The 564361-nt window shown below is 39.7% G+C and overlaps 8 protein-coding genes and 1 non-coding gene across 23 annotated transcripts; 4 read left to right on the top strand and 5 right to left on the bottom strand.

The window, feature by feature from the left end:
* The first annotated feature begins 36842 nt into the window (after window positions 1-36842).
* Window positions 36843-68479, top strand: CAPN7 (calpain 7). 3 transcript variants are annotated; one of them, XM_074270783.1, is made up of 21 exons: window positions 36843-37262; window positions 38565-38673; window positions 43267-43424; window positions 44999-45066; window positions 45713-45913; window positions 46915-47001; window positions 47095-47221; window positions 48123-48208; window positions 50042-50135; window positions 52230-52376; window positions 53612-53718; window positions 54893-55013; window positions 57797-57941; window positions 58077-58176; window positions 61201-61336; window positions 61945-62020; window positions 64914-65059; window positions 66255-66317; window positions 67054-67184; window positions 67989-68081; window positions 68178-68479. In XM_074270783.1, exons 1-21 carry the CDS (start codon window positions 37161-37163, stop codon window positions 68320-68322), a joined length of 2442 nt encoding a protein of 813 aa, XP_074126884.1. In that variant the 5' UTR covers window positions 36843-37160; the 3' UTR covers window positions 68323-68479. The 3 variants fall into 3 exon arrangements, with proteins under 3 accessions (XP_074126884.1, XP_074126885.1, XP_074126886.1); XM_074270785.1 differs by having other exon boundaries at window positions 37023-37262; window positions 43267-43465; XM_074270784.1 differs by lacking the exons at window positions 67989-68081; window positions 68178-68479 and having other exon boundaries at window positions 36844-37262; window positions 67036-67103.
* A 7383-nt stretch (window positions 68480-75862) lies between these two features.
* SH3BP5 (SH3 domain binding protein 5) lies at window positions 75863-150173 on the bottom strand. Of its 2 annotated transcripts, XM_074270786.1 has the most exons (9): window positions 149786-150173; window positions 147180-147242; window positions 122381-122509; window positions 96636-96800; window positions 81915-82045; window positions 80523-80565; window positions 79469-79688; window positions 78162-78422; window positions 75863-77433 (listed from the first exon to the last, which is right to left on the bottom strand). In XM_074270786.1, exons 1-9 carry the CDS (start codon window positions 149954-149956, stop codon window positions 77231-77233), a joined length of 1386 nt encoding a protein of 461 aa, XP_074126887.1. In that variant the 5' UTR covers window positions 149957-150173; the 3' UTR covers window positions 75863-77230. The 2 variants fall into 2 exon arrangements, with proteins under 2 accessions (XP_074126887.1, XP_074126888.1); XM_074270787.1 differs by lacking the exon at window positions 96636-96800 and having other exon boundaries at window positions 149786-150090.
* Window positions 150174-197425: 47252 nt separating this feature from the next.
* On the top strand, window positions 197426-197499 carry TRNAT-AGU (transfer RNA threonine (anticodon AGU)). The gene has a single exon. It is a non-coding gene; the product is annotated as a tRNA-Thr (tRNA).
* Window positions 197500-205514: 8015 nt separating this feature from the next.
* METTL6 (methyltransferase 6, tRNA N3-cytidine) lies at window positions 205515-214218 on the bottom strand. Its single transcript, XM_074270781.1, has 6 exons — window positions 214099-214218; window positions 212907-213275; window positions 212271-212405; window positions 209131-209301; window positions 208211-208352; window positions 205515-206875 (listed from the first exon to the last, which is right to left on the bottom strand). The coding sequence occupies exons 2-6, from the start codon at window positions 213195-213197 to the stop codon at window positions 206727-206729; spliced, it is 888 nt and encodes a 295-aa protein (XP_074126882.1). The 5' UTR covers window positions 213198-213275; window positions 214099-214218; the 3' UTR covers window positions 205515-206726.
* An 85-nt stretch (window positions 214219-214303) lies between these two features.
* EAF1 (ELL associated factor 1) lies at window positions 214304-223415 on the top strand. Its single transcript, XM_074270782.1, has 6 exons — window positions 214304-214631; window positions 215364-215458; window positions 215842-215978; window positions 216793-216959; window positions 218681-218917; window positions 220331-223415. Exons 1-6 carry the CDS (start codon window positions 214529-214531, stop codon window positions 220375-220377), a joined length of 786 nt encoding a protein of 261 aa, XP_074126883.1. The 5' UTR covers window positions 214304-214528; the 3' UTR covers window positions 220378-223415.
* A 9330-nt stretch (window positions 223416-232745) lies between these two features.
* On the bottom strand, window positions 232746-274714 carry COLQ (collagen like tail subunit of asymmetric acetylcholinesterase). 2 transcript variants are annotated; one of them, XR_012482625.1, is made up of 17 exons: window positions 274531-274714; window positions 267894-268006; window positions 266835-266936; window positions 262775-262819; window positions 262040-262066; window positions 260535-260606; window positions 258661-258723; window positions 256128-256154; window positions 253222-253266; window positions 253024-253059; window positions 249915-249995; window positions 241677-241764; window positions 240322-240461; window positions 239922-240041; window positions 238728-238814; window positions 238001-238103; window positions 232746-234488 (listed from the first exon to the last, which is right to left on the bottom strand). XR_012482625.1 is itself a non-coding variant. In XM_074270780.1 (17 exons), the coding sequence occupies exons 1-17, from the start codon at window positions 274601-274603 to the stop codon at window positions 234419-234421; spliced, it is 1326 nt and encodes a 441-aa protein (XP_074126881.1). In that variant the 5' UTR covers window positions 274604-274714; the 3' UTR covers window positions 232746-234418. The 2 variants fall into 2 exon arrangements, 1 of the variants encoding a protein (XP_074126881.1); XM_074270780.1 differs by having other exon boundaries at window positions 238728-238848.
* Window positions 274715-300496: 25782 nt separating this feature from the next.
* On the bottom strand, window positions 300497-368600 carry HACL1 (2-hydroxyacyl-CoA lyase 1). Of its 3 annotated transcripts, none has more exons than XM_074270772.1 (17): window positions 368053-368600; window positions 367752-367856; window positions 364285-364325; window positions 362280-362360; window positions 360278-360350; window positions 358180-358257; window positions 356779-356873; window positions 354695-354807; window positions 353202-353337; window positions 350166-350271; window positions 348874-348957; window positions 346840-346941; window positions 345983-346137; window positions 345294-345452; window positions 343789-343896; window positions 338086-338272; window positions 300497-301610 (listed from the first exon to the last, which is right to left on the bottom strand). In XM_074270772.1, exons 1-17 carry the CDS (start codon window positions 368137-368139, stop codon window positions 301338-301340), a joined length of 1983 nt encoding a protein of 660 aa, XP_074126873.1. In that variant the 5' UTR covers window positions 368140-368600; the 3' UTR covers window positions 300497-301337. The 3 variants fall into 3 exon arrangements, with proteins under 3 accessions (XP_074126873.1, XP_074126875.1, XP_074126874.1); XM_074270774.1 differs by lacking the exon at window positions 300497-301610 and adding an exon at window positions 333888-334294; XM_074270773.1 differs by lacking the exon at window positions 300497-301610 and adding an exon at window positions 337283-337548.
* On the top strand, window positions 368310-387159 carry BTD (biotinidase). Of its 4 annotated transcripts, none has more exons than XM_074270775.1 (4): window positions 368310-368424; window positions 379692-379926; window positions 383140-383289; window positions 385493-387158. In XM_074270775.1, exons 2-4 carry the CDS (start codon window positions 379708-379710, stop codon window positions 386633-386635), a joined length of 1512 nt encoding a protein of 503 aa, XP_074126876.1. In that variant the 5' UTR covers window positions 368310-368424; window positions 379692-379707; the 3' UTR covers window positions 386636-387158. The 4 variants fall into 4 exon arrangements, with proteins under 4 accessions (XP_074126876.1, XP_074126878.1, XP_074126880.1 ...); XM_074270777.1 differs by lacking the exon at window positions 368310-368424 and adding an exon at window positions 375163-375575; XM_074270779.1 differs by lacking the exon at window positions 368310-368424 and adding an exon at window positions 375484-375503.
* A 12797-nt stretch (window positions 387160-399956) lies between these two features.
* Window positions 399957-550889, bottom strand: ANKRD28 (ankyrin repeat domain 28). Of its 6 annotated transcripts, none has more exons than XM_074270730.1 (29): window positions 550867-550889; window positions 488408-488491; window positions 471515-471593; window positions 457070-457140; window positions 454516-454716; window positions 453615-453702; window positions 443667-443809; window positions 443192-443234; window positions 440782-440996; window positions 438111-438189; window positions 437269-437383; window positions 436447-436529; window positions 434205-434268; window positions 432076-432144; window positions 429080-429220; window positions 420452-420563; window positions 417574-417600; window positions 417131-417205; window positions 414632-414833; window positions 412237-412324; window positions 411759-411876; window positions 410857-411076; window positions 407521-407608; window positions 407348-407431; window positions 406510-406655; window positions 405830-405912; window positions 405416-405498; window positions 403788-403879; window positions 399957-401013 (listed from the first exon to the last, which is right to left on the bottom strand). In XM_074270730.1, exons 6-29 carry the CDS (start codon window positions 453700-453702, stop codon window positions 400727-400729), a joined length of 2745 nt encoding a protein of 914 aa, XP_074126831.1. In that variant the 5' UTR covers window positions 454516-454716; window positions 457070-457140; window positions 471515-471593; window positions 488408-488491; window positions 550867-550889; the 3' UTR covers window positions 399957-400726. The 6 variants fall into 6 exon arrangements, with proteins under 6 accessions (XP_074126831.1, XP_074126832.1, XP_074126834.1 ...); XM_074270731.1 differs by lacking the exon at window positions 550867-550889 and adding an exon at window positions 550049-550072; XM_074270733.1 differs by lacking the exon at window positions 550867-550889 and adding an exon at window positions 549316-549667.
* Between the last annotated feature and the right edge of the window lie 13472 nt (window positions 550890-564361).

Raw genomic sequence — 564361 nt, 5'->3', positions numbered from 1 at the left:
GTTAGGGTCAGAAAGACCTGAGTTCCAAATCTTGCCTCAGACTCTGGGTAGCTGTGGGCAACTTAACTTCTGAACTTTTCTATGCCTCAGTCTCCCCATCTGCAAAATGAGAAAAATAACAGCACCTGCCATCCAGGGCTGCTGGGAAGGTCAAATGAGATAGTAGATGTGAAGCTCTTTGCAAACTTCCTTCTACCTGAGTCAATGAAAGAGATAATTATGTGGCAAAGTAAACTAATTACACTGGGAAGTAGAGCCGTAGGACATTCTGGAGGCATCTTGAACTCAAAATGCGCAGAACAGAACTCATTATACTTCATGTCTCCCCCTCCTCCCACTTATCCAATCTGCTGTCAGGTTTTGTCTTTTCTCACTTTCTAGCATCTCTCTTCTTCACTCACTCAGCCATCATCTTAGACAGACCTCACCTATTGCAGTAACTTTCTCCTTGGTCTCAAGTCTCTTTCCACTTTAATCCATTTTCCACTCCACTGACAAAGTGGTTTTACATCAATTTATGTCATCTCCTCCCTATTCAGTAAACTCCACTGCTTCCATATTACCTCCAGAATCAAATATAAAATGCTGTTTAACATGACCTCCCCTGCCCATGCCTTCCAGACGATTGACTTTCCCTCTACTCTGAATTTCATGTGTGTGTTACTACTTCCATTCCCACGTATAACCCTTCCTGGCTGGACAACCCTGATGAGGCAACCTAACCTCTGGATGTTCTAGGCAACTGATAAGACTCAAACTTGCAGACAATGAGCCAGTCTTCAAGGATGGAAGGATGTTTCTCATCAGGGAATCGAGAGTCACTGTCCTCAACTACTTTCCATGAGTTCCCAAGTCCCTCCATTTCTTGAAGATTTTGAGCAAATGAGAGCTGGGATCAAGAAAATCCTGCCTCAGACAATTACCAGCAGTGACCCTGGGCAAGTTATTTAATTTCTGCCTCAAGAAATTAGATATGAACCCACACTTAACACTATATACCAAGATAAGATCAAAATGGGTCCATGATTTAGGCATAAAGAGGGAGATAATAAATAGATTAGAGGAACAGAGGATAATCTACCTCTCAGACCTGTGGAGGAGGAAGGAATTTATGACCAGAAGAGAACTAGAGATCATTATTGATCACAAAATAGAAGATTTTGATTACATCAAACTAAAAAGTTTCTGTACAAACAATACTAATGCAAACAAGATTAGAAGGGAAGTAACAAATTGGGAAAATATTTCTACAGTTAAAAGTTCTGATAAAGGTCTCATTTCCAAAGTATATAGAGAACTGACCCTAATTTATAAGAAATCAAACCATTCTCCAATTGATAAATGATCAAAGGATATGAACAGACAATTCTCAGATGATGAAATTGAAATTATATCCACTCATATGAAAGAGTGTTCCAAATCACTACTGATCAGAGAAATGCAAATTAAGACCACTCTGAGATACCACTACACACCTGTCAGATTGGCTAAGATGGCAGGAACAAATAATGATGAATGTTGGAGGGGATGTGGGAAAACTGGGGCACTGATACATTGTTGGTGGAGTTGTGAAAGAATTCAACCATTCTGGAGAGTAATCTGGAACTATGCCCCAAAAGTTATCAAACTGTGCATACCCTTTGATCCAGCATTGCTGCTATTGGGCTTATATCCCAAAGAAATACTGAAGAGTGGAAAGGGGCCTGTATGTGCCAAAATGTTTGTGGCAGCTCTTTTTGTAGTGGCTAGAAGCTGGAAGATGAATGGATGTCCATCAATTGGAGAATGGTTGGGTAAATTATGGTATATGAAGGTTATGGAATATTATTGCTCTGTAAGAAATGACCAGCAGTAGGAATACAGAGAGGCTTGGAGAGACTTACATCAACTGATGCTGAGTGAAACCAGAAGATCGCTGTACACTTCAATGCTGTATGAAGAGGTATTCTGATGGAAGTGGAAATCTTCAACATAAAGAAGATCCAACTCACTTCCAGTTGATCAATGATGGACAGAAATAACTACACCCAGAGGAGGAGCACTGGGAAGTGAATGTAAACTGTTAGCACTACTGTCTTTCTACCCAGGTTACTTATACCTTTGGAAGCTAATACTTAACATGCAACAAGAAAATGGGATTTACACACATATATTGTATCTAGGTTATATTGTAATACATGTAGAATGTATGGGATTGCCTGTCATTGGGGGGAGGGAGTAGAGGGAGGAAGGGGATAATTTGGAAAAATGAATACAAGGGATAATGTTATAAAAAAATTACTCATGCATATATACTGTCAAAAAAAATTTTATAATTATAAAATAAAATAAAAATTTCTGCCTCAAGTATAAAATGGGGGTAATAGTAGTCTCCTTGTACCAAGATTATTGTATAATTGTGAGATCTATTCTGCTTCTATTCCAAATTCACAAAAAGCATCAGGAAGAGCTCAGGTCATCATTTATTGCTCATCAATCATGAAGTGACAGATTTAGAATTAAAACTTCAAGATCACCTAATTTTCCTTCCTCATTTAACACTTGGGGACATAGGCCCCCCAAAGTAAATAGACTTGCCATCAAGCCAGTCATTTTTATAATAATGCTTCTACTGAGACTTTTGGCCACTGTTCTCCTTTTTTTGTAATTTTTTTAGTTTGGATTTTGGTAGCCCAACAAATGATTTGATCTAACTAATGGGTAGATCCCCGCTAGACTCTAATTAAGGCCATAATATTAAAGGATCTACAAGGAGGGCTTTTAGCTCCTCATCAGGAACCAGCAGATGGTAAGTAACCTGGATCTGGAGCTAGAGCTCCTCTGCCCCCCTGAATGTTGAGAGCAACAAAGCATTTTTTAAAATCAGTCAATAAACATTTATTAAGCTCCTACTACATGCCAATTACAAGGGATATGCAAAAAACAGTCCCTAATCTCAAGGAGCTTATGGGGAAGACAGTATGCAAACAAATATATAGAGAGTTAGCTATATGCAAGATAAACAGGAAATAATCAGCAGAGGGAAGGCACTGGAATTAAGAGGAGGTGAAGATGAGGAAGGCTTCCCACAAAAAAAAAAAAAAAAAAAAATGGGATTTTAGTTGGGACTTAAAGAAAACCAGGGAAGTCAGTAGTTGAGCAGGGAAGAGAGTGCTCCAGACACAAAAGACAATCAGAGAAAACGCCCCCAGTCTAGAGCTGGAAGGTCTTGGTGGTGGAACCTCTGGAGACGAGGGACAGCGGATTGAAGAGTCACCAAGTCAAGGTGTGAGAAGGCTGGAAAGACAGGAGGGGGCTAGGATAGGAAGGGCTTGGAATGCCAAACAGAGCATCTTGCATTGGATCCCAAAGGTGATAGGGAGCCACTGGAGCTTGCTGAGTAGCAAGGTGAGGTGGTTGGGCCTGAACTTTGGGAAAATCACTTTAGTGGCTGGAGGTGAAAGGTCTGAGTGGGGAAATATTTGAGGCAGGAAGTCCCATTACAAGCTTTTGCAGGAACAAGAGATGAGAAGATGAGGGTGTCACCTTTAACAGAGGCTAGAGAAGAAGCCATATTCAAGAGACTGAAGTAAAATCAGCTGGCTTGGGTAACAGTTTGGCTGTGGGGAGTGATGAACCAAGGTCTCCTAGGCCTGGAGGTCTGGGAGGAGGGGGGTAGCCACGACAATGCTGGGAAGGGCAAAGAAGGGGTTGGGGCAGGTGGAGCTTAAGAAGCTTCCTGGAAATCCAGTGCCAGGTGGTAGAAATGCCAGATGGGAGGCCCGAAGACAGGTTGGGTAGACCTGAGAATCACCAACCCAAAGGATATAGTCAAATCCATGGAGCTTTTGAGACGACTAAGTAAAATATTACAGAGAGCCTGGGACAGAGGATTCCTCCTTCCTCATCTCCATCCCTGTTAGCATCTGGACAGATGTTGGAAACGGGGATGGAGTAGCCTGAGACTGACATCCTAGGGTACCAAAGGATGTTTGTCCCATGTTCCAAAGTCAGAAGGTAAAGACACACAGGGAAAGGTGTGGGATCTGAGGATTCTCCAGATTTCGAGCTGGCAGAGACTTCTGAGATCAGCTTGTTCATTTTATGTGTAAGTAAACTGAGACTCAGACATGCTACATGACTTGTTTAAATTCAAATAGCTAGTTAGTGCCAGCACAAAGACGGAAGCCCAACGGGCTTCGCTCCCAGTTCAATCATCTTGCTGTTTCACTGAGTGACTTCCCTTGTTGGACAGATGACTTGGATGTGCTCATATTCATTCTGATTCCCCTTCTGCTACTAAATATAGTCTGATGGAAGGAGGGCATTAATTAGCCCCAGGTCTGTGACCGATTGATTCATCATGTGAAGCAAGTAATTAATGTATTAGACAAGCCTGGCATAGCAAATGAATCCCTCCCACAGCAAAGCCTACTTTTACCTTTAAAAAATCCAACCTCACCATGAACGGGGAATAGGACCAGCAATAGCATAGCTATTTTCAACATTTCTAAATCTCAGCACCTGTATATGGAACACAGTACTATTTAGTTTATTACATATTAATAGGCAGGGAAATAGATCCAGAAGTTTCTTTGACACAAAGTGTAATTAAACATATATATTATATATGTGTGAATATATGTATACAAGTGTGCATACAAATATGTTTTCTATATGTACATACATATGATATATATATAATTTTATATATAAACATGTTACATATATAAATTTTATGTCATATAATATATATAATTTCTCCCATTTTACAAATGAAGAAACTGAGGTAAGCAGAGATTAAGTGGGCTTGAGTGACTTGCCCATGATTACACTGCAGTTAAGTTTCTGTATAGATTTGAAATCAGGTCTTATTGACCAGATGTTCTAACCACTACACGTCAGCTATTATATAGTTTCCTCTCAATAGATAGCTTCAAACAGACTAGATGATTATTTGTCAGAAACGTGGAGGACTAGGGTAGATACCTCTGAATTCTAACAGTCTGTATTGAAAGATTCCCCCTCTCCTCTAGCTGTGTCTCCCTATCATTCACAGCGATCAACCTCATCATTTTCAATGGGACAAGAAGGAGTGGGGAGGACTTGTGTAGGAGGGGAACAAAACTAACATCTGGGATCCTAATCGGGAGCTTTACCAGGGCCCCTGTCCTGATAGTCAGGTTTTATTAAGAAGTATCCCAATAAAACCAAGATAGCTGGTCACTTTACCCATAACCAGCCATCATCTGATGCAAACTCCTCAGCTGAGACAGAACTGTGCAGCTTCTATGGGCAATTTCATATCTTGCCAGCCCTAATCAACTTCAATGGCAAGGCAATGCTGGTATCAGCTGTATCTGTCATTCATAAAATCATTATTTTGAAAGGGTATTAGAAGGACATTGCTACAGTGTGTGTGTGTGTGTGTGTGTGTGTGTGTGTGTGTGTGTGTGTGTGTGTGTGTTTTAAACCAATAACTTTTTCTGCCAGAAGCAATGAGTAGAAATGGGCAAAAGGCAGATTTGGGCAATGTGAAAAAATGTCCCTCCAATTACTGCTCCCCAAATCGGAATGGACTGCTCTGGAAGGTAACAGAATGCCCCTCTCTAGACTCCAAGAAGCTGGATGAGCACCGGTTGGGGATTTTTATATTTTTATTTGGGTCGTCCTCCAAGGTCATTTCAATCTCTAGACTTCTGTGAGTGCTGAAGCGTCCCCCTTGTCAGTACAAAAAAATAAAGTCGCTGTAGACAAAACTATACTGAGGTGGGAGGGTTCTGAATTTATGCTTCATGTGTGCTAGTAGTGATAAACACAGGAAGAGGTTTTGATCCTTAAAAATCACTGGGTTTCCAAGCAGCAAATTTGTCTGTCAGCTTCCAACCAGAACAGAAATTGATAAGCAAATCCCTCTTATTTCCCACTAGAGCTAATAGAGTTTGCCAAAACTCATTAAGACACTTGATTTCTCCTGGAGTTTCAGATACAGTTGGCTCTTATTTGGACCAAACCATTTAGGAACAGTAGGAGGCAATGAAATGTGCTATATTTTATTCTAGGTTTTTAGAAAGAGTTCTGAGAAGAATAAAATTGATACTATTGGGAATCTGGTTTGCCCTTTAAAGGGACCCAATTTTTTGGCACAGCATTGCTCTTCCCTAACTCATCCTGCTCTATTCCGACCAACTCCTTTAAAAAAAAAGTACTACAAACTTACTCATTAACAAAAACAAATAATCAAATGGATATAAAAACCAAAATCTTACATAAAGATTTCAGCATTTAATTTATCACAGAATGTCTGAGTTGGAAGAGATTTTTGGTGCCAGATCACCTAATTTAAGCAGTACCTGAATAAGCATTCCCTCTACAAAGCAAAACAAAGCAACTTAATCAGCAACAAACCCACAAAAAATAGTTTGCTCTGTGCCTCTTTTCAACTCCAGAAGGACATTGTGCTGCCTTTGTTTTCTTTTTTGTATGTAGTTGTGGTCAAAGCATATTTGGTTCTGATTTTATTGATCTTGATCCCTAGGGGTGCAAGCATTGAATCTAAATGGATTCAGGTTTGATTAGTGGGAGCTTTTAAGGGTAACAGGTTTTACTTTGTTTTACTTTGTCTTTATCTACTCCAAAATAAGAGAACTTCTGAAGTTAACCATGGCTTAGGTTTTCAATTGTTCCTCATGCTCTCAGACCCAGACAAAGAATCACTACGTCAGCTGTTGCATGACCCTGTTGGTCACATCCTGCTCAACAACAGCACTGGCCTATCTCACACTGACATCTGAGTATCTGAGATAAAAGCCTCCAGAAGCTCTGCATGATTCTCCCATCCTTCCGGCAGTCTGAATAATTGTGAATCTACTCAATACGATCGATGGGTAAAAAAGTGAGAGGTCTCTTTCTCTTTCCAAGCCCACTTTACTCCAAATTTGCTTTTTTCATGGAAATCTACATATGATGTTGGCGTTATGAAGCTGAGCCTGAATGAACAGATGAAACATGTTTAACTGAATAGAAGAGTTTACTCTTGGCATAAAATCAAGAACATCAAATAACATATAAGTAAACAGAGATTTATTAGTGCTTGTCTATTTGAACCTCAGAAAGCCTGGAACTCGAGCTATGAACTGATTCAATTTCTGCAGAACAATTGGAATTTTGTCCAAAGGACATATCTGTATAGAAATAGTTATAACAGCTCTTTTCTGGGAGCAAGGAATTGGAATTGAGGGAATGCCCATCAATTGGAGACTGACTGAACATATTGTGGTAAATGGTTATGATAGATAGCACTATGGTGCTATAAGGAATGATGATCAGGATGCTCTCAGAAAAAAGCTAGAAAGACTTCCACGAGCTGAGGCAAAGTAAAATGTACCATGTACAAAGTACACAATTTTCTATTATGAGCAGCTGCGAACAAAACATCATTCCTATCACTAACACTATATCTTGGCTAAGTCATCAGAGCTTATAGAGGTTCCTCATGTAGTAATTGAGGGAGATATTTTATCATGAAGATAAATGAGATGTTTGTGAACATATGCTGAAAAGGGCAAAATGCTACACTAATGAGGGAGCAAAGGATCGTTATTCCTCTTGTTTTACCTTTTTGTATGGTGTCAAACTAGAAATAGTCCTGGGATAAGCTGTTATATTGCTCTTTCTTTTATAATTAATACTCTTCACACTATTGCGCATGTAAAAGAATAAAAATGCAGGGATATGAGTTCATCTTCAGCAGGCTCACCAAAAGCACCTTCAAAAGCTTCAGCTGCAAATAGACCCCGTGGGATGATCCAAACTCCTTTCCTGCCTCCCTGTGATATGGATTTCTTCACCCTTTGTTGCAGTTCAGTCATGACCAAGGCTTCATGTCTCTGCAGACATACCAACACTGTCTATGGAGCTTTCTTGACAAAGACACTGGAGTGGTTGGCCATTTCCCTCTTCTTTTTTTTTCTGAGGTTGGGGTTAAGTGACTTGAGTGTCTGAGACCAGATTTGAACTCAGGTCCTCCTGAATTCAGGGCTGGTGCTCTATCCACTGCATCACCTAGCTGCCCCCCATTTTCCTCTTCTAATCCAGCAGGTTAAGGCAATAAAAGTTAAGTGAGATGCCCAGAATCACATAGCTAATACCTGAAGGCACATTTGAACTCAGGTTTTCCTGACTCCAGGCCCAGCACTCTCTCCATTGAGCCACCTAGCCTCTCCTTCTTCACTCCAGATATCCTGAATATCTATATTTTTAAAGTTTTTCATTCAATATAGTTTAGAGAAGTATTTGAAGCAGAATTTTTACATGGGTCTTCTTGACTCAAAATCTATTCACTGAGCTGCCTCTAAAACTAGATTTCTGTAGATCAGCGTTCTGTTGGCATGGAGTTCCAGTTCTAGTACAATTTATTTGTATTATTGTCAATGGTATTTTGGGGGTCTGCATGTCTAATGTGATGCTGTATTATCAGTTCATTTATAAAAGAATAGCATTTAACTCTGGGTACCCAATTGTACCTTTCCTGGTATCTGTTCAGTGTTTGCAACAATACATTCCCTGGCTTCTCCTGTTCCCACAGCCTAATCTGGGTCCTTTGAAGATCACCAGCCTGTAATTGCTGGAAGCAATACCCCAAACAAATCTGCAGAATTCAGCCATTTGTTCTCTGTCTGTTGACATAATATTGGATGAGTTTAGATACAGAGGAGTAGAAATGAGGGACAGGGAGAGGAGTCTTTGGATTCCCTTCTTGTACTTTAGCTATAGAATACGTCTATCCAGAAGTAAATTATTTTCTGCTAGGTATTAGACGAATCCAGTGTCCTTTTGTCAGCCTTAGTAATTACTGCTGCCCTATGAAGTAATACATTTGTTCCAGCAATATTTCAGTAGGTTTTTTTAAACTTATTTTTATCATGTGTTGTAAAGATATCTCAGCTCTCTTTCTTCTTGCTGATGGAGTATTAATTTACATCTTTCTTGTTAATATTGTATGAGTTTGTGTTATTCTATTATTAAAGTGACAAGCACACTGAAAGGGCCACTTTGTTCTACCACTTCAAAGTTCATGTTCTAGACAAGGAAATCACTTTTTGGGCAAATTTTGGTTTAAAATTGGGAGTTTAGACGTCACCTAACCTAGCCCTTTTGTTTCAGTTATGGAAACTGAGGATCCAAGATATGTGATTCCTGATAGAATGTAATCTGCCTGAGGGCAGGAATTATTTCATTGTTGTCTTTGCAATCTTGGCATGTAGGCTAGTGCCTGGCACACGGTGCACATTTAATAATTGCTTGTTGGGGCAGCTAGGTGGCACAGTGGTTAGAGAACCAGCACTGAACTCCGGAGGTCCTGAGTTCAAATTTGACCTCAGACACGTGTGACCCTGGGCAAGTCACTTAACCCCAATTGTCTCAGCAAAATAATAATAATAATTGCTTGTTGATCCTAACTGCCCAAGGTCACACAGGTAGTGAGTTGCAAAACCAAAATTCCAACCCAGGGTCCTCTGATTCCAATCACACACTTTCCACCACACCAAAATGCTTCTGCCGAGCACAAGAGAAGCTACTTGGTGAACAGAAATTGTCTAGTATGGAATCTAGCCCATAGTAGATATTTAATAAAAGCTTGTTGATTGAATGCTAGATTTCCTCTGGATGACTCAACAGGCATTTATTTCTTAAGTATCTATTTTATCCCAAACACCGAGCTAGGTGATAAGAATTCAAACACAAGAATGAAATACTTCTAATCTTTTATCAGCTATTTTCCTTTTGTGACTCTGGGTTATTCTTCCTTTGAATCATATCATTGATTTTTGAAGGACAATTTTTCTTTCCCTTAGGGAGACAAAGACTTTGCAATTTGTATTGGGGTTTTAGTACAAATCTCACCCCACTACCCCAGTAAACTCCCTAACTAAGCAGCCCTGGCTTCTTCAGAATATTTTCAACTTTTCTTACCCCCCTCCATTTATTTAAAGAAAAAGAATAAACTTAACATCTCCTCTCCCCACCATACACACACACACCTTCCACCTCAGGAAAGCAAAAGGGGTTATTGTTGTCCCATGGTGTTTATTCCTGTACAGCTGTGCATTGCTGTGATAACGAGGCAATTTTTTATGCCATTGACAGATTGGGGACGTTGCTGCTGGAGTTTGTTCTGCAGAAAAGCAGAGAATTCTGATTTACAACAGATGTGCTGCTGGTTCCATCTGCAAAGAGACCCCCAAGAAGGATGCTTGTGGACCCAAACTCTTCCATCTTCCTGATCCTGGGCTTGTTTTTGCCCCCAAAGGTGTTGGTTCTGCACCTTTACAGATGCAGAAGGTTACTCTGTATCTTATATTAATGAATTATTCAACACAGACAGGAAAAACCCAGAAAGATATGTGGCCCCAACCACTATTTTTTTCCTTAGAACACATCACCACCTTGTGCTTATACTCAGAATTACATAAGTATCACAAACTGATTTTTTTTTACATTAGATTTTTAAATCTTTTTTTAGATTGTTTAAAGATTTTTTTTCAATTTTAAAGAAAATAGTATATTTTGGATGTAACAGTTTCCTTTCAGCCCCTACAAACAGGCCATTTTTGCCAATTTGGACATAAGCAGGATCAATTTGCTTTTCTTGTGGTTTTTATATAATTGCTAACAATTTGGATTTTTTCCTTTGAGAACTGTAGGTGATATCCTTTGGTCATTTATCTATTGAGGAATGCTTCTCATTCCTAATTGGGAGGTCCCAAAAGTTTTAGTGCAGTTGTAAGCTTTACTAGGTAAACAACTTGGGTTTTAATCCTCTATCTAATGCCCAATTTTGCAGGCTTTACCAGGCAGTCAGCAAGTATGGCCAACGAGCCCAGTCTCTATCACCTTTAATAGTTTTAAAGGGGCCCAAGTAACAGACTGAAATTTAACAGACACCAGCATCTCTCTGCCTATGAGAAGGAAAACTCTCAAACTGATATTGTCAACAACAAAATTCATATGGAAGAACGAAAGGTAGAAAATTTCAAGGGAATTAATGAAAAAAAAAGTCAGATGAAGGTGGTCTAGCTGTACCTGATTTAAAGCTATATTATAAAGCAGCAGTCGCCAGAACCATTTGGTATTGGCTAAGAAATAGACTAGTTGATCAGTGGCATAGGTTAGGTTCACAGGACAAAATAGCCAATAGCAATCTAGTGTTTGACAAACCCAAAGGTCCCAGCTTTGGGGATAAGAATTCATTATTTGACAAAAACTGCTGGGAAAACTGGAAATTAGTATGGCAGAAACTAGGCATGGACCCACATTGAACACCCCATACTAAGATTAGATCAAAATGGGTTCAAGATTTAGGCATAAAGAACGAAATCATAAATAAATTGGAGGAACATGGGATGGTTTACCTCTCAGACTTGTGGAGGAGGAAGGAGTTTGTGTCCAAGGGAGAACTAGAGACCATTATTGATCATAAAATAGAAAATTTTGATTATACCAAATTAAAAAGTTTCTGCACAAATAAAACTAATGCAAACAAGATTAGAAGGGAAGTAACAAATTGGGAAAACATTTTTACAGTTAAAGGTTCTGATAAAGGCCTCATCTCCAAAATATACGGAGAATTGACTCTAATTTATAATCAATCAAGCCATTCTCCAATTGATAAATGGTCAAAGGATATGAACAGACAATTTTCAGATGATGAAATTAAAACAATAACCGCTCATATGAAAGAGTGTTCCAAATCACTATTAATCAGAGAAATGCAAATTAAGACAACTCTTAGATACCACTACACACCTGTCAGATTGGCTAAGATGACAGGAACAAATAATGATGAAGGTTGGGGGGGATGTGGGAAAACTGGGACATTAATATATTGTTGGTGGAGTTGTGAAAGAATCCAGCCGTTCTGGAGAGCAATTTAGAACTATGCCCAAAAAGTTATCAAACTGTGCATACCCTTTGACCCAGCAGTGCTACTACTGGGCTTATATCCCAAAGAAATACTAAAGAAGGGAAAGAGACCTGTATGTGCCAAAATGTTTGCGGCAGCTCTTTTTGTTGTAGCTAGAAACTAGAAAATGAATGGATGCCCACCAATTGGAGAATGGTTGTGTAAATTATGATATGTGAATGTTATGGAATATTATTGTTCTGTAAGAAATGACCAACAGGATGAATACAGAGAGGCCTGGAGAGACTTACATCAACTGATGCCGAGTGAAATGAGCAGAACCAGGAGATCATTATATACTTCAACAACTATGCTGTATGAGGATGTATTCTGATGGAAGTGGATATCTTCAACATAGAGAAGATCTAATTCAGTTCCAATTGATCAATGATGAACAGAAGCAGCTACACCCAGAGAAGGAACACTGGGAAATGAGCGTAAACTGTTTGCATTTTGTTTTTCTTCCCAGGTTATTTTTACCTTCTGAATCCAAATCTTCCTGTGCAACAAAAAAATTCCATTCTGCGCAAATATATTGTATCTAGGATATACTGTAACATATTTAACATGTATGGGATTGCCTGCCATCTAGGGGAGGGGGTAGAGGGAAGAAGGGGAAAATTCAGAAGAAAAGTGAATGCAAGGGATAATGTTGTAAAAAAAAAATTACCCATGCATATGTACTGTCAAAAAAAAATGTTATAATTATAAAATTAATTTAAAAAGTAAAATAAAATAACTGCAGACAAAAAAACTGATATTGTCATTCAGCAAGCATTTATTAAGCATTTACTGCACGTCAGGCACTGAATTATGTGCTAAAAACAAAGAAAGGCCAAACCAGGGACATGCTAGATGCTCAGATTCCAGCGGAGACAGAACCTTGTCAATTAGGAACACACAACCCTTATGTTCTAAGAACTGAGTAGTTCTAAAGGGGAATGGCCCCAGTAAGCAGCAGAAGCTAACAGGAAGGGCTGGCAGAGAGTAAGATTTCAGCTGAATCATATGAAGTGGGTCCAGGAGCTACAGAGTTTAAGCTAAGGACAGGAGAGAACCCTTCAGCGTCCTCTGCTTCAAAGAATTAAAGGCTTGGACCTTCCTCCTCCTCTTCCAGAAAGTTGCAGAGTTTGAAGGGACCCAACTCATCCCTGATCAAGAATCCTCTTCAGCAGACCCATCAAGACTGTGGCTAGCCTGCAAGGACATTTACTCCCTGCAAAAGCAACCCATTCCACTTGGGACTCACTCACCACAAGGCAGTCCCCCCTCCCTCCCCCCTCCTCACCAAGTCAAGCAGAAATTTGCCATCAGCCTAGATCTTCCCAAAGTTCCCACTGCTGCTCTCTGGGGCCAAAGAGAAAGGCTTCAGCCTTTCAAATACTGCAAGAGAGAAATCATCTATCTCCCTACTAATGTAAAGATATTCAGGGATCTGTTGATAGCTGCTGCCAATCACACTTAACATAGAGAAACAGTGTAAAAACTTGTTTATTACATGTTCAAGACATAGTCCAATGGGGCCCGAGGGCCATTTCCAAAAATCTTATATGGGATAATGCAGGCTAGATTCACAGAGATGAAAAGAAAAGCAAAGATTTACACAAGAAAGAACTGATGGCAGAAGTGGTATACCTACCTACATCAGGTAAAATAAAAACCTGATCACTAAATACTAGGGAATTATCTAAAATTTGCAAACAAAACAGGAAATATTCATCATAAGTAAATAGAGGAATTCTTTTATCATTAACCAGTTAACATCTAAGTCAAACTTTTGAAGTCTCAACTAAATTTTTATAAAAGCGGTAATACAAATTGTATGTTCAATTAAATGACTATAGTAGGGCTAAAAAAAAGTTAAAAATTATCTTATGATCCAACTATGTCTTCCCCTCTCCAGAATGACCATTTTCCTTTTTTTTTCAATTATCTTTTTTTATTATAGCTTTTTATTTACCAGATATATGCATGGGTAATTTTCCAGCATCGACAATTACAAAACCTTTTGTTCCAATTTTTCTCCTCCTTCCCCCCACCCCCTCCCCCAGATGGCAGGTCGACCAATACATGTTAAATATGTTAAAGTATAAGTTAAATACAATATATGTATACATGTCCAAACAGTTGTTTTGCTGTACAAAAAGAATCAGACTTTGAAATAGTGTACAATGAGCTTGTGAAGGAAATCAAAAATGCAGGCGGACAAAAATAGAGGGATTGGGAATTCTATGTAGCGGTTCATAGTCATCTCCCAGAGTTCTTTCGCTGGGTGTAGCTGGTTCAGTTCATTACTGCTCTATTGGAACTGATTTGGTTCATCTCAATGTTGAAGAGGGCCATGGATGACCATTTTCTTAAACTGATCTTCATAAGCACAATTTTGCAGCCCATTAGTAATAATTCAGTAAACATTTATTAAGCACCTACTATGTGCCAGGTACTGTGCTAATCTCCTCCATCAACTTGAAATTTATTCTTTCAAATTAAATATGTTGCCTCTAAAAATGCAAACACCTTGGGAGCACTAACACCTGAAAATATCAGATATTAGTACTTTAATAACAGTTTTGATCAGACTCTTTCCTATGGCAAACATGGCTTCATAGGAGAAAGGGGATGCTCTGGAAACAAGTCCAGAGCATGGAATCTTGCCTTGAGAGAACAGACTTGGATGAGGAGAGCCCTAAGTAGCCGAGTTACAGGACAGACACTGATGCTTTGAGGTGAGAATAATTGAGACTCTTACTAAAGAGTTAGAACTAGCCCACAGATGTGAACTAAGTTGCCCATGGCCACATGGTGGTAAGGAGCCAAGCTGAGCTCAGAAATGAAATATGACGGCAAAGCCAATGCTTGCCTCCCCAGACAGGCCGCCAAGTTCACCACTGTGGCCCAGGGTGGACCCTCAGAGGCCCCAGCTTTTCATGGAGGGTACTTCTGCCTTTTCTGGAGTCACAAAGAAGTGCCATTATCAAATGATCGAAGGTGGTGGGGAGAGCAGCACTGTGGGATCTGAGGACTGTTCTGGGTTAAGCTAGATCACAAAAAAGGAAGAGAGGAAGACACTGAGTGGCACAGTCCTGTGAGCTTCACAAACTCACCTGGCAAGAACCTCTTCCTCCCCTTGAAAGGTATCCCAGTGTAACCTGGCCAGATCTTTTGTACCTCCGCTTCCAGACAGTGGGGCCTCTTTCCTCACACAAAAGGCCCCCTTCTTCTCAGAAGTTAGCTTGCCCCACCTATGCACAAAGCAGGATTCAGTCATCCTCAAAGGCCCCTACTAGCCTTTTATGCTTTGGCAAAATTTTGTCAACATTTAAAGCTCTATCCTCTTAAAATAAAATAAAATAAAACACTGACGGTTTTTATGTCTGAAACAAGTGTGTGTGTGTGTGTGTGTGTGTGTGTGTGTGTGTGTGTGTGTGCTCCTCCTCTTTAGGGGCTGTATAGACTGTGATAACAACATTCTCGATGTCAGTAACCCAGGGTATTGGACCTAGCTTTGCTAAACTTAGTCTGCTTCACCTACAAAAAAAAGAAAAAGAAATTCGTCAGATGTGGTATGGGGCAGGGGAATAAGGATGGACGAAAAGAAGGATTCAGCTGGCACCTCTGATACCTGTCTCAGTCTGATGTCCCCAAATCTATTTGATTTTACAGCACTGAGTCATGTAATAAGGTCGCTTAATCCCTCTTTAAAATGAGGGTCCTTGCCTAGAAGATTGCTGTCAGTGTTACAACATCCTCTCCAGACTATTATCGTAAGTCATCTACCAGATGTTTAGGGCTTGGTGCCCAGTTTTATTTCTCTGCTCCAACCCTCTTCCCCAAAGCTTACATAAGATAACCCATAATAAAATGCTTTGCCAGCCCTAAGTGCTATACAAATGTCATTTATTGGGACCCACTAAGACTTCCTCAACCTCCACTCTCCCTTGGGCCTTCTCCCTCAGTCTCCTTTTCTGAGAGCCTCCTCCTGCTGCCGGAGCTCATGTTTTTACACCTCAACTCATCTTTTCACTGGGTGGTTTGTGAAGAATACAAAGCCTCAACAAAGACCCCAGGGGATATTTCAAAGTTCCTTTACAAAAGCATACTAATGGCCTGGTCTGTGTACTAAAATTGTCCACTGTAGAAAATTCTAATAAAAACAGATCAACAATGTCAAAAACACCTTGGATATAAAGAGAATATCTGTTATTTGTGCTTGGTACTTAGCATGGTGTCTTGCAGATAGCAGGTACATTATAAGTGTATTTTGAATGAACAAATTCTTGCTGGGGTAGCGTCAAGACCCTCACCCCACCCCCCAGAGCATTAGTGGACACAGGATGAAGAGGATGGATGGCTTGGAAGAAGAAAGCACATTGTGAGACTGCAGATTTGCTCAAGTATTTAAAGAATGAATGTCTAGGTTGTTTGTTTGAGGAAAGAGAGTTTTGGGAACTCCCTTCGGGCAGTACAGAGATCCTCTGTAAAGGAATTTACAGACCCTAAAACCTAGATTGATAAAAGAGGTTTATTATGGATTGGGAAGTAAGATTAAAGTCTAGTTAAGGAAATAGGTAAGGATAAAGAGAAGATGGCACTGGAAAAGAGTATTCCAGTGGACAGAAAGACCTGGTAGTAAAGGGCACTGCCAAGGTCCATCTGCAAAGACCTTAGTTGATGGAAGCTCATTATACTGCTTGGCTTGGTGGGGGTTGGGAAACCTAAGCAGATCATCAGAATGGGAGCTGGAAGAGCCCAAGTTGACTCAGATCCAATGAGGACTGGGACAAGCCCAGATCTCCTATTGAAATTCAAAGGAGTACTGTTGACCAGGATTTGTGAATCAAAGGTCCTGGGTTCCTGAACTGATAATGAATCTGCCAGGAGGGGCTGGGAGTAATCTGAAAGGAATGACAAATCAATCTGAAAAAAATCACAAATGCAGTTTCTTTTTTTTAAAAAAAATAACTTTTTATTGACAGTATATATGCATGAGTAAATTTTTTACATTATCACTTGTACTCATTTCGGCTCCAATTTTTCTCTTCCCTCCCTCCACCCGTTCCTTAGATGGTAGGCAGTCTTATACATGTTAAATATGTTATAGTATATCCTAGATACAATATATGTGTGTAGAACTGAATTTCTTGTTGCATAGGAAGAATTGGATTCAGAAGGTAAAAGTAACCTGGGAAGAAAAACAAAAATGCAAACAGTTTATACTCATTTCCCAGTGTTCCTTCTCTGGGTGTGGCTGATTCTGTCCATCATTGATCAATTGGAATTGGATTAGCTCTTTTCTATGTTGAAGATATCCATTTCCATCAGAATACATCCTCATTCAATATCGTTGTTTAAGTGTACAATGATCTCCTGGTTCTGCTCATTTCACTCAGCATCAGTTGATGTCAGTCTCTCCAAACCTCTCTGTATTTCTCCTGTTGGTTATTTCTTACAGAACAATAATATTCCATAACATTCATATACCATAATTTACCCAACCATTCTCCAATTGATGGACATCCATTCATTTTCTAGTTTCTAGCCACTACAAAAAGAGCTGCCATAAACATTTTGGCACATACAGGACCCTTTCCCTTCTTTAGTATTTCCTTGGGATATAAGCCCAATAGTAGCACTGCTGGGTCAAAGGGAATGCACATTTTGATAACTTTTTGGGCATAATTCCAGATTGCTCTCCAGAATGGTTGGATTCTTTCACAACTCCACCAACAATGCATCAGTGTCCCAGTTTTCCCACAGCCCCTCAACCTTCATCATTATTTGTTCCTGTCATCTTAGCCAATCTGACAGGTGTGTAGTGGTATCTCAGAGTTGTCTTGATTTGCATTTCTCTGATCAGTAGTGATTTAGAACATTTTTATATGAGTGGAAATAGTTTCAATTTCATCATCTGAAAATTGTCTGTTCATATCCTTTGACCATTTATCAATTGGAGAATGGCTTGATTTTTTATAAATTAGAGTCAGTTCTCTGTATATTTTGCAGATGAGGCCTTTATCAGAACCTTTTTCCACTCATATAAAAATGTTCTAAATAATAATAAATAATAATAAATAAAAATAAAATGTTTTGACTGTAAAAATATTTTCCCAATTTGTTACTTCCCTTCTAATCTTGTTTGCATTAGTTTTGTTTGTACAGAAACTTTTTAATTTGGTGTAATCAAAATTTTCTATTTTGTGATCAATAATGGTCTCTAGTTCTCCTTTGGTCACAAATTCCTTCCTCCTCCACAAGTCTTAGAGGTAGACTATTCTATGTTCCTCTAATTTATTTATGATCTCGTTCTTTAGCCTAAATCCTGGACCCATTTTGACCTTATCTTAGTAAATTGTTAAGTGTGGGTCCATGCCTAGTTTCTGCCATACTAATTTCCAGTTTTCCCAGCAGTTTTTGTCAAATAATGAATTTTTATCCCAAAAGTTGGGATCTTTGGGTTTGTCAAGCACTAGATTGCTATTGGCTATTTTGTCCTGTGAACCTAACCTATTCCACTGATCAACTAGTCTATTTCTTAGCTAATACCAAATGGTTTTGGTGACTGTTGCTTTATAATATAGTTTTAGATGCAAATGCAGTTTCTTGAAGGGATCACAACCCACTTCAATTTCACTGAAGGAAGAAACTCCTTGGGAAAGAAAATTCTCCACCAAAACAGATCAACCACAGTCTTAGGGGCACTGAGATGTTAAGCGGCTCAGAGTGTCTCTGCCAGTAGCATTAGAGCAAGATTTGAACCCACAACTTCCAGTGCCCATTCTCAACCTACTATACCAAGCAGAGTATCATATCCCAGTCATCCTCTCCAGCTCCCCATTTTAAACTGAAGTCAAGAGAGATTAAGTTATTGTTCAAGACCCCATATCTAATAAGGAACTGTGCTGGAATGAAACAGATTTGTCATCTGTAGCTTTTCATTATGAACCTTCTGCCACCTAAATGCCTTGCCAAAACAACGGTGTCCCTACAGAAAAACCTTCCTGACGACAGGAATGTGCAGGGCTCCCAGAGTTGAGTTTTTGGAACGGTCATAGAACATTTTCTTCTCCCTCCAGCCCCTTTGGCAGGACATTCAAAGAGAGCTCAGTATTGGCGGGGCTGAAAAAGAAACAAAGGGTGAGCTAATGTGACTCCAGCACCCTCATTCACTTCTGGTAACCCTGCTTTTGTTTGATACAACCCAGCTGCCTTTACAGCCTCATTCCCAAAGTGCTAGAACCCAACTTGCTAGATGACTTTTTCTGTGCTTTTAATAGGTCAAGGTTCTTTCATCCCCCGCCAGACTGCTGGGTTCCAAGCATAATAAACTGAGGTGTCAGATTCCTGGCTCCACCTATGGCTACAAAAGCCTCAGATTAAAATGTAATTGCTAAATGTTTAACAAAATAAATTAAAACTCAGTACAACATAATGTTCATTTGTGCTTTTTTTCTAATTTTTTTCTATTTGAGTTTGACACCTCGGCCCTGGAGAATAGGAAAGGCCTCCAAAGGGCCGCCAAGGTCACTGCCATCACTTGCTGTGTGATGGGGCACATCACTACTCACACCCACGAGCATGTAGGCTGTGCTGGAGACCACTGAACAAGACACCTGCACCCCATAACGGCGCGGAAATACAAGGAAAGCCACTCCTGAAACGGTACTGCCCGGGCTACTTCTCTGCCGCAGAAGGGCTCTCTGGCTCTGCTCCCTCCTGACAACACAGTCGGTTCTATACACAGGAGATGGCCAGAAGCACGAGCTCTCACAGCATCTTTGCTTGTCTAAGCTAACATTTGGCAGCTCTTCTGGGTGAGCAAGGCCCTGCTTAGGGCTCTGACAAACAGCTACCACTCAGTCAGTGGCAATATGTCAATTGCCAAACCTTCATTTCAGTTCAATTAAAAAAATATATTAAGCACCTATTTGGTCCTAGGCGATACAAATGGGAATTTGTGTGTGTGAATTAGGGAATACAAATACAAATATCTCTCCTTGGAGGAGCTGGCAACCTAATTGAGGAAGACAAACAAAAGGGAGCAGAAGGGTGGGCAGGATAGGGCTCTGGAGGCCCCATGTTCTATGAAATGGCTCATTGCTGCTGATGGAAAACAGTTATCTGGAGTGATCTTCATGGCGTGGCAGCACCACATGCTACCTTGTCCATCCATCTCACTTTTAATGTCACTCATGTCCTCAGTGTTGTCTAGAACACAACTAAGTGATCATGGGTAACATGGCTATTGTATGCACAAATACTAAGCTTAATGCCATAACATTTCAAAGGAACCAATATTTATTAAGAATATTGAAACCCTAGGGGTTTTCTTGTTCAATCATAATATTTATTTTTTTACTTTTTACAACTACAATGGAAGATGCCTGAATGGGGACCAAAAGAATTATTTATAATCCTTGCACAACATATGTCTATATAAGCGTAAATATATACAAGTATAGAGTTGGAAGACAAATGGTATATGAAAAGAAACAAGCATTTATTAACCTCCTGTGTGCTAGGCACCGTGCTAAGTGTGTTAGAAGTATTATTTCATCTGATACTCAAAAAACTCTTCAAAGTAGGTGCCATTAATATCCCCACTTTATTATTGAAGAAATTGAGGCAGATAGAGTTTAAGTGACTTCCCCAGGTTCATTCAGCTAATAAGTTTTGAATTAACAGTCACCAAGTTATGATTGGAACATCTGGGGAACAATAGTATATTAACAGGATACAGCTCGAGCATGGTAAGTAGGATCTTTTCCTTGTTTCACCTGGAGAAAGCATAGTTTCCCGGAGGAAAGATAATTTCCCCAAATCCTCCCATGTGGCAATGTCCAGGTCACCCAAAGCTCTTTACAGTCATGTCAAGTTTCTATAGCAAAATAAAACAAGCCTATCTTTTGGATTTCACACTCTTATCTGAGATAATGAATGCTGAAGGGAAGACTGGCTTAAAAATAATCATATCAACTATGTAGGGTTTACAGTTCAAAAAAAAAAAAATACACACACACACACACACACACACCCACACACACACACACACACCCATCTACACAAGCAAAGCAGCATGAACTATCTGCTAGCATAAAGCTTCTTAAACTGTGGGTGACAACCCCATATGGGGTCACATAAATGAATAAGAAAATTACAAAAAATTGACAACAATAAATAATCTCTGAATACAATGACCAAAAATTAGCTTGAAATCAAATGTGTGATGAATCTGAGGTGTTTCAGGCAGCATATCACATCATGGGACTTCCCTGCAGTCTTGGTTCTGAGCACAGAGAGATCATGCACACTTTGTCCTGTGCGTGCACAAACGCTGCCAGAAACACATCAGCTCAGATTCAAGACAGAGTCACATTAAAATTTCTCAAGCAAAAAGTGATCTTGAGGGGAAAAGTCTGTGCTAAGATACATAGATACAGTTTTGTTATAAAGATTAAATGTAATGATGTTATTTGGTAATGGGAATATAACTATATATTTATGTAGATAGTATAATAACAGATTTCCATGGCACCAAAGTTAAATACTGAAGCAAATTTCTTTATCTGATAATTAGAGATTGATATGTTTACTTGTTATTAAAAGATTGAGAATTATTAATGAAAAAAATCTGAGAATTATTCATGAAAAATTACTAATTGCATATCTCTTTCAGTGCCTAACACAGTACTCTAAACATAATAGGCTTTAAATATTTATTGAACTGAATTTTTAATTGAAATTATGGTAAAAAGTGATAAGTAGAAAAAAAAGAAATAAAAGATAATTATTGGAGCATTTTTAAGTGTGCAAAAAAGAACAGAAGGAAGGCCAGAGAGAATTATATAAGCAGAACAGCTTTGAACATTACATATAGAATTTATTGTATATTTTAAAAGAAAAGCAAAGATTTACAATTTAGGATACATTCTTTTCCTATTCTGCTATGGAAATATTCGTTTTATTATATGTTTTAAGTTCAGAATAAAAAGCAAAATTCTCTTTTTAATTTATTTTTTCTAATTCACAAAACAAATTTTTTTCACTCTCTCCTACCTTTTCCCCCTTTGGAAAAAGATTTTAAAAATGGAAAATTCTTATAGCAAATATGCATATTCGAGCAAAAACAAATTCCCACATTATCCATGCCCCAAAAAATATAGATCTCATTCTGTATCTTGAATCTCTTTCCTTTCTATGAGTATACAGATAGCATCTTTCCTCACAGTCTCCTACAAAGACTCCTCACAGTCACAAATTTATGTCTGACCAAAAAATCTATTAAAAATGATAAACAGTGAATTATAGCTTCTTTGAAAAACCAATCTGGAAACCATTTGTTCAACTTTCCTAGGAAATCCAACAAAATCTTATAAAATAGGACTTTCGAATAAAATGTGGTCTATTTATGGCTAGAGTTTACTTGAGAAAACTTTCAGACTTGTAAAGGCGTGGACTGAAAGGGAAAAATAAAGATATGGATGAGAAATTAAACACTACTGTCAGAACTAAGCCAGAATGAAGACCTAAAAAGAAAACAATTTGCAATTAGAGTTAAACCACTAAACTTTGCAATGCTTTCAATCAGCCTTTTAAAATAAACTGACCCATTACCCACCAGTTTGAGTTCAAATTTCTTAAGCTAACATTTTTCTGAGTCTGTGTTCATCCATTTGCTTTATACATGTGCATCCAAAAGTGCCCTCCCCAGTCTGCCCCAAGCCATCCCTCCTGACCATAATTAGAAATGACCACAGGGGTATGCTGGAGCCAGTTCCAAAAGGGCCAAAGCTGATCATTAAATATTCACTGGGACTTCAGGTGGCTCTCCCACCAACTGTCTCTGGGTGTCAGAGGGCAAAAAGTCTTGGACTTAAGAGTCAGAGGACCCCACCACTGTTAATAACTCACTTGGAAATGCATCCAAAATGCTCTGGGCTTCAATTCATGCATATGGGAAGGGGGAAAGTTGGATTAAAGGATATCCAAAATATCTTTCCAATGGTAGATCTATGACTTTGGGACTGTAGGCAAATCACTTGACCTCCTTGAAACTTGGTATAACGAGTCATCATCTAGAAATCTATAGCAATCCATAAGGGACCCTTCCAGTTCTAGAATTCTATGTTTTTCAACGTTATTTATGAAGAGCTTATCAGCACATAGCCTGCCTCACAGTAGGCACTTAATAAATGTTTCCTTGTTTTCTTCTTTCCCTCCTTCCAGCAATAACATTCTTTTTTCTTCCAATTTCACGTGTTTTTGTCAAAACATTTCTGGAAATAAGTGAGGTCTTGACTGTAATGATGATGATGACATTCTTTTTTTAAGGTATGCATTTAACAATTTCTCAGATCACTCAGGGAGAAGCAGCCCTAGGGACCTAGTGCACGCTCAGTCTCAGAGTTCATGACTGGCTGCTCCAGGATCATCCTCCATCCAGCTCCAGGAATCCATGCTTCAAGACCTGAAATAAACCTGTACCCAAGCACATTCCCTGATTAACAGCTATTTCCTCAGCTTATACAGTCCCACCCCACTCTCTTCCAAATTTGTAGCATAGGTCACTCTTAAGTCCCACAGAAACTTCCTCCACAAACTCAGAAGCAGTTGGGGAGATATCTTCAAACAAGAACCCCACCGTAATTACCAAAGTTAGACGAATGTCCCACACACTTATAATCAAATGGCAATTCACCCCCTTCTCCTTCACAGGCAGCATCTCCTCAAAGTGCATTATGCATTAAAATGTGAGTTGGTCTTTAACGACCCTACTCACACACACACACACACACACACAAATGGCTGGAACCACAGCTGTTAGGCTAACTGTAAAAATTCACCTTTCTTGGGTGTAAATTAGTAAATGAAAGAAGTGATTAAACAGGTTGAAGAATGAGAGGGAGACCTTCCAAGTCTAGGTCTCCCAAGTCTCTAAAACTCTGAGAGCAAAAGCAGGAGCTGCCCTCTGAGGACCAGGAATCTGGGAGAGAGATTCCAAGAGGAAGCTCACTCTTGCTGGGATGAGAAGATCATGGAGTTGGAACCCAAGGGGCACCCACCACAGAAGGAGACAGACCCTGCCAGGGAGTTGGCTGGTGCAAACCAGGCCTAAGTGGGCTGTGGCTGAAACCCTAACCCCACCCAACTTCAGACCTCTGCATCTTCTTTTTTGCCAGAGACCTTTTCTAGGCACAGAAAAGTGTAGAGGGCTGAAACTTCAAAAAGGTTTGCTTGAATCAGACAATGAGCACTTAAGGCTAATTACTCTATTGGCATATATTTGGATAATGGCTCTCCCAAACACTGCTGAATATTTGGTGTTAAGATGAGAGGGCAAGGGAGGAGAGAGGTGAGAAGCACTTGGTGGCAGGACAAGGAGGAGAGAGGCTGGGGACTCCCCCGACTCCAGAATCCAGGATGCTGCTTGCCTGCTTCCATCACTTCTTCCCCTAAAGACCAAGGACTTTAATTTATCCTGATTCTGGCTGACCCCGAGGCCCCCCAAGGAGCTAGCCCGGACAATACAGAAAAGTCTGCATGTTTTTCTTCCTTTTAAGTCTTTTCTTGGTCTTTAAAAATGTGCTAGGAGAAGTAAGATTTAGATAAGACATAACCCTTGCCTTCACTATTCTAGTAGAGTTTAACATAGATAATTTTTTAATCCATTACAGCTGTTACATTTGATGGAGACCATCAATCACTTGAACACATCTTAACAAGGTGAAAAAAAAACTCTATTGAATCAATCAGTCACTTCTAAGTATTAGGCTCAGAGTCAAAGAAATAATCAATTTGGAGAAGTGAAATGGGGGCCAAGCCAAGATGGGGAGTACAGACAGGAGTCCATCTGAACTCTCCCACTGAACAACTTTCAAATAACAAATCAAATTTCAGAGCAGCAGAGCCAACAAAAGATCAGAGGGAGGTATTTTCCAAGGATAAGTCACCTATGGAGGTCAGCCAGAGAGCCTGTGACCCTGGGTTGGGGGTGGCCCCAGCAGTAGGCCGTGGAGGCAATGCAGGAGCTCTCAGGCCAGAGAGCATCTGGGACAGCTGGTCACAAAGGGACTACAAGAGACTCTGCTGGATCTAGGAGCAGCTGGTACTGATTGGCAACTATTGCCCAGAAAACTTAGAATTCTCCAATTAACTTAGAATTGGAGAAGTGGAAGCCAATGACTCCACAAGACATCATAAAAGAAAGTCAAAAGCGTGAAAAAATAGAAGAATTTGCAAAAACAAGTGGCATGGAAAATAGATTGAGGAGAGATAATTTAAGAATTATTGGACTGGGGCAGCTAGGTGGCGCGGTGGATAGAGCACCAGCCTTGAATTTAGGAGGACCTGAGTTCAAATCTGATCTCAGACACTTAAAATTTCCTGGCTGTGTGACCCTGGGCAAGTCACTTAACCCCAGCCTCAGGGGGAAAAAAAAAAAAAAAAGAATTATTAGACTACCAGAAAACAATGATCAAAAAAAAAGAATCTAGGAATCAGATTCCATGATATTATAAAGGAAAAATGCCCCCAATATCTTAGATTCAGAGAACAAAATGGAATCTGAAATACTATTCCAATTTCCTCCTTCAAGAGATTGCAAAATGAAACTTTCAGAAATATTATAGCCAAATTCCGAAGTTCCCGGGCAAAGAGAAAATATTGTAAGTAGCCGGGAAGAAACAATTCAAATATTGCAGAGTCACATGAAGGATATATCACACAAGATTTAGTAGCTTCTACATTAAAGGATTAGAGAACTTAAAATAAGAATGCTGCCCATCCTCAGAAAAAGAACTGGTGAACTGAACACTAATTGAATTGTGGTTTTCTCAGTTTGTTTATTTAAATTTTTTTTGGCTTTATGGTTGATATGGAGATGTGTTTTTCATGATTTTACATGTATGGCCGATAACAGTTTGCTTATTATCACTCCTTTGAGAGGACAGGAGCAAAAGAATTTGGAACTCTGCGTTTATTGTTTATTATTGTGTAGTAGTGATGCTCAGAACACAGAGAAGTGCTCTTTCTGGCTAGGGGCTCAGGATTAAAGCAAAAGATACAGAGTGAGGAAATCCATCTGGGAATCAAGTCAGTAGGAGAATGAGGGCCAAATAAGAATAGTTATACAGTTCTCATCATCACTACTACACAATGATAAACAATAAGTGCAGAGTTATTTTAGAGAGAGAAGCAGACACTGGGTACAATTGACCACTGTGGCTTCCAAGTTTAAAAAAAAATATATTATTTTGGTAGCTAAAAAAGCAAGACAAGTGTGTGCATGTGCCTGTTCATTTGAGAATCATCTGTTCCAGAGGGCAAAAGAATTAGAATTACAACCAGGAATAATGTACCCAGAAAAACAAAATAATCCTCCCCCGGGGGAAAAATTCATATTTCACGAAATACAGAACTTTAAAAATTCCTGATTAAAAAAACAAAAACAAACCAAAGTTGAATAGAAAATCTGACATTAAAACACAAAAATCAAGAGAAGCATAAAAAGAGCAATTGTAACAGACTTCAGTAAAGTTAGACTGCTTATATTCCTAATTTGGAAAGATGATTTGTGTAACTCTTAAGAACTTTATCATTAATGATAAAATTGGGGCTGTTAGAATCTACATAGACGAGAGTGCATGGGTGTGAGTGGATTATGTTGAGATGACCTTTCACACTCCCCCCATAAAATGAAAAGGTAAGAAAGAGGATACAGTGGGAGGAGAAAGAAGTGAGAGGTAGAATGGGGAAATTTTGAGCAGGGACAAGATAAGAGGAGAGAGAAGGATAAACAAAAGAAAATAAAATAGAAGAAAATAGAAATAATCATAATTGTGAATGTGAACAGGATGAGTCCACCCATAAACCAGAAGCAGATTGGAAAATTAATTAGAAACAGAATCTAACAATTGTCTGCAAGAAACATAGTTGCTGGAGCTGGAGCAGAGACTGATATGCTTCAGGTGAAGTTAAAAAACTGTAGCTGTAGCAAATATGATCTTAAACAAAGCCAAAGGAAAAAATGATCTGATTAAATGGAATAAGCAGAGAAACTTCAATTTGCTAAAAAAAAAAAAAAAAAAAAAAAAAAAAAAGACAAGTAATATCAAAAGTTTTACAGCAAGTTTCTCTGATAAAGGCCTTAATTCTCAAATACATAGGAAACTGAATCAAATTTATAAAAATAAGAGCCATTATCCAACAGATAAATAAATGGCAGTTTTCAGAAGAATAAATCAGATCTTTCCTTAGTCATATGGAAAAAAATTCCCTAGGTCACTATTGATTAGAAAAACATAAATTAAAACAACTCTAAGGTACCACCGTTCACCTATGAGAAATGGCAAATGCTGGAGGAGGTAAAGGAAAATAGTTATACTAAAAAATTGTTACTGGAGTTATGATTTGATCCTGCCATTCTGCAGAACAATCTGGAAAGATGTCCAAAAGGGTACAAAACCATGCATACCTATTAACCCCACAGTGCACTAGGGTCAATACTCCAAAGAGAGCAAAGACAAAGGAAAGGGACCTTCACACACACACACACACACACACACACACACACACACACACACACACACACATTCATATACATATTTCATGAAAAATTATATATTTGCCATATGATTGTGGAGCATTACTGTGCAGTAGGAAATAACAGGAGCAGAGGTTCAGAAAAACAAAAAACACAAAATCATAGGAAGATAGGTATGAACTGGCGTGGTGAGATGAGCTGGAGACCCCGATGCACAATGGAAGCCATGTTGCAACAATGATTAGCTGTAAAAGACATTGGACAGTTCCAAAGGTCTCTGGATGAGAGAGTGCTGCTCATCCTCAGGAAAAGAACTGGTAAACTGAGCACAAATTGAATTGTGGTTTTCTCAGTTGTTTATTTAAATTTTTTGGCTTTATGGTTGATATGGAGATGTGTTTTTCATGATTTTACCTGTATGGCTAAGAACAGTTTGCTCATTATCACTCCTTTGAGAGGACAGGAGCAAAAGAATTTGGAACTCTGCGTTTATTGTTTATTATTGTGTAGTAGTGATGCTCAGAACACAGAGAAGTGCTCTTTCTGGCTAGGGGCTCAGGATTAAAGCAAAAGATACAGAGTGAGGAAATCCATCTGGGAATCAAGTCAGTAGGAGAATGAGGGCCAAATAAGAATAGTTATACAGTTCTCATCATCACTACTACACAATGATAAACAATAAGTGCAGAGTTATTTTAGAGAGAGAAGCAGACACTGGGTACAATTGACCACTGTGGCTTCCAAGTTTAAAAAAAAATATATTATTTTGGTAGCTAAAAAAGCAAGACAAGTGTGTGCATGTGCCTGTTCATTTGAGAATCATCTGTTCCAGAGGGCAAAAGAATTAGAATTACAACCAGGAATAATGTACCCAGAAAAACAAAATAATCCTCCCCCGGGGGAAAAATTCATATTTCACGAAATACAGAACTTTAAAAATTCCTGATTAAAAAAACAAAAACAAACCAAAGTTGAATAGAAAATCTGACATTAAAACACAAAAATCAAGAGAAGCATAAAAAGAGCAATTGTAACAGACTTCAGTAAAGTTAGACTGCTTATATTCCTAATTTGGAAAGATGATTTGTGTAACTCTTAAGAACTTTATCATTAATGATAAAATTGGGGCTGTTAGAATCTACATAGACGAGAGTGCATGGGTGTGAGTGGATTATGTTGAGATGACCTTTCACACTCCCCCCATAAAATGAAAAGGTAAGAAAGAGGATACAGTGGGAGGAGAAAGAAGTGAGAGGTAGAATGGGGAAATTTTGAGCAGGGACAAGATAAGAGGAGAGAGAAGGATAAACAAAAGAAAATAAAATAGAAGAAAATAGAAATAATCATAATTGTGAATGTGAACAGGATGAGTCCACCCATAAACCAGAAGCAGATTGGAAAATTAATTAGAAACAGAATCTAACAATTGTCTGCAAGAAACATAGTTGCTGGAGCTGGAGCAGAGACTGATATGCTTCAGGTGAAGTTAAAAAACTGTAGCTGTAGCAAATATGATCTTAAACAAAGCCAAAGGAAAAAATGATCTGATTAAATGGAATAAGCAGAGAAACTTCAATTTGCTAAAAAAAAAAAAAAAAAAAAAAAAAAAAAAGACAAGTAATATCAAAAGTTTTACAGCAAGTTTCTCTGATAAAGGCCTTAATTCTCAAATACATAGGAAACTGAATCAAATTTATAAAAATAAGAGCCATTATCCAACAGATAAATAAATGGCAGTTTTCAGAAGAATAAATCAGATCTTTCCTTAGTCATATGGAAAAAAATTCCCTAGGTCACTATTGATTAGAAAAACATAAATTAAAACAACTCTAAGGTACCACCGTTCACCTATGAGAAATGGCAAATGCTGGAGGAGGTAAAGGAAAATAGTTATACTAAAAAATTGTTACTGGAGTTATGATTTGATCCTGCCATTCTGCAGAACAATCTGGAAAGATGTCCAAAAGGGTACAAAACCATGCATACCTATTAACCCCACAGTGCACTAGGGTCAATACTCCAAAGAGAGCAAAGACAAAGGAAAGGGACCTTCACACACACACACACACACACACACATACACACACACACATTCATATACATATTTCATGAAAAATTATATATTTGCCATATGATTGTGGAGCATTACTGTGCAGTAGGAAATAACAGGAGCAGAGGTTCAGAAAAACAAAAAACACAAAATCATAGGAAGATAGGTATGAACTGGCGTGGTGAGATGAGCTGGAGACCCCGATGCACAATGGAAGCCATGTTGCAACAATGATTAGCTGTAAAAGACATTGGACAGTTCCAAAGGTCTCTGGATGAGAGAGTGCTGCTCATCCTCAGGAAAAGAACTGGTAAACTGAGCACAAATTGAATTGTGGTTTTCTCAGTTGTTTATTTAAATTTTTTGGCTTTATGGTTGATATGGAGATGTGTTTTTCATGATTTTACCTGTATGGCTAAGAACAGTTTGCTCATTATCACTCCTTTGGGAGGATCTGGAACTCTGCACTTACTGTTTATCATTGTGTAGTAGTGATGATCAGAGCACAGCTCTTTTTTGAAGGACTCTTTCTGGCTAAGGGCCCAGGATTAACAGAAAAATAAAGAGTGAGGAAATCCATCTGGGAATCAAGTCAGTAGGAGAATGAGGGCCAAATAAGACTAGATGAACAGGTCTGATCATCACTACTACACAATGATAAACAACAAGTGCAGGGTTATTTTCGAGAGAGAAGCAGACACCAGGTACAATTGACCACTGTGGCTTCCAAGTTTAAAATGAGTTTTTTTAAGTAGCGAAAAAAGCAAGACAAGTGTGTGCGTGTGCTTGTTCATTTGAGAATCATCTGTTAAGCATTTAGTACAAATAATATACGTTAATTCTTAGCACCTCTGGAGATCAAATGGTCTATTAAAATTGACTAGTTAAATTCTAAAGTTAATACCCCTCTTCATGTTTTCCCTCTGGTAGGGATACTAAACAGCAACCAAAGATGTCAAAATATGAAGCAGAAGGGAGGAGAGAATAAAAAGTCTGGATAATCTACAAACCAAATCATCATTTTCTGAATATTCTAGAGTTGACTGCCCCATAATTTAAAGGGTGTTAATGAAGTCACCAATTTTCAAACTTGGTTTAATGTTTTAGGCCAATGAATTTTTTAAGTCCATTTTCAATTTTATAAAAGTAAATCAAACTCTTCATCTTGCTCTTAAAATTGGCCAATGAACGTCATAAAGGTATAGGGATAACTATACATCTTTGAAATGGTCTACACATTTCATCCTAGTGGCTGTGACGTTAGCTTCCAGAGAGTTCATTACACTGACCTTTAAGGGAAAAATAAAAAAAAAATCATTCTCTGCTCTTATGTAATTGATCAGAGCTGTTTAAGAACAGTGTCTGTGAATGAGCCAATGTTCCTTTTTTGGCATTTTCTCAAACTGTTTAAAGTGAAACTAATAAAAGTAAAACTTATAACCTCTCCTAATGTGCTTAGACTAGTCTGTAGAAAAAGAAGAAACACAGATGGTTAAAAAATAGTCTACATTTCTGATGCTTCCCTCTAAAAGCTGCTGCTGTGTAGAAAGTGAAAGGATATGAATGAATGAAATAATAAAAAAGCACACTGAAGTATTTACTACCTGCCAAGAACCAGGGCTACTGATACAAAAGCAAAGATGGTTCTTGCCCTCTGGGAGTTTATATTTTCACGAAGGAGACCACACAAAGAGACAAGGTCAGCCTCGGAGAAGCTGGAGAGGTCTGTGGGAGTGCTGAGAGCTCCGTGTATGTCAGATGCCAAAGCCCAGGGCTCCTCAGAGCCGATGCCCAAAAGGCCCAGAGGCTTGGTGGCAGAGTGTGGGAAGTGACTTCAGGACACCAGGGCAGATGACAGGAGTTCTGCACCTTAGCAAAAGGCACACTAGGAGGTAAATAAAGATCCTGAACAAGGTCTCAAAAGACATTTGGACACCCTTTGGGGCTCAACCAGAAAGTGCTGGAAATGCAAGGATTTTGCCGAGAACATATCGGCCTGGAGAGGTCTCCATCTGGTGAGCAATAACACTTCCCCAGAGGAAAAGGAAGCTGGTATAGCCATAGGGGCAGATCACAATGTAAAGAGAAGATGGAGATAGAGCCCAGGAAAGGGAAGAAGAGACGTACCAGTGCTGGACCCAAGAGCCCCAGGCGGGGCTGGGCAAGAGAAGGCAGAGCTGGCAGAGCTAGGGACTGAGAGATGCCCCAGCCAGGACACAGCCCTCTTCCAGGACACTGTGCCCATCCCAGGATACTTGTCTATGTGTGTGTGGGGGGAAGGGGGGGAGTTCCTTGAATACAAAGGCAAAAAACTCACAGCAGAATGAAGCTATTATCTTATATACACAGCTAATAGAATTAGTCCAATAAAACAACTGCACTCCTCTGCTGTAAATGATTGTTATTATTTTATTGTCTTTCTAATGACACAGACAAGAATCCTGATAGAGAAGGTGGAAAAGGTTGAGAGCTACATTAGTAGAGAGAATGAATAGCCCACAAAGACTAAATATCATCCAAATTTCCTGAATCTTAGCAACCCATGTATGGTGAATGGATATGGATTCCTCTATTAAACAAAATATTGGGGTTAACCAGCACACCGCATCCACATAAAAGGCTAAGTGAAAAGTAGGGGCACCCACCACATACCCATAGGTACACAGTATTATTCCTTAGAAACAAGGAATTTTATGAGCATCCTTCAATCAATCAGTAGGATTTCTTGGCCTTTTATGTCCTATAATCAAGAGATCCTTTTCTTCAGGCAAGTTGCCCCCAAATTTTTAAGAACTCAGAAAGAGGCACTTGAACAGAACATCCACATTTCTTTGCCTTCGATATAATTCCCTTGTACAACTCTCCAGGGACAATTCATATTCAACCTATCTAAAAACCGGGCTTATATTTCCCTAAGCCTATTATCACTCCAAACTTTCCTGTTTCCCCTCAGGGGGTATCACCATTTATCTTCTAGCTTCCCAATCTCAGTCATTTTTGAGTATTCTTTTTCCCTCAAGGCCCACATTCATGGCCAAGTCTCACCCATCTCTTATATCCATCATCCTACTTCTTAACACCCTATTAACTCACTGACCCCAACCCTAAGAACCTAATGGTTCTTAGGATCTTTCCCTTTGGACCCCCACCAGACCTGGTTTTCAAGCTTCCAGTTTCTCCCTTCTTCAACACAGGATGCACACAGTTACCAAAATATTTTTCTCTAAAAATGTGAGTTTGACCATTTCTTTCCCATGGACAAAAATGGACCTCTAGAATAAAACACAAATCACCCAACCTGAGTCCTAAAGCCTTCACAGCCTGGTTCCATCCTGCCTAGGTTTACTGCACAACTCTCCCCTTCTGAACATTCCACATCATAGTCACTTGAACCTATTTGCTATTTTCCAAATATTTAATCTGTACCTTTATGTGACAAGCCTAGAAAACACTCCTGCTTTGCTCATCTCTTAGAAACCTTAGCTTTCTTCAAGCGTCTCCTTCTAAGAGATGCCTTTCTATTGGTGCCCTTCCTCCCTAAATTGTTTTGCATTTAATTTGTATATACTTAATTTTGCTACTTAATGCAACAAATAATACTTAATAAAACTAATTCCACTAATAGAATATGGAAATTTATCTCCTATAAATCAACTGCTAGAACAAGGAAACTAAAAGAACCGAGAAACCCACTCATCATCTCAGCCAACAAGTAATAGATCTTCTTGACAAGTAGAGAAATACAGCAGCTAAGAGCAGTGCAAGTTTAGAATTTAAAGTCATTTGTAAAAACATTTTAGAGAAGGATAGTGGAAGATTATGAGGGGTATCATTTCATAAAAAAGACAGAAACGGTGATAGGGAAAGCAAGTCTAAAGAGGGCTCAGCAAGAGATCCAACTAAGCAAACTCATCCTGAGTGCATTTAAGGATAGAATGGGAAGGAAAATAAACAGGAGGGAAATAGGAAAGGAGGTTGAAAAAAAGGCATGCCAAGGTCATTTCACCTACAAAGAGAGTGGGGCCATTTTATTTGGTCTGTACCATTCAATCCCAAATGAAGAGGAAAAAGAAATAGAATGTAAAAGAGCAAAGCCGGGGGAAGAGTTGCATTAGATCTTTTACATGCAGATGTCTACTCCAGAGGTGAGGCAATTCTGAAGGCATCGATAGACTTTTAAAGTCTAAAGACAAAAAGACAGCAAGGCTGGGGAGAAAAATCTCAAACATTATTATAATTCAAAAAGGGGACTGAATGTCCCTAACTATCCACTCAAGTGCCCACTTTCTCATGTGTACAAAACTTTCACGAGAATAATTTACATATTCATCAAGGGCATCATTGATACATATATTACAAGAAAATAAGCAAAAGTTCACTGGGAGTATTCCATGTGCCATTTCTGCAGTCACACAGGTGACTGACAAGGTGTAGAGTACAGAAGTACTCACTATGTTGATTATTTCTTTGGAAAAGCCTCTAACAAGGCGTCTTGTGTTCCAAGATCATACAAAGGAGGTTAGAAGCTGTAACAAAGGACATAACTTTGTTTAATGACCCTGGCTGCATCAAGCCAGATATAAAAAAGTGAGATGTGCTCATTCGAGGTATCCACATGGAGGTAGTTTGGAACGAGGTCCAAGTTAAAGAGAGATGCCCTAAAGTGGTAGGTCTTATGGATACCTCTCTTTACAGGTAATATTATGCGGAAGACATGGAGGCCCAGAAAATATAATCTCTCAAGTGAGTTTTGTGTAACAAAACATCCAGGAAAAAGCATCCAGGTGAAGGAGGCTTAGTATCCCAATTGAGGTATAAAGGGGGTAGTGCCCTCCCTCCTTAAATGTAAATATAGGCTTTGTTCATTTTATAATTAGCATTCATTATAATTTGCCGTTTTATCAATCAGTTGCTACAGTACGGAGATGGAACACATGGATTCACCAACACAGCCAACAATTCTGGAGGGCACAACCTTCCGAGCTCACCCTTCATTACAGGAAGGCTGTGTGTAAGCTGGGCCCAGCATGCTAGCAGAGGCTTTGCCCCTTTAAGGGCCCCACGTCCCCCTGAGACAAAGGCCCCAACACCAATATGGTTTCTGTTGGACAGCTCCGAGCTGCATACCATGATCTCCTGGTTCTACTCACCTTTGTTAGCATCAGTTCCTGTAAGTCTTTCCAGCCTCTCTGGGTTCATCCTGCTGGTCATTTCTTATAGAACATTCACATATCCTAACTCATTCAGCCATTCTCCAACCATCCAATTCCTGGCCACTAAAGAAGAGCTGCTACAAACACTGTTGCACGAGAGCCATATGATCTCGTTGGGATGCAGGCCCAGCAGAGACACTGCTGGATCAAAGGGTCTGCACAGCTTGATAGCCTTTGGGCATAGGAACCTGGGTTTTCTTGATTTTGAGTCCAGCACTCTATTCTACTATATCAGCTAGCTGCCTCTATGTAAGTATCAGCTATCATTAACACATAGAAAGAAGCACTTCAATGTTCTGTAAGACTTTTTGAACCTGCCTGAAATTTACATTGAGGAGACAGAGATTAAAAAAACAGAGATAGAGAGAAAACAAAAATACTGGAAATTAGCAAAAACAATGTGGATTTAACTGGGAGATGACTAAGGGAAAGAATGTTTTACATTAAACCAGAGAAACAAACAAATGTCTGCGTTCCTCACGGAAAGGAAGGAGGTGTGAATTACAACCCGAGAATGTGGGTCTGAAGGCTCGTCCCTCCCACACCCCTGGGCGGTCCTGGAGGTCACTTTCCTCCCTGGGACTATTTGCTCTCGTGTTAAAAGGAAGGGCTGGAGGAGACAGTCTCTCAGAGCCCCGAAAGTCTGCAGCCAGGCTCCCGTGAAATGCGCATTTTAGATGTTCTTACTCTTTTTCCCAGGGCTGTTAAAATAGGAATAAACAGCGCTCACAAATACCGCCAGTTCTGCTAAGGGGACATATGGGCTCCTTAACGTCACCTCTCTACGCCAAAATTGCTCAATAAAACCCACAGGGCTTATAGGGAAAATGGGATGAGGGGCGTGAAAAACTTCATCAGCAACGTCAAAAAAATCAGAGCAGTAGCATCATATATAGTTTCATTCCTATATATGGCTAAGACATACATAAAGACTATAATAAATGCATCAAGCTGGTTGTAAAAGGTGAGTGAGATTATCTGTCGGCAGCCAGTCTGTGGCTGGGGCAGGTACCCAGGGTTGTACGGGCAAGTTGGGCAGAAGCAATGGGGGGAAGAGAGGATTGAGGACCAGTTCTCAGCCACCCCCACCCCCAATGCAGAAAATATCAGTAAACATGGCTCTTACTGAAAAAGAGCTGAAATCTTCTCTTCCAAGGCGCCATTACTGACAGCTTATCCTTAGAAGGGTCACACCTTGTGGTTACTGTGAAGCTGGTCATTTTCTGCATTCTTGCTGTTACAGATGAAATTGTGCATAAAAAAAAAAAAAGCAAGGTTTGCTCATATTCTTCCTTAATATAGCAATTGCATTAGAACAGACACGTTCTCTAAAAGAGTTTGTAGCCAAACTGTACACGCTGTGACATCATTGAGAAACCTCGGTGGCTTTGGAGTCAGGAACGCCTTAATTAAAATTCTGCCTCACTTACAAACTGCGCAAGTCATTTAAACCTGCCTGCCTCAATTTACTCAACTGTAAAATGGGTATAATTGCGGCACCAGGTCCGTCCTGAGGATGTAATGAGGTACCTGTAAACCATAATGACACTAAAATCTCAGAGGGTGGATTTTTTTGTTCAATTCCTTTGAAGGATTTAGAAACCACTTCTGACATTTCCATCGGTCGCTTTATTTTTATTTTCAGGTTTTCTCTAAAATTCACATTAACAGTAACAAACTAGAGCTCTTCTAACAGCTCCTTTAGAAGCTCCAGGGGTTACACGCTCACGCTTTCTCATTTCCTGGGCGCTGGATCCCGAGTGGAGGACACCTGGGTTTCAAGCTCTACTTCGCGTGAGGAAGCCACCCCCCGGCCTCGGTGAGAGGGAAGAGGGAAAACAATCATAGGGATGCGCTCAAATAGCAAGGATTTGTGAAGCTCCTGCTGCACGCCGCAAAGCTCCCGGGCAACGGGCGCTCTAGGAGGGGGGCAGAAGGGAGGGGAGGAAGAGTCCAGACAGTCTGGAACACGTGGAAACTTCTACTCTACAGCTGGGAAACTAGAGCTCCAGGGAAGGGCCTCCCCGCGTTTGCGCCTGCGCGGCACAACAGGTGGCTAGTCCGCCCCCACGCTGACGCTTCCGCGCGTGCGTATACGCGGATGGCGTGACAGGTGAGCGCGAGGCGCGGCGTCTTCTTGAGGAAGTTGTGAGGCAGAACTACGCCTGCCAGGCCTGGGCCAACCGAGGCGGGGCCCGGGCGGGGCGCCGCCGCTGTCTCGTCATTCTCTGGAGATGAGGTGGAGGCGACGTCCTGGAGGAGGAGGAGGAGCCACGCTGGCGGAGGGGAGCCGACTCTGGGGCAGGAACCCCAAGTGAAGCGGGCTCCTGTCCAGCGGGGGCTCACTCTGTGGGGGGACTCGGGAAGAGAGGCTAAGCCGGAAGTCCCGCCCCTCCGCGGGAGGCATCGGGGGCCATGGACGCCGCGACGCTGGAGCGGGACGCGGTGCACTTCGCTCAACTGGCGGTGCAGAGGGACCAGGGAGGCCGCTACCAGGAGGCAGTGTTCTACTACAAGGTGCGGCCTGGGGAGGGGAGGTAACCCCCCCTACCCTGCGCGTCCGCTTCCGGTCTGTGGAGCGGGGAGACCCGGAGGGCAAAAACACAGCCTCGCTCCCGTCCTTTGGGGCCCGCCCCCCTTCATTCTCCCCTGGGGGGGGCCTCCGGCCACCCGCTCAGAGACCCAACTAGGATCCCTCCCCTCCCACGTGACCGCAGAGAGAGTCCCCGCCCTCCTGCCGTCCTACTTTGGGGGACTCCGAAACTTCTATAAGGCACCTTCTATTGATTGGAACTATATTAGATTAAAAAGTCGGGATTTTACCCCACAATTCAGTGCCGTTTTGAAGCTGATAGACTTATGAGTCTGGGGATGACCAAATTGACGTCCACCTTCGATGGCACGTCTCCCTCTGTGAAATGGGCGCACTGCCCTGGAGGTGCCCGCGAGGCGCTTGGGTCCGAAAGCTTGGTCACGGCCGCCCGGCGGCGCTGTTTTGTGTGGCCTGAGACTAGTCGCTCACCCGCAGCCGCGGGGACTAATTAAAGCGTAGATTCCCCTGATTTTAAAGCAGATCAGACTTTTTAGAAGGAGGTAACTTCTGGTCTGGACTGTATTGAACCCCGGTTGATTCTCTCCCGTTCTAATGCCCCATTATTTTCACGATATTAAGATTGTTAGAATCACTACATCCAAAACTGTCACGTTCAGCCCAAGGAGGATTTTTGGATTCGGGGGCGCGTCCTTTTTGGCAGTAAGTTTCCGCGATCCTCTCACTCGAGCGGCCGCCTCCCTTATCGTGCTCGGCCTCAGAGCCGGTGGCGGGAAGGACTCCTGCCGCCAGGAGTCAAGTGTAATTGGCCAGCTTATTCCCAGGACAAATTATGTAAGGTGTTCTGTTAAAATAAATGTACTTTAATGCAAGGCCTCTAACCCGAACTGTCCACTTTGCTGGGGGGAAAATTGAAGAAAATAATTGTCATCTAAATAGTCTAGTTAGATTATTTTTAATAATGTTCTTTAATTGGATTAATTTCCCCACATTTTGAAAAATGTATTATTGGAATAAGCGTTATTGACTAAAGCAAATGATTAAACGTTCACATGACTGTTACTCTAAGAAAACTTATCCCAAACAATCCCATACACTTAATGTATGGTACAAAGGGAACAAAGGACATACGACTTCTTTCAAAAGTTTATTCTAATCTAATTTTGGTTTTTTTCATTAGAAGAATGAATATGAAAACATTTAAAGATAATTCATGTTGCAAGCAGTGATTTTTGTCGTTTGTTTCTTCTAAAACGTCTTGTTTTTAGGAAGCTGCACAAGCCTTAATTTATGCAGGGATGGCAGGTTCAACCCTAGAAAACATTCAAGATAAAATAAATGAGTATTTGGAAAGAGTTCAGGCTCTCCATTCTGCAGGTAAGTGAAGGATTTTGAAAAATATAAATCTGCCATTAGATGGAAATTTTAAATTTCAGTTGATAATTATAAAGATCTCATTTCTATAGCACTTTCCTTTCTCAGATATTTCTGCGGGGAGGCGGGTGATATGGATATTATCCTCCTTTTATAAATGAAGAAGCTGAGACCTGAGAGTAGCGGCTGCCCATATCCCATGGCTAGAGAGGAGCTGCTGAAACAAGTTTTCTTACTAATATCTCCTACTTAATGCTACTTGTTTCAAAAGCACTTATTTAGAATCTGAGAGTAAATTAGCCATAATTAGATATTGTCCATACATAATTTTCTCTGTTCTACATAAGAAAATTTTATTTTACCTTTTTTTAAAATTCATAGTTTTCTTTTTTCATATAAATGCCATTTGGTTATTAAGATAACTGTGACTAGTCAGAATTAAGAGAGATGATTTTTTAAGTACCTTAAAGATTAACGTTTGACCTTTTCAAAACCATGTGCATTTTAGATTGAACTCTTAAGAAATATTTTTCCTTTGTAAATTCTACCCAGAGATCCTTTTTTCATTCAAATCATAGAAAATAATTAGTTGGGAGTTACACATAAGTATAGTCCTAGATTCTTGTTATTCTTTGCCCTCTTCTGCCACCATCACTACAAAAGCAATGATGCTGGCTATCGTGGCAAGTGTTAATTTGTAGTTTTCTTGGTTTCATGCATTGCCGTGGCCAAAGAATTCGTCACCACATAGCCAGTCTTTGGTATTTTGCAAGGCGGTACAGAAGTAAGGCTCTGTCTTGCCAGAACCATAAACAAAGCGTTCGACAATAAAATAGAATCTGTCAGAGTTACCTGGAAGCTGTTCCATGATAAGGGATCTATGGAGAACAGTGAAGGAATAAAAATGGGAAAAGCACCTGAACTAAACCATTGGTGTCCAGAGGAGATTATGGCTGGATACATTAATGGGGAGAGGAATTCTCAACGTCTCCAAAGGTGTGGAAAAGATCTAAGACCTTATTATTGCTGGGGGAAAAAGAGGATAACTAAGAGATTAATGACTTTAACTCATATGACCAAATATAATCAAATTTCCATCTTCACAAATTGTTTGAGACATTGATGAGGATTTTACAAGGAAGCCAGCAAGATTTTGTATCTAATTTTCCACAGTAACCCATATCTAACCATTAGGTGATTCTTTAAAAGATAAAGAGAATACAAGACCCCACTGTACTTATGGTTAACTATAAACAACATTTTGGTTAAGCAGAATACTTTAAAGACGTTCCTCCAACCATTTATTTATATCATACAAATACAAATACAAATTATTTGGTAGGAATTCTGCTGCATATGTATATAGAAAGAAACCTTTTATTCTATCAAATATAATAATATATGTAATTTTATTTTTATAATGTATTTTATTTATATGTTTTTATAACATATATACTGCAGAATACCTTGAAAGATACTATAAAAACAAATCACTTTTAACTCTTGGATCACTAAAAAGAAAAGGGGGGATATACAATATATTTGCCAAAGATGTTAGCTGCTGTTACAAAAGAGATTCATTACATGAGTCCATGTTGGATTCCCTGTAGATCTGGAATTCTTACCCTTTTTCTTGGAACCCCTTAGAAGTCTAATGAAGTTTATTGACACTATCAGAATAATGGTGTGTGGCCTATATTCATACTTGGAGAAATATTGAATTTCAGCTAGAGGTTAGGGCAATTAATGATGTAAATTTTTATCCCTATCCCAAGTTCTTGAGCCCAAGTTAAGAATCCTTGCTGTAAGTACCAAGATGCTCCTGTTAGCAGTCACCTTACAGTGTGATTGCATCAAGCCCTAGAACATTGCAGAGCTTTTTAGATAAGATCTATAACCACTCAAAGAATTTGGTTTAATGTTGGAAAAACCAAATAGAGAAAGAATGTACAAATTCACATATATCTTGAGAGAAAGAGACTATAAATGGGAGAAATCTTGGCCTAAAGTTAAAAAAGAGATGAGTGGGCTGATTTGCCTATGAGCAAGATCTCTTTATGGCCCCAAACTTTTCTATGGAACAAAAGTTCATCACTATTAATACTCCTGTTCTACCAGTGTTGTTATAAGGGTCTGCATTAAGTCTCCAAAGAATTTACTAGGAGAGAAACTGGTAATCTAATGGAGAAGCAACTGGTAATGTAAATAGATTTAAATTTGTTACTAACAGGGAATGGTGAAAAGAATATTGTCAAAGAAATGTCTGAGCAAAAACATAAACTGGCCACATGACTAGAGCAAGAGATAAAAAAAATGCTTTGTTTTCCTCAAGTTATTAAAAAAAAAAAAAAGAAAGAAAGAAAGAAAACACTAGTATAGTATTGCATGAATCCTTTATAGCAAATGTGGGTAGGCAAGGACAAGAATTACATGGAATAGGCAGACGTCAGAAGATTGCAATTTGTCAGTGGACACAAACTTGAATCAGTAAAACCATAGATGTGTTTGTGCCTATTTGTACACATGTAAACACGTGCATGTGTGCCTTCAAAAGGCAACTAGTTAAGACACAATAAGCACTGGTCTTTGATTTCTGTCTGGGCTTGTTTCTGGCAAAGTGTGTAGTTAGATATTATGACTTGAAAGAGACTACTTTTGTTTTCTCGGTTGGTCCAACTTTTGGGGAGAGTGTAAGATCACTCTTAACCATAAATGTATTTATCAGGTATTTCAGCTAATATGTAACTATAATCTCTTTGCTAGTATTCATAATCAAGAGTTGATTGTGTGTATATATATATTTGTGTAACTATACAAATCATCTGTAATCTAAATTTTCCACAAATACAAAATGACATATAATTGAGAACCTTACTTCAAAGTTTATTTTTGTTTTTATAATCCCTCTGTTTCTTGAATTAGCAAGGCTTTATTGTAGCATAAATAAAATTTAGCTTGCATGATGGAAAATTGGATCTTCCCCTCTCTCTATTTCTCTCTTTTTTCCCCATAGGTATTAAATAGCAAAACTATCATGAAGAAAGATTAGGTGAGCATACAGATAGTGTATTTGTGTGTGAGAAGAGAAGGAAAAACCCTTTTGATAGGCTGATGATGTCTATGGACCCCTTCTCAGAATGTTTATAAATAATTGAAGAAAATGCTAAATTTCAGTTGTTGGTTAGGGAAAATTAGATGTTTTTTTTTTCTCTCTCCAAGTTTAGGCTCCTTGTAATCTTTTCATGGACTAGTCTTTGCATCTCAGGTTAAGAAAATCTGTTTTAAAAATTTCAGTGCCAGCAGTTAAATAAGTATAAAAAGAAAAAAATCTATTGTTCCAAAAGAATGCTTTATTCCCCAACTTGACATGAAAATTGATTTGATTTGGGAGCGGAGAGGAGCAAGAATAGCTTAATGTTTAAGAGAGGCAATCGTGACTTTTTTCACTGGGAATTTAAGACTCACCAGTTTTCTGCCCTGTCTCCCAGCTAATTCAAAATCTCAAACAGAATGCAGTAGTGACTTGATTGTCACGTGGCTATGTTTTGGAACTACATGGGGCAAAAGGGTGGTCCTGGTCTCTGAAGGAAAAAGCATTGTGTGCACACTCTGCCCAGCCCTGAAAAGAAATACTGGATAAAAGGGGATGTGTCTCATAGCCTTGAAGTAAAATGTGAAACCTGAATTATTCTTAGTGAATGTTACATGTAACAAAAAAAGTCTGTTCTAACCCACTGATCTAATCTGGTCAAGCCATTAATAAATATTAAGCACTTACTATGTGCCAGGCCCTGTGCCAAGTGCTGAGATACAAAGAAAGACAAAAGGCAGTTGCTGCCCTCAAGGGCAGTATGTCTAGTGGGTCAGCCAACATGCAGAGAAGATAGATGTCGATAAGCTAAAAAGGATTAGGGAGAAGAGTAGAATTAAGGGAAGCAGAAAAGGTTTCCTATAGAAGGAGTTTTAGTGAAACTTAAAAGAAGTCAGGAGTTGGAAGTGAGAAGGGAGAGAATTCCAAATATGAGGAAGAACCAGTGAAAATGCCCAGAGTGAGCAGGTCACGTGTCTTCTGTGAAGAACATCACTGAATTTCTGAGGAAGGGCGGCAGGGGCTCAGAAGCCAGACACTAAAGGGCTCATACACCAAACAGGAATCATTTCAGAGGTACCCTTTACTTTGTACTTAGAGAAGCACTCCTGCAGAGGGGGGCAAGTGCTGTTAGGAGAAAAAAATATTGTTTGTAAAATTTAGGATAGTAATTGAGCAGTGCTAAGAGGCAGAAAATTTGAACAAGAAAAAAATATTTCTCAGCACATAAAATTGAAATTTATATTTATTTAGAAAAGGAGTTGAGTTCCCATCAAGCCTTAAACTTAAAATTAAAGCAAGAAAACAAATGTAAGTTCTAATATTAAAGTGTTATTTTTCTGAGCCTACCCAGCTTTTTTTTTTTTTTTTTTTTTTTTTTTTAATGAGGATAATTGAAGAATTTCTGGCAAAGAACACTTTTAATAAACTTATTACAGAAGTGCAGTACTCTCGGTAACCAAGCCTCTAATGTGCCCTTAATAATGTGTGTTTTAATTTGGTCCTAGTTCAGTCACAGAAGTGTGACCCTTTGAAGCCAAAACAGCAGTTGGATTTGGAACGTGCCCGTTTCCTGGTGACACAGGCTTTTGATGAAGACGATAAAGGCAATGTTGAAGAAGCTATAGAACTATACACAGAAGCAGTGGATCTCTGTCTGAAAACAGTATGTTAAGCTAGCAGTTAATTTGGTGGAATTATGTTAGGGTAAGAAATTCTTCCACTTACAAGTGAATCACACTTAGAAATTGGCTGAAAAAAATATAGTACCTGTACCATCAGTTGCAGACTACTTTTTTTTTTTTTTTTTTTACTAGTTTACTACTTTATGCCCTGCTTAGCCTTATTAACTATTACACAGTTTGGGGCAGTGATACTTAAAAGATGTTCATTTAGCCTCAGTTTTTTTTTTTTGGTTTTTTGTAAAAAAAAAAAAGGGGGGGAGGGGAGGGCTGATTTTTATTCCTTCATGAAAGTCTTACTTCGATTTAATGATGGCATATGCCAATGGAGCTCTTTCAAAGTAAGATTTGCTCTACTTTCCTTACAGATTCGTTAACAGAATTAAATAGTGTGATTGTATGTGTGAAAGCACTTTGCAAACCATAAAGTTCTTTGTAAAAGGAAACCATTTTCAAAATTTTATGAAAAACTATTATCTACAAATTTGTATTTTGTTTTTGTTTTTGTTTTTTTTCCAGATTACTATTCTACCACTCTTGTTGTGGTCTAAAAGTTTGCTATCGATCCAAATGTAAATCCTTCAAAATTGGGGATTCTTAATTGATCTCTAACGATTAGTCTTGGTCAAGTGATTTTGTTTTTGCTAAACTTTATAAATGTAATCATTAAAGGTGGTTGTTCATTTAAATTAGTGTAGAAGCCTAATAATGATTCTTAATTTGTTGTTAAAATGTTTGGAAACATTAAAGAATCATTAGGCAATTTTTGAAAGTACTTTTTAAATGAATGAATGAACTACAGGTACTACTTTTTGAAAAAAAATTCTTCTAAATCCTAATATATGAAATTAGTAGGAAAAGAGCTCACCACCACGATGTAGCTCCTCCAAGTATTATATTTTTTCAATTTTTCATATACTGAAATAGAAAGTATAGTGCTTTAGTAATTTAGTTTATGAAGTTTGTATTATGAGTTACTTAATATTTACAGAATGATAATCATCAATTCAAGTTTTAGATGTTTATTTCTCAGTGAATAAGGGCTTCTGGTGGGAGAGAGTTAGGCAATGGAGATTGGGAAAGAGCTGGGAAACTTCTTGGATTAGGTCAGTCACAGAAGGCATTTCTTTTGTCTGCAGTGGCCTCAATCATATTAGAAAAAAAGCTCTCTTTTAAAAGCTCTCCATCTTAGAGAGGAAATCACACCAAGGGAAACTGCCTGCCATACAAACTTGGACTGTCCACAGTTTGTATAGCCCTTCTAGACATGCTAGCACAGTTGCAAGTTAAGCGGTTTTAAAAGCCAGGCTTTTTAAAGTATGCTAAAATAACAACTTTAATTTTCCTTTCTTATTTTATTCTTATTTATAATTTAAATATTGCTTAAGAATCAAATTTATTGTATTTATACTATACTTAAAAGTCGAGCATTTTCTAGTGTGCTGTGCTAAATATATTAAATTAGAAGTATCCCAAACCAAGCAAGTTCTGTGGAAAAAAGGTTTTTCATTCAATCATAATTGCCTTATCAGCAATTTATCCATTTTTCCCCCCCAAGTCTAATGAAACTTCTGACCAGTCCTTGCAAAGTAAACTGAAACTGTTGGCTCGACAAGCTCTGGATAGGTAAGTTGTTAAATTGCTTCTTAATTTTTTTAATGCAGGTTACTCTATTGTTAAAGTTATGAAATTGTAATGTTCACAACGTTGGAATTTGGAACAAACTTAATTTTTGCTGACTGTTGCTAGAATATGACTGCCATTAACTGTCCTGTCAGCCTCTTCACTCCCATCCCTTTATTTAACATTTTCTTTGTAGTGATTTTAGAATGGTTGGTTTCTGTTTTCTGTTGCATTGTATGCTTGCCAACCAGTATTTATGGAGTGTAACAGAAACATCTGTGATGTCCTGCCCTCTTTATTTTTCCTTCTTGTCTTATAAAATTTTTAAATTTGGACAAAAAAAAAAAAAAGGAATCCAGATTACTAAAAATAAATTGTGTATGAGGCTACTTAGAACTTGTTCTGATCAAGTAATATATATATAAATGTCAGATAGACACATTATGTAAGAGGAGTCAAAAGGAAGTAGAGAAAGGGACTTGCATGTCCAGTTTCTAGAAAGGCTCTAAACCTCTATGAATAAAGAGAGAACCTGGTGTTATATGATCATAATAGCTTTAAGAGGTTAAGGACCTGAAGTTAATTTTCTTTCTGAGAAAGCATGATGTAGAGAAATTACTATAACAGAATTTTCTGCTTCCTACTTTAGAGCAGAAGCATTGAAAGAATCTATGTCAAAGCCATCTCAAAAGGACAAACCAGCTGCAGTTAAATCAAATCAGCCAATCAGAACGTTTTTTCCACTGGGACCTGATTTTTCCTTGAATGACAAACCTCAAACAGTTAGAACTGTGCAGTCAAGTGAACCTCAGGGGCAGAGATACACAGCAGAAGAAATAGAAGTTCTCAGGTGTGTCAAGAAGTGTTTTATAATTAAGAGGAATAAAAAAAAATGTGTTTTACTTAAATGAAACTTGTATGTATCTGATTATTAGGTATTTCAGTTTAATTTAAGGTTCTAGAATTTTGTGAAAAAAGTTGTATGGTACTATCAGTCCTGATCTGTTTCACTTTAGGGAGTATTCATGTCAAAATATGAAGTAACTTGCATTAATCATCAAATCTGTTACTAAAACTGAGGCAAAAGCATGTTTGTAAAAATGAAAAACAACTATTTATATGGATTTTAAATTTTCCACGATAGAATGTACTAAGACAATTTTTCATTGTTTCAGAAACTGTGCTGCAGATCCCAAAATTGTGATATAGCTAAGATATTTAAAAGACGAGGCCATCAGTATAATTATGTTGGTGATTCTGCGAAATAACCCCAAAATTAAAGATTATCATACTATGTTATATGTGATTGTTTTCATTCCCACTTTCATGGGTAGGATACATATTGTAACTTTTTTAAAAAATTAAATCTTAAATAGCTTCTATATTAATTGAATTCATTAATTAGTATTTATGCAATACTTTTTAAAGCTATAAAAAGTTTCCTTAATAAGTATTGAATATATACTGTATGATATTGGTGCTATGGGGTACAGAGAGAAAAAAACAGAATGTTTATAATCAACTGAACTCCTCCATCTGCATCCATCCTTTTGGATTTGAGATGAGCTGTCTGCCCTCCTAAGAGGTACAGACATTGGTAGTATGAGGACATTTAGAGATTGGAAGAAATCAAACTGATTACCCTTATAATCTCACAAACTATTGTGTGAAATTTCTATCCATCTACAGGAACAATTGTAACAAGGGGTTTCATAGTTCTTTAACACATTTTTTTGTTACATAATTTTATATCACTCCCAAGTTTTAATATGCTTATCAATATTATATCTTGAAATGGACTTTACAATTTTAGACTTTTTTAGTTCAACAGAACCTTTTGTTTTTCTATAGAAAGACATCTAAAATAAATGGTATTGAATATGTTCCTTTCATGAATGTTGACTTGAGAGAACGTTTTGCCTTTCCAGTGCCATTTTCGTAAGTACAACTTACTGATTACTTTCTTTAAGAAAGTTAATTCCAAAATTATTATGAGTCCCAGAATACTAACTTTTTTTTTTCATACCTCAGTGATAAATGTGGCAAGTTGCCATTATCACCAAAACAAAAAGCAATATTTTCTAAATGGGTGCGGCCAGATGATCTCACTAACAATCCTACAATGATCTATACTGTATCCAGCTTCAGCATCAAGCAGGTAAACGTTTTTTGCACAAAATCAGATTAAGTTTAAAACTTAAAATAATCATTTCTGTTGTACTTAAAGCTTTCTTAGTTTTTGTTACATGTTCAGATTTGGGAGGCATAGTAACAAATAAATTCACATCAGCCACTCATGTATGATTTATATTCTTCAAAAGCTTCCTGGGGATATTAGAATTTAAGGACTTGGGGCAGCTAGGTGGTGTAGTGGATGGAGCCCCAGCCCTGAACTCAGGAGGACCTGAGTTCAAATCTGGCCTCAGACATTTAACACTTTTTAGCTGTATGACCCTGGGCAAGTCACTTAACCTCAATTGCCTCAGCAAAAAATTAATAATAATAATAATTTAAGGACTTGTCCAGGATTACAAAGTTGCAATATGTTTCTTTTATAGCAGATTTCATGCCATGAACTCTTCTGTTTTTCAGTTTAACTTTTCTTTTTGTTTTCCGATTTGCATATTATATTAAAATTGAGCCATCTGAGAATTTGAGTTCCAACTTTGACTAGGAGTTGGAAAAAATAAAAAAGAAAATCAGATTTGCCCAAATTAGCATTTCAGTAGCACAGCTGTATTGCTTAAATGAAATTTGAGTATCTAGCATTCTTATATAGGTGGGGATTCTACTGTAGTAGTCAAAGTATAGTACTGTCATGTTATACTATCCATTTGTGATTGCTCTGAAATAATTTCCATAAAGCATTTGAGAATTGATTTGATTTTTTTGGTGTTAAAACTATTTTTGAGGAAGCTCCATTATTTATTCTACAACTTTAGTTAATTCCCTTAACAGAAAATAAAGATTAACAAGTAAAACAAGTAAGTATGTAAGAGAATTGTTTTTGAGTTGGACAAATATATACATATATTTTAATATTTTTCTTTTATCACTAGACGATAGTATCAGATTGTTCCTTTGTGGCATCACTAGCTATCAGCGCAGCTTATGAGAGACGGTATAATAAGAAATTAATTACAAGGTAATTCTCCTTCTATTATAAAATTTATTATTTGTAAATCTTGTTTCAAAACAATTAGCTTAGGAAATATCCATACTGAGAAAGTGGCTGTGCTCTTTGAATACGCTATATGACCTTTTTCTGCAAGTCTAGTCAATTCTTTTTAAATTGGAAAATATGGCAAATTATCTTGAGAACATGATGAATGTATAAATGCATAGATACCTAAAAATTTGTTAGGTAAGAGTACATGTGCAGTGTTAATTTTTTTTTCTTACTATGACATTGTGAACTTGACCAAATTGTTACATATTTTAAATTTTACCATAGTATTATTGAACTCTTGATAAATTGCAAAATATTCTGATTAAGAAATTACAAAATTCAGTTCAGAAAGACATTTTTCAAAACACAAGAGGCAAAGACAAAAAATAGCCTCTGTCTTTAAGGACTTTATATTCTCCCGTATGGATATAACACTTCTGCCAAGTAATTTCACAAGAGAGATGACTTCAATCACTAGGAGGAACCAGGAAAGGCTTCACATAGCAGCTGGCAGCTGAGCTGGCTTTTGAAGGCACGTAGGAAGGCTGAGATGAAGAAGTCATAGGGCACAAGCAGGAGGTGGCCTGTGAAGGTTGGGGAACAACTCAGAGCCTGCTGTAAAAAGCAATATAAAAATCAGTCTAGAAAGTGGGTGACAGACTTAGGGCTTTAAAGGCTAGGCCCCAGCCTGGATTTTATCCTAGAGGTAATAGAAAGCCCATGGAGCTTCTTCATGATCAGAATTGTTTTGTGGTTATCAGTTTGGCAAGTCTGTAGAGGATAATAGGAAGCAGGGAGACCAGCTGAGGATTTTTGCATTGTTTCATATGGGAGGTAATGAAGATCTCAACTAGTGTCACATGCATATTGTTGAGAACAGTTGAATTGACTAGACTTTGCAACAGATTTTAATAGTTATAAGAGCTCTGCAAAGAGTAGTTTAAGTGGGGTGATTGGAAATCACATTACAAGGGGTTAAGAAATGAATCAAATGGGGAAATGGTGGCTTTCAACAGTTTGATAGACTGGGAGAACAAGAAGAGGTGGAGGGGCTAAAGGTCATAATAAGGATAAAAAATTTTGGCGACATGATTAGTGAAAAGAATTTCATAGTTAAGATTTGTGGAAATAGGTGTGAGGTAGAGAAGAGATGAAGCTGGTGGACACAGGTGAGGGCATTTGTTGAAGTCATGAAGAAAAGTTGTGAAGCAAAAGAAAAGGAAGAATAATCTAGATGGAGAATTACAGCAAAGATTTGGACCAGGTGATCTAGAGGGACAGAGTATAGCTCAAATGGGGGGACACCTCTGAGTAATAGTGTCAAAGGGACATTGCAGACTTGGCAATGAGAAGGAAGGAATGTGCTGGCTCCTCCTGGCCCAGGCTCTCACCTAGAGCTGGAGAGGTGACCAGAGTTCCATTAGTACATCACAAGGGCACAGAAGATGAAGATGAAAAGTTTCAAGTAGGAAGATGAAAGATGAAGGGGAGTGGGATGATTACTAATAGAATCAAGGTAGTTCAGAATGGTACAAAGAAATTGGAAGGAGAAAAACTCTAGCAGGTTAACTTATGGTAGATGAGGAGGAGAGGGAAAAGATAGAGCAAAGTGTTAAGATTTAATATGTTTTTGTTGAATGATATGAAATTAGTTTTTTATGCTTAGTTATATGAAACAGCTTATGATATATTTTAAAATTATAAAAATGTCAAAGGAAATTCACTTTGAGAGAGCGAAAATATTGTATGATATGCTTAAAGTGTTATTGTGTCAAATTTCAACATAAAATCTTTTTATCTTTGTAAAAGCATAATTTATCCTCAGAATAAGAAAGGTGAACCAGAGTATAATCCATGTGGGAAATACATGGTAAAACTTCATATTAATGGTGTTCCAAGAAAAGTAAGTATGCTTTTAGATAAACTAGAAAAATGACAGATAAGATAAAATTCAATGCATTTTCATTTTCTTTGCTTCCTTTTAAAATTGCTAAGGTGATAAAAAAAAATTATGAATGAGACTTTTAAAATGTTATAGACTACTACAATTTGTTAAGAGTAGGATACAAACTTTGACACTAACTTTGATCTGTATTGGTAGTAATAAAGTAATAAATGTATTTAAAATACATTTTTAAAGCAGTTTACAGAAAAAATCCACATTATAACAAGAAATATTTATAAGATTTATTTGAAAGAACATTTGAATTCTGATAATGTCCTGATATTAGTGCCTAAATACACTTTTAGACTATATACTTTTATTATTTTAAAAATGTCTATTGAACTAAAAAGAAGTAGAATGCTGAGTAATTGTTGATAGCTCATTGTGGGGGGAAAAAGATCATAAAACAAACTTGCTCCTTCCCCTTTTAACGAAGAGGTGAGGAACCCAAAACAGGGTGTTGGATACCTTGGCAGACAATGATCAGTGGACCTTGTTCATCTTATTTTTCTTCATTACAAGGAAGAGTTCAGTTGTGGTGAAGAGATACTACTATGAAGTACAAATAGAAGGCATTATTTAAAAATATGTTTTCCATTCACATTTGCAGTTGATTGGTTTATTCCGTCTAGAAACAAAATCTTATTAGACAATTTGGAAAGATCAGTTTATTTCTAGACAACCAATATGATTGTCTCTAAATCTCTAAAGCTTTGTTTTCTTTTTTCCTTATTAATTTTTTTTTTTTAAGAAATAAACCCTAAGTGCTAAATTACCACTACTAAGCCTTTTCTAACAGAAACACACAAAAAAAGAAGAAAGATCCTATATGTAAATATAATTTAAAATATTTATAGCAGCTTTTGTGGTGGAAAAAAAAATTGGAAATTAAGGGGCTGCCCATCAGATAGGGAACGATAGAACAAAACAAGTATTTAAATATGATAGAATACTCTTTTGCCATGAGAAGTAAGGAAATAGATGTTTTCAAAAAGACCTGGAAAAACTGGTATGAGCTGATGCAGAGAGGGGGGAGCCAAACAAGAATAACTTGGAAAGTTGTAAGAACCATGTTCAATACAATGACCATCCATGATGCCAGAGGATCAGGGTTGAAGCATTCTACTTACCCCCTGACAGAGAGGTGATGGATTCAGAGTACCCAATGAGACATGCTTTAGAACATGGAATTTGTTTTGTTAGCTTAGCATATTTGTTACAAGGAATTTATCTTCCTGAATCCTTTCCCTACCACAGTGAAGATATAGGTGATAAAAGGGGAAAGATTAGATAACTATAGTTTGTTTTTTTTAGGTTTTTAAATTTTCATTGATTGATTGAGAGATGTCATACAAAACTATTGCATTCCTAAGGTGCTACATGCATATAGCTAGTTTCATTTAAAAAAAAAAATTCATACAGGAACAGTTTTTCTATTTGGATTACTGGATAAGTTGTTGATGACGGATTTCTTAAAAGCATCTTACTCCATATTATATAAAAGTTATTTTTACTTTATTTGTTTTTCAGATGATGATATAAACTGATCTAAAAATAATAGTATGTAGAGATTCTTACCTACTGATTAAGTGTATCTCATAGAAGGAATGTTAGTTTTTCAACCTTGAATAACATTTCTTTCAATTAATTTGTATAGAAAATAAAGGTTTATTTTGTGTCAATGAAAAAACAAAAAATAGTTTTTGATTATTCAAATAGTAAGGTACTTTTCTATATTCACATAAAATGCTATTTCCAGGAATAAGTTAATTATGATGATAAATAGCTCTGGACATTTAACTGATTGAGATGACCAAATCCCTTTTGCTTTTCTTATTAGCTTGTTGGGATTAAGTAAAACATTATCTAAGAATATATTGACTAGGTTAAGAAAATGAAATCATTGGTGTCTCATTTCACCACTGAATTCTATATTTTTTCTTTTTAATAAGTAACATTTCTTGGCACAGAATATTTTTGCTTGATAAAAAGTATTTTTTTAATTGCCCAATTATAATTGTAAAATTAATTTTAATTGTTTTCTTTTCCAAGGTAATAATAGATGACCAATTACCAGTTGATCGAAATGGAGAACTACTCTGTTCTTATTCTAACAATAAAAGTGAATTATGGGTGTCTCTCATAGAAAAGGCATATATGAAAGTCATGGGAGGATATGATTTTCCAGGATCCAATTCAGTAAGCATCAAATGGTTTGGAAGCATAATTTTAAATGCAAAGTAACTGAGTATAACTGCCTTCCAGGTAGGAAGGCTTTAAAGCAAAACTTAAGAATTCAAATTTCCTTGTATTGTGATGGCTTATGGATATAGTTCCAGAATTGAGGGGAAAACAACCTTGACATTTCTATTTCCTTTGCTCTGATGGTGCTCTGACAATTCCTTTTTTCTTAGCCTGCTCAGATTGGAAGGGCAGTAATTTTTTGTCATCATTTTGTTAGCCATCCAGCCTCTATGGGCCTCAGTTTGTTCCTGTGAGAAATGAGAGCACATCTTCCTGGTCTCTGGGCCCTTTCAGCTCTAAATCTCTGATCCATGGATGGTAATCCTGTTTATAGCAGTATAAATAAAAATCTGTTAAATTTCCCCTCCCCCAAGAAAGATAAGGAATTGCTGGCAGAAGTATTTTTCAGGTACCCTGATGTGCTCAGAAATTTGAGAAGCAGCATGGAGTAGTGAGCAAAGCTTGAGATGTGGGTCAGGTCATACATAGAGTTCTGTTGTGCAGCACAAAAGCCCAAAGAGCATGGCTCCAATCACAGATTCAAAGATGAAGGATGAAAGGAACTAGAAGAAAACACTCATGTTGGAGAATTGCGGTAGTCCTTGGCAGAGGCTGGGCTTACCTTGGGCCTTGAAGGGGGAGCGGGGGGAGACATGGCCGTGAGACAGATAGTGAGGGGGCCAGTCCGCAAGTATGTGCTTTGGGGGCCTCCCCATAAAAGGCTCTTCATCTCCATACTCCAGGCCTATCCACTCTCCTCATCTCTAGCTGCTGCTGTCTCTGGCCCCAGCTAGGCCCTGCCCTGTACCAGAAGCTGTCCTTTCATGATCCCCCTTCATGTCAGGGCTTCCTCCATGATGGTCTTAGAGGCTGTCCTGGGTTTGCTCATCTGTATGCACTTGTTTACATGACATGTCTTCCATTAAAGGCCCATGCTCTTCCCTCACAAGTACAAGTCTTCAGTGTGTGTGTTCTCTTCACTGGTTCTGGTGATTATACTAGGAGGCTACGCATATAATTAATCTTGGGTTTGAATTGAGGTTCAGGGTTTTTGAAGGAAGTTAAAGACAATGATGCTGTAATAGTGAATAACAGATTTCTTTGTTTAAAAAAATTTTTTTAATTACTTTTCAGATTTACTAAGGACTTTATTCTTTATTAACAATCCCTAAAATGTCCTTATTTTACAGAACATTGATCTCCATGCACTTACTGGATGGATACCAGAAAGGATTGCTATGCATTCAGACAGTCAGAATTTCAGTAAAGAGAGCTCTTTCAGAATGCTTTACCAAAGGTTAGTTGTTTTTTCATGGTAATGGAAACTTATTAAAGTATCACTGGGAGAGGCTAAAAATAGTAAGGAGAGACAAGCTGTTTTTTCATATCATTTCCTAGTCAATTTTTTAATTGATAGATAGGTTCTCTGGTTAAATAGTAACTACCATCACACATATAAAAGGAAAGAGTAGCACAAATTCAGAAGTCTTCTTTTTAATAGAATATACTGTTTTCTGAATGTTTTACTTGAAAAATATTTTTCTGCATGTTTTAATACTCAGAATAATAATAAAATCAGCATAAGCACATTTATTTGGTAGTGATTTTTTTTTGAGGGGAAAGGTTGGTTGAGAAGGTGAGGTCTAGAACACATTAATACCAGAAGGAATACACACTGATTTTTAAATTACTCTGAACTATTCCCCAGATTCATAATATATACATAAATCCATACATAGCAGAGCTATGTGCATTCAAAATTAAAAAGCAAGAGTGAGTGTGAAATATCAGCACCTATTGACACCTTCATTCTTAAATGTAACACTTGAATATTTGGCATTTATGTTTAAGATCACAATTGTTTGTAATTGTTAACAAGCTGTTCAAATCGTAAAACACAGTTTTAAATAAGAGAAAGGCTTTAGTGTTAGAAAATGTATTGGGCTATGGGAACAATCTGTTTACCCTGTATTGGCCAACAAGTCTCCTGTAAAAGAAGAGATTAGATGATTTCTATGACCCTGTTCTGCCCTCAGTGACAATAATAATTCCTAGGTGTATCATCTGGCTTTAAGATTTATGAACGGCTTTCCTCCCCCAGTGCCAGTAGGGAGGTACAAATAGGAGTTCTATTTCAGAGACTGACTCAGTCACCATAGTGTGTAGTTTCCCAAGTGAGCGTTCTAGCTGGGATTCAAAGCATTCTTTCTGCTTCATCAGGATGCTTCTCAGAAGTGAGGCCTTTATTTAAAGATTGCACACTTGAGTGGCACTCTGAGGAATTTATTCTGTTCGACATGTTACATAAGAGGTATTACCTCTAGAGATGTATTTACAAATTTTTTTTTTCTTGGTTTGTGCATTTTGTAGGGGGTTCTACATTTTTTGAAATTTCTTGACCTTAGACAAATAGGATAGTCTTTGGTTTTTAATGATTTCCCTTAATCACCTCCCTTTTGATGCATTTCCAGATTTCACAAAGGAGATGTTCTTATCACTACAGCTACTGGAGTGATGTCTGAAGAGGAAGGAGAGAAGTGGGGCCTGGTTCCCACACATGCATATGCGGTTCTGGATATTAGAGAACACAAGGTTTTGAGTTGAAATATTTGTCTTTTTCCATTCAAAAATGTGTTATTTAAATGTGAGGAAATGAAGTGGTATAGTGAAACATTTTAGACCATAATATTGACAGTAGATGCAGAAGAGATGGCAGGACACAAGATTTAGGCTTGGGCAGCCTGGCCTTAAATATTGGCTTTCCCCTGCACCATCTTGGGTAAATGACCCCTATGAGCCTCAGTTTTCCTCATCTGTAAAATTGGATTGTCTACACAATGTGTAGACAATTTCTGAAATCCCCTCCAGCTCTTAGTTACCAGCCTGGACAGAGCTGAAGAACTTGCCTCTCTTGCGCATCTTAACTACTGACCTCCTCATCCTAGAGATTATGAGAAAGAAAGAATAGGAAATGCAATGCATGCCAGACATTGACTTAAATTGGTTTTATGAATTCATTAAATGTTTTAAGTACCTGCGGGGTGCTAGAGATAGAAAAGCAAACACAAAATTGTTGTCATTAAGAAGCTTGTGTTCTGTTGAGAGATATAAATTACACAGAAAGTCCTGTAAATACAAAATGATTGGAGAAAGAATGCTCAAAGCCATAGGAAAAACCTCCATGAAAGCTAGAGCAACATTTTACAGACCCAAGAGAATAAAAATATCAGGGCCAAGCTTTCATTAAGCATCTACTCTAGGCCAGCTGCTGAGGAGATACAGAAAAAAGAGAGAAACAACACTATCTTAATTGGATTTCTTTCTTCCTTGCTCTTTGGAAGTTAGAGTTTATGGTGGTCCACCATTCCCTTCTGTAAGTTCTTACATAGGAAGATGTATTCTGTCAATATTACTTTGGTTGTCAGGTTTCTCTTTAGTTGGTTTTTTCAGCTTCTTTGTTGATTAACTTACATCAATTACACTTCTTAGCATATTGTGATAACATGTGACTAATTAGATTCTTATTCTGTGTCCCATTTTTCAGCTTCAGTAACTTGCTTAAATAGATCAGGTTAGAACTTTTAATTGTATATTGTATACTTGATTCATTTTTATTTTTCTTATTTAGTATTCTTGTTTAGATCTTTGTTTTGATTAGTTAATTATCTTTATACAGACAGCTGATTCAGAAATTATTTCCACTTCAATAATTAGTCATTTTTTATTTTAATGTTGTGTGCTATTTGGAGTTTTCATTATGTCTAGTGCCTCCCAACTCTTTTAGTGAAAATAGTATTTATGATAAAGGCATGACATTTCTGTTTATGAATCTATAAACCTTTGGACTCTCATTTCATTTCTTAACCTTTAGCCACTTCTTCCCCTCTCCCCCATTTTTCTTCATCTTTCCTTTTGCTTGCCTTTGCATTGAAGCCAGTGAATATTAAAGTATATGTTGATTGAATGTGTTGGATATTATTGATTTCTTTGCAGAACTTCTCTACTTTGTCTTCCACATCCAAAGTCAATACATAAATTTTGATGATTGTTACAGTAACTTTTGCAAATATTTTGAGCACTGCAAGGCAAAATATTTTCCATAAACTGGTTTTGTTGCCTGTAGATGCATGATAAAAATCAGTTCTGTCTATTCTTTCATGAGAGGCTCTGCAAGCCATATTTCCATTTAGCTGCAATCTCCTTTCTATCTTCTGATTTAATTTACATCCAAGATACAAAAATATGACTTAGTTTTTCCATTAACATGTCAGTGTAATGATTGAACAAGCATCTCACATTTAAAGTACTGACAGTTAAGTTAGAATATAGATATTCTTAAAATTGGGTGATGCTTAGCCCCGTTTTCTAAAGGATAAGACTGAGGAGGATCACTTTATACATTACTTTTTTGGGGGAAGGGGGACAGGTTTCCTTGACCAAAGACTTCATAAATAACAGCAGGCCTCCGGGTGATGAGTCTCTCCTTCCATAACTTTTTCTTGGAGAACAAACTTCTTACTGTGATTTTACAAGAGAGATTTCTATCCTAGGGGGAACCTGCCAGAACTTACTTTATTGTCACAGCTTACTAGAACCCTGTACACCTCTGCTCTGAGATTAAGTAACAGAAGATAACCACTCAAGCATATTTCCACTGTGAATGATATTGAATAAATTGACCAAGGTCTCTGCCGTCACAGGGTTTTCAGTTTACATTGATACGTTGATATGAAGTAGCAAATTGCATAAGAATATCTAACAAAGTATTAAATCTTGTAGTACAAACTATAAATATAATAGTGGGGGGAGAGAGAGCTCAGTGCAAGCTGAAGTGATCAGAAAAGAATTCGTGAAGGAGAGGAGACTACAACTGACTGGGAAATGATGAACTAGAGTAAGCTGTTTAATTGTTATTTGTTTTAGAAAGACTAGAAGAAAAGAGATGTCAAGCAGAAGAACTTGAACAGAGGCACAGAAATAATATCGAAATAAGATTGGCTTTGGCTGCAGAAAGTTGAGTGTTTAGAAATTGTAAAAAAAAAAAAATATATATATATATATATATATATATATATATATATATATATATAACTGAGGCCAGATAATGGAATATCCTGGATGCCAGCCTAACTAGACTTGAATGCAGGAGAGAGCGATTGGAGGTTCAGGAGCTGGATTTTGACTTGACATGACCTCTAAAAGATTAGTTTGACAGATATATACAATGGATGTCTTGAAGGAAAAATGTTTAAAAGCAGAGTCCTTGAAAAATGGACTCATAAGCTACTGGTGGGCAGTTTTAAAAATAAATGTGAATAAATGTGGCTGAGCTTTCTCTTAACTTTGAAAATGAAACCTTGTATTCCATTCTGTAGGGTCTGCAATTTATCCAGTTGAAAAACCCCTGGAGTCATTTACGTTGGAAAGGAAGATACAGTGAAAATGATTTGAAAAACTGGACTCCGGAGCTACAAAAATACTTAAATTTTGATCCAAGAACAGCCCAGAAAATAGACAATGGTAGTAATAATAAGTGTAATGAATTGTCCTTTTACAATATAGTTATTCGTGTTTTAGATAGTTTAAAATGTATTTAACTTATATGTAAAAACAAGCAATATTTTTTCACTAAATTAACTCTAAACTAATTTTTAGGTATTTTCTGGATCTCTTGGGAGGACCTGTGCCAATATTTTGATGTGATTTATTTGAGTTGGAACCCAAGTCTTTTTAGAGAATCAACATGTATTCACAGGTTTGTTAACTTTTTAAGTTAATATTTTATTTTTTCCCAATTGCACATAAAAACAATTTTTAGCAATCTTGTTTTAAAATTTTGAGTTCGAAATTCTCTTCTTCTCTCCACCTTCCCTTTGAATGAAAAGCAAGAAATTTGATGTTATACAAATATATTTCCATTTGTGTCATATTGAGAAACAAAACATAGATCACCCCCCCCAAAAAAAACAAGAAAAATAAAAGTAAGTAAAAAGTATGTTTCTATCTGTGTTCAGACTCCATCAATTTTTTCTCTGGAACTGGATAGGATTTTTCATCACAAGTTCTTCAGAATTGCCTCAGATTACTGTATTACTGAGAATAGCTAAGTCATTCCCAATTGATTATATTGCTGTTCCTGATTCTGCTTATTAGCTTTGTATCAGTTCAAAGGTTTTTCTGAAAGTATTCTGCTCATTATTTCTTAGCATAGTAGTATTCTACTACAATATCACAACTTGTTCAGCCCTTCATAAATTAATGGGTATTCCCTCAATTTCCATTTTTTATGACCACTAAAAGAACTACTATAAATATTTGTGTGCATATGGGTCCTTTTCTAAAAAATTCCTTTGAAATACAGACCTAGTAATAGTATTTCTAGATGAAAGAGTATGCAGTTTTATAGCCCTTTCATCATCCAAATTGCTCTCCAGAAACTATGCTCAAAGGGCTATAAAACTCTGTATACCCTTTGACCCAGCAATGCCATTACTAGGTCTATATCCCAAAAAAATCATAAAGGAAAAGGACCCACGTGGGCAAAAATATGTGTAACAGCTCTTTTTGTGGTAGCAAAGAAATTGGAAAATGAGTGGATGCCTGTCAATTTTGGAATGGCTAAAGAAGTGGTATATAAAGGTATTGAACCATTATTGTTCTATAAAAATGATGAACAAACTGATTTTAGACAGGCTTGGAAAGATTTACATGAACTGATGCTGAGCAAAACAAGCAGAACCTGAAAGATTTGGTTCTTCTCATGGTTCAGTAATCTAAAGTAGTAGACTTTGGACAGAAAAAGAGCTGAGGAGATTGAGTGAGTGTAAATCAACACATGCTATGTTCATTTCTTTTTTCTATTTTTTTTTTCTCTCCCATGGTTTTTCCGTTTTGCTCTGATTTTTCTCTCCCAACATGATTCATAAAGCTATGTGTGTTAAAAATAAATTTTAAAAGTTACATTAAATTTTTTAATTGCTCTCCAGAATGATTGAATCAGTTCATAGCTCCACCAATAGTGCATCAGTGTCCCAGTTTTCCTACATCTCCTCAACATTTGTTATTTTCCTTTTCTCACATAAGCTGATGTGATAGGTATAAGGTACATAACCTCAGAGTTGCTTAGATTTGCATTTCTCTAATCAGAGATTTAGATTAGTAACTTAGAACATTTTTTCATAGGAATATAGCTTTGATTTCTTAATGTAAAAATTGTTCATATTGTTTGACTATTTACCAACTGGGGAATCACTTGAATTCTTTTAAATTTGATTCCATTTTCTACATAATTGAGAAATGAGGCCTTTATCTGAGAAACTTGACTAAAAATTTTTCCCCCCTTTGGTTTTCTGCTTTTTTTTTTTCTTCCGTAAATATTGAATGCATCAGTTTTGTTCCTGTAAAACTTTAACTTAATATAATCAAAATTATCTGTTTTATATCCCATTATGTTTTCTATCTATTATTCAATCATAATTTCTTCCCTTGTCCATAGATCTGTTAAGTAAACTATTCCATGGTTTCCTTACTTGCTTATGGGGTCACCCTTTATGTCTAAATCATGTATCTGTTTTGATCTCATCTTGGTCTCTTAAACTGTGAAGGGTTGTGAAATTATTATTTATCAGTAAATTTTGATTTGCTTGCATATTTTATATGTCTATAATATACCTAGGGTGGTGTAAAAATTTCTCAGATGAAAAAGGGCCATAAATGGAAAAAGTTTAAGAAATCCTGATGTGAACAATTTTTGTGTTTTATTAAGTTCTTGACCCCGAAGCTTAGATTTTTGTGTTTATCAAACACTAGATTATTATGGTCACTTACTATTATTTATAGTGTACCTAATCTATTCCACTAATCCACTTTTTCCTAGCTATTATCAAATTGTTTTTGATGACTTTGTAATACAGTTTAAAATCTGATACAGCAAAGCTATCTTCCTTCACATTTTTAAAAAAAATTAATTCCCTTGAAATTCTTGACCTTTTGTTCTCCCAAGTGAATTGTTATTTTTAAAAAGCTCTTAAAAAATACTTTTTTGGTAGTTTAGCATAGCACTAAATAATTTTGTTTAGATAGAATTCTCATTTTTATTGTATTGACTTAGATGGACGCCCAAGAAGTTGAAACTATTTGAATAATCATACCTATAGTCACCTTGGTCCTAATTGCCCTTCCATCCCTATGCATCTTATACATGATAGACTTATATTGGCTTAGACTACCTATGAGAATTATTATTTTTTAATTGTTGTGTGAAAATGTTTTCTAATTGTGCTTATATAGTTCCTGGATCTGTCTTGGCAGGTAGTATTTTATTCTACAGTTGTTTTAAAAGGAATTTCTCCATCTTGCTACCAGTTTTGTTGGTAGTTTTCTTATATTCATGCTGATGATTTTTGTGGGTTCATTTTTTAACCTGCAAATTTGCTAAGCTTATAAATTATTTCAACTAGTTTTTAGTTGATTCTCTAGCATTCTCTAAGTAGGCCATCCATAGGTTTGTTATTATAAAACTTCAGTATGTTTTAAAAGTCCCATCATTGACACTGTCTCCATATTTTTTTGTGTTAAAGAGTTTCATAACTGATATTTTAGAGAGAACGGATGTCTTTCTCTATGGCCAGCAGTTGCCAGCATGCCTACCGCTCAGAGCTATTCATTTCCCTTTACCTTATTTATTGACATTGCTTTGTAATTGAAATTCAGTATTCTTTTCTAAGTTCCATAAGAAATTATATCAGCATCTCATCCTTTTTCAAATTTCATTTTTCAGTACCTGGGATGCTAGGCATGGTCCTGTGAAAGATGTGTACAGCCTGGCAAACAATCCCCAATATAAACTGGAAGTTCAGTGTCCACAAGGTGGCACTGCAGTCTGGGTTCTGCTTAGTAGACACATAACTGACAAGGTACCTCTATCTAAGTAGTTTATTGAAGAGCAAAAGTGTATTGATGATGATGTGAGTTATTTTGAATTTTTTTAGATACTGCCTTAAATTTATATAAATGGAGCAGTTTTTCTTGATTACAGCTGGTTTAATTTCTATTTGTTCCCTAAGAGAATTTTATTCTTTGAATATATTTTCTCTAAAGAATAGCATTTATAAGTTATTGAGACACTAACTCTTAAATTTTATGTAAAATCATTTCTAAAGAATAAATTGTAGGATTTTTTTTCTTCTCTATAGTTTTTTTTTTCTTTGTTTATTAGACTTTAAATAAGTAAACAATGAAGGCTTGGAATCAACAAATTATTCTTTCTGATTTTATAGAGAATGAATTCTCCAAAGTAAGCCAATTTTAATTTTTTTTAGGATATTATTAAATATATTGTCTCTGCTAGTTCTGTGATTTTTATGAAATAATTATCAATTTACCTTCAAAAGTTTTTTTTAATTTACATTATGTTAAATATGTAAATTTTAATAATTCTTAAGATTTTATTTTAAATTTTAGATTTTCTTGTCCGGGTATTTTTGGCCATTTTTAATAGTAAAATCCACTGTTTGCTTTTTAGGATGATTTTGCAAATAATCGAGAATTTATCACAATGGTAGTATATAAGAGTGATGGGAAAAGAATTTACTACCCAGGTATGTTTGTTCAGATACTTTATCAATGTGGTACATGCTAAATTTATATCTCTATGTGATTTTATACCAGAGAAAAATAACATCATTTTGTTCTGTAGAGAGAAAAGTTAAAATTTAATACTATTTATTTGGGTAAAGAATTAAAAACTATCACTGCATTCTTAACCTCCCGTGACTAGTTCCTGAGAAACACAAATTACTATCTTGGGAACTGACCATCATCACTTATAATGAAGATTATCTTCTTCTTCCTTTTCCAAGTAGTCCATATTTACATTTTTCATATTCTGCTCATCATACAACTACATATGTAATTTAAAAGAAAATGGAGAATAGAGAAAGGTCTTTAAAAAAGAAATAGTTTCAATACTAATAGTTGTAGTAGCAATACTTTAAGCTGCAGGCTTAATATACTTTGATTTCCAGCAAAATTTATTACTGTTTTTCTAAAGGAATAGCTAATAAGCATCACAGAAAGGATTGATCCAGAGCTAGCCTGATGTTTTCAAGAGCAGGCTGTACCTGCACTGATTTCCTTTCTTGACTGTTAACTAAATTGGTAAATCTGAAAATGATAGACATATAGATTATTTAGATTTTTAAAATCTCTCAAACTGTGAAGTACTGTTAGATGTATTTGAACTAATGAGTAACTGGGCACAGAGAATGATGTTGGTCTCAACTTAGAAGATCAAGAGTCTAATCAAACATTTATTAAGAGATCTACTGTATTCAGGACATTGTGCTTTGGATCTGTATTTATGAAAATGAAATAATCCCTACAGTTAAGCTTATTTTCTACTGGGGGAACACATGTACAACAAGTAAAGTAATTTTAAGAGATAAAGGATGTTAATATCAGGAGGAATCAAGAAAAGTCTCTTCAAGAAGGTAACACCTGAACTGTGTTTTAAAGGAAGCTAGGGATTCTGCTTTTCCCCAGTCTCCATTGCAGGTTTGTCATCCATGTCCTATCCCCAAAGTGAATATACTTTGAGGCTTTTTCCTTCGCCCTCTTCTCTTTTCTTTCTACTGGGCTCTTGGCAATCTAATCATTCCCATACACCAATTTGCTGATGATTCCTACATCTGTATCCACAGCTTCTTAAACTGTGGGTCATGACCCTACATGGGATTGTGTAACTGATTGGGGGGGGGGGTCATGAAGTTGATTAGTATCAGTAAATGTTTGATTTGTGTGCCTGTTTTATATGTGTACACACACATGTACACACAGAGACATGTACGTGTACACACACACACACACACACACACACACACACACACACATATACCCCTCTATATCTATATGCCCAGGGTTGCATAAAGATTCCTCAGGTAAAAAGGCCTTGTGAATAGAAAAAGTTTAAGAAGCTCTGGTAATATAACACTATTCTTTCTACTGAGTTCTATTTCCTATATTACCAGCTGCCTTTTTTAAAGATAATTCCAAATGGATCTCCTGTAGCTATCTCATTCACTACATACAAGCAATTCATTCTTCTTCCTGTGTTCTTTGGGTCAGTAGCACCACCATCCTTCCTATTACCCAGAATCAGACCTTGGAGTTATCCTTGACTCCTCAATCTCCCTTACCTCCCCCCAACTCCAATCAAGTCATGTACCAAGGCTGACTGTTCTATCTCTATACCATCTCTTAGAGTTGACTCCTCTCTGCTTATAGTTACCTTAGTTCAGACACTCATCATGTCTTGCCTGAACTATTTCAGTAACTGCCTAATTGTTCTCCTTGTCTTCCATCTCTTCTCTCTCCAATCCATTCTCCATACAGCTGCCAAGGTGATTTTTTCAGGTGCAGGTATCACTATGTTATCCCTGTGGTCAGAAAGTGCCAGTGATTCCCAGTCATCTCTTAAGATGTCTCTGATACTTAAAATTCTTCATATTCTAGTTCTAGTACACTCTTAGTACATAGTTTTGCCCATCATCTATTCTCCAGTCTAGCCAAACTAAGCCTTTTCTTGTTTCCCATTGACAACATTCTATCTTCTTTTAAACAAGATTCAGACCTTGACCCTGAATAGTTTCCCTCCTCACCTCAGGATTTTAGAATCCTAAATTTCTTTAGGATTGTCTATCTTGATCACTTTCTCACACACATGTACACACATGCACACCCCTTCCAATTAACTTAGAGACAGTTTAGTTTGTGTCTTTATAGCCCACTACATGTCCTGCCCTTGATATTTAGTAGGCACTAAAATGAAAAAAGTGTAAAAGGGGGGTCCTCCCAGACATATCCCAAAATCTGGCTTTCACAGTTAATAGCTGTAGGACAGGGGGAGCAAGGTATTTGATCTCTACAGTCTTCAATTTCCTTATCTTTGAAATAGGGATAAGACTTCTGGTCATAGACTTGTGATGCTCAAATAAAAAGTTGTTATAAAAAAGTTTTGCAAATCTTTGACATGTTGTATAAAATGTTAGTTGTTTTGCAAAGTGGCATAAGGCTGGAATGTAAGTTTCCTCATACTCCCTTCCAGGCTCACTCAGTAGATCAAACTATCTTTAAACTGAACTCTGAGAAGGGAGACAAATTAGTAGAGCTAGTGTAGTGCCTTCTGTCGAATGGATCTGATACAGCATGAATGGAGTAAAATCCACGTTTTAAAAGTTTTTACTTTACAAAGCAACATTGATTAATTAATGCAGTTAGAATTTACTGTAGTATAAATTGTAACATTCATTTGTGCCTAAATTTCAAAATCATTATTATGGGCTATTTTGAATTGGTGGGTTTCAGCAACTATTGTGTAAAACCACAGAATTTTTTAATAAGCATAATGGACATCTGACTAAATATCAGACTGACTTGAAAAATAAATCTGAAATGTCTGTTCCTGAGCATGTCTTTTTTTTTTTTTTTTTCCAGCTGACCCCCCTCCATATATTGATGGAATTCGTATCAATAGCCCCCACTATCTAACCAAGATAAAGCTGACAACCCCAGGGCCTCATATGTTCACACTAGTAGTATCTCAATATGAGAAACAGAACACCATCCACTACACAATCAGGGTACGTTCAGTCTGTATTGGCCCAGTGGGATGGGATAAAGGAATGGTATCAGATAGAATGTTGTTGTCGTCCTCAATGGGGAAAAAATGCTCCATTCTTTTAAGGAGATGATTGGGAGAAATGCCAGCTCTTAAGGGTCTGTGATTTCACTGGGATTGGGGGAGTGTATGTGGGTGTGGGCACTTTTGCTTCTTTCACTGAAGCAAATTGGAATCTTTCTTAGTGATGCTATTTTTAATCGGCCAGCAGTTCACCCCAAAATGGCTCACCTGTTGCTGACCTGCTCAGAACTGAGTGAAGCTGCTTAGTACAATGCTCAACAAGTAGTAGGTGCTGTTAGACAAAAGCAGCAGTGTGTTACCCATATAGATTGGAAACATAAGTTTCCTTTCTAAAAACTAAGCAGTAAGTATCTTTCTGTAAATTATAATTTAAGATTATGCTCTTTTTTAAAAACAGACTTTGTATTTCTCAGAACAAGTTTTAAAATCATTAATAATATTTACATAATATTCATTTCACAGTCACAAGGTACTTTTATATCATCATCTTATTTAATCCTCATAATAGCCATTCGAGGCTTCAGTACAACTATCATAGATGAAGAAACTAATGTTCAGTGAGGTTAACTAGTTAACTAGAGATTGCTAGTTAATTGGCAGGTTCCAGATCTGAATCCAGGTCTTTTGAGGATCAATGGTCCAGAGGATCAATGGATAAAAAGTGCAAAGATCCAAATTTAGGCTTAATGTAAGGAAAAAACTTTGTGCTGGTTATTCCAATGTGAAAGGGTCTACTCCCAGAAATGAGTTTCACCTCATTAGAATTTTTTAAACAAAGGCTCAAAAAAGAGGTGTGTTTTAGAGGGATTCTTTTTCTGTTCCCTGCCTGCTTGGAGGTCAGGTGAATCAAAATATTTTTAGCTCCTAGGCATTAAGATCAACAGTAAAGGGTAGTAAGAGTCTGCTGAAGGTCCACATGTCACAGTAAACTTACTGATATAGCCAGTACTTCTATGAGCCTTTTGCAGCCTTGGTATCAACCTAAAGGAGCCAACAATGACCAAGTTAATAGAAACTGTTTGTTCCAGATTGTTACCTCACACAGGGAATTATGTTTAAATTTTTTAAGAAAAAATTTATTTGTACAAATTGCTATACAGCAATTTCATATAACTTTTTTTTTCTCAACCTAGGTGTATTCAGCATGTAAATTTACTTTTTCAAAGATTCCTACACCATATGTTGTATCAAAAAGGGTAAGTTTCTTTGAATTAGTGTGTTTTATATCTTACAACATTATTAGTCCAGGCATGACATAATTATACCTGCACCTAGTGCAGATAGTAACTGTGAAAATGGAAAGGCTAAAGAATAGATACAAAAGCCACTTCAAAAGAGTTTCTCGGGGTCAGCTAAATATCTCAGTGGCTAGAGTCAGGGAGACCCAAGTTGAAATCTGGTCTTAGACACTTAACACTTAATAGCTGTGTGATCCTGGACAAGTCACTTAACCCTAATTGTTTCACCCTACCCCACCTCCCCAAAAAATAGTTGCTCATCTGTTCTAATTGTGTTGAATTTTATACATTCAGCTTGAGCATCTACTATGGATAAAATAGTAGAGAAAATATAAAAATGCATGAGATCTGCTCTCAAAACATTGTCTAGTCAAGATAAAACATGTACCCAAAGAAATAGGATTCCAGATAAAGAATGATGAGATGCAAAATTCAGTAATACTATAGAGAAAGAGAGGCCCCTTTTGACTGTTGATGAACTCCAGTAAATCTGTGTTGAGGAGCCAGCATCTGAGCTGGACTTGGATGGATGCAGTTTCAGTGAGACAGGGAAACCATGCTAATTTCCCCTAACAAAGATAGAAATCATTTTCAGAGAGAAATTGAGGAAGGTAGGAAAGTCTCATATATGTTCACCAGACTTTTTCAATAAAATTTATACTCCAGTATCTTGTAGATTTTTGTTTTGTTTTAGATTAATGGGCAATGGAAAGGTCAAAGTGCTGGAGGATGTGGGAACTTTAGGGATTCCCACAAGAAGAACCCCATCTACCAATTCCAGTTAGAAAAAGCTGGACCTCTACTGATTGAGCTAAGAGGACCAAGGTTTGTTTAGAGGATTTGCATTGCATTAATAAAATATGTACAGTTTAGGATGTGCCTGGCTTAAGTAATAATTCAGAAGATGCTGTTATTCTGTTGTTTAAAATTATTTTTCTAATAAAAAAGAAATGTTTTTAGAGATAGATATATAACTCAGATTCTAAAATCCTTGGGATTTAATCTTATCTTATTCTTGTCTTTGTATGCCACTTGCCCAAGTTTATAGAAGGCACTTGAATAAATTAAATTGAATTGATAATTGTAGATTAAAGTCCATTTCTCAGGGACGTGTAGATTTCATCCACTGCACTAGACAGTTTTGAACACACAAAAAATAAACAGTGTCCTATATTCTTCAAAAGCTCACTGTGTAGTTATTTTTAAGTTTTGTGTTTTCTGGTGTTGGTATATTTTTAGTTAACATCTTTTTTAAAATGTTAACTGAAAATATACCATAATATAATAGAATAGTATATGTTATTTATTTTGTTTTTTAAATAGTTGCCAGTCATTTTTTCATCTTTTTAATAACTGAATCAACACACACATACTAAGTGGCAAAAAAATATTAGTCTCTTATACAATGAATTGAATAATATTAATCTTGACTGACTCAAGTAAATGGTGTAAATGACATTTGTATAATTAAGTACAAAAATAGTATGCAGGTGTTTCTAAATTATAGTTCTTCTGTAGCTCCTGATTACTTAACGGTATATCTGTATTGTAAATGTGCCCGTATTGCAAGTTTATGTTTACTTGAGAATATATGGTCGTGGAAATAATTTATTCTTTTTAAAATAATAGGCAATATAGTGTTGGGTTTGAACTCATCACAGTGTCAGTGGTAGGAGATCCTGGCTCTTCAGGCTTTCAGAAGAAAAGCAGTGGCGATTATAGGTAACATTCACGGTTTAAATCTAATTTTTCTTGGACTTTACTTTCTTTTGTTTTTGTGAACCTTATTGTCATTTCTCTGTCATTTCTTGATAACAGATGTGGATTTTGTTACCTTGAAGTGGAAAATATCCCTACTGGAATCTACAATATCATCCCCAGTACTTTTTTGCCTAAACAAGAAGGTCCCTTTTTCTTGGACTTCAATAGTGTTGTCCCTATCAAGGTAACACAGCTTCAGTGACTGAGAAATTACTACAGTAAATACTGGACTTGACTCAATGGCATCCACCAAATATAAACTGTCCTATTCCTACAAAGAATGTAAGTTTACAGATGAACTTGTACATCTCAGACTGTATGTCTTGGGCTACTATTTACTAAAATGAATCATGTCTCCATCTTTAGACTCACAATTATTTATTTATGACTGAGGATTTTGTCACTCAGGTATTATCAAAGAACAAAACTTAGCATGAAAATGCGTAACAGAACAAATTCTTTAAATTACAGATATTCTCGTATGAAATCATGTAAATAGAAAAATGGAAGTATTTTGCCTATTCCAACTTTGTGGTTCATCTTGTATCAAGTTTGAAAATGACAGAATCCTCTGAGATGATGAAGATATCACTTTTTTTTTTTTTTTTTTTTTACACTCTTTTCTATTCACTTTGATACTTTTTAGTTCTCTTATGGAAAACATCACTTTGAAAAAAAAGTGCAATTGAGAGCTTAAATAAGAGTTACTTTAATTTAAGAGTAATATTAATATGATTATTTTGATTCAGGAAAATAAATTTTCTAGTCACTAATGTCATTTTTTAAATTCCCAAATGTTTACCCAAGCACTTTGGGAAGATTTGTAGATTTTAAAGAATTTGAAAATTTGATACTCAGATTTTCTCTACCTTATTAGTAAGAACATTTAATTTGACATTAACATGGCTTTTTATTTCAGTGAAAGATGTTTATTACAGCCTTCTGAATAATTGTGCAATTTAAACTTAAACCCAAGAAACCAAATAGGAAATAAAATGTTTCTTGCACCTACTTTCTTGTTAATCTGAAAGAGAGTCAGTCCCATGGGTTACATTTTAATGACCTTAGATCATGCTTCAGTTAAAAAAGGTATCTTAAAACTCTTTGTTCTAAATTTTTGGAGTATAGATTTATTTTGTTAATGTATTTGGGCCTGGGGTGATCTCCATTTTAGTAGATTAAAGAAACAGTTTTGTTGTGGTTTTGTTCCATGTAGGAAGGTCAAGAGGTTACTAAGCACACATCTTGTCTTCTCTTGCTGTTCTTGTGCTGTTTATCTGAAAGCCCGGCTGCCCCATGGACCCCAGAATCCATTCACTCCCTCATCTCTTCCCTGACATCATTGTATGTGACATTGTTTTTACACACACACACACGCACACACACACATTTGTATGTACATGAAGAGTTAAGTGTACATGTCTCTTATTTATTTCAAGTCTGAACTACCTATTTTATGGACAATTTTTATGCGTCTTGTTTCCATTCTTATTGCTTGTTTTTCTCCTTGGCACTTTTTACTTCTCTCTCTCTCAAAATGAAGTAACTGCCAACATGATTCTTGTTGCCATATATCTCCTTTGTGTCTGTCTTTTCACCATTTTGGAGGCTTTCTTTGATCTTCGCGTTTTAGAGGCAAACCTTCTGCATGTGAGAGCTTTAGCACTGACTCCATGCAGTGTTAAGCAGAGAGAACCAAGGTTACTTTAGGAATTCACATAGGGCCAAAGCTTTGGGGAGAGAGGAAGATGGCTCAGGAAGAACTGAGGATGACAGGATATCTCTTGGGCCCTGAGCCAGTCAGATGGATAGATTCTGAATTAGTCCATCTGTAGGGCAGAAGGTACCAAAAGTAAAGTAATGAGGTCACTTTGAGGAAGTAAGATTGTAGTGACCTTTTGCTTTCTGCCAATTCAGGATTCTGTTCTAGTATTCTGAATTCTAGTTGGTGTGCATGAGTATAGTACACACATTAATTTGGTACCACCCAGAACATGGACCAAGTTGGATCAGGCTAAGAATGGTACCTATAACTTGGAGGATGTGGGGTCTCCTCGGGAGGAGCTTCCTGTACCCCTTTGGTCAGTAGTTTATCTGCAACTTACTCTCAGGATTTATGAAGCATTTCAATTCAACAAACAATTCTAATTAGTACAAGCCAGGTTACTTTGGCTGAGATGCTGGGAATGTAATAACTAGTTCACCTTAGGGTTATTTTAAAAGCAACACTGAGCATTCTGACCAGTTCCCATTCCATGATTGGATGGATTAACTTTCAAAACTCTTTAATTCTGCTGTATGCTCTCAGAAGTTCAGACTGTCAAAACTATATAGTGTCAGTTACTTGAATTTTTGATGATCACAGCTATTTCTGCCTGCTAGACAACATTTGCTATTATAGTACCAGGCATAGTGAATATTTTGGAATCTTAAAAGTAGTATCTTACTAATGTATATTAATTTTCCTATAACAAGCACATATTCAATAAAGTGGCAGGTAGATGATGAGCTGGGTATGCAATGCAACTATATCATTTCTAGCTGTTTTAAATAATTTTGGGAGAGTAGATTAATGCTATTCATTGGCCCTTTTTGTATTTGTGATGAAATAGGAGGGAAATATTAGACATTCCTGAAGATTAAATTGAAATCCAAACTTATCTGATGTTCTTAATCTACATAAATATCAAGATATTGAGATCACAAAAGTAATTTTAAACCTGAATTTTCAGACTGAAACATGCAGCAACAAAAAATTTTTAGAAGTCTTAAACTAAGAGTTGTGCTAGGAACTGCCATCATTTTCTCATTTCTCTTTTAAGCTCTAATACTAGAGGATACTGTTGTTCCTTCACCTGTATCTAATGTTTCATGATCTCAATGGATTTTTGCTCCCTGATCTCCTGAACTCTGTTCACACTCATGTTTGTTGCTTCCATGACGCTGTTGATCAGTCTCATGCTCTGTTTTTCCCGTTTCCATTTGTCTTCAGATTTTCCCAATATCAGGGTCTTTTCCAGTGAGTCCCATATTCTCATTATGCAACCAAAGTATTTAAGTATCAGCTTCTGTATTTGATCTTCCAGTGAATGGTCTGTGCTCATTCCTTTAAGTATCAATTTATTTGATCTCCTTATTGTCCAAGGGACTCTGCAGACTCTTCTCCACCAGGCTTTCTGGTAGCCTGGCTCTCACAGGCTACTGGGAAACTCCCGCCTGGACCATAGAGATCAGAGTGCAGCCACATGACTAGCTGTGGGCAGTGGTGGGCAGCTGTGGACATGCCCTGGGGGGCTTGGGGAGTGCTCTTATTAAAATCTCTAATGGCTTGAACATGAGCCTTGGGAGGGTAGTGAGCTAGCACACGATGATTTAAAATGCTCTCCTGTGTGTTATTGTCCCACCAAAGATGATGTATTTTTTAAACACAATTTTTGCAGCCTGCTCAAATGTACTAAACTTGGTTTGTTTCTATGATTCCAGCTTGGGATAGGCATTAAACTAACTTTGCCCATGACTAAGAAGATGAGAAGAGGAGGTTAGTTGTGGCCTGGGGATAATGGACAAAGAGGTAAAGGACCTCCTCCCGGTGTGAAAGACAAGAAACAAGTAAATGGACTAAGTCCTCCTGGTTCCAGTGTTGTCCACTGCGTCTGAGAGGTGGACTTTGTCTTGTAGTGGTTCTGATTGAGACATAGCTCAGGGCCCGATGCTCAGTCGGTCTTTACACAGGACTGACTGGCTGGCCTGAAAGGGGTCTTAGTTGTGCTCCACTTGCTGTGTGATCCTTGGCTCCTCGAGGGTAAAATTCTAAGGTTGATTGAAATGGTCACATGTTGCTGTTCTGAGGTTCTGAGCAGCTGTTGTGATGAGGGCAAGATCAGTCCCTGGTTTCCTGCAGGGCTGTCTGCCTCCCTGAGCTATGGGCTTAACTGCCTGTGGTGGGGAATGGTCCTACTCCTAACAATTCTCGGTCACTCACCTAACAGACTGTTGGCTAAGAGTGTTCCTTGAGACCCATAAGGCTCTTGTACACTATATTGATGTAGCCCTGACTGTGAGTTAAGTTAGACTTTCTCCCTCCCTATAAAATGAGGATTCTCCCACAGCATGTCAGGTTTCCCCAAGACTGCCTGCACCTTTAGCTATTGCCTCCAATTTGTTGTGTCTCAGGAGTGGAGCTTTAGGGACAGCAAAGACCCCAAGAGCCTGTAAACATGAGGCAGGTCACACTTGACCCTTGTCAGCCACTGGCCTTCTCAGGTGCCATGCATGGTGCCATGCACTGGGGGCATATTCGACCCAAGGATTTTCCATGTAACTGTGTATGATAATGCACGGGGGGTATGAGGGGAGAGCGCTCCTAACAGTGCCAGGAAAGGCTTCGTGTACAACTATGGGTACTGGGATCCTCATGCTTTTTATAGCTCTCATAACTGTTTTGCTTAAGCAAAATCCTCTGGTTTATTTTATGCATTTAAAAACCTTAATCTGAGAAAGGGGTCCATTAGGTTTCACCAGATTGCCACAGGACAGAACAGGTTAAGAAAAGTGAATTTGTGCCCATGATAAGCCATAGAAAACATCTCGGTGACCTGCCCACGTGTCTGTGGACAGTTCAACTAGTCTGTGATCTTCATGCCCATGGTTGTACTAACCCTTGTTAGTCTTCTCCATCTCCCTGCTCCTTGTGCAGCTGGCACTCTGGATTGAGCCAGCTGCTGCCAAAGCTGTTAGCCAGGGCTCACCCTATTCTCCAGAGAAGTCATGGATGGGAAAGTTCGTTCCCAAGCTGTGAAGGTGTCTCCATTTATCTGCAGCTTGGAGGAGAGCTTTCCTAGAAGAATTCCCTCCTAACCAGAATAACCACAGAGAAGTCCCTTAACATCCTGGTGCCATCATCCATTCTCCTGTGACAGTTTATTTACAAGATGAATTCCCCACGCCCTGCTGCCTCAAACTTTTCATCTTTTCTGTTTGGCACCAAGGCCATCATTATCCACAAGAACCAGGACTGTGTGCCTTCCTTGGGAAGATGGAACCAGGCCATTGGCCGTGTGGTTTTTTTGTCCCTTGCCTACCATCAGCTAATGCTTCTTGCAGCCACTTCTGGCCTCTCCTCTTGTCTGGGTCTGATGTGCTGGAAACTTGGAAAGTGCGAGTTAGGAGTACTTGGTCTCCAAGCAAGCCCTAAAAGGTCTTTCTTCTCATGGAGCTCATGGACTTGCCTTGTGGGACCTATTCATTCCTTGGTTCTTGACTGTCTTATATGATGAGGGAGCATTGCTGTGCACACAGTGCCCCCCAGCTCTTCTGAATGGTACCCCACTCTTAAGGCAGTCCCTCCCCTTCATCTCAATTTATACATCTGTGAAATAAGGAAATTGAAACAAGTGATGTGAAGGGGCCGTGTCACTGGTGCCCACTCTGATACTTCCAGAGCCTCTCTCCTTTGGGGGGCAGAAAGGATGTTATTTTCCTCGAAAAGTCCATAATGTCCGCTAAGACCCAGAATGGTCAGAGCGAGCACCAACTTGACAAAGAGACGGAGCTTGTGCAGAGCAGAGGGTGCTGGTGAATGGGGGGAAGGGGATTTTCACAGGGAAGCTGAGGGCTTTCCTGGCTCTAGGGAGGCCCTTGGCCACAGAGTAACAGGGAGCAGAGGAGAGGTGCTGTGGGATCAGGAAGAATGAAGACCCAGAGCCACATTCTTACCAGTGTTTTTTCATATTTTACTTATGCAAAGATAAAACCACTAAGGGGCCAACAAGTGGCTGCAAGAATTCTGACCTGTGTCCTAGAATAAAGTACTGAATCCTACTCCTCCAAATTGTTTGAAGGCTCAGTATAGGCCTGGCCCACCTCCCCTCATCCCATTTAAGATGACCCCAAGTCACAGAGCGTGGAACATTTATTAAGCATCTGTTGTTATTGAGTCATTTTAGTTGTATCCCAATTCATGACTCCACTTTAGGGTTGGTTTGGGTTATTTTGACAAAACTATTGGTTTAAGTAACTTGCCCAGGGTCCCAGAATGTCTGAGGCCAGATTTGAGTTCAGGAGGCTATCTCCCTGATTATAGCTCAGGGATCGATCTACTGCACCAGCTAACAGCTCTTTGTAAGCACCCACCATGGGCCCAGCACTGCGCAAAGTGCTAGAGATGCTGACAAAGAAAAATCGGTCCTTTCTCAAGGAGCTTGCCTTCCATGGGAGATGAGTAATTGTGTGTAAGTGTCTACAGAATATGTATACAGAGAAGAAATACAAGTTTGGAAGAGAAGGCACCGGGAAAGGCTGGATTCTGAGACACTGGTGAGGGAGACTTCCAGCTTGGAGGCCAAGAGGGCAATGTTGTGGCAGATGAACAGGGAGAAGGGCATTGCTCTGTCCTGAGAAATGATCCTTGTAAAGGTGGCAGAGACAGGCTGGGCCACTGACTGGAGATGTGAGAGAGGAGGAGCGCCAGGCAATCCTCTGCCAGCCTAGAGGGGTGACCTACGGGAAGAGGAGCATCTACAGCCAATGGAGGAGCTCTGCTGTGGACGGGCCAGAGTGTGGGTGTCTTGAAGATGAGTGCAGAAGGTTCGGCACAGGGACTCCTGCAGGGAGGGCCACTGCACATCCCTGAGCTAAGGGTAGATAGGACATAGCCAGGCAAAACCCCAGAGAGGGCTCGTGAGGAGTGACAGGGTTCTGCTCTTGCCTTGGTGCCTCCTAGGCATTGGGCAGGCACATGGTGCCCAAATACTTCTTTGTAGCCATAGTCTTGGTTTTGAACCTCAGAAGCCTGAGTCTCCCTGCCCACCCTCCTGATGAGGGTTCTCCTTAAAGTCCTCTTGGCAGAGGATGGGACCTTGGGTCGAAAGCTGGAGTGATCCCTGAGGCCGACATTCTCGAGCTTGGGGAACTTGGTGCTTTGTCCCTCAGAGGTTGTTTACTCCATACTGACTGTGAAGAAGGTGGGCTTTGATTTGTAAAGGCTACAGCTCCCTGGGCCTCATCGAGTAAAGGAGTCAGACTGACTCCCAGCCTCTTAAATTGTGGGTCATGTCCTCAGATGGAGTCTCATAACCGAATGTGGGAATTGTGAAATTATGATTGATCTGAGTAAATGTTGGGTTTATATGCCTTATGTACCCCATGTCTGGAGTTGCATGTGGAAGAAGCTTAAGGAGCTTGGGTCACTACAGCTCCCAAGTCCATGTTCAACAGTTCCATGTGGAGCTTTATTCTTTCCCTATTGCTTGTCATTTTATGGTGAAAAACACCCATGACTCAGCCCTCCTGCAGCTGGGTATAAAATGAACCAAGAGCAAACCATGTGAGTTTTATGTTATAACCCCCTTTGTTTTGTTGCCATGCAGTTAAAATGATCTTTAAAAGAACTTGTCAGGGAACCAGGAGAAGGACATGGGGAAAATGAGTGTATCACTACTTTGGGATTCTAGTTTGAAGGAAGCAAATCTGGGTTTTAAGATCTCAACTGAAAGCAAAAATAAGGGGCAGCTGCACAAATAGGCAGGTTATTTATCTGTTTGCTACTTCTTGGAGCAACTTGGTCCTCAAAGGTAATATAGGCCCAGAGCTGAAAGGGCAGCCCCGTCTCCCACTGGGTCATGTTTGTCTCCTGCTTTTCTTTGTAAAAAGAAGCAGATTAGAGTGTGGGGAGAGCAGGAATCGGCTTCTTTCTGATGTGGGGAGGGGGGGTGTGGATGGAGTCACCCAGGCTTAGCCACTGCTATGAGATTCTGTTTTATTACATTCAAGGTATGAAGACAAGTACAAAATAACTTTGAAATCAGGATACCGTATCCGTCCATAAAAAATAGGGAAAATTGAAGGTTTACCAGTGTGAAGAATTTTACAAATATGACTAGATATTCAAGCTCAGGCAGGAAAAGCAACAATCAAAAGAAAAAAATCCAGAGACCTCATCACGTGAAAGTGATTGAGAGCTTGTGTGGTTGGGGTGTGGGAGGAGTTTCTTCCCAGCCCCACAACTAACCAAAGAGGGACAGCTACGGTGCTTTGTTACTTGAAACCACCAAAACTTGAAGAAAAATAATCCTACACTTACAACTAGGAGCATAACTACTAGGTCTGGCTGCTATGGGCAGCCTTGGCCAAGACATGCCTGACTCCCTTTTTCTAGCTTGGAAGGAACAGTGTCTGGAACGTACGCTAGAGCGGCATAAATAACTGCTTTTTAAAAAGAGGAAAAAGTTACAACCCACAGATAAATGAATACTGTTGTCAGTCTAGATACCACGAAGGCCAACTGCTCTGGCACATGCATCGCCCCCCCACCCCCCACCTCCTCCAGGGCTGGCAAACAAAGGTCTATGCTACGCTGCCACCCCGCTACAGTAAGTTATCTGGACTTGGGCATTTCCCGGAACCCCCATCTCCCCCGGCCCACAAAGTGCTGCTCTCCAGAAATCACGCTAGAAGCCACTGAAGAAGCTTCTGAATGGGTGCCCCGTGTTGAGCACCATTTACCTTTTTAATGGGTCACCTCTGTGGATAAGAGGCTACAAGTTGATCTGGGGCTTGCCTCTGTGACCCAGAGAGAAAGGCTTTTTTGCAAGTTTTTTCTTTTTTTTAAATACCTTAAAATACTAAAAAAGTGATGGATATTTTAATTAATGGTATTTTCGTTTCATGTAGGAGGCCATCAACCCCAGGTTATTCGGGAGCCTAAGCATCTTTCAAAACAAAAACAGGTCTAGGAAGAAAAAGGAGCAAAATGCCCAAATTCCCAAGGTCAAGTTGGGTTTCCCAGCCCTTTTCTGGTTTTATACCATATTCTGAGTTGTTACTCCTCACTAGGACAGTAGGGGAGGATGTACTTTACAAATTGCTGGAGGAGCCTGAGAACTGCCCAGCTCCCAGCTTCTCCACTCCCCAGTGCCCACCTACCAAGACATTTTGCTGGGCACTAAACCAGAGCTGAATGCAGCCCTCTGGGTCACAAACTTCCTTAGTGCAGTTCTGAGTAAATGCTGAAGATTTGGCATATAGTAAAGAAATATTGGCACAACACTCGAGATGTTTAGAGTTTCACGTATAAATATTCAGATCTTTGGGCTCTGGCCTCCTGGGACCTTTCAACCAATCTGCACCACTTTTCTGTCGCTGAGAATCCCCTCTTTTCCCTTTGGATGCTGTAGAGAGAGATGTTTGATCTCGTTGTCCAGGCTTCGGGCCGCAGGGCAAGAGCTGCTGCTGTTTCCACTGGTGTTGGAGCCGACACTCCTGTTATTGTTGGCTTTGTCAATCATCTTGTTCTCGGCTCCTTCTGCCCTGTCCCCTGAAGAATGTAACAAGAGAAACAGGATGGAAACCCAGAATCCTTCAAGTGCAACGTGACCGCTAGTTAGGCGCCTTGGGATTGTGCAGGTAAGCCAGTGTCCCATGAAAGGGGCCTGGGAGATGCTGCTGGTCTGTCCAGTGTACCGCAGCTTCTAAATGGTGTCAGAATCTACCCCAGTCCCCACGGAGGGCAGAGGTAGATTTGTTACCCCTGTGACCCTCTCTTAAGGTGGGTGGGAAGAGATACAGAATTATAGTGAGGAAGCAACTTGGACAAAACCCAAGTTCTCTGCCACCCCTACACTCAACCAAGAGATCTACAAAAAGATGCAATTTTATTGGCACAAAGAATTCCCTCTTGGCAAAGTTCCCTCTGCCACTGTTGCCCCGGCCACAGGTATGACCCGGATCCTATACTTCCAGGCGGTTTCTCTATCCACTCTCACCCTGAATCTAAGGGCATGTGAGGTTAGAGGGAATAAGCATTTATAGATGCTTTGTTATGTGTGAAGCAGTTTACAAATGACTCACTGGATCCTTAGGACATTCCCAATTTGTAGTAACTTGCCAGAGCTCACAGCTCCTGAAGATCTGAAGCTGGATTTGAACTCGGATCTTTCCAACTCCAAATTTAGCACTCCAAGCCACCTGAGGTGCATTTGGCATTGGGAGACAAAAGGGCCAAGACTAGCCTTCCCTGACCCAGCCCAGGTCTTGGGCCCTCACCTCTCTCCACTTCGCACTCCGGGGAAGAAGCTCCACTGCATTCACTCCGAGGACCCAGCACGGGGAACATGATCCCAAACTCAGAGAGAGACACAGGGCTGGGCAGGTCAAGGCTACCGGGCCTCACGGCCAGAGCAAAGGGGCTTGGGAGCTCACAGGGGCTGGCAGGCCCCGAGCAGAAGCTGGACACGGACTGGGTTTCCGAATCCTCCTCGGATACAAAGCTGCTGCAGTGCTCATCCTCCAGAGCCTCCGAGGCCACTGCAGCGTTGGAGAGAACACAAATTGGCCTGGGATTAGCGAGCTGTCTCTCTTGGTCCACTTTGGGGGTCATGAGTGTCCTCGCCCCTGGTGGGTGACAACAGGAGGGACAGGGCCCCCAAGCTTACAGAGAATGGCAGCTGCCTGAAGCCATGTGTGATGAAAGGAAGAAGTCCGAGACCAAGGGAAAGCTGCTCTTTTTTTGGGGGGGGGGAGGGGGAGCTATCAGTCCCTTCCCCAACCCAATCCTAGGGCCAGTGGCCTCAGAGGGGAAATGGCCTAGGCCTTTTCTCTTTTATCTGGATGTAACATGCAGGCCCCTCAGGCCTGTGAAGTTGTTGAGTGGACCCGTTCTCCCTTATTTTTAAGAAAAGTAACTTCCTTTAACTGCCACCTGGGAAAGAGGCCCTGGTTGTCATGAGCTGAGAGAGCTAAGGAGAAGAGCCAGAACAGGGGTCCCATGGGGCATGGAGTGAGTGCCAAGTGGGGAGGAGATGGGCTCAGATCTGCCTCCAGGGGCTCTCTGACTCAGCTCTTGCAAGCCTCAGCTTGCACCATCCATCATCCCTTGGGAGAGTATAAATATAGCAGGAAACATATAAATGGCAGCTCTGGTTATTTCTAGGGTCTTAGGGAATATAAAGCAGAGGTTCTTAACCTGGGATCTGAACTTGGTTTATAACTGTTTCAATATAATTTGTTTTCTTTATAATCCTATGTACTTAAAAGTAATTTGAGAAGGATTTATGGAAACAAAAAGAGATTGAGAACGTTTGTTCTTCTACAAAGAAACCTTGAATAGGACATCCCGTGGGCCCTCATTTATGCAAGGCAGGATAGTAGAAAAACATGAAAAGGAGAGGAAGGTCTATCAAACTTAGCCAGACCAAAGGGAACTTGTCTCCAACTGGGACAAGCAGGTCTTCTTTCCCCCTCATCCTTTGAGTGAGATGTCTGGTCTCACTAATGTTTATGTTGTTACTTAAGATAAGTAACCTCCAGGACACCCCTCCCCCTTCCACTTGCCCTTGGATCTGCCCACTCACCTGAAGCCGAGTCACACTCTGGCTTGCTCCTCGAGCGCTCTTCCGCGGCCACACTGTTGCCCTCGGCCCCCACCCCACAGCCCCGGGGACCCATGGCACTGGACCGTCTCCTCTCATGGATCTCGTCGGAAATCATCTCCAGGTTCTTCAGGGCCGTCTTGTACTCTCCTTTGGCCAGGGACAGTTTGGCCTGCAGATCGTCCACAATCTTCTTCAATTGCTAATAAATAGAACAGAGACTGGGATGGTGCTTGCTGAGACACATGACCCACCCTCCAACTCCAGGAGAACTAGTCTATGAAGAGCTTGGTGTTAGTGACCTGAGACAGAATCTAGGCAAGCCCTAACCCGCAGGGACCTTCCATTCCACCAGGCCTGTGCCTTAGAACTGGCCACCCCCCAGAGAGCTGTTTTCAGGTAGATACCAAGGACCTTCCACAGTCCCCCTGTCCCCTTATGTGCCAAGAATGCCCTCCTCTCCATCTCTGCCCCTTGGATCCCAGGTCCTGTACCACCCCCTACAGGAATCCTTTTCTATTTCCATTCCCAGCCAAGGTTTTGTATTTGTGTACATGTTGCCTCCTCCCCCAGACCTTGTTATCCAGGCCAGAGGTTGCTTCATATTTCTCACTCTTATGTTCGGTACCTTTGAGCTAAATGTGTGTTGGATGTATTCGCTATTGAATGAACTATCCACTTGTTTTATTACTAGATTATATCACCCAGAACTCTTCCCCATCATGTACTGAGGAGGTCTGGCAAAACATAAGCTTAAAAACTAGAGAATTGTGAATCATGGCAGAAAGGAAACCCTCACAAGAGCTTGTAAGCATCATGACTCCATCCTCTTGGACCTTCTTACTAGCTAGAGGGCCACCAAATGGCATCTCCACAGGGGTCTTAAAAATTGCCCAGAAGCCACAGAGACTGAGTTGCTCTGTTAAAAACAAGTCCTTCCATCACCCTCTCCCAAGTACAGCAGACAAATTAATCTGAAACATGTCCACTGAACACAACAAAAGCTTGTAGAAGAACCATAGTGTATCGCACATACCTCAAGTTGTATGTAGTACTTTGCCTTAAGTTCATAATAAGGTCTGCAAAAGAGGAAAGGAAAATTACCTTGAGCATAGTAACTCCACTGGCTTTTTTTTTTTTTTTTCTTTTGAATGCTGGGTATTAGAAGAAGCTATTTCGGAGAGTGCAGATGCTGGTAAAGTCAGAGGCAGCCTTTAGTTCTAAGGCATGAGCCCAGAACAGCTTGCTGAACACCCCACTACCCTCCACTCCCACCTTGGCTCTTCCCCCCCCCCCATCACCAGCTAGGAGAAGAGGCAGGAAGCCTTTAAGTGTGCATGGAATCAACCCTCAAAGACTGCACACTCCCCTTGCCTTCAGGGCACAGGACATTCAAGTTTACTTTCCTAGCCAGGGCCCCTATTTTTCAATAACCCTGATCCATAGATAAAGACACCAGAACTGAGACAAACTACGTGGGAGGAGGAGAGGCAGCAGGTAATGTGAATGAAACATCCCTTTCCTTATGAAACTTAGCTAAGGCTTTGGAGCAAGGACCATCACACACAGCAAGATCTTGGAAGGAGAACTACATGTAGAATTTCCCAAGCTTCCTCCAGGGGCAAACATACGATATCCTGACTGTCCCAACCATCCTGTAAGCTCTTTCTGGGTAATTTAGCATTTAAAGAGGGATACACACACCATCCCTTCTTCTCGAGGGTTAGCTTACTGCTTGTGTATCACCTGGACTCTTGATTGGGCAGACATATAGGACCATCAACTCTGCCTTAGGAGCTTTAGTCTCCAGTGATCACCAAAACAAATGCCTTGAGGTGTGTGTCTTGCTTTGTTTTGTTGTGAAAACAGAACTCTAGGTGGAACCACCAGGATCAGATGAAGTTAGGGAAACAACTCTTCAGAGCAGACAGTAGCTTAAACACTCGGGTGAGATCCTTCCATCCCATCTCTGGGTCAAGAGTTTAATTCATAACCCAGATCCTGCACATGAAGCAACACTAAGGATATCCAAAGACTCATGACAGACCTTACTGAATACTGATTGAATAAAATAAAAATTCTCTCTTGCTGCCAGAAAAGAAGTGACTTCTGACCACTTGTGACACGATACAACAAAAATTGATATCCCAGAAGCATTTATTTATGATGAAAATTCAACTTCCTACCCTTGTGCATCTACAGTGCCTTGGTACTACAGAGAGAGCAGAGCGCTGGATTTGGAGCTGGGGGGCGGGGGGAGGGAGTAGGCCCAGAGTTGTAACCACCACTGGGCCTTGGATCCCTTGACTGTAAAATAATGGGAATGGACAAGGCCTGTGAGGACTTTTCCAGCTCAAGGTCTGTCACTCCATACCCTGCGCCCTCCCCATCATTCCCTCCCTTCCTGCCCTAGCCCCTGCAGACTTACTTAGACTTGTTGATGGCCCTCTTGAGCTTCTTTTCCAGCTGCCTCATGCGGCCCATGGCGGCATTGTACTTGGCTGCTGTCTCCTTGTGCACCAACTCGCTTCTTGTTTTGGTCTGCTCAGCCTCCATGACCTTTAGACAACAGACAACAAGGGTCAGCCCCCACAGGTCCTAGGGCATCTGCCACACCTGCCTACTTAACACCAGTGGGCAGATTTTTTTACTTAATCTAGCTTTAAAAAAAACAACTCACAACTACCTCCAATCAGTCTTAGAAACCGGTCAAGATAGATTAAGGTATAACAAAAGTATTAAAAATAGGAACCCCCCCCCTTTATAGGTGAGGGGGGCATCAGGGCCAGAAGACTACATGGAAAACCCTGAGACTTCTTTCTCCACGCTCAAGCAGGCACTTTGATGACTTGTCCATTGTCCAGGCACTGCCAAGAACAGTCAAAGTCCAAATGTCCAAGAGAAAGAACCTGCAGGGTCCAAATCCAACTTGTTTTGGACTTAGCTGATGAGTTAAGAATTACAGATTCAGGTCATTTGGCAGCTTCCCCATCGAGGATCCACCATGTGGGCTGTTGTATCACATAAAATAACGTATTTAAAGTGCTTTGCATCAACATCTGAGATACATCTAGACCTGACAGTAATCACTATACTAAACCTCTCCTGGCACCCATAGCTACTAGAGTCCTTCCCAAAATGAAGGCAGTTAGGTGACTCAATGAATATAACAGTGGTCTTGGAGTAAGGAAGACTTCAGTTGAAATCTGGCCCCAGATCCTTGCTGTGTGACCCTGAGCAAACCACTTAATTTGTCTCCATTTCCTCATCTGTAAAATGGAGATACCTCCCTCGTAGGGTTGTTGTGAGAATAGTGATATTTGTAAAGCATTCTGCAAACTTTAAAGCACCATATAAAAGCTGCTATTGCAATTCATTTTGTGTTATTCTTTCTACATTTCCATTGTATTCCAAAAGTCTCCATGCAGTTTTAAGCTTTAATAATTTAAAACCTTGGGGATACTCTCTAGATGGCTGCCTTCTTCTGTAAGAAGGTCATTTCCTTGACATCTCTGTGCCTTAACGTGCTCTATATTAATGGGTAAGCCTATTGACACAAGCTTATCAACATATAGAGCAGTCATCATCTGTCAAGAACCAACAGATAGTTAAAAGTCAGGAAATAGTACAATTAGGTGGCCCCAAACTGGTCTCCTGAACTTATTCTTAGCCTGGACCTTTGGGAAATTTAAAAAAAAAAAATGTTTTCTCCTAAAATGTAACCTAGCTCTCACCACTCCTAATCCCTAATAGAGAAAATCTTACATTGTTTTAATGAGGGTCACAACTGAGCAATCAATTTTTTTAAAAAAGGAGTCCTTAATGTTTCTTGCCTCAGATCCCTTGGCAGTGAAGCTTACAAACCCTTTCTCAGAATGTTTTCAAATTCCCACAGTGGTTGGTTGTTGTGGTCCTTGGTTCTGGAAGAGGACCCAGATGACATCACTGTGTTAGAGCCGAGCTGCAACGTTTCTGCTGTGGCTGGTCAGACCAGTGGAGCTCGGAATGCTCCGTCAGTTGGACAGAGTCCCTATGGACATTTGGGATGACTTTCTCTAATTTTACACATCTCGAATTTCTTCTGGGTGAGTCTGTGAAATCACACAGGACAACTGCTCACAGGCTGGTAAGGATACAAGGAGACCTTCAAAGTCTTTCTTAGGAACCTTAGAATCGATTGTATGACAGGGGGGCATTGGGAGAACCACCCAGTATGGTGTACCCTCGTCAGAGAAATGTGCAAAATAAAATACATGGGAAGCCCCTAATGTTGAAATAGCAGTCAAAATACTTAAAACAATAACAGTATCTAAGGTTCAAAAAGTATTTCAAAAATTACCTCATTTTATCCTCATAAGAACCCTACATCCCTTCTCAGAATAAAGCTTTATTATCATTGTTACACTATTAACCCCTAGAGGTAGGTGCTATTATAATGTCTATTTTGCAGATGAGGAAACTAAAGCAGAAGGGAAGTGTCTTGCCTAAGGTCACACAGCATTAAATATCTGAGGCAGGATTTGAACTTGGGTCTAACTGACTGCAAGCCCAGCATGTATTTTGTGCTGTTCCTATAACAAGGTCCATAGATTCTAGTGCAAAAATCCTTGCAATAAAGCAAGAAAAAAATAAGAAAATTAAACTTAATCTTTTTTTTTTAATTACAAAATAGAAAAAGACAGTAAAAAAAGCGTCATGTGCCCAGCAGTACATCAGGGATTCAAAATATGTAACAATAAATTTCCATTTCAAGGAAGTGTATATAATAATAGAAGACATTATGTTCACGACTCCCATCTTCACTTCCTTGGAGGTTTTCTTTTGTTCTCTGCTGTGCACTTTTTACTTATTTTTTTTCCCTTTCACTCCTCCACCCCCACTTTCCCCAAGCAGGCTACAGTTAAGCATGGATATGTTTAACTTAATAATCTTTGAGAAACCACAGCCTCCTTCCATGTTCCAAAACATCCTTTACATAAATACAAAGTTACTGAACTCTACCATCCACAGGAGTCCATTAATGTATTACAATTTTTAGCTCCCACTTGTAAAGATGACAACACCTGACTACAAGCCCCATGTATTTGTTCAGAGAATCGATAAGGAGGGAGCCTCCGCAGTGACCAGGCAGCTTCCCTGACAATAGGCCCTTTAGCATTCATTCAAATAAGGGCAACACTTAAGCTGCCCACTGTCCCCACCATGAATCCCCCTCCTATTTCCCAGGAAATAAATTCCACTTTAAGATAGTTTAACTTTACAATGAACTACTGTCTGCCTTCCCATACACCCACCTACTGTCCCTAGTTCTGCCTTCTAGGACGAGGAAAAAATCCCTCTTCTACATGACAATCTTTCAGATACCTGCAGCCAGCTATCATGTCCCTCTCCGGATCTCCTGTTCTCCAGGCTAACCTTCACCAATTCCTTCCAATGATTCCTGGACAGCTTGCTGTCACTTTCACATGGCCCTCAATTTTACTGAAGAATGCTATAGTATTCTAGGACTCAGTATAAACAAGCATCCACCTGATGCCATATGCTCCTGTGTCATCCCGGAGGAGTTGTACCCTGCAGCTCAGATTTGCCAAACAATCTGACTGTAGTCTGCAAATGTCTTTAAAATACACAGAAGGAAAAAATGGCCTGGTCCCCATCACATTTGAAATTAAGGTCTTCAAAGAGTAAGGATCATGATCGTAGGGTTTTGGCCCTTGGTTTGGTAGCTTAGTATTTAGGGAAGGAAACAAGCAAGTGCTAGACACTGGGCTAAGTCTTTCACAAGGATCTCATTTTGATCTTCAGAACAATCTTTTTGAGATTGGTGCTATTAATATCATTTCATAGCTGAGGAAACAGGGTGACTTCTGTAGCTGATCACACTGCTACTAAGTTCTAAGATTTAAATTTGACCTTTGTGATTCCAGGCCCAGCTTTCTGCCTACTAGTATACCTAGCTGTCTCCCAGTGAAAGGAGCTTATCATGCCCTGGGGAACCAATTCACCCTAGCCAAATTCTCGATTATTGGAATACCAGGTAGAAGCCAATTGATTAATTTTTACTGAGATTCTGAAGCTATTTCCAAGTATCCAAAGGGCTGCCATATGGAAGAAGTAGACTTGTTTTCCTCAATTCAAAAAAAAAAAAAAAAAATGAAACGATCAGTAAGATAAGAAACCGTATAGTGATCAAGTAAAAAGTATTAAGCACCTACTATATGCCAATAACCCTGTGCATTGGATCTGAATTCAGAGGAACCTCAGGTCCCTGTAGGACTGTTCTGAGGCAATGATGCTATCCGGTACAAAGAAGATTCAAACTTGCTATGAGGAAAAAGTTCTAAAAGCATGAAATGGGCTGCCTCCATAAGTGCAGGGCTCCCCTCCCCACCATTAGACATCACCCAGCAGAGAAGAGATGGGAGTTGTTTTTCTGTCTCCTGGATTTTGCTAGTAATACACAAAAAAGCTGAAGATTTTTGTAAATTTAGTTCACACCTGATTCCTTTGATAAAGCCATTATGTTTTTCCACTGACTTACTAGGGTTTTCTGAGTAAATCTTCACACATTTCAGTATTCCATGAGTCTATACTCAATGTGGGCTCCCTCTAAATTAAAATCCAGTCATCCCTACCTATTGCTGTCTCAGTCTTGTCAATCAAATGACAAGAATTTAAGTTGCATAAAAAGCTATGATCGTGTCCTTTCATAAACCAAATTATATGGATGGGCACTTAGGGATCATGTGAGTTATTCACTAAATTATCCTTCATTTTTAATATTTCACAGGCCCTCATCTCTTTTCCCTTTTCTACATCCTTCACACTTTTCCATCATTTCTCTTGTGTAATGTGCAACCTTTATGGGTTATTTATTGAACTTCCTATCATAGTTTAGACAATAAGCATTCTCTATCTCCCTTGTTTTTTCCTGGATGGATAATAAAGCTCTTTTGAAGGCTTTGAAATAACTTCTATGATCAGCAGTGTATAATCTGCAGAGAAGCATTTCTAGGAACTCGCCACCATCTACATGAGAACTCTTCTGAAACACTTCTAGGACCTTGTCATCATCTACATGAGAACTCTTCTGAAGCACTTCTAGGACCTTACCACCATCTACATGAGAACTCTTCTGAAGCACTTCTAGGAACTCGCCACCATCTACATGAGAACTCTTCTGAAGCACTTTTAGGACCTCACCATCATCTGCATGAGGACTCTTCTGAAGCACTTCTAGGACCTTACCACCATCTATATGAGAACTCTTCTTCCAGAGGAGTTATGTGGAAATCCCACATAACAGTGGTACAGATTCTTGTTGGGTATGCAGCTCCCTGTCTTTTTCCTCCCTGTATATTACTAATCAGAAGACTGACAAACAAGGTCACCTCTGATGTTACATCTGTAAAAGAACCTTGTATGATTTTGACATAAGCAAGAGAGTTGCTTTGTTGGAAGAAAGCCCTTATGGCTGCCTTTGGCTTTTCTTTTTTAAAATCATAGTAAAAAGCACAGTGAGTTCTTGTAGTCTATGTACCCGTCAATCACTTGTGTGACTTCAAAGATATAGGGTAACAAAGATTATATTTGTGAAAATCTGCCGGTCCCCTCATTTCCTCCTAGTCTAATGTGTGTCTCCTGCTTATCATCTACAAACAAGTGCTTTTATCTTTGGCTGAATCTTTTCCTCCTTCATCTCAGGCTCTTGGTCCCATTTGAGACATGGTTCAAGGCACTTTTCTGCAGAAGGCTTTTCCACTCTTCCCCCTGCTCTCTTACACGTATGTGGTATATTATCTCATTGAAATGGGAGCTCCTTGAGGACAGGGACTTGTTCTTGCCCTTTTTAACCTCGGTATTTAGCACAGAACCTGAGCTGATAAGGACCTGATAAATGTCTACTGCCCTGACTTGACTCTCTATATTGAGACCCATTTCTTTAATTTCTGATCTTGACTTCTCACTGCAGCACCAAGTAATAGTACAGAAGGGGCACGAGCAATCTTCCTGCCTTCGTCTCAGTTTACTGGGAAAGCATCCAGTGTTCCACCATCACAAGTGAACAAGCAGAGGCTGGACGACTGCTAAATGCAATTCAGCATGTCTCTGGTGAGCCCTTGGGGGCACTGCTGGGCCTGCCCTCCAGGAGCTTACATTCTCCCAGAGGGAAATGATGGACCAGCCCAACAAGTGCTTTTGGTTGAGGATATCATCACATGAGGGAGTCTCAAACAGGCATAGAATTTCAAGCCCAAATCACTTGTGATTCTGGTTCTACGACTTAAAGTGAAGCACAGACTGGAAACTCCCTCTGGTGGGTCAGTGAGCCAGCTAGATGGAGCAGGAGAGAAGGCCTGACTCACATTCAAAAAACAAAGCTGGGGAAAAGCCTTCCAGATAGGCCTGGCTTTATGAATGACGGTCCCCATCCTCCCAACAGCCTTGCCAGGAAGGAGCCAGCATCCCCATTTTACAGCTGAAGAAACTGAGGCAGATGGGTCCAAGACTGGATTTGCACTCAGGTCTTTCCCGACTCAGCAGCACTTGTGGGAAACAGAGTGCTGTAATAATAGGGTCTTCGCAGGGGACTTTTGTACATAATGTGCAAACAGCACTTGACAGACCCTACTTAACACACTAACCAAACGCAGCCATTTTTACGAACAAGAATAGCATCTCCCTACATGAAAGGCTGCAGAGAGGAAGAGTAAATGTGGTTTTAAGTCCTTTCCCAGTCACTTCTCACTAGATTTCGAGTAGGAAGATGGAGCTTCAGATTCTAGTCCCAGCCCTTAGGAAGTGTTTGGTGACCTCCCTAGGCCTTCATTCCTGCCCTGAGACAGGAGCAGAAACTCAGAAGTTTGTGCTCCGTGGAGATGATCTCTTTTGAGCCCTATAATAACACTGTGAGGTAGATCCTGGGGCTATTACTCCCATTGTTATGAATGAGCCGTGATGTCATGGCTGATAATGAATGTTATCATTAGGTTTAAGTTCAAATCTGGCCTCATACTTGCTGTGTTACCACAGGCAAGTCGCTTCACCCTCTGCCTCAGTCAGTGCTCTTGAAGGAAATGGCAAACACTGCAATTATCTTTGCCAAGAAAACCCCAAACAGGCATGGAGAGCCAGACATGACTATAAGAAAAAAAGGACTAAGCAAACCTAAGATTTGCTGCCCCCCTTATTTGATTCTCACAACATCCAGGGGAGCTAGGGGCTCGCTTTATCCCAGTTTTACAGAGGAGAAAACTTGCCCAGTGTCACAGCTAGTAACTGTCTGAGGCAGGATTAGAACTCAGATATTCCTCGTTCCGGCCAGCTCACCACACAGCTGCTTCACGTCTTCCTGCCTCCGTGTCCTGCACTCAGCCTCTCTCAGGGCCTCTCTCAGGGCCTTCTCCTTTGAATCATTAAAAAAGTCACTAGATTACAATCTAATCCTTAGAAAATGGACTTGGGGGCAGGATGTGCTCGGTTTTGCCAAAAGCTTACAAAACTTGGCTGCCCGAGCAGAGGAAGGGGTTTGACTGGTAAGTAAACGTCAAGATTTCCCCAGGGGAACTACGGGGAAGTTAGATCACTAGTCAAGGGCTCACTGGGGACGCCTTCAGGAAGCACCATTGAAAAACTTGTGGGGGAAGAAAGGCTCACTTCCCCCCAGCTGAGCCACTTCCCCTGGCACGGTGCTGTACTCTAACAGCAGCCCGGCCCGGAGGCCCACTGAAGAGTCCAGTGGCTCCTGACTGGGCAAGTCACCAGACCTCTCCTTGCCTAGTCTTGTCCGGCCCCAAAGCTGCGATCCTGTGCTCACTTTGGGTTCATTTTCTATGGTCTGTATGATTGTGAGAAGGGAGGTTTCATATTTACTGCTGTTTCATTCTTGACTATTTACTATTTCCATCTGTTTATCTTCCATCGAGCAATTGATAAACATTTATTAAGCACCTGCTACATGTCAGGCACTGAGATGAACTCTGGAGATACAAAAAGAGGCAAAAGGCAGTCTTTGTCCTCAGGGAGCTTAAACCTACTGGCAATGAGCAAATGCTGCACAAATGAGCTACGTACAGGACAAATAAATAACTGAGAGGGAAGCCACTAGAATGAAGAGGACTTGGAAAAAGCTTCTTGTAGGAGGTGGGATTTTAGTTGGCACTTCAGCTCCAACTAAGCATTAATTGCTTAAACCTTGAGTCAGACTGAAAGGTTCAAGAGTCCCACCCGAGGGACCAAAAACCAGACTTCCAAAGCAGATAATCAGAGGTGGCTACTGACCTTACAAAAACGTTCAAGGTACTAGGGAACAAAGGCAAGTTTTACCGTTGGCTCGGTTATGGTTTTGGGCCCCATCCAATACGTGAAGTCATTTACACCTTCCTCCATTGACGTTGATGACATTTGGAAGTCATGTCTCCCTGGGTAGGGGGAATTTCAGGAGTTACTCTGATCCCTGAGTTAGAATCTGGGAGGTTCCCTTCTTCTCCCTGACTGGATTTAAAGTCGGAGTTCCCAGCACTGTTGCTCTATATCCCGAGCTTCTTAAACTTTTTCCACCCACAACCTCTTCTTGCCCCAGAAATGTTTACACAACCCTGGATATATAGCTATATAAATGTTACACGAATCAAACATTTACTGATGATAAATCACAACTTTGTGATGTCCATGTCCAGTTATGTGATCCCATTTGGGCTTGTAACCACAGCTTAAGAGTTTTGCTCAAGGCACAGGTTGTGAATTCAGATACAAACTTTTAGGAAAGACCTGCTGCATAAAGCCTGATTTCCCTGTGATCTAATCAGTGATTCCATACAAAATAAGCAACCCAAATAGTCCAATGGACTTTGTTTCTCAGATTCCCATTCATGATTGAACAGAGTGACCCTGCTCTCCCCATCCCCACTCCAGGGGCTCATGCCTCACATTCTGCAGCATCTGTTGACTCCCCCAGTAGAAGGTACAGTCCTTTAGAAGAGGGGATTCTTCTGCCTTTCAAAATATTCCCAAGCCAGCAAGCAGCTAGGAAACGCTTTCCTGTGTACCAGGCACTGTGCAAGCGCTACAGGGTCAGAAAGCAGCAGCAACACAAACAGCTGCTAGGTATGAGGGACATAATAGTGACCAGCCTTACACATGCATTTACAGAGCAAGGCCTCACATACAGTCAGCAACCGTGAGGCAGCTGCCTTTATTATCCCCATTTTACAGATAAGGAAGCTGAGGCAGAGAGAAGCGAAGGGATTTGCTCAGAATCACAAAGCTAAGTCCCTTTCACATTGCTGAGACTCAAACGTTGTGAAGCTCCTGGCACAGCATCTACTATTATAAAATGCTGTTATTATTAATTATAGAAAGAACAGGAAAAAGAGAGAACGCTGTCCTTTCCCTCAGAGAACTTAGGATGAGGGTAGGCTGTAACAAGTGTATAATAAGGAAGTAGATAGTAATGGGGGCAGGAAAAGGAGATACTCTGATAATAGGTCCTCACAAGGTTGGAGGCGGGAGGAATCATTTCCAGGTGGGCCTCGGGAAGGGCTTTATGGAAGGGGAGGTGGCCAAGGTAAAACCCACTGGACAAGACGAGACAGAGGAGCCGCCGGCCAGATCCGGATTTAGTGCTGCAGTGGACCTTAAGAGGCCATCTCCCCCCATTCCACAGAAAAGGTTAACTGGGCCCAGAGAGCCTGAGTCTGCCTACATTCACCAAGGCAGTGAGGGGGAAGGGCCAGGATTTGAACTCTGGTCTCTGGGACCAAATCAAGCACACTTTCTACCATAATACACAGAGTAAAGGAAAGGAGAATGAAACCAGGACAAGTGATTTGAAAGCCAGAAAGGCCAGGATAAAGGCTTTGTATGGTTAAATTACACACACAGTAGGGAGGTTTCTTAACTTTTTTGGGTTGTGGACTCCTTTGGCAGAGGGATCCCCCCCTCTCAGAATAATGGTAGTTTTAAATTCATAGAATAAAATACATAGGATCAAAAGGAAAGCAATAATATTTAAATACAATTGTCAAAATGTTTGAAAAAAAAAAAAAGTTCATGGTCCCCAGATCAAGAACTCCTGAATTAGAGGGAGGGGCAGAGAAACTGGGTAGTTGGTTATAAAAGTTCAGGCAAGACAGCCTCTGAACATTTTTGATCACACCTGGAAGAGGATCTGGTAGTTTTCAACGGATCACAAGCTCAATGTGATTCACCAGGGAGATGCTGCAGCCAGAACCGGCACAGCCAGGGTCCTGGCCACCCAGGACCCCGGCCTTGCCCAGAGTCCTTTGCTTTCCTCGGCAGCAGACCCTGCCAGTGTTCCCGGGTCCCTCTGTGGCACAGTAACGTTCCATTCCCTTCATAAGTCCCGTTTCATTCAAACATCTGCCAATGGATTAACGCTGCAAAAAGCCTGCGAGGCCCGGGCCTCCCTTCCGGACCTCTGTCCCCCAGTCCCTGCAGTGAGATGCTGTGTCCCAGGGCAGTGCCTGGGTAAGCAGCTTTCTGGGCAGAGTCCCGACTGCTCGACTCATTCACAGCTCTGCCAACAGGGCTTTAATGTGCCTGGACCCACAACCCCCCAATATCCATCATTTTGTCAGTGATTTATTTTTTGTCTTTGTGTCCCCAGTGTCTGGAATAGGCAGTGAATGCATTTTAATCAATGTTTTTTGATCGGGGGGAAAATACCCAGGACCTCAGGTGGCCATACGAGTGACCCAGTGTCTAGAAAGGGAGAAGGAAAGGTTCTGTTGGTCACTCCCCCGCAGGGAGCATCTGAAGCACCGAGTCCAGTTCAGGATGGGCACCGCAACCTGCCAAGTCGGACCCTTGGCCAGCGGGGTGATTGGAAGGGTCAGGCCCCTCCAAATCGTGCTGCTGAAGGACCCGGAGGAGGGACGGTCGGGGGGCGAGGGAAGGAACCGGACAGCTGACTTCAGATAAACCACAGAAGATCTCTCAGCCCCAGGGAACAGCGAGCTAAGGAAGAGCACCCCAGCGCTTGTTGGGCACGCCAGAGAGGTGTGGATTAGATGAAATCAGAGCTTTTTAAATCTTTTCTACTCCTAACCCCTTTTCACCTGAGAGACCCCAAGTATATATGTATATAAAACAAGTTTACACATCAAACATTTACTGAAAATCACAATTTTGCACCTCACCACCTTCAGTTGCAAGACACCATCAGTAAGAAGCCGTAAATAAAGTGGCTTCAAAGGTCCCTCCCAACTCAGGGGCTCTGCAGGAGAGGATCTCTCCAAAAGAGAGGCATCTTTGGGGTTCAGGCCCTAAGGGAAAAGGCTTTGTTGCCTTGCTGATGTTTCCTAGACAACCAAGGAGACCTCCGCCTGAAGCCTGACGTCAGAAGGGTGAGATGGGTAAAGGGTTGAGACTGGGAGGAAGCCGGGGGCCTGTTATCTGGAGGAAAGAGGGAAGCAGCTCGGGTCAGGGACGGAAGGGGTCAGGCCAGGGGCAGCCGATGGAGGTCAGCAGCCAGGCTCAGCCATCAGCAGTGCGAGGGCGAGGGGCTGCAGTGTGGAGCACGTGGCCCAGGGGTCCCCAAACCCTGCCTTTGGACACTAATGAGTCACGGGCCCCTGGCCACAGCTGGATGCCATTGAATTGGGCGTCCCCAAAATTCCCTTTCCCAGGATCCATGTGATTCCAGCAATTTAATGACAACAACTGACATTTATGCTGCACCTTCTGGCTGGCAAAGGGCTCCAGGGGTCATCTCAGGGACCTTCCTTCCCTAACTCTGGCCGGAACAGGAATTCTGCCTGGCCTTCAAAGCCCTCCCGACGTGGTGCACAGGTCAGACAGAACCGGACCCCCTCTCCCCCTGCCCACATGGCACAGGCCGATCCAACCGGCCCCCTTGCTGTAAAGGGGCCACAGAGCTCCGCGCTCGCTCTTTTGGGGATCCTTCAAGCCGAAGCACGACTTCCCCCAATCACCTGCTATTTATTTCACAGCCACCTACACACCTACTTCCTGCCCAGCATACCACAGGGGCTTAATGCTTGGGAAGTGCCAGCAGGTAAGCACTGTGGGTACCATGTCCCCATTTCACTGATGGGGTAACTGAGGCTCAGCCGACTGGGGCCGTAACGCCAGTAACTATCAGGCAGGATCTGAACAGCCTAAGATGAAGCCACGGATGGGAGAGAAATCATCACAACAGTAACCTTTAGACAGCACCCGCTCTGTGCCAGCCACTGTACAATCACCTGATCCTCCCAACTACCCTGGGAGGGAAGTGCTATTATTAAGCCCATTTGGCAGATGAGAAAACTGAGGCAGGCAGCCGTTAAGGATGGGCCCAAGGACCACAGCCGGTCAGAAACGGATCGATGGAGAGACAGCCGGGCTGAACATCAGGGCCCAGGCCGTCAGCAGAGCAGAAAGGGCTCCCCCGCCGGGCTTCCATTACACTCCCACATCCTCGTCGCCATGTCCACCCGAGGGTCTTGGGCACGCCCCCGCAGAGGCCTGCAGCCTGGGAATGGGCACCCTGTGGGGGCCCCCCGGCCCAGAAAGAGCGGGAGTCACAAACGTTGGCAAGGCCAGGGAGCGCCAGACAGGCCCGGCCCTGTGCCTGACGTTTATGGACCCCTCACAACCACCTGCCAGGTAGATGCTGCTGTAACAGGAGGCAGCTGGGGCAGGCCCAGGGAGGTGAGGGAGGTGAGGCAGGGTCCGAGGCTCCCCCGCTCCACCACGGCGCCTTTGGCGAGCATCTGTGAAGTGCCCACTGCGGGCAGTGTCGTGCTGGGCACGGAGATGCAAGCTGACCCAGAAGCCACAGGCCACGGGCCGGGCCAGAACCTTGCTGCGGTCAGGGAGGAGCCCAGACCCCCTCAGCTCTTCCCAGGCTCTGCTTCCCAGCACCCCCCACAGCTAACCTGCCCGGGCTCCCGTGGCTTCCATCCCAACCCCGGCAGAGGGGCTCAGGGCTCCATCTCTCCTCACGCTCCTGGCGGCCGATCTGGGGGTCTCCTCAGATCTGTTCTCCCCCCTCAGCCCCTGCTGAGAGCGCCCCTCTCCCTCGGACCCCAGGGACCAAGGAGAGATGGCCTGATCTCTGGCCCCACAGCAAGGCCCCTCCTCGGAAGCTGAACCAGACAGTGCGGGCCTGGGGGCCCCGGAGTCCCAGCCCAGCTCTGGCCAAGACCGAACCCTCGAGCGGGGAGGCCGGGCCCTGAGGCCTCTGAGCCTGGAACAGGGAGAATGCTGCCTCGGGGGCGGGGTCCAAGTCCTGACTGTGGAAAGGAACAGGCCTGCTCCTAACCGGCCTACGGGGACCCAGTGACCCCGGGAGCTCCATGCTGGCGCCCCGCACACAGCAGGCGCTTAACAAGGGCTGGCTGAGCCTCGGCTGCACCTGCACGCCAGCAGGGAAGGCTTTCGCTGCACAGGGGACGCCCCTGGGTTTCTCCTCTTGCCAGGCCGGGTCAGCGGCCGGTTTCCTCAGCCCCGGGGCGGTGCTCCCCACCGGGAGAAGAGCCCTCCCTCCCATCCCTCCACCAGGTGTCTCCTGCTGGCTCTCCCTCCTCCTGTTCCCAGACACCTCCTCCCTTCTGGCCACATCTGTCAGCAGGGAGGAGGAGGGCGGAAGGAAGGACCACGTGGGCCCCGTTAGAACTGGGCCGGCGGCGGGGGTGAGGGCTGGGGCCGAGACGGGGTCACAGAGCGCGCCCTCCCCGTCTGGTCACGACCCCCCCCACAGTGCCCACCAGGAGCAGACTTCCCAGACGAAGACCCCCCCCCCAGCAGCCCGATAAAGGCAGGGAGGAGGGAGGCTCCCCTGCCATGACAAGCACAGGCGGGAGCCATCATCGCTGGCCCTCGGCCGAGGCCGCCCAGGAAGGAAGCAGCAAGCTGGGGGTGGGGAGGAGAGAGGGGGAGGGGGGTGATCCCCAGTGACCTCGGCCCACCCCTTGTTTGGCAGGAGGCGGGGCAAAGACCGTGTCACTCAGGACCGTGGAAGGTTCTGTCCGAGCCTGTGCGCAGGACGGAAGTTACTGGTGTCTGGCCGCTCTAGGACTTCCGGGACGCCCTGTTCGTACACGTGTGTCCATGCACACATGCGTGTTACACGCACGGACAGGGCGCCCATCCCCGAGACAGGCCGGCTGTCCGTCTCCCTCGGAGCCCCAGCCCCACTGCTGGCTCCGCCTTCTAGCGCCCGCTCGTGACCTGGAACCAACCTGTCCTCCACAAGTCCCACTGGCTCTCGCCACGCCCCCCCCAGCAGGGAGTGTTCTCCTCCACACCCCTTCTAACAGCCACGGCGCTTCCCGCCCTCAGGTGTCGGCAAAGCCCCTCACAGACGCGTCCTGGAGGAGCTGCCGTTACAAGGGACGGAGGCCGGCAGCCCGGAGGCCGCGGTGACCGGCTGAGGCTGGATTTGAACTCCCGCCTTTGGATTCCAAATCCAGCGCTGCATCTGCTGCGCCTCCCAGCGGCCTCCTCCAGGTGAGGGACAAGGAGGCAGCGGGGGCCTGCACGCTACCGCCCAGCTCTGATGCGGCATTTCTCCCAGAGCCCCCCCTCCTCGCCGCACTGGCCGGAGCACGGCCGTCCCCGCAGGCTTTTCTCTGGAACCTCCCGGGGCCAGGCCTCAGCCCCCGGACAAGGGGAGGCCGCCCGCGTCTGCCCCAAGTCCCAGCTCGAGCCCTGCCAGCCCGGAGACTCCGAGCGAAGGGAGCCGGAGTCACGGGGAAGGACCGAGCGCCGGGGTCAGGGCGGTCCAAGCCTAACACTCGGCCTCGGGCGCTTGGCGCTTCCCAGCTGTGGGACCCCCGCGGCCCCGCCAAAAAGGGAAGCGGAGGGGCCTGGCTGAGCGAGCCCTGGCCGTCCGCGGGGCAGACTGGGAGTGAACCCCATGCACAGGAGACCTGACCCCCCCCCCCCAGCAGCGCCTCTAGCCACCGTAAGGGAGGAGTGGAGGAAGGACTTCACCCGGACCTTCAAGCCCTCGGAGGCAGCGAGTGAGAGCCGGACCCGCGGAGCAGACCCCTGCCGCCCCCAGCCCAGAGACGCTGCCTCTGGGACGGCAGCCCCGTCCGGGCCGGACCCCCGCGGAACAGGAGCCCCATCAGAGGCTCCCGGCCAGACAAGGGAGGGGGAGAGACCTTGCGGCCCATACCCGCTGGGTGGCGTGGTTGAGCATCTCCTGCCAGGCCGAATCGAACTGCCGCTTGTCGTCCTCCAGGAGCCTCTGCTCCGCCAGGGAGATGGTCTCCTTGGCCGCCCGCAGGACCTCGGTGGCCCTCTGGAAGTCCTGGGTCGCCTTCTGGGCTTCGAGCTGGGCCTGGAAAAGAGAGAGCAGCAGAGTGAGGCGAGCCGCGCTCAGGGAGGGGCCGCAGTCCCGCACAGCTGATGGGCCACGAGGAAGCGGGCAGCCACGTTCCTGGGCGCAGGAGCCCCTGGGCGCTCACGAGCCAAAGGGGCTAGTCCCAAAGGCACACGTTACCCTCAGGGCTCACGAGCCAGAAGGGGGCGCACAAGTGTCCACGTCCCACCCGTTGGCTTTGAGTTGAGCTTGGCATCGGAGGCCGATCCGAACCTGGCCTCCCCCCCAGCCGGACTCAGTGTGCACCCACGGGGGCATCATTGTGCCCGTCGGTGTTCATGGGGCTCCTAGAAAACCTTTTACTACTTCAGACAAAACTTGACTAATTTCTAGCGCGCCCTCTGTAATAAAGGCTAAAGATCGTCAGTCCGGACATCCCTGCTCCGTGACCTGGCCGAGGCCCGCGAGTCCGAGGCCCCCACCATCCCGACCCAGCGGTGGGGGGGGGAGCGGCGGCCAGGCCGAGGGGTCCCAAAGCCACGCCGTCCCCCGGCCTCCTCCGCAGGGAAGCGCGGCGCCCCAAGGGCCGCAGAGTAAAGCACCAGGCCGCTTCCCCTTAGCCCGACCCCTCCCGTTACAGACGGGGAGACTGAGGCGCGATCACTTACTCAGCGCCCACAAACCGTGTGGGAGCTTGAACAAGGCTCTTTCCGCCCTAAGCCACACTTCTCCAAGGGCGCCCTGGGATTCCCCAGAGTCTCCACAGCCTCTGGGGCGTCCCTGGGGTCATATTTCTGACAATGTTTTAATTTCCAACACGTGGAATATCCATAACGTCCACATGGACTGAAGTTCTGTAGAGAAAGTTCCTCAATCTTTTTCAGTGCACAGAAGGGTCCCCAGACCACCCCTCCTCCGTTTTGCCTCCTCGGCCTGTCCCGGCCCGGGGTTCTCAGCCCCTGGGACCTGGCGGGCAGGAGTGGGGCTGGGGGTGGGGCGCAGGAACCAGTGACTCAGAGGAGACGAGAAGCAGCCTCGTCCCACACCCGCTCACGTGACTTGGAGGGAGTCCTAGAAACTACTCACTGGGGGAGCCTCGAAGGGGTTCCGGGAGGGAAGAGAACCCGAGGAATTGCAAGCTTCCTTGAGCTGGGAGATGAGCTGTGGGCCAGGAGAGACCACAAGGACCCATTCAGAACCTTGGCCTGCCGCATAAACGCATTTACTTCTGTGCGACTGCCGCGGAGCCGCCCCCCGCCCCACCCCCCACACCCCTCCACACCCCCCCCCCCCCAGCTCCATCCTGCCTTCCCGGGTCAGGTCACTCGGCTTCCAGAGCGGGGAACTCTGGCTTTCCGCTTTCATTTCATCCAACTGTGCCTCAGCAAAGCGGGGTCACCCGTCTGCCCCGAGACTTCCTGAACACAGGAGCCCCCGGGATCGCGACACACGGCCCTCTCCCTCCCCTCCCCCTCCCCACCACATTAATGGACAAACCTCACAAGCAGTTCTTTCGGTACCAGAAAAGACTCACTGGACGAGGGGCTGACGCGCCCACAGATGGTACCCTGGAGAGAGACATTAGTGTCTGTTCTTCCAAATTTGGACACGCATTTTTAATCACATTAATGTCTGTTTCAAACCCTCCCCAGAAGGTAACACATTTTACCAGTTGGATCTGTGAGTCCCCATTTTCCAGGAAGAAGGGGTTGTCTTGTTTTAGGGGGTGTACGTGTGTGAATGAGGGTGAGAGAAAGGGTTTAAATTCTCCGACATCCAAGTCTGTGATCGGCGTTCTCTGCCTCTAACTAGAGCACCCCCCTTCCCCGCCCCAAGAAATGGGACGGTTCTCCGGGCCACGGGAAGGCCCCTCCCACCTGCTGCCCAAAGCCTCCCCGCCGCCACAGGAGGCCTGGGGCAGAGAGGAAAGAAGACGAGAACGCTCCCTCTTCCGAGCCTCCCGTCTGGCAAGCGGTTCTCTGCAGCGCTCCCGGACCCTCGCACAAGGGCCTCTCTTCAGCTTGGGGAACATCCACATTTTCCCAGAATGCTCCAGGACCCAGGCCCAGTCTGCTTCCTCCCCCCCCCCATCGACCACGAGTGGGGCCAGGCCCCAGGCCACGCTCTGGGACACAAAAGTGACTCCTTGTCCCCCATTTCCCCCCATTCTGGCCTTTGGTTTTTGTCTCTTCCTGTGCCCAGAGTCTCTTTCCCACCCACAGACGCTTCCTCCAATTTTTAAAGGTCCACACTGTTCCACAAGCTTTCATCAAACTGAGGTGCCAGGAACAGAGACAAGGAAGCGAAAAGCAAGTGAACTCCAGCCCTCAAGAGGTAGGAGATACCCAGAACCACCCACACTTGTACAATGAGGCCGAGAGACCAGTGCCCCGTGGCAGGGGAGATTCCAGGGTGGCACCCGGGCTGGCAGAGGTAGGGGATACCCTGGTAGTACCCACACTTGTACAATGAGGCCGAGAGACCAGTGCCCCGTGGCAGGGGAGATTCCAGGGTGGCACCGGGCTGGCAGAGGTAAGGGATACCCAGAACTACCCACACTTGTACAATGAAGCCGAGAGACCAGTGCCCCGTGGCAGGGGAGATTCCAGGGTGGCACCCGGGCTGGCAGAGGTAGGGGATACCCTGGTAGTACCCACAATCATACTGTACTGATGAAGCTGATAGGCCAGTGCCCCGTGGCAGGGGAGATTCCAGGGTGGCACCCGGGCTGGCAGAGGTAGGGGATACCCTGGTAGTACCCACACTTGTACAATGAGGCCGAGAGACCAGTGCCCCGTGGCAGGGGAGATTCCAGGGTGGCACCCGGGCTGGCAGAGGTAGGGGATACCCTGGTAGTACCCACACTTGTACAATGAGGCCGAGAGACCAGTGCCCCGTGGCAGGGGAGATTCCAGGGTGGCACCCGGGCTGGCAGAGGTAGGGGATACCCTGGTAGTACCCACAATCATACTGTACTGATGAAGCTGATAGGCCAGTGCCCCGTGGCAGGGGAGATTCCAGGGTGGCACCCGGGCTGGCAGAGGTAGGGGATACCCTGGTAGTACCCACACTTGTACAATGAAGCCGAGAGACCAGTACCCCGTGGCAGGGGAGATTCCAGGGTGGCACCCGGGCTGGCAGAGGTAGGGGATACCCTGGTAGTACCCACAATCATACTGTACTGATGAAGCCGAGAGACCAGTGCCCCGTGGCAGGGGAGATTCCAGGGTGGCACCCGGGCTGGCAGAGGTAAGGGATACCCAGAACTACCCACACTTGTACAATGAAGCCGAGAGACCAGTGCCCCGTGGCAGGGGAGATTCCAGGGTGGCACCCGGGCTGGCAGAGGTAGGGGATCCCTCTGAGGTACCCATGTTTGTACTGTACCAGTGCAGGTACAGGTCATCACCACCAGAAAGGTCACAGGTTGCAAGGTTCTTGCTCAGGATGGAGAACATTTTAGATGTGGGGAGCACAGCCAGTACCAAGGATGCAGGAGGTGGAATACAGGGAAGCAAGATGAAATGCACTCCAGAGGATGTAGGGAGAATCACACGAAATCAATCCAGAAAACTGAGCTGGGACTGCAAGCCTCCGGAGCCAGCCGTGTTTCCCCTGCCCCTGCACCCTGGTAGGAGCATCTTACCTCCCCTGCTTCAGCTATCAGCCCCGACAGCGCATGATCTCACGGATCTAAGGAAGGACAGTCACCAGAGCCTCCCGTCTGGAGCTCGTTTGGCCAGATGTGTCGTCTCCTGCCTTGGACTGGGAGCCCTCTGAGGGCAGGGGCCATTTCTGCCTTTCTCCAACTGCCCAGCACTTAGCACAGTATCTGGTACGCAGTAAGTGCTTAATAAATGCTCACTCTGACCTCCTTGCCATTTAACTCCAGATGCTTCAGGAGGCCTTGCAGGTCAATAATTGTCAGCGACGACGCTCCATCACAGAGTAAACTAAACAGGACTGTTTCTGCCTTTGGCTCTTACAGCATCCAGGAGAGTTAAGGCCCACGTGATTCCTCCTCCTCCCTTTACTTCCCCTTTGCCTGTGGAATCCTTCCTTAGGCTTGAAGAGCAATAGAATTACAGAGGGCTGATTCAGCAGAATCATAATGATTCCTTCAAGGTTAATTCACAACTAAGATGTCCCATCAGCTAATTCAGGAGACCCTCCAGTCTGCAGGAAGGACCCATGGGACAACAGGCAGAGGAAATGCCTGAGGTGCACACCCCACCCCCTGCTTCCCCATCAGTTTGGATCTTCCATCATTCCTGCTCAAAAAGCAGCTTGCAGTGAGCAAGACCAGAGCCCAAGGCCCCTTCCTGGCCCTGGCTGGGTGAACCTTTCCATAAAGCGAGGGGACTGAATGACCACAGCGGAGTTATCGGACCTGACCTCCTCACCTGCAAAATGAAGAGGGACTGGATAGATTTCTAAGTCTAACCCTATGATTTTAAGGGGGGAAAATGTAGCATTCTCTCATCCATCTGGGACCATGGCCCCAATAAGTATTCCATTTTACAAGAGGAAAACCGAGGTCTAATCCTAAATCCCTATTATTTTCTAGTCCCAAATAGTCTTTCCACTATACAAGTTATACTGATGAGCTTGTATTTTATTAAACAAAGTTTATCAGCAATTTGCTGCTAGGTGTTTGCTCTCCTAGAGAAATACCTTTCCATTTAAAAAAACAAAAAAACAATCCAAAGAAAATTTCCAATAACAAGAAGCTGTCTCCTGGTTAATTCCAAGACTTCCTTTGGGCAAGACTAAGGAACCATTTACTTGTGCAGAGAATCACAAGCTCCCAGATTTGGAGATGAAGGGAACCTCAAAGGTCATTTGATCCAGCCTCCTAGCTTTATATATGAATTAAACAAGGTCCATCCAGATGAGGAGGAAACTTTGCCCATCGGTACAAAGGGAGGATTTAAACTCAGGGCCTCTAACTCCAAATCTATGTCTTTCTACTGCGCCATACAGAAGAATGATTCTTCTTCAGAGTAATTTATTAATATTAATTAACAATGTATATTAATCACTAAATGTTTGACTCACAAAAAGAAAAAACAATAAAACTGTCCCTTCATCTCAGAAGAAACAAACAGAAAAGAGTAATTTGCCAAAGAGAATCAGATTTAATATTGCATCATCTAGAAGAGCAGCATAATGGCTAAAGCACTGGATTTGCCACAAGAAAACTCAATTTCAAGGCCAAGTTTGCTCACTAATATGAATGATCATATCCAAGTCATTCTCCATTTTTCTGAGCCCCAATCTCTTCCTTAAGTAGATGCCATGATTTCTTTGGTCCTCTAGATTCTATGACCCATTCAGACTAAAACCATTTTTTAGCTAAGAAAATTAGTAAGTTAGTGTAGAAATTTACTAAGTGCCAACTATGGACACTGCACTCTATGGACTTAAGCCAAGTCTTAATTTATAGTAGCTGTCCACTTCTGAGGAGTAAATGCTCACCCTGAAAATTTAACCACCAGCTCTTTTAGCCAATGAGCCAATATGGAAGATACAGAAACCAACTTGGGTTCAGAAAATCTGGATAGTTTTTTTCTGAACATGCTGGAGACAAGGGCAGATGAATACACTGCATCAAGCTGCTTCAAGCAGTATCTGTTGTTTTCCTCCATGGATTCACTCTGGTTTGTGAAATCTCTGCTCCTTTTTTCCCACAAAGCCCTCAAAGTAGTGCCTTTTCTTCTTCCTTGATTGCCCCATAAACCACCACTAGATCCTGTTCTTTGCCCTATGAGGAAAGCTGCCTTGCAATTGCATCCTTTTACCACTGAGGTCTTTCTGTCGGCCCCCAGGAGACACTTTCTGGCCTCAGATCAATCCATCAATGAGCACTTATTAAGCACCTGTACTAATGGCCGATGTACTATGTTTGGACAGACAGACAAAATCGATTTAGTCTTTGCCCCCAAGGAGCTTATAAATGATAGGGGAGATGGGTGCACAAAGTAGGATTGGGACTATGATTTCAACGGGATGGAGAATTCCAATGAGAAAATCCCTCTGCCTATGAAGGTTGGAGCTCCTATGCTGAGGGGATTACCTAGGAAATTGAGAAATGACTGTCCTGGGTCATACAGCTAGTCTTTCAGGCTTCCATCCTATATGTCACCCTGACTCTCAGGCACATAGATCAGCATGTAAAAGACAGTCCATCAGGATGGACTCCCAAAGCTTCCCGGCCCTCAGTCTTCAGAGAATGCTCCTATGGCAGCATTTCCCCAAATCTCCATCATTTAAGATTTTTCATCTGTGCTAACCTGAGCCATTCATTATCTGCCTCAGTGCCAACTACCTACCCTTTCTGCTGGACAGCATCATACTTGGGGATCTCCAAGTCTTGCAGGTAGAGAACATGAGAGCTGAAAGGAACTTTCCGCAGGAGGAGGAACTGAGGCACAGAGCTGGGAAATGCTTCCAGGGGCACCTCATCACCTCCAGGCTGTAAAGCACAGAGTCTTCAGCCCGGCCTTTAGAGGATTCAGACAGACTGGTTTCAACCCATTCTTGGCAGCCTTATTTCACATGACTCCCCTTAACACATGCTACAATATGGGACCAGCTCCCCTTCCAAATATTTACAAACCATTCCTTTAACAGTGTGTTCTAGGAATTTTCACCTACACTCAACAGCAAAACCCCATGAGCAAATGGTCCCTTCTTCCATATTTATTATGCAAAGCAAGATGTTTTCCTGACACTAGTCCCTCAAGAGTTTTCCATTAGAATCAACAGGATCTGAATTCAAATCCTGCTTCAGACAGGATCCAGGGCAAGCCATCTACCTTCTAAGCTCTCCCTCTATTCTTTTTCTCACCTGCAAAAAAAAAGAATCAGGTCTACCATGAAGCTCAAAAGACATAATGTATGTGAAGAACTTTGTGATCGTTGTTGATGTTATTAATTATTCCCACAATTTCTCATAAACTTTATTCTTCATTGCTTTGTATCCAGCAGGAGTCTGGGTTACTTGCCTTGCTCATAGCTTTCTCCCAATTTCTCCATAACTCTTCTAAAAGGCAAAGTCCCAAGCTGGACACCATACCTTAACAAAGCTTCAACCACACCTCAAGATCATGAGAAGATTAATTCTGGGATTGCCTACACTGTATTGCCACCCTCTGCCACTGACGGATGACGAGTCAGCATTCTGTAAATTAATCAATTTATAAAACTACCCAACTATTTCCTGAGGGAGAGCCACAAACACTCAAAATCCCTTCAAATCCAATTTAGGCTGTTAAGAAATTAAACCAGAGTTCTACAAGGGCATCCAATGTCATTAAGAAAATGAATGCATCCAATCAGGCATTCCAAGCACTCTCGGCCATCAGGACATGTCATGGAAGCCAACGGAGAGAAGGCAGGGGTCTGCTCTGCAACACAGACATTGAGTCAGACCTTCCCTGGCGTGGGATGATCGTCCTTCCTGAGTGTCGCCTCTCCGAGCCTCTCTCTTTTCCATTTCGGGATTGCTTTCTAACAGGATAAAATAAATTGGCTTAAGAATTAATTGTTCTTCTCCATCAGAGACAAGACAGTCATAAAACATGGCAAAGAAGGGCACTTTGTGGGTCTGTAGCATAGGTGGAGGGCAGCAGTACATTAGAAGTTCCTCAAACAGTATGGGCTTGGCCAGATAGCCCACTTGCACATCTGCTTGCCTTTCCTTGGGAGAAAAGGAAAGAGAGAGACAGAGAAACTCAAGGAGAGAAAGGCAGAAAGTTAGAGAATCAGAAGAAGGGAGTGAGAGGAGATAGTTGAACTCAACGGGGTTCAACTCGGTTGAATTACCTATAGAAACAGCAAGAGGAAGGAACAAGCTCAAAGAAAGCATGACAGTAGTAAGATATAGACCCATTCTTAGCAGGATGGTGCGGTGGAAAGCTCCCTTAGGTGCCCACAAGCACTCCCTCTTTTTAAAATGAGGTTCATTCAGTTCTAAGTTATGAACCTCCTTGCTCTCAATTCCAATTAGCTTCAACCATTTGAATAAAATGCATGAGGCAGCCCTGAAACTTTCCCATCTTTTTTTTAAACCTGAGAGAGGGAGTTAATAGCAAAGAAACCCAGAACTCTCTCCTGCTGTCTCCTCCAGCCCTTGAGATTTCAGTCTGGAATTCCAAGGCAAAAGGAAAACTAATCCACCAGGTACAGACCACTCCCACTCCCTCCTTTCCCAGAAGCCCTAAAGGACAACTGCCTATTTCTTCTTCCTTTTATCATTTTGTCCTCTGTCCGTCCACTCCCAGATGGGGAAGCAATCATCCGTGTCGCTGTGACACTACGGAATTCTTGACAACTGCTGTGATGGGAGCCCTAAGGCCAGGTCACTGACATGCACTTGGAGATCCAGGGATCACAACATTTTAGGGGAGGGAAGGAAAGCCTAATCCTGGCTATACCTGGACAAGAAAGAGCTCCCTCCAGATGCCCTTTGCCAAGCAGTCCTTGGGCCTATGGTAAAGAAATTGAGTGAGGGGAAGCTCCCCACTTCCCAAGGCAGTCCATTCCTCCTTTCAGATAGGTGAATGTTTCCTAATAATTAAACTATCTTGGACCAATTAATAATTTATGTCTCTTTATAACTTCTCCCCACTGTTTCTAATTCTGTTCTCTAAAGCTAAAACATATTACATCCCAAATACATCAAATGTGTTTTCTTTGTGATAGCTGTTCAATCCTTCTAAAGTCTTCACATCCCCAGTTTCTCCAATTGATCCTCCCGAGGCATAGATTTTAGTGAAGAGGTGATCCTCCTCTGGAAGATTCCCAAGCGTATCAATGACCTTCCTAAAACGGTGGCTAACCCCATTCTCTAGATGGGAAAGTTCAAGGACATCATCGCCTCCTTACTCCTTATGCTTTTTCTAACACGTGTTTTTTGTCCCATTACTGGCTCATTGAGTTTGTCATCCACTCAAACCCTCAGATTATTTTCAGTCCAACCGCTGTCCAACCATATTCCTGGGAAGTCAGTATTCTGAAGCTAAATGTGAGACCTTCGCTCTCTCCATTTCATCTCCTTGGATTCCCAGTGTTCTTGCCCATCAAAGGCTTACTAAATCTTAACTTGTCATCATTGCATGTGCATGTCAAGTCAGTGGGCACTTATTAAGCATGTACCATGTGCTGGTCACTGGTCACTGCGAATCTACTAATTTTGCCACTCAGCCTTTAACCAAGTCATCAAGTTATCAAAAATGTAAGGACCAATTGTGAGTCCTTGGGGGCACTTCCACGGTGATCTCCTTCTGAGCTGACTTAGAACATTTGCCTTCCAAGCTGTTCCAATCCATCTAACTAGCCTATGTCCAGCCCACATCTCTCCACCAGCATGAGAGACTAGGAATCCAGGTTACGCTCTCTCCGTGGCATTTCTCTGACTCCCCAATGAGGAACCCTGTCAGAAAAGAAACTGAAGCTAGTCTGACCTGACCCGTTTCTGATGAAGCCTTTCCGGCTCTTTGCAATGACTACTCTCTTTCACAGATCAATCAGCAAGGATTTATTAAGTGCCTGTGCGCCAGACACTGTGCAAGGGCTGAATGTTAACAAATCCATTTCCTTAATAATGCGTTCTAAAATGCCGTGTAATTGTCATGACCAAGCTCAGGCTGGAAGAAGAAAAAAGGAAACGTACCTTCCTCCTCCTGCTGTCAGACTCATTTGATGCGCTGGTTAGTTTATTCATGAGCTCCTTGAGGGTAGAAAGTGTCTTATACCTCCTTCTGTATCCCTGACACTAGCAGGGGCCTGACACATTAAGAAATCTTTATTGAATTGAACTCATTTCAGTCATCTTTTTCATACTATGCTATAAAGAAAGGCTCTCTGGTGGGGGCTTGGCAGGGAGGATATATTTGGAAATAACAGTGATTTAAGAAAAAAAAAAATTTCTAAAATGCATATATACCAGGGAAAAAAGAAACATTCGTGAGTTTTCCTGGCAATAAAAGTCAGGTTTATGGACCTACCTATACTTTTCCTCCCCTCTTCTGTTTTTGGAAAATTGCAACATTTGCCCTTTTCCTGCTGTCCCTCTACCTCCAGGATCTGTTGGATATCCTCAAAAGTAGCTTTGGAAGCACAAGTTTAATTAGTCCTTTGAGCACCCCATCTGGGTCGGTTGACAAACCTCATCAAGGTCAACTAGGCGTGCCCTTATTTCTTTCCTAACTCATCCTGGCCATCAGCTCCTTGTTAGTCATTTTTATCCTGTCATTTCCAGATACAGCATCATTCTCGTCTGCCAAGAAAACAGAAGCAAAATGCAAATTCAGCAGCCTTCCCTTCCCTGAGGTACCAGTGACTCATCTCATTCATCCCAAGCAGCGTTCAAGACTTCTCTTTCCTCCAAGAGAATAAAAATAAAGAAAAGCCTCCAAGTTTGGCTTTCCTCATTCACCTCGGGTCATCTCGGGGCTACTGTTACATACTTGAGGCTACTCTTCTGTAGCTCCTCAAAATTAGGGATCATTTCATTCTTTGTATTTGTATTCCCAGTGCCTGGTGCCTACTATATTTAATATGCTAATTTATTTAATTAGTATTTAATACTTAATATGCTTGCTGGTTGACTGATCCCAATGCCCTGGTTCTACCACCTTGTATACATCCCTCTCTAAAAACTTACAATAACTAATTGATGATAATCAGTAAATGAGCATCAATACATAAACACTAATTAAGTATTTATGTGCCAGGCACTGTGCTAAGCCTAGCATTTATATCTTGCTTTAAGGTGTGGAAAACACTTTATATCTCTCATTTGAACTCTTCAATAAAGGTAGGTAGGTACTGTTCTTATTTCATTTTACAGAAAGGGAAAATGAGGCTAAAAATGTAATTTTGTCCACAGCCATGCAGTTAATAAGTGACTGATGCATAATTAGAATCAGGTTTTCTTGATTCCAAATCCAGGAATCTATACCACGTGGGGGCCTTAGGTGCCCACATTAGTCCCTTCAAACAAACCCCTCTTTTCCCCTTCTCTTTAGAATTCCTTGTGACTTCAGGATTCTATTCCTGAGAGCTTCCACTTCCATTGAAGTATTTTAGTCCAAGATATTCATCATTTCCACCTTTACCAAGTAGTTCCTCTTTGCTGGAGACAATGAGATCCAGAATAAAATCCTGCTGTCTTTTGGTTCCTCTACTTTTTTAAAGATGAAATTATCATTTAAGCAAATTCAAAAATTACTAGCTGCTTAGTTTGGCAAAGAGAGAATTTGTAATGAATAAACATTAATTAAAGATCAAATTAGCTAAAACATAATAAATATGTGTTCATATAGGCAGTCTCCCATCGCTAATTGTATAAGGCCTCACTCCTAGACTTTAAATCCTATTTCCTCTTTCTGACTAGAGGGTCTGTAATATATTCCCATGACAAAATAATTTCTCATTCAACCTCCACTGAACTTCACCCAAATAATTTCCACCATGATTTTTTGCTTCCACAGTCCCTATTCCTGGATTTCCTAAAATGAAAACATCTTTAAAATATACATTGACAGCTCTTTTTTTCCAACCCCCAACCACCCAATTTCCTACCCATCCAGAACCACATAGGGTAGGGACTATCTGCTGTATCTCTTTGTATCTCTAATACTTAGCACATACATAATTAAGTGCTTAATAAGTGGTTTATTGCTTGACTGATTCCACCAAGTCTCACTGATAATTCTAAGGTCAAATTTGCCTCTTCATTTATTGCCTAACTCTGTGCCTTTATCCATAGCCATTTGCAGCTGTGGGCTTTACTAACCTATTTTTTAGATTTTTGACTCCTGAGAACTATGGGTTTGCCAACTGGTATTATTCACACAATTAAATTATTCTCCATAGTCTAGCTTATTCTCCAAAGTTTATAGCTTGACTGATATAAAAGGAAGTTTTCTCCCTTCCTTTTCCTTTTTGTCTACAGTCCCTTTGATTGGATTTATAGAACTCCAGACAAATCCATCCTTACCAGTTCTTGTTGGGTACACTTCATCACTGGCAAACAACCTGTTGTTTTGATATTTTAGGTCACTGCCAGAACTCCAAATCCCATTCTTAGACACCACATAGATGTGGTTAAATTATGATCAGTTCCTGCTCAAAATTGATGGCATATAACACAGATACCTACAGATCTTTCAGAGAAATCCTAATTGACCATTACTTTCATTCTTCTGAACTGAAACATTCGCTGCTATAATGAGGGGCTGGCTGATGTGATCTCGGTTATTAGAGCATATGAGACAGTACTCAGGTTGGGCAGCAAGCCTACATCTGGAAGCATATCATGCCATGCAATGTAGTGGTCTGTCTTCATTTTGGAGGATTTTCAGGTATTAAGTGAACTTGATCCCTCTTTTTTCTGGCAGTACCTGAGGCAAAAACTGTAAGCGTCGGGGTGAGGAGAGGAATAGTGCCAGCAGCCTCCTCCTGCCACCTGGGCTGAATATGGCACCGTTGCTGCTTCTTGCCATCTCTTAGCTAATTCTGAGACAGAAAAAACAATTTTGAATCTGAACTCAAAGAGTAAGATGGTTCACAGGAATATGTTTATACTTCTGTTCTTGCTTTATCTTCTCAGTAAATGTCCCTTTTACTTTTTTTTTTATAAATTTTTTTCACAGTATATATACATGAGTAATTTTTTTATAACATTATCTCTTGTATTCATTTTTCCAAATTTCCCCTCCCTCCCTCTACTCCCTCCCCTTGATGACAGGCAATCCCATACATTTTACATGTGTTACAGTATAACCTAGATACAATATATGTGTGTAAATCCCATTTTCTTGTTGCATAAATGTCCCTTTTACAAAGGTAATTGATGTCAATTAATCATTAGTATTGAAGATATATCACCTAGATGACACTAGTCAAAGAGATAATTAGCCAACTATTATGAAGGATTTCCTGGACGAAGGCTTGGGTTAATAGTGTTAGACTGTCAGTGCTCCTCACAGGAATCCCAAAGTCCCGAGGAGAGATGGAACAATAAGTAGCCTCACTCTGATGACCTCACCGACCAAGAAAGTTAGGATCCGGAGATCTGTCCTAGAGCTTGTGTAAGTTACTGGAGATGGACAACCCCTTATTGAGACGCTCTGTGTGAAATATAAAATGTTCAATGTAAGATAATATAGCCATTATTGCTTGTTGCTATGTTGACATCTTAGAACATTTGTTTATATGTGTGTGTATACACATACATATAAATACATATATATTTTTTTCTGTTACCTAATTTGCATATTGCTATTTAAATTACCAGGAACAGACATTGGAGCCTCTGAATCAGTGGCAGCACTGGTGGTGGTTTCCAGACAACTTGGAAGATCAGCTGGGAAAGTCTGTCTCACTAGGGTGAGAAGGGCTTCCAGCAAACCAGGAGTGGGCGGTGGCAGCAGCTTCCAGGAGCCTTAGCCCACAGACTGTAAGGGGGTGGATCTGGACAGAAGGCGGTCTCCTAAATGTGACTGAGGAAGGACTCTGTGGCTTTAGCGTACTAGAATCTGCATACACAGTAGAGCAGGGACTCTCCTCACAATTCCAGGATGGAAAAGATGGCTCGTGGGCAAGTCCCTAGGAGGATCTCTGAAAACAGCTGCACAAAACTATTGAAGCTTGGGAAATTATACCCTCCACAATAGAAATAGAGCCCTATTTTAACAAAGAATTAAAAGCCGGGTAATAAGCTGGGAAAACGAGCAAACCACAGAAAAAAATTCTGACCACAGAAAGTTACTAAGGGGACAAAGATCAAAACACACTCAGAAGATAAAGCCAAAGCTTCTACATCCAAAACCTACAAAATAAGAAGAATCCGTCTCAGCCATGGAAGAGCTCAAAGGGGATTCTGAAATATCAAGTCAGTGGAGGAAAAATTGGGAAGAGAAATGAGTGATGCAAAAGGAAACACAAAAAACGAATGAGAAGAATTCCTTAAAAAACAAGACTGGCCAAATGGGAAAAGAGGTCCAAAAGAGTGCCAAGGAAAATAATTCCTTGAAAATTAGAATTGAGCAAATGGAAGCTAATGATTTTATGAGACATCACAAAAAAATAAAAGAAAACCAAAACAATGAAAAAATAGCAAATAATGTGAAAAACCCCACTGGAAAAACAACTGACTTAGAAATCAATTTTCATATGTATTTGCTTCTTCTTTGTCATCATAGCCTAAGTTCCATATAAAAAAGGTTAGCTTAGACCATCTTGCTATCTGCATACTACATATCCTTGGCCACCCTGCCCTTCCGTCTCTTTCTCTGGGCCTTCATAACAAAATTAATACTCCTATTGTTTCCTGGAAGGGTTATGTCAATCAATTATTCTATGAATAACTTACCATTTCTATGACTCCTCAGATCAAAACTCCCTTCCCTGCCCACAACCCTTCCTATATATGTGAATTTCCCATTAGAATATAAGTTATTTGAGCACAGAGACTACTTCCTCCATACATATGTGTGTGTGTGTGATTATTCAGTTCTCAGCCTCAATTTCTTCATATGTAAAATGGGAATAATGCTTCTAGTATACTTCCTTCAAAGGAGCTGAATCTGTACCATGAAGACTAAAGGAAGCCACACAGATCAAGCATTTCACAAACCTGAAAAGGCCACACAAATGTCAGCTGTTATTCTTAGCGGGCATCATTCAATATATATCTGTTGATTTATTCCTTTTCACTTGAAAACAAGAGCTATTCCAGGCTCCAGTCAGAAATAATTTTTGCTTCCCGCTTCCATCACTTGCTAAGATCCCTGTGCCCTCCTTCATTTTCCTGAGCCCAGTTTTCTGTGCTATTTGACACCTTCTGTTCATGGTCAAATGGGGACCTACTTCATTGGACAGCCAAGTCTTCCTCCCCCCGAGCTGTCTCCTGTCACTGCCAGAGTGACCGTTAGTAACCTGACACATTTATAAAGGCTGTCTTTCATATTCTCTCTCTGTCTCTCTGTCTCTGTCTCTGTCTCTGTCTCTGTCTCTGTCTCTGTCTCTCTCTCTCTCTCTCTCTCACACACACACACACACACACACACACACACTAAAAATTAAATGCCAAGAAGTATTAATGGAAATGAGTCTTCAATTAAAAGGAAAACTTGGAGAACAAAATATGTCCACAGTCAGTACAGCATGTTCGAAAGCCTGGAGTTCTGTTGCAATCCAGGGCACAGAGGTCAGCAGAGAGACTGCTGATTCTGAGATGTTGTGCCAAGGAAGGCTGCCTACAAGGGTAAAAGTACACCCAAAAAATCAAACCAAGGAGGCTGCTCTGATGCACCGCAGTCCATCCCATTCTGCCCTGCATAAGGAAAGAGATGGTTCCTACATTCCTCACCATTAAGGGAGACACATAGGCCCCCAAGGGCTGGGAAGGACTTCTGAAATGAGCAAAACCAAAGCATCTAAAATTAAGGAAGGAGGTAACAGAATGAGGAAAAAAAAAATCTTTGCAGCATTTCTGTGACAAAGGTCTCATGACAGAGATATGTAAGGAACGGATTCAGATTCATGAGAATAGAGCCACTCCTTCAGTTGACAAAAGGATATTCACAAGGTCAAAGGAAAGAAAACCAAGCTAGCAACTTGAAAAAAAAATGTTCCAAATCACTAATAATGCGATAAATTCAAATAAAAGCAAATCTGAGATTCCGCCTCATGCCCATTAGATTGGCAGAGTGGGGGGGGGGAAGAAAAATGACAAATGTTGGGAGGGGCTGTGGGAAAACTGACACCATTGGAGATGCCATGAATTTGGTCAAGCCATTCCGGAAAGCACCTTGAAGCTACACCCAAAAAGTCACTACATTGTGCTTACCTTTTAACCCAGTAATACAACTACTAGGTCTGTAGGAATTCTACCGTCCAATAGAGAGTTCCCAGATACCTTTTCTCCTCTCATACCACACCTAGAACCTGAAAACTGGCTTCCCTGGACAATTCCCATAGCACCTATTTCTCCAGGCTCAGAAAAGAGTCCCAACCAGGGGCAGCAAGCATGGGATCTATGATGTTCCCACCAACTCCACGGGTGTGAGAGTAAGGGAGTGAAGGGAATGACGCCTCCCACATTTTTAATTTTCCATAGAACCTACCTACCATAGTGAAGGATGCATTCGGCCCATACCCAGAACAGTCAACATTTACTGGATATATGAATAACGAATAATGGCATGCCACAGATATGGCCTGCATTCCTTCTCACCTCCCAATCAAGTAACTTTGGGGGAATCGTCACATTTTCTCTTGATTCCAGGAGGGAAGAACAATAGGAAACTGAAAAGGACAAAGTTTCTTCCTTTTAAGTTCACCATTCATGCCCCACAGACTCAGTTTCCAACACAGAGGGAAAGGTAAGAAATGTAACAAACACCGACCACCTGGGGGGACTTGGACACCTAGTTTTGAGACCACATGTCCACCCAAATTATAGAGCACTCATTACTCATTCCCAACCCACACACCACTCAACAAATAGCAAGCCCACAAGCGGTGAGATAACCGTTTCATGCTAAAGGCAACTTTGGCCATTAGTCTCACAGAATCAGGATCACATAAATTTAGAGAGGGAAGGAACCTCATCTAATCCAACCCCTTCCCCAATTTTAAAAATGTGTAAACTGAGGCTGAGTAAGGAAGCCATTTGCCCAAGGTCACAGAGGTCAAATGATAGAGTTGGAGTCAGAAGAGATCTCAGATATCATCGAGAGGTTGCGTGACTTGGCCAGTTGGAATGTGACCAAGGACTTTCTGCTCTGGGTCTGGTACTCCTTTCACAGCTCCATGATAGAGTTTGGAGTTAGGGCAGTGACAGAGCAGACCACAAAGAAGCATCCTCTTTCCAAAAATATAGCGCTAGAAGTGTGTCCCAGCACTGGAGGTGGAGAGAGTTCTCTAAAACAATGTTTGAAAAACCCTTTTACTGAAACAAACTAACCTGCCCCTGAAAGAACAGCAGGAGATTCAATGGTGGAGAAAGGCAAAGAGTTTCTGATATGTCCATTTTCTACTTTTTTAAAGAAAGGGGGTAAAAAAAAATCTTTAATGCATTCCTGGAAAGGAGGTTATAGAACAGGGATTCTCAAACTATGGCTCCTGGGCCAGATGCCGCCCACTGAGGACGTTTATGCGGCCGCCGGGTTATGGCAAATGGGCTGAGGGGCGGAGACAGAGTGTGAGTTTTTGCTTTTACTATAGTCCGGCCCTCCAACAGTCTGAGGGACAGTGAAGTGGCCCCTATTTAAAAAGTTTGAGGACCACTGGTATAGAATATACATGGAACTGGCAGACTAGGGGCAAGAAGACAGGAAGACCTGAATTCCAACCCAGCTTCAGATACTTACTAGCTGAGTGATTCTGGGCAATGTGCTTAATCCCTCTCAGACTCGGTTTCCTCTACTTCAAAATGGAAATAATATGTGTGAATGGGAATAAATGTGTGGCGGGTCAAAGATTTTTTTGGAAGGTTAAACTAGATATCTCTAAAGAAGTTCTGGAATATCATTGCAGAGACCACTGAACTCGATTAGTTTTTATTTTACAAAGAAGGAAACTGAGGCCCAAGGAATTTCAGCATTGTTTAAGGTCACACAGTCCTCATCAAAGGGAGGATTTTAACCCAGGTTCTTGGACTCCAGATGCAGTAGCCTTGTTCCTGTCACACATTTTTCTCAAGGACTTTGAACCCAAATGGAGACTCATTTATATGTGTTGGCTTAGGTGTGGTTCTGTCTGAAGACCTCTAATTAGCAAGTACTGCTAGAGCACCCAGGATCTATTCAGCAAGATGCAAGCCAGCCCTAGACACTCCCCTAGCCCGTGAGCCCTAAAACCCTGCGAAAAGCCAGACAGTCTGGTCCTAAGCAAGGACCTCTGCCCTGGACTTTCATTGGTCTGGCTCCACAGCTGCCCCACAGGACTGTAACAGATTTAACATCCAGCTGCTCCTCATTTCTTTGTTTAATGAGACCTGAAATTTCCTCGTGTAAGGAATTCCCCAAAAAACTCATTGCTGCTGTTCAATCATGTCTGATTCTATACAATCCCATGTGGGGTTTTCTTGGCACTAGGATGGTTAACCATTTCCTTCTCCAGCTCATTGTACAGATGAGGAAACTGAGGCAAACAAGATGAAATCTCTTGCCCAGGGTCACACAACTAGGAAGCACTATTTGAATTCGATCTTCCTGACACCTGCTCCAAACCTCATCATCCAGGAGTTGCCTGCCACCCTGTGAACACACTGACTGGTGAAGGGTCACACAGCCAGCAGCCGAGGCCCTGGCCCTGGCTCTCCCTCCACCCATTCAGTCTTCAAAATCAGACCAGGTAATTGAGGACACCCGTAGGGGTGAAAGGCAAGGAAAGGAGACATTCTGGGTGCTAAAGGCAACTGCAGCCACTTCAAAATTCTCCTATGGGCCAGCTCCATCCAGGACAGACATTTCCAATTATTATTTATTTGTTATAAATATTTTAGATATTTATTTTATGGAAAGAGGCAGCTAACATATATATATAACCTCAACTCCTAATGTTTCCCTACTGAGAAATTAAATGATCCAATTAATTATATTGGGGAGAGGGGAGAAGGAAAAATCCATTTCAAATGCTATCTTTTAACTGAAAATCAATAGCATTTTTTAAACAGAATAGAAATGTTCAACAGCTTCATTTAAGAATAAGAACCTCACATTCTGTCTCCTAGTAACTATGATGACAAGCGGCTGAGGGGGGATCAAGAGGGTGCACATCAATCAAGGAACCTGAAGTAAACTGAGGATACAGATACATAAAAAAAAAAAAAAAGTCCCTGTTCTCAAAAAACTTACATTTTATCAAATGTAGAATGTAGAAGCTGCTAGGTAACATGGGGACGACAGGAAAACTTTTAAGTTCAGATTCAACCTGATATTTACCAGCTGGGCGAACCTGGTCAAATCACTCAACCACCACCTGCCTCAGTTTCCTCATCTGTAAAATGGGAATGAGAGTAGCAACCAGCTCCCAGAGTTGTTGTGGAAATCAGATGAGATCACATCTGTAAAGTACTTGGCATAGAAGACACTATAGAAATGCATTATTCTATCAGGCAAAAATATGTGTGAGCTTCAAACAAGTGCAAACCATTGAGCCTTAAAAGACAGTCCCGGGGATATGTAGAAAAAAGAATGAAAGCACTCACATGTACATACCCCAGCACACACACAAGGGGCCAAAGAGCCTGTTCTGGGCAGACAGCCTGCCCCTCCCCAGCGGGAGACACCGCCTCTCTCACAGCCTGCCCCTCCCCAGCGGGAGACACCCCCTCTCTCACAGGCTGCCCCTCCCCAGCGGGAGACACCCCCTCTCTCACAGCCTGCCCCTCCCCAGCGGGAGACACCCCCTCTCTCACAGCCTGCCCCTCCCCAGCGGGAGACACCCCCTCTCTCACAGCCTGCCCCTCCCCAGCGGGAGACACCCCCTCTCTCACAGCCTGCCCCTCCCCAGCGGGAGACACCCCCTCTCTCACAGCCTGCCCCTCCCCAGCGGGAGACACCCCCTGTCTCACAGGCTGCTCCTCCCCAGCGGGAGACACCCCCTCTCTCACAGGCTGCCCCTCCCCAGCGGGAGACACCCCCTCTCTCACAGCCTGCCCCTCCCCAGCGGGAGACACCCCCTCTCTCACAGGCTGCCCCTCCCCAGCGGGAGACACCCCCTGTCTCACAGGCTGCCCCTCCCCAGCGGGAGACACCCCCTGTCTCACAGGCTGCCCCTCCCCAGCGGGAGACACCCCCTGTCTCACAGGCTGCTCCTCCCCAGCGGGAGACACCCCCTCTCTCACAGCCTGCCCCTCCCCAGCGGGAGACACCCCCTCTCTCACAGCCTGCCCCTCCCCAGGGGAGACACCCCCTCTCTCACAGCCTGCCCCTCCCCAGCGGGAGACACCCCCTGTCTCACAGGCTGCCCCTCCCCAGCGGGAGACACCCCCTGTCTCACAGCCTGCCCCTCCCCAGCGGGAGACACCCCCTCTCTCACAGGCTGCCCCTCCCCAGCGGGAGACACCCCCTCTCTCACAGCCTGCCCCTCCCCAGCGGGAGACACCCCCTGTCTCACAGGCTGCCCCTCCCCAGCGGGAGACACCCCCTGTCTCACAGGCTGCTCCTCCCCAGCGGGAGACACCCCCTCTCTCACAGCCTGCCCCTCCCCAGCGGGAGACACCCCCTCTCTCACAGCCTGCCCCTCCCCAGGGGAGACACCCCCTCTCTCACAGCCTGCCCCTCCCCAGGGGAGACACCCCCTCTCTCACAGCCTGCCCCTCCCCAGCGGGAGACACCCCCTCTCTCACAGGCTGCCCCTCCCCAGCGGGAGACACCCCCTCTCTCACAGGCTGCCCCTCCCCAGCGGGAGACACCCCCTGTCTCACAGCCTGCCCCTCCCCAGCGGGAGACACCCCCTCTCTCACAGCCTGCCCCTCCCCAGCGGGAGACACCCCCTCTCTCACAGCCTGCCCCTCCCCAGCGGGAGACACCCCCTCTCTCACAGGCTCCCCTCCCCAGCGGGAGACACCCCCTCTCTCACATGCTTCCCCTTCATCTCTGGCATCTCCAGCCCCAGAGCAGCAAGGAGCCTGAGGATACCCAGGCCAGAGCTAAGAGCCCCTTCCCTTTTCTTAGGACAAATAACTCTAAATTCGAACAAGTGACAGCCAGAGTCTCTATCAAGTCTGAGCCCCAAGAGCTGAAAGTGGGGCCCACATCAGGGGTTCTCACAGGGGCCCGATGGATGTCACTCATCCCAAATTATCTCAGAAGAAGATAGGAACATATTAGGCAGAGGGTGGAATAAATTAAGAGGAGGGCAGGTGGGGGGAGGGGTCAATGATAAAAGGAGCATTAAACCTCCAGGATAGTAAAGAAACAACAAATCTACCAGGGAAACACTGGTACATCCTGATCCAGACAGAAATGAGAACAGAAAAATGGGAAAATGAAGCCAATTACCAGAATGTAAAATATGGCAGAAACTGAACAGACACAGCAACTCTCCTATCAGCCTTTCCTGACCCCCCCATACTAGTGCCCCCCATCCCAAATTGCTCTGTCTTCGCATGTAGTTGTTTTTCACCTAATAAAACATCTGGTCCTTGGGGCTGGAAGGCAGGGTGCTTCCTGTTACTCCGGTATCCCAGGTTACAGTTTGCAAAGCACTTTATGATGGCAAGGGGAAGTTAGAGATGAGTTCCTCTCAATGGAGCCTGGGGGAGCATGCTCCACAACCCAAGGGCATCAGTCCAATTTCTCCCCTCTTCTCACCCTGTCTCTCCCTCCCCCTCCCCACTGGAAAGAGACTAAAGGCTATTTTTATTCTTGTTTTACAGATGAGGAAACGGAGGTTTAAGCTTGTCCGCAATCATGGAGCCAGGAAGTGGGAAGGCAGCATCAGGACCACCCTCCTCCCTCAATACTGTGGGATCACTGTCTTGGTCAATAAGCATCCTCCAGGTGTCAAGCTCTGTGCTACAAGCTGAAGGATCCTGGCAGGAAGAAGACTGGGCGAGGAAGGTCCTGAGTGGCCCTGGATGTGGGGCACTCTCTCTAGGACACTTAAAACTCTTGAAAGTTAAAAACTAAATAAGTAAACAAATAGACTCTTGAAAGTTGCACACACAAAGAACAAAACCACAAAGGAAAAGGCTGGCGTGGAAAACCAGCAGCCCGCCTGGCACTGTCTCAGGATGTGCCGGAGTGAAGCTTGTGCCCAATCTGCCAGGAGGTGACAGAACAAAGTTACACTACCCCCCCCCGAGCCTGCAAAGAAGACCATAAACCCCAAGCCCTAGTACCCCCCCAGCCTGAGACCTCGCAGGATCAATGGTGACATTCATGCCCTCTCCCTCCCCTGGCACAAGCTGCCTTCTACTTCCTCCACTACCCTCCCACAGCAGGAAGTGGAGACAATGGGGCTCCCAGCTCCATGGACCAGGAGGTCACTGGGAGCCATCTCCGCCCTGGACATCAGTCACTCTCTTCCTGGCCTGACAAGGAGACGGCAGGGCATCTTCCTTTTCTGAGAGCTGCCCCGGGCACTAGAGGAGGAGAAGGGGCAGGATTCCCCCCCCAGCTCCCTCAGTTAAAGGTGAGTCATCCCTGGCCCCCTGAATCCTTCTCACAGAGCCAGATGGCTCATTTGCTTTCCAATTACACTTAGTAATCATCCAATCATTGCTGCCAGCGGAGAACAGGAGGGGCCGAGAGGAAGGAGAGGACCCATCCCTATCTGTTCATTGTCTCCCTCTTGGCAGGCGCCCACTTGGGCCCGCCTCAGCCGCAGTCAAGGAAATCTGGAGGTCCGTGGGGAGGAACATCACATTTCACAGAAGGCGTCAGCCAGTCTGGCCGCCTCCGAGACAGGTGGATTTATGGGCGCTCTCAGGGAAATACAAAATGAAAACAACATCCAGAATCTGTCCAGCGTGCCCCCTGCCCTGTCCCTGCCAAGGCCCAGAGCACGAAACGCTCCTCCTCCTCCTACGTGGCCGTGTGGATGGCCAGTTCCCTCGGTTTACAGGGGAGGTGACGGAGACCGGAGGAGAGCCAGAGATTTGGCCAAGGTCACACGGGTTAGGAAGGGCAGAGCCAGGACTTCTAAATCCCAAGCCAGAGTCCCAGACTCACACCACAGGCCCTTGGCTGACATCTTAGTATGGCGGACTGGGGAGCGACCAGAGCATTCATCAAGGTCAAGACACGGATTCTGTAAGAGAGGGCCCTCCTAAGTGATCCCTACTCCCTTTGGAAAGGCCTTCAGAAGAACAGAACTGCTCAGCCCCCCATTAGTGACTCTGGGGTGTGAATGACCCTTACAGATGGGAAATTCTCCCTCAAGGCCAATGGCCCTCCTGCTTTTTTGGGGGGGGTTTGAGTTTGTCATGGAGAACATCCAGCATGTCAAAGCCCAGGTGCTCTAGAACCCCAAGCTAGGTGTCCCCTCCCATCCACGCTGCCCATCCAGGGCACCTCTTGTCACATTTTTCAGGTTGTCCCTTTCTAAGGGAGGGGGCCTTCCTCAAGACGTCCCAACACCACAGAGATATCAATGAGAACCAGTCTTGCCATACACGACTCACTCTTCCTATACAAGTGACGTCCTTACCCACCATATGGCTCCATGTCACCCTTAAATCATCCTTGGATTTTCTCTTTTCCTTCTTAACCAACCCCAGTTTCTCCAACTTTTCCCCAGAGTACTTGTGCCCCAAGCTCCCAAACATTTCAATGGTTCAAACACTTTTTCTGTCCTCAAACTTCCTCCTTGGACGTTTCTGTGGTTCAGTAGGCCCCTTCCCCTTTCTAACCTCAAAATACCCCTTTGAGTGCCAATGGGTAAAAGTGTCTACACATGGGGAAGGACACAGAGGCTTCTGGGTCCAAGTGCCTTTCATGGAAGTGACCAGACATAATGGAGCTCCCTTGGGTCAGCCCTTCTGTGGCAAACCACAGCTATGTTAGTCTGAGAAGCAAATCTTTTGGGTGCGTTGCTTCTCTTCTCCCCACCCCTCCCTCAATCAGGAGAAAGAAGGAACTCTATTAAAGTCACCCCAAGGCCCTTGGCTAAAATCAGCCAAGTGTAGATAGACAGATCTAAAGAAGGTGGGCTAGAAGAAAGACGGATTGGGCAGAGACGAGAATCACAGAATGCTGGAAGGACTCTGAAAACCATGGTATACAGTCCCCTCTCTAGATGAGGACCGAGACTGAGAAAGATTGAGAGCTACTCGGCCAGTAAATGTATGAAGACGTGTCCGGAAAGGGCTTCACTGACCACCATGTTCAGCCATTTAACAGATGAGAAAACTGAGACCTACTCCGAGTCAGGATTCAAATTCAAGTATTCCCGACTCCACGCCTAGCTGTGCTCAATCGCTCTGCCACCTCCAAGCCCCAGGGTAGAATCTAGGTGAGTGGCTCTAGCACTCTAGCCTCCAATTTCAAATTAGCCCAACTTGGACAAAGCTGTTTCTAAGGGTTCTCAACATCCACTGTTTGGGTCTTCTTGGAATATTAAAAGCAAATACAAAATGAAATGAAAAGGAATGCAATGAAAATATAAAATATGCTTGGAGAAGGTTGGCCAAAGGAAAGAAGTCAGAAAACCCCGGGGAGTCTTTTCATGTCAAAGACCACTGTTCATTTGTGTCCATCTCCACCCCTAGATAGAAAGCTTGCAAACGGGTAAGGGCAGGGATCACTACAGTGAGCTGCCATTTTTTCCTACTCCTGGGGAGACAACACGGTACGGTGGACTCTGAAATCAGAGGTCCTGGAATTCACCTCCCGACTCCAGGGACTGAATTTCTGTCTGGCCCAGCTCCCTCTGCCCAAGAGAGTCTCTCAGCTCCCTTCCAATCCCAGATCAATGATTGTGGCTTAAGAGTTGTTGCTCGTAGGAAAACTTGTATAAATTGAGATGGAGAAAATAAAGAAGACATGGAGGGAGGGGTCGTGTTTTCTGTCTGGCCCCAACCATTTCATAAAGCGTGATGTTTTTCCCCAAGAAATGGAGAGATTAGCACACCCCCCAGCCCCTGCTGCTCATTCTCCTGGTTTTTTCCACCACCTCCTCCACTTTGGACGCTTCCCTGTGGTGGAAGAACGTGCCACTGGATGTCAAGGGAGGCAAATGACTTATTACTCCAAACCCAATTAAGAGGATAAGAGATCTGAAAGAAGCAGCACTGTTCTTGTTGCCTGGCAGGCAATTATTAGAAAAAAGGAAAAAAACAAACCCCACGCCTTGTGTCTTGGGCGAGCTTCATCTGCCTGCGTGAGCGGGTCCAGCTGCAAAGGAAGTGTATCTGGTCATCAGCTCGGATGACAAAAATGTACCCTCTACGGGGTCATCCAAATGCCAATGTCTACAGCCCTATTAATAGCAGCAAGGGACACAGGGACAGACACACACACAGTGATGGAGAAGTGAAGGGGGATGGGAGAAGGGCAGCCCTGCCCACCCAGACGCCCAGAGTCAGGGCCCTTTCTTGTAGTACACATGTCGAGGGCTCGTTCCTTAGAGGAAAGCGCTATCTCGGGTTTTGTTTGTAAAGTCCTAAGGAGAGAAGCCTTATCGCACACTAGAAAGCTAGTTTCAAAATCTGGAAGATCCATTACATTAGGAGAAGGAATTGACAGTCAATAAATCTCCTTCCAGTTGCAAATCTAGGATCTCACAGACCCAGGTAAATCACAATTTTTATGAACCTCAATTTCTTCATTTGTAAAAGGAGGGGACTGGATTCCAAAGACGATAAAATCCCTCCCAGCTTTGACAGGATGATCCTATGGCCCCTAGGCAGGTCCCTAAACTTCTCAAAGCCCCAGAACACAGATTCAGCAAAATCAGAGGAAACCTTCCTGGGACCTTCCCTGGGAAGAATAGGAACAGCGGTCCCTTTAACATATGTATTTGTCAGTTCAGGTACAGTCAAAACCAAATACTAATAAAAGATGTACAAATGGCGGTCCTCAGGGCAGTGGAGGGGAGCATCTGAGGGCAAGGTAAACGTGCCTCCTTACCTGTCTGGCCACCCTCCGGGCTTCCCAGTAAGGTTTCGAGTCCTCAACGGCCTTGCCAATCTTTTTGACCAGTTCATCCAGTTTCACGGTCGCTTCTACCAGAACAGAACGGAATTTCTGGCGGGCATCCTGCAACCAAGGAGACAGGAGATTCGACAAATACCAGTTAGATTCAAGAGGAAAGGGAATAGAGAATATGAATACCCTGCTTTAGGGAACCAGGGCAGGGAGGTTTGGGTTTACATGAGAAAAACTGAAAGGTTATCACAGGGAAGAGGTCCCTCACCTTCTGCTGGTCGGCCCCAGACGGCAGAAGGAGGAGGGGAGAAGGTTTGACAGTGATTGAGCCTTTATTGAGATGTTTATTCTGTGTTTATCTTGTCTCCCTAGATAGAAAGTGGAAAGTTTCTTACTACTTCATTGAGCTGGAATTTGCAGCTTTTCACTGCTCTTTGGGGAGGCAGCAATGGTCCCATCATTCTGTGCTTACTGGGGTTTCTTGCTATGCTTCCAGGTGCTAGAGATATGACAAAAACGTAAGCTGCCTACCCTCAGGGAGCACTCAAAAGCAGAGAGACGTCAAAATGTTTCTTGGTACATTTGTCATAATAAAAAAATTTCTATTCTAAACAGGAGACAAAAAAAACTTATCACTCTAAGGGGGTCATTCTCAGGCAGCAACAAGGAGTATTTCTTTAAGCTTATCAAGTCAAGGACTCGGGGTCTCTCAGGACAGCACATCTGGGGGTGTAAGAATACCATCTGCAGTAGGGAGAGAAGAACTTTATTAGTTAATATATTTCTAACCACAAAGATTCAAGATTATGTTTCTCACGGTCCCATTTGGGGTGCTTTTCCACTTCATTTTACATACATGTAGTTGTTGTTCATTGGATCATGTTCAGACACTTTGTGACCCCATAAGCTCGTCCACGAGATTTTCTTCTCTGCAAATAGGGGTTAAGTGACTTGGTCAGGGTCACCAGATAGGAAGTCATATCTTCCTGACTCCATGCCCGGTGCTCTAGCCAAATAGCTGCCCACACTAGAGTAGTAGGCATTATCAATTTCATTCAGGGAACGAGAAAGGGAGCAAAAAAGAACCATGGAGGGGCCTAAGAAGTCTCTAGACAAGGTTTGGGAAGGAGAAAAGCTAGGGCTGAAGAATTTGTGAAAGTCAAGAAATAGCAGCCATAAGGTCCAAACAGGCTGGGGGAAAAAAACAAAAGGGAGAAATTTAGATCCACATCCAAAAGGAAACATTTGGGATTATTCAGTTTTGTGATTGTTCCCAGCCTTCAAAAGCTGCTCTTCTTTATTTGAGCTTTTTTTTTTTGGGGGGGGGGAAGGGGCAATGACTAGCAAAGGGAAAAGGAAGCACATGATCCATGTTGCCATCCCAAGGACAAAGATGTCAAACACTGCCTCCCCCCCCCCCTGCCAATACCTTCAGCAACACAAGGTGCACAAAACTCAGAGCTAGATTAAAATGTCACTGGGAAATACTTAACAAAATCAATAGAAATGAAATACAGCATAGATAATATTAACTTGTAATTTTCTAAGTCAACACAGGGTACAGGGACCCGTTTCTATTTGCTTTTGACATTGCTCTTTACCTACCAATAAGATCCCCACGATCTGACTTATCTGCTTTTAGTCACCCTAACTAACCCCATTCCAGTCAAACTTACCCCATTCCAGAAGCTAAAAAGATGCCTAAACTTTAGATAAAAAGAGGCTTCCTAACCTAACGGGTCACAAATTTCAGGAAATGTCTTGTAATTTCATGTCATTTTCGGACCAAAGAATCAGGAACGGTTAGCCTGGAGGAAAGAACCTGGAGGCAGGCAGGCCGTGAGAGCTGTCTTCAAATATCTGAGGGTCTGTCTCAAGGGAAATTAATTGGCCCCAGAGGGCAAAACAGAGGCAGGAAAAGGGGCTTGATTCCAGGACAAAACTTCTGGACAATCAGAGCCAATCAGAAAGAAAATGGGCTGCCTTTGGTGATCATGGGGAGGGTCTCCAAACCTAGGCTAGAGGGCCATTGAGGAAGATATTTCAGGTACAACTCGATGGGTTCCCAGATCCCTTTGAGCTAAAATGCCATGTCTTGATGCCTTCTTAGAAACTAACTCTCTCTGACACAAAACAACAACCTGCAGAAGATGTGACAGTGACTATTTCTCTCCTTTAACTCCCTTGTCTACTTTCACTTCACACTTACTGTCGGCCCAACCGACCATGGCTCCCATTTCCTTCCCACCCTCCCATTCTTCTCTCTTCCTCACTGAGTTTCCTCTTCCCTTTGTGGGGACCTCAAAGTCCTTTCCGGTCTGGGCAAGCCTGGAGACTGACCATTCAGTCTTCCTGTGGCCACTTGGGCACATGGACCATGGCCAGCTCTTCCCACAGTTCCCACAGCGACAACATAGTATATATCTTCATTTCCCATATTACTTGATTTTCCAGGTGTCCTTCCCTTACCCTTCAGGGAGGCCCAAACCACTGAAGTTACTCCAAGGATCACTCACTTTAAGGGAAAATAAAAGGCCACATTTTAAGATCTAGGCAGAACACACCAGCCTCACCAGGACTCAGTTGTTATTTCTACCCTGTTATTAACCTGAACAAAAGTCAAAGACACGGATATTTCTCCTGCTAAATATAGGAATTATGGCATGTAAGTAACTTAAATGATCATGCAAACTCCCTGCACTGGGAGCCTAGTATATCTTAGCTATGATACTATTATTCTTCCCTTAAAATTATACAGATTAAATGTTTATTTTATGTTTAATGTATATTTTCATATACATTATCTCTTCACAATCACCTTCTAAAGTGGACACAATAGGTATTCTACTTAGAAAACAAATGTGTAAGCCTTTATTTATTAAGTGCCTGCTATGGGCTCTAGGATATACTGGGGATATAAATGCCATTTCCTTCTCCAGCTCACTCTACAAATGGGGAAACTGAGGCAACCAGGTTACATGACTTATCCAGGGTCACACTGAAGTCAACTAACCTTTCTTTCTCCTCTCTCCTTCAGACACTAGCTGTATGACCCTGGACAAGTCATGTAACCAGTTTGCCTCAGTTTCCTCAACTGTAAAATAAGGAGAACAGCAGCATCTATCTTCCAGGATTGTTGTTAGGATCAAAGGAGATAACATTTGTGCAGCACTTAACCCAATTCCAGACATACAGTAAGCATTAAATGTTGACTATTTGTATTTCATTTGACCTTTAGAATGTATTTGAAAGGTAAATATATAAATGTTAGCTATTGGTATCTCATCTGATCCTTAAAAAATATGTGGACACAAAGTGATGCTGAGCAAAACAAGTAGAACCAAGAATACATTGTACACAGGAACAGCAAGATTGTGCAATGATCAACTAGGACAGACTTTGTTCTTTTCGGCGGTTCAGTGATCCAAGGCAATCCCAACAAACCGTGGATACAAAATGCCATCTGTATCCAAAAAGACTGAATGTCAATCAACATGTGCTATATTCAATTTTTTTTATGTTTTTTTTTCCTCTTTCATGGTTTTTCCCTTTTGTTATGATTTTTTTCTCTCCCAACATGATACATAAAGAATTGTGTATTTAAAAAATTAATGTATGTGTATAACCAGGGGAAAAAAGTATCTGGAAGGTAAATATTTTTAAAATGTCAAACCCTCAATGCATGAACTCCCTTTACCCACTCAACTTATAACAATTATTATAACTCAGTAGATAAATCTTTAAGAGAGTGACATGCCCACGTCTACACAGCTAACAAATGTCTAAGAGAGGAGATGAACCCAGTCATCGATTGATTTTACAGAGAAAGGGAAGATGAGGCTCAGAAAGTGCCATAGCCAGGTTTATACAATTATTAATGCCCTGCCTGGAATGCCCCCAGATTCATTACAATGTTTTGTTGCTGCTGTTATGTCCACCAACTTTGTGACCCCATTTGGAGTTGTCTCAGAAAAGACCCTGGAGTGCTTTACCATTTCCTTCTCCAACACAAAGTTATAAACCTCTAGATGTCAACGCTCCCTGCTCCAGTTTCAATCAGATTCTTTTCTTTCGTCACAAAAGCAAGAAAATAAGATCCACTGGGCCAGAGGAAGACTCCTGATTGAGGTTTACTAATGGCTGTTTTCATGAAAAACAGAAATCCACTTAATTGCTATTAGTTTGCTATTTAAGGAGCATATTGAAAACAATCGTCAGAGGGAGTCTTCTCAGTTGGCCAGTGGACAAAACTGGTTTTCCGGGTCCGTCTGCCTGAGGAAAAAGCTTCAAGGGGCTCAGGAGGGTTTCGGGGGCTGGGAAATGGGCTCAAGAAGCGAGTTTAGGGGCTGGGAAATGGTTAGCTGGAATCTCTTCGAAATCATAGGAGACAGACTAAGCGAGACCAAGAACAGCCTTTGTGTTTCTCCAGTAACAGCCCTAAAATAGCCACCCCTGAGTTTATAATTAAAATTTAGAGAGAGAGCAGATGACAAAAATTGAGAGACAAAGCCTGCTGCCTCCCCCACTCCCCTGAAGCTGGGTCTCTGACAGTTATATAACCCAAGCGAGCTTTGTGTGGCTCAGAAAGCATCCTGACTGAAGAGACTTTTCAGGCAAAATCATGGAGGAGAAGAATCTGGAAGTGAGGGTGGGGACAGTCTGAGAGGAGGGAAGAAGGAAAACTTCAGCTGCTGAACCATTAAGCACATAAACAATAACAATATCTCGGTCTGGCTCCCGGGGCTCTCTGCTCTGCTATCTTTCCAATCAAAGGAAGTTTTATGTTAATAAATATGGCCAGGGCCAGAGGGCAGCACCATTTCCCCCTTGTGCCTTACCTCCCAAGAGGCACTGAATGGGTCTGGGGGGCTTCCACGCGGCTTCCCCCCTTACATGCAGAAGGCCCGCTGCCCACAGTCATGCATAATTGGTGCCCGTCCAGATTCTCACAAAAGCCACACAGAAGGGGCTCGATGGAGCCCAATCCTCACCACCCATCTGATTCAACTAAATGGATAATCAAGTCTTCTTTTTTTCTTCCCATTAAAAAAAGAGAATGGGACTCAGATTGGGGATTCAACGTGTCTGGAAGGAGACGGAACTTAGAGCAGCAGAAAAAAACAAAGGATTGGAAACTTAAGCTGGGTCCAAGACCTGGACGTGGAAAGGACCTTAGGGTTGGCTTTGCTAAGGATCGGAAGTCAGGGCTTCCTGACTCCAAACTGATCGATGGACACTGGCCTCCTTGCCCAAGATTCTCCGCCACCAACTGATGCCATTTTCCCTGACATCCCCATGCCAAGAATGCTCTCCCTCCCGGCTTCCTGGAACCCCAGCTGAAATCCCACCTCCACAAAGAGCTTTTCCCAGTCTCCCATAATGAGAATTCTTTCCTTCTATTGATCACCTCCAATTTTTCCTGTTTTTATCTACCTAGTTGTTTTCAAGTTGACTCTCTCATCATACTGGGAGCTCCTTGAGGACAGGGGCTATCTCTTGCCTTTGTACCCCCAACACTTAGTAACAGTACCTAGCACATAGTAGGCGCTTATTAAATGTTTGCTGACTTGACTACAAGCATTCATTAGGTGCTTACTGGATGTGAGGCACTCTGCTAAGTCCTAGGAATACAAAGAGAAGCAAAAACAGTTTTTTACAGGATGGAGAAATCCGGCTCTCCCTCTCCACAGTGCACGCCACACTGGGCATGGAGTCCCAAAATGCAGCCTCTTATTAGAGATGGGGCCTTAATCACTCAACCACAAGTATAACTCCCAAGGTGGTTGTGAAGATCAAATCGGATAATTGCAAAGTACTTAGCACACAAATAAATGCCTGTTGCCTTTTAATGAGAGAAGTCTTGTATACTTATATTAAGTTGTCTAAAAATTATAATGGCCAGAGCACAGCTCAGAGTCCGGAAAATCTGGGTTGTAATCTCACTTCTGAGATGTGAACACTGGGCTCTCCGTTCCCTTATCTCTAAGATGAGGGAGTTGGGGTTACTGACCTCGGGAATCCCTCTCAGCTAGTTCTAAATCTATAAGTGTAAGCTCCTAATTACAAAGCAGTTTCTGGGACAGGGGAGGAGAGGAGAAAACAAGGAAAGGTCCAGGAAGGTACTGGAGTGTCGGAGGTCAGATTTGAACTCATGTCTTCCGGAATTCAAGGCTGCATGCTCTATCCACTGTGCCATCTAGCTGCCCCTAGGCAAGTGGGGTTAAGTGACTTGTCCAGGATCACCCAACTAGTAAGTACTAAGTACCTGAGGCCATTTGAGCTGGTAAATGTTCAACCACCAACTTCCCCTTCCTTTCTCCGCCAAAAAGTACCCACAAACATCAACATATACTCCATCACTTTTTTAAACCCTGGCAATAGGAAAACATTTGTAACATATGCCCATTTCCCAGATGATAAATGCTCCCCATTGAAAATTTAACAGTCAGTACAAGCTGAATCCAGTGTTCCCTTGGCAAAGATCTCTTGTAGAATACAGAGTTTAAACCAACTGTGAAGAAGCTAGGAATTCTAAGAGGTGAAGGGTAGAAGGGGATAAGTATTAGGGAAAAGCATTCATGGGATGGAGAACAACTCCAGAGAACTTGTCCCTAGAAATAAAGCCCTGTTTATAGACACCAGAGGCAGCAAGATAGCATAGTGGGTGTAGGGTGCCAGGCCTGAGTTTAAATTTGCCTCAGACACTTACTAGCTGGACAAACACTTAATTTAGTTTGCCTCAGTTTCCTCATCTGTCAAATGAACTGGTAAAGGAAATGGCCACTATCCTTGCCAAGAGAACCCCCCCAAAAGGGGTCCCAAAGATTCCAACACTAATGCTAACAACCAACAACAAAAATTTCAGAGTATATTGTTTGGGGTTTTTGTGACATTTACTTAAAGCTAAGCCGTTTAAAAAAATTTCTTTGGAGGTCTAAGAAGCCAACATTTGACACCGACCCTCCTATAATTCAGAAGCTCCTTCCCAGCATGGGCTGACGTCACTGCAGGCTAATTTGTGTGCCGTAATTAGAAATGGCATCTACACTGGCTCGTGGAGCTTTGCTCTGGACACGGCTGCAGCTGCTCTCCATATGGCACGTGGAGGGAGCTGCTGGACCCAGGCCTGCCCAGGAGTACAGACAGATCTCTGATCCACCCAGAAGAAAAGCATTTAGAGTGCCATGGCAGCTAACCAGCTTTGTTTTTTAAAAAGCCAGCACCCCAGGGATCCCTGTCTGCCTCTATGAAGCTTCGAATTTGCAGATTTGAAAAGTATGTCACGTCGGTGAGATGAATCAGGCTATGGGAGCCATTCATTCTGCCAAAGCATTTCCGAGGGATCACACATCCCACCTGTTCCAGCAGTCTGGGCTCCGGACGTTTTGTGAAAACATCCCAGTTCAGTCAGGAGGAAACCAGCTGTATAAGATGAGGCAAATTCCAGTCAGCCTGGAAAGAGGAAGGAAGAGAAGGAAGGGCAGAGAGGGAAGGAAGGAGAGAGAGGGAAGGACAGAGAGGGAAGGAAGGGAAGGAAGGGCAGAGAGGGAAGGAAGGGAAGGAAGGACAGAGAGGGCAGAGAGGGAAGGAAGGACAGAGAGGGAAAGAAGGAGAGAGAGGGAAGGAAGGGAAGGAAGGGCAGAGAGGGAAGGAAGGAGAGAGAGGGAAGGAAGGGAAGGAAGGGAAGGAAGGGCAGAGAGGGAAGGAAGGAGAGAGAGGGAAGGAAGGAGAGAGAGGGAAGGAAGGGAAGGAAGGACAGAGAGGGAAGGAAGGAGAGAGAGGGAAGGAAGGGAAGGAAGGGCAGAGAGGGAAGGAAGGGAAGGAAGGGCAGAGAGGGAAGGAAGGAGAGAGAGGGAAGGAAGGGAAGGAAGGGCAGAGAGGGAAAAGTCCTGGCTTTTTCACCCACATGTACCTGGGGAGAGAGTAACAGCTCTCCAAAGTGTCTGGGGACTAACTGATTACTCATTAAGCACCTTTTACATTCCAGGCACTTTGCTAAGTACTGAGAGTACAAAAATAAGCAGACAGTCCCTTCCCTGAAAGAGCTTACCATGTAATGAAAGAGAAATAACAAGTATATACAAATAAGCTACATAAAGGAAAACTAGAATTTATATAATTATATAAATCAATAATTTATAATTAATGTTAATATCGCAAGTTAAAACCCCATCTCATCTATTACTCTTATTTTTATTACACTAATCATTCGTTATAATTAATGATTAATTATATAATAATTTTTATATTCTAATATAATAAGAGCACAAAATTCCAGGAGATAGTAGGGTTATTCTTTCAAGAGGCTGTTATAGCCCCTGGATTTGCCTGAAAAGCCCTGGCTGAATGCAGAAAAACACGAAGCTTTAGCTTGGGATTTAAGGTCCTCTCTAGTCTGGTTCCCACCTATCTTTCCAATCTAAAGCCATATAACTTCACCTTCAGACCCTATATTCCAACTGGACCAGCCTGACTACTGCCCATCTCTAAGTGGTTCTCCAAGTCTGGACCATCCAAGCATCACTTCAGTGATACTTCTCCCCCAATATCCTTGTCAAGACCCCCAAAGGGGTCCCAAAGATTCCAACACCAATGCCAACAAAATCAACACCACAAATTTCAGACACCTGTGACTTAAGAGTGTCTTTCCTGAGCCTCCCAGAGCTCTTTTCCTCCAAAATGAGCTAATATTTTCTTAACTGTCTATCTGTTCTATATTTAACCAATGGCATGTAAGCTCCCCAAGGGCAAAGGATAGTCCATTTTGCTCTCCCCTTAACAGAGAGCCTGGAGCACAAGAAATGTTTAACAAGTATTTGTTGAATCAGAACTCAGAGCAGGTGAATTTCAGCCTCCAATCTGAGTTTGGGGATCAACCAGATGGAGATCATAACTCCCAGGAGAGCACTGGGTTATTCTCTAAAGAGCCAAGTTTGTACAAAACCCAAAGGAGGCAAACAAGGTAAAACACGGCCAGAACGGCCCTCTCGAGCCCTGTTCTAGCCAGGCAGGCCTGGCCATCAACATGCAACTTGTCCACTTATACCTTTGTCTCTCACATGCAATCTAATAGGGGAGGAGGCTGAAACTCAGCTCCTTCTGGCAGCCATCCCCAAGGCCCAAGGCCGATGATCTCATTGGTACAGCCCAGATTTTTCTAGGACAACTCCCATGCTAAGGCAAGACAGTGTCCTTTTACTAAGGCTTTGCAAAAGAAATGTCCTGTTGTGAGAGCATCTCCAATCTATAGTCTCCTGCTCCCATTCTTTGGGCTCTAACTGTAATTCTCCCTTGCAGGATACCATGGAAAGAGCACTGGATTTGGAGCCAGGAAGGTTGGAATTCAAATCCTGCCTCAGACAATAATTACATAACTCACTTATCCTCAACAGGCTTCTGTTTTCAGCTCTGGGGTAGGGGAATCGGAATGGAGAAATGTTAAGACCCCTTCCAAATCCATGGTCTGATGAAAGAAATAAGAAAGGGAGGAAAGGGTTTCTCTGCTGCAATCCTGAGAATGACAAGAAATCACGGCTGTAAAAGGGATCTTGGCAAAGGCAGAACAATCACAAATATCTATTAAGTGGTTCCTATTACGGACACAATGCTAGGCACTGGGGGAGGAGGCAAGCTTAGATCAAGGAATGGGCCTTTTCCCTAAATGGCTTATATTGGCTTTCCGGTCATTTCCTTGTCCAAATGCCCTGCCCAGGGGTCAATGGTGCTAAATATCCTTTCACTGCAAATACTTCCAGGCTCAGTATTAATTTTGCAAAGCTGTTCACAGAGACCCTTTTTAAAAATTCCTTCTCATTTGTGTTATCCATGGGTAAGGAAGAGGGGGAAACTCTATTTTGGAAATGACAGTAAGATTTTTTTAAAGCAATAAATATTTTAAAATAATAGCGTGGGATGAGGACGTAAAGGTTATCTGGTAGATGAAATCCAAGAATTTCCCCCAAAGTAATCAATGCATATTTTCAATCCAATGTGCTTGATGAATAGACAGCTATATTATAACGTGGTCAGCCATAAATCTGTATGTGCAGATAGTGAGCTTTACCGGGAACATTCTCCCCATTTATACAATTTTTCAATTTAGAAGAAAGTATCCAAGAAGAATGGCTGTCCTTGGAAAGTCAGCCTGCTTCTAGAAGAGGAGAGAGATGGTGGAGTCTTCCTAGTGGCCTTGATGGAGGAATGTGAGCAGCACAGGCAAGTTCTTTCAACAGTTCTGTTGGGAAACATGGGCAAGAAGAAGAGATGCTCGGACACTGAACGGCCCCGGGGAGGGCAGTCTGCAGGAGAGCACCCCGCTTGGTGACAGAACAGCCATCATTTTCCCCAGCTTTTAAAAAGTCCTACCTTCCTGACCAATTTATCCTTCTAAATTATTTTTTGTTCCCTCCTCAAAGCACAAAAAACTCCCAAAACTTTAAATAGTCTTCAAGGTGAGAGATGGGGAGTGCAGAAGTTCTTGTGACTTCTGAGAGGGCCCCAAGACTCTCCTCCTTCCCCTTCCCCTTTTCTTACCCCCAAAGCAAGAGTGGAAGAGGAAGTGGGCAGGGGGATGGAGTAGGGGTATCCGGCAGATCCTGAGCCCTATAAAGCTTCATGTAGGAGGGAGACTTTGAAGAAAGCTGGGATTTGGGGTTTCAGTGTCTCCTTCTGACAATTCCCTGGCAATATCCCAGCCGTTTCCCAAATCTTTAAGTGGCAGGGAATTGTTGACCAGTTGGTGGTGAGTCCCCTTCACCAGTCCTAATGATAGAATCCCTGAGTTCCTTCAGAGGGGTTACAAGGAGAGGAGCGAAGGCATCCTAAGCAAGGTGAAGGGTCCTGTGCGGGGAACAATTGGATGGCCATCATAACACAGTCCAAGAGGGATGGAAGGTGCCCTCGTGACTCTGGGGCTCCATCTAACTTTCCACTCTCCTCAAATGAAGTCTCAGAAGCACGGACTGCATAGCTAGAAAGGGCCTTAAAGCGTAACTAGTCTAACCCCATTCATTTGAAAAAATGTTACCCTTTTTTAAAAAAACTTCATTCAGGTTATGGAATATTATTGCTCGGTAAGAAATGACCAGCAGGAGGAATACAGAGAGGCCTGGAGAGACTTAAATCAACTGATGCTGAGTGAAATGAGCAGAACCAGAAGATCTCTGTACACTTCAACAACAATACTGTATGAGGATGTATTCTGATGGAAGTGGAGATCTTCAATATAAAGAAGATCCAACTCACTTCCAGTTGATCAATGATGGACAGAGGTAGCTGCACCCAGAGAAGAAACACTGGGAGGGGAATGAAAATTGTTAGCACTAATATCTGTCTGCCCAGGTTGTATGTACCTTCGGATTCTAATGTTTATTGTGCAACAAGAAAATGATATTCACACACATGTATTGTACCTAGACTATATTGTAACACATGTAAAATGTATGGTATTGCCTGTCGTCGGGGGGAGGGAATAGAGGGAGGGGGGGTAATTTGGAAAAATGAATACAAGGGATAATATTATAAAATATATATATATATATATATAATAAAAAAAAAAACTTCATTCTAGATCCGATCTTTCTCATGCAGCAAGCTAACTGTATAAATATGTATACATATATTGTGTTACATATACTTTAACATAGTTAACATGTATTGGATTACCTGTCAGTTAGGGGAGGGGGTGGGGGGAAGGAGGGGAAAGGTTGGAACAGAAGGTTTTGCAAGGGTCAATGCTGAAAAATTACCCTTGCATATATCTGGTAAATAAAAAATGTTACCCATTTAGAACTCATGTCCCCTGAATTTCAGTCAGGTGCTCTTGCCTCTCTCCTAGCTCTGAACAAGGCCCCGTGGAGAAAAGAAAAACTTATGAAAAAGGAAAACACAATCAAACTGCTTCCCCTCCAAAATGAAACAAAGATTCTCTCTTTTGAGGCAGAGAATCGGTAAGACAACTGCCTAACATCCAACTATACAATTTTACTCATCTATTCCCAGACTTGACTCTAAATCATTCATTTATTCAACCAACATTTATTAAGTGTCTACCATGTTCTAAATAGTAGAGGTACAAAGAGAGGTAAAAGACAATCCCCGTCCTCAAAAAGCTTATAGTCTAATGGGATATTACATCCAAATCAATATATACAAAGCAAACTATATACAGAATAAAAGAGAATAGAATTAAGAGAGGAAAGGCACTGGAACAAAGGAGCCTGGGAAAGGCTTCCTGTAGAAGGTGGAATTTTAGTTGGGATTATGCTTATCATGACTCAGGTCAATATCTACATGACCTGCTCACTAAAGCAAATCACAGGCCAAATGAGGATATGACTAGGTGATCCAGCAGGAACCTGGCAGAGTCAGCAGGACAGGTGTGTATGGGATGAACAAAGGAAAACGCACTTATTAAGTGCTTATTAGATACAAAGCCTGGTGTGCTGGAAATTCAAAGAGAGAAAGAAGCCCTGTTTTCAAGGAGTTCACATTCTTATGGAGAAGTATTTTTGGAGACTTTCCATTAAAAAAAAAAATAAAGAGCATTTGTGGTTCCAGGCAAGATAGAAGGGAGGATAGGGAGGCAGGAATTCACTTTCAGTTACTTTGTTTTTATTGCATGGGCCAGAAAAGCCATGGAATTTAACCACAATGTTAAAAATCCACCATAAATCAAGGAAAGGAAACCAGACTCCTGAAATCAGACGATTGATTAGAGAGGTCTCCATCTGGGGCTCATAATGAAACCCTATGAGGAAGGTAATAAAGAGATCCTTATTCCTACCAGTGATGAAGCTAAGGGTCCTAGAGAGATGAACTCAGATCTTAACTTCCTTCCCACCACCCCACTGTCTCCTATCCTGGGAGTATTTTTAAAAGTCCCAGATAAGTCAGAGGTAAACTGCAGCAATCACCCTATGGGTGCAGCACTTTACCCTATGGGAATACCAACCTACCCATTAAAGTAGGGTTTTGTGTTGTTTTCCCTAATTAGTCAAGATCTAGATGGGTCCTTAGAGGTCACCTAGTTTAACTTCCTCATTTTTCAGATAAGGAAACTGAGGCTGAGGGAAGTTAAACCCAACATCATGCTCTGCCTCCATAGCCAACGCTCTTAATCAAACTTCTAGATTCCATGCTTGGAATAGAGACCCCAAAATTAAATTGACCACACTCTGAGTGGTCCCTTTAAGTGAAATATTCTTTTATAAAAAAACTAAATTTGCCTTCAGAAAATTTAGGAGCTCTCTTCTCTCTAAACTTCAAAAAGGGATGAACAAAAAAGTGAGTTGAAGCAGTGAAAGCCAGTTATTGCTCATTAAATGATGGTTTTTGCTCCCAAGAATCACAGTTAATTCAGAATATGCATGGGAGGAAGAATGAGTTCAATGTCAGCTCTTCAAATTTAATCTACATTTGCTTAAGTTTTTCCCAGCTTGCTTGGTAAGGCCATAGAGAAAAAGTGGTCCCATTAGGCAAGAAGTCACCCCCAGGATTCCATCCCCAAATGATGATCCCCCAAAACCAACTATTGGGCTAATGAGGCAAGATTTGCCATGGCAGCTTGCAGTCTGGACCTGGAGAGGACCTTCTGATCCCTCATACTCACTTTGACAAGCAATCTTTCATTTTGTCAAAAGCTCAAATTCCTATATAAAATTCAGATTTTTCATAAGCTTGCAAAACAGGGTCAAGAGCACGACCCAAGAGCCTTCCTTAGGGTTAGTTTTACTGTCTCCATCCAAACCGCTCACTCGTGCTTTTACCAGACCTGTCTTTTTTAGCTCAGTGTCTTAGCTAACCAGAAATTCTTTCCTTCTGCCTGATGAGTTAATACTTAACCTGCCTGGTTAACCCTCAAGTGTAGCTATTTAGAAGGTCACTCCAGCAAAGGAGGAGGGAAAAGTCACAGGATCCCAGAAGCTCAGAGTGGGGGAGAGAAGGCGACATAGGTTTGTGGGTAATATAGGTCAAGATGTGTCCAAATAAACATCCCTTTGATAATATATTGGACAAGCAGGAGTGGAATGAGGAGCTTTTTGAGCATTTAGCTTAGTACCTGGGACACAGTAAATTCATAATAAATATTTGTTGATTGATTCAATTCCCCTGGGGCAAAAACAGTTGATGAGGGGCAATAGCCCAGTGAACTAAGGTGGGGAGGTGGGCACAGCACTTAGAACCAAATAGGGGAAGGAGGCATCCCTTTTCCCCAGTCTGTCTTCTGCCAGCTCACAATCTCATTCGCTCATGCTCTCCCCCATCATCCTCTCCCATTCTGAAACCTCCTGCCAGTATGAGCTTGAACATGTCTCATTCTCCCTGGACCTCAGTTTCCTTATCTGTAAAACAAGATTGCCTCTAAGGATACTTCCTGCTCTACACTATGGGACTATAATCCCAGGGGCATTAATAGTACCCCAAGAAAGATGCTCCCTCCATCCTGGGTACCTTAGGTCAAAATATACCAATCACCCAAAAGGTCAAAGCTCCAGTTGAAAGATCCTACTTTTATCACTGCTGACAAGCCTTGAAAGGAAAACCTTAAACCGAGAGTGGCCTAGACCCTCAAACTAGTCACGTCATTATCTCAGTATCTGCTGGAAAATGAGATAGGAAACATTTTTGTGCTCCAACACGTGGCCAAATGAGGAGGAATCAGTCTTGCCTCTTTCAATCTGGCCACAAAATATGTTGTGGGAACAGAGTAAGGAGAGGAGGAACAAATGAACATATCCAGGATTCATTATCACATGGAGGTCTGGTCTGGTTAACCAGTCAACTGAAGCAAGAATCTATAGTGAGGCTATGATATAAACAGTGGATGGTTACTGTGTCTCTCCGGGCCACATTTTTCCATCTGTCTGTCTCTCTGTTGAAACAAGCATTAATATCTCTTAGATAAGCCAAATACCACAAAAAAAAAAAAAAAAAAAAAGACTAAAAAATTCATTTTCCTTTAGGGAAATGAAAGTGACTTCTGCAAGTCGTGCAGATTTGCCTTTACAAATTATACAAAATTCGTTAAGAACACATACATTACATAAAGAAATATTGCCTTTAGAACCGGAGGCATTTATCTGGCCATGGGTATATTAAGTAACTTCTCACCGAAGAGGGTTTCAGCTAAAACGAGCTGGGATCCAGGCCAAAGGGATGAGTGGGTTCGATAGCATTTAATTCATTAAACCCAAGCATACAAACCACAACATTAAAGCGTCTAAGATAAATGCTCATTGAGAAATTTAAACCACTCAATATTCAGAGGGAGCTGGCCAGGAATCTCTCCCCTTCTCAACTCGGAAGAAAGAATAGTGGAAAGTTGGGAAAGCATGTTTCCTGGTGGGTCAATGGCAGGAAGTTGGGTGAGCCCAGTCTCTTTGCTCCAGACATCGGGAATTCAAGATTTGTAAGTTATTTGAGAAATGTTCCTTCCACACCCAAATCAAATCCCTTTGTTTCTCTGAGACTCAGTTTCCTCATCTGTCGAATAAGGGGAAGAAGGGAGTTGGTCTAAATGCCCCCCCAGTTTTCTTCCACTTTTGAACCCACAAGGAAGAAAAAGGAATAAGCATTTATACAGCACCTAGTATGTGCTCACAACTTTTATTTTCTTTAATAAATACGATTTCATTTGATTCTTACAACAACCCTAGGAAGTAGATTCTGTTATTGTTCTCATTTTACAGATGAAGAAACTCAGACAGAGTTAATGATCTGCCAGCTAGTGTCTGGGGCTGGATTTGAATCCAGTTCTTCCCTAGCCCAAGCCCAGCACTCTGTGCACAGAACTTCCCAGCTACCTATCTCCCCTTAACACTAGATTTGGAGTCACAGGATTCAAATGCCCAGAGTCATTTAATCTTTCTGAACCTTATTATCCATATCTGGAAAACAAGAGGGTGGACAAAACAGCCTCTAAATCCTTTCCACGCATAATTAGATAATCTATGGGAGCTATCTTTTTTTTCTTTTATTATGAAGTTAACAAAGACATTTCTATTGCAAATGGAACCAGGAGTTTCTTGTATGTAGCATAGTTGCTTAAATTTATGTAAAATTTAACAAGGTAGCAGCAAAATCGCTTCCCCTTCTATCTCCATCTTGATTATTCCTATTTGTACAAATTACCACAGATCGACCTCAAGGATCACATGTGATAAGCGTAAGCCTTCTCCAACCTTGAAGCACAGAAGAAATAAAAGTTAATTCTATCTCCCTGCCAGTCCTCCTGCCAGCCTGAGTTTGCTAAAGCAAAATCTAGGAGGTTGGGGGAGGAAGAGAGTGGGAGGAAGGAAGGGAGAGAGAGAGAGAAAGAGACAAAAGGGGAAGGAGGGAAGAAGGGAGGGAGGGAGAGAGGAAGGTAGGATGGCTGCGCAAATTACTAAACTCCCACTGAAGCATCTCCAAGCATTTTGTCAATGACCACACTGTCCATAACTAGCCTTAGATTAGGTAAATCTCAGTTAACAGTTTGTGTCCAACAATGAACCATATTCCCAGGGGTCCATGTGGATGGCCTCGTTGCCGTGAGATCCAGTTGAGCTTGAAAAGCATAAATATGTAACATATCCAGTCAGCACAGTTAGGGGACCTCCTCAGCATGAGCAGTAGCCATTCCCTGACAACAGGTGGAAGAGGTCCATAAGAAAGCAGACCCTGTTTTTTAAATCAACTTATAAAACACGACTTTTTGGAATATTTCCAATTTTACTAATGGCAATTAATAATGCAAAGAGAATATTAGGAGAATATGGTCATTTTTATTTCCTCTAGCATCTAGACTCAGGCTCAGTTCTAGAACCACTAAATTTTCTTCCTCAGTCACAATTTATTATTATCTGCCAAAAAAAAAAAAAGAAAAAACACTATTGCCTTAGATCCATACTTCTCATCATTCGACATCTCTCTATTCTCCTGAATTTGTTCTCTGTCTTCATTCAATTCTCATAGCCCTCAGGTCTTCCTCTGCCCATTTCCCTGCTATTTAAAGTTTCCCCAACTCTGCTTAATTCTAGCTCCTTCCCTCTCTTATTTCCTATTTGTGTTGTACACAGTTTATTTGAACACATTTGTCTGCTTGTCGTCTCCCTCGTTAGGTGGTAAGCTCCTTGACTAACTTTAGCCTCTTTTTTTTTTAAACCTCCAATGCTTAACTGAGTGCCTGGCACTTAATAGTAGGTACTTCATAAATCACAGGCACATAGTGGGCACTTAATATTTACTAAATAACAAGAGGGGCTCCACCCCTGAGAAGCAGCCGGCTCTCTGCTGAGCCCAATTATAAGATGGCAGCTATTTGTCATTTGTGGTAATAGAAGCCATGTGACTGATGGGTCTCTGCACACATTCCAGCCAATCTCTGTAAGGAAGGGCTAGATTATGAGAAGGGCTAGCCCAAAGGCTAGCCTTCGGCAAAATGTCCTTGGAAGAGCCCCCAATACTTAGCAAGCGCCTGTCATCCATAACCTCCATGTTCTCCCAGAGCAATCAAACAGTGAGTACTGCAGCAGCCTGTGTGAGACCCCAAGGCAGAGAACCAGGAGATCTGGCCCTTTGAAAATCAGACTCTCAGATAAAGAGAGGTCATACTACATAGTCTACATTTCTGTATCACTTGACAGTTTTGAAAGTACTTCCCTTTTTCATATGAGTCCTGGGATAAGTGCCTGATGTACAGTAGGTGCTTAATAAATGCTTACTGACTCACCAATTGCCCGGTTTACAGATAAGGAAGATCTCAACAAGCAGCAACAGATATTAAGCTCCAACTAAGTAAGTGGTGAGCACTTTGCTGAGTTGCAGGAATGCAAAGATGGGCAAAAGTGTGGTCCCTGCAAGGAGAAAAGCCTCCTGGGGAAGGAAAAGGTTGAGCTAACTTTGGAAGGAAGCCTGCAGGTCCCAGGCAAGAATTCTGATCACAGGGAACAGTCAGGGCAAAGACATACAGCTGGGAAATAGTGCTGCATTTAAGGAACAACAGGAAGGTCAATGTCATCAGATCAGAGTGTACAGAAAGAGTTGAAGGGAAAAAAAAGATGGAGGAAGGGGAACAGAGTCTGTATTGAAGGCAGAAGGACCAGATACTGCTGGACTTCAGAGGCAGAAAGGCCGGAGTTCAAATTCTGCCTCAGACATTTACTTGGGCCAAGGGACTTAGTTAACCTCTCCAGCTCCCTCATCTCTGAAATAATAGTAGCACCTGTCTCAGGAACCTGTAAGCTCCTGTCTTTCGCCTTTTTTGTATCTCCACCACTTAGCCCTATGCCTGGCACATAATAGGTGCCTAATTGCTCACTGATTGACTGAAATGAAATAGTTTATAGTTTATAGCAATAGTACTTTGCAAACCTTAAGGTGCTACACAAATGCTAGTTATTAGTATTATTGTTACAAATTGCATAAGCATGGTAAGTCAGTGTGGGCCAAACCAGCTAGAAGTCCAGATCATCTTCAAGCCAGTAGGCTCCATAACAAGAATAAAAAGGCTCACCTGTCTAGAACACATGCTTACATGGGTCTCTGCCTCCTCCTCCTCCTCCTCTTTCTCCTCCTCCTCCCTTGGTCTAAGTGACTTCTAGCTGAGCCACTGACCTAAGATAACTCCTCTAGAAGTGCACAAGACAGAGGAAACTCAATCCAACCTCCCCAGTGCAGAGGGTGGCTAATTTTTTTTAATAAAGATGTTGAAAAAAGTTGTAATTACTGATTATATCAATGTTTGTAAAGTTTTCTACATAGTTTCCATTCCCCTTTAACACAAATATGTAAAAACCAGCTTTCCAAGGTATTAAAAAAGTAAATTTTAAAAATTAAATAAATAAGGGGCAGCTAGATGGAGCAGTGGATAGAGCACCAGCCTTAAAGTCAGAAGGACCTGAGTTCAAATCTGGCCTCAGACCCTTAACACTTCCTAGCTGTGTGACCCTAGGCAAGTCACTAAATCCCAATTGCCTCAGCAAATAAATAAAGTAAAGTAAGCAAATAATTTATTTTACCTTATTCCATATGCTCATAATTCACTTTTGTTAAGTGACTATGAGCTGTCACGCATGAATATTTTGTTGTTGTTTTCTAAATTTGGACTTTTAGTTTCATCATGGAAATTCTCTGTGTGGAGTCTACCCCCATTGCTACAGATTGTCAACTCATCTATGCCTTAATAGAAAAAAAAAAAACTTACTTGGGGCACTGATACATTAAATGATTTAGGATTTTAGGAACATAGGTTTAAAGCTAAAAAGAGCCATTTAATCTGATCTTCCCTTTTTTACAGATAACTGAGCTGAGATGCAAATATAAAGTGACTTGCCCATAGTGGCAGGACCAGGACTTCAAGCCCAGTCTCTTATGTCACTCCGTCTTTGTAGTATATAAAGGACTGACCTCAAAGCCAGAAAAACCTGAGTTTGAGTAATTCCTACAACACACACATTGGCTTCAAAACCTTTGGGCGAGTCACAACTAGTCAACACTGGAAGCCTTTATCCAAGACTGCAAATTGCCAAAAAGGGACTCACCTGGATCGGGAGAGTTTTCTCACCAGGGGAGTTTCCTCCACTAGTGAAACCTCATTGTTCTCACTCTATACTAGCATGTCCTTCTGCCTCACTCAACATTTGCATTTCCACCAAAAATCTACACTCAGGAGCATGGATCCTCTTTGTTAAAAGACTAATTCTTTCTTTACTATATTGACTCATTCATTCAACAAAGCATGGCTCATAAGATTCAGAACTAGAAGGAAGCTGAGACATCCAACTAACCCAACCTGTTCATTTTATGGATGAGCAAATGGAAGTGACTCTTCCCAAGAGTCAGAATTGGACATTAAAGTCAGATTCTATGGATCCAAACCCAAGCTCTTTTCACTATACCCAGGGATGATGACTTCCTCCATACTCAAAGATGGCTGGATCCTGGAGCCCCTTCAGATAATATCTGAATAATTACCACATGGACCTTTAGAATTTAGAACCAAGTATAAGAGAGACAGAAGAGTTAAGAGGAGTCAAAGTGAGGGAAGGAAAGTAGGAGGCTAACTGGAAGCCCTCTGCAGGATAAGCTTAGATTATCAGGACATTTTATATTTTGAAAAGGGGTTTTGAAGAACCAATTGCTAGACCTAGATTCAGACACTAGACTGGAGTCATCATGCTACAAACCTGGGTAACTGCCCTGAAGCAGAAACAGAATACCTCTCCCTGACTTAGTTTATCACTTGGCAATCTCCAAGGCTCATTTACCTACAGACATTACTAATTGATGTTCACAACTGTCTTATGAAGAAAGAAGGGCAGATGTGACTTCAATCATTTCACTTTCTATGTGCTACAGTTTCTTCATCTGTAAAATGTGATCCCAAGACCTTATGTTAGCCTTATTTTTCAAGTGAGGAAACTGAGGTTTAGATTGAGGGAGCTGTCCAAGGTCACAGAAGTAGTCAATGATAGAACAAGAACTCAGGACTTTTAATATCTGATTATATCTTGCTACTTCCTCAATACAACAGGCAGAACCAAGAGAACATTGTACACAGTAATAGAAAGATTGTTCAATGAAAACCTGTGAATGACTCGACTATCCTCAGCACTACAATCAAGACAATCCCAGAGGACTAATGATGAAGGGTACTATCTGCCTCCAAAGAAAGAACTGATATTATCTAAATATAAACTGAAGCCTTCTATTTTCACCTTTATTCTTTTTCTTTTTCATCTTCTTGCACAAAATGATTACTATGGAAATATTGTACATAATTGCACATGTATAACCTATATCTAATTGCTTATTGTCTCAGGATGGGAATAGGGGAGAGAGAAAGAGAAAGGGGGGAAGAGAGAAGGAAAAAGTGACTTTAGAACTCAAAACTGATGAATTCTGAGTACAAATTAAAGAATACTTTTTCCACTTTTGTTATTTTTCCAGCTTTTTCTTTTGCAACACAAGCTAATGTTTTGTAAGAATTCACATGAATAGCTGAGATCATATAACTTGCTTTGTCAGTGGGTGGAGGAGGGGCTGAAGGAACAGAATTTGGAACTCAAAAAAATTTTTAATGAATGTTAAAAATAAATTTGTGAGTTTTAAAAAAGAATATTCAATTTAATCATTTATTTTATACATGAGGAAACTAAAACTCAAATAGGTAAAGAGATTTACTCAATGGTATACAGCTTTAGATGAAATGAGATCTTCTATAAGCTGCATCTTCTGACTCTTAATATAAGTAAATTCAATGATTCTCTGAGAAAGCATTTTGTAAACTGATGAAGACTATATAATTTATATGTAATAATGCATAATAAATATTATTATAAATATTATAATATTACAAATATGAATTTTCTTCTGCATACTTTGACTTCCCACCTGTTGACATCAGAATACTAGTGACAAAGGTATAAAAAAATTATCACCAAACACTCTAATGGATATCAAGAAATAAAATCCAAAGCAGAAAGGGAGAAGATAGAAAAAGTAAATTAAGTATTTTCTTTTTTTGTCCATACTTTTTTCCTAGAGGAGTCATGATGGACTATGGATACAGAATGTGGCCTATGCCATCAGATAGTCACTGAATCAAACAGTTTTATTCCACCAGTTTTCTGTTTTTTTGTGTTACTTCAGAGTCAGAAAAAAAAAACTGGATTCAAATTTTATCTCTGATGTATACAAGATGTCATTTAACCACTGGGCAAATCATTTTTCTACTCAGTGGTCCAGGCAACTATGTAAAGGCTGTCAGCTACAAAAGATTAACAATAAGAATTAATAGAGGTGTTCTCACCTGGCAATTCCTACAATAATGAACTCACAGGTCCAAACTTTCTCTTCTCCCCCCCCCCAAAAAGGAGAAGATTAAAGGGGAAAGACTATGATGTAAAAAACCAAGAAAGTGAGTAAAACTGTAAAATAGCAACATAAAAATCAATAAAAAGTGTCCAAGAGCATCAACATAGCTAAAGTCTTTCTGGCAGAATATATCCTGTCCATGTCCCAGGTTCTGTAATGCCTTCCTCTGTCCCTTAGCATCACAAAAACTAGCTGCTCCATTCTTTGGGCTCACTTCCAGAGGCCTCAGAGTAGATAATTCCAAATGTCCCTTGCATTTCTGAATCCATGAACCTATGATCTCACACTGCCCCAAGTGTTTTTGCTTACAAAGTCTATTAGTCACTCTTGGCTATGACACCCATTAAAACAGCCAGACAGCAACAGCCCCACCCTTCAACCATAACGTGATCGTTTATTTAGTGTTCCTCACTCCTCATTCTCCCTTCCTGGGGACAATCAAAGAACAAGAGAACACCTGTTCTGGGGGTTACAGGAGGCTGGAAGCATCCTGGCCACAGCTGCCCCTCATCTAGCCCTACATCCAAAGTGAACCTTGAAAAAAAGCTTCACCAAGTTCATTAATAGACTAAATTGCACTTTAGTCTCACAAATCAAAAAAAGATACACAATCACCAAAAATTCTCTTCAGGGAGAAGTTAAAGCATTCCCTTATCCAATCCAATTCCCAGCATTCCACTTACTCCTAGGCAGGGTTTGAGTTTTCATTGCTACTTCATTTTATACATAAATGTCCCCCCCAAAAAAGGACAAAAAAATGGTAGTGGCGCAAGCCAAATAAAAAGGCTGCAATTCTGATTCAGCCCCTTAATGCTCTGGACAACTTTTCAAAGCCTCAGTTTACTCATCTGTAAATTGAAAAGATCAGAGGAGACTACCTGCAGGGTTCCTTCTGAGGGGTCACAAATTTAGAGATGGAAGAGATAGAGGCTAGGTAGCTGCCTCCCTTCCTAATTGAGGAAGTCTATATTCCTAATTGAATACAGTTTAAAAATCTTGTCTAAGATCACAGAGTCACCAGGAAGTAGGATTTTAATTCTGTTCCAGCCAATGCTCTCTTTCTAAATCAGAAGATCTTAACCTCAGATAGACTGTTAGAAAGTCTGTTACCTTGGGGGATAAGAGGAATTACATCTTTATTTCCATACACAAAATTTCTTTTGTAATCCTACACATTTCGTTTTCTATATTTAATACATAATACTCTATACATAATTTTGAGAACTACACGGACTTCACCAGACCAACTACAGTGAAAAGAAGTCTGCCCCAGACCTCTAAGCCTGTATTTCTCTCATTCCTTCCTAATTTGCATGACCAGAATGATATTAACCCATCTGAGCCCAAGCAACACAAGCCCAAGTTCAACTACAAGCTACATCTATATTGGCTAATTTCAAGTTCATATCTGTTATTTAGTCCTGTCTGACTCATTATGTCCCCACATTTGGGTTTTTTTAGCAAAAATACTGAAGTGGTTTTCCATTTCCTTCTCCAGCTTGTTTTACAGATGAGGAAACTGAGGCAGACAGGGTTACATGACTTGCCCAAGGTCACAGAGATTAGTGAGTGTCTGAGGCTGAATTTGAATTCTACTAGGCCTCCAAGCTGCCTACATCTGGAGCACAGAAACAGAAGCTGGCAGAGTATTTCCCCAAATTATTCTGTCAACATTCAATCATATTTACAAATGTGCCAATCAGGGACAAAGAGAGAACCCAGAGATTTTATTCTCTTAATTAACATTTGATTTCAAGATCGAACTTAAAGTTTGAAATGGCTTGGAAATCATCTACTGTCTTCTTCTCTCCCCATTTTACAGATGAGAAAACTGATACCCATAGAGACGTCATTTTCCCAGTCACAAAAGCTAGTCAGTCTAACTATTTTTTCTGTTAAAGCCTTGCTGAAAGGCACTGGATCACTCTATAGGATTTAGACTGTTCCTCTCAAGAGCATCATTTGAATTCTGCCACAAACCAAAAAAAAAAAAAAAAGATTGCTTAAATTTTCCAAAAGATGAAAAAATCCAACCATTATCTAAAAAGAACTAGGGACCAATTGGCAGCCATGGAGAAAATAAACCTGTTTACTATTTAGTTCTAAAATGCTTGTGGAATTTAGCCTGGCATTTGGCACACAGTAGGCATTTAATAAACACTTTTTGATTTGCCAAAATATAAATCAAAATTACCCTTTAGAATTTTTCCCAGCCCAAAGACCTTGCCTTGCTCAACAGCTTTCTGTACCATTTAAAAGACTACATGTCACACACATGCAAAGGAAAAGGCTGTAATTTGCTAATTCTGCCCTTTCTTTTCCACAGCCAGACTGAATAAACATGAAATAGTGCCAAGTACACACAAAAAAAATTTTAATGGCTACCCTGAACTATATGGGAGTGCCTCAAAGCTCATTACTCTCAGTGTAATCACTTAAGACAAATTTATCAATCACCCATGTGGGTGAGACTAGGGATACAGAGGTAGGTCAGTGGATAAGTATTTATTGAGGACCTGCTGTGTATCCTTGTTGGAAAGACTAATAATGGTATGATCTCTATTCTCAAAGAGTCCTATGTCTCTCATGAAGGAGGTTAATTAATCTGGGTGAGAGGGGACTTCCTGGACCCCACGAGCTCCTGGATTATTCTACCTAGATCCATCAAGCTTACTAAGTACACTTAGTCTATATGATGCAATGCAGACCTTTGAGACGGGGTCTAAGTCAGCTCCAGTAATGATAATTGGGGTATGAATGAGGAACCAGGCTCAGTTTATTTCAGGTAGCTATTTGGCAAGCTTCCAAGGAGGGAATCCCAACAATCATCTCGCAACTGTTAAAATCAAACAACAGCCCCCCTCCAAAAAAAGAGACGACCTTGGAGGAAATTTTCACAGAGGAAGGAGAACACAAAAATCCCTACCTCAAGTTCAGTTTCCCGTCTGTTAATGTCATCGGTGGACTGATTTAGCTTCTCCAGTTCTCCCTGGGAAAAGAAAGAAAACAATTTAAAGTTGGGGCTTCCTAATCAAAGTGGGGTGTGAATCTGGGTAGAGGGAAACTATTACATTTCTATCATCTCTAACTGGAAGTTAGCATTTCCTTCAATAATTTAAAAACATGGTGTCACTTGTCTGTCCAAAGGGAACATGGCTCAAAAATTGATTTAAACATTTACAGGAGTTTTTGGTTTGTTTTTCAAAGTAAATATAATATGTTACCTGGAAGCAGACAGAAAGAGAATAAAATAGAAGCAAAAGGGAGAATTATTAATCCTGACAGCCATCCCAAAGAAAACAGATCAGACTCTGGCTGGAATGTTAACTCAAAACAGAAACATGGATGAACTTTCTCCCATTTTAAAAGGGGGTCCCTGCTTAAGGGGAGAAAATGTAAAATCAGTGTGTGTGTGAAAGAGAGAGACAGAGACAGATAGAGAGAAAGGGGGGAAAAGAGAGAGAGAGAGAGAGAGAGAGAGAGAGAGAGAGAGAGAGAGAGAGAGAGAGAGAGAGAGAGAGAGAGAGAGAGAGAGAGAGAGAGAGAGAGAGAGGAGAGAGACAGATCAGAGAGAGAGACAGAGAGAGAGAGAGAGAGGAGAGAGAGAGAGACAGATCAGAGAGAGAGAGAGACAGAGAGAGAGAGACAGAGAGAGAGAGACAGAGAGAGAGAGAGAGAGAGAGAGAGAGAGAGAGAGAGAGAGAGAGAGAGAGAGAGACAGAGACAGAGACAGAGACAGAGAGACAGAGACAGACCTAAGATCTGAAAACTAAGTTTTTTTTTTTCTGATACTCCCACTGAGGGTTATTTCACTTTGCTTGTAATGCAAAAATTTATTCCAGGAATCTGACTTCAGGGCACCAAACCCTGGCTTTGGTGAGGGCTCCAGAAGAAAAGGTTGACTGTCTTTTTAACAATGTAAAAAAGGAAGCCTAGACGTCCAAAAATGTAATCAAGGTTAAGCATCAACCGGCTCATAAAACCCTAAGCCTCTAAAGCAAAGGCCTGACTTCTGACAATAGCTCAGAAGGAGCTGAGGGCTTTTTCCCCCTTCTTTGTTAATGAATAGATTTTAAAAATAATAATAATCATTCTGTCATCTAAATGAACTGCTTAGCTGTTTTTAAAATGGTCAACTTTTATTATGACCCTGCCCTTCCACTGATAATTGAGAGAGTTAAAGTTGCATGATCTGTACTCTGGAAACAAAGAACCTTGCCCTGAAAAGCCTCTACGAAGAGGGTGGGGGAGAGCCTAGTTGTCCAGGCGTCTAAATTGAATGTTTTCATTCAGAAGCATCATTCTCGATTTCCCACCTGACCTTATCTGGCTAATCGGTTCCAACAATTCATTGAAACCCCATCCACAAAGTTAAATGCTCTTTTAATTGATTTGTGATCTGAAAAACCAATTAGGGTTCAGAACAATTGCATAAGAGCTTTTAAGCAATAGAAAAATGACCCTGGGGTGGAAGGAGAAGCAAGATCCTGGGGAAAAAAAATCATTTATTGGGTGGTGTGTCTGTGCTGGGAGCGACCAGGGAGAGGGAAGAAGGGGAGTTCCCAAACCTCCGTCTTGCCCGAATTCTGACCTGACAGGGTTTTTAAACTTGTTTTTCAGAGTCAGGCAGCCCCTTTCCCTCCAATATTCCAGCTTAAATCTTCCTCGTTCCTGCTACCCCCTTCGCTGACCACTGCCTCGGTGACGTTAAGGAAAAACCAGGCTTTGCTTCAAGGGGCCAAGGGGCCGGCCTGCAGGGGAGCCCCACCAAAGTGACAATGAAGCACGCAGGCTGACAATGAATCAGAGGAAAGGGAAGCGCTTTCTCTGGGGATGCTGGGGGACTCCCGCCACCTGGGGCCGGGCACCTGCAGACTCAGCTGCGGAGAGCGGAGGTCCTGGGCGCGCCGCGTCTCCGGGGGAGCTCTGCCGCCCACCAGAGCGGGGTGTACCCCAATCACGGGACAGGTCCCGTCTCCGTGCACGAGGAAGGCAGCAGTTCGGAGGTTTTGCAATTTCGAAGCCAGACCCAGAGACCAAGCGCTACTAGTGACTGACCCAAGAGGTACATACAGAGGGAGCAATTCAAGCTCCGGGAGCCTCCCACTCCCCCCCCCCCCGCTTTTGTCCTTTGTTGTCCGTCTCCCTCCGAACCGCTTGTCATTCCCACCCCCAAATGCAGCCGGAGCCCACGAGCGGCGCGCGTGGGTGCGGCAGGCGAAGTGGGGGGCTGGGGGCGCACTGAGGAAGGGGTGTCCGGACCCCTCCCATCTCCCCTCCACCAGCCTGCTCTTCCCAAACACCAGCCCCGCCCCCAAATGAAGCAGCCCCCTCTCCAGCCTGCAGTCTACTGGGGCGTACCGCACCCACTCGAGGGAGGGAGTGGTTCGGGGTGGGGGTTTCAGTTCGGTCTGAAGGGGGAATGGACTAACCCGGACAGCTTGGAATGGGGGTGGGGCGCCGCAGTCCAGCCCCGCAGCCCGCAGAAACACTGCCGACAAGGCTCTGCGCCCCCTCCCCCCAATCTCCTACCTGGATACGGGGGTCCACCTCCTCTTCCTCCTCCTCCTCCTCTTCCTCCTGTTCCATCATCTCGGGCTCCATCTCTTCCTCGTCCTCGTTTTCCGTGGGTGGCGGCGGCGGCGACTGGGGGACGTCGCCCAGCCGCTCCTCCGGCCGGCCCCGCTTCAGTGCCGGGTCCATGCGGGCAGTTTAGGGTGCAGCGCGGCCCCGGAGCCTCGGGGAGCTGTGGGCGCCTCCGGAGCGGCTGCGGGGCGAACCCTGCCCGTCTGGCCGCGCCCCCCGCGCCCCGGACCCGTGCGCAGACCCGAGCCCCCCGGCGGCGGAGAGGAAGGCGGGCGGCGGGCTGTCCGGCGGCGGGGTGTCCAGCCTGCCCCGGGCGGACTTGTCTTCGCCTCCCGCCGGGCCGCTGCCCCTGCCGCTGGAAGGGGGAGGAGGAACGCGGGCGCCCGCCCCTTCTGCTGATGCTGTCAGCGCAGCATCGCTGCCTCCTCCCTCGCGGCTCCCTCCTCCCACTGCCCGGCCCCAAACCCCCGGCCCCCGCCCGCCCGCGGAACGCTGGCCCTCCGCGCCAGGCTCCCGGGGCTATCGAGGGAGCGGGGCAGTGATTGAGCTCTAATTGTTAATTCTGTATTGACAGCTCCTCTGGCGGTCCCCGCCCAAGAGCAAAGCCTCGGATCGGGCAGAGGCCGCGTTCTCGGGGTTCTTCTCTAGGTAACGAGAGGGTTACTATATAACTATATAATTACATCCACGATATAAATAACGATACCCTTATAAATGTTATAGTCTCTAACAATATCCTGAGAAACAACTATGTGACTACATTCTGTATCAAAACAGCTATAGTTATATACTATATATGACCATAACTAGGTACATAGTTATAAATAGATCCTGTAAATATAGTTATAGTTGTATGCTATGTTAAATTATGTCATTTGACTATGTACACGTGCAAATTTAAATATCTTTTTTTATTTTATTTTTCTTGAGTGTTTAGGGGGATCTACGTTTTCTTTCCCAACATGACTTTTATAGAAACGTTTTGCATAAGTGCTTTCTTAATAGGGGGGAGGGTGGAAGCTAAGGGAGAGAATCTGGAACTTTTCTAAACCCAAATATCTTTTAAAATGCATTTTTAGGGAGGGGAGAATCTGATTGTCTCATACTTAACAGGGGTTAGTGAAGCAGCTGGGATGTACCAAAAAGTTTCTGAGATAGGAGTCCCAAGATCTGGATTCTAATCCTCCTCTTGTTACTGGAGGCTCCTAAGATCTAGAAGGGGAGGGAGCCTTTGCTCAAAGCCACTCACTGGAGGATTAAGCAGGCAGGAGGCCTAGGAAGAACCTGGGACTTAATAGCTAGTCTTTTTATTTCCTCTGAGGCTGGGGTTAAGTGACTTGTCCAGGGTCACACAGCTAGGAAGTGTTAAGTGTCTGAGACCAGATTTGAACTGAGGTCCTCTGAATTCAGGGCTGGTGCTCTATCCACGGCGTCACCTAGCTGCCCCCTAATAGCTAGTCTTCTTTCCATATAACTCCCAAGACCACACTCCCTACCCTCAAGCATCTCCCTTTTCTGCACTGGATTCATATTTAAGGTTGAAAAACTTGTGACTCGGCCCAATCAAGTTTCTCTAACCTTGATCCTCACATAACCTCCAGAGTGGTTTGGACTAAAAGGTCTGAAAGGTTCCTTTCCACTCTAGTCTTTGAGCCTGGGATGAAGGGCCCTTGGTATACATCTATACATCTCTGCTCTCCTTCATTTGTGTTCTCCAATCAGTTCCTTCAGTCAGACTGCTTGGGGATATCTCAGGATGCCCAGAGCAGCTTCCTGAGGCAGAGGGGAAAGCAAGGATCTGCTAGTAAATGTGTAACAACCAGCTGTCCAATAGGAGAGGAAATCTAGCAGGACATACTGCATCATTTAATCTGCACATTAATATTTTCCCCATTGTGTTGCAGTGGTCCTCAAACTTTTTAAATAGGGGGCCAGTTCATTGTCTCTCAGAGTGTTGGAGGGCTGGACTAGAGTAAAAACAAAAGCTCACACTCTGTCTCCGCCCCTCAGCCCATTTGCCATAACCTGGCAGTCCTCAGCAGCCGTGTCTGGCCTTCGGGCCATAGTTTGTGAACCCCTGGTGTAGAGGGTCACAGTCAGGGAGGAAACTCTGGGTAAGATATGAAACCCTTCAGTCCGGAAGGAACCTGCTGACAGTGTCTGGTTTGGCTCCCCATCTCCCCTAAGGGCTCTCAGGGGGTGGTGACAACCTATGTTGAGATTGAGGCAGAGTGATACCAGGTGGCAAACTACATAAAATAGCAAGTTGTTTATGTGCTCCCACGTGCTCGGTGCTGTTTTTGTTACATTATAAAAAAGGGAAAGCCCTTGAAATAAACGGACTCCATTTTCCCACCATCCTCTGGAGTCCCTCCTCATCGCTTCTCCACTAGGAAGGTATATTTTAATCACCCCCATGTGGGGGCTCTAGAAAGCAGGACACAACACCATTGTTTTCTCAAATCTAGATAAAAAGCAAACCCAAAAATATCAAGCCCTAAGTTGTAGTTTGTTGATTTCCAAACTGTAAAAGCTCATGCTGGAAATGCAACAATTGGCTCTTGCCTGCTGCTTCCAGCATACCATGGGGTGAAATGTTCCCCTTTAGAGGATTGTTCTTCATGGCTAAGGGCACGGTCTCAGAGGTCTTAAACCCCAGAACCAAATCTGTTTCTCTTTTAGGTGAACCATGCTGGCTATATATAATGTCTGGGATTTCCCCAGAAATAAGAAGTGAAAGGGGGAAACAACACCTCTGACCTAAGTTACCTTAAAAAGGGAAGCAGATCTTGAAATCTACAGTGATTTTTTCCATCTTTTATAAATCTCACTCTGTGAAATAGTCTGCTAATTAAATCGGAAGCTATCAATCCACAAGAATTTGTTAAAGTGCCTACTTTGTGTTGGAGATACAAGTGCAGAACATGAAACAATCCCTATTTCCAAGAATCATCCAAAGTTGTCTGGGTGGGGAAATGTGCCAGGAGAAGCAGCCAACCTCTCCGGCAGAGACAGAGAGGAAGCGCTGACTGCTCAAAAACCCTGAAGTTCTAAATTGTTGCCCTCAGAACCGGACCCAACACTGGCAAGGGAGCCGGGGATACTGTCTTACTCTCAGGAAGAGATCCCTACCTGAGCATCAGAATGACTGTTCTAGCAAAAGTCATTGTGAGGTTGATGTAATACTTTAAGTGAAGTGTGCAAAGCCCTTTCTGGGATTCCATCTGACCTTCACAACAACTTTGGGAGGTAGATGCTATTACTAATGCCTTTTTACAGATGAGGAAACTGAGGCTGAATGAGATTAGTCTACCTGCCCAGAGTCACATAGCTAGCAAGCTCCTCACTCTGGTCTTCCTAATTTCAGTTCCCAAACTCGACTCTGCCACCTCTTAGGACGATCTGTTCATATTGGTATTTGTCTGTCTATCTACCTATATCTATCTCTGTCTGTCCTGCCTAATTAGCTGTCTGTCTATATCTGTCTGTCTATTCCTATTTACCCATTTATCTGTCAGTCTACCTATCTGTATCTAGTACTTATCTATTTAATCTCTCTCTCTCTCTCTCTCTCTCTCTCTCTCTCTCTCTCTCTCTCTCTCTCTCTCTCTCTGTCTCTGTCTCTCTCTCTCTCTCTCTCTCTCTCTCTCTCTCTCTCTCTCTCTCTCTCTCTCTCTGTCTCTGTCTCTCTCTGTCTCTCTCTCTCTCTCTTTATATATATATATATATATATATACACACACATACCTACTACTCTGTCTAGTTCTATCTACCCACTTATCTGTCTGCTTGTCTATCTTTACCTACTTCTCTATACCTGTCTGTCTTTCTACCTAATTGTCTATCTAGCATCATCACAAAAATTCAAGAGAGTTAACGCAAAGCAGAGGAGGACGGTGGGTGATTCTGGGCTCAGGGCTTTGGATTTGGGTTAGGGAGGTACTCCCAATGGCTTGGCTGCCCTCCTGGGCACATTGATTTTGAGGTCAGCTCTTAGAAGAGCCTGACCTGTGCCTTAGAAGTTATTCTGCATGTACCTCATTGTACTCCAGAGAGATGTTCCTGAAAATCTAGGTACAAATTAAATCCTATTTTAAATGTTCTCCAAGAGCTTATAATTCACTCCTACGGTGAATCTTTCTTGGAGCAAATAATTACCCCCTTATGCATGTGGGTGTTTTTAATATTAGCATTTTCATGAACAACCAGTCCCCAATTTTCAGTTTCCTCTTTTTATTCCTGCCTAATCAAGGATATACCCTGATCCATGAGAGTGGAAAGGGTTCTGGGGTTGGAGTTGGAAGGACCTGCATTCAAATTGGACCTCAGATACTTCCTAGCTATAGCTATGTAACCCTGGACAAGTCATTTCACCTTGTTTGCCTTAGTTTCCCCATCTGTAAAATGAACTGGAAAAGGAAATGGCAAAACCACTTTAGTATCTTTGCCCAAAAAAAACCCAAAAAGGGTCACAAAGAGCCTGACCCAGCTGAACAATAACAACCAAGAGTGACACGGTGGAAAGGGCCCTGGACTTAGGAGATTTGAATGTTGCCTCTCTCATTTGCTGGCTGAAAGTGAGAAAGTTCCGTTTCTCTGAGATTCTATTTCCTCATTTGTAGATAAGATGAACGGCCTCTACACCATAGATAGAGGCCTTGGAGTCAGGTCCTGTCTCTCAGGTATATCTATACGAAGGGAGAGAAGTCCAGCACTGTTGCTTAATGGGACAGGTAACATAATTCTACTTTAAATCATTCTAAAGACTGACAATTGTTTCAGCTTCGCTATATGTCTATTGTATGAGTGTGGACACATACTCCATTAATGTAGCTTCCCTTGCCTTAATATATTATCTTTGAGGATAGCAGCATCTTGGGGAAAAAAAAAAAACAAAACTATCTTCTGGCCAACCCAGTGAGGAACTGCTACAAACTTAGCTGGACTGGTCCTCGGGAAGAATTGAGCCTGTGCCTGAAGGCGGGCAAGCTTGGCAGAACCTGCCAGGGCTCACATTCCCCCTGGCAAAGCCTTTGAGAAATTATGAGAAATGAATGAAAAAAGCATTTGGAATGAAAAAAAACTGGCACTGTGATAAGTGCTGGGGACAGAGTTGCAAAAGCAAGTCGGGAGCTGCCCTCAAGAAGCTTACATTCTAATTGTAAGAGATAATCCATATGGAACAGTAGTAACTAAAGAAGAGTCTCTTGGCCTGGGAATTTGAAGGAATGGGGAATTAACCCATTTCTATTATTATCATTCACACAGCTAAGAAATATCTGAAACTAGATTTGAATTCTGGTCTTCCTGACTCCAGATCAGGCACTCTATCCATTATACCACCCAGTTGTCTCAAGTTGACCCATAGACCAGTCCATTGATCTGACCTTTCCAGAAGCAATTAGTCAATCAACCAGCGTTTCTTTAAGCCTACTATGTGCAAACTCTTTGCTCCACTCTAAGGACTTAAATACAAAGAATGAAATAATCAGTATTCACCATGAACTTATATTATAATGGAAGACACAAAAAAGACATTAAAATATATGTAACATAATTATAAAATTCACAAATATATATATGTGTAGAAAAGCTAATTTAAATATACGTTGTATATTTACATATATATGTAAAATGAACTAGAAAAGGAAATGGCAAAACCACTCTAGTATCTTTGCCAAAAAAAAACCCAAAAAGGGTCACAAAGGGCCTGACCCAGCCTGGGATGGAGACCACTAGTGGCTGAGAAGATGAAGAAAGGCTTTATGTGAATGATGGCACCTAAACAGCCTCTTCCAAGAGAAGGACTTTATGACATAAGGAAAAGAGAATGAATTCCATGCATGATAGATCACTAGGACCAGAAGGCTCAGAAATGGCAGTATTGATTTGATGAGTGTGCCCAAAATAAGAGGTAGAAAACTGAGGCAGGATACTGTGTAGGGGCCACATGATGGCAGGTGTAGTACAGTCTGGGGCTCACAGTTACCAACCGCAGCTCCAGAGCCAGAAGCACAGCCTGGAGCTGGAGTCCCAGGGCTGAGCTAATTCATTCCCCAGGGATCAGGGGCACAATTTCCAGAAATATCAGAGAACTACCTCTTTATAGGAGACAATGGAGGAGGAGGACTTCAGTGAAGGTCAGCTGCCCATATCTGTGATACCTCCGATACTAAATCCTCAGTCACGGGCACAATCCTAAACATGGCATAGTTGCTACTAGAAAATACAACCCGTTTTATGACGATCCACTCCTGAACCCACTGCAGCAAAGCCAGGGGACCTCCTGCCCAGGATTTTATTTACAGAGCGGTAGGCTTGCTTTTAAATAACAAATAAGCTTTGCCCCTGGATGTGGGCCCAGTCACACTGGTGCCCAGGAGGCAGCAGATTGATAAATAACTGAGGCCCTGTGGAAAATCCTGAAAATGATATTTGGATACAGCATTTCCGGCACCTACTGATATCCTGTTTATTTTTGTAACTTCATTTCTGTTTGTTTCTGTCCTGAGGATACTAGCCCAGAAATAAGGTATGTATCTGTTCCTTGTCCACTCCCTCTCTGAAGTCACAAGTCATACTTAGTACTTCTAGAACACCCAATGGCCTTTTAAAATGAAGGATGCAATCTGGCAGGAAGGACACGGTGATTTCTGGCAGGATGAGACTGTTATGTCTTTATCTGATGCTCATGGCTTTTTATCAGTTTCAAGGTCCCTCTCCTTCAGTGGCCCGGACAATGCTAGCTCCCTGAGGTTTGATGGAATGGGTTTGAATTTTGAAGTTCAAAACAAAGTTTTTAGAAGCAGCCATATTACCCTTTGATGACCAAAAACTGAACAGAACTTACGCTCCACATCAGAAAAGATTAAAAGAACTAGAGAGGTTGTAAACCATAGATTACAGACTTAGAAAAATCCTTCTAATCCAACCCTCTAATTTTACAGATGAGTAAACTGAAGCTCATAAGGATAAGTGATTTGCCTGAGATTACATAGGGAGTAAACATGAAGAGACAGAATTTGAAACTGGATTCTTTTACACTTTATAACCAGAATTCTTTCCACCAGTTTAGTCAATCAATCAGTTAATCAATCAAATTTCTACTATGTTCCAGGCACTGTGCTATTTGCTAGGAATATGGATACAATGAAAAGCAATAGTTAGTTGTTTTATATTGTTTTGAGATTTGCAAAGTGTCTTAAAATATCATCTCATTTGATATCCACAGCAACCCTGGAAAAGGGGGCTATTATTACTTCCATTTGACAGGAAATTGAGGCAGATAGGGTTAAGTGACATGCCCAGAGTCACATAGGTAATAAATATCTGAGGCTACATTTGAACTCAGGTCTTCCTGATTCCTGGTCTAACATGCCAGCTGCCTCAAATAATAAATAAAATGAATCCACCGGACTGACAACGAGCTCACTATCTAATGGGGAGGATAACAAATATATATAAAAAAATAAAAACAGCATAAATGCAAATATACATACAAGGTGGCTTGGGAGGAGGACACAAATGTTGAGGGAATGGAAGAATTTTTTGCAAAAGATGGGACCTGATTGGCTTCTTCAATGGTGAGGAAGGAGGATTTCCATCCTTCTTCCGAAGGCAGAGGAGAAGCACAGCGACTGTCTTAGAAGTGTGTGACAGACTGTCCCAGGGGAAAAGGAGCTTAGGAGGGTAGCACCAAGAGAAATAGAAATGGATTTGGGCTGAATGTAAGGAAAAACATCTCAACAATTAGAATTTCCCTTCTCCCAAAGTAGTGGACTGCCATTAAGTGGTGCATCCTTACTCATTTTCAAACAGGTCAGGTGAAGATTTGGGAGATATGTAGATACCTATTCAGGTAGGATTTGAACTAGTAGTCTGCAGAGATCATTCAATCACCATATATTAAGTGCCTACTGTATGCCCAGAAGCAAAAGGACAGTCCCTAGACTTTGGGGTGTGCCCAAAAAGTGAGAAAGGGGGAAATGAAATCCAGGCCAGCATTCTATCCATTATACCACACTGCCTTTTAATGTCATTCCAGTCACTGCAAAGCCATTACGACTCTCAATCCGTCCTTTAGAGCATTGGACCCCAGCCTGGCCTGTTAATGTTTTCTTATTAAAATGCTTTCGATTTTTTCACTCAACTTAATAAAGGCCAAAGCCAATCCAGTGTTTGTGGATGCCCAGCCTTGTCCCGAGCACCGAGCTAGGTATCACAGAAGTCAAGCGTCAGGTCTAAGCCCACAAAGAGCTTCTAGTCTTCACAGGGGGCTCAGACAAGCCGGATACTGCCTCTCTGGACACAGTCTGAGAATGTGTGGGTCCGTTCTTGCACAGTCTTTTCATCATTTCATCATCATTTTGGTTGCTTTTCTCTGGCCCTTCTCTGAGGAATGCTATAGCTCACATTGATGCAACACCTACTATGTGCCAGGCGCTGGGCTAAGCACTTTATAGATATCTCATTTGACCCTCAGATCAAAGAAGTAATACTTCAAAGCCTCTGGCTCCGTGGCAAGGTACAGGCCTTTAATCCCACTGGTATTTGTCTGTTTATGATATGCTCTTATCCACGTGGATCCCTTTTCCTGTTGTAACCCCAATCCCACCACAGCTTTGGGGCTTAGTAGGGCGGGTCTCCAGAGCAAATATTTCAGAAGGATGTTTGCTTTTGAGAGGGTGTCTCGCTATCTCCCTCAAGATGAAAGTGTAGATCCCATTTTGGGGTGGGTCCCATTGTAGATCAGTAGCGGGGCATTCACTCACTCTATTTCTTTCTATTCTGAGCCTGGTGTTTCCTCCCTTGTCCCCCCAATGGGCTTATCATGCTAGAACCAAACTGAATGTGGGTGTCCCCCTGGCATAGCCTGCTGCCACTCTCCAGCTGAAGGCCTCCACCAACCTCAGTCTCCCCCCACTGACTCACTGATGAATGCAGAAAAGCTCTATTTTACATTCTTTCAAGAATGGGTGCCTGGGTGAATAGAAACACCTTTCCTATCCTGAAGCACAAATCCTTCCCGATTCCCCATGAATTGGATGTTACCGAAGTTACCCAACATGAATCTCTACTTTTCATTGCATAGCCAGTCCTTACCCCAAAGGAGCTTCCATTCTAGTAAGGGGAACGTAACTTCTACCCTTGATTATTCTTTGTGGGTTTCAGTTTCTAATTTAAGTTTCATTTCTCCAATTTAATTTTCATAACAGTGGAAACCAAAATGCCCATCCACTTCTCACACTTAGCCTGGAAAAGAGAAAGCTCAGAGAACCGGAGGGCTAACCCCAAATACTGAAGGGCTGTCATGGGGAAGAAGGGTTAGCTGGGTTCTGTTTGCTCTCTGAAGTCAGAAGCAGGAACAACAGGGGGAGATTAGCAAGAGGCAAGGATGAGGGCTAAGTCTGGAAAAACTTCCCAAGAATTAGAGTTATGCAAAAAATGCAGTGGGCTATATCTGGAGGCTCCCCCATCCTGAGCAGACCTTCAAGCAAGTCGTTGGTCTTATTAAAGAGGGATTTTTTAACAGGGTGAGACCACGTGGCTTCTGGGGTCTTGTGATCTAAAAGTCCGAGATTATGAAATAGCTAACACAGTCTGAGCAGCTAGATGGGGCACAAGGTGCCGGGGCCGGGAGTCAGCAAGATCCAAATTCAAATCCAGCCACAGACACTTCTTAGCTGTGTCACCCTAGGCAAGTCACTTAAATGTATGCCTCAGTTTCCTCATCTGTAAAGAACTAGAGCAGGAAATGGCCAACCTACTCCAGTATCTCTGCCAAGAAAAACCCCAAATAGGATCATGAAGAATCAAACAGGCCTGGAATCACTGAACAACAAACAACAAATAGTCCCCCTCCAATGACAAGCCAGGGTTTTGATGTGGGTAGAATGCAGGTCCTGGAATCAAGAAGACTCAGGCTGAATTTCATGTAAGATATCTGCCAGCTATGTGACCAGGAGCAAATGCCCTAAACTCTCCAACACTCAGTTTCCTTATCTGTAAAATGGAAACAGTGTGAGGATCAAATGAGACCATGGTGATTAATCAATGTATTTGATCATTAGAGCAACCATTCATTAGATGCTTACTGTATACCACGCATTGGCTAAGCTCTGGGAGCATGGAGACAAAAGTCTAACAATCCTTGCCTTCAAGGCTTCTTCTATAGGAGAGACAACATATACAATATAAGTGTATACAAAACAAATGCATGGCATTGATTACATTTATTAATGATAAACTGACTGAAGACCTCTCATGGGAATGTGGCTTCCACCTATGCCCCAATTGTAACTTAAAACTTTGCAACAACAAGTTGAGCTATAGCTAAAAAGTTGCAGGTGTTCCATTGTCTTGGACGAATATTTCCTCTCCAGTTCCCCCCTGTACTTATTAATTAGCATTTAAGAACTTAATGGGTAAAGAGTTTGTTATTTACTATTATTCATTTGTTTCTGGGGAAATTTTCCATAAACCAGGACTCCTGGGGAAAAAATGGGAGGGGAGAGTGCTTCTGGTTATAGGCTATATAATCTTGAGTTCTGCAGTTTGTGCTTTGCACTCCTCCACTGACACCTTGTCTGTTAGAGTTGCCCTTTCTCTGGAGATCATAATAAATCCCTTTTTTTGCTTTTTTTAACCTTGAGAGTTTCTGATTTTAATTTAAGTAAGAGTCACTGTCTCACACACTTATTAATAAAAATGTATAGTTATTATATTTGTTAAGAAATCTATATTAATAAATACATGGTATTTGTTTGTCTTATTCATTAATATATCATTTATTAATAAATATGCGCATTTGTTGCTTTTATTGATAAATATATCTACTTGTTATATTTGTTAACAATTGATTTATTAATCAATGCGTGTATTATACTTGCTAATAAATTTATATTAATAAATGCATGGCATTTATTAATATCTATGTTATAACTATTAAATGTATCAATGCAACATGGCATTTATTGAAATTATTAGTGGTTAATTATTCATTTGAATAGGAATAATTGATAATGTAGTTATAAATAATATATAACTACATTTCATTTATTATATTTATTAATCGATACACTATTCTACTTATTGATAAATATAAGGTATGTATTACAGAAGACTTTTATGAGGGGAGTTCATGCCAGTCATGCAGACTAGTTCACAGAAAAACAATGGCTCCCTATACCTGGGGAATAGCAAAGCCACTTTGGGTGGACCATAGAGATGATGAAAGGCTGTGCAATATAAAATAAGTCTGGAAAAGCAGGTTGGATCCAGGCTGTGAAGGGCTTCCCATGATAAATAGAAGCCTTGGGCGTGTTTGATCCTAGCGGTGATGGGAACCACTGGGGTTTATGGAGCAAGGAGAATGACAAATGTCTCTCTGCTCTATCCTGTGGAGGGGGAGAAGCCAAGAAATCATGCATTGGAATTATCACCGTAGGGCTGCTGTGGTGGAGGATAGATCAGAGATGGGGAAACTCTTGAGGCAGAGATCAGTTTATAAGTAAGTGATTGCAAGAGCCCCCTAAGAGGTGATGGGGTCTTAACTTGGGAGGTCAGTGGAGAGGAAGGCTGGAATGGACCTTTAACCCCATTACTAATGGCAAGACTTGTGTTTGGGTGGGACAGGGAAATCAGTAGGTGTCCCTAAAGCCTTTTTCTCTTTTCTCACCCCTTCTGTCCAAAGCATGATTGGTAACAGCTTTGGTTGACGTGAATCCAAATCCATCCAGTTTCCCCAGAGGGATTCTTTGAGATTTAAGAGGACAATTGAGGAGAAATACAGCTATTTCCACATTAAATTTCCCTAATCAATCAATAAGCATTAATTAAGCCCTTCCCATGTCCTCAGTACTCCCCCCCCATACTGGCCGGCTCACTGTTCCCTTGCACATTCTGCCCCATCTCCCTCCTTTTCCAGGCTGCCTCCCATCCCTTTACCTCTCCTTTTAGCCCCCTTCTAGACTCTGCTTGTGGAGCTTCTTTCTGGAGCCTTTTTCTGTTTTCCTTCTGCATTTGTTTGATATTTATACCTTTCATTTCCACTGATTGTAAACTCCTTGAAGGCAGGAACAATTTCCATTTTTGTTCCTAGTACTGTGGCACATAGTAAGCACTTAATAAAATACTCAATGAATCCAATCTAATGATGAATCAGACATGGTTTTTCTTATTTCTCCTCCTCACAAGGACCATACAATACTTGGTCGTTAAGACCCATAAAATAATTAGAACCTACAGCAGCATATCATAGATGCTGGTTATTTGTTGGGCTGTGCTCCATCACATCTGGCTCTTTGTGACCCCATTCCGGGATTTTCTTAGAGATACTGCAGTGGTTTGCCATTTCCTTCTCTAACTCCTTTGACAGATGAGGTAACCGAGGCAAAAAAGTTGAAGTGACTTGCCCAGAATCACACAACTAGGAAGTGTCTGAGGTCACCTAACTCTGGGTCAAGTACTCTATCCACTGAGCCACCTACAAATTCTTAAATACCAAGCCAGCTATTTTTCCAGAAAGTTTGTTGTCCTCTCAGGATGGTCCTGGAAATCATATGGATCCTCAATAAAACATGTTATCTTCCGTACTCCCATCATTTCTAATGACTTCAGTTTCCTCCACTGTATAACAGGGATCGACACAGCCCCTACTTCCCAGGATTGTTGTAAGGATCAAATGAGACATCCTTACTACAGGGCCTGGCACAGAGTAAGCATTTAATAAATGCTCGTTTCCTTCCTCAATTCAGGAATGAATATAACAATTGTTTGTCCCTGTATTTTTCAGAAACATGGCAACCCCAACACCGCCAAGAAGTACTTTTCCATTCCTTGATGAAAAAATAAAATATATTTTCTTGGAGTCAGGAGGCCCTGGGTTTCAGTCCCATCAGATGCTGGCTGTGTGATCATAGGCAAGTTACTGGAAGTCTCCACAGGCAGGTAACTTTCTAAGACTAGAAATCACAGCTGAGGTGCCCGTCTGATTAATGGAAGGGATTTCCATCCCAGGCATTCCCCAGACCAACATAACCCCAAATTCCAGCTAAAACAAAACAAAACAAAAATACAAAAAATTAAAAAGACAAAGTTTTGTTTTCGAAAGACTTCAAGGAGAAACAGAAGCCAACCCTTTAAAAAAACATACACACAGGGGTCAAAATAAAGGCTTTCTTCCATAACCTTGTGCCTCAGCAAACTTCCTATTGGCTGGAGCTGTCTCTCTGAGGCCGGCCTGGAAGTGGGCTCTGGGCTGCACCAGCTCCCCCATGGGTCCAGTCTCATGCTACTTGGCCGTCCATCTGCTGATTAATTTCATCTGAGCAGCTCATCAGTATGCGGGAAGCAGCCAAGCAGAAATCCATCTCCACATCCTCAGTATCGATAGGGAGCAAACCCAGAGAGGGGAGCTGGCAGCTGCTGAGAAGTGAGAGATTTGTAAATTGGCTTTTCCCATCTGTAGGGAGACTAACCAACGTGTACCCCAGCGGGTTCCTTTCGTGCTGGAGGGGATGGGCTCACCCCCCTACCATGCCATCCCAAGGAAATTTGGGAATACAGCAGGGCTGCTAATGAGAAAAATGGGGCAAGGGAAAAGCAAGACAGTTTTCCCAAACAAGACACTGATGTCTTTTGTTGCAGAATCCAAAGCGACATTTCCATCCCAGAATTTTGTTATTTTCTCTGTGGAAACACTTGGGGTTTTGTGGCATATGCCCAGAATAGCCCACACATGAACAACACACACACACACACACACACACCCAAGGTGATAGGGAAACAGTAATGGAATATAGTCATGTTCAAGCATCCATTCTGAATGTAGAATATGGGCTAGTTGTGTTTTTAATTCAGATCATGGGTTGGGCCAAGTAGGAAAGCTGAAAAAAGATTGCATGCTAGGCCATTACCAAGTTTGTCTGGAATGAATAGGTCACGTGGCCAGAAAACCAATTTAAGCACACGATGCAAGCATTCCTCCTCAGATTTATCAGGAGGTTTTTTGACCTTGAAAAACAAGGAGCCTAGGGCCAGCCAGGAGGAGCATCTGCCCCTTCGCTGCCTCTTCCTTGGGATTGTCCCTCTGAGATGAGTCTCCCCTAACATGTGCAGAGCTTTTTCTTTCACAATGAGCCTCACCCCGCTCTCTGAGCTGTCTTGACTAAGCTCCATGAGACATTATCGCTGTTCTTGACTCCAGTAGGAACCTTTTAAGGTAGTGGAGCAAAAACCAATTTAGACTGAAAGTCAGGAAACCTGGTTCTAGTCCCAACCCTGAGTAACTTAACGTCGAAATGTTTCTTTTCTTAAAAATGGGTGTTGGAGCAGAGAATGGCTAGGGTTCCTTCCAGCTGCAACATCCAGGGATTCTCTCCGTGACCACCAGCTCTGAAGCCATCACAGGAAATGGAGGTGGGAGGAGGGGGAAAAAAAGCTCATTATCCCATGGATATTTCATTAGCTTTGTCACTTTCACCCAATCATGTTGGCTTCTATTCATAATTGAAATGTATGGTTTCCATCTAAAAAGCCCCGCAGTGCTTTGAATGGACTACCTTCAAAATTGGCTGTCAAGGGATGTCCAAAGTGGAGAGCCAGTCTGAAAAATTGATTTGCAAGTAATGTCCAAGGGTGTTAGTGATGCTGACTTTTTCTGGTCTCTGCTTTCAGACAGAACCAGAAACAGGATTAAGTGGCTCTGTAGGAAAACAGGGAACACAGGCTCAGAGATTTTATAGCTGAAAAGGAGACTTGAAGGGGCTCATCCTCTAGGATCCATAAACTTGTTTTTCAGAATATAATTGCATTTTCAATCTAAGTGTAATTCTTGTTTTTATGTGTAAAAAACATTCTTCTGAGAAGGATCCATAAGCTTTCCAGGACATGTCACAAAGGTCGACAACACAAAAAAATGTTTTTAAAAAACCCAATTAATCTGCCTCACCCCCCATTTTTACAGATTAAGAAACTAAGGCCAAGACAGTTTAAGTTTCTTGCCAATGTCATACGTAGTAAACAGACCCGATTAAAGGGCTTTGGACTTCAAATGAAAAAATATTTGTAATGCACTTTGCCAAGTGCTTAATAAATGCTTTTTCTTTTCCCTCCCTCCTTCCCCTGCTAGATGTGAGGTAACATTTGGTAAACTTATGGTCCACTGAGCAGACACCACGGAATCATAAAAAGTGCCATGAATTTGGAGTTTGGGAAGATGTGTGTATTGAAATCTTTGCTCAGCTACTTAGTAATTTTGTGCCCTGAAGATGGTCTCTGTACCACTCTCACTTTATTTACCAGTAACGGGAAGGAGTAGAACAATTCAATTCAAATCAATTTCACAAGCGTTTATTAAAAACTTAATAGGCAAGATCAATCAAGCAATTCACAACCATTTATTGGTTGTGTTCAGGGCCTCTGTACTAGAGGCTGGGGACACAGAGACAGAAATGAAAGAGTCCCTACTTCAGGGAGCTTACAATCTATCCAAAAGATATTTACACAAATTTTAATTTGTAGCTATATTTGCTTATATAAGTACATATAAATTTTAAAATTATAAAATAACAATAAAATAAAACATGAAAAATTTAAATTTGTATATATTTGTTTAGGTAAATAGCTATACTCAAAATATATATGAAGTTGTATTTAATCTCCAAAATCTCTGTTTGAAACTATTGTGATCCCCATAAATAATTACTGGATATAATGCTTAAAGTAATGCAGAGAGGCAGCTTTGGTGACATGGTGAATAGAGCACAAGCCCTGAAGTCAGAAAGACCAGAGTTCAAATCTAGTCTCAGACACTTCGTAGTTGTGTGACCCTAGGCAAGTCACTTAACCCCAATTGGCTCAGCAAAAAAAAAAAAAAAAAAAAAAAGAGAGAGAGAGAGAGAGAGTCAGAAGGGAACTTCTACACCTAACGCCTGAACCCTATTTTTTTTAAACAAATGCATTCAAGGGTATCATGAATTTTGTTTCATTACTCCATTATTTTTATTATAAAGGGAATATCAAAAGTAGCTTTGTTTAAAAATTTTGAAAAAATAAAATATTGTGATCCCTCAAAGACCCAAGGATTTTCTCAGGCCTCTCAGGGAGGGTGGGGCAGGCAGAAGGCATTAAGTGTTAAGTTGTAATATTTCCCTTTTTATACCCTGAAACTTTTCTTTTTCTTGCTGTTCAGTCATTTTTCAATGAAGAACCCATTTGGGGGTTTTTTGGCAGAGATGCTGGAGTGGTTTGCCATTTCCTTCCCCATGTCATTTTACAAATATGCAAACAGGGCTAAGTGACTTATACAGGGTCATATAGCTAGTAAAAATCTGAGGTCCTTCAGACCTGTGCTCTAGTCACCCAACTGCCCCAGCAACTTTCTAGTTAATCACCATTCATTTAGCAGTAGATATATAGAAACTCTCCCCACCTGTTCCTCTTGATATTTAAAACTAAAATTGCCTGTTTACTTAACAAGAGACAAGACTCACTAGTAGCAGTTAACTGGGCTGCCCATGAAAAAAGAAACAGAAAATCTGTTATAATCATTGATGAGAAGAGTGAATTTAAGTTCAAACTTGGGTTCAGTTAGTTGAACTTTAGGTTCAAAGGTCTTCCCTCCCAACTGCCCAGATATCCTGGTGACTCTGAGAAAGCCTTGTGACTCCAGCCCTCTTTTTATGAGGGAGTGAAGGAAATGAAGACCATAATGAAGAGCTCATACAAGGCAATCATGAGGAATAAGGCTGCCCCATCTCCCAGGGGCCTCCTTTCAATTCATAGAAAGGAAGTACCAAACCCATCATTACTATGGACTGTTCCAAGGAGAATCAGCAATAACCTGAGAAAGGAAGCCATGATCAGCATCCCTCCAGGCAATTTCAGGAAAGCCATCATTTGTGAACCTGTGGTTCTACAAAGAGGCTCGTGTAATTTCTGAAAACTTGTTTTGGTTTTGTTGTTGTTGTTGTTGTTGTTTTGGGTTTTTTTGATTTAACAAATGCAGAGCTCATTTTAATAAATAATAATGCTTTACAAACATTAACTTCATTTGATCCTCACAACAGCTTCATGAATGATCCCCATTTTGAAGCAGAGGAAACTGAGGGGCTTAAATAACTTTCCCAAGTGCCTGCAAAGGACCCTGAACATGGGGTTTTCTGCAGATACAGTGCTTCAACACTATACCAGGCCACCTTTCAGGTCTTTAAGACATCTGGGTGGCTGAAAGTACATCGCTGGTGCCGGACAAATTATACTATACTAGTAAGGTTGTTTGGTAAGAGAGAAACATCTTTTTAGATAGTTAAGTAGCTTAATTAAGCAGCTCTATGCCCTAAATTAGCCTTCAAAATAGCATAGAACTCCACTGTAAAAAACGATTAGTCCTTCATTTACAGCCTTGCATTCTCAGTGGCTATCAGCTGCCCTTCAATTCTAATAATCAAGTTGATCTAATCAATAGAACAAATCAAGTAAATCTAATAATCGGTCATTTCAGAGAGATAAGACCTGTCACTTCCCCAACTAGTAAACCAATTACCAAGCCTTTATAATGTAACTTATGTTGGGCTAGTACTGAGCTAAATACTAATTATACAATGAGAAAAATGAAGTAGTTCCTATCTTCTAGGAACTTACATTCTAATGTGCGAGTCAACCTGAACAAAACTAGATCTGAGATTATCTGCACAGAAGATGAAAGGTAGATAGTCCTAAAGGTAATGGTGGACGGGAAGGCGCTGGCAATTGGAGAGCAGAAAAGGCCACCTGAAGAAGGTGGTTTGGGAGATGAGTCTTGAAGGAAGTCAGAGAATCCAGGAGGCAGAAGTGAGGTGAGAGAACATGAGGGGTCAATGAAAAAAAAAAATGGCGCCAAGAGATGGAATGTTGTATACAAGGAAAACAAGTCATTATGGTTGACCAAGGATAGGAAAGGGTCAGGTTGGGAAAGGCTTTAAATGCCAACTGGAGGAATCTGTATTTGAGCCTAGAGTTGAGTAGAGAATGATAGGGTCAAATCTGCGCTTTAAGAAAACCACTTGGCTTTGCAACAACAACAAAATTCGGTTCTGCACATATATACTGTACCTAGGATATACTATAGCATATTTAATAGGTATGGGAATGCCTGCCATTTAGGGAAGAGGGTGGAGGGAAGGAGGAGAAAAATTCAGATCAGAAGGGAGTGCAAGGGATAATGTAAAAAATTACCTATGCATATGTACTGTCAAAAAATGTTATAATTATAAAATTAATTAAAAAAAAACCACTTGGGCAGGTGAGAGGAGAATGGATAGCCGTGGAAAGACTTGAGTCTGAAGAACAATGAGAAGGCTAAGTAATTGTCCAGGTGAGAGGTTATAAACATGGGAAGGTCTCTGTATGTAAGAAGAGAAGGGGATCTCTCCTATGAGAAATGTTGTGGAGGGGAAACAGCAGGATTTGGCATCTGATGGGATATAGGGGGTGAATGAAGCGAGTTAGTTAACAAGGATGACCAAGGTGTAGACCTCAACACTGGAAAAGTAGTAACACCTTTGAGAGTAAGAGGTCAGTTTAGTGTAACTTTTAAGGGAACTATAATAAGTTCTGTTTTGGGCATGTGAAGGAAGAAGCAGTATTCAGTTCTGTGGCTTCTGACCCCAGATCCAGCATTTTTTCTGTTGTAGCCCATTACATTCTATCATGGTGAGTAAGAAGTAACTTCTCCCCCCCTCCATTTAACAGAAATTGAAGCTTAAAAATATGAAGGAACTTGCCCAGGATCACACAGGTTGTAAAAGGTCAAGCCTGGATTTCCATCCATCCCAGAGCAAGCCCACCAGCATCCCTGCCAATCTTTGGAGAGGAAGCCAATCTTTGGACACAGGCCACGATCTCCAACTACAGCAAAAAACACTTCACACTGTTTGGCTTCTGTGGAGGGTCACTCAGGAACAGGAATATGATCCATATGATCAAAGACAAATATCCAGATCGGGAAATAAAATGCATTGAGTGGAGATTATTTACTATGCCCAAAAAAGATTTGTGAAGAAAAAAAATCTTAAAGAGATAAATTTGCTTATGTCGAATTGACTTTTGACATTTGGCTTTTTATCTTTTTAAGTTACTTGTGGAATTTTAATAGTATATGGATTACAAAATGACCACTCATGAGTCCAAAGGCTCAACAAAGGAGCAGGCTATCCACTTCCTGAGTGAGAGATAGCTGATGAATTCAAGCTGCAGAAAGAGAACATAACCAGTGTGGGAACTTGTTTTGCTTGACTGCATATTATTACATGCATTTTCTTTTTCTTTCTTTTTAAAAAAATCTATTGTGAAGTAGAGGGGGGGGGGAAATCAATGCTTGCTAATTGAAAAAAAATAAGTTCTAAAAATGGTTTTCATTAGCCACGGACATTTTGAGGCAAACCAGGAATCTCACCAGAGAAATTGCTCAGTCTCTTCCCCTTTAGATCCATAACCTTCATGCTTTTGCGATGACAACACTGAGATGCTGAATGCCATTATCTTGCATTTAAAAGTCTACTCTGGCAGTTTCCCATTTTCCCAGGCCTTCTCCTGTTCCGACTTTTTTTCTTCCCCTGAGTCTTTTGAAGAAAACAAAGATGAATGAGTTAGGGACTTTATGAAACTATTCCAAGCCTTGAGCTCTGAAACTAAACTTGGAAGAGGCACCAAGGCTAATTGGAAGCACATATTTAAAAATGAACACAAGATGGTAGGGGGGAGGGAGAATTATTTTTAAAAAATAAAGAATACAAGACTGTTCACAGAGGCTTTGTTACTGACCCACCTTCAACTTTCTGTGTTGTTTTTGTAAGTCAGCAACTATGGATTTGTCTTCTCCCAGCCAGATTCTTTCTCCAGGGGCTGTTCAGACCAATGGAACATGCATTTTTAAGATAACAGGTTGTGGGCATGGAACAGAGACAGCCAGCTGATCCTTGTCAATCACAACCCATAGCCTTGGACTTTTTCACACTGAGACCCAAGAGCTCACCCAAGTACCTCACATTGAAATTAAAGTTGCTTTTTAATTTAAACCAAAACAAAAATAGCAAACTTAGTAACAACAGAGCAAGCAAGAGAAGCTGGTTGAGGAGTTAATTTGCTACATTCATGGTCCTTGGAATGAAATGTTTTTAAAAGTTCAAATAAGCTTGATATAAAAGATATGTGTGGGTGGCCTTTGACGCCACTGTGTGAACCAGGGGAAAATGACCCATGATCAAATCCATCCAGATAATAGCTGGCATCTATGTAGCACTTTAACTGCAGAATGGGGAAACTGAGTCTCAGAGAAGTTATTTGTGTGAGATCGTATAGCTAAGACATACCAGAGACGAGATTCAAAGTCAGATTTTCCTGAACAGTTTGGGACTTCCTTAAGTTAGACACTTCTCCACAGAGCTGGTGGCTAAATTCTGGATAAACAAATCTTCTTAACTGGGGTGTGTGTGTTTATCCCTTTGGCACTGTAGTGAAACCTACAGACCCCCCTTCTCAGAATCTGAGCACATAAAATAAAATACACAGGAATACAAAGAAACCAGTGATATTGAAATACACTAATCCAAATATATTTCTAAAACCAAATGTTCAGACCCCAGGTTAAGGACTCCTGTTATCTAAAGTCCAGCTCCTTAAACTGTGGTTCACTACACTCTGAGTCTTGTTACTGAATGTGGAGATTGTGAAATTATGGTTTCTTATCAATTAATGTTCGATTTGCATACCTATTTTATATACCTTGGTGGTCACGTAAAAATTTCTTGGATGAAAAAAATTTCAAGGGGTCATGAGTGGAAAAAGTTTTAAGAGCTTTGGAATAATAATAAAAAATCAAGGATATAGAAGCAAAACAGAAATTAAGAGGTTTACAATGATCAGCAAATATCCAAATGGACTCCCCCAACACACACACACACACACACACACACACACACACACACACACACACACACACACCCCTCCTGCCTTCCTTCTCTGTCCCATTGTAATCCAGTGAAGAAAGAGAGATACCATTGGTTTCCCTTCTCCATTCAATATTTGCAAGTGTGATTAAACCCATATCCCTGACAGAACTTTGAAAAGTCAAATCTCCCATTTCTAGCAGAAATTTCTAACTCCCATTTGAGAAGCATCAGAGAAAAGCAGTCAGAACCGTGAGACGGGGTGTATGGCTGGTCCTAACTCTCTACCCAAATCATGAGTCTCTCTCTGGTGGGCCCAGACAACAGCTTGTGCTCATTTTGGACTATTGTCGGTCAAAACCTACAGCAAAGCATATGGTAAACAGTCAATAGATACTGAGGTTTGTTAAGTGGCACCATGCTGCACAGAGTGACAGACTTGGAGTCAAGAAAACTCATCTGAATTTAAATCCAGCCTTAGACACTAGCTGTGTGACTTTGGGCACATCACTGCAGCCTGTGTGCCTCAGTTTCCCCATTTGTAAAATGAGCCAAAAAAAAAAAAAAAAAAAAAAAAAGGCAAATGACTCCAATATCTATGCCAAGAAAACCCCAAATGGGGTCACAGAGAGCCAGATGACAACCACAAGCCAATATGTATCAGATTGATTGGTTCATTTATTGGTTTGGCCTTTTTACTACTGAGTGCAGGAAACTGATTTCAGTGTCTTTGTGAGGGCATAAGGAGGCATTAACAAGCTATTATTCATCTCCACACCATTATGGTCTTGTGTTATAGTCACAACAAGGAAAACCATATAAGGTTGGCCCCAAATAAGGGGCATAAGAAAACATTTCCTCTCCCAGAGCCAAGTGGTGTCCACGGGTGTGGAACATTGCATATACTTTCAGAATTTTTTTTTAATATATATGCACTGCGTTTACTGATTTTTTTCCCCTCTTTCAAAGAATTATTCACTATAACGGATGGTTCTCAGAGGGGAGAGAGAAGAGATCTAGGGAGAAATTCAGTCTGTGTAAAAACAAAAGATAGTTAAAATTTTTAAGAGAAAGTGAATTTTGCAAAAGGATAAAGAATTAACAGCCCCACAGGGGAAAAAAAAATATGAGAAGACATCTTCTCTACTCCTTTGCAAAGATCAGCTTCCATCAGAATGGAACATCGCATACAGTGCCAGTAGTTTTTATATTTTGATCATTTTGCTGATTTTACTTTCTCTTTTTCACTTAAAAAGAATCATTGTTATAAGGGATGACTCTGGTGGGGAGAGAAAGGGAAAGAGACAAATAGGGACATTTTGTTCATTGAACAAAAGACATTGATAAAAAAAATCTATTTAAAAAAATATTACTAAATTTGAGAATTTCAGAATGGGAATCTTTTGAAAGAAATTCTTGATGCAATTGTGCTCCTTGGGAAGAGGAGAGCCTTGTTCAAGTGATTCCTAGGAAACACTAATGGGAGAGCAAAGCCAGTAAGTTGTGTGGACGGAGCACAGATTGGAAGGAAAGGAAATTGGTCTTTTTTATGGAGCTAAAGAAATGAATAGTTAAAGGGATGAAGGATCAAGAATTAAAATCAGATCTGGGAAGTCTACAAAATTCTCAGAGACCTATTTAGATAAGTAAATAGAACAACTTGACAAGGAGTAATACAGATTTGTATTGATATCCCCTTTGTTCTCAAAATTTTTCTCTTCGGGATATTCTGATCTATTTTGTCATAAATACCTAGAAACACTCAAAATATATTGAAATTTTATTGTAACATTTTTGTATATATTACCTTTTAAAAGAGCCAGATCTAAAATTATGTCAGAGCAAAGAGAAAAGTTTGTGGGGGGGGAAGGGAGGGAAGGCAAAAAAAAACTTAGTTCTATGTAATTTGTGGCCTATGACTGACATGGATTGAATCCTGGAGGGAAATCTAACCCTAAAATATCAAGTCCTATCCTTGGCTCATGGTCCCTACTTGGAATGTTTCAGGAAAATCTCTAAATATAATGTATTGCTAATGAAAATACTTCCCCAAATATAGATAATAGGGTCCTCTACTCCTATAGAAACACACTCAAGATAACTGTGTACATTTTGGTCATGGAACACTTTTGATCTTCCCTCACAGAAAATAAAAAAAGATACAAGATAAATTAGATGTACAAATAAAAATACTAAAATAGTTGCTTTCAAGGAGAGAAGTAAGCTAAGAGTTAGTATGAGGGAAACACTTGACACTGCAATGGAATCTTTCTCTCCCACAGAGTCATTTACACTCTTTCTTTCCTGGGCTAGAGGTTAAATATACTTTGGGATCTGTTAAAAAAAATTGGGATTTTTTTAAAATTATAACTTTTTATTTTCTTTCTCTATATATATATATGTGGATAATTTGACATTCACTCCTACAAAACCCTGTGTTCTAATTTTTCCCTCCCTTCCTCCCCCTCTCCCAGTCAGCAAATAAAGCAATATATGTTAAATATATGCAATTCTTCTCTATATATTTCCACAATTATCATGCTGCACAAGAAAAACCAGATCCAAAAGGGGAAAAAAATGCAAGCAAGCAACCACAGAAAGAGTGAAAATGCTATGTTGTGATCCACACTCAGCTCCCACAGTCCTCTCTCTGGGTACAGATGGCTCTCTTCATCACAAGATCATTGTTGATGAGAGCACATCCTTCAGAATTGTCAATCTCTTTTCTGTGAGACTTAGCCTGAGGCATTCCCTGATCTTGTTTCCCATTAGAGGATGCTTCTCAAGAGTTTTGTGGACCTAGAAACGCTAGCTTCGGCAATAAGAGCAGAGAAAGAGATTCAAGGAATTAGAGTAGGAAATGAGGAAATCAAACTATCACTCTTTGCAGATGACATGATGGTATACTTAGAGAACCCCAAAGACTCTGCTAAAAAGCTATTAAAAATAATTCAGAATTTCAGCAAAGTGGCAGGATACAAAATAAATCCACATAAATCCTCAACATTTTTATATATCACCAACAAAATGCAACAGCAAGAAATACAAAGAGAAATTCCATTCCAAACAAATGTTGAGAGTATAAAGTATTTGGGAATCCATCTACCAAAGAAAAGTCAGGAATTATATGAGAAAAATTACAAAACACTTGCCACAAAAATAAAGTCAGATTTAAATAATTGGAAAGACATTCAGTGCTCTTGGATAGGCCGAGCGAATATAATAAAGATGACAATATTCCCCAAACTAATTTATTTAGTGCTATACCAATCTGACTCCCAAGAAACTATTTTAATGACCTAGAAAAAATAACAACAAAATTCATATGGAAGAATAAAAGGTCAAGAATTGCAAGGGAACTAATGAAAAAAAAGTCAGAGGAAGGTGGTCTAAGTGTACCTGATCTAAAGCTATATTATATAGCAGCAGTCACCAAAACCATTTGCTATTGGCTAAGAAATAGACCGGTAGATCAATGGAACAGATTAGATACAAAGGACAAAAAAGGGTACATCTATAGCAATCTAATCTTTGACAAACCCAAAGATACCAACATTAGGTACAAAAATTCATTATTTGGAAAAAACTGTTGGGAAAACTGGAAATTATTATGGCAGAAATTAGATATGGATCCACACTTAACACCATATACCAAGATAAGATCAAAATGGGTCCATGATTTAGGCATAAAGAGTGAGATCATAAATAGATTAGAGGAACAGATGATAGTCTACCTCTCAGACCTGTGGAGGAGGAAGGAATTTATGACCAGAGGAGAGCTAGAGATCATTATTGATCACAAAATAGAAGATTTTTATTACATCAAACTAGAAAGTTTCTGTACAAACAATACTAATGCAAACAAGATTAGAAGGGAAGTAACAAATTGGGAAAATATTTTTAAAGTTAAAGGTTCTGACAAAGGTCTCATTTCCAAAATATATAGAGAACTGACCCTGATTTATAAGAAATAAAACCATTCTCCTATTGATAAATGGTCAAAGGATATGAACAGACAATTCTCAGATGATGAAATTGAAACTATATCCACTCATATGAAAGAGTGTTCCAAATCACTACTGATCAGAGAAATGCAAATTAAGACAACTCTGAGATACCTCTACACACCTGTCAGATTGGCTAAGATGACAGGAACAAATATTGATGAATGTTGGAGGGGATGTGGGAAAACTGGGACACTGATGCATTGTTGGTGGAGTTGTGAAAGAATCCAGCCATTCTGGAGAGCAATCTGGAACTATGCCCCAAAAGTTATCAAACTGTGCATACCCTTTGACCCAGCAGTACTACTACTGGGCTTATATCCCAAAGAATTACTAAAGAAGGGAAAGGGACCTGTATGAGCCAAAATGTTTGTGGCAGCTCTTTTTGTTGTAGCTAGAAACTGGAAGTTGAATGGATGCCCATCAGTTGGAGAATGGTTGGGTAAATTATGGTATATGAAGGTTATGGAATATTATTGCTCTGTAAGAAATGACCAGCAGGAGGAATACAGAGAGGCTTGGAGAGACTTAAATCAACTGTTGCTGAGTGAAATGAGCAGAACCAGAAGATCATTATACACTTCAACAACGATACTGTATGAGGATGTATTCTAATGGAAGTGGATATCTTCAACATAAAGAAGATCCAACTCACTTCCAGTTGATCAATGATGGACAGAAATAACTACACCCAGAGAAGGAACATTGGGAAGTGAATGTAAATTGTTAGCACTACTGTCTATCTACCCAGGTTACTTACACCTTTGGAATCTAATACTTAATGTGCAACAAGAAAATGGTATTTACACACATATATTGTATCTAGATTATATTGTAACACATGTAAAATGTATGGGATTACCTGTCATCGGGGGGAGGGAATGGAGGGAGGGTGGGATAATTTGGAAAAATGAATACAAGGGATAATATTATTTTAAAAAATTATTCATGCATATATACTGTGAAAAAAAACCTCTAAATAAAAAAAAGAAAAGAAAAAAAAAAGAGTTTTGTGGACCATCTTCTTCTCCCCACTGCATCAGGAAATTTCTTTCTAGAAGGTCCAGTCTTAGAACTCTTGGACTTGAAAGTTCTTGAAAGCTATTATCCACAAAGCTGCTGCTGCCCAGGAAATCTCTCTTCTATGGTCAACAGGTTAGATTCCAGGATGATGCTGACTAGAAAACTCAAAATATCCTCCCTTTTATAGCAATAGTATAGGGTTCATAATGGTGACCAATTAACCCAAGGTCACAAAAGTAGCAAGTGGCTGAGCTGGTTGACTTCAAATCTAATCCCTATTCCATTACCTTTTTCTAATTTTTTTTCCCTTTGCGTCACCAACATTTCATTCTTGAAAGTGGACGGTCCCTACTAGACCAACTCCTCTATATGAAACACTTCCTTTCTATGAATACTATCAAATTTATTCTCTAAAAGTCCAGACTGCATATGAAATTATGCTAGATTTTTCTCTTCTCGCTAACAAATTTTTCAGGAGAGTAGCTATAAACTCCAATGATTCCATCATTTTTCTACTTAAACAACCTTGTGGTTAAAATCTAGTCCAAAGGAGGATTCCCTTTTTGGTTCATTAATTTTTCAAAGGAAAAAATAATCATCAGAAAAAAAAATCAGGACATTATTAGCTGCTTTTCTTTTGGCTAAGCCAGAATTCCAGTAGAAAGCAGATGAAAGAAATCCTCAGATCATTATATAATGTCTCAGTGCAAGCTTGTGATCTATTTCCTAAACCAACTCCAGGCAAAATAGCAGAAGTAGGCAAAGTTTATCAATAAATAACTAATTTTCATCTTGACAGACCTTGCTTTTTCAACCTTTCCCCTTATATATTATTCCAAGCAATTTACATCCACACTGGTCCACAAATCTCCATCTCTCTTCCCTTTGGCAGTCAACACACACACACACACACACACACACACACACACACACCCCGCTACTCCCATTTTCCAATTCTACCCCAATCTACCATCTATGACCCAGCTTCTTAAGCTGTGGATCAAGATTCCCCTATGGGGTCATAACCTCATACAGTTATAGGTCTCATAATTGTATATAGGATCACAAAATTGTGATTTAATATTAGTAAACACTTGATTTTCACCCCTGTTTTTATCCCTATATATCTGGAATCACAAAAAAAAAAAAACAATTTGGGGAGAAAAAGGGTCACTAAGTAGAAAAAGTTTAAGCCCTGATCTATGGAAGTAGGTAATGCTTTCTTTTGATCTCTTTATCTTCTTTAGAGTGCAATGAAATAGAAAGAAGATTATATTGTAGCCACAAGCAATTGGGTTCGGATTTCAGTTCTACAGAGAAACAAGATATACAATAACAAATTCTACAAAGAAAAAAATTTTCAAAGGAGACAAATTGGGCCAGATACAATGATCAAAGTTGGTTTCAGATGACCGATGTGAAAACATACACCCTTCCTTTTTATTTAAAAAAAAAAAAAAAGTAAACTCAACACTGGAAAGTTTTGGGTGCTTTTCTGTTGAAATTTTCATGTCAGATTTCCTTAATTGTTTATGGGAAGGGAGGTGGTTCATTGGGAGCCCCCTGATGTGTCCAAAAATTTAGCAATAAAAATATTTGTTAAATTCTGGTTCTGCTACTTCCTGTCAGGGTCATTTGAGCAAGCCACTTTGCCTGAACTTTTCTATTTCCTCATCTGAAAATTGAGGGGACCTCTAGATCCCTTTAGTGTATGGTATGGCAGTTAGCCAATTTGATAATCAATTCTAAAGTTAGTGGATGCTGATGAGATTAAGAGATTCCAAGATGGGAGTTAGGAGGATACAGGATACAGGGCAGGAGCCTAGCAGTAACTGGCCCCGGTACCTGCTCTCCTGGGGCCACTTGGCCAACGACAACACTGGCCTTGCTAGTCCCTCCACACCCCACTCCATCTCCCGGACCTGGAATGCTCTCCTTCTTTGTCTCTTGGCTTCCATCACAACTTTATGGAAGAGATTGTAACGCTTTCCACATTTATAGTTAAACTAATTCAGGAACTCTGAGTTCAGCAGAAAGGAGAAAAAAGGAGACCTAAGGAGTCCTGGAAATGGGCTATATTTCCTGCTCTCTGTACTTAGCCAGCCCAAGGAGAGAGTGCTGCTTGGTCAGCTGGCCCCAGTGCAGCTGTTTTCTGATTTCTGAGGGCCCCCGGTGTGCTGCCGGAAGGACCAAGTTCAAATTCCTTAGCTTGATATTCAAGGTCCCTCCCAGACCAGATGGGCTTTCCACCTGATTTACTATTTTCCACTGATTTACTACTACCTGTTATTCCCACTTCTGATACACAGACACACCCTCAATTCCAGCTGCTCTGGCCCAGGGAACCGTCTCCCTTCAAACACGTCCTGTGTTCCCCACCTTGGCTGATATCCTCTTCTCCTGAAAGATGCTCCTCCTTTCCCCTCCCTCTCGTCCATCAATCAACAAGCACCTGCTGCTGGGTTCTAGAAATACAAAATCAAAACAATTCTAGAACTTGGGGGAGGCTGAGAAATCTGGAGGTGGGGAAGAGTGGTCTGGGGAAAGAATACAGAAGGTGGTATTTAGGTTGAGTTTTTGCAGAGGTGAGAAGGAAGACGGTCTAGGCGTGGGGGAACCTGAACGCAATATCTCCCAATGGGAATTTAGCCCTCTCAAGATCGAAATTGTTAATATAACTGGAGGGAATCTCAGTGGGCTTTTTCTCATTCACAGGTAAGAAAAGCACCTGTACCGTCATGTCCAGAGCACAGGGCCTGGAATCAGACTACTGGGCTCCCTGTTACAAGTTGAACCAGATGCCACAAAGACCATGACAAATTCATCTACTGGGTCTTACTTATCAACAATGTGTCATGGAATGGGTTTAAAGGAAAAAATAAAACCAAAAATGAGCTCATGATGCAACATCATTGGCGGTAATTCCACTAGGCTTCCCCTTACAAAAACTTTGTCGTTGTGACCTACAAGAGCCACCTCTCTTGGAAGAGATGCAAGGTAATTATTTAGTTGCCTGAAAAGAACACAGTTGTACTGAAAATAACAGTAATTGCAGAGTAAGTCTTCTTCACTCCTTCTGTGATGGCTCCTGAGAGTCCTGGTAATTATCTTTTGTCTTAGATGAGCATAGCCCACCTACCATTCTTGTTCCAGGACACAGGCACATATGCAAGCCTCCTCCACTGGTAAAGGCAGCCAGTCCCCGGGGATGGAGGGAAAGAACTCATGCCAAGGAAGATAAAGATGCTTTTGATAGCACTTAGAGCATTGGTCTTAAAGGTGTCCCTGTTTTCAGAAAATGAGAAATAGTTCTCTGTTGGCTGTGGTGATTGTCCTTGGTTCTGTCCTAATGAAGATTTCTAAATGGCTCAATAGTTGAACATCAGATTTGGAGTCTGAAAGACCTGAATTCAAATTCTGCCTCAGATACTTATTAGCTGTTTGATCCTAGGTAAGGATCTTAACCTTTGTTTGTCTTAGTTTCCTCATCTGTAAAATGATGGAGAATGAAATGGCAAACCACTCTAGTATCTTTGCCAAGAAAATCCCAAATGAGGTCACAAAGATTCAAACACAACTGAAAAACAACTACACAACAGCACTGACTTAGATAATGAAATATACGGCACGTTTATCAAACTTACTGCTGACACAAAGGCTAATGGTAAGGTTAAGATAAAGATTAGGAGAGTTAGGATGATAAAATTGAAATTTTTAAAAAGTATTGACGGGCTAGAAATAAGACCTGAAAGTAATAAGATCAAATTAAATAGTGACAAAGTCACATCCAAATCACAAATTAGAGAAGGTGTGACCAGATAACATTTCATCTTAAAAAGATGCTCAATAAGTCCACAATGCGATATGACCCACAATAACAAAACAAAACAAACAAAAAAAAACCCCTCAACCTTTGGTTACATTAAGAAAGAAATATTGACTGAAATTAGGAAAGTGCTCATCACTTCAGGTTCTCTCCTCTGGTCAGTCTAAAGTACTGTATTCAGTTCTAGGTACTTATTGATAAGGTGGAAAACATATAGAAGAGAGTGACCAGAAGTATAGAGGAGACTATAATTATTATTTATTAGACATCAATAATCTGCAAGATTTTTCAGAGATCAGAGCTAGACAACAGCCTAGATCTGAGAGAGAACCAAACCTGCAGGCAAAAAAGATACAAAAGGAGCATCCACTTAGTAGCATCACCTTATTCTAGCTAGTCAAAGTAAGTCAAAACTTTGTGGAAGGAGAAGTTTGGTGTTCATCTGAGAGCCACCAAAACAAAAACAAAAAAGAAACCCTCCACATAGATGAAAACAAACAAATTCAGATCGGCATCATGGAAAAACCCAGCAATCTCTATAATTTAACAGTATGAGTCATCTCCTCAAAGATTTGGGGAAATTGCAAAATTAGAAAATGTGTAGGTTTGATAATAATTATTCAAATAAACTCCTGACTGGAAAAAAAGCAGAATTCTGTCAAGTGGTGTTAGTTTTTTAGTTTTTTAATTTAAGTATTGAGCCGTGTTGGGATTGGGGAAATTATTCCTTTGATATTTTAGTTAAATTAGATGAGAAGCCTTAGATTATTTTCACTAGTTTCAGTTTTAAAGTTAATAATGCTCTAAGTTGCCCTGAACTCAACATACAGCTAGTATAGAAAGAGCTCTGATCTTAGAGTTGGGAAAAGCCGAGTTCAAATCCGACTTCAGATACTAATTAGCTGTGGAACCTTAGGCAAGTAATTTAAATTATGCCTGCCTCAGTTTGCTGATCTGTAAGATGATTACACATGTCCACCCCTCCCCACTGTTGTTGTAAGGATAAAATGAGATGACATTTGTAAAAGTGATTTTTCAGAACTTTAAGCACCATATAAATATTAACTATTATTGTTTTTAATTTGATTATGACACAAAACTACAAGTGAATAAATGAGTCACCTTTGAATTCTTCTGGTCCTATAGAAAAGCATACAGGCAAAAACTTGCAAAGGAATTTTGTTCTCTCAGAGTCATGAGAAAGTAGAGCCCTCCGTCTCAGCGCAGAACTCAAGACACTGGTCCAAAAGGAAACACACAGACTCGTGACACAGGGAAAAGAGATCCCGGCCTCTAAAAACTGTGGAAAGGGATTAGCCAGAAGAACAAATACAGTTCAGGCAGGAGCTGGATCTAAAGTTCAGCCCTAGCAATCTGGCAGGAGCAAGGGTGGGGCTTTTCCAAGTCTCTGGAAAAGGAGCATTTTATACCTGTTCTAAGCTGCAGTGGGAAAAACCCATATGGGCATGGGACTTGAACTCATCAGGAAGAGCTGGATTCTGTTACTGATCCAAATGTTTACTAGCTGTGCAACATTGGATAAGTCACATGTCCCTTAGCAGTCCCTTTACTCATCTATAAAATGATGGTTGGACTTAATGACCTGTAGGGCTCTTTCCAGCTTTCAATCTGCTATTCCTCTGGCAACTTATCTCCAGATGAGGGAGACTTCTTCTTCTTCTTCTTTTTTTTTAATAGCTTTTATTTACCAGATATATGCATGGGTAAGGGAGACTTCTTTATAGTTTGTCAGTCACTTTGCCCAAGGTCTGTGGCTGCTCAAGGACTGAAGGGTCACTCTGCATTTTGTTGTCACAAAAGTGACAGCTTCAGTTCATGGTCTCTTCCTGCCTCCATGTTTATTCCTTACCTGGGCATCATAGTGGTTCAGATTTTACCATTAAATATGTATTCCCTTGGATTAAACATTGATCTGCTCTCTTCTTTTTAAATGCTATTTCAAATATTTCCATACAAATAATGCATTTGGAAATAATTTAAAATAAGGGGCAGCTAGGTGGTGCAGAAGATAGAGCACCAACCTTGAATTCAGGAGGACCTGAGTTCAAATCTGATCTCAGACACTTAACTACCTGTGTGACCCTGGGCAAGTCACTTAACCCCAGCTCAGGGAAAAAAAAAGAAAGAAAGAAAGAAAGAAATTTAAAATACTAGACTATAAACTCTAGTAGAATGTAATCTCCGTGAAGGCAGACATTTCATTGGCTGATGTTTTTGTTTCTTCCTGAACCTTAGCACAGTGCCTTTAACATAGTAGGTATTTAATAAATAGTAACCAAATTGTATTGAACTAGCACTTTAAAATTAACTTCTATACCAAGTTGCTTTCCTCCCTGAAAGGAAAAACCTGGGCTTCCAGGAAAAGATCCAAGAAATTACCAGGATCATTGATTCAGAGCCATGGGGGTAGGGGGGTGTTAGGGGATAGAAAGATCACCTGCTTCCTATGGGTTTATGAATAGGGTAGGTATAATTTTAGGGTTTCAGGAAAGCCTCTGTTACACTGTATTAGATCACTGTAAATCAGCCCCACACAGAATCCCAGTTAATTGAAAACTAATAGCTAATATTTATATGGTGCTTTGAAGTTTGCAAAGCACTTCACATATGATTTCATTTGCTATCACAGCAACCCTGTAAGGAAGGTGCTGCTATTATCCCCATTTTACAGATGGGGAAACTCTAAAGAAGGTAAAGGCAAAGTAACTTGCCCAGGCTTACATTATTTAGTAAATGTCAACAACAAGATTTGAATTGAGGTTTTCATGACTCCTGATTCACTGTTCTGTCTCCAAGTTATCACTCAGCTACCTCTAAAGACCTTAAAGGTCTTTTCCAACTCAATTCTGTGATTCTTGGATTTCAAATGTCTTCCAAATGTTGAGAACCAACACAGGGGGAAGGGAGCAGCAAAACCAGAATATCATTGAGTTTTGAAATGAAGTATCTTCTAGGTCATACTCTGTGAATTTTGGTTAAAGAAGCTGGGGATGTGGGGCTAGAGAAGAATTTGAGGAGAGAGAGCAGACCCTGGTTGTCTCTAAATACTCGAACATTATAGCCTGCACAAACCAGATTAGACTTGTCTTTCCTGGCCCCAGAAGGTAGAACTGGAAACAGCAAAAATTTCAAAGAAGCAGATTTCAAGGGAGATGTCGATTTAGAGCAAAAAGGGTCTCTAGAGACTATCAAACCCAAGCCACTCATTTTACAAATGGAGAAAGTGAGACTGAGAAATTAAGTGACCTGCCCAAAGTAACACAGGGAATAAGTGGTCCAGCAGAGATCAGAGTCCTCTGACTCCAAATATACCCCAGTGTCTGAGGATTGGGGTCAAATGACTTGCCCAGGATCACACATCTAGGAAGGAAGTGTTAAGTGTCTGAGACCAGATTTGAACTTAGGTCCTCCTGACTTCAGGGCTGGTGCTCTAACCATTAAACCAACTAGTTGCCCCTTCAAATATGAATTTAAAAATAATTCAAAATACACATACCATTATTCTAAGAAGGGTTCCATAATGCCACAGGGATTCATGTTGTGATATGGGAGCCACCTGCCAGTGGCTGCTGGAGGTCTAACTCAGACGTGTAGAATGTATTTCTTCATGTGAGAGGATGACGTGATACAAGGAGACTGAGAGGTCGTTGCGTTCTCCAACCTCCCTCCTCTTCCCTCTTGCCTCCAATTTATTTCATTCCCAGTCCACAAGGAACACCTGTGTCAGCAAAGGCTGCCCTGCAGCTCCTTCAGATGTTATGATCCACAGCTCTGGAGGCTCTCAGAGAATAGACCTGCCCCTTCACTCAGGCCTAGTCCTTAACAAGTCATAATACCAAAAAAGCTAAGAAGCCTGGGCTCCGTGAGGAAATGACATCTCCCAGTGGGAATTCCCTGAAAGTCTCTATAGCCTCAGCATCAGGAGGGGGAGACACTTCCCAGGGGAAGCACGGGGGTCAGATGACTGCCTCTTCGGGGACAGTGAGTACGATTGCTAGGGTCTGCACAGCTCTCCATGTGATCTACATGAATATTCACAAGCACTGAAGCCTGGGGTACCCAGTCAGCAAATGCCAAGAAAGCTGAGTGTGTGTGTGTGTGTGTGTGTGTCTGTGTGTGTGTGTCTGTGTGTGTGTGTCTGTGTGTGTGGCGTCAGTAAAAAGGCAAGCAGGAAGGTGGCGCTGCACTGGCCATCAGCCACTCTCCACAGCATGACCCCAACTTAGCAACATGAGAGCCCACCCACAGACGAGAGGGTGGGAATTTCAGGTGTGCTTCTTCCTGTGAATCCTGATTTAACTTTGTGTGTGATGGTTCTTAATAACAATGAAAATCAATAATAATCCCCCGTCTATGTAGCCAAAGCTCGAAGTCACTTGGATTATTGCTTTCTACTATCACATATTACCAATGTGTAATGTGCCCTGTACCAAAAATATACAAATGAAAATGAAACGATCCCTGCTCTTTAGGAGGGATTTAAGAACCACTCAGGTACTTACAATGGACCAAGTACTGTGCTAAGGATACAAAATTAAAAATGAATCAGGGCTTGGTTCCGGAGGACCCGAATTCAAATCTGACCTTAGACACTTACTAGCTATGTGATCCTAAGCAAGTCATTAGCCCTGATCACTTTTTTAAAAGGGGGGGGGGGGGGGGAAGGTACAGAAAGAGACAGCTAGGTGGCGCAGTGGATAGAGCACCAGCCCTGAAGTCAGGAGGTTCTGAGTTCAAATCTGGTCTCAGACACTTAACACTTCCTAGCTGTGTGACCCTGAGCAAGTCACTTAATTCCAATTGCCTCAATGGGAGGGGGGGACGGGAAGGGTACCAAATAAATCAATTACGGTCCAATTAAGCCACAAATTCAAAAATGAAATGTCCTTTCCGATGGATCAAGCATTTATGAAGTACCTACTATATGCCATATTGGAAATTCAAGTACAAAGAATATTACAATCCCTGTCTGCAGGGAATTTAAACTCTATAGGTAAAGATAGAAGATCTGACTATTCAATCAGGTATTTATGAAGTGCCTTCTGTGTGCCTTACTAGGGATACAAGTACAAAGAATGAAATAATCCCTGCCCTCAAGAAGCTTACTTTCTAAGGAGAGCTAAGTGCATGTAAAAATGCAAATGGCATAAATGCAAAGGAAATAAATATGAATATGTCCAAAGTAGCAAAAAACAAGGGAGTTTGGGAGGGACAGCATTAGCTTTTGGAGAGATAAGGAGAGGGTTTTTGCAGAAGATCCTTCAGTGCATCCTGAAGAGAGGGGACTCTGAAACAGGAATAGGAGAAGATGCTTGGTGAGAGAGGGAGGGAGGAGGGGAGTGTCTTTGTGTGAAAAAAGCCAGAAGGTGGGTTTGGCCGGATCAGAGAGCGGGGACAGGGGAGCGATGACTAGAAATATAGGGAAGATTAGAGCAGGTGATGAAAGGCTTTCAGTGTCACACAGAGGATTTTGTGTTTGATCCAGGTGGACGTAGGAGGGGCCAGTCCAGCTCCAGACAGAAGTTCTTCTCACAACAACGAGCCAGAGAACTCAAGGCCAGTGGACATGGTCTGAGTGCAGGCCTTGGGTCCCAGACCACCACGGGATGGATCCCCTGATTACCCCATCATGGATACAAGCGCACTCAAGTCTGTGACTGAGAAGCTCATGAGACACAGCAATTGTCCTTTCTGGCTTCTGGCCTGGCTCCCTTCTCTGTGGCCCAGGTCCTGAGGAGGCTCCCCCTCCAATCCCCTTGGAATCTTCCTGGAAGAACAGAATGAACCAGAGAGAGATGAGCTGGGAATTCAGCCTGTAAACTGCCAAATTATTCTTCAGGCTGGTCCATAAATTGGAAAATGAATGCCTGTCACTCTGTGGATCATAATGAGGGCTCCGATTTGCCCTTTTTTGCCTCTTGTTTTACCTTTTCCAAAATGAACGGGCATTTCTTCAGCTTCTGTATCTAAGTGCCTTCGGGAGGGCTGAGAGAGACCTCGGATGGTACCCAGTCTGATGCCTTTATGTCGTGGTACACTGGACGGATGCCTCCCCTGGAGACAGGAAAACATGAGTTCAAATGCAACCACAGACAATTACAAGCTGTGTGATTCTAGACAAGTCATGGAATCTTGCTTTCCTCAGCTTCCTCAACTGTAAAATTATAAATTTGATAATTTTAAATTATAAATTCTATAATAAATAATAGCACTTATAGAAATAAATAATTGTTTAGAAATCATGAATTTATAATAAATTATAACACTTAGCCCCCAGAGTTGTTATGAAGAACAGATGAAATAATAATTGTAAAGCATTTAGCTCAGTGTACATAGTCAGCAGTACATAAATGATGACTATCATTATTATTATTGCAAGTAAGGAGTCAAAGGTCCAGAGAGGTCAATGGCTTGGCCAGAGTTACCAGGATATTAAGGTAAAGCTAGTATTTCAATCCAGGTAGAGCTCTAGGGTGACCAGGACTTTGCCATCAGGAGCCATCATGCTAGGGAAGGACCCCTCTTCCCCATTACAATCCTGCAGCCTGTTAGCTGCACATGTAAGGTATAGATATTCTTACTTTTCCATCCACTTTTAGGCTGCCACCCCTGGGGGACCAGAACGCTATAGAAAGTGTCAGAAGTAGCCGTTCAGGCAAGAAGTGTTTGTTATCTCGCTATTTTTCTTTGTTACCAGGGACAGTTCACAGGGAAAGAGTGGGGAGAGGGTGGTCTCCTGGGAAATAACTATCAGGAAAAAATGAAAGGACATCAATAAAACATCTTTTAAAAAACTTAATGCAGCTCCCAAGGACTCATGATGAAAAATGTGATCCACCTCCGAGAAAGACTTATCAGAGTCTGAATGCAGATTGAACATCCTTTTTTATTCTTCTTATTTATCTTGGGGTTTGTTTTTTTGGCCTGAGTTTTCTTTCACGATGTGATTAATATGGAAATATAGGTTTTATGACTGCACATATATAACCTACATTAAGTTGCGTGTCTTCTCAATAAGGGGGGAGAGGAGGAAGAAGGGAGGAAGAGAAGGTAGAACTCAAAATTTTAAAAAACCTAAATGTTAAAAATTACATGTAATTGGGGAAAAAAAGTAAATTTAAACCCCCCACACAAAATAATAATGCAAAGTTTTAACAGTAATAATACTAAAGGACCCCCTACAAATGGATGGATTCACTTCCCCAAGGATTCAGTTCAGGTTTCTTTTGAATTTATGGTCTATTTTAACCAGTCATCTTTTTATTGTCCATAGGGACAGACCTAAAAAGGGATCCTCCCTGGGGATCCTGTGGGAGGAAATGTCAGGAAATTAAGTGGGATGTATCACTCTAAACAGATGCTCTTGGGAACTATTCATCATGTCGGAAGTTACAGAATCAGCTGCCTTCCCACCTCACTCCTGCCCCCACCTTTGACCAGTTGTTCCTATGATTTGGCCCCCAGAGAAAAGGACAGATTCCGGGCTCCTGCCCAGTCACAGCAGAAGGCCCCTCATCATCACCTGAATAAGCAGAGGCAGGACGCCCCCCTACCCCTAGCACCTTACAGTGACCCCAAATCAGGAAGAGGGATTTTTCATCTGATTCTAATTTTGACAGGGCAGCCATTCCTCTTTGAAATGAATTCTAAGATTTAGAACAAGAAAGGGTAGACCTCTTCTTGTGCAGCCCTTTCATTTTTCAAAGGAAGAAATACAGAGTCCCAGAGAATCTAGGAGGGATGGGTTATGGGGATTTCAATATAATTATTACCAGCAGAGCCACCACCAGGAATCTTGGCATCCAGGGCAAAATAAATTGGCATCGGGATGCAGAAAGGCACAGAGATACCCACTGGAACACAGCTATGGATTTCAGGATCCCCTGAGTCCCCAAGTGGGTCCCCAAGTCTGGCAGAGACATGACATAGCCCTGGTTGTGTATAATCATATCAGAAATATCCAGAAGCTCCATCCACCTGGGATCACTGACAGTTCTCAATTTCCAACTTTCCAAACCCCCGGAACAGGTAGGAGACAATTCAGTAAGAGTGGGGAAGGCAAGCGAGCCCCAGAAGAGGGGTTTTGACAGAAGTGGAACTCTAAATGTGGCAGCCTAAAGGGCGGATGAAAAAGTAGGTGCAGCCATGTGCCCATATTCTCATAGAGCTAACAGGCTGGAGGATTGTAATGGGAAGGACATGAGTTGCCCCCAGTATGATAGCTTCTTATGGCAAAGTCCCTAGCCTAGTTAGAGCTCTGCTTCCTGGAGACAGTAGAGTATATAATCAATAGATGCTAGACTTGGAATCAGGAACTATGTTTAATTTTTTCCTTTCACCCTCAACAGGTATATGGTTATGGGATATGACCATAATTTCTCTAAATTTCAGTTTTTCATCTGTGAAATGGGGATAATAGTAGTAACCTAGTATGCCTCTTACAAAGCACAAAGAAGATAATATATTTCAAATGCTCTTCAGACTTTAAAGTACTGGGTATATGTTGTTGTACCCTGTCCAAAGTCAACATGGCCAGTGAGAATATTAGGGCTAGGGCCCAAAATACACTGTACACTCACCCTTACTCTAATTCCTGCAACATTTCAATTTGGATGAAATTAATTTAAGATAAACATTAAAAGTAGCAATGAAGAGAAGAGTCAAAACAACAACAACAACAACAAAATAACCCCACCATTAAACTTTGGGATTTTTCCCCCAAAAAATGAAAAACTAAAAAACAATACAAAACAAAAGAGAACACTACATGTGCCCAGCAGAACATCAGGAAGGATTCAAAATATATAACAAATACCAATTTAAGAAAACATATATATATATATGTATATATACACATATATATGTATATATGTAAAATAAATTATATTCATGAGTGTTCATCTTTACTTCCTTGTAAATTGTTCTTTTGTTCCCTGCTGCACACCTTTTTTTTTACTTTACTCTTTTTTTCTCCCTTTCATCCTACTCCCATCTCCAAGCAGGCTATACTTAAGAAAGGATAGATATATATATATATACACACACACACATAGACACATACATATCTCCTTTTTATCCCCACCACCACTCCTAAATAGGCAATTGCCAAGAAAAGATTTATGTGTGTGTATATATATATATGTATATATATATATATATATACATACATACATACATACACATACATACACAGATTCAGACACACATATACCCCACATACACCTGCCTTTCCTATCCCTGCTAACTCTTTCATTAAATTCTGTTCCATTACTTGGTTTACTATTACTTAACCTCCCCCCACCCAGGATCCCTCCCTTATCTTCTTCCCTCACCATTTGCTTCCCCATCCACCTATCCTTCCCTCCCTAATTTCTTTATAGATTTTGGAGGGTACTATACCCTTCATGATATATATAGTGTTGCCCATTGAACCCATTCCCAATATGAATAAGTTTTCAGAACTATGAGCCCTCCTCAGTGGGCTCATATCTGCCTCTATATCTGTTCTTCCTCTGCATCTCATTTGTATAACATTTATATAATTACTGTATAATCAAATTATAATTCTGATAAGTTTTGTTCAATTCTAATTGTAGCTCCAGTATATTTGAATTGGTTTTTTCTTGTTTCTTGCAAAATTTTCTCTTTGATCTGGGGGTTTTGAAATTTGGCAATAATATTTCAGTGTGTTTTCCACAAAGGATCTCTTTGATGTGGTGATCAGTGGATTTGAGGATGGATGAGGAGGAGCACAGAAGTACCCTTGACTGATAGGGGAGCTCAGAAGGAGGGAAGTTTAGGAGGAAAGAGAATGTGTTTTAGTGAAAGACCTGGGTAATGTTCTCCAACTTCAGTGGAGAATCTTCATGCGAATACAATTTAGCTAACTCTTTGCTCTGGGTTTGAAGCACCCATTCATGGATCGTCAAAGTCTTGTACTTTTTTCCTTTTGTTTATTAGTCCAACCAAAGAGGAAGGTGGGAAAGATGAAGTGGAAACAATTCTTATTTCTTCTGTTATCTTGTTCATTTGATCAGGAGAGGAGATGGACTAATGTGAAGATTTTGGGTGAAGATCCAGGAATTTAAATTATTCAGATCATCACTGCCAGACAATTTTCTAGGATTATGTCCTGCATTATTGTGTCAAGGTTCTCTTTTTGGTGACAACTTTCTGGTAATCCCATTATTCTTATATTTTCTTTTGTTGATCTGTTCTTCATATGTTGTTTTTCTTATGTTTCACATTATGTTCTATTTTTCCCATTCTTTATAATCTATTTTGTTATTTCTTGGTCTCACATAGCTCACTGGCTTCCCCTTGCCTGATACTAATTTTCAAAGAACAATTTTCATCTTTGAGATCTGTACCTCCTTTTCTAATTCATTAACTTTTTTTTCATAATCTTCTTGGTTTGGGTTTGGTTTGGTTTTTGGTTTTGTTTTTTTGGATGGTTTTAATTTTTTTCTTTAGTTTTTCCTCAACTACTCTCCTTTGATTTTTTAAAATTCTTTTTTGAGTTCTTCTATAAATTCTTTTTGGGCAGGGAGCCATTTCATGTTATTCTTTGGGGTACGAGCTTTATTTATTTATTTTTTTACTAAAGTGTCCTCCTTTGAAGATGAATTCCGATCTTCTCTGTTCTCATATGTTTCAACGATGGGATTTTTTCTTCTTTACCAGTTCATTTAAAAAAAAAAAAAGAGGTATTAGTGTAAGTACCTATAATCATGGAGTGGGGGAAATGTGTCTCAAGCTTCCCTTCAACTCTCCACTCTGACCAGGAACCCCAAAGCAAGAGCTCCCCCTCTTGCAAGTGCCCACAGCCAGCAGTGCCCCTACCCACTGCCTCTGCACTCACCCTCTGCTGGTTCCTTCTTGCCCAGGGCAGCATCTCTGCAGCTGGGCCTGGAGTTCCCAATCAGCTGGGGTTCACTCTGTCTTAGGGGACTCAAACCCCGACTCCACAAATAGTCCAGGAGGTGAAAGTTTCTGTGGTTCCTGCTGTGGCTCCAGCCGCACCCATCTCGCCTGAGGGGTCCCCACTTGATGCCTCTTCAGAGCTAGTCCAGAGAGGTTTGCCCTTCAAGCAAGTTAATCCCCAGCCTGGGGGGTCTTTCTTCAGATCTTCTAGAGTTGTAGCACGTAAACCCCAGTTCTGCTCCAAGTCTTTTTGGTTTTTTACCAGTCTATATTCACCCCAAGTACAAGTTTTTTCTATTTGTGGGGGAAATCGGGAGAGCTTGAAATTTATGAATCTACTCCACCATCTTCCCAGAATCCTCCCCCCACCACTAAAGTTTGAAAGGCACAGAGGTCTGGTGAGCTGGGAAATCCATGCCCATTGTATCCAAGGAAAAGAGCTGATGGGCAATTAAAGAACTGTCACAATGTCTGAGAGATCTGGATTGATGTGAATGTGATAGTTTGGAGGCCAGATGGGAAATCCAGAGACCTGAGTTTGAAGCTTAACTCTGACCCTTACAAACTGTAAGCTAATTGGCAGAACTTCCTCTCCAATCCTCAGTGTTCTCATGTGTGAAATGGGGATGATAATATTTGGATACACAATGCCAATATGATAATTACTGGTTTCAGAACTGAAAAGGAAGAAGATATAAGGTTGTATTGTATTTAAAAACTGTTTAGGTGCTTTAAATAACTGGTATAATATTAACAATAGCTAGCATGTATATAGTACATATATGTATATAGTTCAGGGGTTATAAAGTACTTTTATCTCATGAGATCCTTATAACAAGTAGTGAGTTAGATATTATTCCTATTTTACAGATGAGGAGATTGACTGAAAGGTGTTAAGTGACTTGTCCAGAACCACATAGAAAGATCATATTAGTGATGTAATACTTCCAATTACACAGTCCTAGGGAGCACTGGTCAGAGACTCCCCAGCCTTCCTGGAAAGCAATAAAGAAACCAAGAAATGGTGCTCAAGTTTAGGTGGCCCATGTACTCTCCTCAGTAATGACCTTGCAGAAATGACCCTGGCCATTTACCTCCCATGGGGGAAATGCCTTCTGATATTGAAGGGTCAGTTGTTCAATTTAATGCACATATATTTTTTAGCAGCAAAGTGAGAGGAAGACTGGAGATTATAGCTTTAGTGGAGTTTGGAAGCTTAGCAGTCAGTCATCTAGTCTGATCCATGCATTTTATAGATGAGAAAGTTGAGACCCAAACATGAAGTGATTTATCCCCAAGTCATGCAAGGAGTAACTCAGAGTGGCAGGATTGGAGCCAGGTCCTCAAAAAGTCAATGATGTTCCCACTGCACCATACTGCTTCTCAATGAGAAATCAGGAAATAGACTGTCTAAAAGCAAAGCCTACTCCTTGTGCCTCTCCCCATTCCCTAAAGCCACATTTCTCTTAGAAAGGATCTCTTATAATGTAGTCCCTACATTGCTTTCCCAATGATAATCCCAGGTGTTCTGGAGCAGGAGAAACCCTCTCCCCACCCCCCCCCACACCCCCCCCCCACCCCCCGGTGAAAGTTCTTGATTTCTCCTTGCAGGGACCTGAACATTTTTGCTGATGCTTTGGGGTACAGGGGGAGTAAGGACATTGTTAGAAACCAGAAAGATCACAGGCTGGGATTCCCCTGCTATTTTCTACCATTCTACCATTACCATCAAAGCAGGGCTTCTTAAAATAGGGTCTAAGAATTGGTATACATTTATTCATTTAATTATATGTATATATATATATATATATGTGTGTGTGTGTGTGTGTGTGTGTGTGTGTGTGTGTGTGTACATATATATATATATATTATATTTCAATGCAATTGGTTTCTTTTGTAATCCATTGCCTTCATTTTATGCATTTAAAAATATTATCCTAAGAAGGTCTAGAGGGGCTCATGATACCCCCAAAGTTAGGAACCTTTGCATTGAAGCTTTGGCATTAAGGGAAATAAGAAAGTCAAGTTATCTGAGTAGTGGGATGGAGGGATATAAACTCTGAGATATGATTGGAGGGCGAAGTTACGGCCCCCTATGCAACCAACAATCACGAAAAGATGGAGCCAAGGAGTGAATGACAATCAGTAGCTCTGAGAGCCCAAGAGATCGTGGGAACTTGGTGGATGCTCCGGAGTGCCCTCTGGTGCTCAGTCCTGCTCATCTCATTTACATCAATTTCATCACCATGTTTGGCTGTAATTTTTTGAATCATTTATAGATTTGTAGATCTAATGGGTCAATAGTTACAAGTAACTAATGGAGCCTATTACCCAGTGAGCAATAGTGATAAACTCAAGGTGGGTGTGACTACACTAAGGCATGCTGCCAACAAATAATTGTGCAGGAGATGAGGCAACATAATGTGGGTGACAGAGAACAGGAAGACAGATTTGAATTCTGTTCCCAGACACTGGTTGTGTGATTCAGAGCAAGTCACTCAATCTTTCTGAGCCTCAGTTTCCTCATCTTTAAAATAAAGGAGCTAGATGGGATGACCCTCAACGTCCTTTCCGGTTCAAAATCTACAATTCTGTGATAAATGAAAGAAAGGATCTTGTCAAAGAGACGGAGTTCCAGAAAAGGGGGTGAGATGACTATGTAGCAAGTGATGCTCAACCTGAGCGCGCCATTAGTATCTGAGTAATATCTAGTGATCATTCTAGAGGAAAGGCCCAAGTGTAGAGGATGGACACGTCCAAGAGTCATGCAGATGAATGAACTATATTCTGCCCCCCTGGAGGAAGTGCCCATCAAAGTATCACAGTTTTCAATATTTGTACCTCCTACATAACATTGCTATGGATAAAATACCTCATAGATTTTCCTTATTTATTAGCATTTGTTGGAAGAATCCTTCCTTACCTGCTGTCTCCACGTTGAAGGAGAGAACATGAGGATTGCCTGAACTCTAGGAAAACCTTAGTCCTTCTGGGTAAAGGCTGGAAATCCACCTGTCCCCTTCTCTTCTCCACATACTGTTTCATTCAGTGATCTCACCAGCTCCCAGGGACTCAATTATCATCTCTAAGAAGACGTTCTCAGACCTATTTGTGACTAATAGTCACAAACTATTAGACATTTTGAATTGTATGGCCTGTAGACGTCTTAAACTCAGCATATCAAAAACTGAACTATCTTTTCCCCAAAAGCCTCCCCTTTTCCAATTTCCCTATTACTACTGAGTGCACCCACATTCTCCTAGAGTCATAATGAGGTGCTGTCCTCAATTCCCAATTCTCTCTCACCCTCTATATCGAACTAATTATCTGTCAAGTCCTGACATTTCTCCCTTTGCAACATCTTATAGAAGCTCCTTTCTCTCCTCTGGCACTGCCATGACTCTGGGGCAGCCCTTCTTCCCCACACCAGGATAACTGCAAAAGCCTTCCTGCCACGCGTCTCTCTCCACTTAAGTCTATTCTCTCTACCCAACTGTCAAACTGAATACGTCAGCACAGATATGACCACATCACCTCCATGATCAAATACGAGGTCTCCTTGACTTTAAAAGAGCTTTATAATTTGTATAATCCTTTCTATCTTTCTAGTCTATCTTACACTTTGTTCCCTGAAATACGCTCTGCAATCCAGTGATTCCCTTTAAACACTACATTGTCCAACTCTGCATTTTCACTGGCTGTCCTTTATGGCGGGAATTCTCTCCCTCCCCTTCTGTCTCTTGATTTCCTTCAATTCCCAGATACTTTCTATGAAAAGACTTTCTCTTTTCTCCCCCAATGCTAGTGCCTTCCCTCTGAGATTTTCTCTAATTTTTCTTGAATTTATTCTGTACACAGTTATTGTCTTCTCCACTAGAATGTAAGCTCCTTGAGGATAAGGATTATATCTGTCTTTCTTTGAATCCTTGGCACCTAGCATAATGCCTGCCACATAACAGGCACTTAATAAATGCTTATTAACATGAAATAAAGTGCTATAGACGCAAAAGCTTTTAATGCTATTCAGGAGTGGGATATCACTTCAAAGAGAGGTGGGCAAGGTAGACAGCTACCTATTTATGATACAACTCATGGGGGGTAAGGCATGGTAGGACATAATGGATCCTTTTAATTACTAATGTCTATAGATGAGCAAACTTTTAATGCTAGAAAATTCTTCTTTCCATGACATTGTGGTATTTATTTATGCTAAGCCAAGTCCCACATGTTGTGAGTACTGTGTGTGGCCAGGGCCCCTACCTATAGCATGGGGGTGATTATGTATGTCTGGAAGGGAGGCAGAACAGACATCTCTAGCCTCATCTCTCCCCACCCTTCTCTTTAATTTTTAACAGGAGAGGAAGCTTTGCTCTCCTCAAAGAGAGAGTATTCTGGGCTAGAATTATCTCTTTCTGCTCCCTTAAGTATTATTCAACTAGGAGATATTAACAGGTTCAATTTTTGTTCACTGTTTCTCATTACTGGGAAGAATCGAAGCAATAACATTTGTTGTATCCATTATATATTAGGTACTACTGATACATTGTTAGTGGAACTGTGAACAGGATCCAACCATTGTGAAGAGCAATTTGGAGCTATGCTCAAAAAGTTATCAAGCTGTGCATACCCTTTGACCCAGCAGTGTTTCTACTGGACCTATATCCCAAGGAGATCTTAAAGAAGGGAAAGGGACCTGTATGTACAATAATGTTTGTTTCGTAGTAGCCAGAAACTGGAAACTACGTGGATGCCCATCAATTGGAGATTGGCTGAATAAATTGTGATATAGGAATGTTATGGAACGTTATTGTTCTGTAAGAAATGACCAGCAGGAGGATTTCAGAGAGGCCTGGAGAGACTTACAGGAACTGATGCTGAGTGAAACGAGCAGAACTAGGAGATCATTGTACACAGCAACAAGAAGATTATACCACAATCAATTCTGATGGACGTGGCTCTCTTCAACAATGAGATGATTCAAACCAGTTCCAATGGTTCTGTGATGGAGATATCTATCTGCACTCAGAGAGGACTGTGGGAACTGAGTGTGGGACACAACATAGCATTTTCAGGTAATGTAGCTCAATAGAGAGACAGAGACAAAAAGAGACAAGATTCGGAGGCGGAAAACGAGACAAAAAGATAGAAAAAGACAGAGATCCAGATCCCATTCAAGGGGAAATCCCTACACACACACACACACACACACACACACACACACACACACACACACACACACACACACATATACACACACTCACACACACACACATATACACACACTCACACACACACACATATACACACACTCACACAAACACACACACACACATATACACACACACACACACACACTCACACACACACACTCCCACATATACACACACTCACACACACTCTTTCACACACACGCTCACACATATACACACACTCACACACACACACTCACACAAACACACACACACATATACACACACTCACACACACTCTTTCACACACACACTCTCACACACACACACTCACACATATACACACACTCACACAAACACACACACACTCTCACACACACTCTTTCACACACACTCACACACACACCAGTCTCCGTAGCAAGCGCTAAAGGTTGTAAGGACTGAGTTACAGGAGGTATCTCTGAATGGAACCTGGAGTTGGCTATTTTCCTCCTCAGTTCCGCACCGGGGGTCCTGCTTTGCACCCGGTAGGAAGGAAGATGCGGACCCTTGGGGGGCTTTGGAGAGACCAGACATAGAGACGCGAAGCACTTAGAGAACAATGCAAACACCAGAAAATTAGTCTGGATCGATGGGCAAGAGGGGAAAAATTGATTTTTTTCGACCTGGAAAGATCTAAGTAAAAAGAAGGGGAGGAAATAAACGATCGCCACGTGTAAAAGCCTCCCCCGGCTCTGGGAGGAGCCCGGCCTCGAACCGCGAGCCCCGCGCTCCGAGCCGGCGGCCTCCCCGCTGCACCAGCCACCTGGCAGCCGGGGGAGCTCCGCAGTTCCCGAGCTCCTCGCCGCAGCCGCAGATCTAGGGTTTCACTCTCCGCCGCGATCTCGGGCGGGGTCTCCCCAGAGGGCTTTTCCTCGGAGCTGCCGGGGGGCTTTTAGAACAAAGAGAATGTGGAGCGTTTGTTTACGAACGACGGACGGGACCGGGCAGGGAGCGGAGCCCGCCCCGGGGAGAAGGGGACCAGCTCCGGCAGCGGCGCCTTTAACTTGGGGGCCTAGAAGAAGGAAAGCGGGGGGAGGGAGCGTCCGGGTCCATCTCAGCTTTGGTAGAAACCAAAAGCCCTCTATTTTTCATTTTTTCCCGGCGCCAATAAGAATGAAGAAAAATGAACAAGCATTTCGGGAATAGACGTTACACACCGAGGGGAGGCTCAGCTCCTGAGATTTTAAATGTGCAATTTTTTAAATTTAAAAAAAAAGTATTTGATTTTTAACAATTTTAAAATTCACGGAGAACAATAACAATTAAAAAAAAAGTGGGGAAAAAAAGACTTTTGTAAAGTCACGGAACGGCCCTGAGCCGGGGAGCGCCCCGAGACAAAGGCCGCCCCGCCCCCGCCCCCGCGCCGGAGCCGGACGTCCCGGGCCGCCCGGGATGCGCTGCAGCACTCCGGGCGCCCACCTGGGGCTGCGGCGGCTGCGCAGGGCAGGTAAGGCCGGGCCATTTCCCCCGGACTCCGAACGTTCCAACTGGAAACTTGCAAGCGGTTGATGGATTTCTTGGCGGAACTCGCGCGCTCCCCGAGCCCCTCCCGCGCCGGCTCCTCCTAGGGCGCTAACCTTTGGACTTGGTCTTCCGTTCTTTACCATTCATCTCGTCCCTTTGTCCGTAGCGGCGCCGTGGCTTAGTTGGTTAAAGCGCCTGTCTAGTAAACAGGAGATCCTGGGTTCGAATCCCAGCGGTGCCTGGTCCCTCCAGGGGGAACGCGCCTCTTATTATTCCCGTCTCCATGTCACGGAAGGTGGGCACCCACTCCGGTTCTAAAAGTTTGGAAGCCCCCCGTGCTTCTCAGGTCCCCGCAAGGTCCAACTTTGGGGTCCGTGAGACAGCCTCTCTCTAGTCTGTGGACCCCCGGCCTGATGCTATTTTCCAGCCTTACGGTGCTTACAATTTATCACCATTCCCACTGTCCCCGTCATTGGTCTTACCGCCTACATTTTCCTTACCCTTTTCCTACCGCTCTCACCTCCCCCGGACGTAAAAGCCCCCGCACTCTCCCGTTAACATCTCTTCCCAATCAATCAGTCAATAAGCAATTTTTTAGTACCTCTCTTGGTCACTGGACTGAGAATCAGAAAGCCCCGGGATCCTGATTTTCCCTCACCCACTTACTTTACTATGCATTTAATTAATGAACCTCCGTGCCTCAGTTTCCTTATCTGTAAAAGTAGGCAGTTGTACCGGATGGCCTCCTTGTGGTTTCCCATCTACAATCCTATCATACAATGTGCTAAACTATAGGGATAGGAAGAAAATGGATTGATATCTAACCCACATACACACATTCCCAATATAAATAAATAGAAGGTAATTTCTGGAAGAAGTCCTAGGAAAAGGACAGGAAAGCTCTCCAGGAGAAATGGTACTTCAGCTGAGGTTTTGTGGAAGGTCAAAAGGAGTCCCCAAAATGTTGGGGTGGCAGACCGGTGTCTCAAAAGGATTTGCAGGCTTGAAGTCATCTCCAAGTCAAGGGACAAAACTCAACTCGTTGTCATTATAACATTTAAGCGGGCTGAGTTCCAAAAGGATTTCGCAAAGAACCAGGAGCAAGGAGACAAATTTATCCAGTTCTTCCAGTCACCGATGGGCTCATTTTATGGCCCAGAGGTAAAACTGAGGGTGCCCTGTCCACTATTGTCCCACGAATGTGACCAGCAGATCATCTATCTAACTCTCAGCAAAGTCTGTAGGACTCTCCTAAGGCCAGAAGACTAGAATCATTGACAGATTGTTAGAACCCAAGCCCTCTAAGGCCACGGGACTCCATCACCGCCATGTTTCCCTTAGAATTTGTACCTCATCAGTTTGAAAGAAGGGAAGGGCAGACACAAAGTGGAAAATATTAGCCCATCTGCAGTTCAATTACTTTGGCTCCAACAATATGGAGGGAAAGGGGGAAACTTCAATCAAATCATCAACTAGCATTCATTAAATAAATAAAAAAAATTACGATAGAGAACAAGTATTTATTAAGTACTTATTATATACCAGGTCTTTTATAATTACTATCTCATTTTTTCCTTACAGCAACCCTGAGACGTAGGTGCCCCATTTTACAGAAGAGGAGATTGAGGCAGATGAAGCTAAATGGCTTACCCAAAGTCACATAGCTGGGAAGTGTCAGATACCAGATTTGAATTCCTATTTCTCCAGTCCAAAGCTCCATCCACTGCCCTATGCTTGTTGTGTCCGTCATTCTAAGAGCCTTAAATACAAACACAAAAGTAATGTGTGTCTTTATTGTAGAATTCACATTCTAACCTAGGTCCTCCCTGCTTTTCTGGTTTGATCCAGTGACACTGGTCTAGTCCTTTCTTGACTCTGGCCATTTTCTTGGGGCTATATATACCCCAGGTTTGCCACGCTCTTCCTCCTCTGTTCTGACCACTAAACCTCCCTAGTTTCCTTTAAGTCCCAGTTAACGTTTCCCCTCCTACAGGAAGTCTTCCCCAAATGTCCTCCTGCTACTGCTTTTTTTCTATTATCCTGTCTAGATCTTACTTTGTCCACGTTGCTTTGCTTGTCTCTTTTTATAATCCATGGTTTTCCATATGCCTAGCTCTCATGCTTAATCAATGTGGATTGATCAGAGAGACACTTAAAGGTAAGTGGTCTTGAAGAGGTACTTGGAGGGGTAGCAATGTCTCCTACAAGAGTGAATGCTTTAAAAAAAAAAAATTTAGACTGAATTCTTTAATAGAGTCGAGGATTGTTTTTCTTGAGAGGATTATGTAGATTTTGAAATAGAAGGGACCTCAAAGTCCATACAGGAAGTAGCTGGGTGACTCAGTGAATAGAGGACTGGGTGGGGAGCCAGGAAAACCAGAGTTCAAATCAGCTACAGACATTTATAAATTCCATTTACATAGTACCCTTCTATAACATAAGTAGATTCAAACTTGGTCTCTATCCACTGAGCCACCTAGTTACCTCTCAGGCAAACAAAGTTAAGTGACTTGTAGCCCAGATCCCAGAGCTAATATACTGGATTTGAACTCATCTTCCTGACTCCAGCTGTGCTTTCTGTCTACACCACCCAGTTGACCCATGGCATAGTATTCATGGTGGTTATCACTAAAACCCTCTGGAAGTGGGCAGTGTGTCTTAATAAAGATTCCAGTTTTAGGTGCTACATTTTTCTTCTTATTGCTAATTTTAGTTTCTCAGTCACATGTTAAACTTTAAAATCTTTTACATTCACTCTATCACTATCATGTGGTAAGAAAAAAAAACAATAATGAATAAACAAAACAAAATCATTACAAACAGGAGAGAAAAGAAAAGGAAAACAGACTTTGGCAGCTATTTTGAGACAACATTTGACCACTTTTGTTGAGTTATTTTAGTTAAGTCTAGCTCTTTGTGACCTCTTTTTAGGGTTTTTTTGGCAAACATGTTAGACTGATTTGTCATTTCCTTCTCCAGTTCATTTTACAGATAAGGAAACTGAGGCAAATAGGATTAGGTGACTTAGTCAAGGTCACACATAGTGGCTGAACTCAGGACTTCCTCATGCCAGGTCAGAGTACTGTCTGGCATTATTTATCCCTAATGTCCTGCCCTCCTAATCCTGATCGTGTTATCATGAGAGGTCTTGTCAATGCTCCTCTCACTATATGCTCTGTGCTGTGGACTGCTCAGTGAAGCTATTAGAACTGGAGGAGCAGAAAGGGAAGAACAATCTGGATTTGAGAAAGGCCCTGAATGCCCATTCAAATGTGCACCAAACATTAATTTTTCCACACACCCACCAAAGAGACCTAATATCGTTGTGCATAAGCTACAAGAGGACCTAATATAGGTGGACTTTAATTTTCAGTTTTAAGTGACTCCCCAATGACTTCCCCATCTCCTAGGTATTAGCTATGCTGTCTACCCCACCCACTACTGCCAAGTCCCTCTCCCTAGTGTACTGTCTTCCCTCCTTAGAATATAAACTATAGGAGGGCACAAATTGTTTTACTTGCTATTATATATGTTCCTAGAAGTTTGTCTATGATGAACTTAGTACATACTAAGCTCTTAGAAAAGTCCTACTTATCTCTCCATCCATCCATCCATCTTTCTGTCCATCCATCTGTCCATCTGTCCATCTACCTATTACAGAAATTCTATTAAAGGTAATTTCTTCAATTCATCTTTCTCACAACCTTTTTTTTTCCCTTCAGAAATTGAGCTGCCGACTGAATAATGTGCCTCCTGCAAATAGTCTAGAAAAATGAGTCCTTTGTGCTCCATCCAAACACACAAACCTGTGTGTTTTCCTTCCAAGAAAGGCAACCTGTACCTCAGGAAGGTACTTTTATTATCCATGTTTTGGGAAGCTGGCAGACAGTATGAAAGTTAGCATCTGCTAATTTAGCTATCTTTGAAAATCTTTTTTTTAAGACTGACTTCATAACAAGGCTCTCTCCCCGTGCCCCCCTAATACATATCTCCTCAGTTCCCACTGAAGCTCATCGGTGTAGAAAATAATATCAGCTGTGGTTCATATATGACTAGATTGAAGATGCAGCTGTTTGTCTTTCAGAGAGTTTGAGCTCAGTTCTAAATTGGGCTGTTCCTTAAAAAGGGACATAATCTCTCCCTACTCTCAACACACACACACACACACACACACACACACACACACACACACACACACACACACACACACACACACACACAGAGTAACCTCTGAACCTGTCATAGAACTGGAAATGCAAAATGTTTAATTTTGCCTCCAACTCTCAGGAAAGGCTGGGGAGCCTATTATGACCTTCACAAAAGATCATATGATTGATTGCACATTATGACTAGACCAGAGATAGAGGGAAAGTTTTAGAGAAGATGTACAAAGGACTCTCTGTTTCTATCTCCTATCTCTCTCTGTCTTTGTCCTATTTTTCTTTCTTGCCTTTCTTTTTCTGTAGCTAAGCCATTATTTTCTGTTGGGGATCCCTATCCTTGCTTCTCTTCCAGAAGTCACACAGATTGTGTGTGGTGCCACCCTCCCCCCATTTCTACCTTTGTGTGACTTCACACCAAGTAAGCCCAACAGATTTAAGGAGGTATTTATAATCTAATTCCATTCTGTTTGCAAGACTGTTTGGATGCCCTACAAAGTTAAGATCGGCATTAATAATTATGTTCTCAATTTTGAGAACTCATTTTGGAAGGGTCTACATTTCTATTGTTTTAAGAATTTCCCTGCTCTAATGCATTGTTGGAGTTATGACATGATCCAATCATTCTGGAAAGCAATTTATAACTATGCCCAAAGAACTATCAAACTGTGCATACCCTTTGATTCAGCAGTGTCTTTACTGGGCCTGTATCCCAAAAAGATCTTAAAGGAGTGAAAGGGGACCCACATGTGTAGAAATGTTTGTGGCAGCCCTCTATAGTGGCCAGAAATTAGAAATTAAATGGATGCCCATCTTTGGAGAGTGGCTGAATAAGTTAAAGTATATGAATGCTATGGAATATTATTGTTCTGTAAGAAACGACCAGCAGGATGAATACAGAGAGGCCTGGAGAGACTTAACATGAACTGATGCTGAGTGAAATGAGCAGAACCAGGAGATCATTGTTCACGGCAACAAGATTATATGATGACCAGTTCTGATGGATGTGGCTCTTTTCAACAATGAGATGATCCAGGCCAGTTCCAATGATCTTGTGAGGAAGAAAGTCATTCACACCCAAAGAGAGAACTGTGGGAACTGAATGCGGATCACAACATAGCATTTTCAGTCTTTCTGTTGATGTTTGCTTGCATTTTATTTTCTTTTTTTTTTTCTTTTTGACCTAATTTTTCTTGTGCAGCAAGATAATCGTATAAATATGTATGCACATATTGGATTTAACATGTTTAACATATATTGGATTATTTGCCATCTAGGGAAGGGGGTGAGGGGAAGGGGAGAAATTGGAACACAAGGGTTTTTCAAGAGTTAATATTGAAAGATCATCCATGCATATTTTTAAAATTAAAAAGCATTAATAAAACTAAAAAAAATTCCTAGAAACAAAAATTTTAAAATAAATAAAAAATAATTCCCTGCAAGTCCATAAACTAATACCTTTTCTCTTGTTAACAGAGTAGTAGAAGGCAATCATGTCTTGTTTTATTGAATGAGATTCAACTTAACATAAATAACAGTATATCGGCTAAAAGGTCCCAAGAATTTCTGACTGGGAAGGGAATTCTTGTTCACGTCTGAACAATATTCATAAAAGGTAATGGGGATGTGAAGCAGTATTGATAAAAGTGCCAAAGGAATGCTGCTAACAGAATAATATTCAGACACGTTAAGAAAATGATGTCACTGAAATTCAATAGAAAACAAAGCATCTAAGCCTTCTGTGGGTTTTGTGAAAAGAAGTTCCCTCTGGTTCAGTAGTGCCTAGACAATCATCAGTTGCTGGGTCAAAAGCCTAACAATAACTTCTAGGTGACAGGAGATGGCAGAGCTCTGTCAGCATCAATTTCCAGTCATGTTCCTGACGACATGGATGCTGGTGTTTGTGATGGTGATTAAGGTGAGGATGGGAGAAGCCATTTGAAAGCCATTGGTCTCTACTGCCACCTGGTGAACACAATATCAATCCCACCCATGCCTTTGATCTCAGTGCTTCCCAAGCCCTACCTGGGCCACTGATCCCTCCTGGAATACATCCTGGGGTTACTTAACTTGGCTAAGGATGAGTAACCCAGCTTGCCATGCCCTTCTCTAATGGCCCTGGCTCCAGGACTTCCAGCCTCAAAGGACCAGAGAATGGACCCTGTCTTACGTGTCTTCCCATCTTTTACTCAAGGCTGGGTAATGGCAGTGAGAACCTGCTGCCTTGTGGCTCCACTCAGAATTCCTAGGAATCTGAGAGGTAAACTCTAGGTCAGTCAACTTGGACAAAAAGAAGTTAGCCCATTTTCCCAAAATTAAGTGAACTTCTATAGAAGAGTAAAACAGAACGAACTCATCTGTGCCCTAAAGTTTGTGGTCACCACGTCTGCTTTCTTGCACCCATTCAGGCTATATCGCACCCTCTTCCCCCCAAGCATTCCTGTCCCACTCTTGCTTATCCTGTTGGGTGCCCTGGAAATTATGTTCTACTCATGTCATCCAGGAAATCACCTTCCATATATTTTGTATTTCCTTATATGTGTATTATTTTCCTCCCAGAAGAATATAAGCTTCTTAAGGCCAGTATTCTTACCTTGTTTTCGTATCCTTAATACTTGACATGGTGAGTAGCACATAGTACTTACTAAATGTTTACTGAAATTCTTTTAAAAGTCTGATATGACAAATTGATAAAGTACTTTGTGGTTTGGCTTTTTCTCATGACAATCCTGCAAGATGGGTCCTATCCATCATTAGGCAGAAGCAGTATCTAGCTACGTTCTCTAAAATTATTTGAGGCAGTCGCTCAGTACTGTTGGAAAACACGGCACATATTCTCTCAACTCTCTGTTTCTTTCATGCTGATCTGTGGAATCCCACTGTGCTCTAGTGCACAGGTTTGGAAGTAGGAAGGGGGGTTCAGAGCCTGCTCTGGACAATTCCCTTGTGTGGCTGTCCCTGGTCAAGCAGGTCACTGGTCCTCCGAGTCTGCATTTCATCTCTCAAGTGGGAGGATTGGATTAAGTGGCCTCCACTAGGACTCCTTGCTGCAAATGTAGCATGGAGGAGAGAAATTTTCCTGTGAAGTGTTTCCACTATTTGGTCACACTGCTGGGTGGTTATTTCGTCTGGGCAGAGCGGGGATGCTTTGGCTGAATGAAAAAATCTTTATCTGGCATCAGGCCCAAAGCTAAGCACAGAGGATACAAATACAAGAATCCCACCAGTCCCACCCCAAGGAGCTTCATACTTGAAAGACACAGAGAAGGGAGTGGTGTTTTGGTCTGGGAGGTCACAGTGGAGGTGCAGGACAGGTAGGTTTGGAGAAGGAAAAGGAAAAACTGTTAATTTTAGCCAGAGAAGCCCGATTCATCTCATGGCATCAAGTCCCATGGACAACAGGGGAGGCTCCAAGCTTCAGAAGTGTGAGCACGTGGGAGAAGGCCATGATTTTTCACATTTGCCTACAGCTAACAAGTATCGGTCCTGGCTCCAACTCTGGCAACATTCAGTTTTATCCAGTGTCTTAGTTCTCTGCTTTGGATTTACCTGCTTTTCTGTGAAGACAAGTCAATTGCACTCCAATATATTCTAACCACTTTTTCCTCATCTGTCCTGGAGCTGTCATTGGGTCATCTAGGAGTGTCCTTGGACTTCTAAGAGGGCCCTGATGGCTCCTGGGTATTCAACCTGTGAGATCAATTGTCCATCTGCCATTTCACCTTGCAACTAACCCTTAACTGCACTTGTCAAAATAAGTAGCTGGGTCCTAAAACCAACATAGCAGGCCTAATGAAAAATCAGGCAGAGTGAAAAGAGAGTTAATGTATTCTGTCTTCATTCTATTCTCCGTAGACTTTTCTAGAGGCATCTGTGTTTGTGGCCAAACACTGTATTTGCTGGAGGCAGATACATCTGTTCCTAGCCCAAGGATGTGGGGAGCAGTGAAGAGAACACACTCTCATACTTTCCGGAAAAAGAACAAATGACAATGACAAGATTCAGAAAATAAACAATCTCCTGCTAAAACATACATTTTGAGGATTTCCCCCCCAAAACATATTCCTCCCATTCCCAAAAAAGTTCAGAGAAGATGCCAAAATAAATTTATTTAAAATTTCTTTGTTTTCAATAAAAATATAAACTCAATTTTTCTCTTGGCTTGTTTTAAAATAATTCCCACAAATCACCATTTATGGGACATCATAGTGCACAAGGACAGAAAGGGTTTGGGAGCCTGGAGCTGACAGTGAAGAACAGGACAACTGCTCTTCAAATGGCAATGTCAACCCCAAGCTCTTTAATAATCCAGCCCTTTAAGTTCCCTTCTACTCAAGGGACAGTTCCATAATCTGCGTTTGTGATAAAATTAAGCTGTATTGGGATCTTCCTCTAGTCTCTTCTAATAGTCCATCTGTGGAAATCGTTAGCAGCAAGATACTGCCCAACTAAACAAGAGATACCAAGATCCTGTCCTGTCTCAAAGGCCATGAGCCAATCTTCTATTTACCCTGGTGTGTGTATGCCTTCTGACCGTATTTACTGAAATAAGACTGAGGTACGTGGCTCCCACTCTCTCCAGTCTTGGGAAGGGTGACTGGTATCTCCTGCTGGCACATGGTCCTGCGTTCCTGAGGGTTCAACAGCCAACGTGCCAGTGGGCCAGCATCACATAATGATGATTCCCGGACTCCACAGATCCTTGCATGGAGTCAACTTAGGAGACATGGAGGATGACACAGGGGAGCACAAGGCGAGAGCTAACTTGGCTAAAATCTCAAGCTGCCATCTATCAGTCATGAAAGGTATCCCCAAGGGGGTGGGCCAGCTTCATGATTGAGTGAGGGCTCACAAACTCCCTTGGGCAACCCTGAGCAGGGCCCTAAACCTCTGTCTGTGTCTCAGACCCTCTAGGAGTCTGTGAAACCTACAACACCTGTTCTCAGAATCATGTTGTTAAGTGCATAATATACGTAGGATTACAAAGAAGACCAAATGTACTGAAATATGTTTGAGAAAAGTTCTCTGACACAGGGTAAGAAGTCTGATCCAGAAGACGGCTTCCAGTGGCTGCTGGGGATCCTCCGTAGAGCACCTGGGGAGGACTCAGACAAGAACTGGGGAGAATGAGGTGTGGATGACCTGTGCTCTGCACGCTGGAGGAAAGGTCCCCATCTAGGAGATCGCAGATCCCCTGAAGAACTGGATTCCTAAATTGTGAATAAAATACTAATTTTTAACCATGAGCCTCTGCCCCAAGTTGTTTGGTTCTGTGAAGGGTTGAGACTTGTAGCCACAATAGTGAAAATTACGGTGTTCTTGGAGGCTTCCGAAATTTGCTCTGAAGAAAAACTCTTGGTACACACAGGCCTTCTTTTTTATTCACAGTTTCTCGGAGCACATACTCATTGACCACTTCTTCATATCCTGTTGCCTTGAAGAGCTGAGCCAGGAATCCTAGAAGAAACAAAGCAAATACCACAAATGATCTCAGGAGAGCTTTTTGATCACCTTGCCAGGTCAAGATAGAGTGGGAAGCTAAGAACATGTTTTTATTTCAAACAAATGAATATTTTACTTTGACATTTTAGGGGAAATTATACTTTAATGGAAAAGGAAGACAACACGATCCCATTTCCTTCAAACTCACTGGTTTTTACACTCACAAATGGAATATTTTAATTCACGACAAATGGCTTCATAGGCTTGTGAGTCGGAAGGGACCTCTTTTCCAAGGCCACACACGAGTGATGGAGCACAGCCAGAGTGAAAGAAGTTTCCTGACTCCAAGTTCTAAGTTGTTTCTGTGACCCCACATGGTCACTCATCCAAAGACTCCTTTTCCAGGTCACACATTTCTATCATAAAGTGGGATAGCTCCAACTTGCCCCCGATAAATTCTGTTCCTCAGGGAGCATGAGAACTCAAGTAAAAATCCTGGTGACTGTGTCATAACATCTTTCCCCTCCCATGAAATGAAGACCAAGTCCAAAGCACTCTGAAATGTACAATCATCCCTAACCCAGTGGCCTTTCAGAAGGTCCTAGCTTTCCAAACTCCATTTCAAGCCTTCTTTATGAAAAGAAGCAATAAAGTGGAAGGCCTTAAACACCTTTAATAAACTTCCCTCATTCATTTCAACCACAGGAGATTTGTTTTCCATGGTACCCTTGCCTACCTACGAGAGCCTGCTACCCCTTCAAGCTCCTGACAATTAAACGTAGCCCACCTGACTGCTTCTGCGCCGTTTTCCTTCTCTTCTCCCCACCAAACTGTTCTCAGAACCACCTCGAACTGCATTTCCTCTTGGCTGCAACCTCCTATCCACCTTTATCTCTGGCTCCCCTCCCAGCCATTGCACAGAAGCGGCTTTGAAAGGTCCCCAATGACTCCCTTGCCCTTAAATCCAGTGCCTTTTTCCCACTCTCATGCTGTATGACCTTGGTTGCCTCGTCCTTGCTGAATGCTGAATGCTCTGTGATGCCGTCTGTAACTACATGGTTTCTCTTCCACCCTCATGTATTACTGGACCTCTCATCACTCCTCAGCCCAGTACTCTTTCTATTTTTCTCCATTTTTTTATTCAGAAAGGTTATCCACTTTTATGGAATCTACACAAACCCTTCTAAATTCCATCCCTCTTCTTCCTAGTCCTTTATCTCTAAGGTCTTGTAGACATTTTTGTCAGATGACTTGGCTTCCCTTCCAAAAACCTAAGAATTAATTATAATCAGACAATTGAAGATTGACAAAAAGCACTTTAGAGGGAAATAACCCTTTTGTTCTTCTTACCATCAGTAAAGAAATACGCTCTGGTGCCATCCTGTCTAACGTAAAAGTTTTCTCCCAACTTGTTGCCAGCTTTAAACCGAAGCATCGCATGATCATTCAGCCCATAGTCTCGAAATAAGACACATTTACCTGGCTTTAAAACCTAGTAAACACAAGCATATATTGCAAGTTAGTTCCATGTATTAAGTAAAAGTTCAGGAAAAAATTGAAAGTCAACTGAAATCTCCTTAGTTGAAATGCTACTAATTCAAGCTTGTGAAAGTTCTGAGCTGAGCCAAACTGGATTATAGATGTGATATATGGCACAGCAATCAAATGAATGAACAAAAGGAGACTGCAGGCTAAGCTGTTTAAGAGAATGAACTCTGAACTCAACTTTTAGTGGTTGTATCCATTCCTGCAAAGACTTCGAGAACAAAAAATCTAAGTTCAGGGCTTTATCTAGAAGGAACTTTTCCTTTGCAAAGTTATTTCATAGAAAAAAAAAAAAAAAAGATCCTCTCTTTTTCAAAGGCCATATTCTCTAACAGTCACTACCAAGTCCAGTTGATTTGTGGCTAGCCTGAAGCTGACCAGCTTCATCTTCCAGAATCAAAAGGCATGAGCTATTTGTTTGCAACCCATGCAATTTTTCTTTTAAAGTGCTGAAATTTGTTACCCTATGTCCACATGAGAAATATTTTAACTATTATTCAAAGTTTACCTGTCAGCCCCAAGAAGCAATTATTGTGTCTCAATCAATTTACAACAATTTTTTTTTCTATTTGCAAAAATTGATTTGACTCACATCATCTCCTGAGTAAAGACTCAGTTTCTGATCTCTAACACACGAACAGTACAATGGACTGCAAGAAAGATGCTCCCCAAGAGCTTTCCAGGAAGCATAATTTGAAAGCCACCTCATCAGGCCCTTGATCTACCTTGTAAACATTTTGCAAGACCAGGTGCATCTTGTCAGGATGAACAGCAGAAAGCACAAATATCAAGGTCACCACGTCGACAGAGGCTGCCGGGACATGTTCCAGGAGATCATCTTGGGTTAGATCACAATGGAACGCCTTACATCGCTCAGCATCATACAGTGGGTTTTGCTATTCAGTAAGGAAGGGAGAAAAACATGACAAATGGTTTCATAATTAAATCATGGCAACACTGAAATAATTCAAATTCAACATTTATTATGTGTACTACATGCAAATAATTGTATTAGACAATGGGAAAACAAAGAAAATGAATTAGATTGTACTTGCCTTTACACTATTGGGGAGGGCTCGAGCTGAATTAACCCAACAGTACAAATAACTTGATGAAAACATGGTGTCAGATGAAACCCTTTGATACAGGGCAGTGACTTTGACAATAACAGGTATAAATCAAGTAATAAGCCAACTGTCATTGGCTGTTTCATTATATTATGGATAATGCTGGTCATTTTATAACATCGTAACACAGTTCTGTGGGGTTATAATGGTTTGGTTAAAGCATATGTAACTGATACTATGGGAAATAAATGTCAGAGCAAAGTTATACAGGATATGCCCCTGCTACAGAGTATAGAGAAAGGATTACTTGTAGTTCATTAAACAGATATACAGTGAAAATCTCTCATAAAGTAACTAATTCGCAAATACTGCTAGAAATCATAGGCTCTCTTTCTTGCCCCTGGCATTTTATTTACAGAAGAAGTCTCTAACACTTTAAGTATTGTTCTAAATAACAGCATTTAATTGCTACATGTTGCATTTTATTTAGGGACCATCAGATCTTCAAAAATGAATATTTTATAAGCCTATGTTAGCCAGTAAACTCCTTAAGGTTAGGAAGGCTTACTTTTTCTCAGTAGCCATAGAGTATTTAGTATAGTAAATACTTGGAAAACGCTTGGTGACTGATAGAAGGTCAAAGAGATAGGTTAAAAAAAAAGCCCAAGCCCAAAATTAAAAAGGATAATCTATGGTCACTTCTTGGTAATTTAAGAACTGACTATCCATTGGGAAAATTAGATAAGCCCAGTGGGTATGAGCAAGCAAACATCAAGCAAGGGCGTGTCCACCCTCCTTCCTCCTGACATTCTCAGCCTCCTAAGCAGGGGCCCATGGCGATGCTTCCCCAAACCACTCAGACTCCCCGGGAGCAGTCATCCATCTGAAAGTGGAAGGACAGACAAAAATCTCCTTGACCATAAGAAATTTCTTCTCTAGCTCCCTCAGAGGCAGCTACATCGAGGGTAGTAAGGCTAAGAATGGGAGGGGAAGAAGGGAAAAGTCCTGTTTCTGAAGTTGTAACCTCCTATCCTGTCTTTCTTCTTCTTCACCCAATCAAGTTTTTCTTGTAGCCCTCAGGAAAGTACAAACGGAGCCCAAATTTATCTCCTCCTCTTCTTCTCTCACTGGCCATTATTTCTGTTCACCAAAAACTCAAATAGCAAATGAAATAAGGAAGAAGGTCCAGAATCAGTAGGTAGTAGAGGGTTGCAGAACTGAGCCATGTTCCCTTCTTTTCCAACCTCATAGCTACTTTGAGGTTGGGATCACATGGCTTTTAGCTCTCAGCATGTATTTTCAAGTATTTCAATCTTGAGAGACTGCATGGGAAAGGGAACAGAAAGCTGGCTTCAAAGTCAGGAAAAGCTGGGTTACAGTCCTGCTTCTACTGGTGTGACATAGGACAGGTCCTTCAGGCTTTCAGGGCTTGGCTCAGGCAAGCTGAGTGGCCAAAATCCAGGTCTAGTATGATAGAAGTTCCTTAAGTTCCTTCTCTCATGGAGGAAAAGGTGCATTGTAGAGCCAGGGGCTTCTGAGAGCAGATCCTTCACCAACATCCACAGGGCCTGTGCTCATATCCCAACAATGTTTGGGATGTCCACACAAACACACACATGAGTGAAGGTATATATTTGTATAGAAGCATCCACATTTGTGTTTCTAACACATCATAAAATATAACTTTTTGTCAAGATGGCTTACAACTTTGTGAAGACATCCTTTTGGCTCATGTTTATGATAAGGATTTTCTCCTCTAAAGTCCATTCAAATTATTCTTGCTCTGAGGCTAAGAAAACAAACACACACACACACACATACACACACACACACTATGTACATATATGTATTTTATGCCATAAACTTTTCACGGTCTGAGTGAACTGCCAGCTTGGGGTGAGTCAGCAGCCCCCAACCAAACATGGTTGGGATATGAGCACAGGCCCCGTGGATGTTGGTGAAGGATCTGCTCTCAGAAGCCCCTGGCTCTACAATGCACCTTTTCCTCCATGAGAGAAGGGCCAACCTTAAGGAAATTCTATCATGGGCAAAGTCTTCAAGCCTTTTCTAGGGGTTGGAAGCCACGTGTGCAAGGAAGACAAAGTTTTGCTGTCCGGCCCTGGTCAGAGCACAGAGGACAGACTACGTCCTTTTACGGGGTTCCCTGGATGACACCCCTTCCTCCTAGAACAGGGATCATGAAACTATGGGACCTGGTACTGCCCAAGTCAAAACAGGAGCAGCTGACAGAAGTGGGGTGTTTGGCTGCAGACGTGAGAGCCGCCTGCAAATACCTGAAACCTGACCCACAGGCCTGTCTTGCTCAGCCCTCGGGGACAGATGGAAACTGCAGGAAGGCAGATTTCAGGGCAACACCAGCAAAGATGTTTCACAGTTAGTGCTGATCTAAAATAGGAGTGGATCACTGAGTCTTCACGATGCACTTGCTGAGGATGTCCTTTCAAAGTCTCTTCTGTCTGCCATTCTACGCTTCCAAAGCAAGAGTCAGTTGTCAGAGGTCACAAGCTGGGTGAGCAAACTTCTCCCTTTTGTTTGCCAATTACCCAAAGGGTAAGCTAAAAGCTGCTGGCAGAAGAATTAATCTTGCAGTTGCAGTATTCTGCATCCACACAACCAATTTTCCCTTTCACAATTAGCACTAAATGGTAACATCAGTTAAAAGGGTGAAGAATTAATTTATCCTGGATTGTGCTCAAACCTGTATGGAAACAGGCAGTTTTTACCTGCTGAGAAACCTCCTTCTTCAAGAAATAGCATCACATGCCTGTTACACCAACCTTAACGTACTCGATGGCCCGGGGTGAGAAGTCACAGGCGTAAGCAAAGATGTGGAGATCTTCTTCTAGAAGTGGGAATAGGCAGTTTCCAACCCCACAACCAGCTTCAAGGATTGTCAACTTCTGATCATCAAACTGGAGGAAAGAAGAAGAGACTGTTGTGTTTGCACAATCAGCAAAAGAAATTGATAATTCTCATTTATTAATCCAGTTCTTATATCTGAATAGAAATATTCTATTTCTCTTCTCTTAATTTGTGTTAGATTAAGTTTCAGCTGGTTTGCTGGCCAGCTGTGTTCTCCATGTCACAAGCATCAATTTAGCTTAATAAGAGGCCCAGGTTTAAGACACTCAAGAACAGAAAAGCTTCCCATTTAATGAATCACCTGAGACCCAATTATTGGTATTTATTCAGTACTCATAGAGACAAAGTCAACCATAGTCAACCAACTCATTAGGTGCTTACTGTGTGCTAAGACTGCACAGTGCTGTTGCTTCTGGGCCGGAGAGGGGCCTCAGGAGTCTCTGACACCGGTGGGTCCCTAACCCCATAAAGTACAAAGGGCATCAGCTCCGGGACCTCGCTGCCTCTTCAGGCCTCCTCTTTCCTATAAGAGGCAGTGCCAGAGGGCTTACCTCCCTACAGGCCCTCAGTTCCTCGAACTCTCTGGTGGTCCAGTGTCTGTCTCTGAAGAAGTTGGTACTATTTCTCTTGTAAAACAGGTCCCAGTTCTTCTGGGCCTCTTTCTCCAGCTTGGCCTGTTTAAAGGCGGACACCACGGGGCCACTGCCGGTTTGCGCGGCCCATTCTCCGGGACCCAGAAGCCTGGTGGCTTGTCCTTCCTCACGGAGTGGATCCTCTCCACAGCCGGACATTGCCCACTGCAGTCCTGTGGAAGAGCCCTCGCCCTTCCCAGACAAACTCATCTTCCCGCAGCTCTTTTTTAACTCTGTTTCCCCACATTCATTTTCAGGCCTGTTCCCACAGCTCAAGCCAGACCGGGGCTAAAAAAGGAGTAAACATGAAAGTACGATGAGAAGTTTTGAGGTGGAAAGGGTAAAATGAGATAGAATTCCCACTTCGCACGATCGGGGTCTGATTGCCCGGTGAAAGCAGAGGTTACTTTTGTATTTTGTTCCTGCGGTTTTCTGTAACTTTGGAGGTTACAAAGTAACCCGTTTGCTGTCTGCGGTTTAAGTGTAGCACGCAGGAGGGCCACGAGGAGAGGACTGCACAGGGCCTGGCCGGTGGCTGGCGCACAGCAGGCGCTTGGGCGGCTGTCACCGCCTCCCCTCCCCCTCGCTCTCCCCGGCAGGAAGCCCCTCTCACCTAAGGCCTGCTTAGGCCGGCGCCGAGCTCCGCTCCCTATTTATTAAGCACCTACTGAGTGTCTCGGCCTAATTTCCTTTACCCCCATTGAGTGGGAACAAGGAAGTAATGGCAAATGTGGGGAGTTGATATCCCCCCTCCCCCCCGCGCGTCCTCCTGCCTCCCCCCTCCCCACGGTGGTGCTCCCAGAGTGTAAGCCCCCGAGGGCAGGCCCAACTCGGCTACTCCAGGGCCGCGCACCAGGTGCATGGCTAGGGGCTAGACGCCCATTTTACAGATAAGGAAACTGAGGCCCGAGGACGTTGGGGGAGTCTTGCCCAGGGGGCGCTGCTAGATCCGAACGACTCCACCCTGATCTCGGCACCCAATTTTTGCAAACGGGGCGGGGGGCGGGGAAGGAGAGAGTCACAGCTGGTGAGTGGAGGGTCCAGACAAGGACGCGGGTTTCGAGGGCCTCAGTTTCCTCATCTGCAGGATGGGCTAGCTGGCGTTTCCTACCTCCCTGCCTAATGACGAGAAAAGAGCTCAAGAGTCCGGAGCGGCCGGGGCTAGGGAAGGAAGCACGTGCCCCGCCCCCAGAGAGCACCCCGCGGGCGGCCCGGAAGTGCCCTTAGCCACGGGTCTCGGTCGGAAGGATTTTGTCACAGCACTTCTCCTCCCCCTTCCGGTAGGGGCGGAAGCTCCGCCCCATTTCGCTTAGATCCCACCCCCGGCGCGGCGTAAGGGCAGAAGGCGATTCCGGCTTCTGTGGAGGGTCGCGCCCGCCCCCCTCGGCCTCACTGCGGAGCGGTGTCCCCGTTGCACCGGTCCCCCGGCTTCTGCCGGAAGTGCTGGCCGGCCCTCAGGGCGGGGGCAGTGCTGAGGAAGCCGGCGCCGGAGTTGCACCGGGCGGTGACTGGAGGCGGCTTCCCCCGACGGGGAAAGGGCCATGAACGGCACCGCGAACCCGCTGCTGGACCGAGAGGAGCACGGCCTGAAGCTCGGCGAGAGCTTCGAGAAGAGGCCCAAGTCCTCCTTCCACACGATCCGCTGTAAGTGCGCGCTGGGCCGGGCGCCCGGGGTGGAGGGGAGGGGACTCTGCTCAGGGCCCCCTGAGATGGAACCTTCCCCAGTCAGGGCCGCCCGGGATGGAGCCTTCCGAAGAACCCCTCCCCCCACGCCTCCTCAGGGAGCCTCTGTCGAACCTCCGCGGGAAGGGGCGGGCGCCCCCTCGCCGCTCTGAACCTCTGCCCCCGCAGGCCGGAGAGGTCTCTGGAGATGGACACTGCGAGGGGTGGGGGGGAGGGGAAGGGAGGAGGAAACCCCCGGGGAGGGAGGACGAGCGTGGACGTGGCTTTAAACCTGGTCTTTCAGGACTGCCCGGGAGGGGGAGGGGCGCATCCTTCCGCGTCCCTCTAGAGCTAGGGGCCCCCCACGTGATGGAGGCCCTACACCCTGGGCTAATCGGGGTCACACAACCGAGCTCCGATCCGGGGCACTCCAGAAGTCTCTTCCGGGACTCCCAGCTGGCGGAGGGGTGGGGTCTGTGACTCCGAACCCTGGGGTCCCACCCATCTATTCAAGTCCCTCCTGTCAGACACCGCAGAACAGACACGGTTGCCCCCGACAAGTCTGGAACCCCATCCCGGATAAATGACAATGTACTGGGAGCCCCTTAAGAATCTCCTTTTTAATGAATCAGCCCTTGTGGGTGTGAGAGTGGTTGGGCTAGGAAAGCGACCCGGCGGAACCAGAGACACCAACCCGCCTCTTGTCATCTTCAGATGATTTCAAACCGGCCTCCATAGACACATCGTGCGAAGGGGAGCTCCAGGTGGGCAAGGGGGACGAGGTCACCATCACGCTGCCGCACATCCCCGTGAGTCCGGGCCCTGGTCTGTGGTGTCTGTCCTGGGGGGATGTGAAGGGGGGAGGATGTTGGAGGTGCTGGGATCAAGTCTTCTGGGGCCCCTCTAGCCTGTGCAGGGCCTCAGCCTCAGCCAGACCCCGCCCTGCCCCGACTGACCCAGGGGCCCCCAGAGGGGAAAAGCCTGCCTTTGTCTCCGAATCTCCGAGCTGGCCTGTTGGCTGCCCTTGGTGTGCCATCATGCTGCCATCCCTGGGCAATACAAAAGCCATATTCACAATTTTAATGTTAGGAAAAAGATGGAACTACTTCATCAAATTAGCTGATAGTCACTTCTCTAATCTGTGCTTGTGTATGTCATTTTGAGATTAGTCTTGTTGTTTTACTTTAAACAGGGATCTACACCTCCAATGACTGTTTTCAAAGGAAACAAAAGACCATATCAGAAAGACTGTGTCCTCATCATTAATCATGACACTGGTGAATATGTGTTGGAAAAACTCAGTAGCAGCATTCAGGTCAAGAAGACAAGGTATGTATCCACTCCTTGGCCCACCTGCCACAGAGCCCATCCCAGGCTCCCTGTGAGATGGGAGAAGAGCCCCTGGGTCTCTGCTATCAGTAGAAAGGTTGGTTTAGTAGATAATTTCTAGCAAGTTCCTTGAAGCACCCCGGGGTTAGCAATCTGTCCGGGACACAGGCTTAAAAGTGTCAGCTCTTCTCAACTCCAGCACTCCCTCTGCTGCCACGTTGCCTTCCCGAGGGGTACCAAGGTGGAGAGTGAAGCTCCAAGGGCCAAAGTTAAAGCTGGCTCAGGGTCATATGGAGAGGAACGGCAATACTCAAACTCCAGTGGACTCGTTCCATCAGGGAAGACACTTACCTTTCCCTTGGTTATGTCAGTTGAGTTAGCGGGTTCATTCATATGTTTTTGAGTGTAAGTTACCGCGTGAAGCGTAGTTTTTCTCTAAGCAAAATCTGAACCACACAAAGTAATTTTCTGAATTGTCATTTTGTTGACATGTTTGAGAAAATAGACTTTCTTCATTTTCAGAAAGATTGTGTGTTCTAAAGATGATTAATGCTTTGTTGAAAATGTGGATGTTGAAATAGAAAATTCTGGAGACAGAAGATTTTGGCACCTAGAGTTCTAATGGGAAAAGTGTCTGTCATAGAAACTTTCACTAGGGTGAAAGCACAAACTCTGAGCATGATGTATTCTAGATTACTGTATTTAAAATGCATAATTTAGTTTTCATGTGTAACAGAACCAGAGAGCTTTAGTTCATTGGAACATTTCTAAACTTTATAATCTAAGCTCTTTAAATATTCTGCACTTGTTTCAGAGCTGAAGGAAGCAGCAAAATCCAGGCACGAATGGAACAACCTCCTGCACGGGCACCACCGCCTCCTATACCATTTCGAGCCCCAATGAAGCCACCGATTGGACCAAAAACCTCTCCTGTGAAAGATAACCCTTCTCCTGAACCCCAGTTGGATGACATTAAGAGAGGTAAATAACGGTTTGTTGAATCTTTCTCTTCAAGAAAAATAGACAAGAAGAGGTCTAACCACCAAGGGGTTTTATAAGCATCTGTGATGTGATTTGGTGCTTGGGATTTCCATATAAGGATTCTGCCTTTCAGGACACAGAGACACAAGCTGTACATGTTCTGCTTGGGGACTTCCCAGGATGCTTAGAAAGGTTGTTTCAGGAATTAGTGACTTGAAATCCTTGAGCAGTTCAGAATTTAAACAAACACATACTGTGGACATGAAACACACACAAAGAAAATATTAAATCTCTGTGGTCAGTTGGAAAGCCTTGAATATCATGCATTTTCCTCCTTGTGGGTGTGTTGACTTGGGAATAAAAGTCCATATTTATAAATGTTGATTGTTTCATTCACGTTATTCTTTGTTTAGGATGTGTGAATGTGAGCCAGGGTGATAGAATTGAGCAGCAATAAGACCTGATGAATCAGGCCCTGTCTTGTATCTCCCATTAAAATGTAAGCTCTTTGAGAACAAGAATTGAGGTGGTTGATTGATGGGAATTTTGGGTAACTCTCCCCAGTTACCCTCAGGTACTTCCTCTGGAAAATGTGAGATTTAGTACCTTCCAATTGGAGGGATATTTTGAGACTGAGTCACACTCTATATAAGTCTATGGAATGCATCAAATGCTGCAGATGCTATTAGACATCAATGGATGAGATAGGAAGGGGTGTTGATAAGTAGCCCCTTCTGAACAGTTTCCTTTTAGCAAAGGGCTCCACAAACCAGATGGTAAATGTAAAAAACAAAATGAAAACCAGGCGCTAGTGCTCAGTTTCAGTTTTCAGGAACTCTGTGATATTTTTTGCTGCAGGCATTAGGAACATTTTTTCTTAGGGTGTTCAGGCTATTTTTCTGACTTGCTGGAATGTTAAAAGACTCCCTCTGTTTATTTGAATAGTAATTATGGACCATGAGTATCTAATCAGATCTGGTTATACAAATATATATATTTCCTGTTGGAAATAGGTGAATATATTGTACTATATGTGGCTAGGAAGATTTGGGATGTTTTATACATGAATATTAACAGGTAGATCCCAGCAATGGATAATGTGTTTGCAAGAATTCAAATACAGACTTGATTTTAAATCCTGCAGAATAAAAAAATCCTGTGATTGCATTTTAGCCAAATCTGTTGGCAAGACAAGATTTATAAAATGTTAAAGTGTCTTAAATGTTAAAGATGTTCTTAGTAGTGGGGTGGAGTAGAACTCATAGTGATCTCAAACACCATTTATACCTAGTCCAGCCCCCTTAAGAGGGGGAAACAGAGTCCCTGGGAGTTTAAATGGCTCATCTATCACCCAGGTGTAAGTACCAGAGACAGAATTCGAGCCCCAGTCCTCAGGCTCCAGAGCCAGGCTGCCTCAGCAGTCTGGCATTTTCTTCTCCATGTGATCAGTGTCATTTACATCTCAGTTCCTTCTGTTCCTAGGATCTTAAAAGGCCTTGAGAAGATTGATTCAGCACATTGCTGTCTTTGGAGTTGAGGACTTTTTGGCTCACATTTTGAATCTTTTCTCCTTATTAACAGCTTTATATTATAAATGAATTCATGTGTGTGTGCATATGTGTGTATAAAATGCATAGTTTGCAGAAATTTTAAACACTACACTTTAAGAATGTAGTAGGACCTGTTTCTCTCCTAACCCATCAGCTGCCATTCTGTTTCAGAGCTGAGAGCCGAGGTGGAGATCATCGAGCAGATGAGCAGCAGCAGCGGCAGCAGCTCCTCCGACTCGGAGAGCTCCTCGGGCAGTGACGATGACGACAGCTCCAGCAGCGAAGGCGAGGAGCCAGCTGCCCGAGCCTCGCCCTCCCAGCCTCCTCACCAGCAGTTCAGTCACAGAAACCCTGTGGCCAATGGCACCAGCCGGCCCCCCGGCAATAACCAGCTGATGAACACGTTGCGTAAGTGGGGAGCAGCCTGGACCCTTCTGCTCAGTCATGTAGTAGCAGCCACTTGGCCCCACATCAGGTCCCAGCCCAAGTTCACTTCAGTTTTTGGATTATGTTTTATACTGTTGACTCATGCTAAGGCTTAGGAATATAGCATAAAAAGGAATATTCTCATTGTTCACTGTACCTGAAGAAATATCATGGAATATCAACAGTTATATGTGACTTCCAGGAATTTGGAGGTTGTGGGAGATACTGATCACTGAAGAGGACAGTAATTATTGACTCCAGTATATATCAGGGGCATTATCAAGCACAAACTGGCCTTTTAGCGTTCCCCCTCCGCATATACAGCTGAATTCCAAAAAATATTATCCCAGATGTTTGCATAGCCAAGTTTAGAGTCATAATCATTCAGGGACCTTTGTACTTTTTCCATTTCCTTGAGAATCTCAGTCGCCCAGCCTTGTAGATGCTGTGACCTCCCATGAATACCTCATCTCAGAGAGAACCTCTTACCTGAGGCTGCTAGAACCTACTTTATGAAATCCTTTTGTATTTCTTATAGATGTAGATATAGATATCATCTCTCCCCTAATAGAGTGTAAGTTACTTGAAAGCAGGGACTGTGTCCTTTTTGTATGGTTATGTCACCAGGATGTTTCCCAGCAGCTAGCATATTTTTTAGTCCTGAAAGTTTTCTTCATTGGCATGGGGGACTCCTCATACCAGCTGAAGGGACCAGCTCTAGGTGATAGCCCAGACTTGAATCTAAGTCTTCCAGCACAAATTGATGGCATATTACGCATTTAATGCTTGTTGATTCTTGTCCTCAGTGAAGGGGTACCTCCATTAGCCCAAGGGGCTCTGGGCACAGGAGTAGGAGGCTATTCAAGCACTCAGTATCTGGCAGCATTTTACTGAAGCCAATTAAAAAGAGAAGAGGAAGAACAATCTGGGTGGGGAGGCTCTGTTGGGTCTTTCTATGCCCCTAATCTGATTATAGTGCCTGATGAATGTTCTTTCTTCCCTATTGTGTTTAATCTGTGGAGGAATTGGAAACTAATTGAGTTAGCTCTGCTCCTGTTATAAGAATTGGTGGTCCAACTGAGTTAACTTGTCACAAGCAGATACAAATTAAATGTAATGGCTTTCCCCAATCCCCAATGCTGATCCAAGCATATGTAATTATAGATTTTTTACAGCTTAAGCATTCCTGAAACCCAGCCCAGCAGCATCACTGTATTAAATTAATAAAATTGGGGAGTCTGTGATAATACTAACCAAAATGATTTGTTTTAAAAAGGTGTCCTTGTAAGTTTTAAAAAATAATTCTTTACTTGGTGATGTTGAATATTAGCAGCCAAAGAATTTTTAGGCATTAGCTTTTAATTCTGTGATTTTGCTTTTGATCTGTTCTCACAGGAAATGATTTACAACTAAGTGAGTCTGGCAGTGACAGCGATGACTAGCATTGGAGCTTCCTGCATCTGTCTCTGGTAGAACACCCGGGAAGCTGGAGGACACAGGCAGAAACCCACCACCAAGGAGAGCATTTGGCCATTAGTGAGCCCTGAATTGTCACTGAGCCTGAGCAGGAGTGCTCTTGTATATATTATGTGAATACAGTTTTAAAAGTTTTACCTAGGTCTGTAGAATAATTAACTAGGAGGGTTTTGTTGTTTTTTGGTTAACATTGTGGATGGAAAACCTGATCAGTTGGTGGGGTGGGGAATTGAGCGTATGAGGTGTTGGGTGTCTTGGTTATTCAAAGGTTGAGTGATAGATATTCTTGGCAGTCACTAGTTTGGACGTGTCATCTTCATTGCCAAAGCAAATTCTTTGGCCTTTGGGGGGAAAACAGCACCCCCAAAGTGTATCAAAGCCTCTTCTAATTACTGACTATCTGAAGATGAAGGTTGTAACCTTCCTTGCCTAATTAGACTTGATCTGATAGGTCAGTAGAGACAAATTTAATCATAGACTTTCAGAGGTAGAAAGAACATTTTATATGATCCAGACCAAGTGGGGAAGTGTAAGGGAACCTGAGGCACACTTCTACTTAATAACAGAGATAGGTGTAAAACCCAAGATTCCAGCACTTTCTGTACTGTACCATAATGCCTCCCATTATATTTAATTAATCAAATATTTATTGAACACCTACTGTGTGCAGAGCTTAGGTATGTAGCAGAATCAATGATCTGTGTACATAGAGCAATCAGATACATATTGGAGCTTTGTAGCTAGACTGTGAAAGTCATGACTACCGTGTTACTTCTAGTTTGAATTTGGGCCAGTAAAAGCTGGCTCTGTACAGGACAGAAGAACCTTATGTGGAGGAGCAGTGACTGGATGAAATTGGAGTTGATAAGAGAAAACCATGAGTCTGTGTCCAGCTTTCATTGGACAGAATTGATTCAGTGGATTTTAAAAGGAATGAGTTTTTTAAAAAAGAAATAATAGGAATGGGTATAAGGAATAGGGGTTAGAGGAGAAAACTACTGAATGTATGAACTAGAAGTGAGTTTTTAAAAATATCCTAGGAGGAGTTTGAAAGTATCAAACAAGAGTACCATAACTCTACTTGATTTGGGGATTCCCCTTCCCCCTACATCCCCCCATGCTTTTTATACAACTATGTTTAAATTACAAGTTGCATTTTTACATAGCTGGAAGCAAGACAAAATATGCCCTATTTTGTACAGATCATCTGCAAAATTCTTAAAATATTGACAAAATGAAAAGGTTGTTCTAGGATAGCAATCCTAAGTTACAATTAAGCGTACCTTATTAAATGGACATGCAGTAGGTCTCCCTACATCTAAATTAACATCCTATTGCCAATAATTAGAATATACTTTTCTAAATACAAAAAAATTCTTTTGCTTATATTTGCTGGGCATATAGATTTCAAACTAATTTCTGGCCTATTGCCTTCTTGACTTAATGCCTCCTTTTCATTCCCACCATTTTCCTACCTGTCAACTCTTCAATACCAGTTCTGAAGTAGAAGGAAAATTTGAGTCTAAACATGGGATACAAGACACATGGAGGAAGCTCAAAGGCATACTATTAAGTGGAGTCATAGTTAGAGAGCCAGAGGAAGGGGGGGAAAAACTCTGCTTTCCCCTTACAAATTGTCCAAAGAAAGCTGGGAGTTCAAGTTAAGGGGGAATAAACCTCATTGCCTTGTGACCTTTAAGTACTTTTTGATTCTTGCCCAAATCTCAGGCTTTTAGATTGAATTTAATGGAGTATAAGAATTTATTTATAATGAATTTATAATTTATTTATAATCTGTTGGTAGTATTGACATTGGAGATGGACAATACCATTATCAGTTTTATGTTGTTGCTGGAAATAAGGAATATTTAAATATTTCACTACTATTATTAACTTACCCAATTCTTTGAGCCAGATTTCAGTCATTTGAACTAAAGTTTCTGTGTAAGCTTTTAATTTTAAATAAAACTAATACTAAAGGAAGCAGACAGAACTTTGGTTCTAACGTCTCCAAGTCAAGATGCTCATTTACTGATCTCTAAAAAGGATTGTGTAAACGCATTATTTGCACATAGCACTATGGTTAGTTATTCAGATATAGTAGACTGGTAGGGGAAATACGGAGGATAGGACATTCCAAGAATATGCACACTTTGGATGACAACTTGGACATGGGAGCCATAGGTGTGTTCAATGTTTTGAAGCATCTTAATGGAATTTTTCAAATTTTGTTTTTATTTGTTATTTGTCTCCCATCCTTTTGTGTGTTTGTTCAGAGACCGGTGGTCATAGTGGTTAGTGAGAAATCTCAGAATTCTGTCTTTTGGAAATATTTGTCATACAATGCTTAAATTCTACATCTAAAATTACAGGAGGGTTTGGATGCTAGCAAACTCGAGATTTTTAGCTGAAACCAAGACTACTTATTCTTTATTTGCCTTTTGTCTATAACAATCTCGTGTTTTTGTATGGTGTATATTTGCTTGTCTTTGGTGGTGGGAAAACTTAAGACTCCAGAATCCTTATTTTCTTGATTATTTTCCTTGATTAAGGTAACAGATTCAATAGGATGTGTGTGTGTATATATGTGTGTGTGTTTGTGATGTATTTATATGTTGTCTTGAAAGAAATATTCTCATGTGGATGTATATTAGGGTATAGTAAAAATGGAATTATTCCAGTGTGGTATGGTAGATGACATTTTGAAACTCAGGTGCAGATTGAAGTAAAAGTTCCAGAGAATAATGTTCATCACTTGCCATTTCCCCATCATCATTTTTGTTCTGAGTTCATTTTTAACAATTTAACTTAAAATTGCCTGGCTCTGTGATTACAATTTTTAAAATCTTGTGCCTAGAGTTTTATTTTTCATAGCTGCTTTACTATAGGGTAGACATATGCATGTTTACATTTATGTAAAATATTTGCAGTGTAAAGTTTTATAGTTTACTCTTTTAAAAAAAAATCACTATATTTAAATAAGAAATTAAAGTCAGCAATTCTTCTTTTGTCTTGTTTTTGTTTTTCTTAAGCTCGAAATAATGAAAATAATTTCTGAAAATAACTTTTCATACTTGAATCTAAATGGCAATGCAATCTTAAAACTGGATATTAGGGCACTGAGGTGGAACGGTCCATAGAACACTGGCCCTGCAGTCATGAGTACCGAGTTCAGATTTGGCCTGGGATATTTGACAATTGTAGTGTGACCTTGGACAAGCCCCTTAACCAAAATAAAGCCAAAAAAAAAAAAAAAAAAAAAAGCCCTGGATATCACTAAATTCAGAAAGTTTGCAATGCTAGTAAAATTTGGAAATAAATAATTAAAGGAATAGCTTATGACCACTTTGAAAAGGAGAACGGGAGGTTCATCAAAACTAAATTATATTAGACTAATTTCATTTCCTTTTTGACAGTATCACTAGGGTAGGATCTAGGGAACTTCTGTGGAGACCCAGATATTAATAGCTCATTTGACAGAGTTATATTTGTCTTGTAAACAAGATGAAAGGATATGGATTAGTGATATAAATGGATTGGAACATTTTGATTGAACCCAGAGAATGAGAGGCCAGCTCAAGGCAGTAAAAATCATTCAGAAGTCTTACCGGCTCTGTAACTCTGGATGAGACACATCATCTCTTTGCAGTAAGGGGTCTGGATCAGGTGATTTCCAAAATCTTGAGGGGCACTTTATGAAAGCCACCGAATGGCTGTCACAATTCAGAACTCTATTGGAGGGCCACATAGTTCTGTTCCTTGGCATTGTTTTGGAGACCTTTAAAGAAATCAACGATTTGAATGATTATACATTTTTTTATGCTTCTTGAATGACATAAAGCTACAACTAGCCAATATTTAGATGACAGAATTAGAATCAAAGATCTTGAGTTGGAATGTTGACAAAAGCCAACAAGATGAAGCTGGATAGGAATAAAAATAAAGTCATTCCCTTGGGTTAAGAAAAATCAACTATCCAAAAACAGAATGAGGCAAAATTGTTAAATAGCCTTTTGTAAGTGGGAAAATCAGGTTAGTAGACCAAAAACTTAGGAGACCTAGAGTCAAGGAAGTGATTGATAATGTTACTTCTTTTTCTGGATCAGCCCAAATATGATCAACTGTGGCTAGCGCCAGGGACCACACATTCTAAGGATCATTGACAAATTGAGCATGTGCGAAAAAGATTTGAAACCATGACATAGACAAGTGGAAGAACGTCATGATAACTGGAAAAAGAGAAGGCTTTCTTCAAATACTTTAAGGTTGTTAAGCAGAAGAGGCATCAATTGTATCCTATCATGCACCAAAACAGAACAAGGACCAGTGAATGGGACATTAATAGAGGCAGATTTGGGTCATCAAATAAAATCTTCCTAATTAAAGCCATCCACATAGAATTAGCTGGCTCACAAAGTAATGAGTTCCTCTTTGCTGAAGGTCTTCAAGTAGAGGCTGTGTGGATATAGTAGAAAGCATTCTTTTGGCTAACGGTCAGAGCTCCAGCGTTCTTCCCAACTGTGAATCTACAGTTTTTTAAAGCACTGCTGGCATTTAAAAATTCATTCTTTCATCGATTCCCTTTGCCAGATAGGCATGCAAGCAGTAGAAAACCAAGCATTTCGCTTGGCACAAGCCTGAGATTTGGCTCTGGCAAGATTCACATTTTTCTGTGAAAGCAAGCCCCCATCCTTAAGCAAGTGCATCACTGGGTACACTTATTCTTCCTTCATTCAAAAGGCATTATAGAGGTGCACAGTGGATTTGAACAGACCTACAATTACCAACAAGGATTGCTGAATTTCTGGTCATGAGGATAATACGGAAGGACCTAGAAGAATCCAGTTCTCCCACAAACCTTTTGGCAAAGATCTATAAGTAAGTGCACCAGATTGAAGAGTGATCTAGAGGAACATTAGCAAACTTCCATCTTGTTCAGAACTGTCCATGAAGGTGGCCAAAAGCCTGCAGATACTGAGGGAAGATAGAAGCCAATACAAGTTACCTCTGGGAGTTCTGAACTGAGACACTTCAGAAGAGTCAGAAACCAGGCCAATGCAGCAAACTAGTTAGGGGTTATGCCAGGGAATGCTATTTTCTTGGCAGACACTGGAGTAGTTTGCCATTTCCTTTTCAATTCATTTCACAGATGAGGAATCTGATAGGGTTAAGTGACTTATTCAGGGTCACACTGCTAATAAGTCACTGGATTTGAACTCTGGAAAATGAGATTTCTTGACTCTAAATATCTAGCTGCCTAACAGCTGTGAGAGCTTATCTATCTTGTTTTTACTTAGTCTGCCATCTTGAGAAGACAACAATTTCATAAGAAAAGGAAAATTAGGACAAAATTGGCTTAAAGATTAAGGTGTAAAAATATGTACTATCAAGGATAGCAATCATTTAAAACAGTTTTACTAAAGACAATTTTATTTCCAATCCAGACTATGACTGACTAAAAATCTGGGTAGCATGTTTAAAAAAAAAAAAAAAAAAAAAAGACAACTTCCCAGTTCTGCTAGAACTACAAGATAAAGTAAAAATAGACACCACCAACCAATCACTTTCACTTTATAAAAGAAATTTCAAATCAGAAACACGCAGAATCAAAATTCAGAGTATCCAAGTCAAAGAAAAAAAAGTGCTGTGAACAGCCAGAAACAGTTCAAGGACCAAGGAACCACAGTCAGGATTACAGGACTACTGTAACTACTGACTACTAACAAAGGAGAAAGGTTCAATCTCCTAAAAGGTAAAAGATAAGATTTATTACAAGAAATAATTTACCTGTAAAACTAAACTAAAATGGGCATTCCTGATAAAAAGACCAGAAGATAAGAGAATCCCAGAAAAGTAAATACCTTAGAGCATTTGGAAGGGGCTTAATGATAATGAAACCCAAGCTAATAGAAGTGATGAATGTCTCTTAAATCCCACTATGTTTAGGGGTCACAGGGAATAACGCAATTAAAAAGGATCTGGGGGTGGATTTTGGTATATCTTCTAGGTTTTAAGAGATGAAAAAAGAGGAAGAAGGAGGGAAGGAAGTGATTTGCATAACTGAGATATAAGAGAAGGTAAGCATAGAGGACCACGAATCTCATGAACCTCATGTTTATCTGATTTGGGACAGTGAAGGTTCATTATAAACACTGCCGTAGAAATATATTATATTCAGCAGGTAAAAGGGCTAGGACAAGAAAAAGGAAGAGGTGGGTAAAAAAGGGTGATTGATTTGGAGAGGTAAAAATCAGTGAAGCAAACTAAGTAGGGGGATTACAAAGAGAGAGCAGAAGAACCAGCTATCAGGTTATGGACCAAGATAAGCTGAGGAGGGGCACTCGACCATTTTAGTTACAACTCACTCCATTTACTTACCATCATCATCTTTATTTTCAAAGGGAAGCAAAGAGGAAAAAAAGATATGAGAAGTTTTGATGGAGGGGAAAACAATCATTACAGTGAATTTGGATGGAATAAACTCACTGATCAAAAGGAATGGGTAGCAGAATGGATTTTAAAATACATTACTAATAAGAAATACTCAAAGAATTACACAGTTAAAACAAAGTGTTGGAACTAAATTTATTATGCTTTGGGTAAATTTTAAAAAGCAAGGAGTGACAGTTATGACCTCTGATAAGGCAAGAATAAAAATACACAAGTTTGAGGGAGATAATAAGCAGGGAAGCTTCATTATGTTTGTAAATCCCAAATAAAGTAATATCAATAATTTATATGCACTGACTAATATATCATCTAAATACTTAAAGGAAAAATTAACCAAATGACTAAAAATTTTAATAGTTGCAGACCTCAATGTGCCCCTTTCACATTTGGATACATCTAACAAAAAGATAAGAACAGTAAGGACTTAAATAGACTTAAAAAATTGGATGTTATTGATCATTGGCAAGTACTGAATGGGAATAGAAAGAATTATACATATCACTCAATTGTATAAGTCACATTTACAAAAATCAAATGTGCTATGGCTTTTTAAAAAACTACAAAATTCAGAGAAGCAGTATTTTAAAGTAATTTTTATATTTTTTCTGTCATCTACATTTCCTCCTTCATGTTTTCCCTCCCTCCATTCAGAGAGAGAGCCATCCTTTAAAACAAAGAATTTAAGAGGAAGAAAAAAATTTCCCCAAAAGCAAGACATTTTTAAAAATTATGTTTATATGTAATGTTCCATACTCGTGGACCCTACTTCCACGAAAGAGCCAGTGTGATGTCTTTTTGCATTTATTTATTTTTGAGACTAAAGTGGTATCAATATTCAATCCATTGATCCTGTACAAGTTAAGATAAGTTTTTACTTAAAGGATATTGAACCTCCTCCTTAATTGATTTAGGGGACTAAATCATCTGGTCACTTGGGTATAAGACATCTATGAGGAACTCCAGGAGCTGGAGGACATCATGCCAATTCAGGAGGAGAGTTTGGTTCAGAATGAAACAATTTGATCCTCAATTATATACTCTTGATGAACGTTGAACCTATGACTCCTGTATCATTTCTTTATCACATAAAAACTCGTGGGGCACTGACCTAAGTAAGAAACCAAGCAGTCTTTATAATTTTACCATTTACAACCTTATTTTTTGGTTGTTTTTTCCATTTTTTGTAGTCATTGTATATATTGTTTTCCTTACTCTGTTTCACTTTGCATCAATTCACATAAGTGTTTTATGGTACAGTGATATTTTATTGCATTTATGAACTACAATTTATATACTGTACATCTATATGTCCCAATTCACGGGCATCTACTTTGTTTCCAATTCTTTGTTAATGCAAAAACTATCAATATTAATATTTTAATGTAGAGGAAGCTCTTTTAAAGTTACTATTTGCATAGTTACAAATTGGAAAAATGAAGTATTCTTACTCTCCTGTAAAATAATAAATATAATCCATAAAGAGCACTTGAAGAAAGAAGTCAAACTTAAATGGAGATTAATCCTAAAGAATGCATGGGTCAAAGAAGAAAAACAATGAAACAACATATGAAGACTTTTGGGATGCTGCCTAAAGGTAATCCTTGAGGAGAAGTTTATATTTTGAAATGTTTATCAACAAAAGAAAAAAGAGATCGATGACAAAGGCATGCAACTTTTAAAAAACTAGAAAAGCAACAAGTCAGAAAACCTCATCTGAGCACAAAAATAAAAATTCTGAAAATCAAAAATAGTGAGGAAATAAAAAAAAATGTTGAGTTCATAAACTGGCATTTTGGGAAAAGAAAAGAAACTTATTAGCTTATTTAATCAAAAATAAAAGAAACCCAAATTGACAAAAAAAAAAGACACAAAAAATAAAATTATTATAAACTTTTGCTCAATTTTATGCCAACAAAAATGATAGATGAAATGCATTAATATTTATAAAATACAAAATGCCTAGATTAACCTAACAAATTTAAACAACTCCTAAAAACAAAAAGAAACCCTTTAATTTTAATAATTTCTGGCACAAGTAGATATTTCCTTAATTTTAGTAAGCAATATCATTTATCTAAAACCAAAAACTAACATCATCTGTCATGGGGAAATGCTATAATATCAGTAATATCAGGGGTAACACAAGGAACTGTCCTTCTTGTTATCTGATGTAGTTTCAGAAATTCTAACTGTAACAGTAAGATAAGCCCAAAGAAGAAAACAAAATTACCACTTTTTCAGATGATATTTTACTTCAAAAACCCTAGAGATTCAATTAAAATTGATTAAAACAGTAACCAGCAAAACATATAGATATAAAATAAGCCCACACAAATCATCAGTTTTTCTACATCGTATCAATAATATCCAGACATAGAAAAAGGAATTCCAGTCAATATTACTATTCCAGAATGTGTAAAATATCTCAAATTCCACTTACCAAAATACATACAGAAAATTATATTAACTACAAGACACTTTGCAGAAATACATAAAGACTTAAATAATTGTACAGACATTGATTATTCATTGTTGAGTCAGGTTAATGTGATAAAAATGACAATGCTACCCAAACTGACTTATAGATTTAATGTCATGGTAATCAAACTACCAAATAATTATTTTATAGACCCATAGATAATAATAAAATTAATTTGTAGGAACAAAATATCAAGAACTTCAAAATAAATAATGAAAAAATGGAAAGGGAACTTAAGAGCATTAGATTTCAAACTATTCTACAAAGCAGTAATCAAATAATCTGGTACTAGTTAAAAAAAAAAAAAAAAGAAAAGAAAAAATTGATCTGTGGAGAAGATTAGGTACAAAAGTTCCAGAAACAAAAAATGTTATATAGTAGTCAACAAATTTCTGGACACAACCATAGAGGTAAGAATTCAATTTATGACAAAAACTACTAGGAAGAATAGAAAGCAGTTTGAGAAAAATGGGGTTTAAACTGGCAAGTGACACTATATGCCATAATAAATTATAAATTATCCTGGACCTAGATATAAAAAAATCATATAAACAAATAGAGAAGGAAGGAGGTACCTGTAAGAGCTCTTGAACAAGCAAGGAATTGAGAAATTTGTAAAAAGTAAAACAACAATTTTGATTTTGTGCAATCAAAAAAATTTTGCATACAAAAAAAGTGAATGCTATTAGAACTTGAAATAGATAACTTGGAAAAATCTTTGCAGCAAATTTTTTGATTAAAACAAATCTAATATTGAAGACACAGAGAACTGATATAAATCAGAGGATATGAACAGGCGTGTCTCAAAAGAAGAAATGTAAGCTATCGATAATACATGAAAAAATGGTCCAAATCATGAATAATAAGAGATATGCCAATTAAAATGACTTTCTATTTTATCATCAGATTAAGATAGCTAAGAAAAAAAAAAAAAAAGTAAATGACAATTGTGGGAAGATTGACATACCAGTACCCTGCTGGGGAAGGTGTGGTAAACTAATCCAACTAGATTGGAAAGCAATTTGGAACTATATTCCCAAATTCATTAAACTGCAGACTCTTTGACTTAGGGTTACCAATAGATGGAAAGGATTTATATATATATATATATGAAAATATTTATAGTAATACTTTTTCGTGTCGCAAAGAACTGGAAACAAAATCTAAAGAAATTATGGCATTTGACTAGAATCTTATTCTTTGAGAAATGACAAAAAAGAACAGTTTTAGAGAAACAGAAAAACTTGCAGATGATGTGCAGAGTGAAATGAACAAGAACCAGAAGAACAATTGTAAAGGAAAACAACTTTGACCTAAGAACCAAACATAACTTTGTATGACTGAAGATGGATTCTTCCTACCTCTTGTCAGAGAGGCAGTAGTCTGTCAGTGCAGAAAGAAATATATTTGCAGATAGTCTTAATGTATGAATTTGTTTTATTTGACTATACTTTTAATTACTTAGAGAACTGGCCAGAGGGGTTAGTGATAGTAATCCCCCCCCCAACCAGGCTGGGGTTAAGTGACTTGCCCAGGGTCACACAGCTAGGAAGTGTTAAGTGTCTGAGACCAGATTTGAACTGGGGTCCTCCTGAATTCAGGGCTGGTGCTCTATCCACTGCACCACCTAGCTGCCCCCAGTGAGAGTAATTTTAAGAAATAAAGAAAAACATCAATGAAACAAACGTTTGAAAGAAACACAAGAAAAATCAGAAATGTTCAGAAGAAAGGGAGAAGCAGGACAGTCTTGATATCATCATGTTAAATTTAATGTATAATTTTAAAAAGAAACAAATGTGATTGAAATTAAGTTTCATATACAATTTTTTTGCTGTTCTTTATAAATGAAAATATTCACATCTGTCAAGTTAATGAAAAAGGAAAGACAAAATCCAAAAGATTATGAGAGATTAGCTTTCAACAAGCTTTGATACACTTGGATAGACAAAAACCCCAAGAGACATTTTGTACATTCTGGTACTAAAATTCACATGGTAAGAGGCTGCGAGAATGAATATGATTTATCTCCATTCCTACTCCCCAATCTCCTGGTTCCATTTTACACCAAAACCTTGACTAACCTGGGTTCTGAACAACAGCTTAAAGAGCGTTGGGTTTAGAAGTAGGAGACAGGGATTCAGGCTGTCTCCAAGATGCTTCTGTTCTATGGGCCCATTTCTTCTTTTTAATGGGTTAAATGTGATAATGTTCATACCATCTACCTCACAGGATTGTTAGAAGGAAACAATGAGCTAAGACATTTCTATAGCAAGTTAAAGTGGACAAAGTGCTTTTGTGTTCACTCTCACATATGAGTCTTATAGCAATGCTGGAGGTAGGGACTTATAGCTATTATTTTTTCTATTTTACAAAAAAAGAAATTGAAAGTTAAGGGTTAATTGCTTTGTCCATGGGTATGCAGCTACTAATGGGAAAGCATTTGAACTCTTGTTTTATCTTTTACAACAAAGGAAACCTTAAGGTATTTATTTTTAGGGAAGGAAAAAAAAAGGACTTTACAAAACAGAACATAATTATAATTCTGTAATTCTATAACAAACATAGGTAGCCCAAAAGAACAAAAACTTGCTGTATCTGACATAGGAGAATTTTATTATGTGTACATTGTGCAATTTGGTCAGTTCCAAGTCTATACAGTTTACATATTAAATGTGTATTATAAGATTAAATGGCTAAAAAGGAAAAGTATGTATACCAGGAAGGACATGTCTGTATGCTGTATACTTCAGCTCTCAAAAAAAAATATCCTCCTAGGAGAACCTCCTTTGCTTTAGCGACGTGGAAGAAAAGCCCTCAGAAGGACAAGAAGATGGATCCCCAGGGATATTCCTGTGCAGAGATGGCACATCCAGGAATAAGCACATGCTCAGGAGCTCCTGTGGCAGCAACACGGTAAGCAGCTGATGCTATTTTATGGGACAGCGAAAACCCACCCAATAGACAATGGTTATAGACAAAGGAGCCCCTTCGAGGTGTGCAGTGTGAACATTTTCATTGATCCATATCTCCCATAAAGGAGATTCTCTGGTTCATTCTCTGTCCACGAAGATAGCACAAACATAGATGAGCCATTAAATCGTGATTTTATAAAATCTCTGCCACAATTTCTGAGCATGCAGGTCCTGTTTGTGACCATTTTAGAAGATGTCTTCATCACTAGGTAGAAAGGTGTATCAAGGATTGGACGGCAGTCACAGACAGAGGCAAAGGATGTTAGAGGTGAAAGGCCTTCAGGGTCAGTATGTTTACGGCGTCCCCTGAACAGGCTGAACACAGGATTACTTACCCACTCCAAACTACTCCCCATGCCCCAAGCTTTGCTCTGGCCACCTCTGTCTCCCACCAAAGTGCTTCATGCTAGCTAAATTAAAAAGAACCGAAATCTTTTTTTTTTTCTCCTTCAAAAAATTTCAAATTACTCCTCTTAAGATAATAGGAGTTGACTTGTGCCAACACAGAGGATTAGTAAAACATATTTAAGCCCAAACTGTCACACCACTAGTCCAGCAGTGTTAGGCACACTGAACAAACCACTATGCAAAAGCAAGTCACTGGGAGTGAATGAATTGCCTTTATTCCTTGTGAATTCCTATGTCGAGCACAGAGCAGCAGCTCCTCTCCACCTGATGAAAGGGCAGTAATCTGGTGGTTGATAGGAGTCAGAGACTTTCTCACTTGCATCCAATCTTTGAGAGACATTGAGTCTCAGCCGTGCTCATCAGTGCATGAAAGAGACATCTTCATTTGGAATCCATGTTGTAAACTGGGACATCCATTGCACCTGTAGCTCACCCCTTGCAGCCCGTAGACATGCACCTTCCCTGCCCTGTCTGTGATGGGTTTGTATGAAAAATACAGAACATTCAGGACCCTGCACACAACAAGCCACTTGGTAGTTTGTCAACAGAGACACTGCTTTTTTGCTGCGGGGACAGAGATCAGAACGTTTATGGCTTCTCTCCAAGACAGAACACAAAGCCCTGCTAGCCCGACAATTCACAGGCCTGCTGGACTCACGCGTAGAGAAATTAGGAGCTCCCCTCTGCAGATGCAACACTAAGACCCACCCGTGATTCCTGCACCCAGAGAAACACCACAACTCACTAATTAAAGAGAAGGACAGAGACATTTTCACACAATTAAGGATGGGGTTTTCTGAAGGACCGAGAGGAGATGGTGGGAAAACTGTCTGTGAACTTTACAAGAGAATGGTGTGGAGGTATGGTCACCAAGATTAGGGAACAAAGCTCAGCTCAGAGAAGTGGAACCATCAGAGAGAGAAGGAAAGCTGGGAGGCAGAAACAGGCCCCAGGAGAGTTTTTCCAGCTAATCCAGAAAGGTTTCAGTAAGCCTTTGTTCTCATGGAAGTCAAAATGGAACCGATGTTTCATGTCTTTTTTGAAGCTGGATCTGAGGTCTGAGGGAGCCAGTGGCTGCTCAGTCTGGGGCTGAATCAGCTTCTCCCTAAGGAGGATGGCCGCATGCCATCTGTAGTCTTACTACATGTCAGAGCACCCAAGAGCTGACCAGAGGCCAAGAGTCTTTCCCCGGCGGCCCAGGAGAATCGCTCTATCGGAGCTTCGTGTCGCCAAAGTCTGCTCTGTCATGTGGTCCTGACGTGGCCCAAGGTCAGGGGAGGAGGGAAGAGTCTTGTCACGACCACTATGCCAAGAGATGGCTGAAAGCTGCAGATCAAAACTCAATTCAGAAGCACCTGAAGCCTGTGGATGGAGAGTGCTCAGCTGAGGCGTCCCTGTCTCCTCGGCTCGTTTTCTGGAGGATAGAGATAGGTTGCTGTTTTCCAGTGATTTTGCCTTGACAGTGGGGCACAGGCCAGCTCCCAAAGGGAGCCGTGAGATGCCTTCTACATTTTGGATTAAGACAAAGATACAGTGGTCCATTTTTCTTCCAGTCGGAACTAATGAAACATACATCTCCAATAGCTGTCAGCAGCAAGATGGTTGGTTTTTGTTTTCTTCATGCAGAATTTGGCGTTTCTATGCCAGTCTGAAATAGCATTTTTAACAGCTGCTGTCCATTCCACACCCTGCATCCTTTCATGTGAAATAGCGACATGGTGTGGAGTCAATATAACAGTGGGAAGTGCATCTCAATTCCCCATAAGACCTGAGACAAAAAAGAGAACCTTGGGTCAGGAAGAATTCTACAAGTACCATGGGATCTTGGGATCTGAGAGAGGGAAGAAGCCTGAATGATAACAGCTAGCACTGAGAGCTTTACAAACACCATCATCCTCAGGACAACTGTGGGAGGTAGGTGCCATTCTCATCTCCATTTTACCCAAGAGGAAACAAGAGATTGATGCAATCCTCAGGAAGTAAGCTGTGATTAGATTTGAATTCATATCTTCCTGGCTCTGAGCTAAGCCTCTATGCACTGGACCATGTGGATACCTCTTTAGAGATCATCTTATCCCCAGTTTCTTAAATTGTGGGTACAACCCCATAGAGAGTCTTGTATCTGAATATGAAGGTTGCAAAATTATGATTTATTTTCAGTAAATGTTTGATTTATATAGCAGTATCATATATCTATATATCCAAGAGTTGCATAAAAATTCCTCAGGTGAAAAGGGTCATAAGTGGAAAAAGTTTAAAAAGCCCTGGTCTAGTCCAAATGTTCTTTACTTTTTATGTCATGGACCCCTTTGGGCAGTGTCCAGTGAACCTTGTGGACTCTTTCTCAAATCCTGACTTTAAATGCATAAAATGAAATACAAATGATTGCAAAAAATGCTATTTAGGTATAATCTACTTATATCTATTATATAAAATATAAATAAATATAATCTAAATAATTACAAATATTTAAAATGTATTAAAAAAAATAGCTTGAAACCAAGTTTTTAGACCTCCAGGTTAGGAATCCTTCTCAGCTTTTCCTAGACTTCTCAGCCACCTTGTGTTGTATTTATGTGAGCACAGGGGAGACAATCAGCTCCTCCCCAACCCAGAAGAGTGGAGCTCCTGAAGAGAAGGGGCAGTTTTCTGTCCTGGCACCTTCAGTGTCCAGCACGGTGCCATGCAGAGTGTTTGTGCACTGGGGTTTGGAATGGAAAGGCAGAGTATCCCTGCCCCACCCAGCCCTGAGCATGACTTCAGCTTCCCACAATCCCCCTGCAGCCTCCAAAATCTGGTTAATGAGTAGCCACTGCTTGCTCCCTCCTCTATAGAAATAATAGCTGACAGGAAACAGGAGGAACACTGATGAGGGGAGAAAGACTCTCTGAGGACAAATGAGGCCAGGAATAATCAGGAGATAATGTGATGAGCAGCTCTGGCTGGGTGCACCAAATGTGCCTCCCCCTCCCATCAGGCTCCAGAGCCTGGATTCCCAGAAGGGCAGCCTCCCATGTGCTGCCCTGGCAGAGTCAGGAGAGCCACCTTTCACCAACGTGGATGGCCACCGTACTTGGTCCTTCAGCTTCCTACAATCTGTGGGGTTCCTCTTTGCTCTATTCTGTTCAACCGGCTGCTTTTCTTCCCTCTCCCCCTCCCAGGGTGGCAATATTTTTCTAGTGTAGAAAGCCCAACCAATCTCCCATGGGGGGGAGTGGGGAACATCCTGGGACCTATTTCTTCACCTCTCCCAGAAAACATTGCACCCCCCTTCTTTATCAATGAGAAGGATTATTCCCATTAGACTGTGAACTCCTTGACAAAGTTTTTGTCTTTCTTTGCAGCCCTGGCTGCTGCTCATTTAGAATGCAGAAAGGAATGGGTCCCTTAGCACAGCTAGAGAACTGGAGAGCATCAAGTTCCTTTTCCAGAGGCCCAGAAGCAAAGCAGCATATTCATGGCCACACAGCTGATCAACAATCAGGCAAGAACTAGGGCTGGGGACACAGGCTTCTCCACTGGAATCTGTCAGCTCCTGGCAGCAGAGGATGGAGACCGTGAACTGTCCACTGGCCAGTCCTTCCCCATGGGACCAGTCCATCTCTTTTTTTTTTTTTTTTTTTCTGATCATAGCATCCACTGGGCTCCTCCTCCATCATTTATAATCATCACGTGCAACGTACTTACACCTGCCATGAGCCCTCTGTTATTCATGGATAACCTTCAACCTGAAGGATCACCCCCCCCCCCATCATCCTCTTTCTATGAACGCTGGAGGTGGCTCAATGGATACAGCACTGGGCCTGGAGTTAGGAAGCTGTGACTTAAATCCAGTCGCAACTACTAGCTATTCTTATGTGAGGTACTTCTCAAACCTCAAAGAGCCACGGCCATGGTTATTTTGCATCTCACCAAGAATATAATTTCTCGAGGATAGGGAATCTGTCTCTCTTTGTAGCCCTGGCTCTTTACACATGGTACCAGATAGAGATTGGACCTATGATTTCACGGGCACAAGGAGCCTTGGAGAGGAACTTCTGCCAGGGCAGACTGGCCCCTTTCCTTTAACTGAGTTTTCTAGAGCCCTGAGAGGCTATTAAGTGTTTGATCCAGGCTTGTGCTGCAAGTATATATCCAAGGTAGCACTTGAACCCAGGCCTTTCTGTTTCCATGGCCACTCTACTCTCACAGGCACACATTATGCATTTAATAGTTGCTCACTGATTAGTCAATCAGTTTTCACAAGATGAAGGTGTTCCATATTCATTTTTTTTCTTTCCAATCATATTTCCCTTTCCCAAAGGGCAACTTCAGTGACAAAGAAGTGGAAAGAATTGCCCGAGAGTATAGTTACTGAGAGCAGAAGGACTGGAGTTCATTTCTCCCAATTCTAGTCCAAGACAGGAAAGGGAAAATAGTTGAACAATGAATTGTCTCTGACAAAAATGCCAGCCCACGTAGTTTTTGGGTGCGACAGGTTACCTGCCAGAGTTCAAGCCAGACGTTAGTGAGGGTTTAATCAGGATGTCAGATTGGACAAGGGCTGCTGAATGAGTGACCCAAAGGGCAGGGGTTTTTGAAAAGCAGTTTGTGGCTGGATGACTGCTAAGAATGGGTTAACACAAAAGCTCAAAATATGGGCCTATGTGAGCTTTTATTTTCTTTTTTTTTTTTTAATCTGTTCCTTTATCTTCCTTGAGACAATGTAATATTTTGTAAGTAGCTGGGTCTCGTCAGTGTTCAGAAACACAGGCTCTCTCTATTTAAAGCTCTTTCAGCTGCCTAATTTGAGACTACCAGGAAGAAAGGCCATGGAAAATCTCTCATTTTTGGAAATGTGAGCCGACCAAGAGTATGCAGGGTCAGTGTTTTATTCTTCATCATATCCCTTTGGCTCTTACGGCAGTTATCTTAGATACAGTAAATACTCAATAACCATTTGTTCAATCTGATGCATGTGACTCTCCTTTCCATTCACCCCTAATTTCCCTCTCCAAATTCATGGTCAATGAAGCACAAGTATTCAATATCATTTGGGGGCAAAAGGAAAAGAAGGTTTTCTCATGAAATTAAAAAAAAAAAAAGTGTAGGAACAGATAGTTTTGTCCTCCCATTAGCTCAAGGGTGATGCAAACTACTTTCCTCTCCCTCTATCCCTGTTGGTACAACATGCTCCCAGGAGAAATAAATTGTGCTTTCAAGTAATTATGGCCGAGACAAAACCTGACTTGCTTAAATCCCTTTTGCATACACTCAAACAAGGCATTGCGTCATCCCTACCCGGGGAGATAGGTCTCGCAAGTCAGATAGCCAAAGTCCCTTCCGTCACAGTCTTCTACACCTTCGTGCCGGTAACCGTCGCCACAATATGCTCGATGACATCCTAAGTGGGCACAGGAAGACAGCAACACTCAGGTGAATGTAGAGACTGGCTTTGGGTCCCCTTCCTGCTTCATCACTGAGGATGCCATGGCTAAAAGGCCTTTTGCAATTTGCAAGAATTTTGCATCTACGATGCCTTATGTATTAAGATCTATCGATTGGGCTACATCACCCACCGACCTCCATATATGAGGTTGAGAGATTGGGGGAAGTCAATGGCCAGAGCCAAATAGCGTTCCCAGAGACCCAAATAATTTGCAGTGGGACTCTGCAGTTTAAATGTATATAAGTTGTTAAAAGGTACGGTCCACTCATTTGTATGGGAAAGAAAGATGCAACTGATGGACCCTCAAACTCTTATTACTATCCTTTCCCTGCCCTTATTCACTTTGTTACTCATCGGTGTCTCTACTGATAAAGAAACTGGATAGAACTCAAATCATCTTATTTGGAGGAGTCTCTGGCAAACACGCTCTCCCCAACAATTAGAAAAGACCCTTCATCTTCCTCCCAAAAGCCTGTGGCTGACATCCTCTGCATCCCCTTTCCTGACATAATCTCTGAGCCCTCCCGTCCTTCTCACTGTGACTCGCCTCCTGGCCCGATGCACTGGGCCAGCACTTACTGATGCAGTCGTCAGCCACCATGTTGTTGCCATCATCACACTCTTCCCCGGGCTGTAGGACTCCATCTCCACAAGAGCTGCCTTCGTCTACAGGGTAATCCACAGGATAGAAAGGGGTAAGCTATCCAAACAAACACACAACAATTACCGGGAGAGGACAATAGACGCCCAAGGAACAAGAAAGAAAACATTTGTCTGAATGCATAATATTTTCAGTTATGTTTTTTCCTTTCTCATGGTTTTGCCCTTTTATTCTGATTTTTCTTTCACAATATGACTAATGTTTAATATAATTGTACAGCTATAATGTATTATAGATTATCATCTTGAGGAGAGAGAAAAATGTAAATCAAAATGTCATAAAATTAAATCTTGAAATCTAATAAATTAAAAAAAGAAAAACTTTAAAAAAGAATACATTTGAACTTGGAAATAAAGATATTCGGGTGAGTACAAGGGAAACACTACCAAGGGGGCAATAGTATTCCACATAGGTTTTATTAGAGTGCCAGAGAATCCCTGGCTGAGGAGAAATCTGGTTCTTGGATAGAGAGTTAATGTGGAACCAGGAAGCCCAAGGTTCAGTTCCTGTCTCTAATTTTCCTGTCCTGGCTGTGAGAACATGGCAAAGCATTTAGCCTCTCTCAGTTTCAGTTTCCTCATCTGTAAAATGAGTAAGATAGAGGAGGGAAGACAGTTTGGAATTCAATATTGAATTAGAAAATTTAAATGAGTATAATTTACCTTATATAAATTATATAAATTTAAATTATAATTTAATATATGGTAGGTATCCCATAGGCTTGTAGTAAGACTCAAAGGAGACTGCAAACCTTAAAGCATTTTAAAAATGCTGCAATTATTTCCAGGTGTTGAAAAAGTCTGACCTCTCACTGAATTCAGGAAGGTAGTCTGGTATTAAAGAGGCCAGTATTGAGCTGGCAAATATGGGCTCTGGGAAATCTCTACCTTGAGCTGAGCTTTAGGCTTTTGTTCAAAAATAGAGAGGAAAAAACCTCAAGAGAGAAAGAGGATAATATTCTGAACAGTAAGAGCTAAGGACCTTCTTCCTATCTTTCTGGTAGCAGGAGTCATGGAGGATATGTGGCTCTCCATATATGTGGCCAATCCCTGTGATCTTCTGATTTCTTGCAGACTCTTAGAGTGGATCCTGAAATGATCCCCTTGGATTACCTGGATGGGGAGCCAACCAACATTGTCCTTGAAATAGAGAGCTCGCTGGTCTTTGCGAAAAGCGATGGCGTTTCTGGTGTTCAGACGCTCCAGCTCTTCCCTATTGTTCACCACAAAAATCTGCCCAAAGAAGAGATCAGTGAGGACTCCAGCCAATGGTTCTCTAGAGCAGAAAGGAAATAGTTGGAAAGGAAACAAAATCCCCAGCCCCAAGGCCTTGGATCAATGGATCCCATTGATCATGACTACTTCACTAAGATCTGAGTTTCCACTCTGAAAATCCATAATGGAAGGAATGATTCATTTAGAAGGTTCTCCCCTGGGGCCATTGCTCAGGACTGCGGAGGAGCTTGAGCCCAGATTCACCATCAGCCGTTGTCATCAGACAACATAGCCTTACCACGGGCACTCTGGGGTAGTTCGGTCCGTGCTCATATTCCTCATAGGACGGGCTATTCATATTCATAGAGGATCGACAGAGACATCTCCCCGGAGGTCCAGGAGGTCCTTTTTCCCCTTTGGGTCCAATTATAGATTGTCCTGGGAAACAAAATACCAGGCCACCCTGTTTTATGGCAAAAGTCCAAAAAGCTGGTTCCTGGAAGAGGCGCACTACGTTTTTAACAGAATGGTTAATGAGAGCTGACATTAATACCCATGCTAGCTCATGTGATCCTTACAACAATCCTAAGGAGGAAGGCATTTTGAGCTCTATTTTACAAATGGGGAAACTGAAGCAAAGACAGATTAAGTGACTGTCCAGGATCATAGAGCTAGTAAATGTCTGAGGCCGGATCGACTTTAGGCTCCGTGCTCTCTACAGTTTTCTGCCCAGTCAATAGTTACAATGGAAATAACCTTAGAAATTGCCTGAGTTCAGGATGTATCTGAGGGAGAGTGATTTTTAAAACTGCTTTAATTTTTAAACTTTTTATTTTAGATGAAAGGTAGTGTGGTATGATGTGGCTGGCTTTGAAGCAAATTAAAATCCCTGCTCTGACATATGCTGGCGGTGGTGTCCCAGAGGCATTCCACCCCACTGTTCTAGGCAATATTCCGAGGTACAGAAATATTAGTGGAGAGAGAAATTCCCTATTCCAATGAAATTCCAAATCCTTATTCCTGTTCCTATCCCTTAGAATCAACATTTATAAAGTTCCTACTATGTGTTAAGTGCTAGAACATAGGTTTCTGTCTCAAAGTATTCCACCTACATCTGAATCTGACAAAGGGTGTACGACACTAGTTGGCAAGGATGAAGACGTCAGATCAATCCAAAACATACTAAGTGTACCTTGGGCAAGGGATTGTGGGTGCAAAGACCAAAACAAAGCCCTCAAGGACTTTCTAGTCTACTGATAGGACACATACACACAGATAATTAATAAAAAGTCATTTCAAGAAGGAGAAAGTGCTAACAAAGGGAGGCTCTGGGAAGCCGTCCTGTAAGGGGAGGCACTGAATGGAACCTAAAGGAAGCAGGGGGTCCCAGGAGTCGAGATTGGCTGGGGATGCATCCTAGGCCTACAGAAGCCTGCTGGCCCAGAAATCAGCCGGGTGCCCCCATGAGCCCTGGGAGGGGGCAGGCAGCCAGCAGTCATGGCTTCACCAACACGCTGTGGAAGTCCAGACAGGAACTTGACCCCAAATGGTCCCTCCAGGACCGCAGGTTAGTTGGGGCACAAAAAACCAACTCTCCCAAGTGTCCATGGAGTTGAGGAGGGTAATGGATCACAGGCAACAGATGCTCCTTACCTGAAGCTGGTTCTCCTGGAGGTCCAGGTTTGCCGGGAGGTCCAGGCCGGCCAGGTGGACCTGTCATTCCAGAGTCGCCCTTCGGTCCCTGGCGGAGAGGAAAGTGCAGGGTGTTAGGATGGTCGGCGCTTTCTGATGGGTCAGCTGAAGTCTACACTCCCAACTCCACAGTCTCGCACTCAGTCCCGTCAAGAGAGTGCAATCTGCATCATGAAACCAACAGGCTCTCATGAGAGAAGGGGGCAGAGGAGAAGGTGGGAGGCTCCTGAACCCACTTCATTTTACTAAGAACAAACAAAAAAGAGATTTGGAGAGGTCACGTACTGGGAAGCTTTTCCTGGTCCTTGTGTCCTCCTCTGCCACAGTCCTCCCAACTAGCGTGTAACACTCCCCTTAATAGCTGGAGGGCCCAGTGGCTTAAGCATTGGACCTGAAGTCAGGAAGATCTGAATTCAAATCCAGTCTCAGACACTTAGTTGCCATCACTTACCTGTCTGCCTCAGTTTCCTCATCTGTAAAATGGGATAAGAATAGCACCCACCTTGGAGGATCACATGAGGAGCTATTTGTAAAGCACTTGGCACAGTGCCTGGCACATAGTAGGTACCATATAAATGCTTTTGATCCTCTCAACCAAACAACACGAATGGAACCATCAGATCACTGTTATGTGAGTATACAGAGAAGGTTGTTCATACAGGAGCGAAAGAGGAAGGCTTTGTGGGGGCTGAGACTCAGCTGGGTAGAAAGAGGGAGACATTTGTTACAGAGCAAGATGCACAGGGATAGAAGAGGGGGACCACGAATCATCCCTCTGTGGGACGGTGGCTGTCACTTGTCTTGGGGGGCAGACACGGTCTTTTGTATCAAGATATCCTGGGCAATCCTTATGGTCATCTAGACCCCAGCGTCTTGGGACAGCGACCAGGCCCAGGATGGAGTCTCCAGACCTCGGCCAGCTCTGGCTCTGCCGCTGACAGCCTGTAACCTGAGGTCAAACTCCACTTCTCAGATCCTCAGTTTCTTCATCTGTAAAATGAGTATGCGAATCCTTGCCCTGCCTCTCACAGGGACCCTGAGAGGTTCAAATGTGAAAGCATTTTTGTGGGTCAGGGGGAAGAGCCCCAGCCTCAGGACAAGGCTCCCCTCTGAGCCAAAGTTACATCATCTGTAAAGGAGGGGTCACTGAACGGACCACCTCCTTCACAGTGGGTGTGAGCAAAGTGATGGCAAACCTAGGGCTTCCAGAGCCATCACAGCGCGCTAACAAGTCCCCAAAGTCCAGAAGGAAGCGGCGGCCAGACCCACGACCCTCAGACCTCCACATTCCAGCCCCAGTGCCCCTCGCATCTGCCGCCCATCAAAAAGAAGGAAGAGCTTAAGGGAAAGAACTAAAACCAACAATCCAACTACTGGCAAAGGCTATGCGCGGCCCGTGGGTCAGAACGGTACCGGGGCGTTGGACGTGGCCTGTCTGCTCTAGTTCCCCAAGTCCTCTCCAAGGATTCAGTTCTACAGAGCTCACACTCAAGTGTCCACCGCAGGGAGGAGCCGTGCCCACGTGGCAGACACTCGGGCTCAGTGCTTGGTATCACTGACCAGGGGTGACCCAGAGGCCTGTGACGTGGAACGGCGGCCATTAGTGAGCAGCAGCTGTGCTGCCAGATGAGCCACTTTTGAGGGCTAAGTACTGGTGTAATGGGAATCCCCTTCCCCATTTTAGTCCCTTTACAAACCTGAATTTTCCCATTCTACAGGACAGAGACGACTATTATTATCACACCAAATCTCAAAAAGGCTCATGCAGCACAGAGTCCAAGTTGCTCTCCTGTTTTATATATATGTGTGTGTGTATAGTTATAGTTTTATATATTATATATATTTATGGTATATATATATATATATATGAGATTTCACAAGTACCTGTACCTTGGCCTTGTGTCCAGAGACCAAGACTTGGTGAATGAAACAGGGCTTGTTCCCTCCCTGTAACCCAGCACTCAGCCAGGCACTAATCACCCTTTAGGGTCTAAGCAGGACAGTGATTTATGGCCCTGGTACCTTTGGCCTGGATTCTCTGCCTGTGAGCCAGCTTTGGCAGGCTGGCCCTCCTGGTGAAATACAATCCCCCCAGCCCAGAAGCAGCCCCTTCCTTGGGCCCTCTCCCCGTCAGGCCTGAAGGAGTGACATTCCTCCTCAAGAACATGGCCCCTTCTTTGGGGAGCCCATCTCAAGTCTGGGGGGCTTGGGGATTTTGGTTCTTTTTAAAATCTTGGGGAGGGAGAGGTCCCGATTCAGTCCCACTCTGAAGGCTCCTTTCGGAGCTGGAGTATTCAATGAGATCACCAAGATGGGTTTCTGAATGAAAGGAAATCACACCTTCTTAATATAGCTACTCACGGGCTTTTTTTAGCCAGTAATGCGAGCTAGCTCCCAGGACGGGAAGTGGGGCCGGGGGAGCTGGCTGCCACTCCTGGTTCCTGCCCAAACAGCCTCTGACTACCGCTTCCCAGTTAGATAACAGGGAACGTTTCTACAAACACACTCACGCCACTCAAAAAATGGACTTTCCTGGGAAGTGGGAGTGATGGGAAGAGACACACTCTCTCTGGGTGCCCACCTTCACCTTCAGGCCTCGAGGTCCTGGGCTCCAGAGGCCGATTCTGCAGATTTGTCCCCAGGCCTCCTCCCCATCACACCTCATCCTCCAGAGTAAGAGGGGATGGAAGGGAGATAAAGATTTCAATGACTGAAAAAATTAAAAACTTTGAAAACTTTCCCAAGAAGATCACAAGAATGAGGTCCCCTTCCAGGCTGAATTAGAGAACTTCCATTTTTGTTTTTTGTCTGAATCTATGGTTTCCTCACATGAGGACTTTGAAAGCTTCCTCCCCCGTGCAGACTGGCAACCCTTGGAGGACTTGGGCAGAGCACTGAGAGGCTCACCGACGGCACACGGCAATGGGAAGCGAGGGGATTCTCACTTTTCTCCTTTCTCCTTCCTGGGAGATGTCGCCCATCTTACACAAGATTTACAACCGATGTTTAAGAAAAGGGCCAGCGTCCCAGCAAGATGGCGTGATCCTCCACCAGAACAGACATGGCTCTTCCCAGCAGTGCCGTGGCTCCAAGATGATTCCAACAGACTCGGGATGGAAAGTGCCATCCGTGTCCCAAGAGAGAGCTATGGAGACTGAATGTGGCCTGGAGCTCGGCGTTTTCATTTGGGGGCATTTCCCCTTTTCTTTTCTTCTTTTGTGGCTTTCCCCTTTTGTTCTGATTTTTTTTCCCCAACATGACTCATATGAAAATGTTAAAAATCGATTATACACAAATAACCTATATCAGATTGCTTGCTATCTTGGTGGGGTGGAGGTAAGGGAAGGAGGGAGAAAAAATTGGAACCCCAAATCTCACAAAAAAAAGAATGTTGAAAACCATTTTTACTTGTAATTGGAAAAACAATATGCCATTAAAATAAAAGAAAGGAGCCAATTGAGTGTGAATTTTACTTCCTAAACCACAACCAACTGCACTGATAATTTTTAGATCCCTACTGTATACAGAAGCAAGCAGGGAACACTACAAGGATGCTAGCTAGGCCTGGAGTCAGGAAAATTCATCTTCCTGAGTTCAAATCTGGCCTCACTTACCAGCCGTGTCTCTGTCACTGGGCAGGTCACTTAACTCTGTCTGCCTCAGTTTCTTCATCTGTCAAATGGGCTGCAGAAGGAAATGGCAAAGCTTCCTAATATCTCTGCCAGGAAATCCCCAGTTGGGCTCACCAAGAGTCAGACTCGACTGAGCAACAACATCCTGTGCCGAGCGCTAGGCGTTCTTCGGTGCCTCTGGGACGCGGCCCGAGCTGGCCAGGCTCTCCGGAAGCCCTCTGTCCAGCTCCTACAGTGCTGAGTAAATGAAGGACGACTTCACTCCTAGGATGCACGTAGCCATCCCTGAATAGTTTTGGTCCCTCTATGGAAACGGTGCAACAATGGGTGGAGCACTGGGTTGGAAGTCAGGAAAACCCAGCTTCCAATCTCATCTGAGAACTTGTTTTCTGGGTGACCCTGAGAAAGGCACGTCTTACTCTGCCCAGAGCAGAACCTAATCAGCCTTGGCGGAGGAAGTCTCCACACCTAGAGTGCCATGACCAGACTGTGGAGAGAGTTCTCTTGTTTTGGGGTGGCCATGGGGAAGAGCCAACAGCCACTCTGCTCATGACATAATGGGAGTCAGGATGGTCCAAGGGAATCAAGGACACTGAATTATTTTCCTCCATCTTTCTTTTGTAGCTTTAATTCAGTTTTTATCAGAATTCATATTGATCAGGGACTGCCGAGTCTATGAGCCCAAAGGGCAAAGGGCATTCGTTCCAATTCTTTGCTCAACATAGAGAAGCAAACTGGAAGATGCAAGTGTCAAAACTGTTTTGGATAATCCAGCCCAGTTGTCTGATTTGTCTGTGAATGTACGGAGAAACTCCGCAGTCTGCCTTTTTCTGCAGAGGCAAAACTGAGATAGGCTGGCAGTGAGTGCCGAGTCCTCCTAGCCTCGGGATATGGAAAGGCCGGGATGGAAGGGCTGGGGCTGGCAATGGAAGGGGACTCCTGCCAACCCTTCTCTTCCAAGAACCTTTCAACTCGATCGATTTTAGACGGATGGGAAACCTGAGAGTCATCACAGCACAGAAGGCAGGGCAGCCAGCCCAGGAGTCAGAAGGATTGGAACTCCAGCTCCAATATTTATGAGTTCGGCCTCGAGCAAAACTTTTGACCTTGGCTTACTCATTTACAAAATAGAAGCAGGCACAGCTGGGTGGCGCAGTGGGTAGAGTCCCAGCCCTGAAGTCAGGAGGACTTGAGTTCAAATCTTGCCTCAGACACTTAACACTTCCTAGCTGTGTGACCCTGGGCAAGTCGCTGAACCCCAGTTGATTCAGCAAAAAAAAAAGGAAAAAAAAAACAGGAAAAACAAAATAGAAAAGCATTTTGTAAGCTTTTAAGTACTATAATCCATGTAGGCTATTACAAGGTGGGCTGGTGTGGTGGAATGGTACATGCCTTTATGAAGTACTTACTATATACGAACATGCATTTATTAAGTGCGTGTTATATCTTGGGTGCCAAACTAGTACTTTGACCTTTTATCCATATCTGATGAGTCAAATGCATTTGGAGTCAAAGGAACTGGCTTCCTGTTTGAGCTCTACCACTTACTATCAACCAACCTTATGACTTTGGGCAAGTCCTTTAAGCTTGAAATCCCATGATTTATAGTCTACTATTAGCCTCCAAAAGAACAACTCCTTTAAAGAACAATATTTTTAAAGGATTGTTCAGAAAATGGTGGGCACAAAATTAGGCCTGTGAGCTCATTCCTGTAGAATGGATGTTTATAAGGGAAACCCTAAAGGTGGGGTAGGCCAGCCTGGGGCCAAGAAAGGGACATACCCTGGGCCCTCTCTTCAAAAACATCCCTCCAACTCTGAAGGGCAGCTTTCCCTGCTCCCTTCCCCACCACAGCTGTGTAACGGCAAAACCACCGCACAGGAGCCGTTCTGAATGGTCACCTCCAAGACAACTGGGCCGGCTAATGACCAAGAAGAACCATTTCTCCCTGACTCCTGGTGATGAGAGAGAGAGAGATGGAGAGCCAGAGACATAGCCAGAGACAAAGTAGGACGAGACAGAGAAATCGAGTTACACGGGGGGAGGAGACAGATGGACACACAGCAAGAAATGAGAGAGTGAGAAGAGAAACAGGAAAAGGTCGGGAGAGACACAGGAGACACAGAAGGGGACACTAAGGGAGGAGGGGGACCCCAGCACAAGCCATCCCGTGTCCGCGTGCACCAGGGAGCCGGCAGAGTTCTCCCTTTGTTACTATGGAGCTTCTTTATTCGGCTCCAGGGGCCAGGGAGGACAGATAATCAGCTTCTGAGTCTGGCTACTTGTAGAACCATTCCTCAGAGCCCAATCCGTCCCCAAGTGAACAATTATGAAGCTGAAGGAAGAAAAGCTTTGAACCAAAGTTAAAACAACCAACCCAGAACACCAAGACCTCGCCTGTCTGGGACAGGGCCGTCCGGCCTCCACGGACATCCAGAAACTCTCAGCAGAAGATCCCGGCGTTATGAACGTGTTCCCCCAACCCCAGGTTCTAGCTCTTCGGCACAGGCACCGTCCCCCTCCACCCGATGCTGCTTAAATGCATCCCTCCTTCCCAAGCTTCCTTGGGACAACTGGAGGATTCCTCCCCAAACAGGAAAACCAATGGACACCTCTGGAAGCGCTCCTTTACCATCCTAGCGCCTAATACAGCGTGTGGCAAAAAGTCAGTGCTTAATAAATGCTTGTCAAAGAATGAACGGATGATGGGAAACGTTGCTGTTCCTCTGGCTGCCTCCTCCAGATCGCTCCCTGATGAGAAGCGCCTCCGTGGCCTGAACCCCTCAGCCATTCCCATCAGGCTGGGGGTGTGGAGCCTGACCAAGTCCTAGGCAGCTGTTTAATTTAAAAGCTTCCCCGGTTTCACGAATACTTACAGATGTTCCATTATTTTATCCTCACAACAACCTGGGCTACTGTTGCTAATTAGCCCCATTTAACAGAGGGGAAACTGAAGTATGAACCATTTAGTGTCCAGTGTCGTAAAGCCGGCCAGTCTCTAAGGCCACAATGGAATCAGGCCTTCCTGCCTCCCCAGCCAGCGCCCCACCCAGGTCCAGAGCAGAATCCCACGGACCCTCGGATGGCTCGATCCCTTTCAGTTCTAACATCTTGGGATTTTGTGAACTCACCTCTTCTCTCAGGAGGTGTCAGAAAAGGCCCAGAAATGGGTCATGTCATTAACTGGATCTGACAGAAAATAGACTTGTCTTTCACAAAGACAAAGGGGCAGCCTCCCCCAGAAGCCCTCTAATTTACTACAGAACCCAGAAGGTGGAAAGAGCAATTTTGTTTCCGTGACGCAAGAGAAAGGGCAGAAGAGCAGACTATAAAAACTCTAGTAAATATTACTTTTTAAATTTTAAATTTAAAAAATAATTTTTATCATAAACCAATAGATTGTTTTATTAATTTAAAAAAATATTTTTTGTTTTTTATTATAGCTTTTTATTGACAGAGCATATGCATGGGTAATTGTAAAAATAATTTTTAAAAGAAAACTTTAGGAAGGAGGAATGTGGCCCACCAGACATGTGGTCCACTAAGACATTTAGCTCTTCATGGAGGGCAGAACAGGTGGTAAGCTCTGCTTACTTCTCTCCTGGTGGACAGAGCAGCAGCTGGTAACAGCTTCTATGTGAGAGGAGGGGGGAGATATCTGGGGACTTTTGGGCAGGAAGGGATGGACGTGCTTGGTTTAAAGCCAGGAGATCTGACCCACCCATGGGACCAAGAGGACTCCATCTAAGTCTGAGCTTTTTGTGGCCGTGCTTTTATGTATAATTCTTTTGGGGTCATCATTAAGAATTATGTCCTCTATCCACAGGAGTTGTTATTTGGATGTTTGCGCAGATCTAGGCAATTTCCCCAAAATCTTATTAAGTTAAATTATTAATATTATTAATTTAATATTTGTTATTAAATTCTTGTTATTAAATTGTTATTAAATGTCTCGGTCCCAGGTTCAATGGTGTCCCTCAATAACAGAGCTGTTCAGGGAGGGGCAGCAGTCTGCTCTGCCCCCAGATCCCTTCCAGGGACCCATGTTAATATTCTGGCCAAGGGAAGAAGACAAGAAGAAAAAAAATACCTGGAGAGCTTGTGTTTTACACAAAATCGACCCTTCGCTGAAAAATTAAAGCAAAGAGCCCTGGGCTGGTGCCTTCTGAGCCGAGGTCAAATCTTGCCTTGACCACTGTGGCCTCCCACACAAGAACCTCAATTTTCTCATCTGTTAAATGAGGATGTTGCCTTAAGGACCGCTTAGATTCTACCCAACTTTAAATCCATGATCCTCCAAGGCCCACAGTTTCTCCCTTTTGATTCACTGAAACTAGACTTTAGTGACCCAAAAAGTCCATTGGACTCCTCTGGTTTGATCCAGTTCTAACTACCCTCTCCCTACCTGCAACCCAAACAGCCCACGGCAGGAGATGACCCAGTCAGTGAAGGATAATGATACTTTCTTTTCTTTCTCAAACCAGCTCAGTTGTGTGTGCACCCATTATACAGACTGCAAGGTCACTAAAGGAAACTGAAGGGAGGAAGTAAAGCATGGGGCCCTTACTTGCTTGCCTCGTTTTCCTGGTCTTCCTGTAGGTCCCCTGGGTCCTGACGTACCAGGCTCTCCCTTTGGACCCATTTCTCCCTGCAGAGAAAAAAGAAAAGGGAGAAAAACATCAGGGAAGGAGGAAAGGTACTTCCAGTCAACTGGATTCTATTTAGCAGCTCAGTAGAACATTTATTCTAAACTTAATATTCACAAAGAAAAGGTGGAGGTGGATGGTGGGGCATGGATAAGGATGGCGAGGTACAGATAAGGATGCTAAGGGAGAAGTCTGGGCAAAGAAACCCTGAGCAGTGGCTGAAGCCGAGAGAACCCGGACATAGAGATGGGATGGCCAAGTTTAGGGAATGGATTCCCTTTTCTCCCGGAGCCCAGCTGAGATAAAGGAACGTGGGTATAAGACAGGAAAATGTCTGGGCCCTATTGGTTACTCTGAAACCAGTAGGCGAACGCTTAGAGGAAGCTGAAAAAAAACACAAAAACTCAGGAAAGAATTTTACCAGAGCGTCTTCCTCTTACTTTCAATTTCCCCGTTTTTGACCCAGCGAACTTGTCAGTCCCACAATGCTCTAAGAGGGGTTCTGGAGTGCTAGTGACTCTAGGTTAAGCCCTCTGTTAGATCTTTCTACACATTTGTTTTCCTTCCCTTAAATCCCAATTATTTTGGGTGCTACCTCCTTTCCATTTTATTTTCATGGAGCTTTGGTGGGATTACATTTTCCTGACTTATGGCCAGAAGGTGGGTATGAGGGGTTATAGCACACGACCAGTGACGACTTGTGTGGAAGGAGCAGGTTAAGAAACATGATAAAGAAAATGGGTGATAGGAAAGGGTGGCAGGTGGGTCATATAACAAGAAAGAAGGCTAGATAACAGACGGATGCCCGAGTGACATCACTGGTGCCCTTCACACAGAAGGGCCTCCTGAGCTGGATGGATGTTCTTGGGAGGATTTAGGGGGGAGAGGGACAAGATCTGATCCCAGAGCCGGCTGGGTGTGGCCATATGGTCTCCTGGTAAATGTTTTTTGTTATGGGCCAGAACTTGAAACAAGGTACTAAGTGGAATTGAGGAGACAATGGTTAAATTTAGTTTCGCACTGATTTAATCCTACAACAAACAATGGTTTCCTAGTGATGAAATGATTGGTGTGTACTCAGTGTGGGGCATATAAGCAAGAAGCCTTAGCCAAGATTCAGTCAGGGAGATTCAAAAGCCAGCGAAAGCAGGCAGGAGCTCAAGCTCTCGGAACCAAGGCCAGACAGAAAGGCTCTCCAGAAAGCTGCCCTGCCCCAGGAAGGAGATAAGAAAGGATCTGGACTATAAGAAAGCTAACTGGGCCCCAGGAAAGGAGACAAGACTTGGAAACAGGCAATAAAGGATTTGGACTTTAATCCCTGGCTGCACTTGATTACTGAACTGAAAGGAAGGCTGCTCCCAGAGACCCCAAGAAAACCCCAACAAGAGAAGATTACATTTTAGAGAGAATATTATAATTTTTCATTAAAAGTCATGAAGAAAGCAAGTGGGAAATGTCCCTAACTAAAGATCTGCCAACTGGCCAGAGTCAAATGTACCAACTGAAAAAATCAGCAAAACCTTAAAATATCCCATTTTTCCCATTAGGCCTTGCGCCTCTCCCCTATTTCCACTCCCTGTGTCTGACTGCTTGTTATTATTTTTTGGATATGTCTACTAGGTGACAGCTAGCTCATCCGTTCTCTACAGACCTAAACGCCCTGCCAAGGCCCACTGATTTATAATTACCCTTGGAAAGACAAGGGGCATTTGTCAGAGGTCAGGCCAGAGCACGCAAGGCAAACAGCTGCCCCAATATTTCTCAAGTCCGTGTTTTTGACATTCAGAAACATGAAGGAAATCCCCAGCAAGAACCAGCATAAAAGAACAAAGTATTTAAAAATAAATAAATAAACAACCTTATACAGCTGAAATCAGTTTCAATAAGTATGGTCGATACCTGAGTCTATCCCTTGCTAGGTATTATAGACCCTCCCCTTCCACCGGGCTCTCCCCAAATCCCGGAGTTCCTTGCTCTCCCCCACTCCACTGTTAGCTTTAGGTAAAAGGGAGTGAGATCATTCAAACAGATAAAAGTTAAATTTGTTGTGATATTAAAGACATTTAAATATCATATCCTTATCCCCTCCTCTTTCCTTAAATGTTTTAAAATTCCTATTGAAACTAAATTAGCCAGGTGTCTAAGAAGTCAGTTCAAATAAAAGGCTTATTCGATTTTTACATAACATCTGAGGCCCCTTTGGAAGGGGTCTGTGGGGCAGTGAGAGGTAAGAGCTTATGGGAAAGTATTTCCCTTACAAACAGGATGAAAAGTGACCTTTTTAACTTGGACTAGAAGTCACAGAGAAACCTCTGGGGGGACTGTCCCCTCTGGAAACTCCCTGGGCTCTGCAAAAAATTCTATGCCAGAACACACACACACACGCGTGCGCGCGCGCCCGTGTTATTTATATTTTGATGTAACTATTCCTAGGACTCTATTAGTACAAAATTCCTGCAATCCTACCCTGCCCTTCTCCAACCGGAAACAGCCAGCATTTTCTTGATCTAATTTCTCTCCCAAGACTCAATTATGGGTATCATATATAGCCCTGTCTTAAAGGAGCATGTCCAAGGATGGAAGAGAGCATTCTTTAAATTGCAGGGGTAATTGCTGGCAGGGAGAGGGCCGTCCCACCGGCTCTCCCATTTTCTCTTGGCTGCGCTGAATTGAATTCTCTCTGAAATTCTTTAACCCAATAAGAAGGAAAGGTTTTTTTTTTTCATGTTGTCAAGGTGGTGATGAAATATAACATTTTAGACACTATACAACAGCCTTGCCAGTGAGATGAGAACAGAATAAAAAGGTGCTAGAATTCTGACAATATGGAAAATTGGGAGCTTACCAAAGAAAGGATTCTGCCAGCCTGTCTTAAATATGAAGGGGATGAATTTTAAACCCGAAGGAGGATCTCCATTGTCCTTCCCCAGAATCCAGAGGGAATATCTTACTTCGGGACGTTAGGGGAGAACATCGCCCATGATCTCTCCCCTTTGCCCTCCCTGCTTCTTCCAACCTTCTGGTACTTACTTTCTGTCCCAGCATCCCAGGAAGGCCCGGAAAACCCTGCCGAGAGAAGAGAGGTGAGAATCAACTGCGGAAGGGTGATTCTCTGTGTCAGGTGTGTTGGGAGCCAGCTCCCATGAGGCTTTTCAAACTGCAGCCTCCCCTGTCAGTCAGGCCGGGGCACAGCTGCTCCCCCATCTGGCTAATTGCCCCAATCATTACCTTTTCTCCTTTGGGGCCCAAGAAGCCCTGGTCGCCTTTGGAGCCCTGGGGGAAAAGCATAGGAGAGACAGGTTACCTTAATGTGTTAACGTGAAAGAATCCCAGATCCCTAGAACAGAGGTACCGATGAATTAGTTAAATGACTTCCTGAGGGTCACAGACAGTAAGTGAGCAAGGTGGGATCTGAACTCGGTCTCCAGACTCCAGACTGAACGCTCTAACTTCTACTCCACATTCAAACAGGGGCTTGGATACTGAATATTAAAAGCCACGTCCCCTCTGCCCTGAACTCTCCCTCCGACTTTGGTGGAGCCAGTTTCCCCTCCTAGGAAACCTCCTTGGTACCTCAGTTTCCACATCTGCACAAGAGTTGGGCACAACTGCCTCCAAGTTCCCTTCCAGCCCTAACCCAGGATGCTGGGGCTCAGTCCCTCCTTCAGGGAATGAGGACGTTAATTCCAGAGGGGAGAGCCTCCCTGCAAGCCCAGCCTCCCCAGCTCCCAGCTCGGTGTCTGGACTGGCCACAGCCAGTGCTGCCCCCCAGGATTCTGCTGTATGTGATCTTGGTGGGAGCTTGGAGAATGGATGCTCTTGAGGACAAAGAAAAGGTCAGAGCACTTGGGTAACTGTCCAGAAGAGAACCTGGGGATTGAGGGAAGGTGAGGATGTCAGCTCTACCTCCACCTGCCTTTGGGGGGTCCTGGTGGGAGAGGCCATAGGGCCTAAGTGCCCAAGGTCACCAGGCTCATAAGTGTCCTGGCTGCCCCCTCCCCCCGCCTTTTGACTGGGCTGGTCGGACTCGGGTGGACTTCAGGTCCAGCAGACGCTTCTCCTTCCCCTCTGTGAGCAATCGCCCCTTGCCTCTGCCTGGGTGTGGTGTGGAGACTGCCGTGTGGAAACTCAAGATTAGCTTTTAATCACTTTTTACTTTCTATGGGCTACAAAGCTGGGCCATTCGTCAGAAATGAACACTCAAGTGTAGCTGAGCGGAAGGAGGGTTCACTGATTCTCCTCAGAGCTGAGAGGAGGAATGGGAAGAGGAATTGTGGGTACGAAGCCACAAGAAGAGCGATTATCACAGCCCTGGGCTCGGAGGGAAGGAGCCGTCCCCCTGACCTGTTCACAGTTAACAAACCTGGCTGCAGCTCAGACCTGGAGCCCATAGATGGGCTGTGTTTTTGCTAATAGCAGAGTCCTCCTCCTCCTCCTCCTCACCACTGCATTTACATAGTGCTACGAGTGAGCAAAGTGTGTTACCAACATTATTGCTCTTTATCCTTCCAACAACCTCGGGAGCTGGGCTCCCCAATTTGTCCCCAATTTACAGATAGGCAAACCAAGGCAGGGAGACTTTAAGTGATTTGCTCAGGTTCCCACAGCTCTCAGGGCTAGGATCTCCTTGCTCCCCTGCTAGACCATTACGATCACCATAGGCGATGGATATACTGGGCAAACACAGTCCAGTCCAGCCATCCAAGGAGAAAGGAAGGAAGGAAGGAATCAAGCGTTTACAAGCTCCTACTGTGTGCCAGACACTACTAAGGGTTTTACAATGGAAACTCTCCTCAGCCCTGGGAGCGAGATGCTGTTGTGATCCCTATTTTACAGATGAGGAAACTAAGGCAAATGGATTAAGTGACCAGCTAACAAGTGTCCGAGGATACATCTGGTCATCCTTCTGGACTCTGGGCCCGGCGCCCCAGCCACTGTGCCCCCCGCTGCCTTTGAGCCGACAATCTGACCCGCTCACTCCAAAAGAACCTTTCTCAACCTCCTGGTAAGGAGGCTTCCCCCATTGGGAAAAAGGTCAGAAGTGGTGGGGGATGTTAAATAGAATCCATAGAATTCTGGGTTGCAGGATCAAGTGTCTCAGATTCTGGAATGGGCTGCCTCCCCCCCGGAGACCTCAGCAGAGGCCGGGTGGCCACTTGTTGGCCACAGAATAAAAGGGGCTCCTTTGGGGCAAGGGCCTACAGCCCCATCTCCCAGTTCCTCTGCTGTGCTGAGCGGCTCGGGGTCTCTGCTGCCAGGATCCGCATCACCTCGTCCTGAGAGGGGGGCTTCCTGGCCAAAACATACACAACAGGATGGTGGCAAGGAACCTCAGGACATGGGGACAAGGGCCCAGGCTCCGCTGACAAGCTGTTGGGCTAATGGGTGATATGTATAAATGTGATAGACAACAGCCTTTGCTGATCCCTGGCCCCTGACCCCTCACTACCAGGGGGCTTCTCTATTAATTATCGTTCTGAGGAATCGTCCCAAAAGAACCTGGACCTGCCCAGAATGCAGCAGGCCGCTCACCACGGCCTATGGAAACCAGGGCCCACCCAGGGCAAGAAAGGCACCGGGAGCTCTTTACAACCTCGAGTCCAGAGAAGGAGGAGCTGGCCCTTTCCCCACCCAGCCATGAGCAGGTCAAACAAGGAGAAACCCAGGAGTAGCAGAACCCCTGGGCAGCAGCACTCTGGCTCTCTCTGCCCCTTTCTCTGTGAGGGAAGGGCCGGACAGTCATTATCATTCTTTACACACCCTATTAGGCCATTTTCCAGCAGGGCTTGGTACAGCCTATGGCTAACTTCCCGGGGCCAGGACCCATCTCCCTCACCTGTTCTGGAGCATGAACCAGCCAGATGCCAGATTCTAAAGAAATGGCCGCCCAGCCAGCCTCCGTCCTCAGCCTCCCTCCCTCCCAGCCAGCCTCCATCCTCAGCCTCCCTCCCTCCCAGCCAGCCTCCATCCTCAGCCTCCCTCCCTCCCAGCCAGCCTCCACCCTCAGCCTCCCTCCCAGCCAGCCTCCACCCTCAGCCTCCCTCCCTCCTTGCCTCCCTCTCTCAGTCCCTTCTCCACCTCCCTTAGCACTTACATAACTGTTTTCTAATGGACCATGTTATTGTCACACTGACCTTTTCCCCTCTGATGCCAGGGTGACCCTGAAAGAAAGCAGAAAGCCTTTTACAATCCGCACCACCTGCAGCTTCTGCAATCAGTTCTTGCTGAAGGAGACCAGGGCGAGCACTGGTGGTCAGAATTCGGGGTACACAGACGGCTCTGCGGCTGGGATGGGAGGGACCCCCATGTTTTCCCCCTCATACTTGAGAAGGCGTGATCATGGCTTCCGTCAGGGCCCCTTCCCCTTTCTTTGGCTTACCCAGTCTCCTTTTGCAAGAGAAGGAAATGGGGCCTCCTGCCACTGGGAGCGTGAGGCTTATTCCCATGAATGTGACCCTTGTGGACAGTATTGGGGGAGAAGCACTTCAGAACGGGGCAAGAAGCCCCCAAAGTCATGGCTTGTAGGTGACTTTGGGGCCTGGAGTAGAAGCACTGGCAAGGTCCGCAGTGCCAGAAAGGTTTTGGGGGGACGGTCCTGGCAACAGTTCAAGGCTAGATTCTGAGGGATAATTGAGCTAAGGATAGAGAGATTCATCACCGTTAGGGGGCTGTTCAGCAATGTTCTTTGTCCATGACAACCCATGACACTCCTTCCTTTCTCCTTCTCTGTCTCTGTCTCTCTTTCTTTCCCCCCCATGTGTCTTTCTCTCTGTCTTTATCTATCTGTCTCTCCCTCCCTTTGTGGGTCTCTCTGTCTATCTGTCTCTTCTCCCCTCCATCTCCACAGCTCCTTCTTCTCTCTTCCTTTTGTGCCTTCCTCTCCCCTTTTCTCTCTTTCTTTGTATATAGATAGATAGATAGATAGATAGATAGATAGATAGATAGATAGATAGATAGATAGATATAGATACATACACATCTGTGTGAGTCACAAAACTTTTTACACCCTCTGATATAGAACAAATGAATGAATGAAAAAAAAAAAGCATTTGTTAGGTACTTCTCCAGTGCAAAGAACTGTGCTAAGTGTTGGTGATACAAATAAAAAAAGAAAGACAGAACCTGTTTTTGGGAACAACTGGCCCACTAGTAGGGCTTATCTAATTTAAAAATATTATGGAGAGAAGAAAACAACAATGAATCTGTCCAAACAGGTATCTAGCAATGGTGATAGCATTCAAAATAATTATGAATTCAATAACATAAGCAATTCTTATTATTAAATGGTGAAACAATTAACTGGGAATGGCTAAACAAATTATGGAACATAAATGTAATGGATAGTTTTGTGCTCTGAGAAATTACTAATATGAAAAGTATAAAAAATAAGAAACCTGTTTGACCAAAGAACAGTGACTATAATACTATTTGCTTGTGTTAAGGACCTGTGCTAGCACAGCTGCACTGATAACTTAGAGACTCAGAGGGTCATCAGAGAATCAGAGGTTAAGTGACTTTCCCATAATCACCCAGTTAGTAGGTTTCAGAAGTGGGAGCTGAACTTCAGACTTAATTATAAAATTTTTTTTGACAGTACATATGCATGAGCAATTTTTTTATAACATTATCCCTTGTATTCATTTTTCCAGATTTTCCCCTCCCTCCCTCTACTCCCTCCCCTAGATGACAGGCAATCCCATACATATCAAATGTGTTACAGTATAACCTAGATACAATATATGTGTGTAAATCCCATTTTCTTATTGCAGGTTAAGTATTAGATTCCGAAGGTATAAGTAACCTGGTGTAAGTAACTAGTGCTAACAATTTACATTCACTTCCCAGTGTTCCTTCTCTGGTACACTACATATTTTCATTTCATGTACAGTTGTATTTTTATTATCATTTGTTCTTTTGAAAATCTGTTTTTCTTGACTATTAAAGCTTTAAATAATAATAAAAAACTAATAAACACATTTTACTGATGACATTACCCTCACTAAACTTTACCCAGAATTGGGAACAAGTAATTCCCAGGTCCTCTTGTTTCCAGGTCACTTTCTGGTGAAGGGATTAAAAAAAGAGTGACTATTATGAATATATCAGGAGAACAGGCAAAAACAAGGCTGGACCCTTCACAAACAGAGTCCCTGAAGAAGTAAGAGCTAACTGCAGGACTAGGATGGAGTAAGAGGACCAATGAACAAATAAATCTCACTAGCCAGGGGCATGACTACTGAGTGATCTCTTCCCACCAGGCATTCACCAGCAAAGACTGGAGGCTTTCATACCGAAGCTGGGAAACTGGCAATAAAGTGGACACCTTAGATTTGTTTTTGTTTTCTTTAAATCAGCAATGAACTTGAGGATCCAAAAGCCCACAGATAATCCGCTGGGAGCTGCAAAGATACTCTGGATGCTCTGCCAGCTACACCAAGCTAAGGAAGACATTGATTAGGTCTAATGGGTGACATGGGGCTGAACCTTGGAGGAATCACAGACACAAAGAGAGCTTAGAAAGGCATCCTTAAATCTTGGAGTCCCTTTGCCTTTATTCCCCCCTTTCTTCTATTCTGTATTTTGCTGTTCACAGTCTGCCTAGTGTTAACTTTAGACTCTACAGCTTCAACAGACAATTAGAAAACAAACTAGTTCCAATTCACAAACCTGAGAGCCCACAGGTCCTCTTGTACCTGGTAATCCCATCAAGCCCAAGTCACCTTTTTCACCCTGGAGAGAGAGAGAGGGAGGGAGAGTGTTACATCTCCTACTGGAACCAGCTGTCCAGAGCTATTTGACCATTAGTAAGTAAGGGACCTGTGCATACTCACTCATGGACAGAGTAGACAGCAACCTCCAGATAGGATTAGGGGTTGGAAGGACCCTCTTTATTTTATTTATTTATTTTTTGTGGAGGCAATTGAGGTTAAGCAACTTGCCCAGGGTCACACAGCCAAGAAGTGTTAAATGTCTGAGACCAGATTTGAACTTGGGTCCTCCTGACTTCAGGGCTGGTGCTTTATCCACTGAACCATCTAGATGCCCCCTGACCCTCTTTATCTCAAATCTTCCTTACCTGATCCCTAAAATCCCCTGAAAAGGGGATAAAACCTTTCATTTACTTATGAGAGTTCAGGCTAACAATATAAGTATCTTTTCATAAGGCAAGAGATCACTGAGTCTCAGAGTTGGAAATCCCCTTCTACATTTCCCCTCACAAATGGCATCCAGCTTTTGCTGAAATCTCTAGTAAGGGGGAAACACATGCTCCATCCACTTTGGAAGAACTTGAAAAGGAAGCCTGCCCCTTAACCAAGCCCCAATTCAGCCTTTGGCAGCCACAGGGGCTGCCATATTAATACTTTGTGGTAGTAACCTGGATTTCAGTTCTAGAATTTTGAGCAAAGCAAAAGATAATAGGATCATAGATTTTAGACTTGAAAAAGAGTTTGGAAGCCCCCTATTCCAACCCTCTCTTTGTTCAAATGAAGAAACTGAAGTTTTGAGAAGCTGACTTCTTAGAGTCAACAGTGAGAATCAGGATTCCAGCCCAGCTCCTAAGCATCAAAATGTAGGATCCAAAAACTCCCATGATCAGCCCACAGATAATCCGCTGGGAGCTGCAAAGATACTCTGGATACTCTGCCAGCTACACCATGCTAAGGAAGACATCGATTTGGTCTAATCGATGACATGGGGCTAAATAAAAATGTAGTTTCAGAGAATATATTTCCAGTTTCATAATGGAAACTAGAAAGGAAGGCATAGAATCTGAGAGCTGAGAAAGTCCTCCACTTCATCCCAAGAAAACAGAATTCCCTTGGCTGAAATTTACCCCACAGCTTCTAGAGCAGCTATTTATTGCATTAAGAAGGGAGAAATGTAGATCTCTCTCCTTTGCCCCCCTCAAGTGCTCATTCTGCTTCTCTTTCCAATTTTGAGGGTTTATTCAAATGCTTTCCCACCAACATACCCTTTGGTCTTGTCCAAAGACCCAAATTTTCTTTTTCTCAACTGTCCCTTCCTTTTTGACAGCTGCTAATGTAGCTTAACTGCTCTATCTCTATAAGAACCCAGAACCGCTAAGATTTTCAAGGATACATAAATGGCTGATGCTTGACTTGGGGTTTGGGGCAGCACCTAGAGGCTAGGGTGGGACGGCAGAGATTCTCTGCTGATTTGCTGGTTTCAGAGGAGACCCTGAGCAAAGATCCTTTCTAAAGCACCCCCAGCACTGGGTGCACAGTCCCTGCTTAGGCAGCCCCACTGGGGGAGCCCATCCCTATGGAGTAAAGTCACATGGATTGGAACACACAATTCCTGACTCTATGGTCCAGTGGTTTTTCCAGTAAATCATGCTTCTTCTCTGTAAACCAGGGGGGCACAGCAGCAGGAGACAAGGCAGATAATCTGCCCCACTTTTTCTTGTCCCTTTGTTGGCACCCCAAGCTTTTCTGCATGGTTTCTAGCAGCTAGTGTTCCATCTTCCTCTCCCCTTGCTGATTTAGGGCAAAATGAGGTCCAAGGAGTTCAGCACTTACCTGAGGTCCAGTAGGGCCTGGCCAGCCCACAGGCCCAGGCATTCCGGGGGCTCCTGGAAGGCCAGGTCTCCCCTTCAAAGACCAACAACAAGAACCATGACAATGGTTAGTTTCCCTCAGGAGCTGGAGTCCCTTAAAGGTTTCATCTTAACTTTACAGCCTCATTATAATTCTCAGAGGTCAGCATCATGCTTCTCATTTTATAGATGAGGAAACTGAAGTTCAGAAAAAATAAAATGAGTTTCCCATAATCCCACAGCTATTAAATGTTGGAGATAGGCTGCAAACCCAAATACATCTCTGCCGACTGCTCCATGCTGACTTTTTAGAACAGATATGGAATCAGACTATTGGACTCCCTTGGAACAAAGCTCCTAGTTTCCCCAAGACTCCTCAAAACTCACAAAGCATCTATCTGCTTCCAGTTCCCATCTAAGGCAAACTCTTTGGCATGTTCTCCATGCCCCCAGGTCGACATCTAGAAAAAAATTATTAATTTTTCCCCTGAGGCAGTTGGGGTTAAGTGACTTGCCCAGGGTCACACAGCTAGGAAGTGTTAAGTGTGGGAGGAGGTCAAATTTGAACTCAAGTCCTCCTGACTTCAGGGCTGATGCTCTATCCACTGCACCACCCAGCTGCCCCATAAATTATTAAATTTTTTTGTCACTGAGCCTTTGGTGTCTGGCAAATTTCTCAGAAGAATATTTTTATTCTTTATATATATTTATAAAAAATAAGATAACAAAGGAAATCAATTATGTTGAAATAGTTTGGGATGGAAAATGCCATCTGCATCCAGAGAGAGAACTATGGAGCCTGAATGTGGATTGAAGCAAAGAATTTTCACCTTTTTTTTGTTTGTTTTGTTTTTTTTTTTCTTCCTTATTTTCCTTTGGTCTGATTTTTCTTGTACAACATGACAAATATAAAAATATATATACTTAACCTATATCAGATGCTTGCTGTCTTGGAGAGGGGGAAGGTAAGAGAGGAAGGAAGAAAAATTTGGAACGCAAAGTCTTACAAAAATGAATGTGGAAAACTATCTTTACATGTATTTGGAAAAATAAAATACTATTGGAAACTTAAAAACAGAAATTGTTATCAAAATATTTCAAAAAACAAGTACATAAACCCAAAGTTAAGAACTCTTGCCACACAAGATGGGCTGATTGCATCCGCTTGGAAAATGTGACGGGGAAGGGAGAGAAGGCTTATGGATCTTCAGGTATTTCTGTTTTCACCCAGGAAATCTTCTTCCCCATTTCTTTGGGGGCTCTTCCCAAGGGAGGGAGGGAGGGAGAAAGGAAGGAAGGAAGGAAGGAAGGAAGGAAGGAAGGAAGGAAGGAAGGAAGGAAGGAAGGAAGGAAGGAAGGAAGGAAGGAAGGAAGGAAGGGAGGGAGGGAGGGAGGGAGAGAGGAAGGGAGGGAGGAAACCCAGAACGGGAGGAATGAAGGAAACCCAGAACTTATTTTCTTGAAACTGGCCCAGAAAAATACACTTACCTTTCTCCCTGGCCGGCCAAGCTCCCCCTGTGGAAGGAAAGGGCAGGTCAGAGGTAGTAGTGTCAGAGGTAGTTGTGGCAATGCCTTTTTAGCTTCATACCCTCGTGTTCTCTGATTTGGTCATAGATCTAGAATGGCAGGAGAATTCAGCAGTCATCCAGAACCACCTCGCCCTCTAACAGATGAGAGGTTCTCAAAGACGAAGTGATGATCCAAGGTGACCCAGCCAAAGCCTCTGGCCCCCAGAACCAGCCCCTTGACCTCAAAGTCAACTTCCTCCTGCTCCTTTCACAGCAGCCCGGTGTTTCAGCAGCATAAAGAGAAGGCCTGTGAGAAGCTGAGCCCACCCGTGATTGGCCAGGACCCTCAGGGCCTTCTCCCTCTGCACCCCAGTAGGAAGTCACCAAATAGAAGAAGGGAGCCGTAAAATCTTCTGGGTCCAATGGGGGTTTCTCCAGCGGAACCAGAGAATACAAGGACACCCCCATGTTACCACTGCTGTTGGTCCCTGCTGTCGGCTTGTAGTTTGGGAGCAGAAGGCTCAGGGCAGATTTACAGCCATATCCTTCCTTCCGTCCCTGAAGAAGCCTTTCAAGTCTCCTCTGGTATCGGGCCAATGTCTCATTCCCTTAAAGGCCCCTATAGGAGCCAATCTGGCCTTGCCCTCCCTGCTTCCCCCAACACACTCACAAACCTACACAGACTCAGACTCTGTCAGCCACAGGCAGTACTTACTTTCTCCCCTTTGGGTCCTCTCACTCCAGGAGTCCCTGGGGGACCCTACATGACGGAGAAAATAAAATTTAGCAAGTGCAGGGGACATCTCCATGCACAGATTCCATCTCCCACCGAGCTTCTGGATGAGTCAGCCCCCGGACACGTTGGTCATGGAGCAGCCAAGACCAGGGGAAGAGCCAGGGCTGGAACCAGAAGCCCTCTTGCTCCACTGCTTTCTGTTGCCGTGACTTTAGGAAGACCAACAATTAGGCTCGGTGACCTTTGTGTTTTCTGTGTCCCTTTGAGGCAAACTGAGAGGCTGAGTGCTGGGGACTTGTGCCGGGCTAAGTGCTTCCCATGATCAGCCCCAGAAAACCCCAAATTCCTATAGAACCAACTCTTTCGTCCCTCCTGCCCCTCTCTGCGTCCGCTCAGGTTCCTTTCTGGACTTTGTTTTCCCAAGACTGCCATACTGGCCATCCTTACAGACTTCCTGCTCCTACCCCCAACTTTCTGAGACAGAAACTCCTCCGGGGTTTATTTTCCTTTCTGGGCAGTAATACCTGGAGTACTTGTGGGCACTGGGTAAGAACCTTAGAAGAGTCATTAAATGACCTTATTTTGGAGAAGAAGTGAGGGCTCATGTCTCAATGACTGACCTACCAACCCTTCCTAGGCTGCTTCCAACCAGAACCTCAGGCTTTGGCTACTGAACCTAATCAGCAACAACCTCAGAAATCTTCCTACTCTCTGCATCATCACCAAATGCCTTCTCAGGAAAATGCGGTGATTCTGGACAATTCCAATAGACTTGCAATGGGACACATCCAGAGAGAGAACCATGGAGACTGAATGTCGAATGTCAAAACATACTATTTTCACCTTTTTGTTCTTGTTTTTTCCCTTTTGTCCTGATTTTTCTCTCACAACATGATTCAGATGTTAAAAATTCATTCTAGGTGTATAATCTATATTAGTTTGCTTGCTATCTTAAAGAAGGGGGAGATAAGTGAGAGAGGAGAAAAAATGGAACCCCAAATCTTACACAAATGAATGTTGAAAACTATCTTTACTTGTTATTTGAAAAATAATATACCATTAAAATAATTTTTTAAAAATTTAAAATAAAAAGAAAATGCCTAAGGAGGCGCTGTCCCAGAAAAGTTGGCATTTGTATTCCTTGGGTCAGCAGCAGAGCTGAGACTAGCTCTGGCTTAGAAATGAGGAGTCCTGCCGAGTGAGCAATACTACTACTTCTAATGATACTTCCAAGAGCTATTTTCTGCTCTGCCTATCTGGGAGAAGCCCACTCAGCTAATTGCTTTTTAAAGTCCCCAGAATTGAGTTGTGAGGGGTGGGGGTAGAAATCCATCAAAATTCCCAGCCACATCACTGAAGTCTGAGACCTTCAGCTACCGTGCTGACTGTGGATTCTCTTTGAATCATGGGAATGAAGAGATTTGGTCAGGATGGCAAAGAAGTAATATTTCCCCCGTTCCCCCCATTTCTTTTGGGGGTTTTAATTTCATTCTTAACGTAGCAGAACAGATCACATTTCTTTTCACAACAAGCATTCTAGAATCATGGCTCTAGAACAAGGCTGAAAAACAATCTTTTCTTTTATGTGAACTAGAGTTCTAGAAATATTTGTGTTTTCCTTCATGCCAGCTGCAGGTTCTAAAGTGTTCTGTGTTTTCTTTTATGTAGACTCGAGTTTCTAGAATAGAATATTTAAATTACAGGTTCTAGTACATTCTGAAATGCAGCTAAAACAACCACTTTCCCCATCTGTAGCTCTCTCAGGTCACTAGGACACAACCCCCTGGGAAAGTAACTGGTAGAATTACTCTAAGCTCCATTTTACAAATGTGGAAACCGAGACTCAGTAACTCGGCTGCCAGGTCATTCCCTATTCAACTATACAATGACTCCCTATTAGATCTAGGATCAAGGGTAAAATCTTCTTTTTGGTTTTTAAAGCCCTGAATAATCTGGTGCCTTCCTACCTTTCCAATCTTCTTACACCTAAACCTCCCTGCACATACTATTCAGTGATGCCGACCTCCTGGCTAACTCCCATCTCTTGGTTCTCAATATCCCCCAGGTCTGGAACACTCCTCTTCCCATCTCTACTTTCTGGTTAATCTGGTGTTCACTAAAATCCATCTTTCACAGTTCTTTTTTAAAAATTTAATTGTTTTATTTTTCTGGTTACACATATATATTAACTTTTAAAATACACATTTCTTTATGAATTATGTTGGGTGAAAAAAATCATATAAAAGGAAAAAAACCACAAGAGAGAAAAAAAAAGGCAGAAAAAAGAAGTGAACATAGCATGTGTTGATTTACATTCAATCTCCATAAACCTTTTTCTGGATGCAGATGGTGTTTTCTGTCCAAATGTTATTGTGATTGCCTTGGATTCCTCAGTTCTTCATTTCAGTGCCTTCCCTCTAATACTGCCTCCAATTCCACCTGTCTCTCTCTAACTGGTTTGTAGCTAACTGTTTTCTGGTCTCTCTTCCTCCTGAGCTTCTTGAGGTTAGGGACTGCTTTGTTTTGTTTTTTTGCCTTTCTTCCACACTTAGTACAGTGTCTGACACACACAGAAGACAGCTATTAAATGCTTGCTGATTTGACTTGCTAGTTGGTTAACCAAAGCTTGCTCAGGGTCACCCAGAGAATAAATGTTAAAGCTGAGATTTGAACCCAAGACTAGTCTTTTCCCACTATTCCATTATACTTACTATTAATGCTCATAAGAAAAAGTGCTTCCTGTACTAAGAGACCTTCATTCACAACGAAATATTTCCTTCTGATAAATTGCCTGACCCACCTCATTTTGGTGTCTTCTTCCTGCAAGCATTCATAGAAGCTCTGAGACAGAGCCAAGGCCAGCCTAGGACTTCTGTGGCTCTGGAATTTGTCTATGTGCCCTCAGGAGAAAAATGCATTTGATTCTTTAATATTTGTGGAAAATGGAATTGGAACCTTAGGACCAAGCATCCATTTTCCTGCACTCAAGAGACCTCTCCCTCAGGTGCCTTGGCAAGAATTTCTATGGAATATAATCACTCACGAGTTGGAGAGAGGCCCTGGGCCCAAAGGCTTTGAGAGAGTGGATGTGGACATTAGGGAGTTAACACTGATGCACACGTATATGTAAGATACTAAGACTACAATGACAAAACTGAAACTGGACTTGCCCTCAAGAGTCTCAGTGACTCCTACACATTCCCTTAATCTATTTCCTGCTTTCAGTTATTGCCTCTGACAGTTCTTTAGTGTTTAGTATTTATGGGGAAGGATGCTTGATGCTAATTCTCAGGAGCATCCTGAGAATGGGAGCAGGAAGAGAGCTCTTCAGAACTCCAGTTCTGTACATACTTCTCTGATATTGCTTCTGCCATCTGATGGTTCCAACACAGTAGAAAATGGCCAAGAAAAGGAATTTATCTTCCAGGCAAACTCAAATTCAATTTATCACCTCCTGCAGAAGCACTTCCTGTGTCTGAACAACCTCCTTCCTCAATGTAGCTTTTCCTGATTCTGCCAGCTGAAAGGATTCCCTGCTTCTTCAAATTTTCCTTTAGCATTTTGTTTGCACCGCTTCTCAGAATTCCCTATCTCATATTAGTCTTATCTGTGTGTATATATATATATTTTTTTTTTCTTTCTAAATGTAAGCTCCTTGAAAGCAGGAGCTGCTTTGTTTTGTCTCTGTTTGCCTATTACTTAGCACACTATCTTGAATGGAATTGAACCGAACTGAAAATTCAGCATATTCTTCTGGGCCTGAATGTTGGAGTTGGAAGCACAAACTAAAAAAGTATCAAAATAATCTACTTTTGAAAAGAAAATGCTAAGGCAAGCAAACACCAACATAGAATAAGTCCCATATAGAATGTGAGCTCCTTGAAGATAAGAACCGCTTTGATTTTAGAACTGTATCCCCAGTGGCTAGCATGGTAACTGAGCACAGAGGTACTTAAAAAGATTTGTCTAATTTAGTTTCATTAAATATATTTTAGTGCTTTAAACAGAAAACCAAGAGTGCTGGAAGGATGATACTAACCTGGGGGCCTGGAGGCCCAGGGGGGCCAAGAGACTCTTGAATACACGGAGACTGGATTGTCTGTAACTCTAGAAAGAAGTCTGGCATATACGGAGAGAGAACCTTTAACAGAAAACAAGGTACAGGATGAAAGGTTAGAGCCAGGGTCTAAGTGACAGGGTGACCAGCTCACCAGGTAGACCTCCTCAAGAACTAGTCTGTTACCCTTCCATTCCTTTGTTAGTTTCCAGCTACATCTTTTGGTATTCTGCCATTTTTTGTGTTCCTGGGAGCTTTAAAACTGAGGATGGTCTGTCCTGGAATATTACCAGGGTTTGTTTTTTCTTGTTTTTCATTGGTGAGAAGAAGGTTAGAAGGGAAAGGGAATCAGTATTTGTTCACTGAGAAAAAAAAAATTTAAACAAATTAGGTAATTTGTTGTAGTATCCTTCACACCAAATCTGGAAACTTCCTGGGTGGCCTGAGAGTCCCAAGGAGGGAGCACATATACCTCTCAATAGTTATAGTTTCCTTTTCACCTAAAGTGGCCTATTCTCAGGTGGAGGCTCCAGACACAGGAATGGGAAACTAGGGTCATTGGTGGCCTCTGCCTCCGTAAAATGGTTGATATGTTTAGGCAATGAGAGAATTTTACTGGCCAGTAGATGGTTAAAGCAGAAAAAAGCAAGGAGAGAGAAACTCTACTTCCCAGGTAAAGCTGATGAGAATTGAGAAAATGGAAAGTTATAAATAGTTTTCCATTTTTTTCAAGGGCATCCATACTGGAGGGACACTGATAACTTTACAATTCCGAATAATAAATGAAAAGAAATTCCCTGCAGTAGTTGATATTTTCAACAGAAAGTCCCCCAAATCCCTAAACCCATAGATAAACAGGCCAACTCCTAAGCCTATAAAACACAACTGCTGTCAGGGACTATCTGAAGAGCTGAGATAAACAATGTCTTTATACTGATCACTGGAAGGACACTGGAAAACTAGAAGGGCACTAGAAACAGAGTTTTTTGTCTGAAGAGGAATCCTGTAACTTCCTCCTCAAACAAGTTCCAAGGTACTCACAGAAGTCCGGCTCCCTCTGAAAAATGGCAGTGGAAACATTGGTGGAGGAGGAGGGATCAAGAGGCAGCATCCTTTCTGATTACCTCGTTTCTTCTCTTCCAATCCAGGAAGGGCTGTGCAAAGAAAGCTGTCACTCAGTGCCAGGATGTGGGAAAGAAGACTTAGATTCAGGGACATAAAAACCACCAAACAAACAAATAAAAAACCCCAAAAAACAAAAAACACCAAACAACATCATAAGGGAGCTTACAGTAATAATAAAGATGATTACTCATAGCATGAAAAGACTAACAAAGTACTTCCCAGGAAAGTGGTGAAAGTATTAACATGCCCTAGTAAACATATAGGGAAATTGAGGCTTAAAGAAGTTATGTTATTCCAAAGCAATCCCAATAAACTTTGGACAGAAAATGCCATCTTCATACAGAAAAAAGAATTAAGGAGATTGAATGTAAATCAACAGATGCTATATTTACTTATTTTTTTTTTCTCTCTCATGGTTTTTCCCTTTTACTCTGATTTTCTCTCCCAACATGATTCATAAAGCAATGAATATTAAAAATAAACAAATTTTAAAATAAAAATTAAAAAAAAAAAAGAAGTTAGGTTATTTGGCCTAGGTCACACAGGCAGTAAATGGCACAGCTAAGATCTACTTGCTCTCTTGACTAGGAGTTCAAAGCTCTTTTCACTGTTTTATTCAATTCAACAAACTTTTTCTAAGTGCCTTCCACTTGCCAGAAGCTACCCTGTATTGTTTAAAACCTGGTAGGGACAAGCATTGAACACAAATATCAGTACAAGGCAGTCTATGCAACATTAATGGTAAAAATGAAAAGTTCTTTAGAGGGAAGAAGCTGGGGGGGGGATCAGGGAATCTATCAGAGGACAGAATATTTGAACTGGACCTTAAGGCAGGGTTCTTAATTTGTATAAACTTAAGTATGTCTATGACCTTGGATGGAGGAGAAAAAATTACATCTTTATTTTCATGAATTTTTGTAACCAACCATATATATTTTATGCATTAAAAGCATGTTTCTGAGGAATCCATTAGCTTCAGCAGATTCTACTTTTAGCACCACACAGGTAAGAACCCTGAAAAAGTTATTTCAACAGGACAGGGAGAACCCAGACTAAGGATCAGAAAGGTGGGCAATTATCTAGAATATGACTAGAGACAGGGACACAAAACAAAGGATATTTCTTCTTATTTTTCATAGATACACGTACATTTAAGACCAGAAAATGCCATGGTTTGTGGAATATAGGTTATTTGTTTTGTGATAACTCTGAAGACTCGAGACCCCCCACTGGCCCTCAAGGCACAAGGGGTCGGTCCACTTTGTGCACAGAGAGCACAAATGCCTTGTCTGTGCTCTTGAGAGGAGTGATAGCAGGAAGACCAGAGCAAAGATGAGGAGGTGCTATTACAGCAAGGAAGCCCACTGAAATATGGCAGGAGGGGAAAGGAAGGGGGAGAGGAGGAGGGAGGAGGAGGGAGCCAGTGCAGCTGTTTGCACTACAAGAGTGCATTAGTGGAACTGCCTTAGCCAAAATTGTTAGTGTGCTTAAAGGACACAAGCAGTAGTACCTGATGGGGTATCTGAAACTGCAATTCTGCAGTTTAACCCAGTACTGGGAAACAGAGGGATTGTCAAATAAAGGGAGAGCAAATGGCAAAGTTTAGGTGCCCAGTGTTTCCCTCCTTTGCATCTCAGGGTTTTTGGTTGGGGTTTTGTGATATTCCGTGCTCTAGAGGACTTTCCCTACACCCACTTCCATTATACTTTCCTTGAATAGAAACTGGGAAGGCTGCAGAGTGCCTCAACTCAGAAACACCATTTGAAACAAAATTTGACCTTATCTACTTTTCATTTTTGGTTTGAGCTCTGTGGGAGGGAAGGAAGTGGGAAGGCACTAACAAGCAGGACCATTATTCACTATATTACGCCTCTGCTGTCTTTTGCATACTATGGCACATCATCAAGATCTGTCAATTCTACTTCTTTAGCATCTCTTGTCTATTTCATCTTTGCAACATCTCTTGCTGATTTCATCTTTGTAACATCTCGTTTTCATCTTTGCAGAGTCTCTTGTCTATTTTACCTCTGCACATCTCTTGTTGATTTCATTTTTGTAACATCTCTTGCTGATTTCAGCCCTGCAGCATTTCTTGCTGATTTCACCTTTGTAGCACCTCTTGTTGATTACATCCTTGCAACATCTCTTGTTGATTTCATCTTTGCAACACCTCTCTACATTTCTCTGATGCTGCTGCCTCCCTGACACAGATTTGCCTTCATACTTTTATGCTTAGATTATTGCAATAGCTGCTGAGGTGTCTGTCTGCCTCAAGTCTCTCTGCACTCCAATCCATCATTCATTCAGCTATCAGTGATTTTCCTAAAGCACAGGTCTGACATGTCATCCCTCCTTCTCAGTAAATTCCAGTGGTTCCCTATTAACTCCAAGAAGAGTACAAAATGCTGAGCTTGACATTCAAAACCCTTCATTTCCAAGACCCTTCCGATGATTTCAGTCTTCTTATACCTTATCCCTCCCACTCCCATCACATCCTCTTTGATTCAGTGACACTGGCCTCCTAGCTATTCCATGAACAAGAACTTCCAATCCTTGGCTCTGGGTTTTTTCCCTGGCTATCTGACATGTCTGCAACACTTTCCCTCCTCAACTTTGCCTACTCTCTTCCTTGGCTTCCTTTAAGTACCTACTAAAATACTACCTTCTACCTATCCCTCTTAATTCTAGTACCTTCCCTCTGTTACTACGGGCATACCTCATTTTATTGTGCTTCACTGTATAACCTATTGCAGATACTGAGTTTATTTTTTTGTTTGTTTTTGCTTTCTTTCTGAATTGAAGGTTTGTAGAAATCCTGCATGAAGCAAGTCTAGCATTGCCATTTTCCCAAGCAGCATGTGCTCACCTTATTACTGTGTCACATTTTGAGAAATCCTCACAATATTTCACATTTTTCTTTATTATTACATCTGTTACGGTGATTTGTGATCAGCAATCTTTGATGTCACTATTGTCATGGTAGTATCATGGAACCATGGCCACAAGACAGTGAACTTCATGTGTCTTCTGACTGCTCCACTGACTGGCCATTCCCTATCTCTCTCCCTCTCCTTGGGTCTTCCTATTCCCTGAGACACAACACTATCAAAATAATAACCCTACAATAGCCTCTAAGGATTCATGTGAAAGGAAGAGTCAATCAAAGGGCCAAACTTCCTTGTCTTATTTTAAGAAATTGTCAGGGCTATCCCAACCTTCAGCTGCCACCATCTGATGAGTCAGCAGCCGTCAACACTGAGGCAAGAGCCTCCACCAACAAAAAAAAAGATTACAAGTTAGGGAAGACTCAGATGACAGCATTTCTAAGCAATAAAATATTTTTAAATTAAGGAATGTAGATTTTAAAAGACATAATACTATTGCACACCAAAAAGGCTAATATACTGTACTAAAATGTAAACAAAACTTTTCTATGCATTGGGAAACCAAAAACTTCATGTGGCTCACTCTATTGTAGTATTCTCTTTACACCTATGGTCTGGAACCTGTATTTCCTATTTATCCCATATGTATCTTGTTTGCTGCATTTACATATTGTTTTCCCTTTTGGATTGTGGCCTCCTTGAGGACAAGGACTGTCTCCAGCATTTTGCAAAGTGCCTGGCACAGTATTAAGTGCTTAATAAAAGTTTATTGATTGATTGCTAATTGGCTGATTGATTGAATTCCCTACTGGGTGCTGTTGGCTTCCCAAACACCTTACTTTTTTCATTTTCTATCTTCCTGCAGCCTCAGACTAGTACCAGCTTCTGCCCAGGATGAAGCCCTACTACAGGAAGGGGCTCATGGGGACTAAGATGCTTCTTATTTTACCAGTGAGGAGACTGAGGAAGTGTTTGGTCCAGGGTCACTCAAAGAGTTCTTGGCTGGGATTTGATCTCAGGACCCCTGATCCTGAATCCAGCACTCATTTCCTTTGAACCCAATTTTCTTGAATTCCCTTCCTAAACTGATGCTTTGCCGGAGCTGGTTGCTATGAGAGGTCCAGAAGAGAAGGCTCCTTAGCAGTGAGAGAAAACAGAATCCTGGGACCTGTTTAAGGCACCCCGGCTCCTGTTTGTCTTTAGTCCCTTCCCGGCTGTGATGACCAGAACTGCTTTCCTTGTAAGAGGGGAGAACAAGTGGGAGCTGACAGCTGAGGCTCGAGGGGGCAGCGGTGCTTCTGGAAACCCCGGGAGGACAGCTCTGGCGGTGGGAGGAGGAGGCTAGCTCTGAGAGGTAGGCAGATTAACGGGGCTATTTGCATTTGCTGCAATTTATCGATTTTCCATTCCATATATAGCCTCGGAGTCTTACCTCCTCCCTACCCATTAATGGAGGGGCCAACGGCGTCCAAAGCACTTGGAGACTCACGTCTAATACCTGGGCTTCCCCAGAATGCAGAAATTGGAAAGCAAAGAGACCCTATCCCGGCCCGCGCAATGGGGTGACTGGGGCTGGCCTGGAGCCCCCTCCTCGCCCCTCTGCTCGGGCATCCCCCACCCCCACCCCATGTCGCCCTGCATCACTTCGCTCAGGCAATCCCAATCTATTTCTGCCTAAGCTGACTCCATGGAGCTGTTTGTTTTTAGCACAGTCTAGTTTATTTACGGCTCGTTCCAGCTCGGAATATTTCCACCAGGTGGACACGGATGGAAACAAGGCTGCCCTGGCAAGTGAGCTCAGAGCTTCGAGTGGATTCTGTCTGCAGGGGATCACGGGGGCCTCTCCCAGCCCCTGCTGCCTGCTGCTCCCACTCCGGAGCCTCTGAATTCTGGCTAGAGAAGCCCCCCCCAATTAGCACGCAGTCATGGAGACAATGATGTGTCACCCCATGGCCTGGATCCCAGATTTGGATGATCCGGGGGTCAGCTAGGACAAACGCCTCATTTGACAAATGAGGAAACTGAGTCACGCCACGATTATGACTTGCTTAAGGAGAATTACAAGAAAAAATCAGAAGAAACCGGGTGTTCTGATCCCCATTCGAGCAGTTTTCCCACTACATCATGCAGTCTTTACAGTGGCTCCTATTCAAGTGTTCTCAGTGGCAAATCGTGGCCCTGCCCCCCATCTCCAAGCTCATATTGTGGGGAAGGGTTCCCTTCAGGAAGCCTCCAGGTTACCGACATTCCCTGCCAAAAGAGTTAGAAATAACAGGGGTTCCTATTCTGGTTTACCAAATGCCTTTGCTTCTTAGATAGGCTGTCTGTTTTTAAGAATCCTTCCCACTATAAAACCTACAAGTTGGGAAAAGTGAGAAACGGGTTAGGGACATGATCCAGTACAAATAGGCGTAGGACAGAAGGGAGATGGATGGGGTCAAAGATAACGGGAGCCGGAGTGAACGGATCCTCTATTCTCAGTCGTAGACCGTGGGCTTTTGAGATTTCCAAAGCTCCTTCCGATGCCCAGAGGTAGACACGCTAGTGTGCAAGTCTCCTATTAGTCACAGCCATCATTTCCTACGGTTAATTATTTCTAGTCCTGCTCTTGATCCAGCAAAGGTAACCATGAGAAATTAGGAGCCACTGAAAGAAAGAAAGAGCAGGCAGGAAGTTGGAGACTGCAAATCCACTCGGCAAGTTCGTCCTCCAGACCTTGCTCGGGGGACTCTGTTTGGACATGGGTGCAAGGATGCACATCTATGGACAAGGGATAGGGAAAAAGGGATGCTCAAATCAGCTGACCTTCTCCCCTAGTAACCACGACAGAAAAGCCCAAAATCTGGGCTAACACGCCCTGTGGGGAGTTACGGGGAATTGTTTTCCCTGAGGTGCCCTTCGCTCTACAGCCAGCCCAATTTTCTCAGCCCATCCTCCTCCCCATCCATTAAGGGCCTTTGAAGGGTGGGGAGCAGGAGCTCCGCGAGGAAAGTCAAACAAAACATTTCCACTTTAGAGAAAGGCGCAATGGAGATTCCCGGAGCTCCCTCGGGCTGCTGGCGCTGGCCCTGCAAAAGCTGACGAGCCCAGGATCGGTTTGGGGAGATGTGTGACAGGTGGGGGGAGGGTCAGAAGGACACCCAGCAGTGCAAGCGGTCAGCTTGCGTATCTGCTCTCTTCCCAAGTAGGTCTCGTGCCCAGGGACCAGGAGGTTGCAGAAGCACGACCCGAGAGCCTCCCTTCACCGAGCGGGGCCCCTCACCGAGCTGGCCTCTGAGGGAGTCTGCAAAGGAGGCGGCCCGGGGCCGGCGCGACATTGGGCAGGTGACTTCACGTGTGCTCCTCCCTGCCTCCTGCCGCAAAGGAGGCTAACAGGAGAGCCGGCGGCCGGCGCTTAGAGATGAGTGGGCGCTGGGGGCGAGCGGTGGGGGCGCCCACCTGCCGGCGGTCCTCGGCCACGTCCGCGCACATGCACTCAGGCGCGCACTCGCTAGCGGGGTCCCCCTCTAGCTCCACAGCATCCGAATCCTCCGGCGCCACTTGTAAGCGCCCCAGAGAGTGCTCGGAAGGTCCGGTTGTTTTTGCAAGAAGCCCAAGACACCTTCTCACCCTCCCTCCCTCCCTCCCTGCTGCGCTTTCCCCCCGTTTCCCTCCCTCCTTCCACTCACCCATACAGGTGGAGTAATAGAGCAGCCCGGAGATGGTGAAGAGGTGGGAAGGCCTGAAGGATGGGCTGGCCATAGTGGACCCCTGCAACTCTGGTCAGGCGGAGGTGAGGGGCGCAGCCCAGGCTCAGGAGCCCTGCTCTCTGCCCGCTCCCGGAGCCCGCAGCATGTGCTGTGTGCCGGGAGCCGCCTCCCTGGCCAATGAGAGCTTTAAATATCTCCGGCTGCTCGCTGCCCCAGAGGCCAACGGGCCGGGGCCAGCCCAGAGCTGTCTCTCCCCAGCATGAATGGGCAGGCAGCCTGTCCGGGCGGTGAATGAACCAGGGGGCGGAGCGCCGGACCGAGGGCCTCCCCTCCCCCACGCCCCCAACCGAAGCCAGCCCGGCCGAAGGGCCTTAGAGCCCAGTGCTTTCGCCCGCTCCGGGGGCCGGGGACCGTCCCGGGGCCGTCTCTGGAAAGACGTCGGCCAGTCTTAATCTTAACCGGGGCCGGGACATTAATGACGCCCTTTCATTGGCTCCGGGTTTGGGCCGAGTGACACTTCGGGAAACTCAATTCAAAAAGGCCCAAAGTTGTTGGCCGGCCACGTGACGCCTACCCGCGTCTGAAGGCTCGGCCACGGACGCTCCCCGGGAGACCCAGCCAGATCTCTCCAGCGCCTTAAAGCTTCCAAAGCGCTTTTAAGATAGCTGACCCTACGGGAGCCTCATCGCGACCCGCAAAGTAAGCCCTATTCTATAGTTAAGGCAACTGAGGCGGAGAGAGCTTAAATGACTTGCTGAGGAGCCACACAACCCAGAAGTGTCTGAGACAGAATTTGAACTCAGATCTTCCGAAGGGGAAAGTCCTTCCCCTCTCCCTATTTTATAGAAGGGAAAACTAAGGGTCAGAGAGCATAAGTGATTTGCCCCAAATCATGCAGACAACAGTAGGTGGTGGTGGTGGGATTTGAATTCAGGTCTTCTGCCTTCAAAAGCAGCACTTTCCCCCCAAACACCACTGTCCATCTGTGCTCCTTTCCCTTATATATGGGTGGTAATTAAACCACCTCTGCAAGCTAAAGGTCTCCTTGTCTTTCAGTCAGGCATTGTCTAATAGAGTTGTGAAAAATAACCACTATTACTTAACTTATTTTTTAAATATTTTCCACCAGTTAGATTCAAAACAAGTTTTTTACATTTGTTTTTCAGATTTTTATCTCCATTCACGTATAAGAAACCACTGATGAAGTTATGCAAAACAAATAATCTACATTGAGATAATAATAAATAATCTACAAAAGGCTTAATTCAGTGACTGGGAATCAGGATTATTTTGGACTGGCAATAAATACATTGTGAAAAAAAAAAAGTTCTTAACCCTACTTAAAAAGAGCAAATTTGAAGAAAAAAAAAAAAAAAAGACTGCTCTAAGCCTGAAAATACAGATTTCTTTAGTTTTCCTCTTTTTTTTTTTTTTTTAATTCTAAAATTCCATCATGAACTTTCTGAGAGATCAGAGATCAGATCTCATTTCACTTTCAATGATAATTGCAGAAAATGGAGCAATACCACCTTTCCTGAAACTGTCCCTGGCTGGCTCTTGCTAATGCAGCCCCTGGGTCTGCAGTCCTCAACTTTGTGGGCCAAGCCATCACTACCAGTATCATCATCATCACGGCCACCACCAGACAGAACAGTTAAGACCCTGGCAACCTGGAGATGTCACAGAATGAGTCATGTGGGATAGTTAAGTTTCTAAATAGCCAAGAACCTCCCTGCCCCTCCCCTTACTTAAATAGCACAACTTATGTTCTAATCCTTTTGTATAGAAATCGTCTCAAGATACATTATGAATATCTTAAGGTGAACACATTGAACATTAGGCTCTGGGTTTTTCTTTTTAATAAGACAGTTGGCTCCGATGACCTCTAAGGGTTCCTTCAGCTCTAAAATTCCCTGAATCTCTAACACTGCCTTCTCTCAGTGGTTCAGGTTTGTCATCAGGAACATTCATGATTGTGGGCGTCTATCAATTGGAGAATGGCTGAGTAAATTATGGTATATGAATGTTATAGAATATTATCATTCTATAAGAATGGATGCCAGATGATTTCAACGTGGCCTGGAGAGACTTACATGAACTGATGCTGAGTGAAATGAACCAGGAGATCATTGTGCATGGCCACAGCAAGATTGTGTGATGATCAACTGTGATGGATGTTGCTTTTTTCAACAGTCAGGTGATTCAGGCCAGTTTCAATGGATTTGTTTTGGAGAGATCCATCTGCTGCACCCAGACAGAGCAAGCACTGTGGGGACTGAATACATAGTATTCACTTGTTTTGGTTTTTTGTTTGTTTGCATTTTGTTTTCTTTCTCATTTTTTCTCTTTGATCTGATTTTTCTTGTGCTGCATGATCATTGTGGAAATGTGTAGAGAAGAATTGCATAGGCTTAACATATATTACTCACTGTCCAGGGGAAGGTAGTGGGGAGAAAGGAAGGAGAAAAAAACTGGGACACAAGGTTTTGCAAGGGTGAATGTTGAAAACTGTGCATAAGTTTTGAAAACAAAAAGCTTTTTAAAAAGAAATCCATTTCTCCTTGATGTCCTCAATTAAAAGAAGTTAAGATGAGGGGGAAACATTCATGATTATTATTCTGTATTGTAATCTAGTGATGGGGCTTACTCAGTGAGGTTCACAGAGATATTTTCTCTTATACCAAATGACTGCTATGGTTTGGGACTTTATAAACATGTATTTTCTGAATTTTCTTTTACTGTTTGTTCTTTCTCCTGTGGCCAGTTTGACTGCTTGAGTGAAAAAACTTTCTCTCTATTATTTGCTTCTTTTGATGCATTCTGGACTAAGAAAACATACTAAGTTTGATAGAATTGTATGTAAGGTAAGGGTTAATTGGTTCTGAGAGATTGTTTCATTAGTATAGCTAGGAGCCCTTTAGAGTCAGCATTACTGGGAGGAAGGGTCTTTGAAAACCACTGGGAAGTCTCATGGAACCTCTAGGCCAAGGGATGTGTGGCCTTTCAGAGTCTCAGCCATAGTGGTGATTCTCCTCATTGTGCTGGACAGAGCTGGAGCCGAATGAAAAGGTCACAGTCACCTACCTCTTGGAAGTTTCTGAAAGTCCTTCCCCTCAATGACCAAGACTGAGTCCTCTATTCCACCTCTGATACCAGCCCGTCTTAGCTTCTCTGTCCCACTTGCATGAGGACAAAAATAAACTGGAGATCTGAGATTGTCACGGACAGCTCATGGACAGAGACTGTCACCTTATCTCCCCCGGGGAACTCATAGGTCTTAGTGGCTCAGTGGGAAGAGCCCTGGATTTGGAGTCCAAGGTTAGACTTACTATCCTGGCAAGTCATTGCTCAGTTTTCTCACGTGTTAAAATCAACTGACTTCTATTCTTCTTAACTCTGTATTCTAATGAATTTAGAGCTCTTCCAGAAACAACCCCATCATTTCCCAGAGAAAGTCAGAGATTTAGAGAAACAAAGGTGACCACAATGGAAAGAGTCATGGACCTAGGGAGCCCTGAATTCAAATTCTACCTGGGCAACCACTTCACTTCTGTCAGTCTCAGTTTTCTCCTTTTTAGACGGGCATAATAATACTTATTTCAAAAATTAACCAACCAACAAGCATTTATTTAAGCACCTACTCTGTGCCAGATACCATGTTAGATGTTGGGAATGCAAGTCCAAGAATAAAATGGTTCCTACTAACTGGAAACTAAAATTCTCATGGGGGAGATAATAAGCACTCATATCAATATAAACATAATAAACAGAGAGAGAGCAGAGAGAGAGAGAGCACATACAGAGTAGTTAAACACAAGGTGGATTGGGAGGGAGGGCATGAGCATTTAGGGGGAGGGGAATAAGAAAAGGTTTCTTGCAGAAGAAAGACTCTGGGGGCAGACTGAGACATTTTTTGGATACAACCAATGCAGGAATTTGTTTTGCTTGCCTATACATGTTTCTAAGAGGAGTTTTATTTTTCTCTTTTGCTGTTGCAATGGAGAATCAAGGGCAAAGTGGAAGGGAGTGAAAGCAAATTTTTGTTTATAGAAAAAAATAGATTTTAACTTTTAAAAAATGTGGCAATAGATTAGATATTTGGGGTAAGGGTGGGTAATGATGAGGTTATGTACCTAAGAGGCTGCATTCTCATGGAGGAGATAACAAGCACACATAGCAATATAAACATCTCTATTTTTGCTGAGGCAATTGGAGTTAAGTGTCCTTCAGCTAGGAAGTATTATCATCCGTCTGAGACCAGATTTGAACTCTGGTCCTCCTGACTTCAAGGCTGGTGCTCTATTCACTGCACTATGTAGCTTCCCTAAATGGTGCATTTATTAAGTGCTTACTATATGCTAGTAAGCATGTAGTAGCTTACAACCACTCTGAGAGGTACCTGCTATTAGTAGATATGTTTTACATTTGAGGAAATTGAGGCAGCCAGAGGTGAAATGATCCAGTGCTCAGTGCACTCTGGCTGTCTGGGCAGCCAATAAATAGTTGGTGATGTGAGACTGGAGCTCAGGGTGGAATAGAAATGATCTGGGAATCATTAGCATAGAAAGTGTAGATTGAAGCATACTTTTTAGACTTTATTTTTAATGTTTTAGGGTTTGTTTTGTGGTCTGTGTTCTCTTTTGCAATGTGACTAATAGAGAAGTATGTTTTGCATGATTATACATGTATAATCTATATTAAATGCTTGTCTTCTCAAGGCAGGAGGAAAGAAGGGAATTTAAAACTCAAAAACTATTAAAAAATGAAAGTTAAAAATTGTCTTCAGAGAGCAGCTAGGTGGCGCAGTGGATAGAGCACCAGCCTTGAATTCAGGAGGACTCAAGTTCAAATCTGATCTCAGACACTTAACAAGTCCTAGCTGTGTGACCCTGGGCAAGTCACTTAACACCAGCCTCAGGGGAAAAAAAATTTGTCTTCACATGTAATTGAGAAAAACAATTATGAAAGAAAGAAAGAAAGAAAGAAAGAAAGAAAGAAAGAAAGAAAGAAAGAAAGAAAGAAAGAAAGAAAGAAAGAAAGAAAGAAAGAAAGAAAGAAAGAAAGAAAGAAAGAAAGAAAGAAAGAAAGAAAGAAAGAAAGAAAGAAAGAAAGAAAGAAAGAAAAAAAAAAGAAAGAAAGAAAGAAAGAAAGAAAGAGGCAAAAAAGAAAAGAAAGAAAGAAAAAAAGAGGCAAGAAAAGAAAGAAAGAAAGAAAGAAAGAAAGAAAGAAAGAAAGAAAGAAAGAAAGAAAGAAAGAAAGAAAGAAAGAAAGGAAGAAAGGAAGAAAGAAAGAAAGAAAGGAAGAAAGAAAGAAAGAGGCAAAAAAGAAAAGAAAGAAAGAAAAAGAAATACCCCAGAGGTTCCTAAATAAGAGAATGTGGAAGGAAGATCCAATTACTTTAGGATACTTTCCCTGGATTGAAATAAGTACCCAATAATATATGTAAAACAAACACTTCCCAAACTCGAAGTCTCCACATAAACACATTTGCTCTTATTATTCGGCCGGCCTGAGAATCGAATCCAGTCTTCTGCTTCTGACATAGCCTCTCCCCCCAGCTTATGAGTCAGCCCCTAGAATGCAGGGAGTGGACAGATGGGACCCTGAGACACCCAAGAGCCTGCCGAGTTCTTTATTCCTCAGCACCCCCAGATGGACAGCTCAGGGAGCAAAGGTCAGAGGGCTGGGGCCTCCCCGATCCCTCCTATACAGTTCAGGCTTGGCCATGATGCTGCACAAGCTGGACTTCCGGCCTTCCTGTCTGCTGGCCACCCAAGGGCTCTCTGCTTCTGCTGCGGGGGCCTGAACTCTGTCAATTATCCAGCTCCTCATTCACAGCTCCGGCAACCCTTCCTTCATTTGGCTGTTTGTTATATCACAGGCTGTACATAAGCAGATTACCCCAGACTGGGAAGCTGCACAGAAACCCTGCCTCAAGGACCCACAGGGACTGCAGAGGGGAACTGAAGGAGGGAGGGCCTGCATTCTGTCACATTTCCCCGGGCTGAAAAGTACCAGTTGCCCCCATGCAGCGTTGCTGGGCCCTTTCTCTTTGAATCTCTCCCAATTGTTGGTAAGAGTTTTAGCCCAGCATGGCCCACTCTCCCAGGGTACCTGCCGGACATCGCAGCTGGGCTTCCGCCAAGATTCCAGTCCTTCTCAAGGGCAAGGCCTTTGGCACAGGGGTGCCATACACTCTTCCATAACACCTCAGAACTGAAGCCTGGAAGTTCCCTCCAAAGGGGCATCCCAGAGAAACCTGAGAAAACTTATATGAGCAAAAACAGAGGGCTGTCAGACAGAAGGAGGGCAACAATTCACACAATGATTACTATGTCGGAAAACCAAAGCAGTGACCAAGGACAAGCAGGGGGTCTTTGAGGATTCCCAGATTCAAAAGAAGACAAACTCCCAGAGATGGCTAATCTGGGAATTTTTTCCCCTCATTATTCGTGTTTATTCCAGAGGTTTTTGTTTTGATGGAGAAAAGGACAGAGATTTTTTTTTTTTTTTTTATCATTTTTGGCTTTGTATTCCCAGACTCTAGCATTGCTCTGCTCAGAGTAGAGCCTTAATAAAATATTGATTGAATTAAATTGGTGACTTGGATGGATAATTTTCTGATTCTTCATTTCATTTGGATATGAGGAGGGTGAGAATGAATGATCTGCCCACATAATTTTTTCTGCTTTTTGTTTTGCTATTTGGTTCTTGTTAAAAGTTTGTTATTTGATTTATAGTTTGGGGTCTGTTCTGCTGTAAACTGGGCACCGGGAGGAGAGCTTGAACTTTATTTTCTCCCCCGCAAAGAAACAAAATAACATGTAGTAAGAGCCTTCTGCACCCCTTGAAATCCAAACACTCCTCTGGGTCAAAACACTCTCTGGACCAGGTAAACTGGTTGACCACAAACTCAACATTTCCAAAGTTAATCTCATCTCTCCCCCCAAATTTCCCTTCCAATGAATGTTCCTATTTCTCTTAATGGCAACATCCTCTTCTCAATCATTTAGACTCGAAACCCTGGAGTTAAAACCTTTGTTCATTTGTACATTTGCCCAGGCTTCCCCCTGCACCTGGGGGGCTTTCTCCTCACCCCCCCTTTCAAAGCACATCATCCCTACTCCTCATACCACCCCCAAACCTTGTTCTGCATTCACTCATCAAAATCTACCCTGCCATTGTTTCTGGAAAGACAGAAAGGGGATCCCCTTTGACTGACCTTTGGAGTGACTCCCCATGCCAGGGACTCCCCAGATCTCAATTCCTCCATTCCCACTAGTGTGTGTGGGGGGGTGCATGTTGTTTCCCACATTAGAATGCAAACTCCTGGAAGGCAGGGACCGTGTCACCTTTTCCAGGCACGGAGCCAAAGGTTTAGTAAGCACGGCAATGCTTTTTCTTCGATCCACTCATTCATCCATTTCAATTCCAGGCTCTTCTCCAAAGTCCCTCCCACATGAGGCCCTTCATGATCTCCCCAACTTCTCTATCACTCTGAAAGTTTTTTGTCTGTTCTCTCCTTCCCATCTGCCCACTTTGTCTTTATTGCTGAACAGGGTCTCAGAGGTCAACCCCTAGGAACCTGAGGCTCAATAAAACTACGTGACTTAAGCACTGGGTCAAAGACAGGATTTGGCTCAAAATCTTTGCCCCCAGAGTCAGTTTGTTTCCACTGTATCATTGCTGCTTTCTGGACCAGAACACTTTCTGGTCTTAGTCTCCCCATCTGTAAAATGGATGGTTTGAACTAGGTGACCTTTAGAATCTCTCCCAGCTTTATGCCTGTGATTCTCTGACTCCATTGAAAGGCTGAGATCAGATTTTTGTTCTTTCTTTTTTTTTCTTCTTTTTTTCTCAATAGTATTTTCTTTTTTTCCAAATTCATGTAAAGGTGGTTTTCAACATTCATTTTTGTAAAACTTTGTCTTCCACGTTTTTCTCCCTTCCTTCCTTACCTCTCCCCCTCTGCAAAATAGCAAGCAATCTGATATAGGTTAAATATGTGCAATTCTTTTAAACATATTTCCATATTTGTCATGTTGTGCAAGAAATATCAGACCAAAAGGGGGGAAAAAAAAAACATGAGAAACAAACAAGGTAAAAATACTCTGCTTTGATCCACATTTGGTCTCCAGATTTTCTTTCTGGATGTGGATGGCACTTTCCACCCTAAGTCAATTGGAATTGCCTTGGATTGTTGAGAAAAGCCAAATCCATCAGTTCATCATCATATAATTTTGTTGTTGCTAATGATCTCCTGGTTCTGCTAATTTCCCTTAGCTTTAGTTCCTGTAAGTCTCTCCAGGCCTTTCTGAAATCCTCCTGCTGGTTGTTTCTTATAAAACAATAATATTCCATAACCTTCATACTGTAACTTATTCAGCCATCCCCCACTGATGGGCATCTGTTCAGTTTCCAGTTCCTTGCCACTACACAAAGGGCTGCCACAAACATTTTTGTACGTGTGGGTCCTTTTCCCTCTTTTACTGAGATCAGATCTTTCAAGTGCATCTGATATTTTCTCTATCATTCAAGGCTCAGCTCAACCACCACTTCCCCTGTGAAGTCAGGCCTGATCTCTTGGTGGGAAACAATTCTTCCTTCCTCAAACTATGCAGAGGCATCCTGGACCTCTTCTGTTCTATTCCATGTATTTATACCTATGTCAATTACCACTTAGTGATTGTAAGGTCCATGAGGAGCTCCCATGGGACATTCCCCCCCTTCCACCAGTTGCTTGGCGGGTCTCTGCTTAATAGCATTCCATGTGCAGAATCGAGTTCCTGCACTCCCCCCCAGGGCTATCCTAATCCTAATCTGCTCTCATGGGCACATCCTTGGAGACCCATGAAGAATAACAGACTTTGAGGGGAATTACAGGAAAATGAAATTATCGTGTGTCAGAGATCACAGGGCCAGCCCAACCCCCTTCATGTTACATCAAACGGCCCAGAATTTCAAATCTGGAAGAGTTCTCCACGGCCACGTAGTCAAACCCATACCCAGAGGAGACTCCCTTCCCTCCACAACCAAGCTGACAAGTGGGGGCTGCTGGGCTATTGCTGGGAAATCCTCTCGGGCCTAGCAGCTCAGGAGTGAGCTGCAGAGATGTGGGGGTCCTGCTGAAGAGAACACTAGCCTTCCAGACCCCAGTTCTATTGATGCTAAGCTGTGTGACCTGGCCCCACCCTCACTAGGAGCCCTTCAAGTCCAAACTTTGAAGTCTCCGGTGACTTATCAAAGGTCACCCGGGCAGTTCCCAGCGGAGATCCAATCAGGAAGAGCTGACATACTGAGCCAGCACCTGAAGCTTGTGAAGTGCTCTACAGAGAGCATCCCATTTCACAGCTAACGTCTATATGATGCTTACTGGGTGCTAGCTGTAAGTTAGCACTTACAATTCTTCCCTCATTTGGTCCTCAGCACAAGCCTGGAAAGAGGGGCTGCCATTATCCCCATTTTCCAGATGGAGCAAAGATGACGTGACTGGCTCAGACAGCTAAAAGTGTCTGAGGCAGAACTGGAACTCGGGTCTCCTGACTCCAGCCAGCTGCCTTTTTAGACAGCAGCATCCTTCCCTGAGGGGCTTCCTGGCTACTTGATGTTTGGCAATTCCCTTTGCCCCCCCCCACTCCTCTTTTTATGCTCATGTTTATCCTCAGTGTCCTGGAGTCTGGCTTCCTTCGCCCTGGATTTGGAGGCAAAGGACTGCTAGCCACTTGCTAGTCATGTACACCCTAAACAAATCTCTTCAACCTCTGGATGTCCAGAGTGACATGTGGGCCCCGAGCTGGCTGCCACAGCTCAAGGGGAAGAGCCGTGTAATCAGAAATCTGGGCAGAGCCAGCTTCCGGCCTCCTTGCCGGGCTCCCCCCGGGCCCTGCTCCGGAGCAGGGCCCTAGCGCTCCAGCTGGCCCAGGCCTCTTCTCTCTTTGGATTGACAAGCCCAGCCTGCCCCTGCTACCACCTGCCGGGACTCTGCCCTGGGCTCAGTCACTCAGAAGCAAGAAGGACACGGCCGCCCAGAAGCCTTGGACTCTCTCCCAGAGAGTCCTTCCATTCCTGCTGGGCAGAATATTCTGATGCTCTCAGCAAGGCGGCTGGGGCCCAAGGCAAGACCATGCTATCCCTCTCTCTGCTGGGGGTTTTGGTCTGTTTTTCATACCCACTGAACCATGGGAAAGATGTCAAGCTCACCGCCTGACAAGAAACTGAGGCAAGTAAACTGAAAGTAATGATTTCCTCCATACAAGGGGGTAGCAGCTAAAGGTCATTAAACACTTGTATAGCTGACCGTGTTTATTTTTTCTCAATATTTTATTTTTCCAAATACATGTAAAGATAGTTTTCTTTTTTCTTTTTTAAAAATATTTTACTTTTCCCCCAATTACATGTAAAAACAATTTTTAACATTCACAGTTTTTTCCAGTTTTGAGTTCCAAATTCTATCCCTTCCTCCCAACCCTATTCCCTTCCTGAGATGCTAAGAAATTTAATATAGGTTAACCATGTGCAATCATATAAAACATTTCCATATTAGTCATTTTTCAAAGAAAAGTTAAACAAAAAAAAAGCAAAAAGGGAAAATGGAAAAAATCAAAGGGGACAGTCCCCCTTAATAACATTGACAAAATCCAAGAGGGCATTGACAAAATTCTCATTTGATAAGTAGGCCTTACAGATAGAAGATGCAAAGGAAAAATGAGAAGTCTCCCTTCCTCTACATGCATCTGATGCAGCCCTGTGACTCTGGTCTATTCTTCTCCAACTCAGGTCACTTGTAGAGGTTTCCCGTAAAATTGATCTCAAAACAATTTGCTTTGCCAATAGGGAAGTCAACATTCCTTTTTGTAAGACTTTGTGTTACAAGTTTTTCTCTCTCCCTTCCTTACCTCCCCCTTCCCCAAGACATGAAGCAATCTGATATAGGTATGTGCAATCCTTTTAAATGTATTTCCATATTTGTCAGACTGTACAAGAAAAACCAGTCCAAAGAGAAAAAAAAAGGAAAAAAACACAAGAAAGAAACAAATAAAAAAAGGTGAAAACACTATGCTTTGATCCATATTCAGTTTCCATAGTTCTCTATCTGAATGACGATAACTCTCTTCATCTCAAGATCATTGGAACTGATCTGAATTACCTCTTTGTTAAAAAGAGCCACGTCCATCAGAATTGATCATTGTATAATCTTATTGTTGCCATTTATGATCTCCTGGTTCTGCTCATTTCACTCAACAGCACTTCATGTCAGTCTCTCCAGGCCTCTCTGAAATCCTCCTGCTGATCATTTCTTATAGAACAATAATATTCTATAACATTCATGTACCACAATTTATTCAACCATTCTCCAATTGATGGGCATCCACTCAGTTTCCAGTTTCTGGCCACTACAAAGAGGGTTGCCACAAACATTCTTACACATGTGGGTCCCTTTCCTTCCTTTAAGATCTCTTTGGGATATAGACTCAGTTAAGACAATGCTGGATCAAAGGGGATGCACAGTTTGATAGTCCTTTGGGCATAGTTCCAAATTGCTCTCCAGAAAGGTTGGATCATTTCATAACTCCACCAACAATGCATCAGTGTCCCAGTTTTCCCACATCCCTTCTGACATTTATCATTATCTTGTCTTGTCATTTCACCCTCTCCTTTGGCCCTTTTTACCACAAAAAGTGCTGCTGAAGGTATTTCATTGTATATGGAGCCTTTCTTTTTTGTCAATGACTCCTTAGGGTACATTCCCAGCAGTGGAATCTCTAAGCCAAAGGAGAGGGGCTTTACTTCCATAATTCCAAAGTGCTTTCCCAAATGGTTATATTAATTTGCAGCTCTATCAACAGTTCACTAGTGTGCTCCAACATTGACTATTCCTGTCTATTGTTACCATTACCATCTTACTGAGCTTGAAGCAAAATTTTAGAGTTCTTTTTATTTGCATTTCTCTTATTATTAGGTATTTATTTGTAGCATATAATTGTTAATTGTTTGCAGTTTTTTGAGAACTGATTATTCATATTCTTTGATTATCTACTAGAGGATGGCTTTGCCCCCACTCCTAATCAATCCTCCTTACTCTTTCTCCCTCCTTCCTTCCTCCAGCCAAAGAAGTATTCACATAACCGCCAGAGTTATCTTCCTCATCACAGATCTGGTCAAATTACTGCTAGGCTCAGTGGCTTCCTGTCGTCCTCCTTCCATTTTCGGCCTCAAATGCTCTCAGGATGATCTGGCTGTAACAGGTCTCTCACCAAGCAAACTTCAAACTCTGTCACTCCATAATCTTTTGCCACCCAAGTCTGGCTTTATTTATCTCCTATGTCTATTATCTATTCCTCAGATAGCCCCTCTACATATCTTCAGCTTTCCATCAGGCAGCCTCCCAGGTCCTGAATAACCTCTCTAATCCCTCCTTCCCCTTCTTGAGTTCTTTAAGGGAGATTTCCACTCCATTTCCACTCCATCTCTCCCAAGGATCCTGGTCTGATCTCAGGCCAGAAAAGCCTTTAAATACAGAACTCACAAAACAATCCACATCTCATTCTCCAAACACTTTTTTATGTCTACACAGACTCTTTGCTGTACCAGTACAGACCTGCAGCTTACACCCAATACAGTAATACAAATAAAATATGGAGGCAGCTAGGTGGTGCAGTGGATTGAGCACCAGCCTTGAATTTAGGAGGACCAGAGTTCAAATCTAGTCTCAGACACTTAACAATTCCTAGTTGTGTGACCCTGGGCAAGTCACTTAACCCCAGCCTTGGGGGGAAAAAAATATTACAAAAGTGATATTTTGCATCACTTATTTTTCCTCTTGTATCTTCTGCTCTGAGCACCGTGTCTTATAAAACAGAGTCACAGCTTATAAATATTCTATTTATAGTGTGGTCGCAACTAAGGCATCACCCTCCCTATGTCTGCTTCCTCATGTACACCTGTAAGGAAAGACTGGTGAGATTCATCTTGTGGTTTCACCATCTCCTCTGTATTCATCTCCCGTCACATACTAGACAACCACCCACAGAATAATAATAGCTTGTATTTCCATAGCATTTTTAGTAGGTAGGTGCTATTATTATCCCCATTTTATAGAGGAGGAAACTGAGGCTTGTTTGTGGTTGCAGAACTAAAGAGTACTGGAGACAGAATTCAAACTTTAGCTTTCCCAACTGCAAATCCAGCACAATATTCTCTGCATCACCTGACTGGTTTATCTTTAGTGAGCAATGGATCGGGGGCTCAGCCTCTCCAAGGAGGGCAGACATGAGGCTGGGAACTCCTCAGATTGGCCCCAGGGTTTGGGGCTGCCACCAACGTGATGATGAACTCACAGAATGGATTAGAGACCTTTCCTCACTTACTTCTTTAAGGAACCAAAGATGGTAGGCTCCAAGCACCTGCTGGGAAGGCTCCTGAGTACTATTTGTGCACAAGTGACTGAGAATGCAAGGCTGCCTTCCATAGCCTGCCTTAGCCACACATTAATGAATGTGTGACTAGTGTGACCTTTTTTCTATAAGAATACATCTATTTCCTTTTACTTTGCTTACAGGGTTTTGTAAGAAAGCCACTTGAGCTATTGAGATACAAGAAAATCCTTTTAATTATATTAATCCTCTTTATTATTATTATTTCTTATTAGGATACTTTAAAACTTGCCAAGTATTTTAGATATTCTACCCCATTTGAACCTCATAATAATTCTGAGATGGATGACGCCCATTTAATAGATGAGGTAACTCGGATTGAGAGAAGTTTGGTGATTCCCCATGCTCACAGTTAAGTGTCTGAAGTTGGATTTGAACCAGGCTTTCCCAATTCCAAGTCTGGTATTCTTAAGTCATGGAGTATGAATTAGCCAGCTACTTTTAGCTAATAGAAGATTCAAGTAGGAAAATGAACCTCCTTTTTTTTTTTTTTAAAGCATTGTTGCCCATGTGCTCCCACGGTTAAATCAACTGTGTATGAATTCATTAAATAGGATTATGGCCCAAGAAACAACAAATATGAGAAATTCCCAAATATTGGGAGAATTGGCTACCAGGACACCCAAAGTAAAATGAACCCATATACCATAGAGAAAGACTGCTGCAATGCAAACAAAAACGAGCACTAAAACAACTAAGATTGGCCCTGAGGAAGAAATAAGGAAATGCCTTTCTAGCAGAATCAGGGAATCATTATCCATGGCAACAACAAGACTATATGATAATCAATCCTAATGGACATGACTCTTTCTTTATTTATCTGTTTTATTTTTTTTTCTTTTTTGTAGACAAAACTGAATGTGGGAGGAGGGAATAGAAGAGGGGCATATTGGGAAATGGCTGTGACATAAAGCCAAAAAGCATTAATACAACTTGAAAAATAACAATGCTGGTCGAGGGAGAGGGATTATTGCTGAAGGAATGTTTTTTGACCTTATCCAGGAAGACATCAGCTTTGAGAATTTGAGTCATCATTTGTCCAAATGACCCAGGGCAAGTATAGAAGGAGTAGATAAATGTCATTACAAGGCTAAGGGAACAGAAAGAATGCTCTTAACTCTCTTGTCTGTGTCTTTTTTCTTAACTTAATTAAGGGGACAGGCATAAATGCCTAAGTGCTATTAAACTGTCTAGTCAGGAGGCACAAGCAGGGTATGAGAGTTGGGGAGCCTATTTTATAGGATAATTCTATAGGATTGGTCATTGGCCAACAACAAAACTCCCTGGCTGCCTCCCAGAGCAAGAACAGATATTTTCCAGTAACAGCTGGATGGAAAGACCCTCTATTTCCAGCTTCTGGAATCATCTGTTTTTGTTTTGATGATGAGATTTAAATGAGGAAGGAGTTATGGGGTCGATGTCTTCAGTACCAGGTGGTTTACTCAGCTTCCCTCCCAAGACTTGCTCTCCTTGGCCCTCGTGATATCCAACATGGATGGATGGCATCCACAGTGAGGAGAGCAGGGCAGTGATCATCTTCATCCTTGGAAGCAGGCTACCATGTTCCCAGGATCCTTTGTGATCTGAGACAAATCCCTAAGTCTGGGCTGTTCCCCCCTCTATAAAATGAGGGCATTGGGCAGGATGGGCTCCAGTAGCATATGCTTGTCTCAAAGATTAAGCCATGCATGTTTAAGTACACACGGCTAGTACAGTGAAACTGCAAATGGCTCATTAAATCAGCTCGAAATTGCTGAGATTTGGTCATTTCAGGCTGCACGTCCCATAATGATCATAAAATTAAAATGACTGACCCAAGATTCATTATCTCTTGTCCAAAGTCACGTTGTTCTGTTTTAGTCAAGGGGTGCCCCATCCTTCTAGGGCCCCATCCCTGGTATTCTTCAACTCTCTGCCCTCCCCATTTGGAATCTAACCAATGGCTGAATCTTGCAGATTCTACTACCACTCCATCTCCTTCTTCGGCCCTCTTCTCTCCTCCCCATGGCCTCATTGCCTCTCACCTGAACTAGTGTAGTGATCCCAACTGGTCTCAAATGTCTCCCCTTGCCAGCCACCTTCCATCCATATTTTCCCCCAATTCAGGATCCAGATTCTGGCTTAAGAGGCTTCCCTGGCACTGTACAGCTGCTGATATACAATATCAAATCCTCCATTTGATATTCACAACTCTCGCAGGCTGGCTGTATGGACTTGCTCTTCCTGGGGCATGATGCTCTGTTTCCCTCCTTCACTCCTTTGCTCCAGCTCCCTGTGGGGGCTTGGAATGCCCCACCTCCTTCTCTCTCTCCCTTCCAAAAAGTCCTTGGCTTCCTTCAGGGCTCAGCTCAGCCACTTCGTCCAAGACTGAGCTTGAAGGGATTTTAGAGGCCCATTTTAGAGTTCATTTTACACATGAAGAAGCTGAGGTGCAGAGAAGTTTAGTTGATTTCTCCAAAGTCACCACTAAGAAGGATCTGAGGCAGGATTCAAACCCAGGGCTCCCCGACTTCCAGTTCCTGGAGCTCCTTAAAGGAGGAACTGTTCCACTTTTGTCTTGGACTCCCTGGTCTGTGTTAAGTGCCAGCAGCTTCATGAATGGACCCTGGTCTTATACAGGCAGGAACGGAAGCCAAGGGAGGTGATGAGTCTCCTGGCCCCAGAGCAGGGAAATGGCAAGGTTTGAACCAGTCTCTCAGACAGGGCTCTTGTCCCAACACCAGCCATTGGAGTTTCTTCTCTGATGCCCGTCCGGAGCTCCCAGGGCACCTAGTGTTGGAGCCGCCCTGCATTCCCCCACAACCTGGGTCTTGGACCATCAGCTTTTTGTTGAGATCCAGATGCCATCGGCCAGAGCCAGAACCAGCCAATACGAAAGAGCAAGACTTAAGCCAAGCCAGAAAAGAAATGGATTTGTGCTGCAAGTCTAATAATCAAGAAGCCTGTCTCTGCTTAATAACAGCAAAACAGCCAATGTGTTCCTCAAGGGTGTTTCAGCTCCAGGCCCCTGATTTACAGGCCCTGAAGGAATTCTACATGATTAGCCAGGGAGTGAGCCTCAGTTCCCAGCTCTGCAAAGTGGGAAGGCTGGACCTGGCCTTGGACAGGCAGGCCTCCTGGCCCCTACCCTGTGACCGAAGGTCCCTCTGAGTCGGCTTTCACACTGTCTAGTCCGGAACAATCCCTCCACCACCACCACACCCTCCAAGCTGAGCTCTGCTCTCATCCTACCCCTTAGCATCCTGCCTGGCGGAGAGTACAGCCCTAATCAGGCCTTTTTCATTTATTCGGATAAATGGCTCCCAGAAAGACGACCTCCGGATGCTGATGTTTTCTGCACCTTGAAAGCCTCTTACCAAGGGGCAGGGTCATGGCTGATGAGGTGCCCTGCTTGTAGGCCTGTCTGCCCGGGGAGAACGCCCTGCCAGCTGAGAGCTAATGAGGCCTTCCTGGGCGCCAGATTCCTGACCCAGCATCCTCTAGTAACCAGATCTCCAAGGTCATGGGTTATGAGACCATTGGCTACATCTCGGAATAATTCAGCAGAAAGATCTGACACCTGTGACTGATTCAGAACACAAACCTGAGCTTCATTCATCAGGGAGGCTCCTCCCAGTGGCAGCTCATTAGCCCAGGTCACCCTATGTTCATATCTCAGACACGGATAGGCCGAGGATACCCTGTCTACACTGGCATAATAAAGCAGGGAACCAGTGCAAGTACCAGATAACTCAGGCAAGCTCTGGACCCTCCTCCCCAAGCCCCCAACACACAAAATCCCTGTGTCTCAATGACTTATGACTTTTATTATTCAAATAACTGCCTCCATGTTCTCATGCTCAGTGTGTGAAAATTAGCCAGGCCAACATCATGAGGAGAGCCTGGGAGCTAGGGGACTGGAGTTCCCCCGGGCCACAGTGACAGACTCCAAGTTCTTGGCAGGAACTCGTCTTGGCCAAGTTAAGTTTTCTATTTGGTCCCTTTATTTATAGAGCCTGGCCCAGGGATGGGCAAGATAGGGAATCACTCACTCCTTCAAACGACATCGTCAGCACCTTCCAAGTGCCACATCTCAGGGCAAGGTCCTGACAGCCCTGCTTGTTCACTGTGTGATTATGGGGTTCCCCCCATCTTTTTTTTTGCAAGGCAAATGGGGCTAAGTGACTTGTCCAGAGGCACACAATTGTAAAGTGCTACATATCTGAACAGAGATTTGAACTCAAGACCTCCTACTGCAGGGCCAGTGCTCTATCCTGCACTCCATTGAGCTTCCTCAGTGCCCCTTTAGATGCTCTCCACCAGGTGGCACCTTCTAGTGTCTTTGCCCTGTGGCCTGGTGGCCAGTGAGCCCTCCAGGCTGGGTGACTGAGCAGGCCCAGGGAGGCTTGTCGCACTTGTCCTGGCTGACTTTCTCTGAGGGAGACAGAGAGACCACCCGCTGTATGAGATGGTGGCCCGTGGCCACAGGACATCTCCCAGGAATGAGTCCCCAGGTCTGCTCCACCCAGGATCATCTGATCCCATGTAGCAGAGGGGCTTGGCAGGGCCATCCTAGGACATGGAATGACCTTCCATGGCCCCATCTCGCTGTTCCCCAGAAGTCAGATCCTATAACTTGGCAGCCAGAGAATTGCCTTTCTTGTTGCACTTCCTTTAGAAATGGAGCATCAGAAGTGGGAAAGCTGACGGGACATTTCCCCAACTTCTAGGAATGCAGGAAACTCTGTGTGCTCAGCAGAGCTCCCGGAAGGGGCAGTGGAACTGCTGGCAGCACCAGCAGAAGGGAATATGACAAGGGAGAGTGTGGCCAACCCCCATAGCTCCCATGCTTTTTATACCCAGACTTTTTTACTTTTTTTAACCATCAATCTGACCTTCGGTTGTACAAGAAGGTGATCCATCATCCCTGGGTAGAATTCATTTTTTAAAATGTTGAGTTTGAAATTCTCTTCCTCTCTCTTGCCCATCCCTCCCCCTCCTTGGGAAGGCAATTAATTGGATATCAAGTATATGTGTGCTTCACAGTTTTTTGAGCCCAAACTTACCAGACTCCTATTGCAGGGGGTTGTTTGACGATTAGGTGATAGAATGCCTGTACCTTTCCCTCCAACCATAGAGTGCACTATATTTGAGTTATTATTACTAAAACCAACAAATTGAGATGGTCAAGCTTAATGAAAGCAAAGGTGCTCTAGAAATGTAGGAGTAAAAATTACATTTACACGTGTATATATACTACTCTCTTCCATCAACTTGTTGATTAGACTTAAAATATTTAATAAAATCAAGATATCATTTCAACAATGACTCATCAAAAGTAACACAAGTCTTCCCATTCATTCTAGAGATAATTATATTTAATAAAACCGAGATATTATGGCTTCAACAATGACTTATCAAAAGTAACCCAAATCTTCCCATTCATTCTGGAGACTTTTGTTTATGAGTTCATATAAAATATTGAGTAATAGAGTTTTTTCCTCCCCCAGGTAATATGTTAAAAGAAATAAGACGACTCAAAGGAATAGCTATCGGCTGGAGCATGCAGTTAAGTTTAGGAGGAAAGGGAACAGTGAATGGGACAATGAATTCCCTGATGAAAAAGAGAGCAGTTCCTGAGGGCCAGGAGAAAATGGTCCGGGATCTGGATTAAGTAATCCATCTGAAGGGAAGAGATGCTGCTTAGACGGTAGAGGGTGAGCCCCATAGTGGGAATAGGGGTGGGCTGTACAGTTAGTCATTCTGTTTCCCTATCCTTAGGAGGAATGAGAAGATGTTCAGCTTTAAGCTGACATTTACAAGTTTCTTCCCATGACCATATGAGCAAGCCAATGGCTGGACGACCTGTGTGCTACAAGAACAGCCATGAAATGGAGCTGAGGGAAAGCCAACCAGCCCACTGGGGCGAGTCCATTTAGAGCCTGGGTTCTTAACCTGTGGTCCGTGAACTTCTTTTTTTAAAAAATATTTTGCTAGCTATATGTTGATATAATTTCCTTTGTTATCCCATGTGTTTTATTTTATGCCTTTAAAAACACAATTCTGTTGTGAATGCATCCAACCATTCTGGAGAGCAATTTGGAGCTATGCTCAAAAAATTATCAAACTGTGCATACCCTTTGATCCAGCATTGCTACTATTGGGCTTATATCCCAAAGAAATACTAAAGAAGGGAACAGGACCTGTATGTGCCAAAATGTTTGTGGCAGCTCTTTTTGTAGTGGCCAGAAACTGGAAACTGAGTGAATGCCCATCAGTTGGAGAATGAATAAATAAGTTATGGTATATAAATGTTCTTAAAGAACCAGCAGGATGATTTCAGAAAAGCCTGGAGAGACTTAATGAACTAATGCGGAGTGAAGTGAGCAGGACCAAGAGATCATTATATACTTCAACAATACTACATGATGATCAATTCTGATAGACTTGACTCTCTTCAACAATGAGATGAACCAAATCAGTTCCATTTGTTCAATAATGAATAGAATCAGCTCCACCCAGCGAAAGAACTCTGGGAAATGAGTGTGAGCCACTACATAGCATTTCCACTCCCTCTGTTTTTGTCCACTTGAATTTTTTATTTCATTCTCAGGTTATTTTTACCTTATTTCTAAGTCTGATTTTTCTTTTGCAGCAAAATAATTGTATGGATATATATATTGTATTTAATATATACTTTAACATATTTAACATGTATTGGTTTACCTGCCTCTAGGGGAGGGGATGGGGGGAAGGAGAGGAAAAATTGGAAGGTTTTGCAAGGGTTAATGCTTAAAAATTACCCATGCAAATATCTTGTAAATAAAAAGCTTTAATAAAAAAAGAAATAAATAAATCACTTATAAAATTTTTAAAAAAGACCACAATTCTGAAAAAAGTTCCTAGACCTTACCAGCTACCACGAGATCCATGACAGGTCAAAGGTTAAGACCTTGTTGTAGAGGATTTATGAGGAGATAAGAACCAAGAGTTTTGGTAAATGATGTGTTCAGGAGAATAACCATTTCAATGAGAGATCACAAATCCACTTTGATATGGAAATGCTGCATTTTTGTCCCAGGATGTTGTGAGAATTAAAGTGAAATCTGATGCGTGTTTCTCAAGCCTAGGAATGTTATAAATGTTAGGCAGTGTGATTAGTTTTCCACATAACAGAATGGGTAGTTTATTCATAAGACTTAATAAGGACTGATGAGCAGGGAAACTTAGAACTCCTTGGAAGGTCTCCTTACATAAATACAAATGATTGCTTTATTACCTAGAAGAAAAATGAATATTCGAATGGGAGAAGGCGGCTGGGAAGTCCATTATGAGACCATTTAAAGAATAACCAATTAGTATCAAGCACAGACAAATAGCTCTGCCACATGCCTGGATGAGTCCAGTCTCCCTTCCTCCCCCCCAACAATTCTCTGGCTACTTTCCATGGCCAAACTGTAAATATCCTTAATATTGCTTGTATCGTGTAGGATGAATATACAAAAAGCTCTGCCTTGGTGAAACTAAAACCATCCAGGCAGCAGATGTTCAAAAATTCAGTATGCCTCCCGACTTCCTAACCCCTTCGTATTTTTTCATTATTAGACCTTTGTGTCTATACCCTTCAAGGACAGAATGACTTCAGCACAAACCCCTGTAAATCCATCACTGGAAGAGCAGTGGGCTTCTGAATGGCACCTTAGGGAAAAGCCAATTACTGGGAGCAGATTGCTGGCTGAGTTGTCCACATTTCGGTGCTTTACTGGATCCAACTCTCAATGTCAGACCTTTTCAAGGCATTTCCTAGTGAAGCAATACCAGTGTCTCTTGGGGCAATCCCATGGGTTGGACCATGGATTGACCAAGGCCTTTGAGCTTTGGGAGATGGATCCTGGGAAGGTTTCCTCCACCCTGCTGTTTAACAGATCCCAGATATTCCAGCTTTAACCACCTTCTTCCCCCGCCCTTCCAGGCAGAGAACCATGAAGATCTTAGAATTTAAAGCTGAAAGAGAATTCATCTGCTCATTCAATCCCAACTATTTCCATTTTTCAGGGGAGGAATTAAAGCCTACGAAGGTAAGTGACTTTTGCAGTCACAAAGTAACAAAGAGCAGGGAAGTTTGAATCTAGATCCCCAGCGTCTTCCCCATGGAATCAACTTTGACAACTGCAAAAAGCCTGAGAGAGGGAGTCTTGTGTTCACACATGTGTCTGGACATTTTACACAAGGGCCATGATTTGCCCCCATGGCAGCCTTGAACCTTACTGATAACATATGTCCTCCCCCACGTTGGTGACTGACAGCTCTTCTTGAAGAAGAAGAGAAAGGAAAAGGAAGACTTTGGGTGAGAACCCGGGCCATGGAGGCTCAGGTGCAAGGGGTGGGAGGGCCCTACTTGGTTCTTCCTCAGGCTTAAATAGAGCTCAGCCCAGAGGAAGAGGGGCTGGGAAAGTAGAGACTGAAGTTGATCGTAAAAATAAATTAACAGGGTTCTCTGCCTCTGTCTTCTGGACTTGGGAAGGAAAACTTCTCCAGGAAAAGGCTGGCTCCTTGAGGGCAGGGGCCTGTTTTAGCATCCCTAGTCTTTGCATTCAGTGAGTGCTGAACAAAAACCAATGGAACAAACGCATGGATCAGAGCTCAGTTATCATCTGCCTCCTGTTTTCACTTCTACTTGACCCTTAAATCGGCATCCCCACCCATCACAGACCCGCCAGCAGCTGGCCCCCCCTTAGCTCCAGTCTCTCCTCTCGTGCAGTATTGCCTCCACTCACTGTGGAACTGGAACTTCCATCCTGTTTCCACATCACACACAAAGGACAGCCAGACCCCAGGCAGCCTTGCTAGCATCCATGTCCTCCTGTCTCCTGTGCAGCTGCTCATGGGGATGCTCAGGAGTTTGTTCCCAACAAGAGTCCACCCCAACTCCTGATCTCACCTTTCTCCCTTCCGACCTTACAAGCCCCCTTCCCTCTCACATGCTGCTTGATGCTTTTGACTGTTCCATGACTTCTCATGTCAATAAGGGTGCCCTTTGGGACTGGGATCAATGCTCCTGTGTGCTCTCCCAATTACTAGCTGGTACTTTCTCCACATACTCTGTATCCCTTCACACTCCACTCCTTCCCTCCCTCTCCTCCTTTCTGCTCTCCCTCTCCTGATCTCAGCTTCCTCATCTGTAACGTTAGGGTCTCCCTCCCAGCACCAGTCCTCCCCGATCCTGTGACTGTGGACTTCACTTAGTGACAATTCCAGGGCTATGGAAGTCCTCATCCCCCCTCACTGCTCACCACTGTGTGACCTTGGACAAGGCTGTCACATGAAGGTCTGACTGGGGTCTCTGGGGTCCCTTCCAGTTCCATCCTGAACCCCACTTGTGTCTCCATCTGCTTTATTGGGTATTCCCAATGAGATGACTCAGATTGGACATGGTGCCCTCCAACTGGTCTTATTAGCTTTTCCAATCCAAATCCAACCCCCCTCAAAATGTGGCTATTTCTTTCAAGGTAATCCCCATTTTCATCATTGACATCTACAATGCTGGAGTCATTCTTGACTGTGGTCTAGAGGTAATAGGGAGCCACTGGAGATTAGTGAGGAGATGGAAAGGTGACACAGTCAGAATGGTGCTTTATGAAGTTCTTTGGCAGCTAAGTGGATGTGGAGCCAGAGACATCAACTAGCAGCTTTTGCCAGGGAGGGGAAGAGGGTCTACCCCTGGTTTTAGTTTACTCATCTGTAAAATGAGGCCCCTTTTGTGCTAAATTTATGACCCCACAAGTAAAATGCATAGATTTTGCTTGTTGCTCAAGACTAGATGCTAGAGGTGTTCTAGATAGTTGAGGAAGCCAGAAAAGTGAGGAAGGCAAGGGCTACTTCACTGGGTGACTAGCACATAACCCACCAAAATCAACTGTTTTGCTTCTTGTTCTTCATTTTGAGTGGATAGAGCCCTTATCCATAAAATAGGGACAATGGCTCCTCTAGCACTTATCTCCGAGGCTAGGAAGATGACAAGGGAAAACCCTAAATAAATCTAACACATCATTGTGGATGAACAGAGTGAGAGCTGGCATTTTCTCAAGTCACTGCCAATTGCAAGAGATCTCTAAGCCCCCAACACCCCCCTTTTCAAAGAGTAGAAAATCAATTAATCAAAAATCACTTAGTGCCTCCCCTGTTCCAGGAGCCATGTGCAACAGGCCCTGCCCTCAAAAGGAAGACTCAATCAATACACAAAAGTCTGTACAAAATGAAGAGCTGGCCGAAGGGAAGTGCTCCGTCCCAGGGCCCCCAGCTGATCCGTCCCAGAAGTCTCCTATCTCCCCCTTTCAGCCTGTTCTTGCCACTCTACTTCCCATGGTGTCTTGCTGAGCTCTTTTTAAAACAAAGATGAGGACCCTTGGCCCTAGAAAGGCTTGTGGGTGCAGACACTCTTCCTTTCTGAGGGTTATCTGATGCTGCCCATAGATGCCAACTTCCTCTCTCCAGCTTCTTCCTACTCGGTGGTTATAGCACAGACAACCAGCCCTCCTGGGGCTCCAAGGCGATGTTTGTCCTAGCTCCAGGCCAAGGTCCCATCTCCTCTGTCCCTTCTCGCCAGCATTTCCCCAAAAACGAAAGCCCAAAGCCGGAGGCCACCCATCCAGGACTCTCCTCCCCTGCTTTGAGCAGGAGTGTGGCTTAGGGGAATCTCCCCTGGACCGGATGAAGCGGCCAGCTCACAGGGACAAGGCTAAGGACTCTTTTTAGGAGCAGCCTTATACAGGGGCCCTTTTTTCTTTCTCTGTCTCTCTTTTCTCCTCTGTCTGCCTGTCATTGAAAGAGATAGCCCCATGCAGTAAATGTGCAGTGAGCCTCCCTTCATCCCCAGGGGCTGAGCAGGCAGTAGGTTTTTATAGGGAGGCTTGGGCTGGAGCAAGTTAGGACAGGGAGTTGAGGGTTTTTCCAGGAAAGAGACAAAACGGGGAACTGAAAGAGGGAGGCAAAACCAACCGGACCTTCCTTCCCAGAGCCCAACTAGAGCCTGGCTGACGGCTAGCTGGCGGCTAAGAGATCCCAAACACTTTCAGCAAACAGACTCAGAGTGCTGACATCACTCACCTTCTGAAATGGGCAAGAGGCAGTCAAGAAAATCCGTCTGAGCCAACACGAGGGAGAGGAAAATCTGGAGAGAAATCCCCAAAGTGACCGGCCTCAGCACCATGCTGCCAGGGTCCAGGAATTCCAATCCAGAGCCACGTCCTGGCTCTGGGTTTGGGGCCGTTTTCTCTCTCTCGGCCTTTCTCCTTGACTGGCTGAGCGATGTGGATCTCTCTCTTCACCCTCCTCTCCCCGTTCCAAGTCATTTCAAAGAAAGAATGCCAGCCATTTCCCATGAAATCTCCCCACACCAGACACAGGGTTATTTATATTTAACTCAAGCTGCGGATCAAATGCCCAGATTAAAATGAAAATCTTGCAATTTTATTTTTCAAACAGCTCTAACTGGATGCTTGTAACATTGTGGAGGGGAAAATGTGAATGTAATCCAAATTATTAGAGGCAGATATATGGGTTGGTTATCCTCCATCATTTAACCACTCCAAACTAGGCTCGCACAAACACAGTATGAACCCAATTAACTGATCCAGTGACAACGAGGGCCACGTGCTGCCAAACTCTGCCTTTCTCTACCAGGCACATTTTCCCTTTGTCAAATACCATACCTTAACCTTGGAGACTTCTACCATTGTCCCTTTAGATATGGAGTCTCTCTCTTTCTCTTCATATATATATATATATATATATATATATATATATATATATATATAGTAAAATGGGAATTATATTGCAACAAAATTAGTTTCCTTTGCACATATATATATATATATATATATATATATATATATATATATATATATATATATATATATATATATATATATATATATATATATGCGCGCACACACACACACACACACACACATATATGTAAAATGGGAATTATATTCCAACAAAATTAGTTTCCTTTGCAATCATATATTTTTAAAAAATATTATTCTAAGAAGGGGTCCATAGGTTCCCCTAGACTGGTCCATGATAAAACTAAGAGAAATGATTATTTCTCTTTTATATTAAAAACCAGTTATTGCTGGGGAGAGCCAGGATGTTTTGCCATCCTACTTCCTTATTTTACACTAGATCAAATCAGCCTCAGAAGAACGAGGCTGGGCATGGGGGTGGACATGGGTGAGGGGAGATCCTTTATCTAGATTGCCCAGACTTATGGAGGTGGTCTAGGAGTAAAAATGACATAATCAAAGTCACATCCTCCAATCCCTTATTATAGTAAGCCCACCTCTCATTATAATATTAATTCTCTCATTAATTGTTAACCAGTTGTTAACCACCTGTCAGGAATACCCATTCTTCCAAGGATATGTAAACATCAAGAGGCCTCCAGGAGGGGTCTTTGGTTTATGAAAGAAGGCCAAATTGTGGGGATTAAAATTATCCCACTTACAATAAAAGAGACTGAGACAGAACTCTGAGACAATAGCACTTTATTAAAAGGGCTCATGGTCCCCTCCAATGAAGTGGACCTCAGGTTTTCCTCACAATCTGAAATGATTCTTTCTTCCAGGGCCCTATTTATAGGGCTAGATGTCCAGATATTCAAGAACAGCTCTACCAAATACAGAATAATTCCACTGACTGACATGTGACACATTAGCTAAAATAAACAAAATAATAGTTAGCAGGGTCACAAATTGGATAAAACAAGGAATATCTCCACACAAGATGGACAGGCTTCTCCTTAGACAGGAGAAAATGGTACAAGCTAAGACAATCAGTGACCTAAGTGGTCATAAGATGGTCACCCTATTAAACAAGAGTCTGGTCCAAAGGCACAAGAATATTTTGGGGGACTTTCCGTGTAGTTGTCATCTCTGCTACGCTGGGTTGGCCACCATGACAAGGAAAAAAGCAGGTAGAAGAACTTCAGCTAACTTCCTCTAAGTAAGCAAGTGAACTCAGAATCTGCAGCTCACAGCTCTGGGGCCTTAGATCCTGAACTTTGATATGATTGCAATAAACTGATTAATACTGATTAGAATAGAGGAAGGGTTCAAATGAATTATTTCTCACATACCTCTTCAATCCACAGATTCTCTGGATCATTACAACCTAGATGCATGGAGGGCAGTCCCCCATGGGCGACGCAAAACCAGAAGGGGGCAGTCCCCTTACTGAGGCGCAAGGGTGACAATAGTGAAGAGGGGAAATGGGCACAACTCATGACATGTTTTTATGTTCCATCTGATTCAACACTAACTCCTAATATCCTAAGTATACAATAATTATCTGAGCTAACTCATTAGCCAAGAATCACGAGGGAGAGGGACTTCCTATTAAAGCGTGCACTATGAAAGGTGAAAATTGAGAGTCCCCAGGCCATCTGGTGACGCACAGCACTGTCTTCTGCTCTGCATGAGTTCTGGAAATCTGAGTCTGTGGAAAAGTTATTCTGTTCTGGTGATGCACGGCCTTGGATGTGGTCCTCTGGGGATCTCTCGGGAATTCTAGAAGGAGTGGGGCTTCAGAGCAGCTATAAGTGCTTCTCCAGTTCAGGTCACTTTCAGAGATCTCTGTTAAAAATCTCTGACAAAATGGATCTAAATACAAATCTAGTTTGTTGTTACAATAACCAGGTTAGGTAGTGAGAGCCAGTTTAAACCTTACTAGAAGTATTATGAACATCATTAGATCAAAGAATTTATATTTTAGGTCGACAAATTCAAGTAATTAAATTTTTTTTTTTTTAATTCTCAACCCAAATTGTATATTTGTATATACAACTACCTCTCTTTGATATAGATGAAAAAAGTTCAAGGCACTTAATTTTATATTTCTAAAAAAGTTCTTGTTGCTAGATAAGCTCTAAAAGGGCTTCTTTCTTGTAGATTTGCGTCTCAAGTGACAAGACTTAACTTCAACTCAATCAATATAAAATAGAGGTATAAGAAGAGTTATGTTAAAAATATACATTTCACTTAAACATCAGAAAAATTTAATTGTTGCATCAAGAGGGCCTAAATTTTAAAAAGTGAATCTTTATCTCTCTTAATTTTATAAATAGATGTTTCAATTTTTTACATGTGAAATTTTTAATCCAATTTTGGAAACTCTGTCACATCTCCTTCTAAGTATATATATATATTATCATGATGAAAGAATGTTATCTGAATCAAAAATCACCATAGGATTAATTTTCTTTTTCTTCTTTTTTTTCTTTTTTTAAACACATGTCCTTATCAGTGGAATTTGCTATGTGAGGAGAAAGGCAGGGACATAGTAGCATTAGTTTTGTTTGATTTGAAGTATGAGTCATTAGGATAATTGTGTGACAGAATATTAGAGCCAGGTTCAGAATTAACAGGTGGGAAAACTTATTTATAAAGATGGGGACAAGTCAAGAGAATCCTACCTTCACCTTCGCAAGGTCGTTCTCTCCACTTTCCCAGAAACATCCACCTGTGGCAGTCCTCAGACTGCAGGGGCACATGGCATTTTCCATGAATGATGAACTAGCAGCCTTATGCAGGATCAAGACACTTACATCTGGTTTCAAGACTTAAAATAACAGCAAAGTGAAGTCCCAAGAGATTCTTCCCCAAAGAGCAAATTCTACTAAATATAGCTTAGGGCTAGATAATTGTTGTTTTTCCTATATATTAACCTCAAAATCTCATCTAGAAGAAATTTTAAAACTATTCACAAATTGCATCTGTTCAAAGCCATCATTCCAATCATCATTCCTGCCTTGGTTTTCAGACAAAGCCAAAGGAAGAACATCAGACTATTTCTAGAGTACATTGGGATGAGAATGAGATGAGATGCCCCTCAGCAGAGTCCATGTAGATACGTAAATCATACCTGGGCACAATATCCTTGGTGAAAGCTCTCGTACTAGGGAACAGTTTAACCTTGGTCAAGGACTGACTTGGGCACAATAATCACCTTTCTCTGTAAGCAGTCCAAGAAGGGTGCTAGTTAACATAAAGCCAAGATGACTTAAAAGGCAAGCTGATTATAAGCTCCTCAAGTCAGATAGTGGCTGCCATGCAAGTTGCCACTGGGATGGTGTCTGAAATAACCCACTCTTATTTAATTAAATCTATTATCCCTTGTGTCTTACGACTCTTCCTCCACCCCCTTTATAAATTCAAAAGGATGCTTGGTAGTGGAAGTAGTGCCCTACCTTCCAGTCACCCAGACCCAAGCTTTGTACTGCTGTTTCTATTTCTTCATCACAAGTTCATACACATTGAATAGTTGATTTGGTAATGGCATTAAAAGATACACGAGCTTCCAAATGATCCCAAATGACATCCACTTTACTATTCAAAAGTTTCATTTCTCTACTTTGGTGGGAAAAGTCCTAGTTCCTAAAATGGCAGTGCTGTAGTTTCACAATATCCTGTCAATAGGGCTCACCCCAAAGAACCTCCCAGATAAAGATCTCCCAAAAGCATTTTACCATGCTTTTCCCCCAACAGGAAGTCATCTTTAACTATTATTTTCTATTAAAAAAAAAAAACTCCAATATCATATTTAGAATGTAACAGTATTCAAATTGAAAAGAGGAAAAAAATATACTCTTAACAGTTTCTTTTAGCCTTTTCGCATTTAAAACATCACCAAACATGTGATAATAATTCTAAATTATTATATAAAATAATTCTAAAATGTATCAATTCACAGAAAGTCATTTATTTTATTAGCCCCTGGTATCTTCATGTTAATCACAGTCATTTAAATAATGACTATCATGTGCCAGATCTTTTCTAAGTTTTGAAAGTTGCTTAAGCCTGTTTTTGTTAATACCTGAAAATCGTTAGCTTATATTTTCCCCAATTTTGTTAACATTCCATTCCAATTAGAAAAAGTACCTATAAATGGGATACCATTTTGTTTAATTATATTCCCACAAGAGCTGAATAGTATAGTGCTCATCCTTTACAAAAGCCAGGCTCTGTATTAAATATTTTACAATGTGGCTTTCTCCCAACAACCCTGGGAGATAGGTTTAAATATTTATAATTTTCTTTGCATAAATACAAGGACTAATTTAATTTACTACCATTATAATATTTTCAATCCAATCAATTTTGATTCATAATGACTAGTGGCAATAACTAAACTTTACTTTGTACCAGGTTCCTTTATTTTTAGTTGGCTTACATTAAAAAAAAAAAAATTTATGGTGACAGTCCCAACTTCCCATTATTTTTTTGAGTTATCCAAAGAGGCAAACCAATTACTTTAAAATTTCTAAATTACTGATCCTCTAGTTTAACAATTTAAACCAAAGCACAGAGGTCATCCTTTATCAATCAACATGCATTTTATGAAACATATTTTGTAGTGTTATGTTAATTGGGGAAGGAAGATAGGCAATAACTATCAAAGGAATATTGCTTAAGAATATTACTAAATCTTATCTGTTTCAGTGGGATTAAAACCCTCTCTGAAATTTCCTTTTTGAAATTCCAAAACCCTTTACTTTGAAACCCAGAATTTACACTGAAAATGCAAACAAACTCCAACTTTCTTTCCCATCCATTCATTTAAAATTTTTTTTATTTCCTTAAGCAAAACTAATCTTTCTTTCTTCTTCTTACTTAATTACTCTCATAAACTCTTTTTTGGGTCTTTAATGGTTATGATGGGGAGAACCCTGAAACTATCCTCAGACTTTGGAGAGGAGAAACTCTCCTTTGGGAGAGGCCCGCCTCAGGGAATCAAGATGAAGAGGTTTCATTCTGTTATCTTGGTGGGACTAGTTGAGTCCAGGACCACTCCTACTTATCTCAAACTAAAGTGGTCTCTTTCAATTGGAAATATAGGCCTGGGAATAGTGATAACATTGAAGGAATTTCAATTGATCTCTTATTTTAAAAAGGGCAATTTTAAACTCATGATTTACAGAGGCCTGAAGCAGAATCATGCTATGCCAAGGGACCTCTTTCCCCTTGGCACAGCTGCCTACAAGGACCCCTGCCCGCTGTGAAGAGACATTCTCTTCTCAGTGATAAACCTTTTGTTAGCCCTCTGCCAAGATTTCTCTGCTAGGACCTTTATCTCTCTGCCAGGACTGACTTCTCAGTGCCAATAAAACTTCCTTTTTGCCAGTCAAACTTTTCGTTTTGGTGAGTTTTTTATTTTGTTTTTGTAGGTAAATAGGCAAATAAACTCAAAAATTCACTCTGCACAAATTCCTCATTGTAGGGTGTCACAGATTTTAGCAAGCAGAATGATTTTAGAGAAAAAATCCTCTCTCTCTCTCAAATTAATCTACTTTTCCCCTCTCACAACATGGCTAATTTGGAAATATATTTAAAATGATTTTGTATGTATCAGATTGTTTGCTGCCTTGGAGGTAAGGGAAAGTGGAGGAAAGAGGGAGAAAACAAAATTTGGAACTCAAAATCTTACAGAAGTGAAAGTGAAGCTATCTTTGCATGTAGTTAGAAAAAGGAAATACTATTATTTAAAAAAAAAAATTAAAGTCATAGTGCCCAATGTAATAAATAAATAAATAAATAAATGACGTCTTTTATGCTGGAAAAAGCACTCATCTAGCTATTTCGGCAATGCTCAAGGTTATGTTGTAGAATTGCACTACTGGAAAAACTATCTGAAGGAGATTGTATTTTTCTGAAGAGCTCAGAGTGTAACTTTTTCTGTTTCCTTTTAAAAACTCAAAATTAAGTATTTTGTTCTTTAGACAATTTGCAAGTTCTGCTTTTCCCTTTCAAAATTTTTATATTTTATACCATTATAAGTCATATGCTCATTTAATTTAGATCTTTTCTGAGAGCTCTCCATTAGGTGTGCATGTACTTATTCCGAGATTTATATCATTGTAGAATCAGAATTCTATATATCAGATATAGAATATGAGAATTATACATATTCTTCAGTTCTACCTTCAATAATTCTCTCCCTAACTTACTATAGCCTTATTATACAATTTGAACTTATTTTCACTAACCAATTAATTTCAACACAAGTTTTATTGTGTTTCTAATTTACCTAAATAATTTATTTAAATTGCAATGGTATCGCTGAATTTCACCAACCTTCAGGGGTTTTCTGATTTCAAAGTGAGTTTTCTTTTTCTGGGAGCATATTGGGATTCATCTTCAATCTGAGTCTCAATCAAGACTTGATTGGTGCCCAGGTTGTTTGTTTAAAAGCAGCAAACAGAAAGATAAATGAACTCCAATTCTATTCATATTTATCCTTTTCTGAAGATGGTCTAAAATTTCCTTATTCTGCCTTTTAATTATAAATAAATATTTCTTCCTATGATAAATTTATCCCAATTAAGTACACTTTTTAAGTATGCCTTTATTCTACCCTAAAATTAAAACCAATTTTACAAATTTATTTCTCAAAACTTCAGACTTAAAACTGACTAGCTGAAACTTCTCTAGGCTTAGCAATATTTTTATTGCTAATTTAATTTTCTTTAAAATTCTGAGTTTTGGAATTATTTAAACTCACAAGATTTAAATTTAATTTCTCTTATAGTATTTCCTAAGATTTTCTTAATACTTCTTGAATTCCTATTTCCCTGAATCTTTTCCAAATCTATCTCATGCCTAGTGAGACAATCCTTAAAATGCAAACTTCAGCTTTAAATCAATCCCTATCACTACTAATTTTTTTAAAAGGTTCCTTTGTTGCTGTCATTATTTTCACTGAACTCTACAGAGTTGGGTAGTTTCCCATAAGCTCTTCAAAATTATACTTTATAAAGTCATCCAAATTTAGAAATGAAAGAAATTTCATTTCCTTTTTTCCCCACAAATTTGGTTTTCAATCTTTTTTTATCTGTTTTCAATTAATTTCTGTATCTATCTTTTCTCTCCAACACAGTCGTATTGTTAAGAGGGAAAAAAAAAAAAAAAAAAAAAAAAAGATTTGTCGTCTTCTAAGCCTTTTTTTTATTTTTTATTTTTGGTAAGTTTTATTATTTTTTGGTAGCTTGTTTCTTTTGGTTGATAAAACCGAAAGAAAAGGCTTAGATAAAATACCTATTAGCCCTGGTTTAGCACAAAGCAACAACAGCATAGACAACTTGATGTAATAGGACTCTGTGTCCCCTGATCTTTGGGAGGGTGGGCCCGGGTTGGAAAAACCCCCAATCTCAACTCCTCCTGGCCTCTGGGAAAATTCCTAAATGATCCCCACCTTCCTACCTAGTTCCCACAGGCAACCCCCACCTACAATTGATCTAGGAATCATTTTGGCCTGGGAAACAATCTCCACCCTTTATTGATTTAGAAATTAGCCCCTCAAATTGCTCCCTAACCCCAAACCTTAGAAAGGTAAATAAATTCAAAACTCTGTATCCCATTCTTTGCTATCTTCCTGATCAGGAAGGGGCCCAGTAAGAGAAAGAGCTTCTCAGTGGAAATAAACCCATTTTTGCCAAACCTTGCTCTTTTGTGAACTGGCCTGGGGATCCCCATCACTGTTAGGGCATCTCACTCCTCAACAAACACACACACACATTTCCCATTCTCTTAAAAAGATTTTCCTGATCATATAAAGTCCCTTTCTATCCAAAAAACTCACTATTCCTAAACTTGGTGTCATCATTTATAAAAAAGACACACACAGAACATGTAACAAAAATCAACATTCAACCAAGCCTGAACTTCTAAGTTTTTCTCTAGGAGATTTTGAAAGGAAGATCTTACCTGTCTCCTCTATTAAGTATAGAATTTATAACCCATTAATTTCCTAATTATGTTAATACTTTTAGAATCTTATAAAAAGTATAATTTAGTAACAATACAAAATTGCTTTAGTCTAATTTGCCAATTGATTTCACTTTGTAATTATTCTCTAATATTAATCCATAACTTTCTAAGTAGTCAAAATTTCCATGCTTTGGCCAAAACCTTTTGTATTTTCAAACCAAACTTTACAAAGCTTAATAGATCTTTCTTTAGTCTCCCTGACAGGGAGTCCAACCTTGTCCTAACTGGGATCTTGTAGGATACATTGCTCCCTTTATACCTGACCCCATCTTTCCTGCAGGCATCCTCAACCAGAAGCTGCACTTCTTCAGAGGAACTTCCCCTAAGAAAATTGGACTAGATAGATGCCTGAGGACCTGCCTTATTTTATTGGCTATTCCTTCTGAGAAGTTACCCAACTGGAGGCTCTGGAAATTATCGCTCTCAAATATGAAGCAAGGGGAGTAACTTCCTAGTGCCCAAGACCCACCTACATGGGCATCTTTCCTACAGCTAACATTGTAATATTCGGGGGTTTGTTCTGGCAAATTATATCTATTTTGCTTTAAAACCTCCAGAAAATTTAACTGCTTGTCAATAACTGAGCAAACTACCCTAAGCAAACATAAGTGAAGATAATCTTTTGCTTTCCTCATCGCTGTAAAACTAAAATGAGCCTTCTCAGGTCAGAAGAGAGTGGGATTGCCCCCAGGATGGTCACATGCTTGTGGTGGGGAATCTCTCTCTTAAAACTGATTGCTCTCTCAAGATGGTGTCAGAGTATGATTAGTGGGAAATCATTTCCCCAAACTCTACCCATCAAGGGGTTGATCATAGGATGGGTTCCTTGACATACTGTAAGCCACTGAAAGTTCCCCCTCAACCAATTTAGGCAATTTCTCTACCGATAATAAGAATGACAATTATAACTCATTAAGAGAATTTAAGGGCAAAAAAATCTATTTTAATCCTGCCAACAGGAAATTTTAAAATTAGGTAAGTGGATAGATGGCTGAAAATGAAGAATTAGCAATTCCACTGCTGAATCTTAACAAAATGAAAGAAAAATGGAGGAAAAAAGCCTAGTAATCTATGTTTAAGGAATTAAAATTATGGATGTTATAATTTTTGCAATACAGAAATGAGTGCTCCAGAGCTTAGCTTATAAATTTAGATAAATTAGCCACAAATTCAAATAGTCCCTTTTAGCCCAATTGGGGAGACCCTTCTTAATGAAAATAAACTTGGGGTAAATCAAAAACTCACAATCTTGCAGAGTGAGGGGAATCCATCCTCCCAGGGCCCGTATCCATGGGGGAGTCATCGATAAGAATTTGACCTGGGATGAACTTCCTTTTGGGGTCCCTTACAGAGAGGCTGGGATTCATGTATCATTGTCCCACCAGAGTTGCCATCAATGTGGGGATTAAAATTATCCCACTTACAATAAAAGAGACTGAGGCAGAACTCTGAGCCAATGGCACTTTATTAAAGGTCTCATGGTCTCCTCCAATGAAGTGGACCTCAGGTTTTCCTCAGAATCTGAGGTGCCTCCTCCTTCCACAACCTATTTTTATAGGACTAAATGTCCAGACATTCAAAAACAGCTCTACCAAATAATGATGCCATTGATTGATATATGACACATAAGCTAAAATAAACAAAATAATATGTCAGCAGGGTCAGAAGTTGGATGAAGCAAGGAACATCTCCACACAAGATGGAAACGCTTCTCCTTAGGCTAGGCAGGAGGAAATAGTATAAGCTATCACAATCAGTGACCTAAGTGGTCGGAAGATGGTCATCTGCTCTTACTGGACAAGAGATTGGCCCGAAGGCACAAGAATGTTTTGGGGGACTTTCCATGTAGATGTCATCTCGGTCATGTTGGACTTAGTCACTGTGACAAGGCAAACAACTATAACTAAGTTCACTTAAACAAGTGAACATAGAATCTGGAGTTCATGGCTTTGGGGTCTTATATCCAGAACTTCAATATGATTTCATCATATTGATTAATACTGATTGAAATAGGGAATAGGTCCAAATGAATTATTTCTCACAAAAGGAACATCATTTTATTAAATATTTGCTAACCATAATTAATAAAATGATTAATTACCCAGAAATTATGTCTCTTGAATGTTTTATTCATCACATTAACAAAGGTTAAGAATCCCTACTTCTAAAAAAACTGAGTTAAATTTTAAGATGCCACTTTCTATAAAGATTTTAACATTTCTCCGTAGAAGCTGAGTCTCTTGTTTGTGTCCAGACCTAAGTACCAGAGATGCTCAGGCTGACTGATAATGCAAGGACTCATTTGTCAATTTGTATGATCAAAGAAATATGATCATATTACATCCTATCTTAGGTCATGCACAATTATCCTGATGAAAGTTTTGATATCTAGAAATGATTACTTTTTACTTTGCCAAAAAGTTGGTGGCTGGGTGGGCAGTCAATGGGCCTTGGGGTCAGAAAGGCCTTGCCTCAAGTCTCCACCTGATGCCTCCTGGCTCTGCTCCACACTAGGCTCTTAGGGCCTTGGGCATCTCCCTACATTGAAATTGAAAAGTAGGTGCCCCTAACCCTAACCCTAAATTTGCACTGGGGGAAGGGCATTTCTTACCAGAAGTTCCCCACACTAATGATATCACAGACCCTGTTGCAGTGACCTGAGGATAAGTCAAATTTCTGTGGGTGCAGCTGATGATTGGGTTGAAGTGAATTTTCATGTCTTGAGTGTCTTACAAGAGTTCCCCTGAGAAGTGCCTGAGGTGGCCTGGCAGCCCCTGACAATTAGGATTCTGTTCCTGTGGCAGCTAAAGGGAACTACAGCACATAGAGCACAGAATCTGGAGTCAAGAAGACTATCTAATGACCCCGGGCCAAGTCACTTAACCTAGGTCTGCCTCAGTTTCCTCAACTGTCAAATGGGGATAGCAATAGTATCTACCTCAAAGAATTGTTGTGAGGATCAAATGAGATAATATTTGTAAAAAGTCATTAGCACAGTTCCTGGCAAATAGGAGACACTTACTGCTTGTCTCCTTTCTCACTGTATGGTCAGGACAACTGGGGGGCCTAGTAAGGGCCCCCAATGCCCCAGTCAGGATGAGGGGAGTTAGGGTTCCTTTGATTACAATCAGGGAGAATGGGAAAGCATCCATCTCATAGGTTAGGACAGACATGAGGTGGATGTTTTAGGACAAGGGTATTCACCTTTTCTTTTTTTTTTTGTATCTTGTATCTCTTTGGCAGTCTAGTGACCCCTTCTCAGAAGAATGCTTTTAAATGCATAAAATAAAATAGAGACGGTTACCAAAGGAAACCAATTATATTGAAATACATTAGAATTTTTTAAAAGTTTGTATTTCAGAACCCCTGCTTTAGAAGGAAAGTCTGTGTTTTGGAAGAAAAGCAAAAGAATCCACTCTGGTTAATACTAGAATAGAAGAAAAAGAGCTTCTGTTTGGGCAGCTCACTCTTGAAAGATTTAGCTCAAAAGAGAAGGGATCATGGGTTAAGTCGGGATGAGGGGATTCCCAAGCTCTCCCTGATTACTCTGCAGAGTGGAAAAGGAAGCTGGGGGACATTTACTGGGGGGAAAAAGCACTGGATTTGCTGACAACACAGGGAAAGTAGCCTTCCTTCTTCAGTGGAGAACACCTTGGACTTGGAATCAAGAAAGCTGGAGTGAGAATTCTGGAGCAGACACGAGTCATGTGGCCCTGGCTGCAATCTTGCTTTCCCAGTTTGTAAGATGAGAATATAAAAACATTTTGTTCCCAGGTGGTGAAGGGCAAGTAAGACCACCCAGAAAGCATGGCCAAAGCCCAGCTTTATAGAGTGTTAGCAGCTACTGCCACTGCCATTCTAATCATGATGCTGTCCTGGCCTGCAGGGGAGCTAACCTTGGCCAGGTGGACAAGACACTCCGATTCAATGGTCAGAGCGGCTGAGCTCTGGGCCTGGCTGGAGGAGCTGTCTGTCCACTGTCTACAATGTCCCCATCAAACATCTCCACAGATACCCTATAAAGGAGGTGCCTGGGGGACACGGATAGGAGGTCCTGGAGGTCAACAGGCCCCAACCCCCTGATCATCTCACAGAAGAGAGATTCAAAGATGCTAAGAAACCGGGATAGTGGCCCGGCCTTAAGCAGGAGAGCTGGAATCTGAGCCGAAGCCCTGGGACTCCAAAAATAAAAGATGAGTCATCAAGAGGAGGCAGTGCAACATGGGAGGGAGCACAGGGGCTTGGGCGACCCCAGGAATAGCTGAGGCTGAGTTTTGCTTCCCTCACTTCTTGGATCACCATGGGCAAGTTGCTCCTCCCCCAACCCCCATCAGCCTCAGTTTCCTCATATGAATCCATGACCCTCTGAAAAACACACCCCATGACCATGGTTTCCAGTCAATCTACCAAGAAGTCTTCAAGGCCAATCAACAAGCTGTGGATTGGGGTCACTCTGACCCTGGTACTCAGAAGCCTGCCACCCCCTTGCTTATGTCTGCCCTCCTCTGGGCTCCTGGGACCTGGCTCTCAGCACTCCCTGGCCCTGGGCAGGCCGAGCCTGCCCAAGGGGTCTTGGGTTGATTGGGCTCAAGCTGCTGCTGGCAGGACCCATCCCGCAGCCTCATAACAAACCAGCAGGGCTGCTTTAAGCACACGGTACAATATTCTCTGCCCTACGCCCTATCCCCCCTCACGTGGGTTTAGAGTCAGTTAGACCCTGTCACACATTTCCCAGCTGTGTGACCCCAGGTTTTAGCCTCAACTTCTTCCTCCATAAAATGGGGATGAAATAGAAGTCACCTCCCCAATCGTGGTGGGGATTAAATGAGATGAGTGTAAAAAGCTGCTGTTGTTACCACTGAGGTTATTTTGGGCTTGTTACTGTTGTCTCATTGAGCTCACTGGTTACCAACCCCCAGGCTCCTGATGTCTTTGGCATAAAAACTATTCTAACAGTAACGTGTGAAAGATACAGGAGATGTCCGGAAATGTGACCCACAGATCATGTCACCAAAAACTCGACAATCAACAACTCAAAAGACTGGACTCTTTGGCCAACCTTGTCCAAGCAGCTGAGACAACCTCAGAATTCATGGGACCCAACAACCAAGAACCTCCAAGAATACAGGAGGAGGAATGAGCTAGGGCACTGAACCTGCCTGGTATTGAACTTGCCACGCACCAAACCTGCCTGGCGCTTACTAGCCGCGCCATCTTTGAGAAACCTCGACCTTTCCCATTGTCAGTTTCCTCTTAAAATGGGGCTAATACTACATAGTTTTGAGCTTCACGGGGCTGGTGTCTGGATCAAAGGAGGTCACCTAGATAAAGAAAGCACTTTATAAAACTTAAAAGTGCCGCAGAAATGCCAGCACTCCTCCGCCTCATTATTCCATCACAAGAGGCAGTGAGTGTAGTGGATAGTGGGCCAGCCTTCAAGCTCGGAAAACCAGCTTTGAATTCTACCTTTGTGACTATGAGACTGGGAGAAGACATTTCACCTCTCTGATGTCCAAACCTGTGACAGCAGAGAGTTTCTTTATTCTAATAAAAGCACAGGTCCACTCCTTTTCCCCGTCATTACCTGCACTATCTATTCCTGGTTCTTTGGGAGCCAGACAGAAAAAGTCTAATCCTTTTTACAACATATCCTCTCTACTCAAATGATCACATAGACCTTGATTTCCCTACTGCAGGAGTTCTCTCCAACAGCCATTCCCCTAGCACCTCTTGTCCATGACCTCCCCTAGATCCTCCAAAATGGGCACAACCAATGTATTAAGGTTTTTCTTTGATTTCTTCTGACCCTGTGAGGGAACCAGTGTAGTATACTGTCTGTCCACCTTACAGGCTTCCTTTTGTCACCTGACCAGCACGCTTTTTCCTAATCACACAATTCACTGATGACTTAATTTGCTTCTGTTCTTTGGAGTTCCTTCATTATTAAGCCAGAGTCCCCGTATTCCTGCCCTTTGTGTGGAACTCATTTTTAATTGTAGGCTTTGGTGTTCCAGGTCTTGTGTGAGAGAACATTATTGGTAAAAAATGTTGGGATAGAAAATATCTATTGGTATGGGAAGCATGGGGTTAATAAAAGTGTTTTTCTAGCTCACTTTTTCCCTCCTTTTCCAACTCTGGGCCCAGCTCCTTGTTCATAAACCTATATACAAAGCCCACTTTTGAACAATTTTTATTAGATTTCATCTTCCCTGTGTCAAGCTCCTTTGAGTGATTTAAAATCTCTTCCAAGAGTCTCTACAATATCTTGGGATTTGATGAAATAAATATAATTTCATCTACAAAGTGGAGCATGTGGAGGACCTCCCCATCTACTCTAAAGCTATCCTTAAACCGCACTCTTTCTTCCATAACTGTGGCAAATTTGTTGGGTAAATATACTTATCCCTGTTTTATGTTTCTTTTGATACTCATCAGAGGGATGCTGAACAACAGTTGTTACAACTTTCAAGAGATTTTGAATAAATATGACATAAGGATGGGAGACACCATCATGTAAGATCAACCTTCTAAGAGATCCTATAAGTGTGGTAGCTTGTTCTTCAAAGTAGAATGGATTTTTTTTTTCCATAATCAACAATGAGCCCAATGGGATCTTGTATTTTCTACATTTTTGAGTCAGCTGTGAGACAGTAAAGATGTAAAAAAAAAAAAAAAAAAGTTTGCAAAATCCTGCTTGTTCTCTCTACCAATACTCTCATTGAGGTGGTCTTCAATTCATGTTCAGATAAACCTCATAAATGTTTTGAATAGGTGAGAAACTCAGCATATAGGTTGACAGTTATTGATATTCTCTTCGCTATTTCTTTTTGATATCAACAAAGTCTGAAGTTCTTTTTTATACATCCTTGGCACTTTCTCTTCCTTCAGATACTTTGTAAATGAGTCTCTCAATGCTTCCTGGTTGTTGTCTCCAGCAGATATCCTTTCTCTATATTTAATTCAATCCAGCTGCTCCTCTTGCCACTGTTCTTCTTAATACCTACCATCTCTTTTTCTTCTGTAAGAACCTCAAGGGACTATGCTGCTAGGGTCCAAGTGTGGTGGTTTCACTATTTTTGATGGAAATAACAGTTTGTTGTGATAGTTTTTGCAGTTCTTTTCCATTTTTCTTCTATTTATAGTTCTCTGTTTTGATTCTTAAATACCCTTGGGATTACTTTGCTTACTAGAGTATCTTCCTTCTCTTGCCAAGCTTCCTTCAGACTGGTTTCCTCATAGTTTTGCCATCTGAGAAGCAGAATAACTCAGATCTTTCTGTTATGCCACAGACATTTAAACACGCTCAAGTCTCTCCAAGCTACTCAATCCCAGTTTAATCAACTGACCCTCACAAATGTCAGACCTTTTACTACTGCTCTCTCTGAAAACTCTCTAGTTTACCAATGGCCTTCCTAAAAGGCAGTATCCAGAACTAAACAGAGTATTTTAGATGTGGTCTGACCAGAGAAGAGAACAGTGGTTTTATTTTTTCCCTAAGAACTGAGAGCTTTGTGTCTCATCATAGCCCGGGGCGAATCAAAAAATCTACAGATTTTTTTGTAAATGCAGTTTGACTATAAATCCCCTATCCTTTACTTGGGAAGTTGATTTTTTTTTTTTTTATTACAAGAGTTAGATGTTCGTCTCTTAAAATCTCTTTCATAGAATGATCCAATATTCCACCTAACTTGTTTTTCATGAGGAAAGATATAGCAATCATGGGCAACACAAGTTTAGAATATATACTAATCCATAAAATCTTTACAAAGGAGGATGGTGAAAGATCATGAGCAGTAGGCTTTGAAATGTTTTGCTTAACCGATTTTCTCTTTTTGAAGGGAAGGCACAATTGAAAATTGACATTGGAATACAAAAATAAAAAGCAGCAGCATAATATGAAAGAAAAGGGATAGAAAAAATAAAGGAAGAAAAGAAGAAAAGGAGGGAGGGAGGGAGGGAAGAAAAAAAAAGTTCAGAGAGTCTCATAATATCTCCAAAAGCATATTTGGAGAATTTTACAATGATTTTTACTTTTTGACTTCTTTTTAGTTGAAGAATTATTCTTCTGGTAATTAAATAGTACTCTAGCCTAACGAGCTTTTTGATGAAAACCTGAAAGGTCATGCAATTGCCTATACAATTTGTTTCTATTTCTGTTCTATGGACAGGAATAGGAATGTGATTGTATTGGGCTTTCTTAGGATTCTAATCGCAAGAGAATCCTCCGAGTCAGTGGAGAAATCTATCAAACATATCCTGCAGGAGGAGAAACTAAAGAAATGTTTTTCTGATCATTCCAAACTCAAGAAAAACAATGAAGCTCTGGAACTAAAACACATCACTGTGGAAGAGGAAAACAAGAAATACTATTTATAAATATTTCAACTCTGAAATTTCTCTGGAGAAACAGAGAAAGTGAATTCCAAAAACTAGAGCTGCAAAGAAAAAAAAGATTGGGAAGATAAAATGCTGAATACAAGCAGGATTACCAAAAGACTTCTGCAACATGGTCAAAGAGTCCAGTTCTGGGGAAAACAATGAAACTCTGGAACTAGAACACATCATTGTGGAAGAGGAAAACAAAGAACTCCTTATTTGTAATGCTTCAACTCCAGAAATTCCCTGGAGAAACAGAATGTGAATTCCAAAAACTGGAGCTGCAAACAAAGAAGCCTGGGAAGAGAAAATGCTGAAATTCTGTGAGGACATCAAAGAACCATGCATCATGAAAAATAATGGAAGATATAGAAAAAGAAAATGTCATTGACGAGGAGACTATTATTTAAGAAACATTGACTCTGGTATACTGGAAATCCAGAAAGACTGAATTCAAAATCCACCAACTATTTGTAACATCATTTTTGAAAAACACTGCCGAGAAATACTTTGAAAATCAATGACGGAAATTTTGACAAAAAAATTCCCTGAAGAGGAAGACTTTTCCTGAGAAGGAAATCATCCCTGAAAAGGAAGTGAATGCAGGAAATTTCGACAAAAAAATTCCCTGAGGAGGAAGTCTTTCCTGAGAAGGAAATCCTCCCTGCAAAGGAAGTCAATGAAGGAAATTTCGACAAAAAAATTCCCTGAAGAGGAAGACTTTTCCTGAGTAGGAAATTATCCCTGAAAAGGAAGTGAATGCAGGAAATTTCGACAAAAAATTCCCTGAGGAGGAAGACATTCCTGAGAAGGAAATCCTCCCTGCAAAGGTAGCAGAAGTGGAAGAAAAAAGAACAACAGAAGAAAATGAAGGAACTAAGGGAAATTCAGAACTTCAGGTGAATAAAGAACAAGAACCACCTATAATATTATTAGAAACCCAAAATTCTTCAGTTCAGTTCTAGAACTTTGAGAGGACCACCACTGAAGAAGCCCACAAGATGTTTTGGAACCACTTGCTTTCAAACCCTCAGGAAAAAACTGAGCAAGGGGCCAAAAGAAAGAAAAAACAAAAGGATTGAGAATTTTTTCCCTTGATAAAACCTATAAATATCACACCGCACCATGGAAAGATTTCCATTAACTCACCAGTACAGATTGCAGACTGGAAAACAGAGCATGTGCAAATATGGCATAGACTGGTATTCCAACCGTTTACCTCTGGATGGATAGATAGTCCTTAGAACAACACCCCCCTAAAGAGATCTGCCCTCACAAATAGCCATGATAGGAAGAAGATTCTGAAAGCAATCAAAAGGCTCAAAGATCATGAGGCAGCCCAGGAAAAAGAGAATGAGAGAAAAGTTGCCGTAAGGATTGGAATTCATGAGATTCCTCTACTCTAGAAATATTCCCTACCTTGTATTTTGCTCCACTCGAGCCTGATTCCCCGTGTGCCATCTACTAGGGATCCTATGATTTCCGCTCATTCTGTAGCTCCTTGTTAGCTCCATATATCCTAGGCCTTGAACCCCAATGATCTTTCTTCCTTCATTGAAGAGCAGAGATTCTCCATTTGCTCTGGGAGCATGTATATGCTCCTACAATCCTCAGCCAAGGAACTCCCTCAGGATCATCCCCAAAGTGCTCGGATTTTAGTAAGTCTTTCCAGCAGACAGGAAAAATCTATACCCAGCTTTTTTTCTCCATGATTAGGAGTAAAGAAAATGAAGAAATCTTTAAAATCAGTGGGAATAGAATGAGGAGGATTTGGGCAAAAAAATGACTTTTAAGAGACTCTGGACAATGAAACTGGGATAGGAAGACATCTTCATCACTACTGGCTGACGATACTAGTTTATTTAGAACTGCAGCAGTCAGTCAGTTTCTCAGTAAGCAGAAGGAAAAGAGAAGGCCAAACTGGGCCCTTGGGAAAAGGGCTGGCTCCCGATGAGCCTCCTGGGGCAGGTGAGCAGGCATCCCCAGCTGCCACCCACTAAAGGGTCAATAAGGATTTGAAACTGCCCCACTCCAGGGTGTGCTGGGGAGAGACAGTGTAGAGCATGACCCTCAGAGGCACCCTCTTCAAGTGCATGATGATCCAGGCAGAGGAAGCCCTTGGGGAAAAGGGAGGGCTCTGGCAAGGGCTGGGCTACCCAAGTACAGCATCCAAACGGGGAGAGGCAGCAGCAGGGCTGGGCATGAGAGTTTGGAGAGGACTTGTGCAGTCCCTTAACAGGACACTTCGTATCTCTGCCTGAATTGTATAAGAGGTAGATTGTTTCTACCATCTCCTCATGTTTACAACATACTGTGACTCTGTAAAGTATGCTTGTAAGCATTGTGGCAGTAACATTTATGTGAATTTTATTTTTTTCATGGTAAAGACAGACATCAGAAATATTTATGGATATGCTATGTAACCTGACAAGTGGTGATTTCCCCCCTTTGGGGGATAACAGAGAAAGAAATCAGAAAAAAGACACGGTGGAAAGAGAATGGTTGCTATCGAGAGTTGTAGGACCTGTAGATCTCTCTCACTCTGCCAGAGAGAGACTTAATGACTGGGGTACTGTCCGGAAATAGAGACATCAGAGGCCATTTCTGGTCCAGATCAGAGCACTTCAGCTAAGAACTATAGCTGCAGGACAGAAGGAGTCTGAAAGACAGGGCTCACAGAGCAGACTGGGGGTGACGGACTCTCCAAAGACGGGGAGACAAGGCTTTTGAGCCACAGCTATTTCCAAGGAAGAGGGTGATGGTCTCAGGGAGCTGGTGAGTAGGTGGGAAGCCTGGGATCCCGGTGAACGCTGTGCAGGGGATCAGGTTGCCCTCAAGATAGCCAGAGTTGAGGAATAGTTGGAATGGAGAAAACTCCCCAGTTGTACCAGCAGCACTTGAAGGAAAGGCGGCAACAAACCAAGCTACAGGAATACCATGGCCAAGAAGACTTCAGTTGGGCCAGTCCCAAAGAGAAGTCAGGTATCACTCAGAAGTGAGCTGTTTTCCACCTAGTCCTGGAGGTGTATTTCATAAGAGTATCTCTCCAAACAAAGGCTGGGCTACATGAGCACGGGATCCAAACACGAAGGCAGCAGCAGGCCTGGGCATGAGAGCTTGGAGAGGACTTGTGTCCTCTCCTAACTGTATACTTATGCATCAGTTTTATTTACTTATACTCTACTTTGACTATATAAGTCATGTTATGATTTGGTCATGTTTACAACATACTCATATGATGTGATTCCATAAAGTATGCTTGTAAACACAATATAATTGGCAATGACATAAGGGAATTTCTGGTTTTTTTCATGTAAAGATAGCCTTGTCACAAAGATTCCCCCTGTGACCAAACAACTGCATGCGTTTTTCTTTTATCTCTTTATCCCTCTGCCTTTATTGTCAAGTGAACTAAAAGTGTTTTGTGGGGGCAGATTGCAAATTATGCTAGGACATTGCTATGATCTAACTAAACCCTTTTCCTTATTAAAAAAAGAAAAAGGAAAGAAAAGAAGGAAGGAAGGAAGGAAAGAAAGAATTAAAAGGAATGAAAGAAAGAAAAAAAAGATGGAGGGAAGAAGAAATAAAGGAAAATGGAATGAAAGAAAAGAAAAAAAGGAGAGAAGAAAATTAAGCAAGCACATGTCTTGAAGGCAGCCAACTGGGTTGGCTGGAATGCGGTTTATTCCTCTCCATATCACTTTGAACAAATCATTTGTCATTATTTCCTTTCTCTTTTCTCATCTCTACAACTAGGGGACTGGACTTAGTTATCTTAGGCACCTTCTAAGCCCTGACATTCTAGTCTAGGAGAAAGCTTGCCCCCGGATTTAGAATCAGAGGATTTGGATTTCCATTCCAGCTCTACTCCTCACTACCAAGTTCCTCACTGGTAAAAAGCTGCCTTTGATCTCCAAGGGCAGAGAAGCTGGGATCTTGGTGTGGTTTAGCCCTTTACGGCCACAAGGGGGTGATGGTGCAGTAGCAATAAAAAGCACCGTCCCAATGAGTGATGGGACAGTTTGGCAGGAGGGCATATTCCCTGGGCGATTCCCTGCCCCTGCCCTTGGGCAGGTCTCTGGTCCTTTCTTGGGATCAAGCACTGAGAAGCTCATTGTCTTATGCTCAGATACGACAATTTGGAGTATCATTAATGGTCTAAGAAGAGAGAAGAAAAACCACACAATCCACCCATGACCTTATGTTGGGGGGCTGGCAGAGTTGGGAGGTGGGCTGTTTGTGCCCTAGACACAGAGCCTGTAAAACTCCCAGCCTGTAAGTAGTGCTGACAATAACAGCAGGCAGAGGGTTATTGATCAGCTCTGCCCTGGAAAAAGGAATTAGGAACCTGGCCTTCCTGCCTACAGATTAGTGATGATTCAATTAACTAGAGAGGGGGCCTCGTTTTCAAGTCCACCCATTCATTCTTGGCAGATCTGTCCTTGGGCCAGGAGAGATGACTGTGGTTGAAGATGAGCTAAGGGCGCCCAGGGTCCCCAGGAAGTACAAATGTATTTAAAGGACAGAAGGAATATGGGGTGAACTGAGGCTTTTTTAGTTCCAAGGATAGAAAATCTGCACTAGAGCAGGAAGGAAATGAGAACCAATCCATGGATTTAACATCTAGTAGAAGCTCTAAGTTTTCACAACAGCTCTGGAAAATAGTGGAAGTATTGAAAAGTAGCAAAGTGGTGCAGAGGCTACTTGCAGCTTGGAAGGATGGAAGACCTGAGTTCAAATTCAGCCTCAGATACTTACTAGCTGTGTAACTCTGGGCAAGTCACTTAACTCAGCCTCAGTTTCCTCATCTGTAAAATGGGGATGATAATAGCACTTATCAGGGTTTTTATGATCATCAAATGAGATATGTAAGTACTATATAAACACTATTATTATTATAATTTCTATTTTATAGCTGAAGGATCCGAGACTGAGGAACTAAAATGGTTTTCTGCCCCACACAGTCAGTACTTTGTAAAACTTAAAGCACTATGTAAACACTATTATTATTATTATCTCTATTTTACAGTTCAGAGATGCGAGACTAAGAAGCTAAAATGGTTTTCTACCCCACAGTCAGTAAATGGCAGATGAAGGATAAAAACCCAGGTTTTCTGATGTTGGTATGACCAATTTTCTTTCCCCAAACCATGCTGCTCAATTATTTCAGCTGTGTTCAGCAAGATGCTGCCTTTATTCTCTCTATAATTTCCCCAAGCAACCAAAGTCTGACCTGGACCAGGGCCATTTCCAGTCCAGAGGATACCAGAGAGATTAACGGCAGTCTGGGGGACATTCTGGAGAGTTCAGTTCTTGCCCAGCAGTCTGGGGATTGTTATAAGCCTTGGACCTAAGAGAGCCAGGAGAAGACCTCTTAACCTTCTGAAGATGATGAGATTTGAATCATCTTTTCTTACCTTTTTTCCCCTCATCTGGATCCTCCCTGTTGCTAGGCAGTCCTTCCATGCTTTCCTTATGAACTCACTCTCCACAATGGCTCCCCCAAATCTTTTATCCCTCCTCTAACCCCTGGACTTCCCTCCCTTCCTCTGTCGGCCAGGCTCCTGAGCTCCACCTCACCTCTTCCCTTCTTCATTGCTCATGGCCGACAAGGCTTCAGTCACTGCCTTCTTGGCCTGTCTTGACTGAAGCGGCCTTTCTCCTTACCAAGACCTCTCTTTTTGTTCAGACAATCCTAATTCCATCTGTCTCCAAAATACTGACCCCCTCTGCCATGCCAGCTCTCTCATTTACTTTCAACCTCCCTCTGTTTAAGCTCCTTCCCTATTGCCTACAAACTTGATCATGCCTTTCCCATCCTGAAAAAAACCTCTCTGGGTCCTTCCATTGCTGCTATTGTCCTATACCTCTCTTGCCCTTTGTAGATTAACCTGAGAAGGATATCTCCCACTTTTTCTCTTCTTCCTGTGATCCTTTATTAATCTGGCTTCTGCTCATCTTATTGCACTGAAATTGTGCTCTCCAGTTACTCATAATCTCTCAGTCGCCCAATCCAGAGGCCTTTTCTCAATGTTCCTCCTCCTTGACCTCTGTGGCCTCTGACACTCCTTTGGTCCCTCTCTTCTCCCAGATACTCTCTGCTCTCCAGTTTTTCAGGTTGCCTCTCTCTTCTAGATCCCCTCTTGCCTAGATGATCCCTCCTCCCTAGTCTTTTTTGCTAGGCCTTCTTCCAGATCAGTTCCTCTAGCTCCAGCTGTCCCATAGGAGTCTGTCCTGGACCTCTTCTCTTTTCCCTTTACACAACTTCACTTGGTGATCTGACTCACAAGGATTTAATTTCCAGATTTGCTGACCATTCTCAAGCCCCCTATCCTGGCTCAGCTTCTCTCCCGACCTCCGTACTCACAACCCCAGCTGCCTTTCTCAGATGTTGATCTGGTTGTCCAGGAGATATCTTAGTCACAGGTCCAAAATAGAACTTGCTCTCTTTCTTCCTAAACATTCCTTCCATCTTGTACCTTCCCCATGACTGTAGAGGACACCACCATCCTTGCAGGCCCGGTCATCCTGGACTCCTCACTCTCTCATTCCCCATCTTCAACTGTTGCCAAAAACTGTTGCCAAAAACTGTTGATTTCACCTTCCACATTTCTCAAATATGCCCCTTCTTCACCTCTGACACTTTCCCCCCCTCAAGCGCCGGCCCTCATCACCTCACATCTGCTTGCCTCAAGTCTCTCCTCACTCCTGGCCAAGCTTCATTCGGTCATAAAGTGATTTTCTGAAAATACATATCCCACCATGTCACCCCCTACTAATATAACTCCAGTGGTTCCCCCTAAGACTTCCAAGATCAAATTAAAAATCATCTGCTTGGCATTTACCTATGACCTTGCTCCCTTCTACCTTTCCAGTCTCCTCACACCTTCTTATAGACATGTGCTTTTTCATTCATAACACTGACCCCTGGGCGGTTCGACCTCTCAGCTTTGGGTGTTCTCTCTCTGCTATCCCCCATGCCTGGAACACTCTCTTCCTCTTCTCTCTACTAACCTCCCTGGGTTCCTTTAAGTTCCAACTAAAATTCCTTCTTCTACAGGGAGCCTTTCCTAATTTCTCAATTCCACCCAGTCCCTCAGTAATTATTTCCTTAATTACCTCCTTGCATTTGGCCTGTGGGTACATATTTGCTTTTCCTCTGTCCCAAGATATCTCAAGCTCCTTGAGAGCAGGTAGGGACTGTCATTTAGCTCTTTTAGTATTCCCAACATGTTCCTCCTGTTCCATGGCCCATAGTGGCAGCCTAATATCTCTTGATTGCTTAATTGACTTGTAGGATCTGAGTTGAAAGACTGGTAAGATTGGTAGTATTCAACAGTAATAGAGATGATGGAAGGTGGAGGTAGGACTTGTGAGGAAAAGGTAAATTAGGTCAGCTTTAGACATGCTAAGTTTAAGATGTCTACAGAAAAACCAGTTCAAGGTATCTAATTAAGCAGCTGGTGCTTTGAGACTGGAGAGCAGGAGAAATGTTAAGAGTTAGATAAATACATTAGAGAATCTTCTCCATAGAGACGATGACTGGATCCGTGGGAACTGATCATATAGAGGGGAAAAGCTGACCCAGGAGAGCACCCTGAGGACTGCAACACTTAGGGATCTGGATCTGGACAAATAGGCAGCAAAGGAGACTGAGAAGTGGCCAGATAGATGAGACTAGCACCTGAGGAGCCTAGTATCCCAAAGTCTAGACAGGGAAAGTCTCCAGGAAAACAGTGGCTGTAGCCAGGAAAACTGTAGCAAAGGCTACAGAGAGGTCAAGACGAATGACCACTGAGGAAAAAAAGAAAACAAACCTACATTAGATTTGTCAATTAAGAAATCACTGGTAATTCTGGAGAGGGCCGTGTCTGTAGAATGAGTTCAGAAGCCAGACTGTAAATGGTTTTAGGAGAGAGGGAGAAAAGAAGTCTATTCTATGACTTTCAGAAAGAGCTTGATTACAGAAGGCAGTAGTGATAAAGGACTAGCAGAGAGGCTAAGTTTCTACCTATGAGAGTTTTTTAAGCATTCAAGAGATATGGATGGTTGTAGGCAGTAGGGAAACAAAGTACAGAGGGAGAGACTGAATTAATAGTGGGAGTGATAAAGGGGGCAAGCTGGCCGAGAAGATAAGACCAAACGGGCTCAAGAGGCCATGCAAAGGGGGTTTGCCTTGGTCAACAGAAGGTGGCCACCTTATTCTAGAACTGGGTAAAGGAGGTGATATTAGGGAAAGAGATCAGAAGGATCTACAATTAGGAAGAGGGGAAAGAGGGAAACTCAGCAAATGGCTTCATTTTTTTTCACTTAAATATGAGATGAGATTCTCTCTTGAAAGGGTGGACGGAAGTGGAGCTACTTGAGTCTTGAAGAGGGATGAAAAGTTGTGGATGAGAAGCTATGCTGAGTAGAACAGTGAGTTATTAAGGCAGGTGTAAGAGGATTGCTTGGCAGTGAAGACTGTGTAACTGAAGTTTCTAGGAGCCCAGTCAATATGACTTCACTCTGATTTCCATTCAGGAGCATGTAAAAAGGTGCAAAGGTAGAAAATTGTGGGAGAGATTACTTCCTTGGATTCAAGGATGGATCTTGGAAGGGCAGAGTAGGCAACAAGCTAAAAGGGTGAGGACCTCAAGTGTGAGAGGGTCAAGATGGGGAATAAAGCAGAGGGTAGTCAGGGAAGGGATGGAAGTGGGAAGAAAGAACACACACTACTACTATTTGGGGTTGCAAGGCAGAGAAAAGACATGGGATGACAATAGATTGTGATCAGAAAAGAGAACCTGAAGATCCACAAACAGAAGTGGGGACGTGGCAAGATCAAAGGTATGGCTCTCCTTGTGTAACCCGGGGAGGTGAAATGAATAAGTTGGAGAACTACCAGGTTAAGGGGTTTGAGGAAATAGCAAGATGTATGTTGAAATCCCCTAATATAAAAGGAATGGGAAAAGAGAAAGACTGGTTGCCAAACACTGAACCCAGAAGAAGGAAAAGAGCGTCCTGGGGGTTGGTGGTGCTTGACAATACCGACTACACTCAGGAGAGGTTTCTGAGTGGTGATGGGACAGAGAGAGGCCAGAAGTCATCATGGGGTACAAAGACTTTTCTAATTCCCTATCATTATCAATGAGTTGGGCTGTAATTGATCCTCAAAGAGCAGCCAGGGAAGCTGCAATTATCAGGAGACAACCAGGTCTCAGGAAGTGACAAAGGAAGAGGAGGAAGGAAAAGGTTTTGGGGCTAGGCAGAGATTAGAGTTGGGAGTGAGTGGCTGCCACAGAGGAAGTCCAGGGTCATCTCTGATGTCCCACCTTGGGACCAAGAGGTCTGACTTACAGCAGGCAGGAGCAGAGGAAGGTCTAGAGAAGAGCTGGCACTTTAAGGTGGGCCTGAACCTGATACCACCTCTGGAGCCCTAGAGAACAACAGGATGAGCTGGTTCCACATCCCCAGGTGGACTACCTAGGCTGAGAGCAGAGGTCTCGGGAAGGTGACCCAGAATAGGGCCATGGGGGGGAGCTGGGGAGCTATCTGGAAGTCTCCACGGAGAAAGCTCCTGGATGATTCTTGTCCTGCGCCTTCCTTCCAGGGGACCTCTGGAGTCTGTCCAATATGCCAGGGACCTTCCTCAGTTTCTGATGATGCCCTGAGGGCACCACTGGAGTCTGCCTGGCCCTCACTGTGTGGCTAGCTTGTCTTATTTTTAATTCTTTGAGGCTATTCTTCTCCATCACTTCTTCCTAATTCCTGGACCGTTCCGTGTGATGGCCTATTTTTCAGTGACTGATTCTCGGTTTCCTCAGACACTGCAGAGGCATTACTCGCAACAAAGTAGCCACCTTGAATTTTACTTTATGTACAGGATGGTGGTTTGTCCACTCTGGAAAAGCTCCATGATATCAGGGAGGTGACATCATGAGACTCAACTGAAGTGGATCTAAGTGAGGGAGGGCTGGGCAAAATCTTCACCTTCACTTTCTTCTCCAGAACCCTCTGGGCCCAGCGACCACATATAGACCAGAACGACCGGAGATGGCACTCAGTGTTTCAAGCTAAGTTCTCTCCCGGGTCTCAGTTTGACTGAAGCAACACTCAATCAGTGATTAGGGCAAGGTAGGAAATGAGGCAGAGAATGGCCCAACAGTCCAGGATGGGAATAATTTATATGTGGACATCTTGTCTCCCTCGATAGGGCATTGAGGACAGAAATAATTTCCTTTTGTCTGTATCTCCAGCATCATTTAAAAATAAAACTAAAATGTTAGTTTAGAAAGTTTAATTTGTATATTTTCATAGAAACTCCTGCATTGGCATCACTTCTTCAGATTCAGGTAACATATTCCAGCCATCCCTTTCATCTTTACAGGCTTCACCTGAGGGCCCTGTGTAATGTGAGTGCAGAAGGAGGCTTAGAGGAAGGGGGGGAGCTGGAGCATGGTGGGAGGTACTAGGGTCCTAGGAAAGTACAGGATGATCCTGAGAAACGATCCAAGTTACTGGAGTGACTGCTGCTGAGGGAGGCTGGTCTGTTCTGGAAACCTCTCACTGCTCAACACATAAGGCTTGGACTTAGCCAGGGTATGAAGCCAGGGAAAGGGTATAGGGGCAGATGGCCTCTGTTTCCCCAGACAAAATGATCACTAGGCCAGGCATTCAGCAAACCAAAGGTGATATAGTATGACTGGGGGAGATCAGACCAAATTAAATGGAGAGAGGGGGCTGGCCATTCACCATGTAGCTTCCTGTACTGGCTCATGCCCCAGATCTACTCACACTTGGCTTTCTGACCACGTGAGAGAGAATTTGTCTGAATTTGGTTGGACTGAATGTGCCAAGACAGAGGGCCAAAGTCCCAAGATCCCAATATCTGGAGGAAAAAAATCTGGAACAAAGCCAGGAGGCAGCAGTTGTGGAAAGTTACTGGCAGGAGGATGGTGGGAAGCCATGACACTGTGTCATCACAAAAGTGAATCAATGAAAGGACTTCCTGAAGAAAAAACCAGTCACCCACCTCTGGAACAAAAGCTGGCCAGGAGCAGGGAAGAGGGGGGAAAAGGATTCCCTGAGAGAAAAGACTTGCAGGCTCATAGAACCATGACTAAAATTGGGAAAGCAGTCTGCTAGGGGAAGCCTGAACAGGAGGAGAAATGTGCAAAACACCATCTGTCACTTCTCTGCACAAGCTGACGGCTTTAACTCCTTGTGGCCCTGCCATGCTGGATCATAGAAACAAAGACTGGCTGTTCCCTAGAAACTTATCAAGCCCTCTGCTACATCTGTTACCATGAGGCAATACCATCCTGATCAGGTTACCTCCATCTCTCCTCAGCTCTCATCCATTTCTATCCTCCCTTTTCCCTCCTTTCTTTCCTCCCTCTCTCCTTTCCTTCCTCTTCCTCCCTCCCTCTTTCCCTTCCTTCATTCTTCCCTTCTTTGTTTTTGTTTCCTTTCTACAGACATTTCTAAAATATTACTATGTGGAAAGCATTGTGCTGGGGAATGAGGAAATAGATGTTCATATAAACACCAAGCTAGGAAAATGAGAGCAAGGACGGCTATGGCCCCCCTGGGCCTGTCTCCTGTTACATAATTCTAGTACACTTAAGGTTTCTAGTAAGAACTGGCTGCCAAAATTTTCTGGCAAGCTTGGTGTGACTTATTTAAAAATTCTACTTTCCTCATCCTGAGTGGACCTTTCTGGTCAATTTTGCTTTTGATAATGGTCCATGCTACCTGACTCCATCACCTGACCTGTGATATGACAAAAGATACAGGAGGCTTTCTGAAAATCCTATCTAAACTCAGCCTGCAGTGGCTTTGGGACTCCACTATGTGTTTCAGCTGCCACCTGGCATGTCACCTCATGAGACAGAAGGTGGGTAGGGGAAAAGAAGGAAAAATCATGAAACGTACTACTTGTATCAACATTCTAGCCCATTCTAATGCTGCTACTTGCCATTTACCTGGACCGGGCCCTCAATATGGAAGACATTTCCCTGACTTCTAACAAGACCCACCTTTTGCTAGAGACTATTCCTTGTCCCTAAGGCTACTAAGGCCGCCTTCTTTCCCATTACCTTAATGTAGGATAGATCTTGTATGATCCTAGTTATTTACATATTATTACCTCCATTTGAATAGTGTTCCCAAGAGCAGGAAATGCTTTTTTTTAGCCCAGTAGCCTGATGGCTGGTTGATCTTTCCATGTGGTCTAGGCCTTACTCTACACTTCTAGAAAGCTCTTAAAGGTCACCAGCACACTCTGGTAGACTGGCATCTACTCATCACCAAAGCTCATGAGCCTCCCACCAAGATTCCTTTCTTTAAACCAACTAAACACCTAGTTAAATCAAAATCAAAAATAAGTAATCAAGTAAAATAAATGACAAGAAAAGTCCACCTCCCTCCCCTTACATGCAGGAGTAAAATTTCTTAAAGCAAATCACTTCTCTGATTTCTTTTCATAAGGCATGGTATAGCAGAACAGCGCTGATTCTGGGGGATGTTGAAACTTTGCTATTGGCACAAGCTCCCATAAACTTTGCTCTCTAAATCTGAGTTCTTGACACCACAATTCTCCTTAACCACTTTAAATTAGCTTTATAAAGAAATCTGACCTTTCTTGTGAACAAACTATCTCTTTTCCTCCACTAAAATGCCTTTCTGATATTTCACCAAGGCATAGAAGGAGTATCAAATCTATTTTTGGTATTTAAAACTTAAATGTGAAATGAGAAAAAACAAAATAGAAAATCAGAAAAAGAAAAGAAAACAAAAAATCATTGTCATGTATGCAGCAGAACATCAGGGAAGATTCAAAATATGTAACAATAAATTTCTATTTCAAGGAAGCACATATGATAAAAGACAACATTGCATTCATAACTGTCTATCTTTTCTTTGCATCCTTGTAGGAAATTTTCCTCCATTCTCTGCTGTGCATTTTTTACTCGGTTCTTTTTTTCTCACCCACCACCTCCCTCCCATTCCCCCCAAGCAGGCCACAGTTAAGCATGGACATATTTATGAATGTAGATTTATCTCTTGATTGAATTTTTTGAGTTTGACTTTGAGATACCTCTACTTTTTATTCTAATAAATTCTATTCCTGCTCATGGTAATGTCTGTGTATATCTCTTATTTCCTATTCCTAATAATTCTACCTATTGATTTGCCTTAGTTTAACCTCCCTGCTCCCCTACCATTCCCAAAGATCTTTTATCTTCTCTCCCAACTTTTATCTTTATCACATTTCCATTAATCTAAACACCCTTCTGTACCTTACTTTATTCCATCTGTTGATTTATACACCCTTCTACACTCCCACCTTATCCTATTCCATCTTCCTTTAGTTCTTGATAAATCCTTCTTGATACATTTTATCTATTAATCCATTTGCAATATTAAGTAGGTTTTCAGAGTTACCAGGCCTTTCCCCCCCATCTAATTCTTGTGTAGATTCTTCTTTTGTGCTAACCAATTACTAATATAAATTTAAAACATATGGTTTACTCTGCCATGCATTAAAAAAAAAAAAAATTTGTCCTTATTTAGTCTCTTGAAAGTAGTCTTTGATGTTGGCTCTTATATGTTAAAGTTTTCTATTGATTCAGGTTTGTTTGAGACAAAATCCTGAAAATCTAACAGTTCGCTGGATGTCCATTTTTTCCCATTCAATGTTGTACTTAATTTTGCTGAATATATTTTTTGGCCACAACCTTTGTTCTTTTGATTGTGAATATATACCATTTGAGGACCTATAGTTTTTTATTGTAGCTGCTGATAAATCTTGTGCAATTCTTATTGTAGCTTCACAGCAATAATCTGAATTGGTTTTGTTGTTGCCGCTAAAATTTTCTCTTTGATCTGAGGGCTTTGAAATTTGATGCAGTTTCTTTTTATTTTCCTTTTGAGGTGATTGGTGGCTTTCTATTTCTTCTTTCCTTTCCTGCTGTACTACTTCAGGATAATTTTGAAAATTATTTCTTATACCATTGTGTCAAGGTTCTTTTTTTGGTAGGAGTATAAAATCTTATATTCCTACCAAGCTGAAGACTTTACAAATGTAAGCCTGGATGACCAAGGGAGAAATCGCATAGATAAGTTTGGAGAGCCTTATCAGTTCTCTCAACTGTAAAATGGGGATAATAATAGTATCTTAAGTTTCAAGAGTGTGGTAAATGATATAAATAATAGCTATCATTTATAAATGATGGCGATCATTGTCATCATTACCAGAAGGTTGGACATTAGGGAATGAGGTTTTTTGGCCACAGGAACTCATGGCCTCTATCCAAGTAGCACAGAAGGTTTGCTTTTTTGTATCATAGGAGATGAACTCACCAATATGATCTTAGGAACTGAAGCACTATTGAAGTTTGAGGGCAATTGATGAAATAAAGCTGGGAGGGCTGGCTAATATATCAGACAACTCTTGATAGAATGAAAGATCCTTATGGGCCTTTGTATTCTGGTATCCAGAACCATACTTTGTCCAAAGAAGGGACTCAATAAATGCTTACTGATTGACCAGTCAGAATTCAAAAGATCTTCACAAACTATAATATCAGGAAGAAGGAATGCGGTCTGACCATTGGTCCCAAAACTCTATATTCATGTATATGGGAAGAGTACAGGCAGAAAGCAAAATGTGCCAACTGGAAGACACCGTGGCAACCATCTGGCTGGAGCCAAAATAGACAGGGCTTTTAAATGCAAAGAGATGAGTTGGTATTTATCCTAGAAAGAATCAATCCCTAAAGCTTTTACAATGGGGAAGTAAGTACAGAGCTTCAGAAACCTCCATTTGATAGTCTTGTGGATTGTAGATTGCATTTGGGATAGGCAATGCAGGAAGACTGACTGGGAGGTGATGCAATGAAGTGGGTGAGAAATAAGGAGGGCCTGTGTCTTGGTGACTGGATGAGTGGAGAGGATACAGCAAAGAAACTGAGGCTCCAAGCCAAGAAAAACTTCCTAACAATCACAGCCCCTCCAAAGGTAAAGAGGCTGCCTCCAGAAAGAATGGATTCTCCATCATTAGAAGCATTGAAGCAAAGGGTAGATACCAGCTTGGTGGATACACTGTGGAGGGGAATACTTGTTCAGGCAGGGACTTTGCTACATAGCCCATTCCTTATTAATAATTTGAAAATGTGTGCTTCTCTAAGGAATTATTTTCTCTGTTGCTTGTCAGATCATGAGAACAAAACAAAAATAATACTAACATGATTACATGAAACAGAACCACCCTCAGTTTTCTTTCCCTGTAAGTCATCATGTAGCAAAGATGGATGGTATAGTGTACAGACTGTTGGAGTTGGTGGGAGGAAGACGAATTCAGATCATGTTTGGCCACTCACTAGCTGTGTGACCCTGGACAAGTCACTGTTTGCCTCAGTTTCTTCTATTGCAAAATGGAGAAAATAACTGTTGTTTAGTTGTGTGTCACTCTTTGTGACTCTGCAGACCAAGGCACACTAATCCTATCCAGGAGTTTTCTTGGCAGATACTGGAGTAATTTGCTATTCCCTTCTTTAGTGGATTAAGGAAAACAGTGGCTAAGTGACTTCAGACTGCATTTGAACTCCAGTCTTCCTGAGTCCAGGCTCAGTGCTCTACTGACAGTCACCTGGTGCCTGGGAAGTCAAGAAAAGAACTAATTTTGGAGGGATCTGGAGGAGTTATTTCTGATTGTTCATCTTTTGGCTATTAGTCCTAACACTTTACCTTAAACTGTCTCCCAAAGATTCAGTCAAGTAGGTGACATGCTAGAGTCTAACATCTCTTTAGTGAGTATATAGGAAGGAATTCCTTAGCAAAGAGAATTATTTTGTAATGGAAACAGTCACTCCTAACTTAAGAGGCAGCAGAATATGGCAGAAGAAGTGAATTTGGAATCGATGAAGTAGGGTTCACTCATGGTGTAAATCCTGGGCAAATTCCTCCCTCAAGCCTACAGTTCCAAAACTAAGGAGGTGGGATTAGATGATCTTCAAGGCACTCATAGCTCTAAAGCTTGCGATTTTGGTACATTGGATCCTTAAAGGATGCAATTCCTATGCTCTATTATGGTCAGATATTCTATATATTTGGACTTAGTTAGGGTGGCCCACTGGATAAGAATGCTGGGTCTAGAGACTGAGACCTGAGTTGAAATCCAGGCTTAGACACTTAGGAATTGTATGACCCTGAGCAAATCAATCATGGTTATCTCAGTTTTCTCATCTGTAAAATGAGCCAGAGAAGGAAACGGCAAACCACTCCAATATCTTTAACAAGAAAACCCCAAATGGAGCGATGAAGCATTAGATATGACTGAACAACAACAACTAAGCCATATATTACAGCAAAGATGGCACAAAGAAGAGTGGCACTTCCCTTTCACTTTTATAAAGCAAAAGAAAATAAGTTCAGAATAACATAGATAGTCAAGTCAAAGTATCATACCTGGTTCTTTTGGGATTCAAGAAAAGGTACATAGCAGCCTAGTCCCATTAAAACAACATTTGGGTCAAAGGTCAGAACTAAATGGTTTAATTGTCCTTTGTTATCTAACCCTATTATAGCCCTCCATTGGGGAACAGCCAAGAAGGCAGTATCACCAAGTCCATATCACCAGTTGCTATGGCCCCCCTCACTATCCTATTCTCCAGCTCTATGTTCTCCATGCTCATCTGGCATGTGGGCAGTCGGCTTCTTTCCATCCATGTTCTACATGGTTGGATGGATGACACAGAAATCCACAAGCCTTATCATTGCCAAACAATACAGAAGTGGGTACCATTTAAGTCAAAGAACTAATGCAAATCAATTGTTTTATTATAACAAACACAATCTTGCCAATAACTTCTTGGTTAGGGATAGACACCAGCAAGTCTTTTAGCTAAATCCCTGACTTCTCTGTGTTTAAGGTCACAAAGCACAGCCCCTCAAAACAAGATCTTCTAAAAAATGTGATCCAGGATACTGGGTAGTTATGTTCCAATTCAAGAATCCATTTAAGCAACTATCTGGAATGATGTTGAGAAAAGATGAATCTGACAATTCAATAGCTTTGTGCAATACTGCAATCTCACACTGCTTTTCCTTTTAGATCATCATCATAAAAGCTCCATTTATTTGGGCCTTACTCTGTGTGCTAAACACTTTACAAAAATTATCTCATTTGATCCTCACAGCAACCCTGGGCTGGAGGGGCTATCATTATCATCCCCATTTTACAGAGGAGAAAACTGGTTCAGACAGAGTTTCAATGACTTGGCCAAAGTCACACAGACACTAGATTTTAACTCACATCTTCCTGACTCCAGGCTCTAGTTACTGCACCACAGAGTGGACTCAATTTATGCTGCCTCCATCTTGTTTGTACATAGCTGTTTGCATGTTGTAAGCCCTTAAAAGCAGGGACTGATTTTTTTTTTGGGGGGGGAAAGGTTGAGAGAAGGGATTATCTACAGAGGATAGCATAGTGTCTAGGACATAGTGTTTAAGAAATATCTGTTGACTGATCTGACTGAATTAAATTGAAACTTCTGGCTTCATTTAAAATATTAAGCCACTCCTGAAACCATTGTTTTATATGTAATTATTTTTCTGTGAATCATAAAGTGCTTTTGAAAAAAAAAAGTTTACAATAAACTGGGGTTAGGGAAAAGGGAATAAGTAGCCCAATTTAGCAAAAGAGGAAACTGAGGCACACAGTAAATAAGACAAGGAATGTAGAAGAACAATTTAGGACTCATGATTTATTATATGTCTTCCCATTAGGCATTACAGCACTCTATAAGATGTTTTAAAATGTACCTAATTTTAGGAATGGATTTAAACAGATGTTGGTTTTATGCAAAACAAAGTGGCTTAATATACCATGATTTGTAAGATTTTCATTTTCACCATATCTTCAAATAACTATTTTCACTGAATATAATCCTGGTAAAAACATTGCAAATCTTTTTTGTGTGATTTGAATAGTTTTTTCTTCTTTTGCTTCATACATTTTGAAAAACTGAAATAATGTTGCTATGTGCTATGGATAACAGCCTTCACCCAGCTGAAAAGGATGGATTCCTCAAGGCCTCCCACTGACAGCTTTGGTCACATATTAGAACGAGTTAGCCAGTGGAAATCCTAAGAAAAGAGAAAAAGGATTAGGGCAGCAGATACTCAGTCATGAGCATGGTCACGCAGCAGGGAATCTTTGTCACAGGCTGCTCTTTCAGGTCCTGTTCTGGCAAGAATGAAGAAGATGGATTAGCCGTGTACATTTCCTTCACTTGCTTAAACAAGATCATTTCAAAACTGTGGGCATCTCCTCACCAGATGAGTCTCTCAATCTTGCCTTGCTGGAGAAGATTGTCTTCAGGAGTTACGTGGCCTTAACTAAAACCAAACCCACATCTGGCTCCATTCTCCGCGGAGCTGGTCTCCACTTCATTCACTTGGCTGTCGGACCTTGGGCACAAAGTACTTCTGTGGGGCCAGGCTCAATCAGCAAGTGCCCACTATATACTGGCACTGTGTTAAGTGCTGGGGATAGAAAGAGGCAAAAGACAGTTCCTGCCTTCAAAGAGCTCACAATTTAATGGGGAAGACAACAAACAAATCTGCCCAAATCTGTTTCCCAGGGAATAATTAAGAGAGGGAAGACACTGGAATTAAGAAGGCTTTCTGAAGCCAGAACTAAGGGTAATTTGTGGAGGTCAGCCAATAGAGCAAAGGAGAGAGAGCCAGAGAAAGGACGGAGAGCCAAGACCCCGAGTCTTTTGTTTCCTGAACAGCCACAAAGTCAGTGCCATTAGAGTGAAGAGGACACGTGGGAAGAAGGGAGAAAGGGGGAATCCCAAACAGAGGGCTGGGTATTTGCTTCTGGAGGTCACAGGAAATGACATCACCAGACTTCTAGGAAAATTCGGTTAGTGGCTGGAGGACGGAGGGAGGCCAACTTGGTAGTCTATTGCAAAGTCTTGCCACGAGGAGCCGAAGGCCTGCACTAGGGTGGTCAGTGCCCAAAGCACAGCCTGCCTGGGAGGATGTGCCAGAAATCCTATTTCTGATGGGGGACCGCCATCAAACCACACTGGAGCAAGGCCCCAATGCAAGAAGGCTTCTAGCAATCATGCAAACAAGGACGGATGGGTCTTGTGGCTTGATTCTCCACACTTTCCCAGGATGTACTTCTAGATCCTTCTCTATTAGCTATAATATTGGATAGAGGTTAGAAGTTCAAAAGTCATTTGACTTCCAATGACAGGAGAAGATAACAGGAAGTTTGAATACTATATGGTAATGTTCCAATTCAAGGATACATTGAAGCAATGTTAAGGTGAAACAATTTATAACACCCACATCAGGGAGACACTTTGTACAAAGAGTAAGGCTTAATTCTCTCTGGTAAATGTTTCCAAACAATGTGGATTGTGGCACAGTGTAGTAATTAAAATAGTCAAGCTTTTAAATCTATTTCAAAATGCTTTCATAACTTGAATTTTAAAACATTAAGAAAATATTTTGAGATGAATATAACTGTAAGGGGATCATCACCAAGCCATCTAAAAAAAGGAAATCTGGCAATTTTCCTCAACCAATATTCAAGAGAAAGAGATGGCATTTTTTTCAAAAAGTAGATGAGTGGAACAGACTAATGGACAAAGAATCAGAAGCAAATGAAATCAGTAGCTCAGTTTGATAAAGTCAACAGCATAAATAACTTGGGAGAGAACTCCCTAATTTCAAAAGGATTTTGTTATTTCGTGATCACATTGGAAAAATAAGATACTGTTAAAAAGAATGAGAAGTCATTGAAAATGCAATCTTTCATAATTACCCTGTATAGAGTCTTTTCATGCCCTGAAATGAAAGAACATATGGAGAAAAGGAAGGAAATCGACATTCCAGTCAAAAAGGAAAATGAAAAGGAAAATTCTAGACTTTTCCATAGTTCAGATATGATAACAAAGCAATCAGATCCAAGAGATGGAACTATCCTACAAAATTATTCTGATTCCATGTTTATCAGGTCATCTGATTAGTGGCCTTCTGGGAACTTTACTCCCTCCCCGGTAGTACTATTCTGCAGAGTGGCCACACATGCTCCTCCACCACAAAAGTACAGTCTATCCTTATTTGCAAATTTTCCCCCTCACTAAAATGTGTTTGTAACCCCCTCAGCCTTTCAGAATTGTTTGTAGATGTGTGGAGTGGAAAACCTTGAATTGCCCAATGCACATGGTCCTTGCTGACATCGAACATGGCAACAATATGTCTTCTTGTTTCAGCTCCATCCTTTTCACCATCTATTTAGTGCCACGTTTCCCTCTTTGTGTGCTTTTTGTTGATGCATTTTCTATTTAGAACAGCTTACGTCTAGTGTTCCTAAACTCAAGAATGACATGACATGTATTAGAGAGGCTTCAGTCAAACATGAGCTGTCAATTCAAGGTTAATGAATTAACCTTTGTTGTGCCCACTGATCTCTGGGCCAGAGTCTCCCTGTATTTCCCCTAGGAGCAATGATCCAGTGTCACCAGATCAGGGTTTCCAGGGCCTTTACAGAACACAATGACTGTGTTTAATTCCTTAGTGGCCTTGGCTAGCTTGCCTCAGTTCACCTGATGAAATAGAATGAGTCAAAGACAGGCCCTGAGGCCCCCAAGGGCCAGCAATCCTTGTCTCAGCGAGCCTCGAAGCGGGCCCCAACCCTTAGGGCTCATGGCGGCAGCAGCGCCCACTGCCCCCCACTCCCTTCAGCCCATCATCATCTTCCTTTGCTTCCCCTTCTGCAAACTTCTCTGGGTTCTCCTCGCAGCCTTGGATGCCTTCTTATGAAGAGGGAGTCACTGCAGAATGCCCGTGAGGTTGCTAGGGAGTGCCCATGGAAAGGACCCAGGCCCCACTCCTGACTTATGAAAAGGAACAAAATAACTGGGAACATTAAGGCCACAGCCCAGAAAATAGAGGCTGTATTTGGAAACGGTGGAGTGCACAGCCAGAGGGAAAGCGCAGGCAATGCCAATGGAAAGGTGCAGAGGCAAAGGTCCATGTGGGTATTGAAGCTCACCATTAAATGGCACCTTTGCCTTAATTCTGAATCAACAATACTAACAACAGGCACAAAAATTAACATTTATCTGCCACCTCAAGGTTTACAAGTGCTACAAAGTTTACCAAGTGCTCGCCATGTAGGTCTGAAATGTACATTTTGGAGGGCTGTGTTTGGGTGTCTGTTAGGGAGCATCATTTGTGCCAAGGCAAGTTGCGACGTACTTGATGGAAAGCCGGCCTTCCAATAAGAAAGGCCTAGATTCAAGTCCACCTTAGACCTCTGGTGGCTAGGCAGCCCAAGATAAATCACTGACTCTCTCAGTAGCTGCTTCTTGGCTGATCTGTTTTGGGAGAGGGAATTTCCTCACTGAAATTCCTTATACCAATAAAATCACAGATTTAGTCCAAAAAAAAAACTATTATTAAAAGTATTTCCACGAATGGAAATGGGATTCAAGTAATTTAATGAAGCAATCAAAACCTGTAGAAGGTAGCAGTGTTTAACACCCTCCCTATTTTTCTGGCTACTATTTCTCCTTTCTAAGTATTAACTTAGAGGACATTACAACTACAAAAATCAGGGAGAAAAAAATGACAAAAACTCCATAAAATCCATTTCTTAAAGATGTCAACAAGCATTTTAAAAGCCTCCTGATCAAGGCTCTGCCCTTTTTCTAAGAAGGAAGTCAGAGCTAACTGGAATCACAACATTGGAGGCATTTTGGTGGTCAATCAAGATGGCAGCCACTAGAGGAAGCACCTTTGGCCACCCCCAGGCCACCACTGAGCACCATCCCTGATACAAAATTTGAGGAGAACTGGAGAATTCTCTGCTTGGCAGGAGCGTTTCCTTCCTTACTGATATTGGCTGCACTTACCTGTTTCTTCCGACTGGCTTGAGGCTGAATCATAACGTTGATAAGAGCAGGCACTGTTTTCTCAGCTAAGCTTGTACTCAGAGCATTCTGCAGCTCTCCTGGAGTTTGCACAAAATATCCCTTGCCTCCAAATGCAGTCATAATCTGCTCATAACGGGAATTTGGCAGGAGAGAAACCGGAGGGGCTCTGAAAAAGATAAGTACATGGTCACTAATGTTTACTAATGTTCTGAAATAATTTATTTAATTGGAATTAAAAGCTTGTGCTTATTTTATATATATGTAATTATATATGCATATATATAATTCTACAGATTTAAAAAAAACCTGTAAAATAAGTTCACAAAATAAGTCAAATACGAATTGAAAAATACAAAGTAATAAACAAAAGCTAACTAAACAAGAGTTAACTAAGGAAACTGTCAGGAAAAGGAAGAATTCAAGAAAGTTATTAGAATAGTAGTAAGCTATTTGACCAGAATAGTAAAAAATTGTACATGGCAGACAATCTTGAAAGGAAAATAACAAAGAGGGAAAACAAACTTTTTATGAAGATTTCTGAAAAAATTTGAAACAAAAGGTAAATTTCTAGCTGCTGCCCAAAGAATATCAATTATTCAACATTGAGATGGCAGCACCAATGTAGAAGGGAAACTTCAGAAGTCAGATAGATTTGAATCACACTCAACAGAAGCCAGAATAGGAAGTCAAGTCTTCCTGATGATTCAGGAGAGGAAAATCCAGTAAGAATGTTAAAACATTATTGCTTTTTGTTTCTTATATCTTACTTTGTGTGATATTAATAGTCATACTAATCCTGGCAGGCATCTTGGTTTTAGTCAGTGTTTATTTCAAATTTCAAACAAGTTTTAGCAAGCTGATCAAGCCTTGGAAGTTTAATGCTTTTTTCTCCTGAATAGTATTTTATTTTTCCAAATAAATGTAAAGATACTTTTTAATACACATTTTTGTAAAACTTGATATTTAAAATTTTTCTCTCTCCTTTCCTTACCCAAGGAAGCAAGCAATCTGATATAGGTTAAATATATGCAATCCTTTTAAACATATTTCCATATTTGTCATGTTATGCAAGAAAAATAAGAAGAAAAACCACAAGAGATAAAAAAATAAATAAAAAGGTTAAAAAACTATGCTTTAATCCACATTTAGTGTCTGTAGTTTTCTCTCTGGATGATTGGCATTTTCAATATCAAGTCTATTGGAATTGTTTAATGCCCTTTCTAATTAATGTTATTGCATTGAATTAATTTCATTATAATAGAAATGGCAAACCACTCCAGTATCTTTGCAAAAAAATCCCAAATGGGGTCACAGAGTCAGACATGACTAAAACATTTTAATAATAACACTGCATTCATTAGATAAGAAGATTCCAAAACTTTACCAAAAAACAACAACAAACAAATCTCAGATCCCCAAATAATTCCAATGTTAAAGAGTAAAGTACAGGTCTGGAATCCCAGTGTCAGGGGTTCTTGGAACAGTTTCACCTCTACAAGGTTCCAGATGAAGACTCAAAGCTGAGAGTATATATAGGAAGGGAAGTTTTGGCTCAAGAGTTTTTAAAAGTTAATTTTATCTTTGATTTTTAACTATGAGCTTTTATTGATGTCTTTTGTTTTTATATCATCACTGTCCTTCCCTTTCTCAAAGAGCCACCCCATTTAAAATTAATATTTTATAGACAAAAAAAAAGGAAAAAGACAAAATATCATTACAACGGTTCAGCATATTGAAAAGCTCTGAAAGCTTGCGCAATGTGCCAAACTTGTGGCCCATTCTCTCACATCTCTCTGGAGCCAAGCTTGTTCTTTGTAGTTTTTCTTACTTGCAATTTTTTGGTGTGTAATTCTTTCCATTTACACTATTGGAATTATTGTGTATTCTGTTTTCTTGTCTCTGCTTACTTTACTCATGCATTCATTCTTTCTTTTTTTGGAGGCAATCAAGGTGAGGAGATTTGTCCAGAGTCACACAATTACTAAGTTCTATCTAAGGTCCTCCTGACTGCAGGAATGGTACTCTCTCCACTGCACAACTGGAGATACCCCTAATATATTAACACTCTATTGATTAATACTCAGTTAGCATAATAATGCTCCATTACATTCAAGTCCTATGATTTATTTAGCCACTTCCCAATTAATGGACATCTACTTTGTTTCTAATTTTCTATCACAAAGAGGGTTATTGTACATATTTTAGCATGTAGGGGGTCTTCTTATCAATGGCTTCCTTTGAGGACATGCCTCATTGTAGAATCTTTGACCTAAAGACTGTGGATATTTTAATCATTTGATTTTTACAATTCTAAATTGCTCTTCAAAGTGGTTATACTATAATGCCAGAGAAATCGAGGCAAGACAGAGATTAGAGAGTTTTTAATATTTTATTTGAAAGAAAGATTTACTGGGACCAAATGGATCCATGGTTTGATCCCAGAACTGAATGAGACTAGGTCTCCAAGAATCTAGCAGCCAATGTGAGTGACGGAGGCAGGGGCGGAGTCAGGGTGCTGAGAGGGGGAACAGGACTATGGATCTGGTTCTGACAGGGCTGGGGGATGGGGAGAGGCACCCAACATTCTGATGATGTCTAAGATAGAAGATCTTACTCCTTATTTGAAACGTCATGATTAGGAGGAAGGGATGGTGCAGGATTGGGCAGAAGAATTAGGAACTGAGGCAGAATAATTCAGGGAAACTGAGGCAGGACAATTTTTAGGGACACCGAGTCAGGATAATTAGGGAAACTGAGTAAGGATAATAAAAGAGAACTGTGGCACATACCAATTTACAATTCCACCAACCATGCAACATGCCCTATCTTAGTTTCCCACAACCCATCCAATATTAATGACTGCCCCCTCTTTTTTTAATCAAATTTGCAGAGTATAGGTAAGCCTCAATACTTTTTGATTTGCTTTTTTCTTGTTAGTAATTTGGAGCACTTTTTCATGTTGATAGTGAATACTTGAGTTATCTTGAGGATTGATTGTCATTATGCTTTGACCATGGGTCTTTTGGGAAGTGGCTAGTGGTCATGATGTAATAAGGACTCTGTCTCCCAGATCTTTGTGGAGGGTGGGTCACCTGGTCTGGGGAAATTTCCTTAAAATGATCCCCTCTCCCTACCTGGTTCCCACAGGAAATTCCCACTTCCCAATTGATCTGGGAATCACTTTGGTCAGGGAAACAATTACCACCCTTTATTGATTTGAAAATTAGTCCCTAATTGCTCTCTAGTCCCAAACTACAGAAGGCTGGATAAAAGTCAACATTCTGTACCCAACCTTTGCTAAGTCCTATCAGAAACTGGCCCACTGAGTGGCTTCTCAGTTTAAATAAACCCATTTTTTGTCAAAAAACAAAAAAACAAAAAAAATTTTGCTTGGAGGTCAAGACTGCGAATTCTTTCTCACAAAAACCTGTGACACCGACACCGGCCTAGGGTTCTCATCGCTGTTAAGGGTATCTCTCACCCCTCAACAGTCATACATACCCCCACAAAAAACTGTTGTCTGTATAGGAGATTTTCAGTTTTACATAATCAAATTTATCTATTTTCTCTTTTATGACACTATCTTTCATTTAAGACTACATGACCTACTTACAAGCTGTGAGAGTTATAGAATATGTTTTTCTTTTAATGCTTTTATAGTGTCATCTTTAATATTAAGGTCTTGTATCCAGTAAGAATGTATTGTTAAGTATGATGTAAGGTGTTAGTCTAAGCTTAATTTCTACCATACTGCTTTCTAGTTTTCCTAGAAGTTTTTATCAGACAAGAGTTCTTTCTTAAGTAACTTATGTTTTCAGCTTTATCCAACTGGTTTATTGAACTGTTTCTAATTCTTTCCTGTCCAGGCTGACACACCATTCTACTTTCTATTTTTTAACCAAGACAAGATGGGGTTTTGTAGAAGGCTGGCAGGTCCAGGCCCATACAGGCTCACTATCTCCCTAATTACTGACAAGCCTTATTAAGTAAAAATCAGGATAATCTTGATGGAGAATCCAAGCAATAGAAACAAAGCTTTTTTAATTATACTATTTACCCCTAAACATACTTGAGGTAATACATTAGTATGATAATTTCTGCTATTTACTATTCTGATTCACAAATACCTAGGAAATAATAAAACATTGCAGCTATTTGCAATTCTGTTGATGAGCATCACAATTAGGCTATTTACAACTCTGTGGATAAGTATCTAGATCTTGATGGTTGAGGTAGAGATACTGAAAAGTCAAAGTATTTTGTCAATGTCAAAGTCTGGAATGAGCTTTAAGCCAGGAGGGATATGAAGTCAAATAAAACCAGGCAGTAGTTACACTAGCCTACAAAATATATTAAACTGGCACTCAGATTAATAAAATGAAGACTGCAAAGCAGATTTTCTGCCTGGCCTCGGGGACCCACACTAGTTTACTAGTTTGTTTTTCACTGGAGGTAGACTCCAACAGGTTTTGATGACTGTATTTCATAATACAGTTTGAAGTCTAGAAGTACTAATTCTTCATCTCTACATCTTTTCCCTTGATATCTTAGATCTTTTGTGTTTTTTTTAAATGAATTTTGTTATTATTTTATAAGTTCTATAAAGTATCTCCATTACATTTTGGCATAGCATTAAAATCTATTAAATTAATTTTAGGAGTATTATAATTTTTACTATGTTGGCCCTTTAGTTTTAATGTTTTTAAATTTAAAGTAGTTTGGAGCCTTCTGGACTTTTCAAGCAGTAAAAGTAAAAGTCATGGTCTCCAAGATATAAACTCCTGAAAACTCTAAGTTATTATGACTGCAAATTCATACAAATCACTGCACTTCACAGTGTGATTATTTGGAAGAGGATGAGGCAGATGAGACAGTTGTCATGGAGGCAGTTAACCAAAACGACCTTATGATAGAATATATCCAAAAGCACACTTGTCCTCATAGAATGATACATCTAAAATTCAGCAAGTCCTGCCAAAGCAGAATTTTTAATCACCACAGGTGATAGAAGAAATCTGTATTAGCAGCATTCACATAAATGCTAATAACTAAATTCTGTATACACTTTTAAAGCCAATTGTAGACAATGGTCAATTTATAAATGGAGAAAAATGGAGGTAGGACAAAATAACTGACAATCCCAAATCCTTTACATTTGGTTTTGGAATACAATATAATACAACACAATATAATATAGGATGCACTCACATACACAAATTCAGTACCACATCCATCTTAATCTGGCCCTATCATCAACAACCAGGACTCAGCAAGGTAGTAGAGAGAAGTAAGTCCTGGATCATTACAGATTATGTACAAAACTTATCATTCACACTCATAAGTGGTCTGCCACAACAGATTAGGATCTCTAATGGTTAGATTTTATCTTTAAACAATGATTTTATCTATTTCTTTTCATTTATAAAATCTAGACAATTTATTTTCTTATCTGAACTTCACAAAGACTTTAGATTCTTATAAAACACCAATTAAAGGAATAGCATTTTATAAATAACTATCCTTGAGGAGGTAAAAGCCTAGAATTTATATTTATTACATAGACTATATGAAAAACATTTGAAAAATGATTTTAAAACTAAATTAAAACAACAATGCAAAGTATACTGAAATTCTGAAAATATATTTGTCAGTGTATCAACATCCAAGTTTTATGATACTCACACTTGGGAAATTTCTCCAAGTTTTGTTATCTCTTTCCAGGTATCTGCATCAAAGCCTTGATAAATTCCATTATTATTCACCACAATGAGAAGAATCGGCAAATTATGTCTAAAACAAATGAGAATAAACTAGATTTAGTGGTTTAGGTTCAAATCATGGCTCTTGTATTTACCATGTGACCCTAAAAAAGTCACTTAATTTTCCTTGGTCTCAGTCTCCCTGCCTATAAAGTGAAGTAGTTGGACTGGATGACCACTGAACTGCTTTCTAGCCTAGAGGTATGACCTAGGAAATCAATCTTTTACAACTCTAAACCAATTTCCTATCTTTATCTAACATTTAGGCAACAACTACTTTTTTTCTCCCTCAATAGTTTTTTTTTTATTTTTCCAAACACACATAATTTCCTACATTTAACTGTGTTGTGGACTTTTGTGTTCTAAATTTTTTCCCCTTCCTCCCTTACCTCCCACCTCGCTAAGACAGCAAGCAAATTGATATAGATTAAACATGTGCAATCCTTTTAAACATATTTCCATATTTATCATATCATATAAGAAAAATCAGACCATGAGAAAAAAAAAGCAAACAAACAAAAAAGGTGAAAATGCTATAGTTCAATCCACATTTGGTCTCCTATGCATAGTTCTCCCTCTAAATGGGGATGGCATTTTCTCTCCCAAATCTATTGGAATGGTCTTGAATTAATGCGTTGTTGAGGAGAACCAAGTTCATGAAAGATGATCATCACATAATTTTGTTGTTATTGTTTACAGCATATAAAACTTTTTAAAAAATTTTACTTACATAATATCTTAAAACTCATTGCTAAGCCTCTGAATGAAACTGAACAGATGAAATGTGGATTTATAAAATAATGCTACATAGCCTCAGTTTTAGAGGTCTGTAGCCCAATGGTTATTTATATTTATTTTCTTATAAATAAATATAAATAACCATTGGGCTACAGACCTCTAAAAGGCTATACAATTATTATAAATGGTCTCTATATGCATAAAAAGCAAATATATCTTTCTTTACACTGAACAATGAATTTTTGAAACCACATCTGTGACTATAAAAATACCAATTCAATTAAAAGTGAAAAAAAAATCAACATTTTGGAAAAATTAGTAGTTGACTTTTTTTTTAAGTCTGCAAAGTATCTTTATATACACTATCTAATTTGATAATAATTATTACTGAAATTTGAGTCCTATAGGATTTGAAGAAAAAGCCTCTCCGTGGAAGGGAAGGCATGCTGTGATTTTGTGGGCTCTTCTATTTGTGAGCACTCTCCAAAGGACTATCATGTTTTAAAGAATCAAAAGTAAGGTAATCTCAAACAAACTTTGGGATGACTCTGTCAGTGGCATTAGGACTTAAGAAAACACATTATCATGATCTTTATATTTTTTTCCTAGCATGTAATAAAGCTGCAGTTAGCATGTCTATACATACATAATTTTTCATATGTAGGAAAAAGTGGAATGCATCATTTTCACCTGCAGATGGTTTCCACCTCCATGCCAGAGAATCCAAATGCACTGTCTCCTTCCACACAGATCACACGTTTTTCTGGATTTCTATCTTTAGTCACCAATGCAGCAGCAATCGCAAAGCCCAAACCAACTCCCATTGTCCCAAAAGTACCAGCATCCAATCTATAGGAAAAATGTTCAAATGATTTCTTTCCTCAGAAGAATAATTAACTGTACAGAACAGTAAGACTACAGATTTTCACAATCATTTAGATCTTAGCCAATAAACTACTTGAGAAAATTTTGAAAGTCAGATAAATGTATCCCAAAACATTTTAGAATGAAAGTTATCATACAATTGTCAAAGACATTCAATAGAAAAATTCCATATGATAATTTCAAATTTTAAAATTAACTTTCACACAAAGCAGGAAACTTAAAACAAAAAATTTTGATCTTAAAATTAAATGTAATACTTTACATTTATAAATTTATAAATAAAATACATTTGTCCCATTCATAATAAACATCATCATTGATATTCTAATTTTAGGAATTTTCACAGAAATAAACTTTAGTATGTCAAGATACTTTTCACTAAGCATGTACAACCATTGAACAATTTAGTAAATGTAAGTTAATTTATCAAGTAAACATATATCCATGCACATAAATAAAGGCAGTTATCTTAAAAGAAAATTTTGGTTTTTTACCTATGTCGAGGAAGATAGTTTTGAAGCACAGTCCGTCCAATATCCATAGTGTTTGCTCCTTCACTTACTATAATACAGTCTCTTGGTAACTGTTCTTGTACATGGTAGAATACTGTGTAATAATTCATAGGCAAGGATTTTTGCAATGCTAACTCCTAAAATTGGAGGAAATCATTAAAGTAAGTTTATTAGTGAAGTAAAGAATTATGGAAATAGAATATGGGGCAGCTAGGTGGCACAGTGGATAAAGCACCAGTCCTGAAGTCAGAAGGACCGGAATTCAAATCTGGTCTCAGACACTTAACACTTCCTAGCTGTGTGACTTTGGTCACTTAACCCCAATTGCCTTAGCAAAATAAATAAATAAATAAAAATGGAAAATGAAAATAAATGCTTGCTGATTGATGGACTCCTAAGATACATGTGGGTATTTCTGTAAAGAATAGTATAGTAAGCACAAAGACAGGATAAAAAGAGGGAAAGATCTATTTCCTCCCCTTTTTCCAGGAAAAATATGATTCATGAAAATGTGATATAGGAAAACTTGCTAGTTATTATTAGAGAAACTGTCACTGACTAAAAATTTTAGCAGCTGATCTGATGAGTGAACTTAAAACTCCAAAGCTTATAATAATGGTTGACATGTAATGTTTTATTATTGCTTTAGATTCTCAGAGCAGTCTGTAAAGTTACCCTACTCTGAAGATGCAAAAACTGATGTTGAAAGACCTGATATCATGTCCTCTAAAGCAGAGTTGGTAAACAGGTAAAAGTGGGACTCTGGATTTTGACTCCAAATCTAGCTAGACCTCACCCAGTCATCACATCTGAAAACCTCCCCAAAGATTTCTCATTACCTTGGAGGCTTCTTCATTGCTCTTCATTTTTTCTCTCAGTACCTTCCACCATCCAGCATTAGAAGGATATTGCCATGGCCTTTTGTTGTAATGTTCTAAAAGCTAAGAAATAATCTTAAATTAGCATAAAAAGCCTTTATGATACACATATCACTTGTACTTTAATTTTTTTTAAAAAGGAATTTAATTTTAATTTTTTAAAAAGTTAGGATTCTTTTAAGTCAATTTTTTTAAAGTGTGAAATTTATTTCAATAAAGATTCCCTCCAGATAGTGAAATTTTCATAGGATAGGATATATCATCCATACTTTCAGACTGACTTATCAAAAGGTAAAGTATTTCCTAGCTCCTCACATACCCATTAATAGGCAAAGATGGAACTCCATCCCCTCATTCCTAACAATGTACCATGTTCCTCTAAAATCCCCAACAACAACAAAAAAAACAGCCCATCCTGATGCGGGGCAGTATTTAGTTTATAGTTTTCAATCCTGTAATCAAGATAAACACTATTATTTGACTATGAGAGCTATTCTGACAAAAAAGCCTAGCTAAACCAAACCCTCTTAAAACAGAAATTAAAATATTGCAACAAGATCACCCACAAAAAGAGAAGAGAATACTAAGATTTAGACAGTCTCAAATTACAGGTAGTTGTTAAGGACCAGGCCTAGGTAAAGGGACAGGTCAATTCTCCTAAAGCCTCCACAGCTGTGAATCATAACATCTGAAGGAATTGCAAAGCAGCCTTTATTGATGTAGGTGTTGCTTGTGGACTGGGAATGAAATAAACTGGAGGCAGAGGGAAGAGGAGAGAGGTCAGACAACACAACTGCCTCTCAGTCTCCTTGATTCCTATTCCTCCTCCTCCTCCTCCTCCTCCTCCTCCTCCTCCTCTTCCTCCTCCTCCTCCTCCTCCTCCTCTCACATGAAGGAAGGAAGCATTCTGTTGGTCTGAGTTGAATGCCCAGCAGCCACTAGCAGGTGGCCCCCCTATGGCAACAGATGGTAAATCTACATCAATGGATCAATAGACTTTTTATTTTTTGCCTAAAGAAATACTGAGATCTTCCGATTGTCTGTAAATTCCTGAATGACTAAATAATATTCTTCTTGCACTAGAGGGTAAAGTGGGGGAGGGAGAAGAATGGGAAGGAAGAAATATTCACAGGTTACAATGAGAGAGAAATCTTATAGTATATAACACCAAGAAATATGGTTGACAAATTTCATTTGGAGCGCCTAAAGAAAAGATCACTGTACTTTTTTTTGTTCTTAATTCATGTAGTTTCCAGAAATTCCAAATTTGCAAATAAATATGGATAGGAAGAGTTCTAATGTCATATTTCCAAGTGAGTCACATAGTTTGGATTAAAAAAAAAAATTCATACTCAATTGATTCAAAAAAAGTTTTAAAGAACTGAATGTTCTAAAAATGCCCAAATAAATGATAAGGTTAGTGATAGTTGTGATGAGGTATGAGAATCGGGCTGGTAGATCCCCTCTGCTTGGAGGCGCAGGTTCTATGCAAAAGAATTTGCAAACCTGAAATCTGTGTGGCAAAAAGGGATTTGTTGGCATTGAGAAGCCAGCTAGCTAGGAAGACAGACTTCTTTAGTGGGCAAAAGGTCCTGTTAGGAAGATAGCAAAGGTTAACATTGAGAAGAAAATATCTTCATCAGGGGGCATGGTTCCTTAAGGTCTGCAAAAGATATCTGGGCACGTAGCCCTAGATATTGGGGCTTGCTTTGATCTTTGGCCAGGAGATGGGGGCCAACTCCTGAGAGACTGATTTTCAATTCAATTTAAAATTGAGATTACTTAAGTGGGAGTTTGAGCCACTGAGAGTTGTTTTTGGCAATTCAATGGAGGGTAATTGACCAAGATCTCCAATTAAATGAGACCACCTAACTGGGAATTCACAGGCTTTTCCCAGGGTCTGAGAGCCACCCTCCCCAGGGGACACAGTTTACATTCAGGGCCCCCCCAAAGATCTCAGTTTATGTCATAAGGAAATTAAAACCAAAGTCTTACCTGTGCAGTGACAGCATTTATATCACCTAATAGAGCTGCAGCAGGTTTAACATTATTCCCCAGCTCTTCTGCACAAATATCAACCTACAAAGAGACGCCAATAGTGGGAAAACAAGGTGAGTTAGTTCTTTAATTTAATAATTCAATCAGAAAATTTATATTCAGTTCCATGTAATGAATGTTCATTATTTTTGAAGAAGGCTGTAGTAAGTAAAAAAAAAAAAAAAAAAAAAAAAAAAAAAAAAAAGTCCTACAAAAGGTGGCCTCTCGGCAAAAGAAAAAAAAAAAACAAACAAAAAACAACTAAAACATGAAACAACAGTATAACTTGACCATCAGATTAGGTCAGTGTAAATGGGGCCTAGTTTTAAGTCTGTCTTCCTGAAACTGACACTGATTTTGCTTTAGTATCTCTACACTGACAGTGTCAATCTGATTATTTCAAACCTGATATAGAGGAAAGCTTTCATCAATTCTGTATAAATTCTACCCCAACCAACTCACTCCCATTTGTCTAGAAATCAGAATGTCAGCTATTTGGGACAACGGAAATATAGTTATTAATCCCAAGATTAATAAAAATAACCTCTGGGTGAACCCAAACCTTTGTAAGATACTCTTAATTAAATTCAACTCAACAATTCAACAAAAATTTAGTAAAGGTGTCCTCTATTTTCCAGCACTTGGGACACAAAAGCACCAAGTAAAAAAATGAAAATTGTCCTTGCTCCCCAAAGAATAGAATAGCATGTACATAGGTAAGTAAATATAAATTGTGGAGTAAACAAAAGCAATTTGGGAGGAGAAGGAATAGGACAGTTGGGAAGACAATGAGGAATCTATGTAGGAAGTGGTACTTAAACTGAGCTCAGAGATCCCAAAAGGGGGATGTGAGGAGAAAGAACATCTCAGGCATGGAGGAGAGCTCCAGGACATTAAGTCATGTATGGGGAATAATACACAGGTCAGTTTGGCTGGAAAAGTTAATGAAAAGAGGTAATGGAAAATAAGCCTGTTAAGATGGGTTGTAACCATAATGTGACAATGCATCAATAAAACAATAAAACTTACATGAACAACTGTTTCCCCTCTTATATAAACAATTTGGTATACTTGCACAAGTAGATTGAAAGTAGTAGTCTTTGTTCACTCTAATTTCTGAAAATGGTTCCAATTAATTAAAAAGAAGCCTATCCAAAAAGCATCTACCAACAACTAGCAGAGATTATAAGTATTAAAAAAAAAAAAAAAAAAAAAAAGAACTTTCATTTAAATTTCTTTCCTATTCAGACCTGGATAATCTGCACATCAGCTTGATATCTTGGTGGGAGTCCAAAATGCAAAATCCAATTTAATCTGGCACCAAGTAATATGATTACATCAGCATGTTGCAATGCCCTGATTAAGAGAATGAAAAGATAAAAGATGACAAAAATAATATATTAGTCATTTAATGTTACATTAATATTAATAAAATATTATACAATAATAATTATTAATAATTAATTAATATTTTAAAAGTAGTTACTCTCAATTTTTTGGAAAATCTAAACAGATAATTTGTCACTACAGAAATAAGTGTAAAACCTATTTCATCTTTCACTCTAAAAATATTTAATTAAAATTCATTTATTTTTAAAAGTATCCTTATTGATCACTATGTTCTAAGTAAGGGAACACACACACACAAAAAACACAATAAATGTTTATTCTATTTTCTCTGACTTCTCAATCTTTATTGTTACAAGAGATTCATCTATCTGTTCTTAATTACTAAACAATTTAAAGTCTGTTTTGGGGCTGAGAAAATGATTCTGAATTATGCTTGTGCTATGGAAACATCTATTCAATACAATCATGTTGTCTATGATATCACACTATGGACTTCAAGAAGCTTAGGCTAAGATATACTGAGCCTCTACTTATAAACTTTAACTTAATGGGAAGACAAGATGATTGCTTCAAACTATTCATTAACCTCCTTCCTGTTATCATTCTCTCCTCCCCTATACCATCCCAGCCTTCAGGGTCCCTCAGATACAAATGTCTTGGCATGGCACATAATATCCTACTCAATTAGGTGCAATCTCTCTGCAGATTAATACCACACAAATTCCCTTAACAGTCTATGTTCCAGTCAAACTAAGTCCCTATCCTCACTTGTCTCTGGGCCTTTTCAGGAGATACAAAGAAAAACAAAACACTCTAATCTAAAGGCTCTTGTTGCTACATTCATTTTCTAATCAGATTATATCTGATTCTAATTTTATATCTCCAGAACATAGTACAGCATCTTGCAAATGGCTGTTAAATTCAATAACAAATGCATTAAAAAATAATTTATGTAGGACAACTTCAAGGTCGGCCTAAAACATAAAAAATCTGAGTTATGGGTTATTTCTTATGTTCAGGTGTTTTTCAGTCATCAGACCTCTGTGGCTCCATTTGGGGTTTCTTGGCAAAGATGCTGGAATGGTTTACCATTCCCTTCTCCAGCTCATTTTACAGATGAGGAAACTGAGGCAAACAGGGTGAAGTGATTTGCCTAGTGATAGTCACCTAGCTAGAAAGTGTCTGAGGCCAGACTTGCTCTCAGAGGAGCTTTCCTAACTCCATGCCCAGCGGTCCTTTGCGCCACCTAGCTGCCTCAGATTATTTCTAGAGAAATAATTTTATGAATTTCAAGTATACACTAATTACTAATAAAAGCTTTCCACATCTAAGTCCTGAGAAACCTGATTTAATGAACAGCCAAAAGATGTGGCAACTGCAATACAGTTTGTGCACAATGTAGCAATATTTAATTATCTTAAGTAGTGTGGCAGTTTGTAATTTAGGTTAGAGAACTTAAAGGCTTATGACAAAATCTGAATTAATGGAATAGTTTACAGCAACTAAGGGATACAATACATAGGGTGCTGAGTCTAGAGTTCAAATGTGGCCTCAGACAATTTATAAAATGAATGATTGGGAAAAATCACCTAATCTGTTCTAGCTTCAGTTTCCTCAACTATAAAATAGGAATGAATAACAGCATCATCTGCAGAGGGTTGTACTGTGTGTAAAGTGCTTTGTAAATCTTAAAATGCTATATAAAGGCTAATTCTTATCTTCATCATCAACATCATTACTATGACCAGTTTTACTGTGCAGGCACTAGAAAAAAAGGGTCACAGGATTTCAGCAACCATCTAGTACAATCCATGAAAAAAAAAAAAATCCTCGCTACAACATGGTTGGCAAACATTCAGCCTCGGCATGAAGACATCCAGTGAGGGGGTCAGGTCTTCACCACTCCCTGTAATGGCCCATTCCACTTCTGAATCCCTCTACTTATTAGAAAGCTTTTTCTCCTATACAGCAACATGTGTCTCTTTGCTATTCCTAATGGTTTCCTCCAATTCTATATTCTGGGGACAAATAGAATCCAACTCTTTCCTCTCTTCTACATCAAATATTTGACAACAATTACTATGGCTCCCCCAAATCCCAAGCCTTTTCTTTCCAGGCCAAATATCCCCAGACCCTTCAATTGATGTTCATATGACATACAAAGTCAAGTTTTGAGTCCACTTGAAGGACTAGCACATGACTCCCAGTTAGCAGATAAATAGCCAACAAGCTCTAAAAGTTTTTCATTGATCTCAGCAATAAGCACATTTATGATGCTTTCAAATACACTCCATATTAATTTATTGGCAGGATGGGATGGTGCAGCAACTTATTATGGCTCACCACACACATTTTTTCCCTAAGCAATCCTAAGCAATGAAGTAATTAAATTGATTTCGTAATGACTGTCAAAGGAAGCCTATATTCATTATACAGTAGAGCTGAGCTGCAGGGTGTTTTAGGACTGATTAAAAGATAGGTGTGACAACATAACATTTGCACTCTTTCTGTTGTTCTTTGCTTGCATTTTTGTTTTTTTCTTTGCAGGTTATTTTTACCTTCTTTCTAAATCCGATCTTTCCTGTGCAACAAGATAACTGTATAAATATGTATATGTATATTGCATTTAACATATACTTTAAAATATTTAACATGTATGGGACTACCTGCTATCTAGGGGAGGGGGTAGGGGGAAGGAGGGGAAAAATTAGAACAGAAAGTTTTGCAAGGATCAATGTTGAAAAATTACCTATGCATATGTTTTGTATATAAAAAGCTATAATAAAAAATAAAATAAAATAAAAGATGGGTGTGATTTCATTGCATGATACTCTAATTCAATTCTTTTAATGAATTCTCCCTGGATTTATTAAGATCATAAAAACCTAGATGAAGTTAAACCACCTGTAGAATTTACAATTTGGCATCCCACCAACCTGGATCTAGCTGCAGCCACACAGTTGGGATGGTTATCAGGAACAACACCTTTACCCATGGGTGTGGGCAAAAATGGCAAGCCACACTGCTCGACCAATTTTCTTATGTTCTCTTCAGCATGTGCATAAGCAGCACCTGGAACCAGAACAAGAAATATGGAAAAGCTCCTTGGGTAATCTTTGCATAAACATTTCCTCTACTACTTGAGGCAGCTAATGGAGAATTACTTGTTTATATATGCCAGGATGTTTTTCTCTTACCTCTTAATTTTTTTCTTTTCTTTCTAACTTCCCCTGGCTGGAAGAGCAACAGCCACAAGGGATCCTGATCCCTCAACTGATCAACATGGAAGCTTTATTTTCTGATCTGGACAGGTTCACCCCACCCCACTTAGGCAATCTCCTGCCCTCCTTTGCTCCTCAATCCCAGGGCTCATCATATTGATTGTGGACTCGGTGCAGACACCTTGTTAACATAGTCCATAAAGGACAGAATTCCAGAGCTCAAGCAATCCACCAAAACCAATCAAGGCTTCCCCTAGGAGCAGGGATTACAGGCATGAAATACCACACCTGGTCCTCCTCTCTCTATTAAGTATTATTCTAAAAATTGTTGCTATGAATTTGTTTTTTTTTTAAATATTTGAAAAATAATTATTTGAATTATCCCCAAATACTCCATCTTCAATCTTTTGCTGATTCTGTTTTCATTATGCCTAAGTATCTAATACATTAATTGATTTTTCAGGCATAATTATTTTTCACATAGATAATTATAATACTAAGAACTTAAAGAAAACACATCAGTTAATTTTTATTTTCCAGACTTGTGATTGCCCTGTGAAGAAAGCCCTCATAATATGGCTACAAAGCAGTGATCATCTACATCTCATGGTATTTAGCCACTGAGAGTGAAGTGAAATGAAGTAAAGTAACGGATACCAGAGTAAGGCCAGTTCTCTAGCTCCTGAGGGCTTCTATGGGTGACACTGAGATATCCAAAAATACTTACATAGAAAAAAATGTCTGATCCAGAAAAGAAATTTGTTATCTACTGCTTTGTTCAAAATTTTCTGGAAATCTTATATGTGAGAATTTCTTAAGGAAAAAAAAACCTCTTGGAATCCTATCAGGTAATCCTATCACATAAAAACACATGTGGTCAATGGCTAAAAAATTGTATTCCAATTTCCAAAATCAATGGAAATGTTTGATAAATAAGGAAGTGGGCAGCTAGGTGGTACATTGAAATCAGGATGATTTGTGTTCAAGACCTCAGAAACTTATCCTAAGTTACTTAAGCCTGTCTGCCTCAATTTCCTCATCTATAAAGTGAGCTGGAGAAGGAAATGGCAAACCCTGCCAATATCTTTGCCAGTAAAAGCCCCTTATGGGATCATGATGAGTCTGTAAAAGAGTGACCAACAAAGAAGAATGGAAATTTCCCAATAGAATTCACATGCATTTTCAAGTTCGAAAATTACTTTCATTACCTTTTCCGATGATAAGGAGGGGCTGCTTTGCATTCCGGATGATGGATGCTGCTGCAGATACGGCAGAAGCATCTGCCATGTTAACTGGAGGGGGCAGGCAGCATCCCACATATCTGCCAAAAAGAACCTTCACTTGTGTTATCAAATAAAACAAGGGTCTTTAGCCTTCAAACACTAATAAGCCTGACATCCTGGCCTGCCTTTGCACTGAACTGCCTAATGTTAGACCAAAGAGGAAGCTAAAGTGGGAAAAGGTCAAAGCTGGTCATTATAGTTAGACATAACTTTTATCTATTAAATAAATGCACAGTCATTGGTTTTTTAAGTAAAAATACTCCTAAAAAAGTTGGACTAAGAGAAAAAAAATAAGGTTATATTCTATTCCTAATCATTTTCCACTGCATAGATGAACAGCATCACCTGAGTAGCAAGCCTGCTTTGTCTGATTCTCCCACCTACAGAAATGCTCCCTGGTAAATTTGGGCCTCAAGGAAGGAAACAAGGTTTTCTTCAGCACCCACTGTGCCAGACACTGTGCTAAGTAAGCACTTCTAAAATATTCTCTCAGGTGATGCTTACAACACCTTTGGGAAGTAGGTGCCATTATGATCCTTATTTTACAGCTGAGGAAGGAAATAAAAAGTATTTTTTTTTTGTTAGTACAGTATTATCTGATGAGATTATTTACACAGGCAAACTAGCCTAGCTGATACAGCATGGTTCTCTGAGATGGAGAGAAAAGGCACAATGTTCTAAGCAAGTCGCTATTATTCCTACTGCCAGCCTTGGTTGCATCATCAGGGGATCCTAAGGGAAAGATGGGGACAGCACATGCCAGACAAGTGATATCAGCAACATTTCCTCAACCACTACCTACCCTTAGATCAAATGGAGAGTGCCCAGCCGAACCTGAATTTTAGGATCTCAGGAATAGCAGCTTTAACCATAAATCCTGTTTCCTGCCTGGACCTCCAGTCATTATCAAGGGGGAACAATCACAGTGACAAAAGGACTCATATCCCTGACACCAATGCCACGTGCTGCCCAGCTTCCACCGTCTGAGCCTCCATTGTCACTGCTCTGGGAAGCAATCCCCATAAAAATGAAACCAAGGAACTACTGCTGAAGCTCCAGAGCTGGAAAAAGTTCTTTCCACCAAAGTCCTTGATATTCTCAAGTGCTTCAAGATCACAGATTCGATAGAACTGACATCTGCTTTTGTCCTGCCCCTTTAACCCATCATGGTACTGACCTTTCCACCTGCCCCACAAATTTCTCTACCTGTCTCTCCTAGGAGAATGTGAGCTCCTTGAGAGGAGGGGCTTACTGGTCTATTTTTGTCCTTTATGCCTAGCAATGTTGTACACATTATAAGTGCTTCCTAAATGCTTTTTCATTCATTCAATGAAAGGAAGTAGGAATGGCTAAATGGTCCTCTGAACTGGCATAATCTATGGTTACTTGTGGAAAGTTTGGGTAACTACTTTCTAGAGATAATATATTATTAAGTAGCTTGCTATTATTCTCTAAATGTTATAGTAGAGTCATTTTATTTGGGGAAAAAAAGAATCAAAATGCCCTTTCTATTATGATCCTTTTAACCAAAAGTTGAATTCAGATACTTTCCTTAATCACAGAACCTTAGAACAGGAAAAGATAACACAAACCATTTTACCAAAAAAGGCAAGGAATAATTGATCACGAGGTAAAGTGAATAGCCCAAGATCATGTTGGTGGCAGAGCCCCATCTCCAGCTTGAGCCCTTCCTAAATCCTTGGCTTTCTCATCGATGTAATTACATTCATCATCAGCTTGATCTAAGTCTTTCAGAAGCTACATCATGACATTCAAAATCAGCATCTTCCCACACAAAATGTGAACAGCTAACACAGAAATACAATAACAAAATGAAATCAGCCCCTATGCAAGGCTCAATTTAATTAAAAAGAAATAGGCTTAAAGGATTAAAGAAACTTTAAAAAAAAAATTAAAAAAAAAAACAACTTGATTGTTATTTCTTGCAAGGTCAGCCAAATATCTGGAAATACTTTAATTAGAAAAGTTTCATCCTAACAATTACTCACTTTATAGAGCTTGCATTCACTTGTAAGTTCACAAAGTCTCCAGGTATGTCAACATAGCAGGCACCAGGTCGACCATAAATACTGGTTCTCACAGCCTAGATTTATTACAAAATAGTAGGAGCACATATTAGTATTTTTAAAAGTCTTAATCTACACGATTTTATTCTATTTTCTCTTTTAATGTTATGAAATGAATAATTTTCTAAATTTCTCAGCCTATTTCATACCATATTAGTAACACAAGTTTCATGTCCAAAATGAGAGATCTTTGAAAAGGTAACAAATTACACTGAGCCCACAATGGAAAATAATAATTATGGATCACACTGAAACCTTGCAAGTCAGATTTGGAGGGGAAATATAGCCTATATTTGGACCTACTGAAAATTAGAGTAAAAGTAAGCAAATGAATGATCTAGGATGTTGGCCTTGGGATTTGGAAATTCACATGGACCCCACCTCAGACCTATTAGCTGGACCCTGGAAAAGACAGTGTGCGCCTCTCTCTCCCATAGTTTTCCCATCTGTGTTACTGTGACATCACAAACCTTCAAGTCTGTATAAAGGCAAATTGTTATTATCAGTGGGGAAAGCGAGGGAATATTTCTATAGCACCGACTATATACCATTCCCTGCACTAAGTGCTTTGCAACTATTATCTCACTTGATCCTTACAGCAAGTCTTTGACATAGGTGCTGTTATTCCTATTTTATAGCTGAGGAAAGGGAGGCCAAAAAAATGGGGGGAAAACCCCAATCAAAACTACAATGAAACTAAAATTTCTTCTCCAATGACACTATCTTTAATTAAAAGGTAGATCAATCTATATTATTGAGGTCTTAAATCTTATTTCTCATTATTTTTACTCTTAAAAATGACCTACTACCATGAATTCAAAAATGTTTATTCTGTCTCCAGGACAAAGGTAGCTGTGGCTTGTCAGCTCTGTGGATGAATTTCTATGCCTCATTGTTTTAAGAGTCAGCTCGGTATGGAATTACCCATATCAAAATTGGTTATCAGCATTTCTCTTGTAAAATGATATATTTAAAGGTGTTTATCATTCATCTCAACTCTTCTCTCAACTATAAAGAATATTACCAGTATGGAACATACAGATTGGGATCATGGAAGGTGAACAAAATGGTTTTTTATGAAGAACTTTTGTTCTCTGGTGCATATTATGCTATTTCTTTAATCAAGAGAAATGCTAAACATCTTTAAAATATGCAACAGGCAAAATTAATAGTCCATGAAAAGCAACTCATTTTTAAAGTATCTGGCAATGTTCCTATTTGTTATATTTTACTAACTGGAATATAATATTTAGGACATAAACAAGATTTCAAGCATTCAAAATAACTCCCAAATTATGTTCAACTTATAATTCTATACCATACCTTTTCAATAACAAAGGGAATAGCTTCTATGCTGCTTGGTCTGACAGACAGCTTGCTGTATAACCTACAAGCTTCAACCTATATACCAAAAAAAGAGAAAGAGTTCAAATTCAGTCTGCAAACCATAATATTCTTCTACATAGGAACAAAAATAATAATCATGGCTTTCCATTACAATAGCAAGTAATAGAATATAAATGGTTAATACCCCAAAATAATAATCAATATAGAACTTTCATAGCTTTGATTATCACCCCAAGGCAGCCAAATAACTCTTTTCTAGAAGGGTGCTGGCCACAGGAATCAGGAAAATAAGTTCATTTCCTGCTCAGCTACTCAGTAGTCCAGTGTGACCCTGGACAAATTATTTAACTTCTCAGCCTCAGTTTCCTTATCTATAAAATGAAGATGCTGCGTAATAGTATTTACTTTCCAGGCAATCAGAGCAGTAAAAAAAATTAGGTAAAGTGCTTTGCAAACCTTGAAATACTATGTAAATGTTGACTATTACAATGAAAATAATACAGTAAACCCCTTTTAGCATGTTAGTCACACCTTCATATAAGGATTTTTTTTGGTTGTTTTGTTTTGTGGCTCATTTTTAAAATGAAATTTAATTGTTATTTTAAATTAAATTGTTTTTCTTTGAATTGATGAATAAAAACATTCTTTATGGTTAAATATTCGTTTGATATTTACTTTAAGAATCATTCATGCCCTGGGGCCCTGGGGTTGTGAGCCACCAAACAAAAAGTCCCAAATCTCTGTTTCTTTCCTAACTTCCAGTCTGGCAACACTTAACAGTCTGTGAACCTCTCCACTTGGCTATCCTACCAGTCCCCGACACTGGTCAGATAAAAAAACAGAACTTGGGGCTGTTCCCCTCTTCCTAAGTTCCGGTCTGTCCAGGCTCTTGACTGTGATCCTATCTGACTTATCACTAGTCTTCCCCACTTAGTGTCTCAGTGGTTGCCAAATACTAGCCTCTTTATTTCCACATTGCCCTTTGTCCTCCTCTCTACTCACAATGCTCACAGGCTGGCTCAGATTCCTATGATCTCTCACCCGCACAGCTGGCATCAGTCTCTATGTACCCTTCTCTCATCAGCCTTCCTGCACCTACCCAATGTACACATTTGATTAAATTGCCATTTGTCCTTTCTGCTTGGGTTTATCTGCACAAAAACCTTTGGCCCTTAGGCACGGCTGGTGTCTATCTCTGACCTTAAGACAGGGTTTCCAGGAAACTTGGAATTATTAAAGAAGCCTTCCAAGTTCCTGAAGGCAATCGAGCAGTGTTCTGTTGTCTCACTGTATACCTAACCCACAGGAGAGCAGCAGTCTTGCCTTCCTGAGACACCCACTAAGGCCCGAGGCTGCCCATCCAAATGGATATCAGAGGCTAACTAAGACTCATTCTTGGTGTTTCTGTACAGATGCTTCCAGAAGGCTTTGCAATATTCTAGGATTTAATGCATCCCTCACAAGAACCCCCAAAGATGGCATTTCAGCATCCAAAGAGAACCCCTCTGCACTCTGGACTCTTCCATAGATCTTCTGAGTCCTAACCACAAAATAATCTTGTCCTAGAATTCATCTGAGTGTTAAAATAAAAGTCATTCATAAGGGTTGCTTCTGGTGTTTTTTAATGGAACTGCAGGCAGTTAAGCAATATAGCAAAACACTGGTCGGAGAAGAATTATCAGCGGTTTGAAATCTTTTGGAAGTCAAGGAATCCATGTTACTCTCAATGTTTTTTGAATTTCTCCCTCACCAAAAGTTACACAATTAATATCAAATAATTAAGAAAAGTACATGTCAAAAAACTACCAACTCCAATAACATTTTAAAATTTATGTGTATTCTACTTGAATTTACAAGAACATCTCTATATCCCCGAAAAACACTTAACACACATAGATAAAAGACAGGTTTATTCGGTCCCCAGAAGGCAGGTTCACTTATTTATGGATTTGTGTGTCTTTCTGCATAGACTCATTTGTCTCCAGAGTCTGTAGCTCAGTCACAAGCAATGGCATCAAGGAATAAGACTGAATTCTACATTGAATGCTACATGGAGCTAATTATGGCCAAGTACCTGGGGGAACTCCTGGAAGGCTCCCATCATTTCTTGATTACAGTCAGAAGATCCACCAACAACAATCAGAGGCCTGAAATAAAATATTTTAAAACAAAAATAAATTTCCTAAAATTCCCCTGAGTGGTTGATCCTAAGAACAATAAAAAGGAGACAAGCTGAAAGCTTGCACTAAGCATGTTCAACCTGAGTAGACAGCTGAGTGCTAATAGAGGGCATGGGGGGGTAAAAAAAAGGCTTGAGGAGCTGTGATGGATCTATGAGATAAAAAGACAGGAGGACAGCATCAAATCATGTATTCCTCGTAGAACCAAATGGAGGGTTAAAGTTGGAAGACACCTTAGAAACAGTGGAGCACACACCGGGGCTCCAGAAAGGTCAAAGGACCTGCCCACCTGCTTCCCAAAGACAAAAAGTGGCAGGGAGGACATCTGAACACAGGGGCTCTGACTCCAAAGCCGTTCTGCCCACACTCTCTCCAATTCAGTCATAAAACAAACATTTATTCAACAAAGTCTTGTCATAACAATGTCATTGGGGAAAGAATTGTAAATAGTGAGAGTGAGTTCTCAGAACAGCCAGGGGACGCCTGAAGGAGAATGCTGGCTCTGTCCAGTATTTCCCACAGGTAGTACTCTTCCATCTGAGCCTCCTCCCAGGGCCATCAGGCCAGAGCAGGCCCCATACTACTGCAAGAACCTCCCAACTCTCTTCTGACAGCATGGGTCTGAGCAGGTTACTTCCTAGCTTCGTGCACACTGGTGATTCCCTAGTCTGCTGGTTGGCCTGTAAATCCTTTCCTGGCCAGGCCAGGCTGGCCTCCGAAGTGTCCACTACACAGTGCTCCGTTACACACAGGAGGTCGAAGCAGAATGGCCTTTTGGATGTGCCTCTCACATGATATTCCAGCTCCCCTCTCTGTCCCTTTCCCCACCAGCCAAGCCAGGAGCGCTCAGGGTTTCCTAGTCCGGACCCGGATCAAGTGCACCTTTATGTTACAGATAGCGCTACATTTGTCTCATGGTTCTAGTCCTATTAGCGATCTCCCCAGCTTTATGTATTTAACTGCTTCGATATGCATTCCAGACTTTCCTTCAGGCTATATGGCATTTAGAACTAGAATCCTCTCATCTGAAAGATAACCCTTGTCCCTTTTAAACCATTTTTAAAATTTGCTCCCTTTGTTTTTATATCACTTTCATTTTCAAATGTGGCTCTCTTCCCTTAACTAGAAAGTCATGTCTTATAACAATGATTAAAAGAGGGGGGAAAAAAAAACTTCAGCAAAAAATAAGTAACATTTCAATCATGTCAGAGGAGATGCAACATGACCCCAACACAGCCCCCCACCTGTAGAAAAAGGAAAAGGAGAATATTCTCTCCACTCACTTTCCAAGTCAAACTTGGTCACTATGATCCACAACACAGTCACTTTGGGTTTTTGGTTCTGTTGACAGTATTGGGGTCATTGTGTGCACTGTTTTCCTGGTTCCGCTCACTTTCCTCTTCATTAGGTCATATTCTCCTTTCCCTTTTTAGGTCTTTACTCCATTGGCTCTATCTTCCAAAGAATATTAAGAGCCCAAAGCTAGAATGTTACTTCCTACAAAGAATGAATAATGGCCCCAAAGCATCTAAGAGCCAGTGTCAGATGGACACACTATCTTTCAGTCCAAGAACTTCTGGTACTTTTATACATTCATGGCTACATCCTCACTTTAATTTCATTTCACAGTGATCAAAGCACTGAATACATCAAGGCTTTCTTAAGCTCTTCGATAAGGCCATTTCCTACTCTGGATCACAGATTCTTCACAGATAAGAATTAAGGGCCAACTCAAGATTCTTTCAGCCCCCAAATCTGGGCAAGACCAGGAAGACTGAGGATCCATTTCCTTGAATAGTAATTCTCTTTACTATGCATGCAACCACAGTTAGTAAGGATTAAAAATAAAAAATTTACAGAACTTGGAAAAAAAAGATTTAATTTAAACTGAATTACCAACAGTTCATGTTTGCATTTGCCATTCCACCAAGTGCATGGATTAGACCTGGACCAGAAACCACAAGGCAAACTCCTGGCCTGAAAGAAAAGCATAATGAATTAGGAGGAGTGTGGATATGTATTAACATATATATATATATATATATATATATATATATATATATATATATATATATATATATATATATATATATATATATACATATATATACATATATATATATATATATATATATATATATATATATGTAAATATATATTATATGTAGAGGGAAAGCTCCTTAAATCTTAAAGTGCCAACCAAATGTTAATAATATAACAATATAACAAATCACTTTAGAAGTAAATATGCAAATCTGCATGGAAATTTCAGTGTTATTTTAGGCCTTTTTCAGCTGTATTTCTACCCATTAGGAAAGAAGAAACAACCAAAGTATGTGACTAGGGTTATTTTGACCACTGATGTATGTTCCTTAAGAACAGGAGACTTCATTTTTCTCTTTAGATCTCCAGAGTTTCTCACAACACTGGACACCTACCTACGAAGCACTTAAATGCTTGCCAAAAGAACTGAGCTCCTTTGTGGGCAGAGTATTTTAGAAAGGACACTGATGAGTAAGAGAGTTTCCAAAGAATGGAAACCAGGAGGGTGAAAGGCTTTGAGATTATGAAACACTGGAAATACCGAGAGGTGTTTGGTCTGAAGAAAATCTGGTCAAGTTTCTGAGAAGCTGTGAAATGGGAGAGGAAGCCTGGCTCCAGGTGGTTGTGGAGGGTAGACTTGAGGGTCAGAGGCATCCCTCCTAGGTTCCCCTCCCTGGAGGTCTATAAGCAGAGGCCCAGTAACCAGTCAATCTTGGATCTCCACATTGGGGATCATGACTAGGCCCCTCACAAAGCTACGTTCTGTAATTCTGGGAGTATGAATTTTCTATTCTAGATTCAGTCAAGAGTCGGAGGGCCTTGGATCAAGAAAGGATTATATTTCTAATCATATCTCAGAGGAACTATTTTGGCAGCTTGGAGAAAAGCAACTGTAAGCAAGAAGATCAATTGGGAAATTGTAATACAGGTAAGAAGGGATAAGGGTTTGAATGGGAGTAGGAGCTATGGGAGTGGAAAGGAGGTAGATCCAAGAGACAGGCCATGACTGAGCAACATTCAGGAAGGTAGCTTTGGAGGAGCTGGTGAAGTAGAAAAGAGAAGTCAGGTGTGACTATGAAATAGGAGTAAATGGGAGGATAGTAGTGCTCACTAATTTATGAATCAAAACACTCAACTAATATTTAAAAATCATCAAGAAAAATGGAAAAGATGAAAACAACTTTTTTATTTATAGGCTACGGAACAAGATTTACTGGGGGAAAACTGTTGGAAAAGCCAATATTTCTTATTATTCCCAAATAACGACTGGCACCCAGACTGGAAGCAGCTTCTCACCTGCCAGTGATTGGAATCAAATAGAGCAGGCCACATTCAGAAGACAAGGTGAGTTTCAAAGAGAGGGAAAGAACAAGGAGGCCGATTAGACACATGTGCTGGGCCCAGGCACTGGGGAGGGGGACCCACTGTAGTGTGGCCAAATCTCCACCTTTCCACCTCTGGCTACTCAGTGAGCTGTAGCCCTGACAATGAGGGCTAACAGCACTGATGCAACAAGGCTTCATGACCAGAACTCAGATACAAAGGCCATTATCTGAGCTGAGAACACCGGGTACTGGTCAAAGCGATCCAGTGAATCAGTTCTGGGATTTTCTTGTGATCACCCAAGGATCCTACTTAATGCTGAGCTCAGGGCACAGCTTGCTTGAGGGGCTTAGCTTTGGAAAGCAGGGTGTCTTCTAATGTCTGTTCCTCACAAAGTTCCTCCTTATCCTCAGCACAAAGGTGCCCACTGTCACCAATTCTTCCAGACAAGTAATGTTTCCACTGTAAAGCAGCCCCTGATTTGCTCAGTTAGCGATGGTTACCAATGAGAACAAAATAGAAATGTTCATGTTACCTGCCTGTTAGGTATCCCACGGCTGAGGCAGCATAAGAAGCCTAAGAAAAACAACAAAGATATTCAGACATACTGGCACCCACCTGGAACCATCTGAACCTACAATGCTGACCCATTCAACCTGAAGAAGTACACATTGAAAAGCTATTTTCATTCTTCCCCCTTGTTACCTCAAGCTTAGCAGTAGGCCTGACACATAATGTACACTTTTTTTTTTTTTTTAGAATTTTTTTTTCCACAGTACACATTATACTTAATCAATAACTGACTAATTGACAAGCTATTTATTGTGAACGGGAATTTATTTAATATTTCCTGCCTGTTTTTCAGCATTATAAGGTTGACAGGCAGTAAATCATTTTTTGAATACAACAATATACTTAAATTCTGAACAAAATGTTGGTCTTGCTAAATCCTGACTTTGCAATGTGTTCATTGGGTACTCTGTGAGTCTGGAAGCATAATTCTTTACAGTATTGCTACTTTTATTTATTTTCAAGGAAAACTAGCCAAGTATGCTATTGATGTTGTCTTACTGCCAACAATAATTTCAACACATGGTAAATGTGCTGGCCATTTCAGAATTAATTGAACTCCGACAATAAGGCCATGCAAAGCATGTTAAAGATAATCCACTAAATAATTAGGCATAGATCCCAGTCCTCATCACTGTTTCAAGTGGAGGCCGATTGAGACATCTCCCGAAGTTAACACCACCGTGAACATTTAAAAATCTAGCCCAAACAAGCAAGTCTTTCTCAACCTGGGGCTGGGGGGAAGCACATCACACCACATTCTAACAACATCTACACAACCCAGTGATTGAGAAGCACCATGTTTTCATAAGGGAAGTGTGAGACCCAGAGTCAGGAGAGACTTCACTTCCAGGTTAAAGGCCATGGACATCCAGAGGCTCCAATGCCTCAACTCCCTAACTACTGTTTAACTATCAAAGTTAGATGATTTGTTTTTGGTCAAGACAATGGTAATAGGGATGACCCCTTCCCCACCAGGCTGCTTTCACCCTGGGTCACCTACTGCCCCATTGGGTAATGGGTTCTAGAAAGTGACCACTCACCTGTCCTACTCTGGGCCCCACTTTCCAATTCTTCCCCATTAGGATGAAAACAGTGGAGAGATTATCAGGCCTGGAGTCAGGAGGATTCATCTTCACCAGTTCAAATCCAGCCTCAGACACTCGGTAAGTGGGTGACCCGGGGCAAGCCACTTCACCATGTTTGCCTCAGTCTCCCCACTACAAAATGAGCTGAAGAAATAGCAAACCACTCCAGTATTTTTGCCAAAAAAACCCCAAATGGGGTTCCAAAGAGTCAAACTGTAATGACTCAACAACAAGTCCCTATTAGAACATATATTGTTTGAGGGCAGGAATTCTCAGTTTTTGTATTTGCATCCCTTCTGGGGGTAGTATTCAGCACTGAGTAAGTAAGGACTTAGTGCTTTTACATTCATTCAGTCACAAGAACCGCAATATTTAACTTTCCACAGAGTTGTTGGGAGGATCAAATGAGATAACATGCATAAAGTACCCTACAGATCTTAAAAATGTATATGAACATGAGCTCTATTATATACTGAAATTGGACAATAAGGGGAACATAAAACCAGTGAAAATAGAGTAAAACCATGACATTGTGGAAACTGATGCGGCTTTAGGGTTAGGAGGCCTATGTTTAAGTTCAGGACTGACTTGAATAGTTTTACTGGAGGAAAATCAGAGTCGCAGTTCCCTCACCTGCCCTGCTCATATTTGTACTTTCTGAAGAAAATATTCTTATGTAATTTTTTTAGCAGAGCTGTCATTTCTTAGAGCTACCAGAAAGAACTGTCCTTTACCAAGGAAGTCTGCACCTTCTGGTGAGCCACCTGCCTAAAGTACTAAGAAGTTAATTTGCCCAGGGCCATACTACAGGTAAGCATCAGAGGGTCTGAATCCAGGTCTTTCTCACTGCAAGGCCATCTCCCTATTTACTAGATTACATGTCCTCTCCTACAAATAAATGAATGCAAATTATTATTGTGCTTGGAACATCACATATAATAGTGAGTTTCCTGTGGAAAAAGGCACGAAATTGATTATGAAGTAGCTTTATGATCATGTAATGATACTTTATTCACTCAAAGAGTGAGTGTCCCTTAAACCTTTCTGTGTCATTCACAGGATCACCTGTTTAAAACTAGAAGGGACCAAAAATCATCTCATACAACAGCCTCATTTTCTGGGTTTCAAAAATGGAAATCCAGCGGACTAAAAGGAAGGAAGGGGTAGAGCTTGAACCCAGAATTCTCTTGTCTACAAATCCAGGCTTCTCTCTATTAGACTACCCTGAAAAGGAAACCTAACTTAGGGGAAATTCCCAGCCATCTAATGGTCCACAGGACCAAGATACCAAGTGAGAGCTTGACCGTAAAGGCCTCACTGCTCTATGGCAGCCCTTTCTGGCTGTATCTGTTCCGCTCAAAGTTCATCAGCACAAACAGCCTGAAGCAGGAACATCTATGGAAAATCGAAGTCACCAAGAGCCACTTTTCACATATATTCAACGCGTGACCTTGGGCAAGGCACAATGTTCTTGAACTCCAAGTTCCTCATCTATGAAAGTGCTAAAGTAATTCCTTGAGGGGATGCCCATCAACTGGGGAATGCTGAATAAATTAGGGTATGTGATCATGATGGAATATCCTTCTATGGAAAGTGACAAATAGGATGCTCTCAGAAAAGCCTGGAAAGTCCTCAAGCAGCGAACTGTGCATCATACAAAGTAGGAATAATAGCGTCAGATGATCCCCGATGAACGATTTCTCAGCAACACAATGATCCAAGATAACTCTGAAGGACTTGGATGAAAAATGTCATCCGTCCCCAGAGAAGGAGCTGAGAGTGTCCAGAGACACATTGAAGCCAGCTTTTACTTTGTAACTTACATCACATGGGGGGAGGGGAAAGAAGGGAGCGGATTTGGAATTCAGAGTTTTTAAAATGAATGTCATGTAGCTGAGGAAAAGTTAAACACTAATAATAACTAATTCCTACTTCACAGAGTTGTGCGTTCCGACGTGGGGATGTGTGCTTTGCAAACTTTAGTGTTTTATACATGTCTGTGTGCTGCTGTCAGTCTCAGAAGTAAAGGTGTTCCTAACGTGGGGCCTGCTCACTTATGGTTAAAAATATTCCGATAGCTGTACTTCAACTGGTCGTCTTTGCAATTACATGTAATACACACATGTGTATGACTGTACGCGTGCGCACACCCACTCCCCCGCTGACTCCTCGCTTCGCTTCCCCAAGACCTCCCAGAAGGTGCCGCGTTTTGGACTCCACTGCGAATCCACCCACGAAGGTCCGCGCTGCCGTTGGGCCAGTCCCCGACTTTCTCTGACCTCGGTTTACTAATCTGTAAAAGAGGCTGCGCTCGGGCCGGCTGCTGCCGGGGGCTCTCACTCACCGCCTGCTCGTTCCTCATGCCCACGTACTTGATGCCCACCGCCTGGGCAGCCACGGCAATCTCGGTCACGGGGATGCCCACGACGCCAAACATGTACTCCACGTTCTGAGGGAGAGAGGAGCAGGCGGTCGGCGGGGGCGTGGCTCCCCACCCCCACCACGTCAGTTTTCTCCTCTGGCTCCGAATGGAGGACCTCACTCCACCCCCACCCCCTACCCCTACCCGTCACGGCCTCGGTCCGCGACGAATTCCCCAGTGACCCTCTAAGGGGCTCGCCCTTCCGCACGTGGGTCATTCTCACCTGTTTTTTCAGCGCCTGGGCAATGACCTCGGCGCCAGACACTGTCTTTAGGTTCTCGCCGTCTCCCGCCGCCCAATTCGAAGCCATCTTCCCTTAGGTGACAGCTCGGGCCGAGAAGGGAATCCTACACCTTTAAACCCTCCTCCCTTCGCCCCGGGCCCGCTTTCACCAATGGCCAACACCCTTTTTTGTGATTGACAGGAAGACTGACCAATCACAGATAAAGGGGCGAGGCCACAGGCATCCCGTATGGGATGTCAACAACCTTTCTCCAATCAGAGCTCAGTTCTCTTAGAGGCCAAAGTCCTCGTGGGTGGATGAGTGGGCCGAGCTGAGGCCCTGAAGATATCGAGGATTTATCCAGCGGAACAGGTTAGTGGGCACGGCAAGGGGAGCGGTGGTTCTTGGCACGCGGGCGCCTCCGCCGCGCCTCAGCCTCCGCAGCCAGTCACTACCCGGCTCCAGAGGGCGAGGGGCTAGGAGGGCAGGCGCGTGTGCAGGAGAGGAACCTGTCACGCTTCCCCAACGGTCATTCGCTCGCGGCTCCCGCCGGCTCGGCCCCCCGCCCCTCCTCCGCCCCTTGGAACCTCGAAGGCAGGCTCCCCCTGCCTGTCTATTTCGTGTGCTCGCCAATGGGAGCCCACCGTGCGGGACCCACCCTCCTCTCTGCCTGCTGCAGCTCCAGCTCTGCTCGCCCCGGCCGTTAGAGGGCGGGGCCAATAAGGAGCTGAGCCAGAGGGAGAAATCTTCCGAAGGCTTGGCTCTGACAAAAACGGCCGAGCTCCTGAGCCCGTCAGTAACAGCACCGCCCCCCCCTCCCGAGTTGTGGGAGGGATCGAATGCCCAGCGTTTCGCTAAACCTTACAGCTGTTTGTAAATGATGAAATAGTGGCGGGCATTTATGTAGCGCTTGCTGTGTACAGACACCGTGCTCATTTATAAAGAGGCTGGTTTACCCATTTATAATAACAGTAATACCGATAACTAGCATTTATGTAGCGCTTGCTGTGTACAGACACCGTGCTCATTTATAAAGAGGCTGGTTTACCCATTTATAATAACAGTAATACCGATAACTAGCATTTATGTAGCACTTGCTGTGTACAGACACTGTGCTCATTTATGTAGCACTTACTGGGAACAGACCCTAATTTATGAAGGAGCTGGTTTACACAGTGATAATGACATGAAGGTAGTGATAACTAGTACTTACAGGCATGTGCTAATTTATTTTTATTATAGTTTTTTATTTACAAAATATATATATGGGTAATTTTTCTTTTTTTAAAAAAATGGTTTTTGTTTACCAGATATTTGCATGGGTAATTTTACAACATTGACAACTGCCAAACCTTTTGTTCCAATTTTTCCCCTCCTTTCCCCCCCATGGCAGGTTGACCAATCCATGTTAAATATATTAAAGTATAAGTTAAATACAATATATGTTATACATGTCCAAACAGTTATTTTGCTGAACAAAAAGGATTGGACTTCGAAACAGTGTACAGTTAGCCTGTGAAGGAAATCAGAAATGTAGGCGGACAAAATTAGAGGGATTGAGGATTCTATGTAGTGGTTCAGTCATCTCCCAGAGTTCTTTCCCTGGCTGTAGCTGGTTCAGTTCATTACTGCTCTATTGGAGCTGATTTGGTTCATCTCATTGTTGAAGAGGGCCAGTCCATCAGAATTGATCCTCATACAGTATTGTTGTTGAAGTACACAACGATTTCCTGGTCCTGCTCATCTCACTCAGCATCAGTTGATGTAAGTCTCTCCAGGCCTCTCTGTATTCATCCTGCTGGTCATTTCTTACAGAGCCATAGTATTCCATAATATTCATGTCACAGTTTATTCAACCAATCTCCAATTGATGGGCATCCATCAGTTTCCAGTTTCTGGCCACTACAAAGAGGGCTGCCACAAACATTCTTGCACATGTGGGTCCCTTTCCTTCTTTAAGATCTCTTTGGGATATAAGCCCAGTAGTAATGCTGCTAGGTCAAAGGGTATGCACAGTTGGATAATTTTTTGAGCATAGTTCCAAATTGCTCTCCAGAATGGCTGGATGTATTCGCAATTCCACCAACAATGTATCAGTGTCCCTATTTTCATATGGGTAATTTTTCAACACTGACCCTTGCAAAACCTTCTGTTTTAACTTTCCCTCCCTTCCCCCACCCCCTCCCCTAGCTGCCAGGCAGTCCAATACATGTTAAATATGTTAAAGTATAGATTGTATATGTATACATAGTTCTACAGTTATCTTGTGATAATTGATAAAGAAGCTGCTTTACCCAGTTATAGTGGATAGAGCATTGGCCTGAATTCAGGAGGACCTGAGTTCAAATCTGGTCTCAGACACTTAACACTTCCTAGCCATGTGACTCTGGACAAGTCACTTAATCCCAATTGCCTCAGCAAAAAAAAAAAAGGTAATGATAGTAATACCTATAACTAGCATTTATGTAGCACTTGCTGTATACAGGCCTTGTGCTAATTTATGAAAAGGTGGTTTCACCCAATTTGTATAGTAACAGCAGCAACTAGCCTTTAATGTTTGCAAAGTTCTTTCCATAACCTGATGTCATTTGATCTGCATGACCACCTTGGGAGGTAGATGCCCTTAGAGTGTCCTTTTTGTTATTGTGGTTCAGTCATTTTTTTTGGTCCCATCTGAATTCCCATTTAGGGTTTTCTCAGCAAAAGATAAAGGAGCAGTTTTGCCATTTCCTTTTCCAGCTCATTTTACAGATGGGGAAACTGAGGCAAGCAGGTGAAGTGACTGCCCAGGATCACCCAGCTGAGAAGGGTCTGAGGCCAGGTGAGAAAATTACCATTTTGCCTGAGAAAATCTATGCCTCTGCTTCTTGCAAAACCAAGGCCAGATCAAGGAGTACTTAAGTGCCTACTTAAGTGTGTTTAGCACTGAGGTTTCAGAGACAGCAGCAGATCTTCCCATCTCCTAAGGAGCTCCCTGTCTAGAACTGTAATATTCTCTCTATACCGTAATGTTCTCTGTTTCTGTTTTCTTGGGGTCCCTGGAGGCAACCTTCCTTTCAGTTCAATAATCATCACAAGAGTGGAACAATCCTTTATTATCTCTTTCAAAGTCTCCTTCCCTGTGGCCCGGCTAGCTTTCTTGGAGGCCTTCTGTAGTCTTGGTTCCGAGAGCTTGAGTTCCTGCCTCCTTCTCTGGCCTCTCTCGGAATCCAAAGATTGGTGCTCCAGCCTCCAGCCACCACAAAGGTAGCCGATGAAGTGAATCTGTCTCAACCTCTGAGAGCTTCTGGTGCGCTTGTCTCCTCTGGCCCTGAGAGCTTCTTATATGCTGTACATTTGAGTACACAACAATCGTTTAATCACTAGGAAACCATTATTTGTTGTAGGATTAAATCAAAGCTACCCTAGATTTAACCACTGTCTCCTCAATTCCACTTAGTACCTTGTGTCAAGTTCTGGCTCATAACATGTCCTTGTAGGATCAGATCAATCAGACTGAACCATGCTAAATTAGATAACTATGGTCTCTATCAATTCCACTGACTTAGTACCTTGTAAGAATCCTTTGTTTCAAGTTCAGAGTTCTGGCATATAACATAGAAGTGTACAGTCAGCCACCTCTCTGGCTGAACAAGGGATAAAAGGGAGAGAACCAGCAGAAGGGGACAGTGGGGTTCTTGTAGGAAGTCTTAGCTGAAGTGGAGAAGACCATAAGGACCACCACACCTGCATCTTCTTGTTGGATGGCGAGCAGCGAGATCCTGGAGGAACTGGAGGGAAGTACAGGAAGCCTGGGGTGGTTGGAAGGGACCCATACATCAGGTTTTAAAAGCCCAACAACAGGTTTTACATGCTGTGTAATGACTCTTTCCAACCAATTCGGGAAGCATTTATCAAACTCCTGTCCCAGATGGGGAAAGGAATGACTAAAGATTACACAGGTGATTTGGAAATGGAAATGGGAACAGGTTGGGAAATTTCTGAGCCAAAGATGCACTTAATCAGATCAGCAGGTGGGGGGAGGGGAGGAAAGTTTGTTGGAAGAAAAACTGGGCTTATTTATACAATCTCTGACCTTGAAACAGCTTTCAACTCATGGTGCAAAGTTCCCTAGTTTGGTTGCTGATGATTCCACAAAATGTCCTGAGTTGTTCTTCTTGGTTTGAGACAAGAGTGGCAGAGTTTTAATCATTTTATATCATGGAATATGGGAACAAGAACTGAGTCTGATTTTTGTCTTGAATATCCCCCAAACTTAGCACATTCTCTGGCCCAATAAGCCTTTAATAAGTGTTTATTGATTAATCATTGTTATTGTGATATACATCATTACAGAATCCTAAAGGAATATCATTTCAGGATTTTGCAAAGAACATTACCAACATTTCTTTATTACTTCTTTGGGGTAGGTTTCTTTTTCATCTTTAATTGTGAAAATCTGCATTTATTCAGCTCATTCACTAAAATATGGTAGGAAGGTCTGTCTCTCATTTGGTGAGTTTGGCAAAGATTTGGTAAGAATTTATTTGAATTTAAATTCTGTGCTTTCTACCTAGAAAGAGTGCAGAGAAACCTGAAATGCCTTCTGGGTAGCAGAAACCATTTTGGTTTAGTTTGTGGCTGTACAGTCCTTCACTTGGATACAACTCTTTGTTACCTGTGGATTATATTGTACCAATCCTGTCCATGGGTTTTTCTTGGCAAAGATACTGGAGTACTTGGCCACTTCTGCCTCCAGTGAATTAAGGCAACACAGTTGTGACTTTGCCAAAGTCACGCAGATAGTAAATATATGAGGCTGGATTTGAATTCAAGTTTTCCTGACTCTAAGCCAGGGCTTTCTATCCACTGGACCACTTAGTTGCCCTTTAGTTTAGCTATTTTCCTTGTTTGTTTTAAGTTTAGTTTTTCATTTTTATTTTTTTTTAACCTTAGCAGAGAACTGGAATATTTGCCATTTCTGTCTCCTCAGTTTACAGATGAGGAAACTGAGGCAGACAGAGTGAAATGATTTGCCCAGGGTCACCCAGCTAGGGGGTGTTTGAGGCCAGATTTGAACTCAGGAAGATGCTCTGGGCACTATGGCACCCCCTAGCAGCCCTTGGTTTAAAAAATTCCATTGTTCCTGGAAGGTCCCATCCTGCTGTGTTTTTTTTTGGACGGATTTGCTCCACCTTAAATAACTTGAGCTGGGCCTCCAGCCTTGGCCTCCTGGGTGCAGCCCCTGGCCCACCATTTGGATGATTATACCTCCTTAGAATGTCTGCATTTGCTGGCCTTTGGTCAGTGGCTCTCTCAAGTGACCTAGAAGACCCAAGAGATGTGAGGGGGGCTACATCCAAACAAGGGCAGGGGGAGAGGGAGAGAAGAGTCTCCAAGCAGGGCCAGTGGCATTAGCATTGGTGCCAGAAGACAGAACCGGATTTTGTTCCAGTTCTTCCATTTATTTTCTGTGTAGTCTGAATGTCATTTAGCTCATCCAAACCAAGCTGGTGGAGCTAGATAATCAAGATTCTCTCAGACTATCCTTCCATGACTGTTAAAATCAGTAGGATTATGGACCTCACTTGTAGCTCCAACATTAGACACTGCTGAAGAGAAGCTAAAATAAATCCTTAAATGGTCACAACTGACAGAATAGATGCTTAGTGAGGAAAGCTCTTTAAAGATTTGAAGAAAGTGCCAATGACTGTGGGTAGTGTGAATTTTTGGTGTGAAATCTGTCCTACAGGACAATGGAGCCATCCTCAAATAGAAAAGGAGGTTATAAAGTGGACCTTAGAACCCCAGTGGGCAGCCCACTGACCCAGAATACCATATACATTCTATGGTTCTGTTTTTGTTAACACACATTACATTAAAATCAATACATTAAAATCAGTCAGGAGCTGCTCCATTTTCATCTCCTTTGGGAGTTAGGTGTTTGCCTCTGGTCTAGTGGATAGGCTTCTTACCGTCATCATAAGTAACATCAATGTTACATGGACACTGCTAAGCACTTTACAATTACTATCTCATTTGATCCTCAACTCTGGGAGGATGGTTTTCAAACAATATGGGTTGTTTTTTTCTTTATTAAAGCTTTTTATTTTTCAAAACATATGCGTGGACAATTCCTTCAGCATTAGCCCTTGCAAAACCTTGTGTTCCAATTTCTCCCCCTCCCCCCACACCCTCCTCTGGGATGGCATGTAGTCCAATATATGTTTTTTTTCCTTCTGAGCCTGGGGTTAAGTGACTTGCCCAGGGTCACACAGCTAGGTAGTGTTAAGTGGCTGAGGTCATATTTGAACTCGGGTTCTCCTGAATTCAAGGCAGGTGCTCTATCCACTGCGCCCCCTAGCTGCCCCTCCAATATATGTTAAACATGGTAGAAATGTATGTTAAGTCCAATATATGCCTACATAGTTATACAAATATCCTGCTGCACAAGAAAAATCAAATCAAACCAGTAAAAAAAAAAAAAAAAAAAAAAAAAAAAAGAAAATAAAAAGCAAGCTAACAACAAAAAGAGTGAGAATGCTATGTTGTGCTCCTCACTCAGTTCCCACAATCCTCTCTCTGGTTATAAAAATAACCATTGGAACTGGCCTGAATCATCTCATTGTTGAAGAGAGCCGGGCCCATCAAAACTGATCATCATATAGTCTTCATATGCCGGCAAACAGAATGTCTGTAAAACATTTCAAACTCATCTTTCCTGAAAACTCTGCACTCACCAAACTAGCCCTATTTCTGTGGAAGGCGCCTGCCCTTGCCGGGATGGCTCCCTGTTCCCTGTGCCAGAAGTGCCCTCCTCCCTCCCCTCCGCCCCCCCTCCAACCACTCCCTTTGAGGAGCAGCCCAAGCATCCTTCCGAACGGAGCCCCTCCCCCCCACCGCCTTGTGTCTGTCTGTTCTGTATTTGTTTTCTTTCAATGAAACATGAACTTGTCTCCGGTAAGGACTGTTTCACTTGTGGTGTTCATTCCCGGTCCCTGGCACATAGTTAGCCCGCTCTTCGTGCATTAGTAGGCCAGCGCCTCTCTAAGGGGCATCCAGCCTTTCACTGATGCTTCTCTGCGCACACGGGCCTCCCTGCCGTGGACCAGGGCCCTCGTGCGCTCCCTCCGCGGGGGTGCGTCACACCTGGGCCCGCAGCCTCCTGGCGCCCGCCGGGCGCGGCTCCCGACGTCGAGCGTCAGTTTCACAAGGACCAACTCCGAAACTTCAGCTTACGGGATGGAAACAAACAGGGAGGACCGGGGCCAGCCCAGCTTGGAAAGCGGGACTTTCCGGGCAGAATGGAAGGCCAAGGAGGACTGCGAGAAAGACGCGCCGGCCGAAGCCCGCCTGGGCGCTCGGCCTCCTGCGGACGTCTGTCAGCCACACCGACCGTCTCCGCAGGGTGGCGATAGAGAGCAGGAGTTTTCCAAGTCCCAGTGACCAGCTCTGAGGGGCCCAGCACTTGGGTGCTTGTCCACGTTTCCTGCTCCCCACTTGAACAAGCCTGGGGGCATTTGCGATAGGGCGAGGACAGAAAGGTCACCTAGATGTTTCCCGTAGAAATATTCCGGGCTTCAATGATAGAGGGTCTAAAAAAAAAAATCCATTTATTTCCTTTTCCGTTTTGATTAATATAAAAACCACCAAATGTTATCTTCTTCCATCATTTCCTGGTAAAAAATGAAATTGTCTCACTGGCATTATTTGGATACAAAAAAATTCTTGGTTTTATTTTTTAAAAAATTCTTACTTTTCTTTCAGATATTCAATATACTATATATATGCATATATAGTATATCTGAGAGAAAAATAAGAATTTATATAAATTTATATATATATTTGCCAAGTTCTTGGTAACAACGGGACTCCCCAGTCCTCATTTCCTCGGTATGACTTTTCCTCCGCTGTATTTTTTAGTCTTCCTTTCTTATTCTTGGGACTAAAGGGAAGAGAGGCAGGTTCAGGTGGATGGGATCCTTCGCTTAAAATGAGACAGAAAAAGAAGACACCTGGGCTATTTATAAACTTCCCAAATGTGTATCTATCTGCCTTTACATTTTATTACATAAGACACTTACATGGTTTATGCTGCCTTCTCTAGGTGAATTATTTGCCAAGTAGAGGAAAAAAACCCACTTTTCCTCTCTGGATATTGATTCAGCTTCCATTATAGTGATTAGTACCAAGTGCTTTTAATTATGAAGTAAAAATTAATCTCCTGGCTCAGATTTCCAAGAAAACAATGAGCTCTCCTTTTGGAGAGGTACTTCTTGGTACCACTTTGGTAGCTAACATCCTCACAGTAGTGACTGTACTCCTGGGGGGGTTGTGGTAGGCAGCCTTGTCACTCTGGGAGTTCCATGATCACCTCTGCCCTGGTTCTGGTGCCCGGCTCCCATATCACCTCTGCCTCTTCCTGGCTGGCAGCTTTCCCCAGCACCTGCAATTTCTTCCATCCTTTGTAACCTGGCTTCGTTCCATGGGACAACCTAATCATCGACCTTATCCCAAGCATATTTTCCAGCTGTTTTTCTTCAAGCTGAAACCTGTATTCCTTTTTCCTTACCTCATTACTGTGGCAGCTTTTCCAGCACAAATGCTTAATATTCTTTATTTCAGTCCAGTTCCCCAGACATTTAAGGCATATCTGCTACTAGTAAGGCCCCCGAGGGGTTAGGGATTCAAAGACAAATGAAAGGATCCACCTCTATGGACTTAATAATTTTCAACTATGGTGATATAAGCTATCTGTGAGTGAGTGCTAAATTGCTCTTGACTTTGGCAGCCCTCACAAAGCTTTTCTAATTGTTTTCTTTGTAGAGGGGAACCATTCCACTGTACACAGATGATTAACAGAAACTTTCCAAAACCTTTCTCATAAAAAAAATCCATGATACAATCACTCAACTGATAGTGAAAAGGTTGTGAAACAAAAGAGTTTTCTGAGATTCCTTATCTAAAGAATTCCCCCTTTCTTCCCTTCCCTACTGATGTTAGGATTGAAGTGAAGGAAGGCCTTACTAAGTCACCAGCCTCATTCTCTCCAGGAAAGATCAGGAAGATGAAGGTGTCCTTGATGCAGAGGGTGACCTTGACCTTATTCAACTAAGGTCCTTCCTAATCTAAATTTATTTTAGATAAGGACTGGGTGGGGGTGAGAAGAATGCAAATTTAGATCTACTCTTCCTGATGGGATTATGCTTTTGGAGAAGGAAGGACTAACAATCTGAGGAGGAGGAGCTGCAGCTGGCCAGGTCCCTCCCACCTTCCTCCTCTTTTTTTCCCCCTGCTACCCTGAGAGTTTTGCATCCTTGTGGGTGACCAGACTTCCACGTGGACCTAAGGTAAGACTCCCCCTTGCCTCTGAGACCCAAGCCTTGTTGTGTATCTTTCTTCTGCTGTGGCTCCTTTTTGAGAACTCTTGAGTAATCTTCAAATGTCTCCATCTGTTCCAACTCCAAACCTGGACTTAATAGCAGCCTAAGGGCCCAGACTCAGGCAAGTAACCCTGAAACCAAAACAATATTTCTATATTATGTTAATGTCAAATGTATTGCATATGATCTCTTGCTGTAGAAAGGCTGTATTGCAAAACCCATTGTGAGAGCCTGGAGGGATTTCTGGCCTGTAATTTCATGTTTATCATCCCTATGAAGGAGTCCTAGCTGCTACTCCAGCCCCAATAATCCTGTCATTTTCTTTCTCTTTCATTAGAACAAAAGGATCTTATCTCATGATTGTCTAAACCTCTGGGATAATCTTAATCTGCTCTGCCCAGTTATACTGTTTTCTTCATCTCATTCTGCTGAGTTACCCTTTCCCTTTTAAGGAGGAAATTTGCAGGATATGTCCCCCCCTTATCTCAAGTAATGCCCAAATAAAAGCCCAGGCTTGTTTTCAAGCCCCTGGAGCCCAATTTCTTTATCATACTCCAACCACCTATTTCAGATGGCTTGCTTAAAGGAGGGAGGGGAAAAAAAATTGGCAATCAAAATCTTAATCAAGTACATGTTGAAAATTGTCTTTAAAAAATATAATGAAAAAGTAATCTCTCTCAAAGATGCCCTTTTCCATTCTGGGCTTGTCCTCACGCTTACTTCATAGCAAAGAAAGCTTATCAATTCTACTTTGTTTCTTCCTGGAACTCGTGATCTGTCACTGAAAGACTCCTTGTTCATCCCCTCAGTGTTGCTTCTGAAATCCCATGTAGGGTGCCAACCAATCTTGGTAATTGACAATCTGGATGTTGTGTTTGTGTGTATTAGGTGGCCAGAAATGCCCCCGAGATGAGTGAGAAGGCTCTCATTCTGAGAAATGGGGGATGTTGAGTCCTAGCTGCGGCCTTCCTACACATTTTTGTTCTAATTACGCATTTTGTGGATCTTTAGATACTATTCTCTTCCTATAGGTTGGTTATTTCAGTGGTCTTCAGCAACCACCTCAAACTGCCAAGTTTCATTATCTGTCTTCAGGATATCTCATCACCTTCCTAGTTCAGAACCTAATCCCCTTAAAAAGGATCTCATTACTGGCCTCCCTGCTTTCTATCTTTTCCTGCTCCAATCTTCAACCCTGTGGCCTGCGCCCTATCTTGTCCTTCCTGATATGTAAACTTGGTGGTTCCCTGCTTACTTGCAGACAAAACCTAAGTTTAAGTCCCAAGCTACCTTTGGCCTTGGATTCGAGGCCTCCCAGCTTGCCTTAATTTAATACCCATCCTTCCCCTGCTGTCTCTCAGACTTTCACTCCCTGTTCGAGCAGGAATCATCACCTTCTCTAAGAAACATTTCTGGTGCCTCTGCTGCTCTTCCAGCACCTAAATCATCCTCTTTTACACCCACTCTTCCCCTTCCTCTCCTCCCCCCATGGATGTGTTGTCTTTGCTCAGAAAGTTCCTTGGAGATTCCAAGAAGTATCTTTTTATCCCTAGCATCCAGCACAGTTCCTGGCCCATAGGAAAAAGCTTTGTTGATGAATTGGATTTCTGATATTAAAACCAGCCCATTACCCACAATGCCAGTTGTTTCTTGGGATAAAATACAGGGAAGTAAACTTTGATAATTTCTAAAAGCAGAGAGAAAAAGCAGTGTTTCATGGGAAACTTTTTTTTTTCTTAGGTCTGCTTATAAATGACAGCAGTAATACTCATCTGAGCCGGTCAGCATATTTTAAAAAATATGTACTCAAGGAAATAAGATTTAGCTAGCTTTTAAATTTGTTACTAAGAAAAATGCCAGGGAAATCTATAATTCATTTCTGTTTATAGCTCTAGTTTTTATTACTCTGGTCATTTTGTAGATTTAAGTAAGTGCAGATGGATGAGCTAAAATAGTGAGAAACTAAACCACACCAATTATAATCAATGTTATTAATTAAAGTGAGAGAAGTGAATGATAGGTTTTGTAGAAAATTGGCCAACACTGGGCCTTTAGAAATGGCTGGGAATTAGTGTAGAGTGCTATTTGAAACTTAGATTGGGACATGTTTAAAGAGAAACACATGCCCTTTTATTAGGGACATGAAACAAAATCTTAGTCCTACTTTAGTTGGGTGTCTGGATTCAATTGTCAGGATTAATAAATCACAGCTGCAAATGTTAAATTCCTGGCATGATTCTTGATTCAACAGTTTTTCCCTTGTCTGTTGTGTTTCAGATTTATTGCCCACATTATGCTTGGAGCCGGCTATAAACTCGGTCTTTTCCTCTTGTGTTATCAAATTATCTCCTTGGAAGGCCATCCGGAACGCCATTATGTCGCCGCTGTCTATGAGCACCGGTCAATATTGACTCCAAATCCTAAAGACCTCACAGATCGGGAGTCAGCCCTGAGATTCATGAACCAGAATCTAGATCTGTATGAAGAACAAGTAATGGCTGCCTCAAAGGAGGTGAGAAAACTTGTCCCGGTTGTGGCCTGCCGGCCAGCAACCACACAAAGCCCTAAGACTAATAAGAACTGACCTCGACCTGGTTGGAGGTTGAGCAACAGGCTCCTTTGCTTGTATCTTTGTTTGTATCTTCCTTCTCTAGGCCAAGGTCACTTACCCATCATTTAAATGTCTGAATTGAGAGTCAAGCAGGGTCTCCTGAATCCAAGTCCAGCTCTACCAATTAGGCCACACTGCCTCCAAACAGGAACCAAAGTAAATTTTTTTTTTTAACAGCTCAACTTTATTTTAGTAAAATCAGAATATGCACAGCACATGCAGTGCTAGCATAACTAATAGGTTGAGCAATTACTGACCCTATAGTGACTTGAAGTTCAATCTTTACATTCAGCAAATTCAAACCCATTCTTGCATATGATTTGAGTTCTTATTTATGAACTGAAAATATTGCTGGCTAATAACTTGCTAAAATGTTACCGCTGAATGTACATGTCACTGATAATGCCACATGTTTGAGGATTGCAATGTGCCAGACATTCAGAGAGGAAAAACCCCCAAAAAACACACAACTAAACAAAACTCGCGCAACAGACATCTGAGAATCTGGACACTTCACATCAGTGTTTAGAAGTATTTCATTAATATCTTAAGTGTATCAAAACCTTGGCATGTTTAATTTCAAGTTGCCAATTTTGTTTTACTAACATCAGAAACTTATGGCTACACTGCCAATGCCAGGTTAATTTGAGTTTAATGACAACATTAAAAGCTCATACTATCCGAAATATATAATTTCATGCATACAGTGACATTCAACATTCAAGTGCCAGTGTTCCAAAGCAACTTTTTAAAGTCAAATCATCCAAATTATTAATGACATCTTGGTTATGTCTTCAAAAAGTTACATTGAAAGGTAATCATTTACAGCCAGTTTGTTGCCTTCAGGTTACCAGACACAAAATTCCAGTCCCATGTTGAGAAAATGAATAATCTCAGTCCTTAGGCAGTTCACAGAACAGAGTAATTGAGGCAGCCCCAAGTCAGATGTACAAAAGGGACTGTCAGTGTCTGCTTTGCTCATGACTCACTTCCTACCCCTACCAAGGAGAATGGGTAAGAAAAAGAAATCAACTCAGTTGGGGCACAGAAAAGGGAATTGTTTGTCAAACTACGAGGTTGAGTCTCTTAGTGTGTGGGATGGGTCCAGTGCTAGACTCCCTTCCCAATTAACTAATCAGACATCTGGTACAAAGAGAAAGCATTTAATCTCCTCCGGTAGAGGCTCAGACACACCTGGGAGCCATCCCACCATGTGCAGGGTTTAAAAGCAAAAGACTCAAGCCTTCTCATTGGATAACTAAAAGGATGTAAGCATCCTTGAACAATTGTTACCAATGCTCGTGGCCTCCCACCTGTCATGACACTTCCTACAACTTCTCGAATCCCAGGGTTCAAGTTCATCCTTTCAGAGATTAAATGACCTTCCCAGGATCCCAGTTCTGGGAACAGGGATCATGTGGCTCAATACTGAAAAATATTTTCATCCAATCGATTCCATTCAATAGGGAAACCTATATGAAGAAAAATTAAAGGCTTTAAATCTAGTTATAAATTTCTCAAACTGAGCAATGGAGTGATTGAGAGTCCCCCATGGTGAAGTTAGCTGCATCTGATAACTGGGTTGAAGAGACAAATCTGTGGCAAGCTCAGGTATAGTTTTTCTCCCAAGGCCAGCTTCCATAGTTAGGCTACCCAGGAGCCCTCCTCAAGTGTGCCAGAACCCTGGAACTATACAATGTTCTGGCTGAATGGAAGGATGTCACATTTGGACCTGGTTTAGTGGAAAGGGTTTAGGGCCTGGATTTGAATCCCATTTCCTTGGTATTTATTTGTATGATCACTGGAGAGTCACTGTAGCAACTCATCTGCCAAATGATAATAGCAGTACTTAACCCCAAAGGGTTGGAGGGGGAAGCAGCTGACATCATGTTTTTTAAAAAGCACTTTGCAAAACCTTGAAGCTTCATGTAAAATGTCAGCCTTTGTTATTTGGTACATGGAGCAGTCTATTTATATCTTTACCCAGAGGCCAAAAGACAAAGGAATTAAAATGATTCAATCTATGCTGGCTGTAACTTGCTGGGAATTCTTGCAAAAGAAACACTTGTTTTATAGCTGGTTAATGTTGGACTTGGTCTTTCTAACAAGAAGATCCTGAGCTCCAAGAGCAAGACTGGATTTTGTCTTTTTTTTGTTTTCCAAGTGCTTAGCATGGTACTTAGATGCTTGCTAACTTAGTTCCTATTCAATTTCTCACTCTGCTTAGAAAATGCAAGTTCATTTAATATTAACTTGAACAAAACATAATCTGGTTCGTCATTTTGCCACAGAAAATAATAATCATTTCAAACTAAAATGTCTTCTGACTTAGCTGCTCTCTAAGATGCTTCTTGATTTTGCTATCCTCTCTCTCTCTCTCAAACCCCACGTTGGTACCAATGGTCAAGAGCGGAAATAGGGAGTCATTTAAGTGAATTTCAGGAGACAATGGTGGATGTGAGCTCTTTCAGCAGAGGCCCCCCTCCGAGTGCCAGGCCTTCTTAATCAGTCTAAGAAAAACTCTTACTGAGAACTTCACTGATTCACTGAATGCAGGAAAGATTTTATTTTATATTCTTGCAAGAATGGGTGCCTAGGTTAGTAGACACCCTTTTGAAACTGTAAAGGAAGCATTTTTTTCCTATCATGAAGGGCAAGTCCCTCTCTCCATTCCCCATTAATTGGATTTACAGAAATTACTGATTAGAACTTTCCCTTCTTTATATAGCCAATCCCTGCCCTCAAAGAGCTTATGTTGTATGAAAAACCTCTGCCCCTGATTATATTCTTTGATGTCCTTGTGGGTCCCAACCTCCCATTTTTTTAGGTTTCAATTTTTGATTCTGTTTTAATATTAATATTTCTAATTTTCATAATTCTGAAAACTAAATCTTCATTCAATTCTTTTACCAGGGACTTGTGTGTCTGCTAATTCAAGGAAGGGCTTCTGGGTTGGTCTCTGTTCTTAAAATAACTCAATTTGCAGCTGAGGACAGTCATTCCTCAATATAACTTGTTTAGAGTGTAATGTAAATGTTTTCCTCATATGACAATTAAAAACATCATCTAGGCCTTTCCTCTAATCATATTGTATTTTGACCTTTTAATTGACAGGGGGTGCAGATTATCGTATTTCCAGAAGATGGGATTCATGGATTCAACTTTACCCGAAATTCCCTTTACCCATTTCTGGACTTTCTTCCATCTCTCCAGTCTGAGGAATGGAATCCATGCCTAGAACCATATAAGTTCAATGACACTGAGGTGGGTGCTACAGGTTTGCCTCTTCTTAAAGCCACGTGAATAGAATTTAGGTCAATTGTGGGATAAGAAACAATAACTGAATGGTCTTAGTCAGTATCTAAGAGAAATTCTGGAAGCTTCAAAAGAAGTTTGGGGAGTAGTCTGAAATCTACTCACCTATATCAAGAAATAAGTCAAAATCCAGGAAATCTTTTAAATGTTCATTTATTGATATTTTCCTCATTCCTTCAAATACAAAACAGGTTGTTGAAGATCCTCCATTATTTCTGCCACAGGACTAGACATGCAATACATCTTCCTTAATTAATTGGGAGAATTATCAATGGTTGCTCAATTCATGTATTCATTCAACAGATCTTTATAAAGTATATCACACAGAGCTAGTCGTTACAGGAGATATATTACTGAGCTAATCAAAGAATTTACTATCCCACAATTTGATACAATAACTGTACTGTGCAATGTCACATGATAAATGCATTAGAGAATTACTAAACCAAGTGATTTTCCAGGGGGGATTGGTTCTTTTTATTTGTTTTTAAAGAAAAGATATTTCAGCTGTCAGTTAAACATCACTTTGCTGGTCTGCAAAGTGATTTGTTTATATTCTCTCATTCTCACTACAGCCCTCTGGAGGTGGGTGTGAGTATTAATTCTCATTCTTTATTTTACATATGAAGAAATAATTTCAGGGATAATGAGGTGCTTATCCCAAATCATAGACAGAGAAAGAAAGGTAGATAAAGAAATACATAAGCTAGATGGAGCATTTATTATTATTTATATAATTTATAGTGACACACTACTATGTTTCACGCAGGGTGCCAACATAGAGCTCAGAAGCAGTCCTAACTGGTCCCTTTGCTTCAAATCTCTCCTCTTTCCAGTCCATTCTCCAAAAAGCTCATAATCTGTCCCATAAATTACTGTGATGAGGGTAGGGGCTGGAACTGTGATTTCCTTGATGTAACAGACTCCCAAATGAGGCAACACCCTGTACCAAATCATGTTGACATCTTCTCTGTAACTTAGATCCTTGGAGAATTTCACGTACTAGTAAAATGATTTCTTTGGTAGTCACTCAGCTGGTGAGTCAGAAATGGTACTGGAATCAAGGTCTTCAGGGCTTTGAGACTGGCTCTCCTGCCAGCTACCCTACTCCTATCACTAATCTCTCCCCTAGCAGAATCTCTCCTGTATACCGATGTCAGGTTTATTTTAGCCACATATGGTTCTGATCCTGTTGTTCCCCTGGTTTTTAAAACTAACAAACAAACAAAAAAACTTTAAGGCTTTCTACTGCTTATTCCCTGGGTTCAAATTCTCTTAAGTTCCTGCGATTTATTCCAAACTTTCTGCTTTGGGTTTCTGTGACTCCCTTTATGTGTGCCCAGTGTTCTACTTGCTCATCCCCCAAGACTTCCTGTGCTTTCTCTGTAATTCTGTATATCTGCAATGCAATGTTTCTACACCTGCCACTTAGGAAATGGCCTCCTGATAGACCACAACATGATCTTTCAGTGAAAAATGCTTCTACCCTGCTTGCCTTTGATACATCTCTTACAAATATATATTCTGATGGACTTTGTCCATGGGCTTTTCTTGGCCAAGAAACTGAAGTGTGTCCCCATTTCATAGATGAGGGACTGAGGCAAAAAGTGACTTCTCCAGAATCTTCCAGATAGTCACATTTGAATTCAGATCTTCCTGACTCTTCCGGTCAGTGATCTCTCCACTGCTTCTAAGTATTTTTATATTTATTTGTAGGTTACATAATACATTATGATGTTTATTTGTATGCATTTGATGTTTCTTATTCTCTCCCATTAGATTTAAGCACTTTGAAGGCAGAAATAGCCTCTAGTTCATCTTTGTTTCCTTTGTTCCTAGCATATATCATAGTAGCTACTTAAGACTGACTTGTTTCATTGCCTAGCATAGTAGATGGAATGTGTGGAAGTAGGAAGACCTGAGTTCAAAGGTGACTATTTACAAGTTTCTTGACCCTGGACAAGTCAGTGGGGATAATAGCACCTACCTCTCAGGGTTGTTGTGAGGTTGTTGTGGGTTAGCATTTGTACAGCACAAATACCACTAGCTCTTATCATCATCATTGAGTTTCTTGATATATGGAAGGCCAATGACAAGTAATATACACTAGTATTCTCTTTATTTATTTTTATTTGTCAATTTGGTTTGCTAGGTCCTCCAGCGGTTGAGTTGTATGGCCAGCATGGGCCAAATGTACCTGGTGGCTAATCTGGGAACTAAGCAGCCTTGTAACAATAGTGATGCACATTGCCCATCTGATGGACGGTATCAGTTCAATACTAATGTCGTGTTCAGTGATAACGGCACCTTTGTCACCAGCTATCGCAAGCAGAACCTCTATTTTGAATATGCTTTTGATACTCCTCCTGAAGTTGATTACAGTACCTTTGATACACCTTTTGCTGACAAATTTGGCATTTTTATTTGCTTCGATATATTGTTCTTCGAACCAGCCATGAGACTTGTGAAGGACTATGGAGTCAAACATGTTGTGTTTACAGCTGCATGGATGAACCAGCTCCCGCTCCTGGCAAGTATTGAGATCCAACAGGCTTTTGCAGTTGCTTTCAACGTCAATGTTCTGGCAGTAAATAACCACCACCCTTCCTTGGGCATGACGGGCAGTGGCATTCATACCCCACAGAAGTCCTTTTGGTACCACAACATGGAGAGTCCTGAAGGCAAACTCATCATAGCCCGGTTATCCGACCCCCCTGCAGAAGCAGACACGAACAGTATTTATGAGTCCTACAGAGAATTCTCCTCAGCAGAGCCTAACTGTAAGAATGGCACGCACGCTCCTTGTAACGAATTCCCAGGATGGAGCCACGAGGTGCCTTCCTTCCACTCTACGATGATGTATGACAATTTCACTCTGGTTCCAGCTTGGGAAGAGCAAGGCAGCCTCCAAGTCTGTTCCAATTCCCTCTGTTGTTATGTGGATTACCAGAGGCACGTCTTATCCGATGATTTTTACGCTCTTGGGGTCTTTGATGATCTTCATACAGTACACGGCACTTACTACGTTCAAGCATGTGCTCTGGTGAAATGTGGTGGCCCCCAATTTGAGACCTGTGGACAGGAGATAACAAACGCTACTGATACTTTTGACTTTCACCTCCGGGGAAATTTCAGTACCTCCTATGTGTTTCCTATATTACTCACTTCTGGAATGACACTGGAAATCCCAGGCCAAGTGGGCTGGGAAGGCAGCCATTATTTCATGAGGAAAAATCAGTTGTCTGAAGGGTTACTTACAGCTGCTTTGTATGGACGCTGGTATGAGAGGGATTAATACAACCAACTAGTCCATGGGATGAGTACATTGGGATAAGTCAAATTCATTGGTTAATACATGGCTTATGTTAAAAATAAAAAACACAAATCATCTTCATTGTTTAGGGCTCTGGGTGGACAGATGGACGCCAGCTGAGTCCAAGGATGCTGTTAATAAAGGGATGCTTTCTTCCAAAGGAAGACATTTGGCACTGTAGCATCATGGGTAGATCTCCTTTATTCCATTTCTTTTAAACACAAATTCCAGAGACAGTTTCAAGTAATCTGTGATCAATTTTTAATGTCCTTTAAGAACTACTAGACATTCAAAGCCATAAGACCTGTTGTACAAATGGAATTTGTTTAAATGGGCACTGTCTCCAGAAAAGCTGGAATTTTCAGAGTTTATTTCCTTTCTAATGACTTATAAATTAGACAGTTGCATGGAAAAAAAATTTTTTTCAGAAAAACAGTGCCAGATGGTAGATGGAAGGAAGATGATAGAAGCATTCAAAAATAATAAATTGGCATTTTAAAAAAATCTGATGGACTCTTGTTCTTGCCTCATCTTGTCAGTCAGGAAATAAATGGGAAAGGGATCATGACAAAGTGATGGGAAATCAATTAACAGAAACTTTAGGTTGAATTGAGTTTTACCATGGTTTTGATAGTTAAACTCATTTTAGGCCATAACATAAACATAGGTGTCACCACCTGTATTAATCTCACACATTCCAAGCTCTTCTATTGAATACTTTGTGATAAGCTATGATATATTTTGAAAACATGCCATTGTATTAGAAATGGATAAAATATGGTGATAATTAACCAAAATACTTTTGTGTTACCTACTTTGACCATAAATAATGGAGAAGATGAGATTTTAAACACTTGTTTACTTCCAAGTTTAGAAAACTAGCTTTGAAATGTATTTTCCCATCATTTCTAAGCTCTAAGAATGCATAGCTGGTTTCCTTGTGTTAAGAATAATGTTCTAACTCACTACTGATTAGGGAAATAGAAAAAGACAACTTTGAGGTAGCATTACACCTCTCAGATTGGCTAAGATGACAGAATGCGTTCTTAATGAGATGATTTAAAGCAATTCCAATTGACTTGGGACCTATCCACATCTAGAGAGACAACTATGGAGAGTGAATGGATAGAATAGTATTTTCACCTTTGCTTGCTTGTTTTTCTTGTGGCTTTTCTCTTTGTCTAATTTTTCTTTCACAACATGACAAATATGCAAATAAGTTTAAAAGAATTCCATATATTCAACCTATATCAGATTTGCTTGCTGTCTTAGGGAGGAAGGAGGGAGAAAAATTTGGAGCACAAAATCCTACAAATTTATTGTTTATTTTACTGTCATTGGGGGGAGAAAAAGAATTAGGCTCAATAGGAACCAGGCAATTAGTTTTACATACATACTGTAAGCCTCCAGCCACCGAAGTATTCTTACTATCTGATTTTCAGAGTGGTTAAAATTTTAAAAGACAAACTTTGAAGTTTTCTTTCTACTCCATCATCTTACCAGGTGAGCATACCATACATCTTTTGATTAAGACATTCATACTAGTAGACTTGTCAAACATACAAATAATATAAGCTGTACAATAACCATAATAATAACATAGTCATTTCAGGATCTGGAGGGAAGAGCAGAATGAGCAAGGACTGAGGCAGGTGAGAAAGTCTAGCAAAGAAAGCCAGGTGAGAAAGCCAGGCAAGGGCACTGAAAAGAACCTGGTATATATATATATAGACAAAGAAACGTTTTGAGAAGGGGGAATGAGAAGGAATTAAAAAAAAATTTAAAGTGGCATTTTAAGGAGACTAGTGTGTGCTAAATGTATGACAATAAAAGCAAGAAACCATTAGAAGATTCTGAATTGACAGATGCGGAGGTCATTCAAAGGAAAAATCAGTGGCATTTGGTAACCATAGAGAGAAATAGAAATCAAAGATGCAGGGTTGTAGCATTTATCTCTGAAAATAATGTCAGGTTTTTTTTTTTTTTAACTTTTCATAGATCCTTTTGGCCCTCTGGTAAAACCTAACACTACAGTGGTTTGTTGACTATTGAAGTAAACTCTATATATCAGAGACTGGTGATAACATTTAGTTGTGGGGCTTTTTTCCCTCCTTTCAAGTTTTCACAAATACCTTGAAATCTCTCCACATACTCAGTTTAAGAATCCCATGCTTAATCAAGCTCAATCATATCACAGATGAGAAGACGAAACGAAGAAAAAGGTTTTGACTTGTTCAACATCGCACATTTACTAACAGATTCATAATTTGAACTCAGATTTGTGACTTCAAATCCTGCATTCACATAACCTTCCTACCTTCTCTATTATTTAGAAATGATTATTAATAAGTTAACACTATCAATACAACTCAACATGCTTACTTACTTTTAAATAAAGACTTTATAGTCACTCTAAGTATCTATTCTTTGAATATATTTTTATATTGTATTTTTGAGTTATTGTTACAAAATTTTAATAGCTTCTTTTGTATTCTGCACATCAATTTTTTCTCTACCACAGAGACTGTAATTTTATTGGTATAGGCAACTGTTGGATGAAGAAATTCCTTCAACCAAAGCAGGTAAGCACCTTTCCTGCAAACTACAGTCTACATACACCAAAGGGTAAAGAACAAACCCAATTGTTTTACTTTTCATGACTCCTTTGGGTTTTTTTTTTTTTTGGCAGAGATCCAGGAATGGTTTGTCATTTCCTTTTCCAACTCATTTTACCTATAAGGAAACTGAAGCAGACAGGGTGGAGTGACTGGCCCCCAGGGTCATGCAGCTAGGAAGTGTCTAAGGCTGGATTTGAACCCAGGAAGAGACATCTTCCTGACTGCAGGGCTGGTGCTCTATGTACCATGACATCACCTGCCTGCCCCCTACCTTGTCCAGAGTCATACAGTATGTCAAGCATAAGACTTGAAGCTAAGTTTTCCTGGCTTTGATACTAGCTCTCTCTCTACCCACCATACTGCCTTTAGTTTATCTGCCATATGTATTTTTCCCATTGTGTTTTTTCTCTAACAAAAATTACACCATTTATACTACACTGATTTTCAAAAATTTTATAGTAGAGAATCGGCACATCTATTCTGTTCTAAAAATTTCTCATGGCTGTTGAATAGGAAAAAAATAAACTCGCATTTCACTGTGACAATTTGTTGGTTAAACATCTGCTATTTAGCTGAAATTCAGGTGTAAGATGTGTGAATAAATTCATTTCACACCAGATTGCCAACCAGTTTTCCCTGAGTATTTCATTTTTTCCTGAGCGTTTTCTTCAGATTCATCAGTAATCCACATCTGGTTCGATATTTTGTGTTATTTGCTCTATTCCATTGATCTGGTTCTCTTTTATTCCCTTATACTAGCTAGTTATTATAACTTCTGTGTAATATATATCTATGCTATCTATGAGTAGCAAGGCCACCATCATCAACTTTTCCACAGTTGTGACTTTTGTCCATTTATTTTTTATAATTTCATTATGGTTTGATAGTCCTATAAATTTCATAGTGATTTGATTGGTATTGCATTATATACAGAAATTAATTTTGGACGATTGTTATTTTTTATGTATCAAACAATAATTCATAAACATTGAATGTTCTTCCAAGTATTTGTTTTTGTTCATTTCAGACATAGTTTTTTTTAGTTGTCATTAAACAAATCTGAATAATTTCTGGGTAAGTTAATTCCTAAGTATTTATTTTATGGTTCTTGTTATTATTGAAAATGAGATTTTTTTGGTTGTATTTTCTTACTCTTTATTGCTGGTAGTGGGATAATTTCATCTTTGCTGAATATTATTTCAATTTATTTTTTGGTTGAGATAGTTGGATTTTTTAAAAGTCTTTATTTATATTTGGCAGGTCTTGACAGAACTGGTCTCAAGCTACACAACGAAGTCTCAGACTTATTTCCCCACTTTCAGTTGCAGAAGTGCCTAGTCTCCCACCCCCCACTGCCATGGTTAAGAGAATCAGGGAGAACCAGCAGCTCATCATTCTCCCTCTTCTATTCCAATGGTTTCTCTGTCTCCACCACAGGATTTTTTTGCAGAAGGAAGTTCCTTAATTGGCCAAAAGCCCTAAGAAACTTCAGAAATTTCTGGGTATGCCTGCTCAGTAACATCATCAGGTCACCAAGTCTGCATGGAAAGGGCCTTGGGGTAGGAGTTTCATAAGAAATACTTCAAGTGATACTTTGATATTCTAAGACTCTGGAATAATAGAAATATTAAACCCAGGAAAATATTTCATCCAATAAAGACACAATTCATGAACAACAGAACGGCATTTGTGCTCAATTAAAATACTTCTTTCTAAAGAGTGGTTGCAATGTAAATTCTCAGTGGCTAACAAAAGCTCTGACTCTTGCTGAATTGTGGTGTGCATTCCATCTAAATGGATGCCGTACTTGGGGCAAAATATGCTGGGATTTTGACATTTGAAAATAAAATCATCTAATGAACAAAAAGGTCCTTGTATGGGCCAATGCTTAATTGCAACATTCACTAAAAGTTTTGATGATCAATATTTATGGTTGATCCAGCTCAATCCAGTGAGCATTTCATCACCTCCTTACTAGGTGAAGGCAGTTGCCAGAATGCTGCTGATACAAAGGCAGAATGAAAAATAGCACCTGTCTTCAAGAAGCTTATTGAATTTGAGGGAAATAAAATCTGTAAGCAGATCAATTATCTTTATGATAAGTTGAAGAGGGAAATTAGTGTTCATGAAGACAGACATCCCAAGAAGTGGTAGCTAAGCAGAGCCTGAAGAGTGGAATGGAGACAGTGCAATTCCAGGCAAAAAGGGTATCCTGTACAAAGGTGAAAAGGCAGAGGAGTTGGCATACCAGACTCGAGAGTGGCAAGTAGGCCGATTTATCTGGGACATAATTGAAGGGAAAGCTGGACATAATAAGGCTGGAAAAGCAGGCGAAGGAATTTGTATTTTATTCTTGGGGCAATCAAGAACAATGGGAAGTTCTTGTATAGGAGTTTCATGGTCAGATGTGCTTTAGAAAAATCATTTTGGTAGCTACATAATGGAAAAAATGAGATAGATTGAAAATTTAGAGTCCATGTTAGAGGTGTTGCAATGGTCCAGCCAAGAGTTAATGGGGGACCATTGCAACACCTCTAACATGAACTAGTGTAAGTGTTGGGAAGGTGACAAATGTGACATGTAGAGAGAGAATGGACAAGATATAGTACCTGGTTGATATAAAGGATGAGACTGCAAATAGCTAGATACTTCATAAAGAGTAAGTGCTCTTCTCTTGCAGCTCTTCAGAGGGTGCACGATCACTTCTCAGGTGTGTTGGCTGGGTGGGTTGCAGAGTGTTTTTTGTTAGGTTTTGGAGTAGATAGTCTGAGGTTTTTTCCAATTCTAAATTCTGTGATTCTAAGAATCTGTGACTCAATGGGAGCTGATGAGATCACCAAGGAATGGAATATATGACAGAAAAGTAGGTAGCCTAAACTAAAGTCAAGGGGTCACCCGCAATTAGAAGAGACAACATGGGGGCAGCTAGGTGGCGCAGTGGATAGAGCACCAGCCTTGAATTCAGGAGGACCTGAGTTCAAATCAGATCTCAGACACTTAACATTTCCCTGGGCAAATCACTTAACCCCAGCCTCAGAAAAAAAAAAAAAAAAAAAAAAAAGATGATCCAGGACATAAAACTGAGAAGTAGTCAGGAGAAGTAGGACAGAGCAGTGTTATAAAATTGAAGAAATAATGAGAATTCCGGAGGAAGAGAGAAGGAATTAGTTAGTGTTAAATAAAGGCTATAGAAATGTTAAGCAGAAGGAAAGTCATTAGATTTGGGAATTAAAAGATCACTGATAACCTTGGAGAGTGGATTCAGTTGAGTAATGAAATCAGAAGTCATCCTAGAAGGAGTTGAAAAGTGAAAAAGTGGGCTAGGAGTTTGGCTCTGAAGGGAGAAGAGGACAAAGGGATTGAGGGAATGATATGATAAATATGATATAATAAAAATGATGTTTTATGCTTGGGGGCACATTTTGGCATGTTTGTAAATAGCAGTGAAGACAGAAAAAAACTGGAAGAGATGGAAGCAGTGGTTAAAGTTGGGGTAAACTGATGGAGAAGGGCAGGGATGATACCAAAAGCATAAGAAGAGGGGCTACTTTTGATATGTAGTATAGAAGCTTTTTTTGGATGAGGGGGAGGCAAAGCAAGATGTCTACCAAGATGGGGAGAGCATTAACTCAAGGAATAGCATAGGGATTGTGGGCAATGTGGGCCCAGCTGAGAGTAGAAAACATCTGTATGTACTTAGATATTATCTTTGAAAGAAGGCTGTGTTTCTGCCTCTCCATGTCCTCATCTTTGTTGTTCAGTCGTTGCAGTTGTGTCCAACTCTGTGTGACCCCACATTTGGGGCTCTCTCAGCAAAGACGAGTGGTTGGCCATTTCCTTCTTTTGCAGGCTCATGCAGGTAGGAAGCGTCTGAGGCTGAATTTAACCTCATGTCTTCCTGGCAGGCACTCTTTCCAGTGTCTCTTACTTAAGCATTTATAGGCTCAAGGACTGAATTGTAAGTATATTATTCCAGGATCATTGCCAAGGGAAGAGATGGAGCTAGGGACTTACTTGTCTAACCACCTCAGGCATTGAAATATGTCATAAGGACCAATGTTTGCTCATGGAAGAAATATATCCTTAGAAACAAGTACAATTTACCTCTAAAACTAAATCATTTAAAAAAGTTACAATATGAAAAATCTTTACCAACTATTATAGCTAATCTACTTACTTGTGTTCCAAAATAGGGATTCATTTTCAGATTTATCCAAAGCTTTGTTCTTTCTAACTATATATCCATAGCTTTGATACAACTGTTTACTACCTCTTCTGCATTTTACCACCTGTCCTTACCAGTTAGTTGACAAGACTATTAACATTCACTTTTCCCAGTACTGGGAATAAGTTAAAAATGAAAAGCCTTGGCCCAAAGAACTGACATTCTTTACCACCGCTACCATCATAAAAATAATATTTTCATCTTTTACCCATATAGATCAACTCACTATAGCTGGAACTTTTCAAATGAAAGTATCCTTGGACATCATTAGGTCTTATTTTTTATTCCTTTCTTAAAAGATAAACTCCTTGAGGTCAGGAACTATTTTAGTATCTATATGGGTAGTGTTTTGCACAGTCCATGATACAGGAAGCTTTTTTCATTAATTCATGCTTGATAAAATTGATTCCAACAACTCCTTTATTTAGAAAAATGCTGTAAGCCATAAAGAGCAGAGAGCTTCTATTTAGATACAACTCCTTTTTGGGCCTTGTTTTATTTATAGATATTTCAGTCTTGATACATCAAAGATTCTCTTTTTCTAATCATGGTATAGTCTCATTGGTGCCATTTACATACATTTTACACAACTTTAGGATTACCATACTTTCATTTATTGCCTTTTAGAGTATTATTTATAACTTTGTTTACTGTAACAGATTTCCTAATTCATGGCCATACTGTTTAACTGAGCAATCATGGATGTTAAAAACACAGGCTTTTCTGACAGCAATCATACCAGAAGTTGTCAATAGGTAATACTTTGGCTATGGCAGCCAATGTACTAACAATTAAGCCTTCAAATTTTGACAACTACTACATACCCTTTAACAACAACAAAACTATTTTTTGATCTTCATCTACAGAAAGACTCTGAGGTAACCATTGGGGTTAAGTGACTTGCCCAGGATCACACAACTGGGAAGTGTTAAGTGTCTGAGGCCTGATTTGAATTCAGGTCTTCCTCTTCAGGGCTGATGCTCTATCAACTGCCCCAAGTCTTGATTTTTTTTTTTTAATTTTTCACAAGAAAAGACTTCATAAAAAAGCAACCATACTTACCATGACAGACAGTGAGGACAGGCAGACATTAATATGTTGCAAACTCCATCAAGAGAGGGAGGACCTATCCAGACCCTAAAGTATGGCAGTAGAAGCCATATACAATCAGATAGGAGAGCATCTGGATGTACTGTATCACAGGCAAATATTTATGTAGCCTGGGCATTTTGCTCACATGCCTGTCAAGACTGAGATTAATGTCCTAGCTTCTCACTTTTCTCATCCATTATATTTGAATTCATTCCTTTGTTCCTGTAGAAAAGATAGTAAAGACCACCAAAAATGTGCATAATAGGCATATAGTAATGTATATTTTTGTGGTGATATTTTCATAAAAGTCCCAAGAATCCCAATTTTATAACTGAGGAATTCCTGTTAATTACAAAGGAAATTAAAGTCACAAACGCTGGCAAAGGGAAGACAAAATTATCCCTATTTGTGGAAAATGTTTTACTTAGAAAAATCCAGAGAATGGGAAAGAAAGAGAAAATAGCTTCAGCAAAGTAGCAGTATACAAAAAAGATTCATAAAAAACTAGCAGCATTTTTGTATAGCAATAGCAAAATTGAGGAGCAAATTTTAGAGAGAGGAGATGCTATTACTCAAAGTACAAAGTCAAGGAAATATCTGGGGGTCCATCTATCAGGACATATACAAGAACTTATATAAATGCCAACATTATCTAAAGAATGATCAACAATTCCACGAATATTCAATGCTCATGGCTTGGTTGCAGCAATACAATAAAAATACAATCTAGATTACTTTCCATATTTAGTAGTATGTCAATCAAATAACCAAGGGGCTACTTTAGAAAAGCTCTACAAAATAAAAACAATCATTTGAAGGGCTAGAATTTCAAAGGAAATGATGAAAGAGGCAGAAATAGAGTAATAACCACAAACTATATTACAAAAGTGATAATTTTTAAAAAATAGAAAAATATCCCAAGGAAACAGACTAGGTAAGTGAAATTCAGAAACAATTAAATTCCATCAGCCACAATTTGATAACCTGAGACCACAAGCTGCTTGGGGAAGAATTCTCTATTTGACAAGAAGCTCTGGTAAAACTAGGAAGGAGTCTGATAAACTTTTTTTTTTTTTTAAATACTTGTTAAAGGTAATTATGTCATTCAAAAAAGCTAGAGAAGAATGGAGGCTGATGATGCCTTTCACAACTCTAGCACAGGACAGAAAAAGATCACAAGTGATAGTTTTGATTACAGAAAATTGAAAAGTTTTTACACAAAATCAGTGAGGCTAGGTTAAGGGCCTGTTGGTTGAGAAAAGTTCTGATAAACGGTCTGATAAAATAATATTAACATTTTATAGTGGTTACCATTCTAAATGCTTCACAACCATCTCATTTGATCCTCACAGTCCACTGTGTGTGTGGTGTACGTGCACATGTATGTTTTGTATGTGTGTGGATAAATGACAATGGAGAGGAAAAGTTCATTTTCCAAACCATGTCACCTGCCCTTGTTCTCGACCTCCTCATTCTTATCCCACTGGAATGTGGATTCCTGAACCTGGAATCATGCTGGAACCAGACATCTACATTATTCTGGGCTACTTCCACATTGAGGTGACACTTCTATATTCCTCACATGTCACTTACCAAATGAATGAATGCAAGTTCCTTTGGACAGCCAGGGCTCTCTTTTTAAATTTTTTTGGTATTTGTATTCCAGAGCTTAGTAAATGTCCTTCTTGTCACAACCAAAAGAATTACAAATTATAAATAACCATTGGAAAAGATCACTTCAAATCACTAGTAAGAAATGTAAATCAAACAGCTCTGAAGGGTCACTTTGTACTCATGAAATCTGCAAAGATGACAAAGAGTTGAAATATGTTGGAGAGGTTCTGGGAAGAAAGTCTCATTAATACTTTTGCATAGTTGTGAACTGGTTGAATGATTCTGGCAGATAGTTTGTAATTACCTTAAGAAAGTATCTAAAATGTCCATACCTTATGACACAGATATCCCATGCGTAGGTAGGTATATATTGTAAAGAGGTCAAAGACAGAAAAAGAAGTCCCACGTCCACCAAGATAGTCAGAGGCACTTAAACTGGTAATTTAAGAGGGGTATTTATAAATTGAGCAACAGCTAAACACACTATGGTACGTGGATGTAATGGATAGTACTACATAATTAAAAAAACTCTACCAAGGAATATGACAAGTCAGAAGCATGGGAAAAGTTCACCAAGCTTGGCCTCCAAGAAAAGCTGGAAAGATGTAGCTCCCTCATTTCATTGCAGAGGTGAGTGACCATGGTTGTTAAATAGTATACCTCAGGTAAAGGGAAGATGGCAGCTAATTTTGTTAAACTGCATTTTTCCATCTTTCTTTTAAAATTTTTGTAGCAAGAAGGACTTGATCAAGGGAAGACAGATATTCAGAAATGTACAGGATATAAAAATAAAAGTTATCAATAAAAAAATTTTAAATATTAATGACAAAGTTGAAAGAAAATGATCAAACTATAAAAAGTAAACCAAAGGGACTAATCTTGAACCCCTGTGTGATTTAAATCATTCTAAAAGGACATCTGAAAAGAAACATGGCACCCGATATTTTGCTATTCAACCCTTTAGAGGTGGAAGTTACCAATGTCCTCATTGTTTAAATGAGGAATATGAAGTTAAGGAGGACTGAAGTGATTTATTTGCTCAAAGTCACATATTTCCCAAGTGGCAATGCTGGGATTCTGATTCCACAACCAGGCTTCTTTCAACAATGTCTGGTGAATCAACCCTAGTTAGCTCCTTAAAAAAAAGAATCCAGCAGATTTAAAACTACTTGCTTTGTGCCAATTTAATTCAATTGGCACTTTTACAGGAACTCTGTCCATGGATAGGACAGCTGGAAGCTCAGAGAAAGGCATTTGGAAAGAGCAGGAAAATAAAGGTTCATAAAACAAGATTCCTATACTCAAGGATTTTCTAGTCCGTATTACATAGTCTATAACAGGGCTTCTTAAATTTTTCACATTTGCAAACACCCTTTTTGCCCAAGAAATTTTTATGCTATACCTTCTAGAATCGGGAGTGTTTGTCATTATTTGTGCATTTGAAGTGCAGAGTGTGCATGTGTTCAGAACAAAGGCTGCAATTCAGTCCCATGATGCAACATGGACAAGCACTGCCAGAAAACACCTCAGATTCATTACGCATTTGATTTTGAGTAAATTTTTGGTCATAATTCAGACTTTTTGCTGCTGCCAAATTTTTCTCCCATGCAGTTACTCAACCCCATATGCAGTCATGACCAACAGTTTAAGAAAGTTTTGGTCTATAATACTAGCTTTAAAAATGTGTATGTGTAAAAATGCGAATTTTCAAAAATAATTCATTTTTTTCCTGAGAAATTTTAGTCTTCTTCCATTTTTAAATCTTTTTAAAAATCTTTTTTTAAAGATATCTGGTGACGTATGGATAAAATTCATTTACACAGGATTCCTTCAATTTAAATCCTTCAGGCATTGTTTTCAATGAGTGATTACAACAATAATTATAAACAGCATTCATATATTTATAGAAAGAGATTTACTGTTTATAAAATACATTCAATGCACAATAGGAAATGTTACCTTGGTTTTGCAGGAAAAAAAAAAAAAAAAGAGGCTCCAAGAGGATTGGGTGACCTGAGGCTTATCCTATGAGGGACATTTACTTGATTTCATATTAATTTTGTATATCTCTATATAGATATATAAGCAGATCTACATCCCAGTACTTGGCCTATTAGAAGAAGCACTTAATGCCTGATATGATATAAACGAAACAGGTTAATTCTGTCTGTTTTGTTTTAACAGGTTGGAGAGAGTTTTAAGATACAATACATGTCTTCAAATAGATGAAAGACTATAATGGAGAAGACAGGACTGGAAGACAGATTTCTAGCCAGAAAGTAAAAGTGACAAGCAGGCAGAGTTCTGCTTAAGGAATCACTTAAAATTAATTGGACCTTTTAAAAAATGGAAAAGTCTTGTGAGGTATTGTGAACTGCCCATCGCTAGAAATAGTAAAGCAGAAGCTGGATTGTATGTATGTATGAAGTTTCTCAATTCTATGGGTACTATAATGTTTATGTCCTGATGGGAAATACATGTATAATTTCTACCATTCTATTACTTTTCAAAGGATACTTTTATGGAACATGCAGTGTGTTGTCAATTAAAAAAAAACAAATCTACTTCATCATAAAAGATCAAACTAAGTTTGTCATACATTATCTGTATAATGGAAAAGTGGAATACCAAAGGTATCATTTCTGTCATATCTTATCTGACATGGTAAGAAATAGTCAAGTTTAAAGGAAAAAAATCTTGACAAAAGTAGCCAAAATCCTAGAAATGTTTCTTTAAAAACAGCACTTAGGTAATGTACACAGATAGATATAAATACATCATTCATTAAATACAACTCACATCTGGGTTTTATTATACTCCGTAAAATATACAGGAATCTTGATGTACTGAAAGAGTGCAAGTTTACAGTATTCAAGCAATCACTATTTCTATGTACATGCTCATTAATTCTTCAAAAACCCCACAAAATTATCAAATAGATCAAAATACTGTTCTGTGTTTTCACACTTTTATGTTCAGAAAACCAGCTGATAATTTACAATGTCATTAAGGTTTCCAGTTACACCATTAAAAAAAAGAGAGAGAGAGAGAGAAAATAAAATTGGGAATCAATTTGCTGCAATTTATTGTACTTTCTCTGACATGCAAGATGGCCTTACATGACTGAGCAATTTCACTTGAAAAGTGAACCAAATAAAATAGTTACCTTCCTTCCTAACAATTCAAACCTCAGTTTTCTTTGAAATGTTATATAATCCTTTTCCATTTCTTGGGAAATCTCCAGCAGATTGCCTCTCTCACCCCAATCCTCCTCCTTTCTATCAAGAATGGTGTGCTATTAAAGACATGTCTGAACAGGATCCACATGTTTGCATTTGTATTAAAAAAAAAAAAAAAAAAAAGGTTGGAACAATAAATAATTCTTCCAAAGAACCCAACATTATACTTTTGGAAAATAGGGTTTTTTTTTTCCTTTTTTTATTTTCACCATACTTCTGGATTTAAATAATATGAAATAAATGTAATGAGGAGGCACAAAAATAATTTCAGTAACCAAAGTACATGTTATAAAAAAAAAAAAAAAAAAAAAAAAAAAAAAGTGGATGAGTTGCTGGGGGAAAAAAAAAAAAAATCATTTTCAGGACCAGACAGACAGCTGCAACAGGGTATCATGAAATGACCTTCCAACTTGCATTAAGTTTCACTCTCCCCTAGCAGTCTTTTCAGCATATTTTAAATAACAATAGCTCAATTTTAAATTCTAAATTTAACCATCTAAAACTGTGCAACAATAATTATCTCGGGTTCCCCCTCCCTCCATTCTTTTTTTTTTTTTTTTACACTGTACATGTATCACCCTGACTGCATCAGTTAACTGGTTTTCAATTTTAACATTATAAAAGTATGACAATTTTTCTTTAAAATTTTATCTAAAAGAAAAAACAAAACTTAAAAATACATCTGCTTTCTCTCATTGTACATTTAAATACAGTATCAGAAGGCTTTCAGATTTTTGCTTTTTTTTTGTTTTTTTTTTTTAAAAATCAAACTTTAAAACCAAATTTGAACTTCATTTTTAGAAATATTACAGTTTGGTTTAGATAAGTTTTCAATTAACCTATTCCAGTTTCCACAAAAAAGTTATTAGATTAAAAAACCTTTAAGTTATTTGGTCCTTTGGCAATTTGCTGTGCAACAATGCCTACTGTACCAAACTTTTATTGCCTTCAGATTGAATTAGTTTTATTGATAGGGTTTTAAACGTAGTGTCCTTTTTTCTTGTACAATAGTGTTGCTTGTCTACACACACTAGCGTGTACAGTGTCCCAAAATTACGCCTTACTCCTGAACACCAAATTAAACCAAGTTGTCTTGACATTACTTTTAGCTCTGAATTTCAAGTCCACTTCAAGTAGCTCCTTTTAAAAAACTTGGCTTTAAAAATCTTCTACACAACAGCATGTAGACTCTCCACTACGAGCCCTCTTCCATGAGGCTGATTTTGCATTTGAACACAAAGTGCTCTTTTCTGGTACTGGACTCCGTCTTCACACAAGAAACCATTCAGTAAGTCTCTGAATCAGAATCATTAAGTTCATCCTCTTCCGTGTAGGGATAGCCATCTTCCCTGCCAATGTTGTTGAAACTGCAGTAAGAGCTATGCTCACTGCGCATGATTGGCAAGGGGTCAAAGGTGACAGTCTTTGAGGTGTTAGTGTAATGATTAATGGCACTGAACGTTAGGGACGGAATTGTGCTACTTGATGAAATAGGCATCATGGTGGCCAGAATAAGGGCTAGACAATCAGCCACATCCTTATTGGGAGCACAGGCCAAAGCTGGGGTATACCCTAGAATTAAACATAAAATGAAATCCTTAAATGTTATTCAAAGTTTCTTAGAAAATCAAAGGATCATCAATCTTAATATATGCCTAAAAAACAAAAAAAAAAACTTATATAAAACCTTGATTAAACCAGTTTATTGGTTTCCTTCATATTTTTTAATCCTGTATATTTTATGCACATTTATAAACATTGTCATCATTAAATATTAAAGCTAGACTTCAGAGAGCCACCTCAGTTCTCTAGTGACTAGTGTCACTACAGTGAATATCGTAGAACTACTGAATGTCAGTCAACAAGCACCTATCCAGGACTTCTATGTGCCAAGCACTGGTAAGAACCAGGAGCCAAAGAAAGGCATAAGAAAGCTACCATTCCAAAGGAAACAGGATGTAAACAGCCAGTTAAATAACATCCAGAGGACACTGTAAGTAATCTCAGAAGCCAAGTCACTCATAGCTGAAAGACCATAAAAGGGCTCCTCAGGAAGACAGACTTGAACAGAGCTCCAAACAAGCCTGAGACAGGCAAAAGGAGAGCGAAATGGGAGATGGATGGGAAACAAGTGAAGCACCCTAGGGTCCCAAGTGCAAATGGGGGTGTGGTGGAGAGGGTCTGGGCCCAGGAGTCAGCAAGCCCTGAATTCCCATCTGGCCTCGTATAACTCTGGGAAAGTCATTTTGCCCCGAGTGCCTCAGTTTCCTCATCGTGAGGAAATGGCAAAACTGCTCTGTCTCTGCCAAAAAAAACCTCAAAGAGGGCATGAAGAATTGGAAAAGACTGAACAATCACAACCACAGCAGCTGGGTCACTAAGGGGACTGGGGAGGGGAAGGTAGGAAGGGCCGCCTATCAAAGTCCTGTGGTTTCCTTCAAGACACAACTTTGCTCACTGGGCCTTCCCTGTGGTGGTTGCCCATGTCCCAGTGTCTACTGGCTCCCACTGATTTGTCTCTGTCTCATGCCCTCCATCAGACTGCAGGCTTATGTGAACACCCTGTGGTCTGAAACTAAAGGCACCTGAAGAATCTACTTTCCGAGTATAGCCCCTGTTCCTTAAGGCCTAAGGCTGCAGGGCCAGACTTGAAGCAGACCACAAACCCCTATGCATAGCTGAAAGGCCAGGTCCCCACTCAGCTAAGCCAGGTCACTGCTCTGGGCCCAAGCAGCTGCCCTGGACTTCCAGGCTACAGAGGCTGTACCTCCAGTGCAAGCCGCCAGCTCCACACTGACACAAGGCACAGATCCTTGGCACATCTCTTTTTAAATAGATTCTGATTCATACAATGGCACAAATTAAATCAACATAGGATTAAGAACTAGGCACTAGCATCTAGCCTAGTCAGTCTGCCTGCCTCCCTCAAGTACCTAGCCACTTCAGCTATCACACTAAACCTGACCTTGCACTGTCCCCCACAATCAGTGCCAGGGACTCCCTATGACTTTCAGAACCTGTTTGGCTCTTCCAACCCTTCACAGCTCAGCTCTAGAAGCTCTCCCCTTTGATCTGATGACCCAGGCCACCTTCACATCTGCGACTGGCACTCTATCCCTTCTATCTCCTCCTCCTGACTTCCTTCGAGCCTCAGCTCATGTCCTACTTTCTTCACAAACACTCTCCTAGTCACCTTCTTTCTGGGTTTAACCTATCTATAACTTATTTGTATAGCTGTTTGCATGTCATATTCCACACCAGGCTGGAAGAGCAAAAAAAAAAAAAAAAAAAAAAAAAAAAAAAAAAAAAAAAATCCTTTTTGCCTTTCTTTGTAACCCCAGAACTCAGTGCAATGCTTAGCATACTGTAGGCACTAAATGTTCATTGACTGATCAACATGGTAAAATCCATCATCTGCTATGTACATACAGTAGCAGAGATTTCCAAATTGTACTTTAGGTGTCTCAACTTCATTTAACATATGATTTTATATTTATTTTAAAAATTAAATTGACTATTTTCTAAAAATAAAGGTACAGTGTAAACCTATGGTTTTTGATGCATGCACAGAATTAATAAAATCAATTCAGATAATTTTATCAGCTTTATTTAGGAATCTTTCTCAGATTTCAGAAATCCTTCAGTTCCTTAGCTGTGAATTTTCTGATTTCTTTTGTCCTATCCTGTTGGTGTTAGCATTTTGCAGGCTGCACTCTGAAGAAGAGCTCTAGACTTCTGTGATAAAGTCTTTGTGAGTCTTCACTCTGACATAGTCATGTGACCCCCCCCAAGAAAGTCAACCTCATCTCAGAGCTTGTTTTGTCATTTTAAAATATGGATCAAAAAATTACAGATCCTCAGAATTGCAATAGATACTCAGGGGATTAGCCTACTTATAAATGAATTAAAATCAACTTCCCCCTTGTAGTGAATTCTATTTTGCTTGAAGATTTCTAAGACAACCCATTCCACTTTAGGGATAGTTCTAATTTTGGGATTTTTTCTTTCTACTGAGTCTAAATATCTCTTTCTCTGTAACTCCACCTACTGTTTTTATTGCTTTTTGGCTTACTTAGCCAAAATCTTTCAATCTTTCTCCAAAATAATAACTTTTATTATTTAAAAATAATAGCTCTTATTTAAAAGTTATTATTTCTTCCCCAATCTTTCTCTTCTCTAAGTTAAACTATCTTAAATTCCTCTGATAATCTTTGTATCAGACCTTTTCTAGTCTTGCTCACATATGTATATGTGGACCTGATGGAGAAAATAATCCTCACACTATCTTACAGAAGCACTTAAAATCATTTTAATTTAGAATTATATCAAGCAATGAGACGCCTTACCATTTTCATCTACAGCAAGCACACTTGCTCCTTTCCCCAAAAGTTCTTGTACTACTACTGTGAGTCCATTTCTGGCAGCAACATGTAAGGGTCTGAAAAAGTAAACACACATAGTTGATCAAGAGTAATTTTGCATGGAAAAATACAACAATCTAACTGACTAAACTGTCACTTTATAAATAAAAGGATAAACCTGTGCATAGGCACAGAATCCTCAATGAAAATGTCAGACCAGATGCCAAAACAGAGTGAGAAGATCCACACTGGAATGAGGAAAAGAGACTGATCCAAACAGCAAAACTAGACATTTAATTAGTGGTCCAAATATAAACTGTAATAGTAACTCCTGCCAATCTAGTCTTTACAACTCTAGGAATTACAGAGTTGAAGAGGACATCAAAAGTCATCTAAATTCACCTTGTAACCAAAAGCATGAATCTCACTTAAACATCCCTGATAAGTAATCATCTAGAATCTATCTGAATAACTCCAATGATGGGGAAGAGAACTTGCTACTTACTGAAGCAGCCCAATTTACGTTAAAGAAACTTAATAGACAATTTTTTCTAATATAGAGTTAAACATGCCTCCCCGTAACTTTCACCCATTGGTTTTTCTTACAATACCATAAATCCCAAAAGAATAAAAAATGACTACTATACAGTGGGCTATGATAACCAACTCATATGGTGGCTCTAAGCAGGCTGTCTGTCATATGTCACTAACAAAGAACTTTGAAGATGAACAGAATAAAAGATGTCATCAGGGAAATGTGTGATAGAAAGCCTGGGATGACTTTCCAAGTGCTGTTCCAACAGATAGCTTATCGATTGTCACTTGAGGCCAATCCTCTTCTGGACACACAGTATCTGAAGACAGTGATCATCTCTTTTTCAACCTAAAAGTCCTCAATAGTTTCAATCAATATGATCAGTATGGTTCTGGGGACTCTTGCCATATCACCTCCTTCAGGAGGTACTCCAGAAATGCACAGGCCTGACCATCTCCCTCCCTACTCCATAAACCCGAGTGACTTCCAATCACTATCTGTATCATACCAATCTGCTTTCTGACCCCATTATGACCCATTTTTCTTTTTTAGGGTCTGACCTGGCTAGGATGGCCTACTTGCCTAACCCACTGACCTGCCAGCACCCTGACCCCCACACAGACTCATACTTGCTCCATACATGACACTGGGTTTCCCCTGATTACCACTATAGGCTGTGCTCATACTCTAAAGGCAGAGAATGATGGCTTCATACATCACTGAACACATAGCAAACACTTGTTTTCTATCTAATATTTCTATTAAAATTTCATCTTGTAGCTTCCACTCACAATTTCATTCTTCAAGATATTCCTATGTAACATTTTTTCATCTATTATATTAGTTTAGCAATGTCAATCCTATCCTTCCCATGTTATCATATCACTTTTATAGATGGTTTTGTCTAAAACATTTAAAAAGTTTTATGAATATTTTCTATTGGTAAAAATTAAATCTTATCAAGTTATAATAATTTACGAATTTCAACTATTCACTCTCAACACATCCACAAACAAAATTCACTCATCATCTTACATTTATATCCTGGCATATCAAAGCAGAAATGAGAAATACTCACGTTTGCAAAGCTGCATTGGTTGCATTGATGAGGTTTCTATCTGTTATCTTTTCCAGGATTAACAAGGCACTAGTTTCATGACCCTAAAAATAGAACCAACAACTTTCTTTTTGAAAACTTAATCTTATTTATGACAAATTTTATATGTATCATGTATTTAAGACCTGTTAGTGAACAGTTAAATCTTGATTTCTTATAAATATTTATTTTAGAGACTAATAGGTTAAAAGCAATGGTTTCTGTCCCAAATACAATTTTCAATTTATCAAAATTGTTGATATATAAAAACTTAATTTATATGATTAATGATAAAAATTTTGCCCCAATCAATTTAAAATTCATTTTTACTGTACTCTTTAATAATCCTGTATATAGTACCACTGCTTAAAAATTTTTATGAAAACATGTACCTACCTTACTGCATGCCAAATGGAGTGCTGTGTTTTTACTGTTATCTTGTAGAGTCAGGTCTGCATTAGCACTGCTAACTAGCATCTCTGTGGGGGAAGAAGAGAATTAGAAGGAGGGGAAATTGTAGCAATTCTTACATAAGGAACATCATCTCAGTAGTTTAATCATGTTGAAATGAAGAATATGAAATGAAAACAAAAAAGAATCCCCAAATATCTGTAACAATAGCATGCCAGTTTGTAAAATGTAATCAAGCAAAACAATTCGACTAGACTTGGAAATCTCAAGTTTCAATTTACTGGGGCAAATGAAAACATTAATCAATGACTACAAATTTAGTTAGCAAGGGACAGCTAGGTGGTACTGTAGACAGAGCACCACCCCTGAAGTCATAAAGACCCAAGTTCAAATCTGGTCTCAGACACTTAACAATTCCTAGTTGTGTGACCCTGGGCAAGTCAATTGGTCCCAATTGCCTGAGCAAAAAACAAAAACAAAAAAACACCAAAACCCCAAAAAACAAAATTTAGTTAGCAAGATTTGTAAATCTCAGTAGCAAATACTAGGTAGTACTTTGTTTATTCTAGAAATACCAATTGCACCCAGAAGGTTACTTTTGACTCTATGCATTACAATAATCAATATGATTTACAGGAATAATGGAATCCCTTTTATTTCTTTACCAACAGTATTTGTCTGTCCATTCTCTGCAGCCATCATGAGAGGTGTTTTGCCAGAAGAATCTACAGAATTTACTTGAGCGTTATGACTGAGGAGCAGCTGTAAACACTCTACATGATCTGTGAAGGCAGCAGCATGAAGAGGGGTTCTGCAATACAACAAAGCTCACAGTTATTAAAGTTCCATACTTTTAATTACTTGAATAAAAATTATTCTCCAGTTTTGTAGACTTTTAGAATTGTGAAAGAATTTTTAAGATATCTGATTCACTCATTTTCTCCAATAACAAATTCTTGAATTTTACAAATTATTAAATTAATGTTGAGAGGGTAAATTCAATTTCATACTTCCTGCAAATGGGACAGACCTGAATCTCTCCTAATTCTTAGTTTAATATTATTTCCCAAAATTTCAAAGACTATAATGAAATTATTTTCAAGGTACAAATTAGTTGACAAATTGACTTGGAACATTCTCCCTCACATCCTTCCTATATAACATTTATATGTTAGTAACTCAAGTGGACCTTGAATTAGAAATGGATTAGTATACCAGAGATAATTTTTTTGTATCACTGATCTTATTTGTCAAATAAACATACTTCTAGGGAAAAAAATGAAGAAATTTTTTCATTTGAACTAGATGCAATGAAATCCATTCAGGTTTTTCTAGTATAACAAACCATCCCGAATTCTACTAGGTTTAAAAACAAAAAACAAAAAACCTTATGCATGTTTACCACAAAACAAAGATTTTAACAATAAATAACAGCAGGACTGGCGCTAACATATTAAGAAACTAATTCTTACAAAAAGCAAGCTATTATGGGTGAGTTCCTACCTTCCTTTTGAATCTGTTGAATTTACAATGCCAGTGCCCAATGTATCAATTAACATTTCAGCAGCACTTTCATTGTCATTTATCCTATGAAAAACAAAAAGCTGGTTATTTAGGATTCAAGAGAATTTATTTTTAATGTTATCAACAAATGTGATTTATTTTGGCTTTCTTACACAGCACAATGTAATGGGCTGAAAGAATTTCCTTCCATTTTCTGGAAGACTTCCTGTTCCAAGAGAAGTTCGACACACGTTTCATGTCCTAAATATGTAAAAAAACAAAACCAAAACAAAACAAAACAAAAAAAACCTATTAAAATTCAAAGTTAAGGCAGCATACCATGTTCAGGTATATCTGGTCATCAGAGGGAAATTAAATTTCTTTTTCCAACTATCTTAACATGACGGAGCCCTACATAACTGTTTCTGGATGACACTCCGGTCAGTTGAAAAAGCTGCCCTTTTGCTTGGTCACCTGATTTATCTCATTAGACATTTTTTCCTGTGAGTTTATGTTAAAATTGTCATGCATGTATGTATACTTTGGATGATGTTAAGGCTAAGATTACAAATGCAAACAATACAAGTTCTTCCAAAGTTCAAAATCTGACTAAGATACATTAATAACATCAATACTTCGAAACTTTAAATAACCTTTGGAACTCAGGAAAGATGACAGTCAAGTATGTAGATCTTGCAGTCATCTAAATAAGAAATAGCATTTGCATCCATGTAAAGGAATGAAATTACCCAGAAAGAGTACAAAGACAAGATGGCAGAAGACAAGAGTATGCAACAAGAAAATGATATTCACACACACAAAAAAAAAAAAAAAAAAAAAAAAAAAAAAAAAAAAGAAGACAAGAGTACTGGGATACACTTAGGCTTGACAAAAGAACATGAAAATGTTAGGAAAAGAGCACAAGAATAGTTATTTTGTTCACATTTATATAGAGCTTTTTTTTTTTTTTTTTTAAACTAAACTGTAGTTTATAGTTAGTATTTTACCTTTTGGTATAGTTGTTCAGTGGTTATTAGATGCTATAAAATCCTACTTTATTGCCTCATGGTAACCTGGAGATGACTATGCATTTTTGCAGGTAAGAGAAGGCATAGATAAATTCTAACATGCTGCAAAGTATAGTACTGGAAAAAGATTATGTCTATTCTGAAAATCAGACTACTTAAGCCCATTTCTAGGTGGCTGGCCACGGGAATCTATGAAACAAAGAAAAATACAAAACAGTCTTTGTTTTGTGAAATAGTTTTATGAAACCCCATTCTACTTCAACACTGATAAAGGCAGAATGGTTCATGAGGGGCATGGGGTATGAATCATCATATCTTTCTGTAGGTGTTTATTAATTTTTTCCTTTACACCATAATCACAAAGTTGATGTGAGGCTACATGTGCTGCTTTGCCTTAAATAGGCACTGATGAGTCAATTGCCAAAGAAGTTAAGTATGGCTACAGTCTTATACTTTGAAGTCAGGCTTATAAATAAAGTGACTGAAGGAATAGTAATAATTGTATTTATGTAGTGATAAGAATTCAAAGCACTTCAGGCTAGCTAACAAATTTTCTTCTCTTTTTGGTTAAGCAACACTAAAAAGTTTATAGCTATCTCTGAAATATTAAGCTGATAAGACAAATAAAAGTTTCATCATTCCTGTTAGCATAGTTTAAAAAGTTGAAACAATGAGATAAAGACAAGGAACATGGGATGGTAATCTGGGCCTCCTTAGTCACAGAAATAGAGAGTTTTCTAAGAATTTTAAAACTAGTTAAGAGCCTTTAAAGAGATTTTTTTTTGGGGGGGATAATGAGTCATTAATTATATATAGCGAGAGGATAGGTAGGAAAAGAACAAAGCTAAGCCTTAAATTTTCTAGGAATTTTTTAGCAGAATGGAGATGAGAGAAATTTCCAAATTTCTTTTTTTTTCTTTTTCTTTTTCTTTTTTTTCAGGCTGGGATTAAGTGACTTGCCCAGGGTCACACAGCTAGGAAGTGTTAAGTGTCTGAGACCAAATTTGAACTTGGGTCCTCCTGAATTCAAGGCTGTTGTTCTATCCACTGCGCCACCTAGCTGCCCCAAAATTTCCAGATTTCAAGAAGACAAATCAAGTATTTATTACAAATTTAATGACTATCAATAAAAGTAAAGGAATAAACATGAGTTACCTGACTCCAGTGTAAAAAGAAAAGTATATTGTAACACACACACACACACACACACACACACACACACACACACACACACACACACACAAACCCCACAAAGACAACCTCAACACCCTACTTGCACCATACACACTATATTACAGAATAAACAAAACTACAGACTAATTCGAGGCTTTAAAAATCTTCTGACAACCTTTTATAAAATAAATCTAAGCTAAAATTTTTTTATTATTTTTTAATTATTTTAAATTTTTAAAATTTTTTAAAAAATTTTTATCAATACTCCTTTCAAAAACAATTTTAAAAATTTAAATTTTAAAAAGAATATTTTAATGAGTTAATGAGTATAATGTAAAAGAATAGCTTCATGTGAAGTTCTCTTAATAGCTAAAAAAAGTCCTTTGATAATATTGCATAGTTAATGTAAAATGTTTACTGTGATACCCTTTCTTGAAAGTTTTTCTTTCTTTTAAATATGTTGAATATCATTAACCTGCCCAACTGATATAAAAAGATTTTATCTTATGATGTGTTTGTAAGACATACATGCATAGTTCAGTTTGGAAAATATAAAATATATATATAAACAATATAAATTTTAGAGTTTTAATTCTTATTAGTATACTTATAATGGGCTAAGAATATACACAAAATATTCAAATATATGGTACAATGAAAATAAATTTGCAATATTCTATAATACAGTGATTAATTTATTATACTTAATGATGTTTTAAAAATGTTTTTTCCTATACCATTTCTGACATGGTAAATTATTATATCTACATAGGTTTGATCACCCTACTAGAAAGTAAGTTTCTTGAGGGTAGACTGGTTTGTCTTCTTTTGAACTCTAGATATTAGCACAACAACTTATTGTGAGGTAGGTACAAGCATTAAGTGTCTGCTAGCTGTCAAACACAATGCTCAACCCAAACATTCCCTGTTCTTAAGGAATTTCTATTCTAGGAGAGAGAACATTAAAAAACAAAACAAAACAAACAAACAAACAAAAAAAAAACATGCAAAAGGTTTTTTATAAGGCACATACATAAATTAGCCAATGGACAGAAAGATAGCAATTGAGGAGACTTGGGAAAGGGCTCCAACAGAAGGAGGCACTTCTAAGCAAAGAAAGAAAACGATTTCAAGAGGCTGAAGTGAGAAGGGATAGCCTTTCAGGCTACGGGGCTGGCCTGCACAGAAGCAGCAAAACTGCAGGAAGGGCAATGGCAAATTGAATTTCTTGACTCTGTAATCTGTGGGCTGCCCACTCATATAAAGGCTGAATGAAACCTGTTCTTCATATAAAGAAGAATACTTTACCGTTGTAGCAGGCCCAGTGAAGCGATGTATAGCCATGATTGTCTGCTAAGGCAGGAATGACATCTGCAGATGCTGCTGCCTGTAACAGTGCTCCAAGAACACCAATATGACCACAGGCTGCTGACAAGTGTATGGGTGTCCGACCCCTACTGTCCCGCAGTAAACACTTGGCACCATGTTGAAGTAATGCATCTACACATTCTTCATGGCCTGTAACTGCCTAGAAAAGAAGTAATTTGCATACTGATGTGACTATACAAGAATTAGAATGTAAATGGCCCTAAATCACAAAGAGCTACAATATAATCCCCATCCCCTATTGAAATGAGTATTACCTTACTACTGAAAAGTCATTCTCTTGACTTAACCTCATGTGAACTAATGATTGCTAACATTGCTTTTGTTGAGTTCAATGAGAATGGTTCAAAATTTGTTATAAAATCAAAATTAGATTAAAACAAGCTGAATGTTGAAGACTACTTTTACATATAATTGGGAAAAATACCATTAAGCTAAAAAAAGAATTAGATTAAATCTCATCTTTAATTCAAATATTTTTATTAATCTGGCATATGATTAAAAAAATGGAAAAACCAATGAAATTTCAAAAAATGAAATAATTTAGAAGGGATTGGAAAGATGCAGATGAAACAATGAGATGGTGGAGGAAAAAAAAAAAATGGGACCAATGTTAATTGTGTGAGACCTTAGTTTCTTCATCTATAAAGTACAGCACCGGGACTGATGATTTGAGGTTCTATGTTTTCAGTCACTGGGCATTTTCTTATCTAAAATTAATTAATGCAATCTGGTGAAAATATACTATGTTCTGAAAACTCTAACACATAGGTGAATTATTCAGGGTTACTTGGCAGGAAAAAAAAAACACAAAACTGTCTTACCCCTCTATGTAAGGCTGTTCTTCCCCACTTATCTTTGGCATCTACATTTGCTCCTTTGTTCAGTAGTGAATAAACACAATCTGTATGTCCATTCAGAACAGACAGCATCAGGGGAGTCCTGAGTAAAACAAGAAACAATATGGCATGCAAAAAAGAATTAATGATACCATCAGCAACCTTTCTTCTACTCTATGAATAAAGATGAACCACAGTAGGGTCTTTTAATTGTTCTAGATATAGATAATATTTTATATATATACCAAACTGTGTAATTGAATATGTCTAAATTGAAAATGTAGTACTCTTAAGATGCAGTAATATATCTGTATCTAGAACAACACACACACACACACACACACACACACACACACACACACACACACACACACACACACACACACACACGGCCAAAAATATAAAATACATAGGAATTCATATCTAAGAAAGAAAAAAAGAAAAAGTATTTTTTAAAACTTACTGTCCATTTCCATCTTGAATGTCCACTGCATTCTGTGGCTCTGCATTCCCTATTAATAACCGCAAACACTCTGAATGACCATTTGTAGCTGTAAAGTAAAACATGAGGTTAATAATGGAAATAATCATAAATAATAATAGTAGGATTAAGATTTTAATCTTAGATCAGGTTATCTAGAATTTAATAAAATCCAGGTACTTAAAAAAATTATGATTTGAGATTATGTGGGCAGATCTTTCAAATGTTTTCTACTTGCAATTCCTTTTTGCCTGAGAAATTTTTACATGACCTTGGATGTATAGGTATATAAAATAGGGACACAAACCGAACATTTGCTGATAATAAATCATAATTGTGTGATCCCTGCATTCAGTTATGGGACCCCATATGGGATTGTGGCCTACAGTTTAAGAAGCTTTCCTTTAAAATAATGACAAGAATAATAATACCTATTCTTTCTCTAAATTTATACTTTGATGATCCTATGGATCTATCTATATAGAACAACTAAATAACACTCAGAGCACACAGAATTACAAATAGCAAAGAACTATATAATAATTCATTTTAACCTCAGTAATAATACCATGAACTAGGTGCTATATATTATTATTCCCATTTCACAGGTGAGTAAAAGATGAGTAAAAAAAAAAAGTTAACTGACTTATCCAATGTCACACAGTTCATAAGCATCTGAGGCTGGATTTGATTTCACGTTTTCCTGACTCGAGACCCAGCACTCTGGTCACTTTCTAAAGCTGGAAGGTACTTGGGATGTGACTCCCTTACCTGATAGAATTCAACGTAGCCCAGCCAAGGCTAAACGAAGTCATTAGGAATTAATTAGCCTCCACTATACTAGCTATGTAGCTATAATAATGTGGATGCTCCAAAGAACTCTGCAGTAGGTCCAGTGGAATAAATATTAATTAAGGTTTTTTGTTGCTGCTAGGCTTTGCCTCAAATTTTTATCAGGGCCCTTAGACTGTCAGTTGCCCTTATTCTTAAGAAATCAATGAATATTTCACACTTATGGATTTAGGGATGTCTTTACATTATCTTGCAGCCCGTATTTTCAATTTGTTCCATTTTAACTTATATAGAATATAATGTTTAAGAAGGGCCTGCAACCTAATAGAGAAAATAAGACATGTACAAAAATATTGATATGGAATAAAAAGTGAAAATTTTATTCTCTCTTCATCACATATAGAAGAGAGTATGATTATACCCAGGGGAATGGCTGAAATCTAATATCTCCAGCGAGTCTGTCTGGTCAAATGATATTGTTAGTATTACCAACGAAATTCAGTTTTTCAGATGTATCATTAGTGGAAGAGCCCATCCTTGCATTGAATCATAGATCAGATACTACTACTTACATTTAAATATTTAGGTGAGGAGTAAACATAATAATGATCACAGACTTATGGTGACCACAATTTAAAAATATGAAATCTGAGCAGGCAGGCTAACAAATTTCATCAAAGCTTAAATTTTTGTTGTTGTTGTTGATTGTCTTTATTTCAAACATTTGGAAAAAAAACAAATTTTTTTTTTTAAAAAACATAACTGAAGAAAACAGAAAATGCCACTTGCAGCACACACTCTCTGCCTGCAAAGATTTGTAAGAGATGGAGTAAATAACCCACGATATGTTTAAGAGGAGACTGAAGCTATGGCTGATTATAGATTGACCAAGAATACAGAAGGGAAGGGAGCAAGGTAGAATCAGATGCACGGTCAGCAGCAGATTTTCGGGTAGTCAGGCCATGCTCATAGCTATGTGCATTTAGATTGCAAAAGAAACTATTACAAATTACATCAGCTATGTTAATGTTACAGGCCTGGCAGGGTTGCCCTCAAGTCAAAGTTGGTCAGGTCCTTAGCTGGCCAGACACCAGCAGCAAAGAGTCCCAAATTACAAATTCCTCTGAAGTCATTCCTATTATCTGTTGGTGGCAAAGCAGGTGCCCCATAGCCATTCTCCGCCACCCTCGGGAGTCCAGGACTTCCACTGGAAGGTCTGCCCCTCTGCCCCAAGGAGCCATGACAGGTAGCTCCAAGGGGTCAGATTCACTTGGACATGCCTCACCATCCCAGCTACTCGATTCCCCTTTCAAATTTTTTTTTGGCAAATCTTGTAGAAACAACTGCTATGTGGTACTGTTTGATGCTGCTAAAAGACCTGAAAGACAAACTCTTGAAACAACATTTATCTCCGATAACTCAATGTCATAAATGCTAAAAATGGCTTTATAACTAATCATGGATTGAGGGAACTGATTATCCAGTGTGGCCTCTCACTTTGCAGACAAAGAGACTGAAGTCCAGCAAAGTAAGGGATGTGTTAACCATCTGATTGCGTTCACTCTGGGAGTGGGATAACACATACCTGCAGCATGGATAGGTGTCCTCTTCACTACATAATCCTTGACTAAGATTGAGGCTCCCTGATTAATGAGCACGTCCACACATTCCACGTGGCCTTTAAAGGCTGCAAGGTCTAAAGGTGTCCTCCCATTGTTGTTCCGCACATCAAGGTCTAACAAAGATTGTACCAACACTTCTAGTGCTTGATGGTGACCATGATAGGCCTGAAAGAAAAAAAACTGTCTGAGCCACACCAAATAGACTGATTTTAAAGTACTTTAGAAAGCACAAAGGAAATACATTCTTTGTATTACTATATTTTAGATGAATCCTAGTAATTCTCTCAATTGAACTATCTAGTTTATTAAAAATTGTTAAGATGACACTTACAACTGTTAATACAGCCCCAGTTTCATTTATAGATGGGGAATGCAGCACTCAGGTTAACTTAGTTAACTGAAGGGATAAGGCATTTCAATTCAAGTCAAATAGTTGTTTATTCAGTTAAATTGTGACCCAAATTTGGGGTCTTGGTAACAATGACACCAAAATGAAGATTTTCAACATTTTCTTTTCCAGCTCATTTTCTAGATGAAGAAACAAAATGAAGTGAATAGCCAGGGTCCCACAGCTAGTGAGTATCTGAGGCTAAATTTGAACTCGGGTCTTCCTGCCTCTAGGCCCAGCACTCTATCTACAGTCACAACTTGTTCAGTCAAATTATCTAACGTTTGTAAGCATTACAGAAGTATATAAAAGGTATACATAGATACTTAACATAGTGCATGAAACACAATAAAGAAAGTGGCTGTGTTAAAAGCACTGATTAAAACTTTTTTCTTCTGTGTGTTATATTGGTTGATCAATCTTCTAATTATATACTTTTAGGAACAAAATTATCTCCTATGTTCATATCCCTAACCTGAGAGATAGCCTCCAAAACAGAACAACACAGAGAGACATTACATAAAACATACTCTAACTTAAATCAGGTAAAGTTTCAAAAGTCCAAGCAATGACAAGTATTTTTTTTTTAAGTTTGAATTAAACTTTAAAATAAGAGATGTTCTGAAAAGCAAGAAAACACTGGCAAGTTTGTTAAAAATAATTTGTGCTAAAAATGCAAATTATCTCTGATTCTTTAAAGTATCAGAATTAAACCCAGTTTCTCTTTCAAAATTAACCAGTCTGGGTGTCCCTCCACTCCTTACTCACTATAACGTAGTGACCAGAGAATAGGCGAAATACTCAATGGAAAAGAGATTTTGGAAAATTTACACGAAGCCTTTCCTTGATAAAATCTTGTGAGTTATTTATCTTGATATACTGAATCCTCTCCATAGAGTAACAATAAGACTGCTTTCAAAGTTAGCTTTGTGTTTCTCATAATATAAATGGAAGAAATTCAACCAATGTAGTGAAGTAGAAGCTGATAAGGTGAATGTTCCACCCAAGATTGGGGGAGTATAAATCTGAAAAATGAGGGTCCATTCTTTCTTTCTTTGTTTTTTTTTTTTAACTTTTTAATTTTGAAAACTTGCTGTCTCAAAACAATTTCCAAATTGTCAAATCTTATTCCTCCTCAATCCTATGGCCTTTGACACAATCACCCTTTTCCTATGACACTCTCTCCTCTTCTAGTTTTCCTCATGGGAACTGCATTGCTCTTACTCATCTCCACAGCTGTCTCACAGCTTTTGTTACCCACGAATGGTCCCTTTATGCTCTGTCCTAGTCCTCTTCTCTATATTACTTGGTGATCTATGTTGAAGAATGGTGTAGAGAATCTGAGAAGAGTCAAGGAAATAAAAAAAGCCAAGGAAGATCACAAGGAAGCAGAAACAAAATTGAGTTACCTATGAGTCAATACTAGTTTTAGGGGATCATTATAATAATAATGAACTATGAACAAGAAATAATGCCCTGTAGATGGGTCCTATCACCACCACCTGAAGCTAAGTATCAAAAGAATAAGAGAAGGAGCAGCTAGACAGTACAGTAGATAGAGCACTGGCCCTAGAGGCAGGAGGGCCTGCATTTAAATCCAGCCTCAGACACTCACTGCTGAATCTCTGATCTAACTGGAATGAAAAAGATTATGTGCCAAGCACTATACTAAGTGTTGAAAATACAAATAGTATTTGAAATTGAAGAGGTGAAGCTCTAATCAAGAAAAGTTCAGCTAACATGGGGAGATGATACAAGCACAAGGAAGATGGCAACACCTAGGATTCTCAAGAGCACAGCAGCAGGACAGAAAAGGTCCAAAAGTCTTCCAACTTATGGCTAATAATGTAGTTGAGGCTCCCTGATCATTCCAAGCCACATGACTATTTGGTTGGCTTGGACTTCTGAACACTTGTAACTGTATGAGCATATGAGTACATACTTTCTATCTATACATTTTATTGTCATAATCTCAACATAATTTTACATGATTTTGATATTATGACTACATGAAAAATTCATCTGGAAAATAAAGAACTAAGTAATTTAAGTAATTTAAGGAAACAATACTTACAGCTAAGTGCAAAGGGCTTATTGGTGCTCTGTTATCTGAATCATTTAACATATCTGTACCGGAGGTTTCCATTAGCTAAAGGGAAAAAAAAAAAAAATGCTACTTTAAAAACAATCACGGAGATTTCTTAAAAATTCCCATTAAAAGTGCCTAGAAAAATGAAAGATTGTAATTTGTAGGACAAAGTGATATTTGAAAATATAACAAAGAAGAGTTGGAGGAAATCTTTCAACCCCACTTGAATTTTTCTTGTTATCAGTTTTCTCTGATTATGTCTTCTATATGTAACACAGAGGTATAGGCTCAGTTAAAGCCATTATGAATATGTAAGACAGAAGGCAGAATAATCTTATGGAAATTCAGAAGAAAATAAAAAACCAGATGAGTCTGCTCCAGAACCACATCTAATCTGCTATAAAATATTTCATGCAGCAAATACTTACAACATCTAAAGGAGTTTCACTGGCAATCTGAAATGAATTTCAAAAAGAAAGAATAATTTTATACAGTATTACTAATAATTAGCATTCAATATCAAATATTAAAAGGCATCCAAATTTACAGAGAGCTGTTTTTTTTTTTTTTTTTATGTAATTAATATATATTGATTACATGATTCTGGACAATTTCATAGCTATAGAGCAGATTTGAAGTTTACAAAGTATTCTTACTTGCATTTTTATAGGATAAGTAATATTATACTATGATATTTTATATGAAGCATTTAAACTGCATTTCCTGATTTTTTTTAAAACACTGAGTAAGGTATTTATAACATGGATGAAAGAATTTACTCAAAACATACCTAAATCTGAAACTAAAATTCTCTTCAATGTAGGTTCTAAATCTCTACTATATGCAGCAGGACAGCAATCTTTCCTTCTTATCTTTTATTCCCTGTCATTTTTTTTTTTCTTTTAGGAATCACTTAAGTTTCGGATTTGTTCTTTAAAATGCTTAAGTAAGCTCTGACCCGAAGGGTGTTTCAGCATAAATGCGCATTAGTGTACTCCATATTTTGGCTTCTTCAGAGGCCAATGTAGTGAAAGTCTTGTCCAGGATTACACACCTGTTAAGTGTCTGAGGTGGAATTTGAACTTGGTGCCCCATAAATTATACCACATAAGCTGCTTTGGGTTAGAGTCAAGTAGAGTAAATGGTATGTAACAAATTAAACCTAAATACATGAAGTTGATGTTTCTTTTGTAGTGGTAAATCATAGATGAGTACTTTCCTCAATCAGAAGATGCTGCCTTCACCACTTCCCAAAAATCCTGGGAAGACATGGCAGGCATCAGTGAGAAAGAAATAAGAGAGTAAGAGTAAGGGAAGAAGACAACCAGTTCTCATTTCTACTTCCTTCTACAAAGCTGATATGGAATAAAAGATCAAAATTTAGATAGCTCAAGTATGAATTTAAGAAAATATATAAATTTTGGAAATGTGAATTTTAAAGACAATTGTACTTGGCTAATACTTTAATATTAATATTAATATTAATTTATTTAATTTAAATTTAAAATTAATAATAATTTAATATTAATAATAATACTTTAAGCTAATTCAACTGAACAAAAACCTAGAACCATTATTCAAATTACTGGGAATATAAAGATGAAAAGGGCAGACCTATAACTGAATAGTAATATAAGTCAAAAAAACCAGCTAGAAGGTGATGTCAATCAAGCATTTTTAACATGCTTATTATGTGTCTAGCACTGTGCTAAAGGCTAGGAATATGAAGAAGAAAAACAAAACCAAAAATAATTCCTGCCCTCTAAAAGCTTATAGTTTAATAGAGAGGGAAATATAATAAACACAACAAATATGGTGTAAATGACAACTGAAAGAGAAAAACATTACTAATAGGAAAAACCTGGAATTTTTTTTTTTTGCAGGAAGTGGCAGTTTAATTTAGAAATTCAACAAAAAGCAATAAAAAAATGAGGAGGGAGAAATCATTTTTAAATGATTAGAAACAGAGTGAACTTTGAAAGGACAGATGAAGCAATGGAAGGAGATGTGGACATGGAGAATAACATGTGCAAATAAATGTCAAAGGCTGGTATTGGCAATGTGGCCAAGATGTAGAATACACTAAGTTTCTTTTAACTTAGTTTTTATTTTGTATCTCACAGTGAAGGTTTTTGAGGAAAAACCTGATGCAAAACAGATCGACACATTGGAATATTGTTAACAGCGAATGGAAAATATGGACTGGAGAGGCAGGTACACCAGTAAGAAAGCAATTGTAGGAATCAAAGTCAAGGAATGAACTAGAGCAGCAACTATGTGAGTTGAAGGGATGGACCTAATGTTGTCAAGGTAAAATTGATAGAATATAGTTAATGATTGGAAGTAAAAGGATAAGAGAAAGGAAAGAACCTTAGTGACTAGGAAGACTGATAATATAAATAATCAAAAATTTCAATTCTAGGTGTGACAGTGCAATATCCAAGAAGGGTTATCTACTAAGAAGGTAAAAATGGGGGACCAGAGTCAAGAAAGATCAAGGATAGAACAGATTTGGTTGTCTTCTGCCAAAAGTTGAAGCCATGCAAGTGGAGGAGATTATCAAGGGGAGAACAAAAAAAAAAAAAAAAGACTAAGGACAGAGGTCTGGAAGGTGGACAAAGGAAGGGAGAAGAACAGTAGTCAGAGAGAGCCAGGAAAGGTAGGGTCACAGAAGCTGAAGTGAGAATCAAGAACAAAGGTCATCAAGTGGGTCAGATAGTAACAGAAATAGGAACAAAGACCCTATCATGTCACTGATGACCTGACACTAAGGAGTTCTGAGAAAACAAAGAACAGAAAATTGACTAAAAGGGACTGAGAAAATGGGTGACCAGAACTAAAGATCTCAAGTGTAAACTTTTCTTAGAAACTGATTAGTGAAGGAAAGAAAGAGATCAGGTCAGTGGCAGAAGAAAGCATGGTTCAGGAGAGCACAGCATGTTTTTTTGTTTGTTTGTTTTGTTTTTAAACCAGTTATCTTTCCTTCTTTCCTAAGACCCAATTTATGGTCCAAGGGAGCAGAGTAAATTGAGTGTGGGTCTGGACTCAGGAAGATCTGGTAATCCAGCCTGTGGGATCCTGGGCAAGCCATTCAAATCTGTTTGCCACAGCTTCCTCATTTGTAAAATCAGTATTATAGTAGCACCTACCTCTCAGGGTTAATGTGAGGATTAAGAGATATAATTGTAAAGTATTAAGCATCATTTATCACACAGTAAGCTCATATAAATATTAATTATTATTATTGTTATCCTTAGGTTGTTTTTCTATTTATGTTTATCTTTCCCCACAAGAAAATTATCTTACCAGTTCAAGACATAAACGGTGACCATAAGCAGCAGAATAATGAACTGCATTATATCCTTGTTTGTCACGGATTCCTGGATTTGCATCATTTCTTAATAAGTATTCCAGGCACCTAGAGTGACAATAAAATTCAGAATCGTAACATCTTATAATTTAATTTAACTAATAGTTAAAAAAACAATTTAGTAGATACAATATATTTGCTTACATGTAATTATTCTCTCCTAGAAAATATCAATAGTGATGACATATTATAAATATTTCTATGTAACTATAATCTTACTTCTTTAAGAACGGATCTTCCCGGAACAATTGGCTACAACAACCATCCTTCCTCCTATTTCCTCGAAACTCCTTGGGGAGGAGGATAAAGGGGGAAATCCTCTCTGAAGGAAGGAAGAGGTTTCCTGATGATACTGTTTTACCTCTGTACTACTGAAATGTTCTAGGTAAAACTCTAATAATACTTACAAGCCTTTATCTCACCCACTTCCCCCAAAATAAGTAACAAATGAGATACCATGGTTCAGAGGACTATGAATCTAGAATTATAAGAAATCTCAGATAGTCCAACCACCTTCTTATTAAGGCTCACACCCACCCAAAGTTACAGAGGTAGAGACAAGATATTAATGAAATGCCTCCAATTTAAAAATCTCTTCTTTCCATCGTAACATAGAATGTCAAATGTATTATTATCTTTTCACTATTTCTTTTATAACCAAAAGACCTAGAAACACATTAAAAAATAAAACACTCTTGGGAATTTCATGATTCCCAAACACTACTGTATGAGGACTAGAAACAGTAATAGTTGTAAAAAACATTTAACAACAATAAACCCAAAACCAAGATTGGAAATCACTTAGCAAGCAATAGAGTATAAAGAGAAATAGAGTAATAACTGTGTGATGTGTATATAGGGATAGTAACATTAGGGATAATAGTTGTAATAGTTTAATAGTTGAAGAGATGAACAGCATTCATGGGAGCTGATATGGCAACCAAAAAACAGAACTCAACTCTTAAGTATTTTTAAGATATACTATGGGCCAACACTTTGCTTGTTGCTAGGAACACAAAAGATAAAAAAAATGGAAGTCATCTCTCTTCTCAAGGAGTTTCCATTGCTTTGGCCAGAAAAACACACACAAAGGTAAATGAAGATCAATTATGCACTAAGTATTTTTGTTTTGGGGGACTACAAACAACTGAAAGGATCATTAAATAATACTGAACACAAAGTCCTGGGTCCCTAGCTGGTTCAAGAGAGGTGAGAATTAAATCAGAAATTAAGGACAGAGGAAGATTACAGTATTTCTCACATGTCTAGGATTCCCAAGGTCTGGGGTGATTTCATTGTAGGGCTTTTTAACAAATCCCATTTTTAACTTGCAAGGCTTATATATTGGGTTTTCCCTTCATTAACACAGGCACCAAATTAACATAAACATTCATTTGGCTTGCCTCCCAAATATATCTACTTCTTTTGTAATATTTCATAATATTGTGTCTATTAGGAGACACAAAAGAGATTAAAAAAAGGTGGACCAATCATGTGGCATGATGAACTCCCTAAGGATCCAGATAGTCAAAAGAATGTAGAGGAAGGCTCCTCAGGCTAGGATACAATTTACATGATTAGAGGAAATGTCCACCATCTTTCTGAGTAAATTCAGAGTAAATTCACTGGTAAATGTGGAATCTGTCCAAAAACTAGAGGTGATGCCATTAGAAGAACTAAAGTAGATTCTTGTCTATTTCACAATATATGATATTCAATGTCACCTTACATTGGTGACATGCTTTAAAAATACTTTCAAAGTGCTTTAATAAAGATTTTATTTGTCACTCTAAAAAGAAGAAAAGGTAGGCATCTCCTTTATATTTTCAAAAGTAAAATAAAGGGAAACTCACAGAAGTCATACAATTAAAAATCTAAGATCTTGGACTAAAATCTAGGCCTTTTGAGTTTCAATCATTTTCTTCTATTGTCAGCTGGTCAAGAAACATTTATTTAGCACTTACTATATGCAAGTACTGTGCCAAGTACTGGGAATAAAAATTAAGCTTCCTTCAAAATGAAAAGGAACACAACTATTAGTTAAGGAGGACAGACTTGTAGCAAAAAATTGGAAACAAAAAGGGTGACCACCAGAGAATGGTTTTTAAAGCAATATGACATTCAAAATAATGAATGGAAAATTATCTTACAGGGTTAAATGACAAATATAAAGAATTTTGAGAAATTTGGGAAGACTCAGTTGGTCACCAAGAAGTTGATTTTTAAAAAAGAGATTCTAGAAATATCAGATGAAGGGAAGGGATTACAGAATACCAAAGGAGTATGATGATGAAATCATAGGGTCTTTAAAAATATTGAAGGGATATTTGAGTATGTCTACATATCCTTAAGTTCCATTACTTTTATTACAGTCACGACATAAATTCATTGTTATGTCAAATATGAAATACAATGAGCAAAAATTTTACCCATGGGAATCATTTAAATCTGATCAAGTTTATTAGTCACATACAATAATAAAACAGAAATAATTCTACATAGAGAACAAAATTATCTTGTAAGCAGAATATTACTTCCAGGTAATGACTTAATGCTCCATTAAGTGCTGAAACAAAAAGTTATTTTTGGAAAATAAACATCTTTGTGAAGAGGGATTTTTTAACATAGCAAAAAGTGTTTCAGTGAAAATGCTTTATATGTAGTGAAAATATACATATAAGAAAGCAATCTTCAATAAAAGTTAACCTTCAGAAGCTCTAAATTCCTACAACTATCTCTTCTGATTCACCCTCAAAACTGGGATAAAATTAGCTTATAGTGGGAGTTGCTGAATGAGCACACTTTCATTGGTCTCTTGCTCTTTCAAGTATCAACTTCATGAGAAAGACATGAATAAAATTTAATCAGAAACTTTAAAAACAAAACAACATTGAAGGCTGTTTTAAAGAAACTTTGTTTCTACAAAACTTGCTTAGTGAGCAACTGAAGGGGAAAACCCCAAAATGTACAATGTCAATGAAATATGTTATGTACTTTAGAAGTATACACTGTAAAAGTGAAAAACATGTTAAATAAACACAAAATTTCTTCCTTTTGGAAGAATCCTCTACTCTCAAACTACCTGCCTTCTCGTCCTATTACTTATACCTTGTCAAATCTCAATCCTGGATTACTCATACTAGCTGCATGAAGGAGCTGGAAGAATTCATGCAATTCATTTAATTAGGTCCATGACAAATTTGTCATCTAACCTCAATTGGCAAGTTCTCTTATTTCTCCCTGTTTTGACATTCCAGGTTCCACAGATGCTGTTTTGCTGTGAAAACAACCTGTTGAGTATGATGTGCTATTCTTCCAAAGGCACAAGAATTCTTGCCATCATTCCCAATTCCTCCTCATATACTCTGTACTTTTCTACTTGCTAAGGTCAGCTTTTCTTTGCACCTGCCCTTTTGATCCTTGCAGGGTGCAACCTCTTTCTTCTATTCTTTAATCAATTATTTTTTATATACTGCTGAGCCAATTTCTCTATCTTTATAAACCCTTCATTAGAATCTGCTAGCCACTGAACTGTCCTGTAACTTTACTCTCTCTTCTTCCTATCCCACCCTCCCTTTTTCTCCCTCTCTCCTTTTTCAGCCTGACTTCTAGAAAAAGTTTATGTCTCCCTTCATTGGCCTTTCTTTTCCATCTGGCGTCTGAATTTACTCAACTGAAAATGCTCTCTTAAAATAGGCCAAGTTAAACTGTCAAATTTGATGATCTTTATCTTTCTCAATCTTGTGGGATAGGAGCTATGACACTTTATTCTCTCCTGGTTCTTCTGCTAGCAATATGGCCCTTCTCATTGCCTTAATTGGCTCTTTGTGAAGTTCCTGCCTCCTAACAGCAAGACCTTTCCTGGGCACTTGGTATCTAATATCAACAATGGCTTATTAAACATATGCCCCAACATGCCTCAAACTCTAAAATGAAACTGTCTAAAATGAAACTCATTTTTCTTTCTCACCAAACCCACCATTCTTTCAAACTTACTTTATTTCTATCAAAGACCTGACCATCTTTCTGGTCCTTCCATAACATTAACAGTATAGACTAGGGAAAGTGAGGATGCTAATCAGCTGCCACATCTCCCTGTTTCTACCTTCTCAACATCTTTCAGATGTGACTGCACCTCTCTACTCACATAGCCTTTCCTTTTAACTCATGTTCCCATTGTCTTTCTCTTTTTGGCTAGGTTCTCTATTCTTACCAATCAAAAGTTAAAAAACAACAACAAAAAAAGATGAGCAGCCCTGCCTTTTCCATTGTCAGCTGTCAACATCCCATTCATCTTGTTCTGTTTTTGATTTTCCTCTTTTTCCTAAAAGAAACTATTACTGCTTTAATTACCTTTCTTTGATGGTCCAAACTAATCCTGAGATGGAGTACTCCTGCCACCACAGGTTTGTAATCCATCTGTTTTCTGCCCTCATGCAGAGAAATCTTCTATATTTTTAAAGACAATTTCAGATTTTTATGCTGCATCTTCATAAAACCCTCTCTTCAGTTAAGCAAAATCCATCAACAGCAACTAGTAGGCAACCTTCCATAACTTTGGTTGCCTTCGTTTTAAAAGGGAGAAAGTGAGTTTCACTATTTGTCCCTTAAAACAATTTGATTTTATTTATGCTTTTCTTCTAGTTTTTCCATCTATTTTAGGATTTATATTGTTTTCTTTTAACACATATAGTACAGCAAAACACATTTCTGTATGTAAAATATTCACCTATCAGAAAATAGATAAGCAAATTTGTTTCATCACGTACTCTGGAATTACAATTGGTTATTATTGTAATCAGAGTTCTTAGATCTCTTAAAGCTGTTGTTGGCATTGTATAAATTCTTCTTGTTCTACTCATTTCATTTTATACAAGTCTCTCCATAGTTATCTCTGAAATAAATTCCTTTATCTTTTCTTATACCACAATTGTATTTTATTACTTATTTTATTACTTATTACTTTTATATACCATAACTTGTTTAACCATTCCCCAATTAATGAATCCCCCACCGACTCTAATTTTCAACTCTTAATCCAAGCAAAAAGAACTACTAAGAATATTTTTGTAAGGCCCAGATAGTGTTTTGCTTAGGACTAATTTCTCCCTTAATCTACCTTCCTTTTAATTTTCCCCATTTTTTTCTTTTTTTTTTATTATAAAGTGAAATGTATTTTCAAATCCAATCATGTGTGTAATATTCTCTCCTTTGGCCTGTTCAAAAGGGAATAAGGTTCCAAGTTTCAGCCACTCTCTCACCTTATACTGAAACTCAGAGTGGACATTTATCATTTCTCAAATATTAGGATGCAAGCAGTTTATTCTTAATCCCTTATGAGTGTTCATTTTTACCTTTTCATGTTGACTCCTATGTTTGACCTTCAAAGGTTTTAGTTTTGGTCTTTTCATCAGAAAAGTCCAAGGTCAGAATCAGTACCTTATTAGGTACATAGCCCTAAACCTCTTCTTAAACCCTAAAATGCTAACCCCCACTTAGGCAAAGTTAATTAATTCCCTTCTATTGATTACCTGAGATTGCATGATAAGAGACACAGCAGCTAGCTGGCACCAATTCTCATACTCTACACAAGATTATGCATCTCCATGCAGTATCTGGGACCTTATCTTGTCTTAACTGTATAGACTCTCCTTGTGCTAGAGTATTCTTGATTAGTATGGACCTCTCTGTCTGCCCCAGAAAAATGACTCTGTGTTTTTTTTCTTTTTTTTGGTGGGGTGGGCATTTTTCATAATTCATTCTGGTACTTTTTCCTCAATCTATTTAGACTTTTTCCCCCCTATTTTTTTTACATTGGGGGTGGGATAGTGGGGACTAAGGTAGGGGGAAGAAGAAGCTCACTGTACTTCTTTCTGATATGCTGCTATTTTGGATCTGGCAGAACTGTGATTTTCATTGATAATCATTTTATATATATATATTTCTCTTGATTCTACTTCTTGGAAATAGTTCAAACAAGTGTTCTTATGTTTCTCTGAAATCCTAAGGTTCATCTTATGTTACTGTAATGTGCCATTAAACATAAAATATACAATTTGTTCAATCACTCCCCAATTAATAGAACTCTTAAAAATTACATATAACATATAGTGGTTAGAGTACCTGCCCTGAACTCAAAACGATCTGAGTTCAAACCTGACTTCAGACATCTAACACTAGCTGTGTGACCCTGGGCAAGTCACTTAACCCCAATTGCCTTGCCATAAACAAATGAATGAATTTTGAATGCAACTCTGCTGAATTCACCTATACAGATTTTGGAATCCTATGCTCTTCTCCCTTGATACTCTCTAGGTTATTGTATTAATACTCTCTCCTGGTTCTCCAACCAATCTGATCACATTCCTTAGTCTTTGTTAATGGATTTTCAACCAAGAGCAATAACTAATGTCATAGATGATTTTATACTGGGCAAGTGGTAATCTCATCAGCTCCCAAGGATCAACTCTAGGCTAATGATTCTCAAACCTACTTATTCAGTCTAACACCTCACCTGTTCTCCTTCTCACATGCCCATGGACATCTTGAACTGTATGTTCCATTGACACCTTAAATTCAACATGTTCATTCCCCCCCAAATCTTCTCCTCTTCCTAACTTCCCTATTACAATTTAAGGCAAACCATTCTCCTTTCTTTATGCTTGCTACTAAATTCTCCTCATTACAGTGAAAGAAATTCCCTCTTACTCCCGCCTCCTCTTCCCCTGGCAATTGGGGTTAAGTTAATTGTCCAGGGTCACACAGGTAGGAAGTGTTAAGTGTCTTGAGGTCGAATTTGAACTCAGGTCCTCATAACTTCAGGGCTGGCACTTTATCCACTGCACCACCTAGCTGCCCCTACAGTGAAGAAAATTAACCAAATCCAAAAAAGACAAGAGGTCTTTTTCTTATTAAATTTCAGAGAGGAAAAAAGACATAAGAACTTTATAGAATGCCTCAAAGACATAAGAACTTTATAGAATACCTCAAAGAGGGATTCACCTAATCACATAGGATCACAACCTCACAACCATCCTTGTAAGACTCCTTATTTTCTCTCTCCCCCTAGATTCAGTCAGTTGTCAAGCCCTGTCATTTTTATTCTAGCAATAGCTCTCAAACAGATCCCCCCCAACACACACACACACAAACTTCTCTGACACTGTCACCACTATGATGTTGGCTCTCATCAGCTCATGTCTAGATCACTGCCTTCGCCTTCTGCTGCCTCAAGGCTTTCTTTACTCCAATCAGCTATCAAAATAATTTGCCTCAAGTGCAAGTCTGACCATATCATCTCTTGGGTTTAATAAATTCTAGTGGCTCTATCATCTCTTTCTAGGACCCAACTTAAAACCATCTGTTTGGCATTCATTACACACAGCTATCACTTTCCAGTCTTCTTATACCTTTCCCCAGCCCCCACATTCTCTGTGAGCTAGTAACACCGATCTCTCTGCTGTTCCTTAAAGGAAACACTCCCTCCTAGTTACCTCCTAGATAAAATCTTCCCTTCCACACCAGGGATGGGAACAGCAAGTCACTATATAAGGCCTGTGAAATGATTTTGTCTGGTCCTGATTAGGCAACTACAGTTCTAGTCATCATTTTAGAAATGAGTTAATTAAAGCTTTGATCAAATATAGCACACTAATTTTTAAGTTAATAAACTTAAATGAACATTTAAATGGCCACTGGCAGAAAAAAAAAAAGTCCCTAGCCTTGTTTAAAGGCAGTCTTTTCCGATTCCCCAAAATTCTAGCGCTGTCCTTTACTGATAATCTCCAATTTATCTTGTATATGGCTGATTTGTACATAATTGCTTGCATTTTGTCTTTCCCATTAGACTGTGACCTTTTGAGAGCAGGAATTGTCTATTGCCTTTTTTCTTTTTTGTATTCCTAGCAGTTAGCACAGCTCTGGCACATAGATAGTTGGCACTTTTTGTTGATTGCTCATTGTCTCTCTGAACCTTTAAATATCTGTTCTCCCCCAAATCTAAGATTTAAGTCTCTCTCTGAATTTACTCCTTCCTTCTTTATAATGAATTCTAAAATGAAAAGGGGGTTCCCTCATCAAGGGTCCACTTATATCATCCTGAGCAATCATCACTCCTAGGTAGTTCAGCTGCGCTACAGGAAGTGCTATGTGCATCCAGGATGGCATGGGTTGGAATTTGAGCTGATAGATGGCAAGTGGCAGCTGGAACCAAGATGGTGGGAATGGGCAGGAAAAACCATGATTAAAGAACAAACATTTGCCAGATCAATAATTTTTTCCTATTTGGACACAGAGGAACATAATACAAATGCTACATCTTTAAAGAAATAAAGGTTGGTGTGTTAAGAATTTCTGAAGTACTGAAAAGAGTGCATTGGGGATACAGAGCTTGGCACTATTGTAATTCTTTTTTTCGGGGCAGCTAGATGGCTCAGTGAAGAGAGCACCAGCCTTGGAGTCAGGAGAACCTGAGTTAAAATCTGACTTCAGACACATAACACTTTCTAGCTATGTGACCCTGTGTGTGAAAGAAAAATAGAGAGAACCATCAAAGTCATACTTACTTGCCATCTGTGTCTGAGGTGGCTGCATAGTGCAGAGGGGTACAGCCTCTCTCATCCAGGTCATTCACACTGGCTCCTGACCCCACAAGAGCAAACAGGCACTGGTAATTACAGTTGGCTGCAGCGTAGTGGAGGGGCGTTCTTCCGTGTCCATTTCAAAAAAGAGACACAGATACCAGTAAACAACTTCAGAAATAAAGGCAGTTTTTATTAAGTCCTGATTGTATGCAGACACAAATTAACTTTTATGAAGCATATGTAGAAGACTGATCACAGCCTAGTTGGAAGACCAGGAGGAGAGAATCAGGGAGCAAGGAGAAGGAAATTCAAAGGTAACATACAGTAAGAAAGAGTTTTTGTGTAATTGATTCTTCTCAAACCTATAGAAGTTTATTTGTCAGAATAATAAGCTTCATTTCATTTTACTATAAAGTGAATTTTAAGTCAACTCTAATTACTTAGGCAATTCCAGGCTTGAGCACCTTGAATACTCTTCAGCTGCCCTCTATAACTTTTCAGGAACCGTGTGCTCAGGGAAGTAAGACTAATTTTAATTTCTGTCACATTAAGGGATAATTAAGAAGGTAAATCTGCTATAAAAGCATTACATAACTACACATGAATCTATAAAAAATTTTTGCATTAGCACCCATAATTAAGACCTCTTTATATTGCATTTCAAAATAATCATGAAGTCATAGATTTTTAATCTTTGCTTTCCTCATAAAATATTAGCTAAGAATCTCTTTTATATTTATTTCCTTAGTATAGAATCCCAAGCACATTGTTTTATACATATCCACACACCCCTCTCTACAGAAAGCATATATGCATAAATGGGATAAGTACTGGTCACTACTGGGTGACATGCCCAGCTGGTTTGCAATCTTCCTTCTTCACCTAATCAACAAAAAACAAGGGACATTAAGTTTTTGAATGTTTTCTCCACTGCTGAGTTTTAAAGAAAAGCATTTGTTATGACAAAGAAAAGCCTTCTCAGTATCTAGAGAGGGAAGGGTGGATGGGGGGGTTTGGAAGAAGGTGATAAGATGGTAACAAAGCACTCTGGGCTCTAATAAAGAGAAGTGACCATTCTCTTATTCAAGTCAGCTCTCCTGCACCCTCCTCAACCCTATTTTCAGTGTTTTCTCACATACCAGCTCTTTGACCAGTGCTAACAAAAAAGCCATTTCCATTTCTCTAACATACCTTCCCCTTGGTGCTGGCCCCTCCAAATTTGAGGACTATTTGTCAGCTTCCTTACTACAGAAAAAGCTCAAGGAGAATCTGTGCCCTCTCAACCTTTCTTACTCACTTCTTAACCCCAGGCAACCTGCCTTATCGTTGCTAAACACTGTGGCCTTTTCACACTGGAGGACCCTCCTTCCGAATGTTCATTTGAGCCTTGCTTTTTCCACCTGTGCGTCCTCCTGGTTCTCCTACTTGTATCTCATCCCTTGGTTCTTCTCAGTCCCCTCTGCTCAAGGCGCCCTGAGTAATATGTCCTAGGTTCTCCAACATTCTGTATATTCTTTCTTTGTGGTCTCATCAAAAGTACAATTTTAACTAAAAAAAGCAGATGATTTCCAACATTTACAATTTCAGTCCTTATCTGTTCCTAAACTCCAGTTGTCAGATGGACATCCTCACATGGCTGTCAAATAGGCATTTCTAAATCAACATGTCCAATGAAATTAAATTTATTTCCTCCCCAAACATAAAACTTCCTTCAAATATTCTTTTTGTTGAGGGCATTTCCATCCTTCCAAGTCACTTCGATCCCCTTGGAAGTCATTCAATCAATCAAGTACTTATTAAGTTATCACTGGATGTCCCAATATAAACCACCAAAAATTCCTGCTTACAAGAAATTTACACAAAAATGGGGAATGCAACAAATATGCAGATAAATGTAACTATATGTGACACAAAACTATCCAAAGTAATTAAATACAAAGTAATATTTAGCAGTTGGAAGTAATCAAGTAGCCTTCATGAAGAAGGTGGTATTTAGACTGCATCTTAAAGGAAGGTCATGTAGACTGACAAAGTTAGGAGTTCAGAACACTGGAGGGGTTGGCTATTTCCTTCTTCAGCTCACTTTACAGATGAGGAAATGAAACAAGACAGGGTTGAGTGACTTGCCCAGGGTCACATAGCTAGGCAGGGACCAGATTTGAAGCCAGGAAGAGGAATCTTCTTGACTGAAGACCCGACTGTGGGCACTCTATCCCGCTGTGCTTGGCCTCCTGCCTCATGAAGACCTCAATCTCTTCCTGACAAGACTATTGTAATAATAGTATTCCAACTAGTCTCTTTACTTTCAGTTTTTCTCTCCCCAAATCTTCTTCCACATGGCTGTCAAAATGATCATTCATTGCCTCTAAGATAAAAGGAACCTTTAAAATCTCTACATAACTGGCTCTAGCACATTTTAAAAGATCTATCACCGGGCTGTGCTATAGACAAATTAAGCCACGTACCATTTACATTCTGGACAACATAGGCTGTGTGTCCTACTAGGGATGCTCTCGCCTCCCAGCTTTGGGGCTCAGATGAGGCACTAATTCTACAGGAGGCCCTTCTCCTCTGGCTTTCAGCACTCCTTATTCTAAACACCTTGCTTTAGATCCAAAGTAGAATGCTGTATCCTTTCTTTAAGGGAAAGGATTATTCTGTTTTTGTCTCTGAATATGCACAGTGTGCCTTGAATCCAGTTGGTGTTATTAAATATGTGTTTTACTAAATTAGCCACACAAGAGAGTGAGCTTGTAGCTTTTAAATTTGAATTAAGACCCTCAATGTCACTGATAAATTGCCTACTTAAGTACTGCTTTCTCACTGAGGAATTATTAATTAGCATTAGATATGGTCTTCCATTTTATGGTTTCCATGTTAAGGCACATTAAGTCAAAAAAGCATTTTTGTATAAAATAAAAAGGAAAGCAAATAAAGAAGTCACAAAATTAAAGTAAACAAAATATATTATATCCTACCTCCCAAATTTATCCTTTTTGTTGAAGTCTGAGCCAGTGTTAAGTAGAAGATTTAGGCACTCCAAATTCCTAGTAATATCAAAAATATGCCTAATTAAATGTTTTGTAAAAGTTTAAGATAATCCTCTTTCAACAACAAAAATCAATACTTTTCAAACTGTATTTAATTAGACAATGATCTTAATAAACATAAATTATTAACTAATAACAGAAAAAAAGTCATAGTTTTAAAAGAGTACCTTTTATAACAGAAGTAATAGAACATGTTAATGGAAAAGATAAAACTTGTGCAATCTAAACTTTTATATTCACATATTATAACATAGCTGTGATAAATAAATTAGTAATAACAAAGAATTGAAATATCTTGTACTTTTTTCTCCTCTTTAGCTACATGCCTTACAACATAAAAATTACACTGAAGCTGCAGAATTTGAATTGATTTTTAGAGTATTAAAATACACCTATAAAATCAGGTGATTTTATAATTCATGTCAATTAAAAATTAGGAAATGTGAGTTTGGAATTAAGGTTCTTGCAAAACTTTTTTTTGGGGGGGCCCCCTCAGTGAGATAATTGGAGTTAAGTGACTTGCCCAGGGTCACACAGCTAGGACGTGTTAAATGTCTAAGGCCAAATTTGAACTCAGCACCTCCTGACTTCAGAGCTGGTACTCTATCCACTGTGCCACTTAACTGCCCCTCAAAACCACTTTTTGAAAAATTATATAATTATTATATAGATAATTTCATAGGTCTTGTCTTTTAAGCCACCTTATCAGCCCTGGAATCACAGCAGTAGCAAATTTTCTCCACTGTAAGCAGAAGGAACACATTGAATGTTTTAGGGCAAAGCTTCTTAAACCGTGGATTATCATATAACTGAATGTGAGGAGAGAAGTGGTCATGAAATTATGATTTATTACCATGAAATGTTTGATTTATATATTTATTTTATATACCTATATACCTGGGGTCATATAAAAATTTAAGGCAAAAAAGAGCTGTAAGTGGAAAAAAGTTTTAAGAAGCACTGCTTTAGGCCTGAAGAAATGGCAGGACAAAGCACGTAGAACCTGCCAGAGAATCAGGATCCAACATGAATTGGTGAGGGTTTGACTTCAAGAATATTAGGCTGTTTGTAATGTATGGAGGATGGACCGGAGAAGAAAGTACTATAATGTTTCAGATAAAGTAATGATGCAAAGGTAGGGAAACATATCAAGGAGGAAACCACTAAAACAATTCAGAAGAGAGGGAAAAAGGAATGGTGAAATGGTGGTAGGGGGAAATAGTGCACTTCTAAGTGAAGCAGGAAAATGAGACACTGATTTGGTAAAGACTTTTGACATCAGTATGGGAAGTGGCAAGGGTATAATGTGTGAGAGAGAATAAGTTCTGAGTTTAAAGGGAATGTTTACAACAGGGGAAACCTCACCCGGCCTGGACACGGAAAGGATTGACAGATTGATAGCTCTTTCTCGATTCTGTATACATGTATACAGATGTGTAGCCTAAGGAAACTAGGATTTCAATCATCAGAAGAGGAAGTTACTTTGTTCTGCTGGACTCAAGAGGCCAGAATTAATACATGTAACAGTCCATTCAGACTGAGAAATGGGCTTCATTTTAATTGGACAGACTTTATTACTATTTTCTCTCTTTCAAACCCATGTCCTCTTGACTATTCATCTAGCACTCTTTCCTTTCCACTCTGCTATGGATGTCAGAATACAGGATGCTGACTTAATAATTGAACCTTTCTGTGTACAGACTCCCCACAAAAGTAAAAAGGAATAGCACCTGAATCAATATGCCAAAACACATTCTTCCTGGCTGACTGACTTTCTTTCTTTTGCTGAGGCAATTGGGGTTAAGTGACTTGCCCACAGTCACACAACTAAGAAATGTTAAATGACTGAGACCAGATTTGAACTCAGGTCTTCCTGACTTCAGGGCTGATGTTCTATCCACTACATCAACTAGATGCCCCTGACTTTCTTTTTCTATTTAATTCCAGTAACTTCTTTGCTCCTATGTCATGTTTACTGACAATTACCAAAAGTGATGGGAGAAAAAACTATTATGACTAGTTTTAAAAAAGAAAATATACAAATTTGTGAAACATACCCTCCAGCTGCAGCAGCATGAAGACAAGTCCTGCCAAAATCATCTGGGGTATCGATGTCAAATCCTAAAGAAAATAAGAAAATAAAGAAATAATTATTTAGTGAAATAAAACATAAATCAAAGTTCTGCTAAAGTAGTCTACAAAATTCCCATGTAAGTGTCATGCATAGCATAATGACAGAGCTTGATACATAACTTCTTGGTGATGTACAAATTAGAAAGAACTTTATATTTTATGGAGACTCATGACTATTATTTAAGGTTTCATACAAGTCCTATAAATGCGCTTTCTTTGGGGGGGGGGGGGTAATGCTTTATTTTACCTCTGGTTGCTAATAGGAAGAAGATGCAAAGGTAAGCAATACCCTCACTCAAGCTTTTATGTAACTGTTATGAGGAAACAGTAATGAATATAATCAACATAAGGCAGGAATTGTCACTTTCAATATCCACTGAGAAATTATCAAGAAATTAAGGTTCCAAAGAAAAGAAACTCCTAAATAAAGCCTTAATAATATAAATAAAGGAATAGAGGTTCCTTTGGCTGACCTAGTTTGGGAATATCTTCTGATTTCTTGTTCTAATTAACAGTGTAAACTCTCCTCTGAAAAAGGGATTCTGTTCAATCTACATCCTTTTGTTTGATGAAGTTTTGTATCACAGACACTTTGGCAATCTGGGGAGCCAGTGGGATTCTTTTCATAATAGTTTGTTGTCAATATTCATAATGGAAGGAAGTTTTCATCAGAAACTAGCAAAATAGAGTTTTTCGATGTTGATCTTCAATAAAGGTTTCAATTCTCAACTATATAGAGAATTAATTCAAATTTATAAGAATATAAATCATTCCCCAATTGAAAAATGGTCAAAGCACATGAATATAAAGTTTTTGGAAGAAGAAATCAAAGCTATAATCATATGAAGAAGTACTCTAAATCACTATTGATTTAAGAAATACAATACACTTCCTACCTATCAGGGCACTTAATATGATAACAAAAAGTAAAATGATAAATCTTGGAGGATGTGGGAAAATCGGGACACCAGTGCACTGTTGGTGGAATTGTGAAATGATCCAACTATTCTGGAGAGCAATTTGAATCTATACCCAAAGGGCTATAAAAGTATGCATACTCTTTTGACCCAGAAATATCAGCACAAGGTCTGTATCCCACAGAGAGCCAAAAAAAGGGGAAAAAGGCCTATATGTGCAAAATATTTTTAGTAACTCTTTTTGTGGTGGCAGGAAATTAATGGGAATTCCAACAATTGAGGTACAGCTGACCAAGCTGTGGGATATGATTGTGATGGAATACTGTCCTACAGTAATGATGAATAAAATTCCTTTCAGAAAAAACAGAACCAGAAGAACACTGTACATAGTAACGGCAATACTACACAATGATCAACTGTGAATGACTCAATAACACAATAAACTAAGGCAATTCCAAAGGATTAAAAATGCTAGCTACTCAGAAAAAGAACCAATGAATGCAGATCAAAGGATATTATTTTTTCATGCTTTTCTTACTTTTGGATCTGTGCCTTCTATCACAATACGACTAATATAGTAATAAGTTTTGTATGATTGATCATGTATAACCTATATCAAATTGTTTAATGTCTCAAGGATGGGGGAGGCAGAGAGAAAATTTGGAATTCAAAAAAATTTTAAATGCAAATATTTAACATGTATTGGACTGCCTGCCAACTAAGGGAGGGGGGTGCAGGAAGGAAGGAATAATTTAGAACAGAAGGTTTTGCAAGGGTCAGTGTTGGAAAAATTACCCACACATATGTTTTGTAAATAAAAAGTTTTAATAAAAAAAATAAAATTAATGTTAAAAATTGTTTCCCCATGTGATAGGGGAAAAATAAAATACATACATTTTTAAAAACAGAAATTTTTTTTTAAATGCGTTTATATAACAGTATAAAGTGTGAGTTAAAATAACAGAAAGAATAAATAAATAATTATCTCTATCTAGAGAGGTTAATGAAAACAAAGGTTTTTTTCTTCTCCATCTAAGTTTATACACTCTTTGAAAACTATACAGAGAATCCTGGGTGTCTACAGATCGCAGGCTAAGAACCCTTGATTTTATTATAGTGGGAAAGAGTTAGCTTTAGCCACAAGCAGAATAAACAGCCATTCTATTTAAAAAATAAAGCATGGGTTTTTTTTTTTTAATATGTTCTAATTTTGTCATACAAAAAATATAAAAATTCATGATTTGCTTACCTGAAGAAAGAAGTTTCCTACAGCAATCTGAAAAACCACTTAATGCTGCCAAATGGAGAGGAAACATTCCATGTATGCCCCGCCTAAAGCAGATATTATGGTATACTGATTACAATAAAAGTTTTTATACTACTAAAAAACAGACATCACTCTTGAGACTAAAGAAGACTATATTTTCACATGCATTTCAATTGTGTTCAATTCAAAGTTTTGAAAGAAATATCTTGTTTTTATTGACCTATTATTACTTTCCATATTAAAAATAATGAAAAGGTGTTATTATAATCACAAGGTTAATGACTACAAAACCATAAAATAAAATGAATGTTGGAGGATGTGCACTGTTGGTGGAATTGTGAAATGATTCAACTATTCTGGAGAGCAATTTGAATCTATACCCTAAGGACTATAAAAGTATGTATACTCTTTTGACCCAGCAATATCAGCACAAGGTCTGTATCCCACATAGAGCCAAAAAAAGGGGAAAAGGACCTACATGTTAAAAAAAAAAAAAAAAAAAAAAAAAAAAAAAAAAAAAAAAAAAAAAAAAAACAAAAAACCAAAAAAACCCATTTTTAAAAAATCATAAAAATTCACATGATTTTTATTATCTCTTATTATCAAATTAATTACAAACCATCTGAAGTCATTGTATCAATAAACAAGTAGAGGAAATTCAGGCAGATTGATAATCAGCCAACTATTTCTTCCTCCAACTCTCATAACATACCTTTCCTTAAAAAATCAAATACGTTGTAATGATTTGTTTCATTTCATTCTGTATTGTGTAAGCAGATACCATCCTACTTGAAAATGACTTACTTTGCTGTGTCAGCACCACTTGTAATGAGAGTGTTGATAAGTAGTTCATGGCCATATCGAGCTGCTATGTGCAAAGGAGTATTTCCATTCTTATCTTTACAGTCTATTTCTGCTCCTATAATAAAACATATCTAAGTCAGATCTACATAAATGAATATCAGGTTATATCACTTAGAAAGGAATAATTTATGCTTTTCTCTCAATTCCTTCTAATTCACAATTTATATTGATATTCAAATATTACCTAAGATAGCAATTCTTTCCCCCTTCAAGTGTAACCAGATTAATACTCATATTAAAATCATTTCAGTAACAACCCTATTTTAAAAGACCAATTCTTTGCTAATAGCTAAAGACTACACCAATTTAACTCAAAACAAATATTTATTGGGTTCTATATTTCTATCACTCAAAAAAGATGACTATCACTTTCTTAAAATAATCTATCACGACATTTTAAATTAACATAATGCAACTAGTAAATACAAAACAGAAGTGTCACCAACACCCACAACAATAAAAGAAATGATAATAATAAGAAACAATAATAAGAAATGACAAAGAAATAGGCTTATTGCCCATTAACCAACTTAAAAAGGAATTGTTGATATTTAAGATGGCTTCTCTTTCTACATTCCATTAAGAAAAACATAAGAGAAAAAACTAATGAAAACTACAAGAAACACAGAATTGTTAATTTTAGTGGGATTTGAAGACAAACATGGAGATATCTGTTCTATTATGGCAATAACTAATAACATGCAGAGACGCTTTTTTTGTTTTTGTTTTCTAAAGATCAGTTTATAACTACATCTGAAAACAGAAACAAAAATACTTTTTACCACTCTGGATAATGGTTTGTGATCTTGAGAATCTGCCATGGATTGCTGTCATGTGCAATGGTGTCTTCCCATCTTTGCTCTAAAGAAATACAATTAAAAAGAAATTATTCTACTACTTACATAAATATTGAAAGTACATTGACAATGGCTAGAATTGAAGCCAGATATTTTTTGTGCATAATTATTGTGTAGCTTTGAAATACTATAATTTCAATTAAGATATTAAAAGGTAAGCTAGTAGAAGAGCACACACAAAGAATCAGTCTTCAATTCAGGTCACTGTAAAAAAGACTAAGCAGAATAAGCATGAACAGAAATTTCCAAGTGTGACAAATTTACCCACATTTGCTCCTTGACTGAGGAGGAATCACAGATACTAATTTGCCACAGCAAGAACATGAGAGCATCAGACCTTTTTCCTAGCTGCAGACTCAACTATCAGAAACTGACGTGATGAATGAAGTATTGCTATATAAAACACTCCTATATGTGGGATTTAAAACAAGATTCTAACTACTTCAACAAAGTCTATATTCACGAAAAGAACATAATGTACAGATTTCACCACAAAATATATGTTTAAACATTGAGATCTCATTTTAAGTATAAATTCGTTGTTGAGATGACTAAGTAAAATAAAGTGGCTTTATATGTGTTATTAGATTTGAGAAAATTTTAAAATGAAAACATTTAAGTCCTTGAAGGATAATGAAATATCTTGTGCTTCAACCATCATATTTAAAAGAAAATTATTATATTAAGGGTTGAGGGAAAACATTCTATTATCTGGTCCACTAAGCCTATCATTCAATCATTACTCGATTATAAATATCATGGGGGTAAGGTGTTGGGGTTAAGAAAAGTGAACAATTTTTTTCATTTTCCTATCTCCAGAGACCAATGCAGTCATTTTAACATTTTTGTTAAATTGAAACACTAACTTGTTATTTATGAAATATTTAATTTTATCATCAATGCAAAATTAGTAAATTTTATTCAACTAATAAACATAATCATTGCCTTTAAGAAGTTAGATAAGGAGAAAGAATTCATAACAGTAAATAATATTCAATTTCTCTAAATAATACACCTTTTAAATTGTAAAATGTATTGTTTTTCAAAGGCTAAGTTCAAGAAGTATAATTATGAGACTCAACTGACAAGCCTTTTTACCCCCCTGAACTTTTCTGGCTATCCCCATGCATAAAACTGTCCACTAAGAGGCAAAGTAAAGCTCCCAAAGAAGTTACACTGGTGAGATGCCAGCTCCCCAGGGGGATGCACTCAAAGCTTGGAAGCAGCAGCTAGTCATTATCAACTTTTGTTAGATAAGTCAGGTTTTAGTGAAGGCTCTTTATTGTAGAATATGCAAATTTAAAAAGTTAAAGCCACTCCAACTATGTTGTAACCCAAAACAAATATTTTTAGAAACTGTCTCAAGGTTTTGGGAGAAGCCTCAAGAGAAAGGCAGCCCAGACCACAAACATGTTATCTCATAAAAAATATCTGTGTCCCCCAGGAAATGGAAACTTGGCAGCCCAAGCTCTTTTTTCCCGATATCTAGGCTACTGGACTTGATTTACCTGGATTTTAAGGTATTTCAGACTCAGAATAATTATCAGATGACTTTTCATGACCATCACTAGAAGGGTCAATAGCAGCAAGCTATTTGCGCTAAAGAAAGAGACAAAAGGTCATAGAAAAGTTTTTCTCATTCTTTGAGCAACTGCAACCAATCTCCAGGATAGAGACAAAAGACTAGCCCTGTGGTTTTATTGATGGATGGAGACCCTCCCTTTACCAGCTCAGCATCATCTGGATGGCATCATCTCTATAACCCTCAGAGAGCTGCCTAAAACACTATTACATGGCCTTATAGGCAGCACTGTGCCAGATGTAGGGCTTGGATCTCAGTATCCTGGGCATTATACATTGCACTGTGATCTCTGCCATGAGAAACCTAGTGGTGCAAAGATCAAAGGACTGGACCTAAAGGCAGAAGCCCTGAGTTCAAACCCAGTTTCAGGTTCTTGCTAGCTGTGTAATTCTGCCTCGGTTTTCTCAACTACAAAATGTAGATAATCATAGCACACATAGGATTGTTGTGAGATGCAATCAGATATCTGTAAAGCCTGGCACACAGTTTCTTTCCCTTTTCTCTCAGTCTCAAGATGAGATCCTCAAAATTATTTCATGATATCTTCTTTTCCTCAAAGGGATCCTAAACACCAGAGTAAGGAATAGTGATTTAGTATATTGGCAAGAGAGATTTGTTACCAACTTTTAATCAAAGTGCTGCTTCCTGTTTTTAGGCTTTGATTTATCAATTCTCCAAGTATTTATACTTTCATTTTGTGCTTACTTTTTCAGGCCACAAGACCATGGACTGGCATATGAATATATGATAAATAAATCATGAAGCAAGCAGTGAGAACATCTCTGAATTACTCAGAGCTAATTCAATTCCATTTAGTGGGCAAGATGCTTCAGGTTTTGGGAGCATTTTCCCTGGGGGAAGAGAGGGGGGAAATACCTCTTAGCGAATTGTTAAAGGATGATTATGAACAATTATAGAAAATAGAAACTATTTTTTTACTCATTTACACCTCTGATGTAAATATTTAAGTTGTGAATAGCAGCCAATTTTCAAAAGTAATTTAAAAGTCCATACCTTCATGTTCACATCAGCCCCATTTCCAACCAGGAGCTCCAAGCAGAGAGCACCATGTGTCGATGCTGCAGCAAAGTGTAAGGGAGTAAATCCTTTCTCATTCGTTTGATTGACATGAGCACCACAATCTATAAGTTCATTCACAACCACATCTTGTCCATTATAGCAGGCTACATGAAGAGGTGTATTTCCATAAGCATTAGGTTCATTCATCTATCAGACAAAGGAGAGAGCTGGTGAGCACATCTGTAGCTGTCCCTTATGTACTTAGAAACATTCCTTCCTTTGCATTCCCTGTTATAAGTTATAAGTTATAAGGTTGTGTTTCTTCATAGGTAAAATGGGCATAGTAATCCTTGTAATATCTCGACTCAGATTTTGGGGAGCATTGCACTTCACTCAGAAGCCCTGTACTAGATTGCTTGAGATAATGACTTGAGATCTTGGACAAGTGCCTTCCTCTCTAAGCATTAGTCTCCCTCTTCTGTAAAATGGCTCCCTCCCTCACAGGGTTGTTGTGAGGACCAAATAACATAACAAGTACATCTTAAAGCACTGTACAAATGCAAGCCACCCATAGGGTGGCCAAGAGATCCAAAATATAAACTAAAAACCAAACAAACACTATACACTTTATGGAGAACTGCCAATTATGATCAATAACTAACTCTCTGAGATGGTACTTATCATCTCTCATTTACATTTGATTCAGTGTAGAAAAATAAGCAAGTCACACAATGGTACAGCAGAGACTTCTTCTCCTTAAATGCATTGTAACACATTACCTTTTATGAAAGGAGTATGCTACAGAGCTGAGACAAACAATTTTTGAAATAGTTTTCTTTGGAAATAATTGTGTTGATAATAAAACAATCTTTCTATATTAAGCCATAAGATGGGAATAGCATGAATAGAGAATGTAAGTTGTATGTATGCACTCATGATAACTAAAAATCTTACAATTTTTATTGAAGACTTATTTGACATTAAATTAAAATCATAAAATATATATGAACTAAGTTTTAAGCCTTATAACATTACCAATCACAGTTTCCTATTGTTAATCATTTCTCAAACGAAACCATTTATTTGAAAATAATTCAAATTGAAGGTATAAATTGAAAATTCCAGTATCTCTGTAATAATCTATGTTTCCTATTTATCTAAAGAACTCCCAAAAGGTAATGCAGTAATGTATGTATGTATATGAATGTATGTGTGTATGTAACTATATCTCTGTGTCTATGTGTGTATGTGTGTGGGTGTGTAGAAAAACACATTTGGATGGACTATAAACTAAAAATGTAAAGAATGGAAAACACTATATATATATATATATATATATATATATATATATATATATATATATATATATATATATATATATATATATATATATATATATATATATATATATATATATATATATATATATATATATATATATATATATATATATATATACATATATATATATATGCATTTTCTATACTTCCTTTCCAGCACCTAACATAGTGTAGTTAGTAGGTAATTAAGAAATGCTTCTTAAATGAATGATTTTGTTTAAGAAAAGTTCATTCTATTTAGCACCACAAAATTCACTTGTATAAAGTGGAAAACAAATCAGAAAATAAAGATCATTCTAATGAACAATTTTCCAAGTATTTTGTTATTGAAGGAAAAAAAAATTCTTGACTTTTCTGTATTTGCATTTTTAAAGAAATACTGTGGTATATTAGCCATACTTCAGTTAAACCCATCAAATTGCTCACTAAAAAGGCACAAAATGTGCAATATTCTTTTCCATTAGTTTACTTAAAGCAAAGATTTCACATCCCATATTAATAAAACAAAACAAAACAAAAAATCTTAAATGTGTTAAAATAGTGAAACAAAATTAATCGGCATGTGTCAATGAAAAAAAACTTACAAAGGAAACATACAATTAAATCAATGTGTTATCCAAAAGGATATAAGGATATTTTACTTCAGAATTCAAAAACATGACTTTCCAAATTAAGTTTATGAGAAAAGGTATTATATTATTAAACTGAGATTACATCTTTAAAATGTATGTGAAGATAAATTAATTGGATTGGGATACTGTTGTCAGCACATGTCTCAACTATTTTCTCTCTCTTTACTAGTTTTCTACTTCTGTGTTTTGTCTGCACATAGCTCTATACTCAAAAAATATAATCAAGTCTGTTGGAATTAACACAAGGAAAAAGAGCCAACAGCTTTCTATTTGGGGTATATCACAGAAGTGTCAGTGTGTAACACTTATCTTGTTTGCTTGAAAAGGTTTTTTGCTTCCTCCAGTTCTCAGCTGTATTTCAGATGCCTGAAATTGCTGGGTAAGTGAGGTGTTTCTAAGAAGGTATTGGAGCAATCATAATAAAACTTAACTTTTTCGACAAGTTGTTCAGTAGGAAGATAGAATCTCCTGGAGCCTATAGCAGAAACAGAGGTGAAGAACTTATAACTACATCTAAAAGAAAAATTTCTACTAACTGAAGGTACTCATCCTCAAAAAATATCTCAGGGTACCCTTTTTATCTCATAAGTAAAATTGCACACTTCCTACTCAATTATATTCCTGTTGAATAGCTAAACTGCAAAATCATCCATTAGAATGGAGGGCAGAGTCTGGATTTTTGCCTTTTTAAAAAATCCCCTGCCCTTAGAACTTAGTTGGGTACAATGTAGGTGCAAATATTTAGCAAACTGAATTGAATATAATGGGTTGTTTTCATATTTGAAGACACATGCAATAAAAGGAAAAACTTTAGGAAGCATTTAGAACATGGGGAAAATGTCTATATTACACTGACCAATAATACAAAATTTGATACTGTCCTTTTCAAAACTTTCCCTGTACTTACATCAACACCGAGATCTAGAAGATATTTCACGACACTGATCATTCCACTAGAAGCAGCAGCATGAAGAGGCGTATAAGATTTCTTATCTTTACATGTGACTTCAGCTCCATGAGCGACAAGCAATTTCACAACTTCAATGTGACCTGAAATTAGTGGGTAAAGATAAATAGTTCTATCTTTTTCATTGCTGTATATATCTTTATCTGTACAAAGTCAATAAATATAAATTTTGGTTTCCCCTTACCCACTATTTACATATACACTTGTGCATATATAGAAAATCATAGAAAATGAATATATAGGACAATAATAAAAAAATAAAGGTAATTGGGCTTGGAAGGGGAAGGGGACATAAAAGAACTATTATCTCTGATGACTTTCATGCACATTAACTTCAAATTTATGGATAATCATCCTTCACTATGATTAATTTGCAATCCACAAACCTTCTAAAATGGTTTAAAACAATGATTATTATTTATGATTTCTTACATTTTCCAAGTTGTTAAATCCTACCAGCTTAATATTTACAACGCTGTGAACTCCATCCTTTCTCCATTGTCAGGGAAAAAATACTTGACTTTTCTGTATTTCCATTTTTAAAGAAATACTGTGGTATATTAGCCATACTTCAGTTAAAAAAAAAAAAAACAAACCCAAAACTGTCAAATTGCTCACTAAAAAGGCACAAAATATGCGCAGGAATGATGTGAACTTTAACAGAGCCCATTCTGTTCCCGTAGTCATTCATATCTAAAGCATACTCAATAGTCTTATCATGTAGTTGCGTGTGAATTTATTCTAAGCGAGTATCCTCCCTAACTCTCCACATCTCACCTTTACTTCCTCTGATCTTTCAAAAGTTTCCATAACTCACAGCCTGGTGCTTAATCATTTTGATTTTGCCTATGGGCCCTAGTAACTATGAAAACGTCTGTTGTGAATTTTTCACATTATGACCCACTATTCCACAACCTATTACTTCTTCAGGAATATTCTTTTATTTAAAATAATGATAATATTTGACTTCACTCTATTTTCCAGCATCTTTTGAGGCTCTACAAAACCCTAGAATGATCTGGGCCAGTATGATACTGTAAGTATTCAGTAGCTGAATATATTTATCTCATTCAAATAATCTCTCATTAGGCCTTCTTCAATGCAAACAAATGTGTGTGTATAGAGAAAGAATGATTTAAAATGTAAGTTACAACAGCTTTAAATTTTTAGCAAACTTCTGTAATTGGGCTTTTAATTAATATTAAGATACTAAAATTAGGCACAGGAAATGGAATTCTAAAGTGTAGTTTGTTCATCACAACAGGATCTTAGAGGGTGGAACTAAGAGAGTTAAAGAAATAGGAAACAATTGTGCAGCATGATAAATGTGGAAAAATATTTAGAAGAACTGCATATATTTAACTTACATTGAATTACTTGCTGTCTAGGGGAGGTAGAGTGAAGGGAAGGAGAAAAACTTGGAACACAAGGTTTTACAAGAATGAATGTTGAAAACTATCTTTGCATGTATTTTGAAAACAGACGGCTATTAATACATTTTAAAAAAAAGAATGTTAAAAAAGAAAAGAAAAGAAAAGAAAAGAAAAAAAGTAGGAAGCAATGTAGCTGAATCCACAACTCTTCCAAACAAATCTAGAAGATGCATTAGAATGATTCTTGGTAAGATCCAGAAAAAGTCATAGCGAGTTCTTTGTCTGGAACAGCTCAGCACTGGGAAACATGAGAGGTCTGCTGACACAGGCAAATACTGTGCCTAGAACACTCCAATGCATTAAAAAGCAAAAGGAGGTTCCAGATTCAGGCAAGGCCACACCCAGATCCAAATAGGACACTATGATGGGATAAGTGCCATCTAGCAGTTTCAACAATTACTCAGTTATAGGTCACAGATTCATGGTAGATTGAGAATAGAACATGAAAATGGGGAAGGGAGAGGAGATAAAGCACAGTTTCCATATTTCTGGGTAGTATCAACAAAAAAGTTCAGAAGCAAGCAGCAGCAGAGTAGTCCACATCCTAGGAGCTGAGCAAGGTCTCAGGTTCAACTTCTAGCCTTATCTGAAACCTGGAGAGGCCAATGGAGACCCAGGGATCCTCTAATTTTGTCACTACTAACTGGTATGGGTAGAGTGACAAATATTCGGTTGCTAAAATTCCAAGTCAGGAATTTGCAGAGATCACACCCAAAGGAAAGTAATCAATCTTTTGTCCTGAATCAGATTACTCCAGGAGCACAGAAAACTGTTGGGTTCCTGAAGTCTTGGAATAACAAAACCAATCCTTATGCCAAGTCTGAACTTGACATAAGAAGTAGGCTGCAGGAATGAGCAAAAAAAAAAAAAAAAAAAAGAGAGAGAGAGAGAGAGAGAGCCTCGACATAATAAACAAATGCAGAAAACAACCACAAATATTTTGTCAGAGAAATTTATAGCTTGGAAACAAACTCAATGAAAATACCTGGAAAAGATGAAGTAAAAAAAAAAAAGTTTTAATAAATGAAGTGTGAAATAAATAAACGAGGAGAAAATTGGCAAAGAAATGAGAACTATGGGATAAAGAACTGGAAAGGGAATTAATACTTGGCACAAGATGGAGAAAATCTTGCCTAAACAACATACTCCCTGAAAATTAAAATGGACCAAAGAAAAGCCAATGATTCTAAAAAAACAAGACAAAAAAAGACAAAAAAAGAGCCTGCAAATCATCACAATTCATGAAAAATTTAAACTATGAATTCAGAGCTCTTAGAAACAGAGAGTTAGACTAAATAGAAATGGAAAGAATTCACTGGTTACGTCCTGAAAGAATGCTTAAAATGAAAATATCCAGGCACATCATAGTCCAAATCCTGAACTTTTAGACCAAAGAAATAATATTGCAAAGCAAGCAGAAAAAAAGGAATTCAAATATTGAAGAACCACAGTTAGACACCACTGTAAAATAGTGAGGAGCTTAAATGCAGTAATTGAGAAGGCAAAAGATACAAGCTTACAACAAAGAATAACATAGCCAGCAAAACTGAGTACAATGCTATATAGAGGGAAAATGAACCTTTGATGAAACTGAATTCCTGATGAAAAGATCCAAACTGTGTATAAATGATTAAGTTCAAACACAAGAGTGAAAGGTAGCATAAGAAGATAAACATCATAATGAACATGATAAAAAGAACTAAAAAAAGGATAAACTGCTTACTTTCAATACATGTGTCTATTCTGAATCTTATCATCCTGGGCCACAGAAGCAGTATAATTAGACAAGGCCTGGGAGTGATTCTGTTGCATTACTTGGTGTCTTGATCTTAAAAGAATGGAGAGAAGGGAAGAAGAACACACAGAAGGAGAATGAAAAGAAAGATTAGGGAAAATTATCTCACATAATGAGTGAGCAACTAGAAGTCTTAATAAACATAGCCTGATGGGGTTGAGAGTTGAGAGGAAGGTAGAGAAACTGACACTTCAACTTCACTCTTACCTGAATCGGTCAAAGGGGCTGCCTATAAATTGGGGAAAGGCTGAAAAAGTTACGGCATATAAATATGATGGAATAATATTGCATTATAAGAAGTGATGGGATGGGCTCTTTATGTCTCAAGTGTGTTTGGGAGGTAGGGGGATGACAGTAAAAGGGGGTGATAGGGTAGGAAAGTGAGAGGGCAGATTTTTGCTGATTGAAAATAACAAAATATAATTTTTAAAATTTAAAACCATTCGCAGATAGATAGAAGGCATAGACAGGGCATTGTGCTTCATTCTAGAATATATATTATATTTCTTCACACTGAATAACATATTTAATCTTTCTGTTCTTTTTATAAGTATCACTGGACAACATATTACAATGTGTCAGATGGATACTTAACTAAACTTAAAGATCGATGAAAACATAGAAGACAATACAGAATTTTAATACATAAAACTGAAAAGATTTTACAAAAACAAAATCTACATAGCTAGGATCATAAGGGAAGCTATTAACAGAAAAAATTTTTGCAACAAATATGTCTGAGATATAAAATATATATAGGTAATGAATGCACATATAAAATCAAATCATTCCCTAGAAGAGAAACATAAAAGAATGAGTATTTTTTCAAAAGGAAAATTGCCAGTTGGTAATAATATGAAAGACTACTCAAAATCATTAGTAATCATCACCCAACTCTAATGTTTCACCTAATTCACGTATAGAGGAAAATGGCAAAGATGATGACTTAGGAAGGCAATGGAAAAGGCATCCACTATTATACTGTCAATGAAAATGAACTGCCTCAAACATTTGTGATAAGAGTGATAAGAGAGTAAAAGATGTTTCTTCATTTTGCCCAAGATAGAAAAAAGATCCCATAAATAAGAAACAATGGGCATTTATAAGGAACTTAAATACCAGTCTCTATGTTAAGCAATGAGAAAATAAAGACAAATGTGAAAAAAACTTCTGCACTTACATTCTAATAATACTTTGGATAAGAGTTGAAACCTGGAAATTAAGTAATGCCCAATCACATGGGAAATGTTTTAAAAGACTGTGGTATATGGTTATAACAGAATAATATTATAACAGCATAATACTACACTAAAGTAATAATAATATTGATAAGTAACATTTTAATGGCGTCTACTAAAGCACTGCACATTGTTATCTTGGAACATAGGTGCTACTAATCCTCATTTTAGAGATGAAGAAACTGAGGCAGACAGAGGTTAAGTGACTTGCCTGGGGACCTATAGCAAGTGTCCCAAGCTATATGAATTCAAGTCTTCCTGATTCTAGGCCTATAACTGTACTGTGCCACCAGCTACCCCAGAAAAAAAGGAAAGATAAATGCAATGAATTTGAAGGGGAAAAAAGTAAGAATCAAGGAGATACAAAATTGAAGCAAACAGAAAACAATAAATACATATGGAAATGGAACTCAACTTGTCAGCACCAAGTTTTGCATGGAAAGACCTGAAAAAAATTCAATTCTTTCTTTCCTTTTTAAAATTTTTTTGCAAGGATGGATGATTGGAGAGGGAGGGGATAGGGAAAAGAGGGAAGGAAATGGAGAGCAAGGCATAGTGTATATAATCAGCCACAATTGATATGACTATGGCTTTTATTACAAAAGAACACACTGAGAGAGGGCAGGAAAGGGATGTATGTAGAAATGATTGTGATGTAAAAACAAAATGTATTAGTAAAAAAAAAAAAAACTTTCTTAAAGCACGGACAATTCCTCACCAATGCTGAATTTATGTATTTAAATACTAGAAACAAAACCAAAAACATTTTAAAAATAGCTATTTCAATAACTCTAAAAAACTGTGGCAGCTGAAGACACAAGGAACAAAGTACTGCCATGAAGTCAAGAAGGCCTGAATTTTATTATTAGTATTACACAGAAATTGCTGCTGATTTGTATGGATTTTTTACTAATTTTTTACTAACTTTTTAGTTGTCCCTTTAAGGTTCTTTTATTACACCACACATCACTCGGAGAAAGCAATAATTTTGTTTCTGCTTTATCTATTTATAGTTTTCCTAATTTCAAACCAACTCTAAATTAATAGTACAAAACAAACTTGGTCATAAGGTATAAATTTATTAGAGGTTATTGTAACCTCTTTTGCTAATATTTATAATTTAAATCATAAGATATTTGAGGGCAAAGGCTATCTTTTGCCTCTTTTTTGTACGTCCAGAACTTGGCATGGTATCTGGCCCATAAGAGGTATTTAAATGTTTTTCATTTTTGTTCATTAGGGATATTGGTCTAGAGCTTCATTTTTCTGTTTTGACTCTCCCTGGTTGATGACCATATCATTGTTCGCATTTGAATTTGATTGCAAAAAAATACCAAGAGATCCAAACAATTTATGTCATATTGTAATTATTCTTTGAATGTTTCATATAATTTATTTGCAAATATAATTGCAAATTTATAAATTTAATTAGACTAAAATGACTGGTGAAATATTAACTGGTCGAGAATAGAATGACATTTACAATATTACCTAAATTATTATTTAATGTTATAGCAGTAAAAAAGCAGCAAAGGGGAAGGAGAGAGAAAAGAGAGAAAGAAAGAAGAGAGAAATAATGAAATTAGAGGCAGCAAAGGTAACAACTGGAAAGTAGCAGGCCTGGAGTCAGAAATTCATGATTTCAAATCTGGCCTCAGACACTTACTATTTTTATGACTTTGGGCACCCGTTTGCCTCAGTTTCATAAGCATCTAGTTTACTTTAAAAAGTGAACTAGAGAAGGAAATGAAATGGCAAACCATTTCAGTTAACCTTGCCAAGATAACCAAACCAACACCAAATGGGATCACAAAGAGTCAATTAAAACAAAAAAATGAAATTCATATGGAGGCAAAAAAGTTAAAAACATCAAGAGAAATAATAATAAAATGACATGGAAACAAAAGAGGGCCTAGCAGTACCACATTTTAAACCACAGTACAAAGCAGTAAGTTGATAATATCTTTAACATGTATTGGACTACCAGCCAGCTAGGTAGGGGAGGGGATTGGGGGAAGGAGGGGAAAATTTGGAACAAAAAGTTAGGCAAAGGTCAGTGTTGGAAAAATTATCCATGCATATGCTTTGTAAATAAAAAGCTTTAATAAAAAAATAATTAAAAAAAAAAAAAAAAGAAACAAGTTGATACTGGTTTTAAAAAAACCAATTAGTGGTTAAAAATCAGATATATAACACACACAAATGTTCCTAATACCAGCTATAGGCTACAAAGAGAAAAATCAAATAGTACACATAACAAATTCATTCTTATTGCAAGTCATATCTCTTTGTGACCCTAAATTGCGGTTTTCTTGGCAAAGATACTGAAGCAGTTTGCTGTCTCTTTTATGATTCATATTTCAGATGAGAAATAAACAAATAGGGCCATGTGACTTACCCAGGTTCACATAGCTAGTAAGCTTCTGAGGCTGGATTTGAGCCCAAGAAGATGAGTCTTTCTGTTTTCAGGCTCAGTTACCATCCAGCTGTCCCAATCTTATGCATATTGCCTTTTTTTTTCCTTCTATATATGTTGAAATGTTTATGTTTGATGGGTTTTTACTAAGAACATTTTTTTAAATGTTTTTATCTAAGGAGGATCATGTCCTAAATCATGCCAACAAATATTTTCTGGGTCATTTAGACTTGATATTATGGCAGGTATCTTATTTAAAGGAAAACACTTGAAGAAATTTTCCTTAAAACATTTCAAAATATAACTTGCTATATGTGAGGGAACACTGTAAGGGATTCCTGATGAAGAACAATGGAGAAGAGAGAAGAAAAGAACAGAACAGTGCCACAGGAACCAGTTGATGGCCTAGGCTTGACACTATACAGATCTGAACAAGTAGCAGAATAGCTTGATGGTAGGTAGAATTGCATAACATATATACATATATATAAAATGAAAGAATATGGTCAAGAGTTAAGGAGAGCCTGTAATAAGTTTGGATTTGTAAAACATAGTTAAGTATAGTTAATCAAATGGGCTGCCATTATTCAAAGAATGTGTAATCAGAGAACTCACATTCTGTTCTCTCTTCCTGTGCAAACTTTGTGTCATTTTTAATCTAGTTCACTGCTTTGCCAATGAAAGGAAGAAGAGAGCTGTAAGTTTTTTCCTCAATGTGCATTAACAGAATAGCTGGAAAGCAAAATTCATAGAGCATGAAGCAACCACACCTACCAAAAAACCCCAAACCAGGGGACCACAGTTACATAAACTCTTAATCTAGACAAGAACAATGAAGGTAGCTTACTGCTCTTTTCTATCTTTTCTTTCTGTCAAAAGCTCCAAACCAAAGCTTGGAGCAGGAAAGGTTTTGCATACTATGATTAATTTAATTTCTACTTTAATAGAATAATGAAAGCACTTCCACATTAACATTTATTTGGGATCACCACCTATATATAGACATACATATATTACATGCATACCAGATATGTGCACATGTATACTCACTTCCCCCAGGAGAGAAGTGGTATTCTTTGTTCACTTTTCCGCAAGAAATACATTCACATAATACACTTTCAAGTTCACCATATACTCCCCAGAACTACTTTATAGTAAGTTACCTCCTGATCCCAAGTTTTGAATTAAGGATTTAATTAGTAAAATAAGCAATACATTGTTCAAGTCAAGTGCAATAGATTTGGCATCAGGAAGTCAAGTCAATAAGCATTTACTAGTAAGCACACCCTATGTGCTAAGCATTGTGCTAAGCACCAGGGATACAAAGAAAGAGAGCCCCTGCTCTGAAATAATTCTTATTTTAATGGGAGGAGACAATAAGCTGACAGCTATATACAAACAAGCTATATAATAATTTTCTGCAGTTTGTCCTACCATTTAGGAGTGTCAAGAAAAGTTTCTTGTAGAAAATGGTATTGAAAAAGGCCACAGAAGCCAGGAGCTGTACATCAGGAAGGAGAGTATTACAGATATGGGAGACAACCAAAGAAAGTGACCAGGGTCCAGAAATGGGAGTATCTTGTGTGAGGAAGAGCAAAGAAGTCAGTCGTGGGATTGCTGGTTTATGGTGAAGGGAGTCAGATGCAAGAAGACCAGAAAAGCAGAAGGGGCCAAGTTACGAAGCACTTCCAAAGTGAGAGCACTTTATGCTTTATTTATCTTTATGTTTGATCTGAGAGGCATATTATTGAGAAGGGGGTATAATATGGACAGTGACACTTGGGGGAGACTAAAGAGCAATGCAACCAACTCAACAAGGCCAGATGTGAGGGAGTGAGGGCTTACAACAGGTGGCAGCAGCAGAAGGAAGGGAGCAAAGCTAACTCTCCAAGGGTAGGATCAACAGGACAGGAAGACTTAGAATCTTACTTCAGTTGTTACCCAACTGGGTTCCAAGTTATCCTTAACAGTTCCTACTTCACTTGGCTACTGTGAGAATCAAATATCATCACTTTATAACCCTTCAAGTCTATATAAAAGCTGCCATTGTACTATTTATTATCAGAGTTATTTGTGACCAAGGAGACCAAGAGATAAAAGCTAGTCATTTATCACATTTCTTGTGAGTTCTGAAGTAACTTTGCAGCTGAGAAAAATAATTATAAATGTGTAAGATAAAAAATATGACTTAGAATGAATTATATGTTTATGAAACATTATTCATCTAGAAAGTACGACTGTGAAAGGCAACCATGTACATTCAAGACTATTTGACATATGACCCAATGGAAAGAAACATTTAGGTTAAAAGAATTTTATTTTCTGTACTGTATTTGTGATATTGTAGATCTTGTGTTATGAAAAGTGAATACTGTCTGAAAGTGGTTTTTAAAATTGAGATAGTAGCATAAAAGGTCATAAATTTAGAGAATCACTAGTGAGAAAAATGTTTTGCATATTACCAAAATTATTATAAAATGCTCTGCATTTTATAGGTTATTTCTTGGCTACATCCTAGAAAAACTACAATTATCAGAATTAATGTTTTGTTATAAAAATATATGCAGAAACCTCTGGGAAAAGATTAATTTTTGGTGGTCACTGGAAACCTAAGCCTTTAGGTTCAATGTAGTAACAACTGTTTCACGGCATTTTCTAGGAAGATATCCCCACAAAATCTGAGGACTGAGTATAAAACCTGTGGATTAGCAACTGATAAGCCTTGATCTCAAAACAAGATCATGAGGAGAATTAAATACAATACATATTCAACATTTCATATCAATAGAAAGATTCAAATAGCACTGGGCATAGTCTTAAAATAATGGTATGTGTAATCTATATGTAACTACTCTCTTTATTTTGTTCGTTCATTCTTTCCTTAACTTCTACAAGAATCCAGTCATTCAAGAATTATAATATACAATTTAATATATAGTAATATAATACATAATTATAACATATAATTTACAAAACATAATTCAAAAATGAAATAAAGATACATACCCATATATGCTGCCCAATGAATGGCTCGTCTGTCCTTCTTGTCAAATGCATTAATATTGGCACCTCTGGATAGCAGCAGATTGACCATCTGGGATAAACAATAAAACGTTACATTAATGCATAAAGTTGAGATGCTCTCAATTAACTTTTTTGGGAATACATGGATTTTTTTTTTAAATGTAAGAAAAAAAAAATCCAATGAGTCCACAAAAGAAAGGAATTGGACTAATTGGACTACTTGTACCCATTCAATAAGAAAATGTAAAATGTCTAAAGGAAGTAAGCTAAAGAAGTATTTATTAAGTTTCGACTATGTGCCAGGCACTGTGTGTTAAGCACTTTACAATCATCTCATTTAATCCTTATAACCACTGTGGTAGGGAAGTACTACCTACTAGGTACTGTTATTATACCCAATTTTACAGGTAAGGAACCTGAGTAAAACAGAAGTGAAGTTACTTGTCCAGGTTAACACAGCTAATAAGTGTCTGAGGCTGGATTTGTACTCAGATCCTCCCAACTCTAGGCCCAAAATGCTTCTTTCTCTGTTATGCCACTCCAAAGGATATTATGGATTCAATAATGCTTTTAATTTGTAACCTTGGACTTGATAATTTTTACTTAAATTTCCTACAAACTAAAATAAATTTGTCATTTTGTGATAAATAGTAAGAAAAATAAACCAAAATACAATATAGCAGCCTGACACTTAGTTTCCATAATCCTCAATGCAAGTTGTATTTGTTAACTGACTATAATTGTGGGATAAACTTCTAAAATAATAATTAAGAAACAAATGTCTGTTAGAATGACAGTTTAAAGTTTTATTATGGGTATGAGGAAAAATGAAATCCAAATTCAAACTTAGAGAACACTAAATAATTATTAAATGATTGCATACCTCAACATGCCCACTGAATGCTGCATGATGTAAAGCTGTCCTGCCAGCTCTATCAGACACATTTACGTTGCTTAGGAGGGGTACCAAAGCTTCAGCACATTGGACAGCTTTGTTTGCAGCAGCTATGTGTAAAGGAGTTTGCCAATTTTTGTCACGAGCATTAACATCTGCTGAATGCTTCAACAATACCTGGACAGCTTCCTGAAAAATATGTGTAAATAAACATTAGTGGAAAAGAATAGAATAGTTCTAAAATATGCAGATACCCCCTAAGAAAATTAAAATTAAATGATGTTTGTGGAATCTATAATCAAAAAAAATTACTATTAATAAACTTTGACAAATCCCAAAAAACTGAAGGTTCTCTTAAGGACATAGTAGAGACAAATCAATCATGTAAAATTGTGACTTAACCATTCAGGTAACTTAGGCTTTCTCTCTGGATATTTCAGATATCTGACTCCCCCAAAACAAAGTAATTCTTATTGTTAATTCTTGTTTATAGGCATAAAAAAGTAAAAATTTCTTTAGCAAATGATGTTTTTCTTACCTATTTCTCAACTACAAGTTTGATTTTCTTAATATTACCTCCTTTTATTCCTTAAAATATTGAATTTTTTTCAACAAGCACTTAGTTGCTAGAGATACAGTGAAAAAAAAATTGCTGCCCTTATTGAATTTATGTATTCCTTTGGTGGATTCAACATGTTCACATATAAATTAATTTACAAAATAATTTTTCCCCCTGAGGCTGGGGTTAAGTGACTTGCCCAGGGTCATACAGCTAAGAAGTGTTAAGTGTCTGAGATCACATTTGAACTTGGGTCCTGAATTCAGGGCTGGTGCTCTATCCACTGTGCCACCTAGCTGCCCCCTACAAAATAATTTGACAAAGGAGAGAGTACTAATAAGACTGTACTCAGCTTTGGAAAGGAAGATATTTCAAGGCTGGGATCAAGAAGGGAACATAAATATCTCATTTGGCCACCAGTGGCACAGTAGGAGTCATCTGGTGGGAGGAAGAAAACTGCCTGTGTGGTACTAGAGAGAGGGGACTAGCTTCTTATGTAGAAGTGGCAGATGATCAAACTTGTACTTTCAGAGGAAAGCAGGAGTGGAACAAGCATTTATTCAGGACCCACTGTATATAACACACTAGGTCAAGCACTTAATAACTATCTCATTTGAGGTTCATAACAACCCAGTGAGGGAGATGCCATTATCATCTCCATTTTTTTACACAGAAAATCTAAAAATATACTTGGTCCACTTTAGTTAAGTGGTTTTAAAATTGTTGAGTAAGAGATACTTAAGGAACATTGGGGAAGAGATATCCATTGGGCAAAGTTTAGGGGAAGAGAATAGGGAAGAGAGAGAGCACAGAAGAGAGAGAGTAAAGAGGAGAAGAAAAGACGTAAAGAGAAGAGAGAGGAAAGAGAAAAGAATGGAAGGAAAAGGGGAAAAAAGACATAGGGGAGAGGGAGAGAAAACATTCTTTCACATATTATTCTGGCCTTCATTTATTCTTTACTCATTTGCATGTCCTATTTGCAATAGGCTCAACAGATGTTCAGTCTTACACTGATGATCTTGGAATGCCTGGAACACATATCCATCTTTAGCTCGACAACTGAATGTTTCCTTTCCCTTTATCCAGGTGTGTCACTCCTCCATTAAGCTTCTCTTCTAGCTTAAAAGTCACCTATTTTATTCTAGTGATTTTCCATCTCATAGTTTTATGGGTTTTGGTGGGGGGGTTTTTCCTGCATACTCCACTTTCACAATCAAAATGTAATAAGTTTCTTAAGGCAAGGAACCGTGTTTTTTCATTTTTGCCTCCTGAATGCTTAACATCTTACACATGTTAGAACCAACAAATCATCTTACACACATTAGACTATGATATATTTTTACAGGTTCATACTCTTAATCCATAATTGTGACCTAGAACCCTACGCATTAAATAACAACCTCTAGTTTTTCAATGAGGACACTTAAGGTCTGAGATGTTATAAGATCTTGGCCAGAGTAATAGTGTAAGGTTTTGAATGCTTTTTCCACAACTCAATATGAATTAATTTGTGAAAAATTATGATATGGTAGGGAAAAGAATCACTGAAGAACTTTGAACAGAAAAGTTACAAGTCATCTCTTCTTGTTACTAAAATTTCTTGCAACTGTAGTGTTTTTACTAGTACTTTCTCAGTTATCATGACTTAATTATATTAGTGAATATCTAAACACATCATAGGAAGCAATAGTACAGAAGCAACATGGTCTCATAAGTCAAAAGTAAATCTCAGAGTGTGAGAGTTTCCTAGAGGGTTGTGAATAAAAGATACCTTAGGAGAAAAATGATCTTTATCAAATGAGTTGTTTATAATAGGAGTTGGGGGAAGGATATCTGGATTACTTTTGTCTACACAGGATGCTAGAGACTCAGATTTTCCCATTTGTGGAGAAAAGTAAGTTTTTATAAAGTCATTAATAGTGATAGTATGGCCATGAGGTAACCATTTCTTCAAAAATTATGCAATTAAGAAACATTTCATACCTCACTACAAGATGCAACTGCTCTGTGTAAAGGAGTCAACCATTTGCTGTCTTTGGCATTAACTCTAGCTCCTGCAACAAGAAAAAAAAGTTAATTTTTTAAAATTAAAAATTATTATTTCTTTAAAATCATGAAACCAAAAGTATTAACAGATTATGTTTCAAACATTAAGAGATAACAACAAATTTATAGGTACAAGGTGAAATTATTTTAGAACTTAGATAAATATACTTAAAGTAGCATGTACTTATTAATAAATCAAAGTAATGTATTTTTCTATAACTAGCCAAATGATTATTTGAAAGCACATGTTCAGATCTCATCAATTCCTTTCTCAATACTTCTGGCAAACATTTTTATTCTATCACCATTCTATCACCAACTTGAACTACTAAAATTAACTCCTGACAGGTCTTCTCACTTCACATTCCACACTATCACCCATACTGTCATCAGACTAATATTCATTCACGGATCTGGTCACTCCTGTTCAACTGCTCCCTAAAATGACTGTTGGATAATACCCTTTTATTTGGCATTTAAAACCCTTCAAAATTTGGCACTATTCCACCCACTCACCATTTCCTCTTTCCAAAGACTTTTTAAAAAAATTCTATAAAATTCACTGTCCATTTGTCTTTAAGTATGTTACTTGTGTACTAACTCAAAATGCCCTTCCAGCTGAATAGCAAAATCCAAACAGGAATTTCATTGATTTTAGCTTTTCCTATATAGGTACTTAAGTTGATCTCCTTTTTGGATTTTTCTTTCTCGAAAACATTTTGATAACTATTTTTAGTATAAATGGCTTCCTTCATAATTCAACACATTTTATTTTATGCAATTAAAAATATGATTTTGAAAGTGGTCGATAGGCTCCACCAGATTGTTGAAGGGTTCATGAACACAAAAAGGCAAAAAAAAAAAAAAACCTCTGATCCTAGAGTCCCTTCCACCTTACATTTAGACTTTGCAACACTGGCATACATCTTAAAGGAACATAGATTTCCTTATTTTATGCCTCACTTGATGCTTCAAAACACTGAACAGTTCAGCTTAGTTTTTTTCTATTGCATTTCCAAAGGAATCTTATGTTGTAACATCTGCAGGAATAATTCCTTTTGGAAGGAAAGCATTAGTAGGGGCATTCTGTTTTTCATAAATACCAACAATAAGATTTTGTAGTATCCAGTGCAACACCACACCCCCAACATCAATTATGAGATTGTATAGTTACAATCTGCTGTAGAGAATCATTTACAAAAGTTTTCTTGTTACCTCAACATACATTTAGATCATCCGATGAAGAGTTTGTAATGATGAAAAAGCAGATGTAGTTCTCAGTCGTCTAGTTTTGGGGATTTATACTGTCCATGACACCGCCCCCATTTTTTGGAGATAATTTCTAAAGTAATCTATCCACATTTTAATATTTACATCAACTTCAGCATGGTTCTGTATATGCCTGGTGTTGCCATTCATGGTGACTATCATCCTTAAGATCATTTGTATTTATTTATACAGACTTTGGAGACAGATATTGGAGTTAAATGTGCTGTCCTCAGTAACAAAAAAGAGAATATACTTTTTTGAAAAGAACTGCTAGAAAAACTTGAACACAGTTTGGAAAAAAGATCAACATCTTGCACCATACACTAAAATAAACACAAAAAGATACATGACTTGCATACTGAAGTCTACCTCAAATCAAACAAATAACTAAAAGATGAACCTAACAATTTAGTCCTATCTGATTTAAGAAAGCAGCTTATAGTAGTCCTCAACACTTGTATCATATGCCCTTCACTAAAGTGCTAATAAAGTGCTTTTTTCTAAGACTCTTGATTGAGATTGCACCTTATATTCACTTTGATTAACTGATTTACACATACTTTTACTAATTTACACAAACCATTGGAAGCTGTATTTTATGACATATGTAAATCATACATATTTTTTGGAAGACGATGGCCTTGGTGGCTTTGTTTGTTTCACAAAAGCAATTCTTATTATAACTCTTGTCTCTAAAGGACAAAGTCATTTGATTTGTACACATTGTGGAGAGGCAATATTGAATTGGAAGTTCAGATCTTAACTGCTGCTTACAAGTGTTTGACTTTGATGGAGTTATTTCTCCTCTCAATTTCCTCATTTATGAAAAGAATAGATTGTGCTAGACTTTCTAACCTAAAATCTCGTGTTCTATGAAACTTTTCCAAAAATACAACCTCATAGAAGTCCATGGATTGTCTACACTGTCAGCACTATTATCTGTCATGTATAAAGGCAACAGCTCACTCAAAAATGCTTTCAAGGTTTAGGCTATTCAATCTAGAATGTTCAACAATCCCATAATCATACCATGAGTAATTGAGAAGGAAAGAGACAAAAATTTAGCTTTGAAAGTTGTTGAATTGTATTTAAAAAAAAAACAAAAACACACACACACACACACAACAAGAACAGTGAGCTACACAAAATAGATTCAATTTCACATATATGGAGGCATCAATCCAGTGGAGGTGCCCTCAAGGTTATAACACCAAAGTGAAGGCAGCCAGGATAATGCTTTATGTTGACATTGGATATCTGGACTCATAATTATCTGCTGGATTATTTAAATAGTTCTTTTAAAAATGAAGAGAGTGAAGAAATGAAGTCTTAAAATCAGGCAGACAAACCAATAGAGAGCTGTAACCTATTTTTATCTGAATTCCAAATTTTATCTTCCAGAGAAACATTTTATAATCTGCACCTTTGCATGCTGAAATGGGTCTGCAATGATGTTTTTTAAAAATGCAAAGACAAAGAGGCTCTGTGACAATAAAAACAAGTCAAATCAGTATCATCCATTTTAATTTGGATTACCCACTAAAATTTTCTAGTTTTAAAAAAATTCATGAGAATCATGACACTGTTTTTTTCCTTTTTCTTCATTGTAGTATGGCACTTAGTAGGCCAATTTTATATCAAAATAATGAGAAGAAAATACAAAAAGTTTTTACTATCTCAAATGAAAAAGTTGATTGATTGTTGACAACAGTTTGAGAAAAAGAACCTTCTAGCATAAAACAGGGGGAAAAAAATCACAGACATAATCATTAGATAGAATGAGAATGAATTTCAAATTCCTTATAGCCAGATACTGAATGATCTCCATAATCTGACTCTGACTTCCCTTTTCATCCCTTACAAATTCAAGTTCTAGACAAACCAAACTCCCTTAATTCCTTGCCCTTCTACATATGGAAAGATACTTTGTGCCTTCTAAAATAAATTCCTCTCACTGAAAACATGATGAAAGACCAACTCTAGCAGAGATTTCCTTAAATTCCCAATCAAAAGTGACTTCTTTTGTTACTTAACACTGTGCCCTGTGTATTACACATCAACTTGATTTCTGAACAAAACGTGTACATTTCTTGTCCCAAGATCAAACATGCAAACTTTAGTTTTTATTTTTGTTTTATGTTAATTTTATCTACATAAGTGATTCCCAATGGTTTTTATCCTTCAAACCCTTTTCAATAGTAACAAAAAGAAAACATATTATGGATCTCCTGGTTTAATTTAATAAACTACTCAGAATAGTGATAACTTTTGCCCCATAAACTCCAAATTAAAATATGCATTTTATAGCTATAATATTATACATTTTAATTCAGTTATAATTATTAAATATAAAAGTATTAAGATTATTAGCATTTTATGCAGAACATTCTATAATAATTAAAAGAAACAAGCCAGTAAGACTTCATATGCTTATAATTATCTGCACTTAATATATATTGAAATATTGAAAATGTTTACATAATAATCACATGCAAACTAAACTTCAGTGTTGAACTTTATTTAAACAAAGGTTTGTAATATCTGACCATATAGTTTTTGTTTTGTTTGTTTTTGGTGAGGCAATTGGGGTTAAGTGACTTGACTAGGGTCACACAGGTAGGAAGTGTTAAATGTCTGAGGCCAGATTTGAATTCAGGTCCTCCTGACTTCAGGGCTGGTGTTCTAACTGCTGCACCTAGCTGCCCCTACCATATAGTTTTAAAACTAGTTCTACACTGAATTCTCTGGATAAGAGAGAGAAACATTTAGCCAAATGATGAAAATGAATAGTTTAATTTTTTACTAGTTAATAACAAAACTGTTATTTTATTATTTATTCTAAAATTTACTTCATTTATTATTTATTTATTTTTGTTTTTTATTTATTTTAAAGATTCACAAGAATGTTTGCATATAAACTAACTTTCATAAGACAAAAATCTCCATGACTTTCTTTTCCTGTACCACTTCCATATCATTTATACTTTCTCAGAAACTGGTGGTAAATCAATACTACCAATTAGTTCATTTGAAAATCTGCCAAATACAAAAGTATCACAATTGGAGGATAAATTTAAATTAGAAAACATTTATACTGAGTCCATGATGGTTTCAAGATAGTGTATAATGTGCATGCCCAGAGATCAAGACTATTTAATAGCTGATATTTGCACTACAAAAATGCAAATGCACAGAACAGCTTGGTCATATGATTATACAGATTAAGTATGATTACAAAGTAACAGAATGGACTAGGGAGCTTCTCTTAACTGCAATGTATGGAAATCAACTGCATGCAAATGCACCCGAGAATTCACTGGGAAATGGCTCAAACTTAAATATTGAACCTTTGTGGTAATTTAGAAATAAAGGGTAACAAACTGAGAAACTACAAGGCCACAATGTCCTTAGTCAGAAGCAGAGTCTGGTCTAATAGCTGCACAAACACTCATTATCCATATAATCATGATGATTTTGAGTCATATAATATGACAAATACACACATGCTTTTTGACATAAAAGAAAAAATATATTTGTGACATAACTGGGCACTTACGTACTATTTAAAGCATTATTAAAGAATGTGAACTTCTTGGACCACTGTTTAAACTACTAAATGAGAATCACTGATCTAGTGTTGAGGAAAGATAAAGCTTTTTTTTTTCCTCTTTTCATTTCTGAATAATAAGTGGATAATCTGTTCCAAGTCACATAAACTTGTTTCAACTTCTGACTGAAACAAATACTGGCTAAGATACTAGGCAAGTCCTTAAACTTTCTAGGTGTCCCAGGACAAATATGATTCTAAGTTGCAGTTAATCAGTAAGCATTTATCAAGGACATATCTGGTGCCAATATTATGCTGAGTCCAAGGGGTATGAAGAAAAACAAATACCTTCTAGGAATTTATACTCTAATAGGGAAGACAAGAAGCAAATAACTACAGAATAAATGGGAGACAGATCCCCATATTGGAAGAGCTAGTTTCTTCAAGAGATGCTCTCTATACTAGTGAAATAACAGATCTCAATTTAATAGCAACAATAGTATCTTCCAGAATTGTAAAATTGTTTTCAGTTCCTCCCAGCACAGGAAATATAGCCAGCACCCTGTGGGAGGGCTCGGGTGCAAGACCCCCTTCCAATCCAGTTAACTAATTGGAGACATCATCAGGTACAAAGAGAAAACATTTATTTAATCCCTGCAGGGAGAGGCCCAAACCACACACTTAGAAGCCATCCCAACTCCTGCCATGTGTGGAACCTGACCAGCTTCTGGCTTGTCCAGGGTTTAAAAGCAAAACTCCAACCTTCTCATTGGATAGACTAACAGGACGTAACCATCCTTGACCAATGATCACTAATGCTGGCTGCCTCCTACAGGTCATGTCACTTCCTACAACTTCCTGTATCTCAGGTTCAAAGTTCATTCCTCCAGAGAGTAAATGACCTCCCCAAGGTCTCATTCTGGCAACATGTGACTCAATACTGAAAAATACTTCATTGAATCAGTCCCATTCAACCCTGATAAATTGGGTCATGAGCCAAATTCCCAAAAGGGAAGCCTTTCCCTTCGCTAAAGATCAGTGAAGCCCCATTTTTGGCTATTTACCAAAAGCAGCCATAGGTCATGTCATCAGGCCTGGAGTGGGTAGAGAGGTTAAAAAGTGTGAGATTCTACAGAACAATTAAGTGATCAATAGCAACCTTGAAGCAAACAAGGAATTGGGTAGCTAGGAAGGCACAGGGAGATTCAGCCAATCAGAAAGCGTCTTCTGGTTCTAAGAAAAGCACAAACTAAAGATAATAACCGATCTAGACCAAAGTAGTTTAGGTCAAAGACTTGACTTGACCAAATCACTATTGCACCTGCTTAACAGGCTAACTGAATATTAAATGACACACCCTGTAGAAGTTTTCTGCCATTTGTGAACATGAGATGAATGATGATTAATATAGGCCACAAAACAGATGTTTTCTTATCACACTACAGTTGCTCTAGCTCTCTAGATAATCACTCCTCCCTCAAAGACATTGTGTTTATTAGACCAGTCTGTTACATATAGCCAATCTCCCAGAGGAGGCATTTCCCAGCTCAGCTGCTTGGCAGGTCCTCTGCCCTGCCATTGGTGTATTTTTGTGTTTACTTAATCATGCACATATTTACCACTCAATGAAATGTAAGGGCCTTCAGCAGAGGGACTATTTTCCTTTAGTCTTATATGCCTTTAATGCAATATTCTAGTAAGAACTTAATACTGGTTGAATTTTGAATTCAATATAGGTTAAACATGTGCAATTCTTCTGAACTTCCACATAAATTCTTCTACATTTGTAATGCTATAACTGAAAAATCAGAACACAAAGAAAAAAAAAAAAGAAAGCAAACAGCAGCAATAAAAGGGTGAAAATACTATGCTTTTATCCACATTCAAAGTTCTCTCTCTGGATGTGGATGACTTTTTCCATCACAAGTCTACTGGAACTGCCTTTAATCAGCACATTGTGGAAAGAGCCAAGTCCAACACAAATGATCATCATGTAATCTTCTTGTTACTGTATATAATGTTCTCTTGGTTCTACTCACTTCATTTAGCATCAGATCATTTAAGTCTTTCCAGGCTTTTCTGAAATCAGCTTCTCATCATTTTATATAGAACAATAATACTCCAGTGCATTCATATATCATCACCTCAACTAATAGGCATCCACTCAATTTCCAATTCCTTGCTATTTGAAAAAGGACTGCTGCAAAAATGTTTGGTTTTGGGCACTGGGAACAGGACATAGTTTCAAATTGCTCTCCAGAATGGTTGGATCAGTTCACAACTCCACCAATAATGTATTAATGTACCAGTTTTCCCAGTTTCCTACAAAATTCATTATCTTAGCCAATCTGAGAAATGGTACTTCAGAGTTGTTTTAATTTGCATTTCTCTAATCAATATGATTTAGGGCATTTTTTTAATATGACTAGAAATGATTTTTAAATTTCCTCATTTGATAAACAAAGAATAAGAGCAGACAATTATGAACTGGGGAGTAGCTTGTATTCTCTACAAATCTTAGAAATGAGGCCTTTATCAGAAACACTGAATGTAAATCCCCTTCCCCCCCCCCCCAGGTTTGTTTCCCTTCTAATTTAAGCGGCATTGGTTTTGTTTGTACAAAACCTTTTTAATTTAATATAATCAAGTTATCCACTTTCCATTTACATCAGGCTCTTCTTGGGCCATAAATTCCTTCTTTCTCCACTGATCTGAGAAGTAAAACTATACTTTGTTCTCCTAATTTGCTTATAGTGTTATGCCACAGTTCTCTTTTATTATCCTGATATGCTTTCCCTAATTATCTCGACTCAGTCCAGCCTTGGTTTCCAGGCTTCCCAATTCTGCAAAACCTCCCCTCCCTCTTTATCACAATACTTGATAGAAATTCAGAATGCCTCTCCCCATCCCAAGCTATTAGAATATCAGATACTGTCTTATCAAGATGCTTCTCCCCAAGTCCGGGTGCCTCCCCTAGATTATGTTATCTCATCTCTGGAAGGCTCACCCACCCAGTCAGAATCCTGTTCCTGCTCTCAGTACCCGGACTCTGTCCCTGCCTCAGTCTACCCTCTGAGTCTGAGCCCCATGTATATATGTCATTGAGAACTGTTTACTAGATTCTTGGAGATCTCACTCAGCTCTGGGACCAAATCATGGATCCTATATCTCTCCAGTTTCTCCAGCATTACAATAGTATCACCCTTTATATCTAAATAGTGAAATAATTACAACTTTATCTTGGTATAAGGTATTAGTTATTTATCAGTGCCTAGTTTCTGCCATACTAATTTCCAGTTTTCCCAGCAATTTTTGTCAAATGCTGAGTTCTTATTCCAGGATGCTAGCTGAATTTAACTAAAAATAGGTCTTTCTTCAGGAACATCCTTGAAAATCAGACTTCATTCTACACAAGTCATATCATTACATAACCACCCACATAGCCACTAAAATATGGGCCACAATCTCTGAACAAAATATAAGGTAAAATAAATCTAATCAATCAAGTATTTAAAAGCATCTATCAGATGCCAGATATTATGCCAGATATGCAAAGAAAAGTGAAAAGGTCATTGCCTTCAAAGAGTCTGAAACTCACCATCCAAAAGAGTCAAGTGTGTAAACCAGAGAGAGTGAGTTATGGTTTAATGCAATATCTTGTTGTTCAATCATTTTCCAGTTGTGTCCAACCATTCATGACCTCATTTGGGTTTTTTAAGGAAAGATACTGGAATGGTTTGTCATTTTCTTTTCCATTTCCAGATGAGGAAACCAAGAAAAATAGTTAAGTGATTTACCAAGAGTGACACAGCTAAGATGTTGAGGCCAGATTTGAATTCAGGAAAATGAGTTTTCCTGATTCCAAGGCTGGTACCTTATCTACTGTACCACACAGTTGCCCCAATGAAACAGGCATTCCAGAAAAAAAAGGAAATTTTGCTATGCAAAATTTTATGTAATAAAATCAAAGGGCTTATGGGGACAAAAATTCATCAATGATACTTGGGGGAAAAAAACAACCTAACAAAAATGGTAGCATGATGTTTTACCTTTAACATTAAGAAAAACATAAATGCTACACTAAATAATAGTTGTACCTAAAGCCTCAAGCATCTATTCAGCTTGTTCCCATGGCTCCAGTCTTGCAGAATCAATGGCTATGAAGGAGTAGGCAACTGCAACTCCAGGACATGGCTGCTCTTTCTCTTCTCAGAATCGAGAAAGAGCTATCAATCTGTCAATCCTTTCCGTGTCCGGGCTGGGTGAGGTTTCCCGTGTTGAAGAAATTTGGGTTATATCTTGTCAGAAGAAATTTGTGTTTTCAAAATAAGCATTATAGTAAAATTGACTTGTATATAGGTTGATAAAAGGAATATTGGGAACAAGACAGCAGGTAGAGAAAAAGGAAGAAAAGGGACTTGATGTGGAAGAGTGATCTTTTTGCTTATAACTATGAGATAGAAGGGAGGTAGGGATATATCCAAACATTCAGGACAGTTAATACAAAAGGTAAGGCACATGAAGCATTATGAATGAATTAGATTAAGGATACTATTTTGAATAGATCACAGGATACATGGAAGAGTGCAAAGATAGGTCAAGGGAAAGCTGTAAAGGTCTTTAAATTACCAAGAAAGGGAGGAATTTGAATTAATACTATCGATAATATCAATAGTCTTCTCTATGATCAGACTTAAAGTTAATATCACTTTGGAAGATATATGGAGGAAGGATTGGAAATGGAGAAGCACTGAGTTCTTCTAGACAACGATACTAATTAGAAAGTTGAAGTCTAGGTAAAAGATAAAGGTATGAATTATGGTAGTTTGTGAGTGAAGGGTAAGAAGGGGAGGAATAAGAGAGAAATGATGGTGATACTGTGATACTCTTCAGCAATCAAATGGCTATGTAGGATGAGAAGGAGGAATGACTGGAATTAAGATGACTGGAAGGATGATGGTACATTTGAAAGATAAAGAAATAGACTACACAAAGAAAGAAGATTATTTCTCCTCAATTTTAACTCCCTTTGAAAAGTTTACAGGGTACTTTCAAGCACTAAATCTGTGATCCTATGAAACATCACTGGATCACAGATTTAGTGCTTGAAAAGTACCCTGTAATTAGAATTTATATATGTTAAAAAAGATGGTCCTTTGTTTTCAGGGAGGAAGCTGGTATTGTTAAAATCACTGCATAATCTTCCAAAATTCAGCATAGTCAATCAGCTTCCTCCTGTTCAACAACGAGCCCAAAGCACTATCAACAAATATGTCCAAGACACAGGTACTGCTAGACCAGTTCTGTGGTTTGCTCATTTAACTAGGCTATAGTTTGCAAAAAAAAAATACACTTCATCCACAGAATTTTTTTGATGTAGATATATTTTAGGTCAATAATCTTGAGTGATTAAAAATTGGATAAGGTTCTCCTTATCCAATGTATAAGGGCTCGATGACATCAGCATGCTACCAACAAACAATAATAATATACAGAGCATGCCATCATCCATAATCTCTCTTCATTCTAAACTATGGACTCAAAATGATTTTTTAAAAAAAGTTTTTATTGACATCATTTTCATTTTATAATTGTTCTTAGTATGACAAACAATATTTCTTAACACAAAAGAAAAAAAATTCTGCATAGCTTGTCAATACACAAAATAGTATTAAATACGTAATGGGGTAAAGTATGTTCTCATGATGGAAAATGAGGCTGAAAAGGTAACAAAAATAAAATATAAATGAGTTTGTCTGATTCTAGAAATATTAGAAAGTAAAAAGATCAGATCTAGTCTTAAGGAAAATCATTTTGGTAGCAGTAGAGCAGATGAAGTAGGAAGACACCTGCAATGACAACCTAGGTGAGGGGAACCAAAGCTGGAGCTACCAGAATAAAGAAAAAGGTTGATTGCAATAGATGCCACAGAGGGAAAAAAAACCCAGCAAAATGTAGCAACTAGCTAGATGTGTAAATGAGGCCTTGAGTAACTAAAATGACAAAACTGAGAGACTGAAAGAATTGTGATACCTATACTAGAAATAGGAAAGAAGGGGGAATTTGAAGGGAAAGATAATGAATTTAATTTGGATCTACTGAGGTTGACACAATGCTGGGATATCCAGATTAAAATGCCCAATAGGCAATTGGTTATGTGAAGCAAGGGAAGAAACTGGAGCTAGATATGTATCTCTGGAAGTCCTAAGCATAGAGATGATAATTAAACCTATGGGAACTAAAGAGGTCCCTAAGAAAGTAGAAAGGGGTACACTAGGAAAGAACCCTGTGGAAACACTGATCTGGATAATGCAAAGAACCGCTGAGGAGTAGTTTCAGAGGTTAGCAGAGATTTAGGAGACAGGGAAGCCCAAAGAAGAGAAAACATCCAAAAGGAGAGAGTGCTTAACAGTATTTTTCGTAGTTTGCTTCATAGTTATTGTGAATATAGAGCTTTATAACAATAATATAGTATGTATCAATTATTATTATGGGCTCTCTGTTTTAACACAAAGAACTAGAAATTCAAAAAAACACAATCAGTCCCCCAATTCATGATTGGGGATTAAAAACAGAAGGTGGTGTGGCAAAAGGGACATCTGTGATCTGTGTGACTTGTGGTACTTTTTTTTTTTTTTTTAATTTTTTACTGAGGCAATTGGGGTTAAGTGACTTGCTCAGGGTCACACAGCTAGAAAGTGTTAAGTGTCTGAGGTCACATTTGAACTCAGGTCCTCCTGACTTCAGGGCTGGCGCTGAAAAGATTCTGATATGCCCAGAAAGGAGATCACTTTCTTTGTAATTTCCTATCCAAAGGTCCTACCCCTATTCCCATCTCTAACAGTGGTTACAAAACTTGAATTTGAATTGTGACCCAAATATTCACTAGTTGGATGATCTTGGGTAAATATGAACCTCTCTAAGCCTTGGCTTTCAAATATGAAAAAATAGGATATTCAGCAATGAGGGTTACTGACACTTTAAAAAAAAGTTTTTCATGTATGTGAATTTTTAGATATTTTCTACTTCTACAGATTTGTGATTTCCTCTAAGAATGCATATGGCAACCTAAACAGTGTTCTTATCCTTTATAACATATACAACACTGTCCATATCTCCTAACACTTTTCCATAATGGGTCTATGTAAAATAGTTTGTCTTCATTTAGGTTTGTTTTTTAAAAACCATTGGTAGTTACCTCTATCAATGCGAGATGTCCATTTGTTATCTCAGTCTCTCTATAGGATGATCTCACATTTTCAGGTCTTAAAAAATGGCTTTTTAGGGTCACTTCTTTTAACAATGTGTTGGTGATAATACCATAAATTTCTCCATTTTGCTGAATTGGCTTTTTCCCTTCTTTGTTATGAGGAATGGCTTACTAGGTATGTGAGGGGACACATTCTGAAATTATTGTGATGTAAAAAACAATATAAACAAAAATATGCTTTAGAAATGATATATATCTTGAAATTATTGAAAGTTGTGTTTAATTCTACAATTTCAATTTTTTCATCTACTTCCCATTATACACACTACAATAGAAAATATATACACTGATAGAGTAATTAAGTACTTAACCACAGAACTATCATTAAAAAAAGCCAAATTATTCATCTAATTGGGATACTTTCTGTGTGGATCATAATTTTTAGGGGATGACAATGCATTTCCATAATGGGAAAACATCAATCCAGCAAAACTATCCAACACATTAATGTATATCTGACAATATCTGAGATGGAGTCCAAAATACATCTTTTTAATAGTAACTTCAAATCATAAAAAACTCAAATCTCAGGAGAATCAAGATTTTAGGTGATTCAAAAATCAATTAGTTCAATAAAATAAGTCTAAATGCAGTGAATCCAAGAACAAAAAACAAAAAAATCCCAGATGTATGTTGGCATATTATTTCCCATTTATATGTTCTTTTCCTTTTAGTTGTATCTATAGATACTCCTGAGATATTTTGCCTTATGGTCTTAGAGGCAGTTCACAAACTTGAGTTTGTTTTTGGTTTTGCCTCTGCTGTATTTCTCCACTTCATGTTACCATGATGCTTATAATCCACCACCTTATTCAGAGAAGTGGATAAAACAAGTATTACCTTTAGTGTTTGCCTGGAAAGGCTATTCAGTGTTGACTGGCTATGTATAGCTATTTAACTACCTTCAATCACTCTCCTTAAACTGAACTCTCAACTTATACGTGGTTTCTTAACTAGTTGTTACTCAGTTGAACAAAAACTTAATAAGGACCTATTATGGTGTATTCTTCCAGATTTCTCTCAGGAACTTATTAAAATATATCCCACCAAGAACTTATATGAACTAATGTAGAGAACAAGTTAAACAAGAGCATTACAAGGAGAAAAATGTATTAAAAAAATATGATTCCTTTTCAAAAAGTAGTAAATTGAATATATATTCTCAACCACTTTGTGGTGACTATAGTGAAACTAATATATATATCCCAAAAATATGTATCCTAAAAGTAGTTCTGATACTATCTATTCAAAAGAAACAAACCAAATAACGATTTCATCACCAAAGCAAGTCACATTCAAAAAGTTCAAAATATGGGCCTGTGAATTTTGAAGTGAAGGTTTTTTGTTTAACTCTTTAAATGTAAAAAATCATTTAAAAAGGAAATTGAGGGGGCAGCTAGGTGGTGCAGTAGTACCAGTCTCGAAGTCAAGAGGACCTGAATTCAAATCTAATATCAGACAATTGAGATCTTCAATATAGAAGCTGTTTTAAAATGCTTCAGTAAAAAAAGCAAATTATCATATGGGTCACACATGACTGGACCGACACAAAATTTAGCCAAAAACATTCAAAATTCTCAATGTTAGGTCATGAATTTTAAATTAGACTAAAAATGATTTTATTTTTATTATTCAACAAAATGAAAAAAATCTTCTTGGAAAATGGTTATAAAACAAAAATTTCCAATTCAAACATTATAAAATTACATTATTTCAGAGAAAGGGGGATTTTAGAAAGAAATGGAACAAGTTTCAAGGGGGTGTGTGTGTGTGTGTGTGTGTGTGTGTGTGTGTGTGTGTGTGTGTGTGTGTAAAATTCACTGTTAGGGATTCAGTACTTAATTCTACTTAGTTGACAGGTAATGAAGGTAGAAAGAAGGAGAAAAGGGCAATAGTACTTTTCTGTCTTTGCATCAAATCAATATATGGAAACCTAGATGCAGTAAACATTTCAGTGTTATCAACTACACTACTTTTAATTTCATAAGCTCAAATCTTCAAATAAGAAATGTTCTAATTTTCCTTTCTAAAGATGTCAGTGGTGATTCAAGCAAGGAGGGGAGTGGGAGATGGGGGAAAGAACAGAGGGGAAGGGAAAAGGAAAGGATAACCATTTCTTCTATTTTTAATTTTAGTGCTCTTATATTTAAAAAGTTCATAAAAGATTAGTTTTTGCCCATGCAAACAAACAAGAAAAACCAAATCATGGTGAATGTTTTGTTTATAATCTACTTTGGCAAATGTTAAGTGAATACAAACTTAGATAATATACTTCATTAAATAGTGCTTAACATACCAGATAAAATAAGTAGTTCAATAATCTCTGCATCTCCCAGATAAGCAGCAGCATGTAATGGGGTCCTCTTTTCATTGTCCTATGGTAAGAAGGGGAGAAAAGTTTTAAATAGGAAATTCTTTTTACTCTAATATTTTTTTTAGAGGAAAAGATACCAACATCAATTCCCAAAGTTGAAATGATCCTTTCCCCTAACTTCTGAAGATATATAGAAAAACCATAAAACCAAGAGCCATGAAATCTTCCCTGGCAAGAATATTAGTGTATCAATTAAAAGACAGAAGGCATCAGATTCTTAGATCTATGTGACATTATGAAATGATTTCATACTTTAACTAAATAATGAAAGATATATGATGTACCTCTTTTTCACATTGTTTTCATTCAGTCTTTGAAATTGCAATTTAGTAACACCAAATTTAATACAACTTAAGCCATACTGATTTTAGGTAAAAATTCACTTCTAGAAACCATCATTCAACACTCTTATTTGAGGAAAGTAGGGACCATAAAGTGATTTGCATAAGTAATAAGTGAAAAGAACCTTCATTCAATTAGCCACCAATCCAGAGTTCTTTATCCTAAAAGATACTGTCACTAGTTCGGATTTGATTTCATCTTAAACAAGCTTTATGAATTGCAAAATAACATGTAAATATGAGTTGTTATTGACAGACCACCTATAGCTATAAAACATCACTACCAAACTAAAAATGCACCAAGACTTTGCAACACCTGGTATATTGTATATTAGATGGAAATTCAGTGAGAAACATTTCTGTTTACTTTGTTCAAAATATTAATTAAGTAATTTCGAAAATCCTAAACTATTCAATTTATTGAGAAAAGGGAACATTTCAGGCCAAAAAGGTTAGAGTAAAGAAGAGGACAAAAATGGCCATGAACTTTGTCAAGAAAGTATATAGTTACGAAAATTAATTTAATGCTTCTAAACTCTAAAACTAAAAAGGGGCTTGTATATTTGCTTTAGGGAATATTAACAAAATGCATGGGAAGCCACAGGCAACAAACCAAATAAAGCCTAAAACATCATTTGGATATGACCACCACAAGAGAAAAATTTAAGGAGAGATGAAAAACCAATTTCAACCAAAGGAGAAGATCCCAGAAGTCACAACACCTGTGGGATCACCCAATGTGGCCTCTATTCCTTCTGTGCCTGTAATCCTTGCTTCCCATGATTACACATCTAATTCAGTTTATGCCCTATTCATTATGGTGTTGAAAGGAAAAGAGGTCACAAACTATTATCAAACAGACTTTGCATTTGAGATGGTACACTTGCTCTTCATGACAGCAACTTGCAGGGTCAGAGTTGGAGAATGGAGGGACTTAAGGGAGAGGGAACCTCTGCCAACTATTGCTATAAAGAATATTCTCTAATACACAATAAAGGCATACTAGAAATGAAGAGAATAATAAAAAGTTGAACCACAAAAAATGAGAATAGATTTAGCTACAAGGCCAGGAAAGAGACTGAAAAGTTTACTTTTAAAAATGAAGAAAAAGACGTAGGATGAAATTACAACTCTTGAGGAAAATCTTAGAAAATCAACAGCTTAGAATTTAGGAAACCTTATCAAAGTAATGGATATCATGAAAAATAATGGAAAGAGAAAGCATACAACAACGCTCATCATCTTGACACCAGAAATATTACTGCCAAGTAAAAAGACCAAAATACATGGTAGAATGAGCTAACTATTACATGTATGTATACGTGTGTACATGCCTATGTGACAGACATTACAATTCTTGAACTTTATTGTACTCATTGGACAAGCTCAAGGACTCCTATGAGAAAAAACAAAAGTGGATGTAGCAAGTGAGAGAACTTTGGTGCAGTTTTAAGATCAGAAGTATGAGGCAAAGGGGAGGGGATGATTTTTGTGATTGGGGTAGTCTGGTTGGGGCAATGAACTACATGGAATTCTAGAAAGTCTCTTTTTATACTAGACATGAGTGTTTGTTTGTTTTTTTTTAATTGTTTTTGCCCAGTCTTGGCTTGAGTAGGCTTTTGATTCAGAGAGGGAGGGTGTCCAGAGGGCTGAATGGATTTGAGCCCAACAGAAACACTTGTTATAAGTTTCTTCTATTTTTGTCATAAAGTACCACCTGAAAAAGAAAGCCTCAAATGCAAAGGCCAAAAAGAAAACACAAGGCACTTAGAAGCATGGGAAGATGTATTTAAACTAATACAAAGCAAAATAAGCAGAACCAGAACATACACAATGAAAACCACAATGTAAAGGAAAGAACTAAACAATATTAATAATATTAATAAGTAATTACTAATCTCAGTATCTGAGAGCAGAAGACACATCTCCATCCTTTTGTAAAGAGGTGGAAGTATAGATACATAATATAGTATTATATACTAAATACTGTGTGGGTGTGTACTTGTTAAGGTACACAAACTACAGTATAAAAACAAAGGACAAAGAAAATGATTAAAAAAAAAATTCATTTTCTATTTATCCTTCCCCCCCCCCCCCCAGGCTGGGGTTAAGTGACTTGCCCAGGGTCACACAGCTAGGAAGTGTTAAATGTCTGAGATAACATTCGAACTCAGGTCCTCCTGAATTCAGGGCTGGTGCTCTATCCACTTCGCCACCTAGCTGCCCCCTCTATTATCCTTAAAAAGGACTGCATATATTTAACATATCAAATTGCTTGCTGTCTAGGAGAGGAGGGAGGGAAGAGAAAACAAGGAGGGAGAATTAACCAATTAATTTTTTTTTATTTTCAATAACAGGAATACCCTAATTATTGATAAAAATTCTTTCCTGCATGAGTATTAAGGATTAGTTATATAATTCTAACATTACAAAAATCTTATAACTAACTCAAACAAAAATAAAACATGAAAAAACTATAACTAGAACAGGGAATATAAACTGTTCTCTTCAATTTCTTTTCCCTTAATTATGCTGAAAAGAAAACTATACTGGTTTCCTCTTTATAAGTTTTGGGGAAAAAAAACCCAAAAAACTAAATATTTAACCCATAAATAATTTTGTTGAGAAGGTATACATAAAGAATATAAATACAGTAATAATTGCCATAGTACTTATTATAAAGAAAATGCAATAGTCCAAGTAACCATATTATAATTTGTAGGCTTGGGAAAGTGAGACAAAAGGATAGCACTAATCTCAGTTTCTGCAACTGTGACTTTTGAAGCCATCCTCAAATTTTTTTAAACTTTAAAGTAGAATTAAGATTTAGCTTGGAAACCACAAAAAACGAAGCTCAAATATTCAAATCTCATTAAACTGAAGCTCTTTCCAAAGATGCAGATTGTAATCTATCCATGTCTATCTTAGGATACTCTCATAGAAGTCCACTGAATATGACAGATATTTCTTTGATATTTCTATTAAGACAGCAGCAGAGTACTCTGGCGATCATGACCTGGCAAACAACTTGCTTATCTTCTATCACATTTTCCCTGATGACCTCCTTTACTTTTTTTTCTTTGCTATTTTTAACTGGCTATATACTGTGGCTTGAATTATACCTCTTTGCTAATTTTAGAAGAATTGTTCTTTATTTCATCACTTACTCAAAGCTTTTAAACATAATCATAAATGAAAATTGATCACACAATTTCCATCTTTCTGGAGAGGGAAGGAAGGGTGAAGAAAAAGAGATGTATTAGAATAATTACTTAAAATAAGTGGATGTAAAAGAAACATGTCTGTAAATTTGCTCTAGAAACATGGTGGAAAGGCTCATCTGAGGTTCTAATATCATAGTTTAATGTCCTAACCCTTTTGAAAAGGTTACCCAAGAGACAGATTTAGGATTCTGTATGTTTCAACATCAGTATTTTGGGGGGATTTTATTTTGGCTATAAGCACCACTGAATTTAGTTTTGATTTAGAATTTAGAATTAATTGCCTATTATAATAACTAAATCAAGGGTGCAAATTTTTAACTGGTTCTTTTTTCTTTAGTCAGTATTTTTATTTGTGAACTGTTAGCCGACGAGATGAAGCAAGAAACAAAATCTTAATGAAAATAGACATTTGGTAGCCCAATTTTGGTGATATTCCATAAGGAGTATCAAAAAGAGAAAATACTGAGGAAAAAATAGGAACCATAATCATTTTGTAATGATGAAATGAACTAATACCTTACCACCTAGGGACCTAATTGTGAAGTCCTCAACCTCTATTTAAAAAAGATTAAAAAATACATAGGAAACACAGAAACAGATGGACTCATCCACTATTGTAACTATTTATAGTCCTTGAATAAGAGACAACAAAGTCTTGTTAAGTCAATCCTTTGTTTTTTTTAAAAGGATTTTTTTAAAAGGATTTCTTTAACAATTGTAAAAATACAAACACTGCAATCCTGCCATTCTACACCTTCCTCCAACCTTCTCACTGATTTTACTAAGGCTCTAAACTCCCTTTCCAAGGTATACTATAAGCATTTGGACAACAATGAACAAAGAGTTACTTCAATTCAATATATTTAGTTTTACTCATTTTGAACTCAAGACAACAAACTGAAACAAGCATTGAAGATGATTTTGCTGCTAAGTCCCCAACAGTTTTCTGGGTCTAAGGCAAATACATACTTGAGAAGATCCCTCCACTTCTGGGGACATCTCAACTGAAGAGTTCCTCTTAGGAAATACCAAGATGAAGTACCCATGTAAGTCAAGTGACTTTTTCTACCTTACCTCTGGAAGGTATCTTCTTCCATATTTCTGACTTTTCCTTTTATGTTACTTGATCCTACTAGAATTTTAAGTTCCTTGAGGGCAGAGGGCTCTGTATTCCCAGCATGGCACACAGTATCAATATACAGGATGGGCTTAATGAATTCTTATTAACTTGAATTGAAATAATTATATACTGCTATGCCCAAAGAACTAAAACCATGTATACCCTTTGATTTAACAATATTACTACAATATACTACATATACTAAAATATTCATAGCAGTTCTTTTTGTGGTAGAATTGTATGGATGCCCATCAACTGGAAACTGGCTAAACAAAGTTATGGTATATGACTATTGTTCTATAATAAATGATTTCAGAAAAACCTGGAAAGACTTGCTAAGTGAAGTAATCTGAATCAGAAGAACAATGTACACAGTAACTGTAATTCTATGTGACAATCAATTGGATTGTTGATGGACTTGGCTCTTCTCAATGTGGTGATTCAAGACAACTCCAATAGTTGTGGGGTAGAAAATGCATCCGCATTCAGATTTGTTTTTCTTTTTGTCTCTTTAAGTGTGTTTGGGAGGTAGGGAGGGATGACAGTAAAAGGGGGTGATGGGGTGGTGAAAGACAGAATGTGGATCAAAGCAGTCTTTTCACCTTTGTTTTTTTTCCTTTCTCATAGTTCCCCCTCCCCTTTTTGGATATTACTGTTTTCTTGCACAACATGACAAATTGGGAAGAACTGCACATATTTAACTTAAATCAAATTGTTTGCTAAGAGAGTAGGGAGTGAAGGGAAGGAGGGAGAAAAAGTTGGAACTCAAAATCTTATAAAATTAATATTGAAAAACATCTTTACATGTAATTAGAAAAAAATACTATTGAGTGCAAAAAAAAAGTTCTGGCCATGAATGAACAAAAAGAGTTCTGATCAAGCAGAGCAATACAAACTTTACTAACATTAATAACATCTTGTTTCTGTAAAAAAGTTTCTTCCTTTATTGTTGGAAGGCAAAATATTGATCTCTATGAGTGATTTAAAGAGCATTGTCACTATCAATCTATCACATCAATCACATCAATCTATCACTATCAATCTATCACATTAAAAACAATATTAGGCAATATTAGGCACTATATATTTTTAAATGCTGGAAGCAGTCTGGCAGATATTAGGCTTAGATGAAGACCTTCCATAATCCAGTCTTAGTGGAAATATGCTCTTACTATTATAGATTACATTATAAGTAAAAATGTAAGAGAAATAGATCATATTCCTTCCACAACTTTGGGCAAGAGATGAGTTATTAATCAAATAAGAGATAAAGGCAATTACAAAAGATAAAAAAGATAACAATTATTTCAAATTGAAAAGATAACACAGACAACATTAATGCAAAAGAAAAATAGTCAAATAGGGAAATTTTTTTTTCCTTAAAAGGTTTGGTATCCAAGATATACAAACAACTAAAAAATACAAAAATGGACATCAAAGCACACATGTGCACACACACACGACTAACAGTTATTCTTTAATCAATGGTTAAAGGATATGAACAAAAAATTTTCAAAAGAAATGTAAAGTGTTCTCTTATAACTGCTTTGAATAATAAAAAGAAATTGAATTGGGGACATAAGGACCTTTAGAAATTTGGTCAAAGAGAACATATTTATGTATCCAGGACAATGCAGATTTTGTGGCCTATTTACAGAAAAGCAAGGAATTCCATCTGAGGGGGGTCCCCTCATAAAATCTCCCATTTCATTTCTGAAAACCAAAATATTGCTTCTTTGGTCTAAATATCAGAAATGAGATCTTGTGTCTCAAACTGAACACAATTGCTAAAACTGAAAAGTCTCATTAAATTTTATAAATAAATATAGCTAATACAGGAAACACATTTTTGCTTTTTAAATTTTCTTACAAAGCTTTTTCAGTAAATACTTTTACTCTAAGCTAATGTTCTCTGGCTGGCTATTAATAGTAAAGACACTGATGTGGACTTCTGCACTATATTCTTAGAAGTACAGGCCCACAGCTATCTTACTAGTTGGGATTGATGGAATATACCAAGAAGTCAGATAATCCATCATTAAGGGATGCTATTCCTTTTGGTTTATAGACCAATCTAGTCATCATTGGTCCCTACTAGACATCATTCTTTTCAGGGCTGATCATCCACCTTGTCTAACCAGTCATCCAATTCTCACCTGTGGCCCTCCAAGCAGCTATATAGCATGCACAAAAGCCACACCTTGGCAGAACCATTTCAGCAGAGAGGCTAAACCAAAGTTAAGAACAATAGGTCTCACATCAGTGAATTGGGGAAAATCCACAAACTCCTGAAAACTTCCCCCCAAGAAATGGAGGGATGAGAACAATTTGACTCAATGGCCATGAAAGTAAAAGTAACTGAATTAAGCACTGTGGAGCACTTAGAGCTTGTTCAGATATTGAAGACTCCAAGGGCATCTCCAACCACTGCCAGACATCCTGACTTCTATCTTGCAACTCAACTTTTACACTCTACCTCACTTAAATCTAATTCATCAAGACACCAACAACAATAGGACTATACAAAAGCTAGATGAAACTTCTATGTAGGGTACATGCCATAAAAGTTTATAATTAAGAGCCAAGTCAATTGAAATTTTGTAGTATTCATGAATCTCTTGGCTCAGATATTTAACAATTTACGTGATTTTGTATACATTTTCCAAAATTTTTCCATTTTCTATTCCAGTACATTAAAATAATATATTCTTCCTTAAAGAAGGAAATTGTCCAGTTCAATATATGAAAGTCTATAGAATCATCTGATATACAGATGAAGAAATTCAGGTTCTGAGAGACTGTAAATTGCTCATGACCAAGTAGCAGGAGGATCTAATCAACTCTATTGCTCTTACATAATCCCTATTGCACTAAGTATTTTTTAATCATTATTATGAAAAAATAACATCAAATTTAACATCAAAATTAGGTATTCCAAAGTCTATTAAACTTCTGTTTCCACAATCAAATATAAAAATTTTAACATGATAAATACAATTACCATTTGTGTTGAGGAATAACTTACTGCAATCATATTATAATTAAAGAAAATCATCAAAATCATAGCACTAATACCTAGAAGAGCATGTGGAGATTACCTAGTCAACATTCCTCAGATTAAAGGAACTGAAGAACAGGGAGTGTTAAAGTGGCCTGCCCCAAGGTCAGTGGCAGAGATACTTCTTCCCAAAGCCTCCAAATTGGCTGAGTTACATTTTAATAGATATATATATCTATATATATCTAGCTCTATAACTAATGACCTAGTCCTAATGACCAAGTCTAATATGCCTATACCTTTTAATGGAAAGAAATGTGCTAAAAGCATAAATACAAGTAAAAGAATAGCAAGCTATAAACTATCAAATTATTTTCATAATAGTTGTGATATATATACATACACATATATATACTACTAAAGTTAAACATTTAATAAAATGAAGCATAAATATGTACTTATTTTCTATGTAGTTTTCGTGTGTGAGAAAGAGAGAGAGAGAGAGAGAGAGAGAGAGAGAGAGAGAGAGAGAGAGAGAGAGAGAAGAAAATAAAAGAAAAGATCCTTGAACATGGGTCTTTATTGCTTCCCCTCAATGTCGTGGTAGATCTGTTTTATATCAAAATTCAAAACTCATTTTGCTTCACAAAGCAATCTTTATTTAGGCTTTTTTATTCATATGTCTAAGGACTATTTATTGTATTACATAAATTTGACTATCAACAGAGAGTGAGCCAAATATTACAAATCTACAACTCACAGGAGCACAAGAATAGGAGCCAAGAAAGACTTTAGATATAATGTAATCCATAGCTTTATCTGACAAAGAAACCAAAATCCAGCAAGTCAAGATTTGCAGTTTTATGTGAAATCATCTCTTTTACTCTATTGTTATAAATTAAATAAATTTAAAGAAAAGTAGTAGAAAATAGTACACAGGATGAAAAGTAACAAATTAAAGGCATATCCTCCAAAGTCTCCCTACTCTCTAAAATTAAACATTAAAATTAAATAGTATTGTAGTCCTATTTAGCCAGTGCTCCATTTGCAACATGATTATAATGAAACAAATTATCTTAGTCATATGAAAAAATGTTCTAAATCACTACTGATTATAGATAAATATAAATTAAAACAACTAGCCATCTCACACCTATTAGATTGACTAAGATGACAAGAAAAGATAATGTAGAAGGGGTGTGGGAAAAAAAGATACTAATACATTGTTAGTAGAGTTGGAAGTGATCCACTCATTCTGGAGAGCTATTTGGAAATATGCTCAGAGGACTATCAAACTGTGTGGATCTGTATGTCAGATCATAAAAAAGGAAAAAGAATCCCCATGTGCAAAAATTTTTGTAACATCTTTTTGTAGGGGCAAGGAATTGGAAATTAAATGGATACCTATCAATTGGGGAATGACTGAATAAGTTATGGTATGGCTTTATAAGTTATGATATATGAATGCAATGGAAGTGGTCTATAAGAAATAATCTGATTTCAGAAAAGCCTGGATACACTTATGTGAAATGAGGCTAAATGAAGTGAGCAGAACCAAGAGAACATTGTACACATTAACAGCAACTTAGTTCTTCTTAGCAATGTGATGATCCAAGACAATTCCAATAGACTTGGGATGGATAATGCCATCTGACTGAATGTGGATTGAAGCATGCCATTTTCACCTTTTTTGTTGTTTTTTTCTTTCTTGTAGTTTTTTTCCCCCCTTTTGTTCTGATTTTTCATTCAGGATATGACAAATATGGAAATATATTTAAAATGAGTGTACGTGTATAACATATCAGACTTCTTGTCATCTTGAGGATGAGGGAAGCAAATATGGTCAAAAAAAGAGAAAAGTTTGGAACTCAAATATTCAAAAATGAATGTTGAAAACTATCTTTACATATACTTGTAAAATAAAATACTACTGAGAAAAAAAAATCCAACTGTCCCATGTAAAGATATAGTTTGGCAAGGGCAAAATTGGCAATAGGATAAAGGGGTATGTGCCCAAGAAAAGAGTATAAAAGTTGAAATGGTTTGCTTTCATAGACTGATACCAACTAAAGCAAGAACTAGCAAAACAATTCATACATTGGTTATAACAACAACAAAAAATAAACTTTGAAAGATTTAAGAACTCTGATTAATGCAATTACCAATCATGACTCCATTAGACTGATGATGAGTCAAACAGAGAGGGACAGAATGATAAAGATTTCCCAACAAAGCAAACAGAGGGGTTTCATTTACTTAATTATATTTATTTGTTACAAGGAAAGGTTTTGAATGGTGGTGATAAAGAGTTATGGAAGGTGGGGGTAATTAGTACTGATGATGTCAAATAATAGAATTGAAAAAAGTACACCAAACATTTAAAATATATTTAGAAGAAAGCAAAAAGCTCAGATAAATAGGGTAGTGTTATTACTAATGGATTAAACTCTTATATGTACTTTAAAAAAAGATACACAATTGATTTTCTTCTTTGTATTTGAATATGTTCATTTTGTTGATGTTTCTCAAGGTCAAGAGAAAAAATAAAAAAAACTGTCTAAACTCTTTGTTTCCAATTAACATCCTTCTCCCATGCATTCTCAACTCTTTGCAATCTGGATTCTATCCTCATCATTCAAATGAAAACAGCCTCTCAAGTTACCAGTAATGTTGTAACTGCCAAATCTGATGGCATTTTCTTAGTCCTTGCCCTTCTTTACCTATATGTTGCACTGTTGGTTCTGTTGATTACTTTTATTTTCTCTGACTCCTCACTAGGAGTCCAAAAAGCCAGTTTCTTACTCTTGCTTCTAAATGTCTCTTGCCATCTACACCTTCTCTCCCACACACCCATTCTTTTCTATTTTCAGGCACCTCCTTATTCAATCATATATCACCTGGGCTACTGTAGTGACCCCCCCCATTGGTCTCCCTGTTTTCCAGGATCCATCTAGCAGCCAAAGTGATTTTCAAGCACAGATCCAATTATGAGTTCCCCTACTCAATAAACTGAACTGACTCCCAAAAATTTCGCTGCAAGTTATCTTTTCATACTTACTATATGTTACTTACTGTCTTTGCTGCACTCTGTGATCCAGACACAGTAGTGTGCACACCCACTCACACCACTCCTTTCCCCATTATAGTGCCTTTCTATTAGCAAATCAAAATGCCTAGTATTCATGCTCTTCATACTTTGGCTTCACAAAATATTTCTTTTCCTTGGTAAAATTCAGTTGAAAAACTGCCTTCCACAAGACAGTTTTCCTGATTCCCCTCCCCTAATTGTTACCACTCTCCCTCTTTAACTACTTAGGATTTATACATTTTATTTTGTCCAACATATACACACATGTACACACACACTTTCCAAAGCAAACCACACATTGTCTGACTCAATAAAATGTAAGCACTTTCATAACAGATTTTTTTTTCACTAGTTATAATTCTTTATGTTGTTACTGTTCATGCCTCTCAATCACATCCAACTTTATTGACCCCATTTGGGATTTTCTTGACAAAGGTCTGGAGGGATTTGCTATTTCCTTCTCTGGCTTATTTGACACATGAGGAAACTGAAGCAAAAAAAGGTTAAGTCCCTTGCTCAGAGTCACACAGCTAGGAAGTATCTGAGGCCACATCTGAACTCAGGTCTTCCTCACCGGATTACAGGCCCAACCCTGTGCATTGTGCAGTCTGGCTGCTCCATTATATCCAATCCCTAAACTATGCCCTTAGTCCTTCCTTAATAACATTCATTAGGACTAAGAATAAAGGAAGTCATCTGAAAGTGGCCAAAACACAAACTAATCTGTATTCCTTTCTTTTAATCTCAATTTTTGGAATACAGGGGGAAATTTCAAATGAAGTAAAGCAACAATAGACTCCATATAGAGACTCATAGCTAAGCTTCAGGGATAAAGAACACAAAATATAAGATTCAAATAATTCTCATTGTTATATCTTGGATATGAAATTAGCTGTGTTAAACTGGTAACTTTTACAAGCTTACTTTTGGTGACAAAGAAAAGATAAAAACTAGTAAAATTCAGTCCTAAAAAGATATTAATTATATTATGTAACAGAAGTGACCAAATTATCAGCTAACTAGTATTAAAAAAAAACAAAAACAAAAACAAAACACTAATTACTTAAACTATAAGTTACAGAGAAAACAGCATCAAAATCACATCCATCTGGGTAGACTAAAAATCAAAACACAATCTTGCCCATATAGGAGGAGGGAATCTGCATGAAAATTTTGGAGCCACTTTCAATGATGAAATGCATCCTGACTGGTCCAGCTTCACTTATTAATGAATAGACATTTATTAAACATTTACTATGTCCTAAACAATATGTTAAGCACAGGGGACAAGAAAAAACAAAAACAAAAATCAGTCCTTGTCTTCAAGGAGCTTGTATTTTGATAAGGAAGACAACATGTAATAATTAGATCCATATAACATATGTACAGAGTGGATGGAAAGTAATCCTAAAGGACAAGACAGTTGGAAGAAGGAAGGCTAAGAACTCAAGAATAGATAGTATTTGAGGAGTTTCTTGAAAGAAACCAGGAAAACTAAAACATACCATGTAAAGAGGTCCAAATTTCCAGGCTTGTTGGATAACTTGTATAAGGACAAAGAAGACAGAAACTAGAGTTTAAGGAACTATAAATAGGCCAGGGCAGTGTTTCTAGAACAATGACTAAGGTCTAAAGAGGACCATCCCCTCTCCCCTCAAAATACAACAACAAAAACACATTTGGAAGACTTTTAAATAGCACTTGTCCTCAAGAAATGCTTACATTCTGATAGGAAAATTACTCTAGTCATGTCAAGTCTTGTGTATATCTGTAAAATTACTTCCCAATCTTTGACATTCTATGATTCAGCACCAAAAAAGAATGCTAACAAAAATTTCCAACTTTTCCAAACACTTTAATGATATTTTGATAGGTCTAGACATCTGACATGTAATGAGAGTTCAATGCCTTTCATTATAAATGGCATAATTCTGCTGTTTCTTATTTTTGACACATTTGAATCAAGAGTTGAAAGAATGTTTTGTAGTGTAAAACATTAGTTTTTAAGTAACAAAATGAGTATTTTAGATGAGTCAGTTATCAAAAAAGACTTCATAATGTGACAACATAAGAAGTAACTCCCCAATTTTAGATTACAAGTTAGAATAATGTTGGTTTGTTTTTTTTAAAAAGGGTACTCAATTATTCGGTGGAAGGAGAGAGGGAGGAAAGGTCAGAAAGAAAAGAGAGAGAACATTAATTCCCGGAAAGCAAACTGTAGAAGAAGAAAAGGTTAATTTTCATTTTTATTTATTTACTTATAATGTAAACATCAAATAATTCCTTCATCACTGTATCTGAATGTTTAATAGTCCTTATTTCATGACTAACAATTGGTCAAAGTATAATTCATGTTATCCCTACCTTCAAAGACAACTGATGGATCTGAAGTGCAATTTGAAGAATAATTGTCTCACTTTCTCCATTTTTCTTGATTTAAAAAAATACGGCTAATATGGAAATATTTTGTATTGTGGCACATGTGTAATTTGTATTACAACAGAAGGAAGGGACATAATTTGAAACTCAAAATTTTAAAAGAAAAGAATACAAAAAATAATAAATTGAGGGAAGGAAGGTTTGCACCAACAATAAATTGAGGGAAGGGAGGTTTGCATTGTGAGTTATTTTTTTCCAAGGCAGGTTAGTTGTCACAGTGATACAGAAAGATCAGTAGACACTGGGATAAGGTCTGGTCAGGAGTGGCTGCATGGAGCCCTCTAAGCACAGAACTGTGTCAAAAGCAAGAGGAAGAGACCATGCACTCCCAGACCTAGATAGAATGGGGAAAGATACCATTGGCAGTTTGTTGCTGTCCAGTTCAGGTTCATAGACAGAACAGGTTAATAAAAGGACCTGTAAGGCACAAATGGTAAAAAGGTTCTGGAGGGCAAAGCCAATTCAGAAGCAAACAGCAACAGTATAGTTCTGAAGCCTGGAAAAGAAAAACCAGTACTACAAGGAGTCTTTAAGATGCTGAACCAGCAAAAAATCATAGTTGGCTGATAGTAGGTGATCCCAATAGTCTGTCGTCACTCAGACCCAAATTCAGATCAGAAATTTGCCAAAAGACATTACCCTACATCAGATCACTCAGGAGATACTGAATGCTTGTAGTACTCAAGCTGAGATGAAACAATGAAAAACCTAACAAAGTAGCAACAGGATAAGCTCCAACCTTTCCTCCAAAAGTGCACAAAATTAGGCACTAAGATCAAGTCCAAAAGTCCAAAAGTCAGAAAGTAGCCTGAAAGAATGAACAAAGAGAAAAAGAATCCCAACATACAAAGTTATTATGATGACAGGGATGCTCAAAACACAAAGAAGAAAACTATTCCAGAACAAGAAAAGGCTAAATGAATTGGGAAAGCTGGAAGTGGTTCTGTATATTTTGATAATCTTAAAAGAATGGAAAGAGAGAAAGGAAAAGGAACACATAGAATAAGGGTGGGAGGAAAACAAAAATGGAGGGAAAGATTAAAGAAAATTATCCTACTTAAGTGGAGTACACAAATAGGCAACTATACAAAAGCAAGGAGAAATTGGTAGGGGAAGTAAATGACACTTCAGTCTCAATCTTAACTGGTCAAAGGAGATAAGAATATGCATTCAAGCACATGCCTGCATGCATGCACATACATATGTATGTACAGACACAGATTTGCATACAAAACTGTATCTCAACAGGGAAATGAGCAAAAGGAGAATGAATTGGAAGGCAATTTAAGGGAAGGGTAGTCTTAAGGAAAATAAACTAAGGAAGTGCAAAAAAAATTCATAACTCTTTTGGAAAAATCTGGGGGGAGATGTGCTCATAAACCAAAGGATGGATAAACAAGTTATGTTATATAAATCTGATGGAATATTTCACACCAGAAGAAATAATGAAAATATGGTTTCAGAGAAACATGGTTAGACTTATATGAAGTGATGCAGAGAAGAGTGAACAGAACCAGGACAACAGTGATGGCAATATGAAAAAGACAACTCTGAAAATATCAGGAGCTCAGTGTTTCATGATTACTGAGAACTAACAATGAAACCAACATGTCATTCATTCTCCAGACAAAGAAGTGAAGGAAATTAAGTGCAGAACAGGAAACACACACACACACACACACACACACACACACACACACACAAAATGTGTAAATTTATTTTGCTTTACTATGTATGTTTGTAAGAGCAGCTTTTTCTTCAAGTATCAAATGGAGGTCAGGAGATTAATTTAGGAAGAGGGATTTTTGCTGATTTCCAAAAATAATAATTTTTAAAAGACAATGCAGATGGACAATGAAACCAACATGTAAATGAATAGGAGAGGAGTGGGAAAGATTGCATTTGGGACACTGGGCAAGTACTTTTAACAACCCTAATCCACTCCTTCAAACAATATCACTTTGATATTAATACGTGCCACATGGTTATAAGTAATAGAACACCAAAACTTCTAAAGAACATGAAGAACAAAGAACAGTACATGAAGTCCCATGTTAACAAATGAGCATAGCATATTAGTGGCATAAAGGATATTAGCAGAGAAAAGTAGGACAGGAAAAGGAGATGAGGCTAGTCATGTAAGTAAGATCAAGAGACAACAGCTTGCATGCTCCACTGGTATCCAAAGATCTAGAGTAAGATCTTTAGTGCACCCAAATGAACCCTCTCTGAATGGTCTTTGGGAGAGGAGGCAAAGAAAAAAAAGAATTATGAGCTATGGTTTGCATAGCAACAACATTGATGAAATAACAGATCTTTTTTTATCTAGTAATAGAAATTATGTATACTTTTCTTTATTATGTATACTTTTCTTGTGGATGTCTAAGTACTATTAAAATATGATTATCAAGAGTTCAAATGTTTCACAACAAAGAACAAAAAATATACGCTTTCATAAGTTAAACAGTTCCCAAAAACTCTGGACAAAATTATTAAGCATATCATATGCACTTTTAAATAATATTTGGTATATTGTGACTTTTACTTAATCTCTCACTCTCATGAAACTTAGAGATCTAAATATCTATAAGGAGAACTGAAGAGAGTAAGTAAATGATGAGCAGAAAACCTCTCATCTCCTCTTTAATATTATTTACAAACTAGCTTTTGTTGGTAAGAAAAAATAGGGGGATTTTTTTTTTTGAAATGTGCTAAGAGAATAAAAAACATCAATGAATCTTAAAAGTTAAGCTATCCATTTATATAACATTCCAAATTCCATAATCTCAATTATATAGAATATAGTCATAAATTTGGAAGATGACAGCATCACCTCCTCCCTTCTCTCTCAAGTAGAGGGGTTATAATTCCCACAAAACACAAATATGATTCTTTCTGCAAAACATTTCAAACTCACTAGTTGACTGTCTGCAAAAAATTATAGCCAATGTTAGTAACAAGGAAACCATAACATAACTAATCCAGAATTGAATATATTCTTTAAAAGGAAAGGACACTTTTATTTACTGTGTTGCTTTTAAAATAAATAATCATTGCATTTATTGTTAAGAGGAACAAAAAAGGGAAAAAAGTCTTTTTATTTAGATCTGAATATTCAAACTCATAAACCCCAGCTTTATTAGAGCTACTTTCTAGATCACATGAAATAGCAAGACACTACTTTATTCACAATACTACAGAGGAACACTTGTTTCAGTGGCAATGCATTAATGGGCCTGATTATACTAAAGTACATAGCTAACTTTTTAAAAAGATATAATATTTTTTGTGGCCCAGGCGCAAGTTACTGATTTTTGGAAAGTTCTTTTTTTAAAAACAAACTACAATAGTAATTCCAGGCCTGAATGAGCACTTTACAACTACTACATTCATTTATAGAAAGAGAACTCAGATTTCAACTTCAGAGAAAAAGAAGTTTGGAAGGAACATCTATGTCATTAATTACTTTTTATAATTATATATCACCATATTTTCACAGAAGAATCATTTTTTTTTCTTTACTTGAAAACTGTGTAAAAGAGAAGCCTTAAAAATACAATTCAAGAGTTTGAACATTATCTAAATTTAACTCTGCTTTTTATTACCTGAAAGTTAACATCTTCTTTCTTAAATATTAGTGCCCGAACTTCATCAGGATCTCCATTAAATATAGCTTGAACCAGTGATGGCTAAAATATAAAAGAAAAGGGGTATAAAAAAATCATCTTTGGCCATAAATACTTTACAAAACATTTCTGCTTCTAATAACAGACATTACATTTTTAAGTAAAAAAGAATAAAAATCATAGAATGTTTGTTTTCTCTGTTCCCATTTCACTAATAATTGAAAACCAATGTCTAGCAGCACTATCTTTGCAAACCATACAAATGATCACCTTTAGAAGGGAAAAATCATTAATATAGTTTAGCTACAAGGAAATAATTTATCAATCCAGATAAATTTGAATTTTTAAGACTAGCCTACTAATCTTATCAATAAGTAAGATTATTTCAATTAAAGAATCTAAAATACACATTCTCTTATTGCTAGTTGCCACACAATTTGGGGGTCCATTAAAACAAAGCCTCCTTGAAAACATTTTGCTGGGGAGTTTAGAAATAAAAATTTTACTACTGATGTAAGAGTTAACAATCTAGAAATTTACAAAAAAGATTCACTTCTCCTGTTTTTAGACCAAGTACAGTATGTCTGAATGACATGATTAACACACATAAACACGTGTAAGTCTAAATATAAGTTTCCTAATCAACAGCATAAGTATCTATGATAGGATATCATGTTCTACTAGGCAAAGAAGAAACAGTTGACAACAGCTTTTAAAACAAGGCTAAAGATAACACAGTAAGAGATAAAGTTGTACATGTAAACAATGCACAAGCAAATACAGTAAATTCCAGGCCTTCCGTGTTACTAGTAGTAGCCAATCTCTCCCAAAAGAGGCAGAATTGCTAATTCCTACTTGTTACCTCAATTTCACAAACTGTAGACTAGACATGGACTATAGGAAATTTATGGTCAGAATGAAAGTTTTATAAACACAAGGTTAAATTTCTTTTTCAAGGCTGCAAATATGTAGCTTCTGTACTACCTAAATGATTTTTTTTTATCTCCCAAGAATATCACTCAGTATTCATTTTGCATTATGACATGGTAAACATATGTGGCAAATCAAAAATATAAATTCTATTAAGATTCTATTTTTTTAAATGGGGAAAAAAAAGAAAAGAAAAGAAAAGAAGAAATCACTTATATCATACCAACATACAAACTACTTAAGAAACTATCACATCTTACCAATACATTTCCAGAAGCTGAAGATGGAAGGAATTTATTTTCCTGAGGCAATTTAGAAACAAATGGTGGAGATTCATCTTCTATCTCCTCCAAAACAACAATACACACCCGACTCATTCGTTTAAAACACTATATTTCAAATTATATAGTAAAAGTTACAGTTGGTATAGCACAAGTAGTATATCTTCCTCTTCTGTACACACTTGGGAACATTATGTGTACTACAGCTGGCATTTAAAAGTTAATTTTAAACTTCAGTTTTTCCAGTGGTAATTGACCCCCACAGCTTTAAAACATCTAAAATTGCCAACTCCTATTAGTCTGTTCAAAGTCACCAGTTCTTTATTACAGAAATTATTAGTAAAAACGAAAACAAAACCTTTTTAAAACTAATCCCAGGTATAATCTAAATTCATTTGAAAAATTACCCTCTAAAAAATTATGTTTCTTTAGTATCACTTCTCTTCACAGAAGAATTTTGTTAGCACAGAGAAGTCATTGTTTGGGGTGACATGACACCACTTTGTATTGACTGAAAGGAGAAGCAACTGCAGTGACAGAGTCGATCCCAGCTATCCCCAATCCAGACAAGGTCAATTTGGTCACATACAGCTGGCTTTCTTTGAGCTGAAAACAAAATTCAAAAATCTCACTGTTCTATCTTCACCTTGTCAAGTCTTCATTTCTTGAGTTTCACTGGTCTCAATGCTAATGTACTCCAGAAAAAATTCATCTGTGCTCAGCACAAATTCAGAACATGGAGCTTAGAGGTTAACAATTCTATGTTTAAAAAAATAAACCCGCTCTTCTTCTGCATCAACAGTAAAGCTGCAATACATTTATACACGATGAGTCAGACTATGGGAACACGACTAGATTCTTAGTATTAGAATATGGCCTGTTTAATCGAGATTTCCCAAAAGACAAAAATGCAGATAGCTCTATTTTCATCAATAGCACAGGCAATGCAGAACCTTCATTCCTCCTCCATCAAGCAGCAGTTGGCTGTGGCTGCTCTAGCAAACAACCCACAACAAGAAAGGTCTTAGCAAAAAAAAAAAAAAAAAAAAATCTTAACGGTTTGAGAAGAGCTATGAAGCTCAAATAACTATTCAAATCACTGCTTTAGCCTTTTCCTCCACAAAGTAGTTTATCACTTGAGTGTTTCCTTTGATCTCTGCATGAATCCAGCTTCCATTATACAGTCCTCCTTCAGGGGAAAAAAAATCCTCCGTGCATCTTCTTTCCGGCTACTCTTTTATTCAAACATCTGGGTCGGTGCCAATCCAGTTTCCTTCCACTGCTAGCCTTTTTAGTAGATTTCAGATGTTTCCGTGTTCAGTAGATGATCTTGAAAAAGCCACAAATCCCTTTGAATGAACTGATCGTTAAAAAGAAAGATGAAAATCAACCACAGGACCTGAGAAACCAGCCCCACAGCAGCATTCCGCCTGAGCCCAGTCTGAAGAGCAGACTGCAGCCCCGCAGGATAAAATGCCTAGTAATGCTCACATGTTACACTTACCACAGAACAGAGCCACTGCTCAGGATGTAACTTCCTCTACCCCCCCCTCCCCAAAAGGGCCACAGTTGTAAAGTCTTCCCCATTACAATGCCCGTGCCAGTTCTGTGACTAATTCAGATGAAACTAAAAAATTCTTAGCTGAAAAATGAGTGTGCTTTTAACATTTTCCACTGAAAGCCACAAAGAAAAATCTGGTATCCTGGTATACTGCCTCTGCTGACTAACATCCCTTTATGCAAGTAAACAGTTCCAAACAGCTTAAATGTTTTCATATGTTACTATATAGAAGCCATTTAACTCTTTCATACTTAACCAGAATTGTTAAAAATGGATTATTTCCTTGCAAAACTGGTATCCGTTTTTGGGGATTTAAAGATAAGAGTAAATTTACAATCAAATATATAACACAATACAGATATTTAGCTAGCCACATACTTAGTCTCAACTTTTGTTACTACAATTTTGATAATTATGAAACCACAAATATTCTGCAGGAAATTTCAAACCAGAATTCCCACTTCTTTTTTCCTACTAGCTGCATGGTACCAGCAAGTGTATAATCTCCTATATCTCAGTATCTTCATAAATAAAAATGGGATATTAATACTTCAGCCACTATATACATAAATACCTTAAAACGATGTAAATGATTGTATTATTATTAAAGAAACTAGTCTTTTGTGATCTTGTAAATTTATCATTTTGACTCATATCTTTTTAAAAGCAGTTGTGTTTCCCCCTACCATTCACTAAGTGCCTACTATATTCCAAATGCAAAATGCTAGGGATACAAAAAGGGGTGGGGTGGGGGGGAAGACCCTGTTCTCAAAAACCTCACAGTCTAATATGGGGGAAGACAGGATATGAGAAACAGGATATGACCAAAAAAAAAAAAAGACAAAATTTCTGGAAATTCTGTTCTTTGATCTATACGTGTGTGTGTGTATGTTTATTATTGATTTTAATCCATGACTGCTGCATATTAGCAAACAGGTACTGTTCCTCTACAAGTGCCAGAAAGATTCTTCTCTACGGCAGCTCATAAACCATAGCTGTATCATGCTGTCTCTCCAAATGTTAGAGAAATGAAGAAAATTAGTTAGGTTACCTATATAAGATACCTTCCAACTTTAAAGATCTCAGTCACATCATATGAGCAAAGCCTTAAAAATTTGTACTATCTTAATGAAATAAGTTCTTACCTTATAGTTCAGGTGATAGACTAAGAGAATAAGGAAGGGAGAAAACATTATACAGCACTACCTATATGCCAAGCATCATCTCATTTGATCTTCAAAACAATTATTACAATTCTGAAAGATGAGAAAACTGAGATAAACAAGTTAAGCAACTTGCCCAAGGTCATACAACCAGTAAAGTTATCTGAGGTCACATTTTAACTCAGGTCTTCCTGAGTCCAGATCCAAGCTCTATTTACTGCCCCCTTGAAATCCCTCAATCAAGCATATTATTTTAATTTGCACTCCTTAAGAAGTGACTTCTTAGTACCTGGGCTCTCAGTTTTAATCTACTGCAACTTCTGACCTCTTACTATGATACCACCTTGGTGCACTTTTACTCATATCCCAACTTGGCCTGAAGGGGAACTGGAAGACTCCTTGCTTTTCACTGCCACTTCCAGACTCTCCCTTTACCATCATCACTCAGTAACTGCTTCTTAGCTTCACAGGCTCCCATACAACCACCAACCTCCCTTCTTCCTCAGTTCAGTGTCTGGTTGTATCACAATCTCTCTCTCCACAACTCCTCCTCTCACAGTAGCGCGTGTGCGCGTGCACACACACACACACACACACACACACACACACACACACACACACGAAAACACACACATTGATTGCTGCTTCTTCAAATGTCTTAACTTCATCTGCTCAATTCCCATGACCTATTTATTCCTTTACGTCACCTCAGCTACGCACAAAGGTGGTCATGTCCTTGACAAGGTTATCACAACACATATGGTTCATTTCCATGTTAACTCAGAAATTTCTTTCTCATAATTTCTTATTATACCCACTTTGCATTATACCTTACAGCCCCAATTCTTTTTTTTTTTTTCAGCCTCCCCATGACTTCTTTCCCTTCATCTTTCTGTTCTTTCCTAGGCTATCACTCCTCCACTGGCTATAGTCACTTTCCTATCTTTATACCATCTGTGAACCATTCTCTTCTCTCTCCTTATCCCTAATCAAACCTTGACTAAGTCCCACTATATGCCACTTTCACTGATTGGAGGTCAGGAAAATCAGCATCAGTGCTAAGTGGATGCACTAACACTTGTTACTTGTCAACTGGATTCTTACTACAGCAAGGCAATCCTTTTACAACTCTCTAACTGGTTCAATCAATATCCCACTCCCCAAAGCACTATTCCAAACACTCTTTTCCACTTTACCTTGTTCATCCCATCCCTCCCTTCTAAGAGGACTTCACCAAAAAAGGTCACCTTTATGTCCTCTTTCTCATAATTCAAACTCAGTTAATCACAAATATACTAAGTGTAGATTGTAAAATGGGGATCTACTTCCAAGAATTATGATGATCAAGAGAATTGTAAAGTACTTAGCATAGTGCCTAGCATGTAGAAATATATACATGGATAGAAAGAATACAGGCCCTGAAGTCAGAAGGACCTGAGTTCAAATAAGACCTCAGACACAATACTTACTAGCTGGGTGACTCTGAGAAAGCCATTTAAGCCCAATTGCTTAGAGATAGGTAGATAGAATAAATGAATGAATAAGTAAATAAATGATTGATTGAATAAAAAAAAAAAAAAGTAAAAAACCTTATTTGCTGATGTTATCATACTTGAAAGGCATCATCTTTATTTTTCCTTCATTTTTTGCTATTAAACTCTTCCAGAAAACAATCTACACAATTGTTACCTTTCTCATGCCTCTTCTAAAATCTTTTGCATTCTGGCTTCCAGGCTCATTATTAAACTGAAATGGGCTTTCTCCAAATGTCAATGATCATCTACTTATCAAACTGAATGGCCTTTTTTCAGTTTTCATCCCTTTTGATTTCTATACAGGATCTGACACTATTGATTTTTCTTCTTTTAGTTACTCTCTTCTCCCAGGTTTTAATGGCATTTCCTTTTCCTTTTTATCTCTTCTGATTCTCCTCAAACAACTGTTGCTTTGTCATCCTTGTTTGCTTGCTCTTCACCCATGTCATGCCCACTAAACATTACTGGATGCTGAAGAGTCTTCTTGCCTTTACTCTCAATATTATCTTAATGATCACATTGGCTCCCTTGGGCTCAATGATCATCTCTACTCAGATGATTCCAAGATCCATAAACATCCTTAGTTCTCTCTTAAAACCTATTTCAGCACCATCTGCCTTTTACACACCTTGAACATTATGTCCTTTAGGCATCTCAAATTCAACATTGTCTAAAATACAACTCATTTCTTCTCACCTTCTATTACTATCATCCTTCCGGCCAATCAGGCCAATGACCTTGGTCATATCCACAACTCTTACTCACCTCACATATCTAATCTATTATCCAATCTTATGTCCTCTTCCATGTCTATCATATCTGCCCCCTTCTCTCCAATGACACAGTCAACACCCTTGTTTATATTTCATTACCTTTTGCCCAGAGTAATTCAATAGCCTTCTAACTATTATCCCTGCCTCAAATCTCTTTGTCCCTCAAATGACAGCTCCCCCTAAGCTCAATGGCTCTCCATTAAACAAACTACGGCATGCCAACATACCCTTTGAAGAGGTCATCCCAAAATTCTAAAAATCCTTAAAGGAGAAAATCTCCTTCAAATTTGCCTCAGTGAGGGACCCCGCCCCAAGGGACAAACAGTTTCATCCTTTTTATCTAGGTGGGGTTGACGCAGTCCAGAAACTCATGGAATTCAATTCAAATTCCATCTCAAGCTGAAACCAGCTATGAGCCAATTTGGGACTCTATCCACAAGTTCCCTTCAGCTAAAACTCCCATTACAAAAGAGCCAAACTAAAACCCTCTCTTTGCAGAGGTTCAAACATGCCAGCTATACCACGCTTGGGATGCCAAGGGCCTCTGTCCACCGGAATATTCTTTTCCAGTGCCAACCTAAATCTCTTTATGACCCCACAACTTAATCAAGGACCGAAAACCTATCCCAATTTAATTCTCAATGGAGCTCCTAACAAATGTTTCACAAATGGACCCCAGAACTATTTTTTATATAAATTTATTACAAATGGTAGATAATTCCATTAGGGGTACAGATAATTGCCAAAAATTAGTTCAAGCAGGACAATACCACAACACATGAGAAATAGCATAGATAGGGAAGGCTCTATCTATAAAGAACTTTTAAGCATACCAGTGAATTCCAAATTCTCTTTGGGGTTAAGTGACTTGCCAGGTCACATAGCTAGGAAGTATTAAGTATCTGAGGCCAAATTTGAACTCGAGTCCTCCTCACTTCAGCGCTGGTACTACTGCCCCAACAGTCATATTTCTGAAGCAAATTATTAAAACTTGAAACAAATCATTATCCCAATACAGTAGTGCAATTATAATGCCTCTTATCTAGTACCATCGGAGAAATAAACTGTTCCAGATAAGTCAATTTTCTAGTTAACTTTTTAAACATCATTTTTAACACTTTTTCTTTTACAGAAATCTTTCTATAGCATTATTCTTTCTTTTTTTAGTTGTTGTTTGTCCTTCATTTTGAAGAGGACCATGATGACATCAGAGAGGTGGTGCCATGATATAGAAGTGAATTGTATTTGAGGGAGGGAGGGCTGTGCAATGTCACCTGCCTCACTTTCCCTTCTAGAGCCATCTAAGGTCCAGTTTCAAGATATAGACCAAGATGAATGGAAAGACCTTTTCTTAGTAAACTGAAAGCAATTTTGTTGATGACTCTGGGTCATCATTTTCAGCATCAATTATACAGTGGACGCTACAGTCAGAAGAATTAGACTGAATTTCCTAATTTGATAAAGTGTGCAATCTTGAGCAAGTGAAATCACTTCTCAGTTTCAGTTTCCTCAATTACTAAACAGAACTAATACTACTTAAACTTCCCACTTAAGCCATAATATGCAAGGTGTTCCAAAAGCCTTGATGTAGTTTTAAGCTCCTAAAGCTTACACTTTTATTCATTTTTTTCACTTATAATCTACTAAAACTTAAAACTGAGGATTTTTGGAATATATAAACATAAATTTATATAATATATAAATGTACATAAACATATAAATATCTCAAGGCATTATATTTATACCCTGAGAGGCTATAGTGATGTATATTTTAGTTGCTGTTTATATTATTTCCTTGAACCTAGCTTGTCAGCTGACACCTCTCAGTGGTATCAATATGTTCCTTTCCCCACTTCCTATGCAACTTTCAAAATTGTCTATTGTCCAAAAAACTAAAAGTTGCCAAGGGAAAGAATGTTATCAAATTTGTTAAGTCGGTAACCTGAGTCTCAAATGCTTTTATTAGACTCTGGCTGGAGAGTGGCTATACTTTTTTCTTTTACTTTAACTTTATTTTTGAGTCACATAGATGGTGAATGTAAATATTTTCTTTTACTTTCTTTTACTTTTACTTTACTTTTGCTCAAAGATTGCTTAGAGACTTCTTCAATACTTGAAGTTTTGCAGTTGGGTGGCTGAAGTTCTCATAAATCTCACTGCAAGGTACAAAATAAAGTAGTATAAAATGTATACAATCCATATGACAGCATGTCTATTGTCTGTATTATGAAACGGATTGTCTTTATAGGAAACATAACTGGGTTCTGGTGATGTACTAAACTGTTCACCCTTACAAATGAACAGAAGCTTACCAACTGGAACCAATCGTAATGACAAAATTTGCCTCAATTTTCATTCGAAAATTAACAAGATGTTTAACTTCAGAATGTCGACGTCATAAAAACATATTTTAGTATGTGTCTCCCAAGGTTTTGCTTTAGGCTTATGCATTGCCTAACACCTCTATGCAAATGATTGCCAAAGTATTTTACATCTCACTCTCCCATAAGCTCCCAGTAATACCTTCCACCTAAAATATGTACCTCTCCCACAATTTCTCCTTTTCAATGGTACCACCTCTTGTCCCTTTTCCTCCTTCAAACACATTATCATGAGTCATATCTTTGACTCCTCCTCTCTCAACTCACACATTTAATCAATTAAATTCTGCCATTTTTCCATGCCGTAACTTATGTCTGGGTTCTCTTTCCTTCACTCCCTTACAAAATGCCCCAAATTTCATTACAGTCTTCCTTTAATTCTTTTTCACTTAAGACTAGTTCTCAAGGCTTTCTGCCTTCCATCTTATGATCAAGTTAGTATTTTAAAACGTCTGTCAAGTTCCAGAAACTAGTGTTCAAGGCTCCCTGCGATCTGACTCCAAACTTTGCCCTGTTTTACTGCATACTATAGTGGTCCCATACTCTATTATTCTAGCCAAAATGAATTATGTTTTTTTATGTCTCACTAAATCTATTCATATCAGCAGCCCCTCTTGGGGCCCATTCACATTCCTGTTTTCCTTCCAAGCCCAACTAAGATGCCACCTCACTCCCTGATACTACCACTGAATTAAAAGCAATTTCTCCTTTTGCTCTTCAAGTGTCTCGTGGCATTCTGCTTCTACTTATACTCAATCTATTAGTCCTCCCTTCCTCACCTCCCACCCCAAATTAGATCATAAGCTACTTGAGGACTTTCAGTTTTTTGCCTTTATAATAGCAAGTGCCTATAGAAACTGGAAGATGAATGGATGTCCATCAATTGGAGAATGGTTGGGTAAATTATGGTATATGAAGGCTATGGAATATTATTGCTCTGTAAGAAATGACCAGCAGGATGAATTCAGAAAGGCTTGGAGAGACTTTGCATGAACTGATGCTGAGTGAAATGAACAGAACCAGAAGATCGCTGTACACTTCAACAACAATGCTGTATGAAGATATATTCTGATGAAAGTGGATATCTTCAACATAAAGAAGATGCAACTCACTTCCAGCTGATCAATGATGGACAGAAACAACTATACCCAGAGAAGGAACACTGGGAATTGAATGTAAAATATTAGCACCTTCGGAATCCAATACTTAACATGCAACAAGAAAATTGGATTTACACACATATATTATATCTATGTTATACTGTAACACATGTAAAATGTATGAGATTGCCTGTCATCTAGGGGAGGGAGTAGAGGGAGAGGGGAAAATCTGGAAAAATGAATACAAGGAGATAATGTTATAAAAAAATTACTCATGCATATATACTGTCAAAAAAAGGTATAATTATAATATATATAAAATAGCAAGTGCCTAGACTTCATAGATGTTTGTTGAATGAAGACTAAGTTGAATATTAATTCCACTGAAAATTGAATTAATTGATAGAAATTTTATGCTTCTTTATAAACATCATCTAAGGTCCATGACCAAACATAAATCTCTTTATGATTCCACAACTGTAATCAAGGACCGAAAACCTATCAACCTATCCCAATTTAATTCTCAATGGAGCTCTTAACAAATGTTTCCCAAATGGAACCCCAAACAATTTTTATACAAATTTATTACAAAAGATAGATAATCCCATTAGGGGTACAGATAATTGCCAAGAATTAGCTCAAGCAGGCCAATACCACAACACATGCATCTACTTAAATAAATACATTTAGATAGTTCTGGGAAATACCATAGATGGGGAAGACTATCTACAAAGAACTTTTAAGCATACTAGTGAATTCCAAAGCAACTTGCAAATGATACCTCAATTTTGATAGATGTATTTCTTTTTTTCTTTCTTTCTTTTTTTTTTTTTTGCTGAGGCAATTGGGGTTATATGAATTTCCCATTTCAAAAATTACAGTTTATTATAAAGCTATTCTCATTTTTCACAATTGGTTCCCCAATAACAATTTTAGGTGAAACAATATTGTGGAGGGCAGACACAGGAAAATAGATTCCTGACCAACTCAAATTCAGACTATAGAAATTTTAAAAATTAGCATGAAGAAACCCATAACTATATCATCTTTGTAGTGTTGATGTCAACCACCTTCTTCTTAAACCCTTTAAAGAATTTTTCCTTTTCTACTACTTCAAGTTTAGTGACAGATAGTGGGAATTCAAGGTATAATTCCTCATATCCCCTGGTATGATGGGCTTTGGGGAAGGTAAAAAAGGATTTAGAAGAAAGAGCAAGGTAAAGGTAAAGGTTAAGAGAGCAGCCATGAGTTCCTGAATCTGAACTTATAATCAAACTATGGCCTCTTCTCATCAGCATTCTGGGTCCAATAGTATATGTACTACCTACTTTACATTTATAAAACATGAAAAGATATACATAAAGCATAGAAAGAAGTGCTGAAACTTAAAGCACCACACAAATGAATTAATGAATCATTCTCTATATGATTATTTTAAAGTATGACTCATAAAGATTTATAAAAATTTTATACTGCTTAATAAAGCCAGGTTAAAAATATGAATTATGTAAGAGAATAAAGATATCTATGCATCACGACATGAATCATCTATATCTTTAAAATGACTACAAATGGCCACTAATATCAAGCTTATATTCAAATCCAAAAGAAAGAATTTCCTCTCCTTAATCTACTAATCCAATATTTTACCCAGAAAATAGAAATGATGTAATAGAAGAGACTAAATTAAATTAAATTCCACAAAAATGAAAACTACTTAACCCAAATACTTCATATGCATGACTGCCTTCCAGAGAAATTATCACCACATATGTAACATTAGAGGTTTTGTAGTAAATAAAGTGCTGTATTTGGGATTAGGAAGACCTTAGTTCAACTCCTGCCTCAGATTCTTACTAGCTGTGTGATCCTGGGCAAGTTATTTAACTGTTTTATAGGCTTCAGTTTCCTTGTCAGTAAAACAGAAATAATAATGTTGTAATCAAAGAAAGTAACTTATGCAAAGCACCTTGCAAACCTTAAAGTCTAATTATTATCTATACTTTTTACCAAGTCTTAAATGAAAAGTCAAGGAAACTGGTGCACTGTTCAGAGTTCTGAATAGGTTTGTCAATTCTGGACAACAATATAAAATTACACCACCAAATTGCACAAATGATACATACCTTTTAATTCAGAAATACTACTAAGCTTATGAACTCATCCCTCAAAGAAAAGAAAAGGTCTAATTGTTTAAAAAAATCTTTACAGATACTCTTTTTGTAATGGCATACACCTGGAAAAAAACTGGAAACTTCCATCAAAAATATCGATAATACAAAAATATGTATAGTAGCTCTTTTCTGTAATAGCAAAGAACTAGAAAGTAATGGGACGTACACCATTGCTCCCATTGTAATTCCCCAGAATTATTGAAGAATGGTTTTAGAAAATTCTAGAGTTTTATGAACTATTAGTAGAATCAGCAAAAAAGTATACATACACACACAAACAATATCATAAAGACAAATAATTAGAATTGCCTCAAGAACTAAGATAAATGCAATGACCAACAATGACTTCAGAGGACCAATGATGCTACCAAGCTGCAGTGATGAATTAAAATGCAGGAGATGTGCATTTCTGACAAAGACTATAGGATTATTTTCTGTTTGACTAACATTTATTACAAGGCTTGTTTGGCTTCCCCACAATTGGAGAAATGAAATACTAGTTAACGAGTTAATTAAAAAATGAAATAACTAATAATGAAACAAAAGGAATGTCTATCAATTGGAGGATGATGAAACAAATGACAATATATAAATAATTTTATTGTGTTTGAGTTTCAAAGAAATCTGATAAGATTCTGAGAAAAATTTCTACAATAGTGTAAAGAAAAATAACTCTGAAGACAAAAATTTTGATCAATATAATCATTATTTTACAGAAGGAATCCACATGGGACAGATGGTGATAGATTCAAGGTACAGAATAAAATACATATTTTTGGACTTGGCCATTAGACTATTTTTGCTTGACTGCATATTTGCACAGTGCTTCCTTTTTGTTCTACAATTCAAAGAAATTGTATTTGAAAATATGTAAATAAAATAAAATTTTACTGCTTAGTTAAATTTTTTTTAAATAATCACAAACAAAACACTCAATTTTGAGATGCTGAAGATGATTTTTGTTTGTTCTTTTGTTTCCAGAGTCCAGCCAGGTGGCACACTAGACTGGAATTTGGAGAATGAGTTCAAATTCAGCCTCAGACACTATCTGTATGATCACTTAACTCCTATGTGCCTCAGTTTCATCATCTTAAAAAAATGGGGGTAATAGCAGTCATCCCCCAAACACGCCAACTCCAGGACTACTGTGAGAATAAAGAATATTTGTAAAGCCCTCTGCAATTAAACCTTAAAGTTCTAATAAATGTTTTTTTCTTAAAGAAGCAAAAATTCTAATTCAGAGGCAACTTAAGAAGGTTTGGATGAAGATATGCATAACAAGAAGTAAAATCAGAATGACAAATTCCAGTAACAACAAAAAAGACAACAATACTGAAAGAACTCCCATCAATGCAGTGAACAAATGTGATTTTGGAAGGCTTGATACTCTTGTTCATAGTGATGAACAATATGTGCAATGGGGTATGTACTTAGATGTGGTTAATATAATTTGCATTGTGTAATTGTACTTATGTGTTAGGCAATAAGATTCTTGGCGTCAGGTGGAAATCATTGGGAAGTAACAGATGTAGAAAAAATTTCAGTAATACTTAGTAGACAACAGATTTCTCCTGTATTTGAATTCCAACATTGTCTAGTCTAGCACTTAGCCCATATCTGATACATAGTAGTCCCCTAATAAATGCTTACTGACTGGTTGACATGACTATAGTCATTAAAAAAAAAACAAGAAAAGAAAAATCCTGATACTTCTACCTCCTGATATGTTTCCAGAATAGAAAATTCATTTAAATTCAGATGAGCTAAAAAGGGCTTTTAATTGTCATCAACAAAAAGAAAACTGAAGCTTTCAAATTTAGATTCAAAAAGCTCTTCCCCAATACAAGATAGCCCAGTAAGGAAAAAAATAAGACCAAACTCATCAAGTCAAAAGGGGACAGGAAGATAGTCCAGTTGTTCCAAAGAAGAGAAGCAAAAAGGGATGCTGAGAACCCACGTCAATCCAAATATGACCTTCACACTTTGCAGTTACTACTCCTTTGAACAGAAAACTCCAAAACACCAGTCTCAGTGGTGAGGACTTAATGATCAAAGGAGCTAGCACAGTTATGACTATGTTAGCATTCAGATGGATGGCAAACAGGGTGAAAATCATGTCCATGACAACACAGAAGTGGGCAGCAAGTCCTGACCTGAGTTAGTGTAAGCATTTTTACTCTGACAGGGAGGAAAAGATGCTTTTTCAAAACTCCAACACAGAATTGTCTCTGTCTATACAATTTTACCTTTCTATAAAAGTAAATGTGACAACACAAGATGGTCCCCCCCCCCAAAAAAAAAGTGATACTGAGGACATTTTTACAGAACATGGAAAAAATTCCTCAGGACAAACATAGTCTATGCTAAGTGATAGAGATGCAAATAAAATACCTTGCTGTCAAGGAGTTTATCTAGCGCCTCTAATTCTTTTACTTCTGCTAATTATCTCCAATTCATCCTGTATAGAGCTTGCCTTATATATGTATTTCTTGCATGTTGTTTCCCTCATTTGATTGTGAAAAAAGATTGAAAAAAATATTTGAACTGGGAAAACATTTTTACAGTTAAAGGTTCTAATAAAGGCCTCATTTCCAAAATATATAGAGAATTGACTCTAATTTATAAGAAATCAAGCCATTCCCCAATTGATAAATGGTCAAAGGATATGAACAATTTTCAGATGATGAAATTGAAACTATTTCTACTCATATGAAAGAATGTTCCAAATCACTATTGATCAGAGAAATGCAAATTAAGACAACTCTGAGATACCACTACACACCTGTCAGATTGGCAGAAGATAGTGATGAATATTGAAGGGGATGGTGGAGTTGTGAACAAATCCAACCATTATGGAGAGCAATCTGGAACTATGCTCAAATAGTTATCTAACTGTGCATATCCATTGAACCAGCAGTGTTACTACTGGGCTTATATCCCAAAGAGATATTAAAGAAGGGAAAGGGACCTGTATGTGCCAAAATGTTTGTGGCAGCCTTCTTTGTAGTGTCTAGAAACTGGAAATTGAATGAACACTCATCAGCAGAATGGCTGAGCAAATTATGGTATATGAATGTTATGGTATATTATTGCTCTGTAAAAAATGACCAGCATGATGAATACAGAGAAGTTTGGAGAGACTTACATGAACTGATGCTGAGTGAAATGAGCAGAACCAGGAGACCATTATATACTTCAACAACAATACTGTATGAGGATGTATTCTGATGGAAGTGGATATCTTCGACAAAGAGAAGATCCAATTCAGTTCCAATTGATCAATGATGGACAGAATCAGCTACACCCAGAGAAGGAATACTGGGAAATGAGTGTGGACTACTTGCATTTCTTCCCGTTATTTTTACCTTCTGAATCCATTTTTTCTTGTATAACAAGAGACCAGTATGGATCTGCACACATATATTGTATCTAAGATATACTTTAACATGTTTAACATGTATGAGCCTGCCTGCCATCTAGGGGAGGGGGTGGAGGGAGGGAAGGAAAAAGGTGGAACAGAAGTGAGTGCAAGAGAAAATGTTGTAAAAATTACCCATGCATATGTCCCGTCAATCAAAAGCTATAATTAAAAATATTTGATCAGTTAAGTGATCCTTCTCAAGATTTTCAGTTCCCCTCACAAAACTTAGTACAATATTTTAAATGTGGTCTAAGCAGAGCAATAGTTGCCTTCATTCTGTACCCTATGCCTCAATTGTAGCTTAAGGTCATATTATCCTTTTTGATTGACATGATTGGATCTTGTGCCTGCTCTGGGCAAGTAATTATGACTGATGACATCAACTTGGATGCAGCAGGAGTTAAGGTCCAGATGAGTCCAAAAGGCTGTTTTAGGCTGTTTTAAGTAGCATTGTACAGGAAGTGAAATTTCTGTGTGTGTCTTGGGATCTTCAGTTCCTGAGTGATGAAGAACAAGATGAATGATGATGATCCAAAAGAGAATTCTGAGGAGAGGTTAGTCAGCTAAGAAGAGATCCAAGCAAGAGAAGAGGGTGGTTACTGTGCATGCTGCAGAGTGGTAATAGTAATGAAAAAGTAGAGGCCTAGAGAAGAAAATATTCATGAGCAAACTATCTGGGGGGGGGGGGGAGAGGAGGGAACAGGGGGGGAAGAAAAAAAGAACCTCTTCTTTTTCAAGAGAAAAAAGAGAAAAAGAACCTCTTCTTTTTCAAGAGGTTCAGAGCTCTCCAAAGGGAGCTTTTGGGGAAGAGGATTCTAGAGATGTTTTATTTACCATTGGCTCCTCTGCATGGCATAACACCAGGAACATCATGCCTCCCCTAGGATGACATGAGCTCATCCTGTTCATCACTTTTTCAATACCTTCAGTTACTTCTCTCCTTTAATTGGAGGCTACAGCAGTCAAGACTTCCCTTTAGCCAGATAACTTTATTCACCATCATGTACTCTTACTTCTTGAACAGTATACTTTCCTATCTTGCAATGTAAGCTAAAGAACTTAGATCATAGAAAGCTTCCTGGTAAAAAGTAATTTTAATTGACACTTCAAGAAAAATAGGGAAATCGGTAGAATTGAAGAGGGACAGTATTTTCTGGCATGTTAGATAGCCAGAGAAAATACCAGGAGCTTAGAGAGTGTATCTTGTTTGTGGAATAAAGAAGCCAGGATCCTTGGCCTGAAGAATAAGTAGAGGGGAAGTATGAAAAGGTACGGAAAAGGTTGGAGGAGAGCGAGGCTCAGAAAGGATCTGAATGCCAAAAAAGCATTTTGTATTTGATCCTGGAGGTGACAGAAGTCACTGGAGGAAAGGATATGAACAGATTATGCTTTAGCAAAATAATTTTGGTGACTGAGAAGAGAATAGGCAGGAATGAGAAGAGACTTGAAGCAGGGAAATGTTCTATGAGAATTATTGAAAAAAAAAATAGCAAAAAAGGAACCTTGCTACTAGAAACAAATAACTTTAGCAAAGTTGCAGGATGTAAAATAAATCCACATAAATCATCAGCATTTCTATATGGAACCAACAAAATCTTTTATCACCTTAGCCTTTATCACTTCAGGCCTGGATCATTGCAATAGTCTTCTAGTTCTCACTACAAACAAGTTTGTCCTTCATTCAGCTGTCAAACTGATCTTCCTAAACCTCATATCTGATCATGTCACACACCCTATTCCCACTCACTGACTCCTATCACCTATAGGATCAAAAAAAACATCTTCTGTTAAGTATTCATTCCTTCATTACCTGGTCCCCTCATATCTTTCCAATTTTCCTATTAAAGTACTCAACAGTACAATGACAATAATCCTTGAGTAATCTCTTATTATGGGGTACTAGATGCCTTCCCTCTATTGATTATCTCTCCAATTTATCCTGTATTTTATAATTGTTTGCAGGCTGTTTTTCTCATTAGGGAAGCTAGGCGAGCTGGAGGAAGACATGGCAAAACCACTCCAGGAACTTTCCCGAGAAAACCCTATCTGGAACAAAAAAAGTCGCACACAACCAAAAAATGACTGAACTGAATCCCTTAGACTGAGTTTCTTTCTTTCTTTCTTTTTTTTGATGTGTTTTATAGTTGTGTGTTTTAACCTTTTATTTTGTATTGCTAGACATTGTCTCCAACATCCAGCCTTTAATGAATGTTTTACTCCACCTGACTAAATAAGCTGTTCTTCATGCCTGGAATACTCTTCCTCCTAATCTCAGCTCAAAGCCTTTCTCCAGAAAGCCTTTCCCAATCATCCTTAAAAGCTAATAACTTCTTACTGAGATTACATACAATTCACCTTGTATATTTTTATTCATTAATGCTACAATTTTTCTTCATAATGAGTCTTTTCTCATAAACCAACATGTCTCATTTATTATTAAAAAGTATCCATTTGATATCATTAATGTACTTAACAACCTTAAAAAGTTTGTTCTCTTAGGGAAATTTGTCTCCAGTCTTGCTATACGCTGGCACATTCCTCTCACATTAGTAAAATCTGAAAAAAGCAAAAGAAAACTGAAAAATTAGTTGAAACCCATATCTAACAAAATGTGGTCTTTCAATACTAGAAAAAACCAGAGCACAGTGTTATGACATCCTCAAAACTGAAGGGGAAATTTTCCAGTTAAAAATAAGTTGCTATAGTTACCAAGTGTTTTGCCCTTATAAGCAAGACTTAAATGAAACGTCTGTAGAATTCCCACGTGTACAGTAAAAAGCAGTTGGGAGTATACATCAGTTATTTCACACACAAATTAGGACTCTACCACTTCCGTTTCAAAGTAGCTATTATTTGGGAAACACTAGAGAATATGATTCATGTTTTTTCTGGGTGGAGATAGAAATGCTGAATGTAACTATTTAAAAATCCTAACTGATGACTCACAACAGTTTGGGGGGCCGTTTTTGTTTCTGTCCTTTTTTTTTTTTAAACCAAGTAATTATACTTAAAGAGTTCATTCCATTGTTTCAATATGGGAAATATGAGGTATTTTTAAAAAGTGATTTTCATTCTAATTGTAAATAAATTCAAGACTCTGGTAAGCTGGTGAAAATACCTTTCCTAAATAAACTCACAACTTACTAATGTTCTTTCAGTGAAGACAGAGAACTCTTTTTGAAGCAATATACTCTGAAACCCTTAAATGGAATGATGGGGCCCCAATGAGAATTGTCAACTTGCCCATTCCCAACTGTGTATATAGTTAGTCTAACTAGCTGCCAAATAATGTGGCTCTCAGTACTTGTATGTACACACATACACACACTTTTCTTAGATGTCAGTTTTTGGATTCTGTACTTCAGAATTAAGTGTTTAAATAACACTCTGGGAAGAAAAAAATTTTTTTTATCCCATTATCCTTTTGTGATCTTTAAAGAAGTAACAATTTTGTGTCCTTTGCATATTTTAATGTTACTTTTTCAAGAACAGAGGTAGAAGGGGTAGTAGTAAGCATTATAACATATACTATCCCTCTTGATCCTCATAATGACCTTAAGAATTAGGTGGTATTTTTATCCTTATTTTAAAGCTGAGGCAGAGAGGCAGCTAAACTGCACAAAGGATAGAGGGCAGTGTAAGAGGAAATTATTTCACATAATCAGGGTACATAAGTATCATCTACATAAATAGGGGATAGCTGATAGAGGGAACAGTTGACACTTCAACCTCCTCTCAAGATATTACACACACATACACACAGAACACTGAAATCTTTTATTTAACAGGAAAATAAGATGGAAAAGGAGAAAAGGAAGAATAAGAGGAAGGGAAGATTAAGGGAGAGATTAGTCCTAAGCAAAACAAAAAACAAAACAAAAATTTGTGCACTCTGATTATGTGAGATTACAGAAAATTATACCTTCCTTTGCCTTAGCACTTCCCCCCACTCCCCACATCGTATTCCTCTTCCCCTCTTTTTCCAATCTTCTATGATTAAGAAATATTCATTTAGCTTAGGGGAAAAGATAAAAATTTCTTGCTGACATCTAGTTTACTCCACCTTCATTCCCTCCTTTTCAACTTCCTTTTGTATATATAATTTCTCCCCATCAAAATCAGGATAACTGGAGATGGACCTAAATGTAGGGGGAAATCTGGGCCTTTTGAATCTAAGGTCTTCATTTAATAGTAAGCCCCTAGAGGATAAGACCTGTCTTTTTCATATTTATATCTCCAGGGCTTAATATTGTGCCTGGCCCATGGTAGATACTTAATAATTATACATTGGCGGATTGTCTCAAAGCTCTTTTAACATGGTAGAATCTGCTAGAGTTAATTGATGCTGTATCTTTTGACTATTATTTAATAAGAACATCCAGAAGTAGAATTATCTTTAGTAAGCCCAATCACATGAGAAATCCCAGAATAAAGGATAGAATTTGTTGACAATGGCTCTGTCACCTTGGAAGCTAGGTATATTGTAAGAAAATCTGTGAAATGATCTTAATATTAATTTATTTCTTTGAGACACTACTATAAGTTAGAGACATTTTAACCCAGTCTTCTAGCTTTCTAATTATAATATCTTTAGAAAGTGACAAAAGAGTTTAGACTATCAAGGATGAAAATAATTTAAGGTTACTGAAATGTCATGTTTTCCATTTTTACATTCAAGGGTTCTGATAAAGGCCCCATTTCTAAAATATATAGAGAATTGATATAATAGTTCAAGCCATTCTCCAATTGATAAATGGTCAAAGGATATGAACAGACAATTTTCAGATGAAGAAATTAAAACTATTTCTAGTCATATGAAAAGGTACTCCAAATCACTATTGCTCAGAGAAATGCAACTCTGAGATACCACTACACATATCTCAGATTGGCTAAGATGACAGGAAAAGATGATATTGGAGGGGATATGGGAAAACTGGGACACTGATACATTGTTGGTGGAACTGTGAACAGATTCAACCATTCTGACAAGCAATTTGGAACTATACTGAAAAAGTTATCAAACTGCATCCCCTTTGACCAAAAAGTGTTAAATTATAAGCTATAAGGAGGGAAAGGAATTCACACGTGCAAAAATGTTTGTGGCAGTCCTCTTTGTAGTGGCCAGAAACTGGAAACTGAGTGGATGCCCATCAACTGGGGAATGGCTTAATAAATTATGGTATATGAATGTTATGTAATATTATTATTCTGTAAGAAACAACCAGCAGTGTGATTTCAAAGAGGCCTGGAGAGACTTACATGAACTGATGCTGAGTGAAATGAGCAGAATCAGGAGATCATTATACACGGCAACAACAAGACTATAGATCAATTCTGATGGACATGGCTCTCTTCAACAATGAGTTATTTCAGTCTAGTTCCAATTGTTCAGTGATGAAGAGAGCCATCTGCATTCAGAGAGAAAGCTGTGGGAACAGAGTGTGTGGAACACAACATAGCATTCTCACTCTCTATTGTTGTTTGCTTGCATTTTGTTTTTTTTTTCCCTCAGTTTTTCTTTTCCTTCCTTCTTGATCTGATTTTTCTTGTGCAGCAAGATAACTGTATAAATATGTATACATATATTGGACTTAGCATATATTTTGCCATCTAAGGGAGGGGGTAGGGAAAAGAAGGGGAAAATTTGGAACAGAAAGTTTTGCAAGGGTCAATGTTGAAAAATTAATCATGCATGTTTTGTATATAAAAAAGCTATAATTTAAAAATAAATTATGTTTTCACAGAAATAACATTTAGAAATCATTAAAATATATAATAGGGTCTTATGTCAACTTTCTCAACACCACAGGCTTGGGTATTAAAAAAAAAAAAGACTACAAAAAATGAAACAAATGAATGAAAGGCATTTTAAATGCCTACTATGCATAAGCATTACTCTAAGAACTGGATATACTTTTTTTTTTCTCCCAAGAGACAGTTCCTTCCCTTACATAGCTTACATTAATATGGGAAGCCAAAAGACATAGAAGAGTAATAGCCAAAGAAAGGTGTTTTCTTTGGGGAAGGTGAGAGGTGGGAAGAGATACACAAATGGTGGCAAATAAATGTCAAGAAAATGCGAGTGGATGGATGAGATTTAAAGCTGAAGCACCATCTGGTGTTCTAGGGGTCATTTGTAGATACATGGAGCTAAACAGTTTGCACAAATTCACCTACTAATCAATTGTGTTGAGCCTTATTGCAAAAGCATTTAAAAAATGAATGGAATGACTTCCTCAAGGATGGCAAACTAGGTTTTAGAAGACCCAATTCTCAAATCCAGTAGTGAAGAAGAATGAGTCAAATATGAAAGGCAAATGTTGAGTTACTGTAGGTAGATGATTAAATGAGATGCAAAGCTAACATTTCTTAATTCTATACAAATAGCTATGCTTTAAAAAAAAGTGGCAATATAAAAAAATACAATTATGTGAAACTTAATCTATATGAATTGCCTGCAGAGAAATTACTGAAAAATAATTTAGACTGGTATATACTCAAACACTATTTTCCCTGGGTGGAAAGTAATATTTATTTTTGATGCTTAGTATGCAGCAAAACACATATATCAAAAGCAAGAATCTGCTGCCCTCTAGTGATACACACTAGGATTTTGTAATATCTGCTCTTTAAAAACAAAACAAAAAAAAACCTTTTTAAGAAATGGTTGATTTGACTGTGTATGCCAGTAAACTGGAACTTTATTTGAACTAGTATGCTATGAATTGTGCCAAGCCAAGTCATTATGTGTCTTCTAACATAATGCAGAGAAATGAATTTTAATTTTAATTTACTTTTAAGTGAAGTCAGATGTTCTTGAAATAAATGCACTTTTAATACTATTCTATAATTTGTATTAAATTTGATACTGCTCTATGTCAGTAGTTCTTACTGTATGATCCCATCCCATAATGATCTATCCATCAATCATATTTCTCCTTCATCTATTCAAAAACATTCTGGTGACATGTACGATACAAATGCAAATGTAGCAAGTAGCAGTGGGGCAGCTAGATGGTGTAGTGGATAGAGCACCAGCCTTGAAGTCAGGAGGACCTGAGTTCAAATCTGCTCTCAGACACTTAACACTTCCTAGCTGTGTGACCCTGGGCAAGTCACTTAACCCCAGCCTCAAAAACAAAAACAAAACAAGTAGCATAAGAATCACACAAAGAAACTAGTATAAGAACTCAGAAAAGAGTCTTCTTCTAGATGATGCTGAGAAAGCTTTCAAGAGAAAATGGCATTTTAGTGTGCAAAAGTAGACTGAGGTGAGAGTATAATCTATCTGGGGAATGATGAGTAGTCAAATTTGGCTATCATAGAGGCTGTGATATACAGAGGGCACAGGGCACTAAGGAAAAATTTAAAGTAAGCACACAGTCACATATTTTTAATAACAAATGATTAGTTTATAACAAAGTACTATCAACTGTAAGGATTGTAGGAGTGATAAAGAATTATTTGGTTCTCTGGCCTTTCTGACTTCTCTAAAGATGGTGGCCAAAGGAGCAGAAAAGGGGGCAGTTTTCAAACTGTCTCAAGAATGTTTATTCATTTAATTGTTGGTATTTAATTGGCTAGTGAACAAGAGCAAAGATTCTCAACTGTAAACCTTTCATAAATTTTAAATAACTCCATTTCAACATAAATTGATTTATTATATTAAGACATTCTTCTGGGAAGAAGTCCAGAGGTTCAATAGATTGTCCGAGGAGTTCATGACACAAAAAAGGACAACCCTGCTACAGAGGAGCTAACAATGCCAATCTTCACAATCTTAGAACTGTATCATGATATAATAACTACTTTGCAGCACTAAAATTTACAAAGCATTTTATATCCATTACTTCATTTGAACCTCAGAACAACAACTACTTTTAAGTATTATCATCCCCATTTTACAGAAGTGGAAATTTAAGGAGACAGAAATGGACACATAGTTGCCCATGGACACATAGTTGGTATCAAAAACGGAATTTGAATCCGGATCTTCTTCAAACTACATCATTCTAAATACTAACTCAGAAAACTGATAGAGGTGAACAAAGTAGAAAAGAAAAAAAGGTGTGCCACTGATCAATCAGCATATGCTAAACCAGTCTATATCCCACTGTTACCAAGCAAGGAAAAAGGAAAAGATCCTATATATTCTAAAACATGTATAGCAGCTTTCTTTGTGTTGGCAAAGAAGTGTAAATTGCAGGTATACCCATCAATTGGGAAATAGCTAAAACAAGTTGTAGAATGAATTGCTACTATTTTGTAAGAAATGATATGGTTGATTTCAGAAAAAACAGAACTGCATGAAATAATGAAAAGTGAAATGAGCAGACCAGATCATTGTATATAGCAAGAGCAACATTGTTATAAAAATAACTTAACAACTAAGTTGTTCTGAGTATTATAAATATCCAAATCAATTACAAAGGACCTATGAAGAAAGATGCTATCCATTTTCACAGAAAAGAACTGATAAATAGAAGTATGGTTTTGTTCAGTCATGTCTTAATTCTTTGTGACACCATATGGTGTTTTCTTGGCAAAAATGTCATGATTTACTGCTCCTTCTCCAACTCATTTTATGGATGTGGAAACAGGCAAATAGGATTAATTGACCAGGGTCACACAGCTAGTTAATGTTTGAGGCAAAAGTGGAATTCAAGATGAGTTTTCCTTATCTGAGACCCAGTAGCACTCTATCCACTGCATCATAGACAGACATTATAGATATAAATAGGTGTGTGTGTGTGTGTGTGTGTGTGTATGCATCTATGTCAAATGGTAACCTCTAGTGCAGGGAGGGAGAAGAGGGAAGGAGATGGTCAAATCTTAAATTCAAAAAACAAAGAACAACCCAGAAACCCACCAATCAAGAAAGCCATAAATACAGAAAGAATGCAAAACAAAAGTGAAGGAACCAATAAGAAGCAATTCTATTCTTTATCTCTCATTAATAGGGAGGAACTAAGGCAAGTAGAAGTCCATGATAGAAAAACAACCCAAAATCTAGTATCTACTTCAAAATTTTGAAAAGCAAATTCCAAAAGTTTCATCAAAAAAACCACATAGTGGACTAAAATTTTGCAAGTGTAAGGGAGCTCTCAAAAAAAGCAAATCTTACAGAAAAAGAAAACTTCAACAAAGAGAAATGAGAATCATCTGAAGAGAATGACCAAGATGCACATATAACTCACCAACCAACTAGAGGAACATCAAAGAATGAAGAGGATGAATGGGATAAAAGTAACAGACACCAGAGAGAGAAGATAGAACTGCTAAAATCTTTTGTCTGCAAAGGAGAATAAACATAGTGGAAAGGACGCAATAAAAATGACTTGTATGGTGTTTATATACAATAAAAATAAGAAGCTATAGTGCAGCTAGCTGACCTTAATAAATTTAAACTATCTGGATTAGAAGGACTATATCATGGGTACATAAATATCATGGCTGAGGCCCTTATTAGTAATGGCACCTGAAAAATTGGGAAAAAAAATGAAGATGTCATGAAATGAGAATATTTTCTCATATTTGCAGACTTTATTTTCTTCTTTTTAAAGAGGATATTTGTAAAGTCTGCAAACTTTCAGAAAATCAATAGGCTTGACATCAATTCCTCAGAAAATACTAGTAGGGATTACTGCAGAGATAGTTGATTAAAAAAAAAAAAACAAAAAAAACAAAAACAAAAACAAACAAACCCCACCAACCTACTAGAAAAGAGATCACAAAAATCTAGTACATAGTTTCATCAGAAGCAAATCACACCAGACTAACCTTCCTTCCTATTTTATCAGGACTACTAAACTACTAGATTAGAGAATGCCACAAGTTGTCTTTATTTAAGTAAAATGTTTGATAAAGTATATTTCACTTTATAAAAAAAAAAAAAAAATGGAAAGTTGTATAGTTATATTGATTTGGAGCTAGCTGAATGGTCATATTCTAAAAAGTAGTCACATGATTCAATGTCAAATGGGTGAGGTCTCCAGAGGAATCTGTATTCCAGGAAATCTGTATTTGTATTATGTCAAATATTAATATCTCTACGATGCAGTTGACTTGGATAAAGGCATAAATGAATGAAATGCTCATCAAACATGCACAAAGCTGGAAATTACAATTAATACAACGGATGAGAAAGTCAGGAATCACAAAACTACTGAAAGGCTAAAACATTAAGACAAAGGTAAAAACTCAAAATTCACTCAAATTCAAAATCAACAGTTTCACAAATACAAGACCAGCAAACAATGGCTAGAGAATTCTTTGGGGGGGGGGGGGAAGATGGTAGTTTAGTGGACAACAATGTATCATCTGACTTTTGCCCCAGTCCCACTACCTCCAGAGTATTTGTATTCTGTTCTGAACATCCTTAGATAGGATGTCTGGAGTGCATACTAGATGAGAAACACCTGAAATAGAATCTCAGCCTTAGGGCATACATGCTGCTTTCTTCAAGTTTTTGAAGGGCTATGTGCAGAATAATCTGTGAAAACTGAAAAGAAAAGATTTAGGCTTGCTATCAGGAAAAGCTTCCTAAAAATTACAGGTATCCATTAAGTAAAAAGGGCTGCTTTGAAAAGTAGTGAATTATGAATTCTCCCTTATTGGAGGTCTTCAAGCAGATGTTGAAGGTTCATTTATTGGATAACTTATAATGAGAATGCTTTTTCAGGCATATGATAATGGATGTGAAATAAGATGATCCCTTCTAATTCTGGTTCTTGGGGGGACAGTGAGCTAATTCAATTTACTTAGGATAGTAATATTAGTCCTTTTCCTTTGGGGGGCAGCAAACACTGAAAGCAGAAATGACAAGTAAAGTAATTTAGTTACCTAACTTATTAGCAATACAAAAGCAGATTCTTGCTCAAGTCAAAGAGTTTTAATAAAATAAACAGTTTTTAAGATTGCACAGAAATCCCATTTATATAGAACTTTGATGTTTGCTTAAAAATCACACAGTGAAGCAGGTAATATATTAAATAATATTCTCTCATTTTACAGATCAGGAAACTGCAGCTCTGAGAGATCATTACTTGCCCATCTTTGCATGCCTAGTAAATGTCTGAAGGGAAATTTGAATATGGGCCTCCTCCACCAAAATCCAGGGCTTTATCCTTGCAATATCATGCTGCAAAAGCATTTCATAGACCCATAACAATTTAACCTCACTACACATGCTGATTCACAGAGCTTGATCATAGAAGTCTAATTAAAGGAACAAACCTCCTCTGTAAATATAATTACAGAATTTGAAAGTAACTCTTAATTCCTTTAAAATTCTCTGATTATCTCTTATATATTTACGATTTAGCAAAATGCAATGTAATAAAAGTCATTAATATTAGTGCAAAGGAAAAATATTTTATAGTTCATTAATAAAATTCTATTTTCTTATTTAGCTAAACTCAATAATCAAAAACATGGATGCTTCTACCCAGGCTAGTTTAATTAATTAATTCCTATTACAAAGTAGTAAAAATCACAAGATGTTTTTAGTTGTTATTAATATCAAAACTTTGAAAAAAGCAATTAATTCTGCTTTCATTCTTTGAAAACATTTATACAGCAAAATATGAAGCAAATCTAGTAACTTGTTGATAACTGTAACTGTTAAAATTTCAAGGATCAATCTGTTTATATGATAATTGGATTCAAATGAGGGAGACAATTCATACATAGCATCTATACATGCAAATTTGTCAAATGATGCACTCATCTTTATTTCCATCTAAAACTTTATGACATCTACACTAGGTGACATGCTACATGTTTGAGAAGACTGACTGTGGAATCAGAAGTCCTATGTCTAACATATGCTACCTGTGGGATCATGGACAAGCACCTTAAGGCAACACCTTAAGAATATAAAGTTAGACTACTTGCAGATCTGTTTTGGCAGAGTATGTTTTTAGGTCAGAGTTTCCTACACTAACAAAATCATAATTACTAGTCATTATCCCTTCACCTCTAAAAACTAAAAACAAAGCCTTCCTTCTAAAGAAAATAAAAACAAATGTCAATTAATTATTGTTCAAATGACAAAAGGTTGATTGAAAACTTATTTTCTGGGTTACAAGTGAGACAAAGATTTCATGGCATTTCCCCCCCAAGTATAAAAAAGCATGTGCCAATAAATTTCATGTTATACAATAATGGTGCATGAAATAGAGGGAAAAGATCAGTTGGATATAGTTTAATTTTTGACAGTAATAGTTGATGTGATTGTGACTAAGTAGGTTAACTCAGTCTCAATTTATTTGTAATTTATGGAGCAGTCATATTTCCATTATATAATACAACGTAAAGGCGATTTGTAAATGAAACTGCAACTTACTAACTTTTAAATGTATAATAAATATATAGTTATTATGTGAATTGATTTTTAAAAATTATTTTTTCATTTTTCATTCTCATCAAACAAACTGGTTTAATTAAGTCTCTGATAGGCTGGGTTTGACTCCATTCATAGGTGTTTACTTGTTCTTTTTTTGTGGTCAGGTCTAATTTTATGATTTTTGCAAATAGATATTACTCCAAAGATATATGCACAAAAAAGTCACAAAAATATTTCAAGGATCAATCAAGCTCAACATGAAGTTAGATCAGTCATAGAAAAACAAAAACAAAAACAATCACAGTAGTTAGAATTACAAAAAATTGATATTTTGATGCAAAACTGCCTTTATTCCTCAAAAAACAAGAAAAGAATTTTAGAGGGATTTGGAAGCAGTTGGAGGATTTGTTATTGATTACTCTATAGGACAGTGCAAACTCCTTGAAGTTGAAGTAACTTTGAGAAGTCATAAAAAAGGAAACAAAAAGTTGTACACCATTGCAATAAAGAAAAAACTAGTCAAAGGCAAGATAGTGAACCCCCACCAAAAACCAATCCCAAGTCACCCAAAAAGTAGTGCTTTTAAGTTACTATTCCTGAAGGGAATGGCAGGAGTCAGGATTAGAAACATAAATCCTTCTGAAACATAAATCTAATAACCTTTCCTTTCTACTATGCATCCTTCTCCCTCCACTGTCTCACTCTGGAGAACCTCCCCTCCCCTTCTGCATTCCACCTTTAAGCAGCCAGAACCTACCCAACCTATCCAAACTGCTGACTGCTCACATGCCTAGAATGAGAAGGATGTCCCAATTTGATTCCTCTTCAGTGAAAAGGAGACCACTAGACCTTACTATCTGCATTGCCTCCTGGCACTCTACACACTCAGTACAGTCACCTGGCCTACTGACTTAATATCTGTTCCTGGACCTCACTCCATATCCCATCTGCACTCACCTAAGGCCTTTCCATACATGTCTGTCAAAAAACACCTATATACATGTGTATACAGCACCTCCCCCCCACACACACCCTAGAGATGAATTTTCTTTGATGTTATTTCTCCCAATTAGAGTATAAAGTCCTTGAGAGTAGGGCCTGGCTAGCCTTTTCTATTTGTATTGTCAGCACAGAGACTGAACACACAATAAATGCTAAATAGGTATTCATTTATTCATTCATCTAGATAAAATAGTTCTTAAAAAATTAATTAAAGATGTGATTTACTCACATTAATAACAGCTAGCACTTATATAGCACTTCTAGGTTTGCAAAACACTTTACAAATGATCCCATTTTGTCATCACATCAACCCTGAAAGAAAGGTAGTGAGGTTACTATTATCCCCATTTTATTAATAAAGAAACTAAGTTATATGACTTGCCCAATCATACAACTAATAAGTTTCTGAGTCTAGATTTAAAATACAGGTCTTTTCCTGATTTCTGGTCCAGCAATCTATCCACTGAGTCTCAAAAGCTACACATATACCTATACATGTAAATTCCACTTTTTGCCATCACTCATCAACTCTGCTTAAATCAATGTAGATAAAATGGGCAGCTTGAAAGAGCCTTAACATTTGACTTTTGGCAAATCTCCCTTCTGAAAGATATATGTATACAAATATACATAATAAAGGGAGATGTATGCAATTATATATCTATCATCTTAATCAAGATGTTACATGTGGTCACAGGAGAGGCTATGAAGAAAACCAGAATTACAAAGTAGTGACAACCAAGAAATGATTCTCCAAACCACAAATAGGAGAAATGCACATCAAAACATCTCACACCTAGCAAATTGACAATGATGACAAAAGATAGGAAGTCCACATTGGAATTGTGGGAATTCGGGCACACTAATTTGGTGGTGGGCCTACAATACCTACGATAATGCAACTATTCTGGAAAGCAATTTGGTATTATATAAGTAAAGTGGCTAAAATATCTATCCATACCAACCAAAATATTTATAGCAGCTCTTTGTATGGTAGCAAAGAATTGGAAACAATGTGGATGCACATCAAGGAATGGATAAACAAATTGTACTATATGAATATAATGGAGTATCACTATGCTATGAATATGATAGCTCTAGAAGCACAGAAAGGCTTACAAGCAACTGATGAAAAAAGAAACAAGAACTGGAAGAATATATATGATAACTACAACAACATAAGTAGAAACGGACCACCACAAAAAAAGAAAACAAAGTGAAAATTTACAAAGAACATACAGACACACAGACACACAGACACAGACACACACACACACACACACACACACACACACGGTCTATCCCCCCCAAAATATGTGAAAACCTCTCATCCAATTCCTCTGCAGATGTGGAGGACCCAGAAGGATGAAATACTGACTGCATGTGCTGACAGCTTTTTTTCAATATACTGATTTTTCTGTTTATTCTTTCATTTTCCTACTTAAAAAAAAAAAAAGAGCTTTGTTATATAAAGGATAGTTCAATAGGGCATGTGCATAGAAAGATTACAGGGAGAAATTCTGGAAATGCAAAAGTGAACTCATTCCCCCCCCCCAAATTCACCCCTTTTACCAACTTCCCTATTTCTGTCAAAGGCATCATTTAACCTTCCAATTATCTTCTATCTTTACAATCTCTCTCACACATGGTTCCATCTCTCCTCTCCTAGAGTTTCATCCCTTTACTCTTCCTGCTTAAACTTTCACCCCATTCCAATTCTCTACCAATCACCACATTATCCCATACTCAAATTCCAATGGTTTCTTTCTGTAAAGGGCTGAAACTGAGTAGGTGCACTTGGACAACCGAGCACTTAAGGCTAATTACTTATTGGACAATACCGTACTAGAATATGCTTGGAAAATGGTCCCTTCCCACTATTCTGTGCTGGATCAATCATTTGGTGTATACATAGAATTGTAGGAGGGACTAGGGGGTGGAGTAAGACGAGCCAGAGGGACTTTGGGATACAGGAAGAAAAGGGAGGTCATGGAGATCCTGTGTCCATCCAATTCATTTCTACCCCTAAGATCAAGAATAAAGAAAAGGATATGAACAGACAATTTTCAGATGATGAAATTGAAACTATTTCCACTTATATGAAAGTGTTCCAAATCATTATTGGTCAGAGAAATGCAAATTAAGACAACTCTGAGATGCCACTACATACCTGTCAGATTGGCTAAAATGGCAGGAAAAGATAGTGATGAATGTTGGAGGGGATGTGGGAAAATTGGGACACTGATGCACTGTTGGAGTTGTGAATAGATCTAATCATTCTGGGGAGCAATTTGGAACTATGCCCAAAAAATTATCCAACTGGGCTACTACGGGGGCTTATGTCCCAAAGAAATACTAAAGAAGGGAAAGGGACCTGTGTGTGCCAAAATGTTTGTAGCAGCTCTTTTCGTAGTGGCTAGAAACTGGAAGATGAATGGATGTCCATCAATTGGAGAATGGTTGGGTAAATTATGGTATATGAAGGCTATGGAATATTATTGCTCTATAAGAAATGACCAGCAGGATGAATTCAGAAAGGCTTGGAGAGACTTGCATGAATTGATGCTGAGTCAAATGAGCAGAACCAGAAGATCTCTGTACACTTCAATGTTGTATGAAGATGTATTCTGATGGAAGTAGATATCTTCAACATAGAGAAGATCCAACTCACTTCCAGCTGATCAATGATGGACAGAAACAACTATACCCAGAGAAGGAACACTGGGAATTGAATGTAAAATATTAGCACTACTGCCTATCTACCCAGGTTACTTATACCTTCGGAATCCAATACTTAACGTGCAACAAGAAAATTGGATTTACACACATATATTATATCTAGGTTATACTGTAACACACGTAAAATGTATGAGATTGCCTGTCATCTAGGGGAGGGAGGGGAAAATCTGGAAAAATGAATACAAGGGATGTTATAAAAAAATTACTCATGCATATATACTGTCAAAAAATGTATAATTATAAAATAAAAAAAAATTACCCATGCACATGCAATATCAAAAAAAAAGTTATAATTATAGAATAAAATAAAAATGCCATTAAAAAAAAAAAAGCATAAAGACCAAGGACTTTTGCTTATCCTGACTCTGGCTGATTCTAAGGTATCCAGGGTGTTAACTCGGTCCTCAGATCTTACTGATAATATCTCCAGCAAGCTTATCTGCCTTTTAACATTATTTACTTCCATTTACATTATGGTTTATCCTTTTTTTTCTGCTCCTCACTCATCATCTTCCATCTCCCATCTCCATGCCTTTGCACTGGCTGTCTCCCACAGTTCGAGTGTTCTCCAAACCCTGTCTTGGATACTTATTAGCTGTGTGACTCTATATAAAGTCACATACCAAAAATTTCTCTTGGCCTCAGCATTATCTTTATAGAACGAGAAAATTGGATTTGGTGAGTTAACTTAAGGGTCCCTTTCAGCTCTAAATACACTCTGCCTCTTGAAAATTCCTGATTTTCAGTTGAGGATACCCCAAACTAGTACCTTCCTCTAAAATTACACTGTATCTGCTCTGCTCTGTATGTATCTATATGTGTGTATGTTGTTTCACCTTTTCCTTTAGGGATAACCTACTAGGTTCTGAATAAATGCTTGCTAAAAGCTTCACATGTCCCTAAATTCCATACTTTTATATCACAATAGATTACAATTATTCAAAATACCATTATCAAAGTTATGGTGATGGGTAAAAGAAAGTACTTAGACTAGATCATATCTACTATTCTTTCCATCACTATATGCTAACTCAGCAAAATCCAAAGTCCTCAGCTTGTCATTCAAAACCTTCTACCAATAATGACTATAATGATGATACAAAATGGCCAAGAGAAGGTCACTATCCACGAAAAACTAAAAGCTGCCAAAGCCCAATATTAGAAATTGTTCAGCAGATCCAGCCATTCTAGAGAGTAATTTGGAACTATGCTCAAAAAGTCAAACTATGCATACATACCCTTTAATCCAGCAGTGTTTCTTATTGGGCCTATATCCCAAAAAGAGCTTAAAGGACAGAAAGGGACCCACATGTGCAAAAATGTTTGTGGCAGCCCTTTTTGTGGTGGCAAGAGACTGGAAACTGAATGGATGCCCATCAATTGGACAATGGCTGAATAAATTATGGTATATGAATATCATGGAATATTATTGTTCTGTAAGAAAGGATCAGGAGAATGATTTCAGAGAGGCCTGGAGAGACTTACATGAACTGATGCTAAGTGAAATAAGCACAACCAAGAGATCATTGTACATGGCAACATCAATATTATATGATCACATCTAATGAAAGTGATCTACACCTAATGAGATGATTAAGGCCAGTTCCAATGATCTTGTGATGAAGAGAGCCATCTACACCCAGAGAGAGGACTGTGGGAATTGAGTGTGGATTACAACATAACATTCTCACTCTTTTTGATGTTGTTCACTTGCATTTTTCTTACTCATTTACTTTTTTTTTTGATCTGATTTCTCTTGTGCAGCAAAAGAATTGTATAAATATGTTTATACATATTGGATTTAACTGTTATGGGGCAGGTCAATTCTCCGAGAGCTTCCACAGCTGTGGATCATAGTATCTGAAGGAGTTGGAGGGCAGCCTTTGCTGACACAGATGCTGCAGACTGGGAATGACATAAATTGGAGACAGAGGGAGGACAGTTAATGCAACAGCCTCTCAGAGAGATCAGAAAACAGCAACTCCTTGTAACATCCTCTCACATGAGGAGATCCATCCTGGGTTGGATCTCCAGCAGCCACTGTCAGGTGGCTTCTGTATTACAATATTTAACATATATTCCTAACATGTTGAACATATATTGAATGGCTTGTCATCTAGGGGAGGGGATGGGGGAAGGAGGGGAAAGTTTGAAATAGGGTTTTGGCAAGAGTGGATGCTGACAATATCTCTGCATATATGTTTTGAAAACAAAAAGCTTTTAAAATCAAAACAATGTTTATAATGAATTAAAAAAGGCATAGAAGATGTTTATGAACTGATTCAATGTAAAATAATAACTACAAAAACTATCACACAATGATTACAAGAACATTAAAAAAACAGAACAAGGCAAATGGAAACTGCAGACCAAGCTAGGCCCCAAAGGAAAGAGACAGAAAGTCTACTTTACAGAGATGGGGATATTATGGTTGTATAAGGTATTAATATCAGACTGCTTTTCCATATGCTCTTTTTTTTCCCTCCTTATTCTTTGTCATAAGGGATAGTTTACTGAAAGGACAAGGGAAAGACATTCCAAAATATTATGTAAAAACAAAAAGATTTAAGTTATGTGCACACATCTACATATGTACATATAACATATATAACAGGTTAGTTTTCGCAAAGTTCTTGACCCAAAAATCAGAGAACTATTAAAAAAAATACTTCAACAACTATATTTCAATATAATTCATTTCCTTTATAGTCTAATATATTTTATTCAACATGTGTAAAAACACTGTTTTGCCAATGGATCAAAAGACTTCAAACTACTAAAAAAGATCCCTACACAAAGTTTAAGAGTTCCTAAAATACAGGGTCAGGTCAAGTCAAGTCACTGTCAAAAGTTCATTTTTAAGGAGCTTTGACTCACTGGTCAATACAGATTTAGTAATGAAAAAGTAGAAATCACCTTGCACAGCAGCTTGCAAAATTTTAGCATTTATTGAGTACCTAAGACAGCCAGGATCAAATGCCCAGAGACTAATTATTCTTCAAAAGTTTAATGCCCATAACCCAATACTATAAATACAAATATCAAAATGTACACCAAACACTATAAACCTCTAAATCACATCTAAATCAAAACAGAATTAAAACACATGATTACAAGAAGTACCTATCAATTTCTCCCATGTTCCTCATACCAGAAATTCATACCAAGAAATTCTGAAGATCCTTTCATGAAGTCTACAGAAGATAAGCCTGCATTCTAACGTTTTCATTCAATTACAAAAATAGTTTCATTTATCAGAAAATAATTCACTAAAAAAACTCTAAAGATTAATTAGTAGGATAATGACTAGTTCCAACTTTTATTTCTCTATATAATTTATATTACATATAAATTATATATTTCTCTAGTAACAATTATTATGATAGCAATTCAATTCAAACCAACAGGCATTTACTTACCACCTATTGTACTCCAGGCATTATGTTAGCAGCTTGACATATGAAGAAAAAAATGAAACAGCTCACCCCCCCCTTCAAGCCCCAAGGAACTTCTAATCTCCCAGAAAGAAACAGCATATACAAAGAAATAAATTTGCAACATATACAAAGTAAATAGAAAATAATATTCCAAAGGCATTAACAACTAGAAAGACTATGGTAGAAAACACAATAGCTGAGGCTTAAAGGAAGCAACTATTTTCCAAGAAGTCACAGTCCAGAGGGGAGTTTTTACTAATACGGGGGATAGCATCTGTAAAGACATAGAAATGGGAAATACTATGTGCAGAAGAACATCAGGAGGATTAAATTTGGCTGGAAAGAAAATTTGAAGATTGTTTTCTGTGCAGAGTTTAAAATGTCCAAGAGGAAAGTTTGCACTTTATAATTACTGACTATTAAGTGGAACAGTGGACAGGGCATTTGGAGTTCAAATACTATCTCTAATATTTAGTAAGATTACCCAAGTCACTTTAATCACTCTTGTTTGTTTGTTGTCAGTCTCAAATGAGAGTTATATACATAAAACACTAAATGCTAGATGCTGCCACAAATGCTAATATACTATTATTTATTATTGAAAAGCTGTAGATAATGACTATTCATTATGATCATAAAAAAAGCTATCTTTCTGCATTAACAAGCAATCTGAAATCAATAAAAGGGAGTTTCTTAAGTGAGACTTAGCCATCTTCCTCCTTAACTACGGCCGAGCTCCTTTTCCATCCCACAGCATCTATCCAAGATGGACACATTAATAGACTGACACAAGAAGTTCTGTACTCACAGCTTCACATCCTAATCCACACAATATTTTTCACAAACTTTTTTTTTCCAGACAAAAATATATCTCTCAATAAAAGATGACATTCATTCTAAACTTCTTTTCTCCATACTCTTTTTATCTTGTAGCATTCGCTGAAAAAATGGCCCTCACTAGCCCAAGCCAGCTTCTCCAGGCTTCTCCTTCACTTATACTCCGACAGGTGTGATACTTCCTACCAGATTCAACACTACCACCATCATTTAGCATCCTCTCCTCCTCAAAGATAACATGCATTTTCAAAAAGATCACCTAATCTCAATTCTGGTGGCTGATATCTATAGACCTAGATTAATCTTCTTTTCCTCAATGAGTTCAGTGCCTGACCCACAGTCTTTTTTTTCCTACCAAATTCTTGGCCTCTCTCCCCCCCCCACCCCGTACTGGGTACTATAACATATGTGTTGAAGTTCCCTTAAAGGACTTTCTCACTTCGGAACATTCTTCCGCCATGTCATCAGCCTTCTCCCATTAGTGAGTTTCCCCTGGAAACTATTTTGGGGGAGGGCCCAAGCCAGCCATTCCCCTCTAGGCTCCATTTTTGACTTTCAGTTCCCCTCCTGCCATATACTATAAAATTCTAGTAGATGAACAACTTGTTAATTCTTATCCTGTTTCTTTAAACACAGCCTTTTTCATTACAAGACAATGCCTTTAAAATTACAATTATCTATTTTGACTTCTAGAATATAACACTTCTTGAAACTTATTTTTTTTATAATTTCTATAATAATAGTTAGATAAAACAAAACTTTAACCATAGGAACAATGGTCATATTTACAACATATTTAAATCACATATTTAACATATTTAAACCTGTTCTTTCAACTGTTCTACACATGGCATGGATTCTATATCCACAACTATCTGGTCCCCTCTCCTCTGGATATTTCCTACTTTATAAATGTTCCTCTAAAAAGTGGGTCAAGAACTGAAAGAGGTCCATTATTTCCTATTATCTCAATGCTATGCTTCTTATTAATGGAACCTAAGAACAACTACATAACAGTCACTTGGTTTAAACAAAAATATCTTAACGGTAGGAGCATCTAGGTGGCACAATAAATAAGAATGTGATGACTGAAATCAAGATCACTCATCTTCCTAAATTCAAATCTGGCCTCGTACTCTAACTGGGTGGTCCTGGGCAAATCAGTTAGTTCCTGTCCACCTCAGTTTCCTCACCTACAAAATGAGCTAGAAAAGGAAATCACAAACCACTCCAGGATTCTTGCCAAGAAAACCCCAAATGTAGCCAGGAAGAGTCGCATATTATTGAAAAATGACTCAAACAACAAAAAACCTTTTAACTTTAAAATTTAATTGAACTAAAAAATTGTCCTCAAATTTTTCCATTCTATCCATTTGGGTAATATTGATATTGTGCTCATGTTCCAAGGAAAAGGAAAAAAGAAATGTACTATTTGTTATATTTAATATTTATATATATTTAATATTACCTACTTTCGAATAGCCTGTCCATCATTTAAGTTATTACTATGTCAGGCACTGAATTAAGAGATAGGAATACAAAGAAAAGCAAAAATATTCTTTGCATTCACAATCAAATATTCTTTGTGTTCACAACAAAAGTTTCTATAAAGATATATAAATATTTATATTTACACCTACAGAGAGAGAGAGAGAGAGAGAGAGAGAGAGAGAGAGAGAGAGAGAGAGAGAGAGAGAGAGAGAGAAAGAATAGACTGAAGATTACCTCAAAGGGAAATAAGAAAAACATTTCAAAAGATGAGATTTTAGCTGACCCTTGAAGGGAGAGCCAGGGAAACCAGGAGGTAGAGGTGAAAAGAAAAGTAAATAAAATGTAAGAAGACTGGAAAGATGGAAGAGGGCCATCTTACAAAGGATTTTAAAAACCAGAGTATGGCATAAAAACCAGAATATGGCATTGTCAAACATACAGTTTGACAAACACTGACAGATGAATGGAAGATGAAATGGATTGAAAGATGTGTGATAGAGATCAACCAAAAGACTACTGCAATAGATCCAGGAGTAAAATAAAAAGGGCTTGCACCAGGTGGGAGCACTGTCAGAGGAGAGACTGCTGTTACTTGTTTTCCAATTGTGACCAACTCTTTGTGGCCTAGGTCACATAGCTACTAAGTACCTGAAAAACTTAACTAAATTTTAACTATCCACCATGCCATCTAGATGCTTCAGAGGAAGGTAGAAACAGTAGGACATGTCAAATGACTGGACATGAAGGATGAAAGGGAGTCAACAGTCAAAAATGGTATCAAGTTGGCAAGATCGATAGTGGTAAGATGGTGAGGAAGTTATGAAGAGGGAAAGGTTTAAGTGGAATTAGGTGGAAAGAATGAATTCTGTTTTGGATATGGGTTTAAAATGTCTATGGGATGTATGGTTGTCTAACAGGTAGAGATGCAAGAATAAAGAGATTAGGATTATATAAAAAGATCTGAATTATCTGCATAGAAAGATCACTGAATCCTTGGGAACTAATGAGATCATCAAGAAAAATGGTACATACAAAGAGGGCCCAGGACAGGACCAGAAAAAGTATCCAGCAAAAGAGACTATGGGGAAGGCCAGACATGCAGAAAAACCAGTGAAGAATAAACGGTGAAAAAAAGTCCCTTCAAATCTAAGAGTTAGGGGCAGTTAGATGAAGCAGTGGATAGAACACCAGCCCTGGAGTCAGTGAGAACCTGAGTTCAAATCTAACTTCAAACACTTAAGGCTTACTAGCTGTGTTACTCTGGCAAATCAATTGCCTTGCCAAAAAAAGAAAGAAAAAAAAAAAAAGAAAAAAACCCAACAAATCCGAGTTTATGAGTCTCTAATCTAATCTGATCCTCCTCATTTGTTGGAAATTTTTTTATTGTAAATCTAACCTATTACTATAGAGTTATTTAATCTTTCTGTTTGGTATGTGGATTCCAAATTTAGGAAAGAACTGTGCTGAGTTGTGTTTGTGCTTTAGAGGAGGACAATGAGGAAGGTACCTCTAATTTTAATGCAGTTACCAACAATCAAATATTTAAAAAAAGACAAAAAAGTCCTCTAGAGAAAACCCAAACATTCCTAGCAGCAATTAACTTGTGGTAGCAAAGAATAGGAAACAAAATGATCATCTATTGAAATAACTGTTTTAAAAATGCTATTTGGAGGAGTGCAGATTCTGATTTCATTGGTGTAACTATGTCAGAGGCAAAACTTTAATGGTAGTTTTTTTTTTTACTTCAAAGCCAGTCTTCAATCTATTACAACTATACTGCCTTTCAGAATATTACTGTGTAAAAATATAAGAAATTCAGAGAAATATAGGGAGATTTATGTGAAAGGACACATGGAAGGAAAGAAAAAATAAGCAAAAGCAAAACATGCTGCTTCCTGCTTACCTCCCACCCCAGAGCTTTGTCTAGATAATGTTTACTCTACCCTACTGACACCAGCTCAATGACTGACAAGTCCAAGCCCAGACCCAACATATCATAAGAATCCTCAACCAGGATAATCACTTCACTCTTAGCTCACTTTATATATGTTCCACCTCCAAAATGACTTGTCTTGACACTAATTGTTCCAATCTTCATAACAGATCTTCCCAATCTCCTTAATCCCAACCCTACACCATTCATCTGTTATACACCTCTCTTGTAAATGACCAAACTTCCTTTTTGATTTTCTTAATTTTTTTTCTTCCACACTTCAACCCATTCTGTTCTTTTCTTCCCTATGGGAAGAAATAAACCTCTCCTCTCACCTAGTACAATCAAAGTCCAAGCTACACCAGTAATAAACAAGCAGCAAAGCCAGAATCTGAATCAAGCTAATCAAGTGCTCTTTCCCGTATATTAGAGGTCAGAAAACTACCACCTCATTAGCTTTTGTACTGCCAGTGAGCTAAGGATGGTTTGTACACTTTAAAATAAAAGTTTTAGTGTATTTTTAAATAATTTTTTAAAAATTCTGGTTTACAAAAGCAGGGGGCAAACCAGTGATTCTCAAATCGTCCTTTGGCAACCTCTGCACATGGAATTCAATAAAATGCTTTAGGACTTACAAAAGTTTTTTGGATCCCAATTCTTATCAGATTTGTTAGCTACCTCATAAATAATGAAGCCATATTGATACTAAACATATATGCACCAAGTGGTATAGCATCTAACTTTCTAAAGGAAAAGTTAAGAGAGTTGCAAGAAGAAATAGACAGTAAAACTATAATAGTGGGAGATCTCAACCTTGCACTCTCAGATCTTAGACAAATCAAACCACAAAACAAATAAGAAAGAAATTTAAAAAGTAAATAGAACATTAGAAAAACTAGGTATGATAGACCTAGGTATGGAGAAAACTGAATGGCAATAGAAAGGAATATACTTTCTTCTCAGCAGTTCATGGAGCCTATACAAAAATTGACCATATATTAGGACATAAAGATCTCAAAATTAAATGTAGGAAGGCTGAAATAATAAATGCCTTCTTCTCAGACCACAATGCAATAAAAGCTACATTCAGTAAAAAGTTAGGGGTAAATAGACCAAAAAGTAATTGGAAACTGAATAATCTCATCTTAAAGAATGACTGGGTGAAAGAGAGCAAATTATAGAAACAATTAATAATTTCACCCAAGATAATGACAATGATGAGACATCATACCAAAATCTGTGGGATGCAGCTAAAGCAGTAATAAGGGGAAATTTTATATCTTTAGAGGCTTATTTGAAGAAAATAGAGAAAGAGAAGATTAACGAATTGGGCTTGCAACTTAAAAGGCTAGAAAAAGACCAAATTAAAACCCCCCAACCAAAAACCAAACTTGAAATACTAAAATTAAAAGGAGAAATCAATAATATTGAAAGTAAAAAAAACTATTGAATTAATAAATAAAACCAAGAGTTGGTTTTATGAAAAAGCCAATAAAATAGATAAACCTTTGGTAAATCTGATCAGAAAAAAGAAAGAGGAAAATCAAATTGTTAGTCTGACAAATGAAAAGGGGGATCTTTCCACCAATGAAGAGGAAATTAGAGAAATAATAAGGAGTTACTTTGCCCAACTTTATGCCAATAAATTTGATAACTTAAGTGAAATGGATGACTTCCTCCAAAAATATAGGCTTCCTAGATTAACAGAGGAGGAAATAAATTGCTTAAATAGTCCCATTTCAGAAAAAGAAATAGAACAAGCTATTAATCAACTCCCCAGGAAAAAATCCCCAGGACCAGATGGATTTACATGTGAATTCTACCAAACATTTAAAGAACAAAATGCTATATAAACTATTTAAAAAAATAGGAGATGAAGGAGTCCTACCAAACTCCTTTTATGACACAGACATGGTACTGATACCTAAACCAGGTCGATCGAAAACTGAGAAAGAAAATTATAGACCAATCTCCTTAATGAATATTGATGCTAAAATCTTAAATAAGATATTAGCAAAAAGACTTCAGAAAATCATCCCCAGGATAATACACTATGATCAAGTAGGATTCATACCAGGAATGCAGGGCTGGTTTAATATTAGGAAAACTATTAGTATAATTGACCATATTAATAATCAAATTAATAAAAACCATATGATCATCTCAATAGATGCAGAAAAAGCATTTGACAAAATCCAACATCCATTCCTACTAAAAACTCTTGAGAGTATAGGAATAAATGGATTATTCCTTAGAATAATCAGGAGCATATATTTAAGACCGTCAGTAAGCATAATATGCAATAGAAATAAACTGCAACCTTTCCCAGTAAGATCAGGAGTGAAACAAGGTTGCCCACTATCACCATTACTATTCAATATAGTACTTGAAACGTTAGCCTCCACAATAAGAGCCCAGAAAGAGATTCAAGGAATTAGAGTAGGAAATGAGGAAATCAAACTATCACTCTTTGCAGATGACATGATGGTATACTTAGAGAACCCCAAAGACTCTGCTAAAAAGCTATTAGAAATAATTCAGAATTTTAGCAAAGTGGCAGGATACAAAATAAATCCACATAAATCCTCAGCATTCTTATATATCACCAACAAAATGCAACAGCGAGAGATACAAAGAGAAATTCCATTCCAAACAAATGTTGAGAGTATAAAGTATTTGGGAATCCATCTACCAAAGAATAGTCAGGAATTATATGAGAAAAATTACAAAACACTTGCCACAAAAATAAAGTCAGATTTAAATAATTGGAAAGACATTCAGTGCTCTTGGATAGGCCGAGCAAATATAATAAAGATGACAATACTCCCCAAACTAATCTATTTATTTAGTGCTATACCAATCAGACTCCCAAGAAACTATTTTAATGACCTAGAAAAAATAACAACAAAATTCATATGGAAGAATAAAAGGTCGAGAATTGCAAGGGAACTAATGAAAGGTGGTCTAAGTGTACCTGATCTAAAGCTACATTATATAGCAGCAGTCACCAAAACCATTTGGTACTGGCTAAGAAATAGAATGGTAGATCAGTGGAACAGATTAGATACAAAGGACAAAAAAGGTACCTCTATAGCAATCTAATCTTTGACAAACCCAAAGATACCAAACATTAGGGACAAAAATTCATTATTCGGAAAAAACTGTTGGGAAAACTGGAAATTAGTATGGCAGAAATTAGATATGGATCCACACTTAACACCATATACCAAAATAAGATCAAAATGAGTCCATGATTTAGGCATAAAGAATGAGATAATAAATAGATTAGAGGAACAAAGAATAGTCTACCTCTCAGACCTGTGGAGGAGGAAGGAATTTATGACCAGAGGAGAACTAGAGATCATTATTGATCACAAAATAGAAGATTTTGATTACATCAAACTAAAAAGTTTCTGTACAAACAATACTAATGCAAACAAGATTAGAAGGGAAGTAACAAATTGGGAAAATATTTTTAAAAGTAAAGGTTCTGACAAAGGTCTCATTTCCAAAATATATAGAGAACTGACCCTGATTTATAGGAAACCAAACCATTCTCCAATTGATAAATGGTCAAGGGATATGAACAGACAACTCTCAGATGATGAAATTGAAACTATATCCACTCATATGAAAGAGTGTTCCAAATCACTACGGATCAGAGAAATGCAAATTAAGACAACTCTGAGATACCACTACACACCTGTCAGATTGGCTAAGATGACAGGAACAAATAATGATGAATGTTGGAGGGGATGTGGGAAAATTGGGACACTGATACATTGTTGGTGGAGTTATGAAAGAATCCAGCCATTCTGGAGAGCAATTTGGAACTATGCCCAAAAAGTTATCAAACTGTGCATACCCTTTGACCCAGCATTGCTGTTATTGGGATTATATCCCAAAGAAATACTAAAGAGCGGAAAGGGACCTGTATGTGCCAAAATGTTTGTGGCAGCTCTTTTTGTTGTAGCTAGAAACTGGAAGATGAATGGATGTCCATCAATTGGAGAATGGTTGGGTAAATTATGGTATATGAAGGTTATGGAATATTATTGCTCTGTAAGAAATGACCAGCAGGAGGAATACAGAGAGGCTTGGAGAGACTTAAATCAACTGTTGCTGAGTGAAATGAGCAGAACCAGGAGATCATTATATACTTCAACAACAATACTGTATGAGGATGTATTCTGATGGAAGTGGATATCTTCGACAAAGAGAAGATCCAATTCAGTTCCAATTGATCAATGATGGACAGAAACAACTACACCCAGAGAAGGAACACTGGGAAGTGAATGTAAATTGTTAGCACTACTGTCTATCTACTCAGGTTACTTATACCTTCGGAAGCTAATAATTAATGTGCAACAAGAAAATGGTATTTACACACATATATTGTATCTAGGTTATACTGTAACACATGTAAAATGTATGGGATTACCTGTCATGGGGGGAGGGGATAATTTGGAAAAATGAATAAAAAAAAAAAAAAAAGATTTGTTAGCTACCTTAACTCATATTGTGTCATTTTAATAAGCATATATTCTAGGTCTATCCAAGTCTTAAATAGAATGATAATGGGATTGCAATGTTAAATTTATTATCGTGTTTTTAAAAATTCCAAACTGTACATGATTGAGATTCAGTTTTAGCTGAATTTTTTTCTCTTTTTCTTATATGTGGAAATGATATTTATTGAAAGCTATACAATTTCATGATAAATATCAGTATCATTACATTATAATCTTTACAATACACAAAAGGTTTAGAGTTTGGAAGGTCTGTCCTCAAGACACTAGCTGTATGACCCTGAGCAAATGACTTAACTTTTTATTCCTTCGGTTTTCTTATCTGCAAAATGGAGATGATACAAATACAAGCACCTCTATAATGGCACCAATTGAGGCTCTGAATCAGGAATACCTGAGTTCAAATCCAGCCTCAAACATTTCCTAGTTGTGTGTCCTGGCAAGTCACTTGATTTTGTTTGCCTCAGTTTCCATATCTATAAAATGAGGTGGAAAAGGAAATCACAAATCACTCCAGTATCTTTGCTAAGAAAATCCCAAATGGAGTCATACAGAATCAAATGCAATAAAAAACAAAAGTACCAAATATTGTGTTAAATGCTGAGGATACAAAGAAAGATGATCCGGAAAGGGCAGGTATGACTCAACAGTGGTGATTTGATCCACTGGATCAAATGAGATAACATCTGTAAAGCACTAGCACAGTGCCTGGCACATGTATGCATTATATAAGTGTTAGCTATTATAAAATGTTATGAGCTAGGTTTTCAAGGAGGCATATGTGGCATAATGATGGAAGGCAATACAAAAGAAAGCTGAGAGGAAGGGAGAAACTACAAAGAGAAAAGCCAAATAAGTCCTAAATGAGTGTAGGTGGGTGTGAAATGAGGTGAGGTATGAGTAACAAGGCTAATAATAATAGTTTCCAAAGGGTTTACTTGGGGCATAGTGGAGAAGCCAAAGAGGTTCAAAATGTCAACTCTTAATAGTAAGTAATAGTAGTATCATCATCCCCAAACCTTTAGGGCTCAGGCTATGAACACAGCTAGGCCAGATGGACAAATGCAGGAAGGCATCTTTAGTCACCAGATGCTACAGTATGGTTACCTTCAACATTCCTCAGACTAGTCCCAGGTAGTCCCCCCACCTTGACACTCCTCCCCAAAACTAGCTCTATTTACTTTGTGTACAGATAGTATTTACTTATCTGTCCACTTCCCCTACCTTCCAAATTCCCCTCAGGGGCAATTATTGTCTTTGTATTCCCAAAACCTAGCACAAAGTTTTATGCATATGCCACAGTATGTTTGTTGAATATCCATTATTTCATAAAATAGCAAAAGTAACTTGGATAGCTAGCCTGACTGTTTCACAAAGATCATCTCAAAACAACACACACTAATTTTTTAAAGCTAGTTGTTTAACTCTACTAAGACTATACTCTTCTCACCATGGTAAGGACATCATAGGAATTAACATCACACTTCAGAAAGCACCCAAAGTTCCAAGTAGAAAGCAGCAGAAGTGTAATGTGAACGCATACAAACAGCGAAAAACAGAACACTTAAGTGAGAGCAGGTTTTGCCAATCCCTAAAGTCTACAGCTACACTAACTATCCTGGCCTCAGCAGTTTCTGCTTTTAAGAAGCCTTCATCCACAATGAGGAGGGTGAGAACTAGTTCATTTCTTTGTGCGTCTGCCTCTGCCCAAACAGCACCTCATGGCACCCTAATATAGAGGGCAGAGGCTGTTATTTGCCCCTTCTTAACAGTACCTGGCACACAGGAGGTGCTTCATAACTATTTATGAAGAATGTATATATTTGTATTTCTACAAAGAAGGTTTCAATTAATTGACTAACAGTTTACCAGTATCTTTCCTGAAAAATGCTTCTGAATGGTATCTGTGTCCCTTATATCCTAGTTATTATCAAGCTTCACCCAAGAATTTAAAATATGTACCTTCCCTCACCTTACACCATCCCCACCCTCATTCCCACCCCAGAAGTAGATTAGAAAAATATATTTCAGATCCTCTCAAACTTACTTGCTATGTAGGCTTTGTTTGCTTAATGGGAAAACAGGAGAACCAATAAATTCTTTTAAAAAAGATATCAACACTTTTTTTTTTAATTTTTTTTTGTGGGGGGAGATACATTCTTGTAAAGAGTTTCTGCTCTCTAAAAATAACAAAGTGAACATAAGTTCCCCATTTCTCCACATGGAGAAATTCAGGTCTTTATCAGCTCTATTCTGGACTCCTGAAATTAAGTAAGTAATATTACTAAATTCCAGTGGCTACCTACTCCCTTTAGAATAAAATACTAACTACTCTATCTAGCTTTCAAAACAAAGGGTTTAATGGGAGGCTCCTCAGACTCATTTCGGACTACTACTCTTCAACTATTCCATCTTCTGGCCAACCTGCTCCTCCTCACATACCATATGCCCGCTTCTAACTTGCTTGTCTTTCCCCAGGATGTCCCCCATGCCTCTTCTCCTCACCACTTTTTTAGAATATCTAATTTCCTTGCAAGCTCTAATTATGCACAATCTTCAACATTCCTCAGACTAGTCCCAGGTAGTTCCCCCACCTTGACACTCCTCCCCAAAACTAGCCCTATTTACTTTATGTACAGATAGTATTTACTTATCTGTCCACTTCCCCTACCTTCCAAACTCCCCTCAGGGGCAATTATTGTCTTCGTATTCCCAAAACCTAGCACAAAGTTTTATGCATAGTAGGCATTTAAGAAATATTTGATAATGAAAGCTGTTAGCTGACATACACATGGCATCATTTGATCCTTATGCCAGAGACAAACACACAAAGACAGATATAACTGATGGGACGGAAAGTTAGATTCTAATCCCCAAACTGACCCCTCTGGTGGAAAAATAAATAACAGCTATCAATCTTCTAAAGAAAAAGGGATGGGATTCAGAGCCACTTTAAGAGTTCCATATGCCAAATAAAATATATCTGCCTTTCCTTCTGTGCTCTTCAGTACTTTTATATCTACTTGAGAAGCAAGCTATATATTCTTAACACAACATAGTCCAAAATATGAAAACTAACTTTCAACCTCTTCCTGAGTCACATGTGAAGTTTCTTAATTAGAAAAACTCCATAAAAATAGTCATAACAACAATTTTTAGGTCGATCAAATATTTCTAAATTCCTCTTATGTGTCAAGCACTAAACTAAGCTGATAATCAAAAACAAAAATAAAACTTTCTGTCCTGGAAGAGCTGACAGACAGATAAATGCATAGAAGAGATATACAAAATAAATACATAATGGAAGGGGAGAGAACAGCATAGGGAATTAGGAAAAAGCCTCTTATAAGAGGTAATACCAGAGATGAAGTCTTGAGGAAAAGAAATCTATGCCAGAGATGGAGAGGAAGAAGAAAAGATTATCTTTTTTCCTTTTCTATTTGTATCTCCAGCAGTTAGCACAATAATTTTCACATAGTAATCATTTAATAAATGTCTCCAATTCTTTCCTCTCACTCTAAACCTGTTACAATTCCACTTCAGACCTTATCATTATACCCTAAACAGTACCTTCCAAAATCACTGGTGATCCATCTCAGTTACCAAATCCAATGTCCTTTTCCCAATCCTCATTTCCCTTGATCTCTGGGCACACTCTTCAGCTACATGTTCTTTTCTCTCTAGGTTTTCAGTGTACCCTCTCTGATCCCTCCTCTGTCTTCCTCCTTTGCAGTATCCTCCTTCCAGATCACACCCTTTAAGAAACAATAGGTATCTCCCAGGGTTATATCATGAGCCCTCTAAACTCCTTTTGACTCAGTGATCTCCTATGGACTTGATAATTAAATCACCACTATGCAGATTATCAAATCTACTATCTGTCCCAACCTTTCTACACTTTTGAACATAAGAGGTACTGTTGATTGATTTTCAGTCATGGAGACAGGAGAAGGAATGTTGCTTATAGGTAACAGTCAAAAGGTTAGTTTGGTTAGAGCACATCCTGCACTGGGGGAATAGTTAGACAAAAGGGCAATGGGAGTCGCTGAAAATTCTTGAGCAGGGGAGTGAGATCTTCTGACCTGTGCTTTAGTATTGTCAATTCAGCAAGCATGTGAATGACAAATTAAAGAGGGAAAAGACTAAATACATTCTAACAAAAAAATCTGAATTGACCTCTACATTAAAGCCACATTGAATTTATTCACACATTTTTTCCTTGAGTTTTTCATTTTCAAAAACTGCTATTTTAACTATAAAATGTTTTTAAACAAGTAGTGATGCTAGGTCCCCTTCTATTCTCAAACCAATTTTTTCAAAGGGAACCATTAAAGATTTCTAGGAAGTAACATTATTATGAGGAAAATTATGAGGAAAAATTAGGATGAGAGGAGGAGAAAATAGATCTAAATTCAAGATTCCCAAAATATTTTACTTCCCTGGACATTACTGATTGAGGAATCATCTGATCCCATAATTACATGATATGTCAAAAGAAATGTAATAGGAATTATAGAATATAAAGCCAGAAGGAACCAACTATATAGTCCAACCAACTCATTTAAAAGAGAATCATAAAAGTCTCACAAAATGGGAATTAAGGCTTTCAAATTAAAAGATGGAGAATGAAAGCCACTCAAATGATATATCATCAATGCACAATGTTAGTCATACTGCAGAAACAGATCTTAAATCCATGAAAGACTTTAAAAATTCTTTGAGACTTCTTTCATCAATTTAAAAACAGTCAACAGCCAAGGTACATAGTGCTAGAGACGAAAAGAAATGCAAATCCAACAGACCCTGCCACCAAAGTGTTCACATTCTAAAGAGAGACAGACACTGCACAGCTAATAAATAGTTCACATAAGGGATAGAAAGAAAAAATGGAGGTAATTTCAAAGAGAAGACAATGGGAGTTGGGGAAAAAAAGAATGGTAAAATCAAGGAAAAAAATATGAGCTGACACTTAAAAGAAGCAGGAGGCAGAGGTGAGAAGAATTAATGAAAAGGCACAGAGCACAGAGGAGGTGGAGTACATAGAGGAGAGTAAAGTGTAAAAAGACTAGAAGTGTAGGAAGGGTCAATTATACTTTACATACCAAACAGAGGTTTTTCATATTTAATCCTAGGGATAAGAAGAAAGCCACTAGAGTTTACTAAGAGAATGTAAGGTATAGGAAAACTACTTTAACAGCTGAGCAAAGAACTGATCTGGATTGGGCAATAAATTTCAAAAAGCATGTACCTCAAAGGAGAAGAGATTACTGGGTAATGATGGGAGACAGTCTAGAAGTGGCAGGAGTACGGATGGAAGAATCATTCAAATTTCCTCAACACAACTAATCTGGGTTATAAATTAAAATCCAGAAGACCCTTGTTTCATTTTGTGCCAAAAAAAAAACCCACAAGGAATGAGAAAGGAAAAGATTTAGCATGAAAACAAATGTGCTTGCTAATTATGGAGCAAGTATTCTATGAAACACAATGGAAAGGTGAGAGATCTGAAGTAGAATGATATACTGAAAGAATGAAATACTAAAAGGAGATAAAGTTGAGAGGGATGGGAGTAAAGGAGCAGAAGGTAAGTAAAGGGAGTAAATGGGGTTTGTATGTAGACAGTCCTGCAATGAAAATCACTATAACAGAGAGAATGTAAGGAAGTATGAATGAGTTCAGATAGAGCAGTCATGGCTGGAGAGAAGTCTTATTGAGGAGGCAGGTGATTAAATTGTTTCAAGTCCTCCCTTTAAGCTCCCATCCAAATAAGGTCGTAATATGTCCTATAAGATTCAGGAGGCATTTTCTGTGGGTCCCAAATCGGCTGCTTCTATTCCTCCCCTCCTACTGAGGTCCCTTCACCCCCCCACACTTTAGAAAATAATCAAATTTATTTAGAATCCCAGATCTTGACATTTTATTATTTGACGCTGGATAAATAAACTCACTCTGGAGGTCTCAATTTCCTCAACTGTAAAATAATTAAGCTGGCTATTTAGATGACTTCTAATATTTTTTGCCAGCTCTAAATCTAAGCTCTCATAGAGCTTTTATAAACAATTAAAGAAAATCTATCATTTTTATTGCTTTTATTACTTTAAACTGACTTAAAATTGATTTGAGCCTTACCCTAATAAATGGTTCTCTAGTATGAAGAAACCTTTAGTATCTGCCTAAAATAGTAGTAACTTTATTCCTTTTTTGATTCATCATACCATAAACAATACAAAAGGTGAGCAGAAGAGGAATTTTTAAAAATCCAACTAGAAAAAAATAAACTGCTCCCAAAATTTAGTATAATTGATAATTAGTATAATTGATTCAGGAATCAAGGGTTTTATCAAGGGTTAAAGGTTGCCTGCTCTCCAAAACACAATTGCTGATTTTTTTTTCTCCTGGCTGGAAGAATTCTAAAAATCTATGTAAAACATAACTATAATAAGTACATTTTTGCTTTCCGAAGGGTTACTTTGCAAAAGCAGTTTTTTTTCTGTCCAACAAGAAATGAAAAGAAAAGGGCTTAAATTGCCAACAGGGAGAATAAAGGTAAGGAAAAAAAAAATCCCTTTATAACAGATCTCACAAGATACAGCATTGCTAAAATATCCTGATTTCCAATCTTCAAAACATAATAAGCAGCATCTCTATAATGTGCCTTGGCTATAAGAAGATAACTTCGAAGTCAGTAAGGGAATGCAGAAGGTGCATCACTATCTCCAACACTTACCTCACTTTCTAGCTCAAGCACATTTAGTGCCTACTATATACACTAAGCTGTGCTAAGCACTAGATACAAAGACAGGCAAAAATAGTCTACAAGTTAATTAAGTGTTATTTTATTATAAAGGTGTTTGATAGCTTAGATGTCTTCTGGTTAAAATGGCTAAGATGTCAAAAGCAAGACCATCACTTAAGAAATAAACTATTAAAATAAAAAACCCTGAGGGGAAAAAAGTCAATTCTTCTTCCTACCCCCTGACTACACAAAGCACACACATTATTTTATTTTAATTACCAGCCACATAACTATTTCGTAGACTCAGATTGCAGAAAGCAGTGGAATTGCATATGGCTCTGTCAGAGAATTTGTTAACAAGACTGAATCTTAGATACAGAGCTAGAAGAGGCCTCAAAGAGCCCCATCTCCATTTGAACTCAGGTCCTTCTGACTTCAGGGCCAGTGCTCTATCCACTGTGCTATCTAGCTGTCCCCATCTCCCTTATTTTTCAAATGAGGAAATGCAGAAGCGCAGAAGCTGTGTTTACAAGAAGTTATTATACAAAACTTTCCTTAGTAGTAGTAACTAGACAATTATAGTGATAATTCTATTTTATGCATGAGAAAAATCTTCACGATACTACTAAAAACCAATCAATATGAATTTATCTAAGGGGCAGCTAGGTGGCGCAGTGGATAGAGAACCAGTCCCGAAGTCAGGAGCCCCGAGTTCAAATCTAGTCTCAGACACTCAATACTTCCTAGCTGTGTGACCTTGGACAAGTAACTTAACCCCAACTGCTTAAGGGGGGAAAAATTAAGAATTCATATAACAATTTATTGTGTGTTCAGTATTGCTGGATAATGTGGAGTAGAAAAAGAAAAAAAAAGACACTTTTTAAACTATTTTTTTAAAATCTATGTATTTTGCAAATATGGCTAATATGGAAATACATTTTGCATATTTTCATCTGTATAATTGGTATCAAATTGATTTCTCAAAGGATAAGGGGTGAAAGAGAAAAGATTTTTTTAAATGAATGTTAGAAAGCTTTTATATATGTTAGCAAATTTAGAAATTGGAAAATATTTAATGAAATAAGTATGTTTAAAAAATTTCAGATAGTTTAAAAAAATAAAGAAAACAAGAATTTATCAAGGACCTATCAAGAGCCAGGCATTGTTCTAAAGCAATTTACAAAAGATTATCTCATTTAATTCACAACCCTGAGAAATAGGTGCTATTGTTTCCCTCATTTTACAGTTGTGGAAACTGAAGTAGATAAAGATTAAGTGGTTTAAGTCACCCAGCTAGTAAACATCTGTGGCTGGATTTAAACTATGGTAGGCACTGGAGAAAATAAATGGCTTAGGTAATACTTGGTCCTTGTCCTCATGGAGTTTAGTAGGAGGGGCTTAAAAAAAAGGTTGGGGAAAAAGGAGCTAAGGTAATGCAAAGGTAACTCCAAGATTGAGTTTAGCTGACTGAAGGAATAAATCTCTATGATAGAAACAAGTCAGTTTCAGATGGAAATGATAGGTTTAATTTTAACCATGTTAAATCTATTCTTTATAATGGAACATCCTAGAAAAAAGGAAGGTGTGAATGAGATTAAAGTTTAAGCCTAGAAAGAAAAAAAGAAAATGGTTGTCAAAGGTGAGTCCTTTGCCTAGTCAATCCAGAAAATCACCAGCCTTCCTCCCAGACATCCAGGCTAAGGATCATCTCTGACTGCTTATTCTCTCTCATCTCTCAATGTCCATTCTGTTGTCAAGACCTTCCTAGCAACTCTTTCCTGACATACATCCCACCAAAGTTCAGGCCCTTATCACTTCCTGCCTACTGGTGAGTCTGCTTGCCCCCAAGAGTCTCCTCATTCCAGTCCATCCTTCACTCTGCTAAAAGGTTATTATTTCTAAAGCACAAATCTATTTAGGAAAGACCCTAGCACCACCAGCCTATACAATAAATACCAGAGGCTCCTTTTCTTCTCCAGGATCAAATAGCAAATCCTCTGTTTAGAGTTCAAAGCCTTTCATAATCAACTTCCCTGTTTCCAAACAAAACCCAAACCTCCAACCTCCTCCCCTTCCTTTCCAGTCTTCCCACACCTTACTCTATCACTTTATACTCTGAGCCAGAGACACTAGATTTCCTGGCACTCCTCAAACAAGATCCTCCATATCCCAACTCTTGACATTTTCCACAGGCTGTCTTCCCTCCATAATTGGAATTCTGTCCTCACTCTAACACTACTGGTCTCCTTGGTTTGCTTCAAGTCCCAGCTAAGATCCTGCCTTCCACAGGAAACCTTTCCACTTTCCCTTAATTCAAGTGCCTTACCTCTGCCCATTCTCTCGGATGTTATCTGAATCCTGCTTATTTATAGACAATGATTTTCGCATCATGCAAAAAATTCCCATTTCACGGGGGGCCTGGCACAGATGGGTTTTACTGGGGTTCTTCTCTTACTTCCCCAGCCTTTGTTTACGGTCTATCCCCTAAAATATTTGCTCCCAGCTCTCCATCCATTTAATTATGATCCAAGTGCCTTTAGAGGTCTATCCCTACTTAGGTGGTCTTGGACAGAGTCCTTTCACCTCCAAACTTGTTTCTTTTTCTGTAAAATGAGAAGACCTACAAGTTCCTTTTCTACTCTAAATCTTGATAATTCTATTCTTTGATTTGTTGTATTACATCTGCTATGTTGGGGACCTAACTCCTGAATACGATTACACAAACATTTCAACTAATTTGGAATTAGTGATCAAACAGGGCCTGCCTGTACTTAAGTTTTCACTTTTGCTTTGTGGAAAAATTCAATTTGTAAAGTATTTTAAAAGAATTAAATTGATGTTACTTTTGAGTCCATAATTATTCAAACCTTTAGCTAATAAAATTGTTATCTAGAGGCCCACTCAAACTTGATTTGATGAAATAAGAATCATCTACAATTAGAACAGTTTACAAAAGCAGTTTCTTTTCAAATCATGTTTATACTTAGACACATTTTTAAAAAGTAGATTTAACATTACCACTTCAATCCTGTTAAGTAATTTTGTGCAATATTAGAAAGCAGCAAGGTTTAGATGATCAAAAACTGGCTTTAGGAGTCTTTAATATGCCATATGCTGGCTTATAAAAAGTAAGTCAGGACAATTAAATGGTACAGTTGATAGAACACCAGTCCTGGAATCAAGAGTTTTAATCCAGTCTCAGATATGATTAGCTTTATGACCCTGGGCAAGTCACTTAACTAAGACTTCTTCCCCCCACCCTTCTTTAAAAAAAAAAAAAAAAAAAAAAAAAAGCTGCAGAAGGAAATGGCAAATCTCCAATATCTTGCCAAGAAAACACTAAATGGAGTCAGAGAAGTTGGACACGACTGAAATGCTTCAACAACTGGAAGTATCACCCTCTTTTAGAGAAATAATTTCCTCATCAAGAGTTCCTTGCACCAAGGAAATCAAAAATCCAATTAAAATAAAGTTATAAATTTGAAGTTTTGCTATAATCAATTATCCACAACTGATTCACACACTGTACAGTAACATTTTCTTTTACTTTTCCAAAGCATTTTGTTCTAATTTGAATCATAGTTATCTATGCATCTCTTATCTGTGCCTTCTAGACAATAACCTTGAATTTATGAACTAGCTTATGTGCATGTTCTATGTTAAACATAGCTAGCAGAGTGAATTGTAGCTGTTATTCCATCCTTTCAACTGTGTCCAACTCCTGTGCCCCTATTTGGGTTTTCTTGACAAAGATACGGAAGTAGTTTGCCATTTCTTTCTCCAGTTAATTTTACAAATGAAGAAACTGAGGGATATAGTGTCTGAGGCCAGATTTGAATTCACAAAGATGAATCTTCCTGACTTCAGGCCTGGCTATCTAGCCACTGTGTCACTTAGCACAAATTGTAGGTAGCAGGCAGTCTGAGTAAAACCAAATATCCATAATTCAAAAACCCAAACCTACTTTTCCTTTCACACAGAATACCTCGTTCTACAACCCAAGTAGTGTTTATGTTGTTATAAAATTTAAAGGAGGGCAAATCTGCTGGAAGAAAAAAGCCACCAATAGACACCAAATCCAAATGTTTATCTACCATTCCCAGAGTAAGTTATTGTGACTACATTAATATGACTCCTTGATATAAATTTGAAACACAGCTACATTTTAATTCAAGAAGTATTATTAAAGGTGCCTAAAGAGAAAGTTTTGTGCTAGATGCAGAGAATAAGACAAAAACAAAGTGTTCCCTGTTCTTGAGGAACTTACTTTCATCTGAATGATGTAACATAACAAATTAGAATTACCAAATATTCAAATGGATTTATAATTTCATTAATATGGATAAAATTTCCAACAATGCAGATCACCTACATGGGTGTAGTAAGGAGAGGAAAAGGAAAGCTCATCTAAGCAACTGAATCAAACCCTTCATACCTAAATCCCTGACTACCTATATTTCCTCCCCCTTTTATTTCTCAATCCATGGCCATCTACACAACCTCCCTTACCCAAACACCTTTCACCAAAATGGTCAGTAACCTCTTAATTGCCAACTCTAATGTTTTTTCATTCAGTTCTCATCCTTCTCAGCGTTATCACCAGTGTTTTACACACTAATGCCTTCACTCTCCCTTTTCTGGATACCCTTTTCTCTGGACTTTGACCAGACTACTCTCTCCTAGCTCTCCTCTTGTCCAACTGCTCTAAATCTCTTTTCCTGGGTTATCACCTATATCACATCCCATAACCAGGTGTACCCCAAAATTGTTTTGGACCTTTTCTCCCTTTCTATTCTCAGTAATGATCATCTCTACACAGATGACCATTGATGTGCAGTCCAATTGCCTACTAGACATTTCAAACTGGGTTTCTCAGACATCTCAAACAGATCAAACTCCTCCTCCTCTCAAATGATTTTGTATTTAATTACTTTTTATTTCTTTATATTTATTCTGTATATATTTCTATGTGGCTTTATCTTCCCAATTAGAGTAGAACATCCTAGTGAGTAGGGATAGTTTCAGTTACTATATTTGTGTCTTCAGTGCCTGGAATGCAATAGGTAATAAAATACATGCTTTTTGCTCCCAAAAATGAAGACAGCTAGGAACAAGCACAAAGAAGGGAGATGGAAGTGTTGGGAAAGAAAGTTCTTAAACACTCAGTTCAACACAATGACCATTCATGATCCCTGCAGAACTGATAGACTCATGGCATAGAATGAGCAATATATTTTTGGACCCAGCTAATTGAGAAACTTGTTTTTGATATATGCTAATAAGGATTTTGGGTTTTCCTTTCCCCATGGGGTGACAAGAGGAGGGGGAAATAGTTTTTTCAACAATCACCAAATAAACCCTTCCTGTCAGCCTTTCCCTTCTCTGCTTCCCCTCCAAATTTAAAAGGTGAATGAGACTGGAAATTAGTTTGCAAAGGTTGTGAATGTCTTTAAAAGAATGGTGGTACAAAAGTGGGCAACTTAAAAAAAAAAAAAAAAGGTAAATTTAGGAGAAAAGTTAATAAATGTTTTGAGAATGATGCATCAAAGATGCTTGATGCTTATTGGACATCTGTTCAAGGAATAGAATAGGCCTGCTTGACTGGATGCAGAGAAAGCCAAGTAGCGTGACAGAAAGGATGGAAAGAAAGTGAGATTTAGATTACAAGAGGCTTTAAATCCAGGCAGTAGGGAGTCATTTAAGGCCTTTCCTTAAGGATGTGACACAATCAGACCTGTGTCTTTAAAAAGATAATTTTGGTAACTGTGTGTTAGAAGGATGAAAAATGGAAGCAAGGTAGCCAATTAAAAGGCTATAAAAGTCAACTCAACTATTCATGCAAATGCAGTATATAATCTACATTAATATGAGATTGACTTCGAGTTCACTTCTACTCAAGACATACAACCCCAGACATTTAATATGCTCAACATGTTAATTTGTCCTTGTTGGCAAAATAATCACCCAACTAAACTCACTACTTCAAACTTTTCTCAATTTTCTCTCTTGCACAAACTAATCTTTAAAACTCATGACTCTCTCCTGCCTACCATACAAAGTCCAATCTCCTGGACATAGTAATCAAGATCTGGCACTATTTATCCTAACCATTGCACTTCCTATTTTCACTGCCTCTCAAAGCAGCCTCTTTGCTGTCATCCCACAAAAATTCTATTAACTTCTTACCATCACCCCACATCTTTTTTTTCTACTTCCACTCCCCTCTTGGTTTACTATCACCATCTCCCTTTCTCTCTTCTCTATAGCTTTAAATTTTCTTCTTTACCAATCTGGATTGTGCCAATCACATTCTTCCTCCAAGTCCCAGTTCAAATCCAGAATGTTTCTAACCATTTTTAGCCCATATTAACATCTCCCTTTTATCAATTTCTATAAGATTTGAAAGAGGCACCAAACCTTTTTTTTTTTTTTTTGGGGGGGGGGGGAGAAAGAGGAGCTACTTTTTAAATTTTATGAAGTTTTGAGACCACACAGAAGGAAAGGCATTGAAGCCAGTGGAATCTTATGAATGATGACAGAAAAGTACCAGCTATACTAGTCCCTCCTATTGGAAATACCTTGAGATCTGGCAGAAGGCAATTCTAGAAGCAAAAACTATCTATCTTCAATATCTATTTAGGTAGAGATTAAGAACATTAAATATGAAAAACATTAATATCTCTAGTACTTTGGTATATATTATCTTAAAATTGTAGTTTTAAGAAGGTAGGATTCATACCATATTTCTTCCAAGAGAGCTGGGTCCACAATAAATGAAAATAAATACCTGTTGATACTTTTCCTAAACATGTTCTTCAGCTGTTTTCTATGCATTCTCTTAAAATTTAAAGTAGATTCCTTAAGAGTCCTCTCCCTTTTCCTCCCTTAAAATCTTCCTAAAGTGACTAGCACAGAGCTATGGACACACTAAAATATTTTTTGTTCCATCTATAGCAGTGATTAAGTTGCTCTTACCCAACCGGAATCCATTCCCCAAGAATGGGGAAGTTTTAATTTATCTGTGCTCAAAAGTAGTACCAGTTACATCAAAACTCCAACCCATGTAAGTAATACAGAACAATTGAGAATATAAAAGATGAGCATAGATGTAGTCAACTCACAGGTATAAAAAAAAGTACTGTTCTTTGATAGTAATCAAATCTAACATAAAACATAACGTAAAAAAATGTTTAATTCCCCCAAAGCAAACATCCTGATATGAAATAATTTATTCCAAAGTGGGACAGCCCTAGATAATGAATAGGAGCCATCTCTCTCCAAGATCTAGGTTCAAGTGCCACCTCAGGCACAAATTGAAAGATGGGTCACAACCTCTCAGTGCTCAGTGTTGTTGCACAACAGGTGCTAATTTGCCTCGATAGAGGAGTATCTCAAAGAGAGGTCCCTACACCAATGAAATTACAGGATTAGATCCCACCCTCCCCAAAGTATAGAAATCCATGGTCTAGCAGCACTCTAAGTCTAAGAAACCCTCAAAACAGATATTTAAAGTGATATGAAATAAAAATAATTTATTTTTAAAATTAAATGTCCTATAAATAAGATTACCACAAATTTAGATAAATTAAATTTCTTTTCAATGAAAGTATGCTATGTGAATCACAACTGGCTAATAGTTAACCAGTATTACAGGCAGAACTATTTCCTTAATGATGTGGTTCCCCCCCCCAAAAAAAAAAAAGCCATTGGAATCTTTTTAAGTAAAACTTTGTCTCCTCTGTAGCAAATACTATACACAAATTGTAAACTCATCCTCAAGAACTACCATTTTGTTTCCAGTTTTAGCACCAATGCCAACACTCTGCAGTAGTATATAAATACTTATTTTATTGACTTTAGTTCACACTTGATCTTGATCAAGTCACTGAACCTTTTGGAACCTCTATTTAAAAAAATGGGAATCCAACCATATGACCTCTAAGATCCTAAAGGAATGATAATATTCCTAAATGAAATTGCAAAAGGGGTGGGGAATGGGGGGGGCAGGCATTGTCACTTCTCCAAAAGATGAGAAATTAATCTAAAATGTATGTAAGTTGGAAATAGTTCTATATTTACTTACCTACCTATAAAAAATAAGTACTATATTCTAGTGCTTCCTACCCCCATAATTACATAAGTCAGAGAGGGCTGTTTTATTCAAAAGTTTTGATATTTGTTGGAAGGTCTGGTTCCTACCAGGGACTAAGGCTGGACTTGTGATTTCACTGATATTAATGGGGTAATTTTCTCTATACAGGTAAGTACCTTTTTTGGAACTTAATAGTCATGGAAAGAGATGCTTAGGGCAACTAAAGATCAAGTGCCAAACTAACCCAGGGTAATATACACTACAGATATCAAGGGTAGCACCTGAATCCAGCTGTTTTAAGAAGCTTATATATAAATAGCAGTTTTTGTAGAATACAGAAATGCCATCAACTACAAAACTATTCTTTAAATCAGCTGATCAGACAAAAAACTGTCCATAAGAACCAAGAAGCCCACTTCTTCCCACTCTAAAATATTAGACACATAAAAAACTTCTTCCCACTCTAAAATATTAGACACATTGAAGAAACTAAGCTTTACTAGTTTAAAACAAGAGGTTGAGTCATTTCACTCTTAGCATCCCTTCTAATTGCTATTGTATATTATTCATAAGTTTATATAAAAATATAACATTTGCCAAACACTGCATGTTATCTCATTTGATCCTCACCAACAATGCTGTGAGGTAGATACCAAGATCATTCCCATTTCACGGATGAGGAAAGAGAGGAAAACAGCTGGTGTTTGTGGTAGGATTTAAACTCGAGTCTTCCTAATTCCATATCTAACACTGCACTAACTATATATCGAGATATATATATATATATATATATATATACACACACATATATATATACATATATATATATATACACATATATATATACATATATACATATATATATACACATATATATATATATATATATATATATATATATATATAAAACAGAGAAATAGAGATAGATATATAGTAGCAGGTAGAATGACTCAAATTAAGTTTTCCACTAAGAAATTAAAATGAAGATTTTTTTTTTTCCCCTCAAAATCCACTAAAGAGTCTGAGGGCAGGTTTACCAGATTCACAAATAATGAAGTCCTATAATGGGCGGGTTCTATACCATGTAATTGCATTCATGCCTTAAATTTCATTTATTTTGGTTAACTCTAGTATTTAAAAATCTCATGTCACTAAATATTTTTAACCAAAATATTTTCAGCCATCATGTTGTTTTATGATTTCCCCCCCCCCCAGTTTCACAAACACAAATGCTGGTGAACTGGACTTCAGCACTAGAGTTATTTGCATTGAGATTTCAAGAGAACAAGACCACAAGCAAAACACCAGTTTTGCAAAGTCCATTGAGGTTCTAGAGATACTAAACTATATGAATCAAATACAGTCTCTTTCCTCCCATTTTAATCATTAATTACTTAGGGGGCAGTATTCGTGAGGCGGTACCACTGGAGAACGCTGAAGGATAGTAGGAAATCTGGCTACCTGAATTGCATGTTACATAGTTACATTAACCTTACAGAAGATAGTAGAAACAGTTTTTGAGAGAAATCAACTTAAACTGAAATTACCTCCAAGTAATTTAAGTATTTTTAAAAATGCACATTTTAAACGAGATTACATCTCTTTTGATAAACACACCACAAGCCAAGACAGCAGGCAGTTTTTTCAGTGTCATGCCCTGATGATGTCAACCCCAGCTGGTACCCTCCTCTCGCTACATAATTTCAGGCAGTTATCAATGGAAACGAAGCTGGATGTAAAATAAAGCTTCACATACTCGATGCAACAGTTTTCAGCACTAAACCTCCGGATGTATACACTCTGAGGCAGAAGTTTTTGCCTGTGGAGGCTCAAACGTCCTCCCACCCCTACTCAAACAGCATTGCATTCTACGTTTCCATGCATTAAGTTCAATTTAAAATGTGTCGAAGCTTTTGTTTTAAAAAGCCCGCAAAGTTCCTAGCAGAAGCCACCTTTCCAGTTAGGAACGAAGCAAACATGTGGGTAAACTGAGGCCCGCCGGTATTTCTGTCGGGGGTCACACAGCTCGCCAATCCTGGAGGAGGAACAGCCGAGCGTTCTTCCTTTAAACAAATGTTTCCAGTCCAACAACCGACAGCTCCCATTCATCGCAGCCCGCGCCGCTCCCTCGCTGTCCCCGGCAGGAGCCGAGGCTCATTTAAAGTTCACAAAGAAAACGTGCTCTTAGCCAACCCGGGAAGAACGGGTCTCCCCCGGCCCCGGGGTCGTCTTCGGCCCCAGCAGAGGACGCCTCGGGCAGGGATGCCCGCCCCGCCCAGCCCGGGATCCTGGCCCCGGGGACTGAGCAGGCCCCACCTGGCGCGGGGGCGGGGCGGCCTCCAGGTGCCCCCCCCCGCAGCGCGCGCGCACACGCACGTGCACACGCGCGCCCCCCGGCCCCCGCCCTCCCGCTGCCCTTCACCCACCTGGTCCCGGAGTTTGAGGAATACCATGGCGGGCACGGCCGCCACCGCGCACCATCCAGCGGACGCCTCCGCGCCCCGCGCCAGCTTGGGCAGGGGGCGCGGCCCGGCCGCCGAGGGGCGAACCGGGCGAGAGTCCGGCGAGGGCGGCCGAGGGGCGCGGGGCCGGGGGCGGCGGCCAAGAGGTGCCGCCTGCTGCTGCTGCCGCCGCCGCTGCTCCTCCCGCCGCTGTCCCTGCCCCTGTCGCTTCTCCGTTCCTTCCTCCCCAGTCACCGCCGCCGCCGCCTCGGCCGCTTGCCCTGCCCCTAATGCCCCGGCCCCGGCGGCAGCATCCCAACTCCACTCCACAACATTACCGCCACCGCCACTCACCACCACCGCCCGCCCCGATTGGCCCCAGCGCGGGGGACAGGCCCAGAGTAAGCGGCGCCGGGATTGGCCGCGCCGCCTCCGGGCCCGCCCTCCCGCTCCCTCGCTCGCTCACCTTCTTCCCCCTCCCCCGCCGCCCCCAGCGGGGGACCGAAGCCCGGGGGGGAGGGAAAAGGGGAGGGGTCGTGCGTGCGCGCGCGACCCCGTGCCTGGGGACCTGGAGCGGCCCTGGGAGCGGCGGGAACGCGCAGGTGGAAGAGGGAGCTCAGGGGCGCGGGGGTGTGCCCGGCCATAGCACGTGGAGGTGGAGAAGGGAGGAAGGACGCGCCCCCTCTTTATGGAGGGCCGGAGCGCGCGCGCGTGTCACCTGCGGGGAGGAGACCCGGGACACGCGCAGCATGTGAGCAGGAGAAGGGGCTCCTTTGTGCCGGGCTGCAGGTGCTGCCCACGCCGGGGCTCCTCGGGGCCTCCCGGAGGATGCGGGGCAAGGGCGTGGGGCTCCTCCACGCGCGGGCGTGTCTCCGGCTCGCCCTCGCAGAAAACCTCGGATGTGGAGTTAAATAAATCACGCCCGAGCATCCGCAGAAACAAACAGCGTTTTCTTTCATTCGGCTCCCATCACCAACGTGGGGGAGGGGGCGGCGGCTGGCTTTTTTCCTGCCTCTGCGTTTGCCACCTCCCCTCCTGCCCCCTGGTTAAGAAAGGATACAGATGGTGTGGAGCACAAAAGTCTGACGTCATGCTTGCTTCTAAAATTCTCCCCCACGTAGCCTCTCATCAGCTATTTCTCAAAGGACAGATTTTTATAGAGGAAAATATTGATTTGAGGCCGGTGAGAACTCGTCTTCAGAAATCTGGAAGAAATTCAGCCTTCCTAAGAGAATCTGTCAATTCATAATGGCTCTAGGGGATTCTAGATGATCCAACGACAAAGACCCTCCCACCCATCCCCCCCAAAAAAGGAAAAGAGGATCTCACATTCGCAATAACAGAATAAATGTAATAACCCTCTGAGGCTGCTCACTCATTTCCAAACGGGTCGTTAATTCAGTTAATTCTCACATCTCCAACCCTTACAAATATTTATAGCTATTAACAGTCAATCCAAAATAGCAGTCAAGTCACCCTAAAGCTAGCGGTGAGAGACTCTCTTTGGATATTGGGTTAAATGGGATGAAAACTCACCTGGGCAAGATCTCTTGTGGAACTTAATCTAGACCAAATCATTGTTTGTGCACGTCTCACTGTCTCCATCCATGGAATAAGGAGTGTGGGTCTTACCAGTTCAGTGAGGGTGAGTGAATCGGCTTTAAAGTGCACAATGCTGGAGCAAGAATGTAAGTCCAGAACTGACGCTATCCCAAGCACAGGCTGTTAATAGCGCTACAATGCCTGGTGGTTACAAAGTACTTTGTGATCTTACCTTTGTTAATAGTTACCATAGACACTAATACATGGTTGGTGGAGTTGTGAAAGAATCCGGCCATTCCGGAGAGCAATCTGGAACTATGCCCAAAAAGTTATCCCAGCATTGCTGTTATTGGGCTTATATCCCAAAGAAATATTAAAGATGAGAAAGGGACATGTTTGTGGCAGCTCTTTTCGTAGTGGCTAGAAACTGGAAGTTGAATGGATGTCCATCAGTTGGAGAATGGTTGGGTAAATTATGGTATATGAAGGTTATGGAATATTATTGTTCTGTAAGAAATGACCAGCAGGAGGAATACAGAGAGGCTTGGAGAGACTTAAATCAACTGATGCTGAGTGAAACGAGCAGAACCAGAAGATCGCTGTACACTTCAATGTTGTATGAAGATGTATGCTGATGGAAGTGGATATCTTCAACATAAAGAAGATCCAACTCACTTCCAGTTGATCAAGGATGGACAGAAACAACTACACCCAGAGAAGGAACACTGGGGATTGAATGTAAACTGTTAGCACTACTGTCTATCTACCCAGGTTACTTATACCTTCGGAATCCAATTCTTAATGTAGAACAAGAAAATTGGTTTTACACACATATATTGTATCTAGGTTATACTGTAACACATGTAAAATGTATGGGATTGCCTGTCATCTAGGGGAGGGAATAGAGGGAGGGAGGGGAAAATTTGGAAAAATGAATACAAGGGATAATGTTGTAAAAAAAAAAAATTACCCATGCATATGTACTGTCAAAAAAAATTTATAATTATAAAATTAATTTTAAAAAATAGCTACCACAGACTAGGTAAAGCATGGTTCTATTACAGGCGAGGTGTGGAGGAATTTGACTACATTCATCCATTCTGGGCAGTACAGTATAGAGGCCTGAACTTGGTCCTTGGCTTATAAATTTGCCCAAGATGTTCACCTCTAAGGTCAAAGTTCCTTGTCCTCAAGGAGCTAATATTTGTAAACATTTTCTTTACTCCTTCTTCAGGAGAATGTAAAATGTTCCTCTCCAGAAATAAACTGGGAAAACATTTTTTACATTCAAAGGTTCTGATAAAGGCCTCATTTCTAAAATATATAGAGAATTGACTTTAATTTATAAGAAATCAAGCCATTCTCCAATTGATAAATGGTCAAAGGATAGGAACAGACAATTTTCAGATGAAGAAATTGAAACTATTTGTAGTTATGTGAAAAGATGCTCCAAATCACTATTGCTCAGAGAAATGCAAATTAAGACAACTCTGAGATATCACTACATACCTGTCAGATTGGCTAAAATGACAGGAAAATATAATGACAAATGTTGGAGGGGATGTGGGAAAACTGGGTCACTGATATATTGTTGGTGGAACTGTGAATGGATACAACCATTCTGGAGAGCAGTTTGGAATTATGCTCAAAAAGTTATCAATGGTCTCAGACACTTAACACTTCCTAACTGTGTGACCCTGGGCAAGTCACTTAACCCCAACCTCAGGGAAAAAAAAAAAAAAAAAAAAAAGTTATCAAACTGTGCATACCCTTTGATCCAGCAGTGTTTATACTGGGTTTATATCCCAAAGAGATCTTAAAGAAGGGAAAGGGACCTGTATGTGCAAGAATGTTTGTGGCAGCCCTCTTTGTAGTGGCCAGAAACTGGAAACTGAGTAGATGCCCGTCAGTTGGAGAATGGCTGAATAAATTGTGGTATGTGAGTATTATGGAATATTATTGTTCTGTAAGAAACGGCTAGCAAGAGGATTTCAGAAAGGCCTGGAGAGACTGACATGAACTGATGCTGAGTGAAATGAGTAGAACCAGGAGATCATTATACATAGCAACAACAAGACTAAATGATTATCAATTCTGATGGAAGTGACTCTCTTCATCAATGAGATGATTCAAACCAGTTCCAATTGTTCAGTGATGAAAAGAGCCATTTACACTAGAAAGAGGACCATGGGAACTGAGTGTGGGCCACAACATAGCATCCTCACTCTCTCTGTTATTATTTGCTTGCATTTTGTTTTCTTTCAAAGTTTTTGTTTTCTTCCTTCTTGATCTGATTTTTCTTGTGCAGCAAGATAACTGTATAAATATGTATACATATATTGGATTTAACATATATTTAACATATTGGACTATCTGCCATCTAGGGGATGGGGTAAGGGGAAGGAGGGAAAATTTTGGAATGAAGGTTTTGCAAGGGTTAATGTTGAAAAATTACCCATGCGTATGTTTTATAAATAAAAAACTTTAATTAAAAAAAAAAAAAAGAGGAAAGATTAGGGGGAAAATTGTTTCTCCCCTACCCCAGAAGAATGCATATTCTATGAGGGCAAAGACTATTTCATATTGGCCTTTATCTTCAGTGCCTAGTATTAGCTAATAATAATTATCAACATTTATATAGCACTTATCATTTGCCAAGTGCTTTACAAATATCTCCTTTGATTTTCACAACAGCCTTGGGAGGTAGGTGTCATTATCACAACCACCTCCCAAAGCAAAGCAGAGGTTAACTGACTTGTCCAAGGTCACCCAGCTAGTAAATAACTGCTGCTATATAATATGCAATGCTCTTTAAACTGTACCATCTAGGTGCCTCTGTAAAGTAAAAGTAATTAGATCTTAGTAGCACCAGAGCCTTATTTAGCCTGTTCAGTCTTGGATCTCACAACATGAACATCTCTTCTGATCACACATTTTCTCAATGATGTATGTCCCTTATTCCTTTTTGAACATTTGCAGCAGCCTACTTGCTCTTCCCCTTTTATCCTCCCCATTAGCAACTTAAGGGCAGGGACTACTTTATACTTTTATAGCCCCAGTACTTAGCATAGTGTCTAGCATTATGGTAGGAGCTTGAAAAATGTGTATCGTCCAATTGACACTATGTGACTGTTGTCCTTTATATCACTACAGCTTCGATTTCTTTGAAATTGTGGTGTATCAGCATTTGCAACCATGTAGCATCAATACAAGTTTTATATGAAAAACATTTCTTTGTGCCAAGAATAAATTTGGAATTATTAAAGGCTCTATGTAATTTCTGAAATGCAATCTATCCCATTCTGTTTTCTGCTATTCAGGAATATTCAGGAATGTAAGAATTCCTGCAATTCTATGCCCAAATGATGATCTATAGGAAATACTAATAGTTTAAAATATATAATAATGTATTTACTCATTCATTTGTCCAGCATTATGGAGCACTTAGCTTGTGCCCATCAGACTTCAGGTTCTAATCAATTCGATAGATATTTTCATCCATTTAGTTTTTCTTTATAAATTAGAGGGATAAGCTCTTTTTAATAATCTAGGATCCCATTGAGATGAGCCTATAAATTCCTGAAACTTGTTGCAATCAGCACAATCATAAAAGAATCAATTAACAGTAGAAAATATAAATAGGCAGACATAGCTATGGGAATGAAGAAGAGGATTAGTCATAGTACTATGTCAGGATGGATTTTTAGCATGTTCTTTCTATAAAAATTATATTTTAAAAAAAGCTATAGATATTGTCCATGTGTTCTTGATCACTCTGGTCACTTACCTCTCCTTTGACAGCGCAAATATTTGTTGAATGTAAACCTCCTGCCCCAAGATTGAAATGCCTGCAGAATCATGTAGCACAATGAGCTTCTCATCCACATTTTTGAAATTCTTTTACTGTGTGACTGTATGATCTAGTACATGTCTCTCATTGTACAGATCTAAGTATTCAGTACTAATCTTTGTCTGCATTCTCCCAGAAAAATCAGAATCTTTAAAGATGACGACGTTTATTTGTGTACCACTGAGTATCAAAAGAAAAACAAAATTTTTCTGGACCAGAAAAATTAAAAGGGGAAGGTAATAGAGGTGAAAATTAGTTCCACCACTGGCCAAATTGGTTTTTGTTTGGGGTATCTCCTTTATCTTTGTTCTTTATATATGACACTTAAAGAAGAATGCTCACACAATGGACAGTACTAGTTCTTGAGCCAGGAATAACTCCCATTTTAAATAAATAAACTTTCATTCTGGGTTATAAATCAATCTCTTTGAATTTAGTCAGCACAAATTATTCTTCAGAACCTGACCATCCTTTCCTCTCTAAGTTTTCATGACTTATTTTATTTTTTATTTTTTTTGGTCATCCCCCTAGCTGTCTAACTGTTCCTTCTCAGTTTCTTTTGGTGAATCTTCAGCCTTCTATTTTGAGTGTACCTTAGGGCTCTATCTTTCTGATCTTTTCTCTTTTTATCCTATAGTATTTCACTTGGTGATATTATTGATTCCCATGGACTCAGTTGTCTTCTTTATGCTGATGGTTCCAAAATCTCTATGTCCAGCCATTCTTTTTTTTCTGTGATCAAACACTTCCATCTTCAACTACCTATTCAACACCTCAATTTGGATATCTCATATCAAACTTATCACATTTAAAATAGAATTCACTGTTCTTCTTTCCAAATACTCTCCTTTTCTGAACTTTTCTATCATTGTGAGTAGTATCTCCCTATGTTTAAAACCTCAGCATCTTTCTCAACTTGTATCTTTGTCTACCGCTGGGCAATAGGAGGAAAACAAAATGTGTCTGAACCAAAAAGATTAAAAGGAGAAGATAATGGGAGTGAAAACTAGTTCCACAACTGGCCAAATTGGTTTTTGCCTCATTTTTTCTGCTCTGCTCTATCTTTTACATTGCTGCCAAAGTGGCTTTCTTCAAGATAAGGTTCATTATATCATCTTGGCTTCCTCTAACTCTCATAAACATTCAATAAACTCTGGTGTTTCCCTATTATCTCTAAGATTAAATATGACATTCTCTGTTTAGGATTTAAAGTTTTTTCTACAACTTGTTCCCTTTTTTCCTTTCTAAAATACAGCTCTGGGCATTTTCTCTAGTTTATCCTCCATATCTGGAAATCTTCCTGCTCTACTCTGCATACTGTCCTCCCTGCATTCCTTTAAACCCCATCTAAAATCCTATTTTTTACTGGAACCCTTCCCCAACCCCTCTTAATTCTAGGGCCTTCCCTCTGTTGAGTTTTTTCTTATTTAGCTTATTTTATTTATATAGCTTATTTTGTGTAAATTCATTTGGATGTTGTTCCTGCTCCCCTTTAAATTGTAAACTTCTGGAAGGCAGAAACTACCTCTCACCTCTTTGTATCCCCAGCATTTTAGCCCAGGGCCTGGCACATAATAGGTGCAGAATTGGTTGGTTGGTTATTGTATTTCATTCTCAAAAAGGACCAAAATGACATTACAATGTTACTGTCAAGTTCCTACTGTGGCTGATCAGTCCAAGATGAACTTGGAATGCTCTACCACAGTTCAGGCACAAATAGCCCATATGAATTTTTATTCATATGTGTATCCAGCATATATTTTGAGCTATTTCAATTCTTTCTTCACTCATAGAGCATAACACCTTTTCTCACAAGGGCACATCATGCTGGGTAGTCTTGTGCTAGTGTCTCCCATGTTGGACAATCAATTTTAAAGTTCTTAAGAGAGACCTTGAGAGAGTATCCTTGCATCGCTTTTTCTTACCACCATGTGAGTACTTGCCCTGTGGGAGTTCTCCATAAAATAGTCTTTTTGGCAAGTGCACATTTGGCATTCAAACAATGTGGCCAGCCCAATGGAGTTGAGCTTTTTGTAGTAGAGTTGGAATGCTTGGCGTTTAGTTCAAGAAAGGACCTCAGTGTCTGATATCTTATCCTGTCAGGTGATCTGAGTCTTCCTAAGACAATTCAAATGGAAGCGATTTAGTGTCTTAGCATGGCACTGGTATATTGTCCAGGTCTCATAAACATACAGCAATGAGATACAGAATAAATGTTTATCAATGGATTGATTGTCTTCTCACACTTAACTCCCCTCCATAGACTATGTGGCCCACGGATATACACTTCCTCTTATACCTTATAGCTTCTCTGGGCCCTCACACTATTTCCTTTCTGTGTTTGAAATTCCTTCTCTCCTCACCTCTACCTCTGAATTTCTGGCTTTTGTCAAGACTCAGCTCTAATCCTTCTGTAGGAGGTTTTCCCAAACTCTCCATCTGCTAGTTTCTTTCCTTCTGAGATCACCATCCTTCTAGTCTGTATATATCACATATGTACCTATTTATTGGTATATTGTTTTACCTTCTTCTGGAAGCTCCTTTTTGTGTTTTAACTTTTGTTTATATCATTAACGTTTATTACAAGGCTAATGAAAATCAAGCATTTAATAAATATTGGTTAAACAATTGATTGAATGATCACCATGGATGACTGGTAAAATTAAGTTTCAGAAACTGTCAAGCTGAAAATCATACCAGAGATCCATGGTGACTGCCAAAATATAGACACCCAAGAGGTCCAGGCTGAGCAGTCAACAATGCCCACTCTGTCATCCTATAATACTATTTTTAAAACCAAGAGTTCTTAACTCAAAGTTTGAGAATCCTTATGAATTCCTCAGACTAATGTTTTTAAATGCACAAAATAAAGTTCATAAAGAAGAAACTAATTATATTAAGATATAGTTAATAAAATATTAAAAGCAAAAAAAAAAAAAAAAAGTTCAAGGTGTATAGAGTACAAGCTTTCTAGTCAGGAGACCTGAGTTCAAATTTGACCTCAGATAGTTGACATTTGGCCTCTAGTTGTGTGACTCTGGGCAAATCATTTAATCCCAAATACCTCACCTCCCCTAAAAAAAAAAAAAAAAAAATTCATGGACTTCAGATTTAGAACTTGTTTTAAACATTTTGATGATTTCTTTTTTAATTACAAGGTTTTAAAAGGATTCTTGTAACTTTGTATCTCCCCCATATTTGTTATTTTTATCTCTTTGCCAAGGGTTGTGTGGTTACTTAGGGCGTAGGAGAAATTGGGAGCCTGCCTCCTGTTTTCAAAGTGGGCCTAGGAAGAGAATCTTGTTTGGAAGAATAACAAGGATAATCAGAACAAGGAAAACGAGGTCTGTCGTATCACATAGTTTTACATGTCATCTACATTACATTGCATGTACTAAGTGATCAATAAACACTGGTAGTTTAGTAGACTGTTCACTCATGTAATACTATCATATCTGTTTTCTTGACTATTCTCAAAATAGATATAATAGAAAGAGTACTGAATTTGGAGTCAGAAAAAAATCTGTTATATCATGGTTGCGTAGACTGAGCCAAATCAATTAACTTCTTTGAAAGTCATTTTCATCTTTCAGTTCCCTTTTCCCTTCCTAGTTATCCCTAACTTCTCTGACACAACTTCCTGGCCTGAGGGCAGAAAAGGATCCAGCCAAGTATAATCAGGGTCTCTTAGACTTGATGGGCACCTGAGAGCATGCAAGTCACCAAACCCTGATGATATACTCACCAGACACATTTGCCACTGTACCTTACTGTGCAAAATCAACTTCCTGTGTTCAATGACTCCCAAGTATCTCATATAGTCTCAAGATCCAACCTGAATTAAGAAGGTTTGGGGATTGAAACCTCATCTACAATACAATGGAGAGAGCAGATATTCCTAAAATGATTTCATACAAGCTGCTTGTATTATCCTTCAGGGAGGCAGTATGAATAATGAGCATAGCTTCAGATCTTGTCTTTGTCATGTGACCTGAATGATCCAGGGCAAAGTCACTTTACCTCTTAATTTCTTGATCTATAAATTGAGAGAATTGGACTAAATAATCTCTTAATGCCTTTTCATCTCTAAATCTATGACTCCATGATTCTTACAGGACTGTTTTAAGAATTAATTCATCAATAAGTCTTTGTCAATAAGTTATAAATAATAATAAACATTATTTATTAGCAAAAATATTTCTATTATTATTTCTGTTATTTAAATTAGATATTTATTTATATTATTAAATTACACATAACCATATGTAATATTTATTGTTATTTAGAGGATAATAATAAAAGCTTTTAGTACTTTAGTACTTTTAATATTTTAAGGTTTACCAAGATCTCCACACATTTTATGTCATTTGGTCCTCACAAAAATCTTGAAAGATGCTTTTATTATAAGCATTTTACAGATGAGGAAACTGAGATTAAGTGACTTATTAACTAGGATCACACAGTAAATGTTTGAAGCAAGGTTTGAACTCATGTTTTCCTAAGTTTAGGTCTACTCTAGCTTACCTGCCTAAACAAATAACATAATAAATCAAATAAGATAATTATGTTAATTATAATCAAGTACAATGGAAGTCTTTGCATGAAAGATTTGGAGTTAAAAGACCTGAGGTGAGTCTTGGATCACCACTTACCAGTTAAATAACATTAGGTAAATTATTTAACCTTCCTAAGCCTCAGTTTCCTTACTTTAAAATAAGTTTGAGCTAAATTTCCTCTAAGGTGCTTTATAGTTCTTTTAGTCTTGAATAACCCCAAAACCGGATGATAGGCCTCTAGTATGGTACAAAATACCACGGAGAAATAGGTTTAAACCCATATATAATAGCAGCTACTTACCCAAAACCCACTTAAACTACTATTAGATACTTCTAGTATAAATTATTACAGAATATTACAGAATATCACAAAGTATTACAGAATAAAAAAGCACCATAAAATATAAAAATACTACAAAGTATGAATTTACTATTACAAATTTTATTTTACTACACAAACTATATTAAATTTACCATATTTCACTCTTAAACCAAAACCTTGGTTTCCTTTTTTTTTTTTTTAATGTAAAAAAATAATCAATACTGACATAGCATATAAATTTAAATTTTTATAAAAAAATTTTTTTTCCTTTATTAGTTTGTGTAGCTTAACCAAAGCATAGCACTGAAAAAGCTCAGATGAACTTTAATCAGTTCCACAAGCACAAAGGTTTGGTCCTGGCCTTACTGTTAATTTTTATTAGACCTACACATGCAAGTCTCCGCAATCCGGTGAGTATGCCCTTAAAACTCTGTCTAGAGCTTTAGGGAGCAGGTATCAATACTACATTTAATAACAAATATGAGCTTTTCTTAATCCTTTTTGACACTTCGTTGTCCAGTGTAACTTAATAAAGACCCAGACTTTATATCACCTTTACCTTTCATTCCATGGGTCATAGAAACATGGGATAACAAATTTATTAGTCCATGTAAAAGGCAGAATTGAACCCTGTAATATTCTTCTCTAAAATGTATTGTTCTCTGGGAGCAGGTTTCTTAGGGGGGTTCTGGAGGCAGCCTTCCTTTCAGTTCAGTGTAATCACCCCGCAGCCAGGAGTTAAAATCCAAATCCTTTATTGTTTCCTTCAAAGTCTTGTCTCCTTCCTTGGGCCCAGTTAGCTTTCTTAAAGGCCTATCTCTCTCCTTGGTTCCAAGAGCTCCTGCCGCTAGTCCTTGGCCTCTGCCAGCTTCTGCCTCTAGTTTCCTCTGAATGAGCTTCTAGTGGGCTTCTCCTTCCTGGCCATGAGCCCTCCTCCTTATATGCCCCACACTGAGTATATACCAATCATTATATCACTAGGAAACCACTATTTGTTATAGGATTAAATCATTGTCTCTTCAATTCCACTTACTACCTTGTTTCAAGTTCTGGGCCATAACATCTCCTAGTAGGATCAGATCAATCATACTGAACCATGCTAAATTAGATTATTATTGTCCCTATCAATTCCACTGTTTTAGTACTTTGTAAGAATCCTAACAGAACCCTGTTCTAAGTTCCAGTTCAAGATTCTATTAATTACACCATTCTGCTTTTCATAGTATACACAATATCCAATACAGAAAAGTGTCATTCCCTAAATCAGAGATTACCTAGTGAAAACTGAAGACTGACTACTGAGCCAGGAAAAGCTACACATTCTAGATTTTACAGGGAAGACAGCATTTATTATCTCTCTCTTGGGACATGTAATTCTTTCTGGGCTCAGCATCCTTTCCCTGTGCTGACCTAGGTGAACTAGAAACTGTATTTCAAAGTCTTAGCTGCTTCTCTGCCTTGTTTTCCTTTCCTGAAAATGGATGACCAAGTAACAATCCTGAGATGGACATTTCTAGCTTTGAAGCCAATATGAAAAGTTTGAGAGATCCAGGATTCTAGGACTCTTATTAGTAGCAACTGCATTTGGGGGGAAAAACCCTGGCAACTACCATAGTGCTTTTTGAGAAAGATGATCACTAGCAGAAGGAACTCATCCTTCACCTTATCTTGGCAGAATACAGACCTGGATGAAATTTTTTGAAAAAAGAAAAAGAAAGACAGAGACAGACAGAGACAGAGACACACAAAGAGACAGAGAAGGGGAAGGAGGATGGAAGGAGAAAGAAAGTGGAGGAAGGAAGAAGAAAAAAAGGAAAGAAGGAAGGAAGAAAGGAAGGAAGGAAAAAAAAAGCAATTTTGGGGCAATGCAGATTTAAGGTAAAAGTGAAATGTCTAGTTCTTTAATGTTCTTCATGTTTTGAAATTGTTAAGTATCTAAATTCAGAGAGTATAATAATAGTTTTAAGTTAATTTTGATACTACCATGAATTTATGTTTTTGTGTTCTTGCTACTTCTTCTATGTGGAGAAAATAAATAGCTGTCTTTTGACTAACTTACATATCTTTTCTTGAAATTTTGATGAAGTGGTAGAAAGAATGACATTGTTTAAGGAAGAAAAAAAAAAAAAAAGAGCCTGATCCTTCTTTTTTGAGACTAAACTTCATTAAAAATGAACCCATCCTTGAGCTGAGAGGTGACATTTGGGAAGAGAAAAGGCAAGCATAGTGGCCTCATCCTCCTCTTCCCAGTTCAGCAATGGCTTGTGAGGAGGCTCAGTGGATAGAGTGCCAGACTTGGGGTCAGGAATACTCCTCTTCTTGAGTTCAAATCCAGACTCAGATACTTACTAGCTGTGTGATCCTAGTCAAGTCACTTAATCTTGCTTGTTTACTTCAGTTGTAAAATGAGCTGGTGAAGAAAAGAGAACTCCAAATAGGGTCTCAAAGAGTCAGCACTAGTGACATATCTAATAGTTTTTGGACATACTAGAGACTTAATATTTCAGTTGAATTGATTATTAAACTGAATTGAATAAATGATCTTTAAGATCTCTTCCAGTTTTAATGGTTGTGAACCTTTGAGTATAAACATTAACTAAAATTCTAGGTGTTGTTGAGACTATGTGAATAGTTTATGAAAAAGAAACGGATTTCTCCAGGAGAAAAGGGAGGAAGGTAATTGTCTGACCTAGGAGAAAAGGGAAAATTATGGAAACCTAACCTTCCAAATAATTTTCTACAGCCAGAATTAGTAATGGAAGTTTACCATTGCTTACAAATTTTTCTTTCTTGTTCCATGTATATTGCAAAATTTGCCTAGGTAATTATTAAATTGGCAATTAAAAGTAAAATTTACTTTTAAAAAAAATCTTCCATTTGAAAAAAATTATTTGTAGCTTGTAGGAAATTTCTGAAGAAATCCAAGGTAGTCAAATTACTTGGTATGGCTCTGTGTCTGCCAAAGCCTTAATTGTCTTGAAGGAAATTCCAATAAACACTACCTTCCTTCTGGATAGTGCAGCCTCAGAAATCCAAATCCAAATTAAAGACATCAACAGAGTCTCTATTCAGAGATAGAGAAATAGGTGTGCTTTGTTTAATGACCCCAAGGAGGTTGGTTTCTATACCAAAGAACTTATGAGCTACTAAAGAACAGGATGAATCCCATCTCATAAACAGTCCAACTTCAGCTAATGCAAGAGCAACAAATGCAAAGAATTGTTCTATTTCTAGAGCAGACAGCTCCAGAGATTTACAACCTAATTCTCCCAATTTCCAGTGGGATCCATGATTAGAGAACCAGACCAGAAACTCTAACAAGGAAGCTTGACATTTATTAGTGCTTAGTGGTGGAGTTCTTTCAATAACACATTTCCAAATTCAACAGCATTCTTGCCTCTGCTGGCACAAGCCTATTATAAAAGTTGGCAAGAAGCCCATCAGTATTACAACATCATTCTAAATCTCAACTAACCTTAAGCACAGAACCCCAAAAACAGTTCTGTGCAGTTCTTTTACAAGGTCTTTCAGACGTACTTTATTAATTTTTTTTGGTTGTGCTTAAGTATGAACTATCTTTATTTTATTTATTACTGTGGCTTTTCACAAAGGGAGGCTGTACATCAACAAATGCAATAGCACATCACTGAAAATATTTCCCATGTTCTTTCTCCCATGAGAGAAACTCATATTGATTTTTTGTAATTTTTATTGTAGTTGAAAGTTATAGAAGGAAATTTTACTTTTGAGAAGAAACAAATTTCAAGTTTTTCCCAACAAAATACTTTCAACTTATGTATAGTTAATGTCACATGTAAATATGAGTCAAACAAATACCTTTATAATCTTAAAAGATGAAGAGGCTGAGGGAAAACCAAGACTCTTAGAAACACACAAAAGAAATGCCTGTCTCTGTCAACTTGGGGGAGTTGTGATGATTTTTTGGAAAGATAAAAAGCACTTATTTGACATCAAAGAATGTGAAACAGATAGCTTGTATTGATCCTACATCATAATAAACAATTTTATGTCTGCAGATTCTATTTTTTTCTGTTCTCTTAAAAAAATAAAATCTGTTTAAATGAAATCTTCATGACAAAAAATCTAAAGTCAGATGAAGTAAACCTACTTTGATTGTTAATTGATCAACATGTATATATCATTTTTGTTTATGTTCCAATTCTAAAATAAATTAGTTTTGCATTTTTTTAAATTGTCACAATGTGGCTAAAGCTTTCCACTTATTTCCAGACTAGAGGAGATCACAGAGATCATCTAGTCTAATTCACACATGATCAGCAATCCCTCTGACAATATCCCCTACTAGTGAAAGCACTTCAGTGATGGAGAACTCACTCCTTACAAGAAATTTCATTCTAGTTTTAGACAGGAATAAGTAGAAGGAAGTTTATCTTTTCATTGACCTGAAATCTGCCATTCTAAAATCTCTTTCTGCCAAACAGAACAAACCTAATCCTACTTACACATTACTAGCCCTTACTTTGCTTGAAGAAAAGCACCATTTCTGCCTTATATAGTCTCTTTTCCAAGCGAAATATCCCCAATTCCTCCAACTAGTCCTTGGATAACATAGTTGTCGATGTCCACATCATTCTAGCCATCTGCCTCTGAACACAATCCAGTTTTCCAATGTTCTTCCTAAAGTATAATACCCAGAACTGATCGTCATATTTCCAATGTGTTTGATCAGGACGGAGTATGATAGAACCATGATTTTCTATCACTGGGCTTCTGCAACAA

This window comes from Sminthopsis crassicaudata, chromosome 5 (genome assembly GCF_048593235.1).
Source record: "Sminthopsis crassicaudata isolate SCR6 chromosome 5, ASM4859323v1, whole genome shotgun sequence".
NCBI lineage: Eukaryota > Metazoa > Chordata > Mammalia > Dasyuromorphia > Dasyuridae > Sminthopsis > Sminthopsis crassicaudata.
Note: the sequence above shows the minus strand (reverse complement) of the source record. Positions and strands in the feature narration are given on the sequence as shown.

Bases quoted from the DNA above. Each gene is read 5' to 3' on its own strand.
- CAPN7 (XM_074270783.1), top strand. From the start codon at position 37,161: ATGGACGCCGCGACGCTGGAGCGGGACGCGGTGCACTTCGCTCAACTG. The intron at 45,914-46,914 runs GTGTGTCAAGAA...GTTTTTCTATAG, and splicing joins GAAGAAATAGAAGTTCTCAG to AAAGACATCTAAAATAAATG. The intron at 61,337-61,944 runs GTACCTCTATCT...TTTGCTTTTTAG, and splicing joins GTAGACACATAACTGACAAG to GATGATTTTGCAAATAATCG.
- SH3BP5 (XM_074270786.1), bottom strand. From the start codon at position 149,956: ATGGACCCGGCACTGAAGCGGGGCCGGCCGGAGGAGCGGCTGGGCGAC. The intron at 147,243-149,785 runs GTAGGAGATTGG...TTCTTTTCCCAG, and splicing joins AGGTGGACCCCCGTATCCAG to GGAGAACTGGAGAAGCTAAA. The intron at 77,434-78,161 runs GTGAGGGCCCAA...TACATTCTTCAG, and splicing joins GGAGTGCGAAGTGGAGAGAG to GGGACAGGGCAGAAGGAGCC.
- METTL6 (XM_074270781.1), bottom strand. From the start codon at position 213,197: ATGAGTTTGTCTGGGAAGGGCGAGGGCTCTTCCACAGGACTGCAGTGG. The intron at 209,302-212,270 runs GTTGGTGTAACA...CTTACTGAATAG, and splicing joins GGGCCATCGAGTACGTTAAG to CAAAACCCACTGTATGATGC. The intron at 208,353-209,130 runs GTAGATCAAGGG...TGTGTTTACTAG, and splicing joins TCTTGCAAAATGTTTACAAG to GTTTTAAAGCCAGGTAAATG.
- EAF1 (XM_074270782.1), top strand. From the start codon at position 214,529: ATGAACGGCACCGCGAACCCGCTGCTGGACCGAGAGGAGCACGGCCTG. The intron at 215,979-216,792 runs GTATGTATCCAC...CACTTGTTTCAG, and splicing joins ATTCAGGTCAAGAAGACAAG to AGCTGAAGGAAGCAGCAAAA. The intron at 216,960-218,680 runs GTAAATAACGGT...ATTCTGTTTCAG, and splicing joins GTTGGATGACATTAAGAGAG to AGCTGAGAGCCGAGGTGGAG.
- COLQ (XM_074270780.1), bottom strand. From the start codon at position 274,603: ATGGCCAGCCCATCCTTCAGGCCTTCCCACCTCTTCACCATCTCCGGG. The intron at 262,067-262,774 runs GTAAGTACTGCC...TTCCTTCCACAG, and splicing joins GAGGACCCAAAGGGGAGAAA to GGGGAGCTTGGCCGGCCAGG. The intron at 256,155-258,660 runs GTTTGTGAATTG...GCTTTCTTTCAG, and splicing joins GAGGACCTGTGGGCTCTCAG to GGTCACCCTGGCATCAGAGG.
- HACL1 (XM_074270772.1), bottom strand. From the start codon at position 368,139: ATGGCTTCGAATTGGGCGGCGGGAGACGGCGAGAACCTAAAGACAGTG. The intron at 346,138-346,839 runs GTAATGAGAAAT...CTCCAATTTTAG, and splicing joins GCAATGAAGAAGCCTCCAAG to GAGTTAGCATTGCAAAAATC. The intron at 343,897-345,293 runs GTGAAAATGATG...CATTTGTTTTAG, and splicing joins GAGGTGGAAACCATCTGCAG to ACATAATTTGCCGATTCTTC.
- BTD (XM_074270776.1), top strand. From the start codon at position 379,708: ATGCTTGGAGCCGGCTATAAACTCGGTCTTTTCCTCTTGTGTTATCAA. The intron at 379,927-383,139 runs GTGAGAAAACTT...TTTAATTGACAG, and splicing joins TAATGGCTGCCTCAAAGGAG to GGGGTGCAGATTATCGTATT. The intron at 383,290-385,492 runs GTGGGTGCTACA...TTGGTTTGCTAG, and splicing joins ATAAGTTCAATGACACTGAG to GTCCTCCAGCGGTTGAGTTG.
- ANKRD28 (XM_074270728.1), bottom strand. From the start codon at position 489,735: ATGAGTCGGGTGTGTATTGTTGTTTTGGAGGAGATAGAAGATGAATCT. The intron at 443,810-453,614 runs GTATGTATCTTT...CACTAATTTCAG, and splicing joins TCATTGGGCAGCATATATGG to GTCACATTGAAGTTGTGAAA. The intron at 443,235-443,666 runs GTAAGTACAGGG...TTTCTGCTATAG, and splicing joins TTCTAGATCTCGGTGTTGAT to GCTCCAGGAGATTCTATCTT.